This window comes from Heptranchias perlo, chromosome 1 (genome assembly GCF_035084215.1).
Source record: "Heptranchias perlo isolate sHepPer1 chromosome 1, sHepPer1.hap1, whole genome shotgun sequence".
Classification (NCBI taxonomy): domain Eukaryota; kingdom Metazoa; phylum Chordata; class Chondrichthyes; order Hexanchiformes; family Hexanchidae; genus Heptranchias; species Heptranchias perlo.
The window spans coordinates 146,932,106-147,508,821 of NC_090325.1; the positions used below are offsets into that span (position 1 = coordinate 146,932,106).

The 576,716-nt window shown below is 44.4% G+C and overlaps 2 protein-coding genes across 5 annotated transcripts in view; both read left to right on the top strand.

Moving 5' to 3' along the window:
• The first annotated feature begins 152,631 nt into the window (after nucleotides 1-152,631).
• On the top strand, nucleotides 152,632-475,632 carry LOC137327071 (uncharacterized). Of its 4 annotated transcripts, none has more exons than XM_067992511.1 (7): nucleotides 152,632-152,755; nucleotides 214,947-215,390; nucleotides 254,626-254,714; nucleotides 258,277-258,370; nucleotides 261,867-262,007; nucleotides 352,440-352,583; nucleotides 474,909-475,632. In XM_067992511.1, exons 2-6 carry the CDS (start codon nucleotides 215,087-215,089, stop codon nucleotides 352,544-352,546), a joined length of 735 nt encoding a protein of 244 aa, XP_067848612.1. In that variant the 5' UTR covers nucleotides 152,632-152,755; nucleotides 214,947-215,086; the 3' UTR covers nucleotides 352,547-352,583; nucleotides 474,909-475,632. The 4 variants fall into 4 exon arrangements, with proteins under 4 accessions (XP_067848612.1, XP_067848584.1, XP_067848593.1 ...); XM_067992483.1 differs by lacking the exon at nucleotides 152,632-152,755 and adding an exon at nucleotides 206,980-207,114; XM_067992492.1 differs by lacking the exons at nucleotides 152,632-152,755; nucleotides 474,909-475,632 and adding exons at nucleotides 206,980-207,114; nucleotides 459,765-460,135.
• Nucleotides 475,633-539,438: 63,806 nt separating this feature from the next.
• The window catches only part of frem3 (Fras1 related extracellular matrix 3), a 197,075-nt gene continuing 159,797 nt past the window's right edge, over nucleotides 539,439-576,716 (top strand). The window contains exons 1-2 of the mRNA XM_067982755.1: nucleotides 539,439-544,485; nucleotides 550,768-550,857. Of these exons, the coding sequence (XP_067838856.1) occupies nucleotides 539,439-544,485; nucleotides 550,768-550,857 (5,137 nt within the window). The remainder of the gene's footprint in view (nucleotides 544,486-550,767; nucleotides 550,858-576,716) is intronic.

Below are 576,716 nucleotides of genomic sequence, written 5' to 3' on the forward strand. Positions count from 1 at the left end.
GTTTTGTTTTGAACAGCGTGCAGTGATCATCAGTATAATTTTATTCGGAATGAGATAGCTCTTAATCAAGGAATTATCAAATAGATGAGAGAAATATAACAAAACTCATCATTCCAATAAATATTTGCGTAGTTGAGGTTGGGAATAAGTCCAACCTGCTTCGCTGTTGATAATTTTAATGCAATGTCTGGCATGTCTGGAATAGTATGGTTGACATGGGAATACTTACAGTGACATTTTGAGAAAAACAAATACTTTGATATAGATAAGATATGCAAAGTATAATAAACAAAAAGCCCAATTACATTTTGTAAATCATTTAAACTAACAAAAGCCTTTCTCCAGTCCTACTGAGGACTTGGATTGGAAATCATTCTAAATCTTCCTTAGATAAGATGAACTTCTGCCTTCATTGTCACTGTAAAAGGATGGCCAAATGCTATTCACTAATTTGTGCTGCTACTGTATTTATTCCATGGAGCTCGTCAAACTACATATTATCTGGGGCAGCATGGAAGAATCCTGATACACAAAACCATTGTTATCTTCTGAATTTCCTGTTTAAATCAAAACAGTACCCGTTTCTCTGTTGTCATAAAGTAACATTTAATTTATGTTTAAACAACTAATTAACTTCATTATGCAACAGATCTTCATGTTTATACTATTTTGCAAGGATGTGTGCCAGGAACTGAAGGTTATTTGCACGAAGGTACTATGCATCCATACTGTGATGAAAATTAATGCTTCTTTGCAAACTGTATTAATTACCAGGTTAACAAGTTAAAAATGCAAACAAAGGATTGGAGTTCATTTCTAGAGGAATAGAATTCAAAAGCAGGGAAGTTATGTTAAACCTTGGTTAGACCACACGTAGAATACTGTGCACAGTTCTGGTCTCCATATTAAAAATAAGAGATAGAAGCACTGGAGAAGGTGCAAAAAAAGATTTACAAGGATGATACCAGAACTGAGAGGTTATAACTATCAGGAAAGACTGAACAGGCTGGGGCTCTTTTCTCTAGAAAAGAAAAGGTTGAGGAGTGATCTAATAGAGGTCTTTAAAATTATGAAGGGGTTTGATACAGTAAATGTAGAGAAGATGTTTCCACTTGTGTGGGAGTCCAAAACTAGGGGTCATAAATATAAGATAGTCTAGTAAAGGATAAATCTAGTAAGGATTTCAGAAGAAATGCCTTTACTGAGAGAGTGGTGAGAATGTGGAACTTGCTATCTCATGGAGTGGTTGAGGTGGAAAGGATAGATGCATTTAATGGGAAGCTAGATAGGTACATGAGAGAGAAAAGAATAAAAGGATAGGCTGATAGTGTTAGATCAAATAGAGTGGGAGGAGGCTCGTATGGAGCAGAATACTGGCATAGATCATTTGGACTGAATGGCCTGTTTCTGTGCTATAAATTTTATGTATGTTGTTTTGAAATTTTTGTTAGTTAGTTAGTTCTCTTCTTTCAAAAATTACACAAAATCAGACATTGTCAAATTGCCAAAGTATTTAGAATGCCATTGTAAAAAAAAATCATAGTTACGCTGCAGCTTTTATTCTCCCAGAAGTGAGATTTTGTCAAAAAGAGCCCTATAAGAAATGGTCACTCAAAGTCTGATTTTAACCCTGCCTACCCAGTGTGAACGGGGCGTGCGGGTGGTTACAATGGCAATTGGGCATTTCCCGCAGCGTTCCTGGCGCAATTGTGCCTGTCGCCATTTTAACCCCACCGACCCTGGTTGCGGGGAAGTCATCTGGCTCAGGAAGTTGAGAGCCTAATCAATATTTAAATGTTGGGCTCCAGTGATGTCATTCGTCCCCAACAATATTTTTTACTACCGATTGCTGCTGTGACGCCCAATGCCGGAGCCGGCAGTGATCGTGCTCAAAAGAGACCTAGGTAATTAACATTTACACTTTTTTAAAGGTTTGCTGGTGGGCCAGCAGGAGCACCTTGCCCCATAAGGAAATCTTGGGCCTTCCCTGCCCTGCACTTTTCCCCCTCCCCCCACCGCAATTCCCATCAGACTCCCTCCTTTACCACTTACCTTAGTGCCGGGGACCGTTCCCTTTTGGACCCCGCCGGTGGCCTCCTGCTGCCCGAAATTACACTCCCACCCTCTGGCCACCTCAGGCAATCTGCCAGGTTTGGGCATGGGTCATCGTTCTAAAATTTAGATGAGGTCCCGGAGTTACCATGGCCCAGGCCTCAGGCTGACCCCATCATGGGCGCTTCCTGCCCCATCCCGCCCTGGCCCCCACACCCAACACTCACGCCCCGAGTTAAAATCGGGGCTTCAGTTTCAGCAGTTATTTTGTGATTGCTTAATAATTGCGCAGACTTTTAAACATTTTTTAAATCATTGAGACTGTTTATTGGTATTATAGGGCTCGATTTTAGGAGGGAGGCGGGTTGGCAGCGGGGGGTCGACTGGGTGCGTGGGTAACGCGCCCAGTGAATTCGAGGTGCTCCACAGCGATCGCAGCCTAATTGAAGGCACTTACCGTGGCTTCCGGGTTTTGCGCTGGAAAGCTGCGCAGCGGGCGGACTGCGCAGCCGCATCATAGGCTGTCAGCTGGAGGAGCCCTATTTAAAGGGGCAGTCCTCCACTGACTGTTGCTGCAGAAAGGAGCCAAAATTACAGCATGGTGCAGCCCATGGGGAAGGCTGCTCCCAGGTTTAATGATGCCTCACTCCAGGTCCTACTGGATGGGGTGAGGAGAAGGAGGACAGAGATTTTCTCCCCGGCGGACGGGAGGAAGTGGCCTGCCTCTGCCACCAAGAAGGCCTGGCTTGAGGTGGCAGAGGAGGTCACCAGCACCACCAACATATCACGCACCTGCATACAGTGCAGGAGGCGCTTCAATGACATAAATAGGTCAGCCAAAGTGAGTTCACTTACTCATTCCCCTACACTCCGTCTGCCGCATCACTGCCCCCACCCCACATCTCCTTCTGCATTGCCATCACTACTCTGTCACATCACTCCTCACACCCACTCAAACCTCATCCTCATCTTACCTGCACTTATTCACCTCGCCAGTACTCATCCCGCCACTACCACTCAACCCAATCCTCATACAATCTCATAGCTCCATCTCATACTCACCCTCTCATGCATCTCTTTCACGGTCAGCCTCAATCAACCTGCCACTACCTGTGCTGCAGCCACAGGGCAGGCATCACATATGTGTAGTAGGAAGCATAAGGCAAATGTGTTGTGAGCATGAAGGGGATGCACAAGGGTGTTTGAGGGTTTGTCATGGTTTTTACTTATATTTGATTTCTGATCAACTCACATTACATATTACATTGTCACCACTACTGCCACGTCTTTGCAAATCTTGTCTGGTTTGTGCAATAATGCCCTTTCCTGAGGATCACCATGAAGACCCACACCTGATGCCACCCATTGTGTCACTGCAGAGTGGGTGTAAGTGTATTTGCAGGGCTCTTTTGTGCAGACGATTGAGAGACGTTGGCCATGTCTCCGGTGGCACACTGAAAGAATGCGGAGGAGAAGTTGTTGAGGGCAGTGGTGACTTTGACAGCGACAGGTAAGAAGATGGTGCTCGAGCCAGCCGGGAGCAGCTCGGCATGAAGGAGGCTGCAGATGTCCACGACTACATATCGAGTGACTCTGAGCCTCCATGTGCACTGCTGCTCAGAGAGGTCCAGGAAGCTGAGCCTCGGTCTGTAGACCCTATGGCGAGGGTAATGCCTTCTGCGACGCATCTCTCTCTGTGGTTGCCCTCCCTCCTGCTGTGCAGGTTGATGAGTCACAGCACTGTGTTGTGGAGCTCCACGTGTCAGAGGTGGATGGCGTGGCCGGCGAGGCTGGTGATGCTGTTCGTCCTACGAGGAGGTCATGACTGCAGCTATGGCGGCCCCCATCGTACGTTTGAGGGGGTCCGCAAGGTAGGTAAATGTGTCTGCACACCGGGGTAAGTGTGCAAGTTTGTGAATTTTATTGTTAGGAGGAGGGTGGTGGAGGCCATACTTTGTCCAAAGTGACAGAGTGGCCTCCTGCAATGAGTGAGGGTCTCCCCCCCACCTGTCAAATGGACCTTTGCTGCTGCCACAGGCTGGTGGCTGCAACACGTCCATTTCAACTGGCAGTGTTTCCCCCAGTACGGGAAACAGTCTCAGTTGAGTTGAAAATCCCACCCCTCCTAAAATATCCTACAAATCAGGTCTGCAAACAAACTGAACTATCTAATTAATTGGTTTAAGTGGGATCCCACCGGCTTTAATTGCCGGTGGGAGTCCCGCATGCGGGGGCTGCGCGAGCATCTAAGCGCGTCACTGGGGAACCCGGAAGTGGGCAGGTTGGAGCCGGGCTCCGGACACGCCCCGGGAATCCCCGATTTTCGGAGCCCCCCTGCCACGAACCCGCCGTCTCGGATGTCCGAAAATCGAGCCCATAGTATTAATTATCAAGGCACCCAATTTTGAGATGGAAATTGCTGTATTATGACAAGAACGTTAAACAGTTTTTGGAATATGGCCACAGCATTAATGATATTTCTTAATGATAAATAAAAATCAAAAACTGATTAAATATAAGTTTCAGATTAAGTTTTTAAAAAGATCTATACTGGCAATATTAACGGCCACTGGAAAATTTCAGTTCTGAAGAAAACTGGCTATTCTTTTATACCTGGAGCTTGTCTTGGGATAAGCAGTTAATGGCTGCAATGGAAGTATTCAGAGCAGAGACATCATTTCTTTGATGCTTAACTGTGCCAAGTGTTTGGTGTAGCAGGAGGGCTGCAAAGGAAGTTCTTAGCCACAAAAAAATCTCATGTATTTGGAGCATTATAGAATCAGTAGCATCAGTTGCATCATTGAAATGAGAAAATTCTAGCCTGTTTTAACTATCCCGTAACTGTGTCAAAGCCGGGAGTATTTTTAGTAGAATTTGAAAACATAATCGCAAAAACAAGAGAAACCTGGTGCTGTGTTGAGAAATGTCCAAGACTAAAAAAGTACAAGTCTCAGAATTCAGAGATGTATATAAATCCCTTAGAAGTCAAAGGTCATGCTGTCTTCAGGAACACAATTGTACCCATATTTCTCTGTGTCATCAGTTAATTGTTTTTGAGGTGATAGCATAGCTGAATAACCTGCACCTTAGGAAATAGGGATCCTGTGCAGCAATGAGGGCTTGATGCATTTAAGAATTATGGGTCTGGTCTGCTCTGAGTTTGAATAAGTCTTTTCTCTGCAATGTGTTCCACATTTTTGGCTTTGTTTTATGCATGGCATTGGGCCAGTTAATTCAGAATCTGAATTAGCAAGAAAAAAAGTCACGGTGACCTGTGAGGAAGTATACCTTGCAGGAGCTTCAGCCTAGATGCTGAAAAGAGATTGCACAGCTACAGCAGCTGGATTCATTTCAACAGCCAGCAGATGGAAAGCATCCCTATTTGGACCTGCGCAAATTTGTTAGAGGGGGAGGAACATCCAAGAAAGAAGTTAGAATGGTGTGTACTGCTGTAACCTCAATGTAATGTGTCTGGTTGGTGCAGGTCATTTAGGACCATATGTGTGAGAGTTTATGCATTATACTGTTAGTAGCAGATTTTCCTCTATACGGTTCTCCAATAGCTGGTCTGGATATTGGTAATCAGATTTTAGCCATGCCTTCCTTGGACAAAACCAACAAAAAGTTAGTAATAAAAAGAGCAAACATGTTAAGTACTGCAATTTACTTGAACACTTCTGCTGCATTTTTAACTTTCAGAGGTGAACTAAATTTTGAGGTCTAACTAATGGAGCACTCTGGGTGTCCTGGACAGCAACAGCGGGCTCCCTTTCTGTGGTGGAGACCCTGCCTAACTAATGAGCCATGACCCAGGAAAACGGATTGGGGTCATAGCAGGGTCGGGGCGATGGACAAAAGTCCCACCCTGACCCCTGTCCTATGGCGAATCTGCCCTGGAGGAAAATGGAGCTCTAAATCCAGTACAGTGTGAAAGTGCTCAGGGAATCTGTTGAACTTCTTGGGCACTGCTTGACCTCAATTTAAATGTCTAGAAGAGCAGGGATTCTCTCCTACCAGCTGTTTTAGCTTTTTAACTATTGAGAGAGAGCTTTCTCTCCTACGCAGGACTATTAGAGTTTCAGCCAGGCAGGAGCCAAGCAACATAAATACGATTGTGCCTGGCAGGAACCTGAATTGCAGCTATTGATCTCAGACTGGTAGCGGCAGCGCAAATGCACTGCTGCTACCGTAGACTGCTGGCAAGCCTGGCGAATTGGAGGTCTTCTGGAGCGCCTAGATTTATAAGTTTTCAGATTGTGCTATGTAATGCTGAAGCAAGAAAGAAAGAAGTAAAAAAGAAAGAATTTGCATTTATATAGTGCACTTCACAACCTCAGGATGTCCTAAAGTGCTTCACAGCCAATGAAGTACTTTTGAACTGTAGTCACTGTTGTAATGTAGTGAAATGCGGCAGCCAATTCGTGTACAGCAAGGTCCCACAAACAGCAATGAGATAAATGACTAGATAAGTTGTTTTAGTGCTGTTGGTTGAGGGATAAATGTTGGCTAGGACACTGGGAGAATTCCCCTGCTCTTCTTCGAATAGTGACATGGGAATAGTGCAATTGTATAATCATTCAAGTCAAAAAGGACAATGCTTAGATGGTACAAGCTCGTTCTCTGCACTCAGACTTGTGCATCAGACAGTGCAGGAAGAGTCCACCATGCAGCCACTTCCCTCCATTGTAACTTAGCCCTGGCATCAGAGGAGTAATCAATCTTATCTGAATTAAGGGTTTTGCTCAGCAGTTTGAAAGAACACTGTTTTCTTTCAGACATTCTCCAGGAACTATTTGTAATAGAGGAATTGTTTTACAATACATAATTGTTTCTGTGCTTCAACTATGATTTGAATATTTTTCCATTAATTGAATACACAATACACAAACTTTTATTTAAAGTGAGTTTTGTGCTGAAGATGAATGATGTTGGTGCTGGGGAATGGAACACTGTCCAGGGAATGCATAGCAGTTAAATGCAGACTGAAGTGCCCTCTATTCTGTTCCAACATGCTTCAGCTCCATCTCAGAAGATCACACCCTATTGCATCAATGGGATGTGTTTCCATTACCCACCACACAACCCTGTAGCCTTTAAGTGAGATTACCAATTTAGTACCAAAGTAGGAGCAGCTGTGCAAGTTTGGCCTGGGCCAAAAAGGAACTGATTGAAATGACTTAACTCATTTCATTTCAGGCCTTTACAGCCAAACACAAGAAACTTTCATTCCATCATTCTGTGCCAGGTCCCAGAGGTGAAAAAATTGTACACTTGGTCCAACACTATACTCACTAATATTGCAGTAATAAAGCTACTCAAATATTATGGTAATATTAACCATATAAAATTAAACACTAAAAACAATTTTAATTGAAAATTTAAAAATGTAAACACGTTCGGGGTTGAATTTCTGTGGGTGTGTGCCTGATCGTTCACGGTAACTTCAGTGGAAGCTCTGCAGAAGCCAGGAGAAATAGTGTGAATGCATTTATGCTGTTTCTCCAGGGTTAAAACATAGAACATAAGAAATAGGAGCAGGAATGGGCAATACAACCCCTCAAGCCTGCTCAGCCATTCAATAAGATCATGGCTGATCTTCTACCTCAACTCCACTTTCCCGCCTTATTCCCATATCCCTTGATTCACTTAGTGTCCAAATATCCATCAATCTCAGTTTTGAATATACTCAACGACTGAGTATCCACAGCCCTCTGGGGTAGAGAATTCCAAAGATTCACAACTCTCTGAGTGAAGAAATATTTCCTCATCTCGGTCCAAAATGGCCGATTCCTTATCTTGAGACTGTGACCTCTAGTTCTAGACTCTCCAGCCAGGGGAAACAGCCTCTCAGCATCTGCCCTGTCAAGCACTCTAAGAATTTTATACGTTTCAATGAGATCACCTCTCATTCTTCTAAACTCCAGAGAATATAGGCCCATTCTACTCAATCTCTCCTCACAGGACAACCCTCTCATCCCAGGAACCAATCTAGTGAACCTTCATTGCACTCCCTCTAAGGCAATTATATTCTTCCTTAGGTAAGGAGACCAAGACTATACACAGTACTCTGGGTGTGGTCTCACCAGAGCCCTATATAAACGCAGCAAGGCCTCCTTACTCTTATATTCCAACCCCCTTGCAATAAAGGCTAACATACCATTTGCCTTTCTAATTGCTTGCTGTACCTGCATGTTAACTTTCTGTGATTCATGTATAAGGACACCCAAATCCCTCTGACTATGAACATTTCTTAGTCTCTCACCTTTTAAAATATATTCTGCTTTTCCATTCTTCCTACCAAAGTGGATAATTTCACATTTCCCCACATTATACTCCATCTGCCACCTTCTCGTCCACTCACTTAACCTATCCATATGCCTTTGCATCCTCCTCACAACTTACTTTCCCACCTAGCTTTGTATCATCAGCAAACTTGAACACATGGCACTTGGTCCCCTCATCTAAGTCATTGATATATATTGTGAACAGTTGTGGCCCACACACTGATCCTTGCGGCACTCCACTAGTTACATCCTACCAACCTGAAAATGACCCGTTTATTCCTACTCTCTGTTTTCTGTCCGTTAACCAATCCTCAACCCATGCTAATATATTACTCCCAATCCTAATGAGATTTAATCTTGTGTAACAATCTCTTGTGTGGCACCTTATCGAATGCCTTTTGATAATCTAAATATACGACATCCACTGGTTCCCCCTTATCTACCCTGCTAGTTACATCTTCAAAAAACTCGAATAGATTTGTCAAACATAATTTCCCTTCCATTAAACCGTGTTGACTCTGCCTAATCATATTATGATTTTCTAAGTGCCCTATTACTACATCTTTAATAATAGATTCTAGCATTTTCCCTACTACTGATGTCAGGCTAACTGGCCTATAGTTCCCTGTTTTCTCTCTCTCCCTCCTTTCTTGAATAGTGGGGTTACATTTGCTACCTTCCAATCCACTGGAACCATTCTAGAATCTAGAGAATTCTGGAAGATCAAAACCAATGCATCCACTATCTCTGCAGCCACCTCATTTAAATGTGATGTGGAGATGCCGGTGATGGACTGGGGTTGACAAATGTAAAGAATCTTACAACACCAGGTTATAGTCCAACAATTTTATTTGAAAATCACAAGCTTTCGGAGATTATCTCCTTCGTCACTCACCTGACGAAGGAGATAATCTCCGAACGCTTGTGATTTTCAAATAAAATTGTTGGACTATAACCTGGTGTTGTAAGATTCTTTACCTCATTTAAAACCCTAGGATGTAGGCCATCATGTCCAGGGGATTTGTCGGCTTTTAGTCCCATTAATTTCTCTAGTACTATTTCTTTACTAATCTTAATTGCTTTAAGTTCCCAACTCTCATTAGACCCTTGGTTCCCCATTGTTTCGATATGTATCCGTGGGTCTTCTGATGAAGTTACATTGGAAGATCGGGAGTACGTTCACGGAAGTTCAACCCCTTTAATTCTCCTGGCCCTATTCTTTTACCCCAACTCTTTTTTTTTTGCATTAGTTTACATTTGTTATAATAGTCTGTTTATTAAAAAAGAACTTTAAAACTCTTTATTTACCTTATTTTTTCTTCATTTAGCTCTGCTGTCCATTTGGAGGTGGGAGCAATTCTGCAATATTGTGCCTTCATTGACTAAAAATGGCTCTGAATGCAAGTTTTCAGCCAATCAAAAGCACAACTCATGAAGATTGACATGGTTGCAGAATGTGAATCCTGATATATGGGGTTCGATTTTAGGAGGGAGGCGGGTTGGCAGCGGGGGGTTGACTGGGCGCGTGGGTAACACGCCCAGTGAATTCGGGGTGCTCCGCACGCGATCGCAGCCTGATTGAAGGTACTTACCGTGGCTTCCGGGTTTCGCACTGGAAAGCTGCGCAGCGGGCGGACTGCGCAGCCGCATCAGAGGCTGTCAGCTGGAGGAGCCCTATTTAAAGGGACAGTCCTCCACTGACTGATGCTGCAGAAAGGAGCCAAAATTACAGCATGGTGCAGCCCATGGGGAAGGCTGCTCCCAGGTTTAATGATGCCTCACTCCAGGTGCTACTGGATGGGGTGAGGAGAAGGAGGACAGAGATCTTCTCACCGGTGGATGGGCGGAAGTGGCCTGCCTCTGCCACCAAGAAGGCCTGGCTCGAGGTGGCAGAGGAGGTCACCAGCACCACCAACATATCACGCACCTGCATACAGTGCAGGAGGCACTTCAATGACCTAAATAGGTTAGCCGAAGTGAGTACATTTATTCACTCCCCTACACTCCGTCTGCCGCATCACCACCCCCACTCCACATCTCCTTCTGCACTGCCAACACTACTCTGTCACATCACTCCTCGCACCCACTCAAAGCTCATCCTCATCTTACCTGCACTTACTCACCTCGCCAGAACTCATCCCACCATTACCACTCAACCCAATCCTCATACAATCTCATGGCTCTATCTCATACTCACCCTCTCATGCATCTCTTTCACGGCCAGCCTCACCCAACCTGCCACTACCTGTGCTGCAGCCACAGGGCATGCATCACATATGTGTAGTAGGAAGCATAAGGCAAACGTGTTGTGAGCATGAAGGGGATGCACAAGGGTGTTTGAGGGTTTGTCATGGTTTTTACTTATATTTGATTTCTGATCAACTCACATTATATATTATATTGTCACCACTACTGCCACGTCTTTGCAAATCTTGTCTGGTTTGTGCAGTAATGCCCTTTCCTGAGGATCACAATGAAGACCCACAACTGATGCCACCCATTGTGTCACTGCAGAGTGAGTGTAGGTGTATTTGCAAGGCTGTTTTGTGCAGACGACTGAGAGACGTCGGCGATGTCTCCGGTGGCACCCTGGAAGGATGCGGAGGAGAAGTTGTTGAGGGCAGTGGTGACTTTGACAATGACAGGTAAGAAGATGGTGCTCGAGCCAGCCGGGAGCAGCTCGGCATGAAGGAGGCTGCAGACTACATATCGAGTGACTCTGAGCCTCCGTATGCACTGCTGCTCAGAGAAGTCCAGGAAGCTGAGCCTCGGTCTGTAGACCCTGTGACGAGGGTAGTGCCTTCTGCGACGCATCTCTCTCTGCGGTTGCCCTCCGTCCTGCTGTGCAGGTTGATGTGTCACAGCACTGTGTTGTGGAGCTCCACGTGTCAGAGGTGGACAGCGTGGCTGGCGAGGCTAGTGATGCTGTTCGTCCTCTGAGGAGGTCATGACTGCAGCTATGGCGGCCCCCATCCGGAAGATGTACATTTGAGGGGATCCGCAAAGTAGGTAAATGTGCCTGGACACCGGGGTTGAGATTGCAAATTTGTGAATTTTGTTGTTAGGAGGAGGATGGTGGAGGCCAAACTTTGTCCAAAGTGACAGAGTGGCCTCCTGCAATGAGTGAGGGTCTCCCCCCACACCTGACAAATGGACCTTTGCAGCTGCCACAGGCTGGTGGCTGCAACACGTCCATTTCAACTGGGAGTATTTCCCCCAGTATGAGAAACAGTCTCAGTTGAGTTGAAAATCCCACCCCTCCTAAAATATCATGTCAATCAGGTCTGCTAACGACCTGAAGTATCTACTTAATTAGTTTAAGTGGCATCCCGCCGGCTTTAATTGCCGGCGGGAGTCCCGCATGCGGGGGCTGCGCGAGCATCTAAGCGCATCACTGGGGAACCCGGAAGTGGGCGGGTTGGAGCTGGGCTCCGGACCCGCCCCGGGAATCCCCGATTTTCAGAGCCCCCCGCCACGAACCCGCCATTTCGGAGGTCCAAAAATCGAGCCCATGGAGACAGCAAGGACAACCAACAAAAGAGCAAACTTGCCACATGGTCCACACAATAAGATCGACATACTTGAACAAGTAAACTATTTTGTGGCACATGAATAGTTAACATGTCAGGTGATTTAAATTTATCAAACAGGGACTGCCAGGTGAATTATTTTTATCACACAGATACTGACATTTCTGTTAAACTGTTCATTAACATAATCAGATTGAACCAAACTTCCAAGTTATGTCATAAATATTAATCTTTACTCTGGAATCATTATGTATTAATTGCTACGGCTATCAGAGAAAAGGACCAAAAAGGAATAAACTACCCATAAACCCATATATACATTTAAAAAAATCTGTGTGCGGGTGATTTCAAAACAATAATTACATCTCGGGGTTCAGAGCTTAAAAGCCAACTTGGCTTAATTGTTGCAGTTTACAAAGTGGTTCACTTGAACCACTTGATGGAATTCCTTCCTTGTGATTACTCATGGTTTTTTGAAAATATATACTTAGAGTGTATGAACGAGGTTCAATAATTTATATTAAAGTGAGTCAAAAATATGAATACAAAGCATATACAAGTAAAGATGTTAGAGGAGAAATTATACAAGAAAATAATGTATAAAAGAGGTAACTGTATCTAACCATAGGAATACTATAATATCTTCAAGAATAATGCCACCCAATAAAAAGCCTTCTAATTGGCAGTGAAATTCCCCTTTCTTACCTTTTAGCTATCTACGAACATCACTCTGAGGGCATGTCCATGAGCTAGAAACATCCAAAACAAGCTTACCTACTCACAGACTTGGCTGGCACTGAAGCTTTCTCTAGCTCCCTTGTATGTCACTGTTAAAGGTTCATGTATCTTCCCCAGTCTGCACTGTATTTGAGATCAAAGTTAAGCAGAGGAATTTTCATCTGTACAAAACCCAAAGTGGCTTTAGAGATTTGTCAGCCTGATTTTGTAAATTCCAGCTCGAACCACTGTAATAGTGACAGATATTACATTACAGCTCTTGGGTTTTCATCAATTCTCTAGTTTTTCAAAATAATGCGGACAAGATTTCAGAGACTAGACTTCCCCTCGCCATCCTTCCCGGGCAGGACTGTGGCAGAAGAGGGAACAAAATTGCGTCGTAAGTCCTACAACTGCGTTACTGCCCTGAGCAAAGTAACTCTTTCTCCCACCACCCCTGCCGGCACTTCCACACTTGCTGCATTTGTGTTTGAGTGGAGGGGCAGGGCCCGGGTTCCAAGTGGATTTTACTGCCTTTCTGCCCTTTTATTGCCACTCTCCAGGACTGCATGGTGGAAGGTGGCAGTAGCCCCAATTTCTTTATAGAGCAGAGGGCCTAGTGGATACTTCCTCTCCCTGCATTTCACCCACCAGAAGTTACCTTTCTATGCCTTGGTAAGGTAATTCATCTTCTGGGTTCTTCTGCACCTTTAAGGTCCCTTCCCACCTCTTTAGGTGTTAGCCTTCGCTCAGTGTAAACAATCTTGCCTCTTGTCAGAGGGTCGTGGGCTCAAGCCCCACTCCAAAATCGTGAGTACATAATACAGGCTGACACTCCAGTGCTGCACTGTCAGAAGTGATGTCTTTCAGATAAGAAGTTAAACCGAGGCCTTGTCTGCTATCTCCAGTGGATGAAAAAGATCCCACAACACTATTTGAAGAAGAGCAGTAGATTTCTCCTGGTGTCCTGACCAATAATTATCTCTCAACCAACTCCACTAAAACAGATTATCTGGCCATTATTCTCATTGCTGTTTATGGGACCTTGGTGTGCACAATGATGCTGCCGCTATAAATGCAAGTTCTTATATGTGAGGGGAACAAGTTCAATAGTTCAAAATTCGGGGTAGGCGCCTGCATCTGTAGTAGTGTAAGAGAGGTACCCACCAGATGAGGAGGCGGAACTCAAAACAGCACATTGCTGCTCTGAAAGGGGGCATCACAGGGAGGATAAAACAATTTCACTTTTCACTACAAAACTAGATTATTGGCCTTCCACACATGTAGGGGTAATTTTAACTTTTATCACCAGGCATGAAACGGGTGACGGCAGCCGTTTATACACCTCCCCCAATTGAAGTCAATGGAAAAGAAAATCGGGCGAGGTGTAAAAAGTGGGGCCGATTCGCTTTCACCTGGTGGTAAAAGTTAAAATTACCCTTGGGGAATCAGAGAATGTTACAGCACAGAAACAGGCCATTTGGTTCAACAAGTCTGCGTTGGTATTTTTCTTCATATGAGCTATCTAGTCTAATCCATCTCTCATTTGTCATTCCATTTAATATTTTTTCTTTTTAAGCAACTACCTAATTTGTTTCTAAAAGAATTTATGGACTCTGCTTCAACAATGGCTTGTGATAGAGTTCCACATTCTAAGCATCCTCTGTGCAAAGAATTTTTTTCTAACCTCCTTGCTTATTCTTTTTGTGATTGTATTAAATTTGTGTCCTCTCATTATTGTATCTCAACCCTTTATTATCAGGTCACCCCTTAACCTTCTTAATTCTAGTGAAAAATCCCTCACCCATGAGAAATCTACGCTGCATCCTTTCCCTGGCTTGTATATCCTTCCTATAATGGCGTGCCCAGAACTATACACAATAGCGCTGCTTTTAACTCAGGTGGGCACGGGACGGGGCGAGTGTCAAAGCCCCCTGACAACGCCAGGGTGATTTTAATTCCTGGGCCTCATTTTAATGATTGACGGACTGTCCACCTGATCACATCAGCAAACAGGCAGTCCACCCATTTTCGTTGACTGAGGCCTATTTAAAGCAGGAATGTACCTCTTAAAGCGAAGTTGCATTCCCTGATGCCAGATTGCTTTGCAACAGTGTGGACAGAATTGTCGTCGCAGTAATGAGTTGCAGGGCTGCCCCCTGGTTTTCAGGTTCCTCCCTGGTGGAGAGATCAGGGAAAGGAGAGAGGTACAATTCCCCAGCATCCACAAGAGCATAGCCAGGGTGACTATCCTGCAGGCCTGGAGAAAAGTGGCCAAGAGGATCAGTGCCAGCAGCATCACCCCCAGGACTTGGGTTCAGTGTAGGAAGAGGTTGAATGATCTCAGAAGAACAGCAAGAGTGAGTACAACTCTTCATCTCTCCACCTCTCTTAACACCTGTTGACACTCCTCTTACCCCATCCCCCACCACTCTCAACAATTTCCTCTTCTCAATTACATCTTTCAGCAAACAATCAAAAAGGGTACAGTGCAACACCTCTTTCTCATTCACACACAAACACATTCACCTCTTCCTTTGCTGTCATCACACCACACACTAACACCACACTTTTCTCACATCTTAGCATTTGCACAACCAACAACTCCTCACAGGGCTCCTTCATCACTTCACATTCCACACATTTGGTTTACATTTATCACCTCCCCATCCTTATTCTATCTCACTACTTCTCCAGCTCTCAGCAGATGCATCTGCACTATATGCATCTCCATTTACATTTTCAACAGCTACTTAGTAACTCCCCCGTTCTCTTTCTGCAGGACAGGACAGTACATAATGCAAAGGAAAAAAGCAAGACCAGGAGAGGATTATCTGACGTAATAGCCCTCAACCAAATGGAGCAGGAAGCCCTGGAAATTAGTGGCCTGGGTAAATCATGAGCATTGAAGAAGGTGAAGCTGGCAGCTCATCTGAGCAGGGTGTCTGTAGTCCATTTCCAGTGATGCTGTAGCTGGGCCCTCAGAAAAGGTGCCAATGTCACCAATCTTTGCAGCTTTGGTGGAAGCTCAAACAGCTGCCATGCAGGCTCTGGGCTTCACCTTGGAGAGACAGGTGTCCACCTTGGAGGGGTTGATGGACCATTGAGCTTTCAAGGAGTGACTCATCTTCTGCAGTCTGCTGTCCTTCAGATCAGTGGAAGTGATGAGCCTCATCCCCAGAGGAGTGGCAGTGGCGATATGGGAGCAGTACACGTTGTCCTCTCTCAGGATGTCAGCACATCTGCTCCTTCGCCACTTCTTTAAAAGATGCCCACCATGGTGTGGAGAAGGCAGCTGGGCTAGGCTGCTGCGGCAGCAGCCAAGTAGCAGCAGTCTTTAGACGGGCCTCCATAGGCTCAATCACCCAGAAGTCGCCGGCCACAATCATCTCAAGGGCCCGCACATGAGCAACAGCAACCCTCCACCTGCACTGCTAAGGCCACTAGGGGGGCACCTCATAGGAGTGGAAGACTTAGGAAACATTGACACTTGCGTGAGAAATGAATTAAAGGCAATTATTGTTTTGGAGATTAAATTCATCACCTTACTAACATTTGTAAACAATTTTACAACACCAAGTTATAGTCCAGCAATTTTATTTTAAATTCACAAGCTTTCACATCGTTCACCTGACGAAGGAGGAAGCCTCCGAAAGCTTGTGAATTTAAAATAAAATTGCTGGACTATAACTTGGTGTTGTAAAATTGTTTACAATTGTCAACCCCAGTCCATCACCGGCATCTCCACATCATTACTAACATTTGACACTTTGGTCTGCAATGTAGTTTTATATCAGCGGCTGAGTCAGTTTTGTCAGTATGTCATTGTTATAGAAGTTAGCTGAATGGTTTCAATGTTTTTTAATGCAGGATTAAGGGAGTGGTGAAGGATGTAACAGGTCTGTTAATGCAGAGGGGCTTTGTGTAAGTTTTCAGGGCAGGGGAATGAGTAGGTAACTGGAATCACTGAGCAATTAACTCATCCCTCGCATCTCCTGCTGCAAGTTGTTGAGGTGGGCCTCCTTCTTCTGCTGTTTCCTCACCTTCACCCTAGTCATTGTCATCCAGTGAGGACTGTTGCTGCTGCTCTCGGTCCTCCAAATGTAAGCCTCTCTGTATGGCAAGGTTATTCAGGATGCAGCACACCACTGTGATGCAGGAGACTCTCTGTGGGACATATTGTAGGGAGCCCAGACCTGTCCGGATCCCTGAACCGCAGTTTGAGGAGCCCCATGGTGTGCTCAGTGATCATCCTGGTGCTCCTATGGCTTTGTGTTGCTTAGGTGTGATGGGGTTGCGGAGGGGTATCATGAGTCACATATGTAAGGAAAGAAAGACTTGCATTTATATAGCCTTTCATGACCTTAGGAGGCCCCAAAGTGCTTTACAGCCAATTAAGTACTTTTGAATTGTTGTAATGTATAGGAGGTATCCCTTGTCCCCAAGCTTGGAAGGGTGAAATATTGGGGAATGGTTGAATTTCGCAGGAAAAATGCATCATGACAGCTGCCGAGGTATCTTGCATAAATTTGCATTATTCTGTTTCTGTGTTCAGCGTCGAGCTGCACATTAATTGAGTGATACCCCCCTGAAGGCTGCTGGCTGGTGTTCCAGTGCCCTGATGATAACGTGTGCAGCCTTGGATGCAAGGGAAGCCAGCCACTGCTACAAATCCCTGAGCTCTCATGTTGACTGTTAATGTCAATGGGGAAGTGATGTATTGGTTAGCCCTGCCAAACAAGGTAATGGTGACCTGCTCAATGCTAAAAATATCTTGCTATAACAATACGTGCAATAGGTTACTTAAGGATGGGGAGAATTTCTGAAGCATTGACATCATATTCAGAGTAGAATGGAAAATTAGTTGCTACAAATTTCAAGTCTATCTTAGAATTCTTCTTGAGCTGGTTACTCTTGTGGTCAGAAGTGCACCCATAATGTCCAATATTTAATCATATAGCAGAATAACTTGGGAGTGTAACAATAGTGCCCCCATATGATCTGAACTGGATATTGTGACTTTTGCACTTCCTTTCTCTGGCACTTCTCCAAGCTTTCAGTAGGCAGACTGATAACACTCTAGTGAATTGAGGCCAGATATGAATTGTTAAGCTGCTTTATTTTACAGTCAGCAAGTGAACATACAGAATGACAGTTATAATGAAAACTCACTTACTTTACTTAACTTCAAATCCCTCCTCATAAATAAAAAAAATAAAAAAACGCACAACCTTGCATTTAGTCCATCTTAGAGTTAAAATGGACTAAGACTGGTTGGTATTTATAATTATAGAATCTTACAGCGCAGAAGGAGGCTATTCAGCCCATCGTGACTGTGCTGGTTCTTTGAGAAAGCTATCAAATTAGTCCTACTTTTTCCCCATAGTCCTGCAAATTTTTCCTTTGCAAGTATATACCCAATTCCCTTTTGAAAGTTACTATTGAATTTGCTTCCACCACCCTTTCATGCAGTGCATTCCAGATCATAACAACTCGCTGTGTAAAAAAAAATTCCCCTCATCTGGTTCTTTTGCCAATTGCAGACCATTGGTTGTAGTCCAACTTACAATAAACTGCATATGTCTTTCTTGCCTTTCTCTCAGCAGACCACCCAGACTGACTCTGAACATGGGTTTTAATATCTGTTTTGTAACTTCTGACCACAGGAAAAGGGAGGGCTAGCCCTCCAACTTCTTCCTCATTCAGTAATTCACCAGTGGGCCTGTCAGTAAAACTGGTTACCTGACCCCCAAGAATGGATTCTCAACAGACACCCCAAATGAAAGGGTCATCCCAATGATAGGTGTGGATGTTCATAGGAAGCTTGAAACGAGATAAGAAGTTAACTATTATCCCCGGTCATTGCGTAAACTCATCTACGGTGCCTGGCTCATTAACAAATAACCTTCTCTTTGTTTCAGCAACTGCAGCATATAGCTGTAAGGAGTATTTTAAATTGATGCAAACTCATTCTAATTTAGAACACACCACTTAAATGTAACTCATTTCCAAATCCTTTCTGTGGAAAAATGGTCAAAAATTCCAAAATGTAACATCATTTATTGGAGGAAAAATGTGAAACAATAGTGTCAGATGATCTTAGCTGGCATTCACTCAGGGAAATCTCTAGTAAGTGCACTGTTTCAGTTTCAGCTATAAACAGGGTGGCAATTCCTAAGTGCCCCTAGGAAGGAAGAGATGCCAAGATTAGCTTACTTAAAAGGCCCTCAGGCAGGTGCCTTGGCAATCATTGAATCATGCCTTTGAGATGAGTTCTGGCAATTTTATAGAAATATATCAGTTGTTCCAGCTAGAATTGGAACTATGTAAGGTCCCACAAAACCAACTTCACCCTCTGTTCACTACTCGTACAGCTGAATCAGTGAGTTCACACAACGGTCAAACAAAGCTTTCTAAATCTGTTTAACAAAAGCCCTTTTTTCCGCGTTGGGAATCTAGCAAACTATAGGCCCCAAAATTCTGATTGGGACCAAGGCATAAGCGAGATAGATGCCTGGTCATGGGCTGGAAAATTGGGAAGAACCTAGTTCCGTTGGGATTCCACCTCATTTGCATTTTTAGGAGAAATTCTGGGGGCATCTTTCAACTACCCCTCCCTGACATAAAGGGGGTGAGTCCCTAGAGTTCCTGGGCTACCCTTGCTAAGCCAAACTGGAACTGGCATGTGTACCGTTGAGATTTTTTAGAGGACCAAAACCCTCAGTGGGCAAAAATAATTGAACCAGGAGGAGATTGCCTTGACCAGAAACACTGCTGGCTCTATTGTGAGCTGACTAAGAAGGTCCTGGGATTTTCTTCTGCCCAAAGAACAATATGGTGCAGCTCCAATTTTCTGGGCTTCCATTGGAGCAGACTCCAAGGTTGTGTCCTTAGAGCAGATGACCTTGTGCCTGGGATTTGAGACAGGGTCTGTATCACTGCATTTGGTTGGCCAGGAGTTCTGCTCTACCAGCAGAAACACAGTAGAGCAGAACTCCCAGATTTTTGGTTCCTATATCATATTTTATGTAGAATCTACTTTGGCACCCACCTTGTCACTTATCCGGTATACTGGTTGAACATTTTGTATGTCAGCCAAGGAATAAATTACGAACTCTCTCATGAAGGAATCAAGAGAGGTGACATCCTGACAATAGCCATATTCACTCAGCTGGGATACAGCTGTGTCACATTAAAACAATGTGCACTTGCTGGTTGTCTGTGTTGGCTTTGATATGGGTATGTTGAGATCTGTGAATGAAGCCATGAAACTAGCACATGCATTCTTACTTGAGGGCATCACGGATACCACTGAACATTCAGTCCTGGATTATAGTGATTCTCTTTGAATGCAAGTAATTCTTTGGAAACTAAACTGACGAAATCCAATCCCAAAATGCAGACGGATCCAAAGGATTATTAAGGGTGTTACAAGGGCTTATGGAGAAAAGTATGGTTCCACAAAAAAAGTCAGAAAAATCTGTCATGCTACCAATAACCATCCATGCAATTTGTCCTAAGAGATCCAACTGTTAGTCTTGGGTCTAAAATATGCCTTTTTCACATAGCTAAAAGAGGCAGCAAAGGAAACTTATCAGATTCTAATGGAGGGTGCTTACTGCTTGTTGCTTTTAAGCCATCCTTACCTAGGAGGGTAATTTTTTTTAATACATATCAATCATAGTTGTCTTCCTGTATCTCTATCTTTATCTAAATGACTGGCTAATAAAAACATACATTTGTGAATCCATAGAGCTGTCTTCAAAGCAGTAGCGCCCGTCAATCAGCTGGGTCTCCTGGCGAATCTGAAGAGGTAGGAATTTGAACGCTCTGAGGAAATTGCCTTTGTTTAGATCAGATTCCAGACTACCCAGATTTTGTATCATTACCACAGCTACTATTCATCGATTAAAAAAATACAAATGTATCTCTTCAATTGCACTTTAAAAAAAATCACTTTCTCTTGTTTTTGCCTTTTTCTGTACTGCTATATCTTACATTTTGAGTATCTTTTTGTTTCTATATATCTTCTTTTAACTCTTTATTTTCAATTAAATCATGCATGATCTCCATTCTATGGCAGGCTGAACAAGACGTTTCAGGCTTTAGTTGGGCTTTTCAGCAACTTGTTGGGGATAGCATCTGATGGTGCTGGTGTCTCCCTTACTTAACTGCAGTTAAAATTAAAATAGCCAGCAAAGTACTTCTTACTAACTGTGCTGATTTTGTGGGAAGAATTATTGTTCTCCTTTTCAAAGAATGATTGGAATTACTTGATATAGGGAGGTGTGCTGTGCCAAAACAGTTTGTGAAGAAAACTAGCAAATCAATAATTCAAATTAAAAACAATGGGGGAGAAATTGTTCCTCGTGGTGCCTGTTTTTTTGGGCCCAATTTTTACGTGGGAGGTACTAAGTTCCAATCGTGATCTCCCGCACCCGCTTCCCTCCCCGGAAGTGCCCGGGGCATCCGCCTAAGACAGGTGTTAGGCTCTTGAATATGTTAATAAGGGGCCTAACAAATATTTTAAGACCCCAATGCCAAATTTGGCAAAACCTAGGCGGAGCATGAATCATGCATCCACCATGCACGCTCTGCTCAGTTTTTCCGGGATTGCTGTGGCGTAACCAACGGTTCTTAAATGAACTGCTGGAGGCCACCGAAGAACAGGTAAGTTCTTGTTTTTTCACTTACTTTAAGTGCATCTGCAGCTCGCTGATATTATGGAAATGAGGCCCGAGATTCAATTTGGAACGTGCCTCGGGCCTCATTTCCATAATACCAGCGAGCTGCGGATGTGGATTCTAGACGCACTTTCCACTTCGAGCCACGAATTGCACAAAACCAATTTCTGCTCCAATGTGGCAAGCACTTTGCAATTCAGATTCAAGATCAGTCAGTCTTCCTTAATGTAAGGAATCTTACAACACCAGGTTATAGTCCAACAGTTTTATTTGAAAATCACAAGCTTGTGGTTTTCAAATAAAACTGTTGGACTATAACCTGGTGTTGTAAGATTCCTTACATTTGTCCACCCCAGTCCATCACCGGCATCTCCACAACATGTCTTCCTTAATGTTAGTGGTCTATAGTAACAAATAGGGGAGACTTATAATTGGGAAGAACCGACTCCATTTGGTATCCATAGGTTCAAGTTCCATTGTCAGAACCTTTTTCATGATAGACTTTAGCCCATTTTCACTGGGGCCAGTATGCAGACGGATATGATCCTGTATGATCACTTGAGAAATTCCCCTTGGTCCAAATTATGAAGGGAAATGAGATCATTCCTTGCAACCATTGATCCATCATAAGATCTAAAACTGGTAATTTCTAAATTGATATATCCTTATTTTGATGTCAAATTGATATGGAAAATTGGCATAGGGTGCCTTTTTAGTATCAGTTAGCAGCCTCATTATTAATTATTCCTACCTTATCTGGCATAAGGACAAACATTCAGAATTCCGGCATAAGGTAATGTCCAAATTCAATCTAGCCCAGTCTTGTTTAATAGAAATTGTTGATTAGCCATAGGTATGGCTATGGTGACACCATTTTAGCCTACCACCATTGAGTAACCAAGGAAGTAAAGCACTCACAATGATCAAAAAACACTCGCACACTCTGCTTTTTGTCTTACCATTTTACCAACAAATGCATGAAAAGGTTAAATTGCACATGCATACGCCATGCAAATAAGTATTGAGATCACATGCCCAACGATGGTGTTTATTACTCAATTTTTTAATTTACTAATTAGAAATGCAATTAGCCACATCTGAATTTCGAATTAGCCACATATGTGGCTAATGTATTGGACTTTTTTTATTCATTCATGGGATGTGGGCATCACTGGCAAGGCCAGCATTTATTGCCCATCCCTAATTGCCCTTGAGAAGATGGTGGTGAGCCATCTTCTTTAACTGCCGCTCTCCGTGTAGTGAAGTTTCTCTCACAGTGCTGTTAGGAAGGGAGTTCCAGTATTTTGACCCAGTGACGATGAAGGAACGGCGATATAATTCCAAGTTGGGATGGTGTGTGACTTGGAGGGGAAAATGCAGGTGCTGATGTTCCCATGCGCCTGCTGCTCTTGTCCTTCTAGGTGGTAGAAGTCATGGGTTTGGGAGGTGCTGTCGAAGAAGCCTTGGCGAGTTGCTGCAGTGCATCCTGTAGATGGTACACACTGCAGCCGCAGTGCGCCAGTGGTGGAGAGAGTGAATGTTTAAGGTGGTGGATGGGGTGCCAATCAAGTGGGCTGCTTTGCCCTGGATGGTGTCAAGCTTCTTGAGGGTTGTTGGGGCTGCACTCATCCAGGCAAGTAGAGAGTATTCCATCACACTCCTGACTTGTGCCTTGTAGGAACATAGGAACAGGAGTAGGCCATTCAGCCCCTCATGCCTGCTCCGCCATTTGATAAGATCATGGCTGATCTGTGATCTAGCTCCATATACCTGCCTTTGGCCCATATCCCTTAATACCTTTGGTTGCCAAAAAGCTATCTATCTCACATTTAAATTTAGCAATTGAGCTAGTATCAATTGCCGTTTGTGGAAGAGAGTTCCAAACTTCTACCACCCTTTGTGTGTAGAAATGTTTTCTAATCTCACTCCTGAAAGGTCTGGCTCTAATTTTTAGACTGTGCCCCCTACTCATAAAATCCCCAACCAGCGGAAATAGTTTCTCTCCATCCACCCTATCCGTTCCCCTTAATATCTTATAAACTTCGATCAGATCACCCCTTAACCTTCTAAACTCGAGAATACAACCCCAATTTGTGTAATCTCGCCTCGTAACTTAACCCTTGAAGTCCGGGTATCATTCTAGTAAACATACGCTGCACTCCCTCCAAGGCCAATATGTCCTTCCGAAGGTGCGGTGCCCAGATTGTAGATGGCGGAAAGGGTTTGGGGAGTCAGGAGGAGAGTCACTCGCTACAGAATACCCAGCCTCTGACCAGCTCTTGTAGCCACAGTATTTATATGGCTGGTCCAGTTAAGTTTTTGGTCAATGGTGACCCCCAGGATGTTGATAGTAGGGGATTCAGCAATGGTAATGCTGTTGAATGTCAAGGGGAGGTGGTTAGACTCTCTCTAGTTGGAGATGGTCATTGCCTGGCACTGATCTAGCCCAAGATATTGCATTGGCCATATCTCTGTTTGACTCCTTATTAATGAAATATTGGTTTCATAATGTGGGTGTGAGGAGAGCTCTCTGTTACTATGTAGACTGCCCAAAAATGTTTGAACTGCGCATCCTAAGGAAGTAAAATGTTGAGTAAATATATCACTAGGAAAAGGGTGGCTTATCGTTTGGCAACCTATATATATATTGCTGCTAACTACCAGCGAAAGATGGCCATTGGCAAATTTAAGATACTCCTTCACATAAGAAGAAAGAAATAATTTACTTTTATGTAGTGCATTTCATGACCTCTGGACATCCCAAAGGGCTTTACAGCCAATTAAGTACTTTTTTAAAAACTGTAGTCACCGTTGTATTACAGGAATCACGGCGGCCAATTTCCATACAGCAAGATCCCACAAACAGCAATGAGATAAATGACCATATAATGGTGATGTTGGTTGAGGGATAAATATTGGCCAGGGCACCAGGGGAGAACTCCCCTGCTCTTTATCGAATCGTGCGATGAACTGTAGTTTCTACTAATTTAAATATATTGCTTTCATTGTATTTGCTGTGAAGAAAAAAACGTTGAGTTTGATAGAGCTGTGGCAGCGTCTATCTTCAATTCTCCCTCTTGAAAGGGAACTATTTTGGGAGAATTATCTATGTTGTAATGGAGAAGGAAGGTAGATACTCACCTTAAAATGAAGCTATCGTCCACATTTAAAATCTGCTACCATCTTCTCTTGACTTGGTCTAAGGCTGATTCATTTCCTCAGTGAGCGTTTATCCATTTGTTACATTTGTGATTTTAATCAAATTGCACAATGCAATAGAAAACAAAAAAAGAGTCTTTTGGATATAATTATAAAAAAAAAGAACAATTTAGTTTAAACTTGCTGGTCATCAATTAACAATTGTTAAAGTTTACTATTTAGCAGGTCATTTGTACTTTACATTTTTTAAAGAAAAAGACCTGTGGATTTCTTGCTGGTGTCCTTGCTTACTAAGGATTGGAGATGGCCACGTGTGAGTGCCACATCGAACATGTGAGGTGGAATTCTTAAAGGAACAAATTACTTTACTCGTGATATGTAAAGAAGAACTACATTTGAAGAAAAAAGGAATATCACAATTAAAATATGACCAGTCAACTTTTAGTGCAACACACCTCAAATTCATTAATATAATTTTTTGCCACTACAAACATTACGATGATTGCGATAATTGTAAGTTGAATTTGTTTGAGTGTTAGATTTAACCCTGTCTTATGTCCTCCAAAAGCCCACAAACTCTTACCTTACTGTTGTTACAGTAAAAACTGCCGACCTCAGGAAGTAGGGAGCTTCTCTCTCATTTGTTGCAGAAAAATAATTTTAACCTCATTCATCACTTTAGTTTTAAGTAATGTTATCTCTGCAAATTCTAACTTTATGGAGTTGGTGTGGAAACTTCTGCTAAACATTTTTGAAAATTTAAATGGCTTTCATACTTAATATGTTTTTTTTTGTTTCGTACTTCATTCCTTTGCAAGGGTCAGTGGTACAGCAGACTAGTAATAAAACATGTAAAATGTCATCTTGTGGTTAGCAAGTCTTGAGGATCATGGTATGAAGAGAAAAACAAAATTCTTGCTTGATTCACATTGAATGCTATTCAGGTTAGGTGACTACTAATTAGCTAAGGACAAATTTGTCCTTTATGCAGTGATTTAATACTACTAGCAAACCAAACAAACTAAATCATTAGCAGAGTACTTAAAAATATATTTTTACATCCTACCATTTTTGTTCATTTACCCTTAGGAGACAGGATTCCTGTCGCTAGACCGATCAATGTTTTATTTTAGAAATATCAAATATCAGTTTTGTTTAATGGTTCTTTAAACATACTTTGCACAAAAAAGTTGATGCATTCACTTGGTTTTATTTGGTGCAGTAACCATATGAAAGGAAAGATGTAAACAGTTTTTTTTAAGCCTCAATTAATTTTATATGCAGTACTTTGAAATATAAGCGATAGCTAGAATACATCAAGTAGAGTTATGAATTACTTTGATTTCTATGGCATTTCAGTACATTTTTTTGCAAGCATAGAAAGAATATCGCCATAAAATTGGTCACATTGCTATTCCAGTAAGTAATTGCCAAAGTAAGATATTTCAAAAAAGCAACATGAAAAACAAAATTTACAAAGGCATACAAAATCTTTGTTGCGAGTGATAGTATATATTGAATTATGAAAACATAGACAGGGTACTATTATTGCATTGAGTGCGCAAGTTGTGGTTTTAATTTTTATTCCACAGGGGTGCAACATAGATTGAAGAAATAATTTGTGAAATTGGGTAATATCTGCTTGTTAGCAGAATATATGAGGTACAGACCTGGAAATATCTGGGGCCCTTGCTCAACCGGCATAAGTGCAGCAGAGCAATACATATGCCTGTCGAAATTCCAGGTTCAGTTAACTTAAATAATGCTGACAGGACAAGGGTGGGAGTCCTACCAGCAGTGGGTCAGATATGCTGGGGTGGCCTAGAAAATTCTGTAAAGGGGTAGAGCAAGGTGTAACTTCCCCATTTATAGGGCTCCATGCAGCTAAAGGGCTAAGCAGAATCTTCGAAGAGGGTCTGAAATGACTGGAACTAAAGAAGGAAAAAGACGAGCTAATTTTTCAGATGCTGATATGGAAGTGCTGCATAAATTAAAATTGGGAAGAACGCCATTGTTGAAGTATCACATGCAGCAGCTTGGACCATGTGGAAGAGGTAGTATGGTTGTGATTGGGATCTCCATAACCAGAATTATGCACTTGCAGTGTCAGAAGAAGTTAAATGACCTCACTAGGTCAGCAAAGGTAAGAGTTTTTTTTTATTTGTTCATGAGATGTGGGCGTCGCTGGCGAGGCCGGCATTTATTGCCCATCCCTAATTGCCCTTGAGAAGGTGGTGTTGAGCCACCTTCTTGAACCGCTGCAGTCCGTGTGGTGAAGGTTCTCCCACAGTGCTGTTAGGTAGGGAGTTCTAAGATTTTGACCCAGCGACGATGAAGGAACGGCGATATATTTCCAAGTCGGGATGGTGTGTGACTTGGAGGGGAACATACAGGTGGTGTTGTTCCCATGTGCCTGCTTCCCTTGTCCTTGTAGGTGATAGAGGTCACGGGTTTGGGAGGTGCTGTCGAAGAAGCCTTGGCGAGTTGTGCAGTGCATCCTGTGGATGGTACACGCTGCAGCCACGCTGCACTGGTGGTGAAAGGAATGAATGTTTAGGGTGGTGGATGGAGTGCCAATCAAGGGGGCTGCTTTGTCCTGGATGGTGTCGAGCTTCTTAAGTGTTGTTGGAGCTGCACTCATCCAGGCAAATGGAGAGTATTCAATCACACTCCTGACTTGTGCCTTGTAGATGGTGGAAAGGCTTTGGGGAGTCAACAGTTGAGTCACTCGCTGCAGAATACCCAGCCTCTGACCTGCTCTTGTAGCCACAGTATTTATATGGCTGGTCCAGTTAAGTTTCTGGTCAATGGTGACCCCCAGGATGTTGATGGTGGGGGATTCGGCGATGGTAATGCCATAGAATGTCAAGGGAAGTTGGCTAGACTCTCTCTTGTTGGAGGTGGTCATTTTCTGGCAGTTGTCTGGCGCGAATGTTACTTGCCACTTATCAGCCCAAGCCTGGATGTTGTCCAGGTCTTGCTGCATGCGGGCATGGACTGCTTCAGATGAATAACAGGACGGCTAATGAAATCACAGAGAAGCACATGGCTATTGCCTAGAACAATAGTCAAGCATTAACCTTTAGGGTATCACATGGAGCCACGTCCCTTGTCCCAGAAGCAAAGTCATTTGGCAGCACTCATGTTCAGTGTTTCACATCCTGTACTGCATGCTAGGATACTGACATCTCACAATCTAGATCCTTGCTCCCTTACATCTACCCTTACTATCATCCAGTTCATGAATCCTGACTGCTTGAGAATACAAGATCTGGAACTGCAGCAGCTAGTTAACACTATGCATTCCTCCATCAGGAGAAGACAGCACACAATGCCAGGGACTGCCAGGCCACTGAAGGAGGGCATGCCAACACCTAGCATTTGACACCACATGAAGAGGAATGAAGGCCATAATTGGCTTTCACTCTGGCTTGGCAGATAGGGATAGAGATGCCTTCAGTGGGTTCATGAGAACATATACTTTTTGTTTTTAAATGTCTCTATATATTGTTCAATCTCTTCACCTGCTATCACTTTCCTCCTAAGACATCTACAAAGTAGTTGATTAAGATAGAACACTGCTCAAGCACACCTGATTCAATAGTACTGTGTTTTTCCTCAAGAGGTTGCAACAGTGGTGGCCATTCATCCACCCTGGCATTAACTCTCTCCCTTGCACTCAGCAGCCCAGAGACACCCACTCAATGGAATACAGATTGTGTAGATGAGGAATGGACACCTGCCGAGTCACAGAGCACAAGGAAGCTAGAGGATGCAGATGTGGAAGTGGAGCCTGATGCAGTTGAGTGGAGGCATGAGACATGCCAGCCCCTGGCTGCAGAACATAGGAACAGGTGTAGGCCATTCAGCCCCTCAAGCTTGTTCTACCATTCAGTGAGATCATGGCTGATCTGTATCCTAACTCCATTCACCTGCTGGCATCTACTGCTTTTTGTGGGAGAGAGTTCCACACTTCTACCACTCTTTGCATGAAGAAGTGTTTCCTAACTTCTCTCCTGAATGGCCTAGCTCTGATTCTATGGTCATGTCTCCTTGTTCTAGACTCCCCCACCAGCAGAAAATGTTTCACTCTATTACCCTATCAATTCCTTTCAATATCCTAAAAATCTCAATCAAATCACCCCTTAACCTTCTATATTTCAGGGAATACATGGCTAGTTTATATAATCTCTCCTCATAATCTAACCATTGGAGGCCTGGTAACATTCTGGTGAATCTGCACTGTGCTTCTTCCAAGGCCAATATATCCTTTCTAAGGTGCAGTGCCCAGAACTGTACACAGTACTCCAGATGCGATCTAACCAGGCCTTGAATTGCTGTAGCAAAACTCCCTCCCCTTTATATTCTAGCCCTCTAGTTATAAAGGCTAACATTCTGTTGGCCTTTTTGATTACTTTTTGTACCTGACTACTACATTTTAGTGATCTGTGTACATGGACCCCTCTCTTTGGACTTCCACTGTCCCTAGCTTTTCACCATTTAAAAAATACTCGGATCTACCCTTTTTGATGAAAATGGGTGACCTCATGTTGAAATCCATCTGCCACAGTTTTGCCCACTCACTTAATCTATCAATGTCTCTTTTTAATTTTATGCTCTTGCTTACACTACTTACTGTGCCACCAATCTTTGTGTCATCAGCAAGCTTGGATATATTGCTTTCTATTGTGTGATCTAAGTCATTAATAAATATTGTGAATAGTTGAGGCCCCAGCGCAGACGCTTGTAGGACATTACTAATCACTTCCTTCCAATTCGAGTACATACCCATGATCCCTACTCTGCCTCCTAACCAGGTCAATAATTTGCCTTCAATTCCATGAGCTTTAATATTAGCTAATATTCTCTTATGTGGAACCTTATCGGATGCCTTCTGGAAGTCCATATAAACTACATCCTTAGACAGTCCCCTGTTTACTGCTTTAGTTACTTCCTCAAAAAATTCAATTAGGTTCATTAGACATGACCTATCCTTTACAAATCCATGTTAGCTCTCTCTAATCAGCTCAAATGGATGATGATCTCAGGGGTCCCGCTATAAAGAAAGGAATGCTAGCAGAGCACGCATCTGCAGGTTCTGCATGACTTTTCCCAAAATGTGCGACAAATGGCTGGGTCAGTGGGGGAGTCCATTGCCCTGTGGTGTGCCAACATCTGAGAGGGCTTCAACTTATTTCAGGCCAGTGGGGAGAAGGTGGCAGCTGCAGAAGCATTTGCAAACCTTCCCCCACTTCATAAGAAATCCAGGCCATCAATCAACTCAATGTGGAGGCATTGAATGAAGGACTGCAGGTCTTGGTGAATCATCTGGAGAGATCATTGTCAATTAGTATACAGGGCAGCATCTCGGAGGGACTAAAGAATATTCAATTGACTCTTTCTGCTTCCGTGATTGCTAGTAAACAGAATCCCTTTCCCAGTACCAGTGTAGAAGCTGGTGTGTGTGCCTCTGAGGCTGCATCCGCTCAGCACAGAGGAGCACTCCATCAGCTTTCCATAGAAACCTTCATGTTTATAAGACTAGGCTAAAAAGGAGCCTGCCTCCTCCACCCTCACCTCCAACAACAAATGCAAGGAGCTCATTGACTACTTTGTCACTAAGATTGAGACCATCTATTCAGCTGCCTCTGCCGCTTCCCTCCCTTCCCCAGCCCCCCAAGCCAAACTTTCCCAAAGGATCCCCCTGCCCTAGCCCTGAACTTGCATCTTTCTCTAGTTTCTCTCCTATCTCCACTCATGCCCTCTCCGATCTCATCTTGACCATGAGACCCACCTCCTGCTCCCTCAACCCTATTCCCACCAAACTGCTGACCACCCAACTTCCCTTCCTGGTCCCCACGTTAGCTGATATTATAAACGGTTCCCTCTCTTCAGGTACTGTCCCCCTCTCCTTCAAATCTGCCATCATCACCCCCCTCATCAAAAAGGCCACCCTTGACCCCTCTGTCCTTGCAAACTACTGCCCTATCTCCAACCTCCCTTTCCTCTCCAAAGTCCTTGAACTTATTGTTGCCTCCCAAATCCGCGCCCATCTTTTCCGCAACTCCATGTTTGATTCCCTCAAATCCAGGTTTCCACTCCTGCCACAGTACTGAAACGGCCCTAATCGAAGTCACAACTGGCATGCTTTGTGACTGTGACCATGGTAACCAATCCCTCCTCATCCTTCTTGACCTGTCTGCAGCCTTTCACATGGTTGACCACACCATCCTCCTCCAACGCCTCTCCTCCGTCGTCCAGATGGGTGAGACAGCGCTCACCTGGTTCCATTCTTATCTATCCAGTCATAGCCAGAGAATCACCTGCAATGGCTTCTCTTCTGCTCCCGCACCATTACCTTTGGAGTCCCCCAAGGATCCATCCTTGGCCCCCTCCTATTTCTCATCTACATGCTGCTCCTCGGCGACCTCAGCCAAAATCACGACGTCAGTTTCCACATTTTCGCTGACGACACCAGCTCTATCCCACCACCACCTCCCTTGACCCCTCCACTGTCTCTTATTTGTCACACTGCTTGTCCGACATCCAGTACTGGATGAGCAAAACTTTCCTCCAACTAAATATTGGGAAGACCGAAGCCATTGTCACCAAGACTGCCTACTTCCACCTCCATAACATTGCCCATCTCTGCCCCTGCCTCAGCTCATCTGCTACAGAAACCCTCATCCATGCCTTTGTTAGCTCTAGACTTGACTATTCCAATGTTCTCCTGGTTGGACTCCCTTCTTCCACCTTCCATAAATTTGAACTCATCCAAAACTCTGACTCTGCTGCCCGTATCCTAACTCGCACCAAGTTCCGTTCTCCCATCACCCCGTGCTCGCTGACCTACACTGGGAACGCCTCGATTTTAAAATCCTCGTACTTGTTTTCAAATCCCTCCATGGCCTCGCCCCTCCCTATCTCTGTAACCTCCTTCAGCCCTATAACCCTCCGAGATCTCTGCGCTCCTCCAATTCCTGTCTCTTGCACATCCACGATTTTAATCGCTCCACCATTGGCAGCCATGCTTTCAGCTGCCCAGGCCCTAAGCTCTGGATTTCCCTCCATAAACTTCACCACCCCTCCACCTCTCTCCTCCTTTAAGAAGCTCCTGAAAACCTACCTTTTTGTCCAAGCTTTTGGTTACCTGTTCTAATATCTCCTTATGTGGCTCGGTGTCAAATCTTGTTTGATAATCACTCCTGTGAAGTGCCTTGGGATGTTTTACTGTTTTACTATGTTAAAGGTGCTATATAAATGCAAGTTGTTGTTGTTATTGCTCAGGATTAGGATGTGATGGCTCGCTGTGAAAAGCAAGGATTTTACATAGACTGTTGAGAGTTTGGTGAGAGGAGGCAGATAATTAGTGGGCTGAGACTTCCAAATAATAGTGCTTCATTCATCTGTGAAAGTGTGCCAAATGAGTTTGTGTCCCAGGTGTCTAGCAGTCATTGCCACTGTACATGTTTCATGTTCTTCATGGGCTGGGTCTACAGCATCAGCAATGTCATCATCGGCTCTCTGGCTTCCTCTAGGATAGCTACTATCAGTCTCTTCAAGGGAATCAAGGGATATGGGGATCGGGTGGGATGAGGGGCCATGTAGCCCACTCCTACTCCCATTTCTTATGTTCTTATGTTCCCTTTCCAATTGCAAAGTTGAGAAGAATACAACGTATTACCACAATTTGCAAGAAGGTGCATATTGCATACTGTAAGGCCTTTCAAGACATATACAGACATCAAAACCTTCCTTTGAGGAACCCAATGTCATGTTCAATTTTTATCCTTGTCTTCACAAATGCATCATTGTACCACTCCTCTGCAGTACTGGTGGTCCTACAAAGAGGTCTAATGAATTACCCAGTAGACATCCTGATCCTTGTCTCTGCTGTTGAAATAGAGCTGGGACATTATACTAATGAAGTATAAAAGCATCATGGCAGCTCTGAGTATGTCTGTTATTGCAAATGAGCTGCACATTCAGGGAATGGAAGCCTTTGCGGTTCATATAAATATGGGGGTTTACATTTGGGGTACGCAATGCCACGTATGTGTAATCAATCCAGCAATTCTGAGAAATTTGATGGCCCTCAGTCATCTGTCTGGGATCACTGTCGAATTGTATCAATAAGAACATAAGAAATAGGAGCAGGAGTAGGCCATATGGCCCCTCGAGCCTGCTCGTCATCCAGTAATACCATGGCTGATCTTCAACCTCAACTCCACTTTCCCGCCCGATCCCAAAATCCCTTGATTCCCTTAGAGTCCAAAAATCTATCAATTTAAGCGGCCATGATGACTTGCCTGATAGAGGAGTGCAAAACAAATTGATTAATCTGACAAAAGTTCCCTTGTGGCTTCCTGGAATGAGCCTGCAGCATAAAAGTTGAGGGCTGTGGTCACTTTTTCTGTTACTGTACTTGGTTTAGACCTTGGTTGCAGAAAGTTCTCAGGAAGTGTGCCTGGGTCGATAGATTCAGCTGGAAGATTGTTGACAAACTGGAATTTAGGACTGGTGAGGTCATCCCATCCTATCTCTCTCATTTGCATGAGGTTGCCACTGTGAGACTGGATGCTTCTTCACCTTGCCCTGAAATGGAATAGAATTTCCGCTGGATTGCTTCTCCAGTGAAGAATTGGTCCCATCAGAAATTTCTGTCACTGCAATGGCACAAATCTCAACTTACGTCTTCAATAGAGTCCAGTTAGTGCAGCGTTCCTTGAGATGAAAGTAGGAACCTATTGAAATCAGACCGAAGTACAGATTGGGTCTCATCAGTCACTTGTTTGCAGCTCCACAAGTTTCAAAACAAACAAAGAACTTCACTTAGTGTCATGAGATATTCAGCAGCTTGAACCCCTCGACAAAATTACCCCTCCATTAAGCAATCATTTCAGCTCTACATCTTTGATCTTTGCTTTCAAGTGGTGAGAGTATTTCTCATTCTGGTAACATTTTTCAATGAAACATTGCATGGAAGTATCGGCAAATTAGATGTGACACCCAGAACTATTTGTTAGATATGACTGCTTATAGGTGGTAAAAAGGTACTTCCCTTGGATCGTACTTAGTTTGGAATGCTGCTCATATCAGCAAAGCGTGTTCTGTTAAAAAGTTCATACGTTGCAGGAAAGGATGCCCCGGAGCATGGTACATTGGCGAGACCATGCAGACACTGCGATAACGGATGAACGGACACCGCGCAACAATCGCCAGACAGGAGGGTTCCCTCCCAGTCGGGGAACACTTCAGCAGTCAAGGACATTCAGCCACCGATCTTCGGGTAAGCGTTCTCCAAGGCGGCCTTCGAGACACACGACAACGCAAAATCGTCGAGCAGTAATTGATAGCCAAGTTCCGCACCCATGAGGACAGCCTCAACCGGGATCTTGGGTTCATGTCACGCTACACGTAACCCCACCAGCGAATAAAAGTTATCTGTTTTTAATATAACGGGTCATTTTCTGTCTTTCTCTTCCTTTCGGATGTTTCTCCCTCTCTCTCTGTTTTGTGTTCTGGCCGTTTGTATATTTGGTGGTCCTGTAGGTAACACCTCTCTGTCTGAACACTTTGATTGCCTTGACAACGGGCAGTTGGAAAGATTATCTGTAATCACCAGGTATTGTTCTCTGAATATAAATGCGAAACGTTCAAGGATTTCCACATTCACCTGACGAAGGAGGAAGCCTCCGAAAGCTTGTGATTTTCAAATAAAATTGTTGGACTATAACCTGGTGTTGTAAGATTCTTCACATTTGTCAACCCCAGTCCATCACCGGCATCTCCACATCATGGCTACCATCGACACCACAAACTGCCGGCTCACAGTGGAGAGGATATCCAAGAAGATCGCGCATATAGACACAGACATCAAGTTTTTACAGAGCTGCAAGAAAGCAGACAAGATCCCGAAAGGACTACAGATCATGAACCCACTCAAGTCGACATACAACTCGGATTACGCTGAGAGACTCTGCCGTCGTACCTCTCGCACACTCCGCAACCATCTCGTACACCAACTCTACAGCAGATGCCGCAACCTCGAAACCAAGATAGAGTCCATACTCTCAACCTGTACTCAGGACACAGCAGACCAGCTACGAGACACCGCCAAACAGACGAGGCAACGGAACTACGCTGCCTACATGAAAACCAAGAGCAGGAAACTTGAGAAACTCGGCATCACCACCAGCATCAACCAAGCCTCCCCTGGTAACACGGTTGCAACCACAGGGAAGTCTATCGTCAATTTGTCCGACCACACCCTTCAACCAGACAAAATCGAAGTTCTCAGCCGAGGGCTCAATTTCTGCCCCACTACCAAAATGGACCCCACTAGTCTCGCGGCGGACACAGAGGAATTCATCAGGAGAATGAGGCTCCGGGAATACTTCCACAAATCCCAAGATTTCAGCAGCGAACCCAATGAGACAATCAACGATCCAGAACAGCAGACAGAGGGATCCGCGGTACAGCAACCGAAGAAGAAAGAGTCAAACTGGACTCCTCCGGAGGGTCGCTGCCCTAAGCTTGACATGTATGCTCAAGCTGTCAGGAAATGCGTCAATGCCAGATTCATCAGCCACACTCACAAGACAGTCCAGAATGTCACCCGAGCACAACGCAACGCCATCAACGCTCTCAAGACCAACCGCAACATCGTCATCAAACCAGCGGACAAAGGAGGAGCCATCGTTATACAGAACAGAACGGACTACTGTAAAGAAGCATACCGACAACTGGACAACCAGGAACACTACAGACAGTTACCCGCAGATCCGACCAAAGAACACACACACCAGCTCAACAAGCTGATCAAGACCTTCGATCCAGACCTTCAAAGCATCCTACGCACTCTCATCCCACGTGCTCCCCACGTGGGAGACTTCTACTGCCTCCCAAAGATACACAAAGCCAACACACCCGGACGTCCTATCGTATCAGGCAATGGAACCCTGTGTGAGAACCTCTCTGGATACGTCGAGGGCATCCTGAAACCCATCGTACAGGGAACCCCCAGCTTCTGTCGCGACACTACAGACTTCCTACACAAACTCAGTACCCATGGACCAGTTGAACCAGGAACACTTCTCGGCACTCTACACCAGTATCCCCCACAATGACGGCATCGCTGCAACAGCATCAATACTCAACACCAACAACAGCCAATCTCCAGACGCCATCCTACAACTCATCCGCTTCATCCTGGATCATAATGTCTTCACCTTCGATAACCAGTTCTTTACCCAAACACACGGAACAGCCATGGGGACCAAATTCGCACCCCAATACGCCAACATTTTCATGCACAAGTTCGAGCAGGACTTCTTCACTGCACAGGACCTCCAACCAACGCTATACACCAGATACATCGACGACATTTTCTTTCTATGGACCCACGGCGAAGAATCACTGAAGAGACTACACGATAACATCAACAAGTTCCATCCCACCATCAAGCTCACCATGGACTACTCCTCAGAATCGGTTTCTTTCTTGGACACACGAATCTCCATCAAAGACAGGCACCTCAGCACCTCACTCTACCGCAAGCCCACGGACAACCTCACGATGTTCCACTTTTCCAGCTTCCATCCCAACCACGTCAAAGAGGCTATCCCCTATGGACAGGCCCTGCGAATACACAGGATCTGCTTAGACGAGGAGGAACGCGATGGACACCTACAGACGCTGAAAGACGCCCTTGTAAGAACGGGATATGATGCTCGACTCGTCAATCGACAGTTCCGACGGGCCACAGTGAAAAATCGCATAGACCTCCTCAGAAGACTAACACGGGACGCAACCAACAGAGTACCCTTCGTCGTCCAGTACTTCCCCGGAGCGGAGAAACTACGCCATGTTCTCCGCAGCCTTCAACATGTCATCGATGACGACGAACACCTCACTAAGGCCATCCCCACACCTCCACTACTCGCCTTCAAACAGCCACCCAACCTCAAACAGACCATCGTTCGCAGCAAATTACCCAGCTTTCAGGAGAATAGCATCCACGACACCACACAACCCTGCCACGGCAACCTCTGCAAGACATGCCAGATCATCGACACAGATACCACCATCACACGAGAGGACACCACCCACCAAGTACATGGTTCATACTCCTGTGACTCGGCCAACGTTGTCTACCTCATACGTTGCATGAAAGGATGCCCCGGAGCATGGTACATTGGCGAGACCATGCAGACACTGCGACAACGGATGAACGGACACCGCGCAACAATCGCCAGACAGGAGGGTTCCCTCCCAGTCGGGGAACACTTCAGCAGTCATGGACATTCATCCACCGACCTTCGGGTAAGCGTACTCCAAGGCGGCCTTCGAGACACACGACAACGCAAAATCGTCGAGCAGAAATTGATAGCCAAGTTCCGCACCCATGAGGACGGCCTCAACTGGGATCTTGGGTTCATGTCACGCTACACGTAACCCCACCAGCGAATAAAAGTTATCTGTTTTTAATACAACGGGTCATTTTCTGTCTTTCTCTTCCTTTCGGATGTTTCTCCCTCTCTCTCTGTTTTGTGTTCTCTCTCTGAATATAAATGCGAAACATTCAAGGATTTCCACATTCACCTGACGAAGGAGGAAGCCTCCGAAAGCTTGTGATTTTCAAATAAAATTGTTGGACTATAACCTGGTGTTGTAAGATTCTTTACATCTGTTAAAAAGTGGCATTTGACCTGACTCAGCAAACTAAATGCATACTCCTGGAAAGTTGAAAAAAGGTATAGCCTTAGGTCTACTCCTGTTAATTCAAAGTCATTTCTTTGAATTACTGTATAATTCAAAATTTTAAATGCTTAAAAATGCCTGCTGTCCTATGTGTTTTGGATAATTCAATTTTTTGGTGCAAGAAATTACTTTGAATTAACAGAAGTAGACTATTTATATGGAAACATTAGAGAGCTGCTCTGGCTAATTCTCTGATTGCTGGTACCCATAGGCTACTAATTCTGTTCCATTTGTTGGGGAATGTGAAATATTCACAAGGTAATAATGCACATTAGCAATGCAGTCAAGTTACCTTTGTTATTTACATTTGACTTCATCAGGGAATTAACGTGATCCAAGTATGAAAAGGGTGAACTTTTCAAACTGGGATCATTTTAATTCTCTAATGAACAACCCACCAGATTAGATTTTTCCCTATATGCAGTTGGTAGTTAATCAATAACTTTGGGATGGACTCATGATAAATAGTACCACATCTGAATAATCAAAGTAATTTCAGGAGTAATGCAGCAAATTGATGCACTATTGTGTGCTATGGTACAGAGTGACAGGATATGAGTTTATGCCCTGGAGAAAAAAACTCTTCAGGCTTCAATGCATTAATAAGACCATAAAGATTTCCTGATTATTATTTCTAGCAAAATTGTAAATGTGTTTTTTGGGGAATTATCGCACTGTATTTACAATGTCACTAATACATAATAACCAGAGGAAACTTTCCTCACATGGCCATTTGCATAAGACAATATACAATCAGGGAGGCACAGAGTGGAGTAATTTTATGAATTTGTGCTCCAGGTATGGAGCTTCAACTGCTGGGAGCGCATATTGAGAATATGGGCACGTATAAAATTACCCTGCTGGTGCTTTCCTTTGGCTTGACATGGAGCCAAATGCCATCTTACCAGCTCCACTATGCATTCTCCTCCTCACAAGGCCCCATGAAAGACCAGTTGGTGCAAAGAAGCACCCACTTTTATCTCTAATCCTGGCAACCTGGAAGGAAACTTGCCTTGCTCTGAAGGTACCAGTAACCTGTTGGCTCTCTTCCCACTGTGGCACAACAATGACCTACTGAAGGCTCTCCAAGTCAGTGGCTTCAAGTTGTGATTTGAGAAAGGCATTACTAGGTTGGATCAGCAGCTCCACTAAGGCCAAATCTTGCCTTTCCAGCAGCTGGCTAATAGGTTTCACAACACCCAATGTGCCTACTTCCGCCACCTCCAGATGCACTACTTCATCCAGGACCCCACTGTGCTCTGTAAAATACAGTGCAAATTGACCCTGTTAGAGCTGGCTCTTTACACACAGAGGCGCACCATAGGCAAATTTCAGACTTTGAAATCAGTGGAATTGTGGAATGAAAATTGGGCAGATTTTACTTGGGTGGGTCTTGAAGTTAAGAACTACGCCCTACGCATCTACATCACTCCCTATTAAAACAACAAGTGGATTGGACAAATAAACTCCCACTTCTGTAAGCCCCTACGTAATTGAAATATTCCAGTAAAACTTTGGTCACGGGAACCTCAGTGGTTATCCAAAGTCCGTGAATGTAGGCAATTTTACCCTGACAGTTCTTCACCAGGCTGCCGTGTCCTATTGTGAAAGAGCAACCTGGGCCTCACAGCCCTCTAAGAGACCAACAGTGGTTCATTTTGTGACCAGCTCATCACATTTAGAACATCTGATCTCATTGTCTTCAGGTCTGACTTCTACTTGGCTGTCTCCTAGCGGCCTTTTCCAGGGTGGGCTGAGCAGCTGGCTCACTGGGACAACGTGGTCTCACCAAGCCAAGAAATGATCAGCATGTGCATCTAGCTACTTGAGAGTTTTACACTCATGACCAAGTAACTAGATTCTTAAATCATTAGGAACAATTTCCAGAAATCTGTCCCTTAGCATTAAATGTAATGCTATCACTTTCCAGCCATATTTGCCATATGTCCTCAAGTTTGATAACCATTTCCCTAAAAGTACCAAACAGATTCTTCATTGGTATCTTAAATTTCTGCCAGAATACTTCAGGTGTTAAATTATAAACTTTGAGAATAGCATTCTTTACAATATCATAGTTCATAATATTGACAGGGTTGACATGAGAAAATACCACAAGCACCTTTTTGCTTCGAGAAGTTGCAAGTTGTTTGGCCCATTCGTTTATGCCCCATTTGTGACCGGTTAAAAATTCAATGCCTAAATAAAGCTATCAATATCATCCTCCCCTTTAAAATTTGGATTCAGATTGAATTTAATAAAGTGCTGAACCCCACTTACTGGATTTGCTGCTGATACGCATTTCTCTGCTAGTTCAAGTACACGTTCATGCTCCTTCTCCGTGGCCTAGAATTTGGATTATTACCTCTCTTTTTCCAGTCTCCGTTGCTCTCACTCTTTCTCTAGCTGAGGACTTTTGCTCTCTCAACTGAAACTCTCACTCCATTAGCTGAAATTCTATCTCACTTTTTCTTCTGCCTCTAATTGCGTCATTTCAATTTCTGCCTCTTTTGATGCAGTTAACACTTAACAAAATATTTTTTCTGTTCCATCCACTTTCAAGTATTAACCTTTTTAACTGAACTTTATCACCAATGTAAATCAATATCCCAGGTAGCTGCTACCAACTGTTACAAGTTTTGGGTTTGCCTCGGATATTCTGTCAGGTTCTCTTAAGCAGTCCCAACCTTTTATGTTCAACACTAGTCATACAATAAACTGCCTAGACTTCTCTCTCAGCAGACCATCCCAACTAACTGCCCAACACATGGGTCTTTGTTCTCCTCTTTCTCATGGACAGAAAATTAGAAGCTGAACTCTGCCCCTGCCCCCTGTCTGGGGATTGGCCAGTAGAGTTTCTAATTATCCGAGCTACCATCACTTCCTTTGGTGTGGGTCCCTAAAAACCTCCTCCTGCTATTCCCAAAATGAATGGAACTATCTTGATATAATGGGGCAGAGAATGAGGTAAAATCTGGCAATGAGAGCAACCACTGCCCAACCATCCCAACCTGGATTTCCCCTTCCCTGCCCATTGCATGCAAATGGCAGTGGGGGGGGGGGGGTGCGCAGGGCCTGGGTCCCTGGATGATTTTCTGGCATCCGTCCCAGGACTACCATGTGGGATGTGGCAGTAACTCTCTGTGGTCCCCCAGTGGAGGGAAAGGGCTTTGTAGTAGCCTCCTCCTCCTCCATTTGAGCTCTCACATGAGAGCACTGAATATAATATCCTTTTTGCATACTATTTAGTATCTCAAAGCTCCAATATGCAACAGTTCATCTGTCACTGCCGACAAGGATATGCTGCATCTGCTTCAATACATGATGCATATGAATGTTAGGAGCACAATGCACATGCGATGCTAAGCCTTGTAATATGGTGCACTTTTCCTTAAATTAGTTATAATTTAAAACTTAACTAGCAGGGCCTTCAACTCTGTAGCACACAGAAGTTGCTTCCCCTCAACAGCAACTGGGCAGCACAAATGGATAAGAATCGTATACCATTCTGCACTATGAAATTGCTCACCATTAACCCTCAAATAACACGGGTTTTAGAGCTGATGTCAATAACAAAATCTAGGCTATTCTTGGAGATCCTGTGTGTTACATTGGGTGTATGACAGTTTTCACAATATTGCTACTGGGACATACAACGAAGTACCTGTATATTTAAGACAAGTAACATGGAATTAGAAACAATTATCTATGCCATATACAACTTGAAATGGATGGGGATGTTCATAGCAATTTTTTTTTCAGCTTATGTTTAATTTTCATTTGAATTTGACAAAAGAATAAAACAAAGCTTACTCTCGCGAGCCAACTTTATTTTGCCAAGGGGGCAGGAATGACTCCTCCAAAAATGTTTTGAAGGTGTATATTGCTGTTCTCCGTGTCTTTGTATCTCTGGTTGCTTTTTGGCCATTAATAATGGAATACTGTAATGAATACAGAATAAACAATGCTCTATAAACCATGATATGGAGTTCATGCGCCTTCTGTTACTGATACTAGCAAATGTCTGGCATGCTCCAAAATTAACTTTATTGGTTTTTAAAAAAAATTATGCAACTTGTCAGCAACGTTAAGTAAGTTATAGATTGGCTGTACTTTTATACAGTACCTTGTTGTGGCTGCAGAGGTTAAGCAAGCTAAAAGGGCTCAGCTGTGGAAGTTTGCGGCTGTTATCCAATGCAGCTCATTATCTGTTACTGCTTACTGCATAGGACACATAGGGCACGTTTTCTAAAACATATGTAAGTGAGTTCCCAAGGACATTTGTGTTACCGATTTTTTCCCACAAATGATAATTGCTGAATTCTTGCGGTTTTGACTGATTTTTATGTACTGGTAATGCGTGGCTGCCAGGGATTTGCGGGTTTGTTTGTTTTTTTTAATCAAAGGGTGTGGAGTGTATTCTCAGCTGTTTTTGAAGCTGGTACACCCCATGGCTCTTTGCCTTTCCACAGTTTCCCTACAGGAGCCTCTTTATATGTCATATGACATTATTTTGATATTTTTTCAAGCAGCATATTTTAATTGTACAATATACTTCCCGGTGTCAGTCACTCTAAAAATCACAATATTTTATAATTTCTGTGTCATCAAGTGGATACTTTTACATTCCACGTGGCAGTGGGAGTGATGTGAATATATGCAAAGATGGCATTCAAGTCTTCCATTAAACTAATTTGAAAATCACATTCATAGAGAATTATGTTTTATCAGCAGTTTGTTTAAAACTAATCTCTATAGCATGGTCTGCTTTGAGGGAATTTCACTTATTATTTAACACACTTGTTCATTTTTGTTAAAAGCTCACTAACTGATTTTCTTTTATAACTCCAAATCTATTCCATACGTGATGACATTATGAAGAAACTGGAGGCCAGGTGGCATTAAAAAAAAGTTTCACAGTTGCATCACTGGAGCTAGCCTGCAATCTGTGCATCAAATTAAAATGCACAACCATCTTTTATGATTGCAATATATACTTGTGCAATGTGTTGAACACACAAAATATATGATGAAGAGTTGTGGGATACAATCTTGGCCCCACTAGTGATGCTGATCCCATCTTCATGACTTCATCACAGATATTGAAAAGTGTGCCTCGCAGCTCCCTGTATTTAGCACATTAACAAATATTTATATGAAAACTTTCAGTTACCTATTCTGCTACCAGCTAAGCACTGAAGTAAAAAATGCTGCTTGAGATTTATTTCATGATTTGATCTCTTTTTATTCAAGAACTTTAAATCGGACTAATTCTAATAATAAATAGCCCACCACACACACACCCTTTTAGGACAGTTATGGTGTTATTTTATGATAGTGGTAGATTCTCCATTTTTAATAGTATTCAGGAGGATGGATTGGAGCTTTGAAATTGCAGTTGGACAAATGTTCGAGACAACAATTGATCTAGTTTACATGAAGCTACAAAATATTAAATTTGCTCTTAATTGTAAGAACGATACATGTGGTCCTAAAAGCTGGGGATTGGGCAGTTTCATTCCTGAGTGGTGAGACTCAGTGTAGTTCTTGGCAGCACTAACAGGCTATAGACTTCCCCACAGTTTCTCACACCTGTGCTACTCTGTCAGCAGGAGGTGAGTTTACCTGCAATAATTTGGACCAAGTGTCTTTGTTTCTCCTGGTGGAACACTCCATCTGGTGGATCATCTGAAGAACTAAATAGAGCTTCACACTAGAGAATTAACCATGGCTGCGATTGTTTTACTACATATTAACAGAACTTTTTACCATTACATCTGACATGTATATGACCAACCCAAGACCTAAATCCACTTTAATATGTTACAGAAATAATACAGAATTAGGTAAAAATACAATTGCAGTTCAATAACTGACTTTTTGCCTAGTTTTGAAGCATTATTTGTTTTTCCAAAAAAATGGAGCATGATGTAAATCCAGAGTCTGCTTATGCTTTTACTTTATAAATAATTACTGTTCTGCTAAAACTGTTATACAAAGTTTACACGGGAGGTTCAGTGCACCCTTGTTCTTGTTTAGAGCATTTGGAACCACCAGTGAGATGTTGATATGTGACTACATCACTATATACCAAATGAAATGTACTGTGTCAGACCCAGATCAAGAGTTCTGCAAGTTAGTTTGGTATTTGGAATAGTAGTTGGAAAGAAGGAATTCCCATTTATTTCACCATCTTAAAAAGAATCAAATATGTGTGGACTTTCATACCCTGTCACTTTCACTTAAAGAAATTAATTGGTTAAATCACTTCATTAATTTATGCATCAAGCAAAGTAGAAAGACAAGTAATTCATTTAAATTACTGATATTTCCATCAGTTACAATTTACATTTTTGTGTCTTTCAGAAATTGAACATACCTGCAAGGTTCAATATTGTTACATTTCACCGACTGCTGTTTAAAAATCATACTAATTTCCATAGAGCCATGCATTCTGTCTTCACAAAAAAGCTGCTGAACATTTAAAGTAGCTTTGTGTAAATAGTGGAGCTGAATACTGTCTACTGCACAAGAGTTTTATTTTAAGTTTTTGCTTAAAAGAATGTGGCCCTGAAACTCTGTGGCCCTTCTGGCATACTTGAGGGTGGGCTTTTTGAGGAGGAAGGTGATGCCAAAAGTTCTGACTGGGACGGGAATTGTGCCTGTGCAAAGAGAGTCACTAATAATGTCAGCAAGCTTTGGGGTAAGAAAAGATGGTTGTGTGATGAAGAGTTAGGTTGGGTGGGGGTTTGAAGGAGCAGAAGGTCAGTTTCATGGAGGAAATTAGCATGGTGAGCACTCGAGGCAGTTGGGGAGAAATTACCGAGTGATACGAGGCCGGGACTCAGATGAGGGAAGGGCTTGGAAATGCCAGGAATGGAGGCGGAGGAGGAGGACTACGTCACCAAGCAGATGGCCTCAATCTTAGAGATTAAAAAATCTAGGACCTCCTCAAACTTGGCATTGGAACTGAGGATGGAAGGGTTGGAAGAAAGGAATCAGAAAAGTCTGGGATTGTTTTAACCCTCCAGAATGATTACGGAGTACTAGGAGAATTTGGGCGCAGAAAGGGAGAGGTAACAATGGAAGTCACTTAATGCAAATGCTAAGTGAGGAGAATTTGGAGCAGATCTTGGAGAAGAAATCACTATAGAGGTTGGGAAGGCAGTAGACAGTGATGACTTTAAAAGAAAAGCAGGAATGGTGGAAAAGGGTGAAGTGCTCAAAGGAGGAGGAGGTGCTGAAGGAGTAGACAAGAGAGGCTCTGATGTGACCTGACAATGACAGCCGTGGCAATTTTGGCTGGGGATATTGTGGAATGTGTGGCTGGGCAGAATGACTTTGGGAAGGAGTCACCTCCTGTGAGCCAGGTTTTGGTCAGATCCAGGATGTTACTAGAGTCATTCAGTATGAGGTTGTAAATAGTTCAGGGCTTGTTCACTAAACGCTAAATCCAAAACAATTTTTTTTAATGCTAAGGAGGAACTCTTTGGGTAAGAATGTGTCAGTGATGTTACTCACTTTGCTTTTAATAGTGAATAAAGTGCCTGAAGCCATTTTGGTGCGCTCCCAACACAAGTTCAGTGGGAACGCACTGGAAGGGCCAGAAGTTAGGCCACGACCCACATACACTAGGTCCCACTCCTACCAGGTGGATCCTGCATGGCCTTGGAAGGGGCAGAGCTTTTTCCCACCCCTTACAAGAACAGTGACACCAGAGAGGGCAGAGGCAGGGACTTCCAACATTGGGATTTTTCACGTCCGCGGCCATCAGAAAGACCTGGTGTAGCATTGGTGATGGTATGTCTCATAGGCCTGCTCCCTAAAGGTCATATTTAGGCCCCACCTGGGGATCCAGGTCGGGATCATAATAGAGGAATTCAAATTTTTTTTTAAATTCTAAAAGCAGCCTACTTACCAAGATGGCTATTGGGGACACTTAGCAGGTCTTTGTGGGGGTTGGGGTGACTAGGCAACCCCCCCCCCCCCCCCCACCCCCATCCCCCGTCAAAGAACCAGCACTGATTACCACAGTATGTGGTCACTAAGGCAAGGCAGGTGCCCCAGGTGCACCCATAGAGGGGGGGTGCCCTGATTGACATGTAAATGAGGAAACTTCCCCTCACCGCTGAAATTCTGTCAGGGTGAGTGGTGATGATTCCCAGTGGGTGCAAACCCAATGTAATTGCTGGGATTTCAGGCCCATGCATTTCCAGGGCTCTGTTATCTCTATTACCACTAGAGTTGCCACCCATTCATTTATTAATGGACAGTCTGTTTTCTTGAGCAGGTTAAACACTATTTATGCAAACTGGCTAGCAAAAGTGACATTTGCAGGGATTTTGTCTGTTCCTTGGCAGATTTTGTTTTGTTCGGTATCGTGGAGTTTGCAGTGTAGACTCATGCAAACTATTGCAGTGGCTGCAGAGTCATCAGGGCCTTGAAATGAAGGTTGGCCCCATTAACACAGAAAGGAGCAGCTGATCCCTGCTATAAAAATATGATAAATGGAACCAGAGAGACAAATAAGAATCTCACACTAACTGGTAGCCAGGCAGATACTTCCAAATATATATAGAAACTAATAAAAAAATTGGTTACAAATGTTAATATAAAATATAATGCAAATATTAAACTATGACAACGAGCCAGAGGCACCCCATAGAAAAATCTAAAAGAGGCAGGACCAGTAAATCTCACAACAGAGAGAGAGAAAGAGAAATAAATATATCTCTATACCTACTTGACCAAGCTTTCACTCACCCCATCTTATTTCTCCCTTCCTAGCTTGGTGTCCTTTACCTATGCCTATTTTTGAAGCACCTTGTAAATTTTTTTATGTTAAAGGTGCTATATAAATGCAAGTTGTTATTATACCAGATGAATAATAATAAGGTAATATATTAGCTAAGAGTCTGTGATAACTCCAAAGCAATGTGGTTCGACTTTGAGTAATGGCTGACAAATGGTTCTGTCATTTAATGAGTTTCATCTGTTCTCATACCTTACAGGTGAGAGTACCCCGTAGTCAGTGCCCCATAGAAGCACTTGTGCTATTCATTTGAGGGGGGGGGGGGAACTGCAGCAAAATTGTTAACACATTCTTTATAATGGCATTTATGATTTCACTAAAAGTAATGAAGGGAGGAAGTCTTCCTCCGAAATAATGGAATAGTTGTCTGTGGTTTATTTACTTCCCCTTATAGTTGAAGGAAGGATGCCTAAGTGTGAATGGCTTAGACTGAGAGAACTCAAAATTAGCCCTTTATTTCCCTGTAATTGTTTTTTCAAGTTTCCCAGTGGTCTGTAACAATAATTAGATTTGTCATGCAAAAATGTGTGAGGTCTTTGCCTGTGGACCTTTACAAAAGTTGGTGTCAATAAGTGGAATCCTCCACACATATGAAATTTAAGGTTGTTAATGGTTTCCAGAGCAGCTGTTATAGTGTAGCGGCATTTTACCAAGAATTCTTTTTCACTTTATTTTTTCAAGACTTCTGTGTCTAATGCTGTAGTCAGCTGTTAGTATGGTATACAGTGTGTGCAAGTAGGATAAAAGTGACATTTTGTTATTCTGTATCTATAGCTGAGTTATGAACTGAAAAAAAACTGAATTTACAAAAGTCTGGTATGGCTTCACATTCCTTTTCTTTCTTTCACTGTCAGCTTGTTTGAAATCATTAAAATAACTCTCCTGCAGATGTGTTGCAAAATGTTAAGACTATACGTTATATCTGAGACATCACTTTTTATGTGCCAAGAATCCTTAAACCTTTTTTGCAGCTATATAGTTTGCTACACTATTAATGACACAGGCAATAATCATCTGTGGAGAGTGATAAGGTTTGCATGTTGGTGGCGAATTTTGAATTTTTGCTTCTTATCTCATTTCCTGATTGATGGGAACTAACTGTACAGTACTTGTCAGACTTCCAGACCTCACAAACTCATTACTGCCACTGGCAGCATGAATCATTTGACCTAACAAACGAGACAGGTCCTTTGGTTCTATTTAATTAATTTCCAATTAGTTGTATTACAACACAGTAGTGGAGACTTTTCATTAAGAAGCATCTGAATTATTCCATTTTGCATTAGATTCCTTTATATTATATTTGCTGCGCAGGACCAAACTCCAGTCTGCAGCTGGCTTAATATGCAGTATATAAAGTGGATAATGTATATAATTTTATGAAGAGCTGAGCCCATTCTGCATTTGCAATGTCATAAAAATGAAACTGTATTCACTCATTGTGGAAATTAAAAGACAAAATTCCAGTGGTTTTACTCAACCAGTTCTCCGGGTTTTTTTTTGTTTTTCTTTTTCCTGTATTCTGATAGAAATGACAGGACACGGCTGTGCATGTGGCTCGCCTTGCAAACTTCTTGTGTGGTCTGGAAACTTTATGATTTATTCAACTAATGGGAGAAGAGCACAACCCCCTATGACCACAGAAAGAAAACTGCACGTGGGTTTAATGCTTTCACCACAAAAATGTCTGCTATGGCCAAGCCGTGGCTGAAAACATTGCTTGTATGGGGGCTAAATAGGGACCTAGGGATTATTTACTATAGATCGCCTCGTAGGATCAGACCCAAAGATGTTTCAGATTGTGCATCATATGATAAAAGACATTGCCACAAGAATACTCAACACTATAATTAAAAATAAAACAAATTTGAGAGCCCACATTTCTGATTTGATATGTTAATATGTTCAATTTTTAAATCTTTGTGAAGAAATGAATGGATGTATTTTCAGTTTTATTTTGCAGAAAAAATCAGCAGCAGGTACAGCAAACAGAAATGGTGTGATTTCAAAAAACCGTGCAGTAGTTACCTTGTTCCTGTGTTGCCACTGATTTAACTCATTACTTTCTGAGCGGTTCCTATGCAAAACATCTGTTTACGGTGCCATTTTTTTAAAGATACATAGTGAAGCTTTGATTTAAAAAAATGAACCGATGCCTTATTGAACAAAAGCTTCAGTAGATCAATTACTTTTGAAAGCCATTGCATGAAAATATTTAGTTTTGTTGTTTAATTTCCTTCTGCCTCGAAGTTTGAAATTTAAAAAAAGGGATTTTAGAGTTTTAACATTTCAGTATGGTATTAAAAGAATGAGACAAGCAGAGTGATCTACAACCAACATATCTCTCATTTGGTATGTTCTCTGGCCATAAAGGAAAAATTCTTTAAAAATACTCTACTATTTTTGGCTTGAATTAATTCTGTTGGTCTGATATACGAGACAATCACAGACTAATGATGAATATGTGTTAACTGAGTGTCTGCTAACTTTATCTGAGAAAGTTTAATCTACATTTAGGCCTGCAAAGTGTAGATTAATAATGTGGCTGAAGTTACAAGACTGTCGTTAAATTGGTTCAGTTTGAGCACCTTATGAACATTAGCAGATCCCCAAGATTGAGTAACAGCTTTTAACTTCCTCAGTAGCAGTTTATTGTATAACAAGTACATTAATTTTGAACAGATAAAAATGGTAACTCACATTGTTATCAGGGTTAATGAGACTGAATTGCTGTAAATGGAACATTAATGATATTCAGAAGCAGCATTGCTATGACTTAGGATATGATGGCTGACTATATATTTACTGGAGACAAATATCATCAGAAGAGGATGTAACCTTAGCTATAATGAGAATTGGCTATCTGATTAGGTCATGATCAAGTTGATCATGCTGCAAACAAAACAATCAATTCTTCAGTATCAGATCTTTACATAATCATTTAAAATGTATCTGAGATGCAACCATGTCAATAATTGCAATTATGGTACTCAGTTGGTCCAAAAAAAAATCGACCTTTGGCCCAATCTTTCCAATGTAGATTGTACCTCCATGATGAATCATTGGACCTTGGAAGCATTGGAAATAACATGAGAAAATGTATTTTTTTAAAGTAGTTTTTATATTTAAATAATTTTAAGTATTTATTTTAATATGCAATTATATATTACTGTAATAAAATTACTTCTCACAGTAACTTTATTACCGTAACATTAGGGGTTGATTCTATATCAGGAAACTGGAATTTCCTAGGACTTGTTGGCACTTAAGGATGTTTTCCTTGTTATTCTACAATGCTTTACAGAGTAAAGTAATCTGTATTATAGAATGGAATTATAGAATGGTTATAGCACGAAAGGAGGCCATTCAGCCCATTGAGTCCGTGCTGGCTATCTGCAAGAGCAATCCGACTAGTCCCACTCCCCCGCCCTGTCCCCATGGTCCTGCAAATTTTTCCCTTCAAGTACTTATCCAATTCCCTTTTGAAAGCCATGATTGAATCTGCCTCCATTATATTTATTTATTCTTTAGTACACACTGCATGATATAACCATCTGCCCTATCAGGCTTGACTGACATTTGCAATTAGATGACTCTTATTGGGTGAGTTTAGGAAAGAAGGGCAATGAAGGATAAACACCCAAAATGTCATAACTTGTCTTTTCTCTTTACAGATGTTGATTGACCAAGTGTGTATTTCCAGCATTTATAGTTTTTATTTTTGGCTGGTATCATTCTTTGCTTTTCATTCCTTATCTTTCTATTCACTTACTTATTCACTTGTTCACACACGGACTAACATTGCAGCGCTGCAGCCTAACACACTACAGTGTCTTGCAGCGTAAAGCCTTGTTTCACAAAGTGTCTTACTGTTAACATTGTGAAATATCTGTTCCTGCGAAATGTCTTTTCCTGTTGCTCAAGATGACCAAAAGGAGGCAGTGTCACTGCCCACTGACCAAGCCCAACTGAGTATCTCACAGCACCCTTATGCAGTGGCAAAGATCAGCACAGAAATATCCACTCTGGGATGATCAGTTAGTGAGTTTCAGGAGGGAGCACCAGGTAAGCACAGAGCACAAGTGAGGAGGAGCAAGTGCAAGTGACATTTAAGGACATGCAACCAGCTGGCCATACAGCCATCTTGAGGACACCTTCAGCTGTTGAGCTCAGGGATCTGGACCTCACAGACCTGTTGCCTGTTAGCTTAGATGGTCACTCAACATCAGCATTTCATGGAGTCATTTAAGAGTTGCCAACCAGTCAGTACAGTTTGGGGGCCTCTATGGAGGCATTTGCAACCTGCACATAGTGCAGGATGACCATCTGACTGAGCTGCAGATAACCATGGAGAATGTGGCCACTGCAAGGCCCTTTTCAATCTAGCCCCTTTTGGCCAAAGTTATAAGGTCAGGCACAGCATCACGAATGCTTTGATAGGGGAAATATAGAACTTGGGCTCCAAGCTTTAGCAGTCTGTCTTGCCCGGATTCATCATGTTGGCAAACTAGATAACACTGGGCTCCAACAATTTTTTTGCTGCACAAAGGTCTGCTCCCACATCGACCTCTGCCATGCTGGGAGAGTGTCCAGTATCAGGGGAATGGTAGGAGCTGACACAGATTATGGATATGTTTTTCAAGGCATTACCACTTTCATGTCAAACAGCTACCCCTCTCAAATAACTGAGATGTATTAGAGACTGATCCCTGTGAGCATGGATCCCCACTGGTAGCACAGTATCTCAGAATCACTCCTTACATACCTTGAAATTTTCAAGCAGTGTTGGTGTTATGTCATATGCCCTCCATGAACATAGAATCACAGAAAGGCTACAGCATGGAGGGAGGCCATTTGGCCCATCGAGTCCACCCTGGCTCTATGCAAGAGCAATCCAGCTAGTCTCACTCCCCCGCCCTATCCCTGTAGCCCTGCAATTTTTTTTCCTTTCGAGTGCTTATCCAGTTCCCTTTTGAAAGCCATGAGTCACAAACTGTAGAAATACAGGGGCCTGTCAGTGCGACAGGACGGTGTGCGGACAACACAGTGAACTGCTGAGAGTTTGGTAAGTGTGGGAGTTTAAGGGTTAATCGATTTAAAATCCAGTGTATATTGCTTTCAACTGTTCAAGTTCAATTGCTATCAACTGTTTAAGTTCAATTTGAAAGTTTAAATTTTTAAGTTTCTGTCAGGCTTCAGCAGAGAGAGCTGCTGTAGTAAGTTAATTGGTTAGCTAGATTAAACTGGTACCTGAAGGTGGGGCAGGCCTGACTTATCTGAGTCACAAACTGTAGAAATACAGGGGCTTGTCAGTGCGACAGCACGGAGTGCGGCAGGACAGAGTGAACTGCTGAGAGTTTGGTAAGTGTGGGAGTTCGGGGAAGGAGGTGCTGCTTTGCCTTGCTTTTCCTAACTTTTTCCCCAGAACGGCAGTGGACCTGAGAGTAGAAGACTGAGATTGGGGAATAAAAGCAGCAGCAGACCTGCAACAAGAGAAAACTACTGTGTGACGTCACAGGTGAGGCAGGAGAGTCAGAGAGGTGAGCACAGTATAAAAGGAGAGACCTAGAGCGGGAGGAGAGTCTGAGAGTCTAAGGCAAGTCATCGCAGCACAGCTCGCACCCGTGATATGCTCCTCCTGCACTATGTTGGAAGTCATGGACACTACCAATGTCCCTGGCGACCATGTGTGCAGGAAGTGTGTCCAGCTGCAGCTACTGGCTAACCGTATTTCGGAGCTGGAGCTGCGGGTGGATTCACTGCGGAGCATCCGCGATGCTGAGACTATCGTGGATAGCACATTCAGTGAGGTGGTCACACCGCAGGTAAAGATTACGCAGGCAGAAAGGAAATGGGTGACCGCCAGGCAGAGTAAAAGGACTAGGCAGGTAGAGCAGGAGTCCCCTGGGGCCATCTCCCTCTCAAACAGATGTTCTGCTTTGGATACTGTTGGGGGAGATGGCTTATCAGGGGAAAGCAGCAAGAGCCAAGTTCGGGGCACCACGGGTGGCTCTGCTCACAGGAGGGGAGGAAGAAGAGTGGCAGGGCAATAGTGATAGTGGATTCAATTGTAAGGGGAACAGATAGGCGTTTCTGCGGCCGCAAATGTGACTCCAGGATGGTATGTTGCCTCCCTGGTGCTAGGGTCAAGGATGTCACCGAGCGGCTGCAGGGCATTCTGGAGGGGGAGGGTGAACAGCCAGTAGTCGTGGTCCATATTGGTACCAACGACATAGGTAAAAAAAGGGATGAGGTCCTGCAAGGTGAATTTAAGGAGTTAGGAGATAAATTAAAAAGCAGGACTTCAAAGGTAGTGATCTCAGGATTACTACCAGTGACACGTGCTGGTGAGTATAGGAACAGGAGAATAGACAGGATGAATGCGTGGCTGCAGGGATGGTGTAGGAGGGAGGGATTTAGATTCCTGGGACATTGGGACCGGTTCTGGGGAAGGTGGGACCTGTACAAGAGGGATGGGTTACACCCGAGCAGGACCGGGACCAATGTCCTCGCGGGGGTGTTTGCTAGTGCTGTTGGGGAAGGTTTAAACTAGAGTGGCAGGGGGATGGGAACCTGAGCGGGGAGTCAGAAGGGAATAAAGTTGAGAGCAGCAAGAGAGGGGAAGACCCAGGGGAAATCTACAATACAAATAGTACAAACAGTTGTTCAAGAACAAGTGAAAGGGAAAAGCGTAGAGCAGCGGAAAGAAAGTGTACTTTAGGCACGACAGACAAAATAAAAACTAGAAGGCGTAAGGCGATTAACCCAGCATCAAAGCTGAAGGTCAGGCTAGGGTGTGTGGCCCAACTGATAGCTATTACTGAGACTTGGCCAGGAGAGATAGGGAAAATGGAAGAGGGGGAGGAGTAGCCTTAATGATGAGAGATGAAATCACTTCAATGATAAAGGGGAATATAACGAGAGGTAAGCAGCCAACAGAGACCTTATGGGTTGAATTGAGAAATGGGAAAGGATCTAAGACTATAGTGGGAGTTGTATATAGGAGCCCTGGCAGCAGCTCTGAAGTGCAAGATTGTATAAATGCAGAGATTAGACAAGCGTATAAGAAAGGCATAGTGGTCTTAATGGGGGACTTTAACCTTCACATAGATTGGGAAAAGCAGACTAGCAACTGTCAGAAAGGTAGCGAATTTCTTGAGTGTGTCCAGGATAGTTTTCTACAGCAATATGTCCTAGAGGCAACAAGGGGGCAAGCCATACTAGATTTAGTAATGAGTAATGAACCAGATTTAGTTAACGGCTTAACTGTGCATGAACATCTATCCAATAGCGATCATAACATGATCGAGTTCAATGTAATGTTTGAAAGGGAGAAAAGTGAATCAGCTGCTAAGATTCTAGACTTGGGCAAGGCCGACTTCAATGGGATGAGACAGAGACTGTCCACAGTAAACTGGGCAAATCTGTTAATGGGTAAAACGACTGAAGATCAGTGGGAAATGTTTAAAGAAACATTTAACGTGATACAGAATCGGTTTATACCCCTGAGGGGCAAGAACTCTACTTGCCAAAAAAAAACAGCCATGGACAACTAAAGAGGTAAGGGACAGTATAAGACATAAGGAAAGGGCATACAAAAAGGCAAAAAATGGCACAGATCCTGACGAATGGGAAAGATACAAAGATCAACAAAGGGTCACAAAACAGATAGTAAGGACTACAAAAAGAGAGTATGAAAAGAAACTCGCAAGGGATATCAAAACCAATATGAAGAACTTTTATAGTTATATTAGGAAAAAGAGGGTGGTCGGGAGCAGTGTTGGCCCCTTAAAAACTGAAAGTGGGGATATTGTCATTGACAATGGGGAAATGGCGGACATGTTGAACAATTACTTTGCGTCAGTATTTACAGTCGAAAAAGAGGATAGCATGCCGGAAATCCCAAGAAAACTTATATTGAATCGGGGACAGGGACTCGATAAAATTAACATAAGTAAAGCAACAGTTATGAAGAAAATAATAGCACTAAAGAGTGACAAATCCCCAGGACCAGATGGTTTCCATCCCAGTGTTTTAAAGGAAGTAGGTGAGCACATTGTGGATGCCCTAACTATAATCTTTCAAAGTTCTCTAGATTCAGGAACTGTCCCGCTAGATTGGAAAATTGCACATGTCACTCTGCTTTTTAAGAAAGGAGAGAGAGGGAAACCGGGGAATTATAGACAAGTTAGCCTAACATCTGTTGTGGGGAAAATGCTGGAGTCTATAATTAAGGATAGGGTGACTGAACACCTCGAGAATTTTCAGTTAATCAGAGAGAGCCAGCATGGATTTGTGAAAGGTAGGTCGTGCCTGAAAAACCTGGTTGAATTTTATGAAGAGGTGACTAAATTGGTGGACAGGGAAATGTCAATGGATGTTATTTATATGGACTTCCAGAAGGCATTTGATAAGGTCCCACATAAGAGACTGTTAGCTAAGATAGAAGCCCATGCAATCAAGGGAAAACTATGGACTTGGTTAGGAAGTTGGCTGAGCGAAAGGCGACAGAGAGTAGGGATAATGGGAAGGTACTCACATTGGCAGGATGTGACTAGTGGAGTCCCACAGGGATCTGTCTTGGGGCCTCAATTATTCACAATATTTATTAACGACTTAGATGAAGGCATAGAAAGTCTCATATCTAAGTTTGCCGATGACACAAAGATTGGTGGCATTGTAAGCAGTGTAGATGAAAACATAAAATTACAAAGCGATATTGATAGATTAGGTGAATGGGCAAAATTGTGGCAAATGGAATTCAATGTAGACAAATGTGAGGTCATCCACTTTGGATCAAAAAAGGATAGAACAGGGTACTTTCTAAATGGTAAAAAGTTAAAAACTGTGGATGTCCAAAGGGACTTAGGGGTTCAGGTACATCGATCATTGAAGTGTCATGAACAGGTGCAGAAAATAATCAAGAAGGGAAATGGAATGTTGGCCTTTATATCTAGAGGACTAGAGTACAAGGGGGCAGAAGTTATGCTGCAGCTATACAAAACCCTGGTTAGACTGCACCTGGAGTACTGTGAGCAGTTCTGTGCACCGCACCTTCGGAAGGACATAATGGCCTTGGAGGGAGTGCAGCATAGGTTTACTAGAATGATACTCGGACTTCAAGGGTTAAGTTACGAGGAGAGATTACACAAATTGGGGTTGTATTCTCTGGAGTTTCAAAGGTTAAGGGGTGATCTGATCGAAGTTTATAAGATATTAAGGGGAACAGATAGGGTGGATAGAGAGAAACTATTTCCGCTGGTTGGGGATTTTAGGAGTAGGGGGCATAATCTAAAAATTGGAGTCAGACCTTTCAGGAGCGAGATTAGAAAACATTTCTACACACAAAGGGTTGTAGAAGTTTGGAACTCTCTTCCGCAAACGGCAATTGATACTAGCTCAATTGCTAAATTTAAATCTGAGATCGATAGCTTTTTGGTGACCAAAGATATTAAGGGATATGGGCCAAAGGCAGGTATATGGAGTTAGATCACAGATCAGCCATGATCTTATCAAATGGCGGAGCAGGCACGAGGGGCTGAATGGACTACTCCTGTTCCTATGTTCCTATGTTTGAATCTGCCTCCCCCGGCAGTGCATTCCAGATCCTAACCACTCGCTGCGTAAAGAATTTTTTCCTCACATCACCTTTGGTTCTTTTGCAATCACCTTAAATCTCTGTCCTCTGGTTTTTGACTCTTCCGCCAATGGGAACAGTTTCTCTCTATCCACTTGCCCCTTTTCATCTCATAGAACAGTTGCTTCAGATACGTGGAATTTCTTGAGTTCCTTCAGCTGATGCATGTCACACAGTTGTACAAGACAGTTGGGAGCACCACTGCAAATAAGAGAATATGCTGAGATATCAAGTCTAGGGAAGCACAAGTCCAAACATAGCTTCTGCTCTAATGACCAGACTCGCCTGTTGCATTGGGAAATCATCCCTGACTGCCATTTGTGAATTTGTTTGGGTTCTCATCACTACCTTCAGGTTGTCATTGAACTGTCCATTCAACTTGTTAACTTGTTGAATATTGAAATCCCTTATGATTAATATTAGTGTTCCAAAGGCCTTTTTAACTGCCCAAGCAGCCATCAATGCTGCCCATTGGTGTGGAGAGATGAAGCACTCCCTGTGGCAATCAGGGAAAGCAGCTGTGTGCTTCACAGCAGAACTGCATTATTATGACCTGGACAATTCCCATGTTTTATCAGGCTGAACTGTAATTTTGGAATTCATTTTGTTGGGGTAACTATCAGGCTGAACCCTAAAATCAGACGGCTTAATTATTGAGTTATTAGATTTGTATGCCATTCAACTTTTCACAGATGTTCTACTTCTACTTGAACAGTGACGCAGATTATTTGGGAAATCTCGGGCCAAACTCCCACAGCAGCTTCTAGCCCTAACGGGTTCTGTTGTAGTTTTCTTTTTTTAATTTTTAAATATTTTTTGACATTGATTTTTTTTTAACTTCTTTTTCAGGCCAATTTTAATTTACTTATTACAGAAATCTGTACAAAAACCTGTGGTGTATGCGCTGATGTGCCCACCTTTGACGCTGACCCCACCCCTACGGGTGTAAGTGGGGTCATGGGAGGTCATTGCATTATAACACCAATGAAGGGCTCCTGTACCACTAGGGGTGCATCTCACAATTTGGCCAAATATGTTTAAAACCTTTGCGGGACCATGACCTAGGCCTTGACCCTCAGGTGGGCCTCACTTCTACAGGCTAGTGGGCTGGTAGCCTACTTCATCTGAGTGCACTGGCCTGCTGGCAGATTCCCAGGCTGGAGATGAAAAAATTCCCTGTCTGGTAGTCTCTTCCACTGGTCATGCCCCCTCTGACACAAGGACCATGTTTTGGGGTGGATGGAGTTTCTGCCCTAATTACTGCCACCCTGAAACTGTCAGGGAAAGCTGGGGCCAGACATATACATTACCCAGCCCAATACCCAACCCTTCTGCTGCACTCCTGCTGAACCTCTAGCGGGACTGTGGCAGAACGGCCGCATATTTTCCAAAGATTTTCTTTTAAAAAAAACTTCCTTACTATCTGCTAAGTTACCAGAAAGCAGATAGTAAGTGAAGCATGTACTGGACTCATGGGGCTCGATTTTCAAATGAAAGTCCAGGTGCATTGGGGATGGGTGGTGGGGGGAGTGAAAATCGGTAAAATCCAGACCGGGTAAGGAACCCGGCTCCAACCTGCAATTAAAGCCGACGGGACGATATTAAAGAAGCAAATGTACCTCAGTACTTAATGTACTTTATTTGTTACATAGTAGGTAGTTGCAACGATTTTCAACTTACCTGGGCGGCTTTCCCACGGTTTCCGATTCACGCCTGTTGAAACCAGGCATGAAGGGCCGGATCAGGCAAAAATAAACAAAATAAATTAAATAAAATAACATTTCACAAAGTTAAAAAAATAAATAAACCTACCTTTCAAACGATGTCACCTGCACCTCCCGTTCCAATGTCCGATGTCTCACCCCCCGTTGTCTATTCTCCGATGTCTCACTCCCCGATGACTCTTCTCTGATGTCTCTTCTCCGATGTCTCCCCCTCCGACGATGTACGATGTCCTCCCTACCATCTTTGTGTCACCCCCCCCATCTTTCTCCCCCCTCTCCAATCTTTGTCCCCCCCCCGAACTTGGTTCCACCACCCCGATCTTTGTCTCGCCTTCTGATCTTTGTCCCCTCCTCCGATCTTTGTCTCCCCCCTCCCATTCTAAGATAATGAAGCAGTCCGAGCCCGCATGCAGCAAGACCTGGGCAACATCCAGGCTTGGGCCGATAAGTGGCAAGTAACATTTGCGCCAGACAAGTGCCAGGCAATGACCATCTCCAACAAGAGAGAGTCTAACCACCTCCCCTTGACATTCAATGGCATTACCATCGCCGAATCCCCCACCATCAACATCCTGGGGGTCACCATTGACCAGAAACTTAACTGGACCAGCCATATAAATACTGTGGCTACGAGAGCAGGTCAGAGGCTGGGTATTCTGCGGCGAGTGACTCACCTCCTGACTCCCCAAAGCCTTTCCACCATCTACAAGGCACAAGTCAGGAGTGTGATGGAATACTCTCCACTTGCCTGGATGAGTGCAGCTCCAACAACACTCAAGAAGCTCGACACCATCCAGGACAAAGCAGCCCACTTGATTGGCACCCCATCCACCACCCTAAACATTCACTCCCTTCAGCACCAGCGCACCGTGGCTGCAGTGTGTACCATCCACAGGATGCACTGCAGCAACTCGCCAAGGCTTCATCGACAGCACCTCCCAAACCCACGACCTCTACCACCTAGAAGGACAAGGGCAGGAGGCACGTGGGAACACCACCACCTTTACGTTCTCCTCCAAGTCACACTCCATCCCGACTTGGAAATATATCGCCGTTCCTTCGCGTTGTTGGGTCAAAATCATGGAACTGCCCACCTAACAGCACTGTGGCTGAACCTTCACCACACGGACTGCAGCAGTTCAAGAAGGCGTCTCACCCCCACCTTCTCAAGGGCAATTAGGGATGGGCAATAAATGCTGGCCTTGCCAGTGATAACATCCCATGAATGAATTTTTAAAAAGTGCATTGACAGGGCTCCCAGAAGTACCCATTCCTTGCTCATTTTTCTGTATACAGTGAGAGGAGAAGGTTAGTTGCTTCCTATTATGAGGTGAGGTGAGAATGACTGCCCTTGACATCAAGGCAGCATTTGACCGAGTGTGGCACCAAGGAGCCCGAGTAAAATTGAAGTCAATGGGAATCAGGGGGAAAACTCTCCAGTGGCTGGAGTCATACCTAGCACATAGGAAAATGGTAGTGGTTGTTGGAGGCCAATCATCTCAGCCCCAGACATTGCTGCAGGAGTTCCTCAGGGCAGTGTCCTAGGCCCAGCCATCTTCAGCTGCTTCATCAATGACCTTCCCTCCATCATAAGGTCAGAAATGGGGATGTTCGCTGATGATTGCACAGTGTTCAGTTCCAGTCGCAACCCCTCAGATAATGAAGTATTCCGTGCCCACATGCAGCAAGACCTGGACAACATCCAGGCTTGGGCTGATAAGTGGCAAGTAACATTCGTGCCAGACAAGTGCCAGGCAATGTCCATCTCCAACAAGAGAGAGTCTAACCACCTCCCCTTGACATTCAACGGCATTGCCATCGCTGATTCCCCCACCATCAACATCCTGGGGGTCACCATGGACCAGAAACTTAACTGGACCAGCTATATAAATACTGTGGCTACAAGAGCAGGTCAGAGGCTGGGTATTCTGCGGCGAGTGACTCACCTCCTGACTCCCCAAAGCCTTTCCACCATCTACAAGGCACAAGTTAGGAGTGTGATGGAATACTCTCCACTTGACTGGATGAGTGCAGCTCCAACAACACTCAAGAAGCTCGACACCATCCAGGACAAAGCAGCCCACTTGATTGGCACCCCATCCACCACCCTAAACATTCACTCCATTCACCACCGGCGCACTGTGGCTGCAGTGTGTACCATCCACAGGATGCACTGCAACATCTCGCCAAGGCTACTTCGACAGCCCCTCCCAAACCCATGACATCTACCACCAAGAAGGACGAGGGCAGCAGGCATATGGGAACAACACCGCCTGCACGTTCCCCTCCAAGTCACACACCTTCCGGACGTGAAAATATATCGCCGTTCCTTCATCGTCGCTGAGTCAAAATCCTGGAACTCCCTTCCTAACAGCACTGTGGGAGAACCTTCACCGCATGGACTGCAGCAGTTCAAGAAGGCAGCTCACCACCACCTTCTCAAGGGCAATAAGGGAACGTGCAACAAATGCTGGCCTTGGCAGTGATGCCCACATCCCATGAACGAATAAAAAAAAATTCACAATGACATACCTTTTAATGCCCTAGTGTATGAACATGGGAACATAGGAACAGGAGTAGGCCATTCAGCCCCTTGAGCCCACTCCGCCATTTGATAAGATCATGGCCAATCTGTGATCCAACTCCATCTACCTGCCTTTGGCCCATATCCCTTATGCTAGTCCTCCTATCCATCTTCTGAGTATACAAAGGTTATATCCATTCAAGGAGGCCAAAAACTACTCCAACAGATCCCTAAACAAAGAATAAAATCCCACATGGCATACCCCATTCCCAGTTTATCTCATCCTTTGTGAAGCTTTATTCCCAAGAAAAATAGATTAGAGATTTTGCTACAGCAGCAAATTACTAGGGTCAAATTGAGGATGAATTTCCTCAGGACTTCTCCAGTTCTGCCACAGAAACTTTGGTGGAATACCTGCTTACATGCATAAATGAGCACCGGGAATTTCCTTGGTTTTTTTTCTGCCTGCCGGGTTTCCTTTGAACCTTCACTGATGTCACGGAAGTGGAGCACGAGAATCCCGGAGGAAATTCACCCCATTTTCATTTAAGCATTCAAAACAATGATCGTAAGACTCTGTCAGCCTTCCATGTGGAATTATATGAATTAATACGTTGTCTCATCTGTTTAATCGGACATAACCCATGTGCAGCCACTATACATGATCTCTTTCTGCCCTAAACACAAACTAAATCACACAGACTATCTGAAAAGTAAATAAAATGTTCCTTCACCCTGTCAGTTTGAATTACAAAAAAACAAAGTTTATTGCCATGGACTGTATGACTATATATGTATGTGTATATATATATATAGTAAAATAATTGGAGGCCCCTATAACACCCAAGATGTTTATATAATAATGAAGAATGTCACAGCAATATTATTTACATGCATTGGTGAAATCATTTCTCATCCCCTTTGGGCCTAAAAAAGATAGATCAGAATTTTTACTAAATGGTGTGAAGCTAGGAACTGTGGAGGAGTAGAGAGATTTAGGGGTCCAAATACAGAAATTACTAAAAACTAGTGGACAGTTACAAAAAATAATTTAAAAGGCTAATGGAATGTTGGCCTTTATCTCAAGGGGGCTGGAATACAAAAAGGGTGGAAGTTATGTTACAGTTATATAAAGCTCTGGTTAGACCCCATTTAGAGTACTGGAGAACTTCAGTTCTGGGCACCGCACCTCAGGAAGGATATATTGGACTTGGAGGGAGTGCAGCACAGATTTACCAGATTGATACCGGGGTTAAAGGGTTCAATAATGAGGACAGATTGCACAGACAAGGCTTGTACTCCTAAAGAAGATTAAGGGGTGATCTAATTGAGTTGTTTAAGATGATTAAGGAATTGATAGAGTAGATAGAGAGAAACTATTTCCTCTGGTGGGGGGTGTCTCGAACAAGGGGGCAGGGGGCAGAACCTTAAAATTAGAGCTCGGCTGTTCAGGGTTGAAGGGTAGTGGAAATCTGGAACTTACTCCCCCAAAAATCTGTTGAGGCTAGGTCAATTAAAAATTTCAAAATTGAGATTGATGGATTTTTGTTCGGCAATGGTATTAAGGGATATGGAACCAAGGCAAGTAGATGGAGTTAAGATACAGATCAGCCATGATCAGCCCAACAGTTTGTCCTCTAAGGTAACAACAGTACCTCACCATCAGAGTTCACAGCTCAGTCTGGTGATATAAATAATATCTGGTGCCTGTTTTATTTAGAAATAAATTATATCAACACAGCAATGTCAACAAAGCCTTCTCTAAAGTGCATGCCAAAATACTTAGTAAAGTTTTGTAATTCCTCAAATATGATGGCCTGCGTCTGTAATTGTTTGCTGTGCCTGTAGTAAATTAATTAATAACTCTCCCTCTGTCTTCTCCAGCAGTCCTTTTGTAAAAACATTCACATTTCTGGATGGTTCAAAACCCAATACTAAACACTCGTGCTGGTTCTCCATTCGGGACTCCCAGTGAGGAGCAGTGCTATGTACATAGCGCATTGATATGGAGACCCACTGAAGGACTGGACACAGAGGGAGAGGCTCACTAAAATAAGGACAACTTCTTTTGAATTTGTGAGCCTTGCTTTGTGGAGTACTTTAGTATTTGGTGAGGTTGCAGATCCAGTGAAGTTTCGCACCTATGGGCTGACAGTTGGTTAATTAAATATCGTAATATTCATTGTAACATTAAGGTACCAATGTAAAAGCTTTTGATCCATCTGGTACAAGGCACCTGTTTACAAGCAAGACTTGTTTCTTCTAATCTATGCCATGCCTATTGAATCTAAATCCCCTTGGTCTCTATTCATATGTGCACTTTTGCTGCTGCTCTGGATGTGAGCTCATTACTTCTACCTCCCTTTTTTTCTCTTGGCCCCTTCTATCCTGTCCCCTTCCCTTCCTGTCACCCAGTGATGCCATCTTTCATGTTTCCCCCCTCAGAAATGGGGTTGGAAGGCAGCAGGGAGATCTGGGTGCAGAGGGATTCAAAGAAGTAGTTGGAAGTAGCCTTGTCAGTTAGAGTAGAGAGGCGATGGGAAATGGCAAGGTCAAGGGGGTGGCTGTCAATATAAGTCGAAGAGTTTATATGGTAGGAGAGGTTTAGGAATGACAGGAAGGCTGTGAATTCAGAGGAAAGAGGGCACAAGGTTATGAGAAGAAGATTGAAATCACCAAGGATAAGGAATCGCTCAATGCAGAGGCTAAGGGAGGAAAGGAGGAGGCTATCTCAGGGAAAAGCTCAGGGTGGGGTTTGGGAGAGCAATAGACAACGAAGATTATAAAAGAGTGACAAGGGTGGTAGAACAAAGTGAGATATTCAAAGGAGGAGAGGGTGCCTCCCTTTGTCCCCCTAACCCATGCCCCAACTCATCACTACTCCTCTCCATACCCTTTTGCCGCTGCCTCAGGCTTCAATCTCATTTCAATAAGGGCACAACTACCCTCTATGCTTCTCTTGGTCTTCTCCGAGGGGCCCGTTGAAGCACCTATCACTGCCTCCTCACAAGCAGCAACCCTAACTGCCCCATCTTCCTCCCTTGACGGCCTTCCCATCCAGCGTACCTGCCGGGGGCTAACCTCGTCAACCTCCTTCCCGTCTCACTCACCCCACCCACCACAATCTCCTTTGACTCTGTCAGCGGATCAACAATGACAAGCTCTCTCCCCATTTCCCTCCAGAATGTCTGTTCACTCATGAATAAGACCCTTGCCATTGATAAGCTTATTGTAGATAATCATATTGACATTCTGACCTTGGCTGAAACTTGCTTGTAAACAGGTGCCTTGTACCAGATGGATCAAAAGCTTTTACATTGGTACCTTAATGTTACAATGAATATTACGATAATTACTTTATCCCTTACCGAAGCCTCCTTGCCTGGCTATACATTCTTGTCCTGCATAAACCACCATAGTTGCAATGTGGCCCTTATCACCAAATCACACCTTGGCCTCTCTCCCTACTCCTCTGGCACCCTCTCCTCCTTTGAATATCTCACTTTGTTCTACCACCCTTGTCACTCTTTTATAATCGTTGTTGTTTATTGCTCTCCCAAACCCCACCCTGAGCTTTTCCCTGAGATAGCCTCCTCCTTTCCTCCCTTAGCCTCTGCATTGAGCGATTCCTTATCCTTGGTGATTTCAATCTTTTTCTCATCTCCTTTTTCCCTCTTTCCTCTGAATTCACAGCCTTCCTAAACCTCTCCTACCATATAAACTCTTCGACTTATATTGACAGCCACCCCCTTGACCTTGCCATTTCCCATCGCCTCTCTACTCTAACTGACAACATGCATGCTAAACAGCGGAAGCAACATGCTATAGACAGAGCTAAGCGACTCCACAACCAACGGATCAGATCAAAGCTCTGCAGTCCTGCCACATCCATTCGTGAATGGTGGTGGACAATTAAACAACTAACCGGAGGAGGAGGCTCTGCAAACATCCCCATCCTCAATAATGGCAGAGTCCAGCACGTGAGTGCAAAAGACAAGGCTGAAGCGTTTGCAACCATCTTCAGCCAGAAGTGCCGAGTGGATGATTCATCTCGGCCTCCTCCTGATATCCCCACCATCACAGAAGCCAGTCTTCAGCCAATTCGATTCACTCCACATGATATCAAGAAACGGCTGAGTGTACTGGATACAGCAAAGGCTATGGGCCCCGACAACACCCGGCTCTGGTGCTGAAGACTTGTGCTCCAGAACTAGCTGCACCTCCAGCAAAGCTGTTCCAGTACAGCTACAACACTGGCATCAACCCGACAATGTGGAAAATTGCCCAGGTATGTCCTGTCCACAAAAAGTAGGACAAATCCAATCCGGCCAGTTACCGTCCCATCAGTCCACTCTCAATCATCAGCAAAGCGATGGAAGGTGTCGTCGGCAGTGCTATCAAGCGGCACTTACTCACCAATAACCTGCTCACCGATGCTCAGTTTGGGTTCCGCCAGGACCACTCGGCTCCAGACCTCATTACAGCCTTGGTCCAAACATGGACAAAAGAGCTGAATTCCAGAGGTGAGGTGAGAGTGACTGTCCTTGACATCAAGGCAGCATTTGACCGAGTGTGACACCAAGGAGCCCTCGTAAAATTGAAGTCAATGGGAATCAGTAGGAAAACGCCCCAGTGGCTGGAGTCATACCTAGCACAAAGGAAGATGGTAGTGGTTGTTGGAGGCCAATCATCTCAGCCCCAGGGCATTGCTGCAGGAGTTCCTTAGGGCAGTGTCCTAGGCCCAGCCATCTTCAGCTGCTTCATCAATGACCTTCCCTCCATCATAAGGTCAGAAATGTGGATGTTCACTGATGATTGCAGTGTTCAGTTCCATTCGCAACACCTCAAATAATGAAGCAGTCCGAGCCCACATGCAGCAAGACCTGGACAACATCCAGGCTTGGGCTGATAAATGGCAAGTAACATTCGCGCCAGACAAGTGCCAGGCAATGACCATCTCCAACAAGAGAGAGTTTAACCACTTTCCCTTGACATTCAATGGTATTACCATCGCAGAATCCCCCACCATCAACATCCTGGGGGTCACCATTGACCAGAAACTTAACTGGACCAGCCATATAAATACTGTGGCTACAAGAGCAGGTCAGAGGCTGGGTATTCTGCGGTGAGTGACTCACCTCCTTACTCCCCAAAGTCTTTCCACCATCTACAAGGCACAAGTCAGGAGTGTGATGGAATACTCTCCACTTGCTTGGATGAGTGCAGCTCCAACAACACTCAAGAAGCTCGACACCATCCAGGACAAAGCAGCCCGCTTGATTGGCACCCCATCTACCACCCTAAACATTCACTCCCTTCACCACCGGCGCACAGTGGCTGCAGTGTGTACCATCCACAGGATGCACTGCAGCAACTCGCCAAGGCTTCTTCGACAACACCTCCCAAACCCGCGATCTCTACCACCTAGAAGGACAAGAGCAGCAGGTACATGGGAACAACACCACCTGCACGTTCCCCTCCAAGTCACACATCATCCCGACTTGGAAATATATCGCTGTTCCTTCATCGTCGCTGGGTCAAAATCCTGGAACTCCCTTCCTAACAGCGCTGTGGGAGAACTGTCACCACACGGACTGCAGCGGTTCAAGAAGGCGGCTCACCACTACCTTCTCAAGAGCAATTAGGGATGGGCAATAAATGCCGGCCTTGCCAGCAACGCCCACATCCCATGAACGAATAAAAAAAAACAAGGCTACTTCCAATTACTTCTTTGAATCCCTCTGCACCCAGATCTCCCTACTGCCTTCCAACCCCGTTTCCTTTTGCATCGTATCTGGAGAAAACTCTCACCTATGTCACTTACAACTGCACTTTCAAATTTCCAATTGCCTAGCCTTTATCCCTCTATTTGCCATAATTCTTTTACAGCCGTCAATATGCTCAGCCACTCCTTGACATATGTCTTTGATGCCCTTGTCCCCAGCCCAACCTTTACTCTCATCCATCATTGTTGTTCTCCCCCTAGAAGGTTCCCATCTTTGCTCCCTCAAGTCTAATGGGTGAAGTCTTGAACGTGTCTGGCACACAACTAGCTTAGTCATCCATCACCAGATCTGGTTGGACCATATCAAGCGCTATCGGGCCTCACTGTCCTCTGCCAAAACCATTCACTAATTCAGGATCTACTGCTGGAAAGGTAACCACTAGCTTCTTTTCTCCACTACCAACTGTCTCCTTAAATCCCTTTCCCCTGCCCCTTTCACCTTTATCCTCCAGAAAGTGCAAAGAGCTCATGGGCTTTTTGGTCACTGAGATTGAGACCATCGTTCAGCTGTCTCTGCTGCTTATGCCCCTTTCCTCTTGACCGCCAGGCAAACATCTCCCAGGCTTCCCCCAACATAGGCCTGAACCTGCGTCTTTCTCTAGTTTCTCTCCCATCTCCTGCCATCTCAAAGTTATCTCGTCCATGAGACCCACCTTCTGCTCACGGTCCATTTCCACTATAATGCTGACTTCCCTTCCCCATGCTAGCTGACATTGTAAATGCTTCCCATTCCTTAGGTACTATCCCCCTCCCTATCAAAACTGCTATCATCAACCCCTCTTCAAAAACCCATCCTTCCCCCTCTTGCAAACTATCGCCCCATTTCCAGTCTTCCGTTCCTCCCTAAATCTGTTGTGTCCCAAATCTGAGACCATCTTTTCCGCCTCTCCTTTGAATCTCTCCAATCAGGTTTACGTCCTGGAAACAGCAAGGTAACAACCCTAACCAAAGTCACAAATGACATCGTCGGTGACTATGACCTTGATGGATTATCCCTCCTTGTCCTCCTTGACACCTTTGATACGGTCAACCACACCATTCCTCTCCAACACCTCTTTTCCATTGTCCAGCTCAGTAGATTGCCCTCGCTTAGTTACCTATCTAATTGTAGCCAGACTATCTCCAGCAATGGCTTCTCTTCCCACCCCTGCACCATTACCTCTGGAGTCCCCCAAGGATCTGTCCTTGGCCTGCTCACCTTTCTCATCTACTTGTTGCTCCATGGAAACATCATCGGCAGATACGGGGTCAGCTTCTATGCTGTCAGCCACTGCTCAATGGTAGCACTCTTGCCTCTGAGCCAGAAGGTTGTGGGTTCCTGTCCCACTCCACAGCCTCGAGCACAAAATCTAGGCTGACACTCCAGTGCAGTGCTGAGGAAGTGCTGCAGTCTCTGAAATGCTGTCTTTCATAGGAACACGTTAATCCGAGGCTCTATCTGCCCTCTAAGGTGGACATAAAATATCCCATAGCACTTTCTCAAAGAAGAGCAGGGGAGTTCTGGCCAATATTTATCCTTCAAGCAACATCACTAAAACAGATTATCTGGTCATTATCTCATTGCTGTTTGTGGGAGCTTGCTGTGTGCAAATTGGCTGCCATGTTTCCTACATTACAACAGTGACTACGCATCAAAAATACTTCATTGGCTGTAAAGTGCTTTGGGACTCCCTGAAGTCATGAAAGGCACAATATAAATGCAAGTCTTTATTTTTTTTTTATTTATGTGTACGCTGATGACACCTATCTCCAGCTCTCCCCCACCTCTCTTGATGCCTCCATTGCCTCTGGGCTGTCAGACTACTTATCCAACATACAGTCCGGGATGAGCCACAATTTCCTCCAGCTGAGCAATGGGAAGACCGAAGCCGGCATCTTCGGCCCCGGCCACAAACTCCATACCCTTGCCATTGATTTCATTTCCCTCCCTTGCCACTCTCTCAGATTTAACCAGACTGTTCACAGCCTCAATGTCCTATTCAGCTCCAAGCTGAACTTCTGCCCCCATAATCTTCTCCATCACAAAAGCCTCCTTCCACCTCCGTAACTTCACCCACCTTTGCCCTTACCTCAGACCATTTTCTGGTGAAACCCTCATTCATGCCTTTGTCACCTCCCGACTTGACTATTGCAGTGCTCTCCTGGTTCTCCTCCCAACCTTCATCCTCCGTAAACTACAATTCATCCAAAACTCTGCTGTCTGTATTTTATCCCACACCAAATCCGGTTCATCCAACATCCTTTTCCTCATTGACCTACATTGGTTCCCAGTTTCCCAACACCTCAAATTTAAAGTCTTCATCCACGTGTTTAAATCCCTTGATAGCCTCACTTCTCCCTGTCTTTGGAAACTCCTCCTTCCCGACAAACCCCCAACCCAAAGTCTCCTTCCCTCTTGTGTATCCCCCCTCTCTTCGCCTTCAGCCAACTAGGCCACATGTTCTGGAATTCCCTCTCTTAACCCCTCCATCTCGACACCTCCCTCTCCTCCTTTAAGACTATCCATGAAACCCACCTATTTGACAAAGCTTTTGGTTGCCACTCCTAATATCACCTTCTCTGGATTGGTGTCAATCGTTTTGATCAATATCAACTCTGTGAAGCACTCTGAGATGTTTTTCTACATTAAAGGAGATATATAAATGCATGCTGTTGTTCTTCTTCTTCTGGAAATTGTGGACCCTGAGCCACTGATTTTCCAACTATTTAAATCAATGGACAGAAATTCAGCACTGCACGCCTGCAATTTCCTGATCAGCACTCTCGGCAGTGCCCGATCTGAGAATTGCTCGTATGCCTCCACCGAGACCACCAATCCAGCAACCCTGAGCCACTCCAAAGATCTAAATGAAGAAGATACATCCGATGAAAATGACAAGAAGTTTCACCATGCACCGTCTACAGGATAGAGAATCCAGACTCTGCATGTGGGAGGACTTGACGTTTATGGTATGAAGCTTTGAAGATTTTCTCTGGATTGTGCCACACAATAGAAGATCAGCTGACAAATTACCCACAGTTGATGCGCCCTTAATTTAAATATGGCTAGATCACTGTCAGGATTGGTGCTGGTTTTTGCCATGTACCAAGTTTCAGAGGTCACCAACATTATGATGGAGCATTAATTGCATGCTGTAGTTTAAGAGTGGATTTGCTGGAGACGTTTCAATGGATCATGCTCCATTGTGTGCTGGCATATTCCTGAAGCTAGAGGATATTTACGGAGGTAACATCAAATTAAAATATTTACAAATGGCCAGCAATTATAAAAGCTTCTGCCAGAGCTTTAGCTAGCATGCATCCTCCAACATGGTCTGTGACATCAGATCATGGTTCATTAATGCTTATATGTGGTATCTTATCATTTGTCCGATCTCTTCCCTCCCAAGAACAAAATTACCTCAAGAATCCTCTCAAGGCTGAGTGAGTGTGACAGTTTGAATTGTTTCAAAAGCAGCTCAACTCCCTCGCGACAGCCTTTATCTTTTTTCACAAGTAGTTCTTGTAAAGATTAAAAAACTGTCTTTGGGCTTATCTCTTTCTGTATGCACACTGGACTCCTCCATGTCACTGTGGGTGATCTCAAACTATTGGCACGCTATTTATGTGTAACATTAAAATTTCCTAGGCTGATATTTTGAAATTAACAATTATCTGGCATTAGAACATCCTTTGACTGTGCAGTTTAAATCTGAATCTGCGAACAGAATTTGTTACCTTTTAAGGTCTATGGTTGCAGTTTTGCATGCTTTCCAAATTTGTCACAAATTTAGAATGTAGTTTATTTGCAGAACACTATTAATATATGAATAATAGTCAGTTCTTTTTTGGAAAATAAATAAAACTAGAGAGATAGGAGATTGCAATGAAAATTGTATGCAGTAGAAACCTCTTAATGGACATGTTTCTCCCCCTTGTAACGAGCAAAACTTTACCAAATCACCTTTATAAAACAAACACTGTAGATTCTTTGTGGAGTGGTACCTTCAAAAATGCTCCCTATGAATGCTTTTTCCCATTTAAAGGATCCTATGGACCTAACTTCATCCTGTTGTGCAAAACTGTATCTGTACCCAAAGAGGATTCTAGGGATGTAGTGCTCAGACTCGTAGAGGAAGGGGGAGTTTGGGGTAGGTGATTTTCACTGTTTGCCCCCCAATTTTACTATGGGAAATGTTAGAAGGTAAAATCTGACAAATATTTTCTGCAGTACAGGTTCAGGAGCTGGAAGATGCAAAACTGAGGGGCTAGAGTAACATCACTGGTGGGAGGGTATAACTTTTTTCATTATAAATTCCTATGTCCACATTTTTTGCTATAAATAATTATAAATAATTATATTATAATCATGTTATTGTTGCACAGCAACTGGATTTGAGTGTTTTTAGACCAAAAAAAATCAATGGATAGAAATGGTCTAGAAGAAAGAAAGGACTTGCATTTCTATAGAGCCTTTTATGACCTCAGGACATCTCAAAGCACTTTACAGGCAATTAAGTACTTTTGAAGTGTAGTCACCTGTTGTACTGTAGGAATCACTGCAGCTAATTTGCATACATCAACGGCCTACAAACAGCAATTAAATAAATGTCCAGATTATCAGTTTTTTAGGTGTTGGAGGGATAAATGTTGGCCAGGAGACCGGGGAGAACTCCCCTACTCTCTTCGAATAGTGCTGTGGGATCTTTTACGTCCAGCTGAGAGGGCAAATAGGTCCTCGGTTAAACAACACACCTGAAAGACAGCACAGGACTCCCTCAGTACTGCACTGATTACGTAACTTAGATTATGTGCTACATATCTCTGGATTGGGGCATGAACCGATGATCTTTTGACTCAGAAGCAAGAGTGCTACCATCAAGCCAAGGCTGACACCTAGCTATTGTCTGTTAACAAGTCCTGCAAATGAATAGGAGATTGTTACTGTTTGAAAGTGAATATCTATTATAACTAGTTGATGTGCTGTAGCTGTGCACACTGGGAGTGAAGACCAAGAGGGCAGGCATATTTGGATCAGGTTGTGCAAATGTAATCCAGTCCGCATTTTAAAGTCATATTTTTATATAATAATTTGACAAAATTTGTGTCAGTTTGAGAAGGAGAGAAATAATGTTAGTTGCGGCATACAAGATTTTCTGCAGTGCAATTTGAGGAGCTGGAAGATGCAAAACTGAGGGGCTACAGTGAGACCACTGGTAGGAAGGTATAATTAAAGTGTGATAACTTTTTTTTATTATAAATGCCTATGTCCACATTTTTTTCTATTTAACTATAAATACTTACATTAAATCAAAGTATGGTACAAAACTAAAGAGAGAATTGTTGGCTTTACAATGGGGATTGAATTACATTTGCATGTCCTGGCCCAATTATTCCCTTCTCTCTAACCCCGCTTCATCTGATGACTACACTTAGTCTCAATTCTCCATGTGCATTTTCATGGAAGAACGACTAAATTATCATAATGATGAAATAAATAAATATATCTATATCTATTATATATATAATCATAGTAAAAGGAATGGCAACTACGTTATGAGATTTCCGTTAGTCTAATCAATCTTTATAAATAATTGATACCAAAGAGCATGTCCTCTTTTCTCAGTTATAAGCTTAGAATTTCTTCAAATTGAGTGACACTTCTGTTGTATCTTCAAAGAAAAATTTGCACCCGCCAGTGGCCTACAAAGGGAGTTACAAGTGGGTATCCTAGATCTGCCCATTTGCTCCCATTGGTGCAGCCATTGGTGTATAGTCTGTGTAAAACCGATGGAAGGAGCTGAACTATCCGGAAACTTCTGTGCAGCATTTAAAAAGACAGTATGACCTGCACTTTTCAGCAGTAGACTGGGGTATAAACAGGTAAGAGAGGAGCAGTGCTTGGCTCTTTTACTTCACTCTCAAATAATTTCATTGCCTGTCTTATCAATATTTTTATTATACTTATACAGAATAATGACACTCAAGCACTGTCTGTACCCAAAGGGGCAGCAGGGCAGGGTCCCATCTAAGAGAATAACTCAAAACTTTATAGATGCAGACCTTCCAAGACCTCATCGAGGAGATTAAAGGCACAAGGCATAGCCTCCTGAGTGTGGGTGCCACCAAGCCTGCCAGGAATGTAATTCGTGCCACCTGAAGGAAGGTCATACTGACACTGAACAACGACTCCCTCACCCCCAGGTCTGCAGACCAGTTTTGCAAAAAGTTCAATGACCACACCAAGGCAAGCAAGGTAATACACTTGGCACTCTCTGCTTTTCTTACTTGCCCACCTTGGAATTCCATACACTCTTCACCCTCTTAAAGCAATACTTGCACAACTAGTCCTTCACAATGCACTCTGATTAAGGAAGTTTCTAACTTGGTACCCTGAACCATGGCTACACAGTTCCCTAACACCAATTACTTGCACACACAACCCGAAAACCCGTTCCTCCAATTTACTGGCCTCATACGCCAACATCTCTTATTTGACCTCTCCCATGCAACTTGGCACATACTCAACTGCTAGCCTTACCCTCATTTACTCTATCTATTTATAGGAAAAATTGGCATTCAATGTCCGCCAAAGGTAGGTCACTCACTTTGAACTCTTCAACTCCTTTGAAGAGAATGCCATAGAGCTAGTGGACACTGGGAGATTGCAAGGTCGGTGGTGTTTTGCCAGTGCCAGGTTAGTGACTGAGCATCTGTACCGTTATCCTTGCATCCTTTAAAGCACCACACAAACAGTTCCTTTCTGTGGTCCAAGGGAGTAATGCTCACCCATTCTTATCTTCTACCCTCTTTTCCTGCTAATCCGCCACATCATTGGGGGGCGCAGGAGGAGGAAGATGATGATGAGGATGAGGAAGAGCTGGGGAATGATTTCTGCCTTGTTGCGTACGACTGTGATGATGATGAGGAAGAGGAGTATGAGAACCGGGACACATTCCCCGTGCAGCTGCTTCATCCTGCCTCATCTTTTGCTTCAACCTGCACCAACACACCACCTGCGGCACTTGCTTCCTCTCTCCCAGGCACCAACTCAGATACTTTCACCCGGGGCAATTAGACAGTGAGGATGTGGCACCAGCATAAGGGACCAAGAGGAGTAGGGAGTGTCAGGAAGTGCCACTTTCTCAGAGGAAACTAAGGAGGAGGCTGCCAAGGGCTTCAGAATCATGGGACCCAGAAGGATGTTTGAGGAACATCATAACTATGTGCAGGCACTGAGGTCAATCTCCGAAGATGTGCGGCAGTTGTTAAATGTGACTTTCGAGTCTACAGCTCTCCTTTGCGCAACATCACAGAAGCTTTCCCTTCCTTGCAGGTACCAATTGAGTGAAATCATTGTAATCTGCAGCGGATTCCCAGCTCAGAAGTGACTAGGGACCAGTTGGGGCCTCCACCTCCACAGAGGCACAAACTGCAGCTCTGGAGACATTAGGGGACAGAATGGAGTGCAGCCTGCATTGTAGCTTCCAGACCATGGCGTGTCTCAGGGCTTTCAGGACTTGATAGCTGCTATTAAACCAGCCGCAGTACTGGTCATTGGACCACAGATTCAGGGCCCAGTGAAATTGTGTCCTGGCTGGAGTCCACTTGCCTGATGCTGCCATCTCTCAGGACGGCATCACATGCTAGACCTCTGGCCTTCCCCAGTGGGAGGTGAGACCAAACTGGCCAGTAGCATCCTCCAGGGATGCAACCAGCAGCAGCTCCTTGCCATGAGCAAACTGCTTTGAGACTAGGCTCTCTCTCTCTCCATCAGGAGATTCTTGTCACTACCCTAAGCCTACCACCATCTTCCGCCAGCCAGTCCTGGGGAGCAGAAGTAAGAAGGTTGGGTGGATAGAAATGGAAGGACACTAGAAAGCTGGGCCCCATCGCCCTATAGTCATTTACATGCAGTGACTGGCAGTCCCACTGGGGATGGAGTGAGGGAATTTTAGGTCGGGGTAGGGTGGCAGCAGTGGGCTTCTCTGCCCCATCTTCCTGCCATTTCTGCTGCTATCTAACCCTAAATTGGGCAGCAGTGCCAAAAAAAAAATCCAGTTTGGGCTGAAGGAGCAGGGGATTAAGAAGAGAAAGGCAAAGATGAAGGGAAAGGAAACCCACGATCCAGGCAAACGATGGAGCAACGCAAATCCAACCTCCTATTTGATGATTGCTGAAGTGCACGTGGTGGTCCATGAAATGGTTGCGAGGGCGATTGTCCTCTGTGCCATTCCCAGCACCATCCCAAATATCAGCATTGATATTGGATCATTCAGCCACTTCCTTTCCTCTGGAATTCCCTATCTAGTTACTCCTGCTTTGCTACTTCCCTCCGTACTTCCAGAAATGTCCTCCTTTTCTCTTCAACAGTGCTTTCAGGTTCACCCTGGTCCTCTCCATTTTTTCTTATGCTCAGCATTCACCGCTTGTTCCTCCATAACATAAAGTACTTTGAAACATCTTCCTACTAGTGGAAAGCGCTATAGAAGCAAGTTGTTGAGTGGAGGCCAAGAGCCTCCTCACAAGGAGATAGGGAAAATTGAGAAAGAATCACAGTGTATCTTTTTTTAATGAATTTCTTAGTAACATACTTAAGAATGATATTGGCAGAGGCTTTGCAATCTCTTAGCTGAGGGATGGAATGCATTCGCTGGAAGACCTGTTAAAAGGGAAGATACTTTATTTTTTGTAAATTGGGCGAACAAAACTTGTGCTATACCACACAAGTTGGCTTTAAATTAGTTGTTTATTTGCAGTTCTATATTTTTTAATTGGCGTGATTTTGTCAAACGGTAAAGTCTTGCTCTGCATCGGCTGACATATGCAAGCACTGGCACCAGTCTTTCAACCACTGCACACTTAGGATAAACAAATAACACAATCACACAAATCTGTTTCTCATCACCATAGCAACAAATGGCAGCAACAGTGAACATATCATGGCACTGCAGCAGTGCAAACAGATCATGGGGCAATCTTCTGTGAAAGTAAGCTACCAATGTAATCTTGTATTGCATATTTCTGCAATTTACAAACTCACTTTGCACTGCTTATCTAAAATTGTGGGACAAATAGTGCACAATGGGTTTCAGTGGGATCAGCATCACTTCATAGTTTATTTTTGGTAAACAAATGAGTCCCAATGTGTTTGCTATATATAGATTTGGACTCATGAAGTGCTCTGCTGTCTACTCTGGTTCAGTGTCTTAGTTTTCCATCTGGCCTCAACCTCTTACTGTGCTGCCCTTAGTCCTAGTCTTTTAATTTGCTATCTCCAGTTTCTCACCTCTTGCTCTTAGAGCTAACCTGTTAGCCTTCTGCTCTCAGCTTCTTGCCCTCATTCTTTCAGCCTCTCGTCTACTGCCCTTACTCCTAGCCAGTTGTTTCCTGAGCTTGATGTCTTCAGGTTCTAACCCAGTTCAGCTCATTCACCCAATCAACTTAGTTGCTGTTTACTTTTTTATTGGTATTCCTCACGCATCTAATTTCTTGTCTTGACCCAACCTTTTGCATATAACCACAGATACTTTGCTTCCTTCACCAGTACAGCACACATATGGATTATGGAATCCTCCACGCTATCTTTTTTTTAATATTCATTCTCGGGATATGGGCATTGCTGGCATTTATTGCCCATCCCTAGTTGCCCTTGAGAAGGCAATGGTGAGCCTTCTTCTTGAACCGCTACAATCCCTGTGGTGAAGATACTCTCACAATGCTGTTAGGTAGGGAGTTCCAGGATTTTGACCCAGCAACGATGAAGGAACGGTGACATATGTCCAAGTCTGAATGGTGTGTGACTTGGAGGGGAATTTGGAGGTGATGGTGTTCCCACACACCTGCTGCCCTTGTCCTTCTTGGTGGTAGAGGTTGCGGGTTTGGGAGGTGCTGCTGGAGAAGCCTTGGCGAGTTGCTGCAGTGTATTCTGTAGATAGTACAGACTGAAGCCACAGTATGGTGGAGGGAATGGATGTTTAAGCTGGTGAGTGGGGTGCCGATCAAGCGGCCATGATAAAAGCTCTAAGGTATCAGGAGTATCACTTCAGCCAACTAAATTCCTCTTGTCAACTTTTTATTCCTCTCACCTCAGTCAATATAAACATTTTCTACTATAATGTTAACCTCGCTCATATGTGTATCTTCAACAATGGCACCATTGGGGGATTTTTGGTCGGTTTTGAAGGAAAATTCTGCCTGGCATTTGCTGCCAAGTCATCAACTACAATAACAAAGCATTTCTAACGATATCTATCATATAGCACTGATAATCATATTTAAATGGCACAACTAGTTAGACTTAGACTCTTGGGACTAGAAATTGGGCTGTGAGGTGGCCGTTGTTTTGGTGCTATGTGGCCTCCCGGAGTTCTAAAATGGTGTCTTGGATGCACATGCACGCTTCTAGCGTGACGTGCGCTGGACGCCATCTTGGTAAAGGGTTTAGCCTTGTACAAATAACGAAGGCCGGCATCATGTAAAGTAGGCAGAATATGCATTTGATCAGTGTGCAACGTGATGAATTTAAAGTGATAGACATCATTTTGGCACTTAATGCTCCACTCAATACATTGTCTTAACCGTGACCATCTAAACATGCCTCAGAGTGCCTGGAGGACCCCCCAGCAGCGCTATTTAAAGTGACCATGAAGGATTTACAGGTTAGTTGCTGGATTATTGCTTCTGGCTGCTGATGCATTTGTAACTGTTTTTGGAGGTCTCTTATACTGGAATATTAGGACAAGGGGACATAGCCTAACATTCCAGGACATGCAGGAGTGAAGTGAGGCAACGCTTCTTACATGCAAAGGGTGGGAGAAGTTTGGAACGCTCTTCTGCAAACAGCAGTTGATGCTGGCTCACTTGTGAATGTTAAATCTGAGATTGATAGATTTCTGTGAACCAAGAGTATTAAGGGACATGGGGCTCTGGCGGGTATATGGAGTTAGGTCACAGGTCAACCATGATCTCATTGAATGGTGGAACAGGCTTGAGGGGGTAAATGCCACTGCCACTTGCTGCCTCGTGTTACGTGCCTGCTCCTCCTGCAAGAAAGCTGGATGTGTATCTGGGTAATCTGCCTGTCATTGTTGAATAGCTGCCTCGTCCTGCCTGCGATGGAAACACCGGGTGCGGGCTAGTCACGGATTGCGGTACCTACGCCCTGTTTGTGGCCTTATCCAATTTAATTCCCTTGATCCCTACAGAGGCCTAGGCAATGATTCTCCACCAACAATGTGGTCAGAACATTTTGCAAATTTGGGTAACAAAATGTAAGAAGCCATTTGGCTACTGAAAATATGCCTTATATATAAAAGAGGCATTATTTGTGACCACCCATTTTTCTACACTGCTATACCCCACAATTTGGTGCTTGTGAGCAGTAGCAGGAGGAAAATCAGGACCATTGTATCTCTGGATAGGTGAATGTGCTAATGAGTGTTTACAACTACGAGAGACAGGAACATTATCCTTGCCTTCCTCTACTATGGATGGATGTAATGTGATCCCCTGGCAAACTGCTTCCTGCTCCTCCTGTGCTTCCTCCACCCACTCCGGCTTACTTGTGCTGCATGTTTCACCCACTTTGGGATGGATGTATCTGTGCTGATGATTGTCAGGGTGAGATTGGACGATAGGAGCTGTTGCAAAATGCATGGTTACTTGTCACTTACCCTCACCTCAGTCTCTTCTACACCTACCGAAACAGAAAGAGAAACAGTATTACCAATATACATCCTCACTATAACTTGGTAGCATGCAGCCTTTACCTACTGTGCTAGCATGGACCTGTTGTTTAGTGCATACAGTGGTGTTAGTAAGTGTGTGACTGAATAGGATGGAGAGTAAAGAAAGGATAAGTGTAGTACAAAACCTGAGCTGGAGCTTGGCCTCCGCTGCTGCATCTTCAGTATTTGGAGTGCCTGCTTCTCAAAAGTGGAGAGAGGATGCAGCTTGGCTGGTCCTCCTCTCATTCTTACCCTCTCCTTCTTGTTAAGCATTCCTTACTCTACAAAAGCAAAGGCAGCTATTGAGTAGTTGCCATTGGTGGCATGAAATGAACCAAAACCCAAGAATCAGAGTGTAATCTGTGCATATTGCGGAGACAGAACCTTCAGATGCTGTACACGGAAGGAGTTGGTAGGTGACTATACAGTTGAGTAGGTGGTGCAGGGCAATGGAGGAACATAATAGGCAACCATGGGAAACTGGATAAATATATTAAAGAATGGGCATGTAGGAGGGAACACTTCATTACTTCACTGCAATGACTATGACCCTGAACATACCACTCCTCAATGAACTTTCTGGTTCTGAATCCAATAACTCCACCTCAGGTTGGGAGCAATGGATGCTAGTGGAGAATTTATTACACCAAACGGAAAACCAATTGACATTAAAGGTCAATAACAAACCCTCAAATGACATTATTAGGTGGTTGTCATTAACAACAGAACATTAGTGCAAATAAGTTATTTTTTCACAAGGTGGCAAAATCGGAATGGCACTAAAACCGTCAACTGACACTGTTAGCACTGTTTTCCTGGTTTTCTCTCCCCTTTAATGAAAACCTTCATTGGCGTTAACAGTGGAAAACATTCCCAATTCTTTATAGAAACACAAAACCAACAGCAGAAACTGAAGAATCCAATGTGGAGACAATTATGGAAAATATACAAACAACAGTTACATAAGCAGATAGAAGACATAGAAAATAACACAGAAACAGAGCAAAGTATTATAAGCAACAAGGCAAGAGTCAAATGGAGCCCTCAGGACTGGAACAAAACATCACCAGACATAAAAGAACAACATTCAACAAATAACTGGGGAAGATACAGAAATTCTCGTCAAAAAAATAGAGAATTAAAAACACGCACATATACAAACAAAATGTGGCACAGAACTCACCAACAAATATTTACAAGATTTGTCACAAAAAATCAAAACCAATTGATCATATACTGCAGATATAACGTAATCAAGTAATTAAATAATTGGTGTTAGCAGTTAAAAATGACGGAGGTTAAATTGGACAAGGCCACATACTGGGTGCGTGTACCGTGATCCGCGACTAACCTGTGCCCGGTAATTCCTGCACAGGCAGAACGTGAACTTTGTGCTGCCTGCTAATTAGAATGATTCTTCCGTGCAGCCAGTGCTACCTGTGCTGCTGAGAGGTTGCACAGAGAATCAGGAAGCCCGAAATGGGGCATGGCCAGAGCTCGTCACAGGCAGCAGCTGCAGGTGCACATTTTAAAGGGCAGGTGCACAGTCTACTGGGAGGTGAGAAAGATAGCAGGAAGGATCGCGGGATTGGTACGAGAGCGCGCTCCACGCTTATCAGGAGGCCCTGGTGGAGGTGGTGGATGAAAGGAGGGCCAACCTGTACCCTCAGGGTGGCAGGAGACCCTCCAGACTCCAGCTTCGCAGGCATTGGCAGGCTGTGGCTCAGGAAGTCAAAGCCAGGAGCATGGCACCTGGCATGTGGGTACAGTGCCGAAAGAAGTTCAATGATTTGGCACGAGTGGTCAAGGTAAGTGAATACAAGTGTCAAGTGGCACATCCTACCCAACTGCACCACTGCTCCATGCACGACACCCCCCCATTATCCACCCACCAACAAACACTGCCCATCCGTACACAATGCTGCACTTGGCATGCTGCATCTCACCCTCACATAGTACCACACTTGCAGGCCACATAACCACCACTCACAGGTCACACACACTGACAGCTTTTCAACCATAACAGGCACATCACCCAGACACCTTGCAGAATACTCACTGACGCACTGTCCTCTCTCTTGCAGAAGAGAATGTCGCATAACAGCCAGCAACAGGAGAGACCTGAGGGAGGACGGGCACACCTACACGCCCGCACCCCCATGGAGGAGACCGCACTTCAGATCGTTGGGCGGGCCGTCGCTGCGGCCGTGACCACTGGAGGTCCCGTTGAAGGGGGTCTCTGCATACCTAATGCTCCCTCTCGTTTCACACATCTCCCTCCTCCCATAATCTTTCCTTACTCACGTGCTGCAGATGCTCTCAGCACGCGCATCTTACTTGCTCCTCTCCCCACTCCACAACTCAACCTGTTTCCCTTTGTCATTGCAGATACCCAAGAACACGTGACGACACCCTCCGAGGAGGAGGAGGAGGAGGAGGAGGAGGATACTGAAGCCACACCATCACTTGATCTGACACGTGCATCCACCAGCTCAGAGACTGACACTGCGCGTCCTTTAGAGGTTAGGTTAGAGGAGGGATCTGCACGTGGTGAGACACCGAGCACAAGTGCAAAGGAGCCGGGGCGGGGGGAACGGATACCACGGGTGCCAGCTCGCCAGAGGGCGAGGTTACTCACTAATTCTGCTGCAGAGGAGTCAGATGAGGACTTCGATGAACCAGGCTACAGAAGACGGCTGATGGGCGTACACAACCAAATGCTTAAGTCTGCGTACAAGAACAGGGGGCATGGAGGAGTCCAGCTGCAACTTGGCACAGGGCTTTGTGCAAAGCTTGGAGCCCATCCTTTCTCACATGGAACGGGTGGTCACCTCCATCAGTGCACCTGTGGAACCCACCATGATGCAGCGCCTGATGTCTGATGCCACAGATTCCATTGCAGCGCAAACCGATGTCATCAAATGTCTGTAAGCTAAGGTTGAAGCTCAGACTACTGCAGTGGCAGCTTAGACTGCTGCTATCGTGGCTCTGGGTTCCACTGTGGAACGGGGCTCCCAGGGCTTTGCAGCACTCCAGCAATCCGTTCTCCAGCTGATCACCAGGATTGCTGAGGCACCGCACCAAGAGAGTGGCAGTGTCACCATGGAGTTGGACTTGCTGTCCTCTCTCAGAGCGACAGCCTTCCTGCTCCCTCCCCTGCCATACCGCCAGTACCCTTGTTGTTGCCTATCAGCCAGCCAGGCCAGACTGCTGCAACCCATGCCGAGATGGTGCAGTCTGAAGCCAGGCCCTCCCGGCCCAGAGCTGCTCGAGGTCGTCCACACCAAGGCCATCTGCACGCTTCTCATTTGAAGGCCAGCAGCCTCCCACCACCCATGCTCCAGTCACTGGGGCTGCATCTCGTAGGAGCACTAGGATAGGTAAAGGCACATGAACAACAGGCACTAAGGGAATGCACAAAGGTGAATAACCCCCTTTTGTTTGCATAATTTAATTTGTTAATTGATAACTTTGAATTTGCATTTGGTGGTGGTTTTTATTTTTGCGATGAGCTGAGGGAGAAAGCAATGTGTAATCAGATGGAGGGCGATTTGAAGGTCATGTGGGAGTGGCCAGGTGGGGAGTGTAGGACAGTCGGTGTCATGGGAGATGTCGTTCACATTATTGATACCAGGCAAAGATCAGGTGAGCACGCAGAGCCCTTGCAGACAAGGCGTGTGTTCCTTGTTGCCCCCTTGCATCTTTCTCCACTTCCTCCTCCAGCTCTTGCTCCTCAACCTCTTCTTCCTCCTCCTCCTCAGCCTTTTCCTTCTCCTCCTCCTCCTCGTCTGGCTCAGGGTTTTGTCGGATCATCAGTAGCAAGGGCTGGTCGCTCATAACGGCGAGGTTGTGCATCATACCACCATGATTCTTCCCACCCTCTCAGTGGGGTACTGTAGGGCTCCTCCAGAATGGTCCAGGCTGCTGAGGCGTTGCTTGAGGAGGCCTATGGTGTACTCTATGTCATTGCGTGTGGCAGCATGGCTCTCATTGTAGGCCTGCTCTGCACGTGTGTGTGCATGCCGCACCGGAGTCATGAGCCACCGCATGAGGAGATAGCCCTTGTTGCCCAGTAGCCAGCCTTTGATTGCTGAGCCATTTGAAAGATAGCTGGCACGTTGGACTGCCGCATAACAAAGGTGTCGTGACTGCTTCCAGGGTAGCGGACATCGACCTCCATGATTCGATGTGTGTGGTCGCACACCAGCAGTGCGTTCAGGGAGTGGAAGCCCTTTCGGTTCATGAAATTGGCCGAATTGACATGCGTGCAGTCAATAGCATCTTGCACCAGGGGGAAGCCTGCAATGCGAGCAAACCCACGTGCTCGCTCGTTGTGCTTGTCTCTATCAAGAGGGAACATGATGAACCTGTTCCACATCTCGTAAAGTGCGCCAGTGACCTCCCTTATGCAACAGTGCACTGCAAACAGCAAGATGTTGCACAGATGACCAGCAGAAGCCTGAAAGGATCTTGAGGTGTAGAAGTTCAGCACCACAGTTACCTTCACAGCCACAGGCAATCCTGTCCTTGTCCTGCTCTGAGGCCGTAGTTGTGGCTGCGGCAGCTGACAGATCTCTGTCATGACCTCCTTGATGAACCGCAGCCGTCGGATGCACTGCTCTTCACTCATGTTGAGGTAAGGGTATTGTTCCCTGAAGGTCCTAATGGGATATGGCCTCCTGCTCAGTACCCTGCACCTCCTCCTCCTCCCCTTGTCCTCGCAGCTTGACCTTCTATGCGTGGCCTCTCTGCATGCTCTCACTCGTATTCAATGCCCAACGGGAGCCCGAGCAGACCACCCATGGTTGCCAGGAATCTTGTTCAACCACTGTTGTAACTTTCCCAACTGTAAGGCAGTACCTGCCAAACCACTCTCAAATGTACTCTAGCAACACTCTGTAGTATAGGGAGCTTCAAAAAACACTGCCTAGTCTACCAGCAGTCAGAAGCAATAATCCAGCAACTATCTTGCAACACCTGCATGATCCCTTTAAATAGCGCTGGTGGGGGGTCCTCCAGGCACTCTAAGACATGTTCAGATGTGTGTCATTAAGACAGTGTATTGAGTGGAGCATTAAGTTCCAAAATGGTGTCTATCACTTTACATCAGCATTGCACACTGACTGTATGCATTTTCTCCCTACTTTACATGCAGCCGGTGTTCGCTCTCTGCGCATGCGCTAATACCTTTACCAAGATGGCGTCCGGCGCACGTCACGCTAGAAGCATGCATGCGCATCCAAGACGCCATCTTGGAACTCCTGGAGGCCACGTAGCGTTGAAACAATGGGCGCTACATGGCCCACTTTTGTGCCCGACATATACTAAGGCAGCTTGTAGTGGTGAACGGTTGTTTTTCAGACTGGAGGAAAGTATACCGTGGTGGTGAAGTGGTGCTCTCAAGGGGTCGGTACTAGGATCACTGCTTTTTTTGATACATAGTAATGACTTGGACTTGGGTGTACAAGGCACAATTTCAAAATTTGCGGATGACACAAAACTTGGAAGTGTAGTAAACAGTGAGGAGGATAGTGATAGACTTCAAGAGGACATAGACAGGCTGGTGGAATGGGCGGACACATGGCAGATGAAATTTAATGCAGAGAAATGTGAAGTGATTCATTTTGGCAGGAAGAACGAGGAGAGGCAATATAAACTAAATGGTACAATTCTAAAGGGGTACAGGAATAGAGAGCTCTGAGGGTATATGTGCACAAATCATTGAAGGTGGCAGGACACGTTGAGAAAGTGGTTAAAAAAGCATATGGGACCCTGGACTTTATAAATAGAGGCATAGAGTACAAAAGCAAGGAGGTTATAATGAACCTTTATAAAACACTAGTTCGGCCACAACTGGAGTATTGCGTCCAATTCTGGGCACCACACTTTAGGAAGGATGTGAAGGCCTTAGAGAGGTTGCAGAAAAGATTTACTAGAATGGTTCCAGGGACGAGGGATTTCAGTTACGTGGATAGACTGGAGAAGCTGGGGCTGTTCTCCTTAAAGCAGAGAAGGTTGGGACAAGATTTGATAGAAGTGTTCAAAATCATGAAGGGTTTAGATAAAGTAAATAAAGAGAAACCATTCCTATTGGTGGAAGGGTCGAGAACCTGAGGACGCAGATTTAAGGTGATTGGTAAAAGAACCAAAGGCGACATCAGGAAAAACTTTTTTACACAGCGAGTTGTTATGATCTGGAATGCGCTGCCTGAAAGGGTGGTGGATGTAGATTCAACCGTGGCTTTCAAAAAGGAATTTGATAAATATTAGAAGAGAAAAAATTTGCAGGGTTACGGGGAAAGAGCGGGAGAATGGGACTAAATAGAGTGGTCTTACAAAGAGCCGGCACAGGCTCGATGGACCGAATGGCCTCCTTCCGTGCTGTAACAATTCTATGATTCTATGATTCACTTTAAGCAGTTATTCAGAGTGTAGACAGACAGCTGAGACAAGCAAAAAGCATATATGATAATTCCATGAAGAAGAATTAAAAAAGGAATGTAAACAAGTGTGTGTAAAAAAAAGGAGCTCTCGAATCAGCAGATGATTTCTGTGGTGAACTTGAGAATCAGCAGAAGATTTCTGTGGTGAACTCCAGAATCAGCAGATGATTTCTGTGGTGAACTCTAGAATCAGCAGATGATTTCTGTGGTGAACTCTAGAATCAGCAGATGATTTCTGTGGTGAACTCTAGAATCAGCAGATGATTTCTGTGGTGAACTCTAGAATCAGCAGATGATTTCTGTGGTGAACTCTAGAATCAGCAGATGATTTCTGTGGTGAACTCTAGAATCAGCAGATGATTTCTGTGGTGAACTCTAGAATGAGCAGATGATTTCTGTGGTGAACTTGAGAATCAGCAGAAGATTTCTGTGGTGAACTCCAGAATCAGCAGATGATTTCTGTGGTGAACTCTAGAATCAGCAGATGATTTCTGTGGTGAACTCTAGAATCAGCAGATGATTTCTGTGGTGAACTTGAGAATCAGCAGAAGATTTCTGTGGTGAACTCTAGAATCAGCAGATGATTTCTGTGGTGAACTCTAGAATCAGCAGATGATTTATGTGGTGAACTCTAGAATCAGCAGATGATTTCTGTGGTGAACTTGAGAATCAGCAGAAGATTTCTGTGGTGAACTCCAGAATCAGCAGATGATTTCTGTGGTGAACTCTAGAATCAGCAGATCGTTTCTGTGGTGAACTCTAGAATCAGCAGATGATCTCTGTGGTGAACTCTAGAATCAGCAGATGATTTCTGTGGTGAACTCTAGAATCAGTAGACGATTTCTGTGGTGAACTCTAAAATCAGCAGATGATTTCTGTGGTGAACTCTAGAAACAGCAATGATTCTATGGTGAACTCTAGAATCAGCAAATCATTCCTGTGGTGAACGCTAGAATCAGCAAATCATTCCTGTGGTGAACTCTAGAATCAGCAGATGATTTCTATGTCCCACAGTAAAGTTCTGTTGAGGGAAATGGGGCATCAGTGTGTGTGCAATTTTTAATACAGCTGAAGACGGATGGAAATGCATTATGTGGAATAAACTAAGTCAAATCCAGACAAGAAAGCAGACGAATTGAATGACACATGCAGAAAAAAAGAAAGTAAAAATGAAATGGAAGGCAAAATAACCAACTTGATTAATAATTCACAAATCCAACAACCACAATGCAACACTGTTTGACAGCACAAGTCCACAACGACATGACATGAAAGCACAGTTTAAAGCACCACCAATGAGAACTGGCAAAATCTCAAAGATGGCAACAGAAATATGACAGAACACAAAAATACAATGTAAAAAGAGGTTAGGAACTATTCTGTCCAACATTTGATGGAAAAATTGAACAACACTAATGTACTGCCAAATCTAATTTTGCAAGTGGGCTGTATTTTCCACTTGCAGGCAATAGAGGATATTCAATTGCTGGTGCTGTCACAAAATTGTATTAGTAAATGATTTTTAAAACTTTTCCTCTCTTTATGGTAACTGAAAATTTAAATACGCAAATTTTATTTAAATACCAATCTAGGCTGACACTCTAGTGCAGTACTGAGGAAGTGCTGCACTGTTGGAGGTGCTATCTTTTGGATGAGACGTTAAACCAAGGCCCCATCTGCACTCTCAGGTGGATGTTAAAGATCCCACACCACTATTTCGAAGAAGTGTGGGAGATTTCTCCCCGGTCTCCTGGCGAATACTTATCCCTCAACCAACATCGAAAAAAAACCATTATCTGATCATTATTGCGTTGCTGTTTGTGGGACCTTGCTGTGTGCAAATTGGCTGCCACATTTCCTACATTACAACAGTGACTTGGGGCCTGATTTTACCAGGGGTGCGGGTTCTCGGCGGGTAGGTCAGCGCGCCCGGTGAAATTAGTGGGTTTCCCGCGCGATCGTAGCAGGCAACACACTAATTGGATCCACTTCCCTGCTCCTCCGGGTTCCCCGATGCTGATCTGCGACTCGGGCGGGCTGCGCATGCGCAGTAAGATCTGTCAGCTGGAGGCGCTCTATTTAAAGGGGCAGTCCTCCACTGACAGATGCTGCCACAAACAGCAAAAATTACAGCATGGAGCAGCCCAGGGGGAAGGCTGCTCCCAGTTTAATAATGCCTCACCCCAGGTATCATTAGATGGGGTGAGGAGGAGGGGGAGGACAGAGATCTTCCCCCCGGCGGGCTGGAGGAAGCGGCCCACCTCTGCCACCAAGAAAGCCTGGCTCGAGGTGGCAGAGGGGGTTACCTGCGCCACCAACATATTGCCCACCTGCATACAGTGCAGGAGGCGCTCCAATGACCTCAGTAGGTCAGCCACAGTGAGAACACGTAGTCTTTCCCCTACACTCCGCCTGCCACAACACTGCCCCCACCCCACATCTCCATCGGCACTGCCAACACTACTCTTTCACATGACCCCTCATACCCACTCAAACCTCATCCTCATCTTACCTGCACCTACTCACCTCGCGAGTGCTCACCCTGCCACTACCACGCAACCCAATCCTCATACAATCTCATGGCTCTATCTCATACTCACCCTCTCGTGCATCTCTCTCACGGCCAGCCTCACTCAACCTGCCACTACCTGTGCTGCAGCCACAGGGCATGCATCACATATGTGCAGTAGGCAGCGTAAGGCAAATGTGTCGTGAGCATGAAGGGGATGCACAAGGGTGTTTGAGGGATTGTCATGGTTCTTACTTCTATTGAATTAAAGAACAACACACATCACACATAATATTGGCACCACTACTGCCATGTCTTCGCGAATCCTGTCCGGTTTGTGCAATAATGCCCGCTCCTGGGTATCACTATGAGGACCCACCACTGATGCCACCCAGTGTGTCACTGCAGAGTGGGTGTAGGTGTATTTGCAGGGCTCTTCTGCGCAGACGACTGAGAGACATCGGGGATGTCCCCGGTTGCAGCCTGGAAGGCTGTGGAGGAGAAGTTCGGGAGGGCAGTGGTGACTTTGACAGCGACAGGTAGGAAGATGGTGCATGGGCCAGCCAGGAGCAGCTCGGCATGAAAGAGGCTGCAGATGTCCACGGCTACATGTCGAGTGACTCTGAGCCTCCGTGTGCACTGCTGCTCAGAGAGGTCCAGGAGGCTGAGCCTCGGTCTGTGGAACCTGTGGCGAGGGTAGTGCCCTCTGCGACACATCTCTCTCTGCGGTAGCCCTCCCTCGTGCTGTACAGGTGGATGTGTCACAGCACTCTATTGTGGAGCTCCACGTGTCAGAGGTGGACGGCGTGGACGGCGTGGATGGTGAGGCTGTTCGCCCTCCGAGGAGGTCATGACTGCAGCTACGGCGGCCCCCATCCGCAAGATGTACATCTGAGGGGGTCCGCAATGTCTCCGGACCCCGGGGTAAGTGTGCAGGTTGTTGACTTCGACCATCAGGAGGAGGGTGGTGGAGGCCAAACTTTGTCCCAAGTGACAGAGCGGCCTCCTGCAATGGCTGAGGGTCTCCCCCCCCCCCCACCTGTCAAATGGACCTTTGCAGCTGCCACAGGCTGACGGCTGCAACACGTCCATTTCAACTGGGACTGTTTCCCCCAGTGTGTGAAACAGTCCCATGTTTATCCAAAATCACACACAGTCCCTTAATCAGGTCAGTTAATGACCTGAACAACCAAAGTAAATACACTCAAGTTGCATCCCGCTGGCTTCAATTGCCTGCGGGATTCCCACCAGCGGGGGCTGCGCACGCACCCCCGCACGTCAGCGCGGAACCCGGAAGTGGGCGGGATCGAGGCGCAATCCGGTCCCGCTCCGGGATTTCGGGATTTTCGGGGCCCCCCCGCTGAGAACGCACCCGGTAGCGGGTGCTAAAATCGGGCCCTACATTTCAAAAAGTACTTCATTGGCTGTAAGGAGCATTGGGACATCGTGAGGTTGAGAAAGGCACAATATAAATCCAAGATTTTTCTTTCCTTCTTTCTTATAGGAGTTGTGGCTGTAATCCTGTTTGATTGTCTTAGGAGAAGTGAAGGGAGTGGTACAGGTACTCACTATGATCAGGACGTATAAGATGGAGCTCTGTCCTGTTGAGTACAAATATGCTGTGAGAGGTGCGCTTTAAAAATGCATCAGCTAATGGGCAGCTTTATAGCAGAAAGTTAGAGGGTGTGAAATTCAACTTCAGTGGAGCACAAAATGAGCAATGGCCTATCGCACCCCACAGCCCCCCCCTCGCATTATACACCCTGCCCGATATTCCTTTCATTGACTTCGGCGGAGGCCCAAAGAGGTAAGTTTTTGAAAAGATTTTTGTACTTTTCATATGGGGCTAGGAGGAACAGGAGTGCCCTTCCGGGCTCCACAAAAAAAGTTGAGACCTCGCCTGGCCCCAGGCTCACCTCCCACCTTCCGGATTGCGACACCCTCCCAAAACCCCCTCCCCATGACTTGTCTGAGAACCTCCTGTTGCCTGCCAGCCAGCTGCTGTTTCCCACCGCTTTTGGGCGGGCAACTGACCAGGGGCACGCAGATAATCCCCAGGCATTAAAATCGCCTGGGCTTCAGGTTGTCGAGGTCGGGGGGGGTTTGCCACTGGCCTCAGCCTCCACCTGCCCAATACCCGCTCTGAGTAAACATCGGGGCTTCTATGTGATCACACCCCCTATAGTTCGATGTACTTTGAGCGGCCGATAAAAGGAGCAGCGAGAAAGTAGACTTGAGCGGCCAATAAAAGGAGCAGGGAGAGAGTGGACCTGAGTGGTGAATAAAAGGATTAGGAGAGTGGACCTGTGGGGTTAATAAAAGGAGTGGGGAGAGAGGGGACCTGTGGGGTTAATAAAAGGAGTGGGGAGAGAGGGGACCTGAGGGGTTAATAAAAGGAGTGGGGAGAGAGGGGACCTGTGGGGTTAATAAAAGGAGTGGGGAGAGAGGGGACCTGAGGGGTTAATAAAGGGAGTGGGGAGAGAGGGGACCTGAGGGTTTAATAAAATGAGTGGGGAGAGAGGGGACCTGAGGGGTTAATAAAAGGAGTGGGGAGAGAGGGGACCTGAGGGGTTAATAAAAGGAGTGGGGAGAGAGGGGACCTGAGGGGTTAATAAAAGGAGTGGGGAGAGAGGGGACCTGAGGGTTTAATAAAAGGAGTGGGGAGAGAGGGGACCTGAGGGTTTAATAAAAGGAGTGGGGAGAGAGGGGACCTGTGGGGTTAATAAAAGGAGTGGGGAGAGAGGGGACCTGTGGGGTTAATAAAAGGAGTGGGGAGAGAGGGGACCTGTGGGGTTAATAAAAGGAGTGGGGAGAGAGGGGACCTGAGGGGTTAATAAAAGGAGTGGGGAGAGAGGGGACCTGAGGGTTTAATAAAATGAGTGGGGAGAGAGGGGACCTGAGGGGTTAATAAAAGGAGTGGGGAGAGAGGGGACCTGAGGGGTTAATAAAAGGAGTGGGGAGAGAGGGGACCTGTGGGGTTAATAAAAGGAGTGGGGAGAGAGGGGACCTGAGGGTTTAATAAAAGGAGTGGGGAGAGAGGGGACCTGAGGGGTTAATAAAAGGAGTGGGGAGAGAGGGGACCTGTGGGGTTAATAAAAGGAGTGGGGAGAGAGGGGACCTGTGGGGTTAATAAAAGGAGTGGGGAGAGAGGGGACCTGTGGGGTTAATAAAAGGAGTGGGGAGAGAGGGGACCTGAGCGGTTAATAAAAGGAGTGGGGAGAGAGGGGACCTGAGGGGTTAATAAAAGGAGTGGGGAGAGAGGGGACCTGAGGGGTTAATAAAAGGAGTGGGGAGAGAGGGAATCTGAGTGGTGAATAAAAGGAGTGGGGAGAGAGGGGACCTGAGGGTTTAATAAAAGGAGTGGGGAGAGAGGGGACCTGTGGGGTTAATAAAAGGAGTGGGGAGAGAGGGAATCTGAGTGGTGAATAAAAGGAGTGGGGAGAGAGGGGACCTGAGGGTTTAATAAAAGGAGTGGGGAGAGAGGGGACCTGTGGGGTTAATAAAAGGAGTGGGGAGAGAGGGGACCTGTGGGGTTAATAAAAGGAGTGGGGAGAGCGGGGACCTGAGGGGTTAATAAAATGAGTGGGGAGAGAGGGGACCTGAGGGTTTAATAAAAGGAGTGGGGAGAGAGGGGACCTGTGGGGTTAATAAAAGGAGTGGGGAGAGAGGGGACCTGTGGGGTTAATAAAAGGAGTGGGGAGAGAGGGGACCTGTGGGGTTAATAAAAGGAGTGGGGAGAGAGGGGACCTGAGGGGTTAATAAAAGGAGTGGGGAGAGAGGGGACCTGAGGGTTTAATAAAATGAGTGGGGAGAGAGGGGACCTGAGGGGTTAATAAAAGGAGTGGGGAGAGAGGGGACCTGAGCGGTTAATAAAAGGAGTGGGGAGAGAGGGGACCTGAGGGGTTAATAAAAGGAGTGGGGAGAGAGGGGACCAGTGGGGTTAATAAAAGGAGTGGGGAGAGAGGGGACCTGAGCGGTTAATAAAAGGAGTGGGGAGAGAGGGGACCTGAGGGTTTAATAAAAGGAGTGGGGAGAGAGGGGACCTGAGCGGTTAATAAAAGGAGTGGGGAGAGAGGGGACCTGAGGGGTTAATAAAAGGAGTGGGGAGAGAGGGGACCTGAGGGTTTAATAAAAGGAGTGGGGAGAGAGGGGACCTGAGCGGTTAATAAAAGGAGTGGGGAGAGAGGGGACCTGTGGGGTTAATAAAAGGAGTGGGGAGAGAGGGGACCTGTGGGGTTAATAAAAGGAGTGGGGAGAGAGGGGACCTGAGGGGTTAATAAAAGGAGTGGGGAGAGAGGGGACCTGAGGGTTTAATAAAATGAGTGGGGAGAGAGGGGACCTGAGGGGTTAATAAAAGGAGTGGGGAGAGAGGGGACCTGAGCGGTTAATAAAAGGAGTGGGGAGAGAGGGGACCTGAGGGGTTAATAAAAGGAGTGGGGAGAGAGGGGACCTGAGGGTTTAATAAAAGGAGTGGGGAGAGAGGGGACCTGAGGGGTTAATAAAAGGAGTGGGGAGAGAGGGGACCTGAGGGTTTAATAAAAGGAGTGGGGAGAGAGGGGACCTGAGGGGTTAATAAAAGGAGTGGGGAGAGAGGGGACCTGTGGGGTTAATAAAAGGAGTGGGGAGAGAGGGGACCTGTGGGGTTAATAAAAGGAGTGGGGAGAGAGGGGACCTGAGGGGTTAATAAAAGGAGTGGGGAGAGAGGGGACCTGAGGGGTTAATAAAAGGAGTGGGGAGAGAGGGGACCTGAGGGGTTAATAAAAGGAGTGGGGAGAGAGGGAATCTGAGTGGTGAATAAAAGGAGTGGGGAGAGAGGGGACCTGAGGGGTTAATAAAAGGAGTGGGGAGAGAGGGGACCTGAGGGGTTAATAAAAGGAGTGGGGAGAGAGGGAATCTGAGTGGTGAATAAAAGGAGTGGGGAGAGAGGGGACCTGAGGGTTTAATAAAAGGAGTGGGGAGAGAGGGGACCTGTGGGGTTAATAAAAGGAGTGGGGAGAGAGGGAATCTGAGGGGTTAATAAAAGGAGTGGGGAGAGAGGGGACCTGAGGGTTTAATAAAAGGAGTGGGGAGAGAGGGGACCTGTGGGGTTAATAAAATGAGTGGGGAGAGAGGGGACCTGTGGGGTTAATAAAAGGAGTGGGGAGAGCAGGGACCTGAGGGGTTAATAAAATGAGTGGGGAGAGAGGGGACCTGTGGGGTTAATAAAAGGAGTGGGGAGAGAGGGGACCTGTGGGGTTAATAAAAGGAGTGGGGAGAGAGGGGACCTGAGGGTTTAATAAAATGAGTGGGGAGAGAGGGGACCTGAGGGGTTAATAAAAGGAGTGGGGAGAGAGGGGACCTGAGGGGTTAATAAAAGGAGTGGGGAGAGAGGGGACCTGAGGGGTTAATAAAAGGAGTGGGGAGAGAGGGGACCTGAGCGGTTAATAAAAGGAGTGGGGAGAGAGGGGACCAGTGGGGTTAATAAAAGGAGTGGGGAGAGAGGGGACCTGAGGGTTTAATAAAAGGAGTGGGGAGAGAGGGGACCTGAGGGGTTAATAAAAGGAGTGGGGAGAGAGGGGACCTGAGGGTTTAATAAAAGGAGTGGGGAGAGAGGGGACCTGAGGGGTTAATAAAAGGAGTGGGGAGAGAGGGGACCTGAGGGTTTAATAAAAGGAGTGGGGAGAGAGGGGACCTGAGGGTTTAATAAAAGGAGTGGGGAGAGAGGGGACCTGAGGGGTTAATAAAAGGAGTGGGGAGAGAGGGGACCTGAGGGGTTAATAAAAGGAGTGGGGAGAGAGGGGACCTGTGGGGTTAATAAAAGGAGTGGGGAGAGAGGGGACCTGTGGAGTTAATAAAAGGAGTGGGGAGAGAGGGGACCTGAGCGGTTAATAAAAGGAGTGGGGAGAGAGGGGACCTGTGGGGTTAATAAAAGGAGTGGGGAGAGAGGGGACCTGTGGGGTTAATAAAAGGAGTGGGGAGAGAGGGGACCTGAGCGGTTAATAAAAGGAGTGGGGAGAGAGGGGACCTGAGGGGTTAATAAAAGGAGTGGGGAGAGAGGGGACCAGTGGGGTTAATAAAAGGAGTGGGGAGAGAGGGGACCTGAGCGGTTAATAAAAGGAGTGGGGAGAGAGGGGACCTGAGGGGTTAATAAAAGGAGTGGGGGGAGAGGGGACCTGAGGGTTTAATAAAAGGAGTGGGGAGAGAGGGGACCTGAGCGGTTAATAAAAGGAGTGGGGAGAGAGGGGACCTGAGGGGTTAATAAAAGGAGTGGGGAGAGAGGGGACCTGAGGGTTTAATAAAAGGAGTGGGGAGAGAGGGGACCTGAGCGGTTAATAAAAGGAGTGGGGAGAGAGGGGACCTGTGGGGTTAATAAAAGGAGTGGGGAGAGAGGGGACCTGTGGGGTTAATAAAAGGAGTGGGGAGAGAGGGGACCTGAGGGGTTAATAAAAGGAGTGGGGAGAGAGGGGACCTGAGGGTTTAATAAAATGAGTGGGGAGAGAGGGGACCTGAGGGGTTAATAAAAGGAGTGGGGAGAGAGGGGACCTGAGCGGTTAATAAAAGGAGTGGGGAGAGAGGGGACCTGAGGGGTTAATAAAAGGAGTGGGGAGAGAGGGGACCTGAGGGTTTAATAAAAGGAGTGGGGAGAGAGGGGACCTGAGGGGTTAATAAAAGGAGTGGGGAGAGAGGGGACCTGAGGGTTTAATAAAAGGAGTGGGGAGAGAGGGGACCTGAGGGGTTAATAAAAGGAGTGGGGAGAGAGGGGACCTGTGGGGTTAATAAAAGGAGTGGGGAGAGAGGGGACCTGTGGGGTTAATAAAAGGAGTGGGGAGAGAGGGGACCTGAGGGGTTAATAAAAGGAGTGGGGAGAGAGGGGACCTGAGGGGTTAATAAAAGGAGTGGGGAGAGAGGGGACCTGAGGGGTTAATAAAAGGAGTGGGGAGAGAGGGAATCTGAGTGGTGAATAAAAGGAGTGGGGAGAGAGGGGACCTGAGGGGTTAATAAAAGGAGTGGGGAGAGAGGGGACCTGAGGGGTTAATAAAAGGAGTGGGGAGAGAGGGAATCTGAGTGGTGAATAAAAGGAGTGGGGAGAGAGGGGACCTGAGGGTTTAATAAAAGGAGTGGGGAGAGAGGGGACCTGTGGGGTTAATAAAAGGAGTGGGGAGAGAGGGAATCTGAGGGGTTAATAAAAGGAGTGGGGAGAGAGGGGACCTGAGGGTTTAATAAAAGGAGTGGGGAGAGAGGGGACCTGTGGGGTTAATAAAATGAGTGGGGAGAGAGGGGACCTGTGGGGTTAATAAAAGGAGTGGGGAGAGCAGGGACCTGAGGGGTTAATAAAATGAGTGGGGAGAGAGGGGACCTGTGGGGTTAATAAAAGGAGTGGGGAGAGAGGGGACCTGTGGGGTTAATAAAAGGAGTGGGGAGAGAGGGGACCTGAGGGTTTAATAAAATGAGTGGGGAGAGAGGGGACCTGAGGGGTTAATAAAAGGAGTGGGGAGAGAGGGGACCTGAGGGGTTAATAAAAGGAGTGGGGAGAGAGGGGACCTGAGGGGTTAATAAAAGGAGTGGGGAGAGAGGGGACCTGAGCGGTTAATAAAAGGAGTGGGGAGAGAGGGGACCAGTGGGGTTAATAAAAGGAGTGGGGAGAGAGGGGACCTGAGGGTTTAATAAAAGGAGTGGGGAGAGAGGGGACCTGAGGGGTTAATAAAAGGAGTGGGGAGAGAGGGGACCTGAGGGTTTAATAAAAGGAGTGGGGAGAGAGGGGACCTGAGGGGTTAATAAAAGGAGTGGGGAGAGAGGGGACCTGAGGGTTTAATAAAAGGAGTGGGGAGAGAGGGGACCTGAGGGTTTAATAAAAGGAGTGGGGAGAGAGGGGACCTGAGGGGTTAATAAAAGGAGTGGGGAGAGAGGGGACCTGAGGGGTTAATAAAAGGAGTGGGGAGAGAGGGGACCTGTGGGGTTAATAAAAGGAGTGGGGAGAGAGGGGACCTGTGGAGTTAATAAAAGGAGTGGGGAGAGAGGGGACCTGAGCGGTTAATAAAAGGAGTGGGGAGAGAGGGGACCTGTGGGGTTAATAAAAGGAGTGGGGAGAGAGGGGACCTGTGGGGTTAATAAAAGGAGTGGGGAGAGAGGGGACCTGAGCGGTTAATAAAAGGAGTGGGGAGAGAGGGGACCTGAGGGGTTAATAAAAGGAGTGGGGAGAGAGGGGACCTGAGGGTTTAATAAAAGGAGTGGGGAGAGAGGGGACCTGAGGGTTTAATAAAAGGAGTGGGGAGAGAGGGGACCTGAGGGTTTAATAAAAGGAGTGGGGAGAGAGGGGACCTGAGGGGTTAATAAAAGGAGTGGGGAGAGAGGGGACCTGTGGAGTTAATAAAAGGAGTGGGGAGAGAGGGGACCTGAGGGTTTAATAAAAGGAGTGGGGAGAGAGGGGACCTGAGGGGTTAATAAAAGGAGTGGGGAGAGAGGGGACCTGTGGGGTTAATAAAAGGAGTGGGGAGAGAGGGGACCTGTGGGGTTAATAAAAGGAGTGGGGAGAGAGGGGACCTGTGGGGTTAATAAAGGGAGTGGGGAGAGAGGGGACCTGTGGAGTTAATAAAAGGAGTGGGGAGAGAGGGGACCTGTGGGGTTAATAAAAGGAGTGGGGAGAGCGGGGACCTGAGCGGTGAAATCAAAGAAAAAATTTAAAAAGCAAGAAAAAGGCAAAAATTGACGTCACAGACAAGCGCTGAGGGTAAGTCAGTGTAAAGTGGAGTCACAGGTGGATAGGGTGGTGAAGAAGGCATTCAGCATGCTTGGTTTCATTGGTCAGAACATTGAATACAGGAGTTGGGATGTCTTGTTGAAGTTGTACAAGATATTAGTAAGGCCACACTTGGAATACTGTGTACAGTTCTGGTCACCCTATTATAGAAAGGATATTATTAAACTAGAAAGAGTGCAGAAAAGATTTACTAGGATGCTACCGGGACTTGATGGTTTGACTTATAGGGAGAGGTTGGATAGACTGAGACTTTTTTCCCTGGAGAGTAGGAGGTTAAGGGGTCATCTTATAGAAGTCTATAAAATAATGAGGGGCATCGATAAGGTAGATAGTCAAAATCTTTTCCCAAAGGTAGGGGAGTCTATAACGAAGGGGCCTAGATTTAAGGTGAGAGGGGAGAGATACAAAAGGGTCCAGAGGGGCAATTTTTTCACTCAAAGGGTGGTGAGTGTCTGGAACGAGCTGCCAGAGGCAGTAGTCGAGGCGGGTACAATTTTGTCTTTTAAAAAGCATTTGGACAGTTACATGGGTAAGATGGGTAGAGAGGGATATGGGCCAAGTGCAGGCAATTGGGACTAGCTTAGTGGTATAAACTGGGCGACATGGACATGTTGGGCCGAAGGGCCTGTTTCCATGTTGTAAACTTCTATGATTCTATGATTCTAAGTATTTAGTGTATTGATAAGTGTTTTTAATGATTATTGGGCTCTATTTTAGCACCCGCGATCAGGATGCGTTCCTGGCGGGGTAGCTACGAAAATCGGGGATTCCCGGGGCAGGTCGGGAGCCCGGCTCCAACCCGCCCACTTCCGGGTTTCCCATTGACGCGCTGACATGCGCGCAGCCCCCGCATGTGGTACTCCCGCCGGCAATTAAAGCTGGCGGGGTGCTACTTAAGGTATTTATTTTGGTATTTCAGATATTTTCGGAGGGTTGGGATTTTACAAACAACTGGGACTGTTTCCCGTACTGGGGGAAACACTCCCAGTTCAAATGGACGTGTTGCAGCCATCAGCCTGTGACAGCTGCAAAGGTCCATTTGACAGGTGGTGGGGGAGACCCTCACTCATTGCAGGAGACCACTCTGTCACTTTGGACAAAGTTTGGCCTCCACCACCCTCCTCCTAACAATAAAATTCACCAACTTGCACACTTACCCCGGTGTCCAGACACATTTACCTACCTTGCGGACCCCCTCAGATGTACATCTTCTGGATGGGGGCCGCCGAAGCTGCAGTCATGACCTCCTCGGAGGGCAAACAGCATCACCAGCCTCGCCGGCCACGCCGTCCACCTCTGACACGTGGAGCTCCACAACACAGTGCTGTGACACATCCACCTGCACAGCAGGAGGGAGGGCAACCGCAGAGAGAGATGCGTCGCAGAGGGCATTACCCTCGCCACAGGGTCTACAGACCGAGGCTCAGCTTCCTGGACCTCTCTGAGCAGCAGTGCATACGGAGGCTCAGAGTCACTCGACTTGTAGTCGTGGACATCTGCAGCATCCTTCATGCCGAGCTGCTCCCGGCTGGCCCGAGCACCATCTTCTTACCTGTCGCTGTCAAAGTCACCACTGCCCTCAACAACTTCTCCTCCGCATCCTTCCAGGGTGCCACCGGGGACATCACCGACGTCTCTCGGCCGTCTGCACAAAAGAGCCCTGCAAAAACACCTACACCCACTCTGCAGTGACACAATGGGTGGCATTAGTTGTGGGTCTTCATTTTGATCCTCAGGAAAGGGCATTATAGCACAAACCAGACAAGATTCGCAAAGACGTGGCAGTAGTGGTGACAATGTAATATGTAATGTGAGTTGATCAGAAATTAAATATAAGTAAAAACCATGACAAACCCTCAAACACCCTTGTGCATCCCTTTCATGCTCACGACACGTTTGCCTTACACTGCCTATTACAAATATGTGATGCATGCCCTGTGGCTGCAGCACAGGTAGTGGCAGGTTGAGTGAGGCTGACTGTGAAAGAGATGCATGAGAGGTTGAGTATGAGATAGAGCCATGAGATTGTATGAGGATTGGGTTGAGTGGTAGTGGCGGGATGAGTACTGGCGAGGTGAGTAAGTGCAGGTAAGATGAGGATGAGGTTTGAGTGGGTGTGAGGGGTGATGTGACAGAGTAGTGTTGGCAGTGCAGAAGGAGATGTGGGTTGGGGGCAGTGACATGGCAGACGGAGTGTAGGGGAATGAGTAAGTGTACTCACTTCGGCTGACCTACTTAGGTCATTGCAGCGCCTCCTGCACTGTATGCTGGTGCGTGATATGTTTGTGGTGCAGGTGACCTCCTCTGCCACCTCGAGCCAGGCCTTCTTGGTAGCAGAGGCAGGCTGCTTCCTCCCGCCCGCCGGGGGGAAGATCTCTGTCCTCCCCCTCCTCCTCACCTCATCCAATGATACCTGGAGTGAGGCATCATTAAACCTAGGAACAGCCTTCCCCTTGGGCTGCTCCATGCTGTAATTTTTCCTATTTCTTGCAGCATCAGTCAGTGGAGGACTGCCCCTTTAAATAGAGCTCCTCCAGCTGACAGACCTTACTGAGCATGCGCAGCCCGCCCGCCGCGCAGATCAGCAGCGGGGAACCCTGAACAAGAGGCAAGTGGATCCAATCAGCCTGCGATTGCGCGCGGGGCAGACTGATTTCACCGGGCACATTACCCACGTGCCCAATCTACCCCCCGCCGCGAACCCGTCGCCATGGTAATATTGGGCCCATTGTGTTCAGTGGTTGGTGTCTTTAGTGGTGGTTAGTATTTTTAATGGTTTGTCTGTGGTAGTTAAAAAGCCTTAAAACTAAACGAGTTTTTAAAAAGAGTGGGAAACTAGTTTAAAGTAGATAAATTAATTAGTTTAAAAAAATAAAAATAAACCACGTCAATTAATAATATAAAAATTTTATTTAAGTAAAATAAATAAAACAAGGTCATACAGAGATGGCAATGCAGGTGCTGTGCCGTAACTGCATCATGTGGGAGTTTGTGGAGAAAAGTGTGATCCTGGGCAACCACATCTGCAGTAAATGTCTGCAACTTGAGGAACTTCATCTATGCAAGAGCAATCCAGCTCGTCCCACTCCCCCGTCCTATCCCCGTAGCCCTGCAATTTTTTTCCTTTCAAGTACTTATCTAGTTCCCTTTTGAAGGCCATGATTGAATCTGCCTCCATCACCCCCTCGGGCAGTGCATTCCAGATCCTAATCACTCGCTGTGTAAAAAGGTTTTTCCTCATGTCACCTTTAGTTCTTTTGCCAATCACCTTAAATTTATGTCCTCTGGTTCTTGACCCTTCCGCCAATGGGAACAGTTTCCCTTGATCTACTCTGTCTAGACCCTTTATGATTTTGAATACCTCTATCAAACCACCTCGCAACCTTCTCTGTTCCAAGGAGATCAACCCCAGCTTCTCCAGTCTACCCACGTAACTAAAGTCCCTCATTCCTGGAATCATTGCAGTAAATCTTTTCTGCACTCTCTCTAAGGCTTTCATGTTTTTCCTAAAGTGCGGTGCCCAGAACTGGACACACTACGCCGAACCAGTGTTTTATAAAGGTTCATCATGATTTCCTTACTGTTGCACTCTATGCCTCTATTTATAAAGTCCAGGATCCCATATGCTTTTTAACTGCTTTCTCAAACTGCCCTGCCACCTTCAACGATTTGTGCACATACCCCCAGATCTCTCTGTTCCTGTACCCCTTTTAGAATTGTGCCCTTTCGTTTATATTGCCTCTCCTCGTTCTTCCTACTGAAATGTATCACTTCGCATTTTTCTGTGTTAAATTTCATCTGCCACGTGTCCGCCCATGCCACCAGCCTGTCTATATCCTCTTGAAGTCTATCACTGTCCTCCTCACTGTTCACTACCCTTCCAAGTTTCGTGTCATCTGCAAATTTTGAAATTGTGCCTTGTGCACCCAAGTCCAAGTCATTAATATATATCAAGAAAAGCAGTGGTTCCAGCACTGAACCCTAGGGAGTACCACTGTACACCTCCCACCATTCCGAAAAAAAAACGTTCACCACTACTCTCTGTTTCCTGTCATTAACCAATTCTGTATCCATGTTGATACTGCCCCCTTTATTCCATGGGCCACAATCTTGATGGCAAGCCTACCATGCGGTACTTTATCAAATGCCTTTGAAAGTCCATATACACCACATCAGCTGCATTGCCCTCTTCTACCCTCTCTGTTACCTCATCAAAAAACTCTATCAGGTTAGTTAAACATGATTTGCCTTTAACAAATCTGTGCTGGGTTTCCCTAATCAATCCCCACTCGTCCAAGTGACTGTTGATTCTGTCCCGGATTATCACTTCTAAAAGTTTCTCCACCATTGAGGTTAAGCTGATTGGCCTATAGTTGCTGGGTTTATCCTTACACCCTTTTTTGAACAAGGGTGTAACATATGCAATTCTCCAGTCCTCTGGCACCATCCCCGTGTCTACGGATGTTTGGAAGATTATGGCCAGTACCTCCGCAATTTCCACCTTTACTTCCCTCAGCAACCTAGGATGCATCCCATCTGGATGGGATGCATTCTCGTCCACATAGGTATTTGCTACCTGTGTGGATGAGGATAAAGACTGCAGGGAGGATGGGCAAATTGACCACGGCACTGTGTTACAGGAGGCCATTCAAATGGGGGGAGCGAAAAGGAATGTGGTAGTGGTAGGGGATATTATCGTCAGGGGGATAGATACTGTTCTCTGTAGCCGTGACCGGGAGACCTGAAGGCTAAATTGCTTGCCCAGTGTGAGGATTAAGGATATCTCCTGGTGGCTGGAGAAGAACTTGGAGAAGGAGGGGGAGGATCCAGTTGTCATGGTCCACGTGGGAACCAGTTAGGTAGAACTAGGAATGAAGTTCTGCTGAAGGAGTTTGAGGTCCAAATTAAAAAGCAGAACCTCAAGGGTAATAATCTCTGGATTACTACCTGAGCCACTTGCAAAAGGGACAAAGATTAGTTGGTTAAATGCATGCTGAAAGAGTGATGTGGGAAGCGGGGGGTTTCAATTCATGGGGCACTGGCACTAGTACTGGTGAAAGAGGGAGATGTTCCGTTGGGGCAGGCTCCAATTAAACCGGGCTGGGACCAGTGTCCTGGCGAATCGAACAACTAGGGCGGTAGAAAGGGCTTTAAACTAATATGGTGGGGGGAAGGTTCAGGTAAGGGTAAATTTATAAGCCAAAGAGAAAAGTCAAGGCAGTAGAGCAGAGTAGCGATTTGGGTAAAAACAAGCAGGGTGTGTCAGGAAGGGACAAAGTTTAACAAAGGTAATGGGGCATTAGTGACTAAGGTTTCATCAAGGAAAAATAGTAAAAAGTTAAAATTAAAGGCGCTGTATCTGAATGCAAGAAGCATTCGTAACAAGATAGATGAATTAATGGCACAAACAGAGATAAATGGGTTTGATCAAGTATCCATTACTGAGATATGGTTGCAGGGTGACCAAAGTTGGGAACTAAATATTCAGAAAAGATAGGCAAAATGGAAAAGGTGGGGCGGGGGGGAGGGTAGTCCTGATAATAAAGGATGATATAAAGGCAGGAGTGAGAAAGGATCTTAGCTCAGAAAATTAGGATGTAGAATCAGTATGGGTGGAGCTAAGAAATAACAAGGGGCAGAAAACATTGGTTGGAGTAGTTCATAGGCCCCCGAACAATAGTGATAGTGTTTGACAGAGTATAAATCAGGAAATTAGAGGAGCATGTAACAAGGGTAATGCAATAATCGTGGGGACTTTAATCTTCATATAGACAGGTCAAACCAAATTGGCAAAAGTAGTTTGGAGGACGAGTTCATGTAATGCATTCAAGACAGTTTTCTAGAACAATATGTCAAGGAACCAACTAGGGAACAGGCTACTTTAGATCTGGTATTGTGTAATGAGACAATATTAATTAGTAATCTTATAGTTAAGGATCCTCTGGGGCAGAGTGATCATAATGATAGAATTTCATATTGAGTTTGAGAGTGATGTAATTAAGTTTAAACAAAGCCAATTATGTAGGTATGAGGGGCGAGTTGGCTAAGGTAGATTGGGAAAATAGACGATAGATAAGCAATGGTGAACATTTAAAGAAATAATCCATATTTCTCAATGAATGTACATTTCCTTGAGGAATACAAACTCCATGGGAAAAGTGATCCAACCGTGGCTAACTAGAGTAGTTAAGGATAGTACTAGACTAAAAGAAGAGGCTTACAATGTTGCCAAAAAGAGTAGTAAGCCTGAGGATTGGGAGGGTTTTAGAAATCAGCAAAGGATGACCAAGAAATTGATAAAAAGGGAGAAAATTAAATATGAGAGTAAACTAGCAAGAAATATAAAAACAGAGTGTGAGAGCTTCTAGAAGTATATAAAAAGGAAAAGATTAGCAAAAGTAACTGTAGGTCCCTTAGAGGCAGAGACAGGAGAAATTATAAAGAAAATAAGGAAATAGCAAAGACGTTAAACAAATATTCTGTATCTGTCTGTAGAAGACACAAAAAACATACCGGAAATAGTGGGGAACCAAGGGTCTAATGAGAGTGAGGAACTTAAAGTAATTAATATTAGTAAAGAGAAAGTACTGGAGAAATTATTGGGACTAAAAGCCGACAAATGCACTGGACCTAATGGCCTACATCCTAGGGTTTTAAAAGAGGTGGATGCAGAGATAGTGGATGCATTGGTTTTGATCTTCCAGAATTCCCTAGATTCCAGAATGGAATTCTTTACCCCAGAGGGCTGTGGATGCTCGGGCGTTGAGTATATTCAAGGCCGAAAGCGATAGATTTTTGGACACTAAGGGAATCAAGGGATGTGGGGATAGGGCGAGAAAGTGGAGTTGAGGTAGAAGATCAGCCATGATCTTATTGAATGGTGGAGCAGGCTCGAAGGGCCGTATGGCCTACTCCTGCTCCTATTTCTTATATTCTTATGCCAATCTCTTGCTGTATGTCTCAACTGCGGTACCGTATCAAATGCCTTTTAGAAATCCATATTTCTTCAAAGAATTCTCAAAGTTTGGCCAAACACAACCTACCATTTAGAAATCTGTGCTGGTCAACCCCTGATCATTTCATGTTACCCCCTAATAGTCTCAGCAAAGCTGGTGGAATGCTGCTGTTGCTTTGTGATGCTCGAGGCTGGTGAGTTCTGAGTGCTTGAGCCTTGAAGGCCCAACTGCAGACTGCTGCATGTCGGCTACTGCCAGGTCAGCCTGGAGCAGCTGACTTGCCGACACCATGGCGTGTATTGGTTGAGGGGGTGGTGAAGGCGAAGACATGCTGACATACTGAGAGAGGGTAACACATACCACTCCCATCACACCACCGCCACTCCCGTGGGGTTGGGGCTGGTCAGTTCCACTGATCTGGGGGAGAACAGACTGCAGAAGATGAGTGACTCCTTGAAAGGCCCTATCCACGTGGTCCATCAACCTCTCCAAGGTGGAAACTTGTCTCTCCAAGGTGGAGCCCAGAAACTGCATGGCAGCCGTTTGAGCTTCCACCAAAGCTGCAAAGCATGCGTACATGGATCCCTGTTGTGAGGGCCTGGTTGCAGCATCCCTGGAGGTGACCACACTCCTTAGGGTAGGCTGCAGAGTGCTGATGCCATATGTGATGACACCACACAGGGTGGAAGTGGACCCATCCACACTTTCAACCACAGTAATGAAAGTCCTTGGCAGGCCCTGTACAGCCGTTTGTGTGATGCCAGAAGTTTTCTTTTCATGGCTGGGTTCCTGAAGTCCTCATCTCTGTCTTCCTCCACGGAGCTGGGAGAGGACCTCACCCTTCAGCGAGCTGTCTCCTGTGCTGTCCCTGCCACCAGTCCCTGCTGCTGCCCACTGGTGCTGGGTGTTTCACCATGTGCAGACCCCTCTGGCTCATTATCTTTTCCACATGGAGTGCCAATGTCTAAGCTGGTGCCTGGGAGGAATGGAGCACATTACAGTGTATCCTCAAGAGGATTGTCCTTCTCCGAGGTGGCTTCTTGTGCAGGAACCTCTTGCTGCCGAAAATGACCTAGAAAAAAGGCAAAAGGGACAAGAGTTAGGATGACTGATAGAACCTGGACATTTGCAGGTGATGGTCTTGAAGTTATGTAGCTTGCTGCATATTTGCTGAGGTGAATAATGGGTTACAAGTAATGTGCAGACACCCTGCTGAGCTAAGCCTCCAGCCTTGCCTTTCCTGATCCTGATATTCAGAGCGTCCTGCTCAGCTTGATTGAGGGCGATGATGTTGGTGATTCCTCCTCCCATCTTGTTCCTCTCTATCACATTATGTGTTGTCTTGTCCTGCAGAAAAAGAGGGTGAGAGTTAGTGAGTGGCTGCTGAAAAGGCCAGTAGAGGTGTATGAGGCTTGTGCATAAAGTGCATGCATGTGTTGAGAGGTGGAGAAGAAGCAAGATGGAATGAGAATGCGGAGCTGGTGAGTGTAAAGGGAAGTGTGTGCAATGTGAAGTGAGGAAGGAGTGCTAGGGTAGAGTTGATGGTTGTGCAAGTGGTAGGATGTGAAAAGAGAATGGTGATAGGAGTGTTGTTACGTGCTGTTGAGAGAGGTTAAGAGCTGTACTTTACCCTTGCTGCTATTGTGAGCTCACTGAACCTTTTTCTGCATTGAACCCAGGTCCTGGGAGTATTGCTGGTAGCACTGACCCTGTTAGCCACCTGTGTCCAAGCTTACTTGATGGTGGCCTTGGGGGTGCTCCTGTGGCTTCTGGGGAAGAGTACGTCCCTACTTGCCCTGACTATAAGATAAGAGTACAAGGTGAAGATCTGCTTAAAGGCATCTGCCAAGTGACACTTTAGCCACAAATTAAAAGGTGTGTGAAAGCATTCTGGGATGATAGCCCTCTGATTTCCCATTCCTTCCATGGAATTATGTGGTCACCACTGAACTCCTCCCACAATGGCATCGTTGAGATCAGGAACTCACCATATGGAGAATTGTGGATAGAAGTTTGAATCCTAGAGCATTAACTTTCTATTCCTATGCCTTTTTTTCTTAATATTCTTTCTTTTTTCTATTTCTTTCTGTCAATGCCTTCTTTCACTCCATGCCTACTTTGTGGTTACCTATATGGTCACAGCAAATGACAGCAAATAAAACCAGGTCTTATATTGAAGTCATACATCGTGTGTGACAAAAAATACCTCTTGTAGGAAATATAGAGCCATTTAATTGGATTTAAGAAAATTTGCTGAGTCTTTTCATAAACTCATAGCTGTAACTAAGCGTTACACCATTCATGCTGAACCGACCATAATAAAATATTTTGAAAACCCAAGGTTATTTTAAACATATGCTGAACAGATTTGATTTTTGATCGTTTAGGGAGGCCAACAAAAAGGGAGAAACTTTACCTTTAAAAAAGAATGGCCTTTTGTCACCCAGAGCTGGACTTATTAAAAAATCCTAATTCAAGTAGCACCGTTACATATTTTGGCCCTGGATTTCCAATCATCTGCGGTAACTTCAGCAGGAGATCAATGGAACCCCTATAGAGACAAAGTATGCAGCCATTTCTAGCCATTTACGCTGTTTCCTCTGGGGTTCTGTTGATCTCCTACCAGTGAACCCCCACGGAAATTACAGGCGTTTGTCTTTACAAAAATAAGTAGCACCAGTAGATGCCCCATGACATTGCTCATCTTGGGTCTGGAGTGCGGTTTTTGATGTTGATCTTGAGTCCCCTGCAGACAGCGCAGCAGTGATTTTCTGTAATCGAGCAAATTTACTGAAGTTAATATATCAAGTAACTGACACTAGGTAAAAATGTTGCACACCTCACTGATACCTGCCCCACCTCACAGGCACAATAAGGTTTCCTACTGCATTTTCACCTGATTTCAGGCGGATCACTGGCAGGAAATCATCTGGGGAGCCAGGAGTGATGGTGGCTGTCGAGTACAGCTGCTCAACTCGCATGTAAATTATGTAAGCATTGAACTAGGTTAGATGTCAGGAGGTTTCTCTTTTCATATAGGTTCATCAACCTTTGCGACAAGTTGCTGCCTTGTGCAGTGACTGCAGATTCGCTGCAAGCATTCAAAAGGGAGCTGGACAACTTTTTGGCTGAGGCTGATATCACTGCGTATAAAAGGTATCGGGTGATGTGCCTCACAGTTACTGCGATCTCCTGGAACTTGTTTTGATCACCTTTGGCATCAGGGGGGAAATTCCCAGAATTATTTTCTGCTGAATTAGCCTGGGGTTTCTTTTTAATCCATTTTTTTGAGATTACATGGGTGCTGATGAGGACCATGATGCTCAGCTGCAACTGAACAGTATGGGACAGGCTTGATGGAGTAGCTGGTCATTTCCTGTCCGTCATTTCTGTATATTCATAAATACGAGTGGGTTTACTCAAAAGATGCAGTAATGATGGAATGACATCAGACATCACATTTACCATTGTTCCTGCTAAAGCACTGCTGGATGTAAGGAACAACAGCATCTTCCTGGCATCCGGTGTTATTATGGCATACAGGAGGTGATTTACATTTTTAAAGTCCCCTAGAGGGATCTAGACAATCATGCGACAATTGATTGCATTCCCACACTCCACAAAATTAAAATTAAAATAAAACTGGCCCTCCTCTTTTGTTCCCCAGAGGTACCTGGCCCCACTTTGATGCTACAGCTGCCTGAAACCTGCAGCAGACATTTTCCTCTGCCCCAGGCAGATTCCCAGTGCTGAATAAAATCCCACTGATAGCCCACCACAATAATTTGAATGAGGCATAGTCAGCAGCAGGAAAATGGGATGGACACCACAAAGCCCCAGGGAGGGTATTTTTAACCTAACCCGCCTGGTGGAAAATTGACAGGATCGGATTGGGTGCCCGTTTTACAGCCTGCCTAATTTTACTTTCCATTGACTTCAGGATGGAAAATCCCGATTAAATATTTACAATATTGTTTACCTATCACTTAAAAAAAACCTTGCTTAAGATACAAGTAGTATTGGGCCAATTGTGTGATAAGGTTCACTGGTAGCACAAGCGCCAATTGGGCGAGTATTATTGGTGAGCAGCCCTTAGCATGTTTCTCGCCAAGTCACCAAGTCAAGAGTACTATTCTGTGGCTAGGTCAGGATTTACAAAGGGTAATTACACTCTCCATGGAATTCTTTCATTATTCCTTTAAATTTATTCTAATTCATTTAGAGTACCTATTGTCACTATTTCATGTGCTCAGCACTGGGAATGTGCTGAGGTCATTAAGAACCATTTATGATGGGCATTGCTTTGAGGTTCCTTCAGCTATTTTCGACGTAACATTTTTAAAGGTTAAAGTGCATTTTTAAAGTGCATTATTAATTATAGAATTTTTTGATGCATTACTTCTCGCTCATACATCTTTTTTTGCATTGGTTTTGTTGAATTAGTTGTTGGTTTCAGTTGTGGCCTAAGTTTTACAATTTTTTAGGATTTTCAGATGTTTCCTATTTTCTATCTGTGTGGCTTGTAGACAGCTGCAGTTTAAGTTGTTACAATCACAGTTCTCAAGATAGGCATCTTGCGATATATATCTCTATAATCATTGCCTTTGGAGGAGGTCTGAGGTGGATCTGAGAGAAAAGGATATTTAAATGCATGGTCCTCTCAGCATCTATCCTGACAGGCTCTCTAAGAATTTTATGCATTTCAACGAGATCGCCTCTCATTCTTCTAAGCTCCAAAGAGTACAGGCCCATTCTACTCAATCTCTCCTCATAGGACAACCCTCTCATCCCAGGAATTAATCTAGTGAACTTTCGTCGCACCACCTCCAAGGCAAGTCTATCCTTCCTTAGGTAAGGAGACCAAAATTGTACACAGTACTCCAGGTGTGGTCTCACCAAATCCCTGTCCAATTGCAGCAAGACTTCCTTACTCTTGTACTCCAACCCCCTTGCAATAAAGGCCAACATACCATTTGCCTTCCTAATTGCTTGCTGTACCCACATGTTAACTTTCTCTGTTTTGTGTATAAGGACACCCAAATGCCTCTGAACACCAACATTTAATAGTTTCTCGCCATTTAAAAAATATTCTGTTTTTCTATTCTTCCTATCAAAGTGAATAACCTCACATTTCCCCACATTATACTCCATCTGTCACCTTCTTGCCCACTCACTTACCCTGTCTATATCCCTTTGCAGACTCTTTGCATTTGATGTCGCTCACCACGGCTGTCTGAAGTGTTTTCAATGGAAGCTCAGCAGCTTTCAACCTCCCAAGCTGTAGCCACTGGGGAAATACTTTGTAGGATCACTAGGATAGGTAAAGTTTATGTAGGAGAAGTGTTCCCTGAATACCCACTGTGGATATGGTCTCCTGAGCAGTGCCCTCCTCCTCCCTCTTGTCGCAGCTGCTCCTGCTCTCTGCTGTCTTACTTGTTGCTTCTCCTCCTCCTCTAACCCCGAAGGCAGCCCTATGAGACCACCCATGATTGCAGTCAGACTATCTATAAGGCAGCCAACAACATTGCAACACCAGCAAAATTTCTTCTCTGCAGACAAACTGAACTTTCCAGGGTCAGAAAACAAGCCAAAAAACACCCAGATGTTAACCAGCAGCCTGAAATGACAAACCTGCAACTAACTTGCAAGTACTGCATGATCCATTTAAATAGTGCGGGTGAAGGGATCTTCCTGCCTGTTAGAGCCATAAATTGCTGGGTGGGTTCTGCACAAAGCGAGACAGGTGCTGAGGCTTACCAAAGTCAGAAAACAGTCCTCCAAGAAGCGCAGGACCTTAATATGAATAAGTTATTGTGTTTTTCATAGTTCTGGTGTGCGCTGTGGATGCCTATGGAGATGCCCAATCCGATATGGCGGGTGGCACAATTCCAGCTTGAAATGAGCTAGTGCTTCCTACCCACCATGTTGGAGTCTCAGGAGCTCATTTAGTGTCCAAAAAACAGGCAAGGCACAATTGAGTTTCTAGCCTTTGTGTCCACAGACCAAGGTGTAGCTCCCTACACAGAAGCTGAGGAGTTCTGCCTTCACTTCCTATATTTCACTAGGGGTGCAGTCGTGGTAAAATGCCATTCTCTTGAACCAGCCCTTCAGTCAAGTTGCACGACAGGGCCAACTCTGCCAGTGACTGTCAAAGTGATTATAGCTTTTGAACTTCTTTCCTCCTTTTCCAGCAACAACTACATTTCATAAACCAACGGTGGGCTAACACATCATACGGGTGACAGATTCCTTGTTTGCCAGGGCTATCTCCTTCATCCATTTCCACATGGAAAGCAGGCAGCAGCATGAGAGATCATTGTACTTTTTCTATCTCAGATTTGAAGACTTTGAGGGCGTGGACCTAAGCAAGAATCGTCTAAGTGCACTGGTCTGTCTGCCGGTGAGCTTGTGCACAATGTCGGAGAGCATGGATGACTCCCGCTCCAACTTGTGTGTTGTCTTAGCGCATGGCATTGAGACCATACAATGCACCAGGGTATAATTGGTCAGCTGTATGAGCACTGCAGGGGGCCCCACGGCGATGGAGCCTCTGGTGACAGTTCTGATGGCTTCAGTGGGAGCTCAGACTGCTGCCATCATGGCTCTGGGGGGCAGCAGCTACTTAGGCTTAAAAGCCTGAAGAAGAGCATGGACATGGGTTTCGAGAGCCTCCCAGCATGGCTGCACTTTGTTCTAGTGCAGAGCAATGGGAGTGCTGACACACAGTCCCGAGAGTGGCTTTGGCTCCATGGGAGAGGCACATGCTATTCTCTCTCAGGGTGACAGCAAACCTGGTCCCCCACCAGCCCCTCAACCAGCTGGGCCAGAGCCCTGGCCAAAGCTGAGTTCCAGCAGTCTGCAGCTGGGACCTCAATGGCCAGAGCTGCTCGAGGTTGCCCACCATGGCCATCTCAAGTACCCTCAGCGGATGTTCAGCAGCTTTCCAAATCCCAAGCGCTAGCCACTGGGGAACCACCTCATAGCAGCACTACAGTAGGTAAACAAGCACATAAGACAGGCACTATGATTTTGCACAGGGGTGATTTTTAGTTCTCTATAAGTCATTTGTTAGAGGAAGATTGCTGAAGTCTGGTGGAGTAGTACGTTTTTTTTGGAATACTGTTGGTCATCATATTCTTACTGCAGCAAGAGCAACCCCCATGAATCTGCAGTGATTGAAGGCATTCAGGTGGTGGGTATAGGGAGTGGCTGAGAAGGAAGGACTGTTAATGCATTGGGGAGGGGAGGTTGATGCATTGGGGAGAGAAGGGATTCTTCATGAGAACTGCTCTTCAGTGATTTGCTGCCTGACCAGCTCTAACAGGTAACAATACTCCTGGGCCTTCTTCTTCTTCTGGAGCTTCTGCTTCCTTTTCTCCTTCCTGTTGTTCCTGCTTCCAGATCTTCCTCCTGTGACAGCTCCAAGGCTTCCCCCCTTTGCTGTGCAAAATTATGCAACATGCAATAGATCACGAATCGTGGCACTTGCTCTGGCTTGTATTGAAACGCGCCTCCAGACACAGCAAAACCTTTGCTTTACGATCCTTATGGTCTGCTCTATAAGGACCCTGGTTCTACCTGGTGCCAGAGTAAAGAATATCTCAGAGCAACTGAAAAGGAACTTGGAAAGTGAGGTGGAAGGTCTGGTTGTCGTGGTCCATGTCTGGATCACTGACCAATGACATAGGGAAGAACAGGGAGGAAGTCCTGCCAAAGGAGTATCAGAAGCTAGGAACTAAATTAAAAAGCAGGACCTCATGGGGGATAATCTCGGGATTACTACCCGAGCCACGTGCTAATTGGCATAGGGTTAGGCAGATCAGGAAGGTGAATGTGTGGCTGAAAGACAGTTGTGGGAAGGAGGGGTTCCATTTTGTAGGACACTGGCATCGGTCCTGAGACAGGTAGGAGCTGTACCATTGGGACGGGCTCCACCTGAACCGGAATAGGACCAAGGTCCTAGCAGAAAGGATAAATAGGGCTGTAGATAAGATTTTAAACTAGTAAGACGGGGGGAGGGATCTGGCAGAAATAACAGTAACTTGAAGATAAAAGAAATAGGAGATAAGAATAAAGGTCAGACAAAGGAAAGGAACAAGGGTGACGTAAACGGTCAGGGAACAGATAAAGTTATAGAACATAAGTGTAAAATAATTATTAAAAATAAAGCGAGAGGAACAATTAATAAAATCAAATTAAATTGCCTGTACAGCAATTATACAGCATCTGAAACAAAACGGGGAACTGGAGGCAATAATTTGCAGAGAGGAATCAGATGTAGTAGGGATAACTGAAACATGGCTGCATAAAGAACAGGATTGGCAGTTAAATATTGCAAGATATAATGTGTTTAGAAAGGAAAGGGAAGAAGGGGTGGAGGGGTAGCTGTGCTAATTAGAGATAACATAAAGGCAGCAGAAAAAAAGGATACAACTAGCATTACAATAGAAACAGAATCCATATGGAATGAGATAAATAATAAGTATGGATCATGCTAATAGGGGTATATTACAAACCACCTAATAGTGGAAGGGAAGTGGAGAGAGAAATATGTAGGCAAATCTATAAAATTAGTAAAAGACATAGCATAATAATCATGGGAGATTTCAACTACCCCAAATAAACTGGCAAGAAGAGAGAGTGAAAGGGAAGAGAGGAATGTTGTTTTTACAGTGTGTATAGGACTCCTTTCTTACCCAGTACATAAGAAGCCCAACAAGAGAAGAACCACTGCTGGATCTAGTAATGGGAAGTGAACCAGAGCAGTAAGAGAAATAAGCATAGGGTAACATCTAGGCAACAGCGATCACAAAACAATAAGGTTTAAGATAATGATTGAAAGTGACAGTAAAACAAAGACCAAAGTAATAGATTGGAAAATGCTAATTATGATGGGATGAGGATTAAACCAGGGACGGTAAACAGACAAAGAAATAGAGCAGCAGTGGGAAATATTTTAAAAAGTGATCAATAAAGTTCAGGAGAAATATATACTGCTAAAAAGAAGAACAATCTAGTCAATAATGAGACACCATGGTTGAATAAAGCGGTAAGGGTAAAAGTGAAACTAAAGAAAAGGCATACACTTAGCACATCGACAATAAAGGAAAGGATGACAAAAGGGAATAAGAAAAGATTAGGAAAAAAGTGAAAAAAACAATCAGAATGACAAAGAGGAATTCCAAAATGAAATTATCAAAGAATATAAAAAGAAATAGTAAAGTATTCTATAGATAACATAAATAACAAAAGGAAAATTAAGATAGGGATAGGACAACTAAGGGATGCACAAGATAAACTCACACGTAATGACAGTGAAATGGCAGGAATATTGAATAATTGCTTTGCCTCAGTTTTCACCAGGGAGACCTACAAGGTGGACATGACATGAGAAAAAGAGATCAAAAAGGGTATCAAGATATTTAAGACAGATAGGAGGGAGGTAATTGATAAACCTAGAGAGGATAAAACACTGGGTCCAGATGGATTGCGTCCACGTATACTCAAAGAAGTCAAGATGTGGAGATGCCGGTGATGGACTGGGGTTGACAATTGTAAACAATTTTACAACACCAAGTTATAGTCCAGCAATTTTATTTTAAATTCACAAGCTTTCGGAGGCTTCCTCCTTCGTCAGGTGAACGATGTGAAAATGAAATCCTCGAAATGAAATCGCATTTATAATTCACAGAACAATGCTTGGTGAGTACAGACAGTTTTTTCAACTGCCCGTTGCCAAGGCAATCAGTGTGCAGACAGACAGGTGTTACCTGCCAGGTCTCAGAATATACAAATCACCAAAAAAAAAACAACAAACAAAAAAAAAACAGAGATAGAGAGGTAGAAACATAGAAAAGACAGCAACTGACCCGTTATATTAAAAACAGATAACATTTGTTCGCTGGTGGAGTAACGTGTAGCGTGACATGAACCCAAGATCCCGGTTGAGGCCTTCCTCATGGGTGCGGAACTTGGCTATCAATTTCTGCTCGACGATTTTGCGTTATCTGTTTTTAATATAACGGGTCAGTTGCTGTCTTTTCTATGTTTCTACCTCTCTATCTCTGTTTTTTTTTTGTTTGTTGTTTTTTTTTGGTGATTTGTATATTCTGTGAGACCTGGCAGGTAACACCTGTCTGTCTGCACACTGATTGCCTTGGCAACGGGCAGTTGAAAAAACTGTCTGTAATCACCAAGCATTGTTCTGTGAATTATAAATGCGATTTCATTTCGAGGATTTCATTTTCACATCGTTCACCTGACGAAGGAGGAAGCCTCCGAAAGCTTGTGAATTTAAAATAAAATTGCTGGACTATAACTTGGTGTTGTAAAATTGTTTACAAAGAAGTCAAAGAAGAGATAACAGAAGCACGAGTGCATATATGTATATAAAATTCAATAGAAAAGGGAATAGTGCCAGAGAACTGGTGGACAGTTGATGTTATTTAAAAAGGGAGATAGAACAAAACGCAGGGAACTATAGATCAGTTAGTTAAATATCAGTGGTAGGAAAGTTAATGGAATCTTCACTCAAAGATATAATAGAAAAACATCTAGAAACCGAAAATATAATAAAGAGTAATCAGTACGGATTTTGAAAGGGAAGGTCATGCTTGACTAACCTGATTGAATTCCTTGACGAAGTAACAGAAAGAGTAGACAAGGATAATGCAGTGGATAATACATGGACTTTCAAAAGGCCTTCAATAAGGTACCACATAATAGACACATGACTGAGGTGAGAGCATGTGGAGTCAGGGGACAAGTAGTAGAATGGATAGCAAGCTGGCTACAAAACAGAAAACAGAGAGTAGGGGTTAAAGGTAGTTAATCAGACTGGCGGAAGACTGTTAATGGGTAAAATGACAGAAGATCAGTGGGAGGTGTTCAAAAAATAATTTAACGTGATCCAGAACCAATTTATACCCCTAAAGGGCAAGAGCTCTACTTGCCAAACAAAAAAGCCATAGATGACAAAAGAGGTAAGGGACAACATAAAACTAAAAGAAAAAGTGTACAAAAATGCAAAAAATAGCACAGATTCTGGTGACTGGAAGAGATGCAAAGAACAGCAAAGGGTTAAAAACAGATAGTAAGAGCTACATAAAGGGAGTATGAAAAGAAACTTGCACGGGATATCAAAATCAACACAAAAAAAATTTACGATTATATTAGGAAAAAGAGGGTGGTCAAGAGCAATGTGGGCCCTTTAAAAACTAATAATGGTGATATTAAAAATGAAAATAAGGAAATGGCGGACATGTTAAATAATTACTTTGCGTCAGTATTTACAGTAGAGGAAGAGGATAGCTTGCTGGACACCCCAAGGAAACTAATTTTGAATCAGGGACTCACCATAATTAATGTAAGTAAATTAACAATAATGAAGAAAATAATGACACTGAAGAGTAACAAGTCTGCAGGACCAGATGGTTTCCATCCCAAGGTTTTAAAGGAAGTAGGTGAGAATGTTGCAGAAGCCCTAACTATAATCTTTCAAAGTTCTCTCGATTCAGGAACCGTTCATTTAGATTGGAAACTGCATATGTCACTCCGCTATTTAAGAAAGGTAAGAGAGGGAAACCAGGTAATTATGGACTAGTAGCCTAATATTTGTTGTCGGGAAATTACTAGAGTCTATAATTAAGGATAGAGTGACTGAACACCTTGAAAAACTGACCAGGGAAAGCCAGCATGGATTTGTAAAGGGTAGGTCATGCTTGATGAACCTGATTGAATTTTTTGAGGAAGTGACTAAAGTAGTGGACAGGGGAATGTCTATGGATGTTGTTTATATGGACTTCCAGAAGGCATTTGGTAAAGTCCCTCATAAGAGACCATTAGCTAAAATTGAAGCTCATAGAATTGAGGGCAAATTATTGACCTGGTTAGGAAATTGTTTGAATGGCAGCAGACAGAGTGTAGGAATGATGGGCAGGTACTCAAATTGGCAGGATGTGACTAGTGGTGTCCCACAGGGATCTGTGTTGGGGCCTCAACTATTCACTGTATTTATTAATGACTTAGATGTGGGATAGAGAGCCACATATCCATGTTTGCCGATGACACAAAGATAGGCAGCATTGTAAGCAGTGTGGATGGAAGCATAAAATTACAGAGATATTAGTAGATTAAGTGAATGGGCAAAACTGTGGCAAATGGATTTCAATGTAGGCAAGTGTGAGGTCATCCACTTTGAACCTAAAAAGGATAGATCAGAGTACTTTCTAAATGGTGAAAAGCTCAATAAAGTGGAGATCCAAAGAGACTTAGGGTTCCATACACATAGATCATTAAAATGTCATGGACAAGTACATAAAATAATCAAAAAGCCTAATGGAATGCTGGCCTTTATATCTAGAGGACTAGAATACAAGGGGGTAGAAGTTATGCTACAGCTATACAAAGCCCTGGTTAGACCACACCTGGAGTACTGTGTTCAGTTCTGGGAACCGCACCTCAGGAAGGTTATATTGGCCTTGGAGAGAGTGCAGCATAGATTTAATAGAATGATACCTGGACACCAAAGCCTAACTTTTAACCCAGAAGAATGGGTGGGTTTGGGGCAGGGGTCAGTAAAAATGATAAAAGTTTAGAACGGGAACGAATCCCGGCTCCATCCCGCCGAATAACACTTTTCACCCAGATGCATCTAACCAGGATTTCCACTCTCTGGCTGGCTTCCCACAGGCGCCGGGTGCAATTGATTGCATACTAATAGCAATCCAAGGACCTGCACAGGAGGCGGGAATGTTGATCAATCGAAAGGGATATCACTCTATCAATGCGCAGCTGGTTTCCGACCACCGGAAGAGGTATCTGCAGGGGTGTGCCAAATTCCCTGGCAGCTGCCATGATTCCTTGATTCTGCGTGAATCCAATATCCTGGCCCTCTTCCACACACAAGACAGACTTAAGGGCTGGCTCCTTGGAGACAAGGGATACCCCCTGCAGATGTGGCTCATGACACCTCTGAGAAACCCCACCAGTGAGGCACAGCCGGTACAATGACAGTCACATCACCACCAGGTCTGTCATTGAACAAGCCATAGGAATGCTGAAGATACACTTCAGATGCCTGGATCGATCTGGGGGGAGATCTGCCTTACTCACCCGCGAGGGTGTGTAGAATAACATAGAAACATAGAAAATCAAAACAGAGGTAGGCCATTTAGCCCTTCGAGCCTGCTCCGCCATTCAATATGATCATGACTGATCCTCTATCTCAATACCATATTGCCACTCTCACCCCATGTCCCTTGATGCCTTTTGTGTCTAGAAATCTATCTAGCTCCTTCTTAAATATATTCAGTGACTTGGCCTCCACAGCCTTCTGTGGTAGAGAATTCCACAGGTTCACCACCCTCTGAGTGAAGAAATTTCTCCTCATCTCAGTCCTAAATGTCCTACCCCATATCCTGAACCTGTGACCCCTCGTTCTGGACCCACCAGCCAGGGGAAACATCCTCCCTGCATCCAGTCTGTCTAGCCCTGTCAGAATTTTATATGTTTCAATGAGATCCCCTCTCATTCTTCTGAACTCGAGTGAATACAGGCCGAGTCGACCCAATCTCTCCCCATACGACAGTCCTGCCATCCCAGGGATCAGTCTGGTGAACCTTTGCTGCACTCTCTCTATGGCAAGTATATCCTTTCTTAGGTAAGGAGACCAAAACTGCGCACAATACTCCAGGTGTGGTCTCACCAAGGCCCTGTATAACTGCAGTAAGACATCATTGCTCCTTTACTCAAATCCTCTTGTAACAAAGGCCAACATACCATTTGCCTTCCTAACTGTTTGCTGCACCTGCATGTTTGCTTTCAGTGACTGGTGTACAAGAACACCCAGGTCCCTTTGTACATCAACATTTCCCAATCTATCACCATTTAAATAATACTCTGCCTTTCTGTTTTTCCTTCCAAAGTGGATAACTTCACATTTATCCACATTATACTGCATCTGCCATGTATTTGCCCACTCACTCAACTTGTCTAAATCGCCTTGAAGCCTCTTTGCATCCTCCTCACAACTCACAATCCCACCTAGTTTTGTGTCATCAGCAAATTTGGAAATATTACATTTGGTTCCCTCATCCAAATCATTGTAGTGTGTTGCGTCCTGCACAACATCGCTCAACAGAGAGGGTTACCGGTGGATGTGGCCCCATGCACTCATGAAGCAGCCGCACCTGCCATCAACTTTGAAGAAGAAGACAAGGAGAAGTAGGATGACGATGGACGAACCATCAGCAGAGCAATGGCTCGCCTGGCTGCTCGTCATGCCAGGGACTCACTCATATTTAATAGATTTTCATAGGGAGATCTGCAAAGTGAAGATAATCAAGTACTCAGACCACCTGAAACAACCACCAACACCACTGACACCACCACACATCCCCCCCCCCCCCCGCAGGTTGCACAAAACAGTCCTACAACCACACATACATCCACTGTAAACGCTCCCAATGGGTGGCATCAAGTCTGTGATGAAGCACATGAAAGAGTGCTTTCACAAAAGGGACTCAAGAATGGGCAAGACGTGGCAGTGGTGGTGAGAATTATAATATTTAATGTGCATTTAACAGAAAACAAATATAAATGAAAAACATGACAGTCTGTTAGCCACTCATGTGCATACTCTTGGTGATTACAAAACCTTCGACTTCCTCTTCCGACCGCTTCTATGTGATGCATCCCCTGTGGCTACAGCAGAGGTAGTGGCAGGTTGCTCAGATTCATGCCTGGATTGATTAGATGCGACCTCTGGGTTTCGGAGCCCTTGAGGGCCCCTCCAAAGACTGCTCCACCTGCACCTGTGCAGGGGCAGACTCGGTCATCTGGAGAGAAGGCAGCATTGCGGGTACCAGTTGACGGGGGGGAGGGGCAACGGGTGAGATGTGGGAGCACTTTGAGTGGAGTCCCCACTCCCATGTCCCCTTTCGCCATCATCCCTCTTCTGGGCCACGGCCACATCACTCCTGCCACTCTGCTGGACAACAGTTTAGAGCAGATCTGTGACGTGTTCTAAGGCCATGGCTAAAGTATCTGTCTGCCTGTTTAAGGCGGCAGACATGTTGGCATCCAGAGTCTGGGCCTGAATGGACTCATTTGTGAACAATGCTTGAAGCTCAATGGAGGCTGCCATGACCTCCATCGCAGACATGCACCGCCAATCCACTAATGCTGGAGGTGAACTCCTCCAGCCTCTGCATCAATATGGTGATTGAGTGTGGCAAGTCTTCCAGTACGTTGCAAAGCTGCGTCTGTACCTCTATCATTCTCCTTTTCAAGGATGGCCCCTGGGGTTCAGCATCTGTGCCAAGCTGAGCAGAGCTTGGAGAGGAGGGCACCCACCGACGTGGACTCTCCACCGCTGCCCCTGCTACCAGTGTCTGCTCATGCTCACTTGTGAGTGGTGAACCATCATGTGACAACCCAACTACCTCTCTAATATGAACCACTGAGTATCTGCGCTGGTGCAAGGCTCACTAAGATACGACGGTGAGCCCTCAGAGGAATCGCCCTCGTCCACATCTTCAGTCCATGACGCCCCTTGAAGAGAACCTACAGCAATATTAAGAATCATCTCAGAAGTAATGTTGCGATGTGAATACTGAGGTGTGCAACAGGTCAATCATTGATAACATCAATCCATGTTGTGTGTTAGGGATGTTAAAGTTCTGTCACCAGACGTTTGCGGGGTGCCAGTCTCGGCATCTCTGACAGCCAGGCACTCCACCATATGACTTATCTCCAAGGTCTCCTCCTCCGCCTCTGTGATGGCCATTATCTGTGGAGGTCCCTCCAGTCCTCCTCTTCTCCCTTGCATTTTGCGCTCTCTTCTAAAAGGTGGAGAAAGTACAGATATGTGAGTGAGTGAGGGTGACATGGTCACCCGATGGATACATTGCTTTGGGTCAGGATGACAATGAAGCAGATGCATCAGAGGGTGACTATCAGACAGATTGATCACATTACATCAGGATTGGGGTGAGTGGGAGTGGTGGGTGCACAAATGGGGGGGGTGAAGAAGTGCACAGAAAGTGAAGGCAGCTTGACACTGAGCCTGAAGTGTGTGTTAGGAGTGACGTTATGCAGTAGGCTTCGCAGGTCAGTGTCGGTAGGGGGGGGAGGTGGTAATGTTCACCACGGAATGCAGGTGAATCAGTAACTATACTTACTTTTCCTGACCTGGTTAGGTCATTAAAATGCTTCCTGCATTGCAGCCACGACTGGGGCACTATGCTCCTGCTGCTTATCTGGTCTGCCACCTCCAGCCACGCCTTCTTTGTGGCAGAACCAGTTTTGTTCCTCCTGTCCGGTGGGTATAGCACCTCCCTCCTGTTTCTGACAGTGTCCAGTAGTGTCTCCAGGGCGGTGTCTGAGAACCTGGGTGCAGGTTTTGCAGTAGGATGTTCCATACTTCTTTTTCCTCCTTTCTCCTTCAAATGCATTGTTGGAGTGGCCCTTTGAATAGTGGGCTTTAAACACATCATGCGGGTGTGCAGTACGCCCGCTGCGCAGCTCAAGGACACGAAACCTGGAAGTTCAGTTAAGTGGCTTCAATTGAGTTGCGATTGCTTGGGAACACACATAAAAAAATTTTCCGGGTTTCCCACCCGCTTATTGACCTGTTGAGGTCTCACCTCATTGTTAAAATTTAGGTCGAAGGGTTAAATTATGAGGAGAGATTACACAAATTAGGTTGTATTCCCTGGAATTGAGAAGATTAAGAAGTGATTTTTTTTTTATTCGTTCATGGGGTGTGGGCATCGTTGGCAAGGCCAGCATTTATTGCCCATACCTAATTGCCCTTGAGAAGGTGGTGGTGAGCCGCCTTCTTGAACCGCTGCAGTCCGTGTGGTGAAGGTTCTCCCACAGTGCTGTTAGGAAGGGAGTTCCAGGATTTTGACCCAGCGACGATGAAGGAACGGCGATATATTTCCAAGTCAGGATGGTGTGTGACTTGGAGGGGAACGTGCAGGTGGTGTTGTTCCCATGTGCCTGCTGCTCTTGTCCTTCTAGGTGGTAGAGGTCTCGGGTTTGGGAGGTGCTGTCGAAGAAGCCTTGGCGAGTTGCTGCAGTGCATCCTGTGGATGGTACACACTGCAGCCACTGTGCGCCGGTGGTGGAGGAAGTGAATGTTTAGGGTGGTGGATGGGGTGCCAATCAAGTGGGCTGCTTTGTCCTGGATATTGTCAGGCTTCTTGAGTGTTGTTGGAGCTGCACTCATCCAGGCAAGTGGAGAATATTCCATCATACTCTTGACTTGTGCCTTGTAGATGGTGAAAAGGCTTTAGGGAGTCAGGAGGTGAGTCACTCGCCGCAGAATACCCAGCCTCTGACCTGCTCTTGTAGCCACAGTATTTATATGGCTGGTCCAGTTAAGTTTCTGGTCAATGGTGACCCCCAAGATGTTGATGGTAGCGGATTCGGTGATGTTAATGCGTTGAATGTCAAGGGGAGGTGGTTAGACTCTCTCTTGTTGGAGATGGTCATTGCCTGGCATTTGTCTGGCGCGAATGTTACTTGCCAAATATTAGCCCAAGCCTGGATGTTGTCCAGGTCTTGCTGCATGCGGGCACAGACCGCTTCATTATCTGAGGGATTGCGAATGGAAATGAACACTGCAATCGCCAGCGAACATCCCCATTTCTGACCTTATGATGGAGGGAAGGTCATTGATGAAGCAGCTGAAGACATGTTTGGGCTCTTTGTGGACAGGACATAACTGGGCAATTTTCCACATTGTCGGGTAGATGCCAGTATTGTAGCTGTACTGGAATAGTTTGGCTAGAGGCGCGGCTAGTTCTGGAGCACAAGTCTTCAGCACTATAGCCGAGATGTTGTCGGGACCCATAGCCTTTGCTGTATCCAGTGCACTCAGCCGTTTCTTGATATCACATGGAGTGAATCGAATTGGCTGAAGACTGGCTTCTGTGATGGTGGCGATATCGGGAGGAGGCCGAGATGGATCATCTACTCGGCACTTCTGGCTGAAGATGGTTGCAAACGCTTCAGCCTTGTCTTTTGCACTCCCGTGCTGGACTCCGCCATCATTGAGGATGGGGATGTTCACAGAGCCTCCTCCTCCCATTAGTTGTTTAATTGTCCACCACCATTCACAATGTGGTAGGACTGCAGAGCTTTTGATCGAAGTTTTCAAGATATTAAGGGGAACTGATAGGGTAGATAGAGAGAAACTATTTCCGCTGGTTGGGGAGTCTAAGACTAGAGAACATAGCCTAAAAATTAGAGCCAGGACTTTCAGGAATGAAGTTAGGAAATACTTCTACATACAAAGGGTGATAGAAGTTTGGAACTCTCTTCCGCAAATGGTAGTTGATGCTAGCTCAATTGTTAATTTTAAATCTGAGATTGATAGATTTTTGTTTACCAAAGGTATTAAGGGATATGGGGCTGAGATGGTATATGGAGTTAGGTCACATATCAGCTATGGTCTCATTGAATGGCGGAACAGGCTTGAGGGGCTAAATGGCCTATTCCTTTTCCTATGTTCCTATGTAACTCTTAATACTCTTGCCTAACAAAAATCTATCGATTTCAATTTTGAAATTTTCAATTGACCCAGCCTCAACAGCTTTATGAGGGCGAGAGTTCCAGATTTCCACTACCCTTTGTGTGAAGAAGCGTATCGTGACATCACCCCTGAACAGCCTAGCTCTAATTTGAAGGTTATGCCCCTTTGTTCTGGACTCCCCCACCAGAGGAAATAGTTTCTCTCTATCAACCCTATCAATTCCTTAATCATCTTAAACAACTCAATTAGATGTACCGGTGCTTTGCATCTGTTCACAGGTTCCTGACAGGAGTCATAACCCAGATCTTGAGAGGATACCACTTGTCCCCAAGCAACCAGCCTCTGGCCTAACACACTGGGTAGAATAGAGTGGGTGTTGATGACTGGGGTAGTATGAAGCCATCATGACTACTGCCAGGAATCTGAGCTCAGAAGTGCATTATTCTTTGCCTGTGGTCACATACAAGTTGTACATTCAACAAATGGAAGCCCTTCTTGTTGCAAAATAATGTTGGTTCATGGCAGGGAGCACACAGGGCTATGTGGGTGCAGTGGATTATTCCTTGCACGTTTTGAACGTGAGTAATTCTTAGAAAGCTGTTCCTTGTTTGTCATTCAGTGGGGAAGCTGATAAATTGTTGATGTCCTGCAAATAGTGCAACTGTAACCTGGTCGCTTGAGGTATGTACATCAAACTAACTAACGTTGCTGATGTCTCTGATGGAGTCTGGAGAGATACAGATGAATAAAAGTTTAACGCCAATGTTACCTTCACCACCTTCACGTGCTTGGCATGCCCTGGTATTGTGTTGTAGCATGCACAGAGCTCAGTGACTGCCTCCCGGCAGAAGTGAAGCTATCTTATACACTACTCCTCAGTCAGATACAGGTATGAGATTCGGTTTCTGCCTCCAGCGTCCTCCTCTCCTTCGCCCTCTCCCAGCAGCCTCTCCAGCTCTTTGCTGCCTTCCTTGCTGCTGTTTCTGCTCTCTCCTCATGTAGCAGCCTCCTGGATAACCCAAGCAATGTACCTATGTTGCAGATTAGTGCTGAAGCCAATGATGGTAAACAGTACAGCACCTCCCAAAATCATTCTCTGACAATAATGGACAACCAAAAAACAGCCAAGGTAGCCAAAAAAGTGTCCCTACAGCAGCCTATAAAGCCTCACCGGAGACTTATCTTAATGGACCTGATTATCTCTTTAAATATCATTGCTGCAGCCTCCCTCCTGACTGTTAGCTCCCTGTTTTGCTGATAGAGGCTGGGAACTGATTCCAGATGCCAGTTTCACATAAAGGTCCTGATTCAGGTGCAGAACCCTTATTAACATACTTTTAATGAGGCCAGTGGTTGTTTCAGGCGGCTGCTAGGGTCGTTTAACATGAGCTCAACGCAATTTGACACCAGGTGCACTTCCAGTGCCGTTCTGGCACGGAACACCGTGCTGCAAAATATGGCTTCATGCTGCCCGTTTTAGACCTAGATTGCTGAGGGAAGTAAGGGTGGAAATTGCGGAGGCTCTGGCCACAACCTTCCAATCCCCTTAGATATGGGAGTGGTGCCTGAGGACTGGAGGATTGCAAATGTTACACCCCTGTTCAAAAAAGGGGAGAGGGGCAAACCTGGTAACTACAGGCCAGTCAGCCTAACGCCTGTCTCAGTAGTCCGAGACAAAATTATTTGTCACATGGAAAGATATCGGTTGATAAATGGTAGCCAGCATGGATTTGTTAAAACAAAATCATGTTTGATTAACTTGATTGAGTTCTCTGATAAAGTAATGGTGAAGTTTGATGAAGGTATTGCGGTCGATAAGAACATAAGAAATAAGAGCAGGGGTAGGTCATACGGACCCTCGAGCCTACTCCGCCATTCAATACGATCATGGCTGATTGTCTACCATTTACTTGCCTGATCACCATATCCCTTGATTCACTTAGTGTCCAAAATGAATATACTCAATGGCTGAGCATTCACAGCCCTGGGGTAGAGAATTCCAAAGATTCACAACCCTCTGTGTGAAGAAATCTTTCCTCATCTTGGTCCTAAATGGCCAACCCCTTATCCTGAGACTATGACCCCTAGTTCTAGACTCTCCAGCCAGGGGAAACAACCTCTCAGCATCTACCCTGTCAAGCCTTCTAAGAATTTTATATGTTTCAATGAGATCACCTCTCAGAGTCTTATCTCAATGGACCTGATTATCCAGAGAATATAGACCCATTCTACTCAATTTCTCCTCATAGGACAACCCTTTCATCCCAGGAATCAACCGAGTGAACCTTCATTGCATTCCTCGAAGGCAAGTATATCCATCCTTAGCTAAGGAGACCAAAACTGTACATGATACTGCAGGTGTGATCTCATCAAAGCCCCGTACAATTGCAGCAAGACTTCCTTACTCTTATACTCCAATCCCTTGTAATAAAGGCTAACATACCATTTGCCTTCCTAATTGCTTGCTGTACCTGCATGTTAACTTTCTGTGATTTGTGTACAAGGACACCCAAACCCCTACCAACATTTCTTAGTCTCCCACCTTTTAAAAAATATTCTGCTTTTCTATTCTTCCTACCAAAGTGGATAATTTCACATTTCCCTACATTATACTCCATCTGCCACCATCTCACCCACTCACTTAAACTGTCTATATCCCTTTGCAGCCTCTTTGCATCCTCCTCACAGCTTATTTTCCCACCTAGCTTTGTATTGTCAGCAAACTTGAATACATTACACCCAGTCCCTTCATCTAAGTCATTGATATAGATCATGAACAGCTAAGGCCCAAGTACTGATCCTTGCAGCACCCCACTAGTTACAACCTGCTAACCCGAAAATGACCCATTTATTCCTACTCTCTGTTTTCTGTCCATTAACCAATCCTCAATCCATGCGAATATATTACTCCCAATCCCATGAGCCCTATCTTGTGCAGCAACCTCTTGTGTGGCACTTTATCAAATGTCTTTTGAAAATCCAAATATACAACATCCACTGGTTCCCCCTCATCTACCCTGCTAGTTACTCCCTCAAAAAATGCTAATAGATTTGTCAAACACGTGTTGACTCTGCCTAATCATATTATGATTTTTTCTAAGTGCCCTGTTACCACATCCTTAATAATAGACTCTAGCATTTTCCCTACTACAGATGTCAGGCTAACTGACCTGTAGTTCCCTGTTTTCTCTCTCCCTCCTTTCTTGAATAGCGAGGTTACATTTGCTACTTTCCAATCCACAGGGACTGTTCTAGAATCTATAATCTAGGATCTAGGTTCTGTTCTGTATCTGGACTTTCAAAAGGCATTTGATAAAGTACCACATAATGGGGCAAAAATTGTTTGGAGTGGCTGCTCGCTGCTCCATTGATTTATACTACCCACAAAGTTACCACAGTCTTTTCGTCGGCCACTTCTTCGAATAGGAAGTGGAGAAGAGTTCAGGCGAAGCTAGGAGCCTGGGAGAAGTGAGAGAATCGATCTCTCCCCTTGACCAATCAGATCACAGCATTTTTGACAACTGCGTTCACTGTCTCTACAGGCTTCGAACATTAAACCAGGAACAACATTTTAAATCATTGTAAAAACAGTTATAGACAGCAAAAAAAAGGTGGTAAGAAATAATTGAATTAAATAAAAGAGACAAAGGGGAAAAGTAAAATAAAGTTTAATTTTTTAATATTTAAAATGTTTTTAAATGACCAAGAACTATTAAAATAAGGAGTAATGAGACTCCATATTTTTAAAAGTTAATTTTCAGTTGTTTGGCAATCATTAAGACTTAGTTTAGTCCTATATTTTTAAGTGTACCTGTTCTGTGGTGATATTAGTTATTTTCCAGCTGGGCAGATAAGCAAGTTTGCACTTTTTCAATGATTTCACTGATTGCAACCGGTGATATACCTTTAATTCGAAGCTGTCCTTTCGACGGCGAACCAGTAGGAACAAGTTCTGGATTTCCACGTTTCACTGCGCATGTACGCACGCCGCCACTAACAACGGAGAGCGGTGTTGAGCTCACCGTTATTTCGTGAGTGATTTCTGCCCCAATAGACTTGTTAGCAAAATTGAAACCAATGGGATTAAAGGGGTAATGGCAGCGTGGATATGAAATTAGCTAAGAGATAGAAAGCAGAGAGTAGTGTTGAATGGTTGTGTATCAGACTGGAGGGAAGTATACAGTGGTGACCCCCACTGGTCCTCAGTCAGTATTAGGACCACTGCTCGTTCTGATATATATTAATGACTTGGATTTGGGTATAGAGGACATAATTTCAAAGTTTGCAGATGACACGAAACTCGGAAACAGTAAACAGTGAGGAGGATAGTAACGGATTTCAGGAGGACATAGACAGACTGGTGAAATGGGCAGACACATGGCAGATGAAATTTAACGCAGAGAAGTGTGAAGTGATGTATTTTGTAGAAAGAATGAGGAGAGGCAATATAAACTAAATGGTACAATTTTAAAGGGGGTGCAGGTGCACAGAGTCCTGGGGGTGTGCATACACAAATCTTTGAAGGTGGCAAGACAAGTTGAGAAGGCTGTTAAAAAAACATAAGGGTTCCTTGACTTTATAAATAGAGGCATAGAGTACAAAAGCAAGGAGGTTATGCTAAACCCTTATAAATCATTGGTTAGGCCCCAGCTGGAGTGTTGTGTCCAATTCTGGGCACCATACTTTAGGAAGGATATCAAGGCCTTAGAGAAAGTGCAGAGGAGATTTACTAGAATGGTACCAGGGATGCGGGATTTCAGATACGAGGAGAGACTAGAGATGCTGGGGCTGATCTCCTTATAGCAGAGAAGGTTACGGGGAGGCTTAATAGAGGTGTTCAAAATCATGAATGGCTTTAATAGAGTAAATAAGGAGAAACTGTTTCCAGTGCCAGAAGGATCGGTAACTGGAGGACACAGATTTAAACTAATTGGCAAAAGTACCAGAGGTGAGATAAGGAGATTTTTTTTTACGCAGTGAGTTGTTATGATAAGAAAAAGAACATAAGAAATAGCAGCAGGAGTAGGCCAATCGGCCCTTCGATCTGGAATGCACTTCCTGAAAGGGTGGTGGAAGCAGATTCAATAATAACTTTTAAAGGTGAATTGAATACTTGAAGGTGAAAGATTTGCAGGGCCATGTGGAAAGGGCAGGGGAGCGGGACTAATTGGATAGCTCTTTCAAAGACACGGCACAATTATGATGGGCTGAATGGCTTCCTTCTGTGCTGTATCAGTCTATGATTCTATGAAAACGCATACCAATTTCTACCCATTGGATGTAAAATAAATCACCTTTTTGGTTTATAATTAGCCTTGATTCTCTAGAGTGTATATCATTCCACCTTCTGGAAAATAGGAGAAACACACATGGGGTCATGTGTGAGATCACATCACAAAGGATTTTCATTTTTATGATCCCCAGGTCATGCTATCGTATAACTAGATATTGAGCAATAAAGATAAAGTCCTGATCGTAAGGAATATAGGGTTCACTTATGGGGAGACAGTGATACTGAATCCAAGAGAATATCTAGTGCAGATATGAAATTTGTAACAGACACCTATAGAATCAAAAGAAGAACAAATGTTAGAATGTTAGCAGGGAGACATCCCTTGAAACAGAATTCACATTGCTAGATACTGGGGCCATTCAGGTCGAAGCCAGTTCTAAATGGTTTATAACAGATTAGTTTGAAAGGTCAAGTGCAAATAGCACTCAATTTTCCCACTTGAGCAATTATATATAGCAAATAGATGCAGACTGAGGCTGATCTCGGAAGGACACTGATGGTTGGAGAGGAAAATTGTGCGTAGTCAAATTTAAAGATATGGGGTGCTAAATTGAGCCGTGTAGCGCCCATTGTTTCAGCGCTACACGGCCTCTCTGACATCCAAGATGGTGTCTTGGCTGCGCACGCACATTTCCAGCGTGACGTGCACCCGACGCCATTTTGGTATAGGAGTTAGCGCATGCGCAAGTACCGAACACTGGAAGCATGTACAGTAGGGAGAAAATGCATGCAATCAGTGCAACGCTGATTTAAAGTGATAGACACCATATTCGACCTTAACGCTCAACTCAGCACACAGTCTTAACCCTAACCATCTGAACATGTCTTACAGTGCTTGAAGGACCCCCACCAGCGCATTTTAAAGGGGCCATGCAGGTGTTGAAGGTTCATTGCTGGATTATTGCTTCTGGCTGCTGGTGGGGTAGGAAGTGTTTTTTGAAGCTCCCTATTCTTACTGAGAGTTCCTAGACTAATGTGAGAGTGCTTTGGCAAGTACTGCCTTTCGGGTCGGACAGTTACAACTGTGGTTGAACAACATTCCTGCCAACCATGGGCGGTCTGCTAGGGCTCCTGCTGGGTATTGAGCACGATTGGGAGCATGCAGAGAAGCCACGCATAGCAGGTCAAGCTGCGAGGAGATGGAGGACGAGGACGCACAGGACACTGAGCAGGAGGCCCTATCCAATGAGGGCCTTCTGGGACGAATTCTCTTACCTCAACACGACTCCTGAGATTCACCAAGGAAGCCGTGACTGAGATCTGTTAACTGGTGCGGCCACAACTGCAGCCTCAGAGCAGGGCGAGGACAGCATTGCCTGGGGCTGTGAAGGTCACCGTGGCGCTGAATTTCTACGGCTCAGGAGCATTTCAGGCCTCTGCTGGCAACATGTGCAACATCTCGCAGTATGCAGTGCACTGCTGTATAAGGGAGGTCACAGACGCACTATATCAGATGAGGAACAGGTTCATCACCTTCCCTCTCCACAGAGACAAGTAGAACGAGCAAGCATGGGGGTTCGTTCACATTGCTGGCTTCCCCATGGTGCAGGGTGCCTTTGACTGCATACGAATTGCCCTGCATGCCCCGCACATCAACTCAGCCGTCTTTGTCAACCGAAAGGGCTTCCACTCAGTCAACATGCAACTGGTGTGTGACCACACGCATCGAATCATGGAGGTCGACACCCGCTACCCTGGGAGCAGTCACGATGCCTTCATCATGCGACATTCCAACAGCCAGCTATCTTTCACCCAACTCGGCAAGTCAAAGACTGGCTACTGGGTGACAAGGGCTATCCCCTCACGCTGTGGCTCATGACACCGGTAAGGAACCCACGCATACTGCATAGCAGGCCTATAGTAAGAGCCATGCTGCCACACGCAACATTGTGGAGCACACTATAGGCCTCCTCAAACAACGCTTCCGCTGCCTAGACCGGTCTGGAGGAGCCCTGCAGTACTCCCCTGAGTGGGTGGGCAGATATGTGGTGGTCTGCTGCATGCTGTACAACCTCGCCATCATGAGGGACCAGCCTTTGCCACCAATGATTGGAGAAGACCCTGAACCAGACGTGGAGGAGGAGGAGGCTGAGGAGGAAGAGGCAGAGGAGGAGGAAGAGGAGGAGGCTGAGGAGGAAGAGGAGGAGGAGGGGGTGGAGCCAGAAGAGGAAGTGGAGGAAGACGCAAGGGTGCAACAAGAACCACACGCCTTGTCTGCAAGGGCTCTGAGTGCTCACCTGATCTGTGCCCACTATCAATAATTTGAACTACATCCTCCAACTCACCAACAGTCCTACACTCCCCACCTTTCCGCTCCCACAAGACAATCAAATCACCCTCCATCTGATTACACATTGGTTTTCCCCTCAGCTCATTGCATAAATAAAAACCACCACCAAATGCAAAATCAAAGTCTCATTTATCAATGAATAAATGAAATTATGCAAACATAACAGAACTATTCACCCTTGTGCATTGCCTTAGTGCCTTTACCTATCCTAGTGCTCCTACAAGGTGCTTCCCCAGTGGTTGGACCATGGGTGGTGGGAGGCTGCTGGCCTTCAATGGAGGAATGTGAAGATGGCCTTGGAGGACGGCCTCAAGCAGCTGTGGGCCTGGAAGGCCTGGCTTCAGACTGCACCATCTCAGCTTGGGCTGCAGCAGTCTAGCCTGGCTGACTGATAGGCAACAACAGAGGCACTGGCGGAGTGGCAGGGGAGGGAGCAGGAAGGCTGTGGTCCTGAGAGAGGACATCAGGTCCGACTGCCATGGTGCCACTGCCACTCTCCCGGGGTGGTGCCTCAGCAATCCTGGTGATCAGCTGGAGAACGGATTGCTGGAGAGCTGTGATGCCCTGGAATCCCCGTTCCACAGTGTTCCCCAGAGGCACGATAGCAGCAGTCTGAGCTTCCAAGGCAGCAGTCTGAGCTGCAAATGCAACAGTCAGACCTTGGATGGCAGATGTTTGTGCTGCAATGGAAGCTGTGACATCGGTCATCAGACGCTGCATCATGGTGGGTTCCACAGGTGCGCTGATGGAGGTGACCACCCGTTCCATATTGGAAAGGATGGGCTCCAAGCTCTGCGCAAGGCCCTTTGCCAAGTTGGAGCTGGACTCCTCCATGCCCCTTCTCATTGTGCACAGGCTTTCTGGCAGGTTTTCCAGTGCCCCAAGCATTTGTTGGTGTATGTCCATCAGCCGTCTTCTGTAGCCTGGCCGATCAAAGTCCTCATCTGACTCTTCTGTAGCAGAACTAGTGAGCGACCTCACCCTCCGGCGAGCTGGTACCTGCGGTATCCGTTCCCTCCGTCCCGGCTCCTGCGCACTTGTGCTCGGTGTCTCACCACGTGCAGATCCCTCCTCTAACCTAACATCTAAAGGACGCGCAGTGTCAGTCTCTGAGCTGGTGGAAGCAAGTGTCAGATCGAGTGATGGTGTGGCTTCAGTGTCCTCCTCCTCCTCCTCCTCCTCCTCCTCCTCGGACGGTGTCGTCACGTGTTCTTGGATATCTGCAATGACAAAGAGAAACAGGTTGAGTTGTGGAGTGGGGAGAGGAGCAACTAAGAGGTGTGCGCTGACAGCATGTGCAGCACGTGAGTCAGAAAAGATTATGGGAGGAGGGAGATGTGGACAAGGAGGAGCATTAGATTATGCAGAGACCCCCTTCATCGGGACATCCAGCGCAGAATGTTGTGACGGCTGCAGCGTCGGCCCGCCCAGTGATCCGAAGCACTGTCTCCTCTGGAGGGGTGAGGACGTGTAAATGTGCCCGTCCACCCTCAGGTCCCTCCTGCTGCCGGCTGTTATGCGCCACCTTCTCCTGCAAGACAGAGGACAGTGTATCAGTGAGTATCCTGCAAGGTGTGTGGGTGATGTGCCTGCCGTGATCGAATAGCTGCCAGTTTGTGTGACTTGTGACTGGTAGTTGTGTGGCCTGTAAGTGTGGTACTATGTGCGGGTGAGATGCAGCATGCCGAGTGCAGCATTGCGTATGGATGGGCAGTGTTTGTTGGTGGGTGGGTGACGGGGAGTGTGATGCGTGGAGCAGTGGTGCAGTTGATTGGATGTGCGACTTGACACTTGTATTCACTCACCTTGACCACTCGTGTCAAATGATTCTACTTCTTTCGGCACTGCACCCACGTGCGTTGTGCAATGCTCCTGACGTTGACTTCCTGCGCCACAGCCTGCCAATGCCTGCGGAGCCTGAGGGTCTCCGGCCACCCTGCGGGTACACGTTGGCCCTCCTTTAGTCCACGCCTTCCACCAGGGCCTCCAGAGCATCATCGGAGAAGCGTGGAGCCCTCTCTCGTGATGGTCCTGCTATTCTCGTGGCCATCTTTCCCTCCTCCAAGTGAGCTGTGTACCTGTCATTTGAAATGTGCACCTGCAACTTTAAGAGATGCAGGCTGCTGATGACGTGCGCTGTGCACGCCCCATTTCCAACTTCCTCATTCTCCGTGCAGCCTTTCAGCAGCGCGGGTTGTGCTGGCTGCACGGAGATATCACGGTAAGTAGCAGGCAGCGTGAAGTTCATGTGCTGCCTGCGTAGGATCCATCGGGCGCGGGGTATTAGGGCAGTGACTTACCCCCTCTGATCCTATTGCCTTCCCGCCATGTCCAAGTGAGCAGCCGAGCAGCACACCCGCAGGAAGGCAGCGGGATCCTCTTTAAATATGCAGATCGAGTCTCGATACTGGATCTTGTCGGGCTCGGGCAGGGATCAGAGAATATTTATGGCAATGAGGCCCGGTCATTAAAATCGTCCACATCTTGACTTCTCAGTTATGTCCAGATGCGCTGCCCTCTTCAGGGCTTGCGTGCACCATTCTCGTACCCCCTTAAAATCAGGGCACTGGGAACAAAAATTCAGAAAGCCTTTGGAGGCTTTGTAGTTCATCAGTAGCATTTGCCAAGACTGAAAGGGTGCCTCTCTACTGACTCAGATGCTGAGAAGACTGATCCCCACAGTTATTGGCGGTGGCTGTGCCAGGTCCTGCAGAAGTGATTAGTTACAATTTGGTGAGCGTGGTAAATCATCCAATGTGGTTCTTGATCAGCCTGATATACCTTCTTTCATGCAGTACCACGTTAAGCATGACATGCTGTGATTTGGGTGTTTCTGAAGAACCATCCAGTATAACGGTTGATCAATCTTTATAGTAGTAGTTAGATATCAGAAGTCTGCTGTTGTATATGCCTTTGGGAAGAAAAACCTTCATCAGCACTACATCTGGCAAAGTGAGGTCATTTCACCACCTGCTGCAGATATGGGTGTGCGGAAACCAGCAGGAGGACATGAAGCTCCTCTTGGGCAGCTTGAGGTTGCCTGGCCTCCCTCGAAAGGTCACCCTCTTCTTACTAATATGTCTGTTCGGATGCTTCCTATTGGCAAACTCATTAGTGCCAGTAAAGAGAGCTAGGGTTAAAAAGTAAATAATAAGGGGAATTGGTTGGTGAAAGCAAGCAAAAAAAAAAGCAACCCAGAAATGGGCTAAAGCACTTATTCGAACCACTGTGAGCCTTTTAAATGCCATTCTGCTGAAAGGTGCTCTTCAAAGTACCCTTCCCACCGGGTTTCCTGGGTTGCAGTGGTTTTGGAGTTCAGCATACTTGCCAGTTGTGGAATCGATTGGAGATGTTCCACAGGCCTTTTTAATATTAAAAAGAAGCTCCAACCTGTTTCATGCAGGAGCTTCTAATGCCCACCCAGACCTGATTTCAAATTGGTGCAGAGCCTAAATTAGCCGGAACTGATTTCTGCCTGATTTTGTGGTCCAGTACACCTCATCTGCTCCCAAAAACAAGTCCAGATAGAGCATACCACACACTAAGGTCGCCCCATTGTGTGTAATGCTGCTGCGGTGCAGTGTAGACCTGTGTGTCAATGAACGAGAGAGTACAGGGGAAAAGAATAATAAGCAATGGATAGTATTAGCCCTGAGCTCAGGGGAGACCTCGAACCGACTCCTCTTATTATGGTCTCTGGCCCCAAAATTTAGGGTGCCCTAATCCCATACAGACTTAATAATGGCCACTTGGCTGTGTTCATGGAGTATGATTGATGCCCATGAGACTATACCCAGACTTCAGAACTGAAGGAGCAAAAGTTGGCAGGGGCAAAGGGGTGCAGTGTGTTGGTTGCCATGGTGACCTAACATTTGAATGGATTACTATGTGTACTGTTATGTATGGATTTTGTAAATTTACAGATGCTTCTGTTCAAAATTGTCAATATGTTATCTTTCAAGATCTAAGATGTTAGTCCAAAGTGAAGTTGCCCTAGATTGGAAATGTAGTAAAGTAAACTTGAGTGCAGTTTATCTTGTGCCAGCAATGTTAAGGTGTGTCTGCCATTACAGTAACTGTAATTTGTTATTTGTTTTGATAACTAAAAATGTACTTATTCATTGCTATTTCCTCAACAGCTTGATGCTGAACATAAAGTTAGATTGGTCTGTTGATTTGATTGATAGATTGGTGTAATGTTTGGTGTAAGAATCACACCTTTTTGCACACTTCCTTATTTCCCCTCAATATAGGGGAGCAACACAAACAGTGATATGACTTGAGTGTTTTTTGCTCTATAATGGTAACTGTATGGTGCAGTGTTTCAGGCAGCAATGTGACCTTTAGCACCGACTTTCAGATAAAGATAGATGTGCTCTATTGCATGGATATTGTGCAGGTGATTTTCAACTGCCAGTGGTCCATTTACGAGGTATCCTATGGTTGACAATTGCAGGGAAACAGCTTTTCCAAGGCCCAAGGCCCATCTGATGGGATTTTCAGACAGGCCTGTAAATAGGCGACCAGCACTCCCGCCCAAAACAAGCGAAAGGCTGCTTGGATTGGTTGTAGGACCTCATTTGCCATTTTCAAATAAAAATGGGCTGAGTGTGCCCTAAAACACCCTTTTGGGTCTGAAATAGATGGCACACTGGGATGGGTGCCAGAAGCCCGAGTCTCACGCAAAGTTGGGCTTTGGGCCTCATCAGCATATTGGCATCCCCAGCTCTCTGGTTTAACAAGTTGGGACAGATGTCTCCTGAGGTAAGGAATGAAGTGATCGAGAGGGAGGGGGCAATTGGGAGCAAGGGAGCGGGCGATCGAGGGGGGGCCAAGCAGGGGTCAGCAAGTCTTCGGGACTGTCGTGGAGCCACGAGGAGCACCTCCTGGCTTCACGTTCAGTTAAGTATTTTTTACCTATATATGGCGGCATCCAGCGGTCCCTAATTTAGGCAGCATGGAGGGGTAGTTATCCTGAATGCAGCAGACCTGGCACCAGCTGCGCTCAGAGCTGCCTAATTTCGGAAGCATTAGGCCCCCTATTTGCACATGCGAAGGGCTTAACGCCTCCTTTAGGCGCAGGCCCTGGATGCCTATACTGGAGCCTTTACCAATTCCGGTACGGAGTATGCGTGCGCACGCACGCCACCCGCCAAATTGGACCTTTAAGTGCCCGTTTTATGCCTATACAACAGGTTCAACGAATTTCTAGGCCCATTTCTTTCAGCTAGATTTTCATTTGCTATAAGCATTTTTAAAAATGCCACAATTAGCTATGTTGTTTTCTTACTGTTTAGTGCACTGATGGAAGAATCAACGGGGTAGAAATTCGGGCTCGCCACTTTTGGAGGCGCGGGGGAGGGGGGTGTCGCAGGGTACAATCCCTGTGCCTGAATGGGGAGTCCTGAGGCACTCCTGATATTGGGCCTCAGGCCTCATTTCCATGAAGTGGGTGACATGAGGTGGGTAAGAGGCCAGCGAAGCATCGCAGAAGATCAGGCTGCTGCGACGCTAGCAACGGTCCTCAGGTAAGTGAGGAAGTGGGGCGACCGGTGGCGGATCGGCTAATGGTGGCCGCGGGGGGGGATTTATTGGCGGGGAGTCGCTTCCCGGGGATGGGGGGGGGGGGCAATCATTAGCTGGGGTGGGGGATCGCTAGCGGGGGGTAGCAATCGATATCGGGGGGATGCGGCAATTGGTAGCCAGCGAGGGGGGGGGAGTGGCCCGCGTTCTTCTAATGTGGGGTCGGGATGAGCACTCCTGCCCCTCCCGGCTCCGCATTCAGGTTAGTATGGGGGGTTTCCTGCCAGTTAGTGCAATGTTGTGCTGTGCGAGTTCAGCACATGGTGAGTGAAGCACTGGCCATTCGAAAATCTACAGCGGGTCATGTAAGAAGCGCAAGGCCCTAATTTACACATTAACCTTGCTGTTAAATATTGCCGCGTGGGCTCCTGCCACCAGCATAACCTCCTTTCCCAATATGGCGGGTGGCACACTTCCGGTCAGAAATGGACCCGCGCTTCCTGCCTGCCATATTGGCGGCTTAGTAGGCCAGTTAGCACCTGAAAAATGAGTGCTGCTTGGCTGAATTTATAGGCCAGTATGTGCATCATTATGAGTGTCATTCCAGATAGCTTAAAGCATGGGCTGCCATAATCTTTTAACTTGTAAGCAAGAAATTGCTGTTGACAAATAAAAAGAAATTGATGTCCTGGTTGCCTCTGGGCAGCAGATTGCCTGAGTCCACTTGTGACATTATAATAAATATAGCCCCAGAAATTGTTCAGAGAAGCAAACCAACAGTGCCTGCCACTCCATAGATTTATATTAACCCACTAACTTACTCCGGGCACTTCCTCTAATAGGAAGCGGGGAAGAGCCCATCGTTAGCTCCAACGAAGCAAGGACCCATGGGACAAGTGGAAGTATCAACATGTCAACATGGATTTATGAAAGGGAAATCATGTTTGACAAACCTACTGGAGTTTTTTGAGGATGTAACTGGTAGAATAGATGAGGGAGAACCAGTGGATGTGGTTTATTTGGATTTTCAGAAGGCCTTTGATAAAGTCCCACATAAGAGGTTAGTGTGCAAAATTAAAGCACGTGGGATTGGGGGTAATATACTGTCATGGATTGAAAATTGGTTAACAGACAGGAAACCGAGAGTAGGAATAAATGGGTCTTTTTCGGGGTGGCAGGCAGTGACTAGTGGGGTCCCGCAGGGATCAGTGCTTGGGCCCCAGCTATTCACAATATATATCAATGATTTGGATGAAGGAACCAAATGTAATATTTCCAAGTTTGCTGACGACACAAAACTAGATGGGATTGTGAGTTGTGAGGAGGATGCAAAGAGGCTTCAAGGCGATTTAGACAAGTTGAGTGAGTGAGCATATATATGGCAGATGCAGTATAATGTGGATAAATGTGAAGTTATCCACTTCGGAAGGAAAAACAGAAAGACAGAGTATTATTTGAATGGTGATAGATTGGGAAATGTTGATGTACAAAGGGACCTGGGTGTCCTTGTACACCAGTCACTGAAAGCAAACATGCAGGTGCAGCAAGCAGTTAGGAAAGCAAATGGTATGTTGGCCTTCATTGCAAGAGGATTTGAGTACAGGAGTAAGGATGTCTTACTGCAGTTCTACAGGGCCTTGGTGAGACCACACCTGGAGTATTGTGTGCAGTTTTGGTCTCCTTACCTAAGAAAGGATATACTTGCCATAGAGGGAGTGCTGCGAAAGTTCACCAGACTGATCCCTGGGATGGCAGGACTGTCATATGAGGAGAGATTGGGTCGACTCGGCCTGTATTCACTCGAGTTCAGAAGAATGAGAGGGGATCTCATTGAAACATATAAGATTCTGACAGGGCTGGACAGACTGGATGCAGGGAGAATGTTTCCCCTGGCTGGGGATTCCAGAATGAGGGGTCACAGGTTTAGGATACGGGGTAGGACATTTAGGACTGAGATGAGGAGAAATTTCTTCACTCAGAGGGTGGTGGACCTGTGGAATTCTCTACCACAGAAGGCTGTGGAGCACAAGTCACTGAATATATTTAAGATGGAGCTAGATAGATTTCTATACATAAAAGGCATCAAGGGGTATGGGGAGAGAGCGGGAATATGGTATTGAGATAGAGGATCAGCCATGATCATATTGAATGGCAGAGCAGGCTCGAAGGGCCGAATGGCCTACTTCTACTCCTATTTTTTCTATCGATTTCCCTGCTCGACCAATCAGAATGCAGCATTTTTGACAAGCTGCAAACATTTCTGCAAGCTGGAATCTAAAATCCAGGAAGTGAAAGGTACAATAACAACTTGCATATATATAGCGCCTTTAATGTAGTAAAACATCCCAAGGCGCTTCACAGGAGCGATTGTCAATCAAAATTTGACATCGAGCCACATAAGGAGGTATTAAGACAGGTGACCAAAAGCTTGATCAAAGAGGTAGGTTTTAAGGAGCATCTTAAGGGAGGAAAGAGAGATAGAGAGGCGGAGAGGTTAGAGAGGGAATTCCAGAGCTTAGGGCCTATGCAGCTGAAGGCATGGCCAGCAATGGTGGAGCGATTAAAATTGGGGATGCTCAAGAAGCCTGAATTGGAGGAGTACAGAGATCTCGGACGGTTGTAGGGCTGGAGGAGGTTACCGAGATGGGGAGGGGCGAGGCCATGAAGGGATTGGAAAACAAGGATGAGAGTTTTAAAATCAAGGTGTTTCAGGACTGGGAGCCAATGTAGCTCAGTGAGCACAGGGGTGATGGGAGAACGGGACTTGATGTGAGTTAGGATGAGGGCAGCAGAGTTTTGGATGAGCTCAAGTTTATGGAGGTGGAAGATGGGAGGCCGGCCAGAAGAGCATTGGAATAGTCAAGTCGAGAGGTAACAAAAGCATGGATGAGCGTTTCAGCAGCAGATGAGCTGAGGCGGGGTGGAGACGCGCAATGTTGCGGAGGTAGAAGTAGGTGGTCTTGGTGAGGGAGCAGATATATGGTCAGAAGCTCATCTCAGGTCAAATAGGACCCCAAGTTTGTGAACTGTCTGGTTCAGCCTCAGACAGTGGCCAGGGAGAGGGATGGAGTCGGTGGCTAGGGAACGGCGTTTGTGGAGGGGACTGAAGACACTAAAATCATTTGTAAAAACAGTTATAGACAACGAAAAAAGGAGAGGGTAAGAAATAGTCCAATTAAATAAAAGAGACAGAAGGAAAAAGTAAAAAAAAGTTTAATTTTTTCAAGGATTTTTTTTAATGATCCAAAACTATTAAAATAAGGAGTAATGAGACTCCACATTTTTAAAAGTTAATTTTTAGTTGTTTGGCGGTCATTAAGACTTACTGTGCTGTTAAAACTTAGTTTAGACTGTATTTTTAAGTGTACCTGTATTGTGGTGATATTAGTTACTTTCCTGTTGGGCAGAAGAGCAAGATGGCGCTGGTCCGTTGATTCGGTTCATTCCAGCTGGCGATATCCCTTCAATGCAAAGCTGTCATATTGCCGGCGAACCAGGAGAAGCAAGTTCCAGATTTCCACGTTTTACTGCACATGTGCAAACGCTGGAACTTGCTCCTCGATTTCGCCACCAACAGCGGGGAGCCCTGGCTCACTGTTATTTTCAAGCAATTTCTGGTCCATTATTTTTACACTTCAATCGAAGGTTCTTTATTAAAAACTGATTTTATTTTTAAAGATCCTGTTATTGAGGTTGCTGAAAATGATGTTTGTTGTCAGATTGTTGTGGACTCAGGCTGACTGCTGGCATCTTTCTGTTTAATACCAATCAGGCAGGGGAATAGCTTTTGGAGCTCAGACATGCTGTGCAGTGGACTGGTAAGACGTAAATTTGCTGCAACAATTCCATACATGGTAAATTTCTCATTTGAACTGTGGCATCACGGGAAGGCAAAGAGCGTAGGTCAGGTGCTTCCCACAGGAAGGAAGATCACAGGGTTAGTTACCCCTAGGGCACTCTTGTGCAGCTCCTAGTAGCTGGCTATAGAGTGGTATTGTAGATAGTGCCTGGGTGGTGAGAGTTTGAAGGAGAAGGGGAGAGAAAATAAAACAAAAGCCACGCTCTCATGGTCTAAGTGCTTGTCACTGGGAATTTCTCGCTTGCAAGCAACAGATTCCTGGTAACCCCAGGGCTTTAAAATTTGATCCCAAAGTGCTCCCTTTGCCATTATCTAAGATTTTCTGAAGATGTCAGCAACATGTGAAATATGGTATGTGTTAGTGTGCTCACTTTTGGATTATTTTAGTACGTACTGAAGAGTAAATCTGTGTATTTTTCTTCCCCATGGATCATTTCCTAACCAGATGTCTAAACAGCTATAATGAAGTAACACTCAGCAACATTAACCGTCTGAGGGCTGTAGTAAGATGGAAGATTTAGCACTGCAGGCTTAAGGATTTGGGGAATATTCACTGTGGAAAATAACTGTATTAAATTTTAATTTTGACGGATAAGTCAACTACTTGATGAGATATCAAGCACAATTTTTCTTTTAATTAAAAAAAACAAGTTTTTTATGCCTGGACTGTTAATTGTTAACAGCTGGTTTTCCTGCTTGAAATGGTAATCTATTTCTAATGTTTAAGTTGTTTGAGATAAAATGTAAGGGAAAATACATGTGAAGGTGTATCACCAAATCTTTTTGTTTTTGTAAATGGAAACCTACTTTTCTAAATCCATACACACAAATGTTTCTTCTGGTTTTCTCAGTCCATTTTGTGTTAAATCTCTTACAACATTATGATTTACATTTGTCAAAAGGGAAAAAGAAACTGAGTGTCTAATTTCAGGTGCTGTAGATTACTTTACAATGTAATATTTTAATATTGTGACATTCTGGTTATCAAGTTCTGGTTATCAGTGTTTGTGTCTATTTCATTCTCTTTTTTTTCTGTAAAACTCTCCCTTCTTCTGCCTCTCTCTCTTTTGGATGTCTCTTTTTCTTATCCTCAGGATGTGGACATCACTGGCCAGGCCAGCATTTATTATCCACCCCTAGTTGCCGAAATGGTTTGATACAACTGAGTGGGGCTTGCCAGAACACTTCAGAGGGTAGTTAAGAGTCGGCCACATTGCTGCATCCTGCTCTCTGTATACTTTTCATACAGGTTATGATGGAGCTGTATAAAACACTGGTTAGGCCACAGCTGGAGTACTGTGTGCAGTTCTGGTCGCCACACTACAGGAAGGATGTGATCGCTTTGGAGAGGGTGCAGAGGAGATTCACCAGGATGTTACCAGGGCTGGAGCGCTTCAGCTATGAAGAGAGACTGGGAAGATTGGGTTTGTTTTCCTTGGAGCAGAGGAGGCTGAGGGGGGACATGATTGAGGTGTACAAAATTATGAGGGGCACAGATAGGATGGATACTAAGGAGCTTTTTCCCTTCGTTGAGGGTTCTATAACAAGGGGACATAGATTCAAGGTAAAAGGTGGGAGGTTTAGAGGGGATTTGAGAAAGAACTTTTTCACCCAGAGGGTGGTTGGAGTCTGGAACTCACTGCCTGAAAGGGTTGTGGAGGCAGGAACCCTCACAACATTCAAGAAGCATTTGGATGAGCACTTGAAATGCCATAGCATACAAGGCTATGGACCAAATGCTGGAATATGGGATTAGAGTAGACAGGGCTGATGGCCGGCGTGGACACGATGGGCCGAAGGGCCTCTATCCGTGCTGTATGACTCTATGACTCTATGACTTTCTCTCTCTCTCTATGTGTCACCTATTCTGTATGTCTGTCACAGATAATGAATTATTCCATATTTACAGTCCACTCTCAAATAAATATTCCACATTTATAGGTCACTGGTTAGACAATTAATTATTCCTCACTTACATTCCATCAGCTAGATAATAGATTATTCCATACTGAGCGTCTGTCCCAGTTAAAAAATGAATTATTCAATATTTACAGTTCATCAGTTAGATAATGCATTATTGCATATTTCTAGTCCATAGTCCTATGTGACTGTGAAGTTCTGGGCTTTGCAAGCTGGTTGAGGGTTGGATATTCCTCCCATTGAAGTGACCTTCTAGCCCCCAACTCTGTGACACAGCACAGTCGGCAGGCCAGTTTCTTAAATTAAAATTTGAACAATGGTGGAGGCCCCGACTCCCCTCAATTAATATAAGTCTTATTGCAGATAAATTTCAGGCCTCAGAGAGAGGGGCAGAGTCAGTACTGGGAGGGAGCAAGGCCCAGAGTCACCCACACATGGAGTAGCCAGAGAGGTGGAAGGAAGACCTAGAGTACCTGGAGCAGGAACAACAAAGTTCAAGAGCTGGGATTCATTACACAGGGGGAAGGGTGAGTGTGATAACCCGAAGCATGGGAGTTAAGAACATAAGAACAGAAGAAATAGGAGCTGGAGTTGACTGGTCATGTGGTTACAATGGACCAATAAAATACCAAATGGACAAACAAGGCTGGCAGAACGCACAGGACAGGCAATTCAATTTTCTTCTCAAATACTTAGCTATTTTACTGAGCCAAAGTAAAAATATATCTGAATAATGTAACATGCAGTGGTACAGGATAGATATAGATTCAATTATCCTTTGTGTTGTGTTTCTAATCTCAGTCATTCTGTGCTGGGGAGTGCAAAAGGGAGGAAAATTTGAGAAGTCTTCTTCCTCTGAGGTGCTCTTGCATAGCTCATGGTAGCTAAGAGTGGCTTTGTCAATAGCTAAAAAACAAGCTAGTTCCCTTATCCTCTTGCTATAGGAGATATAGGGCATGAAAGGGGAGGCAGATGCACGAGATACAAATCAATATAAAAGATGGTGTGTGTCCTCATAAGAAGTTAGCATACCGTCAATAAATTATAGGCTGGGATAACTGTGTGATATTAGCAAACAAACATTTAACATGTTCACTCATTTAATGGCGACAATAAAATAAATGGGTTAACCCTCCAATAAAATGGTGGACTAAGTAATATATTAGAACTCATTAAATGTCCGTACGCTAATAACACTCATCAATTTCTAGGTTTACATGTAGAACAGTTTATTTTGATCACCTTTCTGGCTGAAATAACAAATACAAAATGTCAGAGGTAATTGTCACATTTTGGAGAGTGAGATATATTACGTAATGCAAATACCTCATTAGTAGTGATAGTAACAAAATCTGTTATTCTTTTATCTACAAGTACTGTATGCTTTTATACTGGGCACAGGCTACTGTATACTTTACCATATGTGTGTCAAAGACATAGCATCCAAAATAATCAGCAGCATCAGATGTCTGGAAGCAGTTTGAAAAAGGACCCAGAGGGCAAAATACAACCAAGCAGAAAGGACTTGGTCTACCGCAGTGAAGGAAATATGGTATGTAATCACTTAGCTGCCAACCTCAACTAATCACAGCCAGGCTCACTAGCAAGCAACAACATAAACAACATTAAAGCCAATCTCATACTCACAGAAATTGACAACATTTGGTGGTTTATCTGATGCATGAAATCTACTTTGTGAGCTTCAGAACCATATATATTCATTACAAGCACTATGATGGTGATTTTCAATCCTTGTCCAAGGAGAAATGTATATCCAACATCTCCTTTTCTTTTCATGTATAAGATCAGCACCATGATAACTTACCTGTAAACAGAGGTGTCTAAGCTTCTGAAGTGAGGCGAATTTTGCTCTCATTATAAATATGCAGCATTTTAGGTGTTAATAATGGACAGTGTGATGACATAATGTATTTGAGTTTCTCCTGTACAACAGAGCAGTAGGATGAAGGTCAGTGCCTACGCTGCTCAATATGGTGAATTATTAATCATGTGTGGGAAGATGCTGAAGGGAGACTAAATGGGTTTCCAAATGGAGGGAGGCGAAATTGGATGGATAGTTCCTGTAGGCTATTTATGCACTTCTCCTATCAGTCAGATGTATAGGTTGAGAGTAACATTAGTAGAGGCTTGGGAGGGTGCCACCTTCCTTTCCTCTTAGTTAGCAATGGTGTGTGTCATGAGGAATCCAAGAATTGGAAAGGGTCTTTAAAATGCCTTAAAAAGGATTATTTCTTGACCACAAAAAGAAAGTTAGTAAAACTCTAGAAAAAGTGGGTCTATGTTTCCGCTGCTGCTAGATGTAGTAATTAGACTTGGGGAACCAGCTAATGGATGCTGTCTTCCCAGAATCTGAATTAATAGTTCCAGATGAAAAGTTCCCATGTTGGTGTTATTGGAGTAAATCATCACCTTCACTGCATGGCGGAGTGGATCGCCTGCCTGTTGTAGAACCAGCCGGATTTTCGTTCCATTGATTTCAATGGAATGAAAATTGGACCGTTTGTACAATGCGTGGACGGTACGCTCTGGTAGATTACCACCCATGGGGTTAAAGTGAAAATTTACTCCATTACCTCAAAAGTCCATCCCGTATGGAACAATAAGTCATTTGCTTAAATAGTCCTGTTGCCCATGATTGATTCTAGAGAGAAGAGGTGAATGTGCAACTGACAAAGATAGGCTGATCGCAGTTTAGATTAGGTTTAGGAGTAAAGCCTCTACAGTCCCAGATAGCCATTATGTTATTGTCATCCTGGCCAAGGCTTCTCCCAGCAACGTTTCCAGTCGTTTGAAAACTTTCCAGCTCTCCCTTTATTTTCAATGCTGCATGACAAAGTCCTTTTGTTGTTTGAAGAGTGCCCTAACCCATTCCCCTCACATACACACACACACACACACACACACACATATACACCCTGCCCCCTCCACAGTGCCTTTGGTTTTCAGCCTGCAACTAGATGATAATGCAACTGGCAACATAACAAACACATTTCCACAAACAACAGAATCTGAAGCCTCAACATCTACATTTATTTACTTGAAACCTTTTTCAGAATATGGCACTGCCCGCAAGTTTGGGTAGACAATCTGGCACTTTCTGCAGGGCATTTTTACAGACTGTCGCTACTGTTGCAGAGCTTGGCACCTCCTTTGCCCAGTGAACTGTCTGGCATCTTTTTTTCCAGCAACCTGGAAGTCTTAACAATATCAACTTCCAGTATCCTGGGAGCAACACAGCAGCTAAATCAATATCCACAAGAACCTTGCTGAGCTCTACCAAAAAAAATCTGTCGGGGTGGTTTGGTGCTGGGTCATATTGACTGTCCCATGTGCACTGCCAGTGAGAAGTTGTAGAAGTTTGTGCCAGTCATATCCCACTTGACATGTTTCTGATCTTATACATGAAATGAAAAGGAAATACTGGGTATATACTTCTCCTTGGACAAGGATTGAAAATCACCATTGCAAAAATATATCAGCACCAGTAAGCCATTTTGCAAACCTAGCCCATGAACTTATCTTGTGCTAGTTCTCAGAATCTTGTTACTTGCATGAACACTAATAGATTCATCATCCTTAAGGATTTCACAGCTCTTATGAGTAATGAGTTCTAATGAGACAGCCCTCAGTTCGAATGTTGTTTCCTCTTTCAGTCTGGCTGTTTTTTCTAGTATATCTTATTGGTAAGGACTTAATACCCTGTTCGGTGTGTTCCCCAAGATTCCCTCTGTCACTCAACCATACAGCAGTGACAGGCTATTTTGAACCTTTACATTCTGGCTGTATGACACTTCTTGCTTAGCATCCACACATAGGACAGTAATTCATGTCCCAATAGTACAGGAACCATGGGGTGAAACTTGCCATCTGCGGTAGTGCAAAACAGACGATAGCGAATCATCAGCCAATTTTACTCCCATTTAATTTTCTTTTCCACTGTAGTCAATGGAAAAGACTATTGGCAGGGTGTAGAACAGGCTGCCCATTCACTAGCTCGCATTTTGCGCTGCCAGCGAAGAATAGTTTCACCCCCCACAACTCCAATGGATCAACTATGTTACAAGACCTGAGGGTGTTATCTAGGCAGTGAGTTACATGTCAACTTAGATGAGGGACTGCTCAGAGGAAATAGGCAAACTATTTGTGCCCATGGGCAGTCTTCTATATGCGGTAAATGAGAAAATTTGGAATTATCACCAGCTAAACCTTCAAACTAGCCAACCAGGCACAATGAAGGACATTTGTTTTTCTCCATGTACCTCCTCAAACCTAGAAAGAAAGAGAGAAAGAAAAAAAGAATTAATTGCATTTATATAGTGCCTTTCATGACCTCAGGATTTCCCAAAGCACTTTACAGCCAATCAGATACTTTTGAAGTATAGTCACTGCTTTAACGTAGGAAACGCAACAGCCAATTTGTGCACAGCAAAGTCCCTCAAACAGCAATGTGATAATGACCAGATAATTTGTTTTAGTGATGTTGGCTGAGGGATAAATATTGGCCAAGACACCGGGGAGAACTCCCCTGCTCTTCTTCGAAATGGTGCCATGGGATCCACCTGAGAGGGCAGACGGGGCCTCGGTTTAATTTCTCATCCGGACGACGGCACCTCCGACAGTGCAGCACTCCCCCAATATTACACTCCGAGTCAGCCTAAATTATGTGCTCAAGTCTTTGTAGTGGGATTTGAACCTCAATTTGCACATTTCTCTGTAACACAGTAACCCACCCATTAAACTCATTGCAAGGGAGCTGATTCTTTTATTATAACAGCTTGGCTGCTTTTCAGAACCATTAGATACACTTTTGAGCACAGAACGAACAGAAAAAGCTACATTATAAAATGGTTAGATGCAGGCCAGCACAGTGTTAGCGAAGCCACCCTGAAAAGGTAGTCTTGTTGGATGGGTGTCGGCTGTAGTATAAAAGCAACTGGTGTGAAGCCAGCACCAAAAAGCTAAGAGGGTGAATTTCCATTGGGGTTCTTCTGCTCGTCCGCGGAGACCCTGGAAAAACAGCATCAATGCTGCTGATACGGGTTTCCGCAGCTCTTTTGTCAAAGTTATGTTGGACAAGTGGGAGAAACTTGGGAGAAATTCACCCTCAAAGATTTTAAAGTACAGAAACAAACTCTGGTGACCTGCTGTACTGTTATTCACATTTTTAATGGTTGAAAACAGGTAACTCACAAGCTCTTTTCAGTAAGTATTAATTGTGTTGCAGTGGGATGTCAGTGAGGTGTGTGAATACATATGGATAGGGCTCTGACCTCCAGAAATTCACAGTGGAAAATTGGCTCTCTGATTTTCTTGCTGTGAAAATAAAACCAATACTGCATCCTACAGGATAATAGTGGCATTAATATGTTCTTTCTCTCTTTTCTAGAGTACTGCATACAGTTCTGGTCACCACATTACAGGAAAGATGTGATTGCACTAGAGAGGGTACAGAGGAAATTTACAAGGGTGTTGCCAGGACTGGAGAATTTTAGCTGTGAGGAAAGATTGGATAGGCTGGGGTTGTTCTCTTTGGAACAGAGGAGGCTGAGGGGAGATTTCATTGAGTTGTATAAAGTTATGAGGGGCCTAGATAGGAAGGACCTATTTCCCTAAGCAGAGAGGTCATTAACCAGGGGGCATAGATTTAAAGTGATTGGTAGAAGGATTAGAGGGGAGCTGAGGAGAAATGTTTTCACCCAGAGGGCGGTAGGGGTCTGGAACTCACTGCCTGAAAGGGTGGTAGAAGCAGACACCCTCATCGCATTTAAAAGGTACTTGGATGTGCACTTGAGGTGCCGTAACCTACAAGGCTACGGACCAAGGGATTAGGCTGGATAGCTCTTTTTCGTCTGGCATAGATACGATGGGCTGAATGGCCTCCTTCTGTGCCGTAAATTTCTATGATTCTTCTCTTCACTCTTTTTGTCCTCTCTTTTTCATTTCTCCCTTCAGAGATATTTATCTGTGGCACTTTTTAAAATGTCCTGTCCTCTCCAGTAACAGAAAATAACAGAACATATGGAGGAAAATTATCCCAGCCTTCATAGCACAAATGAAAGGACTCTATTAATATGATATCAATGAAACTAAGAAGACTGAAAACGGGTCTTCTACAATGAGGAAATCCAGATGAATTTGGTGCTAAACTTTAGCACTTTTGATTGTTTCTTGACATTGAGCTTTAATTGTACCAAATACCTCATGTTCACTCAGTTTGGGGCATTGTCTCTCTTTGGATAAATACTCCTGTTTTTCTTCTCCCATTTAGGAGCCAGTTCTAGCCTGCATCTTAGTGCATTGGGCTGTGCCTCCAGGGACAGGCCATGCTAATAATGCCCTAACCAGTCATGGTTAGAGGAAATTTCCATCAATAGATGGGGAGAAAAAAATCAACGATTCCTGAGGCATTGAGCACCACCACTCACTCACCTGGCATAGTGCTGGCATGACTCCGCCACTCACTCACCTGGTATAGTGCTGGCATGACTCCGCCACTCACTCACCTGGCATAGTGCTGGCATGACTCCGCCACTCACTCACCTGGCATAGTGCTGGCATGACTCCGCCACTCACTCACCTGGCATAGTGCTGGCATGACTCCGCCACTCACTCACCTGGCATAGTGCTGGCATGACTCCGCCACTCACTCACCTGGCATAGTGCTGGCATGACTCCGCCACTCACTCACCTGGCATAGTGCTGGCATGACTCTGCCACTCACTCACCTGGCATAGTGCTGGCATGACTCTGCCACTCACTCACCTGGCATAGTGCTGGCATGACTCCGCCACTCACTCACCTGGCATAGTGCTGGCATGACTCTGCCACTCACTCACCTGGCATAGTGCTGGCATGACTCCGCCACTCACTCACTTCCCTTTGGATTCTCACAGACTTTCAGCCTCAACAACCAGGGGCTAAGATTAATGCTAGAAACTCTCACAGAACTGATCAGCTAACTCATACCCTTGCAGAAAAGGTGCTCAAAGAAATCTGAATGAGGAATGCAACAAGCTCCTCTGAGTCTAGAATTTTATAACCCAAATAAGTCCTCATAACATTCTTGGGAGAAGTGACATCTATTTATCATCTAGGCATACTGAGGGAAAGTTACTTATGGCTTTATTTACTCCCTCAAGTGTGGTATTATCTATAATGAGATATAATATTTAGCAATCTTGCTGCAAGAGTTGATGCAACAGCACTTACTACAATAAAACAACATTCAGTCTACTTTCAGTTTGTTGCTGACACTGAATTTTTGCTTTCAAATTCACAATCAGTCCTGTTCTGTACAAATGCAGATTAAAAAATCATATCAGCAATTCAGGTCTTAAGAATAATGGGCACTCAAGTACAAATTTGGATGGTGGGGGTGTGATCAGGTGCCTCATCCACTCCTGCTTCTTGAATAATGGTAAAACTTCCATCTCTAATTACAAACATGCACTCAGTAACTTCTCTGAAACTCCCGCCAAATTGGGCTCCTGAAAACAATTATGATCTGGGCGCTTAGGTATAGCTCTCCACATGGTTCAGCCCTTCCTACTCACAAGGTTACTACTCTTCACAATTAAGAAAAAACTTAAAATGATCCACATCACCTATGCAAATCAAGCCAATCTCAGTGAATGCCCTGAGTATAACATGGTGACTCTCATAAATGATGAGAGGTGCTTTCCTGCCTTGAAATTGAAGGTAGAATGGATTCCAGACAGGATTTGAAGGGCAAAAGCTTTGTTTACTTAATTTATTTTCTGGGTCCATTAATGCCTACTGTTTATTTTAGATCTACAACATGAAATACCTAGATTCAAAAATAAAATAAAAGCTGTCTTTTCTGTTGAGATCCAGATGAAATGGCACTGAATAAAAAGAAAAGACTTCAATCACGTGCGGTGTTAAAATGAAGAAACACCAAGAACGGGTGGGTTGGGGGCCGGTAGGGAGTAAAAATGTTCCGTTTTCGGAGTGGGACCGCATCCCCACTCCAACACACCTACTTCCGGATTTGACCCAGATGGATTTGGATGCACACGTGCTCCTGACACCCAGAAAGCCCGCTGGCACTTAAAGTGATTAAACCTCTTAACTTTTTGTGTATTCACCTACACAAGCCATTTTAACTGCTCCTGAACATGTCTCCCGGGGCCTCTGAATCACGCCATGGAAATGGAGGCGAGTTGTGGCTGGCTCTCATTTCATAGAACCATAGAAAGTTTACAGCACGGAAGGAGACAATCCGGCCCATCGAGTCCGCGCTGGCTCTATGCAAGAGCAATCCAGCTAGTCCCACTCCCCCACCCTATCCCCGTAGCCCTGCAAATTCTTTCCTTTCAAGTACTTATCCAGTTCCCTTTTGAAGGCCGTGATTGAATCTGCCTCCACCACCCCCTCGGGCAGTGCATTCCAGATCCTAACCACTCGCTGTGTAAAAAAGTTTTTCCTCATGTCACCTTTGGTTCTTTTGCCAATCACCTTAAATCTATGTCCTTTGGTCCTTGATCCTTCCACCAATGGGAACAGTTTCTCTCTATCTACTCTGTCTAGTCTCTTCATGATTTTGAATACCTCTATCAAATCTCCTCGCAACTGTCTCTGTTCCAAGGAAAACAACCCCAGCTTCTCCAGTCTATCCACGTAACTAAAGTCCCTCTTCCTTAGAATCATTCTAGTAAATCTCTTCCGTACCGTCTCTAAGGCCTTCAGATCTTTCCTAAAGTGCGGTGCCCAGAACTGGACACAATATTCCAGTTGTGGCCGAACCAGTATTTTATAAAGGTTCATCATGACTTCTATACTTTTGTACTCTATGCCTCTGTTTATAAAGCCCAGGATGCTGAATGCTTTTTTAACCGCTTTCTCAACCTACCCTGCCACCTTCAATGATTTGTGTGCATAAACCCTCAGATATCTCTGTTCCTGTACCTCTTTTAGAATTGTGCCCTTTAGTTTATATTGCCTCTCCTCGTTCTTCTTTCCGAAATGTATCACTTGGCATTTTGGACCTTTAAACCAGTGATTGACACATGTGAACAAAAGGTGAGTTTTTGCAGCAGAACCATCAGTTCTCTTGGACAAACCTTTGACTGTTGTGTTTAAACTGAGATTTCTTGGTTCATACTCAGAATTCTTGTGTTCAGACATATTTACCTGCATTTTGGACACCCTCAAATTGTCAACATCAGGATGTTGGGGGGGGGGGGTGCGCAATGAATTTATTCAACAGTACATCTGAAGAGGAGGCACATCACCAAGGCGTGCAGTTCTGGAAGGACCTGTAGAAGAGCAGAGAGGGGATCAATGGAGGGGCCAAGATTGCAGGAGGCACTACCCACGTGAGAGGGTGGACAGACAGAGACTGAGCTTCCTGGACCTCTCTGAGGAGCAGTGCCTACGCAGGTTCAGATTGAGTCGGCAGGTGGTCGCGGACATCTGCACGGTCCTTCATGCAGAGCGGTTCCCGGCTGGGCCTGGTGGCCACGCATTACCTGTTGCAGTTAAAGTCACCACTGCTCTCAATTTCTTCGCTTCTGGATCCTTCCAGGACATCACCGGTGACATCACCAGGATCTCTCCGCGCACAAGTGCATACGACAGGTCACGGATGGCGTGTTTGCCAGGGCATCCGACTACGTCAATGTCCCCATCGGCGATATCAGCCAGACTGAGAGGGAAGTGGTTTTCCACTCTTTGGCTGGCTTCCCACTGTCCAGGGCGCAATTGATTGCATACAGGTCGCAACCTGAAGACCTCCACATGAGCCAGGACTGTTCATCACTCCATCAACGTGCAGCTGGTTTGCGACCACCGGAAGAGATTTCTGCAGGTGTGTGCTAGATTCCCTGGCAGCTGCCATGGCTCCTTCATTTTGTGCAAGTCCAACATCCCGGCTCTCTTCCACGCACAAGACAGACTTAAGGGCTGGCTCCTTGGAGACAAGGAATACCCCCTGAAGATGTGGCTCATGACACCTCTGAGAAACCACATCAACGAGGCACAGCAGCGGTACGACAGTCACATCGCCACCAGGTCTGACATTGAACAAGCCATTGGAATGCTCAAGATGCGTTTCAGGTGACTGGATCGATCTGGGGGAGTCCTCCAGTACTCATCGGCGAGGGTGTGTAGAGTGATAGTCATGTGTTACGTCCTGCACAATATCGCTCAGCAGAGAGGGTTACAGGCGGAGGAGCGCGAATGAGCTCATGAAGCATCCTCATCTGCCGGCAACATTGAAGAAGAGGAGGAGGAGGACAAAGATGAGCAACCCATAGGCAGTGCAGTGGCACACATGGCTGCTCATGATGCTAGGGAGTCACTCATATCTGATAGATTCTCATAAGGAGATCTGCAAACTGGAGATAGTGAAGTAGTCAGATCACCTGGAACAACAACCATCACAAAGACCAGACCCACCCTTCACTTGCACAAAACAGTCCTTCAACCACACATACACCCATTGTAAAGGTGCCCAATGGGTGGCATCAAGTCTCACTGTTCATGATGAACCACATGAAAGAGCGCTTTCACAAAAGGGACTCAGGAATGGACAAGACGTGGCAGTGGTGGTGAGAATTATAACATTTAATGTGAACATAACAAAACACAAATATAAATGAAAAACATAACATTTAGTCAGACACCCTTGTGCATATCCTTGTTGACCACAAAACCTTTGTCTTCCTCTTCCTACAGCTTCCACGTGATGCTTCCCCTGTAGCCTCAGTAGAGGTAGTGGCAGGTTGCTCAGGTCCCTGCCCTGACTGCTTAGATGCTTTCAGCCTACGCCCTCTGGGTTTTGGAGCTCATGAGGGCCTGCCAAATATTGCTCCACCTGCACCTGTGCAGGAGCCGACTCAGCCATCGGGAGAGAAGGAGCATTGCAGGTACTGGTTGGGGGGGGCAATGGGTGAGACGTGGGAGCGCTTTGAGTGGAGTCCCCACTTCAATGTCCCCTTTCACCATCATCCCTCTCCAGGGCCACAGCCACATCACTCCTATCAGCCTGCTGGTCAACAACTTGGAGCAAATCATTCTAAGGTCACGGCTAAAGTATCTGTCTGCCTGTTTAAAGTTGCAGAAGAGTTGGCATCGAAAGTCCGCACGGCCGTTGTCATTGTCTGAATGGACTCATTTGTGGGCCATGCTTGAAGCTCAATGGAGGCTGCCATTCTCTCCATCACAGATAATCCCACACTTACCTGCGCCACCATTCCACCAATGCTGGAGGTGGACTCCTCCATCCTCTCCGCTATTGTGGAGAGTCTGCGTGGCACTTTTTCCAGTATCTCGCAAAGATGCAGCTGTACCTCTATCATTCTCATTCTCAATGATAGCACCTGGGGTTCAGCATCTGCGTCCAGCTGAGCAGAGCTTGGAGAGGAGTGCGCTCCTGACGCGGACTCTCCACAGCTGTCCCCGCCACCAGTGTCTGCTCGTGCTCACTTGTGGGTGGTGAATCACCAGGTGACAACCCAACTAACTTTCTAACTGGACCCACCGAAGTGCCCGTATCTGCGCTGGATACGATGTGACGATACGCGTCAGAGGAATGGGGCTCCTCTGAGGAATCGCCCTCTTCCATGGTGTGTGCTGCTTCAGCAATCCTTGAAGGCCCTGAAAGAGAACATAAAACAACATTAAGAATCATCGCAGAAGTTATTTTGCAATGAGCGTACTGAGGTTTGCAATAGGTCAGTCATTGATAACATCAACTCATGACGTGTGTGAAGGATGTTAAAGTTCTGTCACCAGCCGTTTGCGGGGTGTCAGTCTCCCCATCTCTGACAGCCCGGCATTCAACCGTGCGGCTGAGCTCCAAGGCCTCCTCCAGCGTCTCTGTCAGGGGCACTATTTGTGATGGACCCCTCCTGTCCCTTTCCTCTCCCATGCATTTTGCACTCTCTTCTCCTACAAGGGGAGAAAGAACAGACGTATGAGTGAGGGTGATGTGGTCACCTGATGGATGCATTGATTTGGGTGAGGCTGCCAATGAAAGAGATTCATCAGAGGGTGAGTATCAGACAGATTCATCACATTGCATCAGGATTGGGGTGAGTGGGAGTGGTGGGTTCATAAATGGGGAGGTGAGGAAGTGCACAGAAATTGAAGGTAAGTTGATAATGAGCCTTAAGCTGGGTGTGAGGAGTGATGTGATGGAGTAGGCTTGGCAGGACAGAGTGGGAGGGGAGGGGTAATGTACACCATAGGATGGAGGTGAATCAGTAATTGTACTCACTTTTCCTGACCTGGTTAGGTCTTTAAAGCGCTTCCTGCACTGGACCCAAATCCTTGAGACAGTGTTCCTGCTGCTCAGTTCCTCTGCCACCTAGAGCCAGGCCTTCTTGATGGCAGAGGCAGGACACTTCCTCCTATTAGCCAGGTACAAAGTTTCTCTCCTGCTCCTCACACCGGCTAGTAGCAACTCAAAGGAAGAGTCACTGAACCAGGGTGCTGGCCTCGTCCTTTGTTGCTCCATCTCATTAAATTGCTCCTTTCTTCCTCACAATCCATGGTTGCAATGGCCCTTTAAATACTCCAGCTCCCAGCATGTCATTCTGGTGTGCATTACGCCTGCTGAGCAGCTCGGAGACGCGGAACCTGGAAGTCACGTTAAGGGCCTTCAATTGAATCATGATTGCTCGAGACAATGCATGCAAAATTTTTCCGGTTTTCCCATGCGTGTATTCACCCCCCCCAACTGAGTTGAGTTCCCACCCATATGTTAAAATTTACCCCCAAGTAACCAGAGATAGGAGATTATTTCTCTGTTTTTGAATCAAATTACAATCAAACCTATAGACCTTTTTTGAGCAGTAGGTCTGAGTTTGAGCTATCTGGGACAGGTGCTGTTGACCATTATTCTCCTACAGTACCTGAGTACGTTTTTCAGAATGGCTTTATGTTGTTGCAAGCTGTTGCTTATTTGTGAACCCTTTGAACTTAACAAAAAGACAAGATTACACAAGCGGGCTGAGTCTCGCAGACTGCAAACTTGTTTATTAAGGGAAAATGTTCTGCAATAGGAAATGGTGCTGACCCATCATCGTGCATGTCACAATACTGCTTCTGGTTTGGCTGTTTTAGGGATTTTTTGAATTTCATTTCAGATAGGAACTTCCTTTGTTATTGCACATCGTTAATAATGATATAGTCCAGACATTGTTCTTCTGATCATCTTACTTTGTACCTCACTCTTGGATGAATCGAATGAGGAGGTTTTAAGTGAATTATTCAGAGCAACCAGGCCTTGTGTGGAAGCATCAATATGTAACATTCCAGGGTTGTAAGTAAATCAAAATGAGCTTAAAAAAATGCTGGTCTAGTTGCAGCTTGTAGTGAGATCTGTATGTTCGATAAACTAATAATACCAAGACGAGTTGTTGAGTAGATTATGGACTTAGTTATTATGGACTAATGATTTCATTATAGATCCTTGTTTGAATTTGTTAAACTGATTATGTATGATCCTGAAACAAAATAAAAATGAAGTAATATATTACTGATTCTAATAGTGATTAACACTGGAATGTTTCCCAGTTTGGATAGATTCAGTCGGCATATATCCCTTTAAGAAACATGGCCCCGAATTTCCTAGAAGATTCCGTGTGAGGAGCAGAACCTCCTCCACCTGCCCCTTTCACGCCAGTAGAGCGATCGAGATAAGGCGTACCAGTATCCAAATGGGCACAAGTGACCTCCCCTCCTTCCCGGGAGAGTTCCAGGCCAGGGAAGGGGCCTGCAACCCTGAAAAAATTGTATTGACTGCCTTGTACTAGCACCTGCTGGCCTAATGTAAATTAGATGCCCTCTCACTGAGCGCCTAAACCCTGGCAAGGTCAGCGCTGGAGGGCAAGGTCAGCGCTGGAGGGCAAGGTCAGCGTTGGAGGGCAAGGTCACTGCTGGAGGGCAAGGTCAGCACTGGAGGGCAAGGTCAGCGCTGGAGGGCAAGGTCACTGCTGGAGGGCACCAGCAGGCGTAGTCCCAGCGGTCATGCCAGGATTGCCGCTTGTGGACTTTTTGTGGTCCATGTCTCAGTGCATAAATGCATCACCATTTTGGCAGTTGTGCACTAGTACATCATCGTGCTGCCAACTTATGCACCCAATAAATATCTCGCCTCGCTACAGGCAGATGAAAGAGACTTAAAGATTTGGGGGCTGTTTTCATCTTCAGTTCTCAATGGTTTAGCACTGCTTTAACATCCGGCTGAATCTCATTTCTCTGATTCAAACTCATTTGCATACTTATTCACAGCTCCAGTGGCAAACTCACATGGACCGAGGGATTACTCAACTGGTTAGAAAAGAAAATCGCATGTAAGGGATAGAGATAATTAAGAAGTGTCACAATGAAGGGGACAAAAATTCAAGTAGCTTTTGGAGAGATTTAAGAGATTTTTAAAAAATAATTCTTGGGATGTGAGCCTCACTGGCAAGGCTGACATTTATTGCCCATCCCCATTTGCCCTGAAAAAGTGATGGTGGGTCTTCTTAAAACTGACTGGCTTGCTAAGCCACTTCAGAGGGTTGTTAAGAGTGAACCACATTGGAGTCACGTATAGGCGAGACCGGGTAAGGAGGCAGGTTTCCTTCCCGAAACTACATAGGTGAACCAGATGGGTTTTTACAACAATCCAACAGCTTCCTGATCACTTTTTTTTTACTGATGCTAGCTTTTTATTCCCAGATTTTTAACTGAATTCAAATTCTCAAACTGCCATGGTGGGATTTGAACTCATGTTCTCTAGATCGTTAGTCCAGACCCCTGAACTATTAGTCCAATAACATAATCACTATGTTGCTTACCATACCTAACATCACCCTTTGCCATGGCTGAATTTAAAATAGAACTGCCTTGGCTAACAAAAATCAGGAGTAGGCTTGATGTGAGGAATAGTTCCACCATTTTCATTAGCCATGGCAGCTTCAGCATTTTAACCCCAATGATCTCCCTTTTCCCCTTATTCTTTATTGCCCTTACTTCCCAAGTATCGATCTCCTTTAGGGAGCAATTGGGCCTTGTCATAACTTTTTTTTTGGCTGCCAAATTGGAAACCAGCGACTTCCAAGTATCCAGGGTGCCCGCCTGAAACAGGCGTCAGGTGCCTCAAATATGCAAATAAGGCTCCTAACATCTATTTTAGGGTCCCACTCAAAATTAGTCACCAACTGAATGAAGCATGCACCAGCCACAAAAAAGCAAGTTAACTTCTTTATACTTTCGTTTCCGTGGAGACAGAAGGAGTGGAAGTGCTCATCCCGGCCCGACAAAAGTACTGTGGGCTGCTGCCGGTCCAGGCTCGCTCCGCCCCCCCACCGCCTGCAGTTCGCCTCCCCCCCCTCCCAGGAATTACATACAGGCCGGCTCGGCATCAGAACAGGCAGAACCTCCTAAGGTCCCAACCGGCGAGCTGCTTTGGGATGCTGGTTTTATTGAGATGAGGGTCCGAGGCCCAATTTCCAGTCAGCCTTGGGCTGACATCTTCGGGTGCCCATTCCAGGCGCATTTTGTGCCAGTTTCCGGCGCTACGCAAATTTCTCCCCCACAGGAACATCTGGTTTGCAAAGGCGTGTCCATAAAATGTTTTATTCCTCATTCCTCTCATGACACTTGAAATGAAAGTAAGACTTGTCAGGGTTGTCTGTTTCAGTTACAGTCATAAAAGTACTGGATACACCCAAAAGGAAGGTCAGAGGCATCATAATAAGTCTTGTCAAGCCTTTCAAACTCAAATATTGAAAGCCACAATGCACACGCATTCAAAAGTTACAGGGAGGGGAACACAATTGTAGAAACAGCCCCTTTGGTACTTCCTCCTGTTGAGTCCTGGGGAGTTCAAAACTAGAGGCCATAAATATAAGATAGTCACTAATAAATCCAATGAGGAATTCAGGAGAAACCTCTTTACCCAGAGAGTGGTTAGAATGTGGAACTCGTTACCACATGGAGTAGTTGAGGCAAATAGCGTAAATGCATTTAAGGGGAAACTAGATAAACACATGAGGGAGAAAAGAATAGAAGGATATGCTGATAGGGTGAGTTGAAGTAGGGAGGGAGGAGGCTTGTATGCAGCATAAACACTGGCATAGACCAATTGGGCTGAATGGCCTATTTCTCAGCTGTCATTCTGTCTAATTCTATGTAATTCTATGTAAAATTGGGAAATTCCCATATATGGGGGAAATGTAGGTTTAGATCAGTGTCCTATCTACTCTGCATGCAGTCTGTTTCTGAGCCAGTGTACCACGTCACAAGGCTTCTTACCGCCATCCTTCATACTTAGCTTGCCTGTTTGTAAATAAAGTATCCCTTTCTCGTAAGTAGGACAAATGGTTTTCAAGTGCTCCATGCACTAAGTGAAGATGCATCACAGCTGTTTTCTGCTATCTTTGTAAGTGTTTCCATATTCAAATCATTACAGATTTATGAGCGTGTTGATTCATTTGTAATTTGAAAATTGGAGTGCTACTAAGTGTGCTCTTCTGTTATATTGTTGTTGGTAGCAGCCTGGCCCGTTCCTGTCTTTGATGCATCAGCTGAAATTTTTATTAATTTTTCAGGATTGTAGAACTTGATAATTGGCTCTAGCTTGAGCAGAGCCTCTAAGTTTTCCCACGTTTCTTCCTGCTCATTGTTGCAGTTCTATTCAGTTGTCTTTTCTAACAGTTTTCTAAAAGGTGATATTCTTTCTGAGAGATTTGGTATGCACTTACCCAGGTAACTGACCGTACAGCTGGAAATTCGTGGGCCTGTGATCCTGGCAATTAGGCCAGGATTGTACCTCTGTTGAGAGCAGCAATTTTCCATGGTTAGGTGTGTGGTTCCCTATTTATCATGCCCCTGGCAGGTGTCTGTGCCACTAGAGATGCACCGCAGGAGCCCGTCGGTCCTAGAGGCTGCAAAATATGAAATACCGTTCCCGTCTGGGGAGGAGGGTGGGGATTGGTGCTCCCTGTAAAGTGAAAAGTTGTGCCCCCGCAGTATCCTTGTTAAGGGGACCACATTTAAATGAAAAACATATCTTATCTGGGGGTTCCTCTTTAGGGGTCCAGGCCAAGGTTCTGGCTTAGACCCCCAAGTGGCGCCCACTTACACAGGAAGTGGACTGGCAGGCCTGATCTCATCATGCACCATCTCGCTAATCCTGCTCTCAAGTTCCGACTCCTCGGCGGTGGCCCCTCATATGCCGCTGGTCTTGTAAGGGGCAAGTGGTGGTTCTGCCCTTACAAGACCAGGCAGGAAATCCCACACAGGGTGGAAAATGGTATATATTATCCTGACCCAAAATTGGCCGCACTTCTGCTGGAGTTACAATGGGAGTGAGCTGGAAAGGCCGTGGATTTTCAGCCTCCATGTCTAGGAGTATCTGCATGTCCTTGTTACACTGCGGCTGTGACATGTAGTCATAAACTGAGAGTTTCATATGGAGGGTTTAATGCCTTTATTGGTGGAGATATCAAGATCTGTTGGGTCATTGACTTCCAATACGTATTTGTCTCTATTAAGTTGTGGGTTAACTTCAGCTACTTTCCAAAGCTTGTTGTCAAGTTCCTCTTTGGATGACCTACGCACTACTATGTCATTTATCAATGTGTTGACATCGTCAATATGCTCCTATGTCATGTAGGTGGTTTTGTGATATACTTCCAGAGTAGAAGCAGCAACAACAGCAATAACTTGCATTTATATAGTGCCTTTAACATAGTAAAACGTCCCAAGGGGAATAATCAGACAAAAATTGACACCGAGCCAAAGGTGGAGACATTAGAACAGGCGACCAAATACAATGCCGAAGGAAAGCCAAAAAAAGAAATCCTTTCAAAGGAACATTGTGCGTGCATAACTTGGAAATTACTTCATTCAATTTTAAGAATAGAGGTATGGGGCTCAATTTTCAAATTAAAGAACGGGTGGGTTGGGGGCGGAAGGGGCATTGAAAATTGCCACCATTTCTGACCCGCCTCCAACCCAGCCATTTCCGGTTTTCACCGAGCTGGGAAAAGAGGCTTCAGGCCTCTTTTTTCACCAATTCCCGATTTCAAGCCCCGGGGGCCGGGATTCCCATGCCGTCTGTTGTAAGCCTTGTGAAAGGAGGCGAGAAGGCCTGAGACTAACAGGTAGGTGCCTAGAAAGGCACAGCTTGTGGGCCTGGAAGAGCTGGAGTGCACCCCCCAAGCCTAATAAGCCTACCTGCACCGACCCCCCAACAATCACGGACCCCCGATCGCAGACCCCCCACCCCGATCGTGGACCCCCTGACCCCGACCCCGATCCTCCCCCACCGAGCCCCGATCCCGATCCTCCGGCCCCCTCAACGATCGCGGACCCCCGCGGTGATCCCCGATCCCGGCAAACCCCGTGACTGACCCCCGATCCCATCAACCATGACTTGTGACCCCGTGCCAACTGACGCCCACCCATGCCCACCTATGACCACCTGTGCCCCTTGCCCTCCCATGCCCCTTGCCCACCCATGCCCCTCCCATCCATACGAACAAAGACTTACCTGCATACTTACCTGAAGATGTCCTCTCCCTGGCTGGTCTCCCGTCTGACTGAGACCAGCCTGTCAATCAGCCGGTCAGTCGGACCGGAAGCTGAACAAAAAAAAATAAAAGAAGTCCTTACATCAAAATCATAAGGACATCCGGGAAACCCGTACTAATGGGTTTCCCGACCTCAATTTGACCCCCCGCCCCCTTCCTGGCTCCATTTTAAATTCACCCCCAAAGTGTACAAAAGCAAAGAAGTTATGCTAAACCTTTATAAACACAGGTTGGGCCTCAGCTGGACTATTGTATTCAATTCTGGGCACAACAATTTAGGAAGGATGTCAAGGCCTTAGAGAGGGTGCAGAAGAGATTTACTAGAATGGTACCAGGGTTGAGGGACTTCAGTTATGTTGAGAGACTGGAGAAGCTGGGGTTGTTCTCCTTAGAACAGGAAGATTAAGGGGAGATTTGATAGAGGTGTTCAAAATCATGAATGGTTTTGACAGAGTATATAAGGAGAAATTGTTTCCATTGGCAGAAGGATCCGTAACCAGAGCCACAGATTTAAGGTGATCGGCAAAAGAACCAGCGGCGACATGAGGAGACATTTTTTTTTACGCAGTGAGTTGTTATGATCTGGAATGCACTGCCTGAATGGCCGGTGAAAACAGATTCAATAGTATCAAAAAGGAATTGGATGAATACTTGAAGGGAAAAAAATTACAGGGCTATGGGGAAAGAGCAGAGGAATGGGACTAATTGGATAGTTCTTTCAAAGAGCCGGCACAGGCATGATGGGCTGAATGGCCTCCTTCTGTGCTATACCATACTATGATACTATGAATTTCAATCATTAGAAATCTGAGGGTTCATTTAGTATGTGTGGCAAGCATAGATTTGCTGCAGGCCTTCAAAAGCTGGCTGCACAATTTCCTGTGAGTGACAGACATCTCAAGTTGGAGAAGGTAGGTGAGTTAATGAGGATTAGTGATATCAGTCACCGTAGTTTCCTTAAGCTTGTTTGATTGCCTTCAGGGGTCAGCATTAGGAATTTCCCAGTGTTTTTTCCTAAATGTTACCTAAGTTTTCTCTCTTACCTCTCCCAGGAGATTGCTTGACAATGAGGAAGATAGAGGTTTTGGGATCAGTATAAAATAGGTTTTTGAGAAATGGCAAATATCGTTGCATAACCCACTTTTTTTGGTCTAAGTTCTACTTGACTGAACTTGGTGTGTCACCCTGAGGCTACTCTCATGTTAGATAAAGTTTTGACTGCCATGAGATTAGGCCGGAAATTGCTCCTAAAATAATGGTGAGCCTAACAGTGCTCACTGTTATTAATGGGCAAATCAAAGAGCAAGTTCCAGCGACCGCACACACCCAGTCAAAGGCGCAAATCTGGAACTTGCTCTTCCTGGTTCCTTGCTGATCTGACAGCTTCGCGTTAAAGGGATATTGCAGGCAGGAATCAATGGACCGGCGGGAACTTGCTCTCCTGCCCAGCTGGAAACTAACTAATCTCTCCAGCAAAAAGGTACGCTGAGTTATACCGAGTTTAAACTAACTTTTAATGGCATGGTAAGTATTAATAACTGCCAAACAACCTCTCTGGCACTGAAAATTAACTTTTAAAAATGTGGAGTCTCATTACATTTTAAAAGTTTTTGGACATTAAAAAAAGTTTTTAATTTTAATTTTTTTACTTTTTCTTTCCGTCTCTTTTAATCTTACCCTCTCTTTATTTTGCGTTCTCTATCTGATTTTATAGTACATTTACTAATCTTATCTGACACTTCCTGGTTGGTGAATGAGCATCACTTCCTGGTTCTCACAGCATGGCTTGCTTCAATTGATTAGTAGAGGGGACGGAGAGATCCTTTCCTCCTTTCACAGCTCAGCGAAGTCTGGGAATGATTGCTGCACTTCTTGCAGGTCTCAATTAAAACAAATTGGCGCCAGAAGCCCTTGAAAAATTTGTGGGTGAGTTAGTTACTTACAAGCAGTGGATGACGTCCGTTTGTCGCTCAGTGTAATCTCCGATCCATTGTTTCTGAGACAGATGAAATTTGCTCTAAAGGTAAGGAGGCCACGTATTGATTCTGTCTGGCGACAGTGATCAGATGTTACTAATGGATGCCAAACCACCGTGGAGGATTCAGAGCCAAATTTTATAATCACTACATTAACACCAGTGCTATTTTGGGACTTCTGGTTTAGATTTGAAGGGTCTGTACGGTTATGTTTCAAATAAATGTGTAGTGTAAGCACCACATGGACAGTGAATGCATTCTAGCACATGCAATCAGTCACATATTATACAAGGTTGCACTGGGAGCATGGAGCTTCATTGGTGGCAGGTGTGGGGCCCCAACATCGGCCCTGGTGCTTCAGTTAATATTGAAGTGTTGTTCTTTTATAGGCAGCGAGCATTTATCTATTTCCACATTGATGACCTTGTATACTTTTCCCCCTGTGCATTTAAGTCATTTTGCTAAAGCCTTCACTTTGTTAAGCGAGACTTTCTTGAAGTCTGGCCTATTATTGCTATATCACAAGTTGCAGCTAACAAATTTGGGAGGATGGTAGTCCCTGTCTGTTCCCATAGTCCAGGAATTAGAGGACCAATTCATAGGCTGACAAAATATTCAGGTCCATTGACACCTCAGGCATTATGTTTGCTGCTGTCTGTAACCCAGCATCCATGTTAACAGACCATGAAACATCCTCCTGGGTATATCAGAAGAAATCAGTCTTCACCATCTCCACTTCACCACAAAGGGAAAGATCCAGCTAAGCCACCTGCTACAAGCTGACTTCAGAAAATTTCAATGGGTAATTTTCCACTTTGCCGCCTGGGCAGTAATCTGGCAGAATGGATCGCCTGCCCTTTATAGAACCCGTCTGATTTTTGTTCTAATGATTTTAAAGGAACAAAAATCGGGCGGGTTTTACAACGGGCAGTTCTACCGCCCAGGCGACGAAGATAAAAATGAACCCCTTCACCTCACAGTTGTGAGGCTCATTATGGCATCACAGGCCCACCACAGGAGATAGCCCACAGATACGCCAATCTGCAGTTCGTGCATTTATAAATCAAGTGACTGATGCCATGTTTGCTGGGGAAGCACCTTTAGCAATTCCCCAGTGGAAATTTACCACCTAACAGGCTTCCCAAGAGTCCAGGTTATCAATGAAAAATATGTGGCCATCAGTGTTCAAATGCGTAGAGGAAGGGGTACTACTCCATGTTGGCCACAGGAATATGCTCCTGAACATTAATCCAAGTTATCCAAGGACCAACCATGATGCTTTTATTATATAGCAGATAGCGTTGCCTGCATTATTTGAAGATCCTGAGACAATGAAGACTACCCTTTGCAGTCATGGCTCATGACCCCAATTAGAAACCCCCAACAAGAGCAGAGCGCAGATACAATGAGGCCCTCGCCACCACCCACATGACTGAAGAACACACCATAGTGACGCTGGAGCAATGTTTCAGCTGTTGGCATCACACAGCCACTGTATGCTTTGTGCTGCAAGATTCTGCCATCCCAAGAAGGATAAGCAGATAATGAAGAAGTCAGCAGGGCTGCAGGCCCACAGAATGAGGCGCACAAGCAGAGAGATTGGTGCAGAACTACTCCCAGTAATGGATACATCATGCCATGACCTACTTTGTTTGTGCTATGAAAGCAGGCAAGGGGGCTGTCAGCTTCAGTTATGCAGGGACAGCTGCATGGTAAAAAGTGGTGGAGCAGGTGAATGCAGTATCTGAAGTTAAGATGAGGAAGGAACACCCTCAAGAAGCTTGCCAAGGTACATGGCTCCTCTACTTATCTGTTAGTGGTGGTATGCAATGGCATACCTGTAACACACACACTTTCACCTTCATCAGCTGCATACTTACCTAGAGCCCCTTCATGGTTGGTGGGTGGGCCCATTGAAGACTCCCTCAGTACCCACTTACATGTGTGTTCAAACATTCCAGTTTATGGAAGCAAGATAACCAATAACTAATTGCTTAGCTCTGATAGGCCTCATGAAACAGTCAGTTATTACTGTCTTCTCATTGCAGGCCAAGGAAGTCCACAGCAGAAGGTAGAAACTGAAAACTGGAGGTGGCTCTCCAAATCATCACATATATTTGCCTTCATGAGGTAACCCCGAAGCTTGCTGATGTTCCTGCCAAAGGAGATAATAAGTTACCCTCATCCCACAAGCCCTCGATGATATCCAGCAGCCAGCTGCATCACTTCCTTCTCCCACGAGGGTAGCATTTAGAAGGAGCACTAGATTACAGCAACAACAACTTGCATTTATATAGCATCTTTAAGATAATAAAATGTCCCAAGGTGCTTCAAAAGACCATAATCAGTCAAAATTTCACACCGAGCCAAAGAAGGAGACATTAGGACAGGTGATCAAAAGCTCGGTCAAAGAGGTAGATTTTAAGGAATGTCTTTAAGGAGCAGAGAGAGGTGGCGAGGTGGAGAGGTTTAGGGAGGGAATTCCAGAGCTTAGGGCCGAGACGGCTGATGGCACGCCTGCTAATGGTGGGGCGAAGGAAGTGGGGGATGCGCAAAAGGCCTGAGTTGGAGGAACACAGCATTCTCAGAGGTTTGTAGGGCTGAAGGAGGTTACAGAGATACAGAGGTTACAGGGATAGAGAGGGGCGAGGCCATGGAGGGATTTGAACACAAGGATGAGAATTTTAAAATTGAGGCATTGGTGGACCAGGAGCCAGCAAGCACAGGGGTGATGGGTGAACAGGACTTAGTACGAGTTAGGATACGGGCAGCAGAGTTTTGGATGACCTTAAGTTTATGGAGGGTGGAAGAAGGGAGGCCGGCCAGGAGAGCATTGGAATAGTCGAGTCTGGAGGTAACAAAAACATGCATGGGAGTTTCAGCAGCAGATGGACTGGAGTGGGGTGGAGATGGGCGATATTATGGAGGTACAAGTCGGTGGTCTTGGTGATGGAGAGAATATGGGGTCGGAAGCTCAGCTCAGGGTCAAATAGGATTCCAAGAGTGCAACCAATCTGGTTCCGCCTGAGACAGTGGCTATAATGTTAATATGCTGGCTGTTTTCTCAAAAGGCAGTCACTGTGTTTCGGACGATTTTAGATAAATAGCCAATGCTATTTACACATCCCAGTTTACATTCCATTAAAATATTAAATTTAAAAGAGTAGTTATTAAAATATAACCAATGCTATGATTGGCATGTTACTATAAAGATCTTTAAATTCTCGGTTGGGATTATCTTGCTTTTCCTTCATAAAACTAACCTCTGTTCTGAATGTGAGTTTTTGTTAAATTTTCTTTCTGTGCAATGCTCCGTGTTTTTTTTAAGGACAGTCCTTAATAAGCCTGTAACAAAGAATTTTTCTGTTAATTTCATTGCACACATTTTATGATGGGTATACAACTCTGAGATGTGAGAGAAGCAAACCTTTTTCTTCTGTTACTGCTGTCTGTTGGTCTTACTCCCCTGTTTACGTGTGTCTACTTTTTCATTCAACATAACACCCAAAGGAAATACACCAATAACGCAAAACAGTTTGAACATAAGACTCACAGGGTTTTTAAAAAAAATATTTTCAACATTTATTTTACCTCTGATTTTCACCCAAGAGATGTAACATGGTGGTGTGACACAGGGCTCAGTGTTGGGTCCCTTGCTGTTTGTGGTATATATTCATGATTTGGACTTAAATGTAGGGGGCTTGATTGGCAAATTTGCATACGACACAAAAATTGGCTGTGTAGTTGATAGTGAAGAGGATAGCTGTAGACTCCAAGAAGATATCAAAGGGTTGGTGGAGTGGGTGGAAAAGTGGCAAATGGAGTTCAACCCGGAGAAGTGTAAGGGAGGGCAAACAGTAAAAGGGAATACACAGTAAATGGGAATATATTGAGAGGGGCAGAGGAAGTGAGAGACCTTGGAGTGCATGTGCACAGGTCCATGAAGGTGGTAGTACAGGTAGATAAGGTTGTGAAGAAGGCATATGGAATGCTCTCCGTTATGTTTTTTTATATTCGTTCATGGGATGTGGGCGTCGCTGGCAAGGCCAGCATTTATTGCCCATCCCAAATTGCCCTTGAGAAGGTGGTGGTGAGCCGCCTTCTTGAACCGCTGCAGTCCGTGTGGTGAAGGTTCTCCCACAGTGCTGATAGGAAGGGAATTCCAGGATTTTGACCCAGCGACGATGAAGGAACGGTGATATATTTCCAAGTCAGGATGGTGTGTGACTTGGAGGGGAACATGCAGGTGGTGTTGTTCCCATGCGCCTGCTGCCCTTGTCCTTCTAGGTGGTAGAGGTCGCGGGTTTGGGAGGTGCTGTCGAAGAAGCCTTGGTGAGTTGCTGCAGTGCATCCTGTGGATGGTGCACACTGCAGCCACAGTGCGCCGGTGGTGAAGTGAGTGAATGTTTAGGGTGGTGGATGGGATGCCAATCAAGCAGGCTGCTTTGTCCTGGATGGTGTCGAGCTTCTTGAGTGTTGTTGGAGCTGCACTCATTCAGGCAAGTGGAGAGTATTCCATCACACTCCTGACTTGTGCCTTAATGCTAAAGGGATCAAGGGATATGGGGAAAAAGCAGGAACAGGCTACTGAGTTAGACGATCAGCCAAGATCATTTTGAATGGCGAAGCAGGCCTGAAGGGTCGAATGGCCTACTCTTGCTCCTATTTTCTATGTTTCTATGTAGATGGTGGAAAGGCCGAGGTATAGATTACAAAAGCAGGGATGTAATGATGGAACTGTATAAAATGCTGGTAAGGCCACAGCTGGAATATTGTCCGTAGTTAAGGTCACCACATTACAGGAAGGACGTAATTGCTCTGGACAGAGTGCAGAGAAGATTTACGAGAATGTTGCCAGGGCTAGAAAATTGCAGCTACGAGGAGAGATTGGATAGGCTGGGGTTGTTTCCCTTGGAGCAGAGGAGGCTGAGGGGTGACTTGATTGAGGTGCACAAAATTATGAGGTGCCAAGATAGAGTAGACAGGAAGTACCTGTTTCCCTAGCGGAGAGTTCAAGAACTAGAGGACATAGATTTAAGCTGCTTGGCGGAAGGATTAGAGGGGACATGAGGAAAAACTTCTTTACCCAGAGGGTGGTGGGTGTATGGAATTTGCTGCCCGAATTGGTGGTAGAGGCAGGGACCCTCAACTCTTTTAAAAAGTACCTGGACCTGCACCTAAAGTGCTGTAAGCTGCAGGGCTACGGACCGGGTGCTGGAAGGTTGGATTAGAATGGGCACCTGGTTGTTCTTCGAGCCGGTCTGGGCACGATGGGCCGAATGGCCCCCTTCTGTGCTGTATCTTTTCTATGGTTCTATGGTTCGAAGATCCCCCTATCTACATCAAGATTTCATTTTAAAATAAAAGTTAAGAATTCCCAAGAAATTTGGCTAAAAAAGCTTCAAAATACAAAGATCCTCAAACTTTCTACATACAGTTTCTCAGACAGTATAGGCACACGCTTACTTAACAAAAGAGAATGCTTTTGTGATGGGGTAAAGGCTGTTAAATCAACTATTCTTATGTTTAGCTTTGATGGAGCCACTTGATGTTTGGGTAAGGATGCCCAATCATTTCTGGATACAAAGTGGGATAATATCTAGTCCTCCAGTGTTGAGCTAATTATAATCAATGTAGTATAATGAATATACTAAAGTGATGAAAATCAGCTTACTATTTGGTTACAAATATTTGAGTCATGTTATGCTTTGATAATTTGATTGTGTCAACATAATATGTAATGTTATTTGTTGTTACAGCTTTATTTAGTAGGAACTTAAACAGATTTGTATGGCTTGGCATTAGTCTAATAAAATAAAATACTTTTTATTGAATATTCAAACAGCTTTTTTAATGTTAATGAGAATGAAGTTAAAATAAAACAATGTTTTAGATCTATTTTGTAACACTATTATTTACAATAAAGAGAGAAAGCATTATAAATATTGATAGCTGCAAATAACAAACATTGATTTAACTCAAACAGATCTATTTTTGTGTTTACGTCTTTCTTAAATCTGAAAGTTCAGTTTTTAAACAAAATGCATTTTTATAAACACAACTTACAGAACACTGTCTTTGGTCTTTGAACTAAATCAAACCCTGTTAGAATGTTATTAGCAAAAGCAGATGCTTTTTTCAGTCTCCAAGATTGTTACATTAATGTTCTGATATGGACAAATGATAGGCCCTATCATGCAAAGCTTACTCATTCCTTTTCACTACTCAAATGGTAATTGGTGAAGGAGCAGTTGACACAAGAGGCTATGACAGTCTCATTTACCAGAAATCAGAAACTGATCTGAACAGAAACAGAGGCACATGAACCGTAGGATGGGAAACAGGAGACAAACATACAAACAAGTGTCCCTGATTCTACGATCAGGATAAAGGAGCTGATTTTTAGCAATATAAAAGTGGGGAAGCCAGTACGCAAACGATACTCTCCGATATTCTGAGTTAAACAAGTGCATACATGCCAACCTAAATAACTAGCAAAAGCTGACCCACAGCTTCCAAAAAAGCTGACAACTGAAAAATGGCCCTGGCATGTGAAAACAAGTAGTTCATTGGGCTTTGTAACTTAAGCTGTAGATAGAGCAAACACTCCTTCAATTGTTTTGGAGGAAACAATGTAAGTACACAGACGCCTGAAAAGGGAAATCCAAAGGGTGAAGGCACAAAATTGGTGGTTCGTTTCTGGAGGGGGTGGAGGGCATGTGCCAGGGCTTGTGACTCAGAAACTTTTTATCGGTAGTAATTGGACCTCATTACGCCAGTTTTACGGGCATAAAATGGGCGCAATGAGGGCCAATTTCGGAAATCAAATTTCGATATTGAGTCAGGCCATTTTTCAGGAGTACAAACGGCCAATCTAAATCAGTCATTAGAGGCCTTGCATATGTATGTGAGGGGCCTAATGCCTGTTTTAGACCTCTTTGCAGAAATTGGATTGCGATGAGTGGAACAGGTGACAGGGCCTGTTTTCTTAGGATTCTTCAGAGGCTGCTGTGGCCAACAACAAATAGTAATTATTTTTTTGCAAAAATTTTCAAAAAAATGTTGCTGTGGACCCAGGAGGCAGAGGAATGCTCCCCCCAACTCCCCAGTACTCGCATTTGGGCGCTCCGTCGCCCCCTGGGACTTGCCTTAAGGCTGCCGACATTCACCTATTTAAAAAGGGCAAGCTGCCTGTGTAGGCGCAACCTGCCAGCAGCTCATCCAAATCATGTAAATGAGACCTGAGGCCAATTTTGGGCCAACGTCTGACATCCTGGGCCATAACCAATTTTTACCCCTCAATTTTACATTAAAAATTATGCATTCCGTTTCATTTTAAGTACTTCTATACGTAGCAATTAATGGAGTAAAAATTAATCTGTGCCTGTTTTCAGTGCAAACAGTGTGTGCCTGAACAGAGGGGGCTGAGGCCGTCTTGAAATTGGGCCTTCGGCCTCATTTATATCTTCTGGGCAAGCTGCTAACACCTGAAACGCCTACACAGGCAGCTCGCCCCATGAGAAAATGAATTTGCGGCCCTCAGGTAAGTTCCAGGTGTAGAGTTGGATCGAGCAACAGGGGAAGGGGGAGTGATTGCCAGGACTGTGGAGTCAGGGAGGGCACTCCTTCTTCTCCTGGCTTCACAGAAAAGGTTTTTGTTCAAATATTTACCCTTAGCTGGTGGCCACGAAAGCCGCTGAAAAATCTTGAACGGAGCAGAGCAGTCCCGCTCAACGAGAACAAATCTTTTAGAGGGATCCATCAATAGGCGTTAGGTCCCTTACTAACATATTTAAGGGGCCTATCGCCTGTTTTAGACATCCACCCGTGACACCTAAAAAATGGCCCCGACAAATTTAGTAGTGGGATCAATGCCTGTGCAGATTGGGTGCAGACAATCCAATTGCTACATTGGTATGCTTTGCACCCATTTTACGCCTGAATAGATTTTTAAAAGATTTTTATAGATTAAAAAAAAGGAAAATCAATAGCGATGAACCAAGGGGATAATGAGAGTGTGGAACTTAAAGTAATTAATATTAGTAAAAAGAAAGTACTGGGGAAATTAATGGGACAAAAGCCAACAACCCCCCTGGACCTGATAGCCCAAATCTTGGGTTTTAAAAGAGGTGGCTGCAGAGATAGTGGATGCATTGGTTTTGATCTTCCAGAATTCCCTAGATTTTAGAACGGTCCCCATGGATTGGATGGTAGCAAATGTAATCCCGCTATTCAAGAAAGGGGGGAGAGAGAAAACAGGGAACTACAGGTCAGTTAGCCTGACATCAGTAATAGGGAAAATGCTAGAAACTATTATTAAAGACGTAGTAACAGGGTACTTAGAAAATCATAATATGATTAGGCAGAGTCAACACTGTTCTATGGAAGGGAAATCATGTTTGACAAATCTATTAGAGTTTTTTCAGGGTGTAACTAGCAGGGTAGATAAAGGGGAACCAGTGGATGTAGTATTAAAAGGCATTCGATAAGGTAAACATCCCCATCCTCAATGATGGCGGAGTCCAGCATGTGAGTGCAAAAGACAAGGCTGAAGCGTTTGCAACCATCTTCAGCCAGAAGTGCCGAGTAGATGATTCATCTCGGCCTCCTCCTGATATCCCCACCATCTCAGAAGCCAGTCTTCGGCCAATTCGATTCACTCCACATGATATCAAGAAACGGCTGAGTGCACTGGATACAGCAAAGGCTATGGGCCCCGACAACATCCCGGCTATAGTGCTGAAGACTTGTGCTCCAGAACTAGCTGCACCTCTAACCAAGCTGTTCCAGTACAGCTACAACACTGACATCTACCCGACAATGTGAAAAATTGCCCAGGTATGTCCTGTCCACAAAAAGCAGGACAAATCCAATCCGGCTAATTACCGCCCCATCAGTCTACTCTCAATCATCAGCAAAGTGATGGAAGGTGTCGTCGACAGTGCTATCAAGTGGCACTTACTCACCAATAACCTGCTCATCAATGCTCAGTTTGGGTTCCGCCAGGACCACTCGGCTCCAGACCTCATTACAGCCTTGGTCCATACATGGACAAAAGAGCTGAATTCCAGAGGTGAGGTGAGAGTGACTGCCCTTGACATCAAGGCAGCATTTGACCGAGTGTGGCACCAAGGTGCCCTAGTAAAATTGATTATGGGAATCAGGGGGAAAACTGTCCAGTGGCTGTAGTCATACGTAGCACAAAGGAAGATGGTAGTGGTTGTTGGAGGCCAATCATCTCAGCCCCAGGACATTGCTGCAGGAGTTCCTCAGGGCAGTGTCCTAGGCCCAACCATCTTCAGCTGCTTCATCAATGACTTTCCCTCCATCATAAGGTCAGCAATGGGGATGTTCGCTAATGATTGCACAGTGTTCAGTTTCATTCGCAACCCCTCAAATAATGAAGCAGTCCGCGCCCACATGCAGCAAGACCTGGACAACATCCAGGCTTGGGCTGATAAGTGGCAAGTAACATTCGCGCCAGACAAGTGCCAGGCAATGACCATCTCCAACAAGAGAGTGTCTAACCACCTCCCCTTGACATTCAATGGCATTACCATTGCCGAATCCTCCACCATCAACATCCTGGGGGTCAACATTGACCAGAAACTTAACTGGGCCAGCCACATAAATACTGTGGCTGCAAGAGCAGGTCAGAGGCTGGGTATTCTGCGGCGAGTGACTCACCTCCTGACTCCCCAAAGCCTTTCCACCATCTACAAGGCACAAGTCAGGAGTGTGATGGAATACTCTCCACTTGCCTGGATGAGTGCAGCTCCAACAACACTCAAGAAGCTTGACACCATCCAGGACAAAGCAGCCCGCTTGATTGGCACCCCATCCACCACCCTAAACATTCACTCCCTTCACCACCGTGGCTGCAGTGTGTACCATCCACAGGATGCACTGCAGCAACTCGCCAAGGCTTCTTCGACAGCACCTCCCAAACCCACGACCTCTACCACCTAGAAGGACAAGGGCAGCAGGCACATGGGAACAACACCACCTGCACGTTCCCTTTCAAGTCACACACCATCCCGACTTGGAAGTAAATCGCCGTTCCTTCATCGTCGCTGGGTCAAAATCCTGGAACTCCCAACCTAACAGCACTGTGGGAGAACCTTCACCAGACGGACTGTAGCAGTTCAAGAAGGCAGCTCACCACCACCTTCTCAAGGGCAATTAGGGATGGGCAATAAATGCTGGCCTTGCCAGTGACGCCCACATCCCATGAGCGAATACAAAAAGTGTCGCATGAAAGGTTGTTACACAAGGTTTGGGCTCATGGAATTGGGGGTAATATATTGGCATTGATTGAGGATTGGTTAACGGACAGAAAACAGAGAGTAGGGGTAAACGGGTTATTTTCGGGTTGGCAGGTTGTAACTAGTGAGGTGCCGCAAGGATCAGTATGTGGGCCTCAGCTGTTCACAATCTATGTTAATGACTTAGATGAGGGGACCGAGTGTAATGTATCCAAGTTTGCTGATGATACAAAGTTAGGTGGGAAAGTAAGCTATGAGGCCGCAAAGAGGCTGCAAAGCGATATAGACAGGTTAAATGAGTAAGCAAGAAGTTGGCAGATGGAGTATACTGTGGGGAAATGTGAAATTATCCACTTTGGTAGGAAGAATTGAAAAGCAGAATATTTTTTTAAAAGGCGAGAGAATATTTTTTTTAAAAGACTAAGAAATTTTGGTATTCAGAGGGATTTGGGTGTCCTTGTACACAAATCGCAGAAAGTTAACATGCAGGTACTGCAAGCAATTAGGAAGGCAAATGGTACGTTAGCCTTTATTGCAAGGGGGTTTGAGTGTAAGAGTAAGGAGCTCTTGCTGCAATTATATAGGGCTTTGGTGAGACCTCACCTGGAATACTGTGTACAGTTTTGGTCTCCTTACCTAAGGAAGGATATACTTGCTTTACTGGGGGTGCAACGAAGGTTCACTGGATTGATTTCTGGGATTAGAGTATTGTCCCATGAGGAGAGATTGAGTAGAATGGGTCTATATTCTCTGGAGTTTAGAAGAATGAGAGGTGATCTCATTGAAACATATAAGATCCTGAGAGGGCTTGACAGGGTCATAGAGTCATAGAGTCATAGAGTCATACAGCAAGGATAGAGGCCCTTCGGCCCATCGTGTCCGTGCCAGCCATCAGCCCTGTCTACTCTAATCCCATATTCCAGCATTTGGTCCGTAGCCTTGTATGCTATGGCATTTCAAGTGCTCATCCAAATGCTTCTTGAATGTTGTGAGGGTTCCTGCCTCCACAACCCTTTCAGGCAGTGAGTTCCAGACTCCAACCACCCTCTGGGTGAAAAAGTTCTTTCTCAAATCCCCTCTAAACCTCCCGCCTTTTACCTTGAATCTATGTCCCCTTGTTATAGAACCCTCAACGAAGGGAAAAAGCTCCTTAGTATCCATCCTATCTGTGCCCCTCATAATTTTGTACACCTCAATCATGTCCCCCCTCAGCCTCCTCTGCTCCAAGGAAAACAAACCCAATCTTCCCAGTCTCTCTTCATAGCTGAAGCGCTCCAGCCCTGGTAACATCCTGGTGAATCTCCTCTGCACCCTCTGAATCTCCTCTGCACCCTCTGATACTGAGAGGCTGTTTCCCCTGGCTCGAGAATCTAGAACTGGGGGTCGTAGTCTCAAGATAAGGGGTTGGCCATTTAGGACCGAGATGAGGAAAAATTTCTTCACTCAGAGGGTTGTGAATCTTTGGAATTCTCTCCCCCAGAGGGCTGTGGATGCTCAGTTGTTGAGTATATTCAAGACTGAGATCGACAGATTTTTGGACACTGAGGGAATCAAGGGATATGAGGATAGGGCGGGACAGTGGAGTTGAGGTAGTATATCAGCCATGATCTTATTGATTGGTGGAGCAGGCTCGAGGGGCTGTATGGCCTACTCCTGTTCCTATTTCTTATGTTCTTAATGTGACATTTGGATTTTCAACCTACCAACCAGATCATCAATCCCCCAACAGTCGACTCAACAGCAACTCTCCCACACCCAGCTCCCCCACTTGCCCATTTACAGAGGAAAACTGCATCCTGCAGACCCAGTTCATGGAAACACTGTGCCTCATGCAACTTTCCACTCTCTTACAGACACACTGGCAGTGAAAATCATCTTGGGCATTGGGCAAAACGGGAGATAGCGAATCAACAGCCCATTTTACATTCTGAGAAATGGAAACCAATAGAAAAGAATATCGGTCAGAGTGTAAAACAGGCTGCCAATTCGCTATCTCCTGTTTTGCTCAACGTTCAAGATGAACTTCACCCCCCACTTTCTCCTCTCCTAATCCTCCCAGTTCAGACTGGCACTCTTCGCCCTCTATCCTCTCAACCTGCCACTTTTCTGTCCTGCAACCTAGATCACACTGGTACTCTTCCCTCTCTTTTCCCCAAATTGCCACCCTTCCCCTGCTCAGTTATTGCTCGCACACCCCACCCCCCCCACCCCTGCTCAGTTATTGCTCGCACACCCCACCCCCGCCCCCACCCCTGCTTCAGTTATGGCGGCAATCTTTTCCCTCCCTCTCCACTTTATGCTGGTACTCTTCTACCCCCTCAGTTAATGCTGGCAATTTCCTTCCTCCCCCACCCAAGGCTCCCAGCTTCTGCTGCGTTCACCTTCACTTCTCCCTCCCTCTCCACTTCATTGCCTTCCATTTTCTCCCTTCCCTTTTCCTATCTAGTCATCAGGGGAAAAATTCGATAGGGGTCGTTTTTGGGCGCAGATACCATGATGTGCTGTTACCCCACACCCAATGACCCCTGCGGAGGCAGGACACAAATTTGGACCCATCCAAGGACTTACCTGCAATCAGCCTTCCTTTCCAGGCCTTGTACGTGGAATCAATGCAATTTGCACTTTCCACTACCAGGGGCAGCTCAATCTCTTAAAGGGAGGATGGTTCTTCGAAATCTCTTAAAGGTAGCTAGTACCTATTATTTGCTGAAAATAACAGTCTACTGTCTGCACGGAGATCAGATGTCGCACACGTAAAACACAGATGCAGGTCCCATCCCTATATTTACACACTGATGAGTTTTGTTAAAACATTGAATAAAGGTTGCACACTACTTAATCCCACATCCTCCAATCTGCCGATCTGAGTTGGTACCAGGCCTGCGAGAGTTCATGCACCAAAGTTCTCTGCTGATGCACTAGAGACCTTGGTGCAAGAGGTGGACAGGAGGGGTGGGGGGGGGCTGGCAAGAGGCCCTCCATACATACATCCAAATGGCAGTGGGGGATGAAGTCAATGCCAGGCACACAGCATCATGAACATGGATGCAGTGCAGGAAGAAGTTCAATGTTTTGACATGAGTGAGGTCAACTGTCAAGTGGTGTCTCCTACCAACTGCTCCACGCACTACGCCCCCATCCCCCACATACCAACAAACTCACTCTTTCCGTCAGTACTCAACTCTTCCAACCGGATGCTTCCTCTCACCCTTACACATTACCACTGTTTCAAGCCGCCCACCCACAACTCACAGGCCACACACACTGGCAGCTATTCAACCATGACAGGCACATCACCCAAACACACGTCCCGCTTTCTTGCAGGAGAAGATGGCGCATATCAGGAGGCAGCAAGTGGCAGTGGCATTTAGCCCCTCGAGCTAGTTCTGCCATTCAATGAGATCATGGTTGGCCTGTGACCTAACTCCATATACCCGCCTTAGCCCCATATCTCTTAATACCCTTGGTTCACCGAAATCTATCAATCTCAGATTTAACATTCACAAGTGAGCTAGCATCAACTACTATCTGCAGAAGAATGTTCCAAACGTCTCCCACTTTTTGTGTGCAGAAACATTTTCTAACTTCACTCCTGCACGTCCTGGCTCTAAATGTTAGGCCATGTCCCCGCGTCCTAGTATTCAAGTTTAGGAGACCTACATAAACAGTTACAAATGTCTCGGCAGCCAGAAGCAATAATCCAGCCGCTCATCTGTAAATGCTGCATGGTCCCTTTAAATAGCACCGGTGGGCAGTCCTCCAGGCACTTTAAGACACGTTCAGATGGTCGGGGTTAAGACTGTGCGTTGAGTTGAGTGTGAAGTCCCAAAATGGTGTCTATTACTTTAAATCAGCGTTGCACACTGAATGAATCCATTTTCTCCCTACTTTACATGATTTCAGCGTTCATTATCTGCGCCTGCGCTAACTCCTATACCAAAATGGCATCTGGCACACATCATGCTGGAAACATGCGTGCGCATCCAAGACTCCATCTTGGATGTCAGAGAGGCCGTGTAGCGCCGAAACGATGGGCGCCACACGGCCCAATTTCATGCCAATAGATTCCACTCTTCTTATATTGCCAATCATTCCCCCATCTCTTCATTACCATCCATTTCCACCTCCCCTTCCTCTTCATTACCATCCACTTCCCTTCCCCTCTTCTTCATTACCATCTATTTCCTCCTCTTTCCCTTTATTGTTTTCTGTCCCTCCCTTCTCACAGCCCCACGCTTACCTGAGTTCTGCTGTTAATGGAGATGATCCAGCTGCTTAATACCATAGATGATCAGAATCACATGATCAGCAGTACTTGAGATGCAGTGCTGGAGGGAGAGGGGGAGTGTCCAATCTGTGCTGATTTTTGTGAGTCAACTCTGACATGCAGATTGGCTCCCAAAATGTTGACTAACAGCATGAAAGGCCAATGATTGGCATGTATGCAAGCACCAAACAGAGAAGTGCCTATGGCTTTTCTGAATCAGTACTGCACTGCACTGTTGCTGTTAGAGGGACCAACTGGTGATACATAATGCTGATGTTGTTGGAGGGACCAACTGGTGATACATGATGCTGATGTTGTTGGAGGGACCAACTGGTGATACATGATGCTGATGTTGTTGGAGGGACCAACTGGTGATACATGATGCTGATGTTGTTGGAGGGACCAACTGGTGATACATGATGCTGATGTTGTTGGAGGGACCAACTGGTGATACATGATGCTGATGTTGTTGGAGGGACCAACTGGTGATACATGATGCTGATGTTGTTGGAGGGACCAACTGGTGATACATGATGCTGATGTTGTTGGAGGGATGAAGGAAAGGGTTGAGTTCCTACATACAGAGTTTCAGGAGGTAGGGAGGAGGCTAAAGATCAGGACCTCAAAGCTGGTTATCTCTGGATTACTCCCAGTGCCACGCGCTAGTGAGTATAGGAACATCAAGACAAAGCAGGCTAATGCATGGCAGGAGAAATTTTGCAGGTGGGAGTGCTTCAGAATCCTGGGACATTGGGACCACTTCTGGGGCAGGAGGGATGTGTACATGATGGACTGGTTGCACCTCAACAGAGCTGGGACCAATGTCCTCATAGGGAGGTTAACTAGTGCTGTAGGGGAGAGTTTAAATTAATTTGGCTGGGCAAGGGGGACCAGGAAGAAGTATCAGAGAGGAGAAACAAGGTGCATAGAGGATTGTGAAAGTCAAACAGCATTAGAGTGAAGAGTATTCCAGAAAGAGGAGGGATCAGACAAAGGAGAAATGCAAAGCCAACTAAGGCGGGGTTGGATTGCATGTGTGTAAATGCATGGAGCATGATAAATAAGATTGGTGAGCTGCAGGCACAATTTGTCACATGGGGTTATGATATAGCAGCAATAATGGAGAACTGGCTCAAACAAGGGCAGGAATGGGAACTTAACATTCCAGGCTACAATATATTCAGGAGGACTAGGGAAGGAAAAACAGGAAGTGGGGGGGGTGGGATGGTGGTAGCAGTATTGATCAAAGATACTGTTACAGCCCTAGGAAGGGATGATGTGTTTGAGGATTCAAAGACAGAACCTATTTGGCTAGAGTTAAAGAGCAGTAGAGGAGCTGTTACACTGCTAGGCGCATACTATAGACCACCAAATAGTGGGAAGGAGATGGAGCAGCAAATCTGCAAGCAAATTTCAGAAAGATGCAAAAACAATAGAGTAATGATAATGGGGGACTTCAATTATCAGTATAGACTGGGGAAAAAATAACGTAAAGGGCAAGGAGGGGGAGGAATTCCTAAAATGTATACAGGAGAACTTTCTTGATCAGTATGTTTCTAGCCCAACGAGGAAGGAAGCAGTACTGGATGTAGTTCTGGGGAATAAAGAGGGGCAAGTGGAGCATGTTTCAGTGGGAGAGCATTTGGGAAACAGTGATCACAATATCTTTACGTTTAGAGTGGCTATGGAAAGGGACAAGGAACAATCAACGGTGAAGATACTCAACTAGAAGCGAGCTAATTTTAGTGAACTGAAAAGGGATCTGGCCCAGCTGGATTGAAAACAAAGATTGGCAAGCAAAACAGTAAATAAGCAATGGGAGGCCTTCAAAGAGGCCATAGTTTGGGTACAGACTAGACACACTAAAGGAAGGGCACACAAAGCTAGAGCTCCCTGAATACTCCTTGGACTTAAAACTGTAATTGGAGTTTTCTACAGACCCCTTGATAGCAGAAATGGTAGAATGTATTAATTCAGAGATTAGAGAGGCTTGTAGCAAAAGCAGAGTTGTTTTAATGGGAGATTTTAATTTTCATACAGATTGGGAAGAGCAGAGTAGCTCAAGTCAGAAGGTAGTGAATTTCCTGAGTGTGTTCAAGATAGTTTTCTGGAGCAATATGTTGTAGTACCAACAAGAGGGCAGGCCATAATAGATTCAGTAATGAGTAATGAGCCAGATTTAGTTAATAGTCTAACAGTAAGGGAACAGTTATCGAACAGTGATCACAATATGATCAAAGTCAATGTTATGTTTGGAAAAGAGAAACTTAACACAGTTACTAAGATTCTAGATTTTGGTAAGGCTAACTAAGGGGCAAAAGCTCTACTTACCAAATAAAACAGTCATGGTCGACAAAAGAAGTGCGAGATACTATAAAACTAAAGGAAAGGGTACACAAAAGTGCAAAGAATAGTGTAGATCCAGGGGACTGGGAGAGATATAAAGAACAGCAAAGGAAGACAAAAAAAAATAGTAAGAGCTGCAAAAAGAGCATACAAAAAGAAACTTGTGAAGGATATCAAGATTACCACAAAGTTTTTACAATTATGTTAGAAGAAAAAGGGTAATCAAGGGCGATGTGGGTCCTTTAAGAACAGATGCAGGTAATATTGCAAATGAAAATAAGGAAATGGCAGACTTGTTTAACAATGACTTTATGTCAGTCTTCACAGTAGAGGAAGAGGATAATATAACTGACATTCCGGGGAAACTCATAATGAATCAAGGACTGGAATTCACTAACGTAAGCAAGTAAACAGTAATAAAAAAATAATGGCACTAAAGACTGACAAATCCCCAGGACCTAATGGTTTCCACCCCAGGATTTTAAAGGAAGCAGGTGAGGAAATTGCAAATTCTTTAGCCATAATTTTCCAAAGCTCTCTTGATTCAGGAACAGTCGCTTTAGATTGGAAAATTGCAAATGCAACTCCATTATTTAAGAAAGGTGAGAGAGAGAGAAACCAGGAAATTATAGACCTGTTAATCTAATATCTGTTGTGGGGAACTTATTGGAATCTATGATTGAGGACAGTGTGACTGAGCACTTAGAGAAATTTGAACTGATTAGAGAGAGCCTTTGTAAAGGGTAGATCATGTCTAACGAACCTAATTGAATTTTTTGAGGAAGCAATTAAAGTAGTAGACAGAGGAATGTCTATGGATGTAGTTTATATGGATTTCCAGAAGGCATTTGATAAGGTTCCACAGAAGAGACTGTGGGGTAAAATTAAAGCTCATGGAATTGAAGGCAAATTATTTACCAGATTAGGAGATTGGTTAGGTGGTAGAAGACAGAGAGTAGGGATAATGGGTATGTACTCAAATTGGAACCAAGTGACTAGAGGTGTCCCACAAGGATCTGCGCTGGGGCCTCAACTATTTACTATATTTATTAATGACTTAGATCACACAATAGAAAGTCATATATCCAAGTTTGCCAATGACACAAAGATTGATGGCGTAGTAAGTAGTGTAGACAGGAGCATAAAATTACAAAGAGACATTGATAGATTAAGTGAGTGAGCAAAACTGTGGCAGATGGATTTCAACGCAGGCAAATGTGAGGTCATCCATTTTTGTCCATTTTTTTAAATGGTGAAAAGTTAGGAACAATGGAAGTCCAAAGAGATTTAGGGGTCCATGTACACAGATTACTAAAATGTAGCAGTCAGATACAAAAAGTAGTCAAAAGAGCTAATGGAATGTTAGCCTTTTATAACTAGAGGGCTAGAATATAAAGGGGAGGAAGTTTTGCTACAGCTATACAAAACCCTGGTTAGACCACATCTGGAGTACTGAGTACAGTTCTGAGCACCGCATCTTAGAAAGGATATATTGGCCTTGGAAGTAGTGCAGCGCAGATTGACCAGAATATTACCAGGGCTCCAAGGGGTAGATTATAAGGATAGATTATATAAACGAGGCTTGTATTCCCTGGAATATAGAAGGTTAAGGGGTGATCTGATTGAGGTTTTTAGGATTTTGGAAGGAATTGATAGGGTAGATAGAGAGAAACATTTTCCGCTGGTGGGGGAGTCTAGGACACGGGGACATAAACTTAAAATCAGAGCCAGGCCATTCAGGAGAGAAGTTAAGAAACACATCTTCACTCAAAGGATAGTAGAAGTGTGGAACTTTCTCGCACAAAAAGCAATAGATGCTAGCTCAAATAACAATTTTAAATCTGAGATCGATCGATTTTTGCTAGCCAAGGGTATTAAGGGACATGGAGCCAAGGCGGGGGAATGGAGTTAGGATACAGATCAGCCATGATGTAATTGAAAGGCGTACCAGGCTCGAGGGACTGAATGGCCTACTCCTGTTCCTATGTTCCTATGTTCTTATGACTAAAGATATAGAGATTAAAATGAAACAGAGAAAGGAGGCTTATGATAAATGTTAGATTCATAATACAGTAGAAAATCAAGCAGAATTCAGAAAGTGCAAAAAGAACTGAAAAAATAAATGATGGGCAAAGAGTGTGTAGGAGAAAAGATTAGCAGGTAACATAAAAGAGAACACTAAAGTCTTTTATAAACATATAAATAGTAAAAGGGTTGTCAAAGGAATGGTGGGGCCAATTAGGGACAAAAAAACGAGATGATCTTGTGGAGGCAGTGGGTATGGCTGAGGTAATAAATAGGAACATAGGAACAGGAGTAGGCCATTCAGCCCCTTGTGCCTGCTCCGCCATTTGATAAGATCATGGCTGATCTGTGATCTAACTCCATATACCTGCCTTTGGCCCATATCCCTTAATACCTTTGGTTGCCAAAAAGCTATCTATCTCAGATTTAAATTTAGCAATTGAGCTAGTATCAATTGCCGTTTGCGGAAGAGAGTTCCAAACTTCTACAACCCTTTGTGTGTAGAAATGTTTTCTAATCTCGCTCCTGAAAGGTCTGGCTTTAATTTTTAGACTGTGCCCCCTACTCCTAAAATCCCCAACCAGCGAAAATAGTTTCTCTCTATCCACCCTATCTGTTCCCCTTAATATCTTATAAACTTCGATCAGATCACCCCTTAACCTTCGAAATTCTAGAGAATACAACCCCAATTTGTGTAATCTGTCCTCGTAGCTTAACCCTTGAAGAATGAATACTTTGCATCGATCTTCACTGGAGAAAAGGATGCTGCCAATGTAGCAGTGAAGGAAGAAGTAGCAGTGATATTGGGAAGGATAAAAATAGATAAAGAGGAGGTACTTAAAAGGTTGACAGCACTCAAAGTAGAAATATCACCCGGTCTGGGTGGGATGCTGAGGGAAGTAGGGTGGAAATAGCTCTAATCACAATCTTTTATTCCTCCTTGGATATGGGAGTGGTTCCAGAGAGCTGGAGGATTGCAAATGTTACGCCCCAGTTCAAAAAAGGGGGGAGGGATAAATCCTGTAACTATAGGGTTATGCTACCTAATGCAGTGGTGAGGAAACTTTTAGAGACAATAATCTGGGACAAAATTAATTGTCACCTAGAAAAATATGGGTTAATAAATGACAGTCAGCATGGATTTGTTAAAGGCAAATCATGTCTGACGAATATGATTGAGTTCTTTAATGAAGTAACGGAAAGGGTTGATGAAGGTCGTGAGGTTCATGTTATATATATGGACTTTTAAAAGGTGTTTGATAAAGTACCACATAATAAGACCATAAGACCATAAGAGATAGGAGAAGGAGTAGGCCATTTGGCCCTTCGAGCCTGCTCCACCATTTAATGAGATCAGGCTGATCTGATTTTTACCTCAACTCCACTTTCCCACCTTTTCCCCATATCCTTTGACTCCCTTGCTGATCAAAAATTTGCCTAACTCCGCTGTGAATGTATTCAATGACTCCGCCTCCACAGCTTTTTGGGGTAAAGAATTCCAAAGATTCACGACCCTCTGGGAGAAGAAATTCCTCCTCATTTCCATCTTAAACAGGCGACCCCTTATTCTGAAACAATGCCCCTAGTTTTAGATTCCCCCATGAGGGGTAACATCCTTGCAACATCTACCCTATCGAGTCCTCTCAGAATCTTATATGTTTTAATAAGATCTCCTCTCATTCTTCTAAACTCCAATGAGTATAGACCAACCTGTTCAATCTTTCCTCATAAGACAACCCTTCCATACCCGGAATCAACCTTGTGAACCTTCTCTGAACTGCCTCCAATGCAAGTATATCCTTCCTTAAACAAGGGCACCAGACCAGCACGCAGAACTACAGGTGTGGTCTCACCAGCACCTTGTACAGTTGTAGCATGACTTTCCTGCTTTTATACTCCATCCCCCTAGAAATAAAGGCCAATATTCCGTTTGCCTTCCAGATTACCTGCTGCACCTGTATGTTGACTTTTTGCTTTTCATGGATGAGGACACCCAGATCCCTCTGTACTGCAGCATTTTGTAGTATTTCTCCATTCAAATAATATTTTGCTTTTTTATTTTTCCTCCAAAAGTGGATGACTTCACATTTTCCCACATTATATTCCATCTGCCAAATTTTTGGCCATTCGCTTAACCTGTCAATATCCCTTTGCAGACACTTTGGGGTCAATTTTCGGATGGCCGAGCGGGTGCGTTCGTGGCGGGGGGGTTTCTAAAATTGGGGAATCCTGGAGCGGGTCCAGAGCCCGGCTCCAACCCGCCTACTTCCGGGTTCCCCAATGACGCGAATCGGTGCGCGCGTAGCCCCCGCATGCGAGACTCCCACCAGCAATTAAAGCCGGCGGGATGACAATTTAGATAGTTAGGGAGGTACTTGAGGTTGTTGACAGACCTCATTGGGAAGAGATTTTAGCAGGGATGTGATTTGGACTCTCCTCAGCGTGTTTCCCATGCTGTGGGAAACACTCCCTGTTGTTGCAGACGTGTTTCAGTCAGCAGCCAGTGGGAGATGCAGAGGATTCCTTGACAGTTGGGGGGAATACCTCATTCATTGCAGCAGGGCACTCTGTCACCTCAGACAAAGTCTAACTCTGTCACCCCAGACAAAGTTTTGCCTGCCACACTGTTGTCTCCACACTCAAAATTATTATATCATACCCTAAACTCTGCTGTCCAAATACATTTACCTACTTTGTGGACCCCCTCACACTCACACCATCAGGATGGGGGGGGGTTTCCATAGCTGCATTCATCACTCCATTGGAGGACGACCAACATCACCAGTCTCGCCAGGCATGCCGTCCACCTCCGCCACGTGGAGCTACACAACACAGTGCTGCGCAACAGGCACCTGCACAAAGTAGTCGTGCAACTACACATACACCCACTGTAGGGTGACCCAATGGGTGGCATCAAGGGTGTTCATGGAGAACCTCATGAAAGGGCATTATTGCACAAGCCAGTCAAGAATGGCCAAGACGTGGCAGTAGTGGTAACGATATAATATGTAATGTGAGTTGATCAGAAAACAAATATAAGTAAAAACCATGACAAACCCTCAAAAACCCTTGTGCATCACCTTCATGTGCACGACACATTTGCCTTACGCTTCCTACTACTCAAACGTGATGCATGCCCTATGGCTGCAGCACAGGTAGTGGCAGGTTGAGTGAGGCTGACCGTGAAAGAGATGCATGAGAGGGTGAGTATGAGACAGAGCCATGAGATTGTATGAGGATTGGGTTGAGTGGTAGTGGTGGGATGAGTACTGGGGAGGTGAGGATGTGCAGGTAAGATGAGGATAGGTGTTCAGTGGGTGTGAGGAGCGATGTGACAGAGTAGTGTTGGCAGTGCAGAAGGAGATGTGGAGTGGGGGCGGTGATGTGGCAGACGGAGTGTAGGGGAATGAGTAAGTGTACTCACTTCGGCTGACCTGGTTAGGTCATTGAAGTGCCTCCTGCACTGTTTGCAGGTGCGCGATATGTTGGTGGTGCTGGTGACCTCCTCCGCTACCTTGAGTCAGGCCTTCGTAGTGGCAGAGGCAGGCCACTTCCTCCCGTCTGCCGGGTAGAAGATCTCCCTCCTCCTCCTACTCCTCCTCACCCCATCCAGTAAGACCTAGAGTGAGGCATCATTAAATCTGGGAGCAGTCTTCCCCCTGGGATGCTCCATGCTGTAATTTTGCCTATTTTCTGCAGCATCAGTCAGTGGAGGACTGCCCCTTTAAATAGGGCTCCTCCAGCTGACAGCCTATGATGCGGGTGCACAGTCCGCCCGCTGCGCAGCTTTCCAGCACGAAACCCGAAAGCCAAGGTAAGTGGCTTCAAATACATACGATCACATGCCAAACCCACCGATTTCACTGGGCACGTTACCCACGCGCCCAGTCGACCCCCGCTGCCAACCCACCTCCCTCCTAATATCGGGCCTTTTGTGTCCTCCTCGCAACTTGCTTTTCCACCTATCTTCGTATCATCAGCAAATTTGGCCACAAGACACTCTGTTCCTTCATCCAAGTCATTGATATATATTGTAAATAGTTGAGGCCCCAGCACTGATCCCTGCGACACCCCACTAGTTTTGTAAATGACCCTTTTATCCCGACTCTTTGTTTTCTGTTAGTTAGCCAATGCTCTATCCATGCCAGTATATTACCCCCAACACCACGAGCTCTTATCTTGTGCAGTAATCTTTTATGTGGCACATTATCGAATGTCTTTTGGAAATCCAAATATACTGCAGACATTGGTTCCCCTTTATCCACTCTGCCCGTTACCTCCTCAAAGAACTCTAATAAATTTGTCAGGCACGATTTCTCCTTCATAAAACCATGTTGACTCTCCTTGATTGTATTATGAGTCTCCAAATGTCCTGCTACTACTTCCTTAATAATGGATTCGAGCATTTTCCCAATGACAGATGTTAGGCTAACTGGTCTATAGTTACCTGCTTTCTGTCTCACTCCCTTCTTGAATAGGGGTGATACGTTTGCGGTTTTCCAATCCACTGAGACCTTTCCAGAATCTAGTGAATTCTGGAAGATTACAACCAATGCATCCACTATCTCTGTAGCCACTTCCTTTAAGACCCTTGGATGCAAGCCATCAGGTCCAGGGGACTTGTCAGCCTTTAGATCCATTAGTTTACCTAATACTTTTTCTCTAGTGATAGTAATTGTTTTTAGTTCCTTCCTTCCCTTTGCCCCTTGATTTTCTACCAATTAGTATATTATTAGTGTCTTCTACTGTGACAAATACAAAATATCTGTTCAATTCCTCTGCCATTTCCTTGTTTTCCATTATTATGTCCCCAGTCTCATCATCTAAGGGATCAATGTTTACTTTTTATGTACTTGTAGAAGCTTTTACTGTCAGTTTTTATATTTCTTGCTAGTTTACTCTCATAATTTATTTTCTCCCTCTTTATTATTCTTTTAGTCATCCTTTGCTGGTTTTTAAAGTTTTCCCAATCTTCAGGCTTACCAGTAATCTTTGCCGTGTTGTATGGTTTTTCTTTTAACCTGATACCATCCTTGACTTCCTTAGTTAGCCATGGTTGGTTCACCCTTTTTGTGGAGTCTTTCCTCCTCACAGGGATATATCTTTGTTGCTTATTGGCAAAATTGAAGCCCATGGAATTAAAGAGACAGTGGCAGCATAGATACAAAATTGGCTAGGGGACAGAAAGGAGAGAGTAGTGGTGAACGGTGTTTTTCAGACTGGAGGGAAGTATACAGTGGTGTCCCCAGGGGTCAGTATTAGGACCACTGCCCCTTCTGATATATATTAATGACCTGGACTTGGGTATACAGGGCATAATTTCAAAGTTTGCAGATGAAACAAAATTCAGAAATATAGTAAACAGTGAGGAGAATAGTAGCAGACTTCAAGAGGACATAGACAGACTGGTGAAATGGGCAGACACATGGCAGATGAAATTTAATGCAGAAAAATGTGAAGTGATGCATTTTGGAAGGAAGAATGAAGAGACGATATAAATGAAATGATACAATTTTAAATGGGGTGTAGGAACAGAGAGACCAGGGGGTTTACATACACAAATCTTTGAATGTGGCAGGACGAATTGATAATGCTGTCAAAAAATGCATACGGGATCCTTGGCTTTATAAATAGAGCACAAAAGCAAGTTAGGCCTCAACTGGAGCATTGTGTCCAATTCTGGGCTCCACACTTTAGGAAAGATGTCATGGTCTTGGAGGGGGTGCTGAGGAGATTCATTAGAATGGTACCAGGGATGAAGGACTTCAGTTAGGTGGAGAGAGTAGAGAAGCTGGGATTGTCCTCCTTAGAGCAGAGAAGGTTAAGGGGAGATTTAATAGAGCTATTCTAAATTATGAGGGGTTTTGATAGAGTAAATAGGGAGAAACTGTTTATACTGGCAGGAGGATCAGTAACCAGAGGACACAGATTTAAGGAAATAGGCAAAAGAACCAGAGGGGAGAGGAGGAGAATTTTTTTACGCAGAGAGTTGTTATGATCTGGAATGCACTGCCTGAAAGGGTGGTGGAAGCAAATTCAATCGTAACTTTCAAAAGGGAATTGGATATATACCTGAAGGGGAAATAAATACAGGGCTATGGGGAAAGAGCAGGGGAATGAGACTAATTGGATAGCTCTTTCAAAGAGCCAGCATAGGCATGATGGGCTGAATGGCCTCCTCTGTGCTGTATGATTCTATGATTCTATGAACTAGTGATACATGTGCTGCTGCTGTTGGAGGGAATAACTGGTGAAACATGATGCTGCTGCTGTTAACCTTCATACTTAATCATAGTTATACTTAGCATTACAGTATCTCAGAATACAGTAGCAGCTGCAACATCCAAAACTGCAAAGGAAAAAGTACGTTCCTTATTTTCTTTTCGTGCTGTTCTTCCCCGCGTCCTCCCTTCCCGGTGCCCCTCAGATGATTGAATCTACAAACATATCTGTGAATGGGGTCAGTGCTGTTCTTTAATTGACCCACTAGGGAGAATGACTGAACGATATGGTCTTTTATTCTCTGCATAATGTTTCACACACATGATGGTTTGTGGTTAGGCTACAATTCAAGACTGGAAACCTTCCCCCAACCCCTGCCTAGAAAACATAGCAGTGGGGTTTAGGATTAAAACTTCAATCTCCTGGTTCAGAATCTAATGCTATGGCACCTAAAATATATATTTGTCTTAATGTTTCATGATGATATCAGTGCAGTAGGAATTTTGAAATTTTTGTAATATGGAAATCTGGTTGAGATGATCGATGGATAACAATACGATAGCAGCAAAATAAAAGTGCTAACTCTACTGTTAGTGACTAGCATTCTCCAGAATTGTTAGGGTTAAATCTAGTTGACTAAATAATTATTGAAAGCTAGCTGGAGAGTTTTAGTTCTATCCTGAGTATCACTCATTACTTGAAACTACCTATACCAGGGTAGCCAAATTGTTTTGAGCTTCCTCTTCATTGATTCCAAGTGACAAACTAAACTGTTGAGCCTGGTGTTGTACCATACGATTACCTAGTTACAGTAAACGATGTGCTTAGATGGTAACAAATGGATTTTTGAGGGATGGTTCTTAGCATTGTCTAAGTTTCCGAGGTAGTGTCAATTCGAAGACCAATGAGCTCAGTGCTGCAGGAGGAGGATTTTGAAGAAAAGTTGCTAAGGTGATTCACAAAGGAATAAAGATAGTGGGAGTTTTAAGGTGGCTATGTTTGTAATGTAAAATTAAGATAGGAACACATGGGTTAATAAAATAAAGGTAAATTGCATGATGTCAGAGCTTCTGTTGAACAACATTTCATTGCTTATTGTCAGCCTTTTTTTTAAACGTCTGCCTTTGAAAGACAAGTTGGCTCTTGTGTTGACTAACGTGGTAGCAGATGAGAACATTAAAGACAGTGCTATGGAAGCAATTTGCTTTGGAATTTCAGCCTATATTGAGTTTCAAAGCTGCAGAGAATCTGTTTCAATTTGAATTTCATCTCATCGGTGACATGGTTAATTCAATTAACACATCAAATTATAGGCTCAGTGATCAATTTGAACCATTCCATTTACAATGTATTATCAGCTGTTAGCCTCTAAAAACTTGGATCAAGTATTCATCCCAATAAATAACCCTTATTTATTATGGTGTGTCGTATGTTTAGTGGAAAAGGGTGTTAGAGTTTGTTTGTCAGTCATTGGGTGCAGTTCCACGAAATGTACTCATGATGAAGTGAAACCCTACTGTTTCAGACACACGACGGTTTGTGGTTAAGGCACAACTCAAGCCAGTTTTCAATGGAAAGCCACACACATAGTGGTCTACGGAGCCATCAGTAGTGCTAGATTTCAGTGTACATGCCACTTTGTGGCTTGGTGATTTATAGTGCTGTTGACATAGAGTTACGCACTTTTATTTTAACCCTTTCACCAGTCGATTAGGGGGATCTGCTACTGCTGTGATGACTGCACTACATGTAGTTGCAAGTTTTTTTTATATGACTGCCTATCCAGTTCAAAACTTTTATTTTACATGCTCCTCTTTCATTGACTACCATGTACAGTGCTTACCAAATTATAATAATGTCATTCAAATATTTAAAACGAGGAAAACGCCTACTCCATATTAAGCTAGATTTTATACAATATGTTGTAAAATATATATATTCAATTTACTTGCTTTAAAAACTAAGTTCTCACAGCATCACTGGACAAAAGTCCTACATTATAAAGTAAGAAATGCTCAGTAAATGAATGGGCTACATGAGGGTGCTGCTGAAATTCATTGAACAAAATGTCTATAATATGACCTAGTAGCTCAAATGGTTGAGCACTTGATTCCCTAGCAAAAGGGCATCTTGAGTTCAAGTCCCCGGGTTACCATGCATAGATGCTTGCTTAGGTGGATTATGTCAAGATAAAAATTCATATTATTATTATGAACAATAATAGAAGAGGTCGTAGCAGCCAGTTAAACTACCTACACGTAAATTAGTAGCCTGAGTCATGCGAGCAAATTTGGATCTACTTTTCATGACTTTTTTCTGTGTTTCTAAAGTCAATAATGATCAGAACATAGTAAAAATTTAGATATTTAAACATATTTTTTCATGTGAACATTGAGCTGAGTGTTGCTGACACACAAGCAGATGTCAAGTAGCCAATTGGTCTTTCACTAGATGATTATTAGTCCAGTTTGTATAAAAGTACACTGATTCTAATGGGCAACAATCAATTCTGATTTTGGGGTGAGTGCTGTCATTTCTCAGCCATGGAGGGAGTTCCAAGGAGGTGTGAACTGACTGCCGACTAGTTAAAGAGCACCATTGATGCGCACGTAAGAAAAAGTTATAATTCAGACCACCCTGCTTTTAAAACAATGGGGTGGGGAGGGATTTTCAACTGCTAGTTGCCCCTTTCTCATTTTAAAAACGGGCTACCAGCAGAGGATAATCTGGTGGGGACCTTGTGCACCCATTTGCCCACCTGATTAAATTTTCAGGAAGGCCTTTAAATGGACACCCAACACTCCAGGCACAAAACATGTGGAGCTGTATAAAATGCAAATTGGGGTCCCACACCTTGTTGTAGGATATGGATTGAATGCATGTGCCTGCTAGTCCTGCTTTCTGCAGGTTTTGAGAAGCTGAACCAGAGGTCCTGGACTTTAATGGAAAGGTAATATTGGGCAGGGTCTATAATGGGTGGCCAATTTGCACAGCCCATTTTCCACCACCGCCGAAAGTGAAAATCTCCCTTAATATGTAAGATTGTGAGAGAAAATCCTGGTAAAAGGAGTAAAGTGTCTTAAAAATCTAAAAGGAAAAGGTATTTCATGAATGATGCTATCTGTCAGATTTGAACCTCCAGCAGTGTTTAAGGTTTGAATTTGATTTGCACACAGTACACTCAGTGCAGGCTGGATAAACACACTTGACTCATAATGCAGCTCTTTTTGAGCCAGGCATTTTTCAGCAGTTTGAGGCTATAGTGAATATCCCATATTGTATTACCTATGTAGCCTTTAACCCCATGCATAAAAATTTGAAAATCTAGATTTCTGCAGATAAGAAAAAATGAAGAGACAAAGATAAATGGACAAGATTCTGTCCAATGGAGTTCTGTAGGGATTTACTTAAGCTTCTCTACTGTTTACAAATGATATGGAGGAGGGCACATGTAGTTATAGTGTCACATTTGCACGTGATATCATCTATGTGGATAGGTACGTTTCCGGCCCAATGAGGAAGGAGGCATTGCTGGACTTGGTTCTAGGGAATGAGGTGGGCCAAGTGGAGCAAGTGTCAATGGGGGAGCATTTAGGGGGCAGCGATCATAGTATCATAAGGTTTAGAATAACTATGGAAAAGGACACGGACCACTCTAAAGTAAAAATACTCAATTGGAGGAGGGCCAATTTCAGTGGGATGAGAACAGATCTGGCCCCGGTAAATTGGAATCAAAGATTGGCAGGCAAAACTATAATTGAACAGAGGGCGGCCTTTAAGGAAGAGATGGTTCAGGTACAGTCTAGATACATTCGCACGAGGGAGAAAGGTAGGGCAACTAAAGCTAGAGCCCCCTAGATGACAAAAGAGATAGAGAGTAAGATGAAGCAGAAAAAAGGGATGTATAACAGATGTCAGGTTGATAACACAAGCGAGAATCAGGCAGAATATAGAAAGTTCAGAGGGGAAGTGAAAAAGGAAATAAGAGAGGCAAAGAGAGAGTATGAGAATAGACTGGCGGCCAACATAAATGGGAATCCAAAAGTCTTCTACAGGCATGTAAACAGTAAACGGGAAGTAAGAGGAGGGGTGGGGCCAACCAGGGACCAAAAAGGAGATCTACTCATGGAGGCAGAGGGCATGGCTGAGGAACTAAATGAGTACTTTGCATCTGTCTTTACCAAGGAAGAAGATGCTGCCAGATTCTCAGTAAAGGAAGTTACAGTTGAGATACTGGATAGGCTAAAAATTGATAAAGAAGAGGTACTTGAAAGGCTAGCTGTACTTAAAGTAGATAAGTCACCTGGTCTGGATGGGATGCATCCTAGGTTGTTGAGGGAAGTAAGGGTGGAAATTGTGGAGGTACTGGCCATAATCTTCCAAACATCCTTAGATACGGGGGTGGTGCCAGAGGACTGGAGAATTGCAAATGTTACACCCTTGTTCAAAAAACGGTGTAAGGATAAACCCGGTAACTATAGGCCAGTCAGTTTAACCTCAGTGGTGGGGAAACTTTTAGAAACGATAATCCGGGACGGAATTAACAGTCACTTGGACAAGTGTGGATTGATTAGGGAAAGTCAGTACAGATTTGTTAAAGGCAAATCGTGTTTAACTAACTTAAGAGTTTTTTGATGAGGTAACAGAGAGGATAGATGAGGGCAATGCAGCTGATATGGTGTATATGGACTTTCAAAAGGCGTTTGATAAAGTGCCACACGATAGGCTTGTCGTCAAGATTGCGGCCCATAGAATGAAGGGGGCAGTAGCAACATGGATACCGAATTGGCTAAGTGACAGGAAACAGAGTAGTGGTGAACGGTTGTATTTCGGACTGCAGGGATGTATACTGTGGTGTTTCCCAGGGGTTGGTTCTAGGAACATTGTTTTTTTGATATATATTAATGACTTGGACTTGGGTGTACAGGGCACAATTTCAAAATTTGCAGATGACACAAAACTTGGAAGGGTAGTGAACAGTGAAGTGGATCATGATAGACTTCAAGAGGACATAGACAGGCTGGTGGCATGGGCAAACACGTGGCAGATGAAATTTAACACAGAAAAATGCGAATTGATACATTTCTGTAGGAAAAATGAGGAGAGGCAATATAAGCTAGAGAGCACAATTCTAAAAGGGGTCTAGCAACAGAGAGATCTGGGGGTATATGTGCACAAATCGTTGAAGATGGTACGGCAGGTTGAGAAAGCGGTTATAAAAGCATACGGGATCCTCGGCTTTATAAATAGAGGCATAGAGTGCAAAAGTAAGGAAGTTATGTTGAACCTTTATAAATCACTGGTTCGGCCACAACTGGAGTATTGTGTCCAGTTCTTTAGGAAAGATGTTAAGTCCTTAGAGAGGGTACAGAAGAGATTTACTGGAATGATTCCAGGGATGAGGGACTTCAGTTATGTTGATAGACTGGAGAAGCTGGGGTTGTTCTCCTTGGAACAGAGATGGTTGCGAGGAGATTTGATAGAGGTATTCAAAATCATGAAGGGTCTAGACAGAGTAGATAGAGAGAAACTGTTCCCATTGGCGGAAAGGTCAAGAACCAGAGGGCATAGATTTAAGGTGATTGGCAAAAGAACCAAAGGTGACATGAGGAAAAACTTTTTTACACAGCGAGTGGTTAGGATCTGGAATGCACTGCCCGAGGGGGTGGTGGAGGCAGATTCAATCATGGCCTTCAAAAGGGAACTGGATAAGTACTTGAAAGGAAAAAATTTGCAGAGCTACGGGGAAAGGGCAGGGGAGTGGGACTAGCTGGATTGCTCTTGCATAGAGCCGGCACGGACTCGATGAGCCAAATGGCCTCCTTCTGTGCTGTAACCTTTCTATAATTCTAAGTGACGAGTGCAGGAGAAATTCATAATACTGAAATGGATCTGAATGAATGTATTAATTAGACATGCTAAAGAATAGCAGGTAGGTAAAATATATGCTAATTCATTTTGGTACCAGAAAGGGAGGTGTTATTCCTAAGGAACACTTTCTAAATAGACACTTTACTTCTTTTCCCTTGACTTTCTCTTGGCTTCAAGGAGGAAATGCAGGGTGGTCTGATTTAGGAGTTTTATGCTAAGTGCACTCTGACGAGCTGGCAGTAGGTACAGCGCAAGCACAGTAACAACAGCTTGGGTCTGATCGAAAGTTGGAGAGGGAAAAGGATTTTGTTGCAATTGATAATTATTCACTGAAAATATCCAGATGTTGTAAGACCATTGACAACAATTTAAATCAGATCCAGGGATCATCATAATGGGATTTTATAGCAAGATGAAGCAGATTTTAACCCTTTAACACACATTGGTAGTGTACATTTAATCTTGTGCACATCAACCGAGTGATATTTATTTTCAATGCAAGAAACTTGAGGTTTGGTTGCAGCTTAAATGAAGAAGTGTCCTATCTGCATGCTAACAAGATACATGGGCCCACCACCAGGGCATAGAGCTCATGAATCTTTTGTATCAAAATATGGGCTAGTAGAGTAACAGTTATAATAAAGAAAGAAGTTATATCTATATAGTGCCTGTCACGACCTCAGGCTGTCCCAAAGTGCTTTTGAAGTCCAGTCACTGTTGTAATATAGGAAATGTCTCATCTGAAAGACAGCGCCTCCAACAGTGCAGGACTCCCTCAGTACTGCACTGGAGTGTCAGCCTAGATTTTGTTCTCAAGTCACTGGAGTGGGACTTAAATCCACAACCTTCTGACTTAGAGGTGAGCATGTCACCATTGTGCAATGGCTGACATCTCAAGTGTAAGAACCTGTCAAGATTCAACCATCTGTTAACACCCATCAACGTTGTGAGCTTTCTGGTTGCAAGGAATGTGGTCACTGCTGATAATTGTCAACCTTACTCTTTTTCTACTAATGTTTCTCTGTCACCTATAAATGTATCAGGATAAAATTCAGAAAATCTGTAACTCATAGGAGGCAGGGAAGTAAAGTTCTAATTAGAACTTAACGGCAGGACCTCTTTTGAATTTTTTGTCTCCGTTTACTGGCCGGCAACAAGCCAGATTGAGAGTCTGGCTGGCTGGTGGACGGGAAGGCCTGCATCTCAAGACTGCAACTGTGGAGCGATCGGGGGCGAGGGGAAGAGATCTCAGGTCTGGCTTCAGATTGCAGTGGGTGGTGGTGGGGTGGGGGGCTTCAGATCATGGGAGGGCTTCAGATCGCATGGAAGGGCTAGATCGGGAGGGCTTCAGATTGCAGGGGGGCTTCAGGTTGGGGGGGCCTTCAGATCGCGGGAGGGGAGTTCAGATCGTGGGGTGCTTCAGATTGTTGGGAGCTTCAAATTGGGGGAGGGCTTCAGATCGGGGGGGAGGGTGGGGGGCTTCAGATTGCGGGAGGGCCTGATTTGGGGGGGCCTTAAGATCGCGGAGGGCTTCAGATCGTGGGTTGGGCTTCAAATCAGGGAGTTTCAGATCACGGGGGGAGGGTTACAGATTGCCGGGGGGGCTTCAGTTTACAGGGTGGGGGGTGCTTCAGATCGGGGGAGCTTCAAATCGCGACTGGGGCTTCAGATCACAGATTGGGCTTCAGAATGTGGGGGAGCTTCGGATGGTGGGGGAGGGGTCCATGAATTGCAGGAAGGAAAGCAGGTTTGCTTGAGGGACCGGCGGGGGAGCACGTCTGCTCCTCCTGGCCCACTAGCAGTGCTGGTAAGGTACTTACCTGCTGGATCCGGCCGTTCTCACCTCCATCCAGCTGCCGGATTTCCTGAGCCCTGGGAAACCCGGCCCACAGTCATTAAATGTAAAACTCTGGTAAAATTTGAGGCATGCACCCTCATTAAAATATTTAGATTACTGACCCACCTCTCGAGAGCACGTTAGCCGCCTGCTCCCCAACCCGCCTCTGTTAAAACTGGAAGTATGCGGGTTGGAGTTTCAGATTTTTGAAATGTTAACCTATCCACCCAACACTTTCCCGCACAACGTGGGGGGTTAAAATTCTCCCCATAGTCTTTGACCACTTTATTGAGGTTTTGTTCAGTGATGGATCAGGTATCATTTTGAGTGGTTTCATCCTCAAAGATGATGAGATCTTTTCGAATTGATCTTCGAGCTAGTGAAAATGTCAAGACTCAAAAATTTGCAATTCTGATACAGAATGAGTTCCATGCTTATAAATTTGGATGCCATGAATACCAGCATCTGTTTTAGTATCTGCACTACCAGCACTCACATTTCACTTCATAAACATACTTGAAATGTGGAACTTATTTTGAAACAAAATGATTGAAGTTCTATTTAGTTATGGAACTAATATTTTGCAGCGGCTGTGTAATCATCAAGAAATTTACCTAATTTTTGGGACTATTACAGCCCAGGTTGTTTGGCCTGTTACATATGAACTTAAGGGATTTTCATTATGGCAATCAAACACCACCACAGAGAGCCGTGGGCAATATTAATGTACCAGCATTTCTAAAGATAAATTGTGTGAGGCACGACACCTTGCACGAGCCTCACTTGATAGGACAACAGGTTAGTCAGACTGAGGAGTCAGTGTGTCTGATTAATTTTAATCACAGGAAAATTGGGAGAGCTGCTAATTGGTTGCAGTGACCACCACACCCAGTTCTCTGATGTGTGCTCCCGTTGAGTAAGGCTTCACACTGAGAGTCTTGCCTCGCAAAGGTTACCTTATAGTGTTACAACTGGAAGCCTTAGAGTAATGTTGGAGATGGTGTAAAGACATATGGGTAAGCTCACTGATCCCACGCTCCAAGGGGACAGCCATGCTCAAAGGGAGTGCTGAATGGAGCATCATGCTACAGTGTTGGCCTATGTCCAAACTGTACTTTCTTCAGATATAGATTCCTTTTAGGAGCAGGGGATTAGTGACTTTACCCTGTAATGTCAGAGTATAAAACATTACTTTCATTGATTATATTTCTCCCCAGTAATTGGCTCAATTTGTATTTTTAGACCATTGGCAGTAAGTGCTTACAGCTGAATTAACCTTATGTTGGAAAATGTGACTTGGCATTAACACGTCTGCTTTTTTCCAAATAGTGTTAAGGTGGTGTAAAAGTTACCAAAACCTGGAAAATAACTGCCTCTCCCCACCCCCCTCCTATTATATTTGAATACTGAAAGTTGCTTGGCCGGAACATATTTTCAATCTCGATCTTGGAAAATGAAGGACAGTTTGAAGGTTGAGTCAATGAGTTTTTGTGCTACTACTCAGTTTCAGAAGGCAGTGCATCAGTGCAGAATTCCATTAGTCAACTGAAGGAGAGTTGAGCATGACTGAAGATACTTTGATCATATGATAATGGTAGTCTGATTTCATACCAGATTTCATCACAGCTTTATAAGCAATAAAGGGGTAGAAATTCCGCCAAGCCAATCCTGACATGTCGGGAGCACATCGCAAAATTGTGCACGCCCAGCTCATCCATTAAAGTTCAGGAAATCATGGGCTGGGAGTGTGTAATTTTGTGATATGCATTCCCAATGAACGTCAGGAGCAGTACAGTGGAAGTTTTACCCCTAAGTGTTTGGCAAAATGAAGAGGGAAGATTTTCTCTGTGTGCTATGTTAACAGAATTGTAAACTGATTTATAAAGAAGGGGTTTATGATGTCATTACACATACCACATAGGCAATCTTTCCCTATAATTATTAAAATAGACAAAAATATAAAAGTCACCAAAGATTTATTGAATATTCATAATGGATTTCATGACTTGCCAGATCGAATTTATGCTGGAAAATTGGTAAGCTTGACTGCTAATATATTCATTGTGCCATCCAGGCTGTCCTAAATTTGCCAAGACAATTTCTACCTAAAATTGTCATTATTACTGACATACCACTTTTCATCTTTTTGCCCATATTGGACTTGATGCTGCATTAATTCTTTTCGGATGTCAAAAAATCTCACTCATTCAATTCACATGCTGAGGTAAATGTAATTACAAGTTTCCATAAGATTTCTTGACCTTTCCCTTAAAGCTGGGGGCAATTGCTTAGGTTCTTTGCTAAATGATGTTGAATTTATAATATTTGAACACAGACATTTTGATTCATTTTAGAAGCTTAGTAATGCTATTATTTATTTCCTGAAATCCAGCCAATGAATGCCTGAGGAACCCAATACAGTATTATTACTTAGTTATGCAGAACAGAGATAATTCAACAAAATACGAGAACTAAACACAAAATACTTCTACCTGAGTTGAGATGGACATTTTTCATCTTTCCATCTCCATAGAAATGACTTGCATTCACATTCAGCTGGCTTTAAAGAGCTAAAAGGCATTTTGTTTAATGGAGGATAGTCATTAAGCGAAGGGAGGTGCAAAAACTCACGGTGGTGCAGCAAAGATTTCATTGTATGAATGATGAGACTAGGCAATGGCAAGAGAATGGTAGGTGTTTGTATTTAGGAGTACACTATGCTTGGAATGACTTTCTAATTGGATGCCAAAAAGGCATTTGATAGAATGGAGTGGGCCAGCACTTTATGTCTTGAGATTTGGCATTGCATCAAATGTCATTATGGCACTGGGAGGCCAAATTAATGGATTTTGGAACCCTTTGACATGAAATGAAAGGCTTTATTTTTTGCCAGATTCAGGAGAAATACAATATTCTCCAGTTGCATTCTTTACCTTGTGACCCTGATTAAGAACTTGTCTGACAAGATTTTGGATCCCACCCTAGAGCACCAAACAAGCTGCTTTAGGTCAATTTTAAAAAGTAAGTGGACAGGACATCACTGTAGGAAAAGTATATCATTTCATGTAGAAAAATAGGTTTGGAAGACTACATTGCATGACGTGTAGACAAATCACCTTTCTGTTTTTAACTCACACCAATAATGGGGCTTCAATTTAGTAAAAGGTATACTGGGCCTCTCCAACTTCATGGAGAGTTTGAGCATTCAGATTGCTTTAATGGGCTTTGCTTCTTTTAGGGCAGAAATAATTGTAATCAAGAGTGCTGCATGTTTAAAAGACAATGGGCCGAAAATTGCTTTCAAAATAACGGTGAGCCTAACAGCGCTCACCGTTATTAAAAGCAAAATCGAAGAGCAAGTCCCGTGCATGCGCAGTCAAATCCAGAAATTCAGTACTTGCTCTTCCTGATTCGCTGGCGATGTGACAGCTCCGTGGATTGACAGTCGGCTGGCTTGCCATTGAAATCAATGGAGGAGTATAAACTTGCTGGTGGAAGTACCACTAAAGTATTAGGGATGGGCAATAAATGCTGGCCTCACCAGCGACGCCCACATCCCATGAACGAATAAAAAAAAAGGAAGACTAAAAAATGTATGCTCAAATATATCAGGTCTAAACTAAGTTTTAACAGTGTGGTAAGTCTTAATGACTGCCAAACAACCGCCCTGGCACTGAAAATTAAATTTTAAAAATGTGGAATCTCATTCATTGCGATTTTAATAGTTGTTGGACGTTTTTAAAAAAATTAAAATTTTTAATTTTTTTACTTTTTCTTTCAGTCTCTTTTATCTCAGTCTTTTAATTTGATATTTCTTACCCTCTCTTTATTTCACTGACTCTAACTGTTTTTATAATGATTTTACTGTTGTAGCTTTCATTTCCTGGTTTTAACTGGATGTAGCTTTCACTTCCTGGTTTTGACTCTTCGTGGTTTCTCAAGGATGCTGCAATCTGATGGGGGAGGTGAGAGAGCGTGCCTCTCATCGACCACATAAGTTCCTAGGTTCGTGGGATTTAACGCTGGACTCTTTTCAGGTTCCCATTAGAGGAAGTTCCCGCAGTTAAGACCGCAGATACAATATGGATGTGTTGGTATGGGTCGGGTCATTCACTGCTCATAGCAATTTCCGGCCCCATATGTAGTAAAAACTGGTTGTGACCGGTGTCCGGGCACACAACCAGCGGTGCGCTGTCAGCACGTGCCCAAACCGAGAGGTCAGAGGCTGGCCCAAAGTTAAGAATCGGGCTTCATTTACACTATTGGTGCATGCTGCCAGTGCCTGATGTGCCTCTACAGGCAGCTCCTCCAATTGAAATAGATGGATGTCGGACAGCTTGCAAACCATAGGAGCACCAGAATAAGAAAACAAGCACACAAGACAAGCACTAAGGACTTGCTCAAGGGTGATTAGTCATTTTATTTGTCAATGCACACATGATCTGTGTTATAAATTTGTTTTTTGATCTGGATTTGGTGTTGTTATTTGTCTTTGTAGTGAAGCCAGGGCAAGACCAATAAGTCTGGAATGAAGGAAAGCAATTGGATGGTAGTTGTAAAAATAATGGTAAGGATTGTGGGACTGTTGGCGAATGAGGAATGGGAGATCTGACTCAGTTAAAGCGCACATATAAGAAACATTTAAGATTCTGAGATGGCTTGACAAGGTAGATGGTGAAAGGTTGTTTCCCCTGGCTGGAGAGTCTAGAACTAGGGGGCATAGTCTCAGGATAAGGGGTTGGCCATTTAAGACTGAGATCAGGAGGAATTTCTTCACTCCTATAGGTTGTGAATCTTTGGAATTCTCTACCCCAAAGGGCTGTGGATGCTTAGTCATTGAGTATTTTCAAGGCTGAGATAGATAGATTTTTTGGATTCTAGGGGATTCAAGGACTATGGGAATCAAGGGATATGGGGATCGGGCGGGAAAGTAGAGTTGAGGTTGAAGGTCAGCCATGATCTTATTGAATGGCGGAGCAGGCTCGAGGGGCCGTATGGCCTACTCCTGCTCCTATTTCTTATGTTATGTTATTCCTGCTCCTCCTTCTGTCCTTGTTGGTTCCCATGTGGTAAGGGCTGGTCCCTCATGCTGACAAAGTTGTGGAGCATGCAGCACACTACTACAAATCTGGATACCCGCTCAGGGGTGCACTGCACAGCTCCTACGAACGGTCCAGACAGTGGAAGCATTTCTTGAGCATGCCGATTGTTTGCTCAATGTTGTTCCTTGTGGCAGCATGGGTCTCATTGTAGGCATTCTCTGCAGCACCTGACAGGAGTTATGAGCAATGTCTGGAGAGGAAAGCCCTTGTTGCCAGACATTTGTTAGTGTTGTGGGTTACATAAAGTTTTGCAATTTAATGAAATATGAAATATGTTGTTTGCTCATGCTTCTGTGTAGTTTTACTTCTGAATTGAAATCGGGTGGGAGACCGCCAGAAAAGGGGCACAATCAGGTGGCAAGGTCTACTGCCAGCTTCTCGTCCTGACCTTAATTTCCCTCCCACTGCTTCCCGCCAGTACTGGCCGCCCCACCCCATCTGTGGGAAAGCAGAGCCTGGGTTCCTGGCTCAGATTTGGAGCCATACACCCCGTTAGAAGCCTAGTGTTCGTCACAAGATTCTCCTGAAGGTCTCGGCGCAGGCCTAAAACACAAGTTGCTGTCATTTTCCGGCCCCTTTAAATCAGCAGCCGCCCCTTCTTGTGCTGCAGTGGCTATCCCGCTGTAGCATCACTGGAATTTTCTGGCCTTGTCTTGGTGGCAGGGATCCTGCCAGGAGCCTGCCTTGCATTAGGAATTAACTCCTGACCCAGGAAGTCATCCCCCCATCGTAATACTGCCATGAACTAGTTTAAACTAGAATGGCAGGGGGATGGGAACCTGAGCAGGGAGACAGAGGAGGGGGAAACAAGGATAGAAACAAAAGACAGAAAGGGACGAAGCAATAGTGGAAGGCAGAGAAAACAAGGGCGAAAAACAAATAGGGCCATAGTGCAAAATAAAACTACGGTGACTAGCAATCTTAAAAAGACAAGTCTTAAGGCATTGGGCTCGATTTTCGGATGTCCGAGACGGCGAGTTCGTGGCGGGGGGCTCTGAAAATCGGGGATTCCCAGGGCAGGTCCGGAGCCCGGCTCCAACCCGCCCATTTCCGGGTTCCCCAATGACGCGCTTAGATGCTCGCGCAGCCCCCGCATGCGGGACTCTCACCGGCAATTAAAGCCGGTGGGATCCCACTTAAACCAATTAAGTAGATAGTTCAGGTCGTTTGCAGACCTGATTGGGAGGATATTTTAGGAGGGGTGGGATTTTCATATCAACTGAGCGTGTTTCCCGTATTGGGGGAAATACTTCCAGTTGAAATGGACGTGTTGCAGCCACCAGCCTGTGGGAGCTGCAAAGGTCCATTTGACAGGTGGGGGGGAGACTCTCACTCATTGCAGGAGGCCACTCAGTCACTTTAGACAAAGTTTGTCCTGCACCACCCTCCTCCGAACAATAAAATTCACAAACTTGCAACCTCAACCCCGGTGTCCAGACACATTTAACTACCTTGTGGACCCCCTCAAATGTACATCTTCCAGATGGGGGCCGCCATAGCTGCAGTCATGACCTCCTCGGAGGACGAACAGCATCACCAGCCTCACCGGCCACGCCTTCCACCTCTGACACGTGGAGCTCCACAACACAGTGCTGTGACACATCCATCTGCTCAGCAGGAGGTAGGGCAACCGCAGAGAGAGATGCGTCGCAGAAGGCACTACCCTCGCCCCAGGGTCCACAGACCGAGGCTCAGCTTCCTGGACTTCTCTGAGCAGCAGTGCACACGGAGGCTCAGATTCACTCGACATGTAGTCGTGGACATCTGCAGCCTCCTTCATGCCGAGCTGCTCCCAGCTGGCCCGAGCACTATCTTCTTACCTGTCGCTGTCAACGTCACCACTGCCCTCAACAACTTCTCCTCCGCATCCTTCCAGGGTGCCACCGAGGACATCGCCGATATCTCTCAGTCGTCAGCACAAAAGAGCCCTGCAAATACACCTACACCCACTCTGCAGTGACACAATGGGTGGCATCAGGTGTGGGTCTTCATGGTGATCCTCAGGAAAGGGCATTATTGCACAAACCACACAAGATTTTCAAAGACGTGGCAGTAGTGGTGACAATATATGTAATGTGAGTTGATCAGAAATCAAATATAAGTAAAAACCATGACAAACCCTCAAACACCCTTGTGCATCCCCTTCATGCTGACGACACGTTTGCCTTACGCTTCCTACTACACATATGTGATGCATGCCCTGTGGCTGCAGCACAGGTAGTGGCAGGTTGGGTGAGGCTGACCTTGAAAGAGATGCATGAGAGGGTGAGTATGAGACGGAGCCATGAGTTTGTATAAGGATTGGCTTGAGTGGTAGTGGTGGGATGAGTACTGGCGAGGTGAGTAAGTGCAGGTAAGATGAGGATGAACTTTGAGTGGGTGTGAGGAGTGATGTGATAGAGTAGTGTTGGCAGCGCAGAAGGAGATGTGGGGTGGGGGCGTTGATGTGGCAGACGAAGTGTAGGGGAATGAGTAAGTGTACTCACTTCGGCTGACCTACTTAGGTCATTGCAGCACCTCCTGCACTGTATGCTGGTGCGTGATATGTTTGTGGTGCAGGTGACCTCCTCTGCCACCTCGAGCCAGGCCTTCGTGGAGGTAGAGGCAGGCCACTTCCTCCCGTCCGCCGGGGAGAAGATCTCTGTCCTCCTCCTCACCCATCCAGTAGGACCTGGAGTGAGGCATCATTAAACCTGGGAGCAGCCTTCCCCCTGGGCTGCTCCATGCTGTAATTTTGGCTCCTTTCTGCAGCATCAGTCAGTGAAGGACTGCCCCTTTAAATAGGGCTCCTCAAGCTGACAGCCTATGATGCGGGTGCACAGTCCGCCCGCTGCGCAGCTTTCCAGCACGAAACCCGAAAGCCAAGGTAAGTGGCTTCAATTAGGCTACGATCGCGTGCGGAGCACCCCGAATTCACTGACGCGCCCAGTCGACCCCTCGCTGCCAACGGGCCTCCCTCCTAAAATCGAGCCCATTGTGTCAAAAAGGGAAAGAAGGTGGGGTAGCGTTGTTAGTAAAGGAGGAAATCAATGCAATAGTGAGGAAGGATATTGGCTCGGAAAATCATGATGTGGAATCTGCATGGGTGGAGCTAAGAAACACCAAGGGGCAGAAAACATTGATGGGGGTTTTCTATGGGCCCCCAAACAGTAGTGGAGATGTAGGGGAGGGCATTAAACAGGAAATTAGAGACGCATGCAAGAAGGGTACAATTATAAACATGGGTGACTTTAATCTACATATAGATTGGTCAAACCAAATTAGCAATAATACTGTGGGGGAGGAATTCCTGGAGTGTGTACATGATGGTTTTCTACACCAATATGTTGAGGAACCAACTAGAGAACAGGCGATCCTACACTGGGTATTGTGCAATGAGAAAGGATTAATTTACAATCTTGTTGTGCAGGGTCCCTTAGGGAAGAGCGACCATAACATGATAGAATTCCTCATTAAGATGGAGAGTGAAGTAGTTGAATCCGAAACTAGGGTCCTGAATCTAAATAAAGGAAATTACAAAAATATGAGGTGAGAGTTGGCTATGATAGATTGGGGAACTTTACTAAAAGGGATGACGGTGGAGAGGCAATGGTTAATATTTAAAGAACGTGTGCAGGAATTACAACAATTATTCATTCCTGTCTGGCGCAAAAATAAAACAGGAAAGGTGGCTCAACCATGGCTTACAAAAGAAATTAGCGATAGTATTAGATCCAAAGAGGAGGCATATAAAATTACCAGAAAAAGCAGCAAGCCTGAGGATTGGGAGCAGTTCAGAATTCAGCAAAGGAGGACAAAGAGATTGATTAAGAGGGGAAAAATAGAGTATGAGAGTAAACTAGCAGGGAACATAAAAACTGATTGTAAAAGCTTATATAAATATGTCAAGAGAAAAAGATTAGTGAAGACAAATGTAGGTCCCTTACAGTCAGAAATGGGGGAAATTATAATGGGGAACAAAGAAATGGCAGAACAATTAAACACATACTTTGGTTCTGTCTTCACAAAGGAGGACACAAATAACCTGCCAGAAATGTTAGGGAACCAGGGGTCCAGTGAGAGGGAGGAACTGAAGGAAACCAGTATTAGTAAAAAAAATAGTGCTAGGGAAATTAATGGGGCTAAAGGCTGACAAATCCCCAGGGCCTGATAATCTACATCCCGGAGTACTAAAGGAAGTGGCCCTGGAAATAGTGGATGCATTGGTCATCATCTTCCAAAATTCTATAGACTCCGGAACAGTTCCTACAGATTGGAGGGTGGCAAATGTAACCCCACTATTTAAAAAAGGAGGGAGAGAAAAAACAGGGAATTACAGACCAGTTAGCCTAACATCAGTAGTGGGGAAAATGCTGGAGTCTATTATAAAAGATGTGATAACAGAACATGTGGAGGGCATTAACGGGATTGGACAAAGTCAGCATGGGTTTATGAAAGGGAAATCATGCTTAACAAATCTACTGGAGTTTTTTGAGGATGTAACTAGTAGGATAGATAGGGGAGAACCAGTGGATGTGGTGTATTTGGATTTTCAGAAGGCTTTTGATAAGGTCCCACACAAGAGGTTAGTGTGCAAAATTAAAGCAAAAGGGATTGGGGGGAATATACTGGCATGGATTGAGAATTGGTTGACAGACAGGAAACAAAGAGCAGGAATAAACCGGTCTTTTTCCGCGTGGCAGGCAGTGACTAGTGGGGTACCGCAGGGATCAGTGCTTGGGCCCCAGCTATTCACAATATATATCAATGATTTGGATGAGGGAACTAAATGTAACATTTCCATGTTTGCAGATGACACAAAGCTGGGGTGGAATGTGAGCTGTGAGGAGGATGCAAAGAGGCTCCAATGTGATTTAGACAATTTGAGTGAGTGGGCAAGAACATGGCAGATGCAGTATAACGTGGATAAATGTGAGGTTATCCACTTTGGTAGTAAAAACAGAAAGGCAGATTATTATCTGAATGGTGATAGATTGGGAAAAGGGGAGGTGCAACGAGACCTGGGTGTCCTTGTACACCAGTTGCTGAAAGCGAGCATTCAGGTGCAGCAAGCAGTTAGGAAGGCGAATGGTATGTTGGCCTTCATTGCAAGAGGATTTGAATAGAGGAGCAGGGATGTCTTACTGCAGTTATACAGGGCCTTGGTGAGACCACATCTGGAGTATTGTGTGCAGTTTTGGTCTCCTTATCTGAGGAAGGATGTCCTTGCCATGGAGGGAGTGCAACAAAGGTTTGCCAGACTGATTCCTGGGATGGCAGGACTGAGGTATGAGGAGAGATTGGGTTGACTAGGCCTATATTCACTAGAATTTAGAAGAATGAGAGGTGATCTCATCGAAACATATAAAATTCTAACAGGACTAGATAGACTAAACGCAGGGAGGATGTTCCCAATGGCTGGGGAGTCCAGAACCAGGGGTCACAGTCTCAGGATACGGGGTATGCCATTTAGGACCGAGATGAGGAGAAATTTCTTCACTCAGAGGGTGGTGAACCTGTGGAATTCTCTACCACAGAAGGCAGTGGAGGCCAAGTCATTAGATGTATTCAAGAAGGAGATAGATATATTTCTTAATGCTTAAGAGATCAAGGGATATGGGGCAAAAGCGGGAACAGGATACTGAGTTAGATGATCAGCCATGATCATTTTGAATGGCGGAGCAGGCCCAAAGGGCCGAATGGCCTACTCTTGCTCCTAGTTTCTCTGTTTCTATGTTTCTATAAAATGGAGAACCCACCCGCAGGAGCTTATAGTGGTGGTCTATATTATTTCCAGTGTGTACCTCAAAGGTAAAACAGTTCATTGTTCACCCTGCGGCCTGCTGCCTAAGACTGCTTCATGTATAAGGTCATATTTTGGTTCATAGGCAGCGTAGGCTTGCTTGTGGAAATGGAGCTTTATGTTGGACACTAGAAAATTCCCTGGAGTGCCATCAAGTCATACCAGCCATCCAAAACGTTATCATGTGTTCATCTAGACAGATGGATTTTGAGGTCATTTTAGTTGAAGTCAAGTGCAGACTTGCCCTCATTTACAAATGAGAGCAAGGACTGAGAAACTCCCAAAGATTTGAATTATTTGTAAAGAGCGTGCAAGTTGCAGAAATGTAAACTGTGCCTTTGAAGTTGACACACAAATTTTTAACATAGAAAATTCAGCTATTTTGTTAAATAATATCATAATAAAGCAATGTCAATTTAGTAAAATAATTTTTCTTTAACTTCACACATAGAGGAAAATCTTGTATTCTCAAGTCTTGGATAAAGTTCTCGTAATTTAAAGCAGACTAGTAAGTGGAGATTTCCGTTCAGTCGTTTCACAAAGTTGGGACTATCATGTGGTATTTATTACAATTTCTGTAGAATTACTGGAGCCAAGAAGTAATGTTCTTTTAATTTAGAAAATAGCTCATGAAAAGTTAATTATCATTAAATTTGAATTCCAGGCATTTAAGATAGTTGTATAATTTTAGCATATTTAAATAATTTAAATGAATTAGCTAATAAAAAATACGAAACAGAGTTGATTGCTGATAATGTCCTCGAATGTCAGTGGATCATTTTAGATGCAATTTATTTTTGTGTAAAGGAGCAAAGTAAGAGAACAAGAAAGAAAATCCAATTATAGGAGAATTGAAGGTACTGGCTTGAAGTTAGTTCTACGTCGGCAGTAATGGAACCTCGGAACAACAGTAGCCATTCAGCCCCTTGAGCCTGTTCCACCATTCAATTAGATCATGGCTAATCTGTACCTTAGCTCCATTTACCCGTCTTGGTTCCATAATGTTTAATACCCTTACCTAACAAAAATCTATCAATCTCAGTTTTGAAATTTTCAATTGACCCCCAGCCTCAAAAGCTTTTTGGGGGAGAGAGTTCCAGATTTCCACTACCCTCTGTGTGAAGAAGTGCTTCCTGACATCACCCCTGAACGGTCTAGCTCTAACTTTAAGGTTATGCCCCCTTGTGCTGTTCTCCCCCACCAGAGGAAATATTTCCTCTCCATCTGCCCTTTCAAATCCTTTAATCATATTAAACACCTCAATTATGTCACCCCTTAATCTTTTATAATTGAGGGGACACAGGCCTAGTCTATGCAACCTGTCCTCATAATGTACCCTTTTTAGCCCCGGTATCATTCTGGTGAATCAGCAGTGCATCGCCTCCAAGGCCAATATATCCTTCCTGAGGTGCGGTGCCCAGAACTGAGGCATGGGTTACCATTGGCAGTAAATCTATTTTGCCTTTTCTTCTTTTTTGTCATTTGTATTTCTGCGAGGTACTAGCGTATATCAATGATATCTAAAAAAATTTGGCAGTAGAATTTTCATGAGGATTCTCCCGACCTCATGTCACAACTTAAGTGGAAGATCAGTGAAAACTTCTGAGAAATGGCGGTTTCTGCAGGGCTATCGCTGATCTTCTGCTGAAGAGACGGCAGATCTGGAAAACCCCCACAGAAATTCTAAAGCCTTATGTCAGCACGTATTAAATTCCTATATCAATTTATAATGGAAATGATTTATAATGGAAACAATGTAAACTTATCATGCTGTCATTACAACCTCTCGTCTGTGGTGACACTGTAGCATATCACTTTTGCATCTCCCAGCTGCTCTGCCTGTACTGCAGAGAACTCTACTCCAACCAACCAAAACCTCTGCTTCCAAAATTGGTGTAAGTTTTTCTATTTAAATATAAATATTAAAATAACATTAAAATATTATGTGAAAATAAGGACTGAATGTATTACTTTATAATGGGGTCAGTACACCTTGGTCCAATTCTCTCCACCTTCTAACCCCATTTCACCTGACGATCACACTTCGGGGTGGACTTTAACTCCTAGATGGGCAGGGCTGTACTAAATGCTGTAGCACTAGGAACCCAGTGGATGAGACTGAAGAAAAAACAGTCAGGATGGTGCTGAATTAGTGATATGCGGGTACTTTACCACATTCTATGAGACTTTGAAGTTATGCCAGGGCTTTACAATGCACTGGTCAGATCACACTTAAAGTATTTTTGCTCTAGCCCTTTTCCTCTCAAGTGACAAAATTTCTTTCTTTTGAAACAATCAATCAGGACACTGCTTATCCTATAATTTAGGTTGAAGCAGTTCTCAGAACAGACCACCAAAATAATGAAGTTAGGTGCTTTTGAAAAGCAGAATGATGAAGAAATAAAGTAAGTAAAAGGTTTTAAAGTTTTGAGAAGGGTTAATACCTGTTTTAAAAACAGAATGTAAGAGACTGGTGCAGGCATAGTGGATAATGATACTCGGGCTGATTCCTTGATTGGGTGCTCCCGGAGAAGCTGTGTTCACAGGGAATATTGGTCAAGAAATCGTTGACCTGCAGAGCTTGATTTCCTGTCCATTAATTTAAATGGATGGGAAATCAGGTATTATGGGCCCATGATTTCCCGACCAGCAAATCCTATGAGTCTCGTTATTTGCCAGATCAAGGAATCAGTCCAGTTGTCCTTTTTTAGGACTTCGGTGAGGACACGTCCAGAATAGAAAAACAGTCCAGAACTGACAACCTCACTCAAAGAGGACATAAGGCTGGTTGGCGTGGGAAATGTGCAACGGGGTGTGCTTGTCTGAGGTTGGTTATGACACAACATTGAGCCACTACAGAGGAACTTTACTTTGCATTTAACTCATATTACACTGGAACTGGAAGTGCTTAATTCTGATACTTAGTGCAATGAAATGGAAATGTTCATGCATTACCCATGTTATGTCTTGATGAGAACAAAAATTAATTTTAAAAAAGTCCCAAGCACAATTAAGTTAATTTAATACCATTTATTAGCATTGGAACTGAGGTACAGAATATATTTCTGAGTGATAAGATTTTGTGTTAAAAGGCTGCGCCCCATTGCATTTAACATCCGGTTGTGGTCTTCAGTATACAATAGTTCAAAGCTAATATCCTCACTTTTGTTGTCGCATCAACCTAATTTATAGCAATGCCATGGTTGGCTGTTTTGAAAAAAAAGGAAATGATGTCAACTGGGGTAAAGGGAGTTGGTTGAAATGACTTAATCTATTTAAAAAGTCGAAAGCGTTCTTGAAGGCCACATTTTTTGTTTTTAAACGTCTGTCTACAAAAATATTCTACTGGATAAAATAGCTATGGCATATTTTGCAATTTTTTACAAACTGCTCATCGTTAGTGGTAAGCTTAAATCTCTGTCTTGCATATTCATTTAATATAACGTTCATTTTCCTTAACGTACAGTAGAGGAAATTGTGCTTGTTTTAATGTGTACTTCTTGACTTTTTTCCATGTCTTTTGCCCCTTATTATTGTTCCCTCTGCAAGCCCATCACCATCGCATGGCCTCCTCTAGCACAAAGGCTTTCTTTCTGATTGCTGGTAGTCCTACCCAGTGCTATTCAGGGATTGACTGGGATTAGTTGCAATTTGCCGGCCAACTTTAGGTTTCTCACATCCACTAAAATGTATTTCTCGGCTTGCACGTTTGGCTGAGACCTGACAAACTAAGAGGGCAGCTCCAGGATTCACCTGGTCACCTTGTTAAGAGCACTCAACCACACGAGCTTCTGAGTGACAACCATATCGTTATTATTTTCTCCGACCTTAAAGGTCTGTAGCAGATTGAAGGTGATAAATGGCTGCACAACTGGACAAGCGTGTGAAACAGTGGAGCGCATAAGCTCAGAGAAAATTATGCTGTGAAACAAGATTTATAACGTCTTTCTGGACTTTCATATCAGAAATCATGGCAAATTCTGCATGCAACCTGCTTGTGCCACTTAGGTTGGACTCGTATTGTGATTATTGTACTCTGCAGCAGAGCATCTTCAAAACTATTCTGAAGAGATTTAGTGGCAGTTAATAGATACTACTTTTAGTGTTAGTTCCTAACTTAAATTACTGGTCTCTAGTTTTGTCTTGAGTTACCATTAATGGGCATTAGGCCCCTTGTTGGTGTCATTTGATGGGTGGGCGCCACCTGCTGTATCCAAAGTAAGTTAGTGTTGCAGATCTGCAGATAAGGCATTGCGACCATTTTAGTACAGGACTAGTAATATTTAGATCCCGATAATGAATTATCCCTTTTCTAAAGCTGTGAAAGAAGTGATTCTGAGATCCAGCTACCAGTGGAGGAGGGTGGCAGAAAAATCATGGGTTCACAGCTTGCTTTTCAATTGATTAATGTGAATGAGTATGGTTCCCTGCTGGGAGCAGCAGATTATAGTGTCAGCCCTTAATTTACCACACATATACAAGGTCAGCTGAAAGGTGCATCTTGTCTGTCTCCAACAAGAAAACTTATGAAAAACATCAGACTTTTGTCTTCCATCTAGGAATACAGTTTTTAAAAGCATATGACAATTTTTTGAAACAACGAACTAACTGGACGAAACATCCCATCCTCCTGTGGGCTAAACTTGAAATTATCTGAAAATATGACCAAAAATTCCACTCTATACTGTCTATTAATTTACATATTATTAACATAACTGCAAACTAAATGTATCATTTCAATTGTTTTCAAATTGAAAATAAATTTATGACAAGAAATCATGGTTTCGAACCCAACCTCTCTGCCCCCTCTGTCTCTTCCTATCAAAAAGCAAATTTTAAAAGCATTTTGCACTATATTGTGTTTTAGATCTTTAAGAAACTAAAGTCTGTGAATATTTTTTCACAACTTCTCTTGGAATGCTTCAGAGAAGATTGTCATATTTACATTACCTCAAAAATGGCACAAGTGAGTTGTGGGACCCCTTTATTTTGAAGCAGCAATATGCTATTGAAATATAATTAAATAGAAATTCAAATTATTTGAACTTAAAGAAAGGAATTTATTCGATCAGGGTTCTGCTAACGGAGGCCCATTTGCTGAAGATGGGAAGAACCTGATAAATATCAGAACGGTACTTCATCATGTCCATGAGCTTCGTACTTTGGAATAATAACTTCTGTTGATTAATAAAGGCACTGCATTAGATAACACTGCCAACCGAGTGTAGAACAATACTGTTACAATTGTCTAAGTGGCAACTGAGCAGTCTGTGGTTTCTTTTGAAATGCACATCCTGTTCGTTTTCTTAAGAAAATACTATTCAGATACTGTATGTCTGCAACACAGGAAAGGAAGGGCAAGAATATGCTTTATGCAGCAGTGAAATATCAATACTTGTAGTGTCAAAGAATCTGACACATTGTGCGGAGGTTAATGTTAAAGAGGATGTCTCTCCATTAGCACCTCCTTTACAAAACCAAGCAGCTACAAAGTATTATGATTATCTTTTGTTCTGTTCACTTCTGTCTCAGTTGCCACTGAGACAATTGTAACAGTATTGTTCGATATTCGGTTGGCAGTGTTATCTAATGCAGTGCCTTTATCTAAAAAAAAGTGAGTGCTGAGGACTTCATCAGGGATGCTGGTTTTGTAGGGTTCCATCCCTACTTGATTGAAAACCGCAAGCATATCTCCAGCAATGGCTTCTCTGCCACCCCCTGCATTGTCATAGAAATACATAGAAATACATTAAAGTTACAACACAGAAACAACTCATTCGGCCCAACCAGTCCATGTTGCTGTTTAACCTCCACATGAGCAAGTAGTTCTAATCACATTTACTCACCCTGCTCCCATACTCATTTATCCTCTTTTCCTTCATCCAGCTATCCAATCTAATCTTGAATGTTGACATAGTTTCACCTCTGGAATCCCCCAAGGATATGAAAGTTCAGAAAGATGTTATAATTAAATCTTGTTTCACATCATAATTTTCTGTGGGCTTACTCTTGGGCCCTTCTTCTACCTGCCTCATTAACATCATTACTAGATTGATTCCTGGGATGAGAGGGTTGTCCTATGAGGAAAGATTGTGTAGAATGGGCCTATACTCTCTGGAGTTTAGAAGAATGAGAGGTGATCTTATTGAAATATATAAGATTCTAAAGGGCTTGACAAGGTGATGCTGAGAGGTTGTTTCCCCTGGCTGGAGAGTCTAGAACTAGAGGACATGGTCTCAGGATAAGGGGTCGGCCATTTAGGACTGAGATAAGGAGGAATTTCTTCACTCAGAGGGTCGTGAATATTTGGAATTCTCTAGCCCAGAGGGCTGTGGATGCTCAGTTGATGAGTTTAATCAAGACTGAGATCGATAGATTTTTGGACCCTAAGGGAATCAAGGGATATGGGGATTGGGCAGGAAAGTGGAGTTAAGGTAGAAGATCAACCATGATCTTATTGAATGGTGGAGCAGGCTTGAGGGGCCGTACGGCCTAGTCCTGCTTTTATTTCTTATGTTTTTTTGTTTCTTATCATCTTTAGACATGGGGTTAGCTTCCATAGGTATGCTGATGACACCCAGCTCTACCTCTCCACCACTCCACTTGACCCCACTTGTGTGTGTCGGACTGCTTGTCTGACATCAAGTCACGAATGAATCACAACTTCTTTCAACCTAACACTGGGAAGACCAAAGCCATTCCTTTTGGCCCCTACTGCAAACTCCTCTCCCTTGCCACTAACTCCCATCCCCCTTCCTAGCCATTTGTTCAGGCTGAACCAGACCATGTGAAACCTTGGCGTCCTGTTCGACCCTAAGGTTGAGCTTAAAACTCCGCATCCTATCCATTACTAAGACTACTTATTTCCACTTCTGCAACATTGCCCACTCTGGTCCTACCCCTAATGATGCTGTTAATGTGCATTTTTTAAACAGAATTACAAAATTGAAATGAACATGAACAAAGGAATAACAGGATATTAATGTCAATCATAATTCTTTGTAACTTTTGAATTTTAGAAAGGGCCCCAGGGTTGAGAATCCCTCTTTGAAGTTAAAAGAACCAAACTTCCCTAGTAGATCAGTGAGTGAATACATTGGCTGCTCTGATAATGAGTCATTCAGGCCACTAAGATCCAATGCTTGAACTTTGACTTTAAGTTAGCTTATTTCAGCTGGGGACAATGGAGGAGCCACTGTATCCATGAATTGAGAAGGAGAAAATCAACTCAGCAACATTTAATGATTGCTGCCTCCTGCTAAAAGGTGTTTGTATGGAGATGTCAGGTGAGGGCAGAATTAAGTCCCACCCTGCCCCCCACACCCCACCCCCACCCCACCCACCCACCCACCATGCCCTAATAGTCTCCAAAAACTAAGCCTAGGCTTTCCAATCATAATATTGATGGTAACCTGGGTTACTGCTGAGGTTATGATCTGGAAACCTAGGCCTCAGCGTAAGGGCTCATACAAGATGAATGGTGACTTTGGTGAGGTAGCACATGGATGTAACAACTGTGGTACAATAATACGACACAGCTTCAGGGAAAAAAAGTGGAGAAATTGGAAAATAGACCATATTATTAGCATTTCTACAAGGAGGTGCATTTAACAATAAGGTCAGATTTTTAAATTCGTAAGTTCAACATCCTGGGATGTTTCAAGAGAGTAACTTATTAGAGTTAAATGAACCAAGAAAACAATATAATAATTTTGACTTGAGATTGTAATCAATTATTTGTGATGGTAAACTATGCCCTTCAAAAATACAGTGACTGTGCCATTGCATGTAGAAGCATTTTTGTAAATGATTTGAATGCACCTAGAAATGAATCAAGATACTTATTTCAGAACAGGGTGAATGTCAGTGAAGACACACTTACAGGTTTGTGAATGGAGAACATTAAATATTTTCAGAAGAAACAGCCAATCAGGCAGTTCCTATTTAGATTACGGAGCTAGAATGATGTGCTTTAACATTGTTTGATGTGCTGAATCACTCTCTGAGGATTATATGAGTTCACTAAATCATGGATGCATAGTTGTTTTAATACGCAACCTCCACAAGTGGAATAGTGGCCTGGCAGTGCTGCCTCAAAAGGGATAGGTGTATATTCAAGTTTCAAACCCTCACCTGTCATTTGACCTTGGTCACCCCTCATGGGTGTTTTTTTGCCATTTCGCAGCAGCATCTGGTGGTAGCAGAATAATATGGGGTTGAAATTCCTCAGCTCCAATGACATCCCAATGGCAAAAGTCAAGTGCAGGAGGCCCAATGGAGGTGGAATTTCTAGCAGGACTCTGGAATGCTGGGTGCCTGCCAGGAATTCTATTAGCTTCCAGTTTACATAAGGGCAAATTTCTATTTTCCCCAATCGTGGTTCCTGACATCAGAGGGGCCATGGCCAAGGGAAGGGAATTCCCATGTTGAATATTTCCCTGGCTGCCTTACCACCAAACGATCTGGGCACATACAGGTCGGCTGAGCAGTGCAAGTGGGGCTTATCTAGGAGTCCAGGCCTGGGTCCTGATTGAAGACCCCCTGTAAATAGTGGCGTGTTTATTTCTATTTGATCTCCTTTACAAGGAGACCAAATGGGGCAGATTTTTAAAAAGATCTCAGCACTATTTTAGTTAACTCAGCCAAAGTACTGCAGCCCACATCCTCACCCATACTAAGTCTCATGTTCTCATCACCCACAACCTCTCCAAGTTCCACTGGCTTCCTGTGTCCCAACAGGTTGATTTCAAAACTCTCGTCTCTGCTTTCAAGTCCGTCCATGACCTTGTCCACCTACCTTGGTGATCTCTTCCTGACTTAAGTCCCTGCATGTACCCTCCTTGTAGGTAACACCTGTCTGTCTGCACACTGATTGCGTTGGCAACGGGCAGTTGAAAAGACTGTCTGTAATCACCAAGCATTGTTCTGTGAGTTATAAATGCGATTTCATTTCGAGGATTTCATTTCCACAACATTCACCTGAGGAAGGAGGAAGCCTCCGAAAGCTTGTGAATTTAAAATAAAATTGCTGGACTATAACTTGGTGTTGTAAAATTGTTTACAATTGTCAACCCCAGTCCATCACCGGCATCTCCACATCAACACTATCAAAAACAGATTATTGGTCTTTCATTCATTTGTTGTTTGTGGGACCTAGCTGTGTGCAAGTTAGATGCTGTATTTAACTAGAGACACTGTACTTCAAAGTAATCCATTGACTGTAAAGTGCTTTGGGATGTCCTGAGGGCATGTTAAGGTGCCACATTAAATATAAGGCCTAACCTTCCTTCCTACTGTTTTGACAATTCTATTAAGTGAGATTATACTTTGACTGCCCAGCAAGTGCTAATTCTATCTCATACTTAGTTTTAATATGCTGTCTACTGCTGCTGATTAAAAGGATTCCAAGAAGCTAGGGGGCATGTCTATTAAGACATTCCTTCGCCAATGCTATAGTTGTACCTTTGAGTTCCCATGGTAGCTGACATTTGAACTAGGATATAGATAATTTGTTTTATCAGTGATCAGGTCGGTTGCCTGGCTCACCTAATGGTTCAGGGGGTAATTTTACGGTGTGATATGGTACTGAACTATCCAGAATATGAATGCTCACAGTTTGATGCCTGAGTTGGTTGACCTCAGCCAAGACGGAGATAGGAGCACTGCAATTACCTCAGTGCCTCTGGACTAATGAGGGAGGGAAAATCAGCCAGTGTTCCTTCTTCTCCTGACTCTCCAGTGACTCCTGCTGAAAAGTCTGCATGTGAGATATTGGGCAGGATCTTAATAGTGAAAAATGGGTGGGTTGAGGGCGGGGGGCGTTGAAAATCGCACCCATTTCAGACCCACCCCCAACCTGCCTCCAACCCGCCCATTTCTGGTTTTCACCGGGGCGGGCGACCTACCTGCTCCCAGGAGGCGGGTTGGTCACTAATACCTTTCAAGGAGGCAGCGGGCCTCCATTTTTTCAGGTTTTTGCAATTTCAACCCCTGGGGGCTGGGATTCCCAGGCCGCCGCCTGCACGCCATGCGAAAGGAGGCGAGAAGGCCCAAAACTGCAGGTAAGTGCCTTTTTGGCACAGCTTGTGGGCCCAGAGGAGCAGGAGTGCATCTCCGAGGCCCAGCAAGCCTACCTGTAGCGACCACCAACGATTGCGGATCCCCCACCACCCCCCGATCTCTGATTCCTCCTAACGATCGCAGACCCCCGTGGTGACCCCCGATCCTGACAGACTCCCCTCGGTGACCCCATGCCCCCCAATGCCCACCCATGATGCCATGATCATCCAGGCCCCCCGTGCCCAACCATGCCCCCCTCCATCCATACAATCAAAGACTTACCTCTTCACGTCCTCTTCCTGGCTGCTTTCCCATCCGACTGTAACCAGCCTGTCAATCAGGCCGGCCAGTCGGACGGCAAATTGACAAAAAAAAAATGTCATCCTTACGTCAAAATTATAAGGACATTCGGGAAACCCATACTTCCGGGTTTCCCGTCTGTAATTCGGCCCTCCGCCCCCTTCCTGGCTCTGCGTTAAAATCGTGCCCATTGTGGGGAAGACTGGATCAAGCTCAGCTGTAGGGCTGCCCCATGGTGGAATAATGTGCCGATTTTCAACATTAAACATGAAGATTAGCTTCTTGGGCTAATTACTAGAAAGCTGGTAAAAGTTCAAAACTGCATCATAACAGGAGAAGACGGAAGGGGAGAAAAAGGCTGCCTTGATCTGTCAAAGGTGGTATGTCACATTGAATGGGCTACTGCATACCAGTAAAGATGTCAAAGTATGCATCCAAGCGCACACCGTCCTGTTGACCAACTACTCCAGATGCTGCTGAGCCACTCACTTGTTCCTCCCACAAATGGTCATTCTTTATGTGTAAGCCTGGACAGTTCTACCAAAGGAGGCATCACAGAAAAGCCCAATCAGTCCTCACCCAATGTCTATGTACATGCACATTCCAGTAGGAGTCACTCGCTAACAATCAGGGCGTCCTTCTGATATTGTCTTCTTCCTAGCCCAGGCTTCCCAATTCATGCCCTAGTTGAAATCAACTCTTCCAGCATGGACTGGGAAGTAAAGCTGGTCTGTATGGCTTAGTATCATACCATGTGGTGCATGTATCCACTGAGTAATTGGGGGAGCTCACTGCAGAAATTGATTCAACATGGTATTCTTGGTTTGAAGGGCTATTTTAATTGATGTCAAGCTAATTATTTTTCTTTTATTAAAGGTATCCTGGCAGTTGTAAGTGGCAGTGAAAGTACAATCACAAATTCAACAAGTAGCGTAGGGACTTTGGAGACCGTTACAACATTGGATTTTGAAAATGCTTCCAGTGTCATATCATCTGTTAATAACACTAATGCAACCATGGAAACATATAGTGTGGAAAGTACCTCACTTCGTGACGTAGAAAATCCTATCCCAAACCAGAAAGAGGAGGAAAGTACCAATCCCATCTTAGATGCCACCATCAAAGATCTTATTACCTCTACTGGACCACAGGAAGTACTAACAAGTCAGAGGTCAGACACACAAGCATCTTCAGCCACCGCCATCACGTTAACGAGTTATATTGGCACTTCAAGTTCTAAAGTGAGCAGAACTTGGGAACCTTACACTTTTTCAGCTCCTCAGACTTCAGTAACTGTTCCTGTAGCGGGATACACTTTGGGTAAGACATTTCCATATTGTTGATCGTTAAATATCTGATAAAATCACAGATAAGCTAAGAGAACATAGGGACAGGAGTGGGCCATTTAGCCCCTCGAGCTTGTCCCACCACTCAGTGAGATCATGGCTGATCTGTGACCTAACTCCATATGCCTGATTTAACCCCATATCCCTTAATATCTTTGGTTAACAAAAGACTATCAATCTCAGATTTAAAATTAACAATTGATCAAGCATCAACTGCCGTTTGCGGAAGAGGGTTCCAAACTTCTACCACCATTTGCATGCAGAAGTGTTTCCTAACTTCACTCCTGAAAGTCCTGGCTCTAATTTTTAGGTTATGTCCCCTAGTCCTAGAGTCCCCAACCAGCGGAAATAGTTTTTCTCTATCTACCCTATCCGTTCCCCTTAATATCTTGAAAACTTCAATCAAATCACCCCTTAACCTTCTAAATTCCAGGGAACACAACCCTAGTTTATGTAATCTCGCCTCATAATTTAACCCTTGAAGTCAAGGTGTCATTTTAATAAGTCTATGTTGTATTCCTTCCAAGGCCAATATATCCTTCCTAAGGTGCAGTGCCTAGATCTGAACACAGTACTCCAGCAGTGGTCTAACCAGGGCTTAGTATAGCTGTAGCATAACTTCTACCCCCTTGTATTCTAGTCCTCTAGATATAAAGGCCAGCATTTCATTAGCCTTTTTGATTATTTTCTGTGCCTGTCCATGACATTTTAATGATCTATGTACATGGACCCCTAAGTCTCTTTGGATCTCCACTGTTTCGAACTTTTCACCATTTAGAAAGTACTCTGATCTATCCTTTTTAGGTCCAAAGTGAATGATCTCACACTTGCCTATATTGAAATCCATTTGCCACAGTTTTGCCCATTCATATATTAATCTATTAATGTCTCTCTGTAATTTTATGCTTCCATCCACACTGCTTACAATGCTGCCTATCTTTGTGTCATCGACAAACTTGGATATGTGGCTCTCTATCCCATCATCTAAGTCGTTGATAAATACAGTGAATTGTTGAGGCCCCAACCACTAGTTACATCCTGCCAATTTGAGTACCTGCCCTTTGGGGTCGATTTTGCAATGGTGGCGGGTTGGCAGTGGGGGGGGTAGGGAGGGTGAAGGTGTGTGTGGCAAACCCGCATGAACAAAACTTATCGTTTTTGACGCGATCGCACGGTGATTGCTGCTGGTTAATGTCCTCTCAGGGTTTTGCGCCTGACAGCCAGCCTGATTGACGGGCTGGCTGCTGCCAGGAGCTGCAACGCAAGGGCGGGGGGCAAGAAAGAGAAGGAACGAGATGTCATCCGGTGCTGGAACGGAAAATCGGGGGGAGGGGGGAACGTGGCAGATCCGGGGGGAAGAGGGGAAGATTGGGGGGGAGAGTGGAAGATTGGGGGGGAGAGTGGAAGATCGCGGGGGCGGAGGGGGAGATCGGGAGGGGGGAGAGGGGGAGATCGGGAGGGGGGAGATCGGGAGGGGGAGGGGGAAGATCGGAGGGGAGAGGGGAAGATCGAAGATTGGGGGAGAGGGGAAGATCGGGAGGACATTGGGCATGAATCAAAAGCTGCCCAGGTAAGTTAAAAATCGTTACAATTACTTAATCTGTCACAGATAAAGTGCCTTAAGTACCTGAATGTGGTACATTTGGCTCTTTAATTGTCATCGGCGGGACTTCCGGTTTCAGGTCGCCGTCGTGCACAAGGTGGGTCCTTGGGAAACTCGGAAGTCGGCGAGTTGGAGCTGGCTTCCGAACCCGAACGGGATTTCCGTGATTTTCGGAGCTCCAATGCACCCGCAATTGCCCCCTAAAATTAAGCCCTTTATCTCTACTCTCTGTCTCTTGCCGCTCAGCCAATTTCCTAACCAGGTCAATAATTTGCCCTCAATTCTATGAGCTTCAACTTTAGCTCACAGTCTCTTATGAGGGACTTTACCAAATGCCTTCTGGAAGTCCATATAAGCAACATCCATAGACACTCCCCTGTCCACTACCTTAGTCACCTCTTCAAAAAATTCAATGAGGTTCGTCAAGCATGACCAACCCTTCACAAGTCCATGCTGGCTCTCTCTGATCAGCTGAAAATTTTCAAGATGTTCAGTCACTCTATCCTTAATTATAGACTCTAGTTATTTCCTGACAACAGATGTTAGGCTAACTGGTCTATAATTCCCTGGTTTCCCTTTCTCGCCTTTCTCAAATAGTGGAGTGATGTGCAATTTTCCAATCTAAAGGAATGGTTCCTGAATCGAGAGAACTTTAGAAGATTATAGATAGGGCATCAGCAATGTTCTCACCTACTTCCTTTAGAATTCTGGGATGGAAACCATCTGGTCCTGGGGATTTGTCACTCTTTAGTGCCATTATTTTCTTCATTACTGTTAATTTGCTTATGTTAATTATGGTGAGTCCCTGTCCCTGATTCAAATTTAGTTTCCTTGGGGTGTCCGGCAGACTATCCTCTTCCTCTACAGTAAATACTGACACAAAGTAATTATTTAACATGTCCATCATTTCCTTATTTTCATTTACAATATCACCATTATTAGTTTTTAAGGGGCCCACATTGCTCTCGACCACCCCCTTTCTCCTGATATAATTGTAAAAATTTTTTGTTTTGATTTTGATATCCCTTGCAAGTTTCTTTTCTACTCCTCTTTTGTAGCTCTCACTATCTGTTTTGTCACCCTTTACTTTTCTTTATATCTCTCCCAGTCGCCACGATCTGTGCTCTTTTTTGCATTTTTGTGCGCTTTTTCTTTTAGTTTTATGTTGTCCCTTGCCTCTTTTGTCATCCATGGCTTTTCTTTTGGCAAGTGGAGCTCTTGCCCCTTAGGGGCATAAATTGGTTCAGCACCACATTAAATTCTAACTGATCTTCTGTCATTTTACTCATTAACAGATTTGCCCAGTTTACTGTGGATATACCGTTGAAGTCGGCCTTACCTAAATTTAGAATCTTAGTAACTGATACGGGTTTCTCCCTTTCAAACACATCATTGAACTTGATCATATTATGATTGCTATTAGATAAATGTTCACGCACCATTAGGCTGTTAACTAAACCTGGCTGATTACTCATTATTAAATCTAACATGGCCTGCTCCTTGTTAGTTCTAGGACATGTTGTTGCAGAAAGCTGTGCTGAACACACTCGAGAAATTCACTACCTTTCTGACATGAGCTCGTCTGCTTATCCCAATCGCTATGAAAATTAAAATCCCCCATTAAAACCACTCTGCCTTTGCTACATGCTTATCTAATCTCTGCATTTATACATTCTGTCACTTCACAGCTGCTACCAGGTGGCCTATACACAACTCTTACTACAGTCTTAAATCCTTTTCTATTTCTTAATTCTACCCATAAAGTCTCCACTGCCTGCTTACCTCTCATTATATCCTCTCTTATCATTGAAGTAATTTCATCTTTAATCACTAAGGCTACTCTTCCCACTCTACCAGTTTCCCTCTCCTTCCTGCAGACCTTATAACCGACTATTTTCAGTTCCCAGTCCTGACTGTCTTACCTACATGTCGTACCCTCTAGGTTGAATTTGTGCCTGCAATTCATTCAATTTGTTCCTTATACTCCATATGTTTGTATAAAGAACACTTAATTGGGCCACACACCCTAACCTGTCTTTCTGTTTTAATGCTGTTTTTCTCACACGTTTCTTATTTCTCTCTCTTGATTTAATTACTTTTCATCTTTTAGTTTTCCCTTTACCTGTAGTGCCAAAGCATAATTTCTGACTGTTACTCTACTCTCTTCCTTTTTGTTTGTTTTAGAATTATTATTTATACTACCTTTTCCACCTGAGCCCTCCCCCCCCCCCCTTTTTACTAGTTTAAAATCCTTGTGACCGCCCTCTTTATCCTTTCCGTTAGTACCCTGGTCCCAGCCCGGTTCAGGTGGAGCCCGTCCCCAGTGTTACAGCTCCTTCCTGTCCCAGTACTGGTGCCAGTGTCCCATGAAATGGAACCCCTCTTTCCCACACCACTCCTTAAACCACGTGTTCACCTCCCTAATCTGCTTATTGCTAAGCCAATTTGCACGTGGCTTGGGTAATAATCCAGAGATAATAACCCTTAAGGTCACAGGAAACTGAAATTAAACCAGAACTAAAATGTTCCTAAAAGGAATTTTATGTTGTGAAAAATTGTTACAGAGAGAATTGAATGTTAACCAGTTATATAGAATATTATGATCAGTCAATGGGGAAAAAATCAGGTGCTGTACGCATATACCTCCACTGTTGTACAATATTTGTTGAGTGGTGCAATCATTTTTTTTTTGCTTATGTACACAGGACCCCGATGCAATTTTGATGGGTAATCCGGTACCGCAAGCCCCGCCCCCCTACAACATTTCACAATGTAGCCAGACCAGCGTGCCTTAAAGGGATTGCTGGAGGCCGCTGAGGTGATGGGTGTTGCGCTCTTTTTGGAGCATTCTTGTGGCCAGGATGAGCATGACAGCCCACTTACTCACCTTTCGCTGCCACCCCCACTCGGCCTGGCCCTCCCCTTTAAATTAGAGTTGCCGGCTCGGCTCCACCAATCAGCCATCGGATTTCCTTCCCCCCTAATTGGTGAGCGAGCTGGAAATGGGCAGGCAGCTTGCCTGTCAAATTAAAATGAGACCCAACTGTTAAAATGGTTTGTGCTCTTGCTGGTGACATCAGGCAGGCATCCCAATTTCTCTGCCCATCTTCCGCCCAATGTATGTTTCACATAAAAATCGCCCCCCGATTCTTCATCCCAGAATTTTGAAAAGCACAAACGTATGTTAATTCAGTGCACAGGAGCATTGGCACATGCTGTCACTGTCACTTGCACTTATTGGGGGTGGGTTTCCGCAGAGGTTCTCCCAATTGTCTGCCATAACTTCTATGGAAGATCTGCAGAAACCCCGAAGAAATGGCATAAACATAGTTCCACGGGGTTTCCATGGATCTTCCGTCGAAGTTATGACGGATGATCAGGCGAAACCCCTGTGGAAATTTAACCCCGAGTACTCAAGGATACCCCATGGAGGGCCATACACAGACATCAACCTTCAATCATGGTGATCTGTAATTGCTACCAGTTTCAAGACCTTCTGATCTGCATATTGCATAACATGTCAGTCTTGCTGCAAATCCCTTGTGCACTGTCAATCAAATCAAAGCTCACCCTGATAGGCTGCAAGAGATGTCACAATCCAATTTGAGCTTGTTCTTGGAGGTAACTAACTGACGTGAATTATTAGGACTACTAAAAAGAAAGCAACATTTAATGCCCCAATTATGAATAAATTATGAGCGTTAACTAGCAAGAAATATAAAAACTGACAGTAAAAGCTTCTACAAGTATATGAAAAGGAAGAGGGTAGCTAAAGTAAACATTGGTCCCTTAGAGGAGGAGACTGGGAAAATAATAATGGAAAACAAGGAAATGGCAGTGGAATTGAACAGATATTTTGTATCTGTCTTCACAGTAGAAGACACTAATAATATACCAATAATAGTAGAAAATCAAGGGGCTAAGGGGAGGGAGGAACTAAAAACAATCACTATCACTAGAGAAAAAGTACTAGGTAAACTAATGGGTCTAAAGGCTGACAAGTCCCCTGGACCTGATGGCTTGCATCCGAGGGTCTTAAAGGAAGTGGCTACAGAGATAATGGATGCATTGGTTGTAATCTTCCAGAATTCCCTAGATTCTGGAAAGGTCCCAGCGGATTGGAAAACTGCAAACGTAACACCCCTATTCAAGAAGGAAGTGAGACAGAAAGCAGGTAACTATAGACCAGTTAGCCTAACATCTGTCATTGGGAAAATGCTAGAATCCATTATTAAGGAAGTGGTAGCAGGACATTTGGAGACTCATAATACAATCAAGGAGAATCAGCATGATTTTATGAAGGAGAAATCGTGTCTGACAAATTTATTAGAGTTCTTTGAGAAAGTAACGGGCAGGGTGGATAAAGGGGAACCAATGTCTGCAGTATATTTGGATTTCCAAAAGGCATTCGATAAGGTGCCACATAAAAGATTACTGCACAAGATAAGAGCTCATGGTGTTGGGGGTAATATACTGGCATGGATAGAGGATTGGCTAACTAACAGAAAACAAAGAATCGGGATAAAAGGGTCATTTTCAAAATGGTAATCTGTAACTAGTGGGGTGCCGCAGGGATCAGTGCTGCGGCCTCAACTATTTACAATATATATCAATGACTTGGATGAAGGAACAAATTTGCTGATGATACAAAGATAGGTGGAAAAGCAAGTTGCGATGAGGACACAAAGGGCCCGATATTAGGAGGGGGGCGGGTTCGCGGCGGAGGGTCGACTGGGCGCGTGGGTAACGGGCGAACTGAGCATGCGCAGCATAGACTGTCAGTTGGAGGAGCCCTATTTAAAGGGGCAGTCCTCCACTGACTGATGCTGCAGGAAATAGGAAAAATTACAGCATGGAGCGGCCCAGGGGGAAGGCTGCTCCCAGGTTTAATGATGCCTCACTCCAGGTACCATTGGATGGGGTGAGGAGGAGGGGGGGGAACAGAGATCCTCCCCCCGGCGGGCGGGAGGAATCGGCCTGCCTCTGCCACCAAGAAGGCCTGGCTCGAGGTGGCAGAGGAGGTCACCTGCACCACCAACATATTGCGCACTTGCATACAGTGCAGGAGGCACTTCAATGACCTCAGTAGGTCAGCCGAAGTGAGTACACTTACTCATTCCTCTACACTCCGTCTGCCACATCACCGCCATCACCCCACATCTCCTTCTGCAATGCCAACACTACTCTGTCACATCACTCCTCACACCCACTCAAACCTCATCCTCATCTTACCTGCACTTACTCACCTCGCCAGTACTCATCCCGCCACTACCACTCAACCCAATCCTCATACAATCTCATGGATCTATCTCATACTCAACCTCTCATGCATCTCTTTCACAGTCAGCCTCACTCAACCTGCCACTACCTGTGCTGCAGCCACAGGGCATGCATCACATATGTGCAGTAGGAAGCGTAAGGCAAACGTGTCGTGAACATGAAGGGGATGCACAAGGGTGTTTGAGGGTTTGTCATGGTTTTTACTTATATTTAATTTCTGATTAACTCACATAAGATATTATATTGTCAGCACTACTGCCACGTCTTTGCGAATCTTGTCTGGTTTGTGCAATAATGCCCTTTCCTGGGGATCATTATGAAGATCCACAACTGATGCCACCCATTGTGTCACTGCAGAGTGGGTGTAGGTGTATTTGCAGGGCTCTTTTGTGCAGACGACTGAGAGGCGTTGGCGGTGTCCCCGGTGGCACCCTGGAAGGATGCGGAGGAGAAGTTGTTGAGGGCAGTGGTGACTTTGACAATGACAAGTAAGAAGATGGTGCTCGGGCCAGCTGGGAGCAGCTCGGCATGAAGGAGGCTGCAGATGTCCATGACTACATGTTGAGTGACTCTGAGCCTCAGTGTGCACTGCTGCTCAGAGAGGTCCAGGAAGCTGAGCCTCGGTCTGTAGACCCTGTGGCGAGGGTAGTGCCTTCTGCGACGCATCCCTCTCTGCCGTTGCCCTCCTTCCTGCTGTGCAGGTGGATGTGTCACAGCACTGTGTTGTGGGGCTCCACGTGTCAGAGGTGGACGGCATGGCCGGCGAGGCTGGTGATGCTGTTCGTCCTCCGAGGAGGTCATGACTGCAGCTACGGCGGTCCCCATCCGGAAGATGTACATTTGAGGGGGTCCGCAAGGTAGGTACATGTCTCTGGACACCGGGGTAAGTGTGCAAGTTGGTGAATTTTATTGTTAGGAGGAGGGTGGTGGAGGCCAAACTTTGTCCAAAGTGACAGAGTGGCCTCCTGCAATGAGTGAGGGTCTCCCCCCCCACCCCGCACCTGTCAAATGGACCTTTGCAGCTGCCACAGGCTGATGGCTGCAACACGTCCATTTGAACTGGGAGTGTTTCCCCCAGTACGGGAAATAGTCTCAGTTCATTGCAAAATGCCACCCCTCCTAAAATGTTATGTTAATCAGGTCTGTAAATGATCTGAAATACTTTAATGAGTACTTTAAGTGGCACCCCACCAGCATTAATTGCCGGCGGGAGTCCCATATGTGGGGGCTGCGCGCGCATGTCAGCGCGTCACTGGGGAACCCGGAAGTGGGCGGGTTGGAGCCGGGCTCCAGACCTGCCCCATGAATCCCGGATTTTCGCAGCCCCCCCCGCCGCGAATGCACCCGCTCAGGGATGCGAAAATCGAGCCCAAAGTGTCTGCAAAGGGATATTGACAGGTTAAGCGAATGGCCAAAAATTTGGGAAAATGTGAAGTCGTCCACTTTTGGAGGAAAAATAAAAAAGCAAAATATTATTTGAATGGAGAAATACTACAAAATGCTGCGGTATAGAGGGATCTGGGTGCCCTCGTACATGAAACACAAAAAGTCAACATACAGGTGCAGCTGGTAATCCGGAAGGCAAACGGAATATTGGCCTATATTTCGAGGGGGATGGAATATAAAAGCAGGGAAGTCATGCTACAAATGTACAGGGTGCTGGTGAGACCACACCTGGAGTACTGCGTACAGTTCTGGTGCCCTTATTTAAGGAAGGACATACTTGCGTTGGAGGCAGTTCAGAGAAGGTTCACTAGGTTGATTCCGGGTATGGAAGGGTTGTCTTATGAGGAAAGATTGAACAGGTTGGGTCTATACTCATTGGAGTTTAGAAGAATGAGAGGAGATCTTATTGAAACATAGAAGATTCTGAGGGGACTCGATAGGGTAGACGCTGAGACGATGTTACCGCTCATGGGGGAATCTAAAACTAGGGGCATTGTTTCAGAATAAGGGGTCGCCCGTTTAAGACAGAAATGAGGAGGAATTTCTTCTCCCAGAGGGTTGTGAATCTTTGGAATTCTTTACCCCAAAAAGCTGTGGAGGCTGAATCGTTGAATACATTCAAGGCTGAGTTAGACAAATTTTTGATCAGCAAGGGAGTCAAAGGATATGGGGAAAAGGCGGGAAAGTGGAGCTGAGGTAAAAATCAGATCAGCCATGATCTCATTAAATGGCAGAGCAGGCTCGAGGGGCCGAATGGCCTACTCCTTCTCCTATCTCTTATGGTCTTATGGTCAGTTAGACTATAGGTTTGGTGTCAGTGCAGCAAGATCCTTTGTGCAACACTGACATCAAACATGCAGTGCAGTCCTGTCTACTTCACAGGAATCAGATGCATGTCACCAGCAGGGAGGTCACTTGCTAGCACAGTACACTGGTTGCAATATGACTTCAGCCATTGCAGTATGATTTTAAACTTTCATTTTAAAAGTTTAGAAAACCCGAGGTGGGTTGCTGCTAATTCCTAATGCCTGAAAAGAGCTGGCTATTCTGTCAACTCTTCACTCCTTAGAAGTTTCACCAGCAGCACAGGCTGCAAACCAACACTCTCTGTAGGGACAGACTACACATGCATGGAGCTCTGCTTTGTTTCACTCATCGCCAGTGTAACTGGGCCACATAACCATGGTTGGCCACTCAAATCGCTATTAAAAATGCAGTTACACTGTAGTGTTTAGTGAAATCAGAGCTTAACGGACAAGCATAAACTTACATTTTGTTTCCACTTACCATTTTAGGAATCATTGCAATTTTTAAAAATTATTTTAAAGCACTGGTCACAATTTGCATCCAAGTCACTTCAATTCAAACACTAATGGGTGAAATCACACTGTGTGATAAAATTAATGGATTAATGCCCTCGTTAAAGTAGCCAACAAAAAATTTTCATATTAATATATCAATGTGTACATATCATATAGTGTGATTTCTAATCACATATTATTCTATTTAGGGTGATTAGTGTTTAAGGTTTAAAGGACAGAGGAACAAAATAAAATATAAAGAAAAAGACAAATCATAAATGCTCACAGCAAAGTGTAAACTCAATTGTCCTGAGTTAAATTATGATCATAGACACAAGGAGAAGAAATGTGATTGAAATGAAAAGAATTGTTCCATGCTGTGTACTGAATATTTTAGTTGATGTTTGTTTTGATTTAGTATCCAGTACCTTAGCAGTAACACATCATCAGTGGGATGACATCCAGATTGGCAGAACTTTCTCACACACATCCTAATTGACTACAGTTCCAGCCAGCATAGGACTGTACTATATTACCTGCAGTATGATATGCACATGCTTGGATCCTGATCTCACACTCATTTGCCTAGACTGCTGCCCAGTATGATCTCATCTCCTTTTTGGGTATAGGTCTCCTTTTCTCTGAAAACCCGGGCATTGCATTCTTCCTGTTGTGATGTCATTAACCACAGAGTTTAATCTGGTTCAGCAGAAGCATCCACAGCTTTTATCTTTAATTCCAGTCGTCTAAACTACCAGCAACCCCCGCCCAATACCTGTCTTCTCCTAAGACATTCTCATGTTTCCTTTGTGAAATTGAAACACAAGGTGAGCTCTCTCTTGCCACTATTGGCCAAAATATTCCAGATGCGGTTAAAATTAAATGTAAAATAAACAAAATAGGAAAGTTATGATTAATGTCTACCAAATTGTGTTTTGATTAATGCATTTTTCCATAGACTTGGCCTACATAATGAACATACTGTGGAAGCAATCATCACACTTTGCAGTTGAATTATATATTTATGAATAACTGTATTCTAGTATATTTAAAAATTATCCAATCTTAAAATAATATGTTAAAATAAAGATTTTGTGAATTCTCCTTTGTGTACTGGAGACAACTGAAGACATTTATTTCCTTCTTTAGTGTGCTGATACTTAGAATTAAATCATAGTGTAGTCCTCCTTATCTGATAGCGCTCTTAATTGCTGTTGTGTATCCTGGTCAAATGAGCACTTAAGGGGTCATTTACTTAAGATATGGTTTATTAAACTGGCCTTGATCCTGAGGTTTAGTCCAGTACAGTCGGAACTTGACATGACCCATTGAACCTTGAGCTGAATTGAGCCACAACCAAATTCTTATTTCCAGCACACATGAAACCAGCAGCAAAACTGGAAAAGGTATTTTTTTCCCAAGCTTTTCCCCTTCCCTCCAATCCCCTCACCTCATAAAGGCATTGATTCTTGCTGGAGCACGGTTCCATATGTACTGACCCTTGCTCAAGTGACCATTCTTTGCAGATCAGCTTAGGCAATGAGCATTTGCAGGCAAGTTGACCAGTTGAACCCAATCCTGCCCCAGCTGACATTCGCAGATGGGAACTGTCCAACTGGGGTCACTGATTAGTGATTAGGTGTTGGAATCCCAGTTGACTTTATCCCTCCCTAGCCCAAGGGCACTGAGGCTGGTTAGAGCAACCCCACTTCTGCCACAGTTAGCTAACTCAGGATAGATCAGAGATTGAGACCTTCTGGTCTGTAGGGCTTAGTACGACAATGCTTGATGCCATTACCTTCAAAATTGATGGGCTAAATTGCCATACTTTATTCCATACTTCCTTATGTTATTTTCCCCACAGGGGAAAAGGAGATAATCAGTGATTCTGTTATCGAGGGGCTGATTCCTCATACCTCAAATCATCCAGATACAGTGGGATGCTTCATTTCACAAAGTAAAAGATAGTCAAATAAAGCTATCATTTCAAGATGGTAAGATACTGATTTTAAATTACAGGAGAAACTTGTGACAGAAGTTGCAGACCTAAATGCAGCAAAAATTGTGGTGGCTTTCTCTGTCTGTGCTGCTTGGGAAGTTTTCACCCGAGTCTCAGTGAATGGGAGCATCCTCAGATTTGTTAAAAGGCCAGACCAGAAAAAAATTCTGGAGAAGAAGCCTGACGATGCTTTAGAGAGCTAGCAGGAACAAACTATGGAGAGGGAGCAAATGCATCATTCTCAGGTGGCATCAGTGGGGGATTTTGACTTATCGTTTTTATGTAGATTTTGCTATGTCTGTGGCACTATCTGACCATTTGATTGAATGCAAAGTTTTTTTGAAAAGGAAGGGACTAATTGTAGGTTAACTTGAAAAAGAAGCTCAGAAGGAGAATGTGGAAATAACTGTGGTGCTTGTGTTGTAGAAGCAGACAATGTCGTCTTTTTACCTTAGAGAAGGCTGCAAGGGATAGAACTGATGCATTTTGGAATTTTTAAAAAAAGGACTAAAATGGTACCTGATCTGGCTCATGTTGGTTGGCCATGAATGAAATGGTTTCAACATTACATCATTGCTGCTGCTTCTGTTTGGGAATGGTCCCTTGCCTCTTGCTCATTTTTCAGATGTTGTGTGAGTTATCTAAAGTATGTCTGTGTGTAAAAATAAATCTCAGAGATACGATTACATTTATTCCAGTAATGGACTTTTATTTGACACTGATGATGGTCATGACGATGATGGTGCTCTCTTGTTACAATAATAATCGCACACTGTTATGTTATTCTCAGTTGTGAACTTGATGGGCCATAGATTGTGGCATGGTTGCCTGCACGGCTTACTCTCCAGTGAAAATAATGGTCATAGTCAGACACTGATATATTTATTCAGAACTGTTGACACATAGATCTGCCACAGATAAACCACAGTCTGATCTGACTCATAGTGAAAATAAAACTTGTATTGTGGATTTATATCTGCTAAGGGGGAATGATACTGCAGGCTAGTGGACATCTGCCTAAAATAAGATGTTACAGTAATGAAAATGAGAGGAAAAAAAGAAAAAGCTTATCTTTGTAAAAAGCTAAATAAAATTAGAAAAATTGAGAAGCGATTGCTGGCGCAGCTGCCTAGATTTCCTCCATTTCCAAAATACAGATTCCCTGCATTTCCCCTTCAACAAACTCCTTTCCCTTAGTTTCAAATTCGGTCCCATTCTTAAACTGTCCATCCCCAATTTATCACAAATAGCTCACATGAATAATGTAAAATTGTGCATTATTACTTTTTTGTCTACAAAAAGGGCTCAGAGATTTTTCCACCTAATATAAGTCGCACTGCACAGAATAGCTGCATTACAATCTTCACTCAATTTACTCTTCATTCCAGTATCACAGGTTTAAATGTCCCATCTTTACCATTCATAGCTTAAGTACTCACGTGACTGTTTTGATACAATTTTTGTTAACTTTCTGCCAGGAACTATCGATTTTCTGTCATGTAGGGCTAAAGATGTGATGTTCTGGGATAGGTACTAGATTGAAGGCTTGTCATTTATTTGAAGGTGGGAAGAAGGAGTATGACAGTGGTGACAAAGTTAAACTGTGTTAAACAGATGAGAACCCTCATTAGAAAGTTGAGTTCTGATGCCCCTTATAGTCATCAATAAGGACTCCTCTGAGCGGCGGTCTTTATGATGCTCCACTCCATGCTCTTCTATCTCCAAAGCAGTTAGGGCCACTTTCTCAGAGATCTCCATGTCGAGGCCTTTTTGAATGGCAAAGTTGTGCAGGGCACAACAAGCTACATCTATGTGGGATATTTTCTGGGGGAAATTGCTAAGCCCTCCCTGATCTATCAAGGTAGCGAAAGCATCACCTTTAAACTCCTATGGTCCTCTTAATGTTAACTCTGGTAGAGGCATGTGCCTCATTGTTGCACTACTCAGCAGCTGTTGTTGCAGCTCTTAGTGGAGTCATTATCCATGACACCAAGGGGTATGCCTTGTCACCCACAAGCCATCTGTTCACTTGACTATCTTTCTGGAAGAGTTCAGGGAGGTCAGAATTCCTGAGGTTGAATACATCATGGCAACTTTCAGCAAATCTGGCATTCATGTGAAGGACTCTTTGCATCTGGTCACAGACAATCTGGACATTCAGCAAGTCATACATCATTCTATTAAAAAGGCTGAGGGGCGTACAGCAGGAGCTTTCCATTTATTGCACCCTGCACTTTGGGAATGCAGCAACACAATACAACTGGATGGCCTTATCACACTGCTGTCTTGCTGTCATGGCTAACTGGATAATTTCCCCAGCTCTCCTATAAAGTGTGTCAATGACCTGATGAATGAATGCCCAAACAACAAGTTGGGTGTTCTGATACAAATCTCTGTTGCTGCTTGAAATGAGCCAGTGGCATAAAAGTTGAGTGTGGTCGTCATTTTCACAGCCATAGGCAGAGCTGTCTAAACAGATGATTTTGGCTGCAGGTCTTCGTCTAGTTGGCACAGCTGTCCTATTGCCCTTTGGTGAAGCGCACTCTTCACACGCAGAGCTCCTCACTGAGATCTTCATTCAATTTGCATGGCCTGTAAATTTGTTTAGGGAGGGCAATATCTTATAAGGCACATCCTCCTCAAAAGCTGCCTCACTCTCCTTTCTTCCACCTTGCTCGTCCCCGCCATTAAAATTGCAAAGAGGGCAATGCCCATTGGGAATCTTGTATCCGGTACTTACAACCTGTTAATATCAGTGGGTGCAAAAAAAAGCAATGATCTCACAGGCCTTCAGGCAGTCAGTGGCAAGTCCCGTTCTATTCAAGTGCAAAGCAAAGAAAAAAGGACTTTTAAAGTTCTTCTGTAATTTTCGGATGTTCTCTTGAAAGCTTCTTCAGGCTGCAGGCCTCAAAGTAAGGCAGTTCCATCAGTGTCAGCTGATGGCGTCAAATGGGCCTCTTTTATTTCATTCTAAGGTGTACTGGGGTGCAAGTCACAGGTTTTGCGAACTTCAACACCAGTTATCCTCATTTATATATATTTAAATGACCCTCCAGCAGCATCGGTGAGTGTATTATGAGATGGCCATGGAAGCTGAGCCGCAGCCATTACGGGGCGGAAAGTCAGCAAAAATTGGCACTCTCCCAATTTGCAGGCCTCAAAAAAGATAAATGGGATGCCTACTATTCACTCCTGCTAAGTAGAAAAACATCGTATGATTGTCCATATAGTTAAAACAACAAACCTTTTTTATTGCAAGATATAAATTTATACAGAAGAAAGATAAATTAACAGATAAACAGTAGCATAGTATTTAACCTGCATCAATAATTTAAACCATTTTCCAAACCCAAAATAGCAAAGCAAGTGTTTTGAAATTTGCAAGCTCATGCTTCAGAGTTCTTTAACTGAATCTTAGATAAATGTAATGTGGGTATGACAGCTCCACGGAGTTCCACCTCACCGCCATGATCTGGACATACGTCAGACTGAGTGAGCTGAGAAACAGAGAGCACCAGCAGCAAATATACCTCTCTTTTGAAGAAAACTCAAACTCCTTTAATCTACTTGTCAGGGATCAATACTGATTATTTCTATCACTTGGGTGGAGGGAAAGAGGAAAGCAAGACCCTCATTGTCAACTTTAAACATTTTTTAACTCGGTCTTTTGTCAGGTCCTCTTGACTGTTAGAAGATTCCCTTCCACTCTCTCTTGCTTTCTGCAGGAAATGTCTTAGCTTCAGCTGAGCTCCTCATTGTGATGACACTAGCAACAGGTCCTTATTGAGATTGTGCATTGCGAGGCCTGTTTCCTCACTAAGTAGCCATGGGGCTGATCTGGTTAAGGGGGCTTGGGGTGGACGGGTGATGGCTGGCCCTCAAGAAGGGACCCCATATCATACCTCAGATCAAAGGAGACCTTTTACAATAGGCAGGTGCCTTTATCGAAAGCCCAAATCTGTATCAATGGGCTGTTTTCTCCTGGTGCTGAAACAAAACTTACCAGAATTTTTACCTGGAATGATATCCACATTAATGCCTGTGGCAATCACAGTCAAATAGTCCTCATCTGCTCCATAGGTGATATTGTTTATTCACACAACCCACAGGTTCTCAAGGAAAAGCAGCCATTGCTCTCGTTAAAAATCCCAATGGATTGGTCTGGCTGCAATTTTGCATGAACAAGACATGAACAGAAATACTTTTTAACATGATGCAAGGAAAGAAAGAGCTTGAATTTCTGTAATGCCTTTTATGACCTCTGAACATCCCAAAAGTGCTTCACAGCTAATGAAGCACTTTTGACATATAGGGGCCGACTTTCGGATGGACGAGTGGGTGCGTTGGGGGTGGAGGGGCTCTGAAAATGGCAGAATCCCGGAGCGGGTTCGGAGCCCGGCTCCAACCCGTTCACTTCCGGGTTCTCCAATAACGTATTCGGGTGTGCGAGCAGCTGCCGCATGCAGGACTCCCACCGGCAATTAAAGTCGGCGGGATGCTGCTTTAGATAGTAAGTCAGATAGTTGAGGTACTTGGCAGACCTCATTGACTGGTGATTTTGGCAGGGGTGCAATTTTGAAGGATTCTCAGCATGTTTCCCGTGCTGTGGAAACACTCCCTGTTGGAGCAGACGTGTTTCAGTCAGCAGCCAGTGGGAGATGCAAAGGATTATTTGACAGCTGGGGGGTGTACCTCATTTATTGCAGCAGGGCACTCTGTCACTTCAGACAAAGTTTTGGCTGCAACACCTTTGTCTTTCTACTCAAAATTATTAATTTATACCCTAAACTCTGCTGTGCAAACACATTTACCTACTTTGCGGACCCCCTCAAACTCACACCGTCAGGTTGGGGGGCGCCATGGCTGCATTCGTCACTTCATCCGAGGATGAGCAACATTACCAGCCTCGCCAGGCACGCCATCCACCTCCGCCACATTGAGCACCACAACACAGTGCTGCGCCACAGGCACCTGCACAAGAGCACGGAGGGCAACAACAGAGAGAGCAGCATCGCAGGAGGCATTACCCTCTCCACAGGGTCTACAGACTGAGGCTCAGCTTCCTGAACCTCTCTGAGGAGCAGTGCATACGGAGGCTCAGAGTCAGTCGCCAGGTAGTCGCAGACATCTGCAGCCTCCTTCATGCCGAGCTGCTCCTGGCTGGCCCGAGCAGCATCTTCTTACCTGTCGCTGTCAAAGTCACCACTGCCCTCAACTTCTTCACCAGAGGGGTCTCTCAGTTGTCTGCACACAAGTGCATAAGGCAGGTCACCGACGGCTTATTTCACAGGGCCTCGCACTATATCAACTTCCCCATGGATGAACTCAGCCAGACGGAGAGGGCAGTGGGATTCCACGCTGTGGCTGGCTTCCCACGGGTGCAGGGTGTAATCGATTGCACCCGTATAGCAATACGAGCACCTCCACAAGAGCCAGGACTGTTCATCAACAGGAAGGACTATCACTCCATCAACAATCAGCTCACCTGTGACCACCACAAGAAATTCCTTCACGTGTGCGCCAGATACCCTGGCAGCTGCCACGATTCCTTCATCCTCCGGGAATCCAACATCCCGCTCCTCTTCCACACACCAAACACCCGCAAGCGCTGGCTCCTCGGGGACAAGGGATACCCCCTGCACACGTGGCTCATGACACCTCTGAGGAACCCCACCACCGAGCAACAGCATCGATATAACGACAGCCACATCACTATTAGGTCTAAAATTGAGCATGGTATAGGGCTGCTCAAGATGCGCTTCAGGTGCCTTGATCAGTCTGGGGGAGCGCTTCAATACGTACCAGACAGAGTGGGACGCATTATAGTCGTCTGTTGTGCCCTGCACAACATTGCACAACAGAGAGGGGTGCTGCTGGAGGAGGGCCCATCCACATCTGCCACCCATATTGAGGAGGAGGACGAGGAGGAGGAGGCAGAGGCAGAGGAGGAGGAGCAACCCATGGGCAGAACAGCGGCTCACCTGGCTGCTCGTGAGGCCAGGGAGTAACTGATGTGTGAACGGTTCTCCTAACATCAGACAGTGTGAAGAGTCCAGTCCTCACCACCTGGACAGAGCAGCGGCCACACCAGCCCCCTCCCCCTCCCCGCCCCCTGCACAAAATAGTCATAGAGTCATAGAGTCATACAGCACGGATCGAGGCCCTTCGGCCCATCGTGTCCGCGCCGGCCATCAGCCCTGTCTACTCTAATCCCATATTCCAGCATTTGGTCCGTAGCCTTGTATGCTATGGCATTTCAAGTGCTCATCCAAATGCTTCTTGAATGTTGTGAGGGTTCCTGCCTCCACAACCCTTTCAGGCAGTGAGTTCCAGACTCCAACCACCCTCTGGGTGAAAAAGTTCTTTCTCAAATCCCCTCTAAACCTCCCGCCTTTTACCTTGAATCTATGTCCCCTTGTTATAGAACCCTCAACGAAGGGAAAAAGCTCCTTAGTATCCATCCTATCTGTGCCCCTCATAATTTTGTACACCTCAATCATGTCCCCCCTCAGCCTCCTCTGCTCCAAGGAAAACAAACCCAATCTTCCCAGTCTCTCTTCATAGCTGAAGCGCTCCAGCCCTGGTAACATCCTGGTGAATCTCCTCTGCACCCTCTCCAAAGCGATCACATCCTTCCTGTAGTGTGGCGACCAGAACTGCACACAGTACTCCAGCTGTGGCCTAACCAGTGTTCTATACAGCTCCATCATAACCTCCTTGCTCTTATATTCTATGCCTCGGCTAATAAAGGCAAGTATCCCATATGCCTTCTTTACCACCTTATCTACCTGTTCCGCCGCCTTCAGGGATCTGTGAACTTGCACACCAAGATCCCTCTGACCCTCTGTCTTGACTAGGGTCCTCCCATTCATTGTGTATTCCCTTGCCTTGTTAGTCCCTCCAAAGTGCATCACCTCGCACTTTTCCGGGTTAAATTCCATTTGCCACTGTTCCGCCCATCTGACCAACCCATCTATATCGTCCTGCAGACTGAGGCTATCCTCCTCACTATTTACCACCCTACCAATTTTTGTATCATCAGCGAACTTACTGATCATACCTTTTACATTCATATCCAAGTCATTAATGTAGACCACAAACAGCAAGGGACCCAGCACCGATCCCTGTGGTACCCCACTGGCCACAGGCTTCCAGTCACAAAAACAACCTTCGACCATCACCCTCTGCCTTCTGCCACTAAGCCAGTTTTGTATCCAAAGTGCCAAGGCACCCTGGATTCCATGGGCTCGTACCTTCTTGACCAGTCTCCTGTGGGGGACTTTATCGAAGGCCTTACTGAAATCCATGTATACCACATCCACTGCGTTACCCTCAACTGCAACTACACATACACCCACTATACAGTGACCCAATGAGTGGTATCAAGTGTGGGCGTTCATGGTGAACCTCATGAAAGGGACTTATTGCACAAGCCAGTCAAGAATGGCCAAGACGTGGCAATAGTGGTGACAATATAATATTTAATGTGAGTTGAACAAAAACCAAATCTAAATAAAAAACATGACAAACTGTCAAACATCCTTGTGCATCCCCTTTGTGCTCACAAAACCTTTGCCTTACACTTCTGACTACTCCTATGTGGTGCTTCCCCTGTGGCTGCAGCAGAGGTAGTGGCAGGTTGCTCTTGTTCATGCCCTGACTGATTAGATGCTTTGGGCCGACGCCCTCTGTGTTTTGGTGTCCGTGAGGACCCCTCCAAAGACTGCTCCACCTGCACCTGTGCAGGGGCAGACTCGGTCACCTAGAGAGGAGGCAGCATTGTGGGTACTGATTGAGAGGGGGCAACGGGTGAGACGTGGAAGCGCTTTGAGTGGCGTCCCCACTTCCATGTCCCCTTTCGCCATCATCCCTCCCCTGAGCCAGGCCCATATTGCTCCTACCACCCTGCTGAACGACAGTTTAGAGGACATGTGTGAAGCCTTGTATGGCCAGTGCTAGTGTATCTGCCTGTCTGTTTAAGGTGGCAGAAAGTTGCTCACCCTGAGTCTGAAGGTCCGTTGTCAGGGCCTGAGTGGACTTATTTGTGAGCCGTGCTTTAGGCTCAATGGAGGCTAGCCTTTCCTCCATTGCAGATATTCCCGCACTTACCCCCAACACTATCTCAGAGATGCCCTCACATCCCTGTGACAGTATCTCAGAGATCCCCTCCTGTACCTGTGCCACCATTCAACTCATGCAGGAGTTGGACTCCTCCATCCTCTGTGCGATTGTGGAGAGTGCGGTGGCACCTGTTCCAGCACCTCGCAAATGTGCTGCTGCCCCTCGATCATTCTCCTTTTAAAGGATGGCCCCCAGGGTTCAGCATCTGTGTCCAGCTGAGCAGAGCCTGGAGAAGAGTGCTCCCACTGAGGCGGACTCTCCACAGCTGCCCCTGCCACCAGTGTCTGCTCGTGCTCACGTGTGTGGTGACTCACCATGTGCAACCCCAACTAAGTGAGGACGGGGACCCACCGAGGTGTGTGCATCTGCGCTGGTGGATGGCTCGCTCAGATGAGACGGTGCCCCCTCAGAGGCTGGCTGGTCCTCTGAGGAATCGCCCTCCGCCGTCACAGCAGTCGCTGAAGGCCCTGTAAGAGAACAGAAGGCAATATTAAGCATGATGACAGATGTTGAGGTGCTGAAGATGGCAAGGCATGTTAACATCAATTGCTATTATGAGTGCTGAATGTTAACGTTCTGTCACCAGCCATTTGTCGGGTGGCAGTCTCAGCGTCCCCGATGGACAGGCACTCGAGGGTGCGGCTCACTTCAAGAGCCTCCTGCTCCATGTCCATGAGGACGACCTGATATTGCGGCCCCCCTCCGGTCTTCGCCCTCTCCCGTGCATTCTGGGCTCTCTTCTCCTATAAGAGGAGAAAGTAGAGAGAAGTGAGTGAGGGATGGTGACGTGGCCAACCGCTGAATGGATTGGTTTGGGTGAGGCTGACCGTGAAAGAGATGCATCAGAGGGTGAGTATGAGTCAGAGGCATGACATTGTATGAGGATTGGGTTGAGTGGTAGTGGTGGGATGAGTACTGGGGAGGTGAGTAAGTGCATGTAAGTTGAGGATGAGCTTTAGTGGGTGTGAGGAGTGATGTGATAGAGTAGTGTTGGCAGTGCCGAAGGAGTTGGGAGGTGGGGGCGGTGATGTGGAAGACAGAGTGTAGGAGAATGAGTAAGTGTACTCACTTTGCCTGACCTAGTTAGTTCATTGAAGCGCTTCCTGCACTGGATCCATGTGCGTGAGACATTGCTGCTGCTGCTGACCTCCTCTGCCACCTCGAGCCAGGCCTTCCTGGTGGCAGAGGGAGGCCACTTCCTCCCGTCCGCAAGGTAGAAGATCTCCCTCCTCCTCCTCACCCCATCCAATAAAACCTGGAGTGAGGCATCATTAAACCTGAGGACAGCCTTTCCCCTGGGCTGCTCAATGGTGCTGTGTGGTTCTTTACTGCAGGATCAGCCATTGGAGGACTGCCTCTTTAAGTAGAGCTCCTCCAGCTGACAGCCTGTGATGCGGGTGCGCAGTCCGCCTGCTGTGCAGGTTTCGACGGGAAACCCGGAAGTCACGTTAAGTGGCTTCAATTTACCCACGATCTCCTGGGGACCGGATGGATTTTATTGGGCGGGTTACCCACGCACCCAGTCGCCCCCACCCCACCTCCCCCGCTGCCACCTCGCCTCCCTGGTAATATTGGGGCCATAGTCACTGTTGAAATGTAGAAAAATGCAGCAGCCAATTTGCACACAGCAAGGTCATACAAGCAGCAATAAAATAAATGTCCAGATAATCTGTTTCAGTGATGTGGATTGAAGGATAAATATTGACCAGGGCACCAGGAGAACTCTTTGGCTCTTCTTTGAATAGTGCCATGGGATCTTTTACATTCACTTGTGAGGGCAGGTGTCACTTCGCATCCAAAAGACTGCACCTCTGACAGTGCAGGACTGCATTGAAATGTCAGCCAAGGTTCTGTGGTCAAGGCTTTGGACTGAGGTGAGAGTGTTGCCACTGAGCCAAGGCTGACACCTGATGCAATACACTGCAAGATGAAGTCCAGCTGAGTAGGGTACGGTAGCATATTGGTTATGTTACTGGACTAGTAATCCAGAGTCCTGGACTAATAAATCTGGAGACAGGAGTTCAAATCCTACCACAGCAGCTGTGGAATTTAATTCAGTTAATTAAATAAAATCTGGGAAAAAAAGCTAGTATGGTGATCCATGAGCAATTAGTGATGGGCAATAAATGCTGGCCTTGCCAGTGATGCCCACATCCCTAATTGGCCTTGAGAAGGTGGTGGTGAGCCGCCTTCTTGAACCGCTGCAGTCTGTGTGGTGAAGATTCTCCCACAGTGCTGTTAGGAAGGGAGTTCCAGGATTTTGACCCAGTGACGATGAAGGAACGGCGATATATTTCCAAGTCGGGATGGTCTGTGACTTGGAGGGGAATGTGCAGGTGGTGTTGTTCCCATGCGCCTGCTGCCCCTGTCCTTCTAGGTGGTAGAGGTTGTGGGTTTGGGAGGTGCTGTCGAAGAAGCCTTGGTGAGATGGTGCAGTGCATCCTGTGGATGGTACACACTGCACCACGGCGGGCCGGTGGTGAAGGAAATGAATGTTTAGGGTGGTGGATGGGGTGCCAATCAAGCGGGTGGTGGATCCTGGATGGTGTCGAGCTTCTTGAGTGTTGTTGGAGCTGCACTCATCCAGGCAAGTGGAGAGTATTCCATCACACTCCTGACTTGTGCCTTGTAGATGGTGGAAAGGCTTTGGGGAGTCAGGAGGTGACTCCATCGCCACAGAATACCCAGCCTCTGACCTGCTCTTGGATTGCGCACCCTCTCCCTACAGAGACAAATCCCACTAACCTAATACCAGAGAATTTAACTGCAGGTGGCAATTATTGCGATATTTGACCCCAAAAAGGCCTTGCCTACCTCCTCACTAAGGAGGATAATAACTGAGGAGGAAAGCTGTAGACTGCGGGAAGATATCAATGGACTGGTCAGGTGGGCAGAAAAGTGTCAAATAGAATTCAATCTGGAGAAGTGTGAGGTAAAGCATTTGGAGAGGGCAAACAAGGCAAGGGAGTACACATTAGATGGGAGGATACTGAGTGGTGTAGAGAAACTGAGGGACCTTGGAGTGCATGTGCACAGATCCCTGAAGGTAGCAGGAGAGGTTAAGAAGGCATACAGAATACTTTCCTTTATTAGCTGACGCATAGAATATAAGAGCAGGGAGGTTATGCTAGAACTGTATAAAACACTCGTTAGGCCACATCTTGAGTACAGCGTACAGTTCTGGTCACCACATTACAGGAGGTGTGATTGCACTAGAGAGGGTACAGAGGAGATTTATGAGGATGTTGCCAGGACGGGAGAATTTTAGCTATGAGGAAAGATTGGATAGGCTGGAATTGTTTTCTTTGGAACAGAGGAGGCTGAGGGGCGATTTAATTGAGGTGTATAAGATAATGAGGGGCCTAGTTCGAGTGGATTGGAAGGATCCATTTCCCTTAGCAGAGAGGTCAATAACCAGGGGGCATAGATATAAAGTGATTGGTAAAAGAATTAGAGGGGAGCTGAGGAGAAATGTTTTCACCCAGAGGGTGGTGGGGGTACTGAACTCATTGCCTGAAAGGGTGGTAGAGGCAGAAACCCTTGTTGCATTTAAGAAGTACTTGGATATGCACTTGAAGTGCTGTAACCTACAAGGCTATGGACCAAGTGCTGGAAAGTGGGATTAGGCTGGATAGTTCTTTTTCGGCCGGCATAGACACAATGGACTCCTTCTGTGCTGTAAATTTCTATGATTCTATGATTATACAAATGACAAACATGATTTTGAGTCCTTGCTAGGTGAACAACGGATACAAGGAACTCCTCTAGAATTGGATCTGTGTTTGTATTAATACAAGAAGTTTGACTAATAAGATGTGTGATCTGGAAGGTCTTGCAGGGATTGATAGATTGGACATCATTAGAATCACAGAGACATGATGGAAATGATTCCAATCAATAGGATGCATATCTGGAAGAATATAAATTGTTTATAAGAAACTGTATCAGGAGAAAGGGAGGTGGTGTGGCAGTCTATATAAATCTAATATTGAGGCACAAGTGAGAGAGGATATAAAAAAGGATAGGGCAGACTCAGAAATCACTTTGGGTAGAATTAATAGATGGTATAGACCACCAGGCCAGGGTGAAAGCCGAGACCTGGAATTATTGGATGAGATAAGGATGGAGACTGTTATGGGACCAAATATAATAGTTGGAGATTTCAACTTACCAGAAAGTGACTGGGACAATAATGTCTCTACTGGAAAGACAGGGAAGAGATTTCTAGAGTTAATGGAAGACTGTTTTATGACTTAGTTTATAAAAGAACCAACAAGGAGAGAAAATATCCTGGATTTGAATATGAGTAATAAAGGCAATCAAATCTCTAACACAAAGGTGAGGCTTTAAGTACCAGTAATGTGATCACATTTGAGATAACAAGAATTGGAGACGTTATCAAAACCCAAACAAAATTGCCAAATTTTAAGAGGGTCAACTTTAAGCGCTTGAGAAATCTTGTCAGAATGGGCCTGGAAGGTTTGAATAAAGCTAGGAGTGGAGGGACTATGCAGTTACTTCAAGAAGGTGATTCTGAATGCAAAGGACTAATGTGTACCCAAGCAAAGCAAAAGTGCCAAGCTTAAAGGCATCCCTGCTTGGTTAAATGGGACTACTAAGCAACTCATAAAGAAAAAAAAACAGCATTTGAAGTCACAAAAGAAAATGGCACAGAATTAAGATGGATTCAGAACCAAAACGCATGCCTGTAGTGTAAAAAGGGTGTCAAAATGGCAAAGAAAAATTTTGAATTGAATATGGCAAGAGAAATGAAGGATATTAATAAAAAGTTTTTTAGTTATATTAAGAGAAAAAGAAAAACGAGGGATGGAGTGGGCCACTGAAAGGGGGATCGGGTGAGGGCATGACAACTGATGCTACACAGGCTGGTAAAGTGCTGCTCAATATGTTTTTTTGCCTCAGTTTTTACCATGGAAGAGACAGGTAACTTATTTGGTTGGAAAGGGAACTAGAGGGTGTTGCAGAGATAAGTTGTGACACTATTCGCATTACTACCAACATGGTTACCGAACAGCTGTGCAAACTTAAGGTGACTAAATCTCAGGGGCCGGATAAGATGCATCTGAGAATTTTTAAGAAAATAAGGAAGGAAATTGCAGGAACTCTGGTACAAATCTTCTAGAAATCACTGAATACTGGAGAGGTATCTGGGGACTGGAGAAAGAAGATTTTACACCTGTTCTTAAAAAAGGTAGCAGAAGTGACCTAGTAAACCACAGACCAGTGAGTTTGATGTCCAATGTGGGTAAAGTTATGGAACCCTTATTAAGGATAAAATCATGGAGCATCTGGATGGAAATAAAATCATAAAAGATAGCCAATATAGGTTCATGAAGGAGAGGCCCTGCCAATGTAACTTACTGATTTTCTTTGAGGGTGTGGCAAAGGAATTTGATGGGGTTAAGGCAGTGGATGTAGTGTACTTGGATTTCAGTAAGGCCTTTGGTACAGTTCCTCTGGATAGACTGGTACTGAAAATAAAGTGGGAATTAATGGAAATATTTTATAATAGATACATAATTGGTTGACCGATAGAACCCAGAGGGTAGTGGTACAGGGGTTGTCACAGCCTGGGAGAATGTTACCAGAGGAGTCTCACAATGGTCTGTTTTGAGACTTCTTTTGTTTAATATCTTTATAAATGATCTGGAGCTAGGAGTCACAAGCTCAGTGGCTAAATTTGCAGATGATACAAAGCTAATGAAGGTGGTGGACTCCAAAGCTGAACAGGATAAGCTACAGGAGGATTTGAATGTACTTGGGAATTGAACAGACAGGTGGCAGATGAAATTCTATGTAGAGAAATGCCAAGTGCTTCAAATGGGGACAAAAATTCCAGGAAGGGACTTTAATTAAATAGAAAGAAAATAATGTGTATGGAAAATGAAAGAGATCTGATGGTCCTGGTTGACAATAAATTGAAGCTTGGTGCCAGTGAGTAAAGCAAATCAGATGTTGGGATGTATTCAAAGGTCAATATTGAGCCAAAATAATGAGGTAATCCTGCCATTTTATAAATAATTGATGTGACCGCAATTGAAATACTGTGTACAGTTCTGGTCGCAAGAGTACAAAAAGGATATTTCAGCCATTGAAAGGATACAGAACAGAGGAACCAGAATGAGTGAGGAGTTGGAGGGATTGGATTATGAGGAGTGATTATGTAAATTGGGCATGTTCTCACTGGAAAAGGGAAGGCTGAGAGGTGATATGATTGCTGTTTTAGGATTCTAAATAATGTAGACTATGACAAGCTATTTCACTTTGTCCAGACAATAGAACCAGAAGACACGGCCTACGCTTGAAGGGCGGTAAATTCAAAGCAAATCTGCATATAAAGTATTTCAGTGAGTGAGTGGTCAATCTATGGAACAGACTTCCTAGGGAGAATGTGGAAGCTGATAGCACTGATTCATTCCAATACAAATTAGATAGATTTCTTTCAGAAAATAATATTTTGGGATACAATATATGAGTAATTTGAGACCTGACAACTGATAAGAAGTTAAGGATAGTATTAGATTAAAATAAGAGATCTTATATTGTTGCCAAGAAGAGTAGTAAGCCTGAGGATTGGGAGAGTTTTAGAAGCCAGCAAAGGATGACCAAAAATTGATAAAGAGGGAAAAAATAGAATATGAGAGTAAACTAGCAAGAAATATAAAAACAGATTGTAAGAACTTCTACAAGTATGTAAAACGGAAGAGATTAGCGAAAGTAAACGTGGGTCCCTTAGAGGTTGAGAAATTATAATGGGGAATAAGGAAATGGCAGAGACATTAAACAAATATTTTGGGCTCGATTTTACCGGCGGGTTTCCTGTGCGTTTCCAGCGGGGGGGCCCCGAAAATCCCGATATCCAGGCACGTGACCACATCGCGCCACGATCCCGCCCACTACCAGGTTCCCCGATGACGTGCGGGGGTGCGTGCGTAGCCCCCGCTGGTGGGAATCCCGCAGGCAATTAAAGCCAGCGGGATGCCACTTGAGTGTATTTATTTCGCTTGTTCAGGTCATTAACTGACCTGATTAAGGGACTGTGTGTGATTTTGGAGAAACATGGGACTGTTTCACACACTGGGGGAAACAGTCCTAGTTGAACTGGACGTGTTGCAGCCGTCAGCCTGTGGCAGCTGCAAAGGTCCATTTGACAGGTGGGAGGAGACCCTCACCCATTGCAGGAGGCCGCTCTGTCACTTGGGACAAAGTGTGGCCTCCACCACCCCCCTCCTGACGGTCAAAGTCACCAACCTACACACTCACCCTGGGGTCCGGAGACATGTGCCTACCTTGCGGACCCCCTCAGATGTACATGTTGCGGATGGGGGCCGTCGTAGCTGCAGTCATGACCCCCTCGGAGGGCGAACAGCATCGCCAGCCTTGCCATCCACGCCGTCCACGCCGTCCACCTCTGACACGTGGAGCTCCACAACAGAGTGCTGTGACACATCCACCTGTACAGCAGGAGGGAGGGCAACGGCAGAGAGAGATGCGTCGCAGAAGGCACTACCCTCGCCACAGGGTCTACAAACCGAGGGTCAGCTTCCTGGACCTCTCTGAGCAGCAGTGCACACGGAGGTGCAGATTCACTCGACATGTAGTCGTGGACATCTGCAGCCTCTTTCATGCCGAGCTGCTCCTGGCTGGCCCTAGCACCATCTGCTTACCTGTCGCTGTCAAAGTCACCACTGCCCTCCACAACTTCTCCTCCGCATCCTTCCAGGGTGCAGCCGGGTGCACCGCCGATGTCTCTCAGTCGTCTGCGCGGAAGAGCCCTGCAAATACACCTGCACCTACTCTGCAGTGACACAATGGGTGGCATCAGTGGTGGGTCCTCATAGTGATACCCAGGAGCGGGCATTATTGCACAAAACAGACAGGATTCGCGGAGACATGGCAGTGGTGGTGCCAATATAATGTGTGATGTGAGTTGTTCTGAAATTCAATATAGGTAACACCCATGACAAACCCTCAAACACCCTTGTGCATCCCCTTCATGCTCACGACACGTTTGCCTTACGCTGCCTACTGCACATATGTGATGCATGCCCTGTGGCTGCAGCACAGGTGGTGGCAGGTTGAGTGAGGCTGGCCATGAGGGAGATGCATGAGAGGGTGCATATGGGATAGAGCCATGAGATTATATGAGGATTGGGTTGCGTGTTAGTGGCGGGGTGAGTACTCGCGAGGTGAGTAGGTGCAGGTAAGATGAGGATGGGGTTTGAGTGGGTATGAGGGGTGATGTGACAGAGTGGTGTTGGCGGTGCCGAAGGAGATGTGGGGTGGGGGCAGTGTTGTGGCAGACGGAGTGTAGGGGAAAGACTACGTGTTCTCACTGTGGCTGACCTACTGCGGTCATTGGAGCGCCTCCTGCACTGTATGCAGGTGGGCGATATGTTGGTGGTGCAGGTGACCTCCTCTGCCACCTCGAGCCAGGCCTTCTTAGTGGCAGAGGCAGGCCGCTTCCTCCCGCCCGCCGGGTGGAAGAGCTCTGTCCTCCCCCTCCTCCTCATCCCATCTGATGATACCTGGGGTGAGGCATCATTAAACTGGGAGCAGCCTTCCCCCTGGGCTGCTCCATGCTGTAATGTGTTCTATTGGTTGCAGCATCTGTCAGTGGAGGACTGCCCCTTTAACTAGAGAGCCTCCAGCTGACAGATCGTACTGCGCATGCACAGCCCGCCCGACGCGCAGATCAGCAGCGCGGAGCCCGGAGGAGCAGGTAATTGGATCCAATTAGTGGATTGCCTGCTACGATCGCGCGGGCAACCCACTAATTTCACCGAGCGTGTTGACCACGCTCCCGAAACCCAACCCGCCGGAAACCCGCAGGCCTGGTAAAATCGGGCCCTTTGTATCTGTCTTCACAGTAGAAGACACAAAAAACATACCAGAAATAGTGGGGAGCCAAGGGTCCAATAAGAGTGAGGAACTTAAACTAATTAATATCTTCCAAAATTCCCTAGATTCTAGAATGGTCCCAGTGGATTGGAAGTTAGCAAATGTAACCCCGTTATTCAAGAAAGGAGGGAGAGAGAAAACAGGGAACTACAGGCCAGTTAGCCTGACATCAGTAGTAGGGAAAATGCTGGAATCCATTATTAAGGAAGTGGAAACAGGGCACATAAAAAATCATAATATGATTAGGCAGAGTCAACATGGTTTTATGAAAGGGAAATCGTGTTTGACAAATCTATTAGGGTTTTTTGAGGATGTAACTAGCAGGGTAGATAAGTGGGAACCAATGGATGTAGTATATTTGGATTTTCAAAAGGCATTCGATAAGGTGCCACACAAAAGGTTGTTAAGTAAGATAAGGGCTCATGGGGTTGGGGGTAATATATTAGCATGGATAGAGAATTGGTTGACGGACAGAAAAAAAGAGTAGGATATATATTTTCAAGTTGGCAGACTGTAACTAATCAGTTGCTGCAAGGATCAGTGCTTGGCTTAGCTATTTACAATCTATATTAATGACTTAGATGAAGGGACCGAGTGTACTGTACCCAAGTTTGCTGATGACACAAAGCTAGGTGTGAAAGTAAGCTTTGAGGAGGACTCAAAGAGTCTGCAAAGAGATATAGATAGGTTAACTGAACAGGCAAGAAGGTGGCAGATGGAGTATAATGTGGGGAAATGTGAGGTTATTCACTTTGGTAGGAAGAATAGAAAAACAGAATATTTTTTAAATGGTGAGAAACTATTAAATACTGGTGTTTAGAGAGATTTGGGTGTCCTTGTCTACGAAACACAGAAAGTTAACATACAGGTACAGCAAGCAATTAGGAAGGCAAATGGTATGTTGGCCTTTATTGCAAGGGAGTTGGAGTACAAGAGTAAGGAAGTCTTGCTACAATTGTACAGGGCTATGGTGAGACCACACCTGGAGTACTGTGTACAGTTTTGGTCTCTTTACCTAAGGAACGTTATACTTGCCTTAGGGGGGGTGCAACGAATGTTCACTAGATTGATTCCTGGGACGAGAGGGTTGTTCTATGAGGAGAGATTGAGTAGAATGGGCTTATATTGTCTGGAGTTTAGAAGAATGAGAGGTGATCTCATTGAAATGTATAAAATTCTTACAGGGTAGATGCGGAGAGGCTGCTTCCCCTGGCTGGAGAGTTTAGAATTGGGGAGCGTAGTCTCAGGACAATTCCATTAGCATTGTATCATGTGACTACCAGGATTATAGAAGACGAACTAGATGGACCTTGGTCTTTTTTCGTCTAGCGATTCCTATGTTCCTATTGGCAGCAAGAGTTCATGGTATCTGCTGAGGGAGGTACATATGCAAAAACAAGGCAAAACATTTTGGCAAGCTCCTGCACCCATAATCTGCGAATTGAACAATGCAGTGGACCTATTATACCTGTGGTTTTGTGCAAAGAAATACAGTAGCTTTGGGTGTAGTTCAGCTCCATTGAACAGGTCACCATGTATGAACTGTTTCCTGGACAGACACCCACTGGAATTCTATTTATCTGCCCTTGGTAATATTTTCCAACCAGCAAAGGAAAGCATTCATGTAAACCCTTGATTAACTCTCGTTAACAGCCACCTTCAGGAATTTCAGCAGTAGAGTTAAGTTATTTACGTCAGTGTAGTGGGCAGATGTGAGATGTGTAGATCTTACTATCGTGAACAGACAAGCTTGTGGTTTTTGATGTTTTTTCACCTTCCATCAAAAACAGGAAATTCAGCATTGACATTTACACCAGCCTACCCTTCATTGCTAATTAAAAATGTAAAAGTCAGTGGAACATCTAACACCTCATACTAAAAATTGTAAATTTTATTTGAGAACCACTTTCATCATTTAAAATAACAGGGCAATTTTAAAAAATGGTTACACATTTAGTTTTTTGTCCTCATTTTGTACATATTTTCTCCTCCTGTCTTGAGGTTTTCCTGCTCAACGTTTTATGCTGTGGTTGAGAAGGCAGATCATCAACTTCAGACTTCTTTTTAAACTCGGTCTTTTGCCAGAGCCCTCTTGACTTCCACTCTTTCTTGCTGTCTGCAGGAAATGTTGTAGCTTCAACTGAGCTCCTTGTTATGATGGTGGCATGTTTATCCGGAAAGCGTTCAGTGACAGTTCCCCTCCCACAATTCTGTGGCATTACTTACTGGAACGCAACATTACTGCATATTTGTGCCATCCTTAACAATGATATAATGGGGTAAACCTTCCTCTGCTTTACACCAGTAGTAGTGATGTAAAGTCAGCTTTGGAACCAGAAGTATGGGCAGAGGTGGGTGATGTCTACTCTCCATCTATTTCGCATTGCTTGACCAATTCTGGGTGATTCAGTCTTGCTGAAAACTGGCAAAAAAACAAAGCAAATATGGATGTTCAATAAACCATAAACTTCTCCAAATATTACTTCAAAATCACTCTCCCAAAATCTCCCATATCCAATCCCCTGCCCCGGTTTTCAGAGACACACTGTACCCACTTTGGACTCAATTCACTGAAACACTGTACCTCATCCAAATCCCCACCTGTTCACAGAGACTCTCCTTCTCCAACCTTCTCCACGGCACTCTTCTCCCTCTCTCCCCTCTACTCAATGTGTAATTCCTCTCCTCCACTCTCAATTCAGCCTGGGACTCTTTTCCTATCTCTGCCCCTCCGTTTAAGCTAACACTCTTCTCCTTCTCCACCCTCAATACAACCTGGCACTCTTCTCCTCCTCCAATCCAGTTCAAGTTGATACTCTTCTTCTACCCCTCCATTGAAGTTGGCACTCTTGTTCGCTCCGCCCCCTACTGAGCTGGTATTCTTTTCCACCCCTAGTTGAAAATGGGACTCTTTTCTCCCTCTAATTCATTCAGGCCAAGGGACACTCTTCCTGCCCCCTCAATTAATGCTGGAATTCTCCCTCCCGACTCCCAGATCAGATTTATCCCAACCTTTTTTCCCTTTTGTTTCTAAAGACTTCAGTCCTGAATAACTTTACAGTTCCTCGGATCTGATATTCCTTTGTGAAGTAATGGTTTTCTTTAAGGAAATTGTAATTTGTGACATTTTTGGATTAAAATCATATTGCATTATTTCAATGAAAGAAATTTAATTACAAACAGGGAACAAATAGAAAAAGCAAGATCATAAGACTGCATGCATGTCAATCATTCGAGTTTCACATGGGCAGTGTTTGGTCACAGTTGAAAGTTCGTTCATGTTTGGCATCAAAATCAGCAGAGAGATGCCCCCATTCAAACTTCCACTGATCAGCTAAGCTGCCCCACCGGTCCCTGAAACTAGGCTCTGATATACACACGCATTCAACTAGCACACAATACCTGTCCCTCGCTTCTTATGAATTGGTGCGAGCTTGCTCCCTTTGTTTGCAGGAATTTCAGGCACATTATTCGGGCATCTACCTGTCAGCCACACAGTTAAACTGCCCCATTGCCTGTTGATTACATTATTTTAGCATCAATGATTTTGCAGTACCATTGGTCAGTTCTAATAGGAGAAAGTGTAAGATGCTGAATGGAAATGTTGCTCTGCAAATGCAAAGTTGCCAAGTTCCAAAAATGAACTTCATTTGGAATATTAGGCAAGTGCGATCAGTCTCCTCAGGCACTCCGAATCATCCTCTTCCCACAATTTTGAGGTAGTTCTTTGGTAAGATGTTTACCTGATTTTTGGGAGTGCTGAAATTTGACTTGCCAAACACACAGGTTAGACATGGACAGTCAGCATTTGGCTACAGTGCTCATTCACTGCTTCTGCGTTTTAGGCTGAAAATCAGCAAGGGACCACCATCATTCAAATTTCCGGTCCTGTATTAAGACTCCATGGCTCGGTTTTAATGGGCTCATTTGCTGCTGCCTCACATGGTCCTCACACACAGCGGAAGAGTCAGAGTGGAAAGGAGATTTGGAGGGAGGCCATGATGAAGATGGAACTGCTCAGAGAAAAGAGGCTCTGAATAAAGGGGGTGGGGAGTGTGTGTATGTGTGTGTGAGAGAGAGAGAGAGAATATAGTTTGCTTTTCCATAGATTTGTACATAACACTTGCGAATGATTGGGTCTCACAAGGTTTTTGATTTCATTCTGTTCCACATCACCCATGATTGCACAACATAGCTGCTGCTGTCGCAATTTTCGTTTTGCAAGTGTTTTTATTTATTAATTTTAAGGTGTGGCTATTTTAAATTCGAGTGTGACATTAGGCTCCAAAATCCTGCAGAATGCACAATACAAAGTATCAAAATCAAAATGTTTTGGAGGTAGAGGCATATTCCCTAAAAAATAATAAATATATCTCAAGTCATCAACATTTGAATCCTCCTTCAGAAATGTCCAAGTACAATCAAAGTGTCAAAAGTGTAATTTGTAGCTACAAATTACACTTTTGAGCACTTTGATTGTTTTTCCTCTAATAAAAGTGATTGATTGTTAAGTAAAACACACCTTAAGCTTGTTTCCCTCTGCATTTTCAGTGCAACAACTTGTTTTTACTTGTCATAGGTCAATATTCAGGGATGCTTTTGATACTGTCAGCTTTTTGGGGGGCTCCATCTCTCCTTTCGCAGTTATCAGACAGCTTTTGCTAGTTTTCACAGTTAACATGTTTGAGATTGATATATTAGGTGGCCACCAAAAGTGCAACATCTGATCTAAATGTAAATTAGGATTTTTATATTTAATCACTGAGAAACCAAAATGATGGATCAATGCTCAAGGTGACAAGATTGAAAGGAGAATGGCTCAGCAGAACAGATTTTCCTCTTTACTGCTCGGGTGAAGAGCATCACCTGTGTGGAGCACAAGGAGGAAAATCAGACAATGTGGATCGCAAGCCCATACAAAAGCCTGCACGAGTTTCTGTTCATTTAATGGATGGAAAATCAGGCAGGCTGCAGTATGGACATGCAGCCCTCCCCACCAGATTTTCCTCTTTACGCTCCACATTGGCTATGCTGTACCCGCCAAGCGCCAAAGAGGAAAGTCCACTCTTGTAAATGAGGAAACGGTGGTAAGGTGATGCTTGTAGAATCCATATTTGGAGCATAAAAGGAAAAAGAGAGGCAAGTTCAGAAAAGTACTGGAATTGCTAAAAAAACTGAATGGAGAGAGAGATTGGATGCAAGGAAGTGAGAAAAGAAATCACCTGACAGATGACAACGACACATGTCTGAACTGTGCTATTGCTTAAATATTTGACGGTATTGCATTAGTTCAAGACAAAACATAAGGAGCTCACCTGTATCTGATTCACATGAGCACAACGACACCAAATTAACATAGGTGGACCATGCCTGGTGCTCAAAGTGGTAACCGATGCAAATCTGCAAAATATCACGAGAACACTCACAGAGAAAGAGCACCTTATACTCCAGTGTGAGGATTTAATGGAAGTCGAAAGCTTGTGTGTATTTCCTCCATTATTGCTTTGCAGCATAAGCTCTTTTTTCAATACATGTATTTATATAGGATTCGACTCTGGGAATCTGAACAGTCTGCTCCCTGTTCAGTGAGAATGCTGCACACATGTTGCTACCTGTATATCCTGAATCAGCAAACATCTGTTTCATTTTACGATGCACACACTAGCTCTGTCTGTGCTATATATGCGTGGAAACGAGAAGCTGTGGTTATATACTGTACCTGCCATTACTCCACCTGTGCCGTTTAACTGCTGAGCTGCAGGTGTTCAGTGCAGTTAATCAAATCACTAAATGGTGCTGACATTTCTTGTCTATGCAAAGCAAAAGTTGTACCCTATGCTATTTATGATGATTCTACATGTCAAGCATGACCCACAGGGTAAGAACATAAGAACATAAGAAATAGGAGCAGAAGTAGGCCATACAGCTCCTCAAGCCTGTTCCGCCATTCAATAAGATCAGGGCACATATTCTACATCAACTCCACTTTCCCGCCCTATCCTCATATCCCTTGATTCCCTTATTGTCCAAAAATCTATCGATCTCAGTTTTGAATATACTCAACGACTGAGCATCCACAGCCCTCTGGGGTAGAGAATTCCAAAGATTCACAACCTCTGAGCGAAGAAATTTTTCCTCATCTCTGTCCCAAATGGCTAATCCATTATCCAGAGACTATGTCCCCTAGTTCTAGACTCTCCAGCCACGGGAAACTGCCTCTCAGCATCTACCCTGTTAAGCCCTCTAAGAATTTTATACGTTTGATCACCTCTCATTCCTTCTGAACTCCAGAGAATATAGGCCCATTCTACTCAATCTCTCCACATAGGACAACCCTCTCATCCCAGGAATCAATCTAGTGAACCTTTGTTGCACCCCCTCTAAGGCAAGTATATCCTTCCTTAGGTAAGGAGACCAAAACTGTACACAGTACTCCAGGTGTGGTCTCACCAAAGCCCTGTACAATTGTAGTAAGACTTCCTTACTCTTGTACTCCAACCCCCTTGCAATAAAGGCCAACATACCATTTGCCTTCCTAATTGCTTACTGTACCTGCATGATAACTTTCTGTGTTTTGTGGACAAGGACACACAAATCTCTCTGAACACCAACATTTACTTGTCTCTCACCTTTTAAAACATATTCTGCTATTCTATTCTTCCTACCAAAGTGGATAATTTCACAATTCCCCACATTATACTCCATCTGCCACCTTCTTACCCAATCACTTACCCTGTCTATGTCCCTTTGCAGACTCTTTGTGTCCTCCTCTCAGCTTACTTTCCCGTCTAGCTTTGTATCGTCAGCAAACTTGGATACATACACTCGGTTCCCTCATTTAAGTCATTAATATAGATTGTAGATAGCTGAGGCCCAAGCACCAATCCCTGCAGTACCCCACTAGATACAGCCTGGCAACCTGAAAATGACCCATTAATTCCTACTCTCTGTTTTCTGTCCATCAACCAATCCTCTATTCATGCTAATATATTACCCCAAATCCCATGAGCTCTTATCTTGTGTAACAACCTTTTATGCCTTTTCAAAATCCAAATATACTACATCCACTGGTTCATAAGAACATAAGAAATAGGAGCAGGAGTAGGCCAATCGGCCCCTCGAGCCTGCTCTGCCATTCAATAAGATCATGGCTGATCTGATCCTAACCTCAAATCTAAATTCATGTCCAATTTCCTGCCCGCTCCCCGTAACCCCTAATTCCCTTTACTTCTAGGAAACTGTCTATTTCTGTTTTAAATTTATTCAATGATGTAGCTTCCACAGCTTCCTGGGGCAGCAAATTCCACAGACCTACTACCCTCTGAGTGAAGATGTTTCTCCTCATCTCAGTTTTGAAAGAGCAGCTCCTTATTCTAAGATTATGCCCCCTAGTTCTAGTTTCACCCATCCTTGGGAACATCCTTACCGCATCCACCCGATCAAGCCCCTTCACAATCTTATATGTTTCAATAAGATCGCCTCTCATTCTTCTGAACTCCAATGAGTAGAGTCCCAATCTACTCATCCTCTCCTCATATGTCCGCCCCCTCATCCCCGGGATTAACTGAGTGAACCTTCTTTGTACTGCCTCGAGAGCAAGTATGTCTTTTCTTAAGTATGGAGACCAAAACTGTTCCTCCTAGTTACACCCTCAAAGGGGGCCAGTTATCGCCATGGCAACAACTAGAGACTCCACAGGTGCGACATGTGGACTGCGAACTGCTAATATCTATTTTCTTCCTGGTTACTCGCAGCAGTGTGTGGGGGATTAATCTTGCATTCCTGGAGACTCCAGGGCAATCTGGGAGAGTTCGGAACCACACTGCCCATTATAGAAACGGCCCAATTTTTGTTTTCATTGAAGTAAATGAAAATTGCGTGCTTTCTATATCCGGGGGGGCCAATCCAATGCTAGTCTTACATCCTGGTGGTAAGGTGAAAATCTACCCCATTAACTGTTCAGCTGCTAATATTGTTAGCAATCTTTTCTAGGCTTTGGTCTCAAAATAAACCATTGATAATACAATAGTATAGTATAGCAAAAAACTTGTTACAATAACTGTGACAGAGCTTTTATGGTTTTCATCAGAACATGGCTGCCCATATTGCCTTGACTTTTTAGTGTCCTAGGCCCAACCATATTCAGCTGCTTTATCAATGACCTTCCCTCCATCATAAGGTCAGAAATGGGGATGTTCGCTGATGATTGCACAGTGTTCAGTTCCATTCGCAACCCCTCAGATAATGAAGCAGTCCATGCCCGCATGCAGCAAGACCTGGACAACATCCAGGCTTGGGCTGATAAGTGGCAGATTTACTATCTTGTTCTTCTGGATATTCTTTGACGCTAAAAATATAAATATGGGTTGTACTCAATATACTTATGCTCGCATGTTGCTAAAAAGTGAGCATAGTCTTGCCTCCAAAAATGACAAATCCAATCTGACCAATTACCGCCCCATCAGTCTACTCTCAATCATCAGCAAAGTAACGGAAGGTGTCGTCGACAGTGCTATCAAACGGCACTTACTCACCAGTAACCTGCTCACCGATGCTCAGTTTGGGTTCCGCCAGGACCGCTCGGCTCCAGACCTCATTACAGCCTTGGTCCATACATGGACAAAAGAGCTGAATTCCAGATGTGAGGTGAGAGTGACTGCCCTTGACATCAAGGCAGCATTTGACCGAGTGTGGCACCAACGAGCCCTAGTATAATTGAAGTCAATGGGAATCAGGGGGAAAACTCTCCGGTGACTGGAGTCATACCTGGCACAAAGGAAGATGGTAGTGGTTGTTGGAGGCCAATCATCTCAGCCCCAGGGCATTGCTGCAGGAGTTCCTCAGGGCAGTGTCGTAGGCTCAACCATCTTCAGCTGCTTTATCAATGACCTTCCCTCCATCATAAGGTCAGAAATGGGGATGTTCACTGATGATTGCACAGTGTTCAGTTCCATTTGCAACCCCTCAGATAATGAAGCAGTCCGTGCCCACATGCAGCAAGACCTGGACAACATCCAGGCTTAGACTGATAAGTGGCAAGTAACATTCGTGCCAGACAAGTGCTAGGCAATGACTATCTCCAACAAGAGAGTGTCTAACCACCTCCCCTTGACATTCAATGGCATTACAATCACCGAATCCCCCACCATCAACATCCTGGGGGTCACCATTGACCAGAAACTTAACTGGACCAGCCATATAAATACTGTGGCTACAAGAGCAGGTCAGAGGCTGGGTATTCTGCGACGAGTGACTCACCTCCTGACTCCCCAAAGCCTTTCCACCATCTACAAGGCACAAGTCAGGAGTGTGATGGAATACTCTCCACTTGCCTGGATGAGTGCAGCTCCAACAACACTCAAGAAGCTCGACACTATCCAGGACAAAGCAGCCCGCTTGATTGGCTCCCCATCCACCACCCTAAACATTCACTCCCTTTACCACTGGCGCACTGTGGTTGCAGTGTGCACCATCCACAGGATGCACTGCAGCAACACGCCAAGGCTTCTTCGACAGCACCTCCCAAACCCGCGATCTCTACCAACTAGAAGGACAAGAGCAGCAGGCACATGGGAACAACACCACCTGCACGTTCCCCTCGAAGTCACACACCATCCCGACTTGGAAATATATCGCCGTTCCTTCATCGTCGCTGGGTCAAAATCCCATGAACGAATAAAAAAAATTCCATGTACCCTGATATCCTCCACTGCACCGCTGGAGCTAGCTGATATCAACTGGGGCAGTGGTGGCAGGTTCTATAATTGGCCTTAGTTCTCCTGGGCAGGGGCTAGAGAAAAGCCAGCCAGGATTCCCATTCTATATTGCTATACAATGCCTCCCACTGGAAAGCACTGGTGCGTGGACATTGGGTAAAGACAGGGTTGTGTTTTGTTAGGATGCCCTCCACAATTGAATAGATTGTCTAGAATCATCCATGAAGAATGGCCATGTGGGTGAGCATAAAGGGTGTGGTTTACACCATCAAAATGGAGCATGCAACATACTTTATTTTCACTGGGATCACCGTTTCTTGTAGTAAGGTAGAGAAGTCATCATGGAATCAGAGGACCACCCACGGAACTCAGCCCTGAGCAGTTACATTCCAGGACATGGCATTTCCATGATCCCAGTAGTGCTGGAACTGTTTTCTTTATTCTCCTAACCTTCAATCTCTTCAATGCTACTTCTTCTGCCTCCGACATTGCAAAGCATTTGTTTTTGGTTGTTGCAGTGTTTGTGGACACCTAAATCATCCAGTTTATTTTGTTGCTAATTTGACTTCTGTTTGCTATTATAAATGAGGTAAACGGCTCCTTGTACTCTACTCTGACAATCTGCATTATCCTCAGTCACAGATGAGCACCCCTTACTGCACCATTGTCCCATATTCCACATCAGCCATCCTCTTGGTTTCTCTGAATAAGAAAGCCTGTTTAATACCAGTTTGCACTGAATTGTGGATAATTTTATGTTGTCGACCTGTGTCCATTGTATTTGATTTTTCCTTAATCCCTTTTTTTTTCTCTTGTTTTAGGACATGGCTTAATAACTGGTATCCTGATCTTAGCTTTAATTTTCATTATCATTATCCTGATGCTTTGTTACCTGCACAGAAAGAGACGCGTAAGTGTATTTACTATTCAAATGAGTAATTTTAGTGTATTGAAAGGATATTGTTCAATAAAGCACAACTCTATGATGATTGGAATTATTAGCATTATATTATATAATTAATGAACCATGTTCCTTATTTTGTCTGTGTCAGGTGAGAACACTGGGGGGATAACAAAGAATAAATATAACAAGATGGCCTCTGCCACCACCTTGCCCAAGTGATCATATTTCACATGTGAACCTTAACAGTGAATATCAGCTGGCTAGTTTACCACAAGGGGCAGCATAGCTGAACCCAATTGTGTTCTCGCCTGATGTCCACATTTGCACTTCCAGTAAGGGGGGTCACCAGATGAAGAGCAGAAAACTTGGCCGATTTCCCCTTCCCCACACCAGGCCATCGAGGCCTTTGCCCAGGTGAGATTAGCCACCTCAACACAGACCGGGCAATCAAAACTAGTCTCTTTAGCCACTTCATTATAGGAATAGCTTTATTTCTGTAATATTAACACTATACTATAAAAATAACACTATAAAATAATTTTAAATTTTAAAAAAATGAAACACTTTAGAGGCAATTTTAACTCCCTCCGTCTGGCAGAAACCAGGTGGAACGGGAGTTAATTTCTCAGCACTTTGTTGCCGCCCCACGTCTATATTAAAGCTGGGCGGCAGAGGAATCCACCCTACTGTGTCAAACTTTATACTGGGTTTCAATTCACTGAAAGAAAATTCCCTTTGGAGCTAAACTTCAGTCAGAGACCAATGCCTGGAATTTCCTCGGGGGTTCTTCCCATCTACCGCCGTAACTTCAGCGGAACATTTGCAGAAACCTGGAGAATTAGCTGAAACAGCCATTTACACTGTTTCTCCAGAGTCTCCGCCAAAGTGATGGCAGGAGATCAGGGAACCCGTATGGAAATTCTACCCCTAATTTTCTTTTTGATTATGGGTCCCACCTTCAAAATGGCACTGAGGAGACAGATAAGAAATAACAATATTACACCCAAGCTAAGTTCACTGTGAAGAATTCCTTCAAGGGAGTGTTATGGGACAAAGTTCTCTAAGCTAATTTAAACCAGAAGGTGTCAGTGTTGCTACTCATGCTATTTGTCAAGAGGGTTAAATTTGTGCGGGGATTCTCCCGAATGTCCCCCATAACTTTGGTGGAAGATCTGCAGAAGCCCCGAAGAACCGGTGTAAATGGCGGTAATTCCACCTGCCTGGATATTTATATTCTGCACTTGCAATTACTGCTACTGCACTAATACAGCCACTGTAATGTGGGTAAAAACATTGCAGCATCAGACAGCAAGAACACTTCCCACACAAAGGTAGCCATTTTAAAACATCAAGTTTGACAGTAGTATGCCATTGTTGATGTGAAGATAGTACTTCTGCCAGTTTTGGAATAAAAGAGCAGAAGTATTTAAAGGAATAATGGCATAATAAATGGGAATGTTAAATGTGAACCTTTGTTTTTCCTTAATATTTATTATTATTATTATTAATAATAATGCTCTCATAGTTTCAGTCTATAGTGAGTTATGAATGGGTACCTCATTATTGTGATAAACCATTCCTGGGGCCGAACTAATGACATTGTATGCCTGTCCCTGTTAAATGAACAATTTCCTAAATATTTGTCCTTTTAATTTGCAAAGACTATAGTCACAATGGCAAAGTGTTGGTTTGTCAGCCATGTCCCAGAGGAGGATGTGTATAGAAATACCAATCTTCTCTTTAGGGAAAGAAGGGACATTAATAAACAAGTCATCCCAGGCAACAGTCACCCATCTCCTCACATCTGGATCAACAGCAGGGTTGGCACAGGCCCAGAAGCAAGTTATCTGCCTACCTCCCTGCCCTCTCAGCTGGGGAACAGTTATGGTGCTGGAATTGCTAAAAGAGGAGAAAGGATAATACATAATGAATGGGAGAAATGATCTGCTTTGACTTATAATGAGATAACTTAGTACTCAAAGTCAATGATGAATTCTGAAGTGGGGTCAGTTTAGGAGGTAAATTTTATGATTCAGTGCTCCTGGTGTAGAGTTTCATGCAACAGGAGCTCATATTGAGAATTCAGGGATGGAGGTCAGTGTACAGTGGCAGAGAATCATGCAAGCCGTGACTTGGGCATGCTGACCTTGGTAGCTGAAATCATGATATGTGTTTCTGTTATACGCACCTCTGCACCAAGAGCGTTAAATCGCAAAACTTAGCTCATCATCCTATTCCAATTTCACTCGTGCTCAGATCAGTTTAGATCACAAGTGACACACTGTGGCCACTTCAGGTAACTGCAGGTTTAAAGTTTCAACACATATCACAGTGCCTATGAGCATGTGGGCCTTACAGCAAGCAAAGGGAACAAATAAATGACAATTCAGGTTTAGATTCAGGCTTCTCCAAACCTGTTCATATCATTCGAGGAAATTGAAGGGAATAAAGGCTAAAAATATGTAATTTGTTTTGACTGGCATTGTACTTTTGAAGTGTGGTCACTGTTGTAAATTTGGAAAACACAGCAGCCAATTTGCACACAGCAAGCTCCCACAAATAACCAGATAATCTGTTTTAGTGATGTTGGTTGAGGGATAAATATGGGCCAGAACACCAGGGAGAACTCCCCTGCTCTTCTTCGAAATAGTGTCATGGGGTCTTTACATCCACCTGAGAGAGTTAACATCTCATCTGAAAGACAGCATCTCTGACAGTGCAGCACGCCCCTAGTACTGTACTGAGGCATCAGCATGTGATCAAGTATAAAAACAGAAAATGCTGGAGAAGCTCAGCAAATATGGAGAAAGCAACAGAGTTAACATTTCAGGTCAAAGACCTTTCATCAGAACTGGTTATTAACTCCATTTCTTTCTCCACAGCTGCTGCCTGACTTGCTGAGCTTCTCCAGAATTTTCTGTTTTTATTTCAGATTTCTAGCATCGGCAGTATTTTGCTTTTAGTATATGATCAAGTATCTGTGGTGGGACTTGAACCCACAACCAAGTAAGAGTGCTACCACTGAGCCAAGACTGACGCCTACTGTAGGCACATAATCACACACATCACATGCCCACACATACACTGTTCCATATACTCCATTAACACGTGTGCACGAATTCTCACTGAGTACACATTAATGCACCCAAACACAACACAGCATACTTACAAACGCACAGACCTGATATATCTCAGCCCTGAGTTTCCATGGGGGTTGTCCTGAACTCCTTCCTGATATGTATGGTGCTTGCATATTGTTAACTGGCATTAGATGACCCCCTGATGGGAATAAACACATCATAGCAATTCAACTTCTCTTGTATTATGTTTGTTATGCTTTGACAGGAATATTCTAGAAGGTCTGGAAATAAAACCACTTAGTTATTACCACCAATGTAAGTGCTTATTTGGACATAACACCAGCGTAACTTCAATGGGAGACTGGTAGGACCCTTGGGAAAACAGTGTAAATGGCTAACAGCAGCCTTCTCTCATTCCTGTCTGCACCGACACGAGCTGAATGATAAGATCGCTAGTAATGGCAGTGTGTTATTTTGTACTTTTACAGAGGTATTCCTTCGACCTCTTCCACAAAACTGCTGAAGATGCTAACATTCCCTTGAGTAGTCCAGTTATCCCAGGAGCCTTCGAAGCAATTCCAGGTATAATCTATGTATGTTTGTGTCTAGCACAGTCCTGTCTCATTTCAGACATTATACTACGAAGTTTCAAAAATATATAAAAAAAGAAAGGAAGTCAGTTATTTCCTGCTGGTTTTTCTGACCTTGATAATTCGGCCTCTCCCCAATGGCAGGAGGTGAAGATTTGAAAGTAGCTGCCAATCTGAAGAAACTTCTCTGGGTAATTAGCCTCTTATTTTCCTCAGGCTGTGCCTGTTTAAACAACCTATCCACAGGGAGAACCTGAGAATGGGCCAGTTATACACAGCTCCATCTTAGCAGCTAACTGTCACAACTGCACTTCAGACCCGAGACTACCTGTAGACAGTGCCATGGAGGATCTGCTAGTGTAATATAAATATGACAAGTATGTGTGAGGATTTATGAAGATTAACAAATACATTGCAGTACACAGGCACTGTTCCCACTGCCTGGGGCTTAAATCAGGGCTTTGTGTTGGAGGAGGGGGAGGGGGCAAAAACAAAGGCTTACTTTATAGAAGCTAAGAAGTTAGTTAATTTATCAAATGCCATTTCTTTTAAGTGATGGGCTCCATTACCCATTCATACTTTGTCACAGCCTTCTTTATCTATTGATATTCTTTTTTTTGTAAATAGGTACATTTTATTTTAATTAATTATTTTTTGCCTCCACCAATCAAAAACCATGTCTTGTTCCTGACTCAGTACAGTCCAGAACCAAATAGCCCTGATTCTTGATGAGAGCCCCATAGTCGTGTTAAACATCATCATCTCTGACTGTACGTCCTCCTATTTGTGGCAATGCTGCAAAACTCCTATGCAAGACCCTCCCTAAAACCCACCTCTTTGACCAAGCATTTGAGCACTCCTAATATCTCTTTCTTTGGCTCGGTATCCATTTTTGTCCGATTATGCTTCTGAGGAGCACCTTGGGATGTTTTTCCACATTGAAGGCGCTACTTAAATGCAAATTTTTGTTGTAGGCTGCAAGACCCCATATGCAAGAATATGACTGAAACGGCACTACAAGGGTTCAATTTTTTTGTCAAGAACACAAAGACTGCTGCAGCTCCAGCTCTATATTCTGTATTGATTCAAAAGTTCTGAGCAGAATACTGGTGACAAAACGTCACATAACCCTTTTACAGACTCATAGAAAATGCAGTTGCTTGGAACTGTTTCTCTTGTACATGGTTATTCAAGTGCAATGCTAACTATTACTCGCTCAACCAGAATTGTTGAAGCATGCATTAGTCTATACAAAATCTGTCATCTCCTGGTAACCCAGTACAATTTATCTAAACTACATCCAATGACCATCAGGGTCATTTCTATGAGACAACTCTTTTGACCAAAATTCCACCTAACACAAAAATGTTATCAACTAATAGACCTGCTGATAATCACAGTCAAATTCACTATTTGAATTCTGTGGGTGATTAGATAAACTGGACCTCCCAGCATGCACCGCATATATAATTATTTCATTCTGTCTCTGTACTTAATATCACTTACTGTATTGCAATGTTACAATTAATCGGGCTGATTTTCCTGGGTCTGCGCTCTGGTGCACTGGATCACCTGGGGCACAGTGAATATTGGAAAATTGGGCAGGAAAGAGCACACGCCTGATTTTCTTTACATTTAAATTAATGGGAGAAAAATCAGGCATGTTCCTTTACTGCCCTGCGCTCCCACCCGCCCGATTTTCTGATATTGACTGTGCCCAGTGCACCTGGGTACAGGCCCAGGAAAATCTTCCCACAAATATCATCATTTTTCTGAACTAATGACTAAACAAGGGTTTTTTTCTCAAACTATTTGAACTTTTTTTCCCACTAAAAATCAACCATTCTTGGGTCTTAACCCCAGCCTCGGAAGAGTTTCCCTAACACAGCAGTGGCAAAATTTTCCCATTTCTAGTATCTCGGAGCGAGATTGCCAATTTAATGCCAAAATTGAGATCACTGAAAGGGAATTATTTTGCAGTTCTAAAGCAAAATTCGAAAAGAATTAAGAGTGCCATGAATGTTATTTAGAATATTATCGAGTTGAATTTTCATGGGGGTTCCCCATTTTCCATTCTCCCTCTGTAGCTTTGATGGAAGATCGGCAGATACCTTAGAGAAACAGCGTGAACAACCATTTATGCCATTTCTCTGGGATTTCCTCTAACCTTTCACTAAAGTTGCAGTGGACAACTGGGAGAAATCCAGCTGAAATTCCAGGCGTAGGATTTTAGTACCTGGTGTGTTTGGTATCGTCAAAGCAGAAGTCAAGCACGGAGTTTAACAGAAGTTCCATGTTGCAGCTCATATGTAGAGAAACACGACCTTGTATTGTGAACGCTGCACCTGCTGTTCAGCATTGAGTGGGTGAAATGAGACTGGAGCACGTGTCATTACAAGGAAATGGTTGACTGAAATAGTATTCTCTCATCAAACGTGGGCATGAAAGCAATTACAGTTGTTTAATTTTGTTGTTTTGTTATGCTCGGGATTCAAGAAGAAAAGCAGTTTGAGGTCTAATACGTTCAGGCCTAACTGTAGTATTGAACAAGAGAGCTGAATAATTGTAGTGAAATTAAAGATATTGCATTATAGTCTGAATTGCTTGTAAAGCTAATGTGAGAGGCACTCAATGTTATATTTTTAATATATTAGCGGTAAAAGGTTTTAAACTCTTGAATCACTGGCCCGAAATTCCTGAGATGGGAGAGGATATAAGTCTAATTTCTGCCTTGGGGGCCCCAAAAAATGGCCACGACCTGGTTTTGCTGAGATCCTGCCCATTTAGACCAGACTTTTAAATTTTGGTCCAGGGGTGGGTGCTGTGGCGTATCTTCTGCCCTCCTCACCCCCCTCCATATTAAGGGGGCAAGTATGGGAGAGTTCCCAAGCTTCGCAGGGAAATTCCTCCCTTTACATCCATGAAAGGCCTCAGTGGAAGTAATGCCAGTTGAGACCTTGCATGAGTCCATTTGTAGCCCCCTGAAGGACCAAACCTTTACTGGAATAAGGTCATTGATCCCAGAGGAGATGGATTACCTTCTCGAGTGGCATAGTGGCTCCAGTGGGAATCGAAGAATTACCAAAGAAAATTTGCCTTTGGCTAGTTGGGCCTCGGGGAGATTTCCGCTCTGCCTTACAAGAGTGGATTGGCTCAGGTCGGGGAGGGCACTGCTAATGTGCCCTTGCAGGTGCTGGCAGGCCGTATTGGATATGCAAATAACCCTATCTCAGGGATTTCGGAGAGGGTCCCCAGCCAGGGATTAGGGCAGGTGGGATTTCCACTCTGCTGCACTTGCACCAGCAGAGCGGGCTCCCATGAATTTCCTTATCTTCCTTTGATACCATGACTAGGACTTTCTGCTTTGGGCTCGCAGCTCACCTTTTCTAACCACATTTAATGGGCGCAAAATCGCAGGCCTCAGAGCACAGAAATGGAAACTCTGGGCCCTTATTCCCATATTTGTTCAAACTTTTCTATGTTTACAGACAGAGAAGATAATAAGGATGTTGAGCAGGTGAACGAAGACAAGGTCAATCATGATAAAACTTCAGTGGTCAACCTGAACTTGTCTGAGGAAATTAATGAGAAACAAAACAACTGTGAGACTGAAACAAACCACATCCCAGGTAAGCACCATGGAACAGGACGAGTAGCAATGGGGGACATGACGATTCTGAGTAAAGCAACAAGATATTTGGTTGTGCCATTTGTAATTCATTTCATTTTGTTTGTTTGGAATGGAACCATGTGGGATGTAATAGCCCAGATTAGAAAATGAAGCGTTGTTTGTCACAAAGCTCTGCTTGAGGGAATAATTATTCCCTTCTGGTCATTCCCTGCTTTCTGTCACTTTTTTCTAAAGTCCATTTGCACCACCTCCGCTGAAGTTACGGCAGACGATTAGGAGAATCCCCACAGAAAATCCAGCCCAAAATCTATAGGATGGGCAGTTGTCTACCTGGAATTAGAGTACGTATTGAGGAAAGCTTAGAAGGAACACTGAGGGGATAGGAAGGGAGTCAGTGGTGGGGCTAGGCTGCCGCACAAACTCAAAACCCTGAGCGAAGCATGCCCTGCCACAAGGGATGTCTGGAAAGCTGCTTTTACCAATATGGTGGCACCTGTAATGCAGGTGTAGATCGGGTGTGGGATGTTGCGCTCCAAAATTGGTGCTTTTTGCCCTCGTTTTCCACCAGGTGCAATAAGGACTGATTTCTCCTGTTCTGTGAAAGTAGTTTACAATGGTCTGTGTTGATGTTTAATCACTAATTGTGAAACTCATCCCATAATTGAGAGGGGATGAAATAAAATCATGAGCAGCTAAGTGATAAACATCCATGGTCATTGGTCAAATGTGGTGTATTTATGATTTGGCTTACTGCGATATTTTTAGCCATTAAAGCAATGAGTGCATGTTTGATACTCTGGTTATCAATTATGATGTACTATTCCAATGATTGAAGATGGCGGAGCAGATTTTCCTCCTCACCGCCTGGTCCTAGGAGCTTGGCAGGGTAGGATCGCTTCTCTCAAATTTAGGCTCACGCTCCTCAAGATTTTCCATCTGTTCATTTTAGAGGACAGTAAATTGTGAGCAGCTTGTGTCTGAATTTGCGATAAGAGCTGCTGCCCTGCCAAGGTCTTACATGTGGGCACTTGAGAGGAAAGTTTGCCCTGGCACGTCTTGGATATAACGAAAAAAAATCATATTGAGCTAACACGCACAATTATTTCTGTGGTAAACTCAAGACTATATGTGGAGAGTGAGTCATCTTGGGGATACTAGATTAGTAGTTGCCAGTTGTAAACAGTTGTATAAAATGTAGGAAAGTTCAAAGAGGAAATCGAGTTTGTGGTTGACTAACTTGTGCTTCTCCTTTGCAAAATCTTATACTTGGCCTGCTAGAAGGATGGATTTATTTTACTTAAGAGTAATGTACATGACAGCAGCTACAACTCACTGAAAATAATATCACTTTAGCAATAACAGTTGAACAGATGCTTTAGAAAACACTTTTCCTACATAAGCACACACACACACACACACTAACACTAACACCTCAAGAAGCACAGCAGTATCAGTCTGGGACAGATTAAAGATGGAGAAAGAAAACCACAAATGTTGGAAACCTGAAGTAAACACAGAAAATGCTAGAAATTCAGAGTAGTTGAATCAGCTTCCGAATGAGAAAGATAGACTAACATTTGGGGTATACTCTTTTATCAGAGCTTAACTCAAAATGTTTGTGATGGACAAAAGCCAGCATTTTCACTGACACATTGTACTGACAGTTCCACAGTACTCGTTGCCTTTTCTGTCAATTTATTTCAATCAATACTTTCCTGTATGTTTGTAAATAACTAGAATGTGTTTTGCATTCAGTGTGTGACTGTTCTTTCAAATAGGCTAAATTACAAAGGCTGGCTAAGTCACTTTTACACAGAATTACATTGAAATCTCAACACAGAAGCAAACCTTCCGGCCCAAACACTCCAAGTTGGTGTTTATCCTTTGCATGCACCGTAGTCCTAGTCCCATGTGCCTGCCCTATTCCCATATCCCTTTATCCCCCTTTTGTTCAAGCACCCACCTAACTTATTCTTAAAGTTGACATAATCTCTGCTACAATTATTAACACTGATAGTGCATCCCACAGCCTCACAACTCTGTGTAAAAAAAGCGTACTTCTGTTCTCTGCCCAAAATCTCTTACATTTAATCTTATATATGTCCCCTCCTATCTACTTTGTCCCATGACTTCATAATTGTTTAGTGACAAATCATTTTTTGCAATTGACACGTATCTATACTTGTAAGCTGTTAGAGAATCAGTTATAGTTTTATTATTTCAATGCCTATTCTATCCAATAAGCATGTGCCTTATCTGCATGGTCTAGCAGTTATAAACAAGTTTTACTATCTGAAAATGGACATAGATCAAAGAAATGGAGGGAAAAGCTACATGGTAAGATCAGGTGTGGTGTTCCAATTGTAAATCACTTCGACTTTCCGTAACTTAAGTTTGTGATTAACTGACTGTGGTGTATACTTCAGATTCTGAGTAATGATTGCTGGAATAATACCAGTGGATAAAGAATGTAGTTTGGTTTAAATTCAAGACACAGTTCAGAGAAGATAAAACTCCAAAATATAGAAAAGAAACAATTGCATCCCTTTGCTTTGTTGCATAAATTATTTTGTTGTTTAAGCGTTCAAAATTATGAAGGGTTTTGATAGAGTAAACAGGGAGAAACTGTTTCCACTGGCAGGAGGATCGGTAACCAGAGGACACAGATTTAAGATAATTAGCAAAAGAACCAGAGGGGAGATGAAGAGACATTTTTTTATTCAGCAAGTTATTATGATCTGGAATGCACGGCCTGATAGGGTGGTGGAAGCAGATTCAATAGTAATAAAAAGGATTTGGATAAATACTTGAAGGGGAAAAATTTGCACGGCAATGCGGAAAGAACAGGGGAGTGGGACTAATTGGATAGCTCCTTCAAAGAGCCGGCACAGGCACAACGGACCGAGCGGCCTCCTTTTCTGTGCTTTATGATTCTATGATTCTAAGTGGCTTGGCAGCGTATTTAATTTCTCACTAGATTCTGTTCTTCGAGCAGGAAACAAGTAGTGTAAGGTTGGAATCTCCTGGAAGAAGATTGTAGCAGACTGCAGGAGGACAAAGCTTAGGGGAGTGGGCAGATATGTGGCAAATGTAGTTGAACATAAATAAATGTGAAGTGGGAAAGAAAAACAGAGGGAATAGAAATATACAGTACAGGAGCAAGGATGTCTTACTGCAGTTATACAGGGCCTTGGTGAGACCACACCTGGAGTATTGTGTGCAGTTTTGGTCTCCTTACCTAAGAAAGGATATACTTGCCATAGAGGGAGTGCAGCAAAGGTTCACCAGACTGATTCCTGGGACGGCAGGACTCTCGTATGAGGAGAGATTGGGTCGACTCGGCCTGTATTCACTTGAGTTTAGAAGAATGAGAGGGGATCTCATTGAAACGTAAAAAATTCTGACAGGGCTAGACAGACTGGATGCAGAGAGGATGTTTCCCCTGGCTGGGGGGTCTAGAATGAGGAGCCACAGTCTCAGGATATGGGGTAGGACATTTAGGACTGAGATGAGGAGAAATTTCTTCACTCAGAGGGTGGTGAACCTGTGGAATTCTCTACCAAAGAAGGCAGTGGAGGCCAAGTCACTGAAAAAATTTAAGAAGGAGCTAGATAGATTTCTAGACACAAAAGGCATCAAGGGGCATGGGGAGAGAGTGGGAATATGGTATTGAGATAGAGGATCAGCCATGATCATTTTGAATGGCGGAGCAGGCTCGAAAGGCCAAAAAGCCTACTCCTGCTTCTATTTTCTATGTTTCTATACTTTCGATAGTAAGACTCTCAATGGACTGGAGGAACAGTGAGGCCGAGGAGTGCAGCCACACTGATCTTTAAAAATAGGATTGCAGTTGGAAAAAGGCATACAGGCAGCAAATGTGATTCTGGGTTTGATATGTAGGCTCATTGACTAGTAAAGCAAGGAGGTGATAATTAATTTGTACAATACATTGATCAGTTTACAGTTTACATGTGGAGTTTTGGGCACCTCATTTTAGAAATGATGCTGAAGCCATGAGAAAGGTGAAATGCTGTTTTACTGGGATGATACCAGCAATGAGAAGATATGGTTATGATGAAAGTCTTGAAAAACTAGAACTGTATTCAATAGAACAAAGAATGTTATGGGGCAATTTAACAGAGGTATTCAAACCTGTCAAAGAGTATGAGAGGGTAAACAGGGAAAAGTTATTTTACATAAGAACATAAGAAATAGGAGCAGGAGTAGGCCAATCGGCCCCTCGAGCCTGCTCCGCCATTCAATAAGATCATGGCTGATCTGATCCTAACCTCAAATCTAAATTCATGTCCAATTTCCTGCCCGCTCCCCGTAACCCCTAATTCTCTTTACTTCTAGGAAACTGTCTATTTCTGTTTTAAATTTATTCAATGATGTCGCTTCCACAGCTTCCTGGGGCAGCAAATTCCACAGACCTACTACCCTCTGAGTGAAGAAGTTTCTCCTCATCTCAGTTTTGAAAGAGCAGCCCCTTATTCTAAGATTATGCCCCCTAGTTCTAGTTTCACCCATCCTTGGGAACATCCTTACCGCATCCACCCGATCAAGCCCCTTCACAATCTTATATGTTTCAATAAGATCGCCTCTCATTCTTCTGAACTCCAATGAGTAGAGTCCCAATCTACTCAACCTCTCCTCATATGTCCACCCCCTCATCCCCGGGATTAACCGAGTGAACCTTCTTTGTACTGCCTCGAGAGCAAGTATGTCTTTTCTTAAGTATGGAGACCAAAACTGTATGCAGTATTCCAGGTGCGGTCTCACCAATACCTTATATAACTGCAGCAATACCTCCCTGTTTTTATATTCTATCCCCCCAGCAATAAAAGCCAACATTCCGTTGGCCTTCTTGATCACCTGCTGCACCTGCAAACTAACCTTTTGATTTTCTTGCACTAGGACCCCCAGATCCCTTTGTACTGCAGTACTTTCCAGTTTCTCGCCATTAAGATAATAACTTGCTCTCCGATTTTTCCTGCCAAAGTGCATAACCTCACATTTTCCAATATTGTATTGCATCTGCCAAATCTCCGCCCACTCACCCAGCCTGTCTATATCCCCTTGTAGGTTTTTTATGTCCTCCTCACTCTCTACTTTCCCTCCCATCTTTGTATCATCTGCAAACTTTGATATGTTACACTCGGTCCCCTCCTCCAAATCGTTAATATAGATTGTAAAGAGTTGGGGACCCAGCACCGACCCCTGCGGAACACCACTGGCTACAGGTTGCCAGTCCGAGAATGTACCATTTATCCCAACTCTCTGCTTCCTGTTAGATAACCAATCCTCCACCCATGCCAGAATATTACCCCCAATCCAGTGATTCTTTATCTTGAGCAATAATCTTTTATGTGGCACCTTGTCGAATGCCTTCTGGAAGTCCAAATACACTACGTCCACTGGTTCCCCTTTATCCACCCTGTACGTTATATCCTCAAAGAACTCAAGCAAATTTGTCAGACATGACTTCCACTTTGTAAAGCCATGCTGACTTTGTCCTATTAAATTATGTTCATCCAAATGTTCTGCTACTGTCTCCTTAATAATAGACTCCAAAATTTTACCCACCACAGATGTTAAGCTAACTGGTCTATAATTTCCAGCCTTCTGCCTACTACCCTTTTTAAATAAGGGTGTTACATTGGCAGTTTTCCAATCTGCCGGGACCTTTGCCGAGTCCAGAGAATTTTGGAAAATTATTACCAAAGCATCCACAATCCCTACTGCCACTTCCCTCAAGACCCTAGGATGTAAGCCATCAGGTCCAGGGGATTTATCCGCCTTGAGTCCCATTAATTTACTGAGTACCAATTCCTTAGTGATTTTAATCGTATTTCGCTCCTCCCCCCCTCGAGCCCCCTGTTTGTCCAGTGTTGGGATATTCTTAGTGTCCTCTACCGTAAAGACTGAAACAAAATATTTGTTCAGCATTTTTGCCATCTCCATGTTTCCCACCATTAATTTCCCGGTCTCACCCTCTAAAGGACCTACGTTTGCCTTAGCCACCCTTTTTCTTTTTATATAAATGTAGAAACTCTTGCTATCTGTTTTTATATTTTTTGCTAATTTATTTTCATAATCTATCTTCCCTTTCTTAATCAATCCTTTAGTTACTTAAAAAGGGTAGTAGGCAGAAGGCTGGAAATTATAGGCCAGTTAGCCTAACATCTGTGGTGGGTAAAATTTTGGAGTCTATTATTAAGGAGACAGTAACGGAACATTTAGATAAGCATAATTTAATAGGACAAAGTCAGCATGGCTTTATGAAGGGGAAGTCATGTCTGACAAATTTGCTTGAGTTCTTCGAGGATATAACGTATAGGGTGGATAAAGGGGAACCAGTGGACGTAGTGTATTTAGACTTCCAGAAGGCATTCGACAAGGTGCCACATAAAAGATTATTACTTAAGATAAAAAATCACGGGATTGGGGGTAATATTCTGGCATGGGTGGAGGATTGGTTATCGAACAGGAAGCAGAGAGTTGGGATAAATGGTTCATTTTCGGACTGGCAACCAGTAACCAGTGGTGTTCCACAGGGGTCGGTGCTGGGTCCCCAACTCTTTACAATCTATATTAACGATTTGGAGGAGGGGACCGAGTGCAACATATCAAAATTTGCAGATGATACAAAGATGGGAGGGAAAGTAGAGAGTGAGGAGGACATAAAAAACTTGCAAGGGGATATAGACAGGCTGGGTGAGTGGGCGGAGATTTGGCAGATGCAATATAATATTGGAAAATGTGAGGTTATGCACTTTGGCAGGAAAAATCAGAGAGCAAGTTATTTTCTTAATGGCGAGAGACTGGAAAGTACTGCAGTACAAAGGGATCTGGGGGTCCTAGTGCAAGAAAATCAAAAAGTTGGTATGCAGGTGCAGCAGGTGATCAAGAAAGCCAACGGAATGTTGGCTTTTATTGCTAGGGGGATAGAATATAAAAACAAGGAGGTATTGCTGCAGTTATATAAGGTATTGGTGAGACCGCACCTGGAATACTGCATACAGTTTTGGTCTCCATACTTAAGAAAAGACATACTTGCTCTCGAGGCAGTACAAAGAAGGTTCACTCGGTTAATCCCGGGGATGAGGGGGCGGACATATGAGGAGAGGTTGAGTAGATTGGGACTCTACTCATTGGAGTTCAGAAGAATGAGAGGCGATCTTATTGAAACATATAAGATTGTGAAGGGTCTTGATCGGGTGGATGCAGTAAGGATGTTCCCAAAGATGGGTGAAACTAGAACTAGGGGGCATAATCTTAGAATAAGGGGCTGCTCTTTCAAAACTGAGATGAGGAGAAACTTCTTCACTCAGAGGGTGGTAGGTCTGTGGAATTTGCTGCCCCAGGAAGCTGTGGATGCTACATCATTAGATAAATTTAAAACAGAAATAGACAGTTTCCTAGAAGTAAAGGGAATTAGGGGTTATGGGGAGCGGGCAGGAAATTGGACATGAAGCTGAGTTCGGATCGGTCAATGCCCTGTGGGTGGCGGAGAGGGCCCAGGGGCTATGTGGCCGGGTCCTGCTCCGACTTCTTGTGTTCTTTAGATTTGTGGTTGGGATCAGATCAGCCATGATCTTATTGAATGGCGGAGCAGGCTCGAGGGGCCGATTGGCCTACTCCTGCTCCAATTTCTTATGTTCTTATGTTCTTATGTACTTTTTGCTGTCTTTTGAAGACTTCCCAATCTTCTATCCTCCCACTAAGTTTGGCTACCTTATATGTCCTTGTTTTTAGTCGGATACTATCCTTAATTTCTTTACTTAGCCACGGATGGCTGTCATTTCTTTTACACCCTTTTTTCCTCAGTGGAATATATTTGTTTTGAAAGTTGTAAAATAACTCCTTAAATGAACACCACTGCTCATGTACCGTCTTACCCTTTAATCTATTTTCCCAGTCCACTTTAATCAATTCCGCTCTCATACCATCATAGTCTCCTTTATTCAAGCTCAGTATGCTTGTTTGAGAACCAACCTTCTCACCCTCTAATTGGATATGGAATGTAACCATGTTATGGTCACTCATTCCAAGGGGATCCTTAACTAGGACATTATTAATTAATCCTGGCTCATTACACAGGACCAGGTCCAAGGTTGCTTGCCCCCTTGTTGGTTCAGTTACATACTGCTCAAGAAATCCATCCCTAATACACTCAATAAACTCATCCTCAAGGCTACCCCGCCCAATTCGATTTGTCCAGTTAATATGATAGTTAAAATCCCCCATAATTATAGCTGTTCCCTTATTACATGCCCCGACTATTTCCTGATTAATACTTCTTCCAGCAGAGTTGCAACTATTAGGAGGCCTATATACTACGCCCACGAGTGTTTTTTGCCCCTTATTATTCCTTATCTCTACCCAAACTGTTTCATTATCCTGATCCTTTGTCCCAATATCTTTTCTCTGTATTACAGTGATTCCTTCCCTTATTAACATAGCCACCCCACCTCCCCTTCCTTCCTGCCTGTCCTTCCTGATTGTTAAATACCCTGGCATATTTAATTCCCAGTCGTTGTCACCCTGCAGCCATGTTTCTGTAATGGCCACAAGATCATACCCATACGTCGTTATTTGTGCCGTTAACTCGTCCATTTTGTTACGAATGCTACGTGCATTCAGATAAAGAACTTTCAAATATGTTTTGTGACACTTAGTTCCTGCTTTTTCCTTTTTTAACACTTTACCTTTTACTCCATACCTTCTATCCCTTCCTGATATGCTTTCCTCTGTCTCCCTGCTCAGGTTTCCAACCCCCTGCCACAGCTTTGATGCTGGGTTAATCGCCTTACGCCTTCTCGTTTTCATTTTATCTGTCGTGCCTAAAGTATCTAAAGTGCCTAAAGTACACTTTCTTTCTGCTGCTCTATGCTTTTCCCTTTCACTTGCTCTTGAACAACTGTTTGTACTATTTGTATTGTAGATTTCCCCTGGGTCTTCCCCTCTCTTGCTGCTCTCAACTTTATTCCCTTCTGACTCCCCGCTCAGGTTCCCATCCCCCTGCCACTCTAGTCAGTGAATCAGTAACAAGGGGGCATAAATTGAGGACTAATCCTAGAAACATAATGGGACAGTATTATTTAAAGAATTATTCAAATTTCTGTTTCAGTTCTCTTCTGACTGGTGTTCCATCCTCCACCCTCCATAAACATCAGCTTATCTAAAACTCGGTTGCTCGTATCCTATCCCGCGCCAGGTCCCACTTACCCATCACTCCTGTGCTTGCAGACCTATATTTGCTCCCAGCCTCAAATTTAAAGTTCTCATCTTCAAGTTTAAATCCCTTCATGGACTCACCCTTCCATATCTCTGTAAGCTTCTCCAGCCCTACAACCCTCTGAGAGCTCTGTATTCCTCCAACTCTGGCCTCTTGTGCATTACCCACTCGCTTCGCAACACCAATGGTGGCCCTGCCTTCAGCTGTCTAGGCCCTAAGCTAGAGTCCTTCCATAAACCTTTCCGCCTCTCCACCTCACTTTCCTCTATTAACACTCTCCTTCAAAATCCATCTCTTTGACCAAGCTTTTAGTAATCCTTCCTAATATTTCCTTCTTCAGCTCAACATCGATTTTTGTCTGATTACGCTTCTATCAAGTGCCTTGGGAATTATTTCTACGTTAAGGGTGCTATATAAATGCAAGTTGTTGTTGATTATGGAATGCAATAGTGCAGGTGGCTATTGAAGCCAAGTTAATCATGACCTTAGGAAGGAATTAGATGAATGCTTGAAGAAGATATAAAAGGTGCAGGGAAATGGGACAGCTCCGAGGTGGAGCTAGCACTGGAACTGACACAGACACGATAGGCCAAGGGGCCTCTTTCTGTATGGAAATTTCTACGATCCTATGGTTCCATATCGTGCGTGAGCAGAATTGCACTGTAAAAGTATAAATTACTCCATTGTTTTTGTGATTGATTTTTTTTTAAAAAAACTTTTGTAACCTCTGGTTAAACTTTAAGTATGGACTTTGGTCCAGCAGTAGTGAAATGCTTGGCGCTTCCCTGATGGTTCATTAGGTAAATACATTGGGGGTAATTTTATGGTGCTCCGCTCCTGGTGCAGATCTTCACCAGTGGCAATCACGGTAGCAGAGGTAGGACTACAACATGGTAGGTACTAGTTTTCCGAACCATACTGGGCCGGTGCCAGCTGGAAAAAAATGGCCGCTGGAGCTCAGCCAGTTGGAGACCAGAAGCCAGCCCCAGAATTGATGGTTCAACCCTGGAGGAGTAGGAAAACACTGGAGTTTAGACATTCGGAAAAAATGGAAGAGTTAAGACATAGAACATTATTTCAAAACAACAAAAAAATTAAAAATAAAAGAGGGAAAATTGGGGGAGAGCAAGAGAATGGGGAAAAGCTGACACCAACGAGAATAGAAATAAGAGTTTAATACTTCTTATTTAAATATTTTGAGCATTCATTTAATTGAAATGTTAACGTCACAGTATTAAATCTATTCATCATATTTAAATAGCATTATTACGGTAAATATGTGATTTTTCAGCATTACAATGAAGGCATAGTATAGGAGATGTAAAGCTCTACAACATTATAAAATCATGTCCGATATGTATTAATATGTCACATATATTAGCATCTATATACAAGATAGAACCCTTCAAATTCTCACCTATTCAAAAAAAATCATGTTATGTTAATCTGAAAGGGTTTTTATGTACATTTTGACACCTGTATTCTATACCGTTTGAAAAAAATAGAACCTGTGCAAGTGAAGCCCCATTTTTGTCTGTTGCTTCCAATTGGCTTTGTGTGGAATGCGAATGGGTCTCTGAGTTGCTCCGATCAATTCAATAATAAAGAAGGAGAAAACAGAAACTTTCAAGGAGAGAAGTACAGTGAAAGTGCTTAAAATGACCAATTCTATACTCGGTCACAAAGCCCCCTATAGTGATATATGCATCGCATGCAGATGTGAAATTCAATCCAGCTGTGGCACGTTTAAGCAACCTAAGCTTGTCAGTTTGTGGTTTTGTGCATGTCAAGCAGATAAATCTACAACAAAATCTAAACCAAAGTAGCGTGACCACTGGAAGTTCTTGATACACACTCTTATATTTCACTGTGAGATTTTAACGCTGCTCTTCCCAGGTGCTTTTCAAAATAAATTTATCAAGGATGTTTGTGGCAGCCATGTACCTGGGTGGCGTGTGTAGTCAGTCCGTAAAGATGTCCAAGTGGCTGCTGCTTGGAATTGGCTGTTCTTTGGTGTTGCAGACGGTATTGTCAATACTAAAGTCAAAAATATACATACTTTACTGTTTTATATGATAAAAGTGTAAAGGAAATGACAACTTATCGCCCACGCATGTCAAAATACATATTTTTTTTAAACATGTAATTCTTCTTAGTTTGGTTGCAGCTGTGATTTCCTTGCCAGAATTATTTTTTGGATGTTTTTCATTTTTTCAGTAGCACATGTTGCTGCAATCTTTTTTTTCACGAGTGCCAGATTGATTTGTCTTGGCCAAAGCTGTTAAAGAGTTTCCATAATTTATATTACGGATTGTTTCTGCTGAGTGCCTCTAAAATTGGATTTACCAGATTATCTGCCCCATTGTGCACTGGGTGAACTGGGGTGGAAGAGATTGTGGGTAATTTTAACTTTTATTGCTGGGCGAAAATGGGGCAATAGTGATTGGAAACAAAATCAGGTGGGGTGTAAAAAGGCCGGTCGATTCGCTAACATCCGTTTCTCGCCCGTCGATAAGGTTTAAAATTACCCCTATTGGACACTCCTCTGAATTAACACCCATTTAAGGGCAGATTTGAAGTGTAGAAAAGAGTAAAAAAGGGTTCAGAAAGGCAACCACCTCAAAACTACTGCTAATAAAATGGAACCTGAATTATCTACCCAAAAAGATCACCAATCCTCTTTAAAGCCCATGGGAGCCTGATCGCTGGAAGTAAATAGGATCAAGAAGGCATGGTTAATCCCTCTTAATGATTTCCTTCAACTTCTGCACCAAACCATAAGTGATGGTATGAGCTGCAGTAAAGGATCCCTAAGATGGATACCACATTGAGGAGGCCATTTTGTGTGCTGCTACTGAAGGTTATGCTTTGCCTGCATATCGAGCTCTTCAATACTTTGAATGTTCAGTTAGGATTTTTGTTGCGAGTTTTACTCAGCTCTGCTCAAAGTTCAGCTTTGCACTAGGGACATGGATTTCCGAATAGGAATACTTCTATTCTTATGCTGGGAAAAAGAGGTCTGATAGAGTTAGATGAAGTAGAGAGGGAGGCGCTCGTGTGGAGCATAAACACCGACATGGACCTGTTGGGCCGAATGGTCTGTTTCTGTGGTACATTCTATTAATTCTATGTAGGAGGCTAGATTGGAGGCTCTTAGAGCCAGGCTTCAAAGAAGACCTCCTTTCCCTACATGCACATACCCACTCACCAGGGCCAACAGACCAAGAAGGTCTTATTTAGACTTTTCTGACCCTCAGTGCCTCAGAAGTCTGCGTTTCCTCCTTTGAGGTTATTGGGGAAGTAGACTTTACCAATTTGTGCTCCTGGCACAGAACTTCATACGCTGGGAATGCATGTTGGGAATTCAGACATGGCCCTCTAATAGACAAAATAATCAATGGGCAAGCTAACGTCCAAGGCCAGATTTCTGATATTCACTGCTGCAAGCAGAACTCCACACTGCATGTTCATAAAATCTATCCTAAAATGTTTTGGTCTGTCTGTAAATGTTTCCATTGTGTTCCATTAAAAATAACCCTAGTAGATCCTCTGATGGCTTAGCGCGTAACTGCACTGCAGCACAAAGTCATACTGATCAAGAAGGTCCAAGGTTTGATTCTTGGTTTGTGGTTAGTTAGTTGATCTCAGCCAGGGTGACCATAGGGATGCTGCAGCTGGCCATAAGACTCCTGGGCTAGGAAAGGTAAAATTCAGTCAAGGTTCCTGCTCCAGCTTACTGTCCAATGATCCCTGCTAAAAAATGTATGCACATCAGAAAAGAACAGGATTGGGTTGACTGTAATGCTCCCCATGGCTGATTAGACTGCCAGCACTTACTGTGTAGGGTCACACATAAAGAATAGCCACTTGGGTCAAGTACCAGAGGGTGGTTGACATTTTGAAACTATACACAAGCATGAGTCAGCGAGGGGAGGGGAGAAAATTGGGGGAAAAAGGAAAATAACCTATGATCCTGTGTGGTCTGAATGCAGACCACTTTAATGACATGACTCCTGAATCAAGCAGCTCAGTTTATTAAAAGTATAAAAGATATACTATCCTCCCAACAGTGAAAATAATATTACATGGGTGCCTGTGAATTACAGATATTATGCTAGTTGAGTTGCTCATATAAACAACTTCAATCCCACTTCTCTTCCAATCACCCCGGTGAGTCTCCGCACACAGCGAATAATGTCCACTCCTCCACGGCCCAGCTCCCCCACCCCCCACCAGCAAATCCCTTCAACGTTCCCTGCAAAATCTCTCCATCTCATTAATAATACTCTGCGCAACCTCATGCTGGATGAGAGTATTAATATCCTGAGCCTATTAAAACCTAGTTCACTGATGGCAACTTCTTCCCTGCCACCCCTCTTGGCCACATGTTCCATCATGTCCCTATCTGAACTGCTGGGTAGGCAGTCTGACATTCTTCAGGTCTCATTTAGTCTAATCCCACACTCCTCCAGCAGAACTATTTCATTCTGCATCATCCTTCCCACCTCTCTTTCAAGATCCCATTCATCCACCACCTCCTGCTCCCTGCCAGTTTCCTTGCCTAAATCTACTTCCTTCTGTTCTCACTCAGCCTCTGCACTGAATGACTCTTCGTTCTCCATGACTTTAATCTGCACTTGAACTCACTTTGGACTATCTCCTCCGATATCTCTGTCTTCCTTTCAAAATCATCATTTCCTCAACTGAAGTATTGTGTTCTATTCCGGGCACCATACTTTAGAAAGGATGTTAGAGAGGGTGCAGAAGAGATTTACTAGAATGGTACCAGGGGTGAGGGACCTCAGTTATTTGGAGATACTGGAGAAGCTGGGGCTGTTCTCCTTAGAACGGAGAAGATTAAGGGGAGATTTAATAGAGGTGTTCAAAATCATGAATGGTTTTGACAGAGTAAATAAGGAGAAACTGTTTCCAATGGCAGAAGGGTCGGTAACCAGAGGGCACAGATTTAAGATGATCAGCAAAAGAGCCAGAGGCAACACGAGGAAACATTTTTTTACACAGCGAGTTGTAATGATCTGGAATGCACTGCCTGAAAGGGTGGTGGAAGCAGATTCAATAGTAACTTTCAAAAGGGAATTGGATAAATACTTGAAGGGAAAACATTTACAGGGGTATGGGGAAAGAGCAGGGGAATGGGACTAATTGGATAGCTCTTTCAAAGAGCTGGCACAGGCACGATGGGCCGAAATGCCTCCTCCTGTGCTGTATCTATTGTGATACTATGATGTTACGATCATTGTCACTCCCCTTTTTAAAAAGCTCATGAATGACTCCTCTATCTTTGCAAACTACAATCTCCAATCTTCCCTTTCTCTCCAAGGTCCTTGAATGGGTTGTTGTCACCTCAGCTCTGGACTCACTTCTCTTGTCAATCTCTGTTACCTCCTCCAGCCCTACAGCCCTCTGAGATCTCTGCGCTCCTCCAATTCTTGCCTCTTGAGCATCCCCGATTTTTATTGCTCCACCATTGGCGGTTGCGCCTTTAGCTGCCTAGGCTCGAAGCTCTGGAATTCTCTCCCTAAACCTCTCTACCTCTCTCTCCTTCCTTAATACGCTCCTTAAAACCTACCTCTTTGACCAATCTGGTTACCTATCCTAATATCCTTTATGTGGCTCGGTGTCAAATTTTGTTTGATAATCGCTCTTGCGAAGTGCCTTTGGATGTTTTACTATGTTAAAGGCGCTATATAAATGCAAATTGTTGTTGTTTCCTGTGTTTGCTGTTTTGATGGATGTTTTAACCCATTTATTTTAAGAGTCAAAGGGGGTAAAATCAACTTCAGCAGCTGCACAAAGCGGGCAGTGGCGGTTTGGCCGCTTCTTATATATTCCTCCCGATTTTCCTTTCTATATATACAAGTAGGGCCCTGACACCTTTAGCATTGAAAACACCTATCACAGCGTCACTTACAGGTGTAACAGGTATTGCAGGTAAAAGTGGACACTTTTAACACTGAGATTTACCATAGGGAGAGTTTAGCATAGGAGTTTTCAATGGAACGTGGGTCCCACTTACCACCTCTCTACCCCTCCTCCTTTAAGTCGCTCCTTAAAACCTACCTCTTTGACCAAGCTTTTGGTCACCTGTCCTAATATCTCCTTATGTGGCTCAGTGTCAATATTGTCTGTGAAACATCTTGGGACGTTTTTATTACGTTAAAGGTGCTATATAAATGCAAGTTGTTGTTGTTGTTTGTGTCTTTATAGTTTGGTTTCTGACCAGTCCCCAGTATCAAGACTGCCTTGGTCAATGGCACCAATGATATCCTGTGTGATTGTGATTGCAAATCATTGTCCCTTCTCATCCTCTCTGTCATAATTGTTACTGTGACCACTCCATTCTCCTCCATCACCTATTGTTGTTGAATTCATAGATTTTATCTTCTTGATGGGGTTTACCTGCTGTTGGTATCCACAACTGGAAATTGGTTAGGTAGAGTACAGGGTATTCAGGGTATCCATAGTACAGGGTATGTGGAGTGAGTAGGCTTAATGGACTGAATTTTATTTTTATCATTACATCTCACTCATGATTTTCTGATATAAACTGCTGGCAGCCAAGGTTCCTCACTGTTAGCACCTATTGGGAAAATTATCCCAATATTTTCACAGGATAATGGTGACACGAACAAGACTGCATTTATTGTCCACCTCCAGTTGCCCTGAGAAGGTGATGGTGGGTCTTCTCTTTGAACTGCTGCAATCTATGTTCCTCAAAGTCCCACCATGCCCCCACTGTGATAGACCTACTACTACATTCTCTTATCCTGCTTTGACACAGAAATTTCTTCTACTTGCGTGAGTTGAATTAGCATACAGACATGTTAATACACTGACATAAAATTCCTTTATCTTCCAACTTAACAAACACATTCATTCCTTTATATTAAACCATGGAATTTCATACCTAAATGTTCATATGCTAATATCGCACAGTGCAATTTCACTTCACAAATGTAGAAGATGGAATATTAATCTATTATATTTAGCTTTCCTTTAAAATTGTTTGATCCATTTTTATTCACCATCTAATTGTGATAACCCTCAAAACACACCTCTGGTATCTGGTTAAAATCAATCAGTGCATTTAGATTGTCTGTATCGACAATTCTTTTTAATGTACACTGTAGTACCATATAACTGTCAGTACGTCTTACATTAAAGAGATCTTCTGAGTCAAGGTAGACATTGCCATTGTCTGAATATCAAGAAATTAATGTTCATGTTTAATTATCAAAACACCTTACGCAGTGAAATTGTTTCTACATGTAAATGTGTTCCTTAATGATAGCACAATGTGATCGATATTTGTTCCCCAAGATCACTTGGCCCAATTGAACTCTAAAGGATAAAAGAAGGTCTTGTCCGAATAAAATAACAGTACAGTTATGGGCCTTTGGTCGAATTTATTGAGAGCTCTGTGATGGAGTTTATCAGAGTTACAGTACAATGAGAGCCCAGTGATAGAGTTTATCAGCTATACAATAGAGCAAGAGCCCTGTGATGGAGTTTATCAGAGCTACAGTACAGTGAGTGCCCAGTGATGGAGTTTGTCAGAATGACAGTACAGTGAGAGCCCTGTGATGGAGTTTATCAGAATAAGTAGGCTCAGTTTTCAGACTGTCAGTTCACTTTTTTTTCTTTACATGCTAACTGACTTGTACATTTGCTAATTGGTTCATTGGTGAGTTGAGGCAACACAGGAATAGTCAAGGACTTGGTTAATGTGTTTGGACCTATTGAGGGCTGAAAGACCTTTTCAGTTTTCCAAGCATCCACCAGTCTAATCTGAATATTATAGCACCATATAAGAGTAATGTACAGAGACACTGAATATTGTTTTATTTATAGGGTTCTTGGAATAAGGCAAGTGAAAAATAATTGCAGTGATGTCCTATTTTTGACTTCGGTACTGAAATGCCACTGCGATCTTACATGTAAAAGGTTTTCTATTACATAGAATGTACAGCACAGAAACAGGCCATTCGGCCCAACAGGTCCATGCCGATGTTTATGCTCCAAATGAGCGTCCTCCCTCCTTACATCATCTAACCCTATAATTATATCCTTCTATTCCTTTCTCCCTCATGCCAGTCGCCTCAACTAGTCTTTGTGGTAGCGAGTTCTACATTCTAACTACTCTCTGGATAAAGAAGATTCACCTGAATTCCCTATTGGATTTATTAGTGACTATCTTATATTTATGGACCCTAGTTCTGGTTTCCCCTGCAAGTGGAAACATCTACTCTACGTCTACCCTATCAAACCCTTTCATATCCTCTATCAGGTCACCCCTCAGTCTTCTCTTTTTTGGAGAAAAGAGCCCTAGCCTGCTCAATCTTTCCTGATAGGTATAACCTCTCAGTTGTGGTATCATCCTCGTAAATCTTTTTTCCACCTTCTCCAATGTCTATATATATATTTTATAATATGGAGACCAGAACTATTCACAGTACTATACAAGTATAACATTCACAGGTCCTATACAAGTATAACATAGCTTCTCCGCTTATCAATTCTATCTCTCTAGAAATGAACCTCAGTGCTTGGTTTGGTTTTTTTATGGCCTTTTTAACCTGCATCGCTACTTTTAGTGATTCGTGTATCTGTACCTCCAGATCCCTGTGCTCCTCTACCCCATTTAGACTCTTATTATCCAAGCAGTATGTGGCCCCTTATTCTTCCTACCAAAATGTAATACCTCACACATCTATATTGAAATTCATTTGCCAATTACACGCCCATTCTGCAAGTTTATTAATGTCTTCCTGTATTTTGTCACGGTCCTCCTCGGTATATAGCTAAATCCCAATTTGGTGTTGGGTGCAAATTTTGAAATTTTCCGATTCCTGAGTCCAAATCGTTTATGTAAATAGTGAACAACAGTGATTCCAGCAACGATCCTTATGGAACACCACTTCGCCAGTCTGAGTAACGACCTTTAACCCCTACTCTCTTTTCTGTTTTGTAGCCAGCTTGCTATCCATTCTGCGACTTGTCCCCTGAGTCCACATGCTCTGACCTTAGTTGTGAGTCTACTATGCGGTACTTTATTAAAGGCCTTTTGAAAATCCAAATATATTACATCTACTACATTATCCTTATCTACCCTTTTTATTACACAATAAGGATTAATGAGCTCATGAATCATCTTTGTGTAACTTAGTCAAGACATAATCTGGGGATTAATCAATGTTCATTAAAAATGTAATGTTCATTTTTCTCACAGTTGTGTCACTGCTGCTGGCTTAGGACTAGTCTTTGAGCTGGTTTTAAAGAGCACTGCTTTCCTCGGAAAGTGGTTGGCGATACATTTTGTTTACACATACACAATGTAATGACATGAAAAACCAACAAAAAATCACTATCTAGGCTCACTCATGAAAAAGGGGGTAATTTTAACCTAACCATTGAAATTAATGGAAAGCAAAAATGGGTGGGGTGTAAAATGGGTGGCTGATCCAATCCTATCAGTTTCCTGCCAGGCGGGTTAGGTTAAAATTACCCTCTTACATTTTACAAGCGCTGGGTGGCCTATGGTACTGTGCATTGGATTGATAGCATTTGGATTCACAATCATGGTTCTATGCAAGGTGAGTTCCTCATTTCGGCCAGGTTGTTGCAGGGAGATGCCATATAGTCACAGGTGCTTCTCTATGGGTAAGTGTTGATTGTAGGGAATTGCTGTCTGAGACACTCTGGGCAGCCGTGATGCATTTCAAAGCGGTTAGTTGCAGTCTGGGACTGGCAGAGGATTAGGGTCAGATTGCAAACCTGTTATCTTAGGTGAGAAAATATGAATGGCATGGGGGTGTGAGGAAGGGGAGAGAAAATGATATAAGTAATTGGAGAGAAATCATTTTTAAAAATGGCAGAAGTATTGGAAAGGTAGCATAGAAATAAAATATAACCCAATGATGAAAAAATGGTTATTTTCTATTTCCCCAAATAATAACTGATTAACTTTATTAATTCAATCAAATGGTGATACTTTGAGTTCTAGAAAACAATTGTCTTTAAAGTTTTGTGAAGTTCCTGTTTTCAAAGACAGCTGAATAGAGATCAAAGTTAGAGGCACAGCCCTGTTATTACTGATGATAGGATCCTGATGCAAGCCTGATACAGGGCAGCACTAATATATCAGAAAATTGTATGGCGGAGTTGAAAGAATCTGTAAATGATGGGTTTTATGAAATGTGGACTGTCTTAAGCTAAAAACCTCCCTTGTCTGCTCCTTACATGCCTGTGACAAGGCTTTGCTGTAGTCTGATAGATTACAAAAGCACAATGTTTGGGGCAGGTTAGGGAAAGTGCTGTGCTTTGCTTGAGCTGCTGCACTTTTTTTTAATATGAGATTTCTTCAAGGTAATGGACTTATTACTATCTTTGTAGGACAGGTTTGTTGTTAGTTTGGACAGGGGGCGACAGCGTTTTGGTCTTATCTTCTTTCATCACTCAAGGGGAATAGACGACATTCAGGCACCAGTTCTAGTGCAAGGGAAAATGATCAGTCACTGGTCTCTTTGTTTGAGCTTTTAACCCCTATATCCATCCATAATTAAAATGGCTGTGTTTTTAAAAACTTTTTAGTTGCAATTTTAGAAACAAAATGAAAGTTACAGGTTGGACTCTGCTTCAAACATTATTTTGGAGAGAATGTAAACTGATGGAATCGGGCATTTTCAGATTTAACACACATTATATACAGTTAGTTAGCTGTTTATAGAATCGACTCTGCCCCCCATTTAAGGAAGTTGTATTAGTACCTGTAAATGAAACCATTTGGTATTTCAAAAAATACTTGTTGCTAATTTCCATAATAATCTATGCAACTTTGATTTCTGCAACCAATGGTCCTGTAAAGGCAGGAGACGTTTGATTTAAAGTATGTGATAAATAACTGTACCATAGGTATATGATTTGAGGCCTGTTGCTAATGTTAAGAGCTGTTTGTACGTGGTACCGAGGGAAGTGATGCAATTCCCAGCAGCAGCTGTGACCATCACATTTTGTGGTGCACTTTGAGTGCCAGCCTTCGAAAGCGAAGTGATGATCTTAATGGAAATGTTGGTGTTAAAAGCACTTTGCCCAGGGTTAAAGTGGGCAGGGATGGTCTGTTGTGCGATATTGGTTCTTGTCTGACCTGCTATTTATAGTACCGGTTCTTCATTTCCTTGCAAGATTTCCAATCGCCATTTTTCACTGGCTGTTGGATCTTGTAAGACTAAGAAGATACTTTCTTGTGCCTAAATTTTCCTTGGCCAACTATCAGTGGAGGTAAACATATTTTCAGGTCATCAACCAACTTTATTTTCTATCACTCCTTTTGTCCACTTTCCTTAGTTCCCTTGATTCTCCTTGACTCGCGGTTTTCTCCCAGCTGAAATCAGTGGCCGTAACTCCGTGTTTTCTCCCTTGCTGCTTCTCTGCTGCTCTCAGTGATCTTGAGTGCACAGCCCCGCCCTTACTCTTTTCTCCTTGCTGCCCATGGCAGCCTTGATACTCCCTCTCTCACTGTTTTCTTCTCTCCACTCTTGTTAGTTGTGAGTTGTTTCCTCCTCTGTGTTTCCTCCCCAATACTCTCGGCAGCCTCCCCTCCCTTTCTTCTTCACTGCTCTTGGCATCCTTGACCCTCCCTTCCTCTCTGTTCCCCATCCCTGAGAGTTAGTTGGTTGAATAAAATTGCGCGCAATGGGAAATGAATTGCTATGTGAGTTTTGTTGAGATGTCATGATCAGCTATGATGAATGAGGTGACTGTGCGCCAACTTGTGAGCCCCGTGAACAATCCTGCCAATGAACTTACGAATTGTGAGTTTACTATCCTTTGTCTCCTCAGTGTGACTCATGTAACCAAGTAAAAACCATGAATCAAATTTTTAAAAAAGAGGCAAAAAATATTTGTCAAATCATTGTTCTCAGATTATGATCAGACTTCATCCTGACTTTATGCAACAAATGGGACAATTGGAGCGAAGTCCCATCTTTAACTCATGGTGCAGAGTTTTGCGCATTGAGAGTATATATTGGGAATCTGGGCAAGTGCCAGATTCACAGGCCCATGGTTTTTCATCCAAAGGATGAAATTTACCCCAATTTTATTACTGGCCATGCAGGGGGCAAAGGCAGCAGATCCTAAAGGGGTGATAAAAAACTGTGTGTGGAGTTGAACATTGTAGGGGCAGGATCAAAGGTACACAAGTGGAGAGGGTGAGGTGGGGGGGAGTACCTCTTTTTAATAATTCCACTTTAATCGTGGACCTTGCCATGCAGTGCAAGTTTTATGAATGCAAGTAAGACCAGGGTATAGGCACAAGTAACATATTCCACTACCTTTAAGGGAATAAGAAGTAATGAGAACTATTAAGCCAAGCTTGGCAAGTTTGAAAAGTAAGGTGCATATAATGATGTGACTGGTAATATTGTGATGTCACCACATCAACAATCAGATCTGCTCTGACAGCTTAAAAAATGTCATATTAAAATAGGAAAAATAAATGCTTCACGAAAGTTGTCACTGTAGCACAAATGCACCCACATTGGGGACTTTCAGTTCATTTGCCAGAAAAAAACTGTTGCAAGAACACAGCCTGTCTGAAAAGCTCCCCAGCGCAGTGACAGCCTGTTCTTTAAAATTACAACAAAACTAGCAGATAGTTACATAGATAATTAGTTAGATAACAGGATGTGGGATCTCAAGAGTGAAGTCATTTCCTTAAGTAAAATCAGGTGTGCAGAAGATCCTGTGACTAACAGTCTTTTCAGACAGCATTGTAACAGAATGCCTCACACATGCCAACCTGGAAAACTACAATAGGTGACCAACCAGCTTGAAAAAAACTGGCACAGCTCAAAAAACGACCTAGATATGTGAAAACAGATAGTTCCATGGGGTTTATAATTAAGATGTAGGTATACACAACACTCCTTCATTTGTATTGGAGGAAAACAACCTAAGCACATGACAGCCCGAAAGGGAAATCCAGATGTTGAAGGCAGATAATTGCTGATGCTTTTCTATGGGGTTCTCCAGAAAATTTTGAGTGTTACATTAACAATTATGCACTTTTGCTAATTTTAAGCATTTTTATATTTAGCAATTAATAGATTTAAAAAAGGAAAAAACAGACTAACTAGACAATCACTTACCCAGACATTACCAGCAGTTACTCCCCCACCTCCAAATCCCCACCACCCCAGTTCACAAAGACACACTAATCCCATCTGGATCCAGTTCACAAAAACATTTTAACTCATCCAACTCCCCACCCTTTCTGGTGAAGTTATGGTGGAGCAGCGGGAGCAGCTTCGAGGAAATTCCCAGCCCTAGTATTTTTTCTGCTTTAGAAGAGTACTATGAATGTGCGTCTCAATCTTCGAGTCCCTGGAGCCCACTGATGAGATTGGCATTGGAATTGATACAGCAATTGATTAAATGAGCATTGGTATCACTTTCCAAAGATTTTAATTTCTTTAAAGGAGAGTTGTTGCTCATTTGGGGAGTTTCAGGGTACATTCAGTTAAGTGTTTGGAGATAATTTTGACTTTGGGATTGATGTATAACGGGAGGCTGAATTGATATCACCCGTTTTACACTATCGGCCAAAGTCAGAATGACCCCCTTTGTATGGAAACAGTGCCAGTCAGAAAGGATACACCTATGTTTCTGCAGCTGCCATATTGACCACTAGGAGGTTTGTACTGGAGCAGTGTGCAGTTTTCCTCCCAATCTGTTTTTAATGGTTTGCTTTAAAACAAAATGAGGCACATATGGTGATTGAGTGATGTAATTGTGTCATCAATCGTACTACTGAAACCCCTCTTTACAAGAACTGGTAAAATGCACTGTTAATGAAACCACTTGGAAGATGCGGGGCCAGATTTTACTATGTTGCACTAAGTGTAAATAATCACCTGGATATTATGGGTGGAAAATCAGCTGGATTCCATTATGGCTGTGCATTTCTCCCCGCCCGATTTTCCTCTATGCACTTCTCCCGGGCCAAGTGCAACAGAGGAAAATCTGCTCGTGGTATTCATCTGGAAAGGGTGGGCACGGGCTGCAATGGAAACATTGAAAAGAAATTCTGGTGGCCTATCCTATCACCATTCACCGTTCAATAATTGAAAAGAGCTGACTATTTAGAATTTCCACCAATCCTGCCAGGTGTGTTTGTCTCTGGGCCCTGATTTCAGATATGTGCTGTAGGCCCCCAAATCTCCTTGACACATACAGACCTGGGGGTAGATATTTAACTTACTGTCCGGGTGTTGTGTTGTGGAGTGACTACCCACTATATAAACCACTCGATTTTCATTTCCATTGGTTTCTATAATGGATGCTGATTCACAATGCTAGTTTTATACCTGGCTTGAAAATCTACCCTGTGATGCTGCTCACTGCATACTGCAGAGAGAATGATGAGTCTCTTTAATTATTATAATCATTTGTTTTAAATAACCCTTGCCAGTTTTCTAACTACTTTAAATTAAATGTATAGAGCTTGCTAAGCTTAGATCACGATGAATAGGTATAGAAAAATAGTTAAACTTTAGCCAAGATAGTTTTAAAATATCAGAGTCTTAATAAATCAATACATCAATGGATAGGGGTTGACACCACTTTACTCTATTAGACACCAAGTTGGTACTTTGATAAAGCAGCCTTATTATCAGAAGCGTAATATGTGAAGCCTGCACTTAGTTGTGATGAAAAGCTACGTTCCTCTATATGGCTGTTGAAGTATACGAATTGTATCTTAAAAATATGATCACATTGTGCTGTCAACAACAATGATTGTAGTCTGACCAGTCCTATACCCAGGCATATTTTACTTGACACTTTTCACAGAAACACAACAAAAGTGGTTTGCTGTGAAATTCGACTTGGAATGTGTTGAGCCCTTGCATGTGTTGTTTCTTATTCAGATTTATTGATGTCCTTTTTGAGTGTTTCTAAAATCCGTGGGACTTCTGGTGATTCCACACAATTGTATTTTCCATAGTTAGCATTGCTAATGCAGTTGTCTGGTATAAAGGCTGTTCATCCTGCTCTTCATCATTTCCAATCAGCGCTGGTGCTTTATGTTTTAGATACATTTTCAAGGAGGTTGCTGAAGCAATACTAATGTAGATTCTGAGGAAGCTTCACCTCTCACACCTACTGTTATACCACTTCAGAGTAGCATAGAAGAGACACTGAACCACAGATGACTCTCTTTTTAAATGTTCCTCATAGAGTGTTGAGGTCAAGAGTTGTCATCAAACTGAGTTTTGTTTTAACCAGCTTTTTTTTTACTGCATGTACAAAATGCCTCTTTCATGTTACTGCTGAAATGAAGCATTTCCTCTCTGGTGTTCAAAAGCAATTCTAATGTATTGACACTAAAAGTGTGCCAAGAACTCACCTCATAGAGGGGGTTAAATTGGGCTGCTTAGCTCTTGATTTCCAGGAGCTACACGGCCTCCAAAGGCCCCAAAATGGTGGGCAGGAAACGCATACACTACCGACTGGAAATGTGCTGCCTGCCATATTGGATATGGACAAACAAGAGGCATCCTTTACCCATGCCTGAAGTGGGCATTAAAGTGGGCAAAAAGTCTAATATTTACCTGAATATCACTCCACGTATCATCACCAATCCATCTGCAAATAGAGGGCCTAACACCTGCTTCAGACCCCTCTGCAACATTGGTTTGCCCTGAGGTGGCCGTATCCCTCTCCCCCAGCCCCTACCTCCAGGATGCCCTCGATCATCCTCCACCCTGGCCACCGATCCCTTTCTCCCCGGCCCCCAATGTCTGCAAAATCCCCGCTACCTCCCTCCCGAGCCACCCGATCCACCCTGACCCCTGTGATCCCAACCCCGAAGATCCGACAACTTACCTGTGTCCTATCCACAAAAAGTAGAACAAATTTAACCCAGGCAATTACTGCTCTAGCGGCCTGAACTCAATATCCACCCTCTCCACCATCGGCACATTGTGACTGCACCAGGTACTATCTACAGGATGCATTGCAACAACTCTCCAAGTTGACTTCGACAGCATCACCCAGCCCCGAGACCTTTACCATCTAGAAGGATTAGAGCAGCAGATTCATGGGTACGCCATCTCCAACAGTTTTCCTCCAAGTTACACCCTAGTTTTTGACAATATTTTTTTATTTATTCATTCATCGGATGTGGGCGTCGCTGGCAAGGCCAGCATTTATTGCCCATCCCTAATTGCCCTTGAGCAGGTGGTGGTGAGCCGCCTTCTTGAACCGCTGCAGTCCGTGTGGTGACGGTTCTCCCACAGTGCTGTTAGGAAGGGAGTTCCAGGATTTTGATCCAGCGACGATGAAGGATCGGCGATATATTTCCAAGTCGGGATGGTGTGTGACTTGGAGGGGAACGTGCAGGTGGTGGTGTTCCCATATGCCTGCTGCACTTGACCTTCTAGGTGGTAGAGGTCGCAGGTTTGGGAGGTGCTGTCGAAGAAGCTTTGGTGAGTTGCTGCAGTGCATCTTGTAGATTTTTAAAAATTCATTCATGGGATGTCGGCATCACTGGCAAGGCCAGCATTCATTGCCCATCTCTAATTGCCCTCGAGAAGGTGGTGGTGATCCGCCTTCTTAAACCTCTGCAGTCCGTGTGGTGAAGGTTCTTCCACAGTGCTGTTAGATAGGGAGTTCCAGGATTTTGACCCAGCGACGATGGAGGAATGGCAACATATTTCCAATTGTAAACAATTTTACAACACCAAGTTATAGTCCAGCAATTTTATTTTAAATTCACAAGCTTTCGGAGGCTACCTCCTTCCTCAGGTGAACGATGTGGAAATGAAATCCTCGAAATGAAATCGCATTTATAATTCACAGAACAATGCTTGGTGATTACAGACAGTTTTTTCAACTGCCCGTTGCCAAGGCAATCAGTGTGCAGACAGACAGGTGTTACCTGACATATTTCCAAGTGGGGATGGTGTGTGACTTGGAGGGGAACGTGCAAGTAGTGTTGTTCCCATGTGCCTGCTGCCTTGGCGAGTTGCTGCAGTGCATCCTGTGGATGGTACACACTGCAGCCACGGTGCGCCGGTGGTGAAGTATTTCGGGTGGTGGATGGGCTGTCAATCAAGTGGGCTTCTTTGTCCTGGATGGTGTCGAGCTTCTTGAGTGTTGTTGGAGTTATACTCATCTGGGCAAGTGGACAGTATTCCATCACACTCCTGACTTGTGCCTTGTAGATGGTGGAAAGGCTTTGGGGAGTCAGGAGGTGAGTCACTCGCCGCAGAATACCCAGCCTCTGACCTGCTCTTGCAGCCACAGTATTTATGTGGCTGGCCCAGTTAAGTTTCTGATCAAGGAAGACCCCCAGGATGTTGATGGTGGGGGATTCAGCGATGGTAATGTCGTTGAATGTCAAGGGGAGGTGGTTAATCTCTCTCTTTTTGGAGATGGTCATTGCCTGGCACTTGTGTGCCGCGAATGTTACTTGCCACTTATGAGCCCAAGCCTGGATGTTGTCCAGGTCTTGCTGCATGCGGGCTCGGACTGCTTCACTATCTGAGGAGTTGCAAATGGAACTGTGCAATCATCAGTGAACATCCCCATTTCTGACCTTATGATGGAGGGAAGGTCATTGATGAAGCAGCTGAAGATGATTGGGCCTAGGACACTGCCCTGAGGAACTCCTGCAGCGATGTCCTGGGGCTGAGATGATTGGCCTCCAACAACCACTACCATCTTCCTTTATGCCTCCAGCCACTGGAGAATTTTCCTCCTGATTCCCATTGACTTCAATTTTACTAGGGCTCCTCGATGTCACACTCGGTCAAATGCTGCCTTTTTGTCAAGGGCAGTCACTCTCACCTCACCTCTGGAATTCAGCTCTTTTATCCATGTTTGGACCAAGGCTGTAATGAGGTCTGGAGCCAAGTGATCCTGGCAGAACCCAAACTGAGCATCGGTGAGCAGGTTATTGATGAGTTAGTGCCGCTTGATAGCACTGTCGACGACACCTTCCATCACTTTGCTGAGGAATATTGCACAAGGATCCTGAAACCGATGCAGCACCCTTCTTTGCATATTTAAATTGGGCCAATTCTGCTTTCAGGCGGCCTCCAGAGATGCCTAAAAACAGCCAGGACCAACATGGTGAAGGACCTTGTGTCCAGTAATTGGTATAAATTGCACCCAAACAATGCATACAATTTCTCCCTCTCTCTTTCACCAAATGCAATTCATTTGGTATTTTACTCTGTATTCTGACATCACATTTGATTGACAATACCTCTGACTTAAAGCTTATCCCATTTGACAGGCCACAGTGTAGTTGTCTTCCTGTCACCACTATATACCAGACTGCCAGCACAGGTCTATGTTTCACATCAGGTCACCTGTCACAATAGACTATGAAGTGCCTCTGGTGGTCTATTTTAATCCTTTGATGGATTTTGTAGGCATTGCTTTACTATGCCTGGAGATATTACAGTAACAACAATATTTTGTTTTATGATACAAAATATTAGAAACGCATCATCTCTTCCTTAGTTTTGTCAGCAGCAACAACATGCATTTATATTGGGGTAGATTTTGAGAATTAACACTCGTGACTCAGAGCTTTGCAAGACAGGACAGCATATCGGGAATTAATGGTCAGAAAATCGTGCAGGCTGTGTTAACCTATGTGGTTGAATTCCCGATACGTGTTCCCATCGCGCGAAGCTCTTGTGCTAGTTCGTAAAATTTACCCCATACCACTTTTGACTTAATGAAATGTCCCAAAGTACTTATCATATGATTCACTATTTAAATGTTTGTATGAAACGTGCTTACATGCAGAAAACTGTTAGGAGCATTCCACGAGTTAAATGCTGGAAAACCATCTTCAATCTGCCTTTCAGATGAGCTGTTAAACCAAGGCCTTGTTTTCCTTCTCAAGTACACATAAAAGATCCCATGGCACTATTTCAGAAGAACAGGGGATTCTTCTGGTATCCTGGCCAATATTTCTCTCTCAACCAAAGCCCCAGAAACAGATTCACTGGTCATTTATCTCATTTGCTGGTTGTGGGATCTTGCAGTGTGCAAATTTGCCTACAACACAACAGTGTCTGCACTTCAAAAAGTAATTAATTGGATAAGAAGTGTTTTGGGATGCCTTGGATATATGATAAAGTGCTATATAAATACAAGTTCTTTCATTTTCCTGGTGTGCTTATTAAAAGTGACGGGAGCCATTTAAAGCGCTGGTCTTGCCTTTAACCGCATCATTTCAAATATAAGGGAATTTATGAGAAGGCACACATCAGAGACTATAGAGTCCTGAACTGATGTCTTTGCTTTTGTTTAAGATTCATTCTGCTTAGCCGGTGGATTGCAGAACTTCTTTGTCTCTTGAATGTATCCAGGACTTGAAGCGGGACGGCATGTACTGGTGCAGTATTTGAGTCTTTCACAAATGAGCACATTCCGTACCAGCACTTTTAATATGGAATGCATGGCAGGACCTCCCAAATGCACCCACTTTGCTTCAATTTATACCATAACTCCCTCTGCACTGCTTTAGAATTTTGGGAGGCACAGCTATTAAAATGCAAGATTTCATCACTTGCTCATCAGAGTGCATCACTATGGATAAGCGAGGAACTAAGGAATATTTAGAAGGTAAGGGTTTTCTGGCAAGAAAGTATTGGTAGCCCCCAATGTCACTGCAGATCAGGCTGAACAAACTGTAGACTGTTAATCTAAGCCCATGTTAACAGTGAATCTGCAAAGCAGCAGAACAATATTTGGCAAACCTTGTTTTATGGAAATTTCTACACTTGTGACCTGAATGCAGAGAACAGATAATTATAGAGTGACCGTGATGGTCTTACCAAGATAATGTGAATAGTCAGAAAAACAGAGTTTCTGTTGGCTGGTAATATAAGGCAGATTTTAAATAGTTGATGTTATTTTACCACAAAAATTTGCATTTACACAGTGCTTTTAATATAACAAAATGTCCAAAGGCACTTCACCAACTTGAGCAGTAGGAAGGAACCAAAGAATGTAGCCAAAGGCACCAGTCCAAGAATTAGGTTTTAAGGTGACTATGGAAGGTGAGGAGAGGTGTAACAAGAGCTAGGGAAAGAGTTCCAGAGTGTGGAGCAAAATAGGTGACAGCTGAATGGAGGGAGAATGTGCAGTAGGCCAGAGTCGAAAGAACAGAAGTTGTAAACATGGATGTAGGGGTGGAGAAGGTTGCAGAGGTAGAGTTGAGTGAGGCTATGGAGGGACTTTTAGATGATGACATGGATTTTGCACTGAGGATGTGAGAGCCAATGGATACCAGTGAAGACTAAAAGTGGGTGGGGCTTTGTATGGGATAGAAAGCAGATGGAGGAGTTCTGGATGAGTTGGAACGTAAGTAGGGTGAAGTTGAAGAAATTGTCAAGGAGAGGGCTAGTGGAGCAGGAGCCAAAGTAGCTCAGTGAAGCCAGTAGTAATGGGCAAGTGGGCCTTGGTGCAGGATAGGATGTGAGCAACGGAGTAACTGAAGTTTATGGAATATGTAGGATAGGCGACCAGCGAGGAGAGCCCTGGGGTAATCCAGTCTGGAGGTGACAAAGTGATGTATGAGGGTTACAGCGATAGATAGGCTGAGGTAGAGCAGAGGCATTCATTGTTACCGAAGTGGAAGTAGGCAGTCTTTATGATGGAGAGGATATGGAGTTATAAACTCAGCTCGGGATCGAACAGGACACTAGGTTACAAACAGTCCGGTTCTGCTGAGATGGTGGCCAGGGAGGGGGATGGCATGAATACAGAGTTAATGGTGAGGGCCGAAGATGATGGCTTTGATCTTCCCAATGTTTTGCTGGAGAAAGTTATGACTTATCCAAGACTGGATGTCAGACAAGCAGTCTGGCAGCACACAAGGGTCAAGTGAAGTGGTGCAGAGCTCGGAGTTATTGGGGTAGATTTGAAAGCTGAACCCCTGGCTGCCAATGATATTGTCAAAGGGCAGTTTATTGATGAAGGAAAGGAGGGAGCAACAGATGGATCTTTGGGGGACTCTGGACGTGACGATTTAGAGGTGGGATGAGAAGCTGTTGCTAGAAATACTTTGGCTATGATTGGATTGGTAAGAATGGAACCTAGCAAGGGCAGCCCTATGGTGTTGGATAATGGAGGAGGAACATTGGAAGAGAATGGTGTGGTCAACCATATTGAACGCTACAGAGGTCATATTGAGGTCAGGCACCGAGGTGAATTATGGTTCTATTGGGCTGCCTGTGTTAGGTGGGTCAGAGGAACATTGCTGTAGTCCTTGCCACAACGTAGAACAAAGACTTAAAAAATGGAAAACTTTATTTAAAGTTTTTGGAATTCACAATTTGGGTAGCCTGCTCATTTAGATGTTAACTCCTCCCCAACCCTCTCCCCCCCCCCAGGCGTTATCAATACACAGGCATCTCCAATGTTGCTAGGGTGCAAATGACAGGAAATGCATCATATGACATCATCCCATCATTTACCCATTATAATCCACCTGCTCATGTTTGGATGAAAAGTCCTGAAAGCAGTTTTGGGCGGCATGGAGCTAGTAGAACAGCTCCCTGACCGATCTTCCTCCCCCGCCTGTCCAGGTAACACCACCTCCTGCAGTGCCAGTGGTGGCATATTTTGTCTCACATGTGTAACCCAGAGCCATTGGCAGGTGGCTCACCTTGCATCCTTTTTTAATAAAAGCATGGAGCAGGACTACCCTGAAGGGGTCATATGGATGTGAATGGATTAGAAATGACTTCCCTATGTTTTGTAATTAAATCAAGATCTAGTAGACAGTTTAATTTGTGAATACATTCCTTGACTTAAATGGTCACAATACACGAGATACCAAAGCAGTGAATGTAACAAATTCTGAATCTTCGCCAGCTTTTACATTGTCTTTTCTGATTTAATGCAATTGCGTTATGCAATATTTCCAGGACTTATAATGAAACTGCCTTATTAGAAACTAGCATGTTAAACTGCAACAAATAAAACAGTCTGTTTTAACATTCCTCAGAGCCAAGAGCTGTGGGTGCGGGTGGTCAAGCTAGTCATCATGACTGAATGACATGTTAATGACCAGCAGCAGCACTGACAGTTTTTACTTAGTTGTACATAGATACAATGGACCCTATTCTCAGACTGTACAATTTTTCTTTAACCTTGAAGCTTCTCAGCTATTTGAGGATGTGCTGCAGATTTTGAGTGGAATGCTGCGAAATTGCTAATAACTTTTCAAACTTGGGCACTGTTGCACTCGACTGTGTCGACTACAGCACAGCATTTCATTTAAGTCAGAGGTCAAGTGCAACATTTTTGGTCGTTAGGTCATGGCAGAAAGGGATCAAATGTTACTCGTCTGGAATAAAGGAAGTATGGCTGGAAAGTTCCAGTTTGTATCAATTTAGTTGAAGTTTCAATGGGTTTATCGAGTCCCTGCCCAATAAACACATTCTCCACCGGGTGCCTAAATGGGGCAGTAACAATTTATAGCATGTGTGAGTGAATTATGTTAATTTTGGGTGGATTGGTAAAAATGTGAGCTAGTTTTGTTTTTTCTAAACACATCTGGTGGCAAGGGCAAAACAAAGTAAAACTGATTGAGGTACTGCCCAATAAAATATCTTATACAAGGAGTACTGCACCTAATCATGGTCAGAGTTAGGTCTCCAATGTGGAATAGCTCCAGCTGTGTGAAAATGTGAGAGATACTCAATCATTTTTTAAATTTTAAAATCAGGCCTATATTCCTGTGGCCTAGAGGTGTCACAGATTTTAGCCATTAATTATTTTTTGAGTGCATTTAAAGTAGAGCCAGGAAATCATTTTGCAACTGAGATTAAGAAGTTAGGACGATGCCAAAAATTGAGAGATGGATAGATTGCTACACCACCCATATAATACAGACTACTTACTGGGACAGTGGTTTATCAAAAGATTACAGCTGAGTGATGATTATGCATAGTTATTATGCATAACTAGGGTGCATCATTAAGTCTATTCAATGTTCATTTACTTTTCCATAAGTAATTTATTTTTGTCTATTTGACATTCTCTGCTAGAGGATTCTTGAGGAGTTTAAGATAAATATATTTGTATCACTTTTAAAAATACTCACTGCGTCAAAACTTTCCTATATCTTGTGAGGTGTGAGTTTTACCTGTTTAGAGTTGAAACCACAACATGGTGCAGCTGCAGACCAAAGAGAGCTGTGTTAGCTAACTGGAGACACACAGGTTACTGTTGTTTTGGTGCCAGCCATTTACAAAAATATTTTTATATAAATGTCACAGGAAAATCATTTGGACTGTATGGTGTCTATGTCCCTCTATAACCGGTCAGGAATTGCAGTACTTAAGTGTGGAAAGAATATCAGCGTTTTGTAGTCAGCACGTCTCATGTTACAAAGATACAAATAATGATCAGGACACGAACATTTTAAAGAAACCATGAGCCAATTTTACCCATTCTCAATGTAAAATGGGTCTGAATATCTGTGTCTTGTGTCTGGCATAAAACTATAATTTATGTGGCCTGGCTATCTGTCAGAATTTGCACTCAGGCCTTGCTCTGACTTTTCAATTGGTATCAGTTTGGTAAATCAGCTGTTTAGAACTGGTGTTTACTGGTCCTAACCAGAATTTTCCATGAAGTTTAAAATAGCAAAAAGATCACCTAACCAAAGTGTCACTCCCACAACCGTGCAGTGTATGTGCAATTATTAAGTGTTAATGCTTGGTAAACAATCTGTCAGGTGGGGAACAGTGCTTGCTGAGGGTGTATTTACTGTGTTAGGCTGAACGCCTGACTTCAGCGCATGTTCTTCACTGATGTTTGATGCTTACATTCAAATTGGACAGTCTAATAAAAATTATGGCAATTTTAAATAAGACATTTGACTAATAATTAATTCTTTAAATCATTAATATAAAAGAATAATTGCTTCTGGACTCAGTAGATAGCATATGATTTGAAAATTGAGAAAGCAAATATATCCAAAGTGTGAGCCATTTGCAGTACTTCATGCTTCTCTGAGCTTGACGCTCAGACTCCATGCAAGTAATTCTAGAAATGATTGCCGTCTACCCCAGCTGTCATTCAGAAAGCTGAGGCGAGGAGATGGCAAACCAGGTGCACTTTAAACAGCAAACATTGTGATAAATCGGAGGTCAAAAGTGTGGAGGGATGAAAAAGACCATCACAAGATTAATGAGCCATTAATGAACCTTATCTTTTATTAAATTTATTGGTGGATTAGACTTCAGAATGATTTGCATGATGTCCCACCTATCCCACAGCACTGAGAACACCCCAGGGGTTAAATTGGTCTATGTGCTGCCATTTTTTAGGTGCACTGCAGCCACCTAAGGTTTCAAAATGGTGTCCGAGTTGCACGCGCACACTTCCAATGGGAAGTGCGCGGGATGCCATCTTAGTAAAGGGGTTTGCGTGTGCGCACCTAACGACTGCCGGCAACATGCAGAGCAGCGAGATCATGACGTGAATCAGTGTGCAATGCTGATTTGAAGCCATCGCTGCCATTTTGCAACTCCACACTCCAGTTTTAACATCGCACAGCTGAAGACAACATTAAACAGCATGAAGGATTCCCCCCCCCCCCACCCTCAATCAGTGCTATTTGAAGTGATCATGACATAATCACAGGTTAGTTGCTGGATTAGTTCTTCTAGCTGCTGGTGCAATTACATAAGAACATAAGAAATAGGAGCAGGAGTAGGCCATCCGGCCCCTCGAGCCTGCTCTGCCATTCAACAAGAACATGGCTGATCTTCTACCTCAACACCATTTTCCTGCACTATCCCCATATCCCTTGATGCCTTTAATATCTAGAAATCTATCAATCTCTGTTTTGAATGTTCTCAATGAATGAGCCTCCACAGCCCTCTGGGGTAGAGAATTCCAAAGATTCACCACCCTCTGCGTGAAAAAATGTCTCCTCATCTCAGTCCTAAACGGCCTACTCCTTATTCTGAGACTGTGACTCCTGGTTCTAGACTCCCCAGCCAGGAGAAACATCCTCCTTGCATCTACCCTGTTGAGCTCTGTAAGAATTTTGTATGTTTCAATGAGATCACCTCTCATTCTTCTAAACTCTAGAGAATACAGGACTAGTCTACTCAATCTCTCCTCTGACGACAATCCCACCATCCCAGGAATCAGTCTGGTGAACCTTCATTGCACTCCCTCTATGGCAAGTATATCCTTTCTTAGGTAAGGAGACCAAAATTGTACACAATACTCCAGGTGCAATCTCACTAAGGCCCCATATAATTGCAGTAAGACATCATTACTCTTTAACTCAAATCCTCTTGTAATAAAGGCCAACATACCATTCGCCTTCCTAATTGCTTGTTGCACCTGCATGTTAGCTTTCAGTGACTCATGTACAAGGACACCCAGGTCCCTTTGAACATCAACATTTCCCAATCTCACCATTTAAATAATACTCTGCCTTTCTGTTTTCCCTACCAAAGTGGATAACTGCACATTTTTCCACATTATATTCCATCTGCCATGTTCTTGCCCACTCACTTAGCCTGTTTATATCCCCTTGAAGCCTCTTTGCATCCTCCTCACAACTCACATTCCCACCTAGTTTTGTGTTATCAGCAAACTTGGAAATATTACATTTGGTCCCCTCATCCAAATCATTGATACAGATTGTGAATAGCAATTGTATGTGTTTTGAGAGGTTTCCTATACTTGGCTAAAGTTTAAGTAAGTACTGTACTAGTGGTCTGGCTGGTCTTGCAGTACCTTTTTTTATCATTTAAAATATTGTGGTGAAAGAAGTTTCTTCCAGACATGGATGGCCTGGTAGGGCTTCCCCTGGGAATTGAACATGGCTGGGAGAATGAAGAGAGGCCACACAGAGCAGGGCAAGCTGCTAGAAGAGGGAGGTGGAGGAGGAGGCAAAGGGCACTCAGCAGGAGGCCATATCTGAGGAGCGTCTTCAGGGAGCAATTCTCTTACCTCAACTTCAGCGATGACCAGTGCATCAGACATTTGCTGTTCACAAAAGAGGTCGTGAGTGAATCTGTGAACTGCTGCAGCCACAACTGCAGCCTTAAAGTAGGGCAAGGAATGCATTGCCAGTGGCTGACAAGGTGACCGTGGCTCTTAATTTGTAAGGGCTTCCCCATGGTGCAGGGTGCCAATGATTGCATGCACGTTGCCTTGCATACTTCTCATCTGAACTTAGCCATATTCATCAACAGAAAGAGATTCCACTCCCTCAATGTGCAGACCACAGACAGCGCATCATTACAGGTCAATGCTCGCTATCCTGGTAGCAATCACGATTCTTTCATTCTGTGGCTGTCTTCTGATCCACCTGTATAAGTAGAGGGGTATGGTAGCCTAGTGGTCATGTTACTGGCCTAATAATCTGGAGACATGAGTTCAAATCCTACTATAGGAGCTGGGGAAATTTAAATTCAGTTAATTAAAATAAAAAATCTGGACTGAAAAGCTAGTATTAGTAATAGATTGTTGTAAAAACCCATTTAGTTCATGAATGCCCTTTAGGGAAGGAAACCTCCCACCCTTACCTGTGACTTTAAACCCACAGCAGTGTGGTTGATTCTAGCAAGCCACTCAGTTGTACAATCCAGCTACAAAAAGTACCTTTGCCATATGGACTGCAGTGGTTCAAGGAGGCAGCTCACCATCACCTTCTCAAGGGCAATTAGGGATGGACAATAAATGCTGGCCTTGCCAGTGACACCCACATCCCATGAATGAATAAAAAAAACAGCATGGCAAGTCAATGGGTGACAATAGTTATCCCCTCACATATATGACTTCAGTCAGGAACCAGTGCACAGTAGACCTACAATGAGAGTCATGCTGCTGCAAAGAACATTATGGCAACACTTCTGCAGCCTGGACCACCTTGGAACTAGTGTGCAACTTCACCCTCTGGTGAGCTGGCACCTGTGGTATCCTTTCCCCCTACCCTAGCTCCTGTGCATTTGTGCCTGGTGTCTCATCATGTGCCGATCCCTCCTTTATCTTATCCTAGCCTGTAAAATAGGTGCAGTGTTAGTCTCTGAGCTGGTGGCTGCGAGTGACGGTGCGTTTTCATGATCACTGTCTTCTTCCTCTTCCTCCTTTGAATGGGAAGGTTCCAGTTCTTGTGTATCTAAAATGAAAAAGGGAGAAGGGTTGGGTTGTGGTGAGGGAAGAGGAGAAAGTAAGAAGTGCGCGCTTACACTATCTGCAGCACGTGAGTCAGAAGAGATTGTGGGATGAAGGAGAAGTGGGAAGAGGGAAGCAGGATTAGGTATGCAGCATCCCACCAGCGCGCCAGTGGCTACGACCTCAGTGATGCCCCTACCCATGATGGCCAGCACTGTCTCCCCCATGGAGGTTAAAACATGTAGGCACTTGTCCAGCTCGAGTTTTTTCTTGCTGCTTCCTGTTATGCGCCACCTTCTCCTGCAAGAAAGAGGGAAGTGTGTCAATGAGTGTGCTGCAATATATTTGGGTGATGTAGCTGTCATGGTTGAATAGCTGCCAGTGTGTGTGAGCTGTGAGTTGCGGGTGTGAGGCTTGCAACAATGCTAAGTGTGTGAGGGTGAGGTAAAGCATACGATTTGAAGGGTTGAGTAGTGATTGAAAGAGTTTGTTGGTAGGTGGGTGACGGGGGGTGTAGTGCATGGAGCAGTGGATGAGGCTAGTGGTGCAGTTGGTACAATATGCCACTTGAAACTTGAACTCACTCACCTTGACAACTCGTGTTAAATCATTGAACTTCTTCCAGCAATGAATCCAAGTTCTTATAGCTATACTCCTCGCATTGACCTCTGCTGCTACTTCTTCCCACTGCCTCCTGAGCATATGCCTCAAGGGCCTCCTGCCACTCTGTGGATACAGGATGGCCCTACTTCTCTCCACTTCTTGCACTAAGACCTCCAGTGAATTATCAGAAAACCTTGGTGCATGCTCTCTCGCACATGACCCATCTTGACAAAATTCTTCAAAATCATTTCATTCCCATACACCATTGAAATGATCTGATTGATGAATCACCTCAGTTTAATGACTGTAGCTACTTTTATTATGGGCTATGTGCTCTGCCAGCCTCCTGATGCTTGGAAGTTGTACAGCCAGTAGCAACCCCCTAAGTAAACTTGTGGATTTGCTAAGGCTCGCTGTCTGGAAGACCTGTTCTTTTATTGGGTTTTCCCAGCAAGTTTAATTTGGGATTGCTACCAGGTGTGTGAAACCCCCACATTGGGAGCTAGCAGCACTCAATCGCTAAATATAAAACCTGAGCCTAATCTGTCAGCTGTGGCTCAGTTGGTCAAAATGTTGTGGGACTTGACCATATAATGCCAGGCTGACACTTCAGTGGCACACTGAGGGAGTGCTGCACTGTTGGATGGTGCTGCCTTTCAGATGAAATATTAAACCAAGGGACCCATCTACCTTCTCAAGTGGATGTAAAAGATTTCCATGGCACTATTCAAAGAAGAGCAGGGGAGTTCTCCAATATTTATCCCTCAAGCAACACCACTAAAACAGATTAATTGGTCATTTATCTCATTGCTGTTTTTGGGATCTTGCTGTGCACAAATTGTCTGCTATGTTTCCTACATTACAACATCAACTACACTTCAAAAATACTTCATTGGTTGTAAAGTGCTTTGGGACATCCTGAAGTCTTGAAAGATGCTAGATAAATGCAAGTCTTCCTTTTAAAAGCAGCTTATGTTACTGACATGCATTTTTAAAGAAAAAGATTTGTTCTTGGGATTTGGGCATCGCTGGCATTTATTGCCCATCCCTCGTCCCTCGTAGTTGGTGGACCTTGTTTGCTAGGTCACTTCAGAGGGCAGTTAAAGAGTCAACTAAGTTGGTGTGGGACGAGAATAACATAGGTCAGGCTGGGTTATGACAGCAGGTTTCCTCCCCTAAATGACATTAGTGAATGAGTTGGGTTTCATGGTCACTTTTACTGATACCAGCTTTTTTTACTTCCAGTTTTAAAAAAACTGAATTCAAATTCTCATGTTGCCATGGTGTGATTTGAACTCATGGGCCTAAACTTTAACCCCATGAATGGGTGGGTTGGGGGCAGTTGGGAAGGTAAAAATTGTAAAAAACTAAAACCCGACCCCAACCTGCCTACAACTCACCCACTTCCGGCTTTAACAGAGGCGGGACGAGGGAAGAGGCCAAGTCAGTGAAAGCTTTCAACGAGGCTGCGGGCCTCCATTTTTACAGCATTATTATTTTTAGCTCCTGGGGGCCGGGATTCCCGGGCCTTCTGCTTCACGCCACGTGAGAGGAGGCGAGAAGACCCGAAACAGCAGGTAAGTGCCTTTAAAGCATTGCTTGTGGGCCCAGAGATGCAGAATTGCTTCCCCCAGGCCTAACAAGATTACTTGCAGCGACCCCCTGCCACGATCTCCAACCCCCCCATGATCTCCGCGCCCCCAATGACTCCCGACCCCCCGATGACTCCTGACCTCCGATGGCAATCCCTGATGACCGACCCCCAATGACCCCCGGCCCCCCCGATGAACAACCAAATGACTCCCGACCCTTGATGACCCCCGGCCCCCCCCGATGACCCCCCTGATGAACGACCCCCGATGACTCCCTTACACTTAATAATTATTAAGTCCAGTTTTCTGTGCTCTGCATTGACCTCATTTCTGAGAGTTCACTGACCATCGTCCCGGATTAGGACCCTATCAGAGTTCAATTTGGGATTTGGAATGAAACAGAGTTAAGTCTTCTTTTCTCAAATGGCTGTCTTTTCTTTGGATAAATTGTTTGCACAAGTCATGCAGATATTTTTAAATTTTAGTTTATTTTTATTTGTCGTGATCTTATTTTTTCTCGCCCCCTTTGATATTCTATTCCTTTCAGCACGTAACACTTGACAGTCGAGAGAAATAGCAACTAACTTAAAGCCTCGACATCTGTCAATTCACAGCCACCTTCCAGTTTTATCTTCTTGGAGGGAAACATTCAGTCTCCACTCTGCTCCTCCACTAACAGCCCAGCTCTGAATTATTCATGGAGAATTGTGGGTGTAAGTCCAGGCCCTATCACCTCAGGAAGGAAAAAAAAGGGCAGAAACAGAGGCCGAGAAATCTGTTGGTGCCGTGCCCATTTTACAGGCATAAAACTGGCGCCCAAGCATCCAATATGGTGAGCGGTGTGCGCATGCGCATTATGCACCAGATGTGCGCCACCCACCCACCGCCTTTTGGTAAAGGCTCCAGTATAGGTGTCCAGGGACCATGCTTGAAACGGGTTAGGCCCCTTGCATATGCAAGTAGGGTGGCTAATGCTTGTTTGAGTCCCCCTTCCCAAAATTGGGCTGCCCTGAATACAATCGACATCAGACCAGCTACATTCAGATAACCCCAGGCTTCTGGCTTCCGCTCCCAGCATGCAGCCTAATTTACGCCAAGAACGGGCCGAAACGAATTTCTAGCCCACAGTGTCTCAATTAGGCTTGTCACGTGGCCAGTTTTTCACTGGCTGAGCTGGACTATTGAAATTGTCACCAGTTGCTGGATGACTGTCTTGACTTGCTCTCTAAGAGGAGTGTGCAAATGACCTGAAGAGGTAGGCCACTTGATTTTCCCTCCTTGCCAGTTGGGAAGCTCCTGGCCACTGCTTAATGATGATACAAGCCACATTTGATATCCAATATGTAGAGGAATCTTTGTCCGACCTCACAGAGGCACAGCACCTCTTCTCCAGATCCTCACTGCACCACCGGTCAAAATGTCAACTGGTGGCGATTACCAAATTCCAGCTGGGCTGGTGAAAAACCAATCCGGTGGCAACTCTAGCCACAGTTTGCTGTACATAGGAACATAGCAGCATGGGAACAGGAGTAGGCATTTAGCCCATCGAGCCTGTTCCACCATTCAATGAGATCATGGCTGATCTGTGATCTAACTCCATATACCTGACTTAGCCCCATATCCCCTAATACCTTTGGTTAACAAAAATCTATTAATCTCAGATTTAAAATTAACAATTGAGCTAGCATCAAATGCCATTTGCAGAAGAGAGTTTCAAATTTCAACCACTGCTAATGTAACACCCTTATTTAAAAAGGGTAGTAGGCAGAAGGCTGGAAATTATAGACCAGTTAGCCTAACATCTGTGGTGGGTAAAATTTTGGAGTCTATTATTAAGGAGACAGTAGCGGAACATTTGGATAAACATAATTTAATAGGACAAAGTCAGCATGGTTTTACGAAGGGGAAGTCATGTCTGACAAATTTGCTTGAGTTCTTTGAGGACATAACGTACAGGGTGGATAAAGGGGAACCAGTGGACGTAGTGTATTTAGACTTCCAGAAGGCATTCGACAAGGTGCCACATAAAAGATTATTGCTCAAAATAAGGAATCACTGGATTGGGGGTAATATTCTGGCATGGGTGGAGGATTGGTTATCTAACAGGAAGCAGAGAGTTGGGATAAATGGTTCATTCTCGGACTGGCAACCAATAGCCAGTGGTGTTCCGCAGGGGTCGGTGCTGTGTCCCCAACTCTTTACAATCTATATTAACGATTTGGAGGAGGGGACCGAGTGTAACATATCAAAGTTTGCAGATGATACAAAGATGGGAGGGAAAGTAGAGAGTGAGGAGGACATAAAAAACCTACAAGGGGATATAGACAGGCTGGGTGAGTGGGCGGAGATTTGGCAGATGCAATACAATATTGGAAAATGTGAGGTTATGCACTTTGGCAGGAAAAATCGGAGAGCAAGTTATTATCTTAATGGCGAGAAACTGGAAAGTACTGCAGTACAAAGGGATCTGGGGGTCTTAGTGCAAGAAAATCAAAAGGTTAGTTTGCAGGTGCAGCAGGTGATCAAGAAGGCCAACGGAATGTTGGCTTTTATTGCTAGGGGGATAGAATATAAAAACAGGGAGGTATTGCTGCAGTTATATAAGGTATCGGTGAGACCGCACCTGGAATACTGCATACAGTTTTGGTGTCCATACTTAAGAAAAGACATACTTGCTCTCGAGGCAGTACAAAGAAGGTTCACTCGGTTAATCCCGGGGATGAGGGGGTGGACATATGATGAGAGGTTGAGTAGATTGGGACTCTACTCATTGGAGTTCAGAAGAATGAGAGGCGATCTTATTGAAACATATAAGATTGTGAAGGGGCTTGATTGGGTGGATGCAGTAAGGATGTTCCCAAGGATGGGTGAAACTAGAACTAGGGGGCATAATCTTAGAATAAGGGGCTGCTCTTTCAAAACTGAGATGAGGAGAAACTTCTTCACTCAGAGGGTAGTGGGTCTGTGGAATTTGCTGCCCCAGGAAGCTGTGGAAGCTACATCATTGAATAAATTTAAAACAGAAATAGACAGTTTCCTAGAAGTAAAGGGAATTAGGGGTTACGGGGAGCGGGCAGGAAATTGGACATGAATTTAGATTTGAGGTTAGGATCAGATCAGCCATGATCTTATTGAATGGCGGAGCAGGCTCGAGGGGCCGATTGGCCTACTCCTGCTCCTATTTCTTATGTTCTTATGTAAAATAACTTTTCCCTGTTTACCCTCTCATACTCTTATGTTCTTATTTGCATGTAGAAGTGTTTCCTAACTTCACTCCTGAAAGTCCTGGTTCTAATTTTTAGGCTATGTCGCCTGGTCCTAGACTCCCCCACCAGCAGAAATAGTTTCTCTCTATCTACTCTATCTGTTCCCTTTAATATCTTGAAAACTTAAATCAAATCACCCCTCAATCTTATCAATTCCAGGGAATACTACCCTAGTTTGTGTAATCTCTCCTCGTAATTTAATCCTTGGAGTCCAGGTATCATTCTAGTAAATCTACGCTACACTCCCTCCAAGGCCAATATATCCTTCCTAAGGTGCGGTGCCCAGAACTCAACACAATACTCCAGGTGTGGTCTAACCAGGACTTTGTATAGCTGTAGCACAACTTCTACCCCTTTGTATTCTAGTCCTCTAGATATAAAGGCCAGCATTCCATTAGCCTTTTTGATTATTTCCCGTACTTGTCCATGACATTTTAATGATCTATGTACATGGACTCCTAAGTCTCTTTGGACTTCCGCTGTTTCAAGCTTTAGACCATTTAGAAGGTACCCTGATCTATCCTTTTTCAGTTCAAAGTGGATGACCTCACACTTACCTACAGTGAAATCCATTTGCCACAGTTTTGTCCATTCACTTAATCTATCAATATCTCTCTGTAATTTTATGCTTCCATCTACACTGCTTACAATGCTGCCTATCTTTGTGTCATCGGCAAACTTGGATATGTGGCTCTACCCCATCACCTAAATCATTAATGAATACAGTGAATAATTGAGGCCCCAACACACATCCCTGTGGGACACCACTAGTCACATCCTGCCAATTTCAGTACCTGCCCATTATCCCTACTCTCTTTCTCCTGCTGCTCAGCCAATTTCCTAACCAGGTCAATAATTTGTCCTCAATTCCATGAGCTTCAACATTAGCTAACAGTCTCTTATGTGGAACCTTATCGAATACCTTCTGGAAGTCCATATAAACAACATCCATAGACATTCCCCTGACCACTACTTTAGTCACCTCTTCAAAAAATTTAATCAGGTTTGTCAGGCTGAAATGTTTCAAGGTGTTCAGTCACTTTATCCTTAATTATAGAGTCTAGTAATTTCCCGACAACAGATGTTAGGCTAACTGGTCTATAATTCCCTGGTTTCCCTCTCTCACCCTTCTTAAATACACTGTATCACTAATGATTCAGTCAGTGTAGCATGGCTAAATTCCTTTTTGTCGAATAAAACATGATACATTTCAACCCCCCATGTCATTCAGAGAATTAATAAAGGCTGCTTTTGTGCTCTCTCTTTCTGTAAGGGTGACAGGAAGTTACCTGACAATATCAGGAAAGATGAGTGAGCAAAGAGAAGAAAGCACTTACAAGGCCTGCTGGTATTGAAAGGATGCTAAACCCTTCTGATTGAAAGGGATTGCAAGAGATCAGGATTAATCAGGCATCTTACACTGTACCTACCCATATGTGAGGAATTCTTTTATAGTGACAGGTATTTTAGTAATAAAAATACATCTGAAATGACATAGAATTAGAATTACATAGAATTTACAGCACAGAAACAGGCCATTCAGCCCAACTGGTTTATGTCAGTATTTATGCTCCACGTGAGCCTCTTCCCACCCTACTTCATCTAACCACATCAACATATTCTTCTATTCCTTTTTCCCTCATGTATTTATCTAGCTTCCCCTAATTGCAATGATTAGCCTACTAAAAATTAATTTTGCCCAATAATAATGCTAAAAAGCACACCTCTATCTGGTGTGCAGATCAGGATTAGGAACCTTGGTCAGTTTTTATTTCCCTGCCTCCTTTGCCGGGACACTTAGCATAATAGCACCGCCAACACTGACAGAGATCAGCTAACTCGACACACACTGGATTTGAACCTGCTCAACAGCTCAGTACTACCCATGTGGTGTATTTGGCCACTGAGCCAGTTTGTGGCGGGGGGGAAGGATCATGTTAAAAGTGTCTTGATAAAATGCAGGATTGCACTTAACAATTTAACTGGAAATGTGTCACATTGTGCCACAGATTGGTGGTTTAAAAGTTTTCAGCAACTCCATTCCCACCATCTATAAAACTTTGTAATACTGAAGCTGTAACAGCCTCAAATCTCAGAATCCCTGAGTGAAGGAGGGAGAGGATAGCTGGCTGCAAGTAAATCTGATTTGAAATATTGTTCAGAGTAGAATATTTTAAAAATTGTTGAATGGTGGTGATAGACTGAATGCACATAGTAGAGAGGGTTAAGGAGGTATCTAATAGACATGTTTTCAAAGGGTTTGAGAGGGTACATGGTGAGAGATCATACCCACGTGGTAACAAGTGAATTGGTAACAAGGGGCATAAATTTATGATTGGTACTGGCAGCATAAAGAGAAAAGTTAGAAGAATTTTTCTCATGGGAGAGGGTTATTAAATTTTGGAATATAAAGTGACTATTGAAGTTAAGTCAATCATAACATTTAAGAAAGATCTGGATTAACAAACGGGGTCTAAAAATCCACAGTCCTTCCAGTGCAGTCCGACTGTAAATCTGGTGGGAGTGCATTGGAATGGCTAGATATTTGGCTAGACCAACCTTCCCTACTAGTCACCGCAAGGCCTTGTTCGGGCCTTTCTTATCCACCCCAAGAAAGGCCACCCGCATGGGCATGGCTGGAGGGGTACTCCTGGCCAAGGAGTTTCCTTGGCCCCAGCCTGGGAATATACCAGCAAGTTGGTACCCACCCTCCGTTCCCTGAAAGTCTACTGGGGTCAGCGGCAGAGGTTTCCAGTAGCTGCACCCTGGTTGGTTTTTGGGTCCTTGAAGAAGAAAAATATTAAAGGATACAGGAAAAGAACAGGGAAATGGGATTAGAGCAGATAAATCTGATGTGGAACTAGCACGGGCACGGGCATGGTGGGCTGAATGGCCACTTTTATGTGATTCTCTGAGTGTTGAAAGTTTGGTTACATGTGCAGCCCATCTCCAACATGAGGGAGCACCAATGGAGTGTGTGTCCATTTACTGTACGGATTTGGCTGACAGTGTTTATGTTCATACCTGTGCACAATCTGGCAGCACATCCATCTTTGGTTAGTGTTTTCTTTAGAGGTAATTTACAATTATTTGTAGGTTAATCAGCACAGATTGGGCTTACCATATGCTTCATGAATGCAGCGCCCATTACAACACCACTGATAACATTGTGTTGTTATTGTGAAATGAGTCAAAAAGCAGCAATATATTACAAGGTTCAGGGAGATACATTGTTTAGGTGCGACATGCGGCATTCCCTAAGTTGTATGTATCATTGAGCCACAGTTATTTATAATATGTAAAAACTATTCCACTAATTACTACCTTAACAACATTCCGATAGAAGGTTCCTAATAATAGTTGAAATCAATATATTTCTTCTTAATGCCAAAGAATGTAGAAGCACATTTTTATTGCATTTATTTTCTTTTTCTTCCCGCCGTTCAGTGCCACATATGTAGTGAGCAGACAGGCGGTCCTTGATCTGGTTATTAAAAAGTGTGACCAAGAGACCTGAAGTGAAGATATCCCTTGATTTTCCCTCCTTTCCACTACATAACTATATCGGGCCAGATTTTGCTGTAAAAGTAACAGTGAGGCTAACAGCGCTCACCATTATTTATGTAACAATCAGAAAGCAACTTCCAGCGACCACACATGCGCAGTTAAACGTGGAAATCTGGAAGTTGCAGGCCGAGATGCAATGCTGTGCAAAAACGACATCTCACCGTCTGACTCATCATTCAAATATATTGAACGGCGTGAAATTCCTGTACTTACCGCATAGATACGGACTATACTCGCCAAAATAAGTTAGGGCTTGCCCATTCCAGTGTAAGTACTCTTTTAATGGCATGGTAAGTCTTAATTACTGCCAAACAACCTCTCTGGCCCTGAAAATCAACTTTTGCAAGTGTGCAGTCTATTTTCATCAGCTTTTCATTTTAAAAAAATGTAAATAAATTAATATTTTTACTTTATCTTTCTGTTTATTTCATCTCTCTTAATCCAATCTTTCTTTCCCTCTCTTTATTTTGCTTACTGTACCTGATTTGAGATTGAATTCACTATTCTGGTCAGATTCTAGGAACATAAGAACATAGGAACAGGAGTAGGCCATTCAGCCCCTCGTGTCTGCTCCGCCATTTGATAAGATCATGGCTGATCTGTGATTCTGCGCTGATAATTAACAATGCTTCAATCTGATTGGTTAAGGAGACACACAGTTGCTTGTCCTGTTCACACAGGTTCCAGATGCCCTGTAGAGGGCGCCGCAATGAATGGCTCTCTAATTTACAGGAACTTTGCCGTTCAAAACCCCATAGAAAGCCTATAGGCAAGTGCAAGTCTAATGAATGGCTGGTGCCAGCAAAATCCGGCCCATTAAAACAGTAAAAAAAACCCCGCAAATCGACATTCTTTGGCACTTAGCACATAATAGATTAATTGCACCCATTACTTGGAAGCCTTATATCAGGTAAGGACACAGATTCCTATAAGGTTGGGAAGTTAACCGCTGTTAAATGATGATACAAGCTGAGTCTGGGGATAATTTTGACTTTGTGCGATAGTGTAAAATGGGTGATAGCGAGTCGGCAGCTTGTTTTATCTCAGGAAATAAAAATCGGGAGAGATCGGGCTGCTGATTTGCTATTACCTGTTTTACACTATCATTCAAAGTCAAAATGACCCCCATTATGTCCGGGAATCTGTGTATGACCATTCAGTGCACTGCGTTACACCTCCAGATTTTCCAGTTTTTCCAATTAATTTTTGCATAGGAGGGACCAATGAGGAATCTCAGAGATACTGTGTTATAATATTTGGCAACAGACTCGATCTTTCAATGCTGCTGAGGAGCTTGTCGGTGGAGCCATGAGCTCTTTTATTGGCCGAGGCTGCTCATGGTGATGCTGAGTATGATTCAGAGGGACATTGTTGTACTTAAACCACCAGGGGGCAGCAAATATGTTCTGTACAACACAACTCAAATATATACAGCAGGTTCTTTTACAAATAGAAGATGCACAAACTCAACATAATCTTTAGTTTTACTTTCTTAATATGGCCAGACTAGGTATGCATTGCAGTGGCGTGTGCCAACCTGCGTACATCCTGCTTCTTTCCACATGAATCTGAAAACTAATTAACAGTTCATTCAATACACATGCTCAGCAGCTCACTCTGTAAAGACGTTTTGCTAATGAAGCTGGGGGGTGTGTTAAAGGTCAGAGCTGACCGATTATAATGTTAGTAATTTATTCTTCCTAAAATGATCAACGCACCAGCTACAGGAGCGATGTTGGAATCATTGAATCATAGAATGATACAGCACAGAAGAAGGTCATTCAGCCCATCGTGCCTCTGCCGGCTCTTTGAAAGAGCTATCCAATTAGTCCCGCTCCTCTGCTCGTTCCCCTTAGCTGTGCAAATTTTTCCACTTCAAGTGTTTATCCAATTCCCTTTTGAAAATTATTATTGAATCTGCTTCCTCCACCCTTCCAGGCAGTGCATTCCAGATCATAACAACTCGCTGCCGAAAAATCTTTTTCCTCATGTTGCCTCTGTTTCTTTTGCCAATTATCTTAAATCTGTGTACTCTGGTTACTGACCCTTCTGCCGCTGGAAACAGTTTATCCTGATTTACTCTATCAAAATCCTTCATGATATTGAACACCTCTATCAAATCTCCCCTTAACCTTCTCTGCTCTAAGGAGAACAATCCCAGTTTCTCCAGTCTCTCCACGTAACTGAAGTCTTTCATCCCTGGTACCATTCTAGTAAATCTCCTCTGCACCCTCTCTAAGGCCTTGACATCCTTCCTAAAGTGTGATGCCCAGAATTAGACACAATGCTCCAGCTGAGGCCCGACCAGTGTTTTATAAAGGTTGGCATAACTTACTTGCCTTTGTACTTTGCTTCTATTTATAAAGTCAAGGATCCCGTATGCCTTTTTAACAGCCTTCTCAACTTGTCCTGCCACCTTCGAAGACTTGTGTATGTACACCCCCAGGTCGCTCTGTTCCTGCACCCCCTTTAAAATTGTACCATTTAGTTTATATTGCCTCTCCTCGTTATTCCTACCAAAATGCATCACTTCACATTTCTCTGCATTAAATTTAGTCTGCCGTGTGTCTGCCCATTTCACCAGTCTGTCTATGTCCTCCTGAAGTCTGTTACAATCCTCCTCACTGTTGACTATATTTCCAAGTTTTGTGTCATCTGCCAACTTTGAAATTATTTCCTGTATACCCAAGACCATGTCATTAATGTATATCAAAAAGAGTAGTGGTCCCAACACAGACCCCTGGAGGACACCACAGAACACTTCCTTCCAGTCTGAAAAACAACCGTTCACCATTACTGTCCCTTAGCCAATTTCCTATTCACGCTGCAACTGCCCCTTTAATCCCATGGGCTTCAATTTTGATATCAGGTCTATTATGTGGTAGTTTATCAAAATGCCTTTTGAAAGTCCATATACACAACATCAATTGCACTACCCTCATCAACCCTCTCCGTTACTTCATCAAAGAACTCAATCAAATTAATCAAACACGATTTGCCTTTAACAAATCCTTGCTGGCTTTCATTTATTAATCAATATTTTTCCAAGTGTCAATTAATTTTGTCCCGGATTAATGTCTCTAAAAGTTTCCCCACCACTGATTGGCCTGTAGTTGCTGGGTTTATCCCTCTCCCCTTTTTTGAACAAGGGTGTAACATTTGTAATCCTTCAGTCCTCTGGCACCATCCCATATCTAAGAAGGATTGGAAGATTATGGCCAGAGCCTCTGCAATTTCCATGCTACTTCCCTCAGCAAGGTATGATGCATCCCATTGGACCGGTGACTTTTCTACTTTGAGCACTGCCAACCATTTTATTACCTCCTCTTTATCTATTTTTATCCTATCCAATTGCTCTACTACCTCCTCCTTTACTGTGACATTGGCAGCATCCTTTTCTTTAGTGAAGACAAATGCAAAGTACTCAGTTAGTACCTCAGCCATGCCCTTTGCTTCCACAAGAAGATCTCCTTTTTGGTCCCTAATCAGCCCCACCCTTCCTTTGACTAACCTTTTACTATTTATATGTTTGTAAAAGACTTTTGGATTCCCTTTGATGTTTCTCGCTAATCTATTCTCATACACTCTGTTTGCCCCTCTTATTTCCTTTTTCAGTTCTCCCCTGTACTTTTTGTATTCAACTTGGGTTCTCTACTGAATTATGAACCCAACATTTATCATAAGGCTCCTTTTTCTGTTTTATTTTAATCTCTATATCTTTAGTCATCCAGGGAGCTCTAGCTTTGGATGCCCTTCCTTTCGCCCGAGTGGGAATGTGTCTCGTGTGTGCGTGAACTATCTCTTCTTTGAAGGTCTCCCATTGTTCATTTACTGTTTGACCTGCCAATCTCTGATTCCCACCCACCTGGGCCAGATCCCTTTCCAATTCACTGAAATTAGCCCTCCTCCAGTTGAGTATTTTCACATTTGATTTTTCCTTGTCCTTTTCCATAACTACTCTAAACCTAACAATATTGTGATCACTGTTTCCCAAATGCTCTCCCACTGAAACATGCTCCACTTGCCCCACTTCATTCCCTAGAATTACATCCAGCACTGCTTCCTTCCTCGTTGGGCTGGAAACATACTGATCAAGAAAGTTCTCTTGTATACATTTCAGGAATTCCTCCCCTTCTTTGCCCTTTACACTCTTATTTTCCCAGTCTATATTTGGATAATTGAAGTCCCCCATTATCACTACTTGAAAGTTCTTGCATCTTTCTGCAATTTGCCTGCAAATTTATTCCTCTAACTCCTTCCCAATATTTGGTGGCCTATAATATACACCCGACAGCATAATAGATTCTCTACTCTTCCTTAATTTGAATATAGGGGACATTCAAGTCTAATGAGGCAGCCAAAGAATTACAGGAGAATCTGGTCAAGTCGATAGAATTATGACAAAGAAACTCAAAATGTATAAGAGCAAGACAATACACATTGGAAGAAAGAATAGGAGACATATTTAGGTAATGATTGACATTGAACTAGCTACAGGGGGGACTGAAAGAGATCTGGGAATGATAGCAGACTCAATACTTACGATTTCCAGTCATTACAAAATTGCCATCAATAAAGGAAATTGAATACTTAGCAATATTGCCAAACCATAGAGAAGCAGTCGGAAGCTTTTGTACTGAAACTCTATGGTATTCAGGTCAGGTTGCACCTTGAGTATTCAACTTAAGTTTTAATCACCAAGGCACTTGGGAAACATTCAAACATTGGAGTGGGTTCAGAGCAAGATCACGAGGCTGATTCGTATTGTAGAAGGGATGACTTATCAGGATAGACTACAAAAGTTCAGGCTCTTCAGCCTTGAAAAGAGTTAAATGAAAGGGAACAATGCCAACTTCTTCCAACAACACTCAAGAAACTCGACACCATCCAGGACAAAGCAGCCCGCTTGATTGGCACCCCATCCACCACCCTAAACATTAATTCCCTTCACCACCGGCGCACTGTGGCTGCAGTGTGTTCCATCCACAGGATGCACTATAGCAACTCGCCAAGGCTTCTTCGACAGCACCTCCCAAACCCGCGACCTCTACCACTTAGAAGGACAAGGGCAGCAGGCACATGGGAACAACACCACCTGCACGTTCCCCTCCCAAGTCACACACCATCCCGACTTGGAAATATATCGGCATTCCTTCATCGTCGCTGGGTCAAAATCCTGGAACTTCCTACCTAACAGCACTATGGGAGAACCTTCACCACACGGACTGCAGCGGTTCAAGAAGGCGGCTCACCACCACCTTCTCAAGGGCAATTAGGGATGGGCAATAAATGCTGGCATTGCCAGTGACTCCCACATCCCATGAACGAATAAAAAAAATCTTAAAAATTTATATAAGATAATAAGGGCAATAGAAAAAGTAAATCCAGATGCACTATTGAAGTTAAATATGACTGTTTGACAAACTGGTAAAAGGCAACTTTAGGATGGGTGTCAGCAAACAATTCTTCACAATTACTGATCTGGAATGTCCTTCTGGGTAGGATAATGGAGGCAAAAGCTCTGGAATCATTCAAGAGTCATTTAGATGTTGTAATGGGGGGAGTGATGGTTTCTATGCAAGGATGGGTGGTCGAAGGGCCATCCTCGTCTGTACTTATCTTTGCGATCTTGATGATGTCTGCTTTACTTTTCATTAATATATCTTGAGAATTACATTGGTTGTAATATCCCATCTGTAACTTTGTACCTAATTGTGTAGTGTAGTGAGTTACCCTAACAGTAGTTTCTTATTTCCATTCACCCCTGAAGTCTAATGGGTTAAGTAGTATATTCTGCTGCCATCACTTAAGGCACAATCAGGAAAATAGGGTGTCTCAGTCACTACTGATAGTTTAACTAATGCTAATGAGGACGGGTGGTTTGATGTGCAATACCAATCCACGGTAAAGACTACAAACTTTTCACAATACCATCCTGAGTGCCAGATTCTTTCGTAAAAAGACTTGAAGATGATGAAAGTGCTGGGGGATGATTTTAACCTGACCCCTCCCCACCCCAGCCAAAATTGGTCAGGTCACATACCTGCCCTGGAGCCATTGGGAGCTGACCTGATATGTTTTTAATGTGGCCAACTGATCAGGTGGCAAGGACAGCCACCCAGATAATGAAGCAGTCCAGACCCAAATGAGGCAAGAACTGGATAACATCCAGGCTTGGGCTGATAATTGGCAAGTAACATTTATGCCACACAAGTGCTACAATGGCCAACTCCAAGAAGAGAGAGCCTAACCTCCTCCCCTTAACATTCAATGCCATTACTGTCACCTAGTCCCCGACCATCAATACCCTGGGGGGGTCACCATTGACCAGAAACTCAACTGGATCAACCACATAAGTGCCGTGGCTACTAGAGCAGGTTAGAAGCTGCATATTCTTTGGCGAGAGGCTCCCCAAAGCCTCTCCACCACCTATAATGCACAAGTCAGGTGTGTAATAGAATACTCTCCACTAGCCTGGATGGGTGCAGCTCCTTCAACACTCAAGAAGCTTGATGCCATCCAGGACAAAGCAGTCCACTTGATCAGCACTCCATCCACTAGCCTAAACATCCACCCCCTTCACCACCACTGTACCATGGCTGCAATGTGTACTAACTACAGGATAGATTACAGCAACTTGCCAACGCTTCTTCAGCAGCACCTCCAACACCTGGAAGGACAAGGGCAGCAGGTTCATGGGAACACCATCACCTCCAAGTTCCCCTCCAAGTCACACACCATCCTGACTTGGACATATATTGTCATTCATTCATTATTGCTGGGTCAAAACCCTGGAACTCCCTACCTAATAGCATTGTGAGAGTATTTTCACCACATGGACTGAAGTGGTTCAGGTAGAAAGCCCACCACCACCTTCTCAAGGGCAACTAGGGATGTGCAATAAATGCCAACCTTGCCAGCAACACCTATATCCTGAGAATGAAAAAGAAGCAAGTAGGGTCCGTTTTAACACATGCATGGCAGGTCCTAATGATATCATCGGGACCCAACGACAATTTTAACTAGGTGGCCTGAAAGGGAAGGGGCAGTGAGTTTCACACCAGGCCAATCCAGTGGTGAAGAGGATCACAGCCAGAAAAGACCCAAAGAAGTATTTTTATTTACTTTCCTTGGGGGGCCAAGAGGAGCAAGTGTGCCCCTTTGGACCTTACAATGAGAGCTTAGGCCTCCTTGCCACGGACTGCCCTCCCCCCCCCCCCCCACTCCCAACGATCGCAGGACTCCCAGGGAATGGCTCTGGCAACTGATCCTGGCATTTATCTACAGTTGGAGGGCTGCCTAATTTTCCAGTGCTTCCTGCCTACTACCTGCCCGGAATGGGTGGGAAGTTGGCCAGTGGGATTTAAATGAGGACTGGGCATTAAAATACCCCAGGCCTCATTTCTGGAGCAGCGGGTGAGTTTCTAACTCTCACCGCTACACACCCGCCCACAGTTAAAATCGGGACTTGCTTTCTGAGTGATAACCATCACTTGCCTCATAACTGGTTGTGTGATATGTTAAAAGTGCAATAAAAAATACGATATATAACCAGAATATTTTACCACAGTACCAGAAAATGAAAAATCTTGTTGCTTAACTTTGAAAGATGCTATTGTATTGAGTGATCAGAATCCAACAATAAATAAAAACCTTTGTGGTTAACTCAGCTACCTCACTGCTTATCATAGAAGCCTCCCGAGAAACAATTTTGTCTACCGTGGCAATTTAGTGACCGTTAAAATGCTTCTTAAAAATGTTCACTTGCCAGTCTGTGCTGAGTTAGCTCATTTGGAGCAATGACAGGGCTGCTGTTGTTGGTGTCAGTGGGCTAAGCAGGGGAAAATCAACCAAGGTCCTGATCACTATCCAGTGACCCCTTAAGTTATGAGGACAGGTTGCCTAGACTAGGCTTGTATTCCCTTGAGTATAGAAGATTAAGAGGTGATCTAATTGAGGTGTTTAAGATGATTAAAGGATTTGATAGGGTAGATAGAGAGAAACTATTTCCACTGGTGGGGGAGTCCAGAACAAGGGGGCATAACCTTAAAATTAGAGCTAGGCCGTTCAGGGATGATGTCAGCAAGCATTTCTTCACATAAAGGGTAGTGGAAATCTGGAACTCTCTCCCCCAAAAGGCTGTTGAGGATGGGGGTCAATTGAAAATTTCAAAACTGAGATTGATAGGTTTTTGTTGGGCAAGGGTATTAAGGGTTACAGAACCAAGGCAGGTAGATGGAGTTAAGCTACAGATCAGCCATGACCTAATTGAATGGCAGAGCAGACTAGAGGGGCTGAATGGCCCACTCCTGTTCATATGTTCCTATGTTCCACTGTTGTAATGTAAGTAAACACAGCAGCCATTTTGCACAAAAGACCCCACAAACAGCAAAGAAATGAATGGCCAGTTTATTGATTTTTGGGTGACGTTGGTTGATGGAAGAACAGTGACCTGTTGGGAGAACTCCATACGCTTCTTTGAAAAGTAAATGGGGTCTTGGTTTAATGCCCAAAGGGCAAAACACCCCCTGCCCCCCAAATATCGTCAACAAAACTCATCAAAATTAATTCATTCCCGTATCACCACTATTCAGTTTTACACAGAGAACATTTTCCGTCTCCCTGCCTCAGCAGCAGTGGACCATCATGACCCATGAAATGTTTGGTTGTCTCTTTCTGTATATATCCCTGTAATCTCGAGTTAAGTTCCCAATCAAACATTTATCTGGCTTCTTTTTGAAGGAATTAATTGACGTATCCATCTTCATTTTAGCTGGGAGACTGTTCCCCATATTCGCTACGCTGTACAGAAAAAAAAGTTCCTTCGAAAGTGTTTATTTGCAACCTGAGTCCTCTAGTTCTGTACTCACATTGTAAGGTTATTAACTTGCTTATACCTGCCTCTCAAAAGAATGCTGTATTAATTAGACTTAGGCTTATATCATCCTTGTCTATAGATATTTTAACGATCTGGATCTCCTCTCGGTCTTCATTGCTCCGATGAAAACAAAAGTTCAGCTCTGAGACTGTCTCTTTACAAGTTGTATTTTTCTCTCAATCCTCTCCAACTCAATAATATCCTTTTGAATCTAAGGTGCCTAAAACTGCTCACAAAGTGGGCTCACCAATGATCTATGCAAGGTTACAAAAACTTGTTTTGATTTATGGTCAATACCCTGTGATGTGTCCCAATATGTAACTGGTTTTGTTCAAAACCAAACATTGAGTAGATATTGTAATTTAATTTTGGTTTAAAGAAAAAATTTAAGAATCCCATAACATGAATGTTATAAGCAGAGTGCTAAATAGATGTTTTTGTCACTTTATTTTTAAAGGACAAAAGCAGTTTATTAAAACACTAATACAGTGGCCCCAATCTCCACCCAACAGCACAACAAGGTTTAAATCAAATAATACTGAAAAATAAAGCCAGTGAAGGAACACAGATAACAGTGCCATTTCTGCTGATCAGAATCAAATAGTTCTGTGTTTACAATTCTGTGGGTCAGGTAGTATACTCTTTGTCATATCACAGGATCACATTACTGCCTCCACTAACAGGAAACAATTGTTTCAGTGCAACCTACCAATTCAAGCCTGTTTTATTACTTGCACAGCTAGAAAGGGAGAGATAGAGAAAGGCACTAACCTGGTTTTTATTACTAAATCTGACCATAACTTTGAAATAAAAATACATGGACAGAGGAAGCTGAATGGCTCTCCATAGTTTCAGCAGGGTTTCTGACAGAGCAGCCATTTGAGGTTGCCGTCAGAAGAGGTCAATCAGTAAGTTTTTGATGCAGGCTGTATTTCAGTGAAATGATAGACTGATAGCATCTTTGACAGACTACTTCATGCCTGTGCCATTTGATCTCCCTGCAACTGTACCTAATGAACGTCTTGGCTTTCGATGAATGCTCTCAATTCAGTAGTAATGTATGTGGAGAAAAGGACCTATAAAAAGTGCAGGAACATTAGACACAAGTTGGTCTTGCAGTATTCTTTACATTTTGTCATTTATAGACAATAAAAAAAGAATTTGATGGGATGAATTTGCACTTTTCCTAGCTTTCTTGACAAGTTCGGCAAGAGTGAAGGGGTTTGAAAAAAGAACACCTCCATTAACATTGATCTATTGAGACTTCCTGCCATTAACGACCACTAGAAAACTGTTGATTTAAGTTGGGGCCTAATCTTTGTGGTCCGAGTCCCACGATTTGTTTCTTAGTGGCTTGTAAAGGGCTGCACACACAGATCAAAGCACTATTTTAATAAAGATATGTTTCAGGCTGATAAAGAATTTCCTTTTGGAAAATGGACGTTTCATCTAAAAAGTTAGGTTTGGTCAGATTGATATCCACAGCAACAATGATTATACCACGTTTCTCTTAAAGTCAATTTCAGTTTACCAGAAAGGAATTGAACTTAGCCAGGGCTGGATTTTAGGAGCTGTGTTAACAGTGACTACAAAAGAAAAAAGTTCACTTACTGTTGATTTTCTGCCACTAGCTGCAAGTGATGGTTTTATGAATAATGCACTACAGAGCTTTTACAACACACACTAGAGACATCTATCGCATTAAAGAGCTGTTAATGAGATCTATCTCAATCCCCACTTACTCAACACTATTAGAGTCCCCGCAGAAGAAGAGGTATCAAGGACCTGAATGTGTAATCATCATGAAGCAATTGTGGAAGGAAAAGGGTACAAATGTCCCTTAATTCACTATAAATTGAAATTCTGGCTTGTAATGTAAATCTCAAATGGGACTTAACTTTACTCAATTAACATTAGACATATGATTATGGTATTAATGGGAAAGGAATTTCATCTTTTGTTAAATAGTTCATCGAAAATGTAATTCCACCTTACTAGAAAATATCATAACTGAGCTCTGCTGTATGAATATCCAAACTAGGGGAAGAATTTTTCTGATTACTATGCGTAGCAACATTGTAAATATATTGAAAAAGGCTGCACTCTCAATTATACTAGATAGAAATCAGAGTGGTTTTTCTCCAAGTGTAATTGTGTCTCAGTTTAATACAGGTGATGTTTATAACATGCAGTTTTTATATGCGAGAGATTTCACTATCTTTTCTTTCTTATTATTAATATTGTAGCTGCCTCCTATTTCATCATTTTCATATTCCTTTCTCCTGCTCGATAATTTTCTCCCTTCTGAATGTTAAGCGAGATGATTAAATTCAATTACTGGAAATTGTAAGTTCATGGGACTCCTGACTGCACACCCTTATACGGGCATGCTCTTGGCTTCATTTTGAGCGTGTCACTGAAGCACTTAAGCTTCATCACACTTATCATATTCAATTTGATGAATCACTTGCTGTCATTTGAAGCAAAATATCTCTTACTGTAAAAACTCTCTTATCAATGCACCTTTTGAAACTCCCGACAAAGAGACAAAGAGACGAAGGGGCCGATTTTAACCCTGAGCGGGTTTTGTGCGGGCGGAGAAGGGGCGAGTACAAAATGTATTGTGAGTCCTGGACCTCAACTACATGCCTCTGGTCAGCTGCCCACCCTGAATTGGCAGCTGGTTGGCGAGCAGGAGAGGATGTTTGGGAGGCCAGAGGCCGCCAGACGGCACTAAGGGCAGGCAGGTAAATCTCGATTTCGGGATGGGAGGGAAGGAGTGGAGACTCCTGCTCCTTCTGGCCACATAAAAGAATGTTTTACACTTACCTTGGAGGGCCTCTTGTATCTGCAGACCTACTTCAGCCTGGCAGGAGAACCATAGTGGCTTCCCTGCTCAGGCCCCAGTTAAAATGCAATCGGAGTACTTTTGATGTAATAGGATCCCGATTTGCATAAATTAATGAGGCCCTTGCCTGTTTTAGGTGGGGTCTTCATCTGCCTACAGAAACCTGCAGGTAAAAATAGGATTCAAAACCTTGGGGTAGAAATTCTGCTTCTACACTCTCCAGCTCACCAAATCACAACTTTCTGCGAATTCCCTTTAATGGAGGGAAAAGTGTGAGATGGTGAAGTGGAATTTTTAACCTCATGCCCTATTGCATATTAATATATAATCTACGCAGATTTGATTCCCATTGTTCAGCCACTCTGATTGTTGGGAGCAAAACTTACACACCAGTGTTATGCAACATGTATAATGCTAAATGTTATCTTTCTAGGAGAAGACAAGAATGACAGCAATGCCCCATCTATTAATCTTTTCCCTTCCTACATCTGTTTCTCCAATAACTGAACGATAAACATCTACTTTTATAAAAGCTGTTTTCTTTATCAGTTGAGCTTATAACCGGAGCTGAACAGCAGCTGCTGTCTGAGAGAATCCACAGGTTGTTTGAGAATGTCATCCTATCATCACCTCACCTGGCCCTCTTGTTATGGAAACTTTTATTCAGTGCCTCTACTCACCTCAAATGCTGCGAGCCTCCAGCTGGGAAAGCAGACCCAGTGGTCCTGGTGATAATGGTGACTAAAAAGAAGCAGTTGAACGTAGGAACAGTCGGGGATGAAGAAAAGCTATTCAGCTTATCGATCCTCCTCCCTCCAGTCCATTAATTCTCCCATCATTGCATCTAATTATATTTTGAATCAACCCAATTATTTTTGGCTCTGCTACCTTGTTTGGTAGATTTTTTCCAAACATTTAACACCCTTTGATAACATTTTCCTGATATCTGTTCCAAATTTGCTTTTCATTAATTTCCATTTATGTCCTCTGGTTCCATTTTCCTGCCTTGTTTTGAAGGGGCAATATTCTGATTTCACCTAATCTACACCCTTTAATAGTTTATATATTTTGAAGTTTCCCCTTATGACCTTCTTTCCAGATAGTAAATATTAAGCCTCAATAATCTTTCCTCATAGCTCATGCCTTTAACACTTGGGATCAATCATATTTCTACCTGTCTGTACCCTTTCTAATGAAAATATATATTTTCTGTTCCGCAGTGAGTAAAACTGAACCCAGTCTTCTAAGTGTGGTTTGACCAGTGCATTGTGAAGCCTTAACAGAATGCCTGTAGAATTGTGTTCTACTGTTCTGGTTATATGTCCCACCATTCTATTCGTTTTTTAAAAATGTTTTTATTCGTTCATGGGATGTGGGCGTCACTGGTGAGGCCAGCATTTATTGCCCATCCCTAATTGCCCTTGAGAAGGTGGTGGTGAGCCACCTTCTTGAACCACTGCAGTCCGTGTGGTGAAGGTTCTCCCACAGTGCTGTTAGGGAGGGAGTTCCAGGATTTTGACCCAGCGACGATGAAGGAATGGCGATATATTTCCAAGTCCGGATGGTGTGTGACTTAGAGGGGAACGTGCAGGTGGTGTTGTTCCCATGTGCCTGCTGCTCTTGTCCTTCTAGGTGGTAGAGATCGCAGGGTTTGGGAGGTGCTGTCGAAGAAGCCTTGGCAAGTTGCTGCAGTGCATCCTGCGGTTGGTACACACTGCAGCCACTGTACGCCAGTGGTGAAGGGAGTGAATGTTTAGGGTGGTGGATGGGGTGCCAATCAAGCGGGCTGTTTTGTCCTGGATGGTGTTGAGTTTCTTGAGTGTTGTTGGAGCTGCACTCATCCAGGCAAGTGGAGATTATTCCATCACACTCCTGACTTGTGCCTTGTAAAAGGTGGAAAGGCTTTGGGGAGTCAGGAGGTGAGTCACTTGCCGCAGAATACCCAGCCTCTGACCTGCTCTTGTAGCCACAGTATTTATATGGCTGGTCCAGTTCTGGTCAATGGTGACCCCCAGGATGGCGATGGTCGTGGATTCGGCAATGGTAATGCCGTTGAATGTCAAGGGGAGGTGGTTAGACTCTCTCTTGTTGGAGATGGTCATTGCCTGGCACTTGTTTGGCACAAATGTTACTTGCCACTTATAAGCCCAAGCCTGGATGTTGTCCAGGTCTTGCTGCATGCGGGCTCAGACTGCTTCATTATTTGAGGGGTTGCAAATGGAACTGAACACTGTGCAATCATCAGTGAACATCCCCATTTCTGACCTTATGATGGAGGGAAGGTCATTGATGAAGCAGCTGAAGATGGTTGAGCCTACGACACTGCCCTGAGGAACTCCTGCAGCAATGTCCTGGGGCTGAGATGATTGGCCTCCAACAACTACTACTATCTTCCTTTGTGCTAGGTATGACACCAGCCACTGGAGAGTTTTCCCCCTGATTCCCATTGACTTCAATTTTACTCAGGCTGCTTGGTGCCACACTCGGTCAAATGCTGCCTTGATGTCAAGGGCAGTCACTCTCACCTGAATGCAGGAGTTGGGATGTCTTGTTGAAGTTGTACAGGGCATTGGTGAGGCCACACTTGGAGTACTGTGTACAGTTCTGGTCACCCTATTATAGAAAGGATATTATTAAACTAGAAAGAGTGCAGAAAAGATTTACTAGGATGCTACCGGGACTTGATGGTTTGACTTACAGGGAGAGGTTAGACAGACTGGGACTTTTTTCCCTGGAGAGTAGGAGGTTAAGGGGTGATCTTATAGAAGTCTATAAAATAATGAGGGGCATAGATAAGGTCGATAGTCAAAATCTTTTCCCAAAGGTAGGGGAGTCTATAACGAGGGGGCATAGATTTAAGGTGAGAGGGGAGAGATACAAAAGGGTCCAGAGGGGCAATTTTTTCACTCAAAGGGTGGTGAGTGTCTGGAACGAGCTGCCAGAGGCAGTAGTAGAGGCGGGTACAATTTTGTCTTTTAAAAAGCATTTGGACAGTTACATGGGTAAGATGGGTATAGAGGGATATGGGCCAAGTGCAGGCAATTGGGACTAGCTTAGTGGTATAAACTGGGCGACATGGACATGTTGGGCCGAAGGGCCTGTTTCCATGTTGTAACTTCTATGATTCTATGATTCTATACCTCTGGAATTCAGCTCTTTTGTCCATGTTTGGACCAAGGCTGTAATGAGGTCTGGAGCCGAGTGGTCCTGGCGGAACCCAAACTGAGCATCTGTGAGTAGGTTATTGATGAGTAAGTGCCGCTTGATAGCACTGTCGACGACACCTTCTATCACTTTGCTGATGATTGTGAGTAGACTGATGGGGCGGTAATTGGCCGGATTGGATTTGTCCTACTTTTTGTGGACAGGACATACCTGGGCAATTTTCCACATTGTCGGGTAGATGCCAGTGTTGTAGGTGTACTGGAACAGCTTGGCTAGAGGTGCAGCTAGTTCTGGAGTACAAGCCTTCAGCACTACAGCTGGGGTGTTGTCGGGGCCCATAGCCTTTGCTGTATCCAGTGCACTCAGCTGTTTCTTGATATCACGTGGAGTGAATCGAATTGGCTGAAGACTGGCTTCTGTGATGTGGCAGGACTGCAGAGCTTTGATCTGATCCGTTGGTTGTGGAATCGCTTAGCTCTGTCGATAGCATGTTGCTTCTGCTGTTTAGCATGCATGTAGTCCTGAGTTGTAGCTTCACCAGGTTGGCACCCCATTTTTGGGTACGCCTGGTGCTGCTCCTGGCATGCTCTTCTATGCTCCTCATTGAACCAGGGTTGATCCCCTGGTTTGTTGTTAATGGTAGAGTGAGGAATATGCCAGGCCATGAGGTTACAGATTGTGCTGGAATACAATTCTGCTGCTGCTAATGGCTCACAGCACCTCATGGATGCCCAGTTTTGAGCTGCTAGATCTGTTCTGAATCTATCCCATTTAGCACGGTGATAGTGCCTTGGATGGTATCCTCAGTGCGAAGACGGACTTCGTCTCCACGAGGACTGTGCGGTGGTCACTCCTACCAGTACTGTCATGGACAGAAGCATTTGCGACAGGTAGGTTGGTGAGGACGAGGTCAAGTAAGTTTTTTCCTCGTGTTGGTTCGCTCACCACCTACCGTAGGCCCAGTCTGGCAGCTATGTCCTTCAGGACTCGGCCAGCTCAGTCAGTAGTGGTGCTACCGAGCCACTCTTGGTGATGGACCTTGAAGTCCCCCACCCAGAGTACATTTTGTGCCCTTGCTACCCTCAGTGCTTCCTCCAAGTGGAGGAGGACTGATTCATCAGCTGAGGGAGGGCGGTAAGTGGTAATCGGCTGGAGGTTTCCTTGCCCATGTTTGACCTGATGCTATGAGATTTCATGGGGTCCAGAGTCAATGTTGAGGACTCCCAGGGCCACTCCCTCCTGACTGTATATCACTGTACTGCCACCTTTGGTCAGTCTGTCCTGCTGGTGGGACAGGACATACCCAGGGACGGTGATGGAAGAGTCTGGGACGTTGGCTGAAATGTATGATTCTGTGAGTATGGCTATGTCAGGCTGTTGCTTGACTAGTCTGTGGGACAGCTCTCCCAATTTTGGCACAATTCCCCAGATGTTAGTGAGGGGGACTTTGCAGGGTCGACTGGGCTTGGTTTGCCTTTGTCAGGTCTGATGCCGGGTGGTCCATCCGGTTTTATTCTTATTATGACTTTTTTTAGTGAGATTTTACAACTGAGTGGCTTGCTCGGCCATTTCAGAGGGCAATTAAGAATCAACCACATTGCTGTGGGTCTGGAGTCACATATAGGCCAGACCGGGTAAGGACAGCAGGTTTCCTTCCCTAAAGGACATTAGTGAACCAGTTGGTTTTTTATGACAATCTGGTAGTTTCATGGCCACCATAACTATTACTAGTATTTTAATTCCAGATTTTATTTAATTAATTGAATTTAAATTCCCAGCTGCCGTGGCGGGATTTGAACTCATGACTCCGAATTATTAGGTCTGTCATGTTGTCTGCACATTGAAAGGATGTTTTAGCTATTGCAAAATTTTGTGTGGTTTTGATAGAGTAAATAAAGAGAAACTGTTTCCACTGGCAAGTGACCAGAGGACACAGATTTAAGATAATTGGCAAAAGAACCAGAGGGTAGATGGGAAGAATTGTTTTTACGCGGTGAGTTGTTATGATCTGAAATGCACTACTTGAAAGGAAGGTGGAAGCGGATTCAATGGTAACTTTCAAAAGGGAATTGGATATATACTTGAAAAGGAAAAATTTACAGGGCTATAGGGAAAGAGCAGGGGAGTGGATTAATTGGCTCGCTCTTTCAAAGAGCCGGTACAGGCATGATAGGCTGAATGGCCTCCTTCTGTGCTGTATTATTCTATTTCCCTCAGGTGCCTTTCTCAGTCTTCCTGTGCCAATTCATTTCCATTCATTGTATACTTGTGAACCATATTTTCTGAAACTATGTGCAATACTTTATACATTTATGAGTGTCAAATTTAATTTTCCACATGTCTGTCTAATTGATCTAAATACTTTTGTAAATCTTTTTCTACTTCTACATCTTTGGTCTCTACTGCTCTCCCTATTTTTCTACCTTCAGTAAATTTGACCAGCCAACAGTTGGTTTTGGTATCCAGGCCATTTATGTAGGTTAGAATCGATAGGGCCCTTTGTGCTGAACCTTGAGGGATGCCATTCAGTACTTTCCTCTAGTCTGACTTTACCCAGTCATGAGGAATTATTTTCTGTTTCCTATTTTTATAAATGGTTTATTATCCAGTCCCATTCTACTTTGGATTCCTACGTCTTTTAGTTTCATTGTAAATCTTTTGTTTGGAACTTTGTCAAAAAGTTTATAATAGCCTAAATAAACTATATCTAGGGAGTGCTACTACCTGTTTTATTTTTAATATCCTCAAAGAGATCAAATCGGTTCATCTGGTTGGATATTCTGCTTCTAGATCCAACCAGTCTGTTTCTTATTAACTTATTGCTGTGCAGACATTTCTTCAACCTGTACCTTGGAATATATTGCATTATTGTGCTTGTTATTGCTGTGATTTTTTAGTTGCCTTGGCCAGTTTTTCCACTATTTTAAAATATGCCTACTTTCATGTGAGGCAGCTGAATTAACAGCAGTAAAGAGACAAGCATTAATGGAGAATGATTTCGTGATTTGTGGCACTTCAATTGCATCAATTTAATTCCCTTTGGCTGCTGGCCTGGATTTCCTTTACTGTTGGGGTTCCCACCAGAAATGGGGTGGGATGGGATTTCTGTCCATCAGTCCAAACCGCTGTGACCCCGTACCATTATTCTGGGGCAGGATTAATTACGTATTCAGGGTAGGCTCCCAATAGTGATGACATACCTCACTGAGAGTCCGCCTCTGAGTGGGAGGGAAATAAAGTGCTGCTGTAGTGATTGTCATGCTGCAGCAGCTTAAAGGAGCAGGTCACCAATTGTTCCAGCAGCAGCACACAGTGTGCAGCAGCAATGTCTCAGGGAACAGACTCACTTCCTCTGTTTGGATTGCTCTCAGTGAATGATTTTACTCTCCTCCACCTCTAGGTCGCCGTATCTGTCTGGTGAACACCTCTTTTATTGAGACATTAGCCTCGATTTTCAGACGTCCGAGTGGGTGCGTTCGTGGCGGGGAGGCTCCGAAAATTGGGGATTCCCGGGGTGGGTACGGAGCCCAGCTCCAACCCGCCCACTTCCAGGTTCCCCAGTGACGCGCTTAGATGCGCGCGGGGTCCCACTTAAATCAATTAATTGGATACTTCAGGTCGTTTGCAGACCTGATTTGTAGCATATTTTAGGAGGGGTGGGATTTTCATCTAAACTGAGAGTGTTTCCCGTACTGGGGGAAACACTCCCAGTTGAAATGGACGTGCTGCAGCCACCAGCTTGTGGCAGCTGCAAAGGTCCATTTGTCAGGTGGGGGTTGAGACCCTCACTCATTGCAGGAGGCCACTCTGTCACTTTGGACAAAGTTTGGCCTCCACCATCCTCCTCCTAACACTAAAATTCACCAACTTGCAACTTCAACCCCGGTGTCCAGACACATGTACCTACCTTGCGGACCCCCTCAGATGTACATCTTGTGGATGGGGGCTGCCGTAGCTGCAGTCATGACCTCCTCGGAAGACGAACAGCATCACCAGCCTCACCGGCCACGCCATCCACCTTTGACACGTGGAGCTCCACAACACAGTGCTGTGACACATCCACCTGCACAGCAGGAGGGAGGGCAACGGCAGAGAGAGATGCGTCGCAAAAGGCACTACCCTCGCCACAGTGTCCACAGACCGAGGCTCAGCTTCCTGGACCTCTCTGAGCAGCAGTGCACACGGAGGCTCAGAGTCACTCGACATGTAGTCGTGGACATCTGCAGCCTCCTTCATGCCGAGCTGCTCCCGGCTGGCCCGAGCACCATCTTCTTACCTGTCGCTGTCAAAGTCACCACTGCCCTCAACAACTTCTCCTCCGCATCCTTCCAGGGTGCCACCGGGGACATCGCCGGCGTCTCTCAGTTGTCTGCACAAAAGAGCCCTGCAAATACACCTACACCCACTCTGCAGTGACACAATGGGTGGCATCATAAGAACATAAGAAATAGGAGCAGGAGTAGGCCAATCGGCCCCTCGAGCCTGCTCCACCATTCGATGAGATCATGGCTGATCTGATCCTAACCTCAAATCTAAATTCATGTCCAATTTCCTGCCCGCTCCCCGTAACCCCTAATTCTTCATGGTGCTCATGGGTCTTCATGGTGATCCTCAGGAAAGGGCATTATTGCACAAACCACACAAAATTTTCAAAGACGTGGCAGTAGTGGTGACAATATAATATGTAATGTGAGTTGATCAGAAATCAAATATAAGTAAAAACCATGACAAACCCTCAAACACCCTTGTGCATCCCCTTCGTGCTCATGACACGTTTGCCTTACGCTTCCTACTACACATATGTGATGCCTGCCCTGTGGCTGCAGCACAGGTGGTGGCAGGTTGGGTGAGGCTGACCGTGAAAGAGATACATCAGAGGGTGAGTATGAGATAGAGTCATGAGATTGTATGAGGATTGGGTTGAGTGGTAGTGGTGGGATGAGTACTAGCGAGGTGAGTAAGTGCAGGTAAGATGAGGATGAGCTTTGAGTGGGTGTGTGGAGTGATGTGATAGAGTAGTGTTGGCAGTGCAGAAGGAGATGTGGGGTGGGGGTGGTGATGTGGCAGATGGAGTGTAGGGGAATGAGTAAGTGTACTCACTTCGGCTGACCTACTTAGGTCATTGAAGCGCCTCCTGCACTGTATGCAGGTTCGTGATATGTCGATGGTGCTGGTGACCTTCTCTGCCACCCCAAACCAGGCCTTCTTGGTGGCAGAGGCAAGCCACTTCCTCCCGCCCGCCAGGGAGAAGATCTCTGTCCTCCCCCTCCTCCTCACCCCATTCAGTAGGACCTGGAGTGAGGCATCATTAAACCTGGGAGCAGCCTTCCCCCTGTGCTGCTCCGTGCTGTAATTTTGGCTCCTTTCTGCAGCATCAGTCAGTGGAGGACTGCCCCTTTAAATAGGGCTCCTCCAGCTGACAGCCCGCCCGCTGCGCAGCTTTCCAGCGTGAAACCCGGAAGCCAAGGTAAGTGGCTTCAATTAGGCTGCGATCACGTGCGGAGCACCCCGAATTCACTGGGCGCGTTACCCACGCGCCCAGTCGAGCCCCCGCTGCCAACCCGCCTCCCTCCTAATATCGAGCCCATTATTTCCATGAGGTGGACCTACGGAAGAAACAGAGGGAAGTCCCACAGAGACCTAAGCCCCACTTACTGACCACATGCAGTGGGGCAGCCATTTTGAGGGTAGGGATTTTGCAGAAGGCTCCTCCATCCCTTTTCCTTTATTGTCTGTCCCAGTATTGAGGGGGGAAATCACAGCCATACATGAAGATCCAATTATTGAGTCAAAGAAAATCAAAGAATCACCAGAAATGCACAGAATCAACCAAAAGGATATTAAATTGAATCAAAACTCTTTTGATTTTTTTTAATGATGATAATGAGGCCTCTTTAAATATCCATGTTAAATAGATTGCCAAGAAACAGTGCCAAGCTATGGTTCATTCAGCCAGACCTGAATTATTGCAATCAACAAAGAGTGAGATTTTCACCGGCGCTGCTGGGTGGAAACAGGGTGGTAGCGCCCCATAAATGGTTGGGAGAAGCTTACTGCCCCGTTCCCACCCCGATGCCATCTTTGGAAGGGCATACCACTGGGTGATGGGAGTGCCCACGTGATTAAGCCAGCAAGCCCTTGTAAAATGCGGTTTGGGGTCCTGTGATGTACATAGGACCATGATTGCCATTTTGGGACAAACTGGGCGGAGCTGGCGCCCTCCACTCTCTCCTTACCTTCATTTGGTGGTCCATTCAAAGGGGAGCCTAAAAGGTAAGTTTTTAATTATTTTTGTGGAGCCAGGAGAAGCAGGAGTGCTCCTCTGGGCTCCCCAAAGATAATGTGGGCCGCTGCCGCATCGGGGTCCCTCCCTTCTACGAACACCCTATCCCCCACTAGGTGCCAGTGGAGCCAGCTTCAGGGCCACTCGATATGGCGCCAGCCTGGAGCTGGTGCCTGCAGCCTGCCTGACGGCCACATGGTTACAATGCCTGGCCTCCTATCGGAACTACCATGGGGCTGGCTGACACTCAATAGTTACAATCTACCACAGTGAGTTGCATGTTGGGAAACCTGTTCAGTAATACTTGAGGACCTGTTGTAGTTAGCTGTGACATTCTCTATCATTAACACTTATGATGGATTTTCGACTGTGGAAATACAAATTAGTAATTTTATGTTTCTTTTAGCCCATGAATATTGGTTGAAGCTGCTTTATGATGAAATGTCGCCCTTGTGAGGTGGAAATATGACTGTTACTCATGCTGTTGTTCATAGTACATACATTGGGACAGATCTCATCAACAGCACCTATTGGGTCCCAGAAAAATACTGCAAATCTTACAGATGATGGGCAGTTACTAAATTTGGCAATGGGGATAAGTGAAAGATTTGAACTGCAGTTTCTTCCTTTGATGGGTTATTTATGTTTCCTGCTAATTATTCAGACAGAGTGAGCCTTTGGCTTAATGGTAGCATTCTCATCTCTGACTCAGAAAATACATGATGTGGAGATGCCGGTGATGGACTGGGGTTGACAATTATAAACAATTTTACAACACCAAGTTATAGTCCAGCAATTTTATTTTAAATTCACAAGCTTTCGGAGGCTTCCTCCTTCGTCAGGTGAACGATGTGAAAATGAAATCCTCGAAAATACAGGGGCCAACCCTGCTCCAGATAGTCCCAGCAAATGGAGACTAGGTGTGAATTCTCGGTTGACATCCAGTGGGATAGTAGTGGGTGTGGCTGGCTCCCCTTCATCCTATGGCTTGTGGGAGCCCATAAAACCCTCCTGCTATATAGGACTAACCGCCCTATCAGCTGGTACAATGACGGTTACGGCCATGGAAGGAGCGTTCACGTCACGGCCTGGCAGACTGTTAATCAGCCTAGGAGTCCTTCCACTATGTCACACTATTCTCCAGGGGAAGAGTGTGAAGATACGAAAACAATAACATTACTCAGACCAGTCCCTATTTTCACTGAAAACAGATTTGCTTTGTTTTTCACAGAAGTGACTTGTGTGTAGGTTCCCAAGGTGAGTGGCAGAGCCAAGGGGTTGAACACATGTTGTCCTTGAAATTCAAAAAGATTTCATGGACAATTGAAGGATTTTTCGTCTTTGGGAGGGTTGATGTCGTAGCATTTGATTCTGTATCTGACATTGCTTTAGAGCTGCAAGGTAGGAGCTTTTCCTGAAGACAGCTGATGGAACAAGAGCACAGCATCAGTTTACTGAACAAACAGAGAGAAAAATTAAGCAAAATAATTTTTTAACTCAGGTTACATATTTTTTCCTAGACTTTTACAAGTTTTGTTTTTAGAATTGACACCCAATTAAAAGTAACTTCTGACAACCAGTTTTTGCCACATTCCAGTCATCTATTTTGAGCTTATTCTGGTGGTTAAAACTTTACAAAATTCTGTTCAATTTTACTAAACACACAATTTTAATGCTGTACATGATTAATGGACAGTATGATGTGTGAAAGCCAACTTGGAGTCATCAAACTCAGCATAAGGAAAAGTATATCTGCTGTCATCCAGTTACAATTTTGTCTCTAAACTTGATACCAACATTCCTGGGGACCCTGAACCCCAGCTTCATACAAGCGCCAGTACAATTTATAGCTACATTCCTTTTAAGTTTAACCTTATCCCCATTTAGAATGACCAGAAACAGCCATCGCACAATTCCCCAAAGCAGCTGCACATGGCTTCTGACCTCTGCAATGAAGTTTTGTTTAAAGTGGTTTATTGCACTTTGTGAAGTGTGGCCTGGTGATTCCTTCAAACATTAAGAGCTGTGGGAATTGTCTGCATTCGTGGTGATCTGGAGCTGCACTGAGATCACGGTTTATTCCAAGGACCAAGAGGAATCTACGGTTGAAAATTTAGCATGGAAGAGAGAGTTAAAAGAATTCCTTCATCTAATCTTGTGACCTAACCTTTAGTCCAATTACTGCTGGAGGCTGCAATGTGAATGTGCTGTAGGCAGCAACCATTCTCCTTTAAACTAATCCATGTTTCTCCTATTGTACTGTATTTTTACAATTAATCTGGCGTGAAAAAGACTGATTGCTTCATTAGTGCTAATGATAGTTTAGATGGACAGCATGGGGTTTTCAGTTATAAAGCAAAAATGATTGAGTGAGTGTAATTGAGGGTTACAACAGACACTGACAGATGATCCGAAGCCTCCAGCTGGACACAGGAATATCTGACTTGACTTCAGAAACATGCCTCTAATGTGAAGAGCCTGCATCCATTAACTCTTGGGTTTTAATAGCCGGGTACCATGATTTCCCACAGGGAACACCTGCTCCTGGGGTGCCAAATACTCTACAGGTCACACAGTCAGTTTTCAGCTTTAGAGCACATTTTTTGGTTATCAATGGGTCAAACGTCTGTGCAGAAGAAAGCGTTGTAATGCACAGATATTTAGGTGCAGAGCTGCAGTCCTTCGGGGAGTATTTCTTTTTCCATGTGGCCTGTGTTGCTCCTAAAACATACTCTTCTTACCAGTAAATGCTTAAGATTGGGTAGCCTAGTTGCCATACTTGTGGCCAAAAGGGTTTGAAACCCAGAAGCGATCATTCAGACTTGTATACTTCTGAGGTGGACATAACAAGAACCTGGATGTGGGGGAAAAGCATGAGATTATAGGGACTGAGCAGTGCTTGCCCTGCTGTTTCAGTATCTCTTGGAAATGGGGATCAGTGCCATATCCAGCAGGCATTTCACGACTAATGGAGATACGTCTTCACGGGTAATCTCTGGAACCTAACAGGCATTGACTACATGTTATGGAAGATGTGTGTCAATGTTCATCCTTTCTATATGGACATCTGAATAGAAATATTCATTCATTATCAAGCATTATTATAATTTTTAAACAAGGACACTTTTCTTCTTGCAAAAGACCATCTTCCAGGCCTGTGCCAATGGCAATCTTATTTCCACAATTTCTCTCCTCCTATGAAAAGTTAGAAAGAAAGAAAGAACATACATTTATATAGCACCTTTCACAGCCTCAGGATGTCCCAAAGAGCTTTACAGCCAATGGAGTACTTTTTGAAATGTAGTCACTGTTGTAATGTAGGAAACGTGGCATCTATTTGCTTACAGCCAGGTCCCACAAGCAGCCATGAGATAAATGACCAGATGATGTGTTTTAGTGATGTTGGTTGAGGGATAAATATTAGCCAGAACACCATGGAGAGCTCCCCTGCCCTTTTTCAAAATAGTGCTATGGGATCTTCTGCATCCACCTGAGTGGGTAGACAGAGCCTCAGTTTAACATCTCATCTGAAAGACAGGACCTCTGACATTGCAGCACTCCCTCAGCACTCTCAGCCTAGATTACATACTCAAGTCTCTAGAGTGGGATTTGAACCCACAACTGTCTAGGATTTTCAGAGGCAAAAGAAGTGCTACCAACTGAGCCACGGTCACACTAGGTTACAACTAGTACTTAACCCAACTTACAAACATAAATAAAAAATGACTAGTGTCCTTTTATTTTCCACTTTCCATATTGACAAGACCTTGATGGACATGTTTGAATTTTAGAATTTCTTGTTCCAGGTTTTAAAATGACAACAAAGGCAAAGTTTGGCTTTATACGTTTAGAGGTTGAGTGCTAAGCTAGTTGTGTTTGCCATCAGACTTGTTGAAAGATGCATTTGGATTGTGGAAGCTACTGTGCATTTACATGCTCAGAAATACCACTTTATGTGTGTGTTGGTGTCTTAAGCTTGTTTCTGCATGTACCTTGCTGAGATATTTGGCCTTTGGTTATAACAAATGAGGATAACTCAATTTTATAGCACTTAGAGGTTGTCCCAAATACCACTAAAACAAACATATAGGGGAAGAGAGTGACTAGGCTGTTCGTACACAGTTAATAGTCTAACATCATGCCAAATACTCTGATATAGATTTAACACAGTGAAAAATGTTTATCCCAAGTGAACTAAAAACCTAAATTCAGCCAATTAATTAGATCCAATCCAAATATCTTAGGTAGGTCTGTCAGAATCCAACGTTTGAAATTCCTTGCGCAACAGTGCCGTAAGTTACAATTAAGTCTTACTCCTGATGGATTTAAGTCCAACTGTTTAATCTTGTTTTTTATGTATGATGGAATTTCAAATATAAATTGTTACATTGAGTCTACAGTACAGAAACAGGCCATTCGGCCCAACTGGTCTATGCCCGCGTTTATGCTGCACACGAGCCTCCTCCCTCCCTACTTTATCCAATCCTATCGGCATACAATTCTTTTCCTTTCTCCCTTGTATGCTTATCTAGCTTTGCTTTAAATGCATCTATGCTATTTGTCTCAACTACTCCTTGTGGTAGTACGTTCCACATTCTTAGCACTCTTGGGGTAAAGAAGTTTCTTCTGAATTCCCTATTGAATTTATTAGCAACTATTTTATATTTATGGCCTCCAGCTTCCCCCCACCCCTCACCCCCCACAAGTGGAAATGTTTTGTCTACGTCTACCTTGTTAAACCCTTTCATTATCTTAAAGACTTCTATCAGGTCACCCCTCAGCCTTCTACCTTTCTAGAGAAAAGACCCCCAGCCTGATCAGCCTTTCCTGACAAGTATATCCTCTCGGTTCTGGTATCATCATTGTGAATCTTTTTTGCACCTTCTGCAATGCCCCTATATCCTTTCTATAATATGGAGACCAGAACTGCATAAATTGTGTTTAAGATATGTTAATTCATGAGGTATCACAATCTATCAACACTACTATGGTCCAGCAAAGGGCAAAACAAATGTTGTGCATGCAGGAAACAATCTCACTTCTCCCAGAGCTGTCCAAATGTAGACCACTGAGAGGCAATGTGACCCAGGCATATATCCACAAAATATAGCCAGTTAAAACAGCAGAACATACAGCAAGTTACTGAAGCCGAGCCTGCCTAATGCAGCTGTAGGGAAGATGCATATTTATTTACTTTATTACAACAGAACACCATTAGTTTGGTGATCAGCAACTAGCTGACAGTAATAGTATATTTTAGGTACCAGTTCAAGTCTTCTTTCATTGTTGAGTCCGGGTGTCCATGAAATATTATCCATGAGTCCAGTTACCAATCTATTACTGGTTCTAAATCTCAAGTGAAACTCCAGCAAGCAGAGATTCGGTTATTTCCATTTGGTACAAAGACACGTTTTCCAGTGCTTGATTTTTTTTTGCCCACATCAAGCCTAGGAAGCATGCAGTCTCAGATGATGTATTTATTGTGAAGGCCTGATTATCTACTTGACCTATGTACAGCTCAAGCACTATGACTCATTAGTCTACCCTAGTATATCAGTATAAATCAATAATACACCAACATTTGAGGGTACTATTTGCAGTGAATTCTCTCAATGGTTAGGCAAGCTAAAGAGCATACAGGTCAAACTGAAAATTGACAAGTCTGTTATTACTATTCCTCTATGGAAGAAAGTTGACACAAGATTAAGGCCCAGACATTGGACCTACGGTCGTAAAGAGGGTGCAACTCAGGCCACTTATGGGGTAGTGCCCCAAGGACGCCTGAAAGGCATCCAACCCGATATTAGGTTGGGCCATTGATTAGGCGTCCAGTGTGGCTGCCTAAAACAGGCATTAGGCCCCTTGCATATGCTAATGATGGGCCTAACACCTATTTTAGGCTCCTTCTGGGAAACTTGGCTGCCCTAATCAGAGCACGCCGGCATGAATGCAACCTAGCAAGCTGGATACTGCCACAGTCGGCCCCCCTCCTGCTGTCCTTTTCCCCCCCTCCCCCCTCAGGTCTTACCTGAATCCATGGCTGACGAGGCAGGCGGCCTGTTTTCGATGCTGCAGAAGAATGAGCTGCATGTGGAGGCATGACAAGCGCAGGCAGCTCGCCCAAATTATTTAAATGAGACTTGAGGCACAATTTTGGGACGGCCTCGGCCCTCCTGGTTTAGCACAATTTGTGGCCACATCATCGCTTTCATGTCCAATGAATTTTACCCCTAAAAATCTTATGGATAATAGTATAATTGAATACATATTTGGAGGTAGGAATTGGTTATGGCCCTTCATAGAAAACCATGGAAATTTGCGGCACAGAAGGAGGCCATTTGGCCCATCATGTCTGTGCTGGCCTAATCCCACTTTCCAGCTCTTGGTCTGTAGCCTTGTAGGTTACGGAACTTCAAGTGCATATCCAAGTACTTTTTAAATGCGATTAGGGTTTCTGCCTCTACCACTCTTTCAGGCAGTGAGCTCCAGACCCCCACCACCATCTGGGTGAAAAAAATTCTCCTCAACTCCCCTCTAATCCTTCTACTAATTACTTTAAATCTGTACCCCCTGGTTACTGACCTCTCTGCCAAGGGAAACAGGTCCTTCCTTTCCACTCTATCTAGGCCCCTCATAATTTTATACACCTCAATTAAATCTCCCCTCAGCCTCCTCTGTTCCAAAGAAAACCCCAGCCTATCCAATCTCTCCTCATAGCTCAAATTCTCCAGTCCTGGCAACATCCTAATAAATCTCCTTTGTACCTTCTCTGGTGCAACTACATCCTTCCTGTAATGTGGTGAACAGAACTGTACGCAGCATTCAAGCTGTGGCCTAACTAGTGTTTTATACAGTTCTAGCATAACCTCTCTGCTCTTACATTCAATGCCTCGGCTAATAAAGGAAAGTATCCCGTATGCCTTCTTAACACCTTGTCTACCTGTCCTGCTACCTTCAGGGATCTGTGGACATGCACTCCAAGGTCCCTCTGTTCCTCTACACCTCTCAGTATCCTTCCATTTATTGCGTATTCCCTTGCCTTGTTTGGCCTCCCGAAATGCATACGTCACACTTTTCTGGATTGAATTCCATTTGCCACTTTTCTGCCCACCTGACCACTCTATTGATATCTTTCTGCAGTCTACAGCTTTCTTCCTCACTATCAATCACATGGCCATTTTTGTATCATCTGCAAACTCCTTAATCATGCCCCCTACAATTAAGTCTAAATCATTGACATATACCTCAAAAAGCAAGGCCCTTATAACCAACGGCTTGCAGGCAGTGCACGCCCCAACTGGGAAGCCCAAGGCTCACCTGAAATTGGACTTCGCACCTCATTTCAATAATTTGAGTGAGCTGCTACTGCCTGTCGTGCCTCTAGAGGCAGTTTGCTCATTGCCCAATGATCAATTTTGGGCCATTTGCTTCACTGCCAGCGGCCCTCAGGTAAGTCCAGGGAAGGAAGGAGCAGAAGAATGGGAGGGGGGGGGGCAAGTACAGGCAGGCAGCAGGACTGCTGTGGAGCTGAGAGGATAATTTCTGCTCCTCCTGGTGCCACATCCACACCAGGAAAACCCGAGCAGAACGAGCCCAAAGCCAGTTCCACTCTGGGCAGCCCAGTTTTTCACAGGGGTCCTAAAACAGATGTTAGGCCTCACATTAGAATATGAAAGGGGCCTAAGGCCTGTTTTAGGCAATATGATGTTAGACATATTTCAGGCATCCTTGGGGCGCAGATCATACAAAATTGGTAATTTTTGCCCCGTTTTCCACCTGCAAAATGGATACAATGGGGACCAAATTCTACCTCTTGCTCTTATCCTTGGGTCTCACCTCTAGTAATTGTCCCCAAGCCCAAGAATCCTATCAATAAAAGTATTTGTGTTGATATGGGAGCAGCAAGTAAAGTAACTAAGCGTGAAAAACATGATTGTCCAACCCTGGATAAAGTTAGACGAGAGGGATTGAATGTGTACATCCAGATACTAAAAGGGGAAATAGGGATTTTCTGTTGGCACAAGGGCCATGTGGTGATTGTATCCCTTGTAAAAACCAAAGACTTTTCCTGCAAATAAATAATTCATATTTATAAAGTGAACATCAAAGTTATTCATCTTACTGCTGTTCACTATGTGCAGTATCACTACTATGTTTGCCCACATAACAATAACGCAGTAATTAATTGTATGTAAAGCTCTTTCCGATGTTTCTGTAAAAAAAGTGCTCTGTAAATATAAGCATTTCTTTTTATCAATTGAGACAGTATAAAAACAGAAACTGCTTCCTAAGAACTCATTCTAAAAAAAACAATTGGACTTTTAAAACATGCTGGTGGTGTTGCCTTTCCCTCCCTGTAAAGAGGCAGTGTGAAATGTAGATTGACCCGACTCAGTATATGAAATGTAGATTGACCCGACTCGGTATATGAAATGTAGATTGACCCGACTCGGTATATGAAATGTAGATTGACCCGACTCGGTATATGAAATGCAGATTGACCCGACTCAGTATATGAAATGTAGATTGACCCGACTCGGTATATGAAATGTAGATTGACCCGACTCGGTATATGAAATGTAGATTGACCCGACTCTGTATATGAAATGTAGATTGACCCGACTCGGTATATGAAATGTAGATTGACCCGACTCGGTATATGAAATGTAGATTGACCCATCTCGGTATATGAAATGCAGATTGACCCGACTCGGTATATGAAATGTAGATTGACCCGGCTCGGTATATGAAATGTAGATTGACCCGACTCGGTATATGAAATGTAGATTGACCCGACTCGGTATATGAAATGTAGATTGACCCATCTCGGTATATGAAATGTAGATTGACCCAACTCGGTATATGAAATGTAGATTGACCCGGCTCAGTGTATGAAATGTAGATTGACCCGACTCGGTATATGAAATGTAGATTGACCCGACTCGGTATATGAAATGTAGATTGACGCGACTCAGTATATGAAATGTAGATTGACCCGACTCGGTATATGAAATGTAGATTGACCCGACTCGGTATATGAAATGTAGATTGACCCGACTCGGTATATGAAATGTAGATTGACCCGGCTCGGTATATGAAATGTAGATTGACCCGACTCGGTATATGAAATGTAGATTGACCCGACTCGGTATATGAAATGTCGATTGACCCATCTCGGTATATGAAATGTAGATTGACCCAACTCGGTATATGAAATGTAGATTGACCCGGCTCAGTGTATGAAATGTAGATTGACCCGACTCGGTATATGAAATGTAGATTGACCCGACTCGGTATATGAAATGTAGATTGACGCGACTCAGTATATGAAATGTAGATTGACCCGACTCGGTATATGAAATGTAGATTGACGCGACTCGGTATATGAAATGTAGATTGACCCGGCTCAGTGTATGAAATGTAGATTGACCCGACTCAGTATATGAAATGTAGATTGACCCGACTCGGTATATGAAATGTAGATTGACGCGACTCGGTATATGAAATGTAGATTGACCCGACTCGGTATATGAAATGTAGATTGACCCGACTCGGTATATGAAATGTAGATTGACCCGACTCAGTATATGAAATGTAGATTGACCCGACTCGGTATATGAAATGTAGATTGAACCAACTCAGTATATGAAATGGTATATGGGTGGATGTTGGGTAAGGGGAGGAATGGTCTTGGCTATGATGCCCTCATCATCAAATAGCCTGCTGACACTCATTAGACAGACTCGCACATGGAGAAAGGCCACTTGGTCAAGGTACCAAAAAGCAGCGGGCACCGTGGAATTGCACACTCAGCATGAATCACTGTGGAGCAGGGAGAGAAGTTAAATTAAAAGAAAATAATTCATGTACAATGATCAGCTCCCGGATATTGTGGTTAATCTAATTACACCAGAGTGATTGTTATTCATGTTGTACTTTAAATTAATGGAGAATGAGAAAATTAGTCTAAAAAAAAGAATTCCATAGCAGAAATTATGTTTTGAAATTGTAATGTCAGTGTTCAGATAACCTTCAGAATGTCCTCAGGCTACACTTTAACCCTTTCATCAGGTTACAGCCTTGTAACTATTTCCCACATATCCAATATTCTGTGTATAACATTCTTCATCTGTGAAAAGGTAGTTATATCTCCATTTTGTTCAGGTAAATTTTATCTGTGTTTTACACTGCACCAACTTTTGGAGCGGGACCAAATTTATAAATCCACTTCACCAATAGCCCTTCAAATTGCAGAAAATTGCTCTTGTTGCATTTGTATAATCGTATATTAGTACTGTTTAGATGCACAGATAGAGGGAGAGATGATAGTTGCAGTAATGTCCTTAATCTGGTTCCTTTTCAATATAGATCTCTGCCTATAGTTGCCCAGTGTAAGGGCAGAATGACGTCAGGACGGCCTGATACTGAACTCTTGAGCCAATGTCCTAAGGTTTGGTTGAAATCTGCTGAAGGCATGTAGAAACACCAATTATAAGCTGTCATTTTGTTTTTTAGTGACAAGCATCGCATGTCTCAGGGAAGAATTTGATACTAGAGTCTTCTTTACAGAAGCGGTGTTTGCATATTCTGGGTGAAATTGAGTCGCATTCTCTTGGCTTGCTGAAAGAAGTTCAGTTTGTTTTGTCTGAGGCCTGCACAGGTATTTCAGGCATGTAGCACTCCTGGTCTGAGTATTTAAAGGTAGTTTTTTTTAATATATGTACTTTAGGTGTAGAGAACCACAATGAGCTTGACAACTGATTTCCAATGTGTGCACTCTTACAAGGGTACACTCCTAGAAGTAATCTTCAGAAATCTTAAAGTATGTTAACAGGAAAAGATGCATTAGATTTTTTAAAAATTAAATTTAGAATAGGTTTTAAAATAGATTGGTGTCCAACTTTTGCTTAAACTGAGGGTGGGTGAAATTCATCTTCAGCGGGAGTTGGGAGTGGAATAAAAACATCTGATCGTGGTCAATCCACTACCAAGTGATTTTATCCCACTGACGTCCACTACCATCAGTATTGCACTAAAGCCAAAGTTGAATTTCACCTCTGAGGTGTACAAATTGCGGCCTGTGGGCCACGTCAGTCCTGATCATTCAACCTTCAAACACAGGCAACTCAATCCTATTTGCTCTTGCATTTTTTATTTACTGGTTTGATCTGTTTAAATTTCATAGGCCTGAAGGTTTGGACAGGGCAGTTTTGTTGTCTCATTATGGATAAATCTTAAATCAGAACATCAAGATCTTGACATATATGCAAATTAATGGGAACATGGATTTAAACACGATGGGCCAGATGTTAGCAGGGCTGCGGGTTCTCGGCGGGGGGGGCCAGCGGGCGCGTGGGTAACGCGCCTGGTGAAATTAGTCAGTTTCCCGCGCGATCGTAGCAGACAATTCACTAATTGGAGCCACTTACCTGCTCCTCCGGGTTCCCCACTGCTGATCTGCGCGTCGGGCGGGCTGCGCATGCGCAGTAAGATCTGTCAGCTGGAGGCCCTCTAGTTAAAGGGGCAGTCCTCCACTGATTGATGCTGCAACAAACAGAAAAAATTACAGCATGGAGCAGCCCAGGGAGAAAGGCTGCTCCCAGTTTAATGATGCCTCACTCCAGGAATCAATACATGGGGTGAGGAGGAGGGGGAGGACAGAGATCTTCCTCTCGGCGGGCGGGAGGAAGCGGCCTGCCTCTGCCACCAGGAAGGCCTGGCTCGAGGTGGCAGAGGATGTCACCAGCGCCACCAACATATCGCCCACCTGCATACAGTGCAGGAGGCGCTCCAATGACCTCAGTAGGTCAGCCAAAGTGAGTACTCGTAGTCTTTCCCCTACACTCCGTCTGCCACATCACTGCCCCCACCCCACATCTCCTTCGGCACTGCCAACACTACTCTGTCACATGGCCCCTCATACCCACTCAAACCTCATCCTCATCTTACCTGCACCTACTCACCTCGCCAGTACTCATCCTGCCACTACCACTCAACCCAATCCTCATATAATCTCATGGCTCTATCTCATACTCACCCTCTCGTGCATCTCTCTCACGGCCAGCCTCACTCAACCTGCCACTACCTGTGCTGCAGCCACAGGGCATGCATCACATATGTGCAGTAGGAAGCGTAAGGCAAACGTGTCGTGAGCATGAAGGGGATGCACAAGGGTGTATGAGGGTTTGTCATGGGTGTTACTTATATTGAATTTCTGAACAACTCACATTACATATTATATTGGCACCAGTACTGCCATGTCTTCGCGAATCTTGTCTGGTTTGTGCAATAATGCCCTTTCCTGATGATCACTATGAGGAGCCACAACTGATGCCACCCATTGTGTCACTGCAGAGTGGGTGTAGGTGTATTTGCAGGGCTCTTCTGCGCAGACGACTGGGAGACATCGGCGATGTCCCCGGTGGCACCCTGGAAGGATGCGGAGGAGAAGTTGTTGAGGGCAGTGGTGACTTTGACAGCGACAGGTAAGACGATGGTGCTCGGGCCAATCGGGAGCAGCTCGGCATGAAAGAGGCTGCAGATGTCCACAACTACATGTCGAGTGACTCTGAGCCTCCGTGTGCACTGCTGCTCAGAGAGGTCCAGGAAGCTGAGCCTCGGTCTGTGGACCTTGTGGCGAGGGTAGTGCCCTCTGTGACGCATCTCTCTCTGCGGTAGCCCTCCCTCCTGCTGTCCAGGTGGATGTGTCACAGCACTCTGTTGTGGAGCTCCACGTGTCAGAGGTGGACGGTGTGGATGGCGAGGCTGGTGAGGCTGTTCGCCCTCCGAGGAGGTCATGACTGCAGCTACGGCGGCCCCCATCCGCAAGATGTACATCTGAGGGGGTCCGCAAGGTAGGTACATGTCTCTGGACCCCGGGGTAAGCGTGTAAGTTGGTGACTTTGACTGTCAGGAGGAGGGTGGTGGAGGCCAAACTTTGTCCCAAGTGACAGAGTGGCCTCCTGCAATGGGTGAGGGTCTCCCCCCCCACCTGTCAAATGGACCTTTGCAGCTGCCACAGGCTGACAGCTGCAACACGTCCATTTGACCTGGGAGTGTTTCCCCCAGTGTGGGAAACAGTCCCACTTTGTTCTAAAATCCCACACAGTCCCTTATTCAGGTCAGTTAATGACCTGAAATATCTAAATAAATATTGTCAAATGGCATCCCGCTGGCTTTAATTGCCTGTGGGATTCCCACCAGCGGGGGCTGCGCGCGCACGCCGGCGCGTCCGTGGGGAACCCAGAAGTGGGCGGGATCGAGACGGGATCCGGTCCCGCTCCGGGATTCCCCGATTTGCGGGGCCCCCACGCCGAGAACGCACCCGATAGCGGGTGGTAAAATTACCCCCTATATGTGGTCCCAAGTATACACCTATGTAGCTCACAAAGATAAAACCTCTGACTTAGATGACACTCTGGTGGACAAAAGGACAAGATTAACGCTTGAGGTAGTGAGGTTGGTGGTATTAACAAGAGCTACACACAGAGCAAAAATGACCACTGTTATACTTGGAGTGTTCGGTCTTAGTAAAGGCCCAAAATTGGGAAATAAGGACCAAATTATGAAGTGATTTGAAAGCTATTTTGAGCTCCTACAGATGACAGCGGCTCGATTTTAGTAGCGGGTTCCCAGTGCGTTATCGGCAGGGTGGGCTCGAAAATGTCAATTTCCACGTGCGGGAGCGGATCGCGCCGCGATCCCGGCCACTTCCGGGTCCCGCGCTGACGTGCGGGGCTGCGTGTGCGGCCCCCGCTGGTGGGAATCCCGCAGGCGATTAAAGCCAGCGGGGTTCCACTTGAGTGTACTTACCTTGCTTGTTGAGGTCATTAAATGAGCTGAATCAGCTGTCATAACAGGAAGTGTGGGATTTTACATTCAACGCAGAGTGTTTCACACACTGGGGGAAACAGTCTCCCTCCAACCAGGCGTGTTGCAGCCAGCAGCCTGTGGCAGCTGCCAAGGTGCACTCCACAGGTGGGGGGGCGGGGGGGGGCGAGAGCCCTCACCCATGCAGGAGGCCACCGCGTCACATAGGGCAATCCCTGCCCCCCACCACCCCCCGCCAAGCCAGAGGACAGACCGACGTGAAACCGCAGCCCCAGTTCGAGGAACCACCTACCTACCCTGCACAACCCCTCAGACCAACACCTGCCAGATGGGTGGTGCGTGGACATCCTCGGAGGACGAACAGCATGACCAGCCCCAGCAGCCTCGCAGTCCACGCCGTCCGCCTCAGAGACGTGGAGCCCCCCAACACGGTGCTGTGGCACATCCACCTGCACAGCAGGAGGGAGGGCAACCGCAGAGAGAGATGCGTCGCAGGAGGCACTACCCTCCGCACAGGGTGTACAGATCGAGGCTCAGCTTCATGGACCTCTCCGAGGAGCAGTGCATACGTTGGCTCAGAGTCAATCGTCAGGTAGTCGCCGACATCTGCAGCCTCCTGAACGACGAGCTGCTCCCGGATGGACCAAGCAGCATCTTCTTACCTGTCGCCGTCAAAGTCACCACTGCCCTCAACTTCTTCGCATCCGGATCCTTCCAGGGTGCCACCGGGGACATCACCGGGGTCTGTCAGTCCTCTGCACACAAGTGCATAAGGCAGGTCACCGATGGGTTGTTCCACAGGGCCTCGCACTACATCAACTTCGCCATGGACGAGCGCAGCCAGGTGGAGAGGGTGGTTGGATTCCATGCCATGGCTGGCTTCCCACGGGTACAGGGTGTAATCGGCTGCACCCACATCGCAATATGGGCACCTCCGCATGAGCCAGGGCTGTTCATCAACAGGAAGGGGTATCACTCCATGAACGCCCAGCTCATTTGTGAACACCGCCAGAGATTCGTACACGTGTGCGCCAGATACCCCGGCAGCTGCCACGATGCCTTCGTCCTCAGGGAGTCCACCGTCCCGCCCATCTTCCACGCACCCAACGCGGGCAACGGCTGGCTCTTCGGCGACAAGGGGCTTCCCCTACACACGTGGCTCATGACGCCTCTGAGGAACCCCATCACCGGGCCGGAGCGTCAGTACAATGACAGCCACACTGCTACCAGGTCTACAATTGAGCAGACCATAGGGCTGCTCAAGATGCGCTTCAGGTGCCTTGATCGTTCTGGGGGAGCGCTCCAATACACACCATTCAGAGTGGGACGAATCATAGTTGTCTGCTGTGCCCTGCACAACATGGCCCAACAGAGAGGGGTGCCGCTGGAGGAGGCCCCATCAACACCCGCCACCCACATTGAGGACGGCGATGAGGACGAGGAGGTGGAGGTGGAGGAGGAGGAGGAGGAGGAGGAGGAGGAGGAGGACGCGCGCGAGGATGAGGAACGACCCATGCGCCAAACCCTGACTCACCGAGATGGTCGCCGGGCCAGGGAGGCACTCATATGTCAACAGTTCTCCTAGAGTCAGACATTGCGAGGCGCTCGCATCTCCTCACCTGCACATGCGAGGGGCCATACCAGCCCCCTCCACTGCAGAGTGTTGCCAGTACTCCTGCACCCACAGCAGTGTGCCCAATGGGCGGCAGCAGGTGTTCGCCGTCATGATGGGCTACACGGAGCGCACCTATTGCACAGGCCGCGGAAGAATGGACGAGAGTTGGCAGGAGTGGTGAGAACCATAGTGTTTAATGTCGACAAGGTGCAATACTATAAACAAAAAGTGTACAAATTAACAGACACCCTGGTGCATTCCCTTTGTGCTTATAACGCCTTTGGAGTTCTTTTGCGGGTACCCCTACGTGGTGCTACCCCTGTGGCTCCAGCAGAGGTAGTGGCAGGTTGCTCGTGTTCTTGCCTTGACCGGGTAGATGCTCTGGGCGGACGGCCCCTGGGTTTCGGTGCCCGTGAGGGCACCTCCACAGACTGCTCCTCCTGCACCGGGGCAGGGGCAGACTCGGTCACCTGGAGAGGAGGCTCCATTGCGGGTACTGGTTGAGAGGGGGGCAACGGGTGGGACGTGGGGGCACCTTGAGAAGTGTCCCCGCTTCCGTGTCCCCGGTCACCATCATCCCTCACGTGGCCTCGGCCCACATCACCCCTTCCACCCTGCTGGATGACAGTTTGGATTGCATGTGTGAGGCCTTGCAACGCCACCCCTAGTGTATCCGTCAGCCTGTAGATGGCGGCGGAATGTTGCTCACCCTGAATCCGTACAGCCGTTGTCAGGGCCTGCACGGACTCGACGTGGAGCTGTGCGTGACGCTCGAGGGAGGCCAGCCTGTCCTCCACCGCAGATGCTCCCGCACCTACCCGCGACACTGTGTCGCCGATACCCTCCTGTACCTGCACCACCAATGCCCGCATGCAGGAGTTGGACTCCTCCATCACCTGCGCAATTGTGGACAATGCGCGTGGCACCTCTCCCAGTACCTCAGCAATGTGCTGGTGCCCCTCGACGACTCTCCTTTTCACTGGTGGCCCCCTGGGTTCAGCATCTGGGTCCGGCTGAGCAGAGCCTGGAGATGAGTGCTCCCTCCGACGCGGACCCTCCGCGGCTGCCCCTGCCACCAGGGTCTGCTCATGCTCACACGTGCGCGGTGAATCACCAAGTGCAACCCCAACTAGTTGGCGAGGGGGACCCACCGAGGTGGGTGTCTCTGCGCTGGTGGATGGTTGGCTCATATGTGACGATGCACCCTCAGAGTTCTCTGAGGAATCGCCCTCATCACACGAAGCGCTCGCAGACGGCCCTGCAAGGGAACAGAGGGCACTATGAGGCATGTGCACAGAGGTCGCGGTGTGCCAGATGGCAGGTGATGATAAGGTCATTCGCGATCATGAGTTTTCAGTGTCAGCTGTCCCTTACCGGCCGATGCTGTAGCGCCAGACTCGCCATCGCCCACCAACAGGCAAAGTTGTGTTCCGCTCAGTTCGAGTGCCTCCACCTCGGCATCCGTGAGTTCGAGCACGTGCGGCGGGCGCCCTCCAGTGCGGTCCCCTTCCCGCGCGTTCTTGCATCTCTTCTCCTGTGAAGGCAAAACACAGATGCGTGAGTACGTGCAGATTGCATAGTGAGACACCTGGAGCATCGGTGTGGGTGGGTTGCGCGTGGGGCGGATGGATGGGAGGATGCGTGTGCCACATGCCCGTCCCATTGCATGGGGTTGGGGCGTGTGGTAGTGTTCCAGTGGGGACAGGGAGGGTGGGTCAGTGCAGGCACGGTGAGGATGGTGAGTGAGTGGCTGTGAGGATTGCTGTGGGAGCGCTGTGGTGGCTGTGCAGAAGGGGTTGTGGGGTGTTTGGCGTGATGGTCGAGACGGGTTCTGGGGGGGGGGCGTTAGTGACTTGCCAGACCTAGTGAGGTCATTGAACCGCTTGCGGCACTGCTCCCAAGACCTGCTGGTGTTAGAGCTGCTGCTCACCTCCGCCGCCACCTCTGCCCATGCCCTCCTGGTTACCGAGCCAGGGCACTTCCGTCCGTCCCTGGGGAAAAGCGTGTCCCTCCTCCTTCACACACCGTCCAGGAGGAGCTGCAGCGCGTGGTCGGAAAAGCGGGGCGCAGCCTTACCCCTGGGTTGCGCCATGGTCTGCTTCCTAATGCTGGATGCAGGGGGGGGCTCTGTGGGACTGCCCCTTTAAGTGCAGCTCCACCATCGCGCTGGCGTCAATGCGCATGCGCAGGCGGCCGGCGCACAGCTGGCCTGCGGCGAACCCGGAACCACGGCTTAATTCAATCAATTATCCCGCGATCGCGCGGGGGGCGCCCTCAATTAACCGTCCGCGTTTTCCATGCTCCCGGAGGACCACCCGCTGGGAACCCGCAGGCCTGCTAAAATCGGGCCCCAGATGTTTGCCCTCTTTGTAATTTCAGGTACTGCTTAGTTCTTTTAATCCTTCTGAGATGGATGAAGACCAATTCATAATGTTCGGTCCTCATTTGAGCAAATTTCAGCAACTTGTGATTTGAACAGGACTCAATAAGTAACTGTGTCAAGGTACACAAGTGCAGTTGACTGTACATTACAAAACCCAAGCAAAATGACAAATAAAGAAGAAAATAAAAAATAAAGGGGTCAACATTGCACAATGTACAGCAAGATAGCAATATTAAATTAACAGCAAACTTAAGTACGTGTTTGTAGCAGTCAAACACTTGAGGAAAGATTGAGCCAATCAACAATGATACAAAAAATATCATACAAATCAAGACAAGAGACATTATGGTGAGAGTCTGGACAAGGACCAAACTGAATCTTGCTGACCTCTCATGACCAGCAAGCTATCTCTAGTTCACCAGTAATAAAGAAATGAGACTGGTGGACCAATTTGCTGTGGTCCTGTACCAGAATATCCAATTTCTAGGCTCAAGTGTTTGGGATAGACAAGAGAATGTCACATCCAGTGGAGGAAAATGGGTAAACAGTAATATGGAAAGGGGGAACGATTTGGTTCAGGAGACCTTGCTGTATAATCAGATGGTGGGGAGGGGGAAGAAAAATACACAGCTTTCCACAACCCCAGCACCACCCAGTCCTGTTTTAGAGCACACCTAGGGATCAACAGAGAATACTAAGACAAGCACAATATCCTCTCTCCTCAGGCACAATAATTCCAAAAGGAAGACTGTATATAAATAGCCTGAAAAAGACAAAGACAATACCTGATTATCTTCAATGGAGCCACCTTCCACAAATTCTCTTTCTATGCTGAATAAGATGGTATTGACACCTTTCTCCAGAGTACTGCAATGGAATCATACACTGCAAACACCATGGGGTCGATCAAATGTCCCATATCAGAGTCAAGTGAGATGTCCAGAGAAAGATCCAAGACATAGTGCAGTGGATTGGTGTAATAGAGATACCTGTATTTGAGCTGACCTTGAGTATCGTGGCTCAATGTGACTGGACTAAGGGATAGGCCCAGAACATAAGTGATTGGGAGTCAACTCCTCCACTACCTCCAACACACCATGCTGACGTGCAGTATGTACAATAGAGAGTTTTCAGTTGTCCCTGCTGGAGGCAATTGCCGGTTGGTGGCTTAGTTGCCAAAGACCATGGGGTAGTTTTCAGCTCACTGCATGGGGGATAATCTGGTGGAACAGATCATCTGCCCATTGTAGAACGTGCCCTATTTTCAACCAATTGATTTCAAAATCGAATAGGTTCTACAATGTGCAGTTGAGCTGCTCTGTCAGATTACCGCCCAGAAGGTAAAGGTAAAAATTACTTCCCATATGCCCTGCTGTTCCTCATCTGAAACCAAAAAATTGGGGTAGGCTACCCACCTCTCTTGTAAGTGAGATGAGCTCATCATTTCCATAAAAATCACTGAAGAATAGCATTGTGAACTCAATCTATCCTTCTCAGCCAAACTAATCAAAATGGACTCCAATCTTAACACCTTCTTAGAAACCCAAAGTATGGCTTCTGTACTGGAAAGCAATGACATCTGGAAATCTGTAGTCCCTTAAATTTGTTCCTTGGGACGCACGTTCCATTGAAAACTCATATGCCAACCTCTCCCAATGGTAAATCTCATTGTTAAAAGTGTACACATTTACCTGCAATACCTGTTGTAGGTGTTTTCAATGGTAAAGATGTCATAGCTCTACTTGTATATGTAGAAAGGATAATCGGGCGGGGTGGAAAAGAGACGGCCGAACTACTACTGCCCGTTTTGTGCCCCCACTGAAGTTGATTTTACCCCTGTTGACTCTTAAAATAAATGGGTTAAAACCTCCATCAAAACAGCAAACACAGGAAACAATAACAACAGCTTGCATTTATATAGCGCCTTTAACATAGTAAAACATCCAAAGGCACTTCACAGGAGCGATTATCAAACAAAATTTGACACCGAGCCACGTAAAGAGATATTAGGACAGGTGACCAGCTTGGTCAAAGATGTAGGTTTTAAGGAGCATCTTGAAGGAGGTAGAGAGGCAGAGAGGTTTATGGAGAGAATTCCAGAGCTTAGGGCCTAGGCAGCTGAAGGTACGACCACTAATGGTGGAGTGATGGAAATCAGGGATAAACAAGAGGCCAGAATTGGAGTAGTGCAGAGATCTCGAAGGGTTGTAGGGCTGGAGGAGGTTACAGAGTTAAGGGAGGGGCGAGGCCATGGAGGGATTTGAAAGCAAGGATGAGAATTTTAATTCGAGGCATTGCCAGACAGGAGCCAATGTAGGTCAGCGAGCACAGGGGTGATGGGTGAACGGGACTTGGTGCGAGTTAGGAGGCGGACAGCAGAGTTTTGGATGAGCTCAAGTTTATAGAGGATGAAGATGGGAGGCCGGCCAGGAGAGCATTGGAATAGATGAGTCAAGCCTAGAGGTAACAAAGGCATGGATGAGGGATGAGGGTTTCAGCAGATGAGCCTAGGCAGCAATGGAGACAGGAGATAGGAAGGAAGACTTGCATTGATATAGCACCTTTCACAACCTCAGGATGTCCCAAAGTGCTTTACAGTCATTTAAGTACTTTTTTGAAGTGTATTCACTATTGTAATGTAGGGAAACACCGCAGCCAATTTGCACACAACTAGGTCCCACAAATAGCACTAAAAAACAGATTATCAAATAATCTGTTTTTTAGTCATTTTCATTAAGGGATAAATATTGACCAGGACACTGGGGAGAAGCCCCCTTCTCTTCTTTGAAATAGTGTCATGGGATCTTTTATGTCCACCTGAGAGAGCAGGTAGGGTCTCGGCTTAACGTCTCATCTGAAAGACAACACCTCAGACAGTGCAGTATTCCCTCAATACTGCAAGGGAGTATCCACCTAGATTATGTACTGAAGTCCCTGGAGTGGAACTTGAACCCACAACCTTCTGACTTAGATGCAAGGGTGCTACCAACTGAGCCACAGCTCACACCTTGTGGTTTTGGTGATGGAGAGGATATGGGGTCGGAAGCTTCGTTCGAGGTCAAATAGGACACCAAGGTTGCGGACAGTCTGGTTCAGCCTCAGACAGTGGCCAGGGAGGGGGATGGAGTCGATAGCTAGGGAATGGAGTTTGTGGCGGGGACAATGGCTTCGGTCTTCCCAATATTTAATTGGAGGAAATTTCTGCTCATTCAATACTGGATGTCGGACAAGCAGCATGTCAAATGAAAGTCAGTGGAGGGTTTGAGAGAGATGGTGTTGAGGTAGAGCTGGGTGTCATCAGCATTCATGTGGAGCCTGAAGTTGCGTTTTCAGATGATGTTGCCAAGGGGCAGCATGTAGATGAGAAATAGGAAGGGGCCAATAGTAGATCCAGAGGTAATGGTGTGGGTGCAGGGAGAGAAGCCATTGCAGGAGATTCTCTGGCTACGACTGGATAGACAGGAATACAACCAGGCGAGGGCAGTCCTACCCAGCTGGACAACGGAGGAGAGGCATTAGAAGAAGATGGAGTGGTCAACCGTGTCAAAGGCTGAAGACAGGTCGAGAAGGATGAGGAGGGATAGTTTACCATGGTCACAGTTACATAGGATGTAATTTGTGACTTTGCTAAGGGCCGTCTCAGTGCTATGGCAGGGGCCGAAACCCAATTGGAGGGGTTCAAACATGGAGTTGTGGTAAAGATGGGTGTGGATTTGGAAGGCAACAATACGATCAAGGACCTTCGAGAAGAAAGGGAGGTTGGAGACGGGGCAGTAGTTTGCAATGACAGAGGGGTTAAGGGTTTTTTGAAGAAGGGGTTGATGTCGGCAGATTTGAAGAGGAGAGGGACAGTACCTGAGGAAGGGAACCGTTAACAATATCAGCTAGCATGTGGGTCAGGAAGGTAAGTTGGGTGGTCAGCAGTTTGATGAGAATAGGGTCAAGGGAGCAGGAGGTGGGTTTCATAGACACAATGAGCTCGGAGAGGGTGTGAGGGGAAATAGGAGAGAAACTAGAGAAAGATGTGCGTTCAGGGCTAGGACAGGGGGAAACCTTGGCGGAGGTTTGGCTTGGTGGGCTAGGGGAAGGGAGGGAAGCGGCAGAGGCAGCTGAATGGATGGTCTCAATCTTAGTGACAAAGAAGTCCATGAGTTCCTCGCACTTGCTGTTGGAGGTGAGGGTGGAGGAGGCAGGGGAGAAGGGTTTAAGAAGACGGTTTGTAGTGGAGAAGAGAAGCCAGGAATTATCTTTGCATTCCAGGATGATCCTGGAATAGTGAGCAGTTTTAGCAGGGAAGAGCAGGACCCGTTAGTGCTTTATGTGGTCCAGTCAGATCTGGTGATGAATGGCTAAACCAGTTGTCCGCCATAAACTTTCAAGTCTGTGTCCCTTGGACTTAAGGGAGCGGAGATGGGGCCATACCAGGGGGAACAACCAGGTTGAGAGAGAGTAAGGGTTTTATTGGGGACAAGACCATCAAAGGTGGAGGTGAGGGTGTGATTGAGCTGCAGAAATGTGGCGAATGAATGACGAATGCATTAAGAATTCATTTACTAATAGGACAAACAGCAATTTTTAGGGTCATAAGCTTGAATCATCAATATTGCTGGTATGCAATGAAAATTAATTGTTTATTATTCTCTACCACAATTTGACTTGTGAGATTGGTGTGCACGTTGGTGTTACTGCATTCGAAATGTATATGTGGAAATACATGGAATTTTGAAAAGATCGTTAATAAAAATTAGATTCAATTTATGAAGTTAATCTTTGATCAAACCTCCAGAGCTGTCACGTTGTATGGGTATTTCAAGCTTCCCAACTACTGACAATGGAAATGGAGTTAAATGTGATGAGGACAGGAGTTTCACCTTTTGTATAATAACTGACAAAGGCATGATACACCTGCAACAAATACTTTGGGGCCCCAGAATTGTTTTGAATATGCTTTGGCTTATTCTGATGGCAAAGTCTGGTTTTGAATTAATACATTACTTTTCGCATTTGTTTTCATAACAGAAAATATATCTTTGATATCAACATGTACGGAGCCAAAGAAGGTTCAGTTTGGAAAGTAACTTGATTTAAATTAAAGATGGCTTTAAAAATATACAGAAAAAAAACTGTAGAGCAAGCCAGAATATTTGAAGGGATTATTATTGATCTAACACTGGTGTTGGTTTCAGTTAGAGCTTTGCTCACTTGAACTGTGGAGCACTGATGGAGATTGTGTTCCTGAAATTCCATGGGAGTTTCCACTGACCTTGCGCTGTAACTCAGGCCAGTGGGACCCCCAGGTAAATGATGTAAGTGGCCACTTTCAGCCGTTTACACCATTTCCCTGGGGAATCCACTGGTCTCCCGCCAATTATGATGGCAGGTCAATTGAATTTCAGGTCTTGTGTGATTTTATTTTTCTAAATATGTTGCTGTTGCCAGGATGCTGATCTCTGGAGCTTGTTTGCCAAGTGAACCTATGAGGGGCAAGTTTAACTTGAGGGGGATAATGGGTGGGCAGTGGGTGGAGTAGGCCCACTGCCTGCCCCGTTGCTGCCAGGAGGCCCAAGCCATTGTCAGACGTGGGCTTTAGTTACAAGCCTCTAGCGGGCTTCAATGGCCTAATGGGTAACCCGGTGAGGCTGTCTGCCAGGAGCACAAAGTCAGAAAATTACACCTTTGATATAATACATATAGGGGAAGAGTTTTCTCTTTTATGTTTGGTCATTAAATAATTACCTGGGTGGAACACATAGAATAAAATCGGGTAGTGTGGATCGCATGCCCATTATGGAGCCTGCCTGATTTTCCATCCATATAAATTAGTATGCCAACAATATCCCTTCCTTTCTCCCTGCTCCCATCTTCTACCACAATGCCATCTCACATTGTTAACTGGATAGTCAAAGCAACAGCAGCTCATTTCTAAGGGAACATTTATATTCATTTTGTTTTTTGCAGCAAACCTTGGCCAGGAAAACATGGATAACCTTGACGATTGGAACTTCAAGCCCCAAGACTCTACTTTCACTGACATTGACCTGATGGACTGTGCCATCACTGAGTGACTTGCATGTTTCTGCTCAGAATACTCCTTGGAGATAGGTGAGTTCTTGTTCCTGTCTTGCCTCATGTTCCAGAGACTGATTATTGTATCTGATTTCACTAATATTGGCCCTTTTACTCCCACACGAGTTTTCTTTTGGTTTAATGCTGCAGGTGTGTATTGTATTTTAACGTTAAAAAATCGATAAATCACAATTTTTTTGTGCCAAAATACAATACATATAAAAATATTCACATAACAGATGTCTCACATGGTGCATTAGAGAAGTGATCATTTGTAAAGTACTGGAGTAGGAAGGCTGCATCTTTAAGGAAATCAAGAATTTCTAAGGAAAATTTTTACCAAGGTTCCTGGGTGATACATGGAGACAGATTTTCCAGTTCCTGTGCCTGGGCGGATTGGATTACCTGGGTGCAATTCATAGAGGAAATTGGATGTGGAGGATTGACCTTAGAGGAAGACCACTCGATTTTAGGTACATTCATTTAAAGATTATTCTCATGTTTATTTTTCAATCAGTATTATTTTAACAAGTTACTACTTTCATAACTAACACTGATATTGTATCTAAACTTGTCCTGGATCCACATGTGTACTCCTGACCCTGATCCCTAGTTACACTGCTTCGCTGCCGTGCATCAGTCCCAAATCTGGAACATAAGAACATAAGAACGTAAGAAATAGGAGCAGGAGTCGGCCCCTCGAGCCTGCTCAATCATTCAATCAGATCATGGCTGATCTTTGACCTCAACTCCACTTTCCTGCCCGATCCCCATAGTCCTTGATTCCCCGAGAGTCCAAAAATCTATCGATCTCAGCCATGAATGTATTCAATGACTGAGCATCCACAACCCTCTGGGGTAGAGAATTCCAAAGATTCACAACCCTCTGAGTGAGTAAATTCCTCCTCATTTCAGTCTTAAATGGCCGACCCCTTATCCTGCAACTATGCCCCCTAGTTCTAGACTCTCCAGCCATGGGTAACAACCTCTCAGCATCTACCCTGTCAAACCCCCTCATAATCTTATATGGTTCAATTAGATCACCTCTCATTCTTCTAAACTCCAGAGACTATAGTCCCATTCTACTCAATCTCTCCTCCTAGGACAACCCTCTCATCCCATGAATTAATCGAGTGAACCTTCGCTGCACTGCTTCTAAGACAAGTATAATCCTTTCTTAGATAAGGAGACCAAAACTATACACAGTACTCCAGGTGAGGTCTCATCAAAGCCCTGTACAATTGTAGTAAGACTTCCTTACTTTTGAACTCCAACCCCCTTGCAATAAAGGCTGACATTCCATTTGCTTTCCTAATTGCTTGCTGTAGCTGCATATTAACTTTTTGTGTTTCTTGTACGAGGACACCCAAGTATCTCTGAACACCAACATTTAAATAGTTTCTCACCATTTAAAAAATATTCTGTTTTTCTATTCTTCCTACCAAAGTGAATAACATCACATTTCCCCACATTATACTACATCTGCCACCTTCTTGCCCACTCACTTAATCTGTCTTTATCCCTTTGCAGAATCTTTGGGCCCGATTTTAGCAGGGCTGCGGGTTCCCGGCGGATGGGCAAGCGGGCACGTGGGTAACGCGCCCGGTGAAATTGGTGGGTTTCTCGCGCGATCGTAGCAGGCAAACCACTAATTGGAGCCACTTACCTGCTCCTCCGGGTTCCCCACTGCTGATCTGCGCGTCGGGTGGGCTGCACATGCGCAGTAAGATCTGTCAGCTGGAGGCGCTCTATTTAAAGGGGCAGTCCTCCACTGACAGATGCTGCAACCAATAGCAAAGATGACTGCATGGAGCAGCCCAGGGGGAAGGCTGCTCCCAGTTTGATGATGCCTCACCCCAGGTATCAATACATGGGGTGAGGAGGAGGGGGAGGACAGAGATCTTCCACCCAGTGGGCGGGAGGAAGCGGCCCGCCTCCGCCACCAGGAAGGCCTGGCTCGAGGTGGCAGAGGGGGTCACCTGCGCCACCAACATATCGCCCACCTGCACACAGTGCAGGAGGCACTCCAATGACCTCAGTAGGTCAGCCACAGTGAGTACACGTAGTTCTTCCCCTACACTCCGTCTGCCACATCACTGCCCCCACCCCACATCCCCTTCGGCACTGCCAACACTACTCTGTCACATCACCCCTCACACCCACTCAAACCCCATCCTCATCTTACCTGCACCTACTCACCTCGCCAGTACTCACCCCGCCACTACCACGCAACCCAATCCTCATACAATCTCATGGCTCGATCCCATACTCACCCTCTCGTGCATCTCTCTCACGGCCAGCCTCACTCAACCTGCCACTACCTGTGCTGCAGCCACAGGGCATGCATCACATATGTGCAGTAGGCAGCGTAAGGCAAACGTGTCGTGAGCATGAAGGGGATGCACAAGGGTGTTTGAGGGTTTGTCATGGTTGTTACTTATATTGAATGTCAGAACAACTCATATCACACATTATATTGGCACCACTATTGCCATGTCTTCGCGAATCCTGTCTGGTTTGTGCAATAATGCCCGCTCCTGGGTATGACTATGAGGACCCACCACTGATGCCACCCATTGTGTCACTGCAGAATGGGTGTAGGTGTATTTGCAGGGCTGTTCTGCACAGACGACTGAGAGACATCGGCGATGTCCCCGGTTGCACCCTGGAAGGCTGCGGAGGAGAAGTTCGGGAGGGCAGTGGTGACTTTGACAGCGACAGGTAGGAAGATGGTGCATGGGCCAGCCAGGAGCAGCTCGGCATGAAAGAGGCTGCAGATGTCCACGGCTACATGTCGAGTGACTCTGAGCCTCCGTGTGCACTGCTGCTCAGAGAGGTACAGGAGGCTGAGCCTCGGTCTGTGGAACCTGTGGCGAGGGTAGTGCCCTCTGCGACGCATCTCTCTCTGTGGTTGCCCTCCCTCCTGCTGTGCAGGTGGATGTGTCACAGCACTCTGTTGTGGAGCTCCACGTGTCAGAGGTGGACGGCGTGGATGGCGAGGCTGGTGAGGCTGGTGATGCTGTTCGCCCTCCGAGGAGGTCATGACTGCAGCTACGGCGACCCCCATCCGCAAGATGTACATCTGAGGGGGTCCGCAAGGTAGGTACATGTCTCCGGACCCCGGGGTAAGTGTGCAGGTTGGTGACTTTGACCGCCAGGAGGAGGGTGGTGGAGGCCAAACTTTGTCCCAAGTGACAGTGTGGCCTCCTGCAATGGGTGAGGGTCTCCCCCCCCCACCTGTCAAATGGACCTTTGCAGCTGCCACAGTGGGAAACAGTCCCATGTTGATCAAAAATCCCACATAGTTCCTTAATCAGGCCAGTTAATGATCTGAAATACCAAACTAAATATTGTCAAGTGGCATCCCGCTGGCTTTAATTGCCTGCGGGATTCCCACCAGCGGGGGCTGTGCGCGCACGCCGGCGCGTCAGCGGGGAACCCGGAAGTGGGCGGGATCGAGGCGCGATCCGGTCCCGCGCCGGGATTTCCCGATTTTTGGGGCCCCCCCGCCGAGAACGCACCCGATAGCGGGTGGTAAAATCGAGCCCTTTGTGTCCTCCTCACAGCTTACTTTCCCACCTAGCTTTGTATCATTAGCAAACTTGAATACATTACATTTGGTCCCTTCATCTAAGTCATTAATGTAGATTATAAACAGCTGAGGCCCAAGCACTGATCCTTGCGGCACCCCACTAGTTACAACCTGCCAACCTGAAAATGGCCCGTTTATTCCTACTCTCTGTTTTCTGTCCATTAACTAATCCTCAATCCATACAAATATGTTACCCCCAACCCCATGAACCCTTATCTTGTGTAACAACCTTTTATGTGGCATCTTATCGAATGTCTTTTGAAAATCCAAATTTACGACATCCACTAGTTCCCCTTTATCTAACCAGCTAGTTACATCCTCAAAAAGCAAATGTCACATTTGCTACCTTCCAATCCGCTGGGACCATTCTAGAATCTAGGGAATTTTGGAAGACCATAACCAATGCATCCACTATGTCTGCAGTCATCTCTTTTAGAATCCTCAGAAGTAGGCCATCAGGTCCAGGGGATTTATTAGCTTTTAGTCCCATTAGTTTCTCAAGTACTGTTTCTCTACTGATAATAATTACTTTAAGTTCCTCACTCTCATGAGAACCTTGGTTCCCCACTATTTCTGATATGTTTTTTGTGTCTTCTACTGTGAAGACAGATACAAAATATTTGTTTTATGCATCAGAATTGGCTAAGGGACGGGAAACAGAGAGTAGTGGTGAACAGTTGTTTTTCAGACTGGAGGGAGGTGTACAGTGGCGTTCCCCACGGACCACTGCTTTTCTTGATATATATTAATGACTTGGACTTGGGTGTTCAGGGCACAATTTCAAAATTTGCAAATGGCACAAAACTTGGAAGGGTAGTAAACAGTGAGGAGGATTGTGATAGACTTCAAGAGGATATAGACAGGCTGGTGGCATGGGCGGACACATGGCAGATGAAATTTAACACGGAAAAATGCGAAATGATACATTTCGGTAGGAAGAACGAGGAGAGGCAATGTAAACTAGAGGGCATAACTCTAAAAGGGGTACAGGAACAGAGAGATCTGGGGGTATATCGTTAAAGGTGGCAGGGCAGGTTGAGAAAGTGGTTCAAAAAGCATACAGGATCCTGGGCTTTATAAAAAGAGGCATAGAGTACAGAAGTATGGAAGTCATGATGTACCTTTATAAAACACTGGTTTGGCCACAACTGGAGTATTGAGTCCAGTTCTGGGCACCGCACTTCAGGAAAGATGTGAAGGCCTTAGAAAGGGTGCAGAAAAGATTTACTCGAATGATTCCAGGGATGAGGGACTTTAGTTATGTGGATAGACTGGAGAAACTGGGGTTGTTCTCCTTGGAACAGAGATGGTTGTGAGGAGATTTGATAGAGGTATTCAAAATTATGAAGGGTCTAGACAGAGTAAATAGGGAGAAACTGTTCCCATTGGTGGAAGGGTCAAGGACCAGAGGACATAGATTTAAGGTGATTGGCAAAAGAACCTAAGGTGACATGAGGAAAAACTTTTTTACACAGCGAGTGGTTAGGATCTGGAATGCACTGCCCGAGGGGGTGGTGGAGGCAGATTCAATCATGGCTTTCAAAAGGGAACTGGATAAGTACTTGAAAGGAAAAAAAATCAGGGCTACGGGGAAAGGGCGGGGGAGTGGGACTAGCTGGATTGCTCTTGCATCGAGCCGGCGCATACTTGATGGGCCGAATGGCCTCCTTCCGTGCTGTAACTTTTCTATGATTCTATGATCTGCCATTTCCTGATTCCCCATTATAATTTCTCCTGTCTCAGCCTGTAAGGGACCAACGTTTACTTTTGCTACTCTCTTCCTTTATACGTATTGTAGCAGCTCTTATAATCCGTTTTTTTTTTGTTGGTTTACTTTCATATTTTATTTTCTCTCATTTTATCAATTTTTGGTCGACCTCTGCTGGTTTCTAAAACTCTCCCACTTCCCAGGCTTTCTACTCTTCTTGGCAACATTATCGGTCTCTTCTTTTAATCTAATACTATCCCTAACTTCTTTAGTTAGCCACAGGTGGATCACTTTTCCCGTGGTCTTTTATTTCTCAATGGAATGTATATTTGTTGAGAATATTGAAATATTTTTTGAAATGTTTGCCCATTGCTTTTCAACTTTCATACCCTTTAATTTGGTTTCCTAATCTACCTTAGCCAACTTGCCCCTCATACCTATGTAATTGGCTTTATTTAAGCTTAAGACTCTAGTTTCTGACTTAAGTACGTCACTCTCAAACTCAATGTGAAGTTCTATCATATTATGTTCACTCTTCCCCAGAGGATCTCTTACTGTGAGATTACTAATTAGCCCTGTCTCATTACATAATACAAGATCTAAAATAGCCTGTTCCCTGATTGGTTCCATGACGTATTGCTCTAGGAAACTGCCTCGAATGCATTCCATGAACTCGTCCTCCAAACTACTTTTGCCAATTTGATTTGCCCAGTCTATATGAAGATTGAAGTCCCCCACAATTACTGCATTATCTTTGCTACAAGCGCCTATTATTTCATGATTAATACTCTACACAACGGTATTGTTACTATTAGGGGGTCTATAAACTACTCCCATCAATGTTTTCTGCCCCTTGTTATTTCTTATTTCCACCCATACTGAATCTACTTCCTGATCTTCTGAGCCAAGATCCTTTCTCATCACTGCCCTTATGTCATCCTTTATTATTAGGGCTACACCCCCTCCTTTTCCATTCTGCCTGTCTTTTCTATACATCTTGTACCCTGGACTATTTAGTTCTGAACCTTGGTCACTTTGCAATCATGTCTCAGTAATGGCTATTAGATCAAACCCATTTATCTCTACTTGTGCAACTAATTCATCTATCTTGTTATGAATGCTCCGTGCATTCAGATAACCATTGGTCCTTGATCCCCAAGTCTGGCCTACCTTCTACTCAATTTATTTATTTGTTTCTTCATTTGTTTTCGGATGTGGGTGATGATGGTGAGGATTCATTTATTGCCCATCCTTAGTTCCCTTTAAAGGGATGTGGCCCTTCTTCTTGAATTGCTGCAGTGCATGTGTAACTGGGGTATTGCCTGATGCACCCATACTGAGACTGATAGCTGCAGTATAAATGTAGCATTAGTCTTTACCACATGGTGTCAGCTATATGGATACATGGGTGGAACTTTCAACTTGGAGAGGGGAGGGATGTAAAATGGGTGGCCGATCTGTTACTGCCCGTTTTTACGCCCCTGCAGTAGTTGAAAATTCCAGCGAGTGCCTTCTGGAAGTTCTCTTTCCCCCCTCCCCAAAATCTCATCATCTTTTGGTTCACTCTAATGGATAATTAAGGTATTTTTGAAAACAAATCAGATGCACAACTAATCTTACTGTTCTAGTAAAAAGCAAAACACTTTCATGTCTGACATTATAACACAAGATTTGCTGATCACAACAGATTGGAGTTATGGCAAATTGTGATGATGATTGTGAAAGATTATTACATAGAATTACATAGAATTACAAAGAATGTACAGCACAAAAACAGGCCATTCAGCCCAAGAGGTCGATGCCGGTGCTTATGCTCCACTCACCCTTCTTCATCTAACTCCAACAACATATCCTTCTATTCCTTTCTCCCACATGTGTTTATCTAGCTTCCCCTTAAATGCATCTATGCCAGTCGCCCCAACTACTCCTTGTTGTAGCGAGTTCCACATTCTAACCACTCTCTGGGTAAAGAAGTTTCTTCTGAATTCCGTATTGGATTTATTAGTGACTATCTTATATTTATGGCCTCTAGTTCTGGTCTCCCTCACAAATGAAAACATCATCTCTACATCTGCCCTATCAAACCCTTTCATGATCTTAAAGACCTCGATCAGGTCAGCCCCCAGTCTTCTCTTTTCTAGAGAAAAAAGTCCCTGCCTCGTCAATCTTTGCTGATAGGTATAATCTCTCAGTTCTGCCATCATCCTAGTAAATAATTTTTGCACATCCTCCAGTGCCTCTATATCCTTTTTATAATATGGAGACCAGAACTGTTCATAATACTGCAAGTGTGGTCTAACCAAAGTTCGATACAAGTTTAACATGACTTCTCTGCTTTTCAATTCTATCCATCTAGAAATGAACCCCAGTGGTATGTTTGCTTTTTTTGTGGCCCTATTAACCTGCATCATTACTTTTAGTGATTTGTGTATCTGTACCTCCAGATCCCTTTGCTCCTCCACCCCATTTAGACTCTTATTTTCCAAGGAGTATGTGGCCTCCTTATACTTCCTGCCAAAATGTACCATCTCACACTTATCTATATTGAAATTAATTTGTCAATTACACACACATTCTGCTAGTCCTCCTCAGCATTACTATACCCCCCCAATTTGGTGTGGTCTGCAAATTTTGTAATTGTACTTCCGATCCCTGAGTCCAAATCGTTTTCGTAAATGGTGAACAACTGTGGTCCCAGCAATGATCCTTATGGAACACGACTTCCCACTTTTTGCCAATCTGAGTAACTACCCTTAACCCCTACTCTCTGTTTTCTGTTTTGTAGCCAGCCTGCTATCCGTTCTGCTACCTGTCCCCTGACTCCACACGCTCTGACCTTAGTCATGAATCTACTATGCGGTACCTTATCGAAGGCCTTTTCAAAATCCAAATATATTACAGTTACTGCATTACCCTTGTCCACCCTTTCTGTTACTTCTTCAAAGAATTCAATAAGGTTGGTCAAGCATGACTTTCCCTTTTGAAATCCGTGCTCACTATTCTTTATTATATTTTTGGTTTCTGATGTTTTTCTATTACATCTTTGAGTAAAGATTCCATTATTTTTCCTACCACCGACATTAAGCTAACTGGTCTATAATCCCCTGGACTTGTTCAATCTCGTTTTTTTAATTTAGGAATAACATTAGCTGTCCGCCATCCTCTGGCACTATTCCCTTTTCAAATTAATTTATATATATATATATATATATATATAGTAATGCCTCTGCTACCTCTTCCCAAACTTCTTTTAATGTGCACGGATGCAATCTATCCTGACTAGGGGTTTTATCCTCTCTAAGTTTGATTAGTTTATCAATTATCTCTCCTCTTTCTACCTTAAATGTTTTTATATCTTTTTTGATCTCTTCCTCTAATGTTATGCCCATTATGTTAGTCTCCCTGGTAAATAATGAGGCAAAGTAATTATTTAATATTTCTGCCATTTCGCTATCATTACCTGTGAGTTTATTGTGTGTCTTCCTTAGTGGCTTTGTCCCTTTTCTGATTTTTCTTTTATTACTTATGTGTCTGTAGAATACCTTTATGATTTCTTTTTATATTCCTTGATAATTTAATTGCGTAGTTCCTCTTTGCCTTCCTAATTGTTTTTTTGACTTCTTTCTTAACCTTTTCATATTCCCTTTTGTCATCCTCTCCTTTGTTGTCTATTTACTTAATGTATGTATTTTTCTTTAGTTTCAGTGTTGCCCTTATTTCTTTATTCATCCATGGTGTGTGATTCCTGGCTAGTTTGTTTTTGCTTTTGAGTGGGATATATTTCTCCTGGACTCTATTGATCACCGTTTTAAATGTTTCCCATTGCTGTTCTATTTCTTTGTTTGTCAGTAAATTTTTCTAGTTTATTTTCCCTAGTTCCATTCTCATCCCCTTAAAATCTGCTTTTTTCCAACTTATTACTCTGGCCGTTGTGTTACTTATCTCCTTTTTAATCTTTATCTTAAACTCTATTATGTTGTGTTTGCTATTGCCTAGATGTTCCCCTATGCTTACTTTTCTTATCAGTCCTGGTTCATTTCCCATTACTAGATCCAGCAGTGCTTCCTCTCTTGTTGGGCTTTTTACATACTGGGTAAGAAAGGAGTCCTGCACACATTGTAATAATTCCATTCCCTGTACTCCTTTGCCTACCTCTTCTTGCTAGTTTATTTGGGGGTAGTTAAAATCTCCCAAGATTATTATTCTATGTCCTTTACTTATTTCACATATTTGCTTATATATTTCTTCCCCTACCTCCTTTCCACTATTTGGTGGACTGTAGTATACTCCTATTAGTGTGATCGATCCCTTCTTGTCTTTTATTTCAATCCATATGGATTCTGTTTCTATCCTTCTGTTAGTTTTGTCCCTTTCCTCCACTGCCATTATGTTATCTCTAATTAGTACAGCTACTCCACTCCCTCCCCCTCCTTCTTCCATCCTTATTCTTTCTGATTATGTTATAATCGGCAATATTTAGTTCCCCATCCTGCTCTTTATGTAGCCATGTTTCAGTTATTCCTACTACATCTGGTTTCTCACCACATCCAGTTCCCCTGTTTTATTTTGGACACTGTGTAGATTGCTGTACAGGCAGTTTAATTCATCTTTAATAGTTATTCCTTTTATTTTATTTTTAACAGTCCTTTTATACTTCTGTCCTATAACTCTATTTGTTCCTTGATCGTTTATGTTATCTTTATTCCTTACCCTGGTCTGACCTTTACACTCACCTCCTGTTTCTTTTATCTTTAGGCTTTTGTTATTGCTACCAGATCCTTCTCCCACCTTGCTAGTTTAAAGCCTATCGACCACCCTATTTATCCTTTCCACTAGGACACCGGTCCCATTCCGGTTCAGTGTTACAGCTCCTTCCTGTCCTAGTACTGGTGCCAGTGTCCCATGAAATGGAACCCCTCCTTCCCACCCTAGCCTTTCAGCCACACATTCACCTTTTTGATCTGTCTATCCCTATGCCAATTAATACATGACTCGCATAGTAATCCTGAGATTACCACCCATGAGGAGCTATAAGAGGATAAAAATAGGCTAACAGGGTAGGTAGCAGATGAAGTTCAGTGCAGAAAAAGGTGAAATAAAGCATTTTGGAAGTAAGAATAGGGAACATGAATGCATCCTAAATCATAAGATTTAAAGGGAGGAGAAGAGCTGAGAAACTGTGCTGTGCAGATATACAGGCCATTAAAGGTGGCGGCAGAAGCAGATATGGCCATAAAAAAGGTAAATGGTACCCTTGGTTTTGTATCTAGAGATATCAAATACAAAAGCAAGGAGTTAATGTTGAACTTGTACAAGACCTTAGGCTGAGTTGGAGTATCTTGTGTGCAGTTTTTGGCACCCCATTGTACGAAGGGTATAAAAGCAGTGGAAAAGGTACAGTGTAGATTCACTGGGGTGTTACCAGAGTTACAGTTATGAAGAGAGATTTGATAAGTTAGGACTTTTTTGATGAGAGGTGAGAAGGTTAAAGGGTGACCTGATAGAGGTCTTCAAGATTTCGAAGGGTTACGATAAGGTGAAAAATGACAGAAGTTGGCAAGGTGGTAACAAAAAGGGTGGAAACTTAAGATAAGCACAAAAAGAATTTAAAGGGAAAAGTAGAAAAAAAATTCTTTACACAGAGGGTGGTTAAAATGTGAAATTCCCAGCTATAAACTGTTCTTGTACCAGAGCCCATGGATTTCTTTAAAAGAGAATTAGTTAGTTGCTTGAAAAAGAGGACTATTAAAGGGTATGGAGAACAAACAGGTGAGCAGGATTTACAACTTTAACGCTCACAACATGGTGTCAGTTACATGAATAAGTGTCTTTTTAAAATATTGTGCTGTAACATTCTATGACATTTAACTTATTTTCCTTTAAGTTCTAGAGGTAAATAGCTGAATGTTGAGCAATAGTTTATTTCTTGCTAAATAAGAACATAAAAATTAGGAGCAGGAGTAGGCCATACAGCCCCTCGATCCTGCTCCACCATTCAATAAGATCAAGGCTGATCTTTTACCACAACTCCACTTTCCTGTCCTATCCCCATATCCCTTGATTTTCTTAGTGTCCAAAAATCTATCAATCTCAGTCTTGAATATACTCAACGACTGAGCATCCACAGCCCCCTGGGGTAGAGAATTCCAAAGAGTGAACCCTCTGAGTGAAGACATTTTTCCTCATCTCAGTCCTAAATGGCTGACCACTTATCTTGAGACTATGACCACTAGTTCTAGACTCTCCAGCCAGGGGAAACAGCCTCTCAGCATCTACTCTGTCAAGCCCTCTTAGAATTTTATACGTTTCAATGGGATCATCTCTCATTCTTCTAAACTCCAGAGAATATCGGCCCATTCTACTCAATCTCTTCTCATAGGACAACCCTCCCATCCCAGGAATCAATCTAGTGAACCTTCGTTGCACCCCTCTAAGGCAAGTATATTCTTCCTTAGGTAAGGGGACCAAAACTGCACACAATACTCCAGATGTGGTCTCACCAGAGCCCTATATAATTGCAGCAAGACCTCTTTAGTCTTATACTCCAAACCTCTTGCAATAAAGGCTAACATACCATTTCCCTTCCTAATTGCTTGCTGTACCTACATGTTAACTTTCTGTGCTTCGTGTACAAGGACACCCAAATCCCTATGAATACCATCATTTCTTAGTCTGTCATCTTTTAAAAATATTCTGCTTTTCTATTCTTCCTACCAAAGTGGATAGTTTCACATTTCCCCACATTATACTCCATCTGCCATTTTCTCGCCCACTCACTTAACCTGTCCATATCCCTTTGCAGCCTCTTTGCATCCTCCTCACAGCTTACTTTCTGACCAAGCTTCGTATTGTCAGCAAACTTGGATACATTACACTCGGTCCCCTCATCTAGGTCATTGATATGGATTGTAAACAGCTCAGGACCAAGCACTGATCCTTGTGCCACCCCACTAGATACAACCTGCCAAACCAAATATAACCTGTCTATTCCTCTCTGTTTTCTGTCTGTTAACCAATCCTCAATCCATAAGTCCTAATCTTGTGTAGCAACCTTTTGTGTAGCAATTTATCAAATGCCTTTAGATAATCTAAATATACTACATCCACTGGTTCCCCCTTATCTACCCTGCTAGTTACACCCTCAAAAAACTCTAATAGATTTGTCAATGAAATTGTGTAAAACCGTGTTGACTCTGCTTAATCATATTATGATTTTCTAAGAGCCCTGTTACCACGTCCTTAATAATGGATTCTAGCATTTTTCCTATTACTGATGTCAGGCTAACTGGCCTATAGTTCCCTGTTTTCTCTTTCCCTCCTTTCTTGAATAGCGGGGTTACATTTGCTACCTTTCAATCCATGGGGACTGTTCTAGAATCTAGGGATTCTGGAAGATCAAAACCAATGCATCCACTATCTCTGCAGCCACCTCTTTTAAAACCCCAGGATGTAGGCCATCAGGTCCGGGGGATTTGTTGGCTTTTAGTCCCATTAATTTCTCCAGTACTTTTTCTTTACTAATCTTAATTACTTTAAGTTCCTCACTCTCATTAGACCCTTGGTTCCCCACTATTTCTGGTATGATTTTTATGTCTTCTACTGTGAAGACAGATACAAAATATTTGTTTAACGTTTCTGCCATTTCCTTACTCCCCATTATAATTTCTCCTGTCTCTGCCTCTAAGGGACCCACGTTTACTTTCGCTAATCTCTTACTTTTTATATACTTGTAGAAACTCCTACAATCTGTTTTTATATTTCTTGCTAGATTACTCTCATGTTCAATTTTCTCCCTCTTTATCAATTTCTTGGTCACCTTTAGCTGATTTCTAAAACCCTCCCAATCCTCAGGCTTACTACTCTTTTTGGCAACATTGATCGATGTGCGTGATGAATCTTGTGTATAATCAGTGAAAAATGTGAATACCTGTAATTAGAAAAATAAACAGTCCCTAAGAATGACCTGAACCAGGCATGAAAATCAATGTCTGAGTTAATATCAAAGTACTGTTGAAACGAGTGACAGAACTAGTCATTGTTTAGAAAATTGTGTAACAGTCATCCACAGTTTTCTTTCTAAACACTAATTGAATTTAAGTGTTTGGTCTTGAGTACTGTCAGGAGAAAGCTACTGCATGCATTCTGTACAGTACTTGCTTTGTTTTATGTACATGCCAAGTTCACTAGGATGTGATTTAGGACTGGTTTCATCTGAACAACTCGGTGACGTGCATCAACAAGATAGTAGTGGGAAAGCAACATAAATGGACATAATGTATGTGCAATAACGTTGACCTAGAGAAAGTCACCTGGCAATTAGAGCAGTCCAGATTGTCTATAATTTAGTTTAATGTCCAATGTGGAGGACAAGGAATGCAGTGGTTACTTTCACTGATGGCTATCAGTGACCAGTCTATAATAGCTAGGAATTTTGTTCCTGCACTGCACTAAATCATGTTTAGTGTTCCTGTTAACATTTCCAGATATATCCCGATGTCTGTGACCTTTTACACTCTTGATTTAATTTTTTTAAATGGTGCTATAATGTGTGTCACCTAGGATGCAGTTTGTAAAACGACTTATGAGAAAATAAATTCTGTTGATGGACCATGCAATTCCACACAATGGCCCCAAAATTCTGTGGATCTAGCAATTGGTGGTGTTTTTTTTTGCGGGGGAAGCTGAATGTGCTGGGATTCCCCTCTGTGTGAACTGTGTCCCAGGAGATAGAAGCATCCGTCCAGTAAGAAGTAAGCGAGGGATTTAAGACAGGATGATGTCACTCGTCCTCAATTCCGGCATTTCCACCCTGAATTCTTTCTAAGAAGTGCCTGTATAAGGCAGTCATGGCTGCCAAGATAGAGGAGTGAGTGGAGTCTTAGAAAGACACCACAACAGCTATGTGGCAGGAGAAGGTTTTTGCCCATAGCTTTGTTTTACCGGCATCTTTCTGTAAAATTTGTTTTGCCCTCTTTATCTGAAGCCATCAACTTCAAATCCAAGTCCTCTTGGAGAGAATTGTCAGCCAGGATAATTTGGCATATAATCTCTGAAGGTGGCAAAACGTGGTGGCCAAGGGGAATTCCATTTTTAAAAATATATATATATGGTGGAAGGAGAAAAGGAAAGGGAGCAGCAAATTGCTCCATGGGAAGCCCATCAAATAAGGCAGCATCAGCGAAGATTCAGAGCCTTTCACAGATACTCTACTCATAGAGTTTTCAGACCTAGGAGGTTCTTTCCAAATTTCTCTCTGGAGTTAAGCTGAAGGAGGCTTCACTTCAGTCTTGATGCCCAAGAAGAGCTACGCTCACCATTGCAGCCAGAACTGCAGACCAGATCCACAGCTAGGACTGCACTTACTGAGAAGGTGACCACTGCACTAAACCTTTATGTCACTGGCTCATTCCAAATTGTGATAAGTGACTTCAGCCATAATAGTCAGTTGTAGTGCACATCAGAATTAAGCAAGTCACAAATGCTCTGTCTTGCCAAGGCTGCCAACTTCAATGCCTCCACTCAGCGTCATCGTGTTCCACTCCCAAACATTCATCTTCTGGCTTCCCTGTGCTCAGTGATTCACTTAGTGACACAGGAGTACTCCTCCCGGCTGCACGGTTCTCTTGATGTCCACTGCCGGGTCGTGATCGCACTCCCACCCCCTCTCCTCCCATTCTGTTTCCCCACCCCCCAACCCACCCCCGAGATTTACCTGGGGGTCGTAAAGAGCCTAATTTCAAGGAATATGTAAGAGAATAATGGGGGGTTAGGAGTGATTACATGGTAGCAGTCTCAATGAGAGACAGAACACCAGAAGTATCTATAGCCATTATTTGATATCTGGGGTTGAACTTACATCTTAAGATCATTCCAAAGTATATGCTTTTTCCCTCCATTTTCTATGAAGATCATCAAGTTTATTTTACTCTGTTTTAGTCTGTTGTTTTGCTGACAGTAGCTGTCATGGTGGAAACCACTGATTAGTGAATTCTGCACCATTATGTGGAATGCTGACCATACTACAGGATTAACAATTGTAATGAAATCACTGCACATTTATTAAGTGATGAGGTATGTGATTATCAAGGAACACTATGGTCAGATCTACTATACCAAATCAAACTTAGAAACTTTTAGCTGAAAGGTGGATTTAATAATTAGAATATTTTTCCTCGGACAATTTATTTAAATATAGTAATAAATTATAGGGGGAATATCATGACAAACAGGCACCTTTGCCACTTTAATTAGCAATAACACTAATTTGCGTTACATGCTGTTAAATTATGACAAACATCAATCATAAGGTTTTACTGCACCGATTACACTCTTTGATATTATGAAATGAGACAGTAACCGCATTGAAAACGCGCCCGGTAAAATTAGTGGGTTTCCCGCGCGATCGTAGCAGGCAACACACTAATTGGATCCACTTACCTGCTCCTCCGGGTTCCCCGATGCTGATCTGCGCATCGGGCGGGCTGCGCATGCGCAGTAAGATCTGTCAGCTGGAGGCGCTCTATTTAAAGGGGCAGTCCTCCACTGACAGATGCTGCCACAAACAGCAAAAATTACAGCATGGAGCAGCCCAGGGGGAAGGCTGCTCCCAGTTTAATGATGCCTCACCCCAGGTATCATTAGATGGGGTGAGGAGGAGGGGGAGGACAGAGATCTTCCCCCCGGCGGGCGGGAGGAAGCGGCCTGCATCTGCCACCAAGAAGGCCTGGCTTGAGGTGGCAGAGGGGGTCACCTGCGCCACCAACATATCGCCCACCTGCATACAGTGCAGGAGGCGCTCCAATGACCTCAGTAAGTCAGCCACAGTGAGAACACGTAGTCTTTCCCCTACACTCCGTCTGCCACAACACTGCCCCCACCCCACATCTCCTTCGGCACTGCCAACACTACTCTGTCACATGACCCCTCATACCCACTCAAACCTCATCCTCATCTTACCTGCACCTACTCACCTCGCGAGTACTCATCCTGCCACTAACACGCAACCCAATCCTCATACAATCTCATGGCTCTATCCCATACTCACCCTCTTGTGCATCTCTCTCACGGCCAGCCTCACTCAACCTGCCACTACCTGTGCTGCAGCCACAGGGCATGCATCACATATGTGCAGTAGGCAGCGTAAGGCAAACGTGTCGTGAGCATGAAGGGGATGCACAAGGGTGTTTGAGGGTTTGTCATGGTTCTTACTTCTATTGAATTAAAGAACAACTCACATCACACATTATATTGGCACCACTACTGCCATGTCTTCGCGAATCCTGTCCGGTTTGTGCAATAATGCCCGCTCCTGGGTATCCCTATGAGGACCCACAACTGATGCCACCCAGTGTGTCACTGCAGAGTGGGTGTAGGTGTATTTGCAGGGCTCTTCTGCGCAGACGACTGAGAGACATCGGCGATGTCCCCGGTTGCAGCCTGGAAGGCTGCGGAGGAGAAGTTCGGGAGGGCAGTGGTGACTTTGACAGCGACAGGTAGGAAGATGGTACACGGGCCAGCCAGGAGCAGCTCGGCATGAGAGAGGCTGCAGATATCCACGGCTACATGTCGACCGACTCTGAGCCTCCGTGTGCACTGCTGCTCAGAGAGGTCCAGGAGGCTGAGCCTCGGTCTGTGGAACGTGTGGTGAGGGTAGTGCCCTCTGCGACGCATCTCTCTCTGCGGTAGCCCTCCCTCCTGCTGTACAGGTGGATGTGTCACAGCACTCTGTTGTGGAGCTCCACGTGTCAGAGGTGGACGGCGTGGATGGCGAGGCTGGTGAGGCTGGTGATGCTGTTCGCCCTCCGAGGAGGTCATGACTGCAGCTACGGCGGCCCCCATCCGCAAGATGTACATCTGAGGGGGTCCGCAAGGTAGGTACATGTCTCCGGACCCCGGGGTAAGTGTGCAGGTTGGTGACTTCGACCATCAGGAGGAGGGTGGTGGAGGCCAAACTTTGTCCCAAGTGACAGAGCGGCCTCCTGCAATGGCTGAGGGTCTCCCCCCCCCCCAACCTGTCAAATGGACCTTTGCAGCTGCCACAGGCTGACAGCTGCAACACGTCCATTCCCCCAGTGTGTGAAACAGTCCCATGTTTATCCAAAATCACACACAGTCCCTTAATCAGGCCAGTTAATGACCTGAAGAAGCAAAGTAAATACACTCAAGTGGCATCCCGCTGGCTTTAATTGCCTGCGGGATTCCCACCAGCGGGGGCTGCGCACGCACCCCCGCACGTCAGCGCGGAACCCGGAAGTGGGCGGGATCGAGGCGCGATCCGGTCCCGCTCCGGGATTTCGCGATTTTCGGGGCCCCCCCGCCGAGAACGCACCCGATAGTGGGTGCTAAAATCGGGCCCATGATATTCCCAATATTGTCTCTATCAGCTTCTACTGCTCCTGCAGTATTAACTCATGAATGTTAAAACAATAAGAACTGGTTTTAACTCGGCCCGCCCAGAGGAAATGTGGCAGTAGCAGAATTAGAATTGCTAGGGTGAACTTACTGGCCTGTTTCTGCCATATTTATGGGGCCTTCCACTGAGTGGACCAGGAGCTCATCTGGATCAGGTGACAGCTTCATTACTGTATGCAAATTGGATTCGTATGATGTACATAGGGCTCCAATATAATTTTGAGGGGCCGCTGGATGGAATGCCCAGTTATACCGGGCGGTGAAGAGGAAGAGGCCCAAAAAGGTAAGTGAAAAATTATTTTTGTGGGGCCAGGAAGAGCAGGAGTCGTCCTCTGGCCCCACAAGAGTAATGTGGGCCACTGCCACTTCAGGCTCCCCCATCCCAGTGATTGATGCAGCAAAGACCTACCTCCCCGCCGGCCGGGTCGGCCTCCGAGCAAGCTGATATTGGGCTGGCCCAGAGCCAGCGAGCACCTGTTCGGGGTGCACAGCTTGCCAGCGGCATGGTAATAAGGCCTGGCCCTTAAAATGGAGCGGGCCTCCTGCCGACAGGGTTGACTATCTGGTCCATCTGCTCTGATGGCTATCCGCTTGAGAGTTTAAATCTACCCTATAGTATGAGTGATAACTGGAAAGGAGGGATTTAGATCCTTTTTATTCGTAGATGGCTATAATCACCATCTTGTCGCCAGTCTGTGATTCCAAAACCCAATTGATAAAATAAATATGTAAAATATTATATCTTGGAGGTTTTACAAGTGATATTAGTTCTTTCAGAACTTGACAGATTATTATTTTCAGATAAACAGAGTGCTTTATCGATTATCAAATATAATCATCCTGGGGCTTAATGTCCTTTCGTTATTGCTACATGGTGCATGAGAAGAACAATCCATGCTAATTCCACTTATTTCTCTTTCCTGAATTGTTGAAGTGTTTACAGGAAAGAATCTGTAATGGGTCTGTATAGAAACTACAGCAGAATCTGGGATTGGTGTTATTGCAAACAAGCAGCTTAACGTGACTTGCTGTGGAATCACCTTTTTCCATTTGGCTTCTGCTGAATTCTCAGGCAAGCAGAGAACCTTTATATTCACTGAAGGTCTGTATTTGCAAACCACTTGACTTCAGACTAAACTCAGGATAGTGCTGATAGATTATAGATGAGTGATTTTTAGAGGTGGGGCTGGTGGTTTGGTTCCAAGGTCTTGAAATTCAGATTTTCACTAACCTGGAGCCCGATTGGTTGGTACATTAGCCTTGGTACTGGAAACCGAAAGAGAACGGGCGTGCATCCCATGAGTCTTAAGCCAGAAGTGCCGAGTGGATGATCCATCTCGGCCTCCTCCCGAGATCCCCACCATCACAGAAGCCAGTCTTCAGCCAATTCGATTCACTCCACGTGATATCAAGAAACGGTTGAGTGCACTGGATACAGCAAAGGCTATGGGCCCCGACAACAACCCGGCTGTAGTGCCGAAGACTTGTGCTCCAGAACTAGCTCTAGACAAGCTGTTCCAGTCTACCTGACAAAGTGGCATGCGAGTAACCTGCTCTGGAGTGGCGGGTCCATAATTATAATATTTAAATGAGGATATGTTCCTCAGATTTTGGCAGCCATTTGAATTTAACAGCTGCGAGCTAGGTTTCCCAGGGCTCGGAAAACCAGGCAGCTGAAGGGAGGCAGGAGCTGCCAGATCTGCCAGTTAAGTGCTTTTCCAGCATTCTTTGTGACTCAGGAAGAGCAGGAGTTCTTCCTCCGGCTCCTCAAGCAAATCATCTGCCATGATCTTCTTCCCTCCTCGCGATCTCTTCCTCCCCGCGATCGGCCGACCCCCTCGCAATCTTTCCCTCCCCGCAATCGGTCGACTCCCCCTCCGCGATCTCTCCCTCCCTCCCTCCTTGCTGTTGTGCTCCGAGCCGTCCCATCATGCCTCGATCTTCTCCGAAAGCCGGGGACCATCCCCAGCAGTCCCCAGCTGCTGCCTTCTACCGCAGGCTTTATCGCCCAGCAGCTGGCCAGCCTCTCAATCTGGCCAGCGGTCGGGCGGGAAACGGAATAATAAATGCTAATGAGGTCCAGCCTCCCTGCCCCCCCTATAAATATCGGGGCTAATGGGTCAAATGGCTCGCCTTTGTTCCGTAATATTCTGTGATTCTAAGAGCAAATGAGTGAAAAGGAAGACAGGATTGGGATGAAATTCAACCTTATTTCTGGGCTGAGAACGGGGACACAGAAGTTCAATTTAAGGGGCTAACCTCCCACACCCTGAAAAGCATTGGAAAAATATCAGATGCCATTTTGGTTCGGGGGCTCTAGAAGCATCCCTGGTGTCAGTCTAAAACTCATTAAGCCGCATGAATATGCTAACAAGGGGCCTAATGCCTGCTTTAGGACCACTTTCTGATTTAGTAAAAAAACTAGGCAGATCTTGCGGTTTGGAGACTGCCAAAGACCAGGTAAGTTTTTGTTTTTTACCTTTTTTAAACTTAATGTGGAGCCAGGAGGAGAAGGAGTGCTCCTCTTGCCTCTACAGCAGTGCTGTGGCCGCTGCCAGCCCAGGCTTTCCCCCTCCCAGGATCTACCTGAGTGCTGCTGCTGGCATTGCAGTGGCCCAAAATTGAACTCCGCTTTGCCGGCAAGCTGCCTGGAGATGCATGGTAGGCTTGCAGGACTTACTAAAATGAGGCCCGAGGTCCAATATCGATCGGGCCTCGGGCCTACCTGCACTCGTGCATGGGTTGTTCCCTGCGCAAAGTTCGCGCTGAGCTAGTAGTGCACATGAACATCTCCCCCAATGTGTGGAAATAAAATATTAAAATATTTTACTCAAAATAATTTGAGTTTTTTTCCATAGCATGGTGCTAATACAGTAATAAAGCTGCTACTGACATTTGAGTAACTTCATTCTTATCATTATATTTGATTCAGCATTGTAGGATGTGAGCTAGAATTGTTTAAAGAAATTAGCTGGCTCAAGGAGATCATCTGGTATTTTAGGTGTTAACTTAATGCCAAAAAAAATCTTATTTCCCCATATTTAGATGAACTTGTGCATCAACTCACTTAAGGACACAATACTATGGGCGCAGAATTAACAATAACATTCTGCCCTTGTTTCTTATTTGTCGTGAAATTTTAAACAAGTTCGTTGTACTTGCTTTTATGATTTTGCTACAAATAGTGACCAGAGAATATCTTCCCTCTATCTGTGTGCAAAACAGTTTAGGTTAAATAATTGAAGCTGTATTGAAAAGAATACAATAGCCAATTTGTGGAGTATAACTGGACACTTGGCGGCAAGGTGAAACATAGAGGTCGGTGTCCAATCCTCCCAAAAAAGGGTCTAAAATCAGAAAAAGTAAAATGCAGATATAAGTCAGCATTCTCACTGAATAACTACACAATTGTATGACCAAAAAGGTTTTTAAATAAATGATACATTGACGTGGTCAGGCTGTATTACAAAACTTTTTCATTTCATCAGAATATAATATATCAGAGGACATATGGGTTGCCAGTCTCAGTAAGAGTGAGATGTTCCTCATTACCTGGATCTTACATAGATATTGCTGTAGTTTGTTGCCAGGATCTTAGTGATTCACAGTGACTGTGAAAAACCCCAGACAGATTTGTTTACAATGTATTTTTACTTCTGTTTTCAGTTGCTCATCACTAAGCACAAAATATATTAATTGTTAAACTCACAGGTTTTTAATGTTTCTTCAATGATCTTTTTCTGCTTTAAAAATGAGATGATGTTGTCTTTTCCAACCTATTTCATTTGATAGTTGTCTTATTTATTGGGAAGTCAAGGTAAAGTGCCACTGGTCATTGTGTAGGACTATTAAAGAGTAAAAGAAAACACATGGTAAATCAGGAACTAGTGATTAAGTAGTGCCAAGCTTGGCTTTTATAAGCCTGTGGATTATGAAATGGAGGAAAGATTGAGGTCCTGGGAAAGAATCAATTAGATTAGGAGACTGTGGGGTAATTTTTGATTTGTGTTAAATGTATGTCTTTATTAATGACCTGGACAGTGGTGTGGTAAGTATGGTAAGTAAGTTTACAGACGACACCAAAATCTGTGCAAGGGCTAAGACAGTAGAGGAGTGCAATCAAATCCAATAAGATTTAGATGTGCTACGGGAGTGGGCCACAAATTGGCAAATGGCATTTAATTAAGATAAATGTAGTGTTATGCATGTTGGTAGGGCCAACACAGAATATATGTATCATTTGCAGGGAACAATACTGAAAGAGGTTGAGCAGCAAAAAGATCTTGATGTTATTGTGCACAGATCACTGCAGGTTCATGACCAATGTAGGGAAACTGTAGCTAAAGCTAACAAGGTATTGGGTTGTATTAATAGAACCATTCAGTATAAATCAAAGGACACCATTTTGACACTAGACAGGTCACTGGTCAGACAGCATCTGGAGTACAGTGCTCGATTTTGGTCCTCCCACTTGGTGGGTGATATAGCAGATTGGAGAAGGTCCAGAGGAGAGCTACAAGAATGATTCCTAGCTTAAAGAACCTCAGCTCCTCAGATAGGCTCAAGGACCTTGGTCTATTAACTTTAGAGCAAAGTAGACTTAGAGGTGACCTGATAGAGATCTATAAAATAATTAAAAGGACTGGATAGCATGCCTATTGATAGATTATTACAGTTTAATAGATTGGAGAGGACCAGGGGACATGAGTTTAAACTATGGAAGAATAGGAATAGACTGGATGTTAGGCGGATCTTCTTTTCCAAGAGAATTATGAGCCTCTGGAATACATTATAAGCTGGTGTGGTGGGTGCTGACTCTCTGCAAGAGGGAGCTGGACCGGTTCCTGACTGGAGCAAAAGGGACGTGTCTTTATAGATAACACTTGGTCCATGTGATCTCCTGGACTGGTTTTGATCACCTAAGGGGATCGGAGAGGAATTTTACAGAGTATTTTTTCCCTCATTGGCCCTGGGTTTTTTCTGTTTTTTGCCTCTCCCACGAGATTACATGGTTGCGGGGGTGGGTGTGAGGGGGAGAGGTCGGGGGAGGGAAGAAGTGTTTAGCCATGATGGTCCGGCCATCATGGTGTGGGGCAGAGTTGATGGACCAGCTGGCCTTCTCCTGCCCGTCAATTTGGTATGTTCGTATAATATCGGCTCAGCCACCCATTAAACATCTCTCCCGATTTTCATTTTGATTGCAGTCAATGGAAACGCAAATCAAGAGAGGTGTTTAGCGGGTGGTCGAGCCAATATCACGTGTTTTACACTATCGTCTAAAGTCAAAATTACCCTCCGTGTACCTTAATTTCAACACAGTGAGGTTGTGGGAAGGAGGAAGAACATGTAGGATGATGTGTTTGGATATCAAAATGAACAAGAGGAAAGTTCGGTGGAACATTTATTACAGTAGTATTGACAAAATAGAAAAAAATAAAGGTTTCAACAGAAATCGAGAGATACAGGTCATGTGTTGGGTTGCCAACCCTTCAGGACCCTCCTAGGGTCTCCAGGAATTAATCACTAATCTCCAGGACACTGCTGCGAGCAACCCAGGAGAAAAATCATAGGGGCAATAAAAAAATTATGTTTTTTAAAAAATAATTCTTTTAGCACTTTGGTTATTAGTAATAAAAATATGAAATGGGAAAAAAGGCTGTTTGACTGACAGTCAAAAATCATCCAATCGTATAATGATGAGTCTTTTCTCTTTCCAATTGGCGTGGGAACGCGATGCACCGCAAGGATGGACGTGCTGGGCGACCAATGGCAGGTAAGCGCGGGCGGGGCAGTTGGAGGTAGGAGGTCATGTGATGACACCTCCAGGAAGATGTGCAACCGGAGTTGGCAACCCTAGTCATGTGTCGTGCTTTATATAACTACACCCTGCATTTATAAAGCCCCTTTAACATGGAAAAGCATCCAAAAGAGCTTCACAGAGGCGTAATCAGACAAAAATGGACAGCGGACGTCCGCAGCTTGCTGGTTTAATTTAAAAGAGGCCCGAGGCCCAATTTTGATCGGGCCTCAGGCCTACCTATTCCGGCATAGGAATCGTTTCCTGCACCCATTTCGCACTGGCAGATCGGCACTATCCAATTTCCTCCCTGGAGATTACAAATATTTTTGAATTCACATATCTGTAGGACAAGACAACAAGTTATAAGAACAACAACTAAACAATAATGGAATTAACAACATAAAAGACAACCATTAATTGCGACATCAGCCTTTCATTTGGACTCATCAATCCTGTGCATTTCCCTCATACACACGCTGCAGGACTATCAATGTCCCTAAATAGAGGAGAAAGCTAAAGTGAATTTAATCAGTTAAGATCAACATGACCTCGTCTGGATTCTGATTTCAAAGAGCACAAATATAACCTGAATACCAGACTTTGCAAAACCGGAGTCAGCTACCGTTATTGTAGTCGACAAGTTAAATGTTTGGTGACAGCTCAAATATATATTTGACAGAAATGGTTTGTAGAGCTTCTCATTTGACCTCTCCTAAAATAGGAGGTTAATGTATCCCTATTCCCCTGCCCTATCATTTCTAAGCTTGCTACTAGCAGTTGGTAATGAGATACATTACCAGTGTTCTACCTCACTTGAGGTAATGTTCAGAGTCCAGCATGGTCATGGTCAGACACAAATGAAGAGGCACAATATTTCATATGTTAGCATTTTTTTCCCTTTGACTAATAAAACTAAGCTTTCTGTTTTTTTTGTTTAAAATAGAAAACTACTGAGAATAACTTAAAGAAAACTGAAGGAAAGCTCTCGGAAATGTCTGTCATTCCAGAGTGATTGCTGGGTCAAGTTACAGGTCTCAGCTTTCATGCATCACGTTTTCACGCAATCTGTCTAACTCTACATATGCACAAAGCAGTAAAAGTATAGTGATAATGATGAGAAGACAGCTTGGGATAATATTCTATTGAGCAATCTTAAAAAATGCTCCCCCAAAATATAGAGTGCTTTGTCCATCCATCAGACTTTGTCTTATGGCACCGAGATTTTTTTCACATGTCAATTTATTAAACAGAAATTCTGATTGTGTAAGACCAGCAGCATGATAATTGCAGGAATTTGGGTCTAATTTACTACCTCATGCATTGTATTGTTAGACAAAGTCTTAGTTGGGTTTTTTTTGCTTCTAGCAATACATATGATGTTGAAATGCCAATTTTCCCATGAACACAAAGATGAAAATGAAAAAAGATGCAAGTGAAAGCACAATATGAATTGTTCAACCAACCAGTGCAAGCCCTTAGAATGTAGCATTGTGGCTGTATAGAGGGGATGTACTGGATAAGAATCTCACTAAGCTGCTTTCCTCTCTTATTTGGATAGATAGCCCAAAGATTTGTAAGCGTAGATTAGACCAATAAAGTTGACATTCTACACACAAACATGATGTGGAGATGCTGGTGATGGACTGGGGTGGACAAATGTAAGGAATCTTACAACACCAGGTTATAGTCCAACAGTTTTATTTGAAAATAAAACTGTTGGACTATAACCTGGTGTTGTAAGATTCCTTACATTTACACACAAACAGGTTTTTATTTCTAGATTTAATTGTTATTCTTGCATAGATAAAACATTTTCTACACTTGTTCCCATTAGTCCAGAGATCATGCAGCAAATCCGGCATCATCAAAAAGTATAACTCATTATGATGTCCTTGATTAATAAGATGGTCTGGTTTCAGAAGACACTTTGTGAGTGAGACTGTGTGCTCTTGAGTGTTCACAAACCCTGGCTCCTCTCCTTAAAACTTAGTCCGGATTTAGAAAAAGCATTACCTTAGAGTTTTAAGGGGTCTTAGGGAGTCTCAGCTTGAGGAGCTCAAAATAAATCCTTCTAAATGAACTGTTAATTAAACTAAAAAATCTAGATGTGCACGGCCATGCTGATAGCATCACGTGTGAACGAAAAGTACATTTACATGTTCTGATCTAAATGAAAGAGCAATGTGGTAACATACAAATCAATGCAAGAGTTATTTAATTTAAAAAGGAAGGAAGTGCTAGTTTCTAAACCATGCTCTCTTTCTTACAAATAAGGGCCCAGTCTGACGTTGCAACGGTTGGTACTCCTTTTTGCTAACCACAATTAAACCATTGTAAAATCACCAGGGAGTATGAATGGTCTGGTGTGCTAAATTAGTAATATATGACCGTTTCCTTTCTCTTTACAATAAACGATAATGGGAATGTTTATAAACCATGTCATCTCCCATATTTACATGAAACATGTTGTATACTCCAGGTTTGCTTAAAGTGTATAAGCAATGACAGGATTAATAGAGATGATAGCATTGCCTTCTGGATGTTTTCCATTCAGTTCTGTGTAGAGTTCAGTCATGGGGCATCGTATGTGATTTGCAAGTTTTGTATTGCATGAAATGAAAAAAGCAGCAGCTAGCCATCGAATAGATACATAAAATAAATCTATGGAACAAATGTATATTGAAAATATAAAACATAAACAGGCTTGAAAATAACACCAGCATAAACTCAAACAATTGCTTCAGCTTTTCATGAGCAGTAGAAGATGTTCTATTGAATGTTGCAGTGTAAACCTGTGTTCCAGTACACCAGTGTCACACCAGCACAGAGAGGCTCCTTCAGTTATATCAGAAAGAATGAAATGCAAATGTTAATGCGGCATAACCAGATTTGATTTTTTACTTGTGCCATTTGTCTCCAGGTAACGGGGAGTACCAGTGAGCGATAGTAAATTTGTTTACCTTTGCAGCTGAATTACAAAGTTATTATAGACTGGAGTATCCCAGTAGCTACAACATCATGGATTATGAGCCAAAGCACAAGTTTGAATCACAGTCTTTTCTGGATTCGTTTCTTGACTGGGTCATCTGTGCTTGGGAAGGAAAAGTGGGATCTGACCCACTGGCTAATTCTTGATGGGTCAAGCAAGGAGCATCATTGGCAGTTTTGTGGATAATGTGGATTCTGTTTCTATCCTTCTGATCAAGGATAGTGTGGATGTAGCAAGCAAATGTAGGTAAGAGAAAAATAAAGACGATTTGGAGGAATGGGAGGGGAGGATAAAAAGCCATCTGCAAATTACAACTCTCATTTCATTAATGCTGAAACTGAGCTATACAGGAGTCATTGTGAGTTTAAGGGTAAGTGCAGCAGGTGTCAAATAGATGATTTATGAAAGTGCCTTATATTTGGCTGAGCATGTTTTATTTTCCATCAAAACAGTCTTATCCTGTCACATGATGTAAAACAGGGCATGTTTTTTTAAAGTTGCTTCATTGTAAAACCGTAATGTAAAATCTATAGTAATTTCAGGCTTAAGATTTCCAACAGATCTCTCTGCGCTAGACTGCACACGGGCACGCAACTGATTGTCCTAGACCAAATACAATCCAGGCTGGGGACTTTCTAATTTCTAGTTATATGATTAAAACAGTGCAACTCCTAACATGGCATGGGACCAGTTTTGAATGCCTCTCCTTCTCCTGTGACCCTCGGTGGACTTTGCTGCTCCATGTTTCTCTGGGCTTCCATTCATGCATTGTCCAGCTGTGGGATGTTGACTGAGCTGGTGTTCAGTGCGGCTCATTTTCTTGCTTTCCATAAAAGAAGGGAGTGGAATGCTATTAGGAGGTGAGCCATTCTAAATTCCGTACATCAAGTGAAACAGCTCAATGGAAATAGAACTATTGGTCCTACAGGCTTTTTTCTTCCTGTGGAGAAGTGTTTGGCTTCCACTTGCAATTTCCCACAGGATCTCACTGTATGGGGATTAACAGACACATGTCTCACCACTCAAAAAACCCGAAATGATTTATCAGGATTCAGGGTTATAAAAACTGCAGCTACTTTGCAACTGAAACAAATAAATAGCCCGATGGATGTAAAAGACCTCAGGGTACTATTCGAAGAAGAACAGGGGAGTTCTCTCCTATGTCCTGGCCAATATTTATCCCTCAACCAACATCACTAATACAGATTAACTGGTCATTTGTTTCATTGCACTTTGTGGGACCTTGCTGTGTGCAAATTGGCAGCCACGTTTCCTACATTACAACAGTGGCAACTCTTCAAAAATACTTTATTAGCTGTAAAATGCTTTGGGGCATCCTGAGGTAGTGAAATACACAAGTCTTTCTTTCAATTTCTACCAGAGCCGCTATTAACGTTTCCCTAGCTGCAGTAAGTAACACATAGTTTGCTGTGCTAGCACTGAAATTCCAAAGCGGTTCTACTATTTTCACGACGTGACTAGCGGGAGACTGGTGGAATCCCCAGGAAATGTGACCAACTGGAAAAGGCCACTTATGCTGTTTCCCTTGGGATTCTGCCAGTCTCCCATCCGAGTTACAGTGTGACACCGGTAGAATCACCATGCAATTTCAGGACCGGTGTGTTTAAGAAAAAGTGCCAGGGACCATGTTATGGACTCGAACACAGTTTCAGGGTTTGAATGACTATTAGCTGTTTGCTTGTACTTCATGATATCAGAAGCCTTTGATTTTTTTGTACCGTTGTTTTGTGCTTCTAGTCATCTTTCATTTATTCACTGAAAGCTATAAAGGCTTATTTAGAAACTAAATGCCAACTAACACATTTCACAGTTTGATTTTCTATTATATATTGGATAATATGCTGTTTTAATATAAATGAAAGCCATATTTGAAGTATAAAAAGAAGAAAGACTTGCATTTATATAACGCTTTTCACGACCTCAGGATGCCCAACGCACTTTATGGTATTGCATGATTTACATAAGAACATAAGAAATAGGAGCAGGAGTAGGCCATATGGCCCCTCGAACCTGCTCTGCCATTCAATATATCATGGCTGATCTTCTACATCAAATCTACTTTCCTGCACGATCCTCATATCCCTTGTTTCCCCTAGAGTCCAAAAATCTATCTATCTCAGCCTTGAATATACTCGTGATGTGGAGATGCCGGTGATGGACTGGGGTTGACAATTGTAAACAATTTTACAACACCAAGTTATAGTCCAGCAATTTTATTTTAAATTCACAAGCTTTCGGAGGCTTCCTCCTTCCTCAGGTAAATGTTCAGGAGCTCCTCGAAGCCTACGCATTTATACATATAGAACAATACATGGTGTTTACAGACTGCCCCTGCAACTGCCCGTTGCCAAGGCAATCACCGTGTTCAGACAGAGAGGTGTCACCTGCAGAACCCCCGAATACACATTCAACAAAAAAACAAACAGGAAAAAAAACAGAGAGAGGCAGAAACATCCGGAAGGCAGAGAAAGCCAGCAAATGACCCATTATATTAAAAACAGATAACATTTGTTCGCTGGTGGGGTAACGTGTAGCGTGACATGAACCCAAGATCCCGGTTGAGGCCGTCCTCATGGGTGCGGAACTTGGCTATCAATTTCTGCTCGACGATTTTGCGTTGTCGTGTGTCTCGAAGGCCGCCTTGGAGTACGCTTACCCGAAGGTCGGTGGATGAATGTCCATGACTGCTGAAGTGTTCCCCGACTGGGAGGGAACCCTCCTGTTTGGCGATTGTTGCGCGGTGTCCGTTCATCCGTTGTCGCAGCGTCTGCATGGTCTCGCCAATGTACCATGCTCTGGGGCATCCTTTCCTGCAACGTATGAGGTAGACAATGTTGGCCGAGTCACAGGAGTATGAACCATGCACCTGGTGGGTGGTGTCCTCTCGTGTGATGGTGGTATCTGTGTCGATGATCTGGCATGTCTTGCAGAGGTTACCGTGGTCGTGATCGACAGTTCCGACGGGCCACAGCAAAAAATCGCATAGACCTCCTCAGGAGACTAACACGGGACGCAACCAACAGAGTACCCTTTGTCGTCCAGTACTTCCCCGGAGCGGAGAAACTACGCCATGTTCTCCGCAGCCTTCAACATGTCATCAATGACGACGAACACCTCGCTATGGCCATCCCCACACCTCCACTACTCGCCTTTAAACAGCCACCCAACCTCAAACAGACCATCGTTCGCAGCAAATTACCTAGCTTTCAAGAGAACAGCGTCCACGACACCACACAACCCTGCCACGGTAACCTCTGCAAGACATGCCAGATCATCGACACAGATACCACCATCACACGAGAGGACACCACCCACCAGGTGCATGGTTCATACTCCTGTGACTCGGCCAACATTGTCTACCTCATACGTTGCAGGAAAGGATGCCCCAGAGCATGGTACATTGGCGAGACCATGCAGACGCTGCGACAACGGATGAACGGACACCGCGCAACAATCGCCAAACAGGAGGGTTCCCTCCCAGTCGGGGAACACTTCAGCAGTCATGGACATTCATCCACCGACCTTCGGGTAAGCGTACTCCAAGGCGGCCTTCGAGACACACGACAACGCAAAATCGTCGAGCAGAAATTGATAGCCAAGTTCCGCACCCATGAGGACGGCCTCAACCGGGATCTTGGGTTCATGTCACGCTACACGTTACCCCACCAGCGAACAAATGTTATCTGTTTTTAATATAATGGGTCATTTGCTGGCTTTCTCTGCCTTCCGGATGTTTCTGCCTCTCTCTGTTTTTTTTCCTGTTTGTTTTTTTGTTGAATGTGTATTCGGGGGTTCTGCAGGTGACACCTCTCTGTCTGAACACGGTGATTGCCTTGGCAACGGGCAGTTGCAGGGGCATTCTGTAAACACCATGTATTGTTCTATATGTATAAATGCGTAGGCTTCGAGGAGCTCCTGAACATTTACCTGAGGAAGGAGGAAGCCTCCGAAAGCTTGTGAATTTAAAATAAAATTGCTGGACTATAACTTGGTGTTGTAAAATTGTTTACAATTGAATATACTCCACAACTCAGCATCCACAGCCTTTGGGATAAAGAATTCCAAAGATTCACAACCCTCTGAGTGAAGAAATTCCTCCTCATCTAAGTCTTAAATGGCCGACCCCTTATCCTGAGACTATGTCCTCTAGTTCTAGACTATCTAGCCAAGGGAAACAACCTCTCAGCATCTACCCTGTTATGCCCCCTCAAAATCTTATATGTTTCAATTAATTACCTCTCATTCTTCTGAACTCCAGAGAGTACTGGCCCATTCTACTCAATATTTCCCATTAGTACAGATCACAAAATTGATAGATGAGGCTATGATAATGAATAGCACCACTCACTTCCCACAGTAACAACTGGTAGATTTGTAATGTAAATATCCTTGGCCTATCTATATGTCACTGTCGTTCCTTATATCATGTTGCACTGCTGTGGTTATTTCAAGAGGCTGCAAAGGGAAAATGCTATAGGTCCGTCCCCAGCAGTCAGTAACAAAGGACTGGCTTTGCAAAATTCATACTTTGAAAGGGAATCAGGTTAACATTGACAAAATTGGTAGCTGATCTTAATACAGAAATGGAATACTATCTGAATAATTTACAAAAAAAAATCACACAACATTCACCTTCTCTACCAGAAACACACCGAACCTTTCTGGATGAAAGGGCTCACATTTTGTGTGACGAAAATTAAGCACAACTTGTGACCTGTCGTTTTCCAATAAAACACAGCCTCTGCCTTCTTGTGCGAGCACTAGATAGCCAAGCAGTCACTCTGCTTACATGTGTTGTTTTAGTTTATGCCATACTTTATCTGAAAAATAAAATAAGAAGCACTAGTAAAGACAAAGTTCCCAGAACAAGCAGTGTTTTATCTGGATTCTATCCTCAGGCGACAAATGCTTTACTTGGTAGTCAGGTGGCTGGAAAAAGGATTAGTAGGGATTTGTGGGAACTCGACAGAATTCTCGCAAGTAGATTTATTGTTCTGTCTGGATACGCAATTTGAAAGTTCACAGAAATACACTGTTACAAATGCAACCATGGACATCACACAGAATTAGAATCAGACTGGATTCTGTTACAAAATACACTCGAACCTTCTCTATATAATGCTGTTTTTGTGAACCTGACAAAAAAGCATGAAATGGTGGTAGCATGTCCTAGAGTGAGGGTGCTGTATAACATTTCTTTGTTAGTGAGGAAGCTCTGAACAATGAACATTATATCGGAGGTTATGGCATACTTCAGAGAGCATTCTAATAAGGTCATAGGGTATGTGGTAGAGCATTCTTCTGCAGGGTATATTGGAGAGTGTTATTGGCAGGATTGTGAATTATATTGAAGCATGTTTTAGAGAGGAATATAGAGTGTGCTAGTGGAAGGTATAGGATATATTGTTTAGTGTTTATGATGAAAGTTTGCTATATGCAGTAATTGAACACAGGCCTTACCACCTGACAGCCAGCCAGCCTCTCAATCTGGCTGCCTGCGGGCAGGAATCCGATTTGAAAAAGTTAAATCAGATTCCACTGTTAAATTCAACAGGATCTGCAGGAAACCCGTCTGCAAACTCCTCCCCCCCCCCCCCCCCCCCCCCACCACCCGCTCTCTTCCTGGGCTCCAAGTTAAAATCCAAGCCCTAATCTCCCTGGCCATTGTCTCAGGTTGAACTAGACTGTTCAGAACCTCAGCAGCCTTCTTGACCCCAAGTTGAGTTTGTGACTCCATAATACTTTCCATTGCAAAGGCTATTTATTTTCACTTTTGGCTCACATGGAAAGTCTAGGCCCCTGCTGCATCTGGCTCTCCGTGCCTCCCCCCCTTCCCTTTCTACCAGTGAGACTGTGCCAAACCCCCCTATCTCCCACGACTTTACCTGAGTGCAGGCGGGTAGTCTTCCGGCCGACCGGTCTTTGCCTGCCGGCAGCCGGCCAGCTACCTCTTCCTGATTGTTTCAGGCAGGTAGCTGGCCAGTGGGAGATAAATGAGGCACAGGAGTTAAAATAACCTGAGCCAAAAATTAATGATGTTGGAAATGGTGGGGGGGGTTGTTGATGCTCACCCCACCTACCTGAAACCCACTCCCAATTAAATCCCCGACCCCCAGTCTCAGATCAGCTAATGAAGAAAACATTTTCCGCTTGAGCTTTGTTTTTGTGGTTTATGACATCATTTGAGCCCCCTTGATTGGCTTACTCCCCTGATATTCACTGCTACCCCTCCACTGTGTTGTACTGTGGGTGCTTCATGTAACTGCACCTGATGTTCATTGAGAACAGGACTGGTTCTTCCATTACATCGTTGTGTTAATTGCTACTGACCTTATTTTTTTGATCAACGTAATCAGTTTCTATCCAATTCATTCAAACCCTAAACTCTACCAGGGCTTGACCTGATTCAGCAATTGCCTTTGATGAAAAATCACCCACACCCATAATGCAACAACCAGTAGATGGTGATGCAAATAAGAACAAAGCTATTAAATGTTTTAAACTAAATTCATTTTTATAACAATAACACTATCCAAATTTGATTCATGTCAGTGAGATAATGCATCTTCTTTTACTTATTTTAATTACACACAGACAAGGGTACTGTAGCATCAAGTCCTTTTAGGACTCCCTCATACTATGAACAGAATAATCTTCACTGTTTTGCAAAGTTGCCAGTTTTGCAAAAAGATATATTTTGCTACAAATAAATAAATCTGTGTTTGATTTGAATTTTTACATAGCGAAATCAGTCAAATCCATTCCTTTTCCAGCTGTGTCTGCTCCCCACAGGATTTAAACTCACCTGTTTATCATTACCAGCATCCTTTGGGTTGATTTACTTTGCCTTGTTCTGCTGCACCACCTTTAAGTATTGAGGATGTCTCTGCCTTCGCACTGCCATCCATCCACTTGCTCCAAGAAAATGTTCCAGCCATTGTTCATGGTGTTAGACAGCATGGCTTGTTGCAGGGAACAAATTATTGATTTTAAGAAAGTTGTCCACCTATTTGCTTTCATCTTTTTTACCAGTGTGAAGAAACTTTTTGTTTTTCTGGGAGAAACAGAATACATGACTGAAATAAAATCAGAAGATGCTGGAAATTTTCAACAGGTCAGGCAGCATCTGCGGAGGGAGAAACAATGTTAACGTCTCAGGTCGACCTTTCGACAAAACTGGAAGAAGTTAAAGATTAAAGTTTTTAAGCAAGTACAGAGCAAGGGAAAGGTGGGAGGAGGAAAGAACAAAAGGGAAGGTCTCTGATAGGGTGCAGGGCAGGAGTGATTAAATGACAAAAGGGATGATGGTGCAAAAATAAACCTGGAAACCACACCGTGCAATATGAACACTTAATGGACTTGTGTCAAATTTCTTTGTCTGCAATGTGAATGGGGGAATTAACTCATTTAAGACAAACAGGTTAAAACCTCTGTTAAATATCAGACAGAAAAATGTACTAAAACTGTGTCATGTTCATATAATATTGCACAGTGGAATTTCCAGCCAATATGTTTCAACTTATTTAATCCTTTAATAAAAGTTTTCTTTTTAAAAAGACCATCAAAACAGTTCTTGTTACAGCACCAGAGAAAATAAAACAATCCTTCCTCTCTCTGTACATTATTGCTGGAATCTCTGGTTTCTGCCGATCAGTTTTTAGGTCTTGTTTTTAATGAATGAATGCACATTCATTCAGATTCATGTCAGTATGTGTGAGTCCTGTCAAAGCAAATAATTGTCCATCTCTGACTGCTTCTCTGTAAAGTAGCCCATCTTGGGATCGGGAATTTCACTGGGGTTTCTTCTTACATCAACTTGTATGGGTCTTAAATCGACCGCGCACTAGACACTCGACATAGCACTGTCTGAGCATCTCAAGATTTAGCCTAGACTCTAATTGAATGAGTCCATGAAGATATTATTAGGTACATTCACTAATCCTGCACTCCAAGCAGGGAGCTGCACTGAAAGGAAGTGTCACAGATTGGGCTACAACACTGTGGCATTGGCATGCTGACCCGCACTCCCTCTGAGCACCTCTCGCCTCTGGGAGCGCAGGACCATTGTATTTACTCTTGCGTAACAAGCTTTCTTGTATTGTTCACTAGTGTAGGTCAGTTAACCTCTTCGACATGTTTGCTAGCTCAAGGGTATTTACAGTTCTGTTATTTTTCAATTGAATAAAATATTTAGAAGCTAACGAGTGCTCCATTACTCTTCTGTCTTTTTCTCTCTCTATTTTAGTCAGCGAACTCAACTAAGGTAATTGGAGTGGGAGGATAATTGTTCCTGTCTTCAAGAATGGGTGGGATAGGATTCAAAATAACTGGTGTACCATCGCAATTAGTTCTGCAAAATAGCTGCAATGTTGTGCAGTTTTTAGCTTTGAACAGTTGACCGGAATATGTCATGTTCTAATTTCTTTTGAATTATGTGAAGCAGTACCGCTGATCAAACCAGAAGTGATTGATGACCTTGAAGAGATTGTTACTGCATCCATAATGCCTTTTCCTCCCACTAGTGTAGATGGGTCTGGGTTTCGGATGCCCAAAGTTGCATTTATATGGGTGTTGCTTTAATTGGATTTCGGGAGAACAACATCTGTAGGCCAACATCTGGCATTTATGCCATTAAATCCAGCTCCATTATCCTGGCAGCAGACTCGTAGGTGCAGTGATTATGTAATTGTGAAAGATTCAAGATTATCATTTGATTTGATACTTTCTCCTGTACCAGTATGGTGGAAGTAGAGACACTAGGAGGCACCTAATAAAAATTTAGATATTTAAAATAATGAATGGTAAAATTTACATAAGCAAGTTATTTAACCTGAACAATGAGCATAGAGGACACAAGTACAGAATTCTCAAGGCTCAAACAAGGTTAAAGATTGGAGAAAACGTTTTCTTGGGGATGTTACCTTGGGCCTCGTGGATATGGCACCATGCAGTGTATAGCTCCAGGTCTGTGCAAAGCTGGCTTTGAAAAGTGCTCACGGGTTCCACGCTAACTCTGGGCACTTTACTGCAATATTTTTCAATGTTTCGAAAAAGAAAATGCTTCTTACCACAGTCTCTAAAAGTTAACACTTGGGAATGCAGCTTTGAATGTAGGCAGATGTGCAAGCTCTGTACATGAACAGAGTTCACCCCTCATGGCCAGAGTGCAGTTCACAAGCAGGCAATAGAACAGCGTCTTTCTAGCTTTGAGTTGCACTCTGCACTGCTCCTCTCAGTTTGGTAGTGCAACATAACAGCAGCCCAAGTAGACGGTGTGTTTATCTGACTGTGACTTGTGTGAAATTTTATTTACAAATATAATTTCTATCTAAGAACTAAGAAAAAGTGTAAGATTGATGAGTAGTTTTCACTCTGTGATACCTTTCTCCCGAGACCAGTAATTTCAGTGATTGATAATTGAGGTGATGAGGTCAGTTGAAATTTGAACACCTTCATCTCATACATTACTTGTAAGTCCTGGAGAGTTGCTCATGGGCACAGATTGACACCAGGTTGTGGGTCTGGAAGGATCGGGTGTGGGGAAGGGATAGAGAATTTTTAAAAAATTAACGAAGACGTAAAGAAATCTGTGCCTGTAACCCTTTGCGATTATGCCTCCGTGTACTGGCCTCTTGATAATACGAGTCCCAGCGTTCTGCAGGCTGAAGCCTATGCCCATTAATTGAGTCCCAGATTTGTGGAGACCCAGGGCTTTCAGAATCGCCAGCCTGCAAAATCAAATTGCAGCCTTGTCTAGGCCGAGGCCTTAGCCTTTTATTTAAGATTTCTTTTATTTTAAAATCCTGAAGAGTAGTCATTTGAGTTTATAACTCCTCCTTCAAGTTTGCTATGTTTCTGCCTAGGTAGATTCTTTATGTGGGAGTCACCAACCTGCCTCCTGGGTTGGGGGCGGGTCTGAAGTGGTTGTGATTTTGAATGCCCCCCTGCCACCAACCCACCCGTTTTTCAATGTTAAAATCATGCCAATGTGTCTTAACCCTACCCTTAAAATAACAACCGCTATTGTTCCAGTGTGACATTTCCATTTCCCACAGTCACTTTTGTGGCCTCTGAGTGAAATTGCCAATTTAATGCCATTTGATGCCAAATGATACAGGTTTGAGTTGTGAGCTCTTATCCACTGGGAACTAGGCTGATACTATCCAAAGTCATCCCTATCTCTGTAACCTCCTCCATTCCTACAACCCTCCGAGATCTCTGCACTCCTCTAATTCTGGTCTCTTGCGCATGTTGAATTTCTTTCACTCCACCATTGGCGGTGGTGCCTTCAGCTGGCTAGGCCCTAAGTTCTGGAATTCCCTCCCTAAACTTCACTGCCTCTCTATCTCTCTCCCCACCTTTAAGTCACTCCTTAAAACCTACCTCTTTGACCAAGCTTTTGGTCACCTGTCCACTTTATGTGGCTCGGTGTCAAATTTTGTCTGATAACACTCCCATGAAGCGCCTTGGGACTTTTACTACATTAAAGGCGCTATATAAATACAAGTTGTTGTTGTTAGGGCCTTTACAGTGCTCAAAGAGGAGACTTTCATCTTTTGTTTCAATCTGAGTGGATTTTTACCTGGTTCCCAGTGATGAAAGGAGAATGTTCTGCCCCTTTGTACTAACCAATTGACTTGACGTAATGCTTTAAACTGTATATATGTTGATGTACTGTATTACATTTCTGGGTGCTAGTCATTTGCATTTCTGTGTTATTCCGTCCGTATAAATTCTAATGTCCTCACTTTTACTCTTGACTGTGACAGGAAAATGAAGCTGTAAGTTAGGAGGAGAGGGGGATGGGGAGCGGGTGTGGTTGAATGGAAGAGGGAGAAGGCTCTGATATTCAGCAATCTTTTTCTCCTGCTTTGACCTTTTTCTTCTGAACTTACTTCTCCACCCCTCCTCCCCTGGAGGCAGCAACTCATGCTGAGGTGCAGTGCCATGAATGGCAATTGCACTCTGCTACCTTATAGCACGTGACCATTCTTCATGTGTGGGAGCCTAGACAGCAATTGTCAGCAGGCTATTCAAGCATGGCGGGCATCACAGCAGTAAGTGTAGAAATCGGTGGGATTTTTTGCAGGACATCGCACTATACCAAATCCCCAGTATTGATTGGTAGGGGATAGCTGGCAATGTTTTTTTCTCTTCTCTGGATTCCTAGTGATGTTGCAGTCAGTTCTAGCATACTCATTCCTGCTTTGGCAGAGATCAAAGCCCTGATTTTAACTCTCCCTGCCTGGCAGAACCTAGCGGTGGTGGCGGGGGGCAGTTAAAATTAGGCCAGTCATTCACCCACCTCTGATCCTGCAGTCTTCCTGCCGATCCCCATCTTAACCTGTTCTTTTGAGCAGGCAAGCGGGACGCCCACAGGCGGGAAGCAGGGTCCTTCTTTAAATATGCAGATCGGGATTGATGATGTCATCAGGACCTGATCTGCAATTTTAGTTGGAGGCCTGAGCAGGGGCGGGGGTGGGGTTGGGGGGGCAGTGACTTCCGGGCATCATAAGGAAGCCTTGGGCCTCCTTTGCCCCGGGCTCCCCCACTCTCCCCAATCGCCTCCAGATTTCACTCTCAATTGACGGCTGGGGAACCTCCAGCAGCCTCCTCCCGCCAAACCCCTGCTCACACCTGCCAGCCAGGTAGTGGATTTGGCCGAGTTCGGGTGGGAATCGGAGAAAATTGAGAATGAAGATTGGCCGAGCCTCCACATCCCTGGACTCGCCGGGTGCGCCGCCTGCTTCGGGGCTCGGCGCACCGTATCCGCCCCCCCCCCCCTTTAAAATCGGGGCCCGACTAACTGAGTGCAAATCAGGAATTTATTGTACAACATTCAATGTGGCTTGTGTGGCTCAGTACCACACAATGCATTTACCCACACTAATGGCATATGCAGCCTTAGTTTTATGAATAAGAAATAATATTCATGAGTCTCTCTGTTGATGGTAATATTTTTCATGATGCTTGGACTTCACTGAGCGGCTGTTTTGATTTTGTTTGCCAATCTCCTTCCTCTACCAATAACTCACCGTATTATGTGCCTAACCCCAAGGAGATAAACATGTGAATTCTTTAACCTACATGCATTCATTACAGCTCTCAATACTTAATGTGTGTGAAATGTTGCTGCAAACAAGCCATTTACTGAAATAAATATAGATTCCTCTTCTTATGTCAACTGAGCTCCCTTTCTCTGTCAACAAAGCGTTCATGCATGCTGCTTCTATGAAAGACAATTTGAGCTGAGACAATAGCATTTTTCTGTCACTGCATCATTAGCTTCTAAATTTACCTTTCCCTAGTGGAGAGTTGAGCTTTTCTTTAATGCAACAACTGCACTTTACAGCATGGAGAGGTTTTATTATTTTAAAAGTGTTAGCCCTGTTCAAATATTTCCTTTTTACTAATATGCACTGGAACCTGCATCTGTTCAAATAACAGACGGAGCTATTGGTACTATTTTGGAGAATGTATGTCAGCCCCTCTTTACTTTATTTTATGCCACATAATGGAAAATGTTTCTTTCCTCAAGTACCTATTTGGATTTAGTTACATTTCAAAAAAGTATATCACTTTAAAGACCATCCTTTACCATGGACAGTGTACCGAGGGTCATTTCAGTGTTTAAGTAGTAAATGATAAGAGCAGTAAATCTCTGTGGGCAGTTGACATCTACTTCAGGGCAGTAACAGCAAGATCTATTCTGTGAAGTGAAATATGCAGCGAATCCGCTGTGAGCTGCCATACCTCACATTGTCAAAACTGGTATAAACTGGTTTCGTCTAAAATTTTAATGTGCCACATGCAATTGCGGGTCTTGTAGATTTTTAACCAGGTTTGGAGTAGAAGGAAAAACTTGATTCAGCGTGATATATATCTACAACTGTCATTGGTATCCCCTTTCATCTGGCAAACTGCAGAATGGTGAGGTGTATTGTCTTCCATTAAAGCCATTAGAGTAATCCTTCTATTGACAGATCACCTTGAGTATGCAACCCACAAGTACATATCGGCATCTACTTTTTCCTGAGCAATTTGTTCTGTCTATCCCCAATCATGTACTCAGTAGTTAGGGGTGCTTATAACTATGCCTAGAATTTCAATGTAATTATCTGAAACTTCTGTTTGGCATACCTTGGTGCTCTTGGATTTCATCCTAAAACATCTTGGACTTTTATTGTGCTGTGTGTTGTATTTCTTTTATTTTCCTCCCCTTTTAGGTGTCCCTCACCTCATATCATTCTCTGGCCATGGGATATGGGGTGAGGGAGGGGTGGAGAATTATCTCCTTTGCTTGTTTGTTGTTTTATAACTGATGTTTATGAGGGGCACAAGATTGGACTTCCCAAGATAACACTCCTTCCAATATTTTCCCTTCTGTATTATTGAAAAGTGCTTCTTCCCTGCTCAGAGAGTTGTGAGGCTGTGGAATTCACTTTCACAGTTAGTGCATAAGGCAGAAACTATGTCAACATTCAAGAATTGATTAGGTAGGTGGATGAAGGAAAAGCAGTTGAAGGGAAATGGAAACAGGGTGGGTAAATATGATTAGAATTAATTGCTCGCATTGAGGGTAAATGTCGACATGGACTGGTTGGGCCAAACGACCTGTTTCCGCGTTGAAACTTCTGTATATTTCTTGTATCTTCCTTGAGCATAAGCCAGCAGCGGGCTGCAGTGTTTCTCTGGAGCCAGAAGGAGTTGGCTAAGCTGCTCACACTCCGCCCATTTCTGTCTGAAAATTGCAAATGGAGACCCACCATCAGTGTAGGATACCGATTTGCATATTTAAGCAGCCTCCTGCCCAAAGCAGACGACAGTGCTGCTTGCCCATTTACAGACTCGCCTAATAATTGCATCAGGCAAGCCTTGGGTAAACATGGGTTTTTCCACCCCATCCCAACCCCCGATTTTGAACTGCCTGCTGACCGTTTCCTAAGCGAGAAACGGGCGGCCGTCAATTTAAAATCACCCCATGGTTCTGATATTACTCCAATTCGGCTCTGCCTAAGGTATAAGACTGAGCAAAAAGTCTTGAGTTTTCACTTCCCATTAAGAAGAGTAATAAGCTATTGTCTTTTTGGAGGGAGGAGTTCAATCTTAAATCTTGGAAAGTTTTTGTCCAAATCGTGAATATTCAACTTCAGAAAATTATTCAAAAAGTGTTCATTCACACTGTATTGGTCATTAACACATTACAGTATTCAGAGTTAGAGACTTTATGGAAAATCATTTCACAGAAGAAAGGTCCAAGAAGCTTTATCATTAGTCTAAGAGTTAATGGCCAGCAGTCCTCATTAGCATCGGCTTTGTTTGATTTGTCATGTCTCTGACTTTGCTTCCTTATATCAGTGTTTTGGATTCCTTAAGTCACGCTGAGTGTACATTGTTTTGGAAATCATGCATCGTTATGTCTGACCTTCCTGTGCTGTCAGGAGCCCGTGCTTGTAATTAGCCGACCGAGAGTTAAATGAGGAGATTGAAATGATGCTGGCCAGTTAAAGAGAGCCGCGATTGCAAAGCTTTGTTTATCTGGCCTTCAGATAAAGCCTGCAGGAGAATGCCCACATGTAAAACAATCTATGTTTCATCTGGTTATGCCGCATGTGTAATGTCTTGAACACTGCTTTGTGACCAGCAGTAGCCCTCCCTATCTTACTTCTGTCCAATGTTTGCTCAACCAGTGACTCACCAATTTACCAGTTGTTGATACCGGCTTCATCCGATGAACCAGGTCTTTATTTTGCTAATTTTATGACAATGCGTTGTGCCATAGTAAATGGCCGAGGAACTTCATACCTGACTAAAATAAACGAAGAGGGCTATGTCCATGAGAAAGAAGGCTTGTCAAGTGTAGTGAGGAGACCCAGCTTTATGTTTCGCACCTCTCAGGGTGGACTTTGGTGCCGTGGAAAATCCTTTAATCAACAACCCCTAAAGGACTGACAAAACAATAATGTGGGCTTAACTAGTCTGTGGTTGGCAGTCAAATGTCAGGCAGCTTTGAGGCTATGACTCAAGACCAGATCACTCAATGAATTCCCGATCTTGTGGCTTTGCTATTGAGAGCTACAGTAAACAATGGCGAGGCACTGCACTACAGCAAGTGGGGGATGGGAATTGATAGCCGTGTCCCAGCTCAAGAGGGGCTCAAGAGGGGCTCAAGAGGCCTAAAAATGGTTTGCTACTTGTTCTTTCAGCAAGGGTTTGGGGATATAAAAATTGAGTGGCAAATATATTTAAATTGGGCTATCCTCCCATTGATGCAAATAGAAAGACTTTGATAATAAAACAAGCCATTTTATCAAAGAAAATAATAACTGAAGATCTGATTTCTTGGCACTTTTGAAATAGACGTAAGAAAGGACAATATTGAAAATTATATCATCACAGTGTCCTGGTGAAATATTCTGAGACCTGTCATTAATTTAAGCTATCTCCAAATGCTGCAGGGTTAAATCTCTAACAGTACACTTCCTGTGCTTGCCTGTTGTCTTTGAGCAAAGGCTTAAAGCAATTAATTTGGCAGCTAAGAATGCAACAGTTGACCTCTATCAAAAGGATATCAAGTTTCTAATTAGTGTCCAAAGAGAAATCCTGGGACATATTCATATTCAGCCACGGCTGTTAGAGTTAGTTTGATCAAATGTCACTGTTCTTTAATACAAGATTAATTAACTTCCTCCCGCTAAAGAGGATTAGAATCAGTGAGTATAAAAACTAGACAACAAGCCTGGCATTCAGTCAGGGTCTTCAACCCAACTGGAAAAAGCAAAGTCCCAAGATTTAAGAGGAGGAAGTGAACTGGAAATTTAAGTTGTCTTTCCCAGTAAAATGTCCTTTTTAAATAAAACACTTTAGGGTATTTTTCCATGGTGAAATGCTAACCATGCTTACTTAACATATGCGTGAGGGTAAATTTTCAGAGTCCTTGCACTTGGTGGGGTTATTTGCTGCCCACAATTTACCGATGCGCACTTGCTGGAGGCAAGGACCAAGAAAGTCTATGCTATCTTTCAGATGAGACGTTAAACCGAGGCCCCATCTGTCCTCTCAGGTCCCATGGCATATTTCGAAGAAGAGCAGGGGAGTTCTCCCCAATGTCCTCGCCAATATTTATCTCTCAACCAACACCAAAAGTGATTATCTGGACATTATCTCATTGCTGTTTGTGGGACTTTGCTGTGTGCAAATTAGCTGCCATGTTTCCTACATTACTCCACTTCAAAAGCACTTCATTGGCTGTAAAGCACTTTGGGATGTCCTGAGGTTGTGAAAGGCACTATATAAATGCTATGTAAAGTATTTCTATATTGTAAACATTAATCCAAACATTATTAAGTATCAAAAAATGTCAAATGAGTTCTGTGTACATTTACCTAAGGACCTGTTCACGATTGTTTCCTGGGAGTAGGGAGCTAGCCTTTGCCCATATGTGATTGAATACTACTCCAGTGCAAGGATCCTTTCATCCAATACTTGAAATGGAAGTGAAGCAGTCACTATGGATGGGATAAACAGTATGGCAAAGGCCTTCTGTCTTCCCTCCACCCCCCTCCCTGCCTTGATTGCGGCACATCAGCAGTGGGGTGGGACTTCCGGAAGATGCCCCGTTGACCCCAGCTGTATTTCTGGCTGCAGGGTCATCTACACTTGAGAGGGAGGTTGAGACTTGTAGTGGGACGAAGAGGCTGCTGGTGAGCAGTCAGTAAACATTTTTTTTTCGCCCAGTAAATTTTTAATTTGGGTCATGAGGACCATAAGTTGCCATGATACAAAAATCTGGAAATAAAAAGCTGGCATCAGTAAAAGTGATCATGAAACTGTTGGATTGTCTTAAAAACCCAACTGGTTCACTAATGTCCTTTAGGGAAAGAAACCTGCCGTCCTTACCCAGTTTGGCCTATATGTCCGCACTAATAACTGCCCTTTGAAGTGGGCTAGCAAGCCACTCAGTTACATCAAATAGAAGAAGGCACACCACCACCATCTCAGGGCAACTAGAGATAGGCAATAAATGCCGGCCTTACCAGTGCCAACCACATCACGAGAATGAATTTTTAAAAAACAGGCCCGCTCCTCTCTTTGCCCCAAGGCTCCATCCACTGAACACTGGGTGCCAGATGTAACAGGTGGCCCCTACATCCAGCATATGGTGCTCTAACTGGACTGTCCCCACTTTAAAATGACTGGAAGGCAGGGACGCAGCGGAGCTTATCCCCAAGTGTCTTTCAGCTTCTGTCTGCCACAGATCCACTAAAATATCAGTGGGGGGTTGCTGAATGTCTACACCCTCTATTCTTATTCCATCTACTGACATAACAGTAAAGGTTGTGCTATGCACTCTTGATAGAATTTAGAGGAAAGTTTTCAAAACTTCTATTTGTTTTAAGAGCATTGATCTCCATTCCACCCCCTACACTATAACTTTAGCAGGTCGGTCCATCAAAAAAAAAAATCAGATATACAAAGTGCTATTCAACTCCCCCCGAATAAATAATAATTAGATTATTATAATGTGTACTATAAAAATACAAGCTGTTGTTGTTGTTTCCAATCTGTTTTGTCACTCTCTGTTGGAATTCTGTTGAGGCACTGGAATGTTGGAGGATTTGAATAGCACATAAAGAACAAATATGGAAGTCATTTACACTGAGGGATTAAGATGACAAATTGGTGAGAAAAGACCTTTCAGCCCCTTTGGTTCACTTTGTCTTTTAGGTCCATGTACGGCATCTGCTCAGACCTCTTGCTTCAACATGTCCCTATGTAGAATCATAGAATCTTACAGCACAGAAGGAGGATATTCAGCCCGTCATGCCTGTGCTGGCTCTTTGAAAGAGCTGTCCAATTTAGCTCCACATCCCAGCTTTTTCCCTGCAAGTTAGTCCTCTTCAAGTACATGTCCAATTGCCTTTTGAAAGTTCCTATGGAATCTGCTTCCACCACCCTTTCAGGTGGTGCGTTCCAGATTTTAACATCCCTCTGTATGAAAAAATTTCTCCTCATTTCTGTTCTGGTTCTTTTGCCAATTGTGTTAAATCTATGACCTCTGGTTACCAACCCACTTGCCAAAGGAAACAGTTTCTCCCTATTTGCTCTATCAAAACCCCTTATAATTTTGAATACCTCTATTAGGTCTCCCCTTAACCTTCTCTTCTCTAAGGAGAACAATCCCAGCTTATCCAATGTCTCCACATAACTGAAGTGTATTTCTTGTAGAATCAGAATTTCAGTCACTTACTTTTTTTGAATGCTTTTGGTAAGCCTGCATTCACTGTGCTAAAAGACAATCTATTCCATGAGTTAGAAACCTGCAATGATGCATTTACGCTGCAGGTTTAGTGTCTGCACCCCTTTCTTGCTGCTTTAAAGAGCAATGCCGTATGGGGAAGAGCCGGGAGGTGACCTATCCATCACAGCAAAAATAAATTTGTGGCATGAACTGAAAAGCAAACACATTCTCACCACCAGTTGTGAATTAGAATCCAGTCCTGTAAGTTGCTCAATTCTCTTCAAACTATTGTTAGTTGTACCTAAAAACACAAAATGTGCACTGTGAAACCCACACCAATGTAAGGTAACACCAGTGTTTAATTATAAATAGGTTTCAGAGAGATTCAAATTAAACTACTAGTGGAACTTTGCTAAGATTTATCTTTGAGGTATCAGCAGCCAAAAGCTACAAGTTTACTCTCCAGTGACAGTAGCAACGTAAGAAGTGAATGTGGCGATGCTTGAGGAGTGGAAACCAGCACCCAAGAAAGATGTCAAGAAAGCCGTGAGTAAAGTCATGGCAAAGGGCAGCAAGAAGCGGAGATGGTGGAGTACGGAGAATTACTCGATCTACATCTACAAAATGAAGAAGCAGGTTCACCCGACATCGACTTCTTCTCCTTGGCCATGTGAATCGTGAACTCCTTTCTGAATGATATTTTCAAGCGTATCTTGGGTGAAGCTTCCCACCTGGCCCATTACAACAAGCACTCGCCCATCAACTTCAGGGAGATCCAGACTGCAGTGCTCCTACTGCTGCCGGGGAGCTGGCCAAGCATTCCATGTCAGAAGGGACCAAGGAAGTGACCAAGTTCACCAGCTCTAAGTAAAACTCCACAACCTACCGAAGAAATGCACAAAACAATGTAAGACCAGCAATCTCCACATCACTTGCAGTTTAAAGAACAAGGAAGGACAGAAACAATGTTGACTTTAAGTAAGGAATGATTTAATTTTCAAAAGGATATTTCTTTTTAATGAAACCTCAGTTATACAGATAAGTTAAACAGTGGTTCAAAAACTAATCATGTTGGCTGTAAGCAAACTAATTTGGAAGATGCAGGAATGCTGCATTCAATTTGTCCTCAGGCATTCTTTCCACTGGCCTTTAACACATCTAGGCAAAGCAAACACATCAAAGCAAACACAGAATACCAATTTAAGAAGCCAATTTATTTGGCATTTGCTGCAGGTAACCAGAGCATCATCCCCAAATTACAGTTTCTTAATCTATACAAAAGCAATTGGTGTGATCATCAGCAAGCACAGATTGTCTTCATTTATCTTCACTGAGATATTGGTTGGAATTAGAGGCATATAGAATTACAAAAACTGCATCAAACAACAGTATTCTGCAAAAGCAGCCTAAACTAATTTCCCCTTCCACCTCCTGTTTTTCATTCAACAGTCAAGCTGACATCTCCACTCCACCAAACCACAACAAGAACAACTTGCATTTATATAGCGCCTTTAACGTAATAAAATGTCCCAAGGCAATTCACAGAACCATTTTCAAACAAAATTTGACACCAAGCCACATAAGGAAATATTAGGACAGGTGACCAAAAGCTGGGTCAAAGAGGTAAATTTTAAGGAGTGTCTTAAAGGAGGAGAGAGAGGTAGAGAGGCGGAGAGGTTTACGGAGGGAATTCCATAGCTTAGGGCCTAGGCAGCTGAAGGCACAGCCGCCAATAGTGGAGCGATTAAAATTGGGGATGTGGAAGAGGCAGGAATTGGAGGAGTGCAGAGTTCTTGGAGAGTTGTAGGGCTGGAGGAGGTTACAGAGATAGGGAGGGGTGAGGCCATGAAGGGATTTGAAATCAAGGATGAGAATGTTAAAATCAAGGTGTTCCCGGACTGGGAGCTAACGTAGGTCAGCGAGCACAGGAGTGATGGGTGAACTGAACTTGGTGTGAATTAGGATTCGGGCAGCAGAGTTTTGGATGAACTCAAGTTTAGAGTGGAAGATGGGAGGCCAGCCAGGAGAGCATTGGAATAGTTGAGTCTGGAGGTAACAAGGCATGGATGAAGGTTTCAGCAGCAGGTGAGCTGAAGCAGGGGCGGAGACGGGCGATGTTACGGAGGTGGAAGTAGGCGGTCTTGCTGATGGAGCAAATGTGTGGTCAGAGCTCGTCTCAGGGTCAAATAGGACGCCAAGATTTCGAACGGTCTGGTTCAGTCTCATCGACAGTGGCCAGGGAAAGGGATGGACCCATTTAATAGTCAACAGCTTGAGTTGTAGCATGGCTCAGTGGTACTGCTTTCATCTTTAAATTGGAAGAATGTTGGTTCAAGCCCCATTTCAGGCCTTTAGTATAAAAATCTAGGTTAACACTTTAGTGCAGTGCTGAGGGAATGTTGGAAATGCTGTTTCGAATGAGATATAAAACTGAGGCATTGTCTGCCTATGTAAAAGATGCAATGCAATGAGCAGGGGAATTCTCCAAATGTCCTGGCCAAAACTCATCCCTCAGCCAACACTACCAAAAAACAGATTAACTGGTCATTTATCTCTCTACTGTTTGTGGGACTTTGCTTTGGGCAAATTGGCTGCTGTAGTAACTACTCTTCAAATTAATCCATTGGTTGTGAAGTATTTTGGAAAGTTCTGAAGATGTGGAAGACGTGCAGTTAAGGGTTGGGGTCTCGGACATCGGGGGGGAAGATGTACAAGTTGTTTTTATTTCTTTCTTTGAAGTTGACATGAACACTGCTTCTCACTACGAGTCTTCACCTTCTTTCCAATCTTGCAACTTTGGCTGTGGAAAATTAGTTATTGGTTCAAAATTATTCGTAATAATCAGATAGATGTTACATTTTGATAGAGGGACAGCTAATACTGCTTTGTAACTGGCCACTAGAGGGTGCTGCAGAGCATCCTGTCACTATGGAAAAACTCACCTTTGTCCTGTTCCTTCTGCAAATGCCATGCCGACAGGGGTATGGCTAGTGATTTAGGCCCCGATATTAACTTGGAACGTGGTGGGGGGGGGTTTGCGGACGAAAAAACGGAAATAAGAGTTTCTCTCAGGTCATACTGAATATTCAACGGTAGCTCATGCTTTAAAATTTTTCAAAAGGTTTCCCGCCTGATAGCTTGATTGACAGGCTGGCTGCCTGTCGGGTGGGAAAACAGCCGGGAAGCGGATGCCAGGAGGGAGATTGCTACAAGCAGTTGCTAGAGGGCTAGAAAGTGGGTAAATGTTTATAATTATATTTGTGCAGTTAGGGGTTGAGATTGGACATCGAGGGGGGTCTCCGACATCGGGGAGTCTTGGATATCAATAAGGTGGGGGGGGGCGATAGATTGCGGGAGTCTGATCGCGGCAGGTGAGCTTGTTGGGCCTGGAGGAAACACTCCTGCTCCTCCTGGCCCACAAGCAGTGCAATAAAGGCACTCACCTCATGGATCCGGCCCTTCACGCCTCCGTTTCACTGGCGAGATTCACGAGCCCAGGAAACTCGCATTGGAGGTATTAAATATAAAGGTCAGTGAAAATGAATTTTAAAAGACCTACTTAACGTCTCATAATGATGTTAATTGCTCCGAGAACTACCCGCCTGCCTGTACCAATTAGGGGCCCGACTGCAGTGAGCAGGCTACTCGCATGCATCCAAATGCCTCCGATAAACCCGGAAGTGGGCATGTTGGAGCCGGGTTGTGGTCGCGCTCGAAAAATCAATCATTTTAATTACCCACCCCAACCCACCTGTTCTTGGGGGTTAAAATTCCTCCCTTTGTATTTTTACACCTACAAGCCAATCCGTGAATACCCCCAGCCCACTATCTCTGTAACTTGCACGCAGAACCAACCTCATTGACATTGCCATATGTGTCACTTCCTATCCGTTTACTCAGCACAGAAAACCAAATGGTGTCACCAGCAGGAGAATAATCAACACTCTGAATCTGTCCGATTGCTTTCCCTGCTGCTGAAATGAGGCTAAAATAAACTTGTACATATTTACATATATTGAAAACATCTCCCTACGTCCGTGGATGCACACCTAAGAAGGGAAAGGAAAAATACATAGAATTACATAGAAATTACATCACAGAAACAGGCTATTTAGCCCAAATAGTCTTTGCCGGTGTTTATGCTCCACAAGGGGCTCCAACTACCCTACTTCATCTTACCCTATCAAGATATCTTTCTTTTCCTTTCTCCCTCATGTACTTATCTAGCTTCCCCTTAAATGCATCTTTGGTATTCGCCTCAACTACTCCATGTGGTAGCAAGTTCCACATTCTAACCACTCTCTGGGTAAAGAAGTTTCTCCTGAATTCCTTATTGGATTTATTAGTGATTATCTTATATTTATGGCCCCTAGTTTTGGATTCCCCCACAAGGGAAACATCTTCTCCACATCTACCCTATCAAACCCCTTCATAATTTTAAAGACTTCTATTAGGTCATCCCTCAGCCTTCTCTTTTCTGGAGAAAAGCCTGTTCAGTCTTTCCTGATAGTTATAACCTCTCAGTTCTGGCATCATCCTTGTGAATCTTTTTTGCACCTTCTCGAGTGCCTCTATATCCTTTTTGTAATATGGAGGCCAGAACTGTTTACACAGCTTTAAGCGTGGTCTAGCCAAGGTTCTATACAAGTTTAACATAGCTTTTCATAAGAGCATAGGAACAGGTTTATGCCATTTAGCCGCCTGAGCTCGTTCTGCCATTCAATGTGATCATGGCTGATCTGTTACCTAACTCCATATACCCGACTTAGCCCCATATCCCTTAATACCTTTGGTTAACAAAAATCTATCAATCTCAGATTTAAAATTAACAATTGAGCTAGCATCAATTGCTGTTTGCGGAAGAGAAATCCAAACTTCTACCACCCTTTGTATGTAGAAGTGTTTCCTAACTTCAATCCTGAAAGTCCTGGCTCTAATTTTTAGGCTATGTCCCCTAGTCCTAGACTCCCCAACCAGCGGAAATAGTTTCTCTCTATCCACCCTATCTGTTCCCCTTAATATCTTGAAAACATCAATCAAATCACCCCTCAATCTTATCAATTCCAGGGAATACAACCCTAGTTTGTGTAATCTCTCCTCGTAATTTAACCCTTGGAGTCCAGGTATCATTCTAGTCAATCTACGCTGCATTCCCTCCAAGACCAATATATCCTTCCTAAGGTGTGGTGCCCAGAACTGAACACAGTACTCCAGATGTGGTCTAACCTGGGCTTTGTATAGCTGTAGCATAACTACTACCCACTTGTATTCTAGTCCTCTAGATATAAAGGCCAGCATTCCATTAGCCTTTTTGATTATTTTCTGTACCTGACCATGAAATTTTAATGATCTATGTACATGGACCCCGAAATCTCTTTGGACCTCCATTGTTTTGAGCTTTCACCATTTAGAAAGTACCTTGATCTATCATATTTAGGTCCAAAGTGGATGACCTCATACTTGCCTACATTGAAATCCATTTGCCACAGTTTTGCTCATTCACTTAATCTATTAATATCTCTCTGTAATTTTATGCTTCCATCTACACTGCTTACAATGATGCCTATTTTTGTGTCATTGGCAAACTTTTTCAATTCATTTTCAATCCTCAGTGCTTTGTTTGCATTCTTATGGCCTTGTTAACCTGCGTTGCTACTTTTAATGATTTGTGTATCTGTACCCCGAGATCTCTTTGCTCCTCTACCCCATTTTTAGACTCTTAATTTCCAAGGAATATGTGGCCTCCTTATTCCTCCTATCAAAATGCACCACCTCACACTTATCTATATTGAAATTCATTTGCCATTTACATTCCCATTCTGCAAGTTTGTTAACGTCTTCCTGTATTTTGTTGCAGTCTTCCTCAGTATTAACCGTACCCTCCCAATTTGGTGTCATCTGCAAGTTTTGAAATTGTACTTCCAATTCCTGAGTCCAAATGGTGAACAACAGAGGTTGCAGCACCAATCTCTGTGGAACACCACTTCCCACCTTCCGCCAGTCTGAGTAACTGAATAAGGGTGATACAGTGGTCACGATTTTAAAAGGGGGGGCGGGTACGGTGTGCGCAAGCCCCAAAGCAGGCAGTATATCCGGGGAGTCCAAGGATGTGGAGGCCTCATTTACATAAATGTTCCCAGAGTCCCATCCAACATCCGGCCAGATCCAATGCCTGACAGCAGGCGGGAGTGGGAATTTGGCAGCAGGAGGTCGCAGCCGGGGACCCATGGGAACAGAGCAATCTCAGGTTGAGAAGTCGATGTGGCCTAATCTTAACCCCTCCCACGCATCATTCTTGCTGGGCGAGTGAGGTTAAAATTGAGGCCACTTGGGGGGAGTTTTAACACCCCCACGACGAGCAGGAGAGGGTGGGGTTAAATTGGTAAATATGTGAAACCTCGCTGCAAACACACCTACTTCCAGTTTAACTGCGGCGGGTTTGGGGGTGTCCGAGTTAATATGTTAATGAGGCTCCGTACCTCAGATTTTGCCAGCCATTTAAATTTAACGCTGGCCAGCCGTGTTTCCCAGGGCTCGGGAAACCCGGCAGCTAAAGGGAGGCAGGAGCTGCCTTTCCAGCAGGTAAATGCTTTTTAGAGCACTGCATGTGGGCTAGAAGGAGCAGGAGTGCTTCCCTCCAGCCCCTCAAATCTTCTGCCGCCATCAGCTGAACCCTGTGCGATCTGCCAATGCCCCCCCCCTCCCACTATACCCCGATCTTTCCCTCCCTCCCTCCCTCCTCGCTGTCATGCTCCGAACCTCCCCCACCATGCCCTGATCTTTTCCGATTGCCAGGGACCATCGCCAGAGGTCCCCGGCTGCGGCCTTCTACCTCATTCACTTTTAAAGATCTGTAAGCTTCATTAACGTTTGGTATCGAAACTTATTTGTTTCCCGAGCAGCCGTTCTTGGGTAAATTCTGTGGGTTTAAATCACTATCCAGGTAAGGCGACCAAAACAAACGTTAAGTGGACCTTCTTAATTGTCCAGCCATCCATTGTGTGCCTCTAGTGGATTTTTTTAACCTGCTATCAAGTGTCAAGAAAAGCTTTCATTCCTTTTCTACAACTGAAATGTAATCTGGTCACACGGGCTGTCCCTGAGCTACTTTTCATGTTCCTACTGATCTGAATCCTGTGACGAATCCTGGCTACACTCTCCAATTCTAGCAACACCGTATGGCTTTGAGACATGAGATTTTTTTTGAGAAGGCAATTTTGTTCGGGGATCCTTAATTCTGGAGGGGAAAAGAACATTCTCTTGTTTTTCATTAATTGAGGGATTTCATTAACTGTGTTCATCTCTACTAGAAAAGCAAAGACTTTGATACCTTGATTAGTGGAGTAACATAACAAACATGATGATTAAATGCAAGATTATTACTTTCAAAACTGGAGTCAGGAATAAGGAGGGAGAAATAAAGAAAGAAGAAAGACTTGCATTTATACAGCACCTTTCATGACCTCATGGCCCCCAAAGCGCTTTAGAGCCAATGAAGTCATTTTTGAAGTGTAGTCACTGTTGCGCACAGCAAGGTCCCTCAAACAGCAATGAGATAATGACCAGATAATCTGTTTTAGTGATGTTGGTTGAGGGACAAATATTGTCCAGGACACTAGGGAGAACTCCACTGCTCTTCTTCGAATAGTGCCATGGGATCTTTTATGTCCAGTTGAGAGGTTTAATGTATCATCCGAAAATCAGCACCTCCAACAGGGAGAGAGAAATATCAACGTCTTGGACAGATTTATTGTGTGATTTGAGATGCAAAAATAGAGATAGTACCCTGTTTGCCCAATCAAATAGACCAAGCATTTGAGGTGAATGGCTGTCACTTGTCTCTAGTATATGCAAAATGTTCCAGGTGCTTTATTTTGGGGAGTATTTAAAGTATTTCCACTGGAAAGCACGTATCAGCAGGGCATTCCAAAACATTCTGAGAATTCTGCCCTCATTAACACCCTGGAATGTTTGCCCACCTCCACCCTTAGCAATAAAGTGACATTTTCAGGCAGAGTCCCAACAGTTCTGGATTCCCCCCTGCTTCGTTTTCCCACTCCCACCAGTCCACTTCTGCCCCTTTACCCCAGGCCCCAGAGAAATTGTAGGCCACTATCTCTAATGAGTAGGTTTGACTGAGAGAGAATTTCAGTAGCAAGCTCCCAGGGTGGACTTCTTGTCACAGTGCAGGTATTTTGTGTTTGTGTCCTGCCATATTGTAAAGGCATAAGATGAGACATGTAAAGTAATGTAGTATGCTGGAGCTGAACCAGTTGTATTTGATCAAATCTGAGCTTTTTCATTTGGGTCAATGGAAAATTTAATTTTACCCTTGGCTGGCTGAAGGATATCAATTGTAATGAAATTATTTCCTCAGAATTGCATTGTTTTTAGCAAATATTATAAATAAATAATAATCTTTTTCTTCCTAGCTCATGTTCACGAAGCTTTAGCCACATTAGAAATTGCTGCATCCCCTGTAGTCAATCATATGGTAAGCTTTTATTGGTTATATGATGGTAATGCTAGTAATAAAATCACATTGTCACAGCACAAAAAACATATTTCAGTGCACAACACTGAACAACACACTGCCCACAAAATATTTAAATATGTAAATATTTACACAGGCCTGTTTCCCAGTTTAAATTTTTCATCTGTATTGTGGGAAGTTTAGTTTTCTTCACCTAAATTTAAGCCATGGATTCTTAGGGCTCGATATTAGCAGGGCGGCGGGGGGTCTATTGGGCGTGTGGGTAACGTGCCCGGTGAAATCAGTCTGCCCCGCGCGCAATCGCAGGCTGATTGGATCCACTTACCTCTTGTTCCGGGTTCCCCGCTGCTGAGCTGCACGGCGGGCGGACTGCGCATGAGCAGTAAGGTCTGTCAGCTGGAGGAGCTCTATTTAAAGGGGCTCCACTGACTGATGCTGCAAGAAATCGGAAAAATTACAGCATGGAGCAGCCCAGGGGGAAGGCTGCTCCCAGGTTAATGATGCCTCACTCCAGCTCTTATTGGATGGGGTGAGTAGGAGGGGGAGGACAGAGATCCTCCCCCCAGCGGGCGGGAGGAAACGGCCTGCCTCTGCCACCAAGAAGGCCTGGCTCAAGGTGGCAGAGGAGGTCACCTGCACCACCAAAATATCGCCCACCTGCATACAGTGCAGGAGGCGCTGCAATGACCTAAGTAGGTCAGACAAAGTGAGTACACTTACTCATTCCCCTACACTCCGTCTGCCACATCACCGCCCCCACCCCACATCTCCTTCTGCACTGCCAACACTACTCTGTCACATCACTCCTCATACCCACTCAAAGCTCATCCTCATCTTACCTGCACTTACTCACCTCGCCAGTACTCATCCCGCCACTACCACTCAACCCAATCCTCATACAATCTCATGGCTCTATCTCATACTCAACCTCTCATGCATCTCTTTCACGGTCAGCCTCACTCAACCTGCCACCACCTGTGCTGCAGCCACAGGGCATGCATCACATATGTGCAGTAGGCAGCATAAGGCAAACATGTTGTGAGCATGAAGGAGATGCACAAGGGTGTTTGAGGGTGTGTCATGGTTTTTACTTGTATTTAATTTCTGACCAACTCACATCACATATTATATTGGCACCACTACTGCCACGTCTTTGCGAATCCTGTCTGGTTTGTGCAATAATGCCCTTTCCTGAGGATCACAATGAAGACCCACACCTGATGCCACCCATTGTGTCACTGCAGAGTGGGTGTAGGTGTATTTGCAGGGCTCTTTTGTGTAGACGACTGAGAGACGTCAGCGATGTCCCCGGTGGCACCCTGGAAGGATGTGGAGGAGAAGTTGTTGAGGGCAGTGGTGACTTTGACAGCGACAGGTAAGAAGATGGTGCTCGGGCCAGCTGGGAGCAGCTTGGCATGAAGGAGGCTGCAGATGTCCACGACTACATGTCGAGTGACTCTGAGCCTCCGTGTGCACTGCTGCTCAAAGAGGTCCAGGAAGCTGAGCCTCGGTCAATGGACCCTGTGGCGAGGGTAGTGCCCTCTGCGATGCATCCCTCTCTGCCATTGTCCTCCCTCCTGCTGTGCAGGTGGATGTGTCACAGCACTGTGTTGTGGAGCTCCACGTGTCAGAGGTGGACAGCATGGCCGGCGAGGCTGGTGATGCTGTTCGCCCTCTGAGGAGGTCATGACTGCAGCTACGGAGGCCCCCATCCGGAAGATGTACATCTGAGGGGGTCCGCAAGGTAGGTACATGTGTCTGGACACCAGGGTAAGTGTGCAAGTTGGTGAATTTTCTTGTTAGCAGGAGGGTGGTGGAGGCCAAACTTTGTCCAAAGTGACAGAGTGGCCTCCTGCAATGAGTGAGGGTCTCCCCCCCCCACCTGTCAAATGGACCTTTGCAGCTGCCACAGGCTGATGGCTGCAACACGTCCATTTGAACTGGGAGTGTTTCCCCCAATACGGGAAACAGTCCCAGTTGTTTGTAAAATCCCAACCCTCCTAAAATATCTCCTTAATCAAGTCTTTAATACCTAAATAAATACTTTTAAGTGGCACCCCGCCGGCTTTAATTGCCTGCGGGAGTCCCACATGCGGGGGCTGCGCGCACATGTCAGCGCGTCTGTGGGAAACCCGGAAGTGGGCGGGTTGGAGCCGGGCTCCCGACCCGCCCCGGGAATCCCCGATTTTCAGAGCCCCCCCGCCAGGAACGCACCCGATAGCGGGTGCTGATATCGAGCCCTTAGTGTTTAGTACAGCTTTGTTAAAGGCCATTACAATTTTCTAAGCAGGCAAGCTTCCTGGCTTTAGCAGAGCGTAGATCAAGATTGGGTGTTGGATGTCATGGAGGAGTCTGGAACACAATGCCAACAAACGGAGTCTAGGTATGTGTTATGTTATTTTAGCAATTAGGGATGTCACATTGTAATTCTCCTGATAATAATTACCACCAAAGCATCTCTTGACTTATTGACAGTGCTGATGTTGCAGGATGTCATCAATCCTTTCATTTTACTTCGAAATTTATCACCCTCCATTTAGATAAAATGACCTTGTTTCACACTCATGTATCTTTCTTTTGCTGATTTATCTCTGCTATCGTGTTTCAAAACTCCTGTTACCTTTTTCACCAGACAAGTATTTCCTTTGCTGATGCTAGCGTCAAATCTGCAACCAGTTCCCTTTCACCGCCCTGTGAGAGTACAGTTATGTTCAACTAGTTAATGGCTTGCAAGCTGAATTCATAATTTGTGCAAATTCATTTATTAAAGTATTGTAGATTAAAGCTTTGAGAGATATGAGAGAAGAGGGTTTTTCTGAACAGTGCTGCAGGTTGCTGGAGCTCTGATGTGCTGTACTATAGGTCATGGGTTATTACCAACAGCTCCCACATGGTGAATTCTATCAGCCGCTTTGTTGAGTGGAGGCCAGATGCTCTCCTGGATGGTAAAGTCAGGAGGAGAGCTACCCCAGCCCCTCTCAAGCATCTCCCAACATCCTTTCATAGAGCTGTACTGGCAAAGGCCTTCCTCCCCCTGGGCGGGAATAGTGGGGGAGGTCAAGAGGAAAGCATTCATATGAGCAGACTAATATAACTTATAAAGCTGCATTTAAAATTGCATTGGAAAATGTTATAGCACTGCAATATCACAGCTATAAAGCACATAAGCATTTCTTCATTAATGCTCTAATGATTATAGGGGACTGCTGCTGCTGTCATTTTCTTCAGTGGTTTGTTTTGGACATGGGGCCCCCTCCAGAGGTTAATGGTTAAACTCCTAGCTTACTCTTAGTCAAGTGTTCTGTCCAGTTCAAGTGTATTAATGACCACATGTCATGCAGAGCAGATCCATCTGTTCACTGTAGATGGAAAGAATTCTAAATAAATGGACCTTGCAATTGTCACATCATTATCATAAATAATCTTTCAATTTAATCTCAGTTCTATAGTTCCTGACATTTTAATGAGGCCTCCAGTTTGCTGCTTAAACAACCTCCTCCCATTGAAGAATGTTGTAATTTGCAACACAATTGGACTTTCTAAAGCAATGGTAACACTTTATACATTGCAGTTATTCATAGCCTATCTTTTGTCACTCTCGTTCCATTGCACATTCGATGCAGCAGTTTCTGTTAGAATAGTGAGATGTATGAAAGGAGGGTGGGGTAATGATTCCCAGTAATAATTTCCTATGTGTATCCCAAACTAATATATACCAGGAAACATTGCATTTGGCCATTTTGAAACCATTGGCTTATCTGCAATAAAGGGATACTTTAACCTTCTGAAAAGTGCATTAAATCAATGCTGTATAATCAGAGGAATGCCATGATACACCACTGGAACATATTGTGAAACATCAAAATGATAATAATACATCATATTTTCAGCTTTGTTCCCAACTATAATGATGATATTAGTTGTGACAGATTTAACAGGTGTTACATAGAAATAGTTTCAGGCAGAAGAAGGCCTTTGGTCCACTAGCCCACCTATAGTAACATAGGTCTGTTGACCACGGTGAACTCTACTTATTCCATGGTTATATTTCAAGAAAAAAAAGATAGGGCTTGTGGAATAACTTGCAAGCAAATAAAAGATTCGCCTAACATGAATTTTTACCAGTGGCCCTTTCAACAAAGATATCTGTAACCAACTATTTGTCACAGATTTCCACTTTCCACAACTGATATTCACCATGGCTGCTCTGAAGTCAGTTGCTTTTAAGAAGAGTAACCTATAGATCCAGGACAATGCTAAGAACATAAAGAAAAGAAAACCTTCTCAAACAACTAACACACTTGATGTATAGAATGAAAGGGAGGGATATCGCCCTAGATCAAGCAGCTTAGAAATTTTTGAAATAAAAGTACTTAATAAGTTTAACACTCAACAGTTGAGTGTTGACAGGAATTATAACCCATTGAAATGGACTGGGGGGAAATACAAACATGCTCTTAAATAGATTTGGTCTTTGGAGATCCTCTTAAAGAGCAGTTTAAGTATTCTATTCCTCTTGTAAATTATTAATCACTATAAAAAGTCACCCTTCCATCACTAGACTCTTCAAATTGGATTGTGAGTAATAAATAACTTTGTCGAAAGGGATGCTGGTAAAAGTTTTATTCATTGTTGCTATTTTGAACATTTAAAAAAAGGGGAACTGATTTTTTTTCCCGTTTTTCTTTTGTGCTTAAATAGTTTGGAGAAGATCTGTCAAAGTTGAGCAATGCTAAGAAAGTACTTGGGAACTCTGGTGGTATTATCTTGTGTGTACTTTGCTTTGATGGGATTGCAGTTGGTATGTCAGTTTCTTCTGGTACAATCTTAGTTTCTATGAAACTCTCTCTCCTTTAAAGAATGAGATGCTGTTTCTTTCACAGCATTTCAACGGCTCCAAGATTAATGAACTTCAAGAAAATATGATCTTTCTCACCTGGAAAATCCTTTGGCCGACTCCTTTGTTACTGTTCCTGTGCAGCTAGAACTGAAATGATTATGACTTGGCTCTAGGTAGCCTACAAATCTGTCCATGTACCTCCTTTTAGCGACTGTTCAGACAATAAAGGAAAATTAAAGACGTGCAGCCATATTTAGGCCAGGAATATAATCACCCTCACCCAGCGAGACTGGTGTGTGGGAGGGGTTAAAATTGGGAAATTTGATTTCCCGACTTCAACCTGCCACATTCCCGGCTGCCGGGATTTTTATGACAGTGATAGGCCCCTTTTAAAATTGATACCGACTCCATTTTGAGGCCGTTACTGCTCAGTTAACATCAGGTGAGCACACTTAAAATTGACCCCAACCACCCATATTCGAGCGAATGCTTTCCTGGACCAAAATCCAACGGGCTACAAAATTGGAGGGGATCCGGTGATGGGGATTAAAACACATCCACAGGAAGTTAATGCCTGCTATCTGGAGAAATCATCCCTGTATCTTTCTTGATTTAATGGGCATTTAAGTTAACAGAAATCAAATAAAAAGTTGTTTGGAGTAATAAAAACTGGCATTTGATTATGATTTAATCAATGTTTTAAGAAAAAATTTAGCAGTAGTACAGTGAAAATTTAAACCACCTAACATAAACCATCACTTTATGATCAACATGAGTTGCATAAGATTGCTTGTACAAAACTGAGCAGGGATGGAATAATCAGTTCCACTTTGTTTCACTGGAGTAAATGGAAACATGACATTGACAATAAAATATTGTAGCTTCTCTGAAGTGTGCTTGGCCTTAACTCTGTGATTCCAGGTATGATTAATATTATCCGATGATGTCTTTTAGAGGAGTAATGTCACCATGGAATATGATTCAGTACTTTTGTTTTTACTTAGGGAGGCAGAGGGCTGAGGGTCATTTTCACCATCGTGGCATCAAGTACAAGTAACATGATGTGTTTTGTTGTTCCTTATGCCATTATGTCGTGTATTTCTAAACAAAAATAGATTTGCCAATCGCTGATTATGAATACAGTGTCCTCTAGGCTGCATTCTGTCATAAAGGATCCTGTTAGTATTTCTTAATGCCGTTCAGCAGGGTGAAGTGCTTAACATGTGATATGCAAACTGCTGAAGTTTAATCAAGCAGTCTTCACAACTGAACATTGCATTGCATATTACATGGCTAAAAATCTCAGAAGAGTTTGCCACGTAGGAACAAGAGTAGGCCATTCAGCCCCTTGAGCCTGTTCCGCCAATTAACATAGGGGTCATTTTCATCTTCGGCAGGGGCAGGAAGCAAGAAAATCGAGCGGGTTATGCAACAGGTCGCCAGTCCACTACAGCCAGCTTTCCGCCCCAGCCCAAAATGAAAATTACCCTTAACCCGCAACTTTTGATATTTCCATGATTTGCTGCCTCACTATTGTAATTTTGCATAATTGGTCCCAGAGCCTGGGAAAATGCTGTTTTCTGAGTGAGTATGAGTGATCGCCACACCCATGACAACATGCTCAATGGGCCTCACTTCCCTCAGCTAGTTTATACTCACCACAATTCCTCTCCATCCTCTGATCTAGGAGCGCCAACATGTGTGCGTATGCAAGCAGTGTATGGCATGGTTTACATGAATGAGCTGTGATGGTACGCCAAGATTCAGAGGAAGCTGACAGTCCAGAGTGTACAATCAGTACTACTGAGTTAATAAAATTAAATCATACCAGTACATTATCTGTCCACCCAAGGAGCTATCTCCACCTTACCTTTTATTGAAAAGACATGGGCCCCGATATTAACGGTGTGGAGGCGAGGGGGCAGGGGAGCGCGGTAGCTTGGGGAAAACCTGGCAAAATTAAATGGCATAACCTTTGCATTTCAGCAGCCTTTGCCTATTGCATTAATCTCATGCAAAGTGAACTTCACTGACGCTCATCCGCCTTTTCGTCTCATGCCGTTAATTTATTTTTCCTTGTTTATCCACACACAAGGCGACATGGTACCTCTGCTTTTATCTACTAAGAAAAATAAGTAAAAATGTTAAGGTCTCTCAGTGTGAGTTTAATGCGCGTCGGAACATCCATCATTCCCTGCTGATGCGTTTGTAAATGTTCACAGGTTCTTCATTTCACTCTATTGTTTCAAGCAGGGGCTTTGACCCATGGAAAGGTAACTTGATATTGATTAATATGCCATTGGGTTATATTTCATAACCTAATGGTTAAATGTGACTAACTCCCCTTTAACATATGATGAGTAGTGAGCCATATTAACATTCTTTAGTTAGAAGCATATGTTAAATGTTCACCCAGGTCATTCCTTCCACATCCCTTCTGCTCAGTAAAAACATATTCAGTGTCACTCTTCAAGTCAGCGTTTGGTACCTACTCCATGTTGTCAGTGTGATACCAGAACAAACCAGTTCTCTGCCAGTACCATGTTAAGCAATATAAATGCAGTCGTGCTCTACTATCTGCATTAATTATGGTGCCCGAGAATACCCGTCAGTGTTTAGTAATGCTTTGATACAAGTTTGGAGGCTCGGCAGTGTGATCATAGTCCAGATTCAAATCGAGCACGTCGCTTTTGGCAACCTTGCAATCCCCATGGCAGTTAAGCATGATTTCCTTTCCTGAACACTATCACCGTTTGGTGAAAAATGCATCAGCTCCCAGATGTTGCAGAGCATCACAGCTGTCAGCTGTGGCCCTTGTTGGTCGCACTCTCACCTCTGAGTCAGAAGGTCGTGGGTTCAAGCCCCATTCCAGCAACTTGAGCATGTAATCCATGCTGATATTCCAATGACCCACTGAGGGAGTGCTGCACTGTTGGAGGTGCCGTCTTTCAGATGAGGTGTTAAACCAAGGCCCAGTCTGCCCTCTCAGGTGGATGTAAAAGATCCCATGACACTATCCGAAGAAGAGCAGTGGAGTTCTTCCTAGTGTCCTGGCCAATATTTATCCCTCAACCAACATCACTAACACAGATTATCTCATAGTTGTTTGTGGGAGCTTGCTGTGTGCAAATTTGTGGCCACATTCCTACATTGCAACGGTGACTACACTTCAAAAGTACTTCATTGGCTGTAAAATGCTTTGGAGTGTCCTGAGGTTGTGAAAGGCGCGCTATAAATGCAAGATCGTTCTTTCTTTTTCACGCTGTGCAAAAAAATTACATTCCGTGCAAAGTGTACAGCCCTGGTCATCAACTGGATGGGAGCTACAATGTTGTGGAACTATCTCCAACCCACATTCCCATTTCTACGTCGGGAGTGCAGACTTGCAAAGTTAATTTTTAAAAATTCTTTTATGGAACGTGGGCATCGTTGGCAAGGCCAGCATTTATTGCCCATCCCTAATTGCCCTTAAGAAGGTGGTGGTGAGCCGCCTTCTTGAACCGCTGCAGTCCATGTGGTGAAGGTTCTCCCACAATGCTGTTAGGCAGGCAGTTCCAAGATTTATTAAATATTTAGATTATTTAAAGTGAATATATATAAATTATATATATAATCATAGTCAATCAGCAGAATATCTAGCCCTAACGTCGAAGTTGAATTGACAGTTCTAAACTGTTTTTATTTTGATCTTGCTATTTATGGCATCCTCTGAACCTCTTTATTAGATTACAGTCTTCGAAGAGTCATAGAAATTACGGCACAGAAGAAGACCATTTGGCCTATCCTTACCTGTGCCAGTGTTAGCCCTTCAACTAGAACTATTTTATGATTTAGGACTCCCAGTGTCACACAAAGCTTGTGTGATGGAAACTCATATTGAATCATGGTGTTTAGTGCACCCGATTTGTGGCCTGCATGATTTTTTTTGTTTTTAAATTTTAATGTGGTAACAGATCCTTTACTATCTCTTAACTCCACCCAGATAGACTCCATCTGAGCACAAAAGCAAAATACTGCAGATGTTGGAAATCTCAAATAAAAACAGAAAATGCTGGAAAACACTCAGCAGAGTTCATCTGAGCACTGCCATTGATAAAAGCTTTTCTTTCTATAGCTTTAATCATGTCCTTAGGTAATAACATCACCCCTCCTTTATTTCCTTCTCTATCTCTGCTGAGAATTTTATAACCATGAATATTTAATTCTAATTAGTGTCACTACTTCCCCAACTTTATTTCTCATGCCTTGCACACTTCCCTATCAACATTTCAACCATACCCAATTCATGCTCGTTAATATTCATCGGTATTCTTTCCCCTCTATTTTTTCTCTCCCAACTATCCTCCTTCATAACCATTCTCCTATTTTTCTCAGGTATATCCTTCTATACCCCCTCACCAAGCTTACTATTTTAGACAGCTTTGCTGCTTCATTGCACTTATTCTTAACTCCTCTCTTGCTTTAAGACAGCTCCCTCCCCTTGCCTTACTAGCTTAATTCCCCCCCACTGTCAAAGACATGGGGGGTGATTTTAGGAGGCAATTGCGGGTGCGTTAGGGGCTGGGAGACACTGAAAATCGCAGAAAACCCCGTTCGGGTTCAGAAGCCAGCTCCAATCCGATCCCAGGGATCCACCTGTGTGCGGCGGGCGACCCGAAAACGGAAGTCCAGTCAGCAATTAAAGCCAGTGGGATGACAGTTAAAAAGCCAAATGTACCTCATTGAGATACTTAAGGCACTTTACCTGTGACAGAGTACGTCATTAGAACAATTTTTAACTTACCTGGGCGGCTTGCCCACCGTTTCTGATTCATATCTGGTGAAACCAGGCCTAAAGGGCCTGATCAGGGAACAAGAAACTAAATAAATTAAATTAAAAAACCATAGATGGAAGTGAAAACACAAAATGTACATATCTTTCCACCCTGCTCTGATGTCCAATGTCTCCCTCTCCAATGTCCCCCTCTTCACACCCCCCCCCCGATGTCCTCCTGATGTCTCACTCTTCACCCCCCCAATCTTCTCCTCTACCCCCCCGATCTTCCCCTCTACCCCCCCCCCCCGATCTTCCCCTCTCCCCCCCGAACTTCCCCTCTACACCCCGATCTTCCCCTCTCCCCCACCCTGATCTTCCCCTCTACCCCCCCCCCCCAGTCTTCCAGTCCAGCACCGGATGACATCTCGCTCTCTCTTTCTTGCCCCTCCCCCTCGCGTTGCAGCTCCTGACGGGTTTGCCAAGCGCACCTTCACCCGCCTGTTGCCAACCTGCCACCATTACAAAATCAACCCCATTGATACTGGTTCAGTTTCAGCGAAGCCCATCCCAGCTGTAGAGCTTCCCTTTGTCACAGACCTTGACCCAATACCCTAGAGATCTGAAACCCTCCCACCAACATCACAGGACTAATTTTATAAATGCACACTACTAGCATATTTACTCATATTCACTCATATCGGGAAATCATGAGTATGTTGCCTATGATTTTCTGTGTGTCTAAACTGCTTCTCTGTAACTTATCTAGTTGGTGGCACCAAGACTAATCGTGCGATTACTATCCTTGAGGTCCAGGTTTTTAATCTAATTCCTCAAATTTCCTTTGCAAGACTTCTATCACGTTAATTTCAGTGTCATTGTTTCCAAGGCGAACTACAACTTTAGGCTCCCTTTCCAGAATTTTCTCCATCAGCTCCATTATGTCCTTTACCATGGCACCTGGGAAGGAACAGATCATTTGAGACTTCTGATAATGGCTACAGAAAAGGCTGTCTATCCTTCTGGTGCTTGACATCCCCATAAACACTCCTTTTCTCAACACTATCACATTTCGCCCCTCAGGTTAATGCTTGCTCCATGTTGCTGTGGTGTTGCTTGTCATTTCCCTTCTCTGTAACACCGTTATTGTCTTACAACTCCCTCCCAAATATCTGTTAATCCTTATGTGATAATTTGGAAAAGACACCGGGAATGTGCCATCACCAGGTATATTTCCTTGTATTACAGTGGAGTAATTATTACCTGCTCGGGAAGAGATAATAACATTTATGCCCATGAAATAAATCATGCCTTGACTCCATCAGCTCTATTTTGGTGCTACCTCAAGACTCTTTCTTCGATGCTGCGTTCCTTTGAGGATCGCAAGTGTTGGTGGATTTTCATCTTGAATCTTTTTATGTATTTCAGAAGTTGTTACTTGATCAAGAGTATTCTGACTATGTACTGTAGTCATTCAGTTTTGCCACTGTGCATTTCAGTGAAGAAATGGAAGACTTTAGCAAGTGGAGTTCAGTGCCACATCTGGCACTAGCCAAATCTGACATTCTTCGAATAGGCCAATAAATTCCATTTACTTTACCAGATGGTCCTTTCTGTTCCCAGCATCACAGGTCACCCATATATAGTACTTATTCTCTAGGGACAGCTTTCTCAAAGTGAGTGATACAGCAATAACAACTTTTAATTTAGCTACTTGAGGATTTTGGTGCAGTGAATTGTTCTTTTTCATTAAATATTTAACTAATTTGACTATTTTCAGTATTATGCAATGTTACATCTGCAAATGTTGGAGTGTGGCATAGTAATTAAAAGGACCATGTGCTTGTAACTTTATTGAAAAGTAGCTTTAAAAGAGAAGTCACACTAGGACAAAACTAAGGAATGAGTGAACTGTTCATATTGACTTGTGCCATTAATACCCTTTCAATGATTGTGGATTTTATAAGATCTCTTGTTACGACAAACAGAATTGATGTCGGTTTACTTTTTAATAAGTGTTAACCTAAAGGCCCTAAAATGTAACATTTTATAATAGAAAATAAAGAAAGAAAAAATTAAAGTCAAATGATACATCATAAAGAATCATCTTATCATAGAAACTGAAGTTTTCAAAATTTAAGGGTATACACATTATCCCCTTATTCCCTTCCAACAGACCATGTACAACCTGCACTGTCATAAACATCTTGGGCTCGAATTTAGCAGGCCTGCGGGTTCCCAGCGGGTGGTCCTCCGGGAGCGTCGAAAACGCGAACGGCGAAATTAGTGGGTTGCCCACGCGATCGTAGCAGGCAATGCACTAATAGGATCCAATTACCTGCTCCTCCGGGGTCCACGGCGCTGGCCTGCGCGTCGGGCGGGCTGCGCATGCGCAGTACGATCTGTCAGCTGGAGGCTCTCTAGTTAAAGGGGCAGTCCTCCACTGACAGATGCTGCAACCAATGGGACAAATTGCAGCATGGAGCAGCCCAGGGGGAAGGCTGCTCCCAGTTTAATGATGCCTCACCCCAGGTATCATCAGATGGGGTGAGGAGGAGGGGGAGGACACAGATCTTCCCCCCGGCGGGCGGGAGGAAGCGGCCTGCCTCTGCCACCAAGAAGGCCTGGCTCGAGGTGGCAGAGGGGGTCACCTGCGCCACCAACATATCGCCCACCTGCATACAGTGCAGGAGGCGCTGCAATGACCGCAGTAGGTCAGCCACAGTGAGAACACGAAGTCTTTCCCCTACACTCCGTCTGCCACAACACTGCCCCCACCCCAAATCTCCTTCGGCACCGCCAACACTATTCTGTCACATCACCCTTCATGCCCACTCACACCCCATCCTCATCTTACCTCCACCTACTCACCTCGCCAGTACTCATCCTGCCACTAACACGCGACCCAATCCTCATACAATCTCATGGCTCCATCCCATACTCACCCTCTCGTGCATCTCCCTCACGGCCAGCCTCACTCAACCTGCCACCACCTGTGCTGCAGCCACAGGGCATGCATCACATATGTGCAGTAGGCAGGGTAAGGCAAACGTCTCGTCAGCATGAAGGGGGTGCACAAGGGTGTCTGAGGGTTTGTCATGGGTGTTACCCATATTGAATTTCAGAGCCACAAACAGCACACATTATATTGAAACCACCACTGCCATGTCTCCGCGAATCCTGTCCATTGTGTCCAATAATGCCCGCTCCTGGGTATCACTATGAGGACCCACCACTGATGCCACCCATCGTGTTACTGCAGAGTAGGTGCAGGTGTATTTGCAGGGCTCGTCCGCGCAGACAACTGAGAGACATCGGCGGTGTTGCCGGCTGCACCCTGGAAGGATGCGGAGGAGAAGGTGTGGAGGACAGTGGTGACTTTGCCAGCGACAGGTAAGCAGTTGGTGCTGGGGCCAGCCAGGAGCAGCTCGGCATGAAAGAGGCTGCAGATCTCCACGACTACATGTCGAGCGAATCTGCGCCTCCCTGTGCACTGCTGCTGGGAGAGGTCCGGGGAGCTGCGCCTCAGTCTGTGGACCCTGTGGCGAGGGTAGTGCCCTCTGCGACGCATCTCTCTCTGCGGTAGCCCTCCCTCCTGCTGTGCAGGTGGGCGTGCAACCACACCGTGTTGGGGGGATCCACGTCTCTGCGGCGGACGGCGTGGACTGCGAGGCTGCTGGTGGTGGTCATGCTCTTCGTCCTCCGAGGGTGTCCACACACCACCCAACTGGCAGGTGTTGGTCTGAGGGGTTGTGCAGGGTAGGTGTGTGGGTCCTCGGACTGGGGCTGCGGTTTCGTGTCGGTCTGTCCTCTGGCTTGGCCGGGGGGTGGTGGGGGGCAGGGGTTGCCCTATGTGACGCGGTGGCCTCCTGCGTGGGTGAGGGCGCTCCCCCGTGGAGCGCACCTTGGCACCTGCCACAGGCTGCTGGCTGCAACACGCCTGGTTTGAAGGGTCCTGTTTCCCCCAGTGTGGGAAACTGACTGCTTTGAACGTAAAATCCCACACTTCCTCTTTTGACAGCTGCTTCAGCTCATTAACTGACCACAACGAGCAAGTTAAGTGCTCTCAAGTGGAACCCCGCTGGCTTTAATTGCCTGCGGGATTCCCACCAGCGGGGCTTGCGCGCGCAGCCCCGCACGTCAGCGCGGTACCCGGAAGTGGCCGGGATTTCGTCCGAATCCGGTCACGTGATCGGAGATCGGGATTTTCGGGGCCCCCCCGCTGGAAACCCGCAGGTAACCCGACCCTAAAATCGAGCCCCTTATCTAACCTCCTGATTGTGTGTGTGTTGGGGGGGATGGGGGTTGATGAGTAACTACAGGTAAAATCTCCATTGGAATACTGTGTGAAACTCCTCCCTGATCCTGAAAACAATTGAGTTGGAAAAAGAATCACCCTCCAAGATATCAGTCGAATATTATTTAACACTGACCTGTTGTGTTCAACAGTTGGAACTCCCTTAGCCGAAATACGACTGGTGCCATAGTGGGGAAGGTTTCCTCTGGCCACCATGTGTTAGTGATATTGTACAGTCAGCGAGAAGGTTTCTTATATCCACTATTTCTAGTGAAATCATAAAACACTTGCTAGTTTATAGTAATTTATCAATATCTTTAACAACAACAACTTATATAGCACCATTAAGGTAGTAAAGGTACTTCATAGGAGTGTTATTAGACAAAATTTGACACCGAGCCACATAAAGAGATATTAGGGCAGGTGACCCTAATATCTGGTCCAAGAGGTAGATTTTAAGGAGTGTCTTAAAGGAGGAGAGAGAGGTAGAGAGATGGCAAGATTTAAGGATGGAATTCCAGAGCTTAGGGCCTCGGCAGCTGAAGGCTCAGCCACCAATGGCAGAGTGAGAAAAATCAGGGATATGCAAGAGATCAGAATTGGAGGAATGCAGAGATCTCAGAGGGTTGTAGGGCTGGAGGAGGCTACAGAGGTAGGTAGGGGCGAGGCCATGGAGGGATTTGAACACAAGGATGAGAATTTTAAATTCGAGGCATTACCGGACTGAGAACCAATGTAGATCAGCGAGCACAGGGGTGATGGATGAACAGGACTTGGGGCAAGTTAGGATACGGGCAGCAGAGTTTTACAGGTGGGGCCAAAGATCAACAGCCATTCCAGCACATTCCCGCTTTAACTCCATCAGGAGTGCATAGAAATTAGGCCGTGATCCGTATATGTTGGGTCCTAGTCTTATGTCAGGATTCCTGTGGGCCTTGTAAGGGAAGGAGCATCTGCCGGCCCCTTCCAAGGCCAGCAGCATTAGTTGGGGCAGGATATGGGAGAGAAAATCACTACCCTGGGAATTCTCGCAGAATGAGACAGAATTGGTAGGCGGTTGGCACTCCCAGTGAAAGAAGGTGTATGGCTGTTGGAGTGATGGAATTAGGGCCCCACTGGGGTGCGGGCCAAGATTGTACCCTCATCACTCAAAGATTGAGGTAGACCTTTTAAAAAAATATTAGCCCCCTTACAAAGAGGCCAATAGGGCACGTATATCTTCTTTGGGGCTTGCCCCACACCCAGGAACCAGCACCATTCGCTGCAGTTTGCAGCCTCCAATGGAAGGTGGTCACCTGAGATGTGCTCCTAGTGACACGAGCACCCACCTGGACCATGTAAATCAAGGGACCTTGATGGTAGAGGTCCCAGGTGGGTACATCCCAGTACTTACTAGAATCAAAGAATGATACAGCTACATAAGGAGGCCACTCGGCCCATTGTGCCAGTGCCGGCTCTTTGAAAGAGCTGTCCAATTAGTCCCACTCCCCTGCTCTATCCCCGTAGCCTTGCAAAATTTTCCTTTCATGTATATATCCAATTCCCTTTTGGAAGTTACTATTGAATCTGCTTCAACCACCCTTGCAGATCATTGCAACTCGCTGCGTACATTTTTTTTTCCTCATGTTGCCTCAGATTCCTTTGCCAATTACCTTAAATCTGTGTCCTCTGGTTACCGACCCTTTTGCCACTGGATACAGTTTTTCCTTATTTACTCTATTAAAACCCTTCATGATTTTGAACACCTCCATCAAATCTCCCCTTAACCTTCTTTGCTCTAAGGAAAACAATCCCAGCTTCTCTAGTCTCTCCATGTAACTGAAGTCCCACATCCCTGGTACCATTCTAGTAAACCTCCTCTATCCTCCTGAACTCTATTACTATCCTCCTCACTGCTTACTACATTTCCGAGTTTCGTGTCATCTGTGTCCTACTTATACCAGGATGAACACTCCTCTCCCCCCCCAAATTTTCGACCCCGTCATCTTCACCAAAAGTGGAGTTGAACAAGAATGATAAGGTCAGTCCTTTCATTGCGTTTGTCCAGAGTTGTGAGTTGTGCAGATGTAATAATTGTAACAATTGCAACATGTACAGGAGACAAAGGGATGTGACAGAGTAAGTGCACATGTGCTAATATGTTTTGCACATGCACTAATCTATTAATTCAGTATACATCGGAAAGGGAACGGACACATATGGGCTAAGCTGGTGTGTGTAATGGAGAGAAATAATTAAGCTGCTGCAATTCACTAGGAAGGAGAGAGGAGAACGCAGACTAATACAGAATGCTTATAAAGGAGAAAGAGGGAAAGAATACAAACAAATGCGAGGTGTTCAAGAGGGACACTAAAACAGAAGGAAGTGAATGGTCTGTATGACCTGGAGGAAGAAACAAAGGAAAGAGAAAGATATGGATAGAGAACAAGAGTTAGACACGCACAGACACCCCCTCAGGCCTCACTTTGGCGTGCCACTCATCCAACTTGTTGCTCAAACTAAATTCTAAACTTTAGATTGGTGCTGTTTGTTGGGACCACCACAATCTTTACAGCCTTTGAAACGGAACTGTGGGAATCAAGATAATATATTGTACTACAACCCAAGGGAATTTCTACTCTAGTAGTAACTCTCTGATGTGAAGGTTTCTCCTGTTTCCCAAACATATCTGTTAATCTTCTTCTGGTCAGTTGCCCTCAGCTGCAAATTACGATTTGACCCAACCGCCAACACCAAACGTTGATGCTTAAGTTTCAGGATCTCGCTTGTAATGTGATTTGTTACAGTAATATTATAGTATCGTCTTTTTTTACCATCTTGTGTAATGGACAAGTCATGTGTACCTCTGCTCACTGGAGATTCTTTTGTGTATTTTTATATGATTCTTTACATTGCTTCTCGACTGTGCGTTATTTGATTTCACTGCTTAAACAGAAACTGCTTATCAGTGATCATAAACGAATTTGCTGAACGTCCCACAGTGAAAGGAATCCAGTAAGCGGCATCGTCTGTCATGCTGTCCCTGTAGAAATATCATACTAAATTTACTTTGGTTATATGGGATGTTGTGCATAATCCCCAAAATTTAAACATTGTCAGCCAGCAAGGTAAGATCACTGTCTATGTCCCAGACAGCCTCAAGCCTGTTTGCATGTTTGGATCCTGAAGCTTTAAACGTAATTCCTTAATCCTTAAAGGAACACCTGCTTTTTACAGAGTTATCCATAGAAATGGCCTTGAACAGCATAGTTTACTCTTTGCCCTTCATTATGGATTATTGCTGAGGATTCTTTCATGTAAGATTTGATATTCTGACTTGCAGGTCACTTTGACTTTTCTTTTATAACAAGAGTGGGTCTTTTTTCTTTTTTACTTCAGTATTAAATAAAAATGTATTAATCAAAACTAACCTGGTAATCTTGGCCTAGAAATTATAATGTGCAATATTAGTGTATGAACAGTTAATGCACTGGTAAGAAATTGATTTGTTTGATATTTTAACAGACATTAACCCATATGTTACTGCTTCCATTAAAATACCAGACAAAGTATTTTCATACAAACATGTTAACACTTTGCATATTAATATAACACAATATAATTTTCAGGTTCTATGATTAAACATTCAGCTCATTCTGGATAGAGAACAAGAGTTAGACATGCACAGACACCCCCTCAGGCCTCACTTTGGCGTGCCACTCATCCAACTTGTTGCTCAAACTAAATTCTAAACTTTAGATTGGTGCTGTTTGTTGGGACCACCACAATCTTTACAGCCTTTGAAACGGGAATCAAGATAATATATTGTACTACAACCCAAGGGAATTTCTACTCTAGTAGTAACTCTCTGATGTGAAGGTTTCTCCTGCAGAACAGGACTCTGGAATCAGGAGTACAATTTTAAAATTTGTGGATTACACCAAATTGGGAGGTATAGTTAATACTGAGGAAGACTGCGACAAAAAGAAGAGGTTTTTACAAGGATTTAATGTTGATGTGCGAACATAGAGGTTACAAGTATCAGAAAAGACTGAACAGGCTGGGCTCTTTTCTCTAAAAAAGAGAAGGATGAAGAGTAACCTAATAGAGATCTTTAGAACTATGAAGGAGTTTGATAAGGTAGACATAGAGAAAATGTTTCTGCTTGTGAGGGAGTCGAAAACTAGGGCCCATAAGTATAAGATAGTCACTAATTAATCCAGTAAGGAATTCAGAAGAAACTTCTTTACCCAAAGAGTAGTTGGAATGTGGAACTTGCTACCACATGGAGTAGTTGAGGTGAATAGCATAGATTCAATTAAGGGGATGCTACATAAGTATGTGAGGGCGAGAGGAATAGAAGGTTATGCTGATAGGGTTAGATGAAGTAAGGTGGGAGGAGGCTTGTGTAGACATTGACCTGCTGGGCTGAATGGCCTGTTTCTGTGCTGTAAATTCTATGTAACTTTCAGAAGAGATTCAGAAAATGGGGGCATAAAAGGTTACACTGGGGAGGACCCTATGAAATTCAGGTGGGGGAAGTGGGAAAATCTTTTGCCTGCTCCCCCCCCCCTCCACACCAAGAGGGCATGTCTGGGGAAATTCCCAGTCTACCCCAGGAATTCCACCCAGTCCTACTTTATAAGGCCTCAATGGAACTCTCACCAACTTTAGGCTTTGGTAAGGCTGCAGAAGCTCTGAAATTAAGGGTAATCTATGGAGCAGAAGTTTTTTTTTGGCTGTTCCTTCTTCAGTCCTAGTAGAGCCTCCAGCTCACCTGTGGGACTGGGTCTAAGGCCAAGCATGTGGACGGCTTGGAGTTCTGTTCTGTTGCGCCAGCAAAGTGGGACTGCCAGAGGTTCAGCCTCAGCTGTTACAACACAGAAACAGATCATTAAGCCAATCAAGTGTGCCCCATTGTTTTTCTCCACATGAGCTACTCGTCTAATTCTTCTCTCCTGCTCACTTCCTTTAAAATTCTTATGTGAACTTTTCAGTATCGCTGATTTTGGTTTGCTTATTTTTGGTGAATCAGTTGCGCTTATTGACATAAGAGATGTCATTTTCTCTACTTTTGACCACCTGTGCCAACCTTAAGCATTTCCAGGTCCGATACAGCATAGGTGAGATGGAAAGCTTTCTGTGCTGGTTTCCACAGTGTGCCTCAGACTTAGAAGAGCACTTTGTACCTAAACGGTACGATTTTTTACCATTTCTCATGCCAGCCATGTTTGTACTGTTTCTGAGTAAGGTTTTCAAATTGCAAAGAAAGAATCATAGAATCTTACAGCACAGAAGGTGTGCCTGTGCTGGCTCTTGAAAGAGCCATCCAATTAATCCCATTCCCCTACTCTTTCCCTTGCATTAATATAGCACTTTATCACATCCTCAGGATACTCCAAAGTGCTTTACAACCAGTGGATTACATATGAAGTGCAGTTGCAGTAGTGATGCAGACACACATGGCTGCCAATCTGCGCACAGCAAGGTTCCACAAACAGTTCATTTCATTTAGGACCGTTAACAACTGATGCAGAGGTACCAGAATTTGACAAGTTTAATCAGTGTCATCTTCATATGCCTACTTACAGGGAGCACACTATCATCGAATCATAGAAAGGTTACAACATAGACAGTGGCCATTTGGCCCATCGAGTCCATGCCAGCTCTATGCAAGAGCAAACCGCCCTATCCCCGTAATGAGAAGATCACTTTAGACTCATATACTACTACTTTCTTGGGGAGACTAGAGCAATACTGTAGTTGTGAAAGTGGTCTTTAAATAATACTAGAATATAGAGTTAACTGAAAGCAGGAAAGTTTGTATCCAGCAGATAATGTGATTTTGGGTTATTTTGAAACAATCATTTAAGCTTTGAGCATTTACCAGGTGTAAATCTTCAGACTGTATAAATAGAACTAAACCATCAATAGGCATTCTGTTATCTAAACCCAGAAATGCTCATACCTTGGTCAGTTAAAGAGTCTTAACTGGGCACTTTGCTGGTATGGTGGAATGAAACTTCAAAGAAATACTCGTGTTACTTTTCGTGCAAACAACAGTCTGTCCAATAAAACAAATGCTCGTCAAAGCACGATAGCTCAGCAAAATAAGAAGTCCTAGACGTGTTAGTTCTTGTTAAATTTGTATCCTTAGTATGGACAAAACCCAGCTGTTGTTTAAAGCAGGGTGGACAGTTCCCTGAATGCTCTGACATGCTTAGTTGTTGTACAACAGAATCTGTGCAAATGTTATGCATACCAGATGCAAAATGAAAATGTCTGGACCATTCTCATACATTCTCTTCGACTAAGGTCTTGATCCAAGTGCTGTAATATATTTCCTCACTGACTAGTTACGTGTTCTTCAAGGTTCATTGGTACCACACACAAGCAGCATCCTCATCCATCCTTAGTGCTCTGTATTTTTTTGTGATTGTACAGATTGTCAGTTTGGTGATGATTAATGAGTGTGATATAAACTTAAAATTTAAGTCATCCAGCATATTTTTGCAATAAACAGAAGGATTCTTTTTCCATTTCTCATACCAGCCATCCTTGTACCCTTTCTGAGTAAGATTTCCAAATTTAAAAAAAGAACTTGGGGGTGATTTTAAAACGGAGCCTGGAAGGGGGTGTGGAGATCAAATGGAGGTCAGAAAATCCATTAGTACGGGTTTCCCGGACATCCTTCTGATTTTGACGTAAGGACGTCTTTATTTTGTCGGTTTCCCGTCCGACTGACCGGGTGATTGACAGGCTGGTCTCAATTGGACAGGAGACCAGCCAGGGAGAGGACATCTTCAGGTAAGTCTGCAGGTAAGTCTTTGTTTGTACGAATGGGGGGGGGGGGTGAAGAGGCATGGGTGGGCATAGGTGGGCACAGGGGTTGCGAGTCATGGGGGATGGAATCGGGAGTCAGTCACGGGGGGGCTGTCGGGATCGGGGTTCATCGCAGGGGTCTGCGATCATTGAGGGGGAGGGTTGGGTGTCGGAGGATCGGAGTGGGGGGAGGGTCAGGGTGGGGGGCTCGGGGGATCAGGGTCGGGGGTCGGAGAGGGAGGATCAGGGTTGAGGGATCCAGGTCAGGGGTCGGAGTGGGAGGATCAGAGTTGGGGGATCAGGATTGGGGGTAGATGGGAAGGAGTGGGGTCTTGGGATTGGGAGTCAGGGAGGAGGATTGGGGTCGGAGGTCAGGGGTCGGGGGTCGGGTCGAGGTCGGGGGTCCGCGATCGGGTATCGGATGTCCGCGATCGTTGCGGGTTGGTGCAGGTAGGCTTGTTGGGCCTGGGGGAGGCACTCCTGCTCCTCTGAGCCCACAAGCTATGCCTTTCTAGGCACCTACCTGTTAGTCTCACACCGCCTTGCCTCCTTTCACGAGGCGTAAAACAGAAGGCCCGGGAATCCCGGTCCCCTGGGATTGAAATTGGGAATTAGTGAAAAATGGAGGCCTGAAGCCTCCATGAATGGTTTTAAGGCCCGACCCCTCTCCCGGGAGGGGGTTGGTCGCCCGCCTCCCGCCCCGGCGAAAACCGGAAATGGGCGGGTTGGAGTCGGGTTGGGGGCGGGTCTGAAATGGTGGCAATTTTCAATGCCCCCCGCCCCCAACCCACCCATTTTTCAATTTGAAAATTGAGCCCCTTGCATTTATATAGAACTTTATCACATCCTCAGGACACCCCAAAGTGTTTTACAACCAATGGATTACTTTTAAGGTGCAATCACTATAGTGACGCACACACATGGCTGCCAATTTGCGCACAAGGTCCCACTAACCGCTTGACATTAAGCTGTTTAAATAATAATTTAATTGCATCAGATCTGGCCTTTATTGTCTGTTGGACAGTGTCTTGTTTGAAACTACTAACCGCATGAGTAAGTACTTAAGACTGACTTATAAGCAAGTATTACAAATTTTGGTTGTTGTCAATAATTGTTTAAAGCAACCAAACACTCAACAAAATTGCACAAGTGTAACATTTTGGGAATCAATTTTTTCCTCAGTCTAACTGTACCAGCTGTTGAATGGAGTCAGGGAACTCACTCGTGTTCAGTAATGTACAACAACAGCTTGATTTAAATCAGCTGTGAAAATGATTGTTTTGGTTAGGTCAGCAACCGCAGAGAGTAATCTCGGGAAAATATTTAGATATCTGAGCTTACTTCAAGGCCTTTTCATAAACGTTGAGTATAGTCCAAATACCTGAACAAGAAGTGCAAAATCTTGACTCACTACTCCAATTTCTCAGAGTGTTTCCTTACTGAATACTTCACAGCTCATAGCTTGTCTAAATGAAAATAACAAGAAGGAAACACAAGTTTTATTTTTAGAAAAGGAGCAATTTTAGTCTTTAGTTTTACTTTTGATCCTTTTGAGCTGTGTTTGGTAAGAATCTTGTTTTGGTTTGCTTTTGGAATGATCCACCGTATATGACATGAAATACCAGCTAGCGCTATACAGCTAAACTCACTGACAAAGAGGACTCAGTATGGGCTCTTTTATGCTGGTGCTAGAATAAATCTGCCATCTTAATCTGCCATAGGGATGGGCCTTTGAATAAGTTTGGTCTTTGATTTGGATTCAGATTTGGTCTGAAATTCAGTTTCTAACAATCCATATCTGAAGGTGATATTTTGTTTGAAGAGAAAACACTTTCCCTAATCCATCAAGATCGCGAATGCATGCTCAGTACTTAAGTTCAAATGTTAGTAGTTCTTATGTATTCCTATGTACTTCTTTGTGTTGGTCAAACAGTTCTATTGAAGTATCGAGCCGTTTCATTTGGGTAAGTAATATAAGTAAAACCATCAACTGCTTGACTTTAATATGAGTGAAACAGCTCAAACAGAGCAATGTTATGCACCCTAAGGAGCCTAGGTAGAGTTTTCACAGATTATCGGGTCTCAGGTTCAGTCTCTGGGTCTACGCTGATTTAGTGGATTACAGCTGGGACAGTAGAGACACCACAGTCTATTCTCTCAAAAGGACAGGCAGATCTCAACTCTATGGGTAATGTTAACCTAGCCCACCCAACGAGAAATTGACAGGATTGTATCAGCTGCCGATTTTATACCTCACCCGATTTTGCTTTCCCTTAAAGTCAGTGGAAAGTAGAGTGGATGACCAAACCCATCCCATCAGTTTCCTGCCGGGTGGGTTAGGTTAAAATGATCCTCCTACTGTCTGAACTGGCTCAATTCTAGAATTTAGGAATTTAACTCAAACTGGTCCAACTTGGGTAGCTTTAGATTTGGCTTTTATGTTTTCTATGTTATGGCACAAAATGTATCGTTTCCAAGCAGCACTGGGCTGATGGGTGGACATCCTGCATCTTCTTGTAATGCAGTGTAAAACTAATGCTGAACTGCTGAACTCCTGGCTCCTGGAGGGAATGGTTTGTTTCACTTGTGTACTAGATAAGGAACAGACTCAGAATAACTTTTAGCAGTATTGGTAAGTGAAAAAACTATTGCAAATGTGCATATTAAAAATGTGCTATTTACAAAAAATCATTTATTTAAAAAGGATTTAATGACTGATCACCACATCAGTAATATCAAAAATTGGTCTAAATATGGCTATCAAGCATAAATAACAACAACTTGCATTTATATAGCACCTTTAACGTAGTAAAACATCCCAAGGCGCTTCACAGGAGCATTATCAAACAAAATCTGACATCGAGCCACATAAGGAGGTATTAGGACAGATGACCAAAAACTTGGTCAAAGAGGTAGGTTTTAAGGAGTGTCTTAAAGGAGGAGAGAGAGGTAGAGAGGTGGAGAGGTTAAGGGAAGGAATTCCAGAGCTTAGGGCTTAAGCAGCTGAAGGCATAGCTGCCACTGGTGGAGCGATTAAAATCGGGGATGCGCAAGAGGCAAGAATTGGAGGAGCGCAAAGACCTCAGAGGGTTGAAGGGCTGGAGGAGGTTACAGAGATAGGGAGGGGCAAGGCCATGGAGGGATTTGAAAACAAGGATGGGAATTTTAAAATCGAGGCGTTCCTGGACCGGGAGCCAATATAGGTCAGTGAGCACAGGGGTGATGGGTGAACGGGACTTGGTGCAAGTTAGGATACGGGCAGCAGAGTTTTGGATGAGCTCAAGTTTATTGGGGGTGGAAAATGGGAGGCCAGTCAGGAGACCATTGGAATAGTCCAGTCTGGAGGTAACAAAGGCCTGGATGAGGGTTTCAGCAGTAGATGAGCTTAGGCAGGGGCGGATACAGGTGATGTTACGGAGGTGGAAGTAGGCGGCCTTGGTGATGGAGCGGATCTGTGGTCAGAAGCTCAACTCAGGGTCAAATAGGATGCCAAGGTTGCGAACGGGTCTGGTTCAGCCTCAGACAGTGGCCAGGGAGAGGGATGGAGTTGGTAGCTAGGGAACGGAGTTTGCAGCATGGACCAAAGACAATGGCTTCAGTCTTCCCAATATTTAGTTGGAGGAAATTTTTGCTCATCCAGTACTGGATGTCGGACAAGCAATGTGACAAATGAGAGACAGCGGAGGTTGAGGGAGGTGGTTATAAATAAATTAAATAAAAATCAATGCAAAATCCCAGAGAAGAATGAAGTTTCTCACTTCCCTGTCTATGTCTGGGTGAGCAACAGGGGATTTCACTGAATACAAGAATCACCCGGCCCATCCAGTCCAACCAATGGTTTAAGAGAACACAAGCTGCTCTTCCATCCAGTTTGGTTCTTCTTTTCAAGTATGAAATACAGCCTTGTATGTGTCGGTCAGACAAAGGGGCTTTAGTACCGTCTCCCTGAGGTCATAGAACAGGTTACATGCAACTACAATATTTTAGTTGATAAGTATTTAATTTTAAATAGTTTTATTGGACCTGAAATTTCTGCCGTATCTTAATACAGTAAATGCTGTTGTATGTTTAACAAGATGCACAAGAGCTTTTAGTAAAGATGTTTGTATCATAAACGGTACATCAGGATAGTGAGCAAAACTTACAAATAGCGCTTTGACCATGTTATAATATGGAATTTAGGAAACACTTTATTACTTAACCAAACATTACTGCCATCTCTCACCTTTCTTATACCCATAATGCATAGTTAGTGAAAGACCCCTTGTGTCCTGTCAAAGGAGAGCACAACAAGGGGTTATCATGGCTTGATTACAGAATACAAACAAATGAAGGGTTAGACAATTTATTCTGGTTCAGCCTTTTCCCTGAATACTCGACTAAGTTATCACTGAGTCATGACTTCACCATGAGCTGTTGAAAGAAGAAATTATTGGTGCTCCTCTTCAGAGATTCTTAGTAATGAGAAGTGATCAATTGGACTTAAAGTGGGGCAGAGTTAAGGTGGCTGTAAAGGCCCTCAGTATTTGATCAGTGTAAGGGACTCAGTGCAGCAATGGAGTAATGATCAGAAATGAATAGAAATGTAAGTAATCATTTCCACGTCCAGCATACAGTAACATGCATGACAACTGTCAGCATTTGATGCCTGTTCAATATGTCAAAATTTGTTAACAAAAATCAGTCCGAGCTGGTCCTTTCCTCTCAGTGCTGCCACTCCTCTCTTGCCTTCCCCTCGGCCCATTTTTTAGGCGTCCCAGCCCCTTAAAGGACTCCTTTTACAAATTGGTCACCGAAGAGATGGGCAGGTGTCGGGCCTACCCTGTTCAGGATTCTTTAGCGTCCCCTACGGCTACCAACCAAAGGTAAGTTTTTGAAATGTAGTTTTTTCAAAAACCTTCCTATGGAGCCAGACACTTACCTGAGGGCCGGTGCCGGCGAGGTAGGCAACCCAACATTGATGTCTCTCGTCGGGGAAAGCTGCCTGTGGAGGTGCGACCAGTGCCAGTAGCTCGCCCCAATTATTGAGGTGAGGCCTGAGATCCAATTTCGAGCGATCCTTGGGTCTTTTGCTTCGGGCGTGTGGTGTCTCCGCAACACTGAGTCTGGACCCGAAAACGGTCTGGTTAAAACAGGGAAGAAGAATGCATATTCCTCCTGCAAAGGACTCACACTGGCCAGCTAGAAACCATGGACACATTAGTGCCCCTAATAAATGCACTGAGGAAACTGGAGCCCATAATAATACATTAAAAAAAAATTGGCTTAATGGAATGAAGTTGGAGCTTCCACTGGGTTGCATCGCAGTGTGGGCGAGACATGAGTTTGCATAGATGATCCTCCACACATTCATTTCTAGCTCTCTGCCAAACCTTTGTGAAGAACTGCTGAATGGAGGAAGGGAAAATTAGAGAAAAAATACTCCCAAACTATTCTTTTGTACCTCCTTGTAGGTGGTTTCAGATTGGCATTGGCAGAAGGCTGAGGCCAGGTTTCCTGCCTGTCCACCTGGCTGGGCAAGCTGCATGGAACAGGAGAGAACCAAGAAAGGAGAGACAGGAATATGTTTTAGAAAGAGAGAGAAGGAAACAGAAAGTCTGCATGTACCTGAGACTGGGCATATTATAACAGGTGTAAACATAATTCTGGGTTACTGTTAAAGGTTCAGTATGTTTAACATTATCTGTCAAGGATTCTCTGTACACCATCCTATAAGCACCACTGACTCTGAATTTTCATGATTTACATATTTGGTTCAGGGGAAAGGATTATAAGATGAATAAGAATTAAAATGAATATTTTTTGACATTTGGTAGCAAATACCAGTATGAAAGTAAATCTTTCAGAGCTAATGCTAAGGGATCTGAAAACCTTTTTAGTCTTTTCATTATTCAGGTCATATAAGCCACAATTGTATATAGATAAAATCCTTTCTGTTCTGCTTTTTTTTACTGGCCTCCAAATTTGCGATTAAAACCAATGAACTTTCTGACTCAAATGAAGCTTGATACCTTTACCTGGTCTTGTGCTAGACATCTTGGTGTAACATAAATTGTACAAGCTGCATTGAATTATATTTTACATTTAGTAAAACCCTGTGAGCCCTTCTATTCAAAAAGAAGTAAAAGGTGGGAGGGAGGGGGGAGAGACAAAGTCAGCAAATGATCGAAGCTATAAAGTGTGGTGTTGAATAGCAGTGGCAGTATCAGATAAAGCTGATCGCTTTAGTAGTGATGAATGAGTGTAGAATTGCTCATGCACATTCCATGCTATTTGTCATAAATGCTGGATAATAGTTAATAACATGGCCAAGTAAAGGATTACTGAAATGGGAAATGGCCAGAAGCATCTGTTTGTTTTTGGTTTGGATCCTGTAACCTTATTCGAAAATTAAGATCTGGTCTGCAGATAGTATAGTCATGTGCCTGAAGCAAATATCATAGTCTTGCAGGATGCAAATTTAAATAAACTGAAAGCAATGGAGCTGCCTTTGGGCTGATGAAGGCATAATGAATCAGATGTCAGTGCGGCATATTATTACGGTTTTATTATCTTAGTGTCATTATATCCTAGTTGTTAATTTATTTTTACCTTCTTTTGATGCATTCAATTGACCCCCTGTGTTTATATATTGGAGGTGCTCAAAAAAAAGGGTATCATCTGATCTGTCAGCTCCTTGTAACGCTCTTTTACAACATAGAATGGAAGTATGCAGCTGATAACTAACAGGACATAACAAGGAAAGAATGACCTCAGGGGTAATGTGAAGGGCCACAGTGATTACCTTTCACCATAAACCTTTTGTTGCTCTTGGAAGAGTACCTCCACAGGCTGTTTATAAAACTGTCACATCACATCTTGGTCAAAACAAAAGTTAATGTAGCCCACATCAGAAAACGAACAATGTGTGAAAATCAAACACAGGGAAACCCTGTTAGAAGAGCATCCAAACTCCTCAAGAAAAAAATTTTGTTTAAGTAGATTGCACTTGCAGTCAGGCGTCAGTGTTTGAACAAAATTAAAAGTGTTTCTTTAATCTTTTAGTCTGGGGTTTAAAGGAGCTTGGGCTTTCTCGAAAGTATTTTTTGTTTTTTTGCAAAACACTTGGCGCAATGATGTAATTTGGGTTGAAATGTCATCGTGCCACTTAGGTGTGACATTGTAGTGGAGAGACACGCAGCTGTTTTGGTTCATCTCCCTCCACATTATGAAGACAGTGTCCGTATTAAAAACTGGATGATCTTAAGTTTTATTGCATTCAGGTAGTCAAGCAGCAATCTGTTTTCATATATTCACTTACAACGACCATAGAAAATAGTAAGGTCCCAGAGTGAGGCTGTCGTCACTGTACTTTTTTATTTCATCTTTAACACTTCTTTAAAAGGACTCACTTCATGCGAACAGTGAGCTTTCTGGAATGATGATTATCTGAACATCTCCAGAGGGGTCTATCAATAACCCCGTGATGCCCTGATGAGCACTGTTTGGGAAATGGCCACCCTCTAACATCGACCAACATGTACACTCTTGCACATACAGTGGTAAAAATGGTAAAACTTAATGAAGAAGGCCTTTCTACCCCTCAAGCTAGTGACAAGCTGACTTAGCATGTGATCCTTCCCTGAAAGATCTTCAGTCAGGTTTTTAATTGTTGGTTCATAATGAGCACTTCCCAACTTTACAGCTTTGCAGCTGGAGACACCATGGAGGGAATTTTAACCCCCAAGAACGAGTGGGTTGGAGTCGGGTGGGAGGTGAAAATAGTAGTTTTTTGGGTGGCGATTGCAAGCCGGCTCCAACACGCCCACTTCCGGGTTTAACATGGAAGCGTTTGGATGCGTGCGAGGAATGCATTGGCCGAGGTTGCATCCCTAATTATTGCCGGCGGGCGGGTATCTGGCGAGGCACTTAATGTTCTTAAGCAACGTTAAGTAGCATTTTTTTAATTGAATGTAACTAAGTTTCAACTTTAACGCCTCCAGGATGGCTTTCCTGGGGCTCATGAATCTCCCCGGGTAAAAGGAGGCGAGAAGGGCCAGTACATCAGGTAAGTGCCTTTATTGCGCTGCTTCCAGGCCAGGTGGAGCAGGAGTGTTTCCTCCAGGCCCAACAAGCTTATCTGCAGCGATCGAACCCTCGCTATTGGCTGACCCCCAATGCCTGACCCCCCCATCCCCTGCGATGTCTCTGACCCTCCCAATGTCTCTGACCGTCCTCCGTTGTCTCCAGCCCTCCTCCAAAGTCTCCGGCCCACCTCCGATGTCTCCAGCCCCGATGTCTCCAGTCCTTGATGTCTCCAGTTCCCCCCGATGACCAACCCCCACCCCCCCACTCCCCCGTGATGTCAGAGCATCCGCCCCCCGGCTGCTTTCCCGCCCAGCAGGCAGCCAGCCTGTTAATCTGGCTGGCTGTTGTGAGGGAAACCCGGAAGTAAAATTGTAATAATTCAATTAGGTCACGATCGCACATTCCAACTCACCAATTTTAGTTCCGGATTTCACGCCCAAAAATATCCCCCCCCACCCCCACTCCTTCCCGGCTCCAGGTAAAAATCATGCCCCATGATATTGATCTGTTCAATGAAGTAAATCCACCTTAATTGTGCTCGTTCTTTTCTGTCACCCACTGTATGATTGCTGGAATATTAACACAATTGTCCTCTGTGTGTAAACAAAACATTGCGTTTGCTAATTATGACTGGTTTTTAATAATAGATCGTTAAAAGAATTTGACCTGGAAATTCAGTGGGCATTCTCGCTGTCTCTCAAAGTACAACGGGAAACTGGGAGAACCCCCATGGAATTTCAAGGCATTTTTCTTTAGCTTTACACCGAAGAAAAGATACCCAAAAGAATGGCAAATATGTAAAATAAATTTAAAAAGTGATCAAATTCACTGTAAGTAAAGCAGAATAATAATCTTGGAACAATAACAAACTTAAATATCAGGTTGTAACTGTCAAACACTTCAGACAAGATTAAGCCAATCAACATGTATAAGAATTAAAAAGGGAGACAATACGCAGATACATATAGCCTGGGAATATATAATTCTGGTATATTGAATCCAAAGTCTCACAACATGCCAGAAGCACATCTTAGGGCTGTGAGACTTTGGAGCAAGAAACCAAACTAACAACAATATTCATGCTTGGACCAACTCAGGTTTATTTCTTTTTTATAAGTACGTAGTAATTTAATGAAGAGATTCTCTAATCAAAGTAAGTCTGGTTCTAGCTTTTATATCTTGTAACAAACTCAATCAGTTTGCTGCAACCTGCTGAATAAGTTTCTTAAAGTGTATTTGATTTGCTCAAATAAGTGAACCGTGTTTACCTTCTGTCCCTACTGAAATACTCAGCTCCCTGGGTCACAGTTACGTGCATAAACTGGCTTTCTTCCACAGTTACGGCGGCAGAACGGGAGTAGTTCTGGGGAAATTCCTGGCTTAAGTGTAAAATGCTAGTAAGAAGGGAAAGTTGCAGTTGGCTGGCATGACATCACCAAGCTTTCCCTTGCTCACTTCCTCAATGTCTTCCACACCAATTATTTGGAGGGCTTGCACCTCATGTTAGTTGAGGGTGAATAGATTTGCAGTGCCCCCCTATCGCGTGTCTTATTACAAAGGTTGTGTACAGCATTCATCGGCTGAAACAACAGAGAATTTCAGCAATTGTATTGAAAATGAGGTGCAGCCCTATGCCCAAACTACATCCCACCTGTAGTAAAGGGCAGTTCATTCAGGCAGTTTAACGAGCCATAGTGAGGGGTGAAAAACATGCAGCAGTTGTGTTCGTGGTAAAAAGTCTCAACCTTCATCTGCCATCAAGTTGATGCTGCACTTCTACTGAGATTGTAATGAGGGGCTGTTAGATGTGAAGGCTGCGACCATTGCTTTGCAGGCTGCACTGCTGATGTGGTAACATGCTGTCAGCTAAATGCTTGATGCAAACATTGTTCGTTCATTCCTTTCCTTTCAGTGAGCAGCAATCACTAAATTCTACCTTGGCATTTTCCTCAGTTCCAAGAACTTTCTGCACATTTGTTCTCAAGACCTATGGATGTGAGAGACTACATTTACAGGAGGTCATTTTGACTTTTAGTTTTTTGATAGTGTAAAGGGGGTGATATCGGATCAGCTTCCCGTTATACACCTCTCCCGATCTTCCTTTTCATTGACTTCAATGGCTGATCCGATATCGCCCATTTTACACTATCGTCCAAAGTCAAAATTACTCCAACTCTGTTTGGTACCTCCTGCCATACTTGCTGTACAGTACTTCAATTAGGAGGGTTGCCCTCCACCCTAAAAATGGCCACTTTCCTGAATGTCACCTCCTCTAGCAAGACTTCCAGTCTTTCTTCAGTAAGGGAGAAAGTTCTTGGCGCTCTTCCAGCACTAACAGATACCCTTCCACAAAAAAGGTTTAGTCTTACTTTAAGTGCAGCAGCCCTTTAAGAGTTGTTGTGCTCAAGATTCCATGTCCCCTACCCCTGTCCCATCCAGGTGTTGCAGTGCTCCCTGCACACATTAAAAATGCAAAGAGAGCTCAAAAAAGTACCTAAATGAGCTGACCCCATGGATTCCAGCAGGGCCGGCCCAATATGCAAGCAGCACAGGTACACCCATAAAAAGCAGAAGTGTGGGCCATTTTTTTGGCTGACTGCAGAATTGGCCCTTGTGTGTCATGTTTCAGTATTTTTGATAATTTTTTCCTTCATAGAAAAGATTTTGGGATTGAGTTATGCTTAAGGCAGGGAATTTCCATGGAACTGCTCCCAGTCCGTTGCCATAATCTCTCTGGAAGTGCAGTAGTGACATTAGACAAGGTGCCTCATTCATGACAACAGCAAAATTCTGGTTGATCTTGCCAAATGGTTCAAGATTCCCTAAGTATTCAAGATTAAATGGTGTACTGCAATACCACTAGGAACATAGGAACAGGAGTAGTTCATTCCTTGAGCCTGTTCTACTATTCAATTAGATCATGGCTGACCTGTACCTCAACTCCATTTTCGCACCTTTGCTCCATATCTCTTCATCCCCTTACCTAACAAAATCTATCTATCTCAGTTTTGAAAGCTCCAATTGTTCTAGCATCCACAGCCTTTTGAGGGAGAGAGTTCCAGATTTCCACTCCCCTTTGTGTTAAAAGGTGCTTCCTGATTTCACTTTAAATGGCCTAGCTCTCATTTTAAGATTGTATCCCCTTGTTCTGGATTTCCTCCACCAGCACTTCTGCTCCTACTGGCTCCACAGAAATAAAACTATTAAAAAGTTTGTTTATCTTTATTGAGCAGGCTTGTTTAAGGACCGCTGGTTAGGTTGCTGAAAACCCGGAATGACTGGGTTCATGCTCCGCCGATTTGCTCACCAAATTTGGGTCAGGGTCCTAAAACCAGCTTTAGGACCCCGATCAGCATGTTCTAGGCACCTAATGCCTCTTTTAAGCGGGTGCATTGTATATTTGAAAGTGGTCGGCTTCCAATTTCGCAGCTGGCGCACTTCCAGGGATATTAGGCGTGAGAGATTGCGATCCAAAGTCCATCCCTCCAGCCTTAAGTTTTCACCCAAAAAAATGGGTGAAACGAGGTTGAATTTCTCCCCTTTTGTCCCAAGATTGAGCCATGTGAAATAATTCCCAGGTTAACTTATAAATATATTAGAAAACTGTTTTGTGCAGATGTTAGACTCATTATGTAACTGGATCTTTGATACAGACTAACAGACAACAGGATACATTGTGTATAAGTGTACAACGCAGCAGGGATGTATGTTAAAGGGTGCGGGGGCAAATAGATCAGATTCTAATTATAATGTATCTGAAACTCTAACCATTGAAGAATGACTTTTGCAGATGGCACAAACAACAGGCCATTTGTATCCTGAAAAAAACACACCTTCTCAAGCTAAGGGGCAAAAGATTAAGAAAATGATTGACTTCAGCCACTGCTGAATTACAGGTCTCTGTCTCATTCATGATTCACTTCCATTATTCTCTAAGACAGTAGTTATACCACAGGTAATGGTCTCACACTGGCAGGTACCTGAATTCCCAATATCTGCCCTGCGCTTGGACCACTAAAGATGAAAATTGACCCTAACAGGCAATCCCACAGAATGATGACATGAGTCCAAGATCTCCCATATTGTTAAGTTGCAGATCTCAGTTATCTCACTGTAAGGAAATCATCAAGCAGAGATCAGTGCCTTCTCAGACACAGAGATACCAAGCAATAGGAACAATAAAATAAAGAGAGTCTTATTAAATTTTTTAAAATATAATCAGGAAAAAATCATTCAGTCTATCTCATTTTCTTTCCACAAACTACATCCTGCCTCCAGCTGGCTTTTCTTTCACTTTAGTTTTAGTTTCTTAATATTGCTGGCTTCAATGTGTATATTAGGTTTGACATTTCAGGTTAACTTCGATGATTCTTCGTTAATTTTCCTTCAGATCCTAGACCATGAGTGTAAGGTCCATCAAGTACAATGCAAAGTGTAATGATAACATTAGTACTGACAAAGAGCCATACCTACGGATGACACAGCGCGATTTTACAGCATACCACAGTAGACAATCCATAACCAGAACAGTCTATCCCAACATTGAGATGATAAGTTAGGTATTATCACCTAAAAATGGCTCATCATCATTTTCTCCTATGTCAGGCTTGCAGTGGGCACACTCGTAGCATATGATAGGCCCTACATACAGGAGCTGATATCGAGACCTAGGCTAAGCACAGAGTCTCAGGTCTGTGTGAGTTATTACCTTTTAATCAGTGGATATACTTCAGTGTTACAACTGTAACACATCTCTCCTCAATTTAACTGTCTGCAGTTTGACCCTGCTCAGACCACCCTGCTCATTCAAATGAAGAAAAGGAAGTTAATGTCATGAAGACAAGGCAAAGGAGAAAGGAGCTTTGCCTCCTCCGAATCAATATCGGACGGAGGTAGACTGAAAAAAAAATGTTGGGCGCAAGCAGGACGACATTAATAAACTTGCAGATTAGACATGTGATTGGCAAATGAGTTTCAATATAAATAAATGTGGGGTGGTACATTTTGGTAGGAAGAACAAGGAGGCCACATACTCCTTGGATAATAAGAGTCAAAATGTGGTGGAGGAGCAGAGAGATCTGGGGGTACAGATACGCAAATCACTAAAAGTAGCGACACAGGTTAATAAGGCCACAAAAAAAGCAAACAAAGCACTGGGGTTCATTTCAAGAGGGATATAATTGAAAAGCAGGGAAGTTATGTTAAACTTATATAGAACCTTGGTTAGACCACACATGAGTACTGTGAACAGTTCTGGTCTCCATATTATAAAATGTATATAGAGACATTGAAGAAGGTGTGAAAAAGATTTACTAGGATGATACCAGAACTGAGAGGTTTTACCTATCAGGAAAGATTGAACAGGCTGGGGCTCTTTTCTCTAGGAAAGAGAAGACTGAGGGGTGTCCTGATAGAGGCCTTTAAGATGATAGAAGGGTTTGATAGGGTAGGCACAGAGAAGATGTTTCCACTTGCGGGGGAGACCAGAACTAGGGGCCATAAATATAACATAGTCACTAATAAATCCAATAGGGAATTCAGGAAAAACTTCTTTACCCAGAGAGTGGTTAGAATGTGGAACTCGCTACCACAAGGAAGAGTTGAGGTGACCAGCATAGATGCATTTAAGGGGAAGCTAGATAAACGCACGCGGGGGAAATGAATAGAAGGATATGTTGATAGGGTTAGATGAAGAAGGGTGGGAGGAGGCTCTTGTGGAGCATAAACACTGGCCTGTTGGGCCAAATGGCCTGTTTCTGTGCTGTATATTCTATGTAATTCCAAGCAATTTTCAACCTGTGAGTGTATCTGGCTATGAAACAAAGGGGGGATTTTCAACTGCCAGCTGCCTGTTTCTCCCCTGAAAAACGGGCGACTAGCAGGGCAAGACCCAGTGGTCATATTGTGCATCCATTTGCCCGCCTGATTCAAGTTTCACGCAGGCTTTTAAATTGGCGGCCAGCACCCCCCACTTAAATTGGCTCCTCCTGGCCCTACACGTAACTGTTAGCCCGCTTCCGGCTCATTCTCATATGCCCACCCCCCACAACCAGCTGGCTGGCTCCATGCAGAAGCCGACTGAGTTTTAAATTTAAACAACCTCTGGAGCTGAAAATGGTCCTGGCCTCCTGATCGTGGGTTTAGGTGGGTACAATGCCAATATCAGGCCAGTTTTATGCCCGGACTGAAAATCTTCCCCAAAGTTTTTTTAAAGTCTCCGAGTGTGGACGAGAGGTATAATTCCAAAACTGGGAGCTGTCCAGTTAGTGAATGGAGGCACTCTTTCTGTGTCCCAACCCCTGCCACCACCCTCACCCAGATAATGGGAAAACCTGGCCACACACTTCCCCTAAGGTCAAAATGAACATGTTGCCCTCCCCACCACAGAGAAACTGTCAGCCCCACCCATAGGCAAAACTCACTCCCACCCTGCCAAGGTGGAATTGGCCCACCAGTACCCACCCCCCAACGCTGAGGAGACAATCACCCCCCTCCTCACTGGTTGTGGCATCATCCAAAGGCCTCCTTCATTGTCTGTGCCTCCACCCAACTCTCCCCTCTCCTCCTCTCCCATTTTCCTCTTCCCCATCCTCATCTTTCCTCCCATCTCTTTCTCGGAGAAAAACTGAAAACAGCCGCATTAGCCATTTCTCAGGGAGTTCCGCTGACCTCCTGCCAAAGTTACAGTGGGAGATTGGGATAACCCATGAAAGTTCAGGGTCTATATATATTGAATAAATAAATGAACTAGTTGCTTGGAAGTACAGAGAAGCAAAACATGTCTGTACATGTACAGTGTAATTTTCAGCATCACAGCCCCAATTTCCCCTTGTAATATTTTCTTTGTGTGAAGCATTTCATTCCCGGTAGTCTGGTATGCATGATAGGGGTTTATTGGATGGGAGGACAAGCATGTTGCTGAAGGATAGCATGAACCACACAGAAGCTAGTTAACTGAGCACCGAAATATGCTTTTTTTTTAAAGCATAAAGTAAAAACTATGAGTGCAAAACAAGAACGCGTTTTACGTTATGTGGCATTGAAATGCAGACAAAAAGTTTAAAATGGAAAAGATATTTCTTTCTGAGAAGCATTTTGCTTTATACATAACACAGAATCACTAAAAATAAATACAAGATGACATCTGATGACAGCAGTTTTTTAATGTAAAGAAATGCAAGTTTGAGCCGGAGTTTGATTTGTTTGCTTTGCCAGTGCCATCCACCCTGTAGATATCATTTCTGAGCAAAGGAACGGAGCTTGTGGTCCCAGGATGAGCAAGTACTGATTTGGGTGCTGCTTGCTTAGGGAATGTTTGTAATTGTCATCTTTTTCACAATACTGCAAAGAATTAAAAGGGTATGGGGAAAGATTCTTACACCCGTGTTTAAATCTTTTCATGGTCTCGCTCCTCCCTACCTCTGTAACCACATCCAGCTCTACTTCCCTCCCAGAACTCTGCGTTCCTTCAACTCTGGCTTCTTGTGCATTCCCCTCCCCCCATCGTTGCCTTACCATTGGCGGCTATACTTTCAGCTGTCTAGGCCCCATGCTCTGGAATTCCCTCCCTAAGCCCCTCCATCTCTCTGCGTCTCCACTGCCCTCTCCTTCTTTAAGACTCTCCTAAAAACCATATTTTTGACCAAGCTTTTGTTCACCCCTCCTAATAGCTTCTTCTTTGGCTCATTGTCCATTTTTTCTCTGATGACTCCTCTGTGAAGTGCTTTGTGTCATTTTTCTATGTTCAAGGCGCTGTATCGTTGATGTTGTAGTAAGTATTTCACAATTAGCAAGTTTTTGAGTTTGGTGTAAAGATTATTTGAAAATAGTTCTTGCATTTAATAAATTGCAAAATTATTTTTTGCGAATATTCTCCAGTTGCTACTGTCTTATGATCTTGTTGTCATTCATAGATTGATAAGAAAGAATGAAAGAATTTGCATTGACATAATGCCTTTCAGGCCCTTAGAATCCCAAAGCACTTTACAGATAATAAATTACTTATGAAGTGTAGTTTTTGTTGTTTTGTGGGCAAACACTGCAGCCAAAGTCCCACAAACAGCAATAAAATAAAAGACCATTAATCTGTTTTTGCTAGTCCTGGTTGAGGGGCAAATTTTGATCAGGATGTCTCTGCTGCTTTTCTTCAGATGGTGCCATTACATCCACTTGAGAGACAGACAGAGCCTCTATTTAATACCATATCTAAAAGACTGCACCTCTGGCAACATAGTATTCCCTCGGTATTGTACTGAAATAACAACATAGATTATGGTGCTCAAATTCTGGCACAGCTTGAAACCGCAACCTTTTGTCTCAGAAATAAAAGTGCATCTACTGAGCCAAGGCTAACACCAAGTGGTAGTTGCTCATTTTTGAAGACAGTAGGTTTAAAAACTGATGTCTACCTTATTATAAACGAATAAAACTATCTGCTGCATCATCTCAGAGCAGCATTGATAGTTAGTGTGGAGATGCCTATGACCGAGCCCACCCCATTCTCTTCACTGAGGGAGAGCAGCAAGAAAATGAGGAGATTTTAAGCCACGAACTGTAACCTACATGGCTTGTGTTAGAGCCGGTACATTTAGTACCTGTTCTTGACTCTGTTAGTGTTTATGTTTGCCTGCTGTTCCTAATGTTTGTATTTACAAATATTTTAAGTACGATCTCTACAAAGCAATATTTTTTAGGGGGCATACTAAAAGGGCGAATTTAACCCTTACCCTCCCAGTGGACATTGGGCGGGCAGTTAAAATTGGCTGGGAGACTTACGGTGATATCCTGCACCATTCTACTTTAATTTGCTCTTCTGAGTAGGCGAGCGCGAAGTATGCCCTTCGGTGGCCAAAAATGGTCGCGGCTCAATTTCTAGGCCATACTGTTCAGCATAAGTATTACATATGTGGATCAGCAGGCAGGTGTTGGTACCCCATTATAAGATCAGTACCACAAGGTCATCCTTCCTTAAAAAACAACTGAGCCTTTTGTTAGTACCTGAAGACAATTTAAAGAAAATTTGCAATTGTGTTTTTGTCTCCCTACATGTAAACATTTTTGTCTTATTCAGGAAGTTTACATGAGTTCTGCGTAGCATAATCTTAGTGATATTCTTTGTTGACAAGTTCACATTAGTGCTGTCTTTGAATCTGACTTTTATCTTTGACATTAAATTCTGATCCTATCCTGCTCAATAGCTCAGAGCGACCTGGCTTAATTCTTAGGCCATTAGAAGTCATTATCTTACATCCACCAAGTGTTTTTAGCGACTTTGATCGACAGGTGTATGTCTGCGGTTTTATTTACCAAAATAGCCCTTGGGGACTTTTCAACGGCAGTATGAAGCTGACCAGCCAGTCAGCTTTAGGAGTTCCCACAGGAATGTAGCTGAGGTACAGTTAGTATTGATCTGGTTGTCTCAGCCGTAGGGCAAATGCTTTGATTAACAAATATTGTAGTGCTGCAAACCATTGACACTAGACCGCAAAAAGTGTGAACAGAGAAAATTGTTTAAAGATCGTGAGGTAGATTTATTACAAAGCCAAAATAGTTTTATGTATAAACAAATTGAAAATATAGGCCAGTGTGTGTGTATGTTTGGTGTGTGTCTGAAGAAGATCTTGGCGGTTAAAGACTGTATCTATGTCGTACTCTCAGTAAATTGAATGGAGGTTCACTAGCGTAGTGATTATGTTACTGGATTAGTAATGCAGAGAACATGAGTTCATAATCCTACTATGGTGGTGTGAGAATTTGAAACAAAAGCTGGTATCAGTAAAAGTGACCATGTGGGATTGTTGTAAAAATCCAATTGGTTCACTAATGTCCAGAATATGAATGGTATGACAAGCAATCTCCATTCCTCTATCTCTGTCAGTCCTCTGCTGATTGGCCTGGAATTTTGTGCAATGCATAACCAGCATCTTATGCCAAAATTTCCTGAGAACCTCATTAGCATAAGCTGGAACGTAAAAAACGGCGTGAGCAATCCGGAAAATACCGAATCTTGGAGGGATTGAGAGGATAGCTGCTGAAAGGCCGTTTCCCCTGGCTGGAGAGTCTAGAACTAGGGGGCATAGTCTCAAGATAATGGGTCAGCCATTTAGGACCGAGATGAGGAAATATTTCTTCACTCAGACGGCTACAGGGAAAGAGCAGGGGAATGGGACTAACTGGATTGCTCTTATAAAGAGCTGGCATGGGCTCGATGGGCCGAATGGCCTCCTTCTGTGCTGTAACCATTCTGTGATTGTGAACATTTGGAATTCTCTGCTCCTGAGGGCTGGTGATGCTCAATCGTTGAATATATTCAAGACTGAGATTGATAGATTTTTGGACTCTAGACGAATCAAGGAATATGGGGATAGGGTGGGAAAGCGGAGTTGAGGTAGAAGATCAGCCATGATCTTATTGAATGGCAGAGCAGGCTCGAGGGGCTGTATGGCCTACTCCTGCTCCTATTTCTTATGTTCTTATCAAAAAGTACCAGGACATTCGGGACACATGACTATGTCAGTTGAGATGGTGATTCAGTCACTCCACCTTTTGTGATTGAGCTTTACCCAAACAATGTGCTCCCTATTCCATTGAGCTGCCATCACTCCCTGCAGATTGCTCTATCAAAGGTGTTGGTTTGTCAGCAGTTGTTTGCGTTGAGTTTGGAGTTGTTGGAGGATGGACTAATTGATGACCCTCTGGGTTGAGGACTATATCAATGCACTATTCTCTCTGAGGCTGCAGAAGCGATTGAAGTATGTTATAGGGCTCGATTTCGGACGTCCGAGCGGGGGGCTCCAAAAATTGGGGATTCCCGGGGCGGGTCCGGAGCCCGGCTCCAACCCTCCCACTTCCGGGTTCCCCAGTGACGCGCTTAGATGCGCACGCATCCCCCGCATGCGGGACTCCCACCGGCAATTAAAGCCGGCGGGATCCCACTTAAACCAAATAATTGGATACTTCAGGTCATTAGCAGACCTGATTTGTAGGATATTTTAGGAGGGGTGGGATTTTCATCCAAACTGAGCGTGTTTCCCGTACTGGGGGCAACACTTCCAGTTCAAATGGACGTGTTGCAGCCACCAGCCTGTGGGAGCTGCAAAGCTCCATTTGTCAGGTGGCGGGGGGAGACCCTCACTCATTGTAGGAGGCCACTCTGTCACTTTGGACAAAGTTTGGCCTGCACCACCTTCCTCCTAACAAACAAATTCACCAATTTGGAACCTCAACCCCGGTGTCCAGACACATTTACCTACCTTGCGGACCCCCTCAAACGTACATCTTCCAGATGGGGGCCGCCGTAGCTGCAGTCATGACCTCCTCGGAGGACGAACAGCATCATCAGCCTCGCTGGCCACGCCGTCCACCTCTGACACGTGGAGCTCCACAAAACAGTGCTGTGACACATCCACCTGCACAGCAGGAGGGAGGGCAACCGCAGAGAGAGATGCGTCGCAGAAGGCACTACCCTCGCCACAGGGTCTACAGACCGAGGCTCAGCTTCCTGGACCTCTCTGAGCAGCAATGCACACGGAGGCTCAGAGTCACTCGACATGTAGTCGTGGACATCTGCAGCCTCCTTCATGCCGAGCTGCTCCTGGCTGGCCTGAGCACCATCTTCTTACCTGTCACTGTCAAAGTCACCACTGCCCTCAACAACTTCTCCTCTGCATCCTTCCAGGGTGCCACCGGGGACATCGCCGACTTCTCTCAGTCGTCTGCACAAAAGAGCCCTGCAAATACACCTACACCCACTCTGCAGTAACACAATGGGTGGCATCAGTTGTGGGTCTTCATGGTGATCCTCAGGAAAGGGCATTATTGCACAAACCAGACAAGATTTGCAAAGACGTGGCAGTAGTGGTGACAATATAATATGTAATGTGAGTTGATCAGAAATCAAATATAAGTAAAAACCACGACAAACCCTCAAACACCCTTGTGCCTCCCGTTCATGCCCACGACACGTTTGCCTTACGCTTCCTACTACATGCCCTGTGGCTGCAGCACAGGTAGTGGCAGGTTCGGTGAGGCTGACCGTGAAAGAGATGCATGGGAGGGTGAGTATGAGATAGCGCCATGAGATTGTATGAGGATTGGGTTGAGTGGTAGTGGTGGGATGAGTACTGGCGAGGTGAGTAAGTGCAGGTAAGATGAGGATGAGCTTTGAGCGGGTGTGAGGAGTGATGTGATAGATTAGTGTTGGCAGTGCAGAAGGAGATGTGGGGTGTGGGCAGTGATGTGGCAGATGGAGTGTAGGGGAATGAGTAAGTGTACTCACTTTGGCTGACCTGGTTAGGTCATTGAAGCACCTCCTGCACTATATGCGGGTGCGTGATAAGTTGGCGGTGCTGGTGACCTCCTCTGCCACCTCGAGCCAGGCCTTCATGGTGGCAGAGGCAGGCCACTTCCTCCCGTCCGCCGGGGGGATTATCTCTGCCCTGCCCCTCCTCCTCACCCCATCCAGTAGGACCTGGAGTGAGGCATCATTAAACCTGGGAACCGCCTTCCCCATGGGCTGTTCGATGCTGTAATTTTGGCTCCTTTCTGCAGTATCAGTCAGTGGAGGACTGCCCCTTTAAATAGGGCTCCTCCAGCTGACAGCCTATGATGCAGGTGCGCAGTCCGCCTGCTGCGCAGCTTTCCAGCGTGAAACCCGGAAGCCAAGGTAAGTGCCTTCAATTAGGCTGCGATCGCATGCGGAGCACCCCGAATTCACTGGGCGCGTTACCCATGCGCCCAGTGAATCCCGGGTGCTCCGCAAGCCCATAATGTCTACAGTCGAAACAGACTGTAGTCCAATTGGGGCCCAAATATACTATTCATGAAGGTAAACTTCTTTAAAAACAGAAATGATGCCAGTGCTGAACAGCCTTGATTGATATTAATTAATGCAAAAAAACTATTCTTCACTTGTAATGGCTTTTTAACAAATTTCATATTTTGTTTAAAGGCAGTCTCATCCAAGCATTTAAATTTCAAAACCCACAAGTTGATCATGACAACAGAAAATATCATCTCCATAGGCAGGAGCTCTAACTATAACATAAGTGCAGTTTTAGCTTGTTCAACTGGGTATATTTATTGGAACACTGTTCCTGCCTCATCGAGAGCTAGGTTAACACCTGGGATATTAGAGCCACTTGAGGACAGCTGGTACACAGGAGATGTAAGTGGGATGATACTGGTCAGGTACTGCACATTGCTAAGGTAAAGCTCTAACATGTACTGTCCATAACCAAGGGTTCAAAAGGTAGGAAATGATTCATTTCTGAGCACTAATATTCCTGAATTTGGTGATCATCATAATGATGAACTTTTAATTTTCACTCCAACTGCTCGTTCCTCCTGTGGATCCTTCATTGACAAGATAGAAAGCAGGACGACAACTGCCAGAATGTAATGCATCGTGCGGGTGTCATTGACTGGCAGGTATCTTTTTGGTTGGGTGTGATTCCGAGGTTGGAGGTGGTCATTTTTTGCTCGGAGATTCCAGGAATGATGTGCTTTTACCATCCTTAATGACCCAGAATAGCATGTAGGGTGATGCACACAACTTCTTAAACCCAACAGCTGGAAGTGATTTGTGTGTCATTTAGCTGGATGCATATTAAGGTGTTTCTAAGCCGAACATTCATATATTGTATTTGATACTAAATAGCCTTTAGACACTGACATAAGTAACTTGCTCCTCGTGCATGACCCATACCAGCATAGTAACAAGTGTGTTCTGGAGACTAACAATAATACTAGCCAAGCAGCTTTACGTGACTGACTGGTGCAGCAGACCCTCCTGTCCAAGTTAAATTCTACATTTTACAGCTATTTATAGGACAGTGCTTACTCGCCATGTAGACTTGCCTCCCTGGAAATCATGTCACCATTCAGAATATTAAAAAACATTATCAAGTTGGCTTGCTATCATTTCCCTTCACTCCTTGTTTTGCCATAGTGATATCTGATACAGAAAATAATTTGTTGAAAAGCCACTTCACATTAAAAGAAACTACAAACTCTAAGGGAGCTGGAAAATATATTCAAATTAAAAAAAAATACAACCATTTAAATCATTTTGAGAACCAGGGTAAATTAATACAAACAGATTGCAAATTGACAGACTTGAGGTAGTGCCCGCAGCCAGTAACAGGTGTACCTGATTTTTATGGCCTGTGCCTTTGATTGGCTGGACCAGAGGTTGGAAGGTATGCAGGACGTTGGATTCTGGCAGTCTTCTGTCTCGGGGGTGAGTTTCCTCAACAACTAGATGGCTAACATGCCTAAAGAAGCTTGTCTGCAGGTGAAAAGTGACCTGGATTCTGTGATCAGAAGACGAACTGCTGAGCTGCTACAGACAGTTTTTAAATAGCGAGGGGTGGGAGGCGTGAACTATTACATTCCCCCAGCAATATTCTACTATTGCTGCACACGTCTCAGATGACTTAAAAGTAAGTGGCTGTAAGCCCCTTTAAAACACAAAGAAACTGGACAAGTCTTCCTAAAAGTATATTGTTTTCCTCTTTCTGCTTGTTTCTTCCCCAGGTTCCATCTTTTACCTTACCCGAGTGCCTGTTATTCATGTAATAGTCAAAATAGTGAGTGCTGGGAGGCTATTCCACTGTGAAGGAAACACAAACTAGAAAGACTTGCATTAATATAGCGTCTTTCATGACTTCAGGACGTCCCATACCACTTTACAGCCAATGAAGTACTTTTGAAGTGCTGTCACTGTTGTAATGTAGGAAAAGCGGCAGCCAATTTGCGCACAGCAAGGTCCCATAAACAGCAATGAGATAACGACCAGACAATCTTTTTTTTAGTGATACTGGTTGAGGGATAAATATTGGCCAGGACACTGGAAAGAATTCTTTGGCTCTTCTTCGAAATAGTGCCAGGGGATCTTTAACATCCACCTGAGAGGGTAGACGGGACCTCGGTTTAATGTCTCATCAGAAAGACAGCACCTCCAACAGTGCAGCACTCTCTCAATACTGCACTGGAGCGTCAGCCTAGATTTTGTGCTCAAGTCTCCAGAATGGGACTTGAACCCACAACCTTCTGACTCTGAGGCACCCACACGATAGACTTTCAGCAGTGGTTGTTGGGATAGTGATCAAGAGTGGGAACCCTGATTACTTTTTCCTTCCCTAGTCCAGGGTGTCCTGAGGCTAATTGTAGCATCCTGTCTGAGATTACCTAATGCAGCACAAACCAGAGATTGAACCTGCGATCTTCCTAGTTGGATTGGCTCAGCTACCCATCCCTTTAACCAGCTTATCCGACAGGGGAGCTTCCCCCTACCAGTCATATACTACTTCTGTGTACATGCACCAGTCTAACAAATATACAAATACAGAACTTCCATTAATCCATGCAGACAGAAGGCTAAAATGAGAAATGTCCATATTTAATACATTCCTTTTTTCACATTTTGTTTGAAGAAATCTCACTTGATTGCAATTCACTTGGCAGCAAATGGGTGTAACACTGTCTGCTGAATCCTACTTGGGGGGCTGGTAATCAGGGTCTCCTTGGGGTTAAGTTGGTTCCAAGATGTTATGCCCGATGATGGAAGATTGTAACCAAGTCAATTCTCCAAGGCAGTCCTGGTAATATGACACCCGAGCATATTTGGGGATCTCTTAAACCTTAGCTCTGCCAACTTAAGCTCTCTGGACTAAAGGAAATGGGATATGTCCCCATGGAGAGAGACTATGCATTCCATGCCCACCAAGCAGAAAGTCTCCCTGTGTAGATTTCTCAGTAGATTGCTGAGAATTTCCATGGCGGTTCTCCTGATGGTCTGCTGTGACTTTGGCAAAAACTCCATTCAAACACCGTTTTGATCGGGAGAAGCCCCTTGGAAATTCTACCCCTCTCTGTGCATATTAAACACCTGGCCAACCTAAAGAAAAAAGTGTCTGTTGAACCTGGGATCTATCAGAAGAAACATTCATTACCAAAAAATGTCCACATTCCTCAGTGGGAAGTTACTTAGATAAAATAAAAATTCTAATGCAGTATCATCCAGCCATGTCCCAAACTAGCCTCTTTGTCTGTTAGAGCATATTGACACTGAAATATCTCTTTATAATAACTAGTAACAGTGATACATGCAGAGCTAACAAGTTGTTGCAAGTAATGTGGTAACAACTTTTTAAAGAACTTAGTGTCTGTGAATTTCCTTGGAATTGGCCCCCACTCCGCTGCTGTAACTTTGCTGGAAGTGCGGTGTAAACAGGTTTTCTGCCAGCATTTCCGTCAAAGTTATGGCAGCAGAGCGGGGATAGCTCTGAGGAAATTTCCGGGCCTTGTGACATTATTCCTTCTGTGCTGACACCACAAGTGGGATATGTAATGGTCTTTTACTTGCAACATTCCTTCAGTTATACACTTCTGTTGACCCATCTTCTGTGCATCAAAATATTTTATTGTTCTCAAAATAGTCTGAAATTTAATCGTGTTATATTTTTAATTTATGTTACTAAAAACAAAGTTAACATTCAACCTATTTTTATCATGTTTCAGCTTTGCTCAACCTACCCCCAATACAGACTGCTAGATCCCCCAGTGGATAAGTACATAGGGGTATTGCCTAGTGTAGCATTAAACCATGTAAATCAGAAGATCCTATCCATGCTGGAAATTGCACCTGTATGTTGTCAAGTTAAAATAGAATGAGAAAAATTTTCATCTCCACCACTTGGAATGAAAGTCCGACAGGTTCTATAATAGGCAGCAGATCTGCTCTGCGAGACTACCATGCATTCAGTGAGGATGAAAACTTAACCCACTGGAATTGGCAATGATAACCTTATGCTCCACATGGTTCTCCAAATTTGCCACTGGGAGTTTGGCAAAAACCCAGAGGAAAAAACGCAAACAGCCGTTTATATCATTTTTCTGCGGTTTCCTCCAATCATCCACCAAAGTTACAGCGGCACATTGAGAAATCATCCATCCAGATGTCACTGTCTAGGCTCAAACAATGGAAATGGTTACTTGGGCAGGGTACTGGACCCGTGGAACTGTACACCAGCCCACGGAACTGTACGCCAGCCCACGGAACTGTACGCCAGCCCACGGAACTGTACGCCAGCCCACGGAACTGTACGCCAGCCCACGGAACTGTACGCCAGCCCACGGAACTGTGCGCCAGCCCATCGAACTCTACACCAGCATGAGTCAGCACCATCTGGAGATGAGGGGATAAAATTAAACAAAAACAATGTGGACAGCTAAACTTTGATGGCAAGGCAGATGTAAATATTTGTAGGTGGCACATGAACACTGTTTTAGATAATATCACCTTTCAGATAATACAATATTATCTGCAAAATATAATTTTTATCATGGTACAGCTTTGCTTTTGTGATTTGTGGTGCCACTTGGCCCATTAGTATGTTTCTAATGAACATTCCAGAATGTTCGGAGGAGTGTGTGAAGGTTATGTGTGTGCATGAGCACCAGACTGATGATTCGATGCTCCGAAAGCACTTTAATCCAGCACAGAGTTTGTTTGAACATTCTCAATGATTATTGGTAGGCAGGATGAAATCAATCTGTATTATCACTTCTGGAATGACGTATTTGAACTCATTCCAGCAACTTGGGTATTTACCATGAGTTATACCCCCACTCAGTCAGTCTAAATGTGCCTTTTCAATAACTTCTCTATTAATTGGGATTGGCTTCTTGTATCTCCCCCACAAGCATCTATTACTTCTTTAACTGATTATCTTGGGAAACCAAATCTGCACCAACTTAAGATAATTGTGTCATAGTCTATTTTGGCATTTGAATGGTGGGAGTCACATTATTGATCTTTGGTATAACATGGGTTTGATGGTCATCCATCTGAACAAAAAGCTAATTAAACAACACACAACCTAATCCTGTGAAATGTTGAGAATCAAGCCCTCAGGTATGGCAGACTAATCAAAGCCTGAGAAATGTATGCAAACTCATTTTGTGTTGAGAATGCAGAGCGTTACTGTGGGGCAGCTATGGGTCAGAAATGAAGCAAGCAGGTAGCACTTTGAAAGTGAATTTCAATGGAGAACTGCCATAATTCAGTGGTCTTATCTCGAAGACATCTCAGTTGTGTAAAAGGCAGAGAACCGAAACTGACTCCAGTCCATTTATCTGTTCTCATCCCTAACACAGTAGAGCACAGAACAAATGTGCTGGTGCTGGTTTGTCGCACTAAAGGAATGCTCGTGTTAATTAAGGGCTAAAAAGCATTGCTTAAAGAGACTCGTGTTCTTTTACCTGTCAAACTATTTCTTCAAAACTTCCCTCTCATAAAAAAGATAGATTTCACAAATTTACATTCCCATCACAGAGTTTCATGTGTTGTGAGGGCTCAGCAAGAAAGTGGAGGTCACTAGATTTTTTTGCCCATTAAAACTAACGGTCAGAAAATCCTTGCCGAATATACAAATTTATAAAATTTACCATAGAACTTTTAATACTTGTGATAGTTTTAAGTTGTACTACACCCTACAACTATTTACAACATGCACAGGGGCTTTGGGCCATTTTCCCATGTTTATTGGTCCATGCTTTATTCTTGTAACATTTATAATACAAAAGAAAAGTTGGTGAACTGGAAATATAAATTGATGTATAGTGTAGTCCCGTCCAATAGTCCTGTTTATTTTTTTGCATCTGATGTGAAATCTGTCACAGTGCTTCCTTGCGCATTTCAGCTGTTCGCTTACTAAAGCCACTAACTTTTAGGCTGAATTTACTTAAGAATGCCTTAATTGTTTTTTTCTCTTTTGAAAATGCATGAGCACAGTTCCATGAGTGCTGGTGGCCATCTAGTACCTTATCTAAGTACACAATCTTCATGTTTGAGCCTGAACAGTGAGTGGTGTTAGATTATTTGACCATGTTGGGGGTGGAGGGGAGGTCACAGTCGAACCTCAGGCTGATCCTGTTCTCATCTGACATCCACATCAAGAGTGGGAATTTTAGCTCTGTGTTTTCTTTTCCAATTCTTCCTTAGCCTGGGGAAACTAAGGACAATTGCTGAGTCAGCTCACTTTAACATAACCCATGTTTGAATCTGTGATCTTCCTGGCCTGTATAGTTCAGTAGTGCATCATTTTCTTTTCCTACTGTAGATGGGAGGAATCTGGGTTGAAGTATTTTAGATACAAGATAATGCTGCATTGGTTCGATCAGTTATATTAAAATAGTCTGTCGCAGCTTAAAAAAAGCAGCGCCACAGAGTATAGAAGTCAGTACATTCCACAAGATTTTACGTTCATTAGTTTTAATGGAAAATCTTGTAGGACTCACTGGTCTCCATGCTTGAATTTCTGATATGTACTCTCAGCACGTTAAGTTCTGTACTGGGAGAACAAATTCTATAGGTGATCATTGGTACATGCAGACGAGTAACATGTAGACCAGTAACACGTAAGAGTGCATTTCCGTAACAGAGCCTGTATTTTCCACAGTAGCATGTTAGAATAATGATGACAGTGACTCACAAGATATCATTATGGATTGAATGGTGCTTAGTTCTGGCTGGGCTCAAATTGAGGTTCAATTCTGAGGACCTAATACAGTTTTAAAAATGATTAAATCATAGTGCTGCTTTATGTTTTAAGCATTTATTTTTGTTAGTGCTTGTTTGAAGCCTTATTTGCAGTTGGAGAACCATATTTCTGGTGCACCTAATTCTTAGTAAACATGCTATTGTAACTGGGGGAAGTACTTTGGTTTGACTTTAATTCTGTCAACTCTGAATGTTAGATTTAAAGCTAGCCTTAGAAGGGGACATTCCATCAAACTGCTGGAAACAGGCTCGGGGAATCACCTGTCTTACTCAGAACATTGGAAAATTAAATTTGGAACAAGACCTTCGAAATGACTGTGATGTTGACGGAAGAACATTAATGCATTTGTATAACATTCTTCTGTCCGCTGACTCAACTGAGGCTTTAATCTGTTCATTTTAAATTGGTTAACTTCTCCACTAAACTAGCAGACAAAGGAATGGCAGATGTACATATTAGTATTTTAGTATTGCCAACATTAATTTTTAGGCAAAGAGGAGGCTGTTTTGCCCCATGAGTCTGTTCCTACTTCTTTCAATAGACTGTTTACCTGCATCATTATAAACTTTTTCCAATTTATTTGCTCAGCACAAAAGTACAAGGAAAATTTCCAAAAAGAGAAAATTCTCTGAAATTCCGCCTGGATCTCCCAACAATAGAGTGAGAATTCCAGGATGTCAGACTAACGTTGTAACCTGCATTACTCAACACTCACCAATTGTATTCCAGAGATGACAGTCCCATGATCCCAGCAGGACTGGAATCAAATTGTTTCATAGAGAACATGACGATCTATGTCTATAGCTATCCTTAAGCACTTCAAATCCATTCATACCCAGACATTCTTCCAGCTCCTTTTTAAAGAAGTTAATCAACATAGCATTAGCATTAGTTGCTTTTGAGAGGAACCTGGTCCTCATATCTATTACATGGCATTAAAAAAATGTTTATTTTAATCTCAATTTCACTTGACACTTGCTAATTTTGTGCTTCAGTCTTCTGATCTTGCAATCGCAGTTTAATTTAAAGCCACAAATCAAAGACGTAGCACATATGCTGGCGCGAGTAATTTCATACTCTCTGAGTTGTTCTTAGCATTTTGAGAGCCCCCAGCAAGGTTGTCATGGGGTCACCTTCCAAGCCTCTCTCTTTTCACTCTGCTGCTCAGCTTTATATTATCCCACCCAACAACCAACCATACCCAACATTTTCAAACACGTTACTTTTCTTTTAGCTTTATCAGTAATGGAATTGAGATACCCTCCATGGGACTCTTGATAACAGCAAATTTCTGACTTGCTACATGAGCTTATTTTGCTGTGATTTTTGCAGGACCTTTGTGATTACTAATCCCAACCATCCCCTAACTGCATTCTCTAGCTGATCTACAGGAGTATGCAAATGCTCCTGACTCTGGGATTTAGGATGGGATCAGGGGTGTATCCATGGAGCAGGCAAATGTACTAACCCACCCCAGATCAACCCCCCAAAAGCCCTTCACTAGAATTTCTAGGCTAATGTTTTCCACAATTTCTGTTAGATAATAATAATTGTTCAGTATTTAATGACACATTTTAATAAGATAACAGTTTATTAAAAAAGATTTTTTAAAATATAAACTAAAATGATCAGTTGCATTGAATGTCCATAAAATGTCTCACATTTTGTTATGTGCATTGAGTCTATCATCTACATCCTGACTGTCGAGTCTGTCTGCCAATTTTCTTTTTCCTCATTGGCTAAGTAGCTGTGGTTTTCTCCTTTTCTAATTGGTCATTTTGTTTTCATTTTCACCAATCATGTTGCACAAAACCTTTCTCCAATTTTCTCTCCAATCATATTTCAGCAATAAAAAAATTCACCCAATCATATTGCACCAAAAAAAACCTCTCCAAGATACGGCCCCCTCTGCCTGCTAGCAATGTCATGGGAAAGCCACCAGCAATATATAAATATTTATGTATATTTATTGTTTTATTGTTAGTTATATCATGGAGAATATCAGTAAGGTTTAAAGAATATATTGTTAATGATATGGTACAAGGTTACATTCAGGTCATCTGGTGAATAGTTGCAGCAGATTACCATGACAACCTGACAAGGGTCACAGTGATCACTGCTAAATAAAATGGTACATTTACCTTTCATTCAAGCTTAGTAACCAGAACTTGTCTGTCTTTTAGCAAAGGGGCCATTGGTCTTTCTATTGGATACAACACACTGCCTATCATCAGTGAGCCACTGCCCAGGTGTGTCTGTGGAAGGAACAAGAAAATAAAAGGGTCTGTGCTGGTCATGGCCATGAAAATACAAGGAAAAGAAAAATAACCTCAGCATTTACTGATTGGTTAGAACCCTTCATGCACTAAGGGACCCGTGTCTGAGGATGCCACAAGTGCCAAAAGCCAGCCTTAGATTCTGGGCAGAGGCCAGTTTAAAAGCTGCATGAGAAACTGAGGATAGAATCATCCAGTCTGTTTTTTTCTACTGATCATTATTACTGTATCTTCTAACTTCTAAACGAGAGCATCAAGAAGTCAAGGTGGTGATTTTAGGGAGATTTGCCAGTCTATCAGGGAGATTTTCAACAGTTAGGGTTTTATATTTAGAATGTTATCTCTGCTGCATAATTTTAATGAATTGCTGCACAAGGATTTCATTGAATTTCCTTGTGTAAATTTTGAAGCAAATTTCTTAGATGTACAAAGCTTACAACTTATCGATAAACTGTCGGCTGACTTCAAACAAAATCAGTTTCTCTTTTTCCACTTATTCTGACTCCCAGGCTAACTACGACAGACAAGACATTTTTTGTTCTCTAGCTACAGAAAATCATTTTTTTACCCTCTCAATACGTTTTATCTCCAGGCTTTCGGTGAAATGTCTTTTCCCTCAGAAGGCTCAGTCTACCAGGTTCTTTTTTGCTCAGCGTGTGAGGTTTCTTCAAAATATTCACTCTTCCAATTCTCTTCATCTAAGTTCCCTTTTTTTTTGTTGCTTTCCTTCTTTGAGTTGAGAAAAGCTGTGCTCCTTCTCAAAACGTCTCCCACAAGATGGATCTGGTGACAGTTGTAATACCCTATTTCAAATCTTCTCATTGTGCGTCACCGATCAATCTGAACTACAGTGACCAGTTTGATTTCAACAGGCCACCAGTCAACCATTGACAATCACTGAGCACCAGGATTCAGAAAAGGTGGGAATGTAATGACCAATCTAATCACTCCAAAAAAAATTGTCCTGTGCAAAATGTTAGTGAGATTGCAACGACAGTCAGGCAGTGTAAGACTCATAGGAAAATTCAGGATCCTTATGAAAACTTTGTGAGCCTACAAGTGTCTATAGTACTACCTTATATATATCTGTAAAAATAAAATGTTTACACCTAACATGCTTATGCTAGAGTCCAGGCATCACATTTTATTGCAGGTGCAAAGTTAAATTAAACTCTGATGCAATCTTAAAAAAGAGAAAGAAAACCAGGAATTTAGAGAGGAGCAGATCAGATACATCAGTGTGTATCTTGAGATGATTTTTACACAGCAAGTTGTAATGATCTGGAATGCACTGCCTGAAAGGGTGGTGGAAGCAGATTCAATAATAACTTTCAAAAGGAAATTGGATAAATACTTGAAGGGGAAAAAATTGCAGGGCTATGGGGAAAGAGCAGGGGAGTGGGATTAATTGCATAGCTCTTTCAAAGGGCTGACACAGGCACAATGGGATGAATGGCCTCCTTCTGTGCTGTATGATTCTATGATGTTGAAGGGAAGGTTTCAGGTTCCTGGGTTTTAGGATGTGTTCTGGGGCAGTGAGAAGCTGTACAGGGGGATGCATTGGTTATACTTTCCAGAGGTCACTTGATTTGGAGACAATATGAGAGGATTGCAAGATAGCAAGTGTTATACCATTATTCAAGAAGGGAGAAAGGGACAAACCAAGTGAATTTAATGTCAGTAATGGGAAATTGCTGGAATCCATTATCAAGGACAGATAAAGTGTGCACTTTGAAAAGTGAAAGTTGATTAAGGAGAGTTAGCATTGCATTGTGAAAGGAAGGCCATGTCTAACTAACCTAATAGAGTTCTTTGATGAATCACTGAGGTGATAGATAGAGGAGGATTGCTGGATTAAAAACAGAAAATGCTGGAAACACTCAGCAAATCAGGCAGCATCTGTGGAGAAAGAAACAGAGTTAACGTTTCAGGTCGATGACCTTTCGTCAGAATGATTAATGGATGTTGTATACGTGGATTTGCAGAAGCCTTTGATAAGATTCAACACAATAGTTTATAAGCTCAAAGTAGAGTTTATAGAATTGGAGGTAACCTTGTGTCGTGGTTAGGAAATTGGTGGATAGGAGGCAAAAAGTTGGAATAAAAGGAACATTCTTGGATTGACAGGCTGTGACAAATGGTGTCCCCAGGGATCAATGCTTTTTACTCTGTAAGGGTAACTGTAGACATGTGCACTCCTGGAGCAAGGCTTAACCGATTGGGAGCACATATGGGAGCGTGTGCTCCCCTTGATGTTCCATCCAATGCACTGACTCATTGGTTATGCATCTTATTTGCTGTTTGTGGGATCTGTGCTGCTGGATTGCCTACATTACAACTGTAACTATGCTTCAAAAGTAATTAATTATAAGTGGGACATCCTAATTATGTGATAAGGTCCTAAATAATTGCAGGTCATTTCTTTCTTTGTAACAGGCAGAATTAGTCTGTCTCTAACCCACAATGTACCTGTTTTGGAGTGCTAGATACTGACACTAGATTTTAGAATGAGCACAAAATTCATCAAAGAGTTGAAGTTATACCACAAAGAATCCATTTTGTAATGTTGGGGAAGATAGAGATTATTTAAGGAAACTTTTATGCTCTGAAATTACTTTGTGGGATACAAACATTTGAAGCATTTGTCTGAAACTCTTTTCAGACAAATGAAGCACCTTTGAAGCACCTTGATTAAAATAGTAAAGAGAGAATTTTGAAATGAGTGTGTTAAGCATTCGTATATTAGTACATACTTAGTGCAATTTCAGAGCTTTATATGATCATTTCTCATAAGACAGCTAAGAATGACCTGTATCTTTTTCTGAAAATTGTAACTCACCAAAATAACTAAATCACCCAGCAAGATTCAGTGCTAACCCACAAAGGGCAGGAACTGATTTAGAAAGAATCTTCCAAAGATTAAAAGGTGCCGGCAACAAAATGAATAGGTAAAAGAAAACCATAGCTTTTAATACCATTGTATGGAGGCAGCTATAATGTTCTTAAGTTTCAACTAAAGTATTAAATGTGTTTATCTTTGAACGATGATAACTATTATTAAAAGGGGCTCAAATGTATCTAAGCATGAAAAGAGACATTCCGAACCAGGGAGGTTCATACAAAAGTGAAACAATAAGGTGCTGTTTTGCCAGGGTCCAGCTAATCCACAGTAATGCTAATCTGGTATGAAATGAATTGCTGGACATCACTTCAAAAAGGCAGTATTGCAGATCTGGGAGCAGCTATCAGTCATGAACTGTTTGCTGGTGCCCATCAAAATACAAATGTTCTCAGAGATTCTGACATCAGCCATGATTCAATAACAGCAGCACATCTCACTTTTATATCCTGCTTCTCAATAGACGAACCTCTCGGATCGTTTTACAGCAAGAGGAAGACACTGAAGAGGAGACAGAAAAAAATTAGCTGGAGGATTCCCTGACTTTCTCTAAAGTGACAGGCACAGCAGAGTCCAGCTACAATGTATCTCTTGAGCTCCCCAAGGAAAAAACTCTCATAAAACAGCATGGGGCAGAGTTTCCCCTTCGGGCGCAATCTGGAAATTGCACCCAAAATGCACTTGAAATTGCCCTGGTTAGGTTGCGCTTCAAGTTTCCGCTATAATTTGCATAATCACAAACATAAAATCTTCCATGAACCAGCGCAATCGGGCAGTGTAATATAACATAAGCGTGTCTTTTTTTTCATTAAAAAGTATTTCTTGATGTATTTAAGAGTGGTGCAAACCTGGTGCAGTTTTATTGATACAGCTGAAAGTGGGTTTATCAGCAGAAATAAACATTTTTAATAAGGGTCTCCAGTCCTCCACCTGTGAGTAACCTGATTTAAAATCACTGAAAATGACTTTAAAAAACTATACTGAACCATTTACTAGTTTTATTGGTGTACACTAGTCAGTTTCTTAGTAAATTAAATATCTTTTGATATGAAAAATCTTTTAAAACGTGCTTACTAGTGCCTGTACGCCTAAGAAATTGAGCACAATTTGAAGAGCCTTCCTGAACCAGCGCAATTGGCGGAATCTCGCAATTATGACCTGGGGGGCGTGGACAGTTTTGTGGGCGGGCCTTGATCCGGGCAAACTGAATGTTGAACCAGCGTAAACTATCGCGGAAAACACAAGCATAAGTGGTTTTGGGCGTACCTCAGCTACGTTTTAAATTCCCCGATCTTATGCACTGGTTCGGCCAATTCCGCCCAGATTGCAATGGAATCTGGGTCAAAAACTAGTGGAAACAAGCAGAAACTTCCACCCCCATGTCCTTTTCCCAGAACTTCATATGGAGACAAAAGGGACACAAAAATCTTTATTTTTCTGTTTACAAATACAGGATGGAATAATGAAAATCACATTACATCATTTGCACATGATGTAATTGTGGTATAAAATGCACTGTAGTAGGTTTGCCAAATCCTCTTTAACGGAGATAGTGCCCCTTTAATTTAGGTTAGATATATCAAAACAAATAACATTATAGTATCAGACATGATACAATCCTGTCAATTTTCCACTCCATTTAAGTAAATGGTAAAGTGCCTTATAATGCCTAATCACATCCTCAGGGTGTCCCAAAACACTTGGCAACCCATGAAATAACCACTTTTGTTATGTAAGCACATTATAAGACATTTCATAATTAGATATTCATCCGGCTGCAAGGCACTGTGCTGCAGTGATGCCGATCTCTAAAATGGGTTTCAACTCTAATTAAGCACAAAGTTTTGTGACTGATTAATGATTTAAGTGTTACTTTATTCATAGCCACATATTTAAAGAGTGTATATTCCAGTATATTTCGTACCATCCTATGCTTTCTGGACTTGCCTGCTGCGATCTCAGGGCTTTTTATAATGCTCTGATGTTTGCTAGTACAAGAGAAAAAATAATTATTCTTGATCATCGAAGATCAGCCCTGTTTCTTGACTGTTAAATTGCTCACAGCTAAAGATGTTGTTTGATGTCTTGTTGCACTCTAGGGGGATAACAAATGTTGGGGCCAATTATAACCCTACCCGCCTGGCAGAAACCGGGCAGGTGGGCAGTTAAAACTGAGCAGGTTACTCACCTGCTCGCAACCCATTTCCAATTTTCAGGGCTCTGCAGGCAAATAAGGCGCCCGCCTAAAGCAGGCAGGAGCCTCATAAATTTATATAAACTGGGGTCCTGTGATGTCAATAGGACGTCGATGGGATTTTAGCTGAGGCCTGAGCGGGGAAGCCACTGCGGCATTGCCGCGAGGCTGAAGCTGGCGGGAAGGATGAAGAGGCCCTCCAGGTAAGTGAAAATAATTCCTTTGTGGGGCCTGGAGGAGAGGGAGAAAGTCGCAGCCTCCCTGCCTGGACTCCCCTACTTCCCTCCAATGACGAAAGCCTGAAGATTGTAGGAGGAAGGAATGACCGAGCGAGGTCAGGAGTTCCACAGTTTTCAGGTCACGGAAAAGAATGAGTCAGAGTAGGAGTCTTGTCGATGCATGAGAGCTGAAAGGGAGAATCTCCACTATGCCCCCTCCCTCTCCACACAATAGCTCTCGACCATTGCTCAGTACCTCCCTGCAACAGCACATTAGCTTTTATCGCTGGGCGAAAAATGGATGGTAGCGAGTCTGATTTTCTTTAAAGTTTGGCTATCACCGGTTTTTCGCTTGGTGATAAAAGCTAAATTTACCCTCAGTAACTCACAGTGTAAAGAAACACGAGTGCAAACCTACGACTTACAATCCTCTGAAACATTGCTACTTGGAGAAGGGGAATAAAAACAAAATAACATACATTTTAAACATTAATTTCACATTATCAACTAATCCAAATGGTTATGGTAGCCTTGTGGTTATGGTCCTGGACTAACAACACAGAGGCTGTGTGTTTAAATCCCACCATAGTTTTGAAATTGACTTCAATAAATCGTCTCAACCGTGGGAAGCATCGCAGGTAGGTAAGATACTATTCTCTCTTGATCTTCACACAGGAACAGTTTCCAGGAAGGGTCCTGGGCCTGCAATTGGGAGCAATAACCTTAAAGATGATTTTATTCCCCCCTCTCTAGTCTGTAGACAATAAAGCCAATTGTATCACCTTCTTCACAATCCTTGCTAAAACCAGCAAATGCAGTACAGATCAAGAATTGAACCTAATGCTATCCTCGTCTGTGTGGTTCAGGACCATATCAGGTGGTTCAGGACCATATCAGGTGGTGCATTTATTTATTTTTTTATTTCAAAATATATTTTATTTCATAGAATTTTAAGATACACACAGTTCAATGTAAATATCACAATTTCAAACCAGTAATTCAAACCAATACATTACAGGTCGTACACAATGTGATCTTAATATTACAATTCAAACACGGTGGGGTCAATTTTCGGATGGCCGAGCGGGTGCATTCGTGGCGGGGGGGCTGCTAAAATTGGGGATTCCCGGGGCGGGTCCGGAGCCCGGCTCCAACCCGCCCACTTCCGGGTTCCCCAGTGACGCGCTTAGATGCGCGCAGCCCCCGCATGTGGGACGCCCAACGGCAATTAAAGCTGGCGGGATCCCACTTAAACCAATTAATTACATAGTTCAGGTCGTTTGCAGACCTGATTTGTAGCATATTTTAGGAGGGGTGGGATTTTCATGTCAATTGAACGTGTTTCCCGTACTAGGGGAAACACTCCCAATTGAAATAGACATGTTGCAGCCACCAGCCTGTGGGAGCTGCAAAGGTCCATTTGACAGGTTGGGGGGAGACTCTCACTCACTGCAGGAGGCCACTCTGTCACTTTGGACAAAGTTTGGCCTGCACCACCCACCTCCTAACACTAAAATTCACCAACTTGGAACCTCAACCCCGGTGTGCAGACACATTTACCTACCTTGCGGACCCCCTCAAATGTACATCTTCCGGATGGGGGCCGCCATAGCTGCAGTCATGACCTCATCTGAGGGCGAACAGCATCACCAGCCTCACCGGCAACGCGTCCACCTGACAAATGGAGCTCCACAACACAGTGCTGAGACACATCCACCTGCACAGCAAGAGGGAGGGCAACGGCAGAGAGAGATGCGTCGCAGAAGGTGCTACCCTTGTTACAGGGTCTACAGACCGAGGCTCAGCTTCCTGGACCTCTCTGAGCAGCAGTGCACACGGAGGCTCAGAGTCACTCGACATGTAGTCGTGGACATCTGCAGCCTCCTTCATGCCGAGCTGCTCCTGGCTGGCCGGAACACCATCTTCTTACCTGTCGCTGTCAAAGTCACCACTGCCCTCAACAACTTCTCCTCCGCATCCTTCCAGCGTGCCAATGGGGACTTCGCCGACGTCTCTCAGTCGTCTGCACAAAAGAGCCCTGCAAATACACCTACACCCACTCTGCAGTGATCCAATGGGTGGCATCAAGTATGGGTCTTCATGGTGATCCTCAGGAAAGGGAATTATTGCACAAAGCAGACAAGATTTGCAAAGACGTGGCAGTAGTGGTGATAACAAATTTTAATGTGGTTGGCAAAACAAACAAAACTAAATGAAAAACATGACATTCCGTCATACACCCTTGTGCATCCCCTTTGTGGTCACAAAAGCTTAGCCTTATGTTTACGGGAACCCCTATGTGGTGCTACCCCTGTGGCTTCAGCAGAGGTAGTGGCAGGTTGCTCTTGTCCATGCCCTGACCAATGAGATGCTTTGCGCGAACGCCCTCTGGGTTTCGGTGCCCGTGAGGGCCCCTCCAAAGACTGCTCCACCTGCACATGTGCAGGGGCAGACTCAGCCACCTGGAGAGGAGGCAGCATTGCGGGTACAGGTTGAGAGGGGGGCAACGGGTGAGACGTGGGAGCGCTTTGAGTGGCGTCCCCACTTCCATGTCCACTATTGCCATCATCCCTCTCCTGGGCCAGGCCCACTGCACTCCTTCCACCCTGCTGGACGACAGTTTGGAGGACTTGTGTGAAGCCTTGGAAGGCCAGTTGTAACGTATCTGTCAGCCTGTTTAAGGCAGCAGAATGTTGCTCACCCTGAATCCGAACGGCCATTGTCAGGGCCTGAATGGACCCATTGTTGAGCCGTGCTTGAAGCTCGATGGATGCTAGCCTTTCCTCCATCGCAGACATTCCCGCACCTACCCGCGACACTATCTCAGAGATGCCTTCATGTCCCTGTGACAGTATTCCACTCATGCAGGAGTTGGACTCCTCCATCCTCTGCGCGATTGTGGAGAGTGCGCGTGGCAACTGTTCCAGTACCTCGGCAATGTGCTGCTGGCCCTCGATGACTCTCCTTTTCATGGCTGGCCCCCAGGTTCAGCATCTGGGTCCAGCTGAGCAGAGCCTGGAGAAGAGTGTTCCCATCGATGCGGACTCTCCATGGCTGCCCCTGCCACCAGGGTCTGCTCATGCTCACATGTGCGTGGTGACTCACCATATGCAAGCCCATCTAACTGAGGACGGGGACCCACCGAGGTGTGTGTATCTGCGCTGGTGGATGGCTGGCTCAGATGTGACGATGCCCCCTCAAAGGCTGCAGGTCCTCTGAGGAATCGCCTTCCGCAGTCACGGCGCTCGCAGATGGCCCTGCAAGAGAACAGAAAGCAATATTAAGCATGTGGACAGATGTTGAGGTGCTGCAGATGCCAAGTGATGTTAAGATCATTCGCTATCACGAGTGCTGAGTGTTAGATTTCTGTCACCAGCCGCTTGTGCACTCCCAGTCTCGGCGTCCGCCACGGACAGGCACTCCAGCGTGCGGCTTATTTCCAATGCCTGCTGCTCCGCGTCTGTTAGGACCACCTGGTGTGGCGGGCCCCCTCCGGTCCTTGCCCTCTCCCGGGCATTCTGGCATCTCTTCTCCTATCAAGGCAAAACACAGAGAGGCGTGATTGAGCAATGGTTGCTTAGTGACCCGCTGCATGCATCGGTGTGGGTGGGGGTGAGCGTGAGGGAGATGCATGGGAGGATGCATGTAAAACATAGCCATGAGATTGTATGAGGATTGGGTTGCGTGGTAGTGTTCGAATGGGAACTGGAGCAGTGAGTAAGTGCAGGCAAGGTGAGGTTGATGGTTTAGTGGATGTGAGGAGTGATGCGAGAGCGTTGTGGTGGCAGTGCAGTAGGAGTTGTGTGGTGGTGGAGGTGATGTGGAAGATGGAGTGTGGAAGAATGCGTAAGTATACTCACTTTGGCTGACCTGGTTACGTCATTAAAGCGCTTCCTGCACTGGACCCAGGTTCGGCCGACATTGCTGCTGCTGCTGACCTCCTCTGCCACCTCGAGCCAGGCCTTCTTGGTGGCAGAGGCAGGCCACTTCCTCCCATCTGATGGGAAAAACATTTCCCTCCTCCACCTCATCCCATCGAGCAGCACCTAGGGTGAGGAGTCAGAAAACCTTGGAGCAGCCTTACCTCTGGCCTGCTCCATTCTATAATTTTGGTTCTTTGCTGCAGGAGGAGCATTGGAGGACTGCCCCTTTAAAGAGGGCTCCTCCTGCTGACAGCCTGTGATGTGGGTGCGCAATGCGCCCGCTGCGCAGATCTGCAACGGGAAACCCATTACCCACGCGCCCAGTCGACCCGCCTCCCGCTGCCAACCCGCCTCCCTCCTAATATCGGGCCCAGTATATTCCTTATGATTCATGGAGTATAATACAATACAAGGTGGGGTGGCTTTCCACTGAATCCAAGTAATGCCTATTTAAAAACAATTCCTAATTTCATACTGACTGTTGAGCCTCCTGCAGGCCGGACAATAACTTACATCAGTGTATTTGCCAGATCTCTCTGTAATATAGTTGCAGAAAGCATTTCATTCACCAAACACAGAGTAGAATAAGTAAACAGAATTTTATTAAACCTAAAGCCATGATAATGAAACTACACGTGTTTGTACGTGTATGTATTTTATATGCTAAGGTATTCACCTTTTACAGCTGACCTTTTTGTGTTGAAAGGGTGCTGTAGAATGACAAGTAATGAGGTGCTTTTGTTCTCAGTAAAGAGCGACAGTACACTGGCATGTTGTATGCTGTAGGACTCGATTCTTGTTTACTTACAGCCTGTCTTCAGTCATCACTTTATATTAACTGAAGTAACTGCCCGTTAGTGCTGCTGTTGTATGATGCTGGCCTCAGGCTCGCGGTTTGCAATTTGGAATTGCAGCCTCAATGCATTTCTCGATCTTGAGTTCCGTCATTAGGCAAGGTTTCTGCAAGACTTTGGCTGGCCTGCCTTGTGGAGCATTTCACAGCAAAGCAGCCCACCATCTTAGTGAGGTCGGGAGGACAACTCTGGTGTCATGGAGCAGTGCTGACAGCTAAAGGAGGGGGAGGGAATTTAAATGAGTAATTCCAAAAGAATTGAGGTGGACTGTGCTGCTGATCTATCAAAAAATAGTCATTTACAATTATTGTAAATAGAATTTTAGTTTTTAATCCTTGATGCAAAAGAAAGAAAGAACAATAACAACAACAACAACTTGGATTGTGTAGTGCCTTTAACATAGTAATACGTCCCAAGGCATTTCACAGGAACATTATCAAACAAAATTTGACATCAAGCCACATAAAGAAATATTAAGACAGGTTTTAAGGAGCATCTTATAGGAGGGGAGAGAGGTAGAGATGCAGAGAGGTTTAGAGAGGGAATTCCAGAGCTTGGAGCCTAGGCAGCTGAAGGCACGGCCACCAATGGTGGAGCGATTAAAATTGGGGATGCGCAAGAGGCCAGAATTGGAGGAACTCAGAGATCTGGAAGGGTTGTAGGGCTGGAGGAGCTAACAGAGATAGGGAAGGGTGAGACCATGGAGGGATTTGAAAACAAGGATAAGAATTTTAAAATCGAGGCATTGCCGGACCGGGAGCCAATGTAGGTCAGCGAGCATAGGGGTGATGGGTGAACGGGACTTAGTATGAGTTAGGACACCGATACTAATTTGCGTTTATTTTCACCTTTCCAAATCTCAGGATGTCCCAAAGCGCTTTTCAGCCAAACTGCAATGTAAAAATGACCAGATAATCTGTTTTTGAATATTAGTTCTAGGTGAGACCTGATCAATTTGCATATCCAGTAAGGCTTCAAATTTTCAGTTTTAAATTTACTTTGTAATTTGAGTTAATAAGCCAACTGAAATGATTTTGAATTCAGCAACAGACCAATCTGACAGAGAAATGAAAACACAGCTGCATTTTGTTGCAGGTGGCTGTTTCTTTGCTGCAAGTACCGATCAGGCAGGCCATTGGAAGTCTGTGAATGGAAAAAAAGAAGGATATCTAGTGTGGGATAGGCCTGGAAGGTCACAGCATTTTCAAGTCTCCCCCCACCTCCTCGGTGTCTGCTCATAAATATATCTGTTGCTGACACAAAAGAAGTGATTGCAACAACACAGTTCACTAATGTCATAGGCCCCAGTCCAGGGCCTCACATCTGGGGAGACATTAGATGAGAATGAATAATTTCCAGTGGGCAGGCCACAGCACTTGACGTGCTGTTATTTCTCTCAGGAGCTAGTTAGGCTGCCAGTACTTTGCTGGAGGTGGTATCTCTTGTACCTGAAAGGAAGAGGGGCCACTGATCATTTTTGCCACACACTAAGAAGAAAATCTTCTGATCAAAGCTGTAACCTATCATGGTGGTAAGGGCAGTCATATCATCTAACAGTTCATCTCTCACAGGATGTCCCCGCAGAGCCTCAGTCTTTGCAGATACTAAGTCCACTCTTTCCTCTTTTTGCCTTCTTCCTTTGTTCAACGACAGATATCTTCAATTTTTTAATAAATGCTGGAGCCTGTAGTTTTATTTTACACATACTAAACATTAATCTCAAACACCCCAATTCACTCATAACAGCATGTCAGCCGCTCTCCGAGAGACGTTGCTGTTTTGTATTATGATTTCATTCTCTGTCTTGACATGCAGAACTCTATATTTCATCACAGGATGTGTATAATTGATTGAAATGTTATGGGTGATGATGACATATTTATTTTTTAAGATCCTGAGGCACAGTTGTCATGGTGTGTCAGGTTTCATTTGATGCCATTTGTTTTTGTATGCCGCTGTTTTATGTGCAGTGAGTTTCCTTTGTATTAGTCTGGAAGTGATGAGGATTTCAAGTTAACCCAGGAGTGTCTAAATGTCTGTGAACTTAGGATGTAGTTTTCACTCCTGTTTTTTTTCTTTTTAATAAGCAACAGTTTTTTAAAAAAAGCTTTCTCTGTGATTGGGTGCTGTGTAAGCCTTGGAACAATTGCTTAACCCACACTGTAAAAGCCTTTCAAAGAGAAGTATTTAATCCAAGACATTACAAATAATTTTAAAACTTGGCTTAATGAAAGAGGAAGGTTGGGAGGACCAGCTGGGCAGAATATAGCAGGGTCTAGACATGTACGAAATGAGCATTTCCCACAGTTCAGGGGTTGTGAATCTGATTTTATTGCTGTTGGCCCATTGACTTTTCTGTTAGTTTAAAGTCATTTTGATTGATCTTTGTAGCAATGGGATCACTTTGTGCATCTACTATGTCTAGATACCTTGGCTATTCAGTATAACTGGGTTGGCAAATGACATAAATAATCGTGATCATTTCACCGCCTTTGCATAAACTCTAGTGAGACCTGTAACCCGAGGTACTGTGAAGAAACTGCTTTCCTCAAGTTTGGGGTTGTTTCCGCTATTGAAAAGGTCTGAATGACTCCTGCATTAAAAGAGATAATTCCCACCAGCATGATTCAGGCAGTGAGGAGATGGGAAATGCGGTAGCACGCAGTCCCACCCAATTCTTTCTGGAAATATAACAACTGTTATTTTCAATTTAAGCGTAATGCCCCCATAGATTTTATGTGAGAGCTTTAGTTAAATAAGTTGATAATTCATGTAAACGTGAGCACACGTGATTCCCTGATAGGAACATAGGAATAGGAGTAGGCTATTCAGCCCCTCGAGCCTGTTCCACCATTCAATTAGATCCTGGCTGATCTGTATCTTAACTCCATTTACCTGCCTTGGTTCCATATTCCTTAATACCCTTGCCTAACAAAAATCTACCAATCTCAGTTTTGAAATTTTCAATTGACCCCCAACCTCAACAGCTTTTTGGGGGAGAAAGTTCCAGATTTCCACTGCCCTTTGTGTGAAGAAGTGCTTCCTGACATCACCCCTGAACGGTCTTGCTCTAATTTTAAGATTATGCTCTCTTGTTCTGGAATCCATCACGAGAGGAAATAGTTTCTCTCCATCTAACCTATCAAATCCTTTAATCACCTTAAGTGCCTCAATTAGATCACCCCTTGATCTTCTAATCTGATATTTACAAAGGAACCCATTGCATGCTCAGGCCCTTCCATCATTGACTTTTTACTGCATGCTGCTTTGCTGTCTCCTGGGCAGGGTGCCCTGGAGTGCCAAACAGGGTAACCTTTCTGACACCCACCTCATGCAGCAGCGGCACCACTTTATTCAACATCAACAATGGAGGGTAATTTTTCTGGCGGTAGCAGATCTACGACTGCAGAATGGGCGCGTGATCTGCTACCACCGGTTTTCCATCAGTGCCGAAAGTGGCTATACTGCCCAATCACTAACCCACAACACAGCTCCTTGCTTCCACATTTATTTTGGCTGCCACCAGTTTTTACCAGCCAGTCTTCTGCAAAGGATAAAGATCAAAATCAAGGATATAGAGGAGCAAATTTGCAAGGAAATTACAGAGAGGTGCAAAAGCCATAGAGTTGTGATAATGGGGGACTTCAACTATCCCAATATAGACTGGGATAGTAATAATATAAGGGGAAAAGATGGGGAGGAATTTTTTGAAATGTGTTCAGGAGAACTTTCTTGACCAGTACATTTCCAGCCCAACAAGGAAGGAGGCATTGCTGGATTTGGTTCTGGGAATGAGGCGGGCCACGTGAAGCAAATGTCAATGGGGGAACATTTAGGGAACAGCGGTCATAGTATCATAAGGTTTAGAGTAGCTTTGGAAAAGGACACTCTAAAGTAAAAATACTCAATTGGTGGAGGGCCAATTTCAGTGGGATGAGAACAGATCTGGCCCAGGTAAATTGGAATCAAAGATTGGCAGAAAAAACTGTAATTGAACAATGGGCGGCCTTTAAGGAGGAGATGGTTCAGGTACAGTCTAGGTACATTCCCACGAGGGAGAAAGGTAGGGCAACTAAAACCAGAGCTCCCTGGATGACAAAAGAGATAGAGTAAGATGAAGCAGAAAAAAGGGGCGTATGACAGATTTCAGGTTGATAACACAAGTGAGAACCAGACAAAATATAGAAAGTTCAGAGGGGAAATGAAAAAGAAAATAAGTGGGGCAAAGAAAGATTATGAGAACAGACTGGCGGCCAACATAAAACGGAATCCAAAAGTCTTCTCTTGGCTGTAAACAGTAAACGGGTAGTAAGAGGAGGGATGGGGCCGATTAGGGACCAAAAAGGAGATCCACTCATGGAGGCAGAGGGCATGGCTGAAGTACTAAATGTGTACTTTGCATCTGTCTTTACCAAGGAAGAAGATGCTGCCAGTCTGAGTAAATTGTAAACAATTTTACAACACCAAGTTATAGTCCAGCAATTTTATTTTAAATTCACAAGCTTTCGGAGACTTCCTCCTTCCTCAGGTACATTTACCTGAGGAAGGAGGAAGTCTCCGAAAGCTTGTGAATTTAAAATAAAATTGCTGGACTATAACTTGGTGTTGTAAAATTGTTTACAATTGTCAACCCCAGTCTGAGTAAAGGAAGATGTAGTGAGATACTGGATGGGCTAAAAATTGATTAAAAGTAGATACTGGAAAGGCTTAAAGTAGATAAGTCACCTAGTCTGGATGGGATGCATCCTAGGTTGCTGAGGGAAGTATCTTAGGTTGCTGAGGGAAGTAAGGATGGAAATTACAGAGGTGTTGGCCATAATCTTCCAAACATCCTTAGATACGGGGGTGGTGCCAGAGGACTGGAGAATTGCAAATGTTACAATCTTGTTCAGAAAGGGGTGTAAAGATAAACCCAGCAACTAGAGGCCAGTCAGTTTAACCTCGGTGGTGGGGAATCTTTTAGAAATGATAATCTGGGACAGAATTAACAGACACTTGGACAAGTGTGGATTGATTAGGGAAAGCCAGCACTGATTTGTTAAAGGCAAATCGTGTTTAACTAACTTGATAGAGTTTTTTGATGAGGTAACAGAGAGGATAGATGAGGGCAATGCAGTTGATGTGGTGTATATGGACTTTCAAAAGGTGTTTGATAAAGTGTCGCATAATAGGCTTGTCATCAAGATTAAAGCCCCTGGAATAAAAGGGGCAGTAGTAGCATGGATACAGAATTGGCTAAGTAACAGGGAGCAGAGAGTAGTGGTGAACAGTTGTTTTTCGGACTAGAGGGAGGTGTACAGTGGTGTTCCCCAGGGGTCAATACTAGGACCACTGCTTTTCTTGATATGTTTGGTTAACTTGGACTTGGGTGTACAGGGCACAATTTCCAAGTTTGCAGATGACATAAAACTTGGAAGTGCAGTGAACACTGAGGAGGATAGTAATAGACTTCAAGAGGATATAGACAGGCTGGTGGCATGGCTGGACACGTGGCAGATGAAACTTAACGCAGAAAAGTGCGAGGTGATACATTTTGGTAGGAAGAATGAGAGGCAATATAAACTAAAGGGCACAATTCTAAAAGTGGTACAGGAAGAGAGAGATCTGGGGGTATGTGCACAAATCGTTGAAGATGGCAGGGCAGGTTGAGAAAGTGGTTAAAAAAGCTTACGGGATCCTGGGCTTTATAAATAGAAGCATAGAGTACAAAAGCAAGGAAGTCATGATGAACCTTTATAAAACACTGGTTCAGCCACAACTGGAATATTGTGTCCAGTTCTGGGCACTGCACTTTAGGAAGGATGTGAAGGCCTTAGAGAGGGTGCAGAAGAGATTTACTAGAATGATTCCAGGGGTGAGGGACTTTAGTTACATGGATAGACTGGAGAAGCTGGGGTTGTTCTCCTTGGAACAGAGACGGTTGCGAGGAGATTTGATAGAGGTATTCAAAATCATGAAGGGTCTAGACAGAGTAGATACAGAGAAACTGTTCCCATTGGCGGAAGGGTCAAGAACCAAAGGACATAGATTTAAGGTGATTGGCAAAAGAACCAAAGGTGACATGAGGAAAAACTTTTTTACACAGCAAGAGTGGTTAGGATCTGGAATGCACTGCCTGAGGGGGTGGTGAAGCAGATTCAATCATGGCCTTCAAAAGGGAACTGGATAAGTACTTGAATGGAAAGAATTTGCAGGGCTATGGGGATAGGGCAGGGGCGTGGGACTAGCTGGATTGCTCTTGCATAGAGCGTGCACGGACTCGATGGGCTGAATGGCCTCCTTCCGTGCTGTAACCTTTCTATGATTCTTGTCTTGTAAAAGCTGTACATTTTTGATCACATAGATGTGGCCACTTACCTTTTTTTTTCCCAGGGAGTTTTGGGGGAAGGGGAATAGTGTGCCCTAAAACAGGGGATCAACAGATGGTGCGGGAGTGAGAATAATAGAATATCTTATCTTTTTAAATTTATCACATTTTGAGCCTTCCCTTTGGTGTGCTCCCTGCACCGACTTCAAAGTGGGCTGGGAGCTCAACCCGAATAATGGAGTCGGGCCAACTCCAGAAAGTCCCAGACGGTTGACCAAGTAGGAAGTTGCCCAGTGTTACACTCGTTCACACTCCAGTCCCGCTACCTTAAGGCCAGAATTAGAAAATTAACACCAGAATTCTAGGGACAATATTCAGCATGATTGCTGTTCACTTCCTCTCAGCATTCTGCTACTCAATTGTGCTGAGTTATCACAACTCTTCTGAAAGTGCTTCCGACTGTGGATATATGTAAGGAAGAAAGACTCTGGCCTCAGGATGTCCCAAAACACTTTACAACCAATTGTATGCTTTTGAAGTGTCGTCACTGTTGTAATGTAGGAAACACGGCAGCCAATTTGCGCACAGCAAGTTCCCACAAACAGCAATTAAACATATGACCAGATCGTCTGTTTTAGGTGCTGGTTGAGGGATAATTGTTGGCTAGGTTGCCAGGAAGAACTCCCCTGCTCTTCTTCGAATAGTGCTGTGGGATCTTTTACGTCTACCTGAGAGTGCAGACGGGGCCTCGGTTTAATGTCTCATTCGAAAGCCGGCACCTCCGACATTGTCAGCCAGGATTATGTGCTTAAGTTTCTGGAGTGGACCTGGAACCCACAGGGATAGTTTCTGCTTTGGGCGCAATCGGGAAATTACACCCAAAACGCGCTTGGAATTACGCTGGTTAGGTTACAGTTCAAGTTTCCGCTAAAAATCATTTGCTTAATCACAAAGGTAAAATCTTCCATGAATCAGTGCAATCGGGCAACGTAATACAGTGTAACGGTTCCATTAAAAAGTATTCCTTGATGTATTTAAGAGTGGTAACTTTGTGCAGTTTTATTAATACAGCTGAAAACAGGTTTATCAGCAAAAATAAACATTTTTAATAAGGGTGTCCAGTCCTCCACCTGTGTGTAACCTGATTTAAAATAATTGAAAATGACTTAAAAAACTATACTGAGCCATTTAATAGTTTCATTGGTGTACGCAAGTCAATTTCTTAGTAAATTAAAAAATAGTTACATGAAAAAGCTTTAAAAATGTGCTTACTAGTGCCTGTGCGCCTAACAAAAAAATGAACGCAATTTGAAGAGCCTTCCCGAACCAGCGCAATCAGCAGAATCTCGCAATTATGACCTGGGGGCGTAGCCAGTTTTGTGGGTGGGGCCTGATCCAGGCAAATTGAATCTTGAACCAGCATACAAGAGCGGCGAAAACACGAACTTAAGTGGTTTTGGATGTAACTCACGTTTAAAATTCCCCGATCTTTTACACTGGTTCAGCCGATTGCGCTGGAATCTGGGCGCAAAGCTAGCAGAAACAAACAGAAACTCTACTCCACAGTCATCTGACTCAGAGGCGAAGGTGCTACCACTGAGCCACAGCTGACATGTAGGTATGAACCTGTGTCTTTGTCCCACTCTTTTCAAACCAACTAGGCAGTATCAGGTTAGTTCAGTATTGCACAACTCATTTTGCCTGGCCTGGTCACAAATACTAAAATGTATATGTGGCCATTTTGTCACAAGCTGAACAACTCTCACTTATTTAACTTTTGAAAAATGTGAGCTGAACAAACAGATGAATCATTCAGCGCTGATGCAAACTCATTATTGTGCAGGACATTAAAGGGACACTTAACTAAGAGGCAGCACCATGCTTGTGGAGATTTAATGCTTTGAATATCCCATTAGTTATTTCACTGATCAACACAATATTTCATTACCAGACAAGGCACTACTTTGTACAGCCCAGTTGAAAGCCATATCTGTCTGCTGTTCTCTAAAGGCTCAGAGCTTATAGCTCAAATGTACTTTGTACTAACTGGATTGTTTTTGACATTGTGCTATCACTGATTATTTTTTTCTTCTTTGTTCTTTAATTCTCAGGAAGCCGTGCATCTGATTAAGGCCTGAAGAAGTTTGTCATCAAGTCTCATAACGTTATGTAAAGTCGGATCCCACTCTTCTGTGGACAAACAGGAAAACTACTTAATCGCACTTGAGCCCGATTCCTGTGCCCTGCTGAAAAGCTAGGATTAGTTGAATCTCATTTGATAGATTTTGCCACAAAAATAAAAGATTGGGATCTCTCACTTTGCACTCGCTGAGGCTGGTCTAGAATAACAAAGGTTTCTTTTCATGTGCGAGGGAATCGTTTCAGATTTGGAATTTTTATACTCTTTTTCTCAGATAATTAAAACCATTAATTTCTCACAGATCTGTGGTAGATTTCTGTATAGTTCACAGAGTAAGAACAATTAGGAGCAAAGATCAGGAATTTTTTGCGCTTTTTTTGGTATCCTGTATCTTCTTAGCCTATTCTTTGGGTAGTTGTTATGGTATTTGTGGTGTGCTCCAGCTCGTAGTAACATAAGCTTGTAGAAGTCTTACTTCAACAAAAACTATTGATATGTCAACATATAGCAGAAATCTTTTCATGATATTTTTTGTTTATTCTGAAGGTGACAGTTATGAACTGCTTTTCACACCGTATGCGCTTTCATTGCTTTTTATGACATGAAGTATTGTAAATTATTCTTTACCCTTTGTACAAGAAATGATTCAAAACATTTATGTCAAAACCGGATTCACAATAAAAATACAATTGACTTCTTTTGGTAATGAATTTGTGCTTGTATTGAATTTATTTGTTTGATGAGGAAAACAGAGATCAGTCACCTGTCAGATCCATTGAAACAATATTGTCCGGCCCCGCATTTGGGCTGCAGGACTGGTACATTGACTCTTCTTGGGTTACCACAATTATAGATATAGTGTGAGCTCTCACCATGGATTGGGCCTGCTGCCAGGCGCTCATTCAACTGGGAGAAGTGATGGAAAATCTGGTTAAAGGGAAAGTGGTCAATTAAAGGGAAGAGTGTGGAGGGCAAGAAATTACTGATGGCAAAAATAGTGCTGATGGTAAAATCAACGAGCTGGTACAGTTCCATGGGTGCCCAGAAATTGGTAGAGGTAGGAAAAGTAATCTCTAGCCAATTGATGGAATGGCGTAGAAATAGGTAGGTGTGAGGAAGGTTTCCCTATTTACCTCCCCAACGGATAGTAGTGCAATAAACCTGGCAAGAGATCATGACCAGGGTTAATACACTACCTGTAGAACCTGAGAACAGATGCAAAAGGAGATGCTTGACCTTAATGAAGCTGCCATGGTACAGCTACCCAACAATACCATATGCCAGGTAGATGGCCCAAGTATGAATTCCACTAAGTGTTGCTTCTCAAACTGTTGCCCATTTACTGCTGGTCCACACTAAGCCTTCAGACAACCTCTTTCATTGCTTACCACACATGCCCATACTCCAGCACGGCAGATATTCAAGCTGCAATTTCCACAGACACTCTTCGAAAACTGACATTTTAAAAAAGCTTCACACAGCTACTCATTGTAACACAACCCAGCTGCATGACACATGGGATGGGCATAGTATGGGTACATGTCTGTTAGTATATTTGCTCCAACACAAGGAGGTATACAGCCATCTCAATCCCCAGAGTCACATGCCACCATCCTGCAGCCAACCATCTCACTTACAAGTCCTATGGGAAATGACCTAGAAGTGGCACTAGAATAGGCCCTGGTGTTGCACAAAAGACACTATCACCAAGGGGAAGTACCGCGGTAAAAAATAGTAATAGCGCACGCATTGATCTTATATTGGGTTTAAAATATTGTTATACTTTATTTCAACATTTTCCAGAGTTTTCTTCTGATAGTTCAGTATAAGATAACAGCAGGTCGAAGGATAGGCACCTGTGACAGTTGAGTTAATGCAGCAGAAATTGTTGGTCAAGGTGTTATCGGCTATTGCATTGCGCATGTTTGGAGAGGACTATCAGTGCATTGGGCAGATGAGGCACTTAGCTGAAAGCCTTGTCTGTGAGAGTCTGACCACTGAGGTGTTTCAGCAGGAATATCTTCAGAGACATTCTCAGGATCCTGACCTGCCCTTGAATGAGAATGGGCCTTCTCCACCTGCTCCGTGGCTAGGTCTCTATGGATCGCAAAGTTGTATAGTATGCAGGAGACAATAATGATCTTGGAGACACTGGTGGAGCTGCGCTGTAATACATCGGTCCAGGTGTCAGAGGCACTGCTTCAGGATGCCTAGAGTATGCTCAATAATGATCCTGATGTTGCATAATCCTCATTGTATCTGGATTCATTTAGTGTTCCCGGCTATCACAATGGTGTCATGAGAGGATATCCTTTGAGACCTATTAACCATCTTTCCAGTCTGGTCTTTCCTTCAAATAACCCAGGCACAGAGGATCTTAAAATAAAAGAATCATGACCTGCTGCAAGTATACTCCTTGTTGCTGGTCACTGACCACCTGGATGCTGATGGAGTGGGCCCCTCTGGGATTTATGGAAGGTCTGGGACTCTGTGTATGGGGTCCAGGTGGCCACATGGGTGCCATCAATAATACCTTGGGCTTTGGGGAATTCTGCAATGTGGACAAATTGTAGCACCTTCTCATTCTGCTGCTGGTTTTCCATGAGAAAATAATGAAAATGTTTGACCTGGCAGACAGATTTCAGTGACCTCTTTGATGCGTCAGTGAACTGCAAGTTGACTCATGTTGCCAAAGTCTCCAGAGATAGCTTGGAAATGAGCTTGAGGATTAAAAGTTCAAGGCTGTTGTGACCTTCATGGAAATGACAAGGCTACTCCTGTGTGGGTGGTTGTCTGCTGTCAGATTCCAGGAGATGGCACTACCCTATCACTTCTTCCCTGTTTATTTGGAGTCTGCAATAGCAGTTGTCCTTGAACATTCCAAGATAGGTGTGCCTGAGTCTTTACAAAGGACTGCGTGAGTAAGGGAGGACGTGAGCAGTCCCCCTCGTGTAAGTGAACCTGCCTCACATCCCTCCTTTCACCGTATTCTTAAGCCTCCAAAAAACTCAAAGAGAGATGGATGGTCATAAAAATTCCCATATTCCCTCTTTTAATTGTAGCAAACAGAAATCCAACAAAAAATCTGTCAAAAATACTACAGTTTAAGCTTTAACAACTAACATTCTCAAAGTTCAGAATGTGTCGAGCCTTCATTGCCGATTTTATACAGGAAAGCTGAGTGCACAGCACATTCCCTGCAAGAAAATGGGGGATGGTGCGCAGTCTCATTTCAACGCAATTTATGTGGACTTCCATGTTAAAACGGAGCTCTCACACAGAATGTGCAAGGGCATTATGGGCTGGCCTAAAATGCTGCCTGGCCGCTGTGCAAGTCAGGCAGGGATCCGGCAACATAGAACGACCACCTGACTTCCTGTCCTGCACTTCCCAGTTCCATGCCAGTGCAATCAAAAATCTAGCAGTTTAATCATATGTTAGATACAACATAAACAAAATGCAGCTGAATATGTCAACCAGAAAATTCAGCTCAGCAGACAAAAGGGATCTTTTTATGAAAAGCAGAGGATTACATGCACCGACCATCAGAACAGCAGGGTATTTTTTTTCTAATCACATATATAATAGTGCTCAAAATTCCTCTTTAAAAAGAACAGGAGAATGGCTTACTAACAAAATTACAGGCTTTGAATTGTACAATTTCTGGGAAGATGATTTTGTTAGTCAGTCATTAATTATGGAGAAAATTGGGAGGCATTGAACTCTTTTTATTAAACAGGGAATTTCAGTTTTATCTGAAGTCTAACCAATGCATCCTCCAACTTCTGCTGTATCACTGATTATTTGCAGGATGGTCAAACTTGCCTCAGGTCAGTGAACATGTAATAAAGGGGACAAACTAGGGGCTGGGGTACAATTATAGCAGTAAAGTGAGTATATTGATGTAGCTGCTAGTCTCAGATCTAATGAAGTTATTCTCTAAATAGTGAGATATAAGGATAACGAAAGTTTTTGCATTTTCATGATGTCTGAGCAACAAGGTAATGATTGTACACTTTAATACTTTCTGTTCCTGAGCTAATCATATTTTAATTATTTATCCTCCAACACTGTGGACTCCTTTCATCTCAGAAAAGTCAACTTGATTTGTCTTCTTAATGTATCAAATTTTAGTTACAATTTTCAGATTAATTTCCAGCTGCTCCTTTCCATATTTCTCAGTACACAATTTCTGATCGCAGGGTAAACTTTCTAAAGGGCCGTTATGCCTGAAGGTCTGAGAATGGGGCCTTTAGTCAGTTAACCACGTGGTACTTCAGCAACTGGGTCATTTGAGCTCCATGGGTTAATTCATCTTCCTTACAATGGTGAGTTCGATAACTCTTCCAGTAACCTCAAGGCATCTGTGCTTACTTTTGAAACAAAGCTATTTTTAAGTAACTCCAAAAGAAATAGAAATAAATATGAATTCCTTATTGGTCTTAAACAAAGCCTGAAATGGGATAGAATCACTGACAGTGATTCTGCTAATCAGCCATCTACCAATTCAAGCATTATTAATTTTTTTTTAATTGGGTCCATGTGGAATAACACTCCTGGTAACCTGCCAGGATCAATATTTAAAACATGAAAGGGCTGAAGAACCTAAACCAATATCCTAGGCAGCATGTTGAACAATGCTGGATACAAGTCTCACGATTGTGTCTGTTACTGATCCACAGATCTTGAAGGAGATGACGCTGTGTAAATTAGGGTTGAAGTAGCCATAATTCTTTCCAAAGTGCTGCAGGTACATCTTAAAATATAAATAAGGCAAGTCCTTTTAGTATATGAAATAAAAATATGTAAATGGAAATATGAAATGGGATCTGCAAATTTATCCTTCACAAGTCGATTGTATTTATTTTGCTGACAGATCTGCCTGTTAAACATCAGAATTGAATTCTGCTCTGTAAACATACTGAATTTCTCATCCACTCTCATTCAGCAAGCTGCCTGTCAGTGCTGGTTCAGCTCACTGAGATTATTCAAATGAGGCCTAACCATGAAAATAGTTCAGGCCTTGCACTGATTCAATCAGGCAGGTAGCGGGCTCGCTACGCACACCTCCTACCCGATGGAATTGGACAGATGAAAATTCACCCCATGGTCTGTTACTTTTGAATGTGGAATATGGTAAGTTAGAATTACAGATAATTTGGATCTACAGATTTCACTGGAAAAAAAAATCAAAAATATATTTGCATTATATCCAAAATGCTCACATTCTGCCCGAGGGGTTAATAAGAGCTAGTTAGAACCAAAAGGCATTTTCTATCTCTGTGGACATTTACAGAGTGCAGTTTGATGTTCTTTCAGGCCTGTTGTGTACTAGTTAGATTTGCCTACATCAGTAGAGAGAGCAGCAAGGCAACTCAGTTTGCTCAGTAGGACAGACACTAGCTGTGACAGTCAGTTACTAATCTGGATTTTGTTTCTCTTTTCAGACAGTTCTAATTTAGTGTATTCTCCCCTTCTGTGCATTATGTTTTGAGAAGAACTAATTGCATTTCTTGACTTATGGTGGTTTTCAATCATGTTGTAAATGCAACACTTAGTAAGTACAGAGACTTAAAGGATCATATTATCCCTGTACAATTTGCAGTGCTGTTTCTACATTGCATGGGAGTGCCACAGTCTGTGGTCCCATGACAACCCATGTTGACCTTAAGTAGAATCGCACAACCATGAACTTAGAAGATATGTCCTCTGAGAGGAGCTCAGTGGGGAATAAACTCCAATTCTAATACTCTCAGAGTTTCAATTCCTTCCTTGAATATTTACAATGTAATATGAACAGACTTCAAATCAGTAACAGTGACCAAAAGGGTTTATTTTTTCACCTGTTCCCGCATATTCATCCAGAATATATGAGCTCATTAATCATCTGATTTCACAGTTCACTTCCATGATTTTTTCTAAAATCTAATTTATCGCCCAACCTTTGCTAAAAAGACAGTGTACACCGACTTATTTCCTAATTGGAATCAAACTGTCAGCCTTAATGGAGGGAGGGGTCTGTAATGAGCCAGTAAACCACACTGATAAGATTAGGGCTAAGTGCCAATATTTTACGATGCTAAGCTGCTGTGTATTTTTTACTGGAGGCCTTCATAGCTATTGGGGGGAATTTTAATCCCACCATGACGGGCAGGAGAGGGTCGAGAGGGGGGTTAAAAATTTTAAATCACATAACGCGACCCCAAACGCGGCGTACGTGCCATTTTCATGAGAGGCGGGGCACCTCATTATAATATTTGAAGCAGGCTTCCACAGGGCCGTTAGGAGCCTGATTTAAACTTATTGCTGGCTGGCCGGGTTTCCCAGGGTTCGGGAAACCTAGCAGCGAAATGGAGACGGGAGCTGTTGGATCAGCAGGTAAGTGCTTTTTATAGAACTGCTTGTGAGGCAGGAGGAGCAGGAGTGCCCCTCCCCCCGTCCCCGGCCCCTCAAGCAAACCTTCTACTGCGAGTGGCTGCCCCCTCCCCCGCGGGTCCGAGCCCACGGTCTCAAGCCTTATGCCCCGTGATCTTTGCCGATTGCCAGGGATCATCCCCAACGGTCCCAGGCTGCGGCCTTCTACCACAGGCTTTCCCGCCCAGCACCCGGTCAGCATCTCAATCTGGCCGGCTGCCAGGCGGGAAACGGAATTAAAAAATTATAATGAGGTCCTGCCGCTAAATTCAGCAGGGCCTTCGTGTGCCCGGGTTTTCCGGGTTTCCCCACCCGCAAACATGCTCCCCCACTCCCTCCCGGCCTCCCTGTAAATGTCGGGGCCAGTATGTCAAAACTGTGTCTACACTTCACACGGTTTTCCTTCTGAAAGGCTTTTATGAAAATCAACTAAATGCTATTGTTGTGGATTTGGCACTTCTCATGGATAAGAACATAAGAACATAAGAAATAGGAGCAGGAGTAGGCCAATCGGCCCCTCGAGCCTGCTCCGCCATTCAATAAGATCATGGCTGATCTGATCCTAATCTCAAATTTAAATTCATGTCCAATTTCCTTGCCCGCTCCCCGTAACCCCTAATTCCCTTTACTTCTAGGAAACTGTCTATTTCTGTTTTAAATTTATTTAATGATGTAGCTTCCACAGCTTCCTGGGGCAGCAAATTCCACAGACCTACCACCCTCTGAGTGAAGAAGTTTCTCCTCATCTCAGTTTTGAAGGAGCAGCCCCTTATTCTAAGATTATTCCCCCTAGTTCTAGTTTCACCCATCCTTGGGAACATCCTTACCGCATCCACCCAATCAAGCCCCTTCACAATCTTATATGTTTCAATAAGATCGCCTCTCATTCTTCTGAACTCCAATGAGTAGAGTCCCAATCTACTCAACCTCTCCTCATATGTCCACCCCCTCATCCCCGAGATTAACCGAGTGAACCTTCTTTGTACTGCCTCGAGAGCAAGTATGTCTTTTCTTAAGTATGGAGACCAAAACTGTATGCAGTATTCCAGGTGCGGTCTCACCATGGATCATCCAGGAAGAGACAAAGATGAGAAAAAGAATGGCCACACAAGTTTGCAGTATTTTCGATTGCTGCCATCATGCATAGGCTTTCAATTATTGACACTGAAGGAGGAACGTGCTTTCTGTTTCCTCACTTGTTTTTAAATGAAAATTTCCTTTCATCCCTCTTGAGAACCTTAATAAAATCAAGTTCAGAATCAAAGCAGCAGGGGTGCTTTGAAAACTGCATGACAGCATCAGCATACTGTGGACACCATGTTACTGTGTGCGAGGGGGAAGCACCAAGCAGAGCCTGAACACCTTCACACAAGGGAGGGGAAATCAGAGGGAGCATCAATTAGAGGGAGTGTTCACCCCAGTCCAGCTGGGAGTTAACTCAAATCAGCAAAGGCAAGGGGCCTGGTCACCTCCTCACCCTCTCAGCTCCAAGTGGTGCATGGCCTAAGAGGAAAGCAATACTGGGAAGAAAGCGAGGGATTTGATATGCTCAAAAAAAAATCATACCTGCAACACAATTGTAATGGATTTCAAAGCAACATTTTAACGACGTTTGGCTTGCAATCCAGAGATTGGTGTTTCAGCCACTTAAATATTGAATCCACAGGGCTTAAAGTTACTCCGTGCATATTAGCATACAAAAACATAATGCATAGAATAAAAAGGTTTATGGTGCCATTAAAATAATGGCCAAAGAAATTTCACGTGAATGTCAAGGCAATTTTACAGTCCACATGGCTGAGGGTGTTGGAATGGAATGGGTAAACAGGGATCCAGAAATCAGGTCAGAAGACCTTTCACCTGTTCCTTGCTCAGTGCACACAAAATACAACTTTCTGACTGGTCCATATTTCAGCACAGTAGTGCTCCCATACAACATGTGCGAGAGCTTCAAAATTATTACAATACATTCAAATGACCTAAAGGTGTGATTTCCCAGGCTTCTTGTCAGGAATGTACTATGTGATGACTGAGCCCATGTAAAATGGGTGAAGTTGTTTAGAGCCTTTGTGAGCTTGTGATTTTAAAAATGTTACATCGAGTTTACAACACGGAAACAGGCCATTTGGCCCAACTGGCCTATGCCGGTGTTTATGCTCCATTCAAGCCTCCTTCATTTCCTTTCTCTTTCATGTGCTTATTTAGCTCCTCCTTACAAGCATCTGTGCTATTTGCCTCAACTACCTTGTGGTAGCGAGTTCCACATTCTAATCACTCTCTGGGTAAAGGAGTTTCTCCTGAATTCCCTATTGGATTTATTAGTGACTATCTTATATTTATGACCTCTAACTTTGGACTTCTTCACAAGTGGAAACATTTTTTCTACGTCCACCCTATCAAACCCTTTCATTATCTAAAGACCTCTATCAGGTCACCCTTCTCTATTCTAGAGAAAAGAACCCCAGCCTGTTCAGCCTTTCCTGATAAGTATATCCTATTCTGGTATCATCCTTGTGAATCTTTTTTGCACCTTCTCCAATTTTATCAATTTTATTTGTCCTTTTAATAATATTGAGACCAGAACTGGGCACAGTACTCCAAATATGGTTTAACCAAGGTTCTATACAAGTTTAACATAACTTCTCTGCTTTTCAATTCTATCCCTCTAGAAATGAACCTCAGTGCTTGGTTTGCCTTTTTGTGGCAATATTAACCTGCGTCACTACTTTTAATGATTTGTATATCTGTAACCCAAAATCCCTTTGCTCCTCTACCTCATTTAGACTCTTATTATCCATGCAATATGTGGTCCCCTTATTCTTCCTACCAAAATGCACCACCTCACACTTAACAATATTGAAAATTAATTTGCCAATTACACGCCCATTCTGCAAGTTTATTAATGTCCTCTTGCATTTTGATGCATTCTTCCTTTGTATTAACTACACCCCCCAATTTGGTGTTATCCACAGATTTTGAAATTGTATTTCCAATTCCTGAGTCCCAATCGTTTATCTAAATTGCGAACAGTGGTCCCAGCACCGATCACTATGGAACACCACTTCCCACCTTTTGCCAGTCTGAGTAACTACCCTTAACCCCTACTCTCTGTTTTCTGTTTTGTAACCAGCTTGCTATCCATTCAGCTGCTTGTCCCCTGATTCCACATGTTCTGACCTTAATCATGAGTCTACAATGCGGTATCTTATCAAAGGCCTTTTAAAAATCCAAATATATTACATCTACTACGCTAGTCTTGTCTGCTCTTTCTGTTGCTTCTTCAAAGAATTCACTAAGATTGGTCAAGCATAACTTTCCCTTCTGAAATCCAAGCTGACTATTCTTTATTATTTTTTTGTTTTCTAGATGTTTTTCTGTTACATCTTTGAGTAAAGATTCCATTATCTTTCCTACCACTGACATTAACATAATTGGTCTATTGTTCCCTGGACTTGTTCTGTCTCCCTTTTTAAATATAGGAATAACATTAGCTGCCCGCCAGTCCTCTGGCACTATTCCCTGTTCTGATGAATTTTTATATATTTGTAATAGTGCCTCTGCTATCTCTTCCCTAACTTCTTTTAATATGCATGGATGCAATCCATCCGGACCATGGGTTTTATCCTCCTAAGTTTGATTAGTTTATCAATTATCTCCCCCCTTTCTATCTTAAGTGTCTTTTTATCTTTTTAGATCTCTTCTTCCAATGTCATGCCCATCTTGTTAGTCTCCCTGATAAATACTGATCAATATTTGCGCCATTTCACTGTCATTACCTGTGAGTTTATCGTGTGTATCCCTTAGTGGCCCAGTCCCTATCCTGAATTTTCTTTTGTTATTTATGTGTCTGTAGAATACTTAACTATTTCTTTTTATATTCCTTGATTATTTAATTTCGTCATTTCTCTTTGCCTTCCTAATTGTTTTTTTTGACTTCTTTCCTAACCTTTTCGTATTCCCTTTTGTCATCCTCTCCTTTATTGTCTATGTACTTAGTGTATGCCTTTTTCTTTAGTTTCAATTTTACCCTTATCTCTTTATTCATTCAATGGTTTCATTATTGGATAGTTTGTTCTTGTTTTTTAGAGAAATATATTTCTCCTTAACTCTATTGATCACCGTTTTAAATATTTCCCACTGTTGCTCTATCTCTTTGTCTGTCAACACTTTATCCAGTTTGCCTTCATTTGTTCCGTTCTCATCCCCTCACAATTAGTTTTTTTCCAATCTGTTACTTTGGTCTTTGTCTTACTTAGATCATTCGCAATCATATTTTAAATCTTATTGTGTTATGATCGTTATTGCCGAGATGTTCCTTCTCTTACTTCTCTTATCTGTTCTGGTTCATTTCCCATGACTAGATTCAGCAGTGATTCCTCTCTTGTTGGGCTTCTCACATACTGCATAAGAAAGGATTCATGTACACAGTGTAAAAATGCCATTCCCTTTTCTCTACCTCTTCTTGCCAGTTTATTTGGGGGTAGTTGAATGATTATGTGTCCCATGATTATTATTCAATGTTTTTTTAACTCATTTCATAGATTTGCCTTCATCCTCCACTTCCGTTCCATGTATTGGAGACTTTCTTGCTGTCATTTTGCTTCTTGGATATGTGCTTTCTGAACTTTTTTCTTGGTTTTGTTTTTGCCTTAGTCTTTGTATTTTCTGAGGGTGAAATTGATCTTTGCCAGTAGTGTGAAACAGCCTCATAGTGAATCGGCAATCCGTTTTACACCGTGCCCAATTTTCTTTTCCACCAAAGTGAATGGGGTGGTGACTCGGCACTGCAAGTGCAGCACAGGCCCCAACTGGGAGGCCTGAGGCTGGCCTGAAATTGGGCCTCAGGCCTTGTTAATATTTTACGTGTGAGCTGCCGGCAGCTGTCGCACTTCCACAGGAAGCATGCACATTAAAGATGCCGAATGTCGGGTCGCTTGCCTGGCTGGCAGCGGGCTGAAGGTAAGTCCCAAGAAGGGAGGTTGGAACAGGGGGAAAGACGATCGCGCTGACTGTGGAGTTGGGGGAGCCTTCCTTCTTCTCCTGGCTCCACTGGAAGGTTTTTAAAAAAAATTTTTAAAACTTACCTTTCATTGGCAGCCTCAGGGGCCGCTGAAGGATCCTGAGCGAGGCAGGCCTGACATCTGCTCCGCTCATTGTAAACACATTTTAAAGAGGGGTCTTTCAATAGGCGATAGGCCCCTAATTAACATATTCATGGGGCCTAAAGCCTGTTTTAGGTGGCCGCTTGGGACACCTATAAAATGAGCCTGATGAATTTCGCAGTGGACTGAACACCCATGCAGATTAGACGAGGGCCATTCCACTGCTAAATTTGTAAGCGTTGTGCTCATTTAATGCACGAAAAGTGGGTACAATGCATTGCAATTTCTACCCCAATGTTTTGCGCTACTAGCATAGACCAATTTCAGCCCCTTGGTGTTTTTTGTGTATTTTTTTTTGGCATATTTGGAGCTGTAATTTTTCTTAATGTGTGGAAAACCATGGGAGACATGTTAACCTCCACGCTTAAATTCTCAGTACGTGCTCCCATTGCGCAAAGCTCCATGCTGGCAGCACTGATTTGTGAAACCTTGTTAGAATATAGGCTGAAGGACACCCTTCACACACAACTTGTATGTCAGTACACCACGTGACATGCTGTACATTAGTGTACGCTTGTGTAGCAGTGAGTGAGGAAAGGAGGGAGGGTGTGAGTGAGTGAGTAGGGGGAGGAAGAATAATAGAAAAAATTTAGTCTTGAATATTGAGAAGACCATTTCTGCAAGGGTTCTACCGGTCTCCCGCTGAGGTTATGGCAGAAAATTGGGAGAACCTCTGTGGAATTTCAGGACCTGGATTACAAATGTCCTTCAAGAAAGGGAACCCGCCACCCTTACCCGCTCTGCCTACCAAGCCATTCAGTTGTAAAAAACTGCTACAACACGCAGGTTGTCATTTTAACCTAACCTTCCTGGCAGGAAATTGACAGGATCGGATTGGCTGTCTGTTTTACACTTCTCCCAATTTTACTCCCAATTGAACTCAATGGAAAGTAAAATCGAGCAGAGTGTAAGACGGGCATCCAATCCAACCCTGCCAATTCTCCGCCGGGCTGGTTGAGGTTAGAATTACCTCTTAGTTTTGAGCACCTTTGCCACAGGGACTGCAGCAGTTGAAGAAGGCAGCCCACCACCACCTTCTCAGGGCAACTAAGGGTAGGTAATAAATGTGACCTTGCCAGTTTTGCCCACGTCGCAAGAATGAATGATTAAAAAAAAACTATTGGAAGCTTGAAGAGCCAGACACTGACAGCCAGGTGCTCAACCTAAATCCCAACTTGGTGTGAGTAAATGCCTACACATTATGCACCAAGTTTTGTTGGGAGTTTGCTGTGTGAGGAAAACTTTCTAGTTGCAAGTACGACAATGGTTCCAGATTAAAGTGACAGCCTGCGCAAAGTTTGCCCTGCAGCTATATGGGCTGAATCTGTTTGTGGCATGTATGCTTTGCTCACTTAATTTGGCTAGACAAATGCTGAATCACCTTACCGTGGCAACTGCCAAACTTTTCCACATCTGTTCCCAATTTCTGTGGATGTTGGGAACTGTGTTCACCCTTTTGGCCATCTCTTCCCACATTGTGAAAATAGCTCTCCTCTGAGGAAGTCAACCTCAGTTCCAAAACATGACAGCACTTGCTGCAACAAATGTATATGTATTTGATGTTGTGTATATGGACTTTCAAAAGGCGTTCGATAAAGTGCCGCATAATAGACCTGTTGGCAAAATCGAAGCCCATGGGATTAAAGGGGCAGTGACAGTGTGGATACGAAATTGGCTAAGAGACAGAAAGCAGAGAGTAGTGGTGAATGGTTGTTTATCAGACTAGAGGGAAGTGTGCAGTGGTGTCCCCCAGGGGTCGGTATTAAGGCTACAGTTCTTTATTATGATAATGACCTGGACTTGGGTATAGGAGACAAAATTTCAACGTTTGCAGATGATACAAAACTTGGAAATGTAGTCAACAGTGAGGAGGATAGTAACAGACTTCAGGAGGACTTTGGGCTTGAAGAATGGCATGAGTTCAGCCTTTGTGCAAACCATTAGTGCATTGGTCGCTTTGATCCAGTCCTGCCACCTCAGGGTTAAGAGTAAAAAATTTACACTGCTGGGAGTTCCTGTTCTAATATTACACAATGTAATTTAAAGGCACGTGTGTTACTTTGAGGTCATAGTTTGGAGAAAGATGCTATAATGAGTGTCAGTTCAGGTTAATGTGCAGATAACGGCAACAAATAAACAACAACAACAACTTGAATTTATATAGGCTGAGAATTTCCTCTGAATTGCTCGCAGTCCACCGCCGTAATTTCACTTTAGGCACCTAAACAGGGTTTGTGCCGCACTTCTGGCAAAGTTACGGTGACAGCACACGAGCAGCTCCAAGGAAATTTCCAGCCATGGTGCCTTAATGTAGAAAAATGTTCCAAAGCAGTGCAGAGGCATAATCAAAAAAAATAGATGCCGAGCCAAAGAAGGAGCTATTAGGAGGGGTGACCAAAAGCTTGGCCAAAGAGGTGGGTTTAAGGAAGGTGTTAAAAAAGGATAGGGAGGTGGAGAAGTGGAGTTTAGGGAGAGAATTCCAGAGTGTGGGATCTAGGTGGCTAAAGTGAGAATTGGTAAGCGGGTCTTGGTGCGAGATAGCATACGGGCAGCAGAGTTTTTGGATGAGCTGAAGTTCACAAAGGACAGAGGATGGCAGGTCATCCAGGAGAGCATTGGAATAATCGGTACTGGAGGTGACAAAGGCATGGATGACGGTTTCAGGGGCAGATAGGGTGAGGTAGAGGCAGTGACAGGTGAAAGTCTTTGTGATGGAGAGGATATGAGGTTGTGAATTCTGATCAGGGTTGTATAGGACAGCAAGGTGCAAGCAATCTAATTCATGTTGAGATAGTGACTGGGTAGGGAGATGAATTTGTTTGCAAAGGTACAGAGTTTGTGGCGAGGACTTCCCAATGTTTAGTTGGGGGTAATTGTGGTTTAACTGGATATCAGGCAGCAGAGTTTTGGATGAGCTAAGGCTTACAGAAAGTGGAGAATGGAGGCTGGCCAGGGGAGCATTGGAATAGTTGAGTCTGGAAGTCTGGATGAGGGTTTCAGTGGAAGATGGGCTGAGGCAGTGATGGAGGTAGGCGATGTTACAGAGGTAGGAGTAGGTGGTCTTTGTGAATATGAATGTGGTCCAGTTCAGGAGCTTTTGAATTTAGATGTGTCTTTCCTCTTGTCTGAAATGGGCAAAATTATCACCCCTTGAATTTGTGAATGAAATATATGATTCTCCAATGCTGAATCCAAGATCTGAATTTACCTGAGGTGTCCTATATGTCTTTATTGCAGATGTCACACAGATGCCACAGTGATGACAACAACTGGAGCTATTTTAGCCATTGTGTTAACATCCTAAACAGGCAGTAGAACAAAACAGAGCCATCAAACCATAATGTTTTCATCGCTGCATGGTGTCAGCAGCCCACGTTGGTAGTTCTTGTGTGTCACCCCGTTTATAAAATGATTCTGGAGTTTATTTTAACAGTGAGTATAAAAATATTTTTAAAATAAAGTCTTTGTAATATCTTTCAAATATTGAACTCTAGACTCGCATGTAAGTAACAACTCACATCTGTTGGTGATGGATTTACTCCAGGTCAACTCCAGAGTTGCCAATATGTAAACGCAGACACTCTGGAGACCCCTGTGAATTTGACTGTACATTTGTAGGTGATGAGAGATCTTTTCACGTTGGTGTCCTGGCCACTGCTTTCGGTATAAGTTCTGATAATACTGACTCAGGAACCAGCTTCTCATCTTGGTTATACTGGTACAAACATTCACCCTTCTTGACCAAGGGTGTCATAGCAGTATGAAATTAGGAGGAGCACATCCTAAACATGACCCTAGGTGACACCAGAGTCCATCTTTGACTTGGACCACCTGGCACCCATGCTATGTTCCAAGCCTATTGCATAAATGTCCAATATCATGTGAACAGTGGAGATCTTAGACTCACAACCAAGGAAAGCACCACTAAAGTCACTCCAGGTGTAAGTCCAAATAGAACCCTTCAGTATTAATAAGGAATAGCTTAATCCCAAAGTCAGAGGAAACAAAATAGCTTTATGTCATCGTCTTAAAACATAGAAACATAGAAAATAGGAGCAAGAGTAGGCCATTCAGCCCTTCGGGCCTGCTCCGCCATCCAAAATGATCATGGCTGATCGTCTGACTCAGTACGTTTTCCAGCTTTTTCCCCCTATCCCTTGATCCCTTTAGCATTAAGAAATATATCTATCTCCTTCTTGAATACATCTGATGACTTGGCCTCCACTGCCTTCTGTGGTAGAGAATTCCACAGGTTCACCACCCTCTGAGTGAAGAAATTTCTCCTCATCTCGATTTTAAGTGGCATACCCCGTATCCTGAGACTGTGACCCCTGGTTCTGGACTCCCTAGCCAACGGGAACATCCTCCCTGCATCTAGTCCTGTTAGAATTTTATATGTTTCGATGAGATCACCTCTCATTCTTCTGAACTCTAGTGAATATAGGTCTAGTCCACCCAATCTCTCCTCATACCTCAGTCCTGCCATCCCAGGAATCAGTCTGGTAAACCTTTGTTACACTCCCTCCATGGCTAGGACATCCTTCCTCTGATAAGGAGACCAAAACTGCACACAATACTCCAGATGTGGTCTCACCAAGGCCCTGTATAACTGCAGTAAGACATCCCTGCTCCTGTACTCAAATCTCTTGCAATGAAGGCCAACATACCATTCGCCTTCCTAACTGCTTGCTGCACCTGAATGCTCGCTTTCAGCAACTGGTGTTGCAACAAGGTCTCGTTGTACCTCCCCTTTTCCGAATCCATCACCATTCAGATAATAATCTGCCTTTCTGTTTTTACAACCAAAGTGGATAACCTCACATTTATCCACGTTATACTGCATCTGCCATGTTCTTGCCCACTCACCCAACTTGTCTAAATCACATTGGAGCCTCTTTGCATCCTCCTCACAGTTCACATTCCACCCCAGCATTGTGTCGTCTGCAAACTTGGAAATGTTACATTTAGTTCCCTCATCCAAATCATTGATATATATTGTGAATAGCTGGAGCCCAAGCACTGATCCCTGCAGTACCCCACTAGTCACTGCCTGGCACCTGGAAAAAGACCCATTTATTCCTACTCTCTGCTTCCTGTCTGTCAACCAATTCTCAATCCATGCCAGTATATTCCCCCCAATCCCATGTGCTTTAATTTTGCACACTAACCTCTTGTGTAGGACCTTATCAAAAGCCTTCTGAAAATCCAAGTACACCACGTACACTGGTTTTCCCCTATCTATTCTACTAGTTACATCCTCAAAAAACTCCAGTAGATTTGTTAAGCATGATTTCCCTTTCATAAACCCATGCTGACTTTGTCCAATCCCATTAATGCCCTCCAAGTGTTCTGTTATCACATCTTTTATAATAGACTCTAGCATTTTCCCCACTACTGATGTTAGGCTAACTGGTCTGTAATTCCTTGTTTTTTCTCTCCCTCCAATCTGTAGGAATTGTTCCAGAGTCTATAGAATTTTGGAAGTTGATCACCAATGCATCCATTATTTTTGGGCCACTTCCTTTAGGACTCTGGGATGTAGATTATCAGGTCCTGGGGATTTGTCAGCCTTTAGCTCCATTAATTTCCCTAGCACTATATTTTTTTTACTAATACTGGTTTCCTTCAGTTCCTCCCTCTCACTAGACCCTTGGTTCCCTAACATTTCTGGCAGGTTATTTGTGTCCTCCTTTGTGAAGACAGAACCAAAGTATGTGTTTAATTGTTCTGCCATTTCCTTGTTCCCCATTATAATTTCCCCCATTTCTGACTGTAAGGGACCTACATTTGTCTTCACTGATCTTTTTCTCTTGACATATTTATAGACGCTTTTACAGTCAATTTTTATGTTCCCTGCTAGTTTAATCTCATACTCTATTTTTTCCCTCTTAATCAATCTCTTTGTCCTCCTTTGCTGAATTCTGAACTGCTCCCAATCCTTAGGCTTGCCGCTTTTTCTGGCAATTTTATATGTCTCCTCTTTGGATCTAATACTATCCCTAATTTCTTTTGTAAGCCATGGTTGAGCCACCTTTCCTGTTTTATTTTTGCGCCAGACAGGAATGAATAATTGTTGTAATTCCTGCACACGTTCTTTAAATATTAGCTATTGCCTATCCACCATCATCCCTTTTAGTAAAGTTCCTCTATCTATCCTAGCCAACTCGCACCTCTTACTTTTGTAATTTCCTTTGTTTAGATTCAGGACCCTAGTTTCGGATTCAACTACTTCACTCTCCATCTTAATGAGGAATTCTATCATGTTATGGTCGCTCTTCCCTAAGGGACCCTGCACAACAAGATTGTTAATTAATCCTTTCTCATTGCACAATACCCAGTGTAGGATCGCCTGTTCTCTAGTTGGTTCCTCAACGTATTGGTCTAGAAAACCATCACGTACACACTCCAGGAATTCCTCCCCCACAGTATTATTGCTAATTTGGTTTGACCAATCTATATGTAGATTAAAGTCACCCATGATTATAGTTGTACCCTTCTTGCATGCATTTTTAATTTCCTGCTTAATGCCCTCCCCTACATCTGCACTATTGTTTGGGGGCCTATAGAAAACCCTCACCAACGTTTTCTGCCCCTTGGTGTTTCTTAGCTCCACCCATACAGATTCCACATCGTGATTTTCCGAGCCAATATCCTTCCTTACTATTGCATTGATTTTCTCCTTTACTAACAACGCTACCCCACCTCCTTTCCCTTTTTCCCTTCCTAAATATTGAATACCCCTGGATGTTCAGTTCCCAACCTTGGTCACCCTGCAGCCATGTCTCCGTAATCGCAACTATATCATAACCGTTAATATCTATCTGCACTGTTAATTTATCTAGCTCCACGCATTAAGACACAATGCCTTTAGACTTGTCTTTTTAAGATTGCTAGTCATCTTAGTTTTATTTTGTACTTTGGCCCTATTTGTTTTTCGCCCTTGTTTTCTCTGCCTTCCACTATTGCTTCTTCCCTTTCTGTCTTTTGTTTCAATCCTTGTTTCCCCCTCCTCTGTCTCCCTGCTCAGGTTCCCATCCCCCTGCCATTCTAGTTTAAACCTTCCCCAAAAGCACTAGCAAACACCCTCGCGAGGACATCGGTCCCGGTCCTGCTCGGGTGTAACCCATCCCGCTTGTACAGGTCCCACCTTTCCCAGAACTGGTCCCAATGTCCCAGGAATCTAAATCCCTCCCTCCTAAACCATCCCTGCAGCCACGCATTCATCTGGTCTATTCTCCTGTTCCTATACTCACTAGCACGTGGCACTGGTAGTAATCCTGAGATCACTACCTTTGAGGTCCTGCTTTTTAATTTATCTCCTAACTCCTTAAATTCACCTTGCAGGACCTCATCCCTTTTTTACCTATGTCATTGGTACTGATATGGACCACGACTACTGGCTGTTCACCCTCCCCCTCCAGAATGCCCTGCAGCCGCTCCATGACATCCTTGACCCTAGCACCAGGGAGGCAACATACCATCCTGGAGTCACGTTTGCGGCTGCAGAAACGCCGATCTGTTCCCCTTACAATTGAATCCCCTGTCAATATAGCCCTGCCACTCTTATTCCTGCCCTCCTATGCAGCAGAGCCACCCGTCTTGTCATTCATTCATTAGTCCAGATTGCATTATTTGAATATATATGATATTGAGATCATTTCTACCTTTATGGTGATATGTATTTAATATTTTTTAAATCTATGTTGGTTGCTTTCGGATGACCAAGTATATGGGTACAGTAGCCTAAAGCTTATACTAGCCAGCATCACTTTGCATGTAATTTTGAGAGATTTATATTGCTGTTCAGTCTCCGATTTTCCTCAATTTTGTGTCTTAATATTTGAGTTAAATACCATTGCCTTTGAGGAATGCCCTTGAATATTTAGAGCATGATAATTGTAAAGTGCAAATTTTAATGTAATTCTCATCAACAGTATTTTCCCAAAGCAATGATACAGTATTATTTTGGGGCAATTAACGTTTTTTTTTTAATTGATGTACTTTTCCTGATAGTATAAAAATGAGTGCTTGGAAAGGAAAAGGAGAGTCAATAACCAGAGGACACAGATTTAAGGTAATTGGCAAAAGAACCAGAGGGGAGATGAGGAGAATTCTTTTTATGCAACGAGTTGTTATGATCTGGAATGCACTGCCTGAGAGGGTGGTGGAAGCAGATTCAAAAGTAACTTTCAAAAGGGAATTGGATAAATACTTGAAGGGGAAAAATTGTAGGGCTATGGGGTGTGAGACTAATTGGATAGCTCTTTCAAAGAGCCGGCATAAGCATGATGAGTCAAATAGTCTCCTTCGGTGCTGTATTATTCTATGATTCTATGAATCTCGGTGTTGAATTTTAACTTCCAGCTAAATACACTTCCCATATTTTGCTACCCATGCCTTGGAGTAACATTTTAATGTATGGATCTCTCCCAGGAATCATCTGAGCTGCCACACCCAGAATAATGGCACAAGTGTGAATCTGTAAACGGATTGGAAGGAGATTGATCCTGTTTTGTAACACTGTGATTAGAGGTGGAAAATTCATTTAAATCACCACAACAAATGTAATTCTGTGAGGTATTTGGAGCCCTGGGCAACTTGGCTATAAACAAGAGCAGTTGTATGCATGTTTGCTTTCTCCACAAAGGACTCACAGGAGAATTAGCTGTAATCTTTTGAAACCATCGATTAATCCTTTCTTTCTCTTTATGTGCTATTAAACAAGTAAATGGCTATGTTTTCTTCAACTGCACCTGTTCACCAACCATAGAACATTTACACCCTTACAGCTGATAAAATAGTCTGAAGATCCAAGAAACACTTCAACAACAGAACTTGGATTTGGTGACATTCTATTAATAGTGGCCCATGTCTCAACTCACTTACAGTGCAAGTGAACGGAATGACACTCCTCTTATAATGAACTTACTGCTTGTTTAGGATGAATAGCTGAGAACTCCTCACCTTGGAAATTCCATGGGCCTGAGATTCTAGCTCTGATCCTCACATTTCTACTGGCCAAAACTAGCCTAATCTTCGGGAATTTTACTTTGTGTTTTTCTCTACTCACTTCAAGTACTGTCTACTCACTTCAAGTAATACATCTCAAATTAGTTTCTGAGAAATAATATCATTAAAGAAAAATGTTCTAGGATCTCTAGTGTTACATTCACCTCACTAATTCAGCATCGGTGCAAAGCAGTTTCAGCTTCACACCAATGCTAAACTCGTGGTCCTGAATGGCCATGATATTTACAGGGCATCTGGGGCACTACAGTGGTGAGTGAAGGGGAAATTGGGGCAGAGCCCAGTTTCTCTTAGTCTTGACTGCATTACAGCAGTGCTGTGGTTCCATGGGATGGGTGAAGCAGGCATACAGTACTTTTGGGAAGGCAGAAGTGGGGCCCACCAGAATTTTAAGGACCAGTTTCCTTACAGCAGCTGGTTGCGAAGAGGCCTTAATGGAAAGGGTGTAATTTTTTTATCCTTTCTTGAATCTTTCGCCGGATTTGTCAGCATTGGTCCATAGCGGCTGCCACTGTTTCCACACTACACCGCCCAGTGGGCATCCCAGCTCTGCTGCTACTTGCATGGACACCAACCCACTTTATTTAATTGCCTGACACCGGATCAGGCGTGTAAGTGGACAGCGGAGCAGGAGTCCCACTCAATCTGCCATTGTCATGGCAGCGGTGTGGGATTGTGAATTTTTGGACCTGTGGACTGTAAGTAGAGCCTGAGCTGAAGCTGAAGCGAAATGGAGCGGGACTTCCTCCTCCAGTTAGTCGCACTTCACTTTGTTCCGGTGTCAAGTCAAGTCCTGACTAGTAACCCAGAGGTCTGGGCTAACAATCCAGACAACATGTAGCTGGAGTGTGCAGAGTTATGAAGGAAATCACAAGTTTTTTTCTGCTCCCAGCAACCACCAGGACCAATAAGATGTGTGCCATTGTTACCATCGCTTCTGATCTATGTATAATTTGATCTATGTATAATATCTAAGTATAATATTCAACGGAAAGGATAATTTGGTGGGGTGTATAAAGGCGGCTGATCCATTACCGCCGGCTTTGTCCCCCCGCCGAAGTTGAATTTTACCCCCTAACATCAGTCTGTGGGCCACCACATTGCATGCAATACCACATGTGCCTGTAGGTGGCGCTGTGATATGGGTTTCCAATGTTAAGTGGCAGCCAATGTTAGCCAACTTAGGTTACACCATAGCTAAAAAGCTTCGTTTGCATCTGCCTGCAGTTCCATGCTTTGGCTACTGGATGACACTGAGGAGCAGTGGAGGCCTCTTCTCAGCTCTGAGTTGTCACTTGATGGATTCCTACTGTTAAAGATCAGTTCTTTAGTTTTTAAGTTTTGACTTTACCATTAACGTTATAAATTTATTTAACTTTAGTTATCCCCCCCCAATCCATTAATTGATCCCTCAGCTGGCAGCCCCTGTCCATGTCTGGACCACTGCCCATACCTCTCTCCCCTATTATTTTTTGTACTCCTGGATCTGTTCATGGGCTCCTATCTCCCCTACTTTTATATTTTTGCACTCCTGAGCATGACCTCAGGCAGCTATCTACCCCATCAAAACCTCTGCTGCTGGCAAAGACGTTTGATCTCCCCTCCAATTCGCCCCTTCCTTCAATTGCCCATCTCCCCATCTCCTACCACTCCTCCTCTCTCCCTCCTACCCCCTCCTCTCTCCTCTCTGTTGCCTCCTAGCCTCCTGCGACCTCTCCCCTCCCTCCTTCCTCCCTTCCACCTCCGCTACCCTTCCCATTTTCCTTGATTTGTCTGCAATACCTGTTACACCTGTAGGTGGTGCTATGATAAAGATTTTCAATATTAAGTTTTGTTAACATTAGTAACACGTTAATGCCTTAAACCATAATGCCTTAACTAAGGAACAAACCTGAAGAAATTTTGTCAGTATGGGTAGGCAGCTCTCTGTTTATTAAAAAAATGTGCCCACTTGAAACTTGAAATATTGGAATCTCTTCAGTGTTGGAAATGTCAGTGGCTCTTTTCCAACTGCCGCTCCCCACCCCCCATCAAATACTTTCCTATCTCCGCCACCTGAGATAGTTTCTCCTGCCCTCCCCTCCTCAACTCCTTCCATGTTCCCTCACTTTCTCCCTCTCTCTCACTGTTCCAATTACTTCTCCCCCTCCCTCCTCTCCCCAGCCTTTCTGCCTTCCCCATTCCCTCCCTTGCTCTCCTATCTCCCATCCTGCCTCTCTCACCCTCCCCCTTGCTTCCTCTTCCCCTTCCTCTCGTCCTCTATTATTTCTCCCTTCATCTTCCTGCCCCTACCTTCCTCCTTCTGTTCTCCCTTTATTTCCCCCCTGCCTCCACCCCCCCCACCCATCCCTTCTTTTCATTTCCCCCACTTCCTCGGTCTTGGTCTCCCAGTTTCTAAACCTGCTTGACCTGAAGACTTGATCTTGACTTCCCATGTGCAATGCCACGGGAGATCAATTAGTCTTATTTAAATTGCATATCTCATTAATGTAAATTATATAACAGTAAAGATCATTTTATTATGTTAAACATTTGTTTCCTACATGATATAGATTTGATGAGTAATAACTATAACAATCTGGAAAAATGTTTCTCGGGGCTCCAGTATGACTATTTACTCAGCTAGCGATACCTGAAAATTGCCAGCAGTTTATTTGACTTAAAAACAGACAATAGGAATGATAACCAAGGATATAATTCCCATACTTCTGGCTAAATGTTTACAGTTTGCTGGACAGTGCAATCTGTGAACTATAATTAATTAGTATTCATATTTGTAATCCTCCTTTGTTTGGTAATAGCCATCATTAGCTTAGGCAATTCACACTATAATCTATTCTTAAGTAAAAGCTTTTTATTCACCAATAAACAATCAAATTACTATATTGTGAATGGCTGGCATTGAAAAGGCGGGGGGCAGTGGAAAGAGTGCTCTCGTACTGGATCAAGCATGACGTAGGAAAGTTAGCTGATACTCCTCTTATACAGACTGGTGAATTAGATCCAATTGTATAATATTCCCATAAATCTTTTTTATATTTGTCACCCAGTATCTCTGATGCTTTAACCTCTCTGTATCTAGGATACAAAAAAGACAATGAAACAAAATGAGTAGCATCCTAATGCAGATCTTTAATTTTAAAATGAGGAGAGGTCTGCTTGGTGGATGGATACTGTTTTAATATTTCTTAGAACTAAATAAATACTCTAGTCTTTTTTTCACTTGTCCAGTCTTAGCTAGACCATACCAAGTTCGTTTTCTGATATGCGGCATGGATTTAGTTCAATTGTGCTGATGTTGAAACGGTTATGGTTACATGTGATTCTGATTCCTTATTAAAGAGAACATTGCAATATGAGGTGTCACAACAGAAGGTTAATTATTCTAAGTCCTTCTCAATGTCTTTATGTTGATATTACTTACAGTAGCATATCTGTCTTTCCTCTACTTGAAGTTAAATGCTATTGCCAATTTTTACGATGGGAACTGACATTTTCTAAACCAGATTCACGATGTCATAAGGAAATCTGGTTGGCTTTTCATTTTACATTCTCCAGAAGGTATTCACAACATATTTTAGCAGCATGTCAACATTCTTTACTGGCTGTATGAGCAGTTGTGACAAAATGTGCAATTATTTTATGCCAGATTCCTCAATGTTTAAGTGAATTTATTAACCTTAAAATATAAGTTTGACATTTTAAGATACAATGTAATGATAAAATATTAATTTACTCCTTACACCAATAAACAGAAACAGCATCCCTCCAAAAAGCCATACTTGTCTATGCTGAAAATTACTATTTTACTGATGGACAGTACAGACTGTGTACTCCTGGTCGGTAGTTTGAGGAGAAATAAAACATCTTACAAAATCTGGGATGAGAGTCCCTAACAAATACTTTCTTTTTGCAAATCTGACCTTTAGATGTGAATTTAATAAATTCAAAAGCTGGCAATAGATATCCCACTCTTTCTGGATATACTATTTTTGCTTGGCTCCCAAAACTTTCAGCAATAGTTTAACCTGCTTTCCATTTTTTAAGAAAACATATAAACCTAAAACTGCAAAGCCTTGCACCTCATCAGGTTAATTGATTAATAATTTCACTGAATAGCAGTGGTAAATCAAACCTAATATTAACATTTTATCTCTTATCTGTGTTAAAATGTGCATTATTTAGTTTTGCTGTTTCAGATCAATTATTTCATGCAGCTGGTGGATTGATTACATTTACACTGCAAGCTGAAACTGCCCGTTCTTTTCTCTTTCTCACCACTACTCCCTGTCTTCTGACTTCCAATAAAGGTGAGTGAAATTCATAACAATTTTTTTTCTTAAAGTTTGTTGTTGCTTGTTAGGGTCTGTTTTATGCCTCGTAATGAGCTCTTAGAGAAGAAAATATAGGGAGTATTCCAATGTGGAAAATAAAAACAGCCCGTGAACTGGAGTTGATTCAATTACAGAACAGCTAAACTCTGGCAGAGTATCTGTTCAAAATTAATTTTGCTATGATTGTCACATTACTGTTCCATTTTCAGGAGCGAGCAACACCATAAGACATAAATATAGTTACATAGTATTTCGAGCGCAGAAACAGGCCATTTGGCCCCACTGGTCTATGTTTATGCTCCCCACGAGCCTCCTCCCACTTTCCTTCATCTCACCCAATCAATATATCCTTCTACTCCTTTCTCCCTCATGTGTTTATCTAGCTTTCCCTTAAATGCATCTATACTATTCGCTTCAACTACTCCTTGTAGTAGCAAGTTCCACATTCTAGTCACTCTCTAGGTAAAGAACTTTCTCCTGAATTCCTTATTGGATTTATTAGTGACTATCTTATATTTATGGCCCCTAGTTTTGCACACCCCACAAATATCTTCTCTACACATACCCTATGGAACCCCCTCACAGTCTTAAAGACTTCTATTAGGACATCCCTCAGCCTTCTCTTTAGAGAAAAGAGCCCCAGCCTGTTCAGTCTTTCCTGGTAGTTATAACCTCTCAATTCTGGTATCATCCTTGTAAATCTTTTTTGCCCTTTCTCTAGTGCCTCTATATCCTTTTTGTAATATGGAGGCCAGACCTGTGCACAGTGCTCTAAGTGTGGTCTAATCAAGGTTTTATCTAAGTTTAACATGAAATCTCTGCTTTTGAATTTTATTCCTCTAGAAATGAACCCCAGTGCTTTGTTGCATTTATTTATGGCAGACTTCTGCAGAGAATGCACGTTGTAATTCATCTGTTGATGCCTAATCCTGCAATATATATGAAGGCACTGACTCATAACGTCACGCATTGCAACAAGTATTGTTGTAGTGTAATTACTGATCACTCCTCAACAGAACTGCACAAAATGTCCCAAATAGGGCTTTGCAACCCAAAGAAAGGGCAGATCAGGAGAACTTTTAATGGCCAACTGTGCGACAAAAATACCCATACAATCAAGGTGCATTAAAATTTCAATCATCACCTCATTATTTGGGAAGTATAACTACACTTGGCACAATACACAGCTTGTTACACTGCTGCTTGTAAGGAATAGTATTTAACAGGTTCAACTGAGGATTTTGCAGATGCCATACTGGTGTTGTAGTTTCCTGTGAATACTTGGTTGCATCATAATGGGTACAGTGCCAAATTGTGGGTATGACATTGTGGAAATCCAGAGGCAGGGGACTGCAGAAAAGGAGCAACAAGAGCATAGGAAGCTTACCATTTTGTCTATTATCTACCACAGGTTGAAACTTTTCCACACAAGGACTGCTACCTAGAGCTGACTGACGACCAGTGTTGGATGAGCTGGGCAAAGAAGCAACCACTAAATTATGTCATTTGGTGTGCAAAGAACTCCAGGCAAGCTCAGCAAGAGTTTCATCACTGTTGGTGGAAGTCAAGTTAACAAGTGCCCTGAATGGTGCTTGCAGCTCCCAGTAGTGGGCTCTATAAAGAAAACCATCTATTGAGGAAAGAAAGAACTTGCATTTATATGGTGCCTTTCATGACCTCAGGATATCCTAAACCACTTTACAGCCAATGAAGTACTTTTGAAGTATAGTCACTGTTAAAATATAGAAAACGGGGCAGCCAATATGTGCACAGCAAGGTCCCACAAACAGCAATTAAATAAATGATCAGCTAATCTTTTTTTTAATGATGTTGGTTGAGAGATGCATGCTGGCCAGGACACCGAAAGAACTCCCTTTTACTGTTCAATCAGTCTATTTTGGAATACACAAAGATTAAGTGTTCCAGTCTGAGGGTCCTGAGCAGGGGTGGCCTGCACAATACCTCTCTGCCCTGCACCTGATGGCTCCTGATCAGCTCCCACCATTTCTACTTTTTCCTCATCACCATTAAGCGGTTCGACATCTCCTTTCCCTTCATTCTTTATGAATCCGAAACTGCTTAGTTCAGGGCTGCTACTTAGTACAAGTGGAAGTGGATGTGGGACATTCGGTGCTTCCATGTGCTTCCTGCTCTGCTTCTCACTGTGGACCACCAGCACCTACACCATTATCTGCAAAGACTGCATAGGGTATTTACCCTACTAACACATTTCTCGAATTCACTACTGTCTTTGAAGTAAAGATGTACACAACTGTTGTTCTCCGTGTAAAAGCACAGACCCATTAATGTTACCTGCTCCTCAAACAAGGAGAAGGTAACATCAATTTGGTGCAGAATAGCTGGGGCTATGTTAATGGGAAGAAAAATCTGGTGGAGCTTATAATGGGCAGCCGATCCACTACCACCAGTTTACCACCTGGCGGCGAAAGTTCAAATCTACTCCCTGGAGTTTGTCTCACTCCCACCTCCTCAAAAAAATGCAAATGCGATGAGACCTCTTTTTTAAAAACACACATCACTTTCATTGTGACATCTTTGTGTCTGTACAGGTCTGACAATGACTTTTAATGACAAAGTTTGTAATAATTAAGCTTCCACATTCAGGTATGTGCATATGTCCATAGGAAAGGCTGAATTGTTTGCAGTTCCATTTCTACATTATTTTGGTGATTATCCTTTAGTTGTAGTATTTCTTTGTAATATCATTCAAAGATCTTTGGCTCACTGTGCCCATGTTGTTACACTCAGTAATCCATGTCTAGGCAATCTATAGCCAAACTTGATTAATGGACTACCTTCTGGTCCCTAAAGGCTATTGGGCCTGAAAATCGCCAGACTCACTGGACTGGCAAAAGTATGGTAGAGCAGGCACCGTTAGGATCTGCTCTTGACCCCAACAGAGCATCCTGGGTCAGGGTGGGGTTAGTTCATCAACCTTAGGCCAAAAATTGCTGGAAAAATAATGGCGAGTTCACAGCACCCGCCATTATTAATGTGTAAAAAGCCCAGCAGTTTGTGGTGAGGAACAGCTACCCCATGAGTTGCGAATTGCCACAAATTGCTGCACAATATGCGCCATTCCGCCATTAGCCTCACAGAAACAGGAGCTCACCGGCAACCTCCCCACTGTCAAGAAATTGTTGGATTTGCACCGTAAATACGAATAAATCTCATCGCAAGTATTTAGAGCTGCTATTTCATGTCGTAAAGACCCTGTTACTGACGTGATTTATGGCATGAACCTCCACCTTAGAGGCCCAGGCAGGGAACAATTGAAACTGTGGCGTCTCACTCCTGCAGGTAGTAAATTGTTCCTAGAGATTTTCAAAATTTTAAATATTGACATTTTTTACTTACTTTTCCTTTCTGTCTCTTTTCTCTCTCTCTCTTAATCCAGTCTTTCTTTCCCTCTCTGTTTCTCTTTCTGTATCTAATTTGACTCTAATTCACCCTATTTCCTTCTCCGCCGTTAGATCGGTTTCTTTCTCTATCCTTAAATTTCAGTGGTTAAGGAGCTAGACTATTAAACCCGATGTTTACAAGGTCCCAGATGTTCCATTGATGTCACCACGCTGTGATCAATTTGCACTTCCAGCAATTTGCGGCGCAAAATTAATACGACCTGAAGGGTGAGGAAAAGAAATCCAACTCATGGTGCTGAACACGAGATGCGTCGCTCCAGCAATTTTTGGCCCATTGTCTTTAGCAGCTGCCCACATTATTACGTGCGCATGTCGTTCACCCAGTGGAAGGGGGAGGACGGTGGGTGGGGTGTGAAATGCAGTTCCAGATGGCCAATTGGGAGGCCCACTGCCCCTATCAAAAGTATAGGCTCCTCAGCTGATTGTTCCCCTTAATCGGAGAGCCAATCAAAATATGTCCTTGCAATACTTCCCTGGTCTTCCAGGTCATGACTTCTGCCCCTATAGCGACCTGTATGCCAGGTGCTTCCCAGCATCCTGGACATAATGGAGGCAGGAGCCAAAGGAAGCCTGGTGTGAGAAAGTCCTCTCCATCAGCCCCGTCATCTCCAACATCATGGATCATGTCTGAGGCAGACAGAAGTTCTGTCCGTCCCTGGCCCATTGGAAACTGGCTGTTCTCAATCTTCTGGATGGAAACATAGAATTTTCTCCCCCACCAGGGACTCCAGCGCTTGACTTGCACTCCCAGTGCGCCATTAGGCCCAAGAATTTTCAGGCCAGGTCCTGTTTTATATACTTCCCTTTAAAAAGAAAGGTGAGATCGCAGTCAGAAATTGGGCAGTTGCCATTGCCTGTGCATTTTGTTATCCTCTCTGCACAACTGTATTTTGGCCTGTTCATAAGGAATGCTGATTTAGCAGCTCAATAACTGCTTAAGAAGCTTGAACAGATTTTCCATTTTCAGCCAGCCAGGATTATGAAATCTGTGAGGCACGAATCTGACCACAGAAAGATCAGGTGCACTGCCATTTTGAACTTTGGTAATTATTTCTAAGAAATAAAATCTGGCTGCATATCGTGAATTTACTCATTGAAACTTAAGGGGAGAGAGGGCTTTGACATTATTTTAAAATACTAAATACACTTTTGCCTGGAATTTCTGCAGGGTTTCTCCAATGGTGCATCAGTGGTACCTTGGGAGAAATGCTGAGAATGGCTAAAAATGGCCATTTATGCCAATTCTTCAAGGTTTCCAGCGATCCTCTGCTGAAGTTATGACAGGAAATCTGGAGTGCCCCGTAGAAATTCAGGGCTTTTCTCTTTTTTGTTAAGTTATTTTATTATCTATTTTCTTGTTTCTTGCTTTGCAAGTTCCCCAGGTGAGATGATAGGTGGAGCCCATTCTCAGAGCTAGACTAATGTTGCTTTTGCATCTGGATATTCCATCCCATAACTACATTTTCTTAGATGTTAAGGAAAGTATTATCGTGTGAGGTAGGATTTCAGAATATTACCATTGTGCAATATTACCACATGAATTTGTATAATGAATCACACCTAGATATTCCATGCATGTGTTGGATGTCATCAGTACATATGTTCCAAAGTGTGGTTGATCATTACTGTGATATCATGTAATCTGTTTCTGGTCTCTGATACTGGAATTGGACTTGGCAGCAGGTTTGCTTCTGTTTGGATTGGCCATGCTGAATTACAGCCAACTTTGGAAGCTGCTATTAATCAGACCACGTTGTCATTCTTGTCAGTCTGGAGCTGCTGTGCTTTTTGCACTGCTCTTTATCGAGCAGAAGTTCTCTGCTTGCTTTCAATAAGAGTGCAGGAATTTTAAGATTTGCAATCCATAACCAGACACCTGCTATAATCTGTCTGTTTAATAGGCTGCCCATTCAGACAGATGAAAGGAATTGCATCTGTATAACTGCTATAAATTTTTGCGACACTAATGCACCTGTCATCTTCCTCACTGAGACAACAGAGCACCACAGGTCAGTCAATCACAGCACTAAGTGCCTCAACTTTCTTTTAAAAATCTTTTTCTCAGTTCCACATAATTTCTTTTACAATTTTTATGAGTATCATTTAAAAACCAGCTGTCCTTGTTTGCATACATCTGAGAATGCTCCCATTGGGGAAGTGGTTTTAATGTGAAATATTCCTCTGCTTCCCAAGCTAGGTATCCTGAAAAAAAAGTATAAGAAGAGCTCCTATCAGGAAGTATTCGAATTCTTAATCTTTTTTTCTCTTTGTAAGCCATGGAGAGTCTCCATTCCAGGTTTCCATATAAAACTGACATGAGTGAAGAAGACATCAGAATGGAGCTCCATGCTTAATTCAATAGATGTGTCTGACTGGATCCTGTGTACTGTTTGGGAGGTCTATGAATTGGCAAAACTCATCACTGAGCCAGTACTGAATGTTGCTGACTTAGAGGTTACACATCCGGGACTTGCTTGGGTGCCAGTCTCTGGGATTTCCTATGGAGCAGCTCTCTGGTGGTGTTCACTGATGATATCAGCAGAGCAGCTCCTGGTTCCATGTATGGAGACCTCAAACAGAATGACTCGATGGGAGAGGGAAACACATTAAAGTTACAAATATCTTCTAAATGGTAGGCAATCTTTGAATGGTTATCTTTCAGAATACCTAGCTGTGGGAAATATCCCTTCTCCTTTCAAAGGAATTGTTTTTGACCCTAATTTTTTTATGGTCCTCAGCCCCTCCAAATCATGTCATACGCCAGTCCTCAGATCAAAGTGTCTCCTACTAGGTTAAAAAGCTTTTAAGATCTCATCACATGTTATACCTAAAGTGAACATTTTAGATTGAAAGTTCCTCTGCCCTCTACAGTAATGTTTTCCCTTATGCCACTCATTATGATGACTATTTTTCCAATACACACCACCCCTATCACTGAGAAGTGACTAACCTCCACTCAATGCTTCCTTTTAACAGTACAGCCATGATCAAGACCTAATGATATTAGTAGATAGGATGCCACATTCCACCATTATAACAGAGTCTTCCACGATTTGAGAATTTGGCCCTGAAATTTTTTTAAAAATTCATTCATGGGATGTGGGCGTCGCTGGCATGGCAATTCTGCTCTTTAGCTAACCACTATGATAAGCACCAGAGTTGCCAGCCTCCATCTTTCCGCAGCAGTGTTTTGGTTCTACCTGCTGAGATCAGGGCTCGAGGTAGAAATAATTACAGGGGAGAAGCCCTGTCCTACCAAAAAATGGCAAAGTATACCACTGCACCAACATGTTGAGCCACTGAGCAGCCTACCTACTTGAGCAGTTCTATTAAAACAAATAAAATAGTGACTGATAGCAAGGCAGTGTACCTCTCGTATGTCCATCATGCATTTTGCAATACAGCTTGCACTGTTAAATCAAAGATAAATACCACCATAGAGTCTAAACATTTTACAAATTGTTATCAATTTGTTTTTAAAGAGCTTTCATCCACTTTATACATTTTTTGAATTAAATAAATATTTGAAAGGCTGTTCCCTATCAGTTTTCTTACTGATCCTTCTAATTGTAGCAATCTGTAAGTCTGAAGATATCGTACGTGAAGTGCGAGTAATTTTGCTTTTTCTTCCCTCCCCAAATCCTCGTCTTCTCAATTATAAAATATTTCTTTTTGCTCTGATTCCTATGGTGGATTTGCAGTATTAGGTTAAATTGCAAACTATTTGTTTAACATTTCCTCTACCTTCTCTAAAGATTCCTTCTTTTCCTTAGTAATTTACATGATTATGGGCCATAATTTGAAGTCGCAGGGCATCTAATGGCCTCTGCCATTAGTTAGATTTGCTCTTGCAAATTTAGGTTTTAAAATTTTTTGCATGGCAAGTTGCTGAAAGTGTGAGCTGATAACGTCGCAGCGAGAGAAACACGGCATCTGGGAACTGAGTGAACAGGGCAAGCAACTGTGTATCTCTTTAACCAATCAGGTTGAAGGATTGGGAAATTAACAGCACAAGGACTGAGAAGAAAGTGTAAATTAGAGATTCAATATCAAATCAGGCATAGAAAGATAAATAAATAGAGGGAAAGAAAGATTGGATTAAGAGAGAGAGAAAAGAGACAGAAAGGAAAAGCAAAAAAATAATTAAAATTTTAAATTTGACATTTTTAAAATCTCCAAAAACAATTATAACCTGTTGGAATGAGATTCCACAGGTGTAATAGTTATTTTCAGTGCCAGAGAGGTTGACTGGCAGAAATGAACACTTATCACATTGTTAAAAGGTTACTAAAATGGACAAGACTTAACTTTGTGCAGTGAGTTTAGTTCGTATCTACCGCAAAAATACAGCGATTTCATGCTGTTCAATGCATTCCACCGGTGAGGCAGACAGTGAGATGCCATTTTTGTGAAGCTAATGGTGAACTGGCACATCTCGAACAGCAACTTTTGGATTTCCGTGTTTAACCATGCATCTGCCCTCGCCTGAAGCTGCTGTAACATTTGTGCATAAATAACGGTGAGTGCCATTAACCTAAATGTTATTTTGACAGCAAATTCTGGTCCTATGAAGCATACTTTTCTCCTCTGGATGTCATGTGAGGTGGATTCTAGTGGTGCACTCTGGGAACTGCAGCTCTACAAGAGTAAGGCACAGCATTAATGATACATCTCTCACGCACAAACAATACGTCAACAAGGGCTGTAACTCCCCTAGTCCCAAGACCCAGGTGAAATTTCTAACTCTGGGGCTGAAGCACAAGACTAGAGAGAGAAGAGCAGTCCTGTGCTGGGGAATTTTCTTGAAGGCATTTCCTAACATTAAATAAATAATTCTCATATCATACTCCTGCCTGTCTGCATGGGTGTAACCCAACAGCCATGGGCAGGGATCAGGGGAGACTATGGTGTAGAAGGTACAATACTTCATACTTTTAGGTCATGGTCAAGATAGAGTCCTCCTGACATAAGATGCTGCAAGACATCCAAAATATCACCAACCGTCCCACTGGAATCAGGGCTAACACACTGACTCACACCCCCACCTCTCATATTAATCTCTGGCTCTTAACATAGGTTCCTTCTTAGATAGAGCCCATTAGTGCATCATACTGAGGTCGTGAGAGAGGTTAACCCTCCACCAGGTTAATGTGATATGAAGAACTTTGGAAGAATATCATGTACTCCGTGAAGCTGATCCAGAATAAATCTTTCTATATCTGAGCCCATTTCCCTGCCAGCATCTGACTGCCACATCAACAGCAGCCTCCATACAAGTCATACATTGAACATCTAGATTGTGCCCCACCACACAAAGAGGGCTACTGTCACACAAGGAAGCCAACCAGGTACAGAAACATTGAGCAAAGGCAACAGTACATACTAATGCCACTGCCACTTCCTGATTCAGTCCCACATTGTCCACAACCCCAGCCACTAGGCAAAGCTCGCTCACAACCACAATGTACCATGTATACCATACTGTGGTAGAATTTCCAAGAAGCTTCCCCAATCACCTGCTGTAATTTCGGTAGAAGATTGGTGGAAACCCTGGGGAAATGGTTAAAAATCTGTGGGGCCACCAACCCAATGTAAATGCCGGGATGTTGCCCCAGGACCTTTGGTGTTGAACCTACCAAAGTTCACAAGTCAAGGGAGGTTCCTTAAATTAAATATCTAGGGTGGGCACCTGTGCCACTGGGATCTCAACTCAGATGGCTGTTCCCCCCCCCCCCCCAATAGAAAGCAGCCACCAATGTCTCTTGTCCCCCTTTGTAAGAGGGCGGATACCAAAGAAAACTTTACTTGCTGAGTTTAGAAGTCCAGGTTGGCTCCACTTCCGCCAATTGAGCCGTTGGTTATGCTTGGTCTCATTTGGCCCACTGACTGTCAATGGTCTGCCTGAGATACAATAAGCCAGAAACGTGGGAAATGCAAGAAAATCTATGAATGAATTCAATTGATTCATTAATAATCCATTGGGAACTTCTTAATGGAATCACCCAGGCAGTCCAATATTTTTCCTTAAATTAACATTACACAATATACAGAGAATGAATAAGTGCCTGAGGAAATCCATCTTTTTAAAAATAAATATTTCTACTAACAGGATGCTTACCTGTTAATTTCTGTGTTTTGTATTTATCAATGCACAAATTATATAGACATCACTAACTCTTATAAAAACTCATGATGCCTCTGGTTTCAGTACCTATTACTTAGATAAAAAAAGGTCTTTTCCTCTTAAATTTCAAATCCTCCCACAAAATATTGTGATATATAATCATTTGGATTTAATATCTGAACATCGCTATTTCTTCTAACCATTTCACAAAGAACATTTTAACTTATCTTGACAGAATAACATTTCAGGTCTTGTCTGAATCTGTTAAAATCTTAATGATATGTTCAACAATTGCTTAGCTCAGATACAATCTTCTGATCCACCATCAGCTAGACAGGTGTTGCCAACTAATCAGGGACATTTAGACTGACAGCAGTTATTTTCCTTTATTCTGCAGAATTAAAAAATATGTTGGCTCCCTCGATGACTCCATAGGTGAGTGCCCCATGTGGTGTGGTACTGAGCCATACTGACCAAGAAGATTCCTGGTTCCATTCCTGTATTTTGATGAAGCATCTGATCTCACCCAGGACAGCAATGGAGGCACTGAAAGTTAGACTGTGGCCCCAGGCTAGAAAGCATTAGAATCAGCGACACTTCCAGTTCCTGATTAAAATCCAGTGACTCCTAAGTCTGTGTGTGGATGTCAGCTGAAGACAGGGCTGGACATTTCTACGATGCCCCCACGGTTGGTTGACTAACTTGGCTCAGATATGAAAGGCCACTTGACTGAGGTATCAACAGGTGCCAGTATCAATGGAACCACAGGGCTAATTCTGTGATCCCGCCCTTCTGGGAAGGTGCTGCACTCACAGGGATTGTGGTTTAGAGAAGTGGGGTTCTCTTCAAGTGCAGTTTACCCACTGGGAACACTTGATCACAGAACTAGCAAATCATACCCCAAGATTTACGAAAGGACAGGAATAAACTAGGGTGGGATTTCAACTGCCAGCAAGTTTCCAGTGGGTTTCAGTTAAATTTCCGGCCACTCACAGCATAATGAGGCCACTGCGATTTTTACCGCCGGGCCTCACCAGCCGACTTTACGCCTGGAATGGGCGGGATGAGAGTTCAGTTTTGGGTTTGTCAAAGACAATGCTGGGCTCCATGGGGAAGACAGGAATATTGTTAATCCCACATACAAATATCATATTAGATGTCTTTCAATTTATTAGACTAGGTAAGAAAAATGCTATGGAGGAGATACTTTTAAATGCTTGTGGACTGATGTAATTTTTTCTTGTTTCTATAAATATATTTCTTACTGCTTTCTTTGCAATTGTGTAATCTTAATTCTTACAATAGATTTGACTTGTAGTTTTAGCCTGAAGAAAACAGCCTGTATTTTATCTCCTATTGGATAGAACAAGAATACATAGTTCCATTTGATCCAAAATATACAGAAACATATAAACAGATGAAAAAGGACAAGTAAAGATTGGCTGGTCCATTGAGCCTGTCCAATACTGGTGTGGTGTACCTTCTGTTAGTCATCAATTCCACCTACACAACTATGCAATCTCCTGGGAGAGGCAAAAAGAAAGAACAAAACCTTAAGCCAATTTAGGAAAAAACTCTGGGAAATGTATTTACAAACCCCAAAAGTGGTCAAACAAGTTCCATGAGGACACAGTGACGGGGTGACACATCCCCCAGTGAAATACTTACCATCTTTATGCAGTTCTGTTGACTACTGTTAAGAACTCATCCGGCTTCCTTTTGAATGTTTGCAGTGAATCTGCACTCACCGCACATGCCAGCAACTTGTTCCAGAGGTCGACAAGTCTCTAGAGAAAAAAGTACCACATGACATCTAACATAGTTCGATGCTTCGGTAGCTTACCCATATGTCTCCTCCTAGTCCTCCTTATTCTATCCAGCTCAAATTGCCTATCCACTTGGACCAAGTCTAATTCTTGCATTATTTTGAAGCTCTCAATCAAATCTCCTCAAATTCTATGTTTTTCTAGAGTAAAAAGATCCAACTCTACACCAAGCGTGGCAACTAAGGGCTTTTAAACTAGGTATTAATCTAGTGGCCCTCCTCTGTACCTTTGTCAGGGCCTCTATATCACCTTCCATGTGAGGGGACTAAAACTGGACACAGTATTCTAGATGAGGCCTGTTCAAGGCCTCCAACAGAGAAAAAATAGTACTTCTTGTTTATATTTAATTAGCCTGGCAATTAGCCTGATTTTCTTCTTCTTCTGCTTAGCAATCTTGAGCATGCAACCTTGTTTGGTATACACATGGTTGAATTTGCCCTGAACCAAGTGCAAAACACCCCATTTAACTATATTAAAAGACATCTGCCAGATACGTGTCCATTCCCCCATCACATCTAGATCTGCCTGCAATCTATTTTTCTCAATCAAGGCCCTTACACGCACACATATCTTTGTTTCACCTTCAAACTTATGGACAGTTCTCCCAACATCTTCACCTAGATTATTGAAAAAGATGAGGAAGAGCAACAGGCCTAACATGATCCCTGAGGGATTCCACTCATGACCAGTCCACGAGCAGAACTTTTACCATTAATAACAACTCTCTGGGACAGTAAATACTTTATTTCTATAATCGCAGTATAATGGCATTTCTGTCTGCAAGTCTCTCCTGTCTATTTTGTTTCCATAATCCTTTTACAATACAGCCAGTTCCTTATCCAACCCAAAGTCTGCCTGCCAATCCCAAAGGATTCAACATTATTTAGTAGCCTTTTATGCAGCAACTTGTTAAAAGCTTTTTTGAAAATCGGGATACACTATGTCAACCAGACATCCACTAACTCAGTAACTTCTGCAAAACATTCAACCTGATTGGTGAGACAGGACCTTCCTTCCAGAAGCCATATTAAGGTTCCCTAATAACTCCGTCTCTATCAAGGTGGTCATACAAAGCATCTCTAAAGATCTCTTCTAGCAATTTGCCTATAACCAAAGTCTATCTTTAACGGACCTCTGACTCTTAACATAGCTGAAAAAGACTTTATTACCATACCTATATATTATCCTCTTCTCCAGTGTCCTTTTTGCAGAAAAAGGGTAATTATTGGTCCTGAGACATATTACTCCCATTCATGCCATTTCTAAGATTGTTATGTTTTAGATGATGGGGATGTGGATTTGCTTATGGAAATTATAATTCCCTGTGAACATGAGTAAAAGAGTTGGGAAAAAGCCCAAACTATAACAATGAGTTTCTATTAATTTCCACACAAAGCTTTTTAACAGAACTTGATATTACCTGTGTATTGAGTGAGTCTTCTACTAATACCATTAAAAGCGTTTATCTCCTTTGTGATTTTAGTCACAAACGGCTGATTTTGCTAGACATTCATACATTCCGCACCAGGATCCAACATGATATGACCAAAGTGACAGCTTTAAAAGCAAATTCCTACTTACACCATAAAAGGTTTATGGAAACAAAATGAACAGGAGGGGACTTGCAGACAGAAATGCCATTATACTGCAGTCATAGAAAAAGAGTATTTACTGCCCCAGCACTAGCAGAGCAATCCTTAATTTTACTGCATGTTATCTGATCAGAAACAAGTACTTGGCTGTGGGTTGAGAGTTAAAGAACTTTGACTGGCACTTTAATAAATTTATACTTTATTCCGTATACATACGGCTTGTAAAGAATTGTTTATACCTCAGTAGTTCTCTCTGATTTCAAATTAATTATTGTAAGAAACTGTTCAGTAGCTTTAAATAAAATGAACTGCAAATGCTGGAAATCTGAAATTAAATCAGAAGATGTTGTAAATACATAACAGATCAGTTTTCAAATATGAAGAGAGGGTTACACATGAGGTGTGAACATGTCCTTTCTCTTTACAGATGCTGACTGACCTGCTGTGCATTGCCAGCATTTAATACTTTTGATCAATGGTTTTATTTGTAGACTTTTTATGCAGAAGGATTGATGTAATGATCTAGATTACAGCATGAATTCAGTCCTCTCTTTCCCCTCCAAAACTTATGCACTAACAAATGTACTATTTGTGCAGTCTATATAGTCTATGGGCCACATGCCTTTCTATAAACAATCCTTCGCAGTTATAGAAAAACAGGCAAAGCTAATCGCCTCCAACTGTTTGGTAATGATTACTATGTCAAGCTTATCCTCTAGGCCAATTTGAAGCAGCTGGAACTCACTGGGTACATTGAAAGGAAACCGAATTGTAAAGGGAAGTCAATTTCCCATTTGCAGGTGTTAACACAATAAACATTTTCAGCAGCATGAAGGCCACCTTGAAGCATTATTTTCACAATTTAATTATTAATCTTAATTTGAAATAGCGACCTGTTTCTCATATTGAGGGAAAAGGGCCTCGAAGTACAAACAATGCAAAATGAAAAGATAAATAATTTTATGATTATTATGAAAGTTAGGAATGTGAATTTTGGAATAATGTAGACAAAAGGTTGCAGTCCCGTGCCTAAGTGCCAAGGATGAATTCAACACACAATCAAATGCTTGAAGTTTTATTAAAAGTTAAATGTTACATATATACTCACGACAAACACTGAGATCACAAATGATGCTTTGCAGCAGAAGATACACACGTTACAGCTCAACCCTCCAGATGTCTCACTTCTTTATCTCTCACCTCACAGTACAATGGTCTTGCTTTTAAGCTTAGCTAAAAGGCCATTACATCACCTCCCTCATGACCTTCACTCTTGGTTTTACATTAGGTGTTATTGACTCAACATACCAAGACTCAAAAAGGCTCCATAGCATGATTTTAGGACATAACATAAACTATCTTATCTATTTACTTGTACAGAAATGAATAGACATATAGATGTATCCATGAGAAGATTAGAACTATCCAAGACTATATGACAGTTATATCCTTACAGATATTGCTTGTCAGCTACATTTGCAAGTTCTTTTTAGTTATAAGATTTAACTACAGAAATCTTAGTAGATTTCTAAGATCTAAAATGGAACTTAATATAAAGTGATTCTTTCACATAAAATGGATTTCTTAACTATTTCTCAATCTTAATCTCCAGCATGAATGTAAAAAAATTCTAAACATTTCTTGAAGAACAACATTAGGAGAAAACATTACAAGGATCTTTCATGCGGGTAGTCTCAGGGATGTCTTATCTCCCTCGGTGACATTGGAGGTTGATCCAACAATCCTTCTGGATCAGCCATGGTGACACAAAGCTTCTTTGACTAGTGATGTCCCTGAGCTGAGTAGAGAAAAGAGACAAGTTCTCTCAATGACTCAGGTGGTAAAGAGCTAATCCATGCGTGCTAACAGGTTCCAGGTTTCATTCCAGATCTGTCCTGAGTTGGCTGATCTCATCTGGGCTGAAGAGCCAATGGGAGTGTTACAGCTGCGCTAGAGAGGCAAATTAACCATCGTTTTCCAGACACAATGACACCTGTGGGAAAGAGCACCTGTGTGTGAATGTCAGCTGAGGACAGAACTGGGCTGCGCTCTGATGCCACTATGGTTGAACTGCATGTCAACATTTCAAGCCTGAATTTTCCAATCAGCATGATTGGTTGTAACCCATTAATTTTAAATAGGTCTTAAATTGAGTCACCATGGCCTCTAGCCAAGCTGTTCCAGTACAGCTACAATACTGGCATCTACCCGACAATGTGGAAAATTGCCCAGGTATGTCCTGTTCACAAAAAGCAGGACAAATCCAATCCTGCCAATTACTGCCCCATCAGTCTAATCTCAATCATCAGCAAAGTGATGGAAGGTGTCGTCGATAGTGCTATCAAGCGGCACTTACTCACCAATAACCTGCTCACCGATGCTCAGTTTGGGTTCCGCCAGGACCACTCGGCTCCAGACCTCATTACAGCCTTGGTCCAAACATGGACAAAAGAGCTGAATTCCAGAGGTGAGGTGAGAGTGACATCAAGGCAGCATTTGACCGAGTGTGGCATCAAGGAGCCCTAGTAAAATTGAAGTCAATGGGAATCAGGGGGAAAAAACTCCAGTGGCTGGAGTCATACCTAGCACAAAGGAAGATGGTAGTGGTTGTTGGAGGCCAATCATCTCAGTCCCGGGACATTGCTGCAGGAGTTCCTCAGGGCAGTGTCCGAGGCCCAACCATCTTCAGCTGCTTCATCAATGACCTTCCCTCCATCATGAGGCCAGAAATAGGGATGTTCGCTGATGATTGCATAGGGTTCAGTTCCATTCGCAACCCCTCAGATAATGAAGCAGTCTGTGCCTGCATACAGCAAGACCTGGACAACATCCAGGCTTGAGCAGATAAGTGGCAAGTAACGTTCATGCCAGACAAGTGCCAGGCAATGACCATCTCCAACAAGAGAGAGTCTAACCACCTCCCCTTGACATTCAACGGTATTACCATTGCTGAATCCCACACCATCAACATCCTGGGGGTCACCATTGTCCAGAAACTTAACTGGACCAGCCACATAAATGCTGTGGCGACAAGAGCAGGTGAGAGGCTGGATATTCTGCAGCAAGTGACTCACCTCCTGATTCCCCAAGGCCTTTTCAAAATCCCAAAGGCACAAGTCAGGAGTGTGATGGAATACTCTCCACTAGCCTGGATGAGTGCAGCTCCAACAACACTCAAGAAGCTTGACACCATTCAGGACAAAGCAGCCCGCTTGATTGGCACCCCATCCACCACCCTAAACATTCATTCCCTTCACCACCAGCGCACTGTGGCTGCAGTGTGTACCATCCACAGGATGCACTGCAGAAACTCGCCAAGGCTTCTTCGACAGCACTTCCCAAACCTACGACCTCTACCAACTAGAAGGGCAAAGGCAGCAGGTACATGGGAACAACACCACCTGCACGTTCCCCTCCAAGTCACACACTATCCCGGCTTGGAAATATATCACTGTTCCTTCATCGTCGCTGGGTCAAAATCCTGGAACTCCCTTCCTAACAGCGCTGTGGGAGAACCTTCACCACACGGACGGCAGCGGTTCAAGAAGGCAGCTCACCACCACCTTCTCAAGGGCAATTAGGGATGGGCAATAAATGCTGTCCTTGCCAGCGATGCCCACATCCCATGAATGAATAAAAAAAAATAGGTTGCAATTGATGTTAAAATAATGTTGATTGGAAAATCTAGCTTTTAGTATCTAGGCACACAGGTGAAGGATGGCTGCTTGGGTGAGATTAGGGCCTTAGGTTCAATATCTTCATCTGAAAAGACAGTACACTCTGGCAGTGCAGCATTCCCTCAGTACTACACTGGTGTGCTAGCCTAGATATTGTACTCAAGTTTGTGAAGTGGGACTTAGAACCTACTATCTTCTGACTCAGAGGCAAGATTGCTACCACTGAGCCATGGCTAATGATGCCTAACTGGCACCTCTTGAACTGTAGCTCAGTTTGGGTTAACGCTTTCAAAAAGGAAAAAACCCGGATAGGTGGTAGATGGCAGACTAATGGGGTGTAGTTGACTCGAGAGAAGACTTGCTGAACTTGCTACATCCAATAAAGAAGAAAAAGAAAGAACTTGCATTTATGTAGCGCTTTTTATGACCTCAAGGCGTCCCAAAGTGCTTTACAGCCAATGAAGTACTTTTTAAGTGTAGTGACTGTTGCAATGTTGGAAATGTGGCAGCCAATTTGCACACAGCAAGGTCCCTCAAACAGCAATGTGATTATGACCAGATGATCTGCTTTTTAATGATATTGGTTGCGGGATAAATATTGAACAGGAAACTGGAGGGAATTCCTCTGCTGTTCTTCAGAATAGTATCATGGGATCTTTTACTCGCACCTGAGAGGGCAAAAAGGGGCCTTGGTTTAACATTTCATCTGAAAGACTGGCACCTCCAACAGTGCAGCTCTCCCTCAGTACTACACTGGAGTGTTTGCCGAGATTTTGCCAAGTCTGTGGAGTGGGACTTGAACCCACAACCTTCTGACTCAGAGGGGAGAGTGTTACCACTGAGCCATGGCTAATGGTGCACAGATGTAGTTGTGACAAAAATGAACTATTTTTGTCCATGCTGTATCATGATATTCACTTCTTTTGTTCTGTCACAGAAGATGGTCCAAGTTGTTTTTGATACATTTGCTGCAGAATATAGACTTGTTAGTTGGTCAGAGACCCATGGAAGAAGTCAGGCAATTCAATTCAAATACAAGCATCTTATGGATTTTATTTGTACGTGTGTTTTATTGGCAGCTCTTGTTCTGCTCATACTGTTATCTAAGTGAAGCCAGGCAGCAGTTTTAGAGAGGGTATGGGGCTAACTCTGAAACAGCAGCTACAACTAGCAAGCAGTTAGTGAAGCAACAGGACTTGGTGGATGGAAATGAAAGTGAAGCAGCTCAAACATTTAAGAGTTGTCATCAACAGCAGCAGCAACAACATGCTCAGTTTAAGCAACATTTGGGACCAAGAGATGAAGTGTAGCAAGTCATCACTAAGGCTGATCAAAATATAAGAACAGGAACAAGCCATTTGTCTGCACTGCCATTTTTGTTAGCCATTACGGTTGTTGTTAAGATGCTCTCTTACTGGCAGATTACTAACTTTCTTGGTTTGTTTTTCATAATTAAATCAAGTATTGTGTGCTCCCTTGTCATGTTGAAGACCAGTTGCTTTACGGAGCTATCTTGAGTGCAGTCTATAAGTTCACCCCCTTTCCTACTTGTGCTGTTATTCCTCTTTCATCTATATGCAGATTAAAATTCCCCATTATTACATTTTTCTTCTTACAGACCTCCCTGATCTGCACATGCATACATTCCTCCATTAAGTCATCACAGTCAGGAGTGTATAAAATATTCCCACCAACATTTTGCATTCTTCGCTGTTCTTTAGCTTTACCAACAGCAATTCTAACTACATTTACTTAGATGCCTTCTTGTTACTGTCATGATGGTGTATTTTATTAATATCGTCCATCGCCCTCCCTTCTTCTATCCTTTGTAAAAAAATCTTGGCCCTGAAATTCCATGGGGTTTTACCAGTCTCTTGTCATAACTCTGATGAGAGACTGATGGAGCCTCCACAGAAACGGCATAAACAGCAGACACTGGCTGCCTAAAATGGAAAGTATTCCATTCCCATGGTGCTAACAACCTTCTGTTTGATGAATGTGAAAAAGGTCAATAACGAGTTTGGTGCTCTGAATGATGGCATCACTTATCTCCTGCAAAGTGCAGACTATGTGGATAATTGATGAGGCAGCTCCTGATCCCTGTAGCTGATATGTACCATCATATTTTCCAAGTGCAACAAGACAACAAAAAGAGGAGGAGCCCCTGTGGAAGATTCTGCATGAGTCATCCTCCAGGTTTTCTGTTTTATATTCAGTGCTATGTCCCGATGGTGATGGAGGGTCTCAGTGGTACTAATTCTGTCCCTCCATCTTTACTTTCTTTCCTCTTCATCAAATATGACTGTGATACCTTCTTCCATACAATCAGAATTAGTTTGGAGTCTGGATGTGTCATCAATCTTTTACAATTTTTTTCTTACTGATTGCCCAAGGTGAAGGGCCAAGACCCATCACCACTAAGATTGAAAAGTGTAGAGGAGAAATTTTTGTATTTTGTGCTCCTGCTATGGAACTTCAGGTGCTGGGAGCACGTATCAGAAATTAAGGCATCTACCTGATTCATGGCCCCTACAATTTTCTGAATGGCGGGGAGTGGAGGAGCACCAGAGCAGCGCCAAGTTTAAAAGCGGCGAGGCAGCAGAGAGGCCTCCACTGAGACCCTCACTGAGACCAGCGGTGAAGTTCCAGAGGTGACGACACCAGTGAAAAAGTGACACGGCGCAGGGGAGGCAGCTGATTGGTAAGTAGGTTCAGGTGAGTATTTCTACTATTCTACAGTGCAGTAACTAAAGTAAAAAGAAAGGTAAGGTCTGCAGGTCTTATAGCAAGTAGCGTTTTTTAGTGAATCAAGGTCCCTAGTGTAGTTAACATTCTCTAAATTAAGAGTAATTTAAAGGAGTAAACTCCTTAAAGGGAGTAACTAACGAGCTTAATCTAAGGCAAGTCATGGCAGCAGAGCTCGCACCCGTGATATGCTCCTCCTGCACTATGTGGGAAGTCATGGACACTACCAGTGTCCCTGGCGACCATGTGTGCAGGAAGTGTGTCCAGCTGCAGCTACTGGCTAACCGCATTTCGGAGCTGGAGCTGTGGGTGGGTTCACTGTGGAGCATCCGCGATGCTGAGATTATCGTGGATAGCATATTCAGTGAGGTGGTCACACCGCAAGTAAAGGTTACGCAGGCAGAAAGGAAATGGGTGACCACCAGGCAGAGTAAAAGGACTAGGCAGGTAGAGCAGGAGTACCCTGGGGCCATGTCCCTCTCAAACAGATATTCCGCTTTGGATATTGTTGGGGGAGATGGCTTATCAGGGGAATGCAGCAAGAGCCAAGACCGTGGCACCACAAGTGGCTCATCTGCACAGGAGGGGAGGAAAAAGAATGGGAGAGCAATAGCGATAGGGGATTCCATCGTAAGGGGAACATATAGGCGTTTCTGCAGCCGCAGAAGTGACTCCAGGATGGTATGTTGCCTCCCTGGTGCTAGGGTCAAGGATGTCACGGAGCGGCTGCAGGACATTCTGAAGGGGAGGATAAACAGCCAGAGGTCGTGGTCCATATCGGTACCAACGACATCGGTAAAAACAGGGATGAGATCCTGCATGCAGAATACATGGAGTTAGGAAATAAATTAAAAAGCATGACCTCTAAGGTAGTAATCTTAGGAATACTCCCAGTGCCAAATGCTAGCAAGAGGAGAAATAGGAGGATAGACCAGATGAATGCATGGCTTGAGAGATGGTGTCGGAGGGAGGATGTTTAAATTCCTGAGGCATTGAGACCGATTCTGGGAAAGGCGGGACCTGTATAAGCTGGACAGGTTGCACCCAAGCAGAACCGGGACCAATATCCTCGCAGGGGCATTTGCTCGTTCTGTTGGGGAGGGTTTAAATTAGTATGGCAGGGGGATGGGAACCAAAGGGCAGGTACAAATAGGACAAATTCAGAGCAAGAAACAGGAAGTAGAAAAGCAGTTAGTGATGTAGTTAGCGACTCAGAAAGGCAAAAGAAGCAAAGGTTAGTGTTCAGCACAGGGATTTGACGGGATTAAAGGGTATATACTTCAATGGAAGGAGTATTACAAACAAAGCAGACAAGCTAAGGGCACAGATAGACACACACGGCAGCATGATATAAGAACATAAGAGAACATAAGAAATAGGAGCAGGAGTTGGCCAATCGGCCCCTCGAGCCTGCTCCGCCATTCAATAAGATCATGGCTGATCTGATCCTAACCTCAAATCTAAATTCATGTCCAATTTCCTGCCCGCTCCCCTTAACCCCTAATTCCCTTTACTTCTAGGAAACTGTCTATTTCTGTTTTAAATTTATTTAATGATGTAGCTTCCACAGCTTCCTGGGGCAGCAAATTCCACAGACCTACTACCCTCTGAGTGAAGAAGTTTCTCCTCATCTCAGTTTTGAAAGAGCAGCCCCTTATTCTAAGATTATGCCCCCTAGTTCTAGTTCCACCCATCCTTGGGAACATCCTTACCGCATCCACCCGATCAAGCCCCTTCACAATCTTATATGTTTCAATAAGATCGCCTCTCATTCTTCTGAACTCCAATGAGTAGAGTCCCAATCTACTCAACCTCTCCTCATATGTCCACCCCCTCATCCCCGGGTTTAACTGAGTGAACCTTCTTTGTACTGCCTCGAGAGCAAGTATGTCTTTTCTTAAGTATGGACACCAAAACTGTGTATATCATTGCTATAATGGAAACCTGGCTTAAAGAGGGGGATAATTGGCAGCTCAATATCCCTGGATATAGAGTCTTCAGGCAGGATAAAGTGGGTGATAAAAAAGGAGGAGGGTAGAATTAGTGGTTAAAGAATCAGGGATGATAAGGGTAACTTGTGTGTAGAAGCAGAGGATGTGGGTAGGGTTTTAAATGAATATTTTGTCTCCGTATTCACAAAGGAAAGGGATGATCCGGACATAGTTGTTAAAGAGGAGAGGTGTGAAATATTGGATAAGGTAAACATTACGAGAGAGGAAGTACTAGAGGGACTGGAATCCTTGAAAGTTGATAAGACACTAGGGTCGGATAGATTGTTTCCTAGGCTATTGAAGGAAGCCAGGGAGGAAATAGCGGATGCTCTGAGGATCATTTTCCAATCCTCACTAGATACAGGGGAGGTACCGGAGGACTGGAAGACTGCAAACGTAGTACCATTGTTTAAAAAGGGTACGAGCGAAAGGCCGGACAATTATAGGCTGGTCAGTCTTACCTCGGTGGTGGGCATACTATTAGAATCAATACTCAGAGATAGGATAACCTGTCACTTGGAAAGGCATGGTTTAATCAGGGATAGTCAGTGTGGATTTGTTCAGGGAAGGTCATGCCTTACAAATCTGATTGAATTCTTTGAGGAAGTGACAAGGAGGATTGATGAGGGTAGTGCAGTGGGTGTTGTCTACATGGATTTTAGTAAGGCATTTGACAACGTCGCACATGGCAGACTGGTCAGAAAGATAAAAGCCCATGGGATACAGGGAAATGTGATGAACTGGATCCAAAATTGTCTCAGTAACAGGAAACAAAGGGTAAAAGTCAATGGATGTCTTTGTGAATGGAAATCCATTTCCAGTGGTGTGCCACAGGGCTCAGTGTTGGGAACTAAAGAGGTAAGGGACAGTATAAGACATAAGGAAAGGGCATACAAAAAGGCAAAAAATGGCACAGATCCTGGTGAATGGGAAAGATACAAAGATCAACAAAGGGTCACAAAACAGATAGTTAGAGCTACAAAAAGAGAGTATGAAAAGAAACTTGCAAGGGATATCAAAACCAATACGAAGAACTTTTATAGTTATATTAGGAAGAAGAGGGTGCAGAAGAACAGGAGCAGTGTTGGACCCTTGAAAACTGAAAGTGGGGATATTGTCATTGACAATGGGGAAATGGCGGAAATGTTGAATAATTACTTTGCGTTAGTATTTACAGTAGAAAAAGAGGGTAGCATGCTGGAAATCCCAAGAAAACTAATATTGAATCGGGGACAGGGACTCAATAAAATCAACATAAGTAAAACAATAGTAATGAAGAAAATAATAGCACTAAAGAGTGACAAATCCCCAGGACCAGATGGTGTCCATCCCAGGGTTTTAAAGGAAGTAGGTGAGCACATTGCAGATGCTCTAACTATAATCTTTCAAAGTTCTCTAGATTCAGGAACCCTCTAGATTGGAAAATTGCACATGTGACTCCACTTTTTAAGAAAGGAGAGAGAGGGAAACCAGGGAATTATAGACCAGTTAGCCTAACATCTGTTGTGGTGAAAATGCTGGAGTCTATAATTAAGGATAGGGTGACTGAACAACTCAAAAATTTTCAGTTAATCAGAGAGAGCCAGCATGGATTTGTGAAAGGTAGGTCGTGCCTGACAAACCTGCTTGAATTTTTTGAAGAGGTGACTAAAGTATTGGACAGTGGAATGTCAATGGATGTTATTTATATGGACTTCCAGAAGGCATTTGATAAAGTCCCACATAAGAGACTGTTAGCTAAGATAGAAGCCCATGGAATCAAGGGAAAAGTATGGACTTGGTTAGGAAATTGGCAGAGCAAAAGGCGACAGAGAGTAGGGATAATGGATAGGTACTCACATTGGCAGAATGTGACTAGTGGAGTCCCACAGAGATCTGTCTTGGAGCCTCAATTATTCACAATATTTATTAACGACTTAGATGAAGGCATAGAAAGTCTCATATCTAGGTTTGCCGATGACACAAAGATTGGTGGCATTGTAAGCAGTGTCGATGAAAACATAAAATTACAAAGGGATATTGATAGATTAGGTGAATGGGCAAAACTGTGGCAAATGGAATTCAATGTGAGGCAAATGTGAGGTCATCCACTTTGGACCAAAAAAGAATAGAACAGGGTACTTTCTAAATGGTAAAAAGTTAAAAACAATGGATGTCCAAAGGGACTTAGTGGTTCAGGTACATAGATCATTGAAGTGACATGAACAGGTGCAGAAAATAATCAATAAGGCTAATGGAATGCTGGCCTTTTTATCTAGAGGACTAGAGTACAAGGGGGCAGAAGTTATGCTGCAGCTGTACAAAACCCTGGTTAGACCGCACCTGGAGTACTGTGAGCAGTTCTGGGCACCGCACCTTCAGAAGGACATACAGGCCTTGGAGGGAGTGCAGCGTAGGTTTACTAAAATGATACCCGAACTTCAAGGGTTAAGTTATGAGGAGAGATTACACAAATTGGGGTTGTATTCTCTAGAGTTTCAAAGGTTAAGGGGTGATCTGATCGAAGTTTACAAGATATTAAGGGGAACAGATAGGGTGGATAGAGAGAAACTATTTCCGCTGGTTGGGGATTCTAGGAGTAGGGGGCACAGTCTAAAAATTAGAGCCAGACCTTTCAGGAGTGAGATTAGAAAACATTTCTACACACAAAGGGTGGTAGAAGTTTGGAACTCTCTTCCGCAAACGGCAATTGATGCTAGCTCAATTGCTAATTTTAAATCTGAGGTAGATAGCTTTTTGCCAACCAAAGGTATTAAGAGATATGGGCCAAAGGCAGTATATGGAGTTAGATCACAGATCAGCCATGATCTTATCAAATGGTGGAGTGGGCTCGAGGGGCTGAATGGCCTACTCCTGTTCCTATGTTCCTAAGTTCCTATGTCCTTTGCTGTTTGTGGTATTTATTAATGATTTAGATTTGAATGTAGGGGGAATGATTGGCAAATTTGCAGGCGACACAAAAATTGGCCATGTAGTTGATAGTGAAGCAGATAGCTGTAGACTCCATGAAGATATCAATGGGTTGGTGGAGTGGGTGGAAAAGTGGCAAATGGAGTTCAACCCGGAGAAGTGTGAGGTAATGCACTTAGGGAGGGCAAACAGTAAAAGGGAATACGCAGTAAACTGGAATATATTGAGCAGGATAGAGGAAGTGAGAGACCTTGGAGTGCATGTGCACAGGTCCCTGAAGGTGGCAGTACAGGTTGATAAGGTTGTGAAGAAGGCATACGGAATGCTCTCCGTTGTTAGCCGAGGTATGGAATACAAAAGCAGGGATGTAATGATGGAACTGTATAAAACGCTGGAAAGGCCACAGCTGGAGTACTGTGCGCAGTTCTGGTCACCACATTACAGGAAGGATGTAATTGCTCTGGAGAGAGTGCAGAGAAGATTTACAAGAATGTTGCCAGGGCTTGAAAGTTGCAGTTACGAGGAGAGATTGGATAGGCTGGGGTTGTTTTCCTTGGAGCAGAGGGGAGACTTGATTGAGGTGCACAAAATTATGAGGGGCCCAGATAGAGTAGACAGGAAGTACCTGTTTCCCCTAGTGGAGAGTTCAAGAACTAGAGGACATAGATTTAAGCTGATTGGCGGAAGGATTAGAGGGGACATGAGGAAAAACTTTTTTACCCAGAGGGTGGTGGGTGTATGGAATTAGCTGCCTGAATTGGTGGTAGAGGCAGGGACCCTCAAATCATGTAAAATGTGCCAGGACCTGCACCTAAAGTGCTGTAAGCTGCAGGACTATGGACCGGGTGCTGGAAGGTGGGATTAGAATGGGCACCTGGTTGTTCTTCGAGCCGGTGCGGACACGATGGGCCGAATGGCCCCCTTCTGTGCTGTATCTTTTCTATGGTTCTCTGTTAATTTTAATGGATGAAAAATCATGGACATGTGAATTGGGTAAGTGCTCAAATTCCTTATATGTGACCCTTTGCCCATCCCCTAATGCTATCAAAGTGCAGGACTGCCCCAGTGCAGCTAAGCTCCAATCCTCTTGTCCACTCCCCAGGGAGGAGGTGTTCCCAGTCTCCTTCTGTAACTTTGATGGACTTAAGGAAAACCTTTCTTCTAAAAAGGTAAACAAAAAAGCTTAGTTGATAAAAGCAGTGTATAACTGAGCCATACAAGGTCCCAGGTTCAATTCCTGGACTGTATTAAGTTATTTGAAGAAAAGCTAAATGACAACTTTCAAAAGCTTTATTTGGATAAAATTTATGCTGATCGATTTTTTTTCTAAACAGTCTGGGATAGCAATGTGGGCACTACAATTAACCTCAATATCCTTGGCCTAGGAAGAGGAAAATCAACCCAGGTGGTTGCACTTGCTCGCTATCCAATTGCTCCTGCTGGGAAATGTATATGTTTGGACATTAGGTGATGACAGATTTGGGTTCAGTTATAATGCCCTCAACAGTCAAATAGTTGCCTGTATTGAAAGGGCTAATTTTCCGAATGCATGTAATCGGTAGGGAGTCTCGGCTGCCACGTGTGCACATCAGGAAATGGTGGGTGCACACTACCCAAGATTTTCCATCAATTAATTTCAATATCATGCTCCTTGTGCATTTGGGATAGAAGCCTTTAACTATCCCGGTTGTAAAATAAAGAATGGCTACTTGGGTGAGGTACTAGACCATCACTAGTACTTGTGGAAGCACACCCCAGCACCTTTGGAAGAGGAGGTGGGAAAATTGGAAACAGTTAAAAAAGAAAGTACTTTCTCTGAAGTACTATTATCCTTTAATATATAGTCTGAGTAAAATAGGATAAGCTCTCCTTCAGTTTTTCAAAATTAAATACAATACAAAACTTCATTGTGCATAGTAGCATTTGTTTATGGTAATTAAAAACTGTAATTGCAGAAATATCATGGATTAGATGCAGGGACTTGCTCATTATGAACTGCTTCAACAGTATGCCTTGATTGAAACCTTAGAATGACACCAGTGACTGAACCAGCCATCCTTGTGAATTCTCAGAGTAAAAGTGCCAATTCGTACAAAATTTGAGTCGTGTTGTGTGTAAATTCGCTCCAAACACAGGTCTCAGCAGTGAGAAGTGTTCCAGCCCAATAGACTTTCCAACACACTGTATGTTGAGGTTCCTAGTAAATTGCTTCAAAAAAGACAAAGATAAAACATTGCCTAAAGCTTAATATGGGGCCATGAATAGTGTACTTTAATCCTATTAGTGTAAGCCCTTTAGTTATAGTGGCACATGCACAACAGCAGTATAGTTAAGGACAAAACAGAGGGAAACTGAAACAAGCTTATACCAACTGCAGTTATGTGCTAACCCTGTCACTCAGCACTTCGCAAAAGAGAAGGAAAAAAGCAGTCTGACTAGTGAAAGTGAAATATAGGCACACTGGTGAAAGTGAGAACTAGTCATTTCTGGTCTATGTGTTAGTTTGTTTGCATTGCTTGATCCAGAAAGGCATGGTCTGTGGAGCTATGAGACAGCTCGTTATAAATCAGAGTCTATTAAAAAGCGGTCTGTTCACTCTCTGATTTGTGTGATTGTAAAGTCACAGTCCTATAATAGGTAATCCACACTTACGGCCATGAAACCGGGGATTCAAATGGTCACTACTTAACAAAAAAGTGAGGTGCTACATGGAGATGGACTCTATGACCTTGGAGACCTCTTGTTAGAAAGGTAAAGACTAAGGAAGGATATGGTTCAGGCTCAGGAATGAATGAGGGGACATGAGTTTAAGCTGAGAAGAGGTAGATTTAAATGGGATGTAAGAAAGAACTTCCACGACCTCAGGACATCCCAAAGTGCTTTACGCCCAATGAAATACTTTTGAGGTGTATTCACTGTTGTAATGAAGGGAAACGCGACAGCCAATTTGCACACAGCAAGGTCCCACAAACAGCAATGAGATAAAGGACCAGATAATCTGTTCTTGTGATTGTCGTTGAGGGATAAATATTAGCCAGGACAATAAGGAAACATTACTGAGATGGAAGTTGGTTTTTAGAGTAGCTTACTGAGGAAATTTGTATAGACAAGCAGGTCGATTTTAACATTTGGGCAGCCGACCAGTGGGGCACTCCTGCAGGATGCCCATTCCGGCAGAGAAGAGCCACCACAATTTTGAGGCCAGGGCCTCATTTGAATCCGACCGGCAAACTGTAAATGCCCAAATGGGCGTCCTGAGGCAGGTCACTGGATTTCGACCACAGAAATGTCGTCTGGCTGGGACGCCGGCAGCAGCTGCAGCTGAGTCCTGGGGTAGGTGGGGTTGGTGAAGCCCAGATGGCAGTAGCCCGCAGTACTTTTGTGGGACCTGGGGGAGCACCATGGCCCCACAAAAATAATGTAAAAATGACCTTTCCAGGGCCTCTTCGGCTCTATCGCACAGCATGCTCTAACCAGTGCTATATTAAAATGACAATCAGGGTCCTATGTATGTATCCTGGAGAGTAGGAGGTTAAGGGGTGATCTTATAGAAGTCTATAAAATAATGAGGGGCATAGATAAGGTCGATAGTCAAAATCTTTTCCCAAAGGTTGGGGAGTCTATAACGAGGGGGCACAGATTTAAGGTGAGAGGGGAGAGATACAAAAGGGTCCAGGGGTCAATTTTTTCACTCAAAGGGTGGTGAGTGTCTGGAACGAGCTGCCAGAGGCAGTAGTAGAGGCGGGTACAATTTTGTCTTTTAAAAAGCATTTGGACAGTTACATGGGTAAGATGGGTATAGAGGGATATGGGCCAAGTGCAGGCAATTGGGACTAGCTTAGTGGTATAAACTGGGCGACATGGACATGTTGGGCCGAAGGGCCTGTTTCCATGTTGTAACTTCTATGATTCTATGATTCTATGTCATAGGACCTACCGCTTGAAACAGGCAGGCGGGTTGGCCCCCTCGTGGTAGGCCCCTGCAAAAGTGGCAGCTGGCAGATCATCAGGGTTAACAGGGCAGTAAGTCTACCGACCACGTTGTGAGGCCTTTACCGCCCATTAACACTGATTTTGGCAGGTTAATATCGACCCCAAGTTATTTAGCTCTCTTAAAGGCAAAATTGGATAATTAGGATGCAATTGCTAGTACAGAAAGAAGGTGAACTAGAAGGGTCTATGTTCTTTACCCACCTTAAGCTTTCTATGCTTTTATATAACCTCAAATATCTGAGTCAGTAATTCCAAATATACCTCCATCCATCAAAAATCATTACATCCATCTATCTATCCATGCAAAAATCTTGCATCTAGTATGTTTGTGTTTCCATCACTCCCATGCATCACACCGCAGGCAGCATGCTTGTTATGTAAAATATGCACCAGTCTCGCTCAAATCTCATATTAATAAAAAGCAACAAATAATAACTGAGCAGGTACAAAACACATCAATGAGTAAGTAGTAAGGAGGAACAAATGCTCATTTTGTTTAAAGGTTACCAATAAAAAATATGTAGAAAACTACTTCCACTAAAATAAGTCGAACCAATGAAATCGCTCAAAGTATTTTCCAAAAATCCTTTCATTCACCATCTTGACCCTTAGTAAGCTGAGAAACTTTGAACTGGAAATAAGAGGGCAAATTTTGATCTTTAGTGCTCCTTTTGTAGAGCTTCGTGTGCTGGGACACATATTGAGAATTTGGGTGTGCATCTGATTTGCTTGATTAAAATTTACTTTAAAGGATGGAAAATCATAGCAGATTGTGCAAATCGGTTGTACACCCAAATTTCGAATACGCACTCCTGGTGCATGAAGCTCTTCACTGGGAGCACTAAAGACAAAAAGTTACCCCAAGGTTTGTAGCATAATAAATACATAGCACATTACTAAATATACAAGAGAATAATTAAGCTTATCTATACATTTTATAGCATTTTGTATGTTTAAAAGATCTATTACAACATTTGCCATCAAAGGCCTGTCCCTCTTTGAGAGGCCCAGGGCTTGAGTTCATCTGCGTTCCACAATTACTGCTCTCATCTGAAGAGGCTCAATAACTTAGCAGACGATAACTCCCATAATCCATCTGTCCTTGCAACTTGCATAATTTTTAATGATTGCTATAAAGCCTGGCCATTCACAAAACCCTGCTGTGCATTGATGGAAAAATTGCTGAGGACTGAGGCCCTTAATAAAAACAGTTAAGGTATTTCATTTTTTATATAAAAACATCAAAACAATGTAAATCATTATTTGGAATTTTATCTGCGATAATTTGCACAGGAAATTGATGTCAATTTCAATATCCAAGGGGTTGTTTATTTTGGAATTGTGTCACATTACTTGTGTGACAAATGAAACTTTGCACAGTCATTTTGTCATTGTTTATTTTTACACACAATTAGATAACTTGTAGTTCCCGTGGTAAAGAAGGAGATAAGCAAATTACTTTAATATTTTCCTCAGTTTGAAATTTGTTTCTTACTACAAAAAGCAGCACCCTAGCTTAATTGATGATGTGGATAAGGCTGTTTTTGAAAGAAATTGTAACTTGTACTATTTTTAAATCGAAACATTGCATTTCAGACCTCTAATTAAAAGGGAACTTAGAAAAAACTGTAAGACAAAATATCTGTATATCAGATAAAACAGTTGTAAAGAAAGAACTTACACTTACATAGCATCTTTCATAATCTCAGGAAGTCCCAAAGCACTTCACAACCAATGAAATGCTTTTGAAATGCAACTGTTGTAATATTGATTACAAGCAACTGTAACCTGGTGGATGTGCTTTAGTTTATCTGATACGTGTTTGACAAATATAGATTTTAATATTAGAATATCTGTGACATTTTGTTCCCTGAGAAAATGCCTATTTTCTAAACAATGGCAATTTAATATTGTAACTGGCAGTGATAGCCACTTTTGTGACGGGCGGCCGATGCAATGCTGCCCGTTTTACATTATTTCAGTGCCATGTGTACCCGTCCTCCACTCCCATACCTCAATGCCCTTGCCCCAGAATAATCAAACTTATCACATGAGATCTGCTAATTTATAGAAATGATTGGGAAGATATATTGGGCAAGAAAAAGAATTTAGGGAAAGAAAGATTTGCCATTGACTTTTTTATGGCCTTTCACTAGTGCTTATTAAAAACATACATCCAAAAATAATAATATGGTGTGCGTGTGTGGGGCGTGGTGAGAAGATGCCATCTCTTTTCAGTGTGAGATTTTGTTCTAGAAATTCTCCAATAATTCACTTCAGGTTCAAGTTAATATTATCAATTCAGCCCTTTCACTGTAGCAAAACGTCCAGATGCGCTTCGCAAAGAGAAGATTGAAGTGTAACCAACCAATGATTAATCGAGCAGATTGAGAAGCTAATAAAGGCGATTTAAATTAATCGGATAAATGAACAAGTGTAATTGGGGAAACCACGTAATTTTAATCTTATTTGTGTACATACATGTACACGTATCCCTAAAAGTTTGCAAAGACTGGAAATCTGAAATAAAAACAAGCAATACAGGAAATACACCGCAAGTCCCTCAGCATCTGAAAAGAGAAAGGACAAAATAAACATTTGGGGCCTGACCCGAGATCCCTTGGTCAGAACATCACCTTTTCCTCTCAGCGACCGATCGGTTGTGTATTTCCATCCATTTCTGTACATCGATAGTGCGGGGATGTATTTGGATTGCAAGCTCCGCAGGCACCTTCTTCGAAGCTTCTGCATTCCGTTACCATGACGCAGACCGTCAACGTTGTAATGGAAATGACTGACCCCGTGGGCCACGACACCCCAGCTACCAAGCTGTACCTATACAAACTCAAAGGAAACCAAAGAAAAATCTAATTACTGCTCCGTGAGTGACGAAAATTCGCGTTTTCGAATCGAATCTTTGTCAAGGTCGGATCAGTATCATTGGTGAAATGCCATGAGGTGAGAAACAGTCAAACAGATTAGAGGGTCGCACAAACTGGTTATATTTTCACACAATCGCACAGAATGTAGACTTAACAGCTCTTCCATATTTACTAATTTAAGCTTATTTAGGAAAATTGAACCAGTTTTCGATGTGTACATTGAGTGCCTGCTCCAAGCTTCTCATTCATATTGGGGTAGTCTCTCTTCGTATTCCCTTCTGTTCACCCGTCAGGTAATTTTGTTGGATAATTTCTGCTGTTTGTCTTTTTCACTTCTTGCTTGTCCAATTTATGTGCATTCATCGCGCGGTTTCTATGTTCTTACTTTTACCTTCATCCTATTTCTAATTTTCTTAATCCCTCTTTTTATTATGTCCTTATAAATATTCTGAGTCTCCAATTCGGTACCTTTCCTGTTTCATCTTTTTTCGGGCTGTGATTTCCTTCCTCGCCCAGTCAGTGACGTTGCTAGAGTCAAAGGCTTCACTGAATCCACCTCAGGACGGAGTAGGGGCCCAACATGCGAGCTTCACCTCTGAACCCTCCTGGCTGATGCTGTGCAGTCAGAAGGGATAAAATCAACTTTGGAACGATGGAAGTCAATGCGTGGCCTCATGCGTGGCTGAGCTGCGTAATTTAGGGCTACATCACGCAGCTCAGCCAACGCACCAACCGATGGTATTTTATTATGGACTGGAAAGTAGATCCCGAAGATAATTTTTGCTCTATCGCGACTTCTGGGCAGACAGGGACATAGGAATACGAGTAGGACATTCAGCCCCTCAGCCTGTCCCGCCATTCAATTAGATTCTGGCTGATATGTATCTTAACAGCCAGAAGTGCCGAGTGGATAATCCATCTCAGCCTCCTCCCGATATCCCCACCATCATGGAAGCCAGTCTTCGGCCAATTCGATTCACTCCACGTGATATCAAGAAACGGCTGAGTGCACTGGATACAGCAAAGGCTATGGGCCCTGACAATATCCCAGCTGTAGTGCTGAAGACTTGTGCTCCAGAACGAGCAGCGCCTCTAGCCAAGCTGTTCCAGTACAGCTACAACACTGGCATCCACCCGACAATGTGGAAAATTGCCCAGGTTTGTCCTGTCCACAAAAAGCAGGACAAATCCAATCCGGCCAATTACCGCCCCATCAGTCTACTCTCAATCATCAGCAAAGTGATGGAAGGTGTCGTCGACAGTGCTATCAAGCGGCACTTACTCACCAATAACCTGCTCACCGATGCTCAGTTTGGGTTCCGCCAGGACCACTCGACTCCAGACCTCATTACAGCCTTGGTCCAAACATGGACAAAAGAGCTGAATTCCAGAGGTGAGGTGAGAGTGACTGCCCTTGACATCAAGGCAGCATTTGACCGAGTGTGGCACCAAGGAGCCCTAGTAAAATTGAAGTCAATGGGAATCAGGGGGAAAGCTCTCCAGTGGCTGGAGTCATACCTAGCACAAAGGAAGATGGTAGTGGTTGTTGGAGGCCAATCATCTCAGCCCCAGGACATTGCTGCAGGAGTTCCTCAGGGCAGTGTCCGAGGCACAACCATCTTCAGCTGCTTCATCAATGACCTTCCCTCCATCATAAGGTCAGAAATGGGGATGTTCGCTGATGACTGCACAGTGTTCAGTTCCATTCGCAACCCCTCAGATAATGAAGCAGTCCGAGCCCGCATGCAGCAAGACCTGGACAACATCCAGGCTTGGGCTCATAAGTGGCAAGTAACATTCGCGCCAGATAAGTGCCAGGCAATGACCATCTCCAACAAGAGAGAGTCTAACCACCTCCCCTTGACATTCAACGGCATTACCATCGCCGAATCCCCCACCATCAACATCCTGGGGGTCACCATTGACCAGAAACTTAACTGGACCAGCCATATAAATACTGTGGCTACGAGAGCAGGTCAGAGGCTGGGTATTGTGTGGCGAGTGACTCACCTCCTGACTCCCCAAAGCCTTTCCACCATCTACAAGGCACAAGTCAGGAGTGTGATGGAATACTCTCCACTTGCCTGGATGAGTGCAGCTCCAACAACACTCAAGAAGCTCGACACCATCCAAGATAAAGCAGCCCGCTTGATTGGCACCCCATCCACCACCCTAAACATTCACTCCCTTCACCACCAGCGCACTGTGGCTGCAGTGTGCACCATCCACAGGATGCACTGCAGCAACTCGCCAAGGCTTCTTCGACAGCACCTCCCAAACCCGTGACCTCTACCACCTCGAAGGACAAGAGCAGCAGGCGCATGGGAACAACACCACCTGCACGTTCCCCTCCAAGTCACACACCATCCCGACTTGGAAATATATCGCCGTTCCTTCATTGTCGCTGGGTCAAAATCCTGGAACTCCCTATCTAACAGCACTGTGGGAGAACCGTCACCACACGGACTGCAGCGGTTCAAGAAGGCGGCTCACCACCACCTTCTCGAGGGCAATTAGGGATGGGCAATAAATGCCGGCCTTGCCAGCGACGCCCACATCCCGTGAACGAATAAAAAAAAACTCAGTCTTGTTCCATATCCCATTTCTGGTTGCAGATCCTTTAATACCCTTGCCCAACACAAACCTATCAATCTTAGTTTTGAAATTTTCAATTGTCCCCCAGCCTCAACAGCTTTTTTAGGGGAACAGAGTTCCAAATTTCCACTACAGTTTGTGTGAAGAAATGCTTCCTGACATTACCCACTGCATCGCTGCCCATTGTTTAACAGAAATAGAAAATCCACAAAGCGCAAATTCGAAGAAACAACTAAACACTTTACAGAAAAGCGGGATGATGCACAGAAATTCACGGAAAGCTGGTACGCCCTTTCCTTGGACCCACAATCACACTTTCTGGGCTTCTAAAATCGCAAAGCTCAAGTTTAAGCAGCAACCGTACTGCACACGGCGAAGCTGCTGAGTCTGCCCGCGATGGTAAAGTGCAGCGATTAAAGGACGGGTGCTGCTCCTCGGGGCTTGGACTGAATTCCAACTTTTTACTGAAAGAAAAACTTTTCAACATCAGAAGGCGCGAGCTGCCGCCCCCGGTCACAGCGCGACATCACAATGGGCTCACACCCGGCCCGCGAGCTCCCGCACTGCGCAACCGCGCGCCTTCCGTGTCGTCCAATAGGGTTCATCCCGGTGTATGATTGGCTGGATGGTGTTCGGCAGGGCGGGGCTGGTTCAGCGGTTAAAGGCGGAGCATGGGCACGCGGCGGGGGCGGGGTTAGTGCAGCGCGCGGGGGGGGGGGGCGGGGTTAGTGCAGCGCGCGGGGGGGGGGGGGGGCGGGGTTAGTGCAGCGCGCGGGGGGGGGGCGGGGTTAGTGCAGCGCGCGGGGGGGGGGCGGGGTTAGTGCAGCGCGGGGGGGGGGGCGGGGTTAGTGCAGCGCGGGGGGGGGGGCGGGGTTAGTGCAGCGCGGGGGGGGGGGCGGGGTTAGTGCAGCGCGGGGGGGGGGGCGGGGTTAGTGCAGCGCGGGGGGGGGGGGGGGCGGGGTTAGTGCAGCGCGGGGGGGGGGGGGCGGGGTTAGTGCAGCGCGGGGGGGGGGGCGGGGTTAGTGCAGCGCGGGGGGGGGGGGCGGGGTTAGTGCAGCGCGGGGGGGGGGCGGGGTTAGTGCAGCGCGGGGGGGGGGGCGGGGTTAGTGCAGCGCGGGGGGGGGGGGCGGGGTTAGTGCAGCGCGGGGGGGGGGGGCGGGGTTAGTGCAGCGCGGGGGGGGGGGGCGGGGTTAGTGCAGCGCGGGGGGGGGGGCGGGGTTAGTGCAGCGCGGGGGGGGGGGGGCGGGGTTAGTGCAGCGCGGGGGGGGGGGGCGGGGTTAGTGCAGCGCGGGGGGGGGGGGCGGGGTTAGTGCAGCGCGGGGGGGGGGGCGGGGTTCGTGCAGCGCGGGGGGGGGGGCGGGGTTAGTGCAGCGCGGGGGGGGGGCGGGGTTAGTGCAGCGCGGGGGGGGGGGGGGGTTAGTGCAGCGCGGGGGGGGGGGGGGTTAGTGCAGCGCGGGGGGGGGGGGGGTTAGTGCAGCGCGGGGGGGGGGGGGGGGTTAGTGCAGCGCGGGGGGGGGGGGGGGTTAGTGCAGCGCGGGGGGGGGGGGTTAGTGCAGCGCGGGGGGGGGGGGGTTAGTGCAGCGCGGGGGGGGGGGGGGGGGTTAGTGCAGCGCGGGGGGGGGGGGGGGGTTAGTGCAGCGCGGGGGGGGGGGGGGGGGGTTAGTGCAGCGCGGGGGGGGGGGGGTTAGTGCGGGGGGGGGGTTAGTGCGGGGGGGGGGGGGTTAGTGCAGCGCGGGGGGGGGGGGTTAGTGCAGCGCGGGGGGGGGTTAGTGCAGCGCGGGGGGGGGGTTAGTGCAGCGCGGGGGGTTAGTGCAGCGCGGGGGGGGGGGGGGGGTTAGTGCAGCGCGGGGGTTAGTGCAGCGCGGGGGGGGGGGGGTTAGTGCAGCGCGGGGGGGGGGGGGGTTAGTGCAGCGCGGGGGGGGGGTTAGTGCAGCGCGGGGGGGGGGGGGTTAGTGCAGCGCGGGGGGGGGTTAGTGCAGCGCGGGGGGGGGGGGTTAGTGCAGCGCGGGGGGGGGGTTAGTGCAGCGCGGGGGGGGGTTAGTGCAGCGCGGGGGGTTAGTGCAGCGCGGGGGGGGGGGGTTAGTGCAGCGCGGGGGGGGGGGGTTAGTGCAGCGCGGGGGGGGGGGGTTAGTGCAGCGCGGGGGGGGGGTTAGTGCAGCGCGGGGGGGGGGTTAGTGCAGCGCGGGGGGGGGGGTTAGTGCAGCGCGGGGGGGGGGGGTTAGTGCAGCGCGGGGGGGGGGGGGTTAGTGCAGCGCGGGGGGGGGGGTTAGTGCAGCGCGGGGGGGGGGGTTAGTGCAGCGCGGGGGGGGGTTAGTGCAGCGCGGGGGGGGGGGGGTTAGTGCAGCGCGGGGGGGGGGGTTAGTGCAGCGCGGGGGGGGGGGTTAGTGCAGCGCGGGGGGGGGGGGTTAGTGCAGCGCGGGGGGGGGGGTTAGTGCAGCGCGGGGGGGGGGGGGTTAGTGCAGCGCGGGGGGGGGGGGGTTAGTGCAGCGCGGGGGGGGGGGGGTTAGTGCAGCGCGGGGGGGGGGGGTTAGTGCAGCGCGGGGGGGGGGGGTTAGTGCAGCGCGTGGGGGGGGTTTAGTGCAGCGCGGGGGGGGTTAGTGCAGCGCGGGGGGGGGGGGGTTAGTGCAGCGCGTGGGGGGGGGGTTAGTGCAGCGCGGGGGGGGGGGTTAGTGCAGCGCGGGGGGGGGGTTAGTGCAGCGCGGGGGGGGCGGGGGGGTTAGTGCAGCGCGGGGGGGGCGGGGGGGTTAGTGCAGCGCGGGGGGGGGCGGGGGGGTTAGTGCAGCGCGGGGGGGGCGGGGGGGTTAGTGCAGCGCGGGGTGGGGGGGGGGTTAGTGCAGCGCGGGGGGGGGGGGGTTAGTGCAGCGCGGGGGCGGGGGGTTAGTGCAGCGCGGGGGGGGGGTTAGTGCAGCGCGGGGGGGGGGGGGTTAGTGCAGCGCGGGGGGGGGGTGGTTAGTGCAGCGCGGGGGGGGGGGGGGGTTAGTGCAGCGCGGGGGGGGGGGGTTAGTGCAGCGCGGGGGGGGGGGGGTTAGTGCAGCGCGGGGGGGGGGGGGTTGGTGCAGCGCGGGGGGGGGGGGGTTAGTGCAGCGCGGGGGGGGGGTTAGTGCAGCGCGGGGGGGGGGGGGTTAGTGCAGCGCGGGGGGGGGGGGGTTAGTGCAGCGCGGGGGGGGTTAGTGCAGCGCGGGGGGGGGGGGGGTTAGTGCAGCGCGGGGGGGGGGGGTTAGTGCAGCGCGGGGGGGGGGGTTAGTGCAGCGCGGGGGGGGGGGGTTAGTGCAGCGCGGGGGGGGGGGTTAGTGCAGCGCGGGGGGGGGGGTTAGTGCAGCGCGGGGGGGGGGGGTTAGTGCAGCGCGGGGGGGGGGGGTTAGTGCAGCGCGGGGGGGGGGGGGGTTAGTGCAGCGCGGGGGGGGGGGGGGTTAGTGCAGCGCGGGGGGGGGGGGTTAGTGCAGCGCGGGGGGGGGGGGGTTAGTGCAGCGCGGGGGGGGGGGTTAGTGCAGCGCGGGGGGGGGGGGTTAGTGCAGCGCAGGGGGGGGGTTAGTGCAGCGCGGGGGGGGGGTTAGTGCAGCGCGGGGGGGGGGGTTAGTGCAGCGCGGGGGGGGGGGGGGTTAGTGCAGCGCGGGGGGGGGGGTTAGTGCAGCGCGGGGGGGGGGGGTTAGTGCAGCGCGGGGGGGGGGGGGTTAGTGCAGCGCGGGGGGGGGGGGTTAGTGCAGCGCGGGGGGGGGGGTTAGTGCAGCGCGGGGGGGGGGTTAGTGCAGCGCGGGGGGGGGGGGGTTAGTGCAGCGCGGGGGGGGGGGGGGTTAGTGCAGCGCGGGGGGGGGGGGTTAGTGCAGCGCGGGGGGGGGGGGGTTAGTGCAGCGCGGGGGGGGGGGGGGTTAGTGCAGCGCGGGGGGGGGGTTAGTGCAGCGCAGGGGGGGGGCTAGTGCAGCGCGGGGGGGGGTTAGTGCAGCGCGGGGGGGGGGGTTAGTGCAGCGCGGGGGGGGGGTTAGTGCAGCGCGGGGGGGGGGGGTTAGTGCAGCACGGGGGGGGGGGGGGTTAGTGCAGCGCGGGGGGGGGGGGTTAGTGCAGCGCGGGGGGGGGTTAGTGCAGCGCGGGGGGGGGGGGTTAGTGCAGCGCGGGGGGGGGGGTTAGTGCAGCGCGGGGGGGGGGGGGGTTAGTGCAGCGCGGGGGGGGGGGTTAGTGCAGCGCGGGGGGGGGGGGGTTAGTGCAGCGGGGGGGGGGTTAGTGCAGCGCGGGGGGGGGTTAGTGCGGGGGGGGGGGTTAGTGCGGGGGGGGGGTTAGTGCAGCGGGGGGGGGGTTAGTGCAGCGCGGGGGGGGGTTAGTGCGGGGGGGGGGGGTTAGTGCGGGGGGGGGGGTTAGTGCAGCGCGGGGGGGGGGGGGTTAGTGCGGGGGGGGGGGGTTAGTGCAGCGCGGGGGGGGGGGTTAGTGCAGCGCGGGGGGGGGGGTTAGTGCAGCGCGGGGGGGGGGGTTAGTGCAGCGCGGGGGGGGGGGGGGGTTAGTGCAGCGCGGGGGGGGGGGGGTTAGTGCAGCGCGGGGGGGGGGTTAGTGCAGCGCGGGGGGGGGGGGTTAGTGCAGCGCGGGGGGGGCGGGGTTAGTGCAGCGCGGGGGGGGCGGGGTTAGTGCAGCGCGGGGTGGGGGGTTAGTGCAGCGCGGGGGGGGCGGGGTTAGTGCAGCGCGGGGGGGGGTTAGTGCAGCGGGGGGGGGGGGCGGGGTTAGTGCAGCGCGGGGGGGGGGGCGGGGTTAGTGCAGCCCGGGGGGGGGGGGGCGGGGTTAGTGCAGCCCGGGGGGGGGGGGGCGGGGTTAGTGCAGCCCGGGGGGGGGGGGGGGGGCGGGGTTAGTGCAGCCCGGGGGGTTAGTGCAGCCCGGGGGGGGGGGGGGGGGGGGTTAGTGCAGCCCGGGGGGGGGGGGGGGGGTTAGTGCAGCCCGGGGGGGGGGGGGGGGGTTAGTGCAGCCCGGGGGGGGGGGGGGGGGGTTAGTGCAGCCCGGGGGGGGGGGGGGGGGTTAGTGCAGCCCGGGGGGGGGGGGGGGTTAGTGCAGCCCGGGGGGGGGGGGGGGGTTAGTGCAGCCCGGGGGGGGGGGGGGGGGGGTTAGTGCAGCCCGGGGGGGGGGGGGTTAGTGCAGCCCGGGGGGGGGTTAGTGCAGCCCGGGGGGGGGGGGGTTAGTGCAGCCCGGGGGGGGGGGGGGGGGGTTAGTGCAGCGCGGGGGGGCGGGGTTAGTGCAGCGCGGGGGGGCGGGGTTAGTGCAGCCCGGGGGGGGGGGGGGGTTTAGTGCAGCCCGGGGGGGGGGGGGGGTTAGTCCGGGGCGGGGGGGCGGGGTTAGTGCAGCCCGGGGGGGGGGGGGGGGGGTTAGTGCAGCCCGGGGGGGGGGGGGGGGTTAGTCCGGGGCGGGGGGGCGGGGTTAGTGCAGCCCGGGGGGGGGGGGGGTTAGTGCAGCCCGGGGGGGGGCGGGGTTAGTGCAGCCCGGGGGGGGGGGCGGGGGTTAGTGCAGCCCGGGGGGCGGGGGTTAGTGCAGTTCGGCGGTATGTGTGTGTGTGAGGAGGGCGGGGGGTTTGCTGTCCGGGGGCGGGGATTGTGCTGTCTGCGGGGCGGAGGCCGTTCTGAAGGCGGGGTGAGAGCTGACCGAGGGGCGGTTCTGTGGGCTGGGACAGCCGGCACGGAGCATTACCTGGAGCAGGCGGTGCGAGCAGGAGCTCAGTGTGTCCATGTGCGTCTGACAGCTGCGAAGTCACCCTCGACCGCGCTCTCCTCCACACACTCGTCACATTTCTGGGGACAGCACAACTCCAGCCTAAAGCAATGGCCGGTTCTCGGCAACCCGCAACCGCCCGGCCGCCAGGTGCGTCCAGCTGCAGACTGAGCCCCGGTCATCTGGCGTTTTGTGTTGTTTCCCTGTGTTTTTTGATGGCCGTGAGTGCTCAAGGGGAGTTCGACCCCTCTCTGCTTTACGGGCCGAGACCCGGACCGACCCCGGACTCGGTCCTGCTAGCCAACAACGGAGTGAGAGTCCCCTTCGGCAGATCTGTCCACATCGACCCTATCAACGACCTGGTGATCCAAGTGCAGCCGGAGGACAGCTGCTTCGTCACGGTGCTGGAGAACGACCCCCTGTCTCAGAGACCTGGCATGTTGTCCCCCAAGAAATTCTCCTGTGACTTCGGGCCGGAAGACGTCAAGTACACCCACTTCGGTTCCAGGAGCCCCAACAGAGACAGGGTGAGGCTCCAGCTTAGGTATGACACCCAGACCGACACTATCATCGTCCCCTTCATGCTGGAGGTGGAGGTGGTCTTCCAACAGCTGCAGATCCTTACCCGAAACATGCCTCTGGTAGTCGATAAGTTGAACGGCGCGAGCAACCCCATCGACAAGAAGGTGTTGGAATACACCTTCGACAGCAGTTCAGAAACCTGCAAGATCACCACTTTACTCGGCACCGGCGGGCTACCCAGGTATGGCAAACTTTTAAACTTCACATCCAACGGGCAGATGATAGACTGCGACGCCTTCGTGACTTCAGGCATTCGCTACAAGCACACGGCCACCACGAATTCGCCCAACAGGGATTACATTCCCATGTTGGTAGAGTTGGTGGATAGAGAAGGGAACCCAGTCAAGCAAGAGTATTTCCAGGTAATGGTGAGGATTAGGGAAGGAACGGAAAATACCCCACCCAAGCCCAGTTTTGTGGCCATGATGATGATGGAGGTCGATCAATTTGTAATGACCGCCATCACCAATGACATGTTGGCTGCTGAAGACGTGGAGTCGGATCCTGATGAATTGATTTTTAACATCACTTCGCCCCTTGGCTACCAACAAGGCTACATCATCAGTACCGACGACCAGAACCTGCCGATAACATCCTTCTATCAGAGGGACATACGAGATCTGAAAATCGCTTACAAGCCTCCCCCGGTAGACTCGGACGTAGAGAGGATCTTCCAGATAGAGTTCGAGGTTGTCGACAGGGAAGGAGCTACCTCGGATACGTTCGCCTTCATGATAGTGGTGAAACCGATGAACACTCTGGCACCAGTCGCCACCAAAAATACCGGCCAGCTGCTCTTTGAAGGTCAGTCCCGACCACTATCCAGTGCTCAGAACTTAGAGATCAGCGACGAAGATGATCTAGAAGATGTACAAATAACTGTGATCGATGGTCTGAGACACGGCGAGCTGACTGTGCTGGGGGCTCGGAGGAAATTCTTCACTCCGGCCGATTTGGACGCCGGGGTGGTGGTTTATCAGCACGATGGGACTGACACCTACAGCGACAATATCATCTTCCGTATGAGCGATGGCAAACACCGGGTGGAGTTCTTGTTCCCCATCACCATAGCGCCAACCGATGACGAGCCTCCCATCATTAACGCCAACACCGGACTGGTCCTGTTCAAGAATGAAATCCTGCAGATCTCACCCTTCATCCTGAGCGCCACCGACATCGATTCGGAAGATTCCACCATCGGGTTCACGGTTGAGCCTCCTTATTCCAATATCGGCGCACTGCTCCTGAGACAGGCAGAGGTGCCCGAGGAACCAGCTGGCTGGAAGTACATAGAAAGCGAGGAGGTCTACGAGAAGGTGGTGACTGAGTGGTACCAGCAAGACATCCTGGATGGAAAGCTCTATTACCGCCACGTTGGACCTCACAGCACCACCACCGTGATGGACAGTTTTGTCTTCCGTGTTCAGGACGACAACGACCCCCCAAACCAGTCGGGAGAGCACACATTCACCATCAAGGTGCAGCCGGTGGATGATATTCCTCCCGAACTGTACCCGGGGACCATTCTGCAGATGGTTGTGAAGGAGTACGAGCTCACGCATTTCCGTAAGAAGTTCCTGCGTTATACAGATCTGGATTCAGATGACAGAGACCTGAGGTACACCGTCCTCAAACCTCCAACAGACGTGGACGAAAATAATCCGGTAAAGACAGGACAGATCGTTTTGACGGAAAACCCCGACGCAGTCATCACGGAATTCACCCAGGCTCAAGTGAACCACCACAAGGTTGCCTACAGTCCTCCAGACCAGGAGCTTGGGATCACGCCAAGAGTGGTCCAGTTGACCTACTCGGTAGAAGACACGGCAGGGAATGCTGTAGAAGGCATCTTCACGATCTTTTTACAGCCAGTGGATAATAAACCTCCTCAAATTACTAACACCGGCTTCACTGTACCTGAACGGGGTGACTTTGTATTAACTAACGCAGAGCTGGATGCGACCGACCAGGATACCGATGAAGACAAAATAACTTTCACCTTGACAGAGGCTCCAAAGCACGGCTATTTACAGTATGTAGGAGTTACTATCTCAGTTGGTGAAGCGTTTATCTTGGATGATATTGCAAATGGACGGGTTGTGTATCGGCATAGCGGCGATGAGTCAACAAGAGATTCGCTAAAAATAGACGTTGGAGACGGGGTCCATGAAGTCCCGGTAACTATCAGAATTACAGTGCGACCTGTAGATGACGAAATACCAACTATTATGCTTCCTGAAGGACAACTTGGATCACACATAGATGTTCTTGAAAACGGAGCTACTGAAATTACCACCAATGTCATCCAGGGTACTGATGAAGATACTGATGATCTAATGCTGACGTTCATCGTGGAAGACCCGCCCAAACTTGGTGAGATATTAGTAAATGGGCTACCAGCCGAGAGGTTTACCCAGGAGGATATCATCAGTGGAGCGGTGGTGTATGCTCACACCAGTGGTGAAATTGGAACACAGAGAAAACGGGATTCCTTCAACTTGACCATATCTGACATGTCAAATGAATGGGTTGTTGGTGGAAATAAAGTACAAGGTGTCAGAGTTCAAGTCACTGTCTTGCCTGTTGACAGTGTGGCACCTGAAGTCAGTGTTGGTGAGCAATATACAGTTGTGGAGGGGGAGAAGAATGTCATTACACTGGCAAACTTCAATGCTGAAGACATAGATACTCCAGATGATGATATCCTGTGCACAATAATTGTGCAGTCTACTTCTGGTTATGTTGAAAACATTTCTCCAGCTCCTGGGTCTGAGAAGTCGAGGACTGGCACAGCAATTAGTGCATTTACAATTAAAGATGTCCATGATGGGCATATCTACTATGTGCAAAGCATTCACAAGGAGGTTGAAAAAGTTGAGGACAGGTTCACTTTCCACTGTTCGGATGGCATTAACTTCTCACAACGTCACTTCTTCCCAATAGTCATCATTCCAACTAACGATGAAAAACCTGAGATTTTCATCCGTGAGTTTGTTGTGATGGAAGGGATGAGTCTTGTTGTTGACACACCAATTTTGAATGCAGCTGATGCAGATATCCCTGCTGATGAGCTTTACTTTATCATAACAAAACCACCAAAGCATGGCCAGATTGTGCAACAGTTAGCACATGGTACTGTTCCAGTCAAAAATTTTACTCTAGAGGAGATTTCAGTTGGTTCCAATATTGTCTATGAACATGATGATTCTGAGACCAAAGAAGACAGCTTTGACATCAGACTCACAGATGGCAGACATACTGTAGATAAGACGGTTCTCATCATGATCATTCTTGTTGATGATGAAACACCACGGATGACCATCAATGATGGCCTAGAAGTTGAAATAGGTGAATCAAAGATAATAACGAACAGAGTCCTAAAAGCAACTGACTTAGATTCAGATGACAAAACATTGACTTATATAATTCGTTATAGCCAAAGTCAAGGTTTATTGCAGCATCTGATGAAAGATGGTGATGTGGTTCAGAATATCACTGTTGGCATGAATTTTACCCAGGATGAAATTGATAAAGGATTGATTCAATACGTGCACACTGGCCAGGAAGGTGTACGTGATCTCATCAAGTTTGACGTAACCGATGGCATCAACCCACTGATTGATCGTTATTTCTACATTAGCATTGGCAGCATTGATATGTTGTTCCCAGAAGTAATTAACAAAGGAGTTACACTAAAGGAAGGTGGTAAGGTTACACTGACCACTGATTTACTGAGCACCAGTGACATTAACAGCCCTGATGAAAACCTAAGATTTAGTATCACTCGTGCCCCAAGTCGTGGTCATCTAGAAAAGACCGATAATCCTGGTGTCCCAATCACCTCCTTCACTCAGTTACAATTGGCCGGAAACAAAATCTATTACATCCACACATCAGACGATGAAGTTAAAATGGACAGTTTTGAGTTTGAGGTTACCGATGGCTACAATCCTGTATTTCGAACCTTTCGTGTTTCGATAACAGATGTAGACAATAAGAAACCAGTACTCACAGTCCATGATCTGGTAGTGAGTGAAGGGGAAATTAAGCTGATCACTCCATTTGAACTCACTGTTGAAGACCGTGACACTCCTGACTATTTTCTGCGTTTCACTGTTACCCAGGTTCCTGTTCATGGTCAGTTATTATTTAACAGAAGCCAACCGATCACCAGCTTCACCAAGCAGGACCTCAATGAAAATCTCATTAGCTACAAACATGATGGCACAGAGACAAATGAAGACAGTTTCTCTTTCACTGTAACCGATGGCACACACACTGAATACTATGTTTTCCCAGATACTGTGTTTGAAACCCGCAGGCCTCAGATGATGCAGATCCAAATATCAGCAGTTGACAATGGTGTTCCTCAAATTGTTGTCAACAAAGGGGCTCCAACCCTTCGAATTGTGCATACTGGCCATCTTGGGTTTTTGATCACCAGCAAGGCACTGAAGGCTGAAGACCGTGATAGCCCACACAAACTCCTGAAGTTCAGGGTCACAGAGGGACCAGAGCATGGCTACATTATTAACACTGACCTGGGCAATGACAGTGTCACTACATTCAGTCAAGGTTAGTCAGTGAGATTTTTTCCGGTCATGTTTTACGCAGTGAAAGGTTTTCTCAAACGACTTTGCCCTATTTATTTAATCTCTGTTCCAAAGGATAACAATTAATTGCACATAAACTTAATTTAATCTCTGATTTAACTTTCATAATATCATCAAATATGTTAGAGAAGAGAGCAGCTTGAACAAGTAGCTTCTGTCTTGAGAACAATGATGTCTTGTGATCTGCCTGCTTTTTCTTTCACACCTGCTATCTTACTATAATGTCTGTTTTGCTGCATTTCTCGCCTGTATATCTGCACCTCTATCATTTGTTCCTCTAGAGTGACTGGTGCTGCAGCAACATGATATTTCCTCTCTGGTAATTGAGCATAGCTTGCACCAAGAGGGCATCAAATATGTCATGGTATGCATTTGAGCATTTTCATTTGTGTAGTAAAGTGTTTCTGTGTTTTATTTATCCTTACATGGTTGTTTTTGCTGGAAGTGTTGATCAGAGATTGCCATACTAGTTCTGATCAGTGAGGCTTGGTCAAAAGTTATTAGCCTCATCGAAGAAGTTCAATACAAATTAACAAAGTTAAAAAGTAACGAGCTTTGGAATAATTCGCACAACATCGTCAGTCTGAAGACGGGATTTGGTTTATGAAAGCTATTTTTATTTTAAGGAAATTTTGAAGTTAGAAGTGATTAAGCCAACGTGGTTCCGAGGTAGAGTTTTTCCTTCCAAACCACTATTCACATAAAAGCATGAATGAATTGGTGTGTGGTGTGAATAAGGGATCATAGCGCAGTTCAGTACAACTATCAATAGAGACAATCCACTATAACAAACATTTGTTAACCATGCTTAAACAGTCATGCAAGTCTTTGAGACATTACTCCAGTGCATGATGAACATTAATTAACCGAACAATTGCCAATCCTATTTTGAAAATTATTCTTTAGAGCTTTTAAACAAAAGCATCCTAGAGCAACCAAAAGAATGGATGACAGTGAACCGAGTTTAATTATACAATCTTTGATGTCATGATTTGTGAATGTTGTGCCAAGAATTAAAGCATGAAAAGACAAAAGCATGATTTTTGTTCATCCTGTCACACATAATCTTCAGGGCAGTTGATGAGTCTAACGAGATTAATATATTTAGCCCATAGCATTGTCATAAAGAAATATGATTATTAGATGTTTTCCACTACATTGGACTGAAAAAGAATTTTAATTAGCAACTACAAAGATTTTTTTTTATTTTACAAAGAACAATATACTATTTTACACTTGACTCATACTTTTTGATATATAAAATATTTCAGTAATTTTTGAACCATATAATTACAGGCAGTTCCTTGAGACATAGAAAAGAAAGTTATCAATCAGTACAGCAGACCACACATTTGGATACAGTTTCTTCACAACTCTTATAAGTATAATTAACAGCTACCACCTCTTCCCTTTAAGACTCCACCTTTAGTGATTCTTTATTGATATTTTGAGAAGGATCCCAATTGACAGTCTGAATTGTTGAATCTTGAACCTTTGACTGAAATGGTGTGAAATGAGCACCTTAAATGCTAATCTTTACTAATTAAAGAGGCAGTCCCACACTTCCTCAGTGGTTCAGTGGGTAAATACATTGCGTGGTGTGACAGCAGGTCATGCATATGAAGTAAATTCCAGGTTTGATCCCTGGTTTGTACTGATTTTTTTGGTTCTTATATGATGTTGGGGACCTTATGATTGAAACTTGTGAATAAGTGTGCAATATTAATTTTTTGCTGACAACACAAAAAAGTGTCTGTGTTGGTGGGGGGGGGGTGTGGGGGGGTGGTATTTGGCAATCAGTGAACAGGACTGTAAAGTACTTCAACAGAAAATTATACAGTTTAGTGGAATGGACAGGCAGGTGACAGATGCAATTTAATGTGGAGAAGTGTGAGATAATACACTTTGGGAGGAATAGCAAGGCAGGGAGTATATGTATATCTCAAGTAGAGGATGAATGAAACTGAATTGGTAGAAGGACATTTAGAAAGAAATCTGGGAGTGATTTTAGGTCCATCACCTTCAACAGATAGACAATGTGACAAAACAACACCTTACATTTATACAGCATCTTTAACGTAGGAAAATGTCCCAAGGTGCTTCACAGGAGCGTAATCAGACAAACATTAGCGCAGAGCCAAAGAAGGAGATATTAGGATGGGTGACTAAAAGCTTGGTCAAAGAGTTGGGTTTTAAGGACCATCTTAAAGGAGTGGAAAAAGGAGAGGTGGAGCCATTTAGGGAGGGAATTCCAGAACTTAAGACTCAGATGGATGAAGGAATGGCCACCAATGGTGGGGAAAGAGAGTGGGGATGCACCAGAGGCTATCTGGAGGAATTCACGGTTCTCGATACAATGCATTTGGAATACGGGTATTCAACTCTGGCCACCAAACCACAAGAAGCACATATATCCATTAGAGGAGATGCAGAGAAAAGCAACAAGGCCAGGTCCCAATGTAAAGGATGAGCTGTAAGGTAAATTGAAAAAAAATCTCAAGCTGTAGCCTAGAAAGAAAGTGGTTAAGGAAGCACCTTATTGAGGTACATCATAATAAATGATGTAGATAAATAAGGTAAGCCTAGAATATTACTTTATAGTAACCCAGGAGAGTAGCACCAGAGGACATAAATTTAAATTAGTAAAAAGTAAATTTAAAACAAATATTAAGGACAACTTCACTCAAAGAGTGATTATATTTGGTAAAATTTACTGAATAATGTAATAGAGACAAAAGGTTGTAATCTTCCAATTTGGCTGCTTTACATACAAAAATTATTGATGAAAAATGATCATTTACATTTTGAGCGACAAATGGTTTTTAATGCAGATTTTTTCAAAGCAGATGTAATTAGGAAGAAATCTGAGGTATTATCTTTAAAAACTGTTAGTATTGAAACAACTAAATATGTTATTAAAACAGATTTTTAAAAATCAATATTCAGACTGTTTTACCTACAAAAGACCTATTGTTTCCTTGCTTTTTAAAATTTTTAACGAGATCTTTTAAGTATACCTCTTTCAGTATTAATTTGAGCGAACTAAATTTAAATATATATAAAAACAAAATTCAAAACTATTACAATTTACAGTTCCCTGACTAAATCTTCCATTGTCCTTTAGCGTTAAACATATGTAGAAAAAAGTTCAAGCCTTCTCTCGACTGGGAATTCTTGCCATTCCATTGATCCATTATGTCTTTGGTTTTTCCTATAATTGTGGTCCACTGAAAGTTTATATCTAGTGTTCCTGTCATCTAGGCTTTTGTTAATAAGATGAATGGCTGTTATTAACCCTGAGCGGTATTCCACAAAGGCCTCGGGAAAGCTTTCAGGTGCCTGAGGGAGACTTTATCTTTGACAGACCTGATCATGGAGGCTTTGGGATTTCAGTGATAACTTTACTAGAGCTCTATTAAGTTTTTGTTTTGAACTATCTCAGTGAGAATGATATAGCTTGATTATTAGAAATGTCACAAAGTTAAATTTATATGAGCATAGCCAGATATACCCTACCTAAATGTTTAATTAGCTTATCATGGATATGTTCACAGAAGAAATATTTAGCTTCCTTTTAAAGAAGTATAGATGAAAAATCCATTAAAAAAATCATCCAAGCTTGATTTCACAGCCATCAATGTAAGTAATTCTTTAATGTTGCTCTGTAGGAACAAATAATACAAAATGAGTGGCCTTCGAGACCCCCACTATAGCCCTATGTTTTTTCCTTTGTGCAGACATGGGGTCAGCTCTCACACGTAAGCTGAAAACACTATACCTTTTTACTACCTCCCCCCCCCCCCCCCAAAAGGGAAGGCCCTGCCAGGGGTAAATGCCAATGAGTAGGGTTTATACATTGGACCGTTCTATTGTCTCTGTGTTGTCAGACTGGTTGACTGACATCCAGCCTTGGGTAATCCACAGTATCCTCCAGCTAGATATTAGGAAAGCCAAAGCCATTGTCTTTGGCCTCCATCACAAACTCTGTGCCCTTGTCAGTGATTCTATCCCTTTCCACAGCCACTCGGAAAAAAACACTCGGTATCCCGAGCTGAGCTTCAGACCCCAAATCCTCTCCATCACAAAGATCACTTCCGTTATGTCACAGGCTCTGCCCCTGCCTCAGCTCATCTCCTGCTGAAACCTTCATCAATGCTTTTGTCACCCTCAGACTTAACTATTCCAATGTTCTCCTGACGGCCTCTCATCCTCCACACTCCTTAAACTTGAGCTCCTCCAAAACTCTGCTGCTAGTATCCTATCCTGAATCAACTCCCACTCACTCATTCCCCTGTCTTCGCTGACCTACATTGGCTCTCAGTTCCCGAACACCTCAAATTTAAAATCTCTTCCTCATGTTTAAATCCATTCATAGCTTCGGCCCTTTTTATCTGTGTAACCTCCTGCAGCCCTCCAACAGCCTGCCTCTCCCCCCACCCCCAAACTCACTGTTTCTCTTACTCTGGCCTCTTGTGCATCCCTCTTTCTTACTCCCCACCATCGGTGGCCGTGCCGTCAGCCGTCGAGGCCCTATGCTCTCGAATTCCTTCCCAAAATTCCTCTGCCTCGCTACCTCTCTGCCCTCCTTTAAGACTCTCCTTAAAACCCAGCTCTTTGACCAAGCTTTTGTTCAGTCCTCCTAATATCTCCTTTGGTTCGGTACCCTTTTTTATATTATACCTCTTAAAGTGCCTTGGGGTGTTTTACTACATTAAAGGCACTGTATAAGTGCGAATTGTTGTTGTTGCACAGCTACTGAAAAGCACTAATAAAAGATATTTTCAAACAATGTGTTAAATTCCAATAATCCATCAACAGACATAAGCTGGTGCTTAATGGCCTGACCAACAGGGGTGAATTTCCACGGGGGTTCTCCTGCTCATCCACCATAACCCTAGTGGGAGAGTCAGAGAAACTCCAGAAAAACAGCACAGTTTAAACCATTTTCCAGGGTTTCCATGGCTCTTCTGCTGAAGTTACAGAGATCAAGCTGGAAAATCCCCACAGAAATTCAACCCTAAGTGTCTGTGTAATGCAGAAATACAACTTATAACATTGTTCATTTTTCAACTCTTTCAGAGTCTGAGGTCAACACCCATTCCACATCTTAAGGTGCATTTGCAGCAGGACAACATTATTGGGTTTGCTTACACGCTGTAGATATAGTGTATCAAAAATAAAGTAGATCATTCTTACTAGTTTGAACCAGGATTCTTTGAAAGGCTTTAGAGTACAGTCACAATATGGTATCCTGGCAAGAATGCATAGATTGAAGGAAAAAGAATAACATCCTTTAATTGGTGATTAAATAAAATGTATGTTACAAAAGTAGATTGTAGAATGGTATGGGCAGAATACTTGGCAAAAAGTTGACTTTGAGCGAATTACTTTTCATTTTCCTTTTCTTTTCCCAGCTTTCCCCATGTCACACACTATTACTGTGACTGACAGGATGGGCAAGTGATGTGCTCTTGGGACAGTTGTGTTTAAACTTTTTTAAGGGGTGTGCAAATGGAGCACAGATGATTCATCCTCCTTTCTTCTCTCCTTTCCTGTGAGGGAGTCCCTGGTCTGCACTTAGTTGCTCCTTGCATGATCTAGCTAAGATGGGGAACTCACCTTGGGGAGAGCCATAGGTTCAAACTCACATCTTCCCGCTCCATGACACTGCACACTAGAGTTCTAGTGCCCTATGGGCCACATTGCCTACAAAGTAAAACTCCACTTAAAAAAATTACATAAATCTCAGTTAAACTTACATTATAAGTTTACTATCAATAAGTTAGTAAAATGTTGCTGTTAAAATGTTCTCCGAATTATGTTGGAATTCCAGCTGACAGCTGCACTACTGATCTAAATGCCATGAGAATGTGAGGGAACTGCTGACAGGGTACAGAAACAGATATCCTAATTGAGTTGGTTCAGTCTCCATTGTTGAATGGTATTGCTATTCACCATAGTTAGGCAAAGGGCAATAACATGCACCATGCACCCCAGGCAATGATTTTAAACCGATAGTAAACAGCCAATGGTGGTTGCTTATTAACTTCCTAAGCAGAACCGTAGTGTTTTGTTCACCTGGCTGTAATTCATATAGTTGAGCTGCATGTGCAAGAATAGAGCTGAACTGGTGAAACATGTAACATGTAAACAGGAATTTGATGTGTTTAGAATGCCATTAAAGACATTTATTAGGTAACATGCCATATCAATTATTCATTGTCTGCAAATTCCATTTTAACAGCTGATCTCGATGACATGAAGATCTCCTATGTTCTGCGTGAAGGTGACAATGCAACAAGCGACATCTTCTACTTCTCCATTGAAGATGCTGGTAGGACTTTGTTTGTAATATGTCCTGTAAAAAAATAACACTAATCTTACTTTTCTATCAGTTTTAATTCAGGAAATGCTGCTAATGAATTGAGAAAGCTACTTTCTTAATTATTATATATACTGTAGTGTCTCCTATCACATGTAACTGCATGTGAAACTGTTTACGAACTATTGTGAATACTGGTGCCATTGTATGACTTCACAGCCCAATTAAAAAAAATATCAATACTCACAATAATGTAGAGTTCCACTCTCTGTTAGATAATGCAATCCAGGCAAAAGAGGGAGTGTTACAGTTGTCCCTAACTCTCTTTTGCTGTTGATTTTATTCTGATTATTATGGAAAAAGAGGAGAAATCGATAATCCAGATCAGAGAGGTATTATAGATTATGAAGATATGGTGTGACATTGCTAATTGTGGGGGCAGATTTCAACTTTGCACCAAATGTAACAGAATCATAAACATATTTATTATTCAAAAATTAGATTTTCATTTATTGTTTAGATTGAACCACAAATAACAAGAAAAATCATTCAATTGTATAAACAAAGGTTGATAACCAGATCAGCAGATAGAACGTCAGCATCACAAACACTCTTAATAAATTCCAACTATAACCTGAATTTCCCCTTATAATTAATCCTCTAAATATAAGCAAGAAATAAACAGCAAAGATAAAAAAGAAAAAAAGGGCAAATTAAAAAGAAGGAATTGCTGCTCTGCTCCACCCCGGGCAAGTCCAGCATCACCGTCATAGCTGGTGGTCACCAATTGCTTTGCATTCTTTATAAATGGGATTATGATTTTGTTACAATGAAATCTTTCCTTTATAGGTCAAATGCTTCGAAAGAAGGGGGACTAGTAAATGTCAGCTTGGCCCAGTTGTTTTTACTCTTGCCTCTGAGTCAGAAGGTTGTGTGTTCAAGCTCCACTCCAGGGCTTGAGCACAATATCTAGGCTGATATTTCAGTGCTGTACTGAGGGAATGCTGCATTGTCAGAGGGGTTGTCCTTCAGATGAAATGTTAAACTGTGGCCCTGTCCACCTGCTTAGAAGCCACTATTTGAAGACGACTTCTCACAGTATGCTGCCCAATATTCTTCCCTCAACCAATACCATCAAAAATAGATTAACTGGTTATTCATCTCATTTCTATTTGTGGGATGCTTAAAATGGCTGCTGCATTTGCCATATAAATGTGGTGACTGCACTTCAAAGTTATTCGTTGCATGCAGTGTTTTGGGGTGTTTCTGAGAGATGTGATAAGGCTACATAATTTCAAGTCCTTATTTGATGTATGCAAACCAATGTAGTTTGATAAGGCAGTTCGAAAATTGGCTGGAGACATTGAAAGAAAAAAGGCAGAACTCAATATGGTGAAACTCAGGGTGATCAATTACTAACTGTCTGACTGAAGATGCTGCTCTGGCTTAAAGTCTGACATTAGCAGTCACTGTGTGGTGTTTCGACCATTCATAATTCAGCATAGAATTTCAAGCAGTGTTTATTTTTATTAGTGCACTTTCAATTTTAGTCACGTTATTTGAGCTTTTGTTCTAGGATTTCATTACTGGCAAAAGCAATGCTGGATGCAAAGATAAAGGGGGGGGGGAAATTGGACATGGCCTATTATTGGGTGGGGGCAGTAATATGTAATATGTAATATATCGTCAGGCCTGAGGACTTGCCTTCAAGCAGCATTCCAAATCAGCATTGAACAAGGATTCAATGCAATTTGCATTTTCGACCAGCAGGGGGAGCTCCAATCTCTTAAAGGCAGGCTTAAAAATCTCTTAAAGCTAGCTGGTACCTGTTATTTGCTGAAAGTAACAGTCTACTGTCTGCACGGAGTCTGAACGGAGATCAGACATTGCACATGTAAAATACAGATGCTGCTCCCGTCCCTATGTTTACAAATTGACAAGTTATGTTAAAACATTGAATAAAGGTTGCGCACTACTAAATCCCACATCCTCCAATCTGCATGCCAGACCTCACCAATCTGCCAATCTGAGTTTGTACCAGGCCTGCGAGAGTGCATGCACCAAGGTTCTCTGCTGATGCATTAGAGACCTTGGTGCAAGAGGTGAACAGAAGGAGAGACATCTTATATCAGCAAGAGGGGGGGGGGGGCAAGATGCCCTCCAGACATATACCCAAAAGGCAGTGGGAGGCAGAGGACGAAGTCAATGCCAGGTGAATAGCATCATGAGCATGGATGCAGTGCAGGAAGAAGTTCAATGCTTTGACATGAGGTAGTCAAGGTGAGTGAGATCAACTGTCAAGTGGCATCTTCTACCAACTACACCACTAGCCGCATCCAGTGCTCCATGTGTTACACCCCCATCACCCACATACCAACAAACTCTTTCCATAAGTACTCAACTCTTCCAATCAGATGCTTCCTCTTACCCTAACACATTACCACTGTTGCAAGCCGCCCACCCACAACTCACAGGCCATGCACACTGGCAGCTATTCAACCATGACAGGCACATCACCCAGACATATGTCCTGCTTTCTTGCAGAAGGTGGTGCATATCAGGAGGCAGCAAGTGGCAGTGGCATTTAGCCCCTCGAGCCTGTTCCGCTATTCAATGAGACCATAGTGGACCTGTGTCCTAACTCCATACACCCGTCTTAGCCCCATATCCCTTAATACCTTTGGTTCACAGAAATCTATCAATCTCAGATTTAACATTCACAATTGAGCTAGCATCAACTGCTGTTTGGAGGTGAGCGTTCCGATCTTCTCCCACCCTTTGCATGTAGAAGCATTTCCTAACTTCACTCCTGCATATCCTGGCTCAAAATGTTAGGCTATATCCCTGCGTCCTAGTACTGAAGTCTAGGAGACCTCCAAAAACAGTTACAAATGTCTTGACAGCCAGAAGCAATAATCTAGCCACTAACCTGTAAATCCTGCATGGTCCCTTTAAATAGCGCTGGTGAGGGGGTCCTCCAGGCACTCTAAGACACGTTCAGATGGTCGGGGTTAAGACTGTGCGTTGAGTTGAGCGTTAAGTCCCAAAATGGTGTCTATCACTTTAAATCAGCGTTGCATACTGATTGTATCCACTTTCTCCTTACTTTACATGCTTCTAGTGTTTGGTATTTGCGCCAGCGCTAACTCCTATACCAAGATAGTGTCCAGCTCACGTCACGCTGGAAACGTACTTGCGCAGCCAAGATGCTATCTTGGATGTTGGAGAGGCTGTGCAGCGCAAAACAACGGGCGCTACACGGCGCAATTTAGTGCCCAATATGTTTAGTAATAGTTCTACTCTACTATTTGGTTATCTAAATAGTTTATCATTCCTCCACTGACACCTGAAGCAAGTCTACAGCAACCAAATAGAACACCATCATTTAGGAAATGCTTTCAGCCCATTTGACAGGAACTTGCCGATTAGAATAATTATAAGGAAGCAGAACAGCTCTCGGCAGTTTTTAGGACGGTAAAGTTGTTGGATTATTGGGGGCTAATTCCTTCTACTATAAGACCTTTACAACAGAGAACGAATTGCATTGTAAAATAGAGCAGTGGCAGTAAGCTGTTTAGCAACCTAACAAACGTAACTTCCATATGAATTGGATTCTTTTGGATAGTAACTGTTGTTGGCGATATTAATGTATTCTTGTGACATTCTTTGGTTCTGCTGTTTCAACGGAGACTTTCACCTGTTTATTTTAATGGATTAACATCTTTGTTGAGTAATGGACAATGGAATGTTAGAAGCATGCGTTAAGCACTCGTTCGCTAATATCACTGACAGTAATTTCTACCCTTTAAAGTGGCCATAGCACCTTAGTGGGGAGACTTAAGGCAGACTCAGCTCCTGGTACAGTATGCTTCAAAATTTCTATGGCCACACTGCCAATTTTAGCCACTGTGGTAAGTTTGTGTGACAGTGAACACCTCAGGGTAGATTTTATGAATTTTCTACAGATGGAACATCTTCTGATGTCTACTGATCTCTGTTCCAGTATTCCCAATATGTGCTGCTGCCGTTTGGAGTTCCATGCCAGGAGCGCAGTTTGTTGTATCTACTCTCACTGGGTAAATTTTGTGAAACTATACTCTCAACGTGGAGTCTTGCTGGAAAGGAGAGTAGGTCAGAGAATTAGGTGTAGAGGTCAGCATATCCGATTCACGGCATTCCTGATTTTTCAGTCATTAATTTTAATTAACCCATATGTCTGCTATAATGCAGACTTTTACAACATTGTTCTAAGATTTTTATCTTACTTATTATTGAAGCTAAAATAATAGCCTACAGTAGACAACACGTTGAAATTCATCACACATGTGCAAGACTGAACTATTGACTTCTACTGATGGTAGCTCCCCCCATCCAACTTCACCACTAACCAGTAAATGTATTAAGCTAATGTACTATACATGACAGGAAATCTACCTAAACTACTCGTTTTAATGGACAAACCCAGTTCTATCAATAGGATGCATTGAAATCTGCCCACAGAAACCCTAGATAACTACAAATTTATTTGCTTACTTTAAGGTGTTTGATTTCAGTTTGATCTCAGCATGAATGTAACTTCCTCCCTGCGAGGAAATGAAAACCCTCACCAACTGACAAATTTTGTATTGGTTTCCCTGGAGACCTGAGGGACATGGCTGGACTCCAGATTTCAGAAATGCTTATTTTCTTTGCCTATATGTACCACTTTTTCCTTATAGTATATATTTTGTGCTGTTAGCGCCTGAACCACGAATAAGGACAGAAGGAAAATGCCAGTTAAAGAATATCCATTAAATTAAAAGTCAGAGTGTAGTGCCAGATTCTGATAAGTCAGCAATAGTTGGTCTTTAGTCCACAGCATCAGCAGAGTGTCAAGTATGTGCGATTGATTCCCATTAAGAGCAAGTAGGATTAGGAACATAGGAACAAGAGTAGGCCATTCAGCCTCTCGAGCCTGCTCCGCCATTCAATAAGATCATGGCTGATCTGTACCTCAACTGCATTTACCCGCCTTAGTTCCATATCCCTTAATACCCTTACGTAAAAAAAAATCTATTGATCTCTGTCTTGAAAGCTCCAGTTGTCTCAGCATCCACAGCCTTTTGGATCAGAGAATGCCAGATTTCTGCAACCCTTTGTTTGAAAACAAGAAGCTTGTTCTAATTGATAATTCACATTTCCATTATTAATATCCAAAGTGATAAAATGTTCTGAAGAGCATTCCATAAAACACAGGACAAGACACTGTGGCAAACTGGAAAAAAAAATGGAAACTTTATTAAACAAAGTTACAAAATTAATACAAAGCAGATAAGAGAGTAATGCCAATTTTAGATCTTAGAGCACTGTAGATCTACACTGCAGGCAAAGGAAAGAAAATCTGTGTTTACATCCTGCCTTTAACAGGAACTTTGTGCCACAGAAATAAATGAGGGAAAAAAAATCAGAATTCATACTAAAAATGGCTAGATTTTTGCCCATTGACTTCGAAAGGTCGATTAAAATTTAGCATTTTTGGGTCTTGTATGTAAATTCTCAATTTGTTGGAACTTTGTGAAACTAATAGAATAATAAAACTAATCTAAGGAGAAACCACCATCAGCTTGAGTTGAGATGTGGCGACAGTGAGATTTCTATGATATTTTGCTAAGTAGTGAAGAAATGGGCCCCGACAATCCACAGGCTGTGATCCCGGCAGTTATGTCAGGATTGCACCCGCCAGTGCCCTCCAACACTGACCCCACCAGATTTCACAGGCTCACCGGCAGGTCAGTTAATTTACATGGGTTCAGCAGGGATCCACACCAATTTACACACATTTCCGGTGCCCGTTTGCCACTTTTTCCAGAAACTCTGACACCTGGCCCCCATCAGAAGGGGGTGCCCAGGTTCCTCAGCTTCCTGTGTAAGGAAGCAAATAGAAATTTTTAAAAATTCTCATCCTAATTTGGCCTAGACATTCCTAGTGGCCCACTTGTTCCCTTCTGGCATGCTTCATCTCACTGCTTGTACTTGAGTCTTACAAGAGGCCCCTGACAAGCCAAGGCTAAGGAAACTCCTGTCCATCCTCTTGGTGTCACTGGCCTTGTAAGGGGTGGACGGAGGTTCAGCCCCTTACAAGGTCCTTTGGGAACTCTCAGTGTAGGCCGGGACTCAGAGTTGCTGCAGGAGTGTGCCAGAAGGGCAGAGCAATTTTGGCCTCATACAGTTTATTCTATTTTTAAACAATTCTTACTTGTGCAACACACTCAATTTGTTGCATGGCTTCAGATTCTGGAAAGCTGAGGGAATGAATTTTTGGGAATTGGGTAGAGAACAAGGAATCCCAGTGCATTAAGGGGACATTACTCGATAGTTTAGAACATATGTGTAGCTCTGAGATCTGGATTTTGAATCTCGATCACACAAATTGGTTGAAATCAAATTTTTTCTTTCCCTTTCTTACCATCTTTTTCTCCCTACACACCCCCCCCAACCTTTTCACACACTCTACAACATTTGTTTAATCTCTAAAATAAAATGAGTTTCAATACTCCCAGTCTAGTTCCCAGCAAGTTCATACCACTGCCTTTACCGTCCACAGATTTTGCCAAATTAAGAAGATGAAACTTGAGTTATTTTCTTTGTGATGCCATATAAATTGGGTTGGCTTCGAGATTGTGATAAATGAGTGAACACATTCCTGGGGAACAAATTATTACCTCCGATGAGCTGGGAGATAAGGATATTTTAAATTCAGAAGGCACACTTCACATGTTATACATTTGGCTATATTACAGTTTTATCCTTCATTGGATATAATACTTTTCATAGAATCATAGAAAGTTACGGCACAGAAGGAGGCCATTCTACCCATCGTGTCAGTGCCGGCCGAAAAATAGCTATCCAGCTTAATTCCACTTTCCAGCGCTTGGTCTGTAGCCCTGTAGGTTATGGCAATTCAAGTGCACATCCAAGTACTTTTTAAATGAGCTGAGGCTTTCCAGACCCCAACGACCCTTTGGGTGAAAATATATCTCCTCAGCTCCCCTCTAATCCTTCTACCAATTACTTTAAATCTGTGCCCCCTGGCCACTGATGCCTATGCTAAGGGAAATAGGTCCTTCCTATCCACTCTATCTAGGCCCCTCATAATTTTATACACCTCAATTAAATTGCCCCTTAGCCTCCTCTGTTCCAATGAAAACAACACTAGCCTATCCAATCTTTCCTCAGAGCTAAAATTCTCTAGCCCTGGCAACATCCTCGTAAATCTCCTCTGTACCTTCTCTAGTGCAAGCACATCTTTCCTGTAATGTGGTGACCAGATGTATGCAGTCCTCTAGCTGTGGCCTAACTAGTGTTTTATACAGTTCTGGCATAACATCCCTGATCTTATATTCTATGCTTCGGCTAATAAAGGAAAGTATCCCGTATGCCTTTTTAACCACCTTATCTACCTTTCCTGCTACCTTCAGAGATCTGTGGAAATGCACTCAAAGGTCTGTCTGTTCCTCTACACCTCTCAGTATCCTCCCATTTATTGTGTATTCCCATGTCTTGTTTGCCTTTCCGAAATGCACTATCTCACACTTCTCCGGATTGAATTCCATTTGCTACTTTTCTGCCCACCTGACCAGTTTTTTTTAATTCGTTCATGGGATTTAGGCATCGCTGGCGAGGCCGGCATTTATTGCCCATCCCTAATTGCCCTTGAGAAGGTGGTGGTGAGCCGCCTTCTTGAACCGCTGCAGTCCGTGTGGTGACGGTTCTCCCACAGAGCTGTTAGGAAGGGAGTTCCAGGATTTTAACCCAGCGACGATAAAGGATCGGCGATATATTTCCAAGTCGGGATGGTGTGTGACTTGGAGGGGAACGTGCAGGTGGTGTTGTTCCCATGTGCCTGCTGCTCTTGTCCTTCTAGATGGTAGAGGTCGCAGGTTTGGGAGGTGCTGTCGAAGAAGCCTTGGCGAGTTGCTGCAGTGCATCCTGTGGATGGTACACACTGCAGCCACAGTGCGCCTGTGGTGAAGGGAGAGAATGTTTAGGGTGGTGGATAGGGTGCCAATCAAGCGGGCTGCTTTGTCCTGGATGGTGTAGAGCTTCTTGAGTGTTGTTGGAGCTGCACTCATCCAAGCAAGTGGAGAGTATTCCATCACACTCCTGACTTGTGCCTTGTAGATGGTGGAAAGGGTTTGGGGAGTCAGGAAGTGAGTCACTCGCCGCAGAATACCCAGCCTCTGACCTGCTCTTGTAGCTATAGTATTTATATTGCTGGTCCAGTTAAGTTTCTGGTCAATGGTGACCCCCAGGATGTTGATGGTGGGGGATTTGGCGATGGTAATGCCGTTGAATGTCAAAGGGAGGTGGTTAGACTCTCTCTTGTTGGAGATGGTCATTGCCTGGCACTTATCTGGCGCGAATGTTACTTGCCACTTATGAGCCCAAGCCTGGATGTTGTCCAGGTCTTGCTGCATGCGGGCTCGGACTGCTTCATTATTTCAGGGGTTGCGAATGGAACTGAACACTGTGCAATCATCAGCGAACATCCCCATTTCTAACCTTATGATGGAGGGAAGGTCATTGATGAAGCAGCTGAAGATGGTTGGGCCTAGGACATTGCCCTGAGGAACTCCTGCAGCAATACCCTGGGGCTGAGATGATTGGCCTCCAACAATCACTACCATCTCCCTTTGTGCTAGGTATGACTCCAGCCACTGGAGAGTTTTCCCTCTGATTCCCATTGACTTCAATTTTACGAGGGCTCCTTGGTGCCACACTCGTCAAATGCTGCCTTGATGTCAAGGGCAGTCACTCTCACCTCACCTCTGGAATTCAGCTCTTTTATCCATGTTTCGACCAATGCTGTAATGAGGTCTGGAGCCGAGTGGTCCTGACGGAACCCAAACTGAGCATCGGTGAGCAGGTTATTGGTGAGTAAGTGCCGCATGATAGCACTGTCGACGACACCTTCCATCACTTTGCTGATGATTGAGAGTAGACTGATGTGGCGGTAATTGGCCGGATTGGATTTGTCCTGCTTTTTGTGGACAGGACATACCTGGGCAATTTTGCACATTGTCGGGTAGATGCCAGTGTTGCAGCTGTACTGGAACAGTTTGGCTGGAGGCGCAGCTAGTTCTGGAGCATAAGTCTTCAGCACTACAGCCGGGATGATGTTGGGGCCCATAGCCTTTGCTGTATCCAGTGCACTCAGCTGTTTCTTGATATCACGTGGAATGAATCGAATTGGCTGAAGACTGGCTTCTGTGATGGTGGGGATATCGGGAGGAGGCTGAGATGGATCATCCACTTGGCACTTCTGGCTGAAGATGGTTGCAAACGCTTCAGCCTTGTCTTTTGCACTCATGTGCTGGAATCTGCCATCATTGAGGATGGGGATGTTTGCAGAGCCTCCTCCTCCCGTTAGTTGTTTAATTATCCACCACCATTCACGACTGGATGTGGCAGGACTGCAGAGCTTTGGTCTGATCCGTTGTGGAATCGCTTAGCTCTGTCTATAGCATGTTGCTTCCGCTGTTTAGCATGCATGTAGTCCTGAGTTGTAGCTTCACCAGGTTGGCACCTCATTTTTAGGTACGCCTGGTGCTGCTCCTGGCATGCTCTTCTACACTCCTCATTGAACCAGGGTTGATCCCCTGGTTTGTTGGTAATGGTAGAGTGAGGAATATGCCGGGCCTCTAGCCAAGCTGTTCCAGTACAGCTACAACACTGGCATTTACCCGACAATGTGGAAAATTGCCCAGGTATGTCCTGTCCACAAAAGCAGGACAAATCCAATCCGGCCAATTACCGCCCCATCAGTCTACTCTCAATCATCAGCAAAGTGATGGAAGGTGTCGTCGACAGTGCTATCAAGCGGCACTTACTCACCAATAACCTGCTCACCGATGCTCAGTTTGGGTTCCGCCAGGACCACTCGGCTCCAGACCTCATTACAGCCTTGGTCCAAACATGGACAAAAGAGCTGAATTCCAGAGGTGAGGTGAGAGTGACTGCCCTTGACATCAAGGCAGCATTTGACCGAGTGTGGCACCAAGGAGCCCTAGTAAAATTGAAGTCAATGGGAATCAGGGGGAAAACTCTCCAGTGGCTGGAGTCATACCTAGCACAAAGGAAGATGGTAGTGGTTGTTGGAGGCCAATCATCTCAGCCCCAGGACATTGCTGCAGGAGTTCCTCAGGGCAGTGTCCGAGGCACAACCATCTTCAGCTGCTTCATCAATGACCTTCCCTCCATCATAAGGTCAGAAATGGGGATGTTCGCTGATGACTGCACAGTGTTCAGTTCCATTCGCAACCCCTCAAATAATGAAGCAGTCCGAGCCCGCATGCAGCAAGACCTGGACAACATCCAGGCTTGGGCTGATAAGTGGCAAGTAACATTCGCGCCAGACAAGTGCCAGGCAATGACCATCTCCAACAAGGGAGAGTCTAACCACCTCCCCTTGACATTCAACGGCATTACCATCGCCGAATCCCCCACCATCAACATCCTGGGGGTCACCATTGACCAGAAACTTAACTGGACCAGCCATATAAATACTGTGGTTATGAGAGCAGGTCAGAGGCTGGGTATTCTGCGGCTAGTGACTCACCTCCTGACTCCCCAAAGCCTTTCCACCATCTACAAGGCACAAGTCAGGAGTGTGATGGAATACTGTCCACTTGCCTGGATGAGTGCAGCTCCAACAACACTCAAGAAGCTCGACACCATCCAAGATAAAGCAGCCCGCTTGATTGGCACCCCATCCACCACCCTAAACATTCACTCCCTTCACCACCGGCGCACTGTGGCTGCAGTGTGCACCATCCACAGAATGCACTGCAGCAACTCGCCAAGGCTTCTTCGACAGCACCTCCCAAACCCGCGACCTCTACCACCTAGAAGGACAAGAGCAGCAGGTACATGGGAACAACACCACCTGCACGTTCCCCTCCAAGTCACACACCATCCCGACTTGGAAATATATCGCCGTTCCTTCATTGTCGCTGGGTCAAAATCCTGGAACTGCCTTCCTAACAGCACTGTGGGAGAACCGTCACCACACGGACTGCAGCGGTTCAAGAAGGCGGCTCACCACCACCTTCTCAAGGGCAATTAGGGATGGGCAATAAATGCTGGCCTCGCCAGCGACGCCCACATCCCGTGAACGAATAAAAAAAACGATTGTGCTGGAATACAATTCTGCTGCTGCTGATGGCCCACAGTGCCTCATGGATGCCCAGTTTTGAGCTGCCAGATCTGTTCTGAATCTATCCCATTTAGCACGGTGGTAGTGCCACACAACACGTTGGATGGTGTCCTCAGTGCGAAGATGGGACTTCGCCTCCACGAGTGACCACCGTGCTAAATGCGGTGGTCACTCCTACCAATACTGTCATGGTCAGATGCATTTGCGACAGGTAGATTGGTGAGGACGAGGTCAAGTAGATTTTTCCCTCGTGTTGGTTCGCTCACCACCTGCCGCAGGCCCAGTCTGGCAGCTATTTCCTTCAGGACTCGGCCAGCTCGGTCAGTAGTGGTGCTACCGAGCCACTCTTGGTGATGGACATTGAGGTCCCCCACCCAGAGTACATTTTGTGCCCTTGCTACCCTCAGTGCTTCCTCTTAGTGGTGCTCAACATGGAGGAGGACTGATTCATTAGCTGAAGGAGGACGGTAGGTGGTAATCAGCAGGAGGTTTCCTTGCCGATGTTTGACCTGATGCCATGAGATTTCATGGGGTCCAGAGTCAATGTTGAGGACGCTCAGGGCCACTCCCTCATGACTGTATATCACTGTACCGCCACCTCTGGTGGGTCTGTCCTGCCGTTGGGACAGGACATACTCAGGGATGGTGATGGAAGAGTCTAGGACATTGGCTGAAAGGTATGATTCTGTGAGTATGGCTATGTCAGGCTGTTGCTTGACTAGTCTTTGGGACAGCTCTCCCAATTTTGGCACAAGTCCCCAGATGTTAGTGAGGAGGACTTTGCAGGTTCGAGTTCATTGATATCTTCCTGCAGCCTACAGCTTTCCTTCTCACTATCAACCACATTGCCAATTTTTGTATCATCTGTAAACTCCTTAATTATGCCCCTTACATTTAGGCCTAAATCATTAATATGAAGCTCAAAAAGCAAGGGAACTAGTATTGAATCCTGTGGAACCCCACTGGAAACAGCCTTCCAGTCACAAAAACACCCGTTGACCATTACCTTTTGCTTCCCGCCACTGAGCCAATTTTGGATCCAACTTGCCACTTTCCCTTGGATCCCATGGGCTTTTACTTTTCTGAGCAGTCTGCCATGTGGGACCTTGTCAAAAACCTTGCTAAAATCCATGTAGACTCAAAAAATTCAATCAAGTTAGTCAGATATGACCTTTCTTTAACAAATCCATGCTGACTGTTCTTGATTAATCTGTGCCTTTCTAAATGACGATTAATACTGTCCCTCAGAATTGTTTCCAGTAATTTGCCCACCACCAAGGTAAGGCTGACTGTCCTGTAATTACTCGGTCTATTCTTTTCTCCCTTTTTAAACAATGGTACAACATTAGCAGTCCTCCAATCCTCCGTCACCACCCCTGTAGCCAGAGAAGATTGGAAAATGATGGTCAGAGCCTCTGCTATTTCCTCCCTTGCTTCTCTTAACAACCTGGGATACATTTCATCCAGGCCTGGTGATTTATCTACTTTCAAAGATGCTAAACCCCTTAATATTTCCTCCTTCACTATGTTTATCCCATCCAATATTTCACACTCCTCCTCTTTAACTACAACGTCTGCATCGTCCCTCTCTTTTGTGAAGACAGACGCATAGTATTCATTAAGAACCATACCCACATCTTCCGTCTCCACACACAGGTTACCTTTTTGGTCTCTAATAGTCCCTACTCTTTCTTTAGTTATCCTCTTGCTCTTTATGTATTTATAAAACATCTTTGGGTTTTCCTTGATTTTACTTGTCAGTATTTTATCATGCCCTCACTTTGCTTTCCTAATTTCCTTTTTAATTTCACCTCTGCATTTTCTATACTCATGTCGGCTTTCTGCAGTATTGAACTCTCGGGGCCCGATTTTAGCAGGGCTGCGGGTTCTCAGCGGATGGGCAAGCAGGTGCGTGGGTAACGCGCCCGGTGAAATTAGTGGGTTTCCCGCGCGATCGTAGCAGACAAACCACTAATTGGATCCACTTACCTGCTCCTCCGGGTTCCCCGCTGCTGATCTGCGCGTCGGGCGGGCTGCACATGCGCAGTAAGATCTGTCAGCTGGAGGCGCTCTATTTAAAGGGGCAGTCCTCCACTGACAGATGCTGCAACCAATAGCAAAGATGACTGCATGGAGCAGCCCAGGGGGAAGGCTGCTCCCAGTTTAATGATGCCTCACTCCAGGTATCAATACATGGGGTGAGGAGGAGGGGGAGGACAGAGATCTTCCACCCGGCGGGCGGGAGGAAGCGGCCCGCCTCCGCCACCAGGAAGGCCTGGCTCGAGGTGGCAGAGGGGGTCATCTGCGCCACCAACATATCGCCCACCTGCACACAGTGCAGGAGGCGGTCCAATGACCTCAGTAGGTCAGCCACAGTGAGTACACGTAGTCCTTCCCCTGCACTCCGTCTGCCACATCACTGCCCCCACCCCACATCTCCTTCGGCACTGCCAACACTACTCTGTCACATGACCCCTCATACCCACTCAAACCCCATCCTCATCTTACCTGCACCTACTCACCTCGCCAGTACTCACCCCGCCACTAACACGCAACCCAATCCTCATATAATCTCATGGCTCTATCCCATACTCACCCTCTCATGCATCTCTCTCACGGCCAGCCTCACTCAACCTGCCACCACCTGTGCTGCAGCCACAGGGCATGCATCACATATGTGCAGTAGGCAGCGTAAGGCAAACGTGTCATGAGCATGAAGGGGATGCACAAGGGTGTTTGAGGGTTTGTCATGGTTGTTACTTATATTGAATTTCAGAACAACTCACATCACACATTATATTGGCACCACTACTGCCATGTCTTCGCGAATCCTGTCCGGTTTGTGCAATAATGCCCGCTCCTGGGTATCACTATGCGGACCCACCACTGATGCCACCCATTGTGTCACTGCAGAGTGGGTGTAGGTGTATTTGTAGGGCTCTTCTGTGCAGATGACTGAGAGACATCAGCGATGTCCCCGGTTGCACCCTGGAAGGATGCGGAGGAGAAGTTCGGGAGGGCAGTGGTGACTTTGACGGCGACAGGTAGGAAGATGGTGCACGGGCCAGCCAGGAGCAGCTCGGCATGAAAGAGGCTGCAGATGTCCACAGCTACATGTCGAGTGACTCTGAGTCTCCGTGTGCACTGCTGCTCAGAGAGGTCCAGAAGGCTGAGCCTCGGTCTGTGGAACCTGTGGCGAGGGTAGTGCCCTCTGCGACGCATCTCTCTCTGCGGTAGCCCTCCCTCCTGCTGTACAGGTGGATGTGTCACAGCACTCTGTTGTGGAGCTCCACGTGTCAGAGGTGGACGGCGAGGCTGGTGAGGCTGGTGAGGCTGTTCGCTCTCCGAGGAGGTCATGACTGCAGCTACGGCGGCCCCCATCCGCAAGATGTACATCTGAGGGGGTCCGCAAGGTAGTTACATGTCTCCGGACCCTGGGGTAAGTGTGCAGGTTGGTGACTTTGACCGTCAGGAGGAGGGTGGTGGAGGCCAAACTTTGTCCCAAGTGACAGAGTGGCCTCCTGCAATGGGTGAGGGTCTCCCCCCCCACCTGTCAAATGGACCTTTGCAGCTGCCACAGGCTGACAGCTGCAACGTGTCCATTCGAGCTGGGAGTGTTTCCCCCAGTGTGGGAAACAGTCCCATGTTGTTCAAAAATCCCACACAGTCCCTTAATCAGGTCAGTTAATGACCTGAAATACCAAACTAAATATTGTCAAGTGGCATCCCGCCAGCTTTAATTGCCTGCGGGATTCCCACCAGCAGGGGCTGCGCGCGCACGCCGGCGCGTCAGCAGGGAACCCGGAAGTGGGCGGGATCGAGGTGGGATCCGGTCCCACTCCTGGATTTCCCGATTTTCGGGGCCCCCCCGCCGAGAACACACCTGATAGCGGGTGGTAAAATCGAGCCCTCGGTGTCTGACATAAGCTTCTCTTTTATGCATTATCCTACCCTGTATGCTCCTTGACATCCAGGGGCTTTTGATTTGGCATTCCCCCCTTTTTTCTTTGTGGGAACATATTTGCTCTGAACCCTCACTATCTCACCCTTGAATGTCTCCCACTGTTCTGACACTGATTTACCTTCAAGTAGCTGTTTCCAGTCCACTTTTGCTAAATCGCTTCTCAGTTTAGTAAAATTGCCTTTCCCCAGTTGAGAACTTTTACTCCTGTTCTATCTTTGTCCTTTTGCAGAACTATGTTAAATCTAACTGAATTATGATCACTACCAGCAAAATGCTCTCCCACTGATACTCCTTCCGCCTACCCAGCTTCATTCCCTAAAACTAAATCCAGAACTGCTCCCTCCCTTGTTGGGCTTTCTACGTACTGGCTAAAAAAGTTTTCCTGAATGTATTTTAAGAATTCTGTGCCCTCTATACCTTTCACACTGCTTGTATCCCAGTTAATATTAGGGTAATAGAAATCCCCTACTATTACTGCCCTATTATTTTTGCACTTCTCAGAAATTTGCCTACATATTTGCTCTTCTATCTCCCTCTGTCTGTTTGGGGGGGGGGGGGGTCTATGGTATAATCCCAGCAGTGTGATTGCCCCTTTTTTGTTCTTTAGCTCGACCCATATGGCCTCATTTGATGACCCTTCAAACATATCAAAGTTCTCTAGATTCAGGAACTGTCCCTCTAGATTGGAAAATTGCACATGTCACTCAGCTTTTTAAAGGAGAGAGAGGGAAACCGGGGAATAATAGACCAGTTAGCCTAACATCTGTTGTGGGGAAAATGCTGGAGTCTATAATTAAGGATAGGGTGACTGAACACCTCGAGAATTTTCAGTTAATCAGGGAGAGCCAGCATGGATTTGTGAAAGGTAGGTCGTGCCTGACAAACGTGATTGAATTTTTTGAAGAGGTGGCTAAAGTAGTGGACAGGGGAATGTCAATGGATGTTATTTATATGGCCTTCCAGAAGGCATTTGATAAGGTCTCACATAAGAGACTGTTAGCTAAGATAGAAGCCCATGGAATCGAGGGAAAAGTACGGACTTGGTTAGGAGTTGGCTGAGTGAAAGGCGACAGAGAGTAGGGATAATGGGAAGGTACTCACATTGGCAGGATGTGACTAGTGGAGTCCCCCAGGGATCCGTCTTGGGGCCTCAATTATTCACAATATTTATTAACAACTTAGATGAAGGCATAGAAAGTCTCATATCTAAGTTTGCCGATGACACAAAGATTGGTGGCATTGTAAGCAGTGTAGATGCAAACATAAAATTACAAAGTGATATTGATAGTTTAGGTGAATGGGCAAAACTGTGGCAGATGGAATTCAGTGTAGACAAATGTGAGGTCATCCACTTTGGATCAAAAAAGGATAGAACAGGGTACTTCCTAAATGGTAAAAAGTTAAAAACAGCAGATGTCCAAAGGGACTTGGGGGTTCAGGTACATAGATCATTGAAGTGTCATGAACAGGTGTAGAAAATAATCAATAAGGCTAATGGAATGCTGGCCTTTTTATCTAGAGGACTAGAGTACAAGGGGGCAGAAGTTATGCTGCAGCTATACAAAACCCTGGTTAGACTGCACCTGGAGTACTGTGAGCAGTTCTGGGCACCGCACCTTCGGAAGGACATATTGGCCTTGGAGGGAGTGCAGCGTAGGTTTACTAGAATGATACCCGGACTTCAAGGGTTAAGTTACGAAGAGAGATTACACAAATTGGGATTGTATTCTCTGGAGTTTCAAAGGTTAAGGGGTGATCTGATCGAAGTTTATAAGATATTAAGGGGAACGGATAGGGTGGATAGAGAGAAACTATTTCCGCTGGTTGGGGATTTTAGGAGTAGGGGGCACAGTCTAAAAATTAGAGCCAGACCTTTCTGGAGCGAGATTAGAAAACATTTCTACACACAAAGGGTGGTAGAAGTTTGGAACTCTCTTCCGCAAACGGCAATCGATACTAGCTCAATTGCTAAATTTAAATCTGAGATAGATAGCTTTTTGGCAACCAAAAGTATTAAGGGATATGGGCCAAAAGCAGGTATATGGGGCCCGATTTTAGCACCCGGTTCCGGGTGCGTTCTCGGCGGGGGGGCCTCTAAAATCCCGGTTTCGAGGAGCGGGACCGGATCGCGCCTTGATCCCGCCCACTTCCGGGTTGCGCACTGACGTGCGGGGGTGCGTGCGTTGGCCCCGCTGGTGGGAATCCCGCAGGCAATTAAAGCCAGCGGGGTTCCACTTGAGTGTATTTATCTTGGTATTTCAGGTCATTAAATGACCTGATTGAGCTGTTTATTTAACAGGTGTCGGATTTTACAGTGAAATGAGACTGTTTCCCATACTGGGGGAAACACTCACACTCTCAACGGACGTGTTGCAGCCAGCAGCCTGTGGCAGCTGCCAAGGTGCATTCCACAGGTGGGGGGGGGGAGAGCCTTCACCAACGCAGGAGGACACTCCGTAACATTGGGCAACGCCTGCCCTCCACCACCCTCCTCCAAGCAAGAAGATTCACCGGCGTGGAAGTCCAACCCCTGTGCGAGGACACACTTTTCTAGCGTGCACAACCCCGCAAACCTAAACCTGCCAGATGGGTGCTGCGTTGACATCCTCGGAGGACGAACAGCATGACCAGCCTCAGCAGCCTCGCAGTCCACGCCGTCCGCCTCAGAGACATGCATCCCCACAACACGGTGCTGCGGCACATCCACCTGCACAGCAGGATGGAGGGCATCTGCAGAGAGAGATGCGTCGCAGGAGGCACTACCCTCCGCACAGGGTCTACAGACCGAGGCTCAGCTTCATGGACCTCTCTGAGCAGCAGTGCATACGGAGGCTCAGAGTCACTCGCCAGGTAGTCGCCGACATCTGCAGCCTCCTCAATGACGAGCTGCTCCCGGATGGACCAAGCAGCATCTTCTTACCCGTCGCCGTCAAAGTCACCACTGCCCTCAACTTCTTCGCCTCCGGATCCTTCCAGGGTGCCACGGGGGACATCACCGGGGTCTGTCAGTCGTCTGCACACAAGTGCATAAGGCAGGTCACCGATGGGTTGTTCCGCAGGGCCTCGACCTACATCAACTTCGCCGTGGATGAGCGCAGCCAGACGGAGAGGGCGGTTGGATTCCATGCTGTGGCTGGCTTCCCACGGGTGCAGGGTGTAATCGATTGCACCCACATAGCAATACGGGCACCTCCACATGAGCCAGGGCTGTTTATCAACAGGAAAGGGTATCACTCCATGAACGCCCAGCTCATTTGTGACCACCGCCAGAGATTCCTACACGTGTGCACCAGATACCCTGGCAGCTGCCACGATGCCTTCGTCCTCAGGGAGTCCACCGTCCCGCCCCTCTTCCACGCACCCAACGCCGGCAACGGCTGGCTCCTCGGCGACAAGGGATATCCCCTGCACACGTGGCTTATGACACCTCTGAGGAACCCCATTACCGAGCCACAGCGTCAGTATAATGACAGCCACATTGCTACCAGGTCTACAATTGAGCAGGCTATAGGGCTGCTCAAGATGCGCTTCAGGTGCCTTGATCGTTCCGGGGGAGCACTCCAATACACGCCATTCAGAGTGGGACGAATTATAGTTGTCTGCTGTGCCCTGCATAACATGGCACTACAGAGAGGGGTGCCGCTGGAGGAGGCCCCATGCACACCCGCCACCCACATTGAGGACGACAATGAGGAGGAGGTGGAGGAGGAAGAGGAGGAGGAGGAAGAGGGAGAGGAGGAGGAACGACCCATGCACCGAACACCGGCTCACCTGCGTGCTCGTCAGGCCAGGGAGGCACTCATATGCCAACGGTTCTCCTAACATCTCACTGTGTGAGGCGTTCACATGTCATAACGTGCACAGACGAGGGTCCATACAGGCTCCCTCCACAGAAGAGTGGTGCCTGTACACCTGCACCCACTGGATTATGCCCAATGGGTGGGATGTGGTGGTCGTCGTCATGATGAGGCGCACGGAAGGGACATATTGCTCAAGCCGCAGAATTATGGACAAGAGGTGGCAGCATTGGTGAGAAAAAGTGAGTTTATTTTGTGGTGACATTCAAAGAGTAGAAAATTAAAAAAAAAAACGACAAACACCCTGGTGCAATCCCTGTGTGCTCACGGAACTTTAGGCGTTCGTTTTCGGGACCCCCTACGTGGTGCTACCCCTGTGGCTCCAGCAGAGGTGGTGGCAGGTTGCTCCTGTTCGTGCCCTGACTGGGTAGATGCTTTGGGCCGACGCCCCCTGGGTTTCGGTGCCCGTGAGGGCACCTCCACAGACTGCTCCTCCTGCACCTGTGCAGGGGCAGACTCGGCCACCTGGAGAGGATGGACTATTGCGGGCACTGGTTGAGAGGGGGGCAACGGGTGAGACTTGGGGGCGCCTTGAGTAGCGTCCACACTTCCATTTCCCCGTTCACCATCTTCCCTCTCATGGCCAAGGCCCACATCACCCCTTCCACCCTGCTGGACGGCAGTTTGGATGACGTGGGTGAGACCTTGCAAGGCCACCTCCAATGTATCTGTCAACCTGTTGATGGCGGCAGAATGTTGTTCACCCTGAATCCGAACAGCCGTTGTGAGGGCCTGGATGGACTCATTGGTGAGCTGTGCGTGACGCTCGAGGGAGGCTAGCCTGTCCTCCACCGCAGACGTTCCCACACCTACCCGCGACACTATCTCAGAGATGCCTTCACGACCCTGCGACACTATCTCGGCGATACCCTCCTGCACCTGTGCCACCATTCCCCTCATGCAGGAGTTGGACTCCTCCATCCTCCGTGCGATTGTGGAGAGTGCGCGTGGCACCTCTCCCAGTACCTCAGCAATGTTCTGGTGCCCCTCGACGACTCTCCTTTTGACAGGTGGCCCCCTGGGTTCAGCATCTGGGTCCGGCTGAGCAAAGCCTGGAGAAGAGTGCTCCCACCGACGCGGACCCTCCGCAGCTGACCCTGCCACCAGGGTCTGCTCATGCTCACGTGTGCGCGGTGACTCACCATGTGCAATCCCAACTAGCTGAGGGGGGGGGGACCCACCGAGGTGTGTGTATCTGCGCTGGTGGATGCAAGGCTCATGCGTGACGATGCACCCTCAGAGACGGGCATGTCCTCTGAGGAATCGCCCTCAACCGAGACGTCGATCGCAGACGGTCCTGCAAGAGAACAGAGGGAAATATCAGGCATGTGACCAAATGTGGCGGTGCGGCATATGCCATGTGATGCTAAGATCATTCACGATCATGAGTGCTGAGTGTCAGCTTTCCCTTACCGGCCGTTTCGCCAGAACCAGACTCGCCATCCGCCATCGACAGGCAATGCAGCGTGCGGCTGATCTCCAGTGTCTCGACCTCGGCGTCTGTCAGGGCCATCTCGTGTGGCGGGCCCCCTCCGGTGCGTGCCCTATCGCGTGCGTTCCTGGCCCTCTTCTCCTGTGAGGGCAAAACACAAAAACGTTATTGAGTGATGATTACAATGTGAGACGCTTCAAGCATTGGTGTGAGTGGGTTGAGCGTGTGCCAGATGGATGGGAGGATACGTGTGCCACATGGCCATCCCATTGTATGGGCATTGGGGTGTGTGGTAGTGGTCGAGTGGGGACAGGGACGGTGGGTACGTGCAGGCACTGTGAGGCTGATAGTTGGGTGGCTGTGAGGATTGGTGCGGGAGCGCAGTGCTGTCAGTGGAGATGGGGTTGTGAGGTGTTTGAGGTGATGTGGAAGACGGAGTGACGCAGAATGCGTTAGTGTACTCACTTTTCCGGACCTGGTGAGGTCATTGAATCTCTTGCGGCACTGAATCCAAGTGCGGGTGGTGTTTCCCCTGCTTGTGACCTCCGCGGCCACCTCCTCCCATGCCCTCTTGGTGGCGCTGGCAGGGCACCTCCTTCCATCCGTGGGGAACAGCGTCTCCCTCCTCATGCGGACCCCGTCCAGCAGCACCTGGAGGGCGTGGTCCGTGAAACGGGGAGCAGCCTTACCCCTGTGCTCCTCCATCCTTGATGGAGTGTAGTTTGTGGCTGGAGGGGCTTTGGTGGACTGCCCCTTTAAATAGAGCGCAACCATCGCTCAGACGTCAATGCGCATGCGCAGGCCGCCGGCACGCAGCTGAGAAGCGCGGAACCCGTAACTGCCGGCTAATCACATCAATCATCCCGCGATCGCGTGCGCAACGCACTCAATTTGGCCGGCGCGTTTTCCTCGAGCCCGCCCGACCACCCGCTGCCCACCCGCATCCCTGGTAAAATCGGGCCCATGGAGTTAGATCACAGATCAGCCATGATCTTATCAAATGGCGGAGCAGGCACGAGGGGCTGAATGGCCTACTCCTGTTCCCATGTTCCTATATATCATCCCTCCTCACAGCTGTAATTGTTTCCTTTACCAATATTACCACCCCCCACCTCCTTTTTTGTCCACCTCTCTATCTCGTCTGAAAATTCTGTAACGAGGAATGTTGAGCTGTCATTCCTGCTCCTCTTTAAGATATGTTTCAGTAATAGCTATAATATACTTCCATGTGTCTATCTGTACCCTCAGCTCATCTGTCTTATTCACTGCCACCTTGCATTGAAGTATATACCATTCAGCACTGCCAAACTCCTTTGTTAACTATTTTCTAACCTTTGTTTCCTCTGCCTACCAAACTTGCTTACTAATTTTCCGCCTTCCATTTCCAGCTCTGCTTCTCCCCCTTCTGAATCTACACTCAGGTTCCCATCCCTCTGCCAAGCTAATTTGAACCGTCCCCAACAGCACTAGCAAAACTCCCTGCGAGGATATTGGTCCCGGCCCTGTTGAGCTGCAACCTGTCTGGCTTGAACAGGTCCCACCTCCTCAAGAAGGCGGCTCACCACCACCTTCTCAAGGGCAATTAGGGATGGGCAATAAATGCTGGTCTTGCCAGCGACGCCCACATCCCATGAATGAATTTTTAAAAAAGAACCGGTCCCAATGCCCCAGGGATCTAAAGCCCTCCCTCCTGCACCATCTCTTCAGCCACACATTTATCTGCACTATCCTCCTACTTCTATACTCACTAGCGCGTGGCACTGAGAGTAAACCGGAATCATAGAATCATAGGTTACAGTACGGAAGGAGGCCATTCGACCCATTGAGTCCGCGCTGGCTCTATGCAAGAGCAATCCAGCTAGTCCCACTCCCCCGCCCTCTCCCCGTAGCCCTGCATATTTATAGGAGATTACTACCTTTGAGGTACTGCTTATTAATGTGTTTCCTGTTTCCCTAAAATCTGCCTGCAGGACCTCATCCCTCTTTCTACCTATGTGATTGGTACCGATATGGACCACGACCTCTGGCTGTTCACCCTCCCCCCTCAGAATATTCTGCAGCTGCTCAGCGGTATTCTTAACCCTGGCACCAGGGAGGCAACATGCCATCCTGGAGTCATGTCTGAGGCCACAGAAACGCCTGACTATTCCCCTAACTATGGGATCCCCTATCACTATTGCTGTCCTGACCTTTCTCCTCCCTCCCTGACAAATCCCCACGGCCTGATAATCTACATCCCAGAGTACTAAAGGAAGTGGCCCTGGAAATAGTGGATGCATTGGTAATCATCTTCCAAAATTCTACAGACTCTGGAACAGTTCCTACAGATTGGAGAGTGGCAAATGTAACCCCACTAATTAAAAAAGGAGGGAGAGAGAAAACAGGGAATTACAGACCAGTTAGCCTAACATCAGTAGTGGGGAAAATGCTAGAGTCTATTATAAAAGGTCTGATAACAGAACACTTGGAGGGCATTAACGGGATTGGACAAAGTCAGCATGGTTTATGAAAGGGAAATCATGCTTAACAAATCTACTGGAGTTTTTTGAGGAGGTAACTAATAGAATAGATAGGGGAGAACCAGTGGATGTGGTGTATTTGGATTTTCAGAAGGTTTTTGATAACGTCTCACACAAGAGGTTTATGTGCAAAATTAAAGCACATGGGATTGGGGGGAATATACTGGCATGGATTGAGAATTGGTTGACAGACAGGAAACAGAGAGTAGGAATAAATGGGTCTTTTTCCAGGTGACAGGCAGTGACTAGGTGGGGGTACCACAGGGATCAGTGTTTGGGCCCCAGCTATTCACAATATATATCAATGATTTGATGAGGGAACTAAATGTAGCATTTCCAAGTTTGCAGACGACGCAAAGCTTGGGTGGAATGTGAGCTGTGAGGAGGATGCAAAAAGGCTCCAATGTGATTTAGACAAGTTGGGTGAGTGGGCAAGAACATGGCAGATGCAGTATAACGTGGATAAATATGAGGTTATCCACTTTGTTGTAAAAACAGAAAGGCAGATTATTATCTGAATGGTGATAGATTGGGCAAAGGGGAGGTGCAACGAGACTTGGGTGTCCTTGTACACCAGTCGCTGAAAGTGAGCAGTTAGGAAGGTGAATGGTATGTTGGCCTTCATTGCAAAAAGATTTGAGTAGAGGAGCAGGGATGTCTTACTGCAGTTATATAGGGCCTTGGTGAGACCGCATCTGGAGTATTGTGTGCAGTTTTGGTCTCCTTATCTGAGGAAGGATGTCCTTGCCATGGAGGGAGTGCAACGAAGGTTTACCAGACTGCTTCCTGGGATGGCAGGACTGAGGTATGAGGAAAGATTGGGTCGACTAGGCCTATATTCACTAGAGTTTAGAAGAATGAGAGGTGATCTCATCGAAACATATAAAATTCTAACAGGACTAGACAGACTAGATGCAGGAGGATGTTCCCGATGGCTGGGGAGTCCAGAACCAGGGGTCACAGTCTCAGGATACGGGGTATGCCACTTAGAACTGAGATGAGGAGAAATTTCTTCTCTGAGGGTGGTGAACCTGTGGAATTCTCTACCACAGAAGGCAGTGGAGGCCAAGTCATCAGATGTATTCAAGAAGGCGATAGATATATTTCTTAATGCTAAAGGGATCAAGGGATATGGGGGAAAAGCGGGAACATGGTACTGAGTTAGATGATCAGCCATGATCATTTTGAATGGCGGAGCAGGCCCGAAGGACCGAATGGCCTACTCTTGCTCCTATTTTCTATGTTTCTATGTTTCTCCCTGTACAGCCGAGCTACCCGTGGTGCTGTGGATTGGCTCTGGCTGCACTCCCCAGAGGAACCCTCTCCCTCACCAGTATTCAGAACTGAATACCAGTTAGAGAGTGAGATGTACTCAGGGCACTCCTGCACTACCTGCCTGGTCCTCCTTGTCTGACTGGTGGTTACCCAGTCCCTTTCTGCCTGCACTCTCTTAAGCTGCGGGGTGACCATCTCCTGAAGCGTGATATCCACGTAGCTCTCAGCATCGCGGATGCACTGTAGTGACGCCAGCTGCTGCTCAACGTCCGAAACCTGGAGCTCGAGCTTCTCCAGCTGATGACACTTCCTGCACATGTGGCCATCCAGGACTTGAGAAGCGTCCTAGAGTTCCCACATGGCACAGGATGTGCATTCAATGGGACTGATGTTTCCTGCCATGTCCCGATTTATTAGATTACTACTAAGCCTAGAGAAACAAAAAACCACTCACCAGCTGCTCACCAATCAGCTCCTTTCCTAGCGCTGACGTCACTTTTGTTTTTTTTTCTTTCATCTGCTTGCCCGCTACTCCGATTTTAATCTCTCCCTCTCTCTGCTCTCTCTCTCCCTCTCTCTGCTCTCTCTCTCCCTCTCTCTGCTCTCTCTCCCTCTCTCTGCTCTCTCTCTCCCTCTCTCTGCTCTCTCTCTCCCTCTCTCTGCTCTCTCTCTCCCTCTCTCTGCTCTCTCTCTCTCTCTTTCTGCTCTCCCTGCCCCCCTCTCTCTCTCCCCCTCTCTCACCGCTCTCTCCCGCTCCCTCTCCCCCTCTCTCTCTCCGGCTTTCTCTCCCCTCTCTCTCTCCTGCTCTCTCTCTCTCCACTCTCTCTCTCTCCGCTCTCTCTCCCTCCGCTCTCTCCCTCTGCGCTCTCTCCCTCTCCGCTCTCTCCCTCTCCGCTCTCTCCCTCTCCGCTCTCTCCCTCTCCGCTCTCTCCCTCTCCGCGCTCTCCCTCTCCGCGCTCTCCCTCTCCGCGCTCTCCCTCTCCGCGCTCTCCTCTCCGCGCTCTCCCTCTCCGCGCTCTCCCTCTCCGCGCTCTCCCTCTCCGCTCTCTCCCTCCCCCCCTCTCTCCCTCCCCCCCTCTCTCCCTCCTCACCTCTCTCTCTCTTCCCCCTCTCTCTCTTCCCCCTCTCTATCTTCCCCCCTCTCTCTCTTCCCCCCTCTCTCCTCCCCCTCTTTCTCCCCCCTCTTTCTCCCCCCTCTTTCTCTCCCCCCTCTTTCTCTCCCCCCTCTTTCTCTCCCCCCCTCTTCCCCCCCTCTTTCTCTCCCCCCCCTCTTTCTCTCCCCCCTCTCTTTCTCTCCCCCCCTCTCTTCCCCCCCCCCCTCTTCCCCCCTCTCTCTTCCCCCCCTCTCTCTTTCCCCCCTCTCTCTTTCCCCCCCTCTCTCTTTCCCCCCCTCTCTCTTTCCCCCCCTCTCTCTTTCCCCCTCTCTCTTTCCCCCCCTCTCTCTTTCCCCCCTCTCTCTTTCCCCCCTCTCTCGTTCCCCCCTCTCTCGTCTCCCCCTCTCTCGTTCCCCCCTCTCTCGTTCCCCCCTCTCTCTTTTCCCCCTCTCTCTTTTCCCCTCTCTCTTTCCCCTCTCTCTTTCCCCCTCTCTCTTTCCCCCTCTCTCTTTCCCCCCTCTCTCTTTCCCCCCTCT

Bases quoted from the DNA above. Each gene is read 5' to 3' on its own strand.
- LOC137327071 (XM_067992483.1), top strand. From the start codon at position 207,072: ATGGCATATTTTGCAATTTTTTACAAACTGCTCATCGTTAGTG. The intron at 215,391-254,625 runs GTAAGACATTTC...CTCTTGTTTTAG, and splicing joins TGTAGCGGGATACACTTTGG to GACATGGCTTAATAACTGGT. The intron at 254,715-258,276 runs GTAAGTGTATTT...GTACTTTTACAG, and splicing joins ACCTGCACAGAAAGAGACGC to AGGTATTCCTTCGACCTCTT.